This window comes from Perna viridis, chromosome 4 (assembly GCF_037379345.1).
Source record: "Perna viridis isolate PV_CMFRI_1.1 ecotype Kerala chromosome 4, ASM3737934v1, whole genome shotgun sequence".
NCBI classification, from domain to species: Eukaryota; Metazoa; Mollusca; class Bivalvia; order Mytilida; family Mytilidae; genus Perna; species Perna viridis.
Window position 1 is genome coordinate 11,560,949 of NC_142448.1, and position 576,716 is coordinate 12,137,664.

Genomic DNA, 576,716 nt, shown 5'->3' on the forward strand with positions numbered 1-576,716 from the left:
CAGAATAATTATGTAATAAAAAATTCTTTTATAAAGCAGAAGCTGTAATTGAAGGACCGTGCTAACGTGCGAAGCATGTTTAGAATTATGAACTTCTTTTTTTTTCTATCAGGAAAAGAAAAGCGAGTCGGAATGCTTATTGTCTGTTGAAACAATAATTCAATAAACTGGACAAATATATTGCCCACCAAAATGTTCTGATATGTATTGTATTTTCAACTATAGTATCACAAAGGAAGATTTGACTCCGCTAATAAAATGTCACTTATACATGCGTTTCCCTCTCTTCGTTAAACTACTGCGTCTTATTATAATGCTTAGTCGTTCTTTTATGCTGCTGATTTGAGACAGCAGTATTCAGAATGAAAAAAAATCGAAAGTTTTTATGCTATATATATATGAGAAAGAGATATATATATACGATTCTCTGCAAGTTCTTAGATTTTTTTTATCTGAATAATGTCACTTCTAGTACAGCAAGTATTACAGTATCTTCGGAGACAATTTTTATAGTTAAAAGTCGAAGTAAGCATTTTATAAAAGAATATCAATCAAAGCGAGTATTTTTAGAGTGACACACACTGTATATTACACAAAAATGCTTGTTAAAAAAAAAAGCTATGAAAAATGTATAGCCGCTATTGACAATGGTGATTTTATTTGTCTTTTAACATTAACCATGATATTTGTGACGGTACTTTGTAGAATAGTGATTAAAATTTGGAGGTGTCAACCTTTCCGTCGTAACTGCTCAAAACAAATTTTCCTGCAAGCATAAAAAAATCTGCCACGTAACTTTTCACACAAGCTTGATGATCAAAAACTGAAGAAAACGTTCGACTACATAAATAGTTGGTTTTTTTCAGTTGTAAACCTTCCGGTCATTTGTCAGCCCCAAGACATTCTAAGTAGGCAAAATTATATGTAATCTGCAAACTGACATCGTTTAATATGAAAAAAAATAAAATACATGACATTGAACTGTATAGAGATATAACAATAGGAGATGTGGTGTGATTGTCAATGTCGTCCACCAGAAGTCAAGTAACGAACCATTAAACTTCTACAGGCTCCATGATGGACAAAACCCATACCATAAAGCAAGCTGTACAGGCCCCAAAATAAATGAAGTGAAACTATTCATAAAAGACGAAAATCGACCTACTCTATAAAAAAACGGCAACCACTGGATTAAAGGTGCCTGGCTTGGGACAAGCACATGAAGTTTGCATGTGACGGAGTTAAACATGATTGTTGGCGCTCAACCCTCCCACAACCTAGAACACAACAATAAAACGAAATATAAAAAAATCTGTTGAATTCGGATAAATCTTGTGACCGATACAAAATACAAATACTTAAACAAATAGGACAAAGGACAACAAGCTGTATCTACACTGAAAGGGTACTCGCCTTGTCTGTAAACTAGTTGAAATCGAAAAGCAACACCTTGTTCACTCAAACAACCACCATATGTTTCAAGTTATATTGTGTTGTCAAACCAATCACTTTACTTCCGATGTAACATTTCGATGAAAAAAGATGAATATTCAGGCACAGTGCCGTTTAATTATCACGATTAGATCACCAAAAACATATGACGGTTGTATCGCTCTCTTGTTTAATTTGTCTTTCAACCATAAATTGTGATAACATTTGACATTTCCCATGGTCTTGTGTCATTCTGTAGCCAACCACTATTACTCAAACATAACTTGATCCGATATCCAGTGTAAGTCTCCGAAACTAATATTGTGAATGATATTTATAGTATAAACCGGTATAAATGTTCTAGACTTTTCTTGACACGTTGTTGAGAAAAGAAATGTCCTTCATTTTCGAAATGTGCAAGTTTTGATATGAGAGAGAATTTTGAAACGAGTTTAAGAGATCTCAATTTTCATACACAGTCTAGTTCACTTATGTAATATAGATAATTAAGCAAATTATGTCATTAAAGTGGAAGCGCTTATTTTTGTTGTCTATCTTGATTTACCAATGTTGTATTCGAGTTTATTTGTAGGAACGTTTTCTGTTCCATTAAAAAATGTAGCAAAATAACGCAAAACAGACTTTTTGTGAAACGTGGTATTTTATTGACTATCAAACGGTGTTCATTAGTAACATTCAGAAACTGTAGAAACGTGAATTTAGATATTTCAGATATATCATTCAATATGTCTCGGCCTTAATCCAATATTTTTTATATGATAGTCCAATATCCGACGATGAAGCTGACCTTAATCTGTAATATTATCTCGTTAAACATATTTTGTTTTGTCAGATTATGACTGTCTCTTTTAAGACTGTCAGTATAGAAGCGATAGATAGCTACAACATTCAGCATGAAAATGGAACAGTCAACGTGCCCATTACATCTTAGTGTCTATATATTGACCATATTTGCTTTTAGCTATACAGGATCATTAACGAATACATGAACAAACTCAATGATATGATATTGTATCATTAGAGACTTGATAGAGATAATCTGCCAGCAAGGTAGATCTATTAAGACGTACAATATTTATTTTTTTCATTCAGTCAAACGCTGATTCAGTTGTTTTTGTTTTTTTTTGTAAGTACTGGAGAAGAAATAAGGTAATCGCCGATTTAAGACCCCAAAAGACAAGGGACGACGAGCAAGCACACAAAGTAAAGACGGGAGCAGCAAATAATCCATTCTAACACTTCTTAATGTAGAATTAATCAATTGAAAAACAAATCAAAACAAAACAAAACAAAAAAAAAATACTAACAAATCGTATTAAAATAGATACTTTTTGCACTAGAAGTGAAATAGATAGTTTTTCACGTGAAGATTTATTGGTTTTCTGATAAACTGGTTAACACGTTTGATGCCGTAATCTAACTCTAAATTCCTTATACTATATTTGTCATTTATCTCTTGGATATTGTTTACTGTTTTTGAATTTTTAAATAAAATGTAGAAAATGAAGTGACGAACGTAATACATTCATGCTTCTGGTCAAAAGGACTCGGTATTTACAAAGCCTTTATTCCTCCTTTTCTAATTTGTCACGATTTAAAATATTCAATTCGAAGTTTGTTTGTCTTTTCTCTGATATTTTTTCATATTTCCCCCATCATTTCGAAGTAAAATCAATTTAAAGTGGACACCCGAAGTAGTGTGAAACAAACATAAGAATTATACCGAATAAAACACACATACAACTTAGATTTACGACCTGAATATCACCATAAGCTGGAAACGAATGCCTATGGAATTACATTTCTCTCCATCATTTCTGTGCATTTATACATGTGTTATAACAATTAAACATATCAATAAACTTATTTTCCGAACAGAAAACGATTATAACGTACATACAGATTGAATTTCATGACAATGACCTTGTAACTTTTGTCATGTTAGGAAATTAAAAATGCGTTGACATGTATTGACATGTTCGATTTCCGTCTTTTATGAATAATTTCACTTCATTACTTTGGGGTCTTTTACAGCTTGCTTAATGGTATGGTTTTTGCTCATCATTGAAGACCGTGAGGAGACCTGTAGAATTGTTCGTTGCCTTTGTTGGATGACAGTGGCGATCATACTACATCTCCTATTTTTATATCCATGAAAAAATTACCTTAACAGTTAAATACTGAAACAACAATAGCAGTACCAAGAGAACACTATCTAGTTTACAACGATAAATAAGGCTCACATGAAATGAGGTCATAGTTCCCTTAATTATATTTACAGTTTGTACAATATGGTCGTGTCTACATATTTGCAAACAAAAACCTGATTAATGAAAAAACAGTGCTTGGACAAAAACTCTTTTCCCATCTAATGCCAGATAAATAAAATTCATACCATCACAGCACTCAACTCACCTTTAAAAACAGAGCACACACAATCAATGAGACTAGTCCTTATTATTTTTAAGGATCTTGTTGTTTTTAGATTTGCTTTGAAATTAAACCAAATGTACGTTAGATACGGATCTTTCACAGTTATAATTAAAACAGATCTTTCACATTGTTTATCGAAGACGCTGCAGGAAACGGACATGGAAGATATAAATTTAGAAAAAACATATAGAAAATAAAATCGAAGCAACCAAAAAAAAAAAAAAAAAAAAAAAAAAAAAAAAAACAACAACAACAAAAATAACATTAAAAAAAACAAAGTGTCAGTGGAATATGAGTTGTTCTCTGCTTTTTCTTAACATTAGAACAGCGTCAGAATAATGCAAGTATTTATAAGTGTGCAGATGCACCTCTTTATTAGTATCCCAGAGTGGACATCATTACCATGAAAGTGAAATCCTGGAAGGACATCATGTTAGTACATTAACAAAATAATAAAAACTCAAAGCTAGAACATGTTAAGACAAAGGCAAAGCAAAGAAAGACAAAAACAACACCAAAAGAAAAATAAACGAGAAAAACACATCAAAACGAAATAAGAAAAAGCAAGCTGTGAATTACCAGGCACTCAGAAAAAGTAGCTGTATTTATGTCCATATTTGAATTATAAGAATAAAATAGAAATTTACAACTTGAAAATCAGTCGAAGACAAAAGCTTATGTTTCCTTTATTTCAAATAAAGTATAATGTGTCCGTCTATAGTTGTTGATAACTTTTCACCATAAGGCCATTATTTTTCTTGACTGTGAAGGCTTAATTATGATTTCCTACCGTGTCTATTAATAGACAGATTTGTCTCATAAGCATTTCAGAATATCTATATTTGATTATTAATTTATGTGTATTCTAAACTATTACTTACATATATTTAACCATACACATAATCTTATATTGATCATCCTTTTTCTCACTGCACAAAATTTCATGTTTACATTTTGTTCAATTTAGAAATAAATAAAATCCAGTTCTTTTATTTAAAAAAATTTTTTTGATACTCCATGTTTAATTCAACTGATGTCTTCCTCTTCCATCATATGTAAGCAGCCAACGCAATTAAGACAACGAACCTTTTTCTTTTGACAAGTTTTGGGCTGGTTCAATGTTTTGATGCTTAAAAGAAAACACACAGAGATAATGGTTTCCATTATTGATGAACATGAAAACCAACAGGTAGAACAGCATGTAGTTGTAATACAAAATTATTATAGAAGAAATAATAAGCGGAAAAACATTTTATCCCACTGATCTTGTTATGACTAGTAACTGAATGAACGATATTAACGACATAGTATAAAATGAACTTTATTCAGAGTTGGCCCTTTTATACTTCGTGAGTTGTATTTTTGTATTTAGCTACCCCTGGGTCAATGGCACTGCCGGTGGACCTATGGTCCCCAAGGGTATTCACCAGCCCTATATACAAATTTGTCCTATCTGATGTATACCATAGGTATTTATCGGAATTTCTAAACAGCTATATAAAATATATATTTAAAAAAAAGTCGTGATACATATATATTTAGCAAGAAATATTAACAGTTAATTCATTAAAGTAAAATTAAATATTCAGACATATTGAAATTGTTACAATATAGTGTATAATTTTGCCCACAATTCGTTTTACCCTTGATCATACATGAGCTTACTAATTCAATTTTTCATCAACCAACACAAAATGTTATGATCGTGATGAATATAAATTGAAAATAAATGAATTATGGATGAACGGCAAAGTCCTTCGTACTTTTCTGGCATTATCGTTTTCCGGCTTGCTGCCAGCATAAGTCTTCAATTTTAAACCAAACCTTTTACAAAATACACGATTTGTAACAGCTACTTAATAAGCCTGAAGATGTTTTAGGAGTGGGTTTGAAAAATATCCATGACAATGTTTTAAGGACAACTTAAAAGCATCCTTTTTAAAGAAATTTGATATGGGAATGAGATAATAAACATCTGAAAACAATCAACGTAAGTTTTAAGTTAAAAGTCAAATTCTTCCAGATACATTGAGTAAAGTTCAATGTAATTTAGCTCGTTCTATTTTATAGACACGACCGAAGTATTTGAACATAATTACGGTGTCCACCCACACCACAGTCCGTTTAATGACAAGTTTTCTTTTGTTATTCTTTAATATTCTCTATCTGTCAAATTTTGATAATTTAATTTGATTGTTTATTTCTCATTCCATAAACTAACTTGGTACTGTGACGTCATTAATGTCGATCGGTCGACAGTCCGCAATTCAAATAATTCCAAACTGAATAAAAGTTTGATGAAGGGATTAATCTTAATTTTAACTTTAATCGATTAGAAATTTAATTAGAAGGATTGCTCGAATAGCCTGTTCAAAAATTAAAAAAAAACAATCATTAATTCAATAACCAGACTCTTTTGTTTAGACCGCACTATGTAAAGTACAAGATTTGATCAGATATTTTTTTCTGACAAATAAATATCACAAAGAGCACGCAATCAACCAAAAATCATCGAAAAATTGTTACTGAACTTATCGACTGGAAGGAGTAGAATCTGGCGGAAATCAAAAGAAGGCAATCCAGGGACAAAGACCTAACAGAGAAAACAGACAAAACAAAGAAAATAATAATAATAAAAAAAACAAAAATAATAGGTACAATGAAACAAAAGTAAAAACAAACATTTCGGACTCCACTAAAACTAGAAACATGGACCAGGTGCACCTGTAGTGTAAGCATCATCTGCTTTTCTATAAACACCCGCCGAGTTGCTCATAAAAAAAATTAAGTCCGGGGTAGACAAAAGAGAAAAGGAAAATTATGACACGTTGAACAAATCGGTTCAGAAGAATACATCATCACGAACAACGAGATCATGATGACGACCATAAAACGTCTGTAGTGATGAGATGTAGCAAGATACCCCTGTTCATGAGGCCTAATTGTAAGAAGTCTACTACTATAGCGCGGTACAAAAATCTGTGTAGTTACGGCAAATTCTGACAACTTATGATTTGTGATATGAAAACTCCATACACAGGTGCTAAAGGGATGTTGCCACAGATGAAATGAAAGTTGACAATTCTGAATGAAAAGTCATCACGTTTGTCGATTAGTTTGGTTAATAGTTTTCCTTTTCCACCAATCTCTAAGTGTAGGCCAATATATGATGCTGACTTCATATTGCCTATAGTATCATTTATCTCTAGTTCTTTGGGATAAATGCGATGTATAAAATTATCGAAAGGACTGTTGAACGATAATACGTTATCTGTGTAGCGGAAACTGAGATCAAAGGATCTGGCTAAGCGATCTTCCTTCATTTGGATCAGATAAGCTATAAAGTCATAAGAGTGAAGGAATAAGTCAGCGAGTAGAGAAGCACAATTTACTCCCATTTCATTTGGAATGCAGACCGTTAGTTGAAAGAGTATTCAAGGGAACCAAGGTTATAGCGGTAATCAAAAGAATGTAATCCAGGGACAAAGATCAGACATGGAAAACAGATATACACAACAAAGAACATAAAATAACTAAAATCATATATATAAAGTAACAAAAGCAAATGAGCAACTTGAAAATGCGTCCACCACACTGGACAAATATGTTGTCGATAAAGACATCCAGGATTTTGAAAACATTTTCTTCGGTATACTTGGACGATGATTTGGAATCGTTTTTATAAAGTATGACGAATCTTTACCAAGTACTGCGTATCTGTATCTAGGTGTAACGTCTTTTCTGGAGCAACAACGATGTATAATATTTTCAAGTCGGGATTTGAACTGAATATAGGGTATAAAAGTATAAAGGTTTGAAAAAGTTTCAATGCTTTTTATATTCTGATCATGATCTTGAATTGAGGGTTTCCATAAGATCTTTCGAAATTTTAACTGAGAATTGGGATCAGAGGTATAAAGGGTTGAAAAAAAATCGTAGGTTTGAATGCTATTGTATTTTTATAAAAATCTTGAATTGAGGGTTTCCAGAAGATCTTTCGATTTTTCAGGATAAATTGAATAAATACCACTACGGGAGAAACAAGTGGAGACTCTCGTTGACATCTCTGAGTGTAGAAGTAAAAAGTTTTGAAACATGATTTGAACTGTTTAATTGAGTGCAAATATTTGGAAAATATTTTTTTTCTGAAAATTTTTGAAATTGTCCTCTACTTTTTCACAAAAACAAATTTTTAGCATTTACTGTACAATGTTTGTAAATTTTGGGAGAAATCGTCAACAAAGATAGAATTTTTTTTTTTTAAATAAAAGAAGGAAAAGTAATTTTAGATTCCAAATATCTGTTCTGACGTTTTCATACATGTTCATGAATAAAACTGTGCCATTTCCTATTTAGCTTTCACTATTTGTAATATGACATACGTGATCATATGAATAAAATGAATTTGCTTTGTGATTAACTTAATAAAAAGTAAACATGGCTTTGATTAGCATCTATAGGATGTTTTTTTCTGTACTTGACGGTCTTTTCTATTTGACAGTGATGTTAAAAGCAGTGTTACAGCTTGTTTTAACCATCAAACAGCATATTTCGTTCAAAATATCAACGGGAAATGATCAGAAGATATGACACTAATAGAATTTGCTAACATTCAATTAGCATATCGGACAATTTATTGTCGGTTCCCAACGTTCTAATTGAATTTTCCGAAACTTGTGTTAAAAATCAAAATTTGCTATTACCAGAACAAATACGACTTTCATACACTCACTTAAATTGATCTATTTGGAAAACTGTTAATGTGGGCAATGTTCAAAAATCAAATTAATACCATATATTTGCGATGGTTTTGAAATGTCGCAAAAATGCTTGAAACCATTAAATTTTCAACAATTTGTTAAAGCGTACCACATCTCTAGGGAACAATTCAGAAGTTATAGAAATATTCATCATTAATGCAATATTGAAAGCTAGATTGTTTAATGTACATGTATTTTAACCTTATTTAAAAATTGATAAACATATACGGTTAACTGTTAATATTTTATGACAATATGACATACCATTTGGATATACACTTAGTACTCTTAGTCTATCTAGCAAAAAGAACGGGTATGGTGAAAAGTAAAAATTTCTCCAGCTTATAAATTGATTACAAAATCGTAAATAATTTCAGAGATCACAAAAAAGTAGACACACCTTTAAGTAAGCTCTGAGAAAGACCCAGACAATAGAAGTAATGGAATCCACGGTAACTCTTCAAAGTTTTAAGTAGGTCAATGAGTGCCAATGCTACATCAGTTTTCAAAGACCCCGATGTAATAAAAACATTGTCTACTATACATGAAAGATATGTTGTCGTTCCAGCAGACACAACCCAAAACAACATTGTGTTTGTCTGCAAAACGTATTACATCCAATGTTTATTATCAGAGGGAGACGTATAAAATAATAGCAGTGATAAGGCCTATACTGCCACTACACTCTCAAAAGTAGAGGTAGTGGATAACCATAAATCTGTGCTATATTCTTTTGGTCTCTCTACCAAAGTTAATGATTGTGATTTACCATCTACGTACTGGATTTCTAAACTCCACAAGAATCCATACAAACAACGTTACATAGTCGGATCTGAAAATGTATCACCAAATCTCTTTCAAAACTTTTAACTTCTATACTCACAGCTGTCAAAGAGGGTCTCAAGTTGTTTATCCCGTAGTGGTATTAATTCAATGTGGATACTGAAAAATTCGAATGATATTTTGGAGGCCCTCAATTAAAAATGATTATCAGAATATAATTGCATTAAAACCTGTGATTTTTTTAACACTGTATACTTCTATTCCTCATACTCAATCCCGACTCAAAATCATTATACATCGCCAAAAATTGTACAACTAGATATAATTATATAGTTCTTGGTAGAGATTCTTCATATAATTTGTAAAAACGATTCCATAATCATCTTCCAAAGATACAGAAGAAGAATTTTCAGGAATTTTTCATGGACAACATATTTGTCCAGTGTGGTGGACTGGTTTTTTAACAAACGGCGGACATTCCAATGGGAACAAATTGTATTCCTCTACTTGCTGACATATTCCTTCACGTTTATGAGGCTAACTTTATAGCTGATCCGATCCAAAAGAAAGAACATCGTTTAGCTAGATCTTTTAATCTCAGTTTCCGCTACTATAGATGACGTACTATTGTTAAACAATCCTAGTCTCGGGGACTTCGCATCTATCCTAAAGAACTTGAGATAAAAAATACTACAGACACTGTGAATTCAGCCTCATATTTTGACCTACACTTAGAGATTGATGATAAAGGAAATCTATTGACCAAACTTTACGACAAATGTGATGACTTTTCATTCAGAATTGTCAAATTTCCTTTCATCTGTGGCAACATCCCTTCAGCACCTGCATATGGAGTTTTCATATCACAACTCATACGTTATGCCAGAGCTTGCCGTAACTACGCAGACTTTTTGTTTCGCCCCAGACTTCTTCAAGTTAGGCTTCTGGAACAGGGCTATGTTGCTACAAGATTGAAGTTATCACTACAGATGTTTTATGGTCGCCATCATGAGCTCATGGATCGTTATGGTGTATCCATCTTCACCATGAAAACTGATTTGTTCATCGTATCATAGTTTTCCTTTCCTCTTTCGTCTACTCCGGATTTTTATGAGCAACTCAGCGGGTGTTTCTAGAAAAGCAGAGGACGCTTACCCTACTGGTGCACCTGGTCCATGCTCCCATTTTTTTAGTGGAATCCGTGTTTCTCATTAACTTTTGTTACTGTATGTATTATTTTAATTACTTAATGTTTATTGTTGTGTATGTCTGTCTTCTATGTTTGATCGTTGTCCCTGGATTGCTTTCGTTTGCTTACGTCTAGAACCTTGGTTCCCTTGATTACTCTTAAAAGTAAAATAACGACACGAAGACACATCAATGGCCAACATCTCCTGATTGTGGACAGCCGTATATCTGAGCTTGGATTAAACTAGTTTTATCTTAACCTTTAAAGTATTCTTTCCAGGTCGTCATCTGTGTATCAAGAGTGTGATCTGCAATTTATGTGGTAAAAGTATAACAACGCCATTGCAACTTTCCATTTTAATACACACATTATCAAGTAAATGTCATACTTTATTTGTTTTTAAGGTTCAATTTGACATGTGAAATCAACATGATGAATTTTTAGTCCAAATATAATTGGCGTAATATTTTCACGAGCACCAGCTAAATCACTGTTCAAATAAGCTTGAATGGGATTGACGATAAAGGTAATAGCACAATTTCCGAACTCATAATCACAAATCGGGAAGGGGATATCAAATGTTACAAACTGGCAAAATCAACGATAATCCGCAAAATGAAATTATCCACTATGTTCGTGATATGGTACATGTATTTATGGCAAGCCAAATTTCCTGTTTTCATAGTGGCTGTAATATTGAAGTGAAAAAGACATATGTTATCATTTGTTTCGTTGTTACAGAAGAATCTGCGAAAACGTCTTGATATCGAGAGAAGACTTTTTTTAAGAAAGCAGTATAGATCTAAACAATAAATACGATTGTTCAACTTTCTTCGTTGCACCAATAAGACCAGTGGGTTTTAGAAACGCCTCAGATTTCTTCAGACTTATAGATAAATTATGTCATCGTCAGTTGATAAAATAACAAGAAAAGTATGACAAATGGAAATAATCCGTCTTCATTATGGAGATTGACACAATATTTTGGTCGACAACATGGTGTCGGCGACTAAAGAACACTAGATGCGATGACTTTAATCTTGAGGTTACAAAACCCTGCTTCAAATGAAATGGAACAAACGGTAAAAATCAGGGACTAAATGGGAAAATGAAGTTTTATTCTCGACTTTAAATCCGTCTTCATTATGACGATGAACACACTATTTCAGTTGACAACTTAATGTTGGCGGCTATAGAAACCTGATGGTCTGAGCTACAAAATACTGTTTCAAAAGCGTATCTGTAAGCAGTTTAGCACGCAATAAAAAAAATAAGTAAAACCTCGGCAAGCTTACGATAAATTTATCTGTTGAGAGATGCACACAGATAAATGATATTTAACAAATGGTGATTAGAACACAGTGGTTTCCGAAGAAAACATACACGAATTTTCATTTTCTTTTGACTACTAAGAGTTAGTCACGGTACGAGTAATACAAAGCATTTTTTCCCTTCATGACAAAGCAGGTGCGATAAGTCCTAACGGATGATTGTTCAATGACATTGCATCGTATTTACAGTTGATAATACGACTAAAAGCTTCAGTTGAATGTTGTCCTTTTATAAACCCGCTTTCATAAAAGTGAATACAAGAGATCGGCATATAGTTGGCACATTTTTTTACCTTTCATTGACAATTGTTTGTAGCAAAAACTACTTTTTAAACAAATTTGTCGCCATTTTAAACTGATAATTTTGTATGTGAAAATGTAACTTAAATAAAGATACAATAATGGGCGGTATAGTGTTTTATGTATAAATATGTAATATGCAGAAAATAAGAATGGTTTAAAAAATATCCTATCGTCTATGGGATGGTATGAATATGAAGCATAAACTAAATACTTCGATGATCGTTCTTTGGCGAAAAAGAGTAAACATACAAGTTTGTTCATAAGAAATTCGTAAAAAAGTTGTGTTTTGACTAATCACCTTATGATTTTCGAAAAGACCATCCATTCGCTGAATACTTGTTCAGGGAAGGAGAGTAAATACCACCACAACTATCTCTTGTTATGGTAGACGATAGCATGTAAAATACACACGAAACAATTACCTTTAACTTCATTTACACATATCAGAATAACATATGAGTTATCATGAAAATCATTTTATAGACAGATCTTGTGGGAATTTACTTCAAATAAAGAGACACAATTGAGTAAAAATATCTTTATTACAAAATACTTAACAACAATTCTAACGACTACAATTCTTTGAAATTTTAAGAGCTGTTCTAAAAATTATTAATAAACTAACGATAATAAGCTTATTCAATAATTCAATCTAGCAAAAATACAAAAGTACTACGTCAATATGTATTAGCACAAACCATAACACATGTTAGCATTTAAGTCATTTACAAGAGAAATAATTTTCCATTTAATACCTACCCACACAAATGATAGCCTTACATGGTGAACATTCTATACCATTATTTTATTAAATTACTGCAATAGCATAGTGTAAAATACATTTATATACTCACACCTGATAGGGACAAGCATAGACTAGATGTTTCAGTGCATTTACACTAAATCAACAGCCTGTTATGTTTACATGGATGGTCCTAGATCAACATGGTATACCACATTACATCGTATATATATTATACTTACAAAAGAGCATATCAGAACGTAGGTACAAGATTTTAAATAAAGTGCAATGCTAATTTTATGTGGCTGTTTTTTGTTTGTTTGTTTGTGTGTTTTGGTTCTGTTTTTTTTGTTTTTGTTTTGTGTTTGATATATGTTATTGTTTGTTTGTTTTTTTTTACCTTTTTTGTGAGAGAAACTGTCTAATCATAGCTTTTTATGGAAACACTATGCACCATCAATATAACAATATTGATCATGGATCATACAAATTTCTCTACTTTTGTTTGCCTCATCATATCTGTGATTTTCCATCATCAAACTTAGTTTTACCTTTGTTATTTTCTTCGTTGCCATTACTTTATCATTTGATATCAGAATTTTCATTTCGTTTGGAGTTGTATACTTTCTTTTTGACACAACTAAGTTATTTTTCAGATTCAAGAGATTCTATATCACAGCATATATAGCACATTCACAGGATTGCCTACAACATAAGTCTTTCTTTTACTTATAAATGTTTATTTGTGAAATCGCTAAAATCGAGAAAAATGCTTGCATCTCATATGTTACAAACAACACTTTGTTTGAGACATGCCTTTGATATAACTTTTAACTTCAATAGTTATAATATCTAGAATGTGTAAATGGTATTAATCACAAAGTTGAAAGTATTTAATAAAGTTTTCTTTGATTGCCTTTTCCTGGTTGCTGTTAGTATTTTTAAGCATAGCTCCGTGACTTCTGTTTTTTTTTTTATCATATTCGAAACCCTTTTGCAGCTTCTTGTTTTTGCTGCTTTTTTATTGATTTACCGGAGACTGTAATCCGATTTCAACGTTTAAAGTTGAATGGCTGAGAAATTTGCATTCAACTCTTGGAAAAAGCATGTCTCCGACAGTTTTGTCGACCTCAAAGTTTGCATCTTACATGATTTTAATTTTCATTGTATTGCTATTTTTCCCTGGTAATTCGATGCTTGCGTGATTTTTTAGTGTAACCTGATAAAATAAAATTATTATAAGAATGAAAGGTATTTAGTCATTAGAAGTACAAATGGTCGAATGATAACATGGTGCTGCACACCACAGTTTTTGTTTCAAAATAAATTAAATAACTGTACGAGATATTCCAACATTAACATGCAAAATGAGAACAATCGGAAACGTAGTAAAATTTAGTACCGATGGATGCTCTGAAGATATAGAATGAGATTTCATTTTGTAGTTGAACGGAAACTATCTTACATTATTTATCTAAGAACCGTTTTAACCCCTTGACAGTTAATGGTGATCTAAGAAATGACTTTGCTCTATTGATTCATAAAGTGACAGAGAATTAACGAAGGAGACTCGTGTTTTGACATAAACTTCTACATCGCTGGCAGGGGAATGGTAGGGCTATATCATGCTTGAGATATCATTTTCCTGATTTTCTCAGAGACTTGTCATGTTTTTTTGTATTGAAAAATGTAACGCCGGAAAGAACAGAAATTAATAATTTCTTAATATAACCTCAGAGAGAGACAGATATGTCTGCGATGACGCAGACCAAAAGTAAGCCAGAAAACTGGGATTATTGTGTGATTTGTGTTTCAAATAACAAAAAAGTATTCCACGACGAAAACTTAATATATAATTAGCTTGAAACACAGAATGTATTTATCGTTCAAACAAAGGTCATGTTTGTATTTCAAAATTCAGTTTTGCATTTAGGCTGTTATGCTTGATAAATAAATGATTTCTTTTTAAAACCAAATATGATAGAGCAATTGTTATTAATGTATTAATTAATTTGAATATTTTGTCATACGCATAACAATTCTCGGTTAAAAATATTATGGAAGTATTATGAAGCATGATTGCGTTTTAAGTAATGACATGTGTTGAAGTTTAAATGTATGAGATCTTGTTGGAAATAATAACTTTGATAGTTCTCTGTTACTAATTTGTAAATATTAATTTTCACTTGTGAGAAGAAATATAATGATTTGTCATGACTCGTATTGCAAAATATTCAATCAGAAACACATTTTGAGAATTGTTTCGAAAAACTCAAGTATAAACCATAATGATATCCTCTTTAGATAACCCAAGGGAATAATGTGTTCAATGGAAAACAATAAGAGTTATCATAATTCAATATTAACAAGAAATCTGCTTTCAATGTATGCTAAACATAAAATACAGCATAAACGCCCTTCGCCCCTTAAGGAAATATCAAACAAATTTTTAACTTCTCTTTTATTAGGTTTAATGCTAAAATCGACAGTTAAATTGGTACTTACGTAACCAACGTCTACAAATCAAGCTTGCACCTCTATTTTACTCGCTATGACGTACAACAGCGGTGTTTAATAGAAGGTTTTTGAACGCCTTTCAAATATTTTAGAATTTCTATATATAATTAAGATTAAGTGATTAGGTAGCTTTCATGATAACGCCATAGTGTCAATTTAGGTTCTTTTCGTCCTAAGAGTATGGTGAATAGATATGTCAATAGGCAGCATGAAGGGTAATATCAAAATCACCGAACTGATAAGCTTTATACAAGAGTCAAAATGAATAATCAAGAGGGAAAGTCCGTATAACAAATGGCAATATCAGGGTATAATCCGTAAAGTGGTAAACCATTGCAATGGTTCTAACTTAATACAGACATTACATTATATTTCTCAATAAGATCTGTATAAACGAAATAAAACTTTGTAGCATGTGCTTAAATGCAGTGATGTGAATACTGGGTATACATTTAAAGTATATATCAAAAGTTCTAAAAATAAGGACCAGCATATTTTCCCTTTCTAACAATTTTAAGCTATAACAAGTCAGTTAACAATAGCACATAGGCATTTATTATCACCTTTTAAAATAACTTTACAAGAACAGAACATACCCAAGGTCGATTACAAAAAGGACATCACTGCCTATTTCTAGTACGAAAAATTAACAATTCACAAATATTTTGAGATATGAACAATCACTTCTATCAGCTACTCAGGATAAAACAGTCAGAACAGCGACTTTACTTCTAATTCTAATTCTAATTGCTATATTTCTTTTGAATTACAATTTGTAGTAGACCAACTGTATAGGATATCAAAGTCATGGACTCGATAACTCGAAAAAAAATGTTTTTAAATGTTATCACCAGTATAAACGTGTGCGAGAGTAATCAAGGGACGAAGATTCAAGCGGAAATCAAAAGAATGTAATCCAGGGACAAAGACCAGATGGATCTCTTTCTTTATCTTTGAATGTCAAGTGATCTATACATGTATCTCCAGAATGTTAATAATATATAAGAAGACTTCTTGTAAACAAATATAGTTATTGTATCAACTACTCAATATGTTTTTGGTTGTGGTGTTGTAAAATGTGCATTAGCTATTATTATTGTGATTTCAAAGGAAAAATGTGACCAGAACACTAAATAAAAGCATTATTTGATTCCATACATAAAATTATCAAGTTGCATCGTTCAATTGCTCAGACAAATGGTAAACATTTAGTATCACGAAAGCAACATAATTTTGCATTGTACATTTACTAATAATACAGAAAGTCTATGTACAAAAGTAAAATTAGCCTCTTTAACAATAGAATCGTGATATTAGTAAGTAAACTATCTTTTAAATATTTCCTGTTCACATATTATTCGATCAACAGCATTCAAACTATAGTAATCAAATCGTTGGTGGTGCATTCCGACGAAATAAATTATCGTGTTAACATTTCGTTGATGCTAATATGTCCTTGATTTACGGTAATGATTTATATATTATCGTCTGTGAGAATACTCTTTATCGGTATAATCAAATGAACATTCATTTTTTTCATTGATTTTCAAGATTGCTTGTCTTACATAGGTACTTTCTCTTTTTTTAGAAAGCGTCGCTTAAAGAAAAAATATTCATTATACGTTTTACTACAGTAGTTATGAAAAGCAAAAGGTCTCAAAAACATGTTTACCATTCAAAATTCAAAATAGTCTTGTATGTTTTTTTTTTTAAATGATAATCTTTCATCGCGTACACATTGTCTGTCTACGTTTTTGTCATGTCATTATGTTTTCATCGTGCACTCCTCTACTTACTTATCTTCGTTTCGCCATGTCATTATATTTTCATCGTGCACCTCTCTTCTTGTGTGTCTTCGTTTCACCATGTCATTGTGTTTTCATCGCTCATCCCTTGTGTGTCTTCGCTTTGCCATGTTATTATGTTTTAATCGCGCATCCCTTTTCTGTCTTAGTTTCGCCATGTCATTATGTTTTCATCGTGCACCCCTCTTCTCTTGTCTGTCTTCGTTTAGCCATGTCATTATGTTTTCCTCTTGCCAAATCTTTCATTCCTCACGATAGAACATTAATGAATATGTCCTTATCTTCATTTCACCTTTTTATATTGAGTAAAAAGGGTTTAAATCTGAACTCTATCTCAATTTTATCTTCATAAACCCATTGTCGAAAGCTAATACTTCTGATTCATTTTATACATTTTAAACGTTTTATTTAGTAATTTAATTTTCGATATAACACGCCTTCTAATTGGGTACAATTTTTGTCCAATTTGTGTGTGATTGTGACGTTATCAATCTTTTTAAGGATTTTCTCGTTAAACTTTGACATTTTTATATTAAAGTTAAATTGTAAGAAATGACGGTTATATTTTTCGGTCTATTTGTAATAACCTCAGTGCCCGTGATGCATACCTAAAGATAGCCTGCTATCTGGGTTATTTAGTGTGAACCACGTGATTGTGGTTCTTTCTTTATAGACAGAAAAAAAACGTACCATAACAGTCATTACTTAAGTTATTTGTGTTTTGATACGAAATCATATGATTTGATTATCACTGCGCGTGATATAAACAACTATTTCTTGGGGCGAGGCTTAATTTTGTTCACATTTTTTAAAAGTTTATAATATTTGTTTGTATCTATGTTCTTGGTTTATTTACCAACTTTCCTGATGGGAACACTAAATGATAACCAAAACTTTTTTATTCGCAATTAGTATTTATAAACAAAATATATTAAAGATATCGCAATTTCGACTTTTTCATTGCTGTTTTAGACTTATTATAAAATATAACAATTCTTTGTATGATATAAATTTTGTTATGGTGGCTTTACGTCTAGTTACTTCAATGATGTATTTTGATACTTTGCACCAGTAACTAAATATTTCGATATCATATCTATATCCTTGGATAAAGCATTTATTATTTAGATAGCTTTCACTTCAAGAAAGATGATTCTTACAAGTATCAAAAATATTACACAAGCATTAACATGCACTTTGAAATATCATGCCTCGAAAAGTATCTAGAATCATCGCGCACTCATCTAGATATATCTTTTAAAGAAAAGAAATGCCTTGCTAGATATATGCTTTGTTAAATTGCCATAAATGAGAATCAGATGAAGTGCAACCTGTAATTATCAAATCTATCGAGCGTGATATGATTTCATGTTTACAAAATAACCATAGATATTTCAGTTTACATATTATCATTACATTATAATCAGATGATAATGATATGTTTTCCCAAATATATATGAACAAGTAAGTATTTATACATGATTGTCATATCTGATTCTCTATATACAATAATCATATGTAGCACTATAGACCTTGTATCCATATGCTTCTTTCAAGCAATTATATATTTGTGGAATTAATGCTTCAACAAGAATATAGACGGAATCATCATATTGTACAAGAACTGCCAGTCATAATCTCGTATATCTTGAATTCATCAACTGTTCAAGACACTAAGGCATTCAATGTTATGTAAATAACATACTAAAACTGCTAGAATCAATTATAAAATAGCCTATACTGTATTGAATGAATTTGGAGTGTTAAGGAAAAAGTAGAAAACAAAATATGACATGTACATGTATGTGGCGTCCAGTCGACATAAACCATACATTTTGTAATTTGAAAAATCAATAACCGGTAGCTATCTTACCGTTCATTTGTATTGTCTATATCCCGAAAATGTCTTGAATGGAAGTCATGGAAAATTTAACTTGTATTCTGGCTAGACGCTAATGATAATGGCATCACTTTTAAATCTTTATTTAAATTCATTTGCGTCAACATTATGTAAAAAAGATACAAAAACATTGTACTTGTCAAACTATACTGACGTGAATATTTTTCCTCGATTAATTTTGAACAAAAAAGTTTACTCTTTCTTCTACATATGTAATTTTCTTACAAGTAAATGTGTTTATACATTATTTGTGTGTGTGGTCAAACGATAAGTATTGATAAATTCATTATCGAAAAATTAGGGCTTTGTGTAAACGCAAACCTTTGTATCAAACCTGCAGCTTTACATTTAACTTGATAAGAAATATTTTAAAATACTCTCAAAAATGTTTTCACCTGGTTTGTTAAATAAGCATGAAAAAAAAACTTTTAGAATTAAAAAAAAAATCTTCCTATCTATATTTTGCAATAATAAGACTGATCTTTGTCCGATGTCATTATAATGTCCGGACCATTCCGTGGTTTCCAACTTTCCAATGTTAACCTTGATATAGCTTTTTGTTACACGCACTATCCATTTTGACTATTCGTTTAGACTGTTGCCTTTTTATCGACCTTTTTCCGGTTTGTAATTTACGTTCTCTCCATTTTGAGAGTTTAAGTGGTGACCTTCTATAATTTTTTTTCAGTAGATTGCTGAAAAATGTAAAAAAAATATTGAAGACTGAATGTTTAGTTACTATTGTCAATCTTTATTATGATGTTTGCCTTACGCAGGTTGAGTAAATCTTTCATCTGAAATCCCGACTGTTACTTAGTAAACATAGAACCATCGCTTATTTATTTTTCTTTATTTATAAAAATGGTTAAAGGGAGTGCTTGAGAGAGTTGATTCATGATTATTTACTTTCTTAATTCGAATGGTAATTACTGTATTATCATGTTTAGGAGCAAACCAATCAATGCTTTCACTCCTGTAACAGTTTATTCCAAATCATTGACCAGTTAACTTATTTTAGTGGAACGATGCTCACTTAGTAACCATATATGTAGATGATAGATGAGTTACAACAACATAAAATACTATACTAGAAAAAGTTCCGTTCAAATCTTTAATGCTGATAGAGGGCTTACGTATCATTAGAAAGGACCACACAAATTCTAATTTGCCATAACGATTAAACTGAAATTATCAATTGAAGATAAATACTGAAAGACAGACTCCAACAGCCGGCTCTAATGATCAAGTGAGAAGACCAATAGTCATTTGATTTATCAGAGGTGTTGAATAGGCGATGAATACGTTCGAATAACAAAAAGACACACTATTGGATTGAAATCAACTAACAATCAAAAAGACAATGCAAGTCCTTGATGAAAGCATTTTTCAGCCAGCAGTCGATAGAATGCATGGATATATATCGGTATTAGTTAACAATGCTGCACAATCCACATGGAACATTAAGTTATTGATACTGTTGTGAACATACTTACTTCATGACGGAAAATGTCAACGTTATTGGGACAAACATTTTTCGTTTTTACAGTTGTCCTCACAAATATTGGTAAGTAGTTATTTCCTAAACAATTTTTACATATAAATGAGTATGAATACTTTAGATGCAATGATTCTCTTTTTTAACCGATTGCTTTGTTTTCTTTCAATTTCACAAAACATGTGTTTATCTGCATAAAATTTCTCAAAAGGTCTTCCAGGGAGTAATATTGTAATATTAGATTTCATTATGTCTTAAGTAATATAGTTTAGAAAAGCATTTTATATTAGAGGTTTGATTTTAGAGTGATACATGTAGTATCATTCAATTAAAAATTTTTGCAGAAGAATTTTATACATTGCAGCTCATTTAAGCTTGACCTTATCGCCCAGAACAAAATATTTACTCTTATGTCCGACAAATTAGAAACACAAAACTGTATTGTTTCAAACAGGAATGTTTGATGATCATCAAACTGTGGCATTTTTTAACCAACTGCAACGGGCGTTTTTTTTTTTTATTGATTGTTGGCCTACAGGTATGCAATGTTTCTATTGAACCTCAAGTATACATTTTAATACGTGCCACTTTTTAAGATTTTAATCATATCCGATTTATTATTTGTGAATAGTTAATTCATCCTTTTTTGCAATGGTATATATTTGTTTGGGATCAGACATAAAAAAATCAACATTAGTTACATAACAGTCATTTCTTTCTGAAGAAAATTAATTCCTTGAAAATAATACATAATTATTTATACGTTCTTTCCTTGATGTTTTGAAATAAGACAATAACAAAAAAACTGAAACTTGAATAATAGCGTTGTTTGGCTTTTTTAAGCTTGAACAATTGTAATAGTTTATATATTCTTTGACCGACAAAAATCATGGCAGCACCTTTGAAGATGAACTACAATATAAATGTTTATGTGAAGATTGAGAGCAAACAATTGTAAGTATAAGGATATCAATATATTTAAACCTTATTAAAACGTATATCAAAGCTTTATATTCCATCATTTATTTACATAACCAATAAAGACCTCTATTTTAATCGATATCAATATACCTTTTTAATACATCATTATCGAAGACAATGATTTTTATCACTGCGATCAATACTGTTATTAATAATTCTAAAATGATATATTATATTAATAGATGCATATAAAGTTTATCTAGTGCACAGGTTAGGAAGCTTGAGGCAAGTCTATAGAAATATAAAACCAAATGGTTGCTTTTATATTTGTTTCACTTTGATGCTCTATTATAAAATCACACAAAGTCCGCTCGTCTATTGACGAAATTGTTATTATCGAATTCGTTAACAAATACCTTCATGCATATCAAAGGAACTTCAAAAGCCTAAAATGTTTGCTCTACACGAACTTCCTTTTATTAGTATGAAAATGAACTTTCTAATAAAGTTATTTGTTATAGTATATTATTAGAAACAATGGTAGTCGAAGTTTGAATACTAATTTAACAGCATAAAAGTCATTTACTAGAATGAAGAGGAACATAGCCAAAGAATGAAAGCAGATACAGTAACGATAAAACAATCTTCGTTTCAGACTCGCCTGACATTAGAAAAAAATAACATGTTTAAGGAAATTGTCAAAAGTTCATTTTAGAAGTTTTCGTTTCTTTAGGTCACTATGTACATCTTTCAAAACTGGTCTGAAATGTTTTTGCTAAAATGAGGTTTCAAATTATTAACTTAATCTGTTTTCTAACTTTTTTTTTGCATTGCATTAAATATAAACCAGCTATCTTTTGTGTACGTTATCAAGCTGTCTTATTATAAAAATAGACAACGATGCAATCTTTCTCAGCATTAATTCAGAAGTCCAGTAAAATGGAAGACATAACAAAAATAATGATCAAATTGTAATTCTATAATACCTCATTATGTCTTTCACTTACGTCTATCAAAATGTAAGAACCCCTATGTCTAAACAAACACAGACACGAGTTAAGCTGTATTTTAGTATGTTGTAAAACTGTTATGATAACAGCAGTAGAACCGTTTGTTTTTATATTTTCTTTATTTGTTCAGTGGTGAAACTTAAGTAGTATCGTTGTACAGACAAATCTAATCCCACGTGACCAATTGTTGACTTTAATAAAACTATAAAAAAAAACACTTTAAAATCCTGAGGATTACATTTCATGAAATCACTCGCAATAATTAAGATTGCTGGAGTTGATGTAATTGACCTGTTTTGAAACAAAAGCTTGAAACAAATTTATATGATTCGCATTACAATAACAACTGTTTTTGTGAACGTTTGGGTTTTTAACAATGATTTATTTTGCTTACCATTTTTGTATTAAATGAACAGAATCTGCGACTTTAAACTTTAAATTATCGTTTTTCAAGATACTAGAAATAATAGTAATTATGACTTTGGTAATGAGAAATGAACATTTTCGATCATAAAACTATTATATTTTTAAATGTACAAAGGATTTGAACCGAATGTCCATTACATGTATCAGGTTTAAATTGATTGGTATATGATCTTCGACGTTGATTACATTGTTTAACAAAATATTTCAGTTAGAAATAAGATCAAATCATCTTTTTTTTGTGTTTTACCTGTTAAAAAGAATTAAGTACCGAGATAGACCAAAAGTCGAACGAAACAACTACCTGATAAACAGGAAAACCCCAATAATTGCCTAGGTCATGCGAATATAAACATTAAGAGTTCAACTATTTCTAGAATTCATGCTGATTTTTAATCGCTGGATATGTGATGTTAATGAAGTCCAATTAACTCTTTTCACCTGTTTTACCAATACACCTGCAATCCGTCTTCACCATAATTAACATCTCCCAGCTGATTATAGCGATATCGACATACGTTTCTTAACTAAAGTATTACAGGAACAAGTGCCAATAGTTAATCCCCTTTCTAATAATTTATCAATTGTTTTGCACCAGAAACCGATGTAATTCAAATACCATGAGAGTAATATATGAATATATATCTACTTTTAATCACAAAATAATGAACGGTCGGCTTGGTAATAATAAAAAGTTGTTGTAATTTTCTTTTGGAACAATTGTTCAATTCAACAACATTATGTAAAGTCCAATGCTCTGTCTTAATCTTATTGTAGATTTAATTTGTTTCAAATCGAATAAAAAAGTATGTAATTTCTTTTGAGGTTAAGATAGTTTTATGTAGTACATTTGTAATATTTATAAAAATTCAGTTAAATTTATCAGTTTCTTTTGAATAGAAAAAAAATTAAATTATATAAAGCGAAATATCAACACACATACAAAAATTCAACATTCAACTTTGCTATTGAAATACGTTTGCATTACATAGGTCGCGTCACATTTCATCACTACACACATGCTGTTGCAGCAAACTCTATAGATCGAAAATTGTTATTTTCCAAACTAATTGAAATCCAAAAATCTTGTGGGCATCATTTGAAATCTTTTCAACAAGTAAAAATTAGAAGCGGCTGGATTTAAAATATTTTTTTATTTCATTCCTTATCGTACAATAATTGCATGGGACGATATCGTTTTTTTGATGAATCAACGTGTCAAAAATGACAGTCAAAATAAATACTGCTCGTCTTTTGTGTTGACTCAGCGAAAAAATCTATAATAAATCGTTATTAAATTGTATTATCAGTATAATTTTGTCGTAGAAAATCTAGTACGTTTTACACTCTCTTTCATTTATCCATTGTCAATTATAATCTTTCCAACATTTCATATTTCATTCAAAACCAATTGCTTTCTCTAGAAGAGTCATTCTATATAGGATTAATATAGTTTTGACTGCTTATTTTACTGTGATATTGTAAGGCAAAATAAGTTTTTGAAAACTGAATTTTCAAATATTTTTTTTCGGATATTACATTGAAGGATAATACCTTTATTAGTTATTTCTTTTCGATTTTTTAAACAGTATATTTGTGCTGCTTTTTTAGCAATTTTTTTTAATTCTCTTTTTGAAATTTTCTTTGTGGGGAAAATGCTTAACTTCGTGTACAGAGAGATAACACGTTTAAGATGATATGGTTAATAGATGCAAAGTGCTACAATGAATTTATTTTTAGTTCTGATGGACATGAAATGAAACTTTGTCTAATGGTTATATGTCCCTGTTTCTTTGGAAAAAGTTCTTGAATCGGCTTTTGTTCGAATCAATTCAGTTAAGATAAATAAACATCCAGACTATATGCAACACATTGGATATCTCTATAGAATAGTCATGGCGTAGTAAATCGACCTAAAAAGCAACATCGGTAGCCGGGTCAACTTTTTTAAATGATATGTGATTCATTTATAATGACTTAGAAAACGACATGATTCACTATACAGAAATGATATTTTTTTATTTATATCATAAGATTACTTTAACATTTTGAAATGAATGTCCAGAACGTGACATCGTATTAACAAATATAAAAGGTGTGTGTATGTGAGTTGTAGATTAAAAAAATGATATCATTGTCAAATCAAAAACTTAATGCTAATTCTAGCACACTCATATCATCTATTGTATAATGATTCTTACGTAAAACAATTGATTAGGCGATGTCATTGAACAACGCACGTTTCACTGCATATACCTTTAAAGAACTGAAAATATAAGATGCATTGAATAATGTTAAGTCCGTATTTTTAATCGCTTAAGGTTACAGACCACCAATTCAACCAATGAGTATTTGGAACGTACGCAAAAATAGTCCTACGCAGAAATTACCCCTGTTCCTCATAGTGCTGTGAAAAAAGTTCTCATCTTATTTAAAAAATTTAAACAGTTTCTGAAAGGAAAAACATTTCTGTAAATTTTATAGGTGCATTTTGCTTCTTGTGATGTGAAGCCTAATCTCCATAATGATTTTTAAATATACCCCTATCTTGTGAAAACACTGGGATTTCCCATGCTATTTATAGACCCTTCACTTCCGGTGACCAGTACTGCACTGCAAGTCTGCTAACCCCAGATGCCATTCTGAGGATTGTGAGCTGACATATGTAGAATCATGATAAATATATAGTCATCTGCAGGTTAAAGTTAAGGTAAAGTCCAGAGAAGCCATTGAATATTGTGAAATTAGCATAGAAGCCTATGGGAAGTGGAATTAGTGGTTTTTAGCCTTAATTCCGTCTGTCTGTCCCTCCGCTTTGGTGGTACCAATTTTATTATTTTATGTAACTTGTAAAGGTATGAAAGCAATACTATTCAAGCTATGCACAGTATGTACATATATATGATGCTGACATAAGTCCAGATGTGTTATAGGTCTTTTTTCCTTTCCCAGAAATCGGCAAAAGAGGAAATATCTCTACTCAAATTTATTGCAAACGTTTTGTCTTAATATATAGTCATTTTTTTATGTATCTGCGGTAATATTTCGCCCACTACTTCAAATTGAGTTTTTGAACGGTATATAAACAGAAGTAGCTAGTTTGAACCCCTTACAAATTAACTGATAGGTACACTCCTAAATGTGTTTATCTGTGAAACCAAAATATCTTCAACAATAAGGAACTAAAGGGACAATTATTGGTTTACTTTTGTGCAAGCACTCGAATTTTTACTTATTAAATAGGGCACATATTTTTTGTATAAAATTATTTTAATGACAGTGAAGATACGCAAACTAATATTGAAAAAAAACCATATTTTATTCCGCGGCCTCAAACAAATACATACAATGGTCAAATTGCTATTGGAAAGATTCAGTACTTTCAGATTGTGTGAAATGTTTTTGTTGAGAGTACATTTGCATGTGCTATCAACATATACTCATCACTTCACAAACCAATTAGCTAAGTGTCTATTGGTAAATGAAATTCATTTATGGAACAAACAATGTTTTCATAATTGAATTAGATGCATTATCCAAACACTAGATAATTAAAGTAATTAATGTAAACATAACGGTAAGGGCTTTACCGTCGGTCTTAAGTAAAAATTACAACCATTTAGTGAACTCCATCAACGTGTAAATATTTAATCTAAATCTTTAGATAGTATTATGCCATAGAATATAATGTCAATTAACTGATTTGATTCGTTTCTACGGCGTCGTCATCCTTACTGGTGCAGTAACGCTGACTTCCATTAGTGGTATACAAAGATATTAATTTGTGATCTTAGGAGTACATCATCTTGTCAAACCTCAATACATTTAATACATACTTCATGATTTAAAAATTAAACAAGTATTAGTAGCTTGCTTTAATACAACTTCATCGTTTGACGATTCAAGGTTAAGATGGCTTTCTCAGAACTCCATTACAATCTATTCATCATACCAACAGACAAAGCTCCTAACAACATCGAATTTGTGAGCAATAGGCACACTTTGACTTCTTATTATTATTTTGGCTATCCAAAATATATGCTAAGTATCTAAAAATGATCAAGTGTCTGTTCTTAAACTGATTGTTACTTTAGATGATGAAAATATGATCCTCTCTATTTCTGCCAACAAAAACTTCACACATGTCCTTTTAAACAGAGCCAAGTCACAATTAAAAGCCTTCCAACTATTTACCACTTTACTTACAGCAGCCAGCGTAAGGGGAAGACAAAAGTAACCGTTTAAAAGCAAACTATGAAAGTAGTGTGAATCAGATGTTCTACAACAGTGTCTCTCTTCATTTACTTTTGTTACTTTGTATGTATGATTTTAGTTACTTTATGTTCTTTGTTGTGTATGTCTGTTTTCCATATCTGGTCTTTGTCCCTGGATTACATTCTTTCGATTACCGCTATAACCTTGGTTCCCTTGATTATTCTTTGATTACCGCTATAACCTTGGTTCCCTTGATTACTCTTTCTGGTAGCCTTATCTTTTGATTTTCCTACTTCACCTTTGGGACCAAACTGTACGTCACTTTTGGTCGATTTATTTGAAGCTAGTTTTTTTACAAAGTCTGGTACAAAAAAAAAGAATTTCATTTTACTCAATATAGAAGATGTATTATCTCTGAATAATTCGGGTTTCAAGGATGACTAACATTTGATTTGCAAAAATGAACTAGTATTTAAATAGACAACTGAATTTTATTTATAATATCTGTTGATTCTATGTCTATGAATAGTCCGTCTGTTTTGATGTTTCGTTTAATTTTGCAGATATCCTACAGATAATGTTAAACTAATTTATTGTTGTCTCTTTTAACTAATCCACACGGGCTTCTTTTGAAATATATAATCCTCTTTCTATAGTGTCGGACAAAATTCTAAGTTACCATTGTCTTTGTCAAAAGAATATTTCGTTCGATACTATCATCCTTTATTCCTGGTTACAGGATGCCGGGTACAGGATGATAGATTTGCGTATCGCCACCCTATCTATATCTTTCTGTCGGTTGATAAATCTTTAATCTAATAGTTTGACGTTAATGCAATCAAATCGATGTTTACAATAAGAACCTGCTGTGTTACATTAGTGTAAACCTTTTATATTAAGAATTATGATGTCCTTTGAATAAGATTTTCTTTTAACTCAAATTCATAGGTATTGAAAAATTTGTTCTTATAATTATTTTCTTATCGAAACACGTTCACTGAATCCATTTCAGTGAAAAGCGACTTCACTTGTTCATTTTAATCTTTTGCAATTTAAGTGTTCAATGTCTGTAATAAGTCATTACGCTAAAATAACACATTTATTTAAAGTTCCCAACGCTTAGTCTCCTGCGTTATCAGTACATAAAATAAAGAGAGAACAAACTATTTTAAAACTTTTGCTATCATTAATACGGAAGTGTTTTCCAGATTTAAAAGAATTTGAAACATCAGTGTTTGTCCTTAGAACTACTAGGGCTAACCAGTCTGTATGGAATTGTGCATTATAATTGTGGTAAAATCGTATTATTTCATCGACTTTGATAGTTCAGCATCATATTGGGATATTTCCACTTCAACCAAAACTACCTCCGCATTAGGAATGTTTCATTTAGTTTAGAAAGCAAAAAAAAACAAAAAACAAAAACAAAAACAAAAACAAAAAAAAACAAAAAAAAACGTTCCAAACGTTCCGACATTAATCTTTCCCATGTGCTATTTAAATTGTAGCAAAAGTCTTCTTAATTTGCTTTTTGTTATTTTAAATACTTAAATAAATGTAAATGTTTTTCGTATGCATGCATTCTTTACGGTTCATGTTCCCCATAGCATGTTTATGCACGAATCTTCTGAAGATCTGTTTCTTAATTGGATGAGAATGTATTTGGAGTGTTACCGTCTTCTTGTTTGAGGAAAACTTTGTGAATGCTAAAAAAAGCCAATTGGTGATCAATTAAAATAGAAAATGCAAAAAAAGAAGAAAAAAAAAAACAGAAAACTGATTTCCATTTTCATTGTCGACAATGCAAGTAATAGGATATGAAGGAAATTAATTTTGCATCAGTGCATCTGACTATTATTCAAATCCATAGCACTTGTCAAGGCGTTGCATTTAGAAGTAATCGTTTGCAAAATTCTGTAGTAATTTTCCAGATTAAAGCTTGTTCCTTAAGCTGATACTGTCATTATATTTAGGAAGATTATAAACTTAGCATTGGATAACATTTATAACATTGCCTGATCGGTTTTGATAAGTTTTGTGTTTTTCCCTGACAGTTTGCCTGTACAACTATTTGTTTCAAACGGATGTTTACAAAACCTGATTGAAAAATACTTGAAATTTAATTGAAATCATGAGTTGCATACTGATGCATGTGAAAACAATTTAATCTCAAATAGTAAAAACATGAATATCAGTCTATGAAAAGAAACTCATATTCATAATCAATCAGAATCAGGTTGGTTCTGTTCTGTAACTTTAAAAATGTCTACTCCCCTAGACTATATATGTATATATCACATATTTGCAAACAGGCTGATAAATTCTTGATCCGTTTATCTATATTGTTAAAAGTACTATAGAACATGCGTAATATGTGTTTAATATTCGCTATTCATTAACAATTATAACAAATCAATGCTTTAATCTTTGCAAAAAGGCAAACTCCAGTTTTTAGAGGAGTCCGGGTAACCTATTTACTTTAGTTTCTATGTTCATATCATTTTGGTAATTTAATGGTCTTTGTTGTGTTTGCCTAATTTCCATGTCTAGTCATTATACCTGGATAATGGTTTTTATACGCCCGTCAAAGACGGGACGTATTACGGTATACCGTTGTTCGTCCGTCTGTCCGTCTGTTCACACTTCGGACAACTCAAAAATGCTTTCACCAACTTTAATGAAACTTTGGTGAATTGTTCATATTTATTGACCTGAGCTCCCGTTCGATTTTTATAAATTTCAGATTTTTCGTTTCCGTGTTATTATTTTTTTTACTTAAAAAAGGGGGATTTTCAAGTTTTCGGACAATAACTCAAAAACGCTTTCACCAACTTTAATGAAACTTTGGTGAATTGTTCATATCTTTTTGACGTAAGCTCACTTCCGATTTGTATAAATGTTAAATTTTACGTTTCCGTGAAGTTTTACTCTTGAAAAAAGTCGGAAGCGGCCAAGGAAATTCTATTCGTTGAAAAATCGTTTAAAACAGACCATTTGTTATGATGATCGACTAATAATATAAAAGGTACTTGGTAACCTTGTCAGAAAAGTGTGTTTTAAACAAGATAGAAATGTATGGGTGAAAAATCAACACAACAAACTTAGTTAAAATTGAGGTAACCTTGATAGTGCCAAATTTTTTGTGCATTTTTAATGTGCTTTTTTGGGGGGACGGAGGGTATTCACAGTGTTTCTAGTTGATCATATAAATTCATTAAAAGCATAAGAACAAGTTAAAAGTGCAACGGGCTAATCATGCGCTTAAAGCACACCTGTTTATTTATAATGTGTTCGACCATTAGTTTCCTTGATTTTTCCACCAAGACAATTATATATGCATAACCATGTTATATGTTATATTACTTTAGCTCAGACTGAAAAAGCTCATTGTTTCAAAATCATGAAACATTCTACAGAAAAACTAAAAATTGAGTAACGTAATAAAGGTTTGAATATGTTAATCACAAAAACTCATAGTAAAATATGTATCGTTATCAGGAACAAACCATTATCTTCTACCTATTCCTCCTGACCAATGTTTTCACCCTGACTATTCACTATTCACAGTCACGCTCCTAATTGCTAGTAATGCTGGAAATACATTAGCTGTCTCGTCGATTATTGAGCATGTAGTACTGGTTGTCTTAGCTCTTAAATCAGAAAATGACTGGAAATAAATGTATAATTACTTCAGACATGACAAAAGTTGGCAATTATTTAACTATGTGTTCTGGAGTTAATATATAAATGGACATATTTCCTTTCCTGGTGACAATAAGAACGAAATTATAGCGGGCATTGCACGGTAATCAGATAACAATACGCAGACAAAATAGGAATGGCTGGTAATGTAACCGGACATGGGTTATCTAAGGATACATATGAAAAGTTAAATTTTGAGTCAATAGATATTTATGTTGTATTTGATTCCTAATATGATAAATGTTTTCCTGGAACACAATTATTTATTCCTGCTTTACTTTTTTATATATTACTTCAGATTGTTAGTGTTTTTGTTTTTGTTTTTAAAAAAACCTAGAACTATGAAGTTAACTATACCACGATTTTTCCTAAAAAGACATGCTTTTTGGGAAAAAAGGTAGAACCGATTAAAAAAGATAGGTTTTCGTTTACTATTAAGTATTCTTTTGAATAATTATACAGTTAAGGGAACTGTTCCTGCTTATTTTGATAATACTGAACTCCCTCCTTTTTTCTGTATTTACAAGAAGCCAACCCGTAAATATGTCTTTAATTAAAGTGAATTAAGCAAAGATGTGAACATTTGGGAAAATCAACCAATATCCTGAAATTGCAATAACTCAGTATATATTTACGGTTCCAATTCCCACGTTATAACAGGTAATCTAAATGTAATTAGTAACTAAGAGGTGAAAACATTTCAAAGGGCCTGAGTATCGTCCTCCGGCCACTATCGATCAATAAATGTCATACCATCATCCAGGACTCACTCCATTCGTATTATATAAAATGGATAAAGCGTGAGAAAGTATACAAGAAAGCATTAGATTTTTCTTCAAAACTTTTAGGAAAATAGTTGACATCCGAATAAAACATTTTACTCCTAAAAACCGTAAAAGCCGTATTTCCCGAATAAAACACAAATTAAATGAACTCAGCAAGGAGAATTTGTTTTTATTCCTACTGATAAAGCTGCAAAAAATGTTGTTATTTGACGTAAATATTATATTGTAATTCTACAAAAAGAAATTACGAATTCACCTACTTTTCAACTGACTAAATTTTCAGACAGTGAAATTATGAGCAAACACAAACTTGTCGATACCTCTTTTCAAGCTGAGCCAAGTAGCATGAAAGTTTCTACTATGTACTGGCTTACCAAACCATCTTAGAATATAGATTCATCTTCTCTTCAAGTCATTGCTCAACAATCAAACTTTTTATTTTACTTACTAATGCGCTCGATACCATAAAAAAATTTTAAATATTTTTTGTAATAAAGCTGACAAAGTTGAAACTAGTGGAATTAATATTTATGGAGCGTTAAAAATCGCTTGAAGTGCTTGATAAATAATATGCCCACATGGGATCTTTCGAATCTGTTCAAAGTTTTTAACTTCTATCCTATACATAACACTTCCACATAATCTCATAAAACAAAATTCGCATATCTTATGTTATGGTCTTTTGATGAATAGGGATGTGAATATTGATTTTTTTTAGTAACTAAAACATAAAAACTAGGTTAACTGGTCTTCTTTTATATGCTTACAGCACTCAAACTCCTCATTTTCGTTATACCATTTATCGTCAAATTATTGGAATTCCCATGTGCACTAAGTGTGCACCACTCATTGTAGACCTCTCTCTGTAACAAATTTGTGGCTAGAATGAATAAAGATTGTTCCAAACAACTGTTGGTAGAAAATTTAATAACACTAACAGATATTTGGATGATACTTTGGCTCTTAACAACGACGACTTCGATATCCATACTAAAGGTATAAATCCTGTAGAACTTTTCTTTAAATAAAACGAATCGTTAAAATGGCTTTTTTTTTTTGTTATAAATATTGATTCACTCATAGGGTCTTTACATAGAAATTAAATCATTGTATTAAAAATTCAGTTTTTAGCATTGTATGCTTTGTGTCCTTATTGTATTACTTATGACATATTGTGATTCTCAACCCCGCATGGGAAGAATTGGGATTTATTTTACACACGGTGGCGACTTAACTTTTTGTAGGTTTAAACTGGTCTAGAGCTGGCATGTCAGTAAACTGTTGGTAGTCTTTAGTTTATAAATTTGTGTAATTTATATTCAGTTTCTTCATTTCCGTTGTTACAAGGAGCTTAGACCTTTTTGAACTGACTTTTAGATGTCTTTAATTGTGTAGTATTTGTCCATAGATTTTAAAGGGGGACAATTGTGACCTCGCCAAAGTATTTTAACACCGCCGCATTTTTTGCGTCTGTCCAAAGTCAGGAATTTCTTGCTTCTGTATGTCTTCACCTTTAGTTTTTTTATGTTTAGGATATATGAACAACTATTTCGTTGTATTTGTGTATAATGATGTTTTTGGGCCAGCTGCAACCTGTCATGCTGAATAAGGGTTTCCCCGTCCTTCATTGAAGACCTATGGTGGCCTTGGGGTGAGATTTTCTTCCGGTAGGGTTGTTGTCTCTTTGAAATATACACCATACCTATTCTTGTTATATTGATAATAAAGAATGTCCGTTTCTTGATGATAGTATTCATATCAATAATGGCAAACTTAATAGTAAAATTTACGATAAAAGGGGTGATTTTTCATTTCGTATTGCTGTCTATCCGTTTTTAGATTGTGACGTCTCCTTGTCACTACTACTACATGGTGTTTACTTTTCACAATTGGTTCGATTTTTCCTCCGTATTTGTAACAATGCATCGGATTTTTATATAACCGAGAAATTACTAAATCAAAGTTTTTGATATTACTAGCGCGAAAAAACATTCACAAATTTGTTCAAAGGATACCAGGGAACACATTTTCAAATATAATAATAATGAAATTGGGAACGATACCCACATTTAAAAGGTAAAAAGGGAACTAAATACAAATAAAATATGAATAAAACGTAAAATACTCCCCGAATAAGTTGATTATACTGTTGAATAGGCTTATTCATGAGAGATATACTTGTAATATTGTTGTTAGATCGTTAAAGATAACATTTTTTGTAATTACATTAATTAGCTTATAGTGTCTTTACACAGAAACTGGCATACTATATTTAAAAGGCGTTTTCGGCATGACACTGGTTGTATCCTTCTTATTGTATGACTTATGGTTTACCATGGTTCTCAACCCCGCATGGGAAGATTGATTTTACATACGGAGAGGACATATTTTGTAGGTTTAAACTGGCGTGGAGCTAGTACACCAGTAAACTGCTAGTAGCATTTTTGTAATGTATAATCAGTTTCATTATACCTGTTTAACAAGGAACTCTGTCCTTTTTGAACTTATTTTAAGTTGTGTTCACTTGAGTAATATTTTTCCACATTGGCCAGATTAAAATGGGAAGGGGTTGGGATCACGCCAAAGACATTAAAAACTCCTTTCAGATTATGAAAAGAGCTTTTTTAAAGCGTTTTGAAAACATCCTCCGAGTTTATGTTTCGATTAAGATGTATGGTTTGTATTTAGAATTTCAATTTTACAGAGGTAGCAGAGTTATCAGCTGAGAAGAATTTGATTAGAAAGCTTCTGAATGATTACCAAGAAATGGGTGTTTTGGGTAGACCTGTTGTAAGGCAAAATGATACAATGTTGGTCAAGTACGGACTCAGCCTTATTCAGATTTTGGATCTAGACGAGAGGAACCAAGTCCTTAAAACAAATGTTTGGGCAACATATGCAAGTATTTGAAATAAGTCAAGCATATGTATCTATCTTGTTTTTAGATGGAACCACCCACTAAAGCAAACCAGGAATTTTGTCATTTGGCAATAACGCTAATAAAATGAAACTAATCTGGTCAGAGACTTTTGTAATGACTGGTCATAAGATTATCATTTCAGTTGAAAGTTTCGACTATCATTCATAGGACAATGGCTTTTATAAATAGTGTTCTTTAGATTTTCGATCTAGCTAATATTTCAAGGCATCTTTATATAGATTGTTTCATTAATTAATTTTTTCTACTACGGTGTTTAAAAATGAGCATGAAAACAACAATGCTCAATCAAAGGATTGTTTTACAACTTCAACTGTTCCTCTGTCGGCTTTTCTTAAGCTCTTTAGACGTTAGAAGGAGGGTGACATTTTGTCTGTGTATTAAGTTTCCGTATGTGATATTATATGCGTAATCGGGTTCAGGTATTTGGTCGATGAATATATTGAAAACAGAAACGAATCTATTAATGCTGCTTTATCCAATGCCTATCATAAAACTTCTATCCATTTGTACTCATTGTTATAATTTTAGGCATGGGATGACATTTATATGTCGTGGGATCCACAAGAATATGATAATATCACTAAGGTCAGGGTACCAATGGGGAGTATATGGCAACCAGACATCAAATTATACAACTAGTAAGTTTTTTTTATCTTTTTTTTTTACTTCTTTGAAGTTTTTCAAATTTACGACAACCTGTATCACGATACTGTAAAGCTAAATGTTTAGTTACTGGTACACCAGTTTTATTCTTTAAGCTGCGTTTATTGGTCTCATATAAGGATTTTGAGGATATAGTTCAATCAACACCTTAAACAATTTTTTTTTTTTTTTTTTTGGTAAACTTTGTGAAAAAATTTTTTTATCTTGTACTTTTTTCTTTATTTCAGTGCAGACGAACGTAAAGAAGAAAAAAGGGATGCGTTTCTTGTACTTTCCTATGATGGCAGTGTGCAGTGGGTACCCCAAGCTATTTTTAGAAGTTCATGTGCTATAGATATAATGTATTTTCCATTCGATGTACAAACATGTAAAATGAAGTTTGGATCCTGGACATATGATGGTGACAAAATTGATCTTGACCTTCTATACAACGTTTCCACAGGATTTGAATTGACTGATTACGTTAAAAGCAATGAATGGGAAATAGTATCTTCTAGTGCTAGGAAAAACGTCTTCCACTATGCATGTTGCGATGAACCGTTCGTGGATGTGACTTTTTATTTAAAGATAAAACGTCAACCAGCGTTTTACAATTACATTTTAATCTTACCATGCATTTTATTGTCATCTCTAACGTTAGTTTTATTTTGGCTTCCACCAGAGTCACCAGCAAAAATGCAGTTAGGTGGGTAACTACTATTTTAATTAGATATAATATTTCCCTATCTAAAGCTATGTCCCGCTTTTTTCAAGAAACATCCAATCAATTGAACGCTATCATTTGTTCATGATGAATCATATCAATTGTTGTCGTTAGTATCATTTTTATATTATTGATAAGCGTTCTGTATATATGATATATAAGGTCATTCCTAGTTACTTACGATAACGAGTTCTATGAAAACCGTCAAAGGAAAATTGCCTTCCTAATTTGATGGTATATTTAGTTGCCATTAAAATAATGCTATCCCTAGACACAAAGACTGGCAATCTCGACGTTGTCAAAAATAACGCTAAACATTTTATATAAAGTGGCAATAGTTCGAACAGAGTAATTTCACGCTAGCAGCGCCAATCACGACTTCGTGATGCAGTAATTATATGAATTGATAGAGTGTTATGAACAAATGATATTGCAATATCGTAGAAAGGCTAGCAGTAAAAATTCGTAGGCTTCCGCCTTTGTCTATCGATCCCTTAACGTATCATTTGATATAAGTACCGTTCAATTAGTTGCTATTTCAACTTTTACATTTAGATAGACACAGATATAAACAAAACAATTTATAAAATGAGAGAGCAAATGTGATTTGCAGCCACGATATCATCCTAATTATCCCTTGTAATTGCCTTTTTTGGATCTCTTGACGCATTCTTAACGTTACTTGTTATAGGGTCTAGTTGTTAATTCAGTAAAAGATGTGATTTGTGCTTCATCACATAACCGATTTTTGATCAAAATAGGCTAATGTTATATTTTGATATATAATGTAAACATGTCATATCTAGACATGATAAACATCTTTATGTCAGGAATACTGATCTATAAAATGAACTCAAAGAAGCTGGCATTTTTTTAAATAAGTAAGGGTAAAATATAAATCAGACAGGGAATAGCTAAACAGTTTTTGCATTAAATGAAACCAATACTGGTAATTAAGAGATAACTGTTTTGTACTTGAAGCCTTGCGGATGTCCAACTGTAATTTTACCGTTGCAAATTGAATTTACCTTGGCGACGCGTAACGGAGCCATGTAAGCGGATAATTACGACGGAAAAACTACAGATTGTCATCCGCGAAGCTTCAAATGCAAAACGGTTATCTATTCTAATGAGATTATTCTATATGAGGTGTGAAGCGTAAAATATTATCTTTCATTTATTCAATAAGGTTCCTGGTTGACCAATATACACCGCCATCCAAATGCTACCGCATCGAAAATTATAGTTCGTTCAAAAGATATCGAGATTTGGAATTTAACTTTGAGTTTTGTTGTTTTGGTTTAAAATTGAAATAAGCTAATTACGTAGTGAAAATTCATTTGATAACGATGAATACTTCAAAATAGTCATAATATTTGTCAATTAGTAAGTCAGCCAATTTAATTGTTATGCAAATTATCTTGAACGTAATATTCATATGTGAGAAATTTAAGCTTGTTTCGAGCCAGTGAAATCCTTGTTATATAAGAATTACATCTACATTTTATTCGTGAGTGTCAAGCTTTTGGTACGTCACATTTTTTGTAAGTTTGTTGAATAACAACTTTTTTTTTGTTTTTATTTTGTTTTTATTGAAAAAAAGTTTTTATTTCGTTTGGATTGAATTCGCAGTTTGACCGACCAACAAAGACCATAAATACTGTTTTTAACTAAAAACAAAGAACATAAAGTAACTAAAATCATACATACAAAGTAACAAAAGCAAATGAGCAACTCGGACTCTACTAAAAACTGGGAGCATGGACCAGGTGCACCGGTAGGGTAAGCGTCCTCTGCTTTTCTAGAAACATCCACCGAGTTGCTCATAAAAAGTCGTCCGGGGTAGACGAAAGAGGAAAGGAAAACAATGAGACGTTGAACAAATCAGTTTTCATGGCGCAGATGGATACACCGTAGCGATCCACGAGTTCATGATGACGGTCATAAAACTTTTGTAGTGACGACTTTAATCTTGTAGCAACATAACCCTATTCCAGAAGCCTATTCGGTAGAGTTCTAGCGCGATACAAAAAGTGTGTGTAGTTTCGGCAAGCTCTGGCATAACGTATGAGTTGTGATATGAACAATCCATACGCAGGTGCTGAAGTGATGTTGCCACAGATGAAAGGAAATTTGACAATTCTGAATGAAAGGCATCACGTTTGTCGTAAAGTTTGGTCAATAGTTTTCCTTTACGGTCGATTTCTAAGCGTAGTTTAATATATGATAGCATTATTCTAAGGAAACCCCCGATGATTCTGAAAAGGTCATCTGAACAAAAAGTAGAATGGAGTGTTGTTTTATCCTACAGGCAGTGGCTGAATGGAACAAACGATAGGTCTATTTTTTATTAGATTGTATAAATATCAAAGTGTTCGGATAAATTGAATTAGTGTATCAGAAAAGGCTTGTTGCATTCAAGATACACACCACTGTATTTTGTTATTAATATTATCCATTTTATATGAGTGCTTCTTCGCTCAGACTTATCCGGTTTTTTTGTTTTTGTTTTGTTTTATTTTTTTTTATTTTCATGGAATTCAGAATGTGAGAAAGGCATCATTTTAAAGAATCATCAGAAAGCTTTGTACTTTTTACAATCATCCAGGACAAGGCGTATAAATCTTTTTTCATTCACTGTTTTTTGAAATCAAATACACCAAGTTAGGGAAATAATGATTGATCACATTTTCGTTGCCTTTTAAAGAAGTAAATTTGTCAAATTTCTGAAATTTAGACTGCAACTTGGCAAATCAGTACTTCTTATACTAAGGTAATCACACTCCATTTATTACATTAAAGGGGAATAATTATTCAGCCTGTCACATGTTATCTGATATTTATGTTTTGTTTGACTCATTGAGGATGACAACACAACGGCTTTTTGTAAGGTCTTTATTTAGTTTATGATGATCTTTTGTGCAGGGGTTCGGTTAATTGGAAAATTCCATGACGTAATTTGTTCTATGGTGAAATCTTTATGTAAATATTTCTGCTGCTTCAAAGTGTTGCATAGAATTCAGATCAAATTAAAGTTATGCTAGCGTGAAATAGATCAAATAGTGAAATGATTACTGTTTGGTAACATGTGGACTTTTGTTTTAAATAGTGTTAGCAATTCAAAGTTACAATTATGTGTTCAATGAATTACGAAACAGAAATGATATGGCGCCGTTTTTTTTTTTAATAAAAAGCCATACTGAAACTCAATTTCCATTAGAAATATAAAAAAAACACTAATAGCGCAACTGTACTTAACTATCTGTGTGTGTGTGTGTGTGTGTGTGTGTGTGTGTGTGTTTTAGCTTTTTTCAATTTCAAATTGCTTCTATACTATTTTTTTATATCACGCTGTAACATTTCCGAACCAGCCAGCAGTCATATTTTGCATAAAGAATTGATATACATTTTCGTTTAATCTTAAAGTTGACACAGAAGTTGCTTTTGCGCCATGTCTTTTATAAAAATGCATCGAATGCAAGAATGAAGTCATAGAAAAACTTATATATCAATAATAGAATCATGTCTTTTACGGTTTGTATGGACTGATTTGTTAGTAAACACTTTTTTTATAGTTTCGGTTAAAAGAAATCTCCATAGACAGGAAGAAAAACAACTTGGGATATAAAAATGACGTGGAAACCAACAAAAAATACTATTAAATTAAAGTAAAAACAAAGTAACAAAAGCAAATGAGCAATTCGGACTCCACTAAAACTGGGAGCATGGACCAGGTGCACCGGTAGGGTAAGCGTCCTCTGCTCTTCTAGAAACACCCGTCGAGTTGCTCATAAAAAGTCAAGTCCGGGGTAGACGAAAGAGGAAAGGAAAACAATGAGACGTTTGATAAATCAGTTTTCATGGCGCAGATGGATACACCGTAGCGATCCACGAGTTCATGATGACGGCCATAAAACTTTTGTAGTAATGACTTTAATCTTGTAGCAACATAACCCTGTTCCAGAAGCTTATTTGTTAGAGTTCTAGCGCGATACAAAAAGTGTGTGTAGTCTCGGCAAGCTCTGGCATAACGTATGAGTTGTGATATGAACACTCCATACGCAGGTGATGAAGAGATGTTGCCACAGATGAAAGGAAAGTTGACAATTCTGAATGAAAAGTCATCACGTTTGTCGTAAAGTTTGGCCAGTAGTTCTTCTTTACCATCGACTTCTAAGTGTAGGTCAAGATATGAGGCTGACTTCACGGTGTCTGTAGTATCCTATATCTCAAGTTCTTTGGGGTAGATGCGATGTATCAAATCCCTTACAGATAATACGTCGGCTATATACCGGAAACTGAGATTAAAGGATCTAGCTAAACGATATTCTTTCTTTCGGATCAGATCAGCAATAAAGTCAGCCTCATAAGAGTGAAGGAATAGGTCAGCAAGTAGAGGAGCACAATTTGTTCCAATTGGAATGCCGACCGTTTGTTGGAAAACGCGTCCACCACACTATATGCTGTCGATTAAAACATTTTGTAAACATCTTCTTCTGTATATTTGGAAGATGATTTGGAATTTTTTTTTACAAAGTATGAGGAATCTCTACCAAGAACTATATGTTTGTATCTAGATGTAGAAGTTACGAATTCACCTACATTAAAAGTGACTAAATTTTCAGAAAGTGACATTGTTAACGAACATAAACTTGTTGTTACCTCTCTACAAGCTGAGCCTAGTAGCATAAAAGTTCCTACTACATGCTGGCTTCCCAAACTTCGCAAATCACTTTATAAATATAGATTCATTTTTTTTCTTCAAGTCATTGCTTAACAACCAAACTTTCTATTTTACTTACTGGTGCGCTCGGTATAAAAAATCTAATTCGAACAATTTGTAACAAAACCAATGAAAATAGTGGAATTAACTATATTTTGCGTGTTAAAAACTCGATTGAAGTGCTTGATAAATTACATGCCCATGTGGGATCTTGTGAATCTGTATTGGTTTTATTCACCCTAAACACTTCCACTTTTCATAAACAAAGATTTGCATATCTTATCACATGTCCTTTGATGAATCGGGATGTGAATATTGATTTTGTAGATCATTTTTGAGTAACAAAAACACTTGGTTAATTGGACTTCTTTTGATATATTTACAGCACTTGAATTTCTGGTAGACAACATTTTCGTTCGCTTTTGTCAAATCATTGTAATTTTCCATGGGGAACAATTGTGCACCACTTATTGTGAACTCCTTTATGTATTGTTACGAAACAAAATTAATGGCTACAATAAATACAGTCCATTCGAAACAACATTTGGTATAACAAAAATTAATAATACCTTCAGATATTTGGACGATATTTTGACAACTTCAAAGAAATATATTATCAGAACTCTCGTTGAATAAGGGAAATAATGATAATAAAGAATGTCAGTTTCTTTATCTTAGTATTCATATCAAAAAAAGTAACTTGATATTGAAATTTACGATAAAAGGGATGATTTTTATACCATAACTTTACGGTTTTTATGTAGTGACGTCCACTTGCCACCATCATATGGTGTTTACATATCTCAGTTGGTTTGATATGCTCGTATTTGAATACGACAGAAATCTTTAAATAACCGAGAAATTACTACATCAAAGTTTTAGATATCACAAGCTCGTAAAAACATTCACAATTTTGTTTCAATCGATACAAGGGACTCTTTTTCCAATACAGATGTCCTTGTAAAAGGGTATCTCTCATCCTATTTTTATGGTAATATTCTTAAAAAAGCACGGAAAGCTTGACACCCAAATGAGTTGACTAAACCGTTGAATATGCTTATTAGGCTTATTCGTAAGGGATATAGTTATGATATTTTTGAGAAACCGTTAAAGATATCATTTTTTTGGTATCAACATTGATTCACTTATAGGGTTCTTTACATAGAAACTAACAAACTATAGTTAAAAGATGTCTTCGATATGACATGGGTTGTGTCATTATTGTATGACTTACGATGTACTGTGGTTCTCAACCTCATGGGAAGAATTGGGATTGATAAACAATAAGGACATAATTTTTGTAGGTTTAAACAGGTCCAGTGCTGGCATGTCAGTAAACCGCTAGTAGTCCTTTGTTTGTACATTTATGTAACGTATTATTATATTTTTTCATTTCCGTTTTTACAAGGGACTAAAACTTTTTTGGAATGATTTTTAGATGTGTTTAACTGCGAAAATTGTTTAATCACAGTGGCCAGATTAAAATGGATGGAAAATTGTGATCGCGACAGAGTACTTTACCCCGGTGCATTTTTTGCGCCTGTCCAAAGTAGGGAATTTCTGGCCTCTGTATGTCTTGTTTTGTTTTTACTTTCAGTTTACTTTTATGATGCTGGAGTATAAGGGAACAACAATTTCGCTGTACTTGTGTATAATATTGTTTTAGGGGCAGTAGCAGTCCGCCACGTAGTGTGAGGTTTTCCTTGTCGTTCATTGAATACCATGGGTGGCCTTGAGCTGATATGTTTCATCCTGGTGGAGTTGTTGTCTCTGACATATTCACAATCAATATGCATGCTCGTTATGTAAATTAAAAACATATTTTACAACTTTTGTCATTAGAGTTGGAATGAACACATTAATTAGAGTATGCATTTTGCCGGTAAGCTGTTTCCTGTAGCATATATTACCGGCAATTTAAAAACATCCTTACTTATACTGATAGAGCATACCCTCCAAAATATGTATAAATGCTGACCATAGAACATTTCTGATAATGAGAATCTATATTAACGATTGAAAAAAAAGAAAAACAAATTAATAATTAAAAAAAGTCACTTTAAAATCTTTGTAAGGGTACGAAAAATGAGTGGTCTCTTTTAATCGAGTAAAATGGAGTTGATGCAGAAGTTGAAATAAAACGCATATATTTAATTTTTGTATTATCGAAAATTTCTTTGTCCAAAGCGGTTGATGTTATGTTACTTTTGTAAAAATTATCTTACTGCTAATTTGTTTATTTTCATTCTTAATGTCGATTTATTATGATATCTATCTTCAAGAGAGAACAGTAGCCATATTTATAGTGATGTCCTTTGAAATTTACTCTCCACTGCAATTCTTGTGGCATTATCGTTTTCCGTCTTTCTGTTATATTAACCTAAAAAATAACTTTATATTAAAATATACATTGAGGTCTGCCTTGAATACATAATTAGGTGATAATCATTATAATGAACCCTTTACAACTTTTAATGTAGTCTCAACGGAATGGTCAGATATCGGCTGATGGTTAGACATATGGAGGAACATTGTAAACTCTTAATTGGCTCTTTAAAAAAATGACCAAGTACAGATTCGACAGTCGTGTCAGATCGTCTTTTTCCATTATTTGTGACAGAATTATATCTTGTTTGAAGTATTCGTTTGTCATCCAAGAGCTTTCAGAGTTTTTTACGGACTTATAAACTGCTATTTATGTATAGATAAGCATTTTAACTTTGTCTTGGTACAACAGTAATTCAGCTCAACACTCCAAAAGTCGACATCATGAACTTGTAAATCTGCTTTGAGTGTTCTACTCCATCAAAAGGACAGATTTGACTATCTCATAATCTTTTCTTCTTCTGCATTCCTCCAGTCTATCTGAAAGTGGATGACACTTACTGTATCGGTAAAACTAGTCCATGTCACAAAACCAATTATAAACGCAGAAAAAATCATGGTAGCTTGAAAATGGCATTTCCGTTTAGCTTAAAAGACAAGCTTCTGTAATTTTCAACATTTCCGACGTTCTTGAGTAAATGTGCTGGTGAATATATTCAGTGAGATATTGCATGACATTCCAATTATTCTTGCATCAAATTGATATAAAAATTAGTTTCATTTTGATAAAGCACTTAATGAGTACGATTTGCGTGTTCCCGGACAATAACGATTTTTTTAAAAATTGTCATTACGTCACGACTCATTAGTTAACATACATAATTCGAAAATAAGGAGAGTCAATTATTTGTTCGCAATTTAAATATTCTTTTAAACGCAGAAATAAAGATAATATCGCATATTTCCTCGTTTCCTTTTGTGAACGTCTTCTTTTATTTACTCAATCCCCAATTAAGTAATTTTGCACATTCCGTTGTCAAATAAATTTAAAATATTTGCCTATTCTTAAGGTTAGATAGATAGATAGTTTTATCTTAACCAATGCCAACTTTATAGAGAAGTCGGCAAGTTATTGCGTTTAAAGGTCAAGGTAGCTCCAAGACTTCATATGCATTTGAAAATTATCGGTGTCCTCAAATGAAGTTGCGATGGGATTTTTAAAACAACATAAATTATCTGAACGGAAATCGATCAATATCCATCATAGAGGTATCAAAACCCGATTTTCATATACTTCTAAACCGAAAGTGAAACGCATAAAAAATAGTTTTCTAAATAACAAAAATGGACTTTCACTTTTAAAGTAAACATGTTTGGGGCGAAGAATATTTCTTATAACGCCAAGACAAAGAGTAAGCCTTAACAAACACATGCTTTACAAAATCATTAGTCGAGTACACATTGACATCAACCACCAGACTTACTAAACAGAAAAAGAAATTTTCTGATGTAAACGTCAACGTCTCTAGATACTAACATTAAATAGTATATTTATTATCAGTGTAATCGTGTTTTACTGAGATTTATTTTTAAATCATCTAAACTATTAAATGCAGTATATTTTTCATTACGTGGATAACAGAGCAGTAACAAGGAGACATTACATTTTTCGGGTCTTTTTATTGGACTGATGGAAGGATGATTATCCATCGCTCATCACATTAAAATTGTGAATGTGTCTAATGGCTTCACTTGATTTGATTTTCAAGTTTCGCTTGAAATTTTATCTTTTAAATTGACTGTATTTCGAATCTCTAGCAATATTATCAAACCAATAGAAAGTTAGTAATTTATATGTCTTATTGAAAGCGCCTTTTTTCTAACATCAAATTTCAAACCTAACAGAATTAGTAAACTGTAATTCGAAGGAGATAGAATTTGAAAGCCCTCAATTACATAAGACAGATTTACAAACTACATTACACAAATGAAAAACTACCACGTAATACAAAGCATGTCTGCTTATAACTCAAAAAATTAAAATTTTTCTTATCAAAAGAAGCTACCATACACTACAATAAAACATATGATACTGATTTTTTTTTTTTTTTTTTTTTGGAATAACCAATTAGCTGCTTGAAAAATACAGTCAGGCAATTTCTAATATTCGTTCATTTTTCTGTCTATTTTCATTAATTTGTTACAACCAGACAACTTTTTCTATAATTATGATTTCATTCCATCTTTCTAAATATTTCATAAAATTATTCAATGTCTTTTAGGTATGAATATTTTTGTCGCCTTCTTTGTTTTGTTATTGTTACTGGCTGAATCAACACCACCTGCTGCCTCGTCCATTCCCTTGATTGGTAAGTTTTTTTATAGCTGTCCTTAGTTAATATAGAAAAGATAACTATAAACTATTTTTATAAACAAAGTCAACAAATAAATTATGAAAAAGGATTAGAAGCAGGCAGAATTAAATATATACTAACAGTAAAACAAAAAAGAACTTGGTGTCCACTGAAAAACTTCGTCTGATTTTCTGGAAACAATGCGTCAAATTCCGCATGTCGGGTTTAATACACAACTATAGGGTGTAAAATGAAATTAATGAACTTTTAAATTGCACTCTTATACATTCCATTTAATACACAAAATATGTAAGTATATATAAACCCTAATTTTGAACATATCAAGTGTTTAATTTTCGCTCCGATTCTACATCCTGTTTTGGTCAAGCTATTGCCATCTGCTTTTGTCTTGCGGATATTGATAGTGATGATGTTGATGGTTTAGTCCTTTCCACTTCAATAAATCCAAATAAGTCGCCTCTACAGTTAACAAGAACACAAACAGAAAGGGGATGAATAAAATGCTGATACAGCGTATCAAGTGTATGAAAAGATAAATATCGTGTCATTGTCCTGTAAGTTGAAAACCAGTTAAAATCTAATTTTGTTGTATCCCTTTGTTGAGTTAGCTGAGTTGATTGATTGCGTGGCTGTGAAATAAACAGTAGAAAAGTCTTAATAATGTGAAGCCTGTTTGTTTACTTTATGAATCCATGGTTTTAAAGGTTTTAACTTTTTTCTTATTTGTCTGACACTCAACTGATTAAAGTCTGTGAAAATTCAATTTGTGCCATCCAATTCTTAAAGCAGCCAACTGTAATTTTTACAATTGTTAAAAATAGTATACCAATTGAGACTAAAGTGAAACTAAATATAAATAGGAAAAAGAGGTGATATAAAATCTAATGTCTCATCAGGCTTTTTTCAAAGCAAGTCGTATTCATTTAACTTAGCAATTATCAAGGGACCAAAAACTGTCGGTTCTTTTACACCATCAATCTGCGTCTAATTTGATGATCTTTTGAATCAATTGGTCTCACTGTATGGTGTATATTTTGTTTCGGGCTGAAGGTTGCGGCATATCAGTAATTTCCTCAGAGACAACAGATTTAATTCTATTTAATGTATAAATATTTGTGCTATTGATAGAAAGATTTCCCAAAAAAAAATCAACAAATTTCTGGTATCATTTTGCTTCAGTTAGATTATCTGTTCGTTAAACTTATCATGTATTTGTTCAGTTTGCTCAGTAGAATGTTCTACTCTCTGAATTAAATCTATGATACAACGGTAAATTAATTTTAGTAATGGTAAATGTCCATGATTTTCATTTCATCTTCAAAGATTTGGCACTTTCAGACAAGAAAAAATAAAATAAATATAGATTTTCATTAGTTTCAAAAGCAAGATCGTATTTTGGATGCTTTTTCAGTCATTTTAGACCATGTTTAGTAGCTTCAGTATGCATATATATCTTCGATGTTTTTTTTCCAGATGTATGTATGACTTCCTTTCACAGTAATGTATTTTGTTTATGACAGGTGCATACTACTGCCTAAATATGATACTGATTACACTATCAACATTTCTGTCCGTGATTGTGGTCAATTTGTATTTCCGTGGTTCAAGGGCTGAAGTTCCTGCTTGTATTAAATCGGTAAGCGTTTCTTCACGCAATATAATACACCTCTCTTTTCAGGGTGAAAAAAACTATTTAGGAAATGACAAATAGTAATTCTGAGCGCAACGTATATCAATTATAATTCTTTTCGATTTTATTACGAGAAATGATTCCCATATCTGCTGTCTGTCTCAGTTACAGAGAATCATAGGTGGCGATAATGAAGTCGGAGCCAGTAAACCTTTGACAGGTTCGGGATAATAGATGACCATTGTTGTACGACGCTTCTCCCAAAACATATCCCGAAGTGATACCAAGACCAACTTCTAGATTCTCGTTGTAAATGATGTGACAACCTGCTAAAATATTTAAATTAAATCGATTACAAATGGAACTTTGTAGAAGACAAATGATAAATGAAAAATGCGTTCCTCTAGTCAGAAATGGAGGATGGCGAAATACAGTTCAAACAAGAAATAGTTGTTTCAGAGTTTATCAATACATTACATGTATTTATGTATTACTGTTTTCTTTTCGATAATTCCTTTGCGAAGAAGTAAAAAAAACGCTCTTTCAATCATGTCTTATTTTTAAGTCAGACAGCGGGACAAATGAAAGATGAGTGTTATAATTTTTAGTGACATTAACGATTATAAACCCAGTGTTATAAGGAAAGAAATCAAATCTGGCGAGATCTTTATAAAATTGATATACAGCTAAATGTAATGAGAAAGAAGTTCATAGATTCCCTTATTTGTTTATTTTTCCTGCAACCTTCTGGATCCTTGTAAAGTTTATATCCTTTGACTCATTGTCATCAAATTAACAATCGCATTTGAATAATTTTAGAATTGCTTAAAATTAAAAACAGTACATAAAATTCAGAAGTAAATGATCGTACACTAAGGTACTAAATGAGACAAAACAAATAAACACAATCAAACAATAGCAAACACACTAGGAAAGTAAAAAAGAATAAGAGGAGTTTATTTATACACTACATAGAAATAATCTGGAAACAATAACCAGAAACATCAGAAAGGTGATATGCATTCTATGTTCTATTCTTTGTTTGCTTTCGTGCGGTATGTGTTTATGAACAAAACATATAGTGTAGGAAACAATACCGATCATTTTTCATAACAAAAGAAAAGAGATACAATGGAATTATTATTAAATAATTTATTTTGATATAACATGCTTTCTGATTGGATAAAAAATGACCATCATCTCAAAGACCAAATTTTGTAATGTGATTGTGACATCATCAACTATTTTGCTGATTTACTCTTAATTTTTATACCAAAATTAAAATATAAGGAATGACTGTTATATTTTTATCAGTATATTTGAAATAAGTTAAATGGCCATGATGATCACTCGAAAATAACCTGCAAAGCAGGCTACTTAGTGAGCATTACGTGGTTGAGACTACCTCCTCATAGACCGAATACAATATATAAAAGTTATTCTTCAAATGTTTTTGATCATTTTTGTTTTAATATTAAAAGATGTTAGTCAATCATGTCGATCTTCTCGACATTTTTTTGTATGCTTTCACTCAAGATCATTACCCTAAAAAGTTTTTAAACTTAATGGCTTTAACCATATCAACATTTTATTCTTTTTCCATTTACTATTTATCTTTTCTTTTTTCCAGTCCTTGTTATACCCGATGGCACGTAGGGAAAAGATTAGATTAGTAGTCTCCAATCTTCTCTGTTTGTGCCTTCTTTTCCAAGCTCTTTAATATCTGCTTTGAACGTTCATCTCCATGTTGTTCTTGGACGTCCCTGTTTTTTCTTATCATCTGGTGTCCATCTTAGTGCTACCCTAGCCAAGTCATCAAAAGTCTTCTTAAAAGATTGCCAATCCATCTTCGTCTTTTTTTCATGTTGACTGTTGTAGCTCTTCGTTGGTGATCTTACTGGGCCTTAATATCTAAATAATCTTTCTCAAACATCTTTTATGGAAAGTTAAGATGTCTCGCCCTGTAATTCGTCAACATTCTACTCCACATAGGAGAACAGAGATGACACTGCTGTTGTATATCTTGATTTTGGTTGTCTTACTGATAGCTGAAGATCTACAGATTTTCTGGTCTTTAACAAATGCGCCTCTTGCCTTCCCTATTCTTGATTAGATATATTTGACAGCAACACCGACAGATGTTACAGTGCTTTATAGGTATGTGAATTATGGGGGTCATTCTAGATGGATTCCATTTACTTCAATGCCAAGAGGTACTCTGCAGTTTAGGGCCATCCCTTTTTCTTGATGTTTAATCCTATTGAAGCTGCATTCTTCTGCAATTTTGTTGTTTTGTCTTGCATGTTTTTCTCCTAATGTTAATGTAAGGCAATATCATCTGCATAATCTAAATTTTCTAGATGTGTAAATTAGGTCCATCTAATTCCGGTGTTTCCTTCACTTAGGCTTGATCTCATAACTGTCAGTTGTTATTATGAAAAGGAGAGAGGACAGAAGGAAAGTGGTGTCCGTTGTGTTTCCAACAAAGCATCTAAATGCTGTCTATAACATTTGGATAAGTTGGACTATCTTTACTTATATGTCATAATTCATTAATATTTTCCAGAGACTGTTTATATGTATGGAATGGAAAGCTTTTTTTAAAGTCGAGGAATTTTTTTATCAGTTGTCTCTGCCATTCTGTGCATTACTCGATGATGTTTCTAAGTACAAATATTTGATCGCAACAGTTCGTTTCGTTTCTAAATCCTGCTTGTTATTTTCTCAGTTGAGTGTCAATAGCAGTCTTTATTCTATCGATCAATATTTTACCGAACACTTTGTTCGTTATTGGGAATAAGGTGACGCCTCCAGTTGTTGCAGTTAGAAATATCACCTTTTTGGTAGCTTGGTGATGCTACCTTCTGTCAAGGTTCTGGGGATGGTGTTACTTTGCCAAATTTTCCGGACTTGTAGAAGTAATATATATCAGTAGTTAAGGTTGGATCTGCTTCTAAAAGATCTTTTCGGCAGCCTTGTCAGACATTGAACAGTTCTACCTTCGTTGTTGTTGATATCTAAGTCAGTCTGCCTTAGCCTCTGTTCAATCAGGTGTTACTTCAAGGTCAGGTCCGTTAAGAGAACCTCTTTGGAATGCTCTATATAACTTGTTTCTTGTTCTTTCTCTGATGTCAATAGTGTGCCCTAATTGTTCCTTTCTTGAATATTGATATCACTTTTCTTTCCATTCTCTGGTCTGAAGCGGCCTTTTCAGGTTCTTTTGCCATGCCTTCTACGACGTTTTGCGTATCTTTCCTGGTAGCTTCATTTCCTTGTTGATTTTTCCCTTCGGTCTGTTTTTTTTTTTAATTTCTCTGACTGTGTACTGCATATCTTTATCTTAAATTGTTTTCTCTCGTTAATAGTCTCCCAAATTTACGGAGCGATCCACTCTTTTTTTATCTGCCTTTTGAATCCTAAGACCTTCTCGCCAACCTTGCTGTATATTTCTTCTTCCTAATGCCAGTGTTAATCTACCGAGTCTAAATCATCCCAATTGTTCTTTCAAATCAATTATTGTTGTCACCTACTTCGGCGTTAACATCTCCCATTATGGTTGTGATGTCATGTTTTGGAACCTGTTCTATCCCTGCGTGTACTATTTCATAGAACTCAGTTTTGGTTTCATCTTCAGCTCATTTCTTGGTGAATATACTTGTATGATTGTTGTTTTGATTGGTTTGTTATTACGTCTTGCTCTTAATACCTGTCCGTTAGTAGGGTCATATTCTATCAGTGATCGTGAAGCCTGTTTGCTGAGTATGATGGCAACTCCTTCTTGATGTTTGTTGTCCTCCAGTGCAAAGTAGAGTTCCTCCTGTATTTGTCGTGTTCGTACCAAACCCTGTCCATCTAATAATTTATAGATGATAAAACATGTCATTGTAATTTTCAAAAATCTTATTCACTGATCACTTTGTGTGCATGGTTTGGAACAAATATGCTACTATACTTTATAAATTTCCTTCATTTTTAGCTATTTGTGAACGGTTTTGCACGTATTTTGTGCATGCGAGGGCAGGTAACGTACAATGAGCGTGGTCCTAACCGACCACGTGTAGCAAACAACGCTTTAAACAAAGAAAAGAAATTCAAATATGACAAAGTGGGATATTTCGAAATGCAGACAGAGGACAGTTGGAAGCCAATACAAAACGGAATTGGCATGTCAAATCTGGAGGACGACCACTGCCCTCAAATACCGAACAATGTATCTCAAAACTGCATTTCATCGTGGGAAGCAGACGTAAAAGATATAAGAATACACTTACAACGATGGGCTGACAAGGCAGAAGAGAAAGAAGTTAAAGACAGGATAACAAGAGAATGGAGAATTGTTGCTCTTGTTTTAGACCGTTTGTTTTTCTTTTTATATTTGCTTGTCATAATAATTTCTGTGTTCACCGCCTTTCAAAGGGCTATATTCAGCTTGTTCAAGCCAGAGGAAACCGATTGACGTTTCCTTTAAACGATAAGATTTTTGGAAGTCTCGCCATGCAGATTTAATAATAGGGAAGTTTAGTGTGTGATATTTTAATAGAGAAAGCAACTAATGTAATTCACTGCTGTTACATAATTCATTGATATACTATTTAGGTATTGTCATATTTGTAATAAGAAGCACACATGCTAATAATGATAAAAATATTTTTGTCTTTATACTGTGGCTATATTTTAGAGACCAGCATAACGTGTTATTATATTCGCAAAACAGCTTACAATAATGTTTTAACATAACAATTTTATGGCTTTCGTAATATGTTTTGTTATTACCAAACATTTGTTGTATACACGCAAAGCACTGTTTCAATTTAGTTTTTTTTTATCATTTCATTGTACTGATAATTTGTAAGATTTTCATGTATCAGAGGATGTTGGTGGATGTTCCTACTTGCTTCTAGCATGTCAAATGCGATTCGCATTATGTTTTCCTCAAAAGTATCAGTGCTATTAAACTAGAAACATAGTGATCAGAATTTGAATATGTCTGGATACGCCATGACTATCATCTGCGATATTCAAGTAACTTAAATATTAATAGTTCTCAATCATTTTTCATAGTTTCAATAGGACGATTGTAGGTATCATTATGTCATCAAGTAATATATACAATGGACCAAATTAAATAATGCCAAGATGAAGTCATATGTCTTACTATCATATTTGTTTAAGAGTAATCAAGGGAACCAAGGTTATAGCGGTAATCAAAAGAACGCAATCCAGGGACAAAGACCAGACATGGAAAACAGACACACACAACAAAGAACACAAAGTAACTAAAATCATACATACAAAGTAACAAAAGTAAATGAGCAACTCGGACTCCACTAAAAACTGGAAGCATGGACCAGGTGCACCGGTAGGGAAAGCGTCCTCTGCTTTTCTAGAAACACCCGCCGAGTTGCTCATAAAAAGGCAAGTCCGGGGTAGACAAACGAGGGAAGGAAAACTATGGCCCGTTGAATAAATCAGTTTTCATGGTGGTGATGGATACACCATAACGATCCTCGAGTTCATGATAACGACCATAAAACTTCTGTAGTGATGACTTCAATCTTGTAGCAACTCTTTAAAACTCTTTAAACCTATTATTGTTATTATCTTAATTTTTTTCACCATTGTATTGAACAAATGCCTCGAGCTAACAATACGCGATTTTTCATTCTGAATTTTAATATACACTTGGTTATACGTTTGACATTACTACGTTTCAGCTAAGGTCTCATTTTCATTCCAATATTTAACATTTTAAACATTACATAAAGATGCACATGTCAATAAACAAAATAACAATTAAAGATGTAAATATTGCTTTTAGTTTCGGGGATTTTATACATAGCATCTTCAAAGAACTTGAGATAATGGAAACTACAGACTGTGAAGTCAGTCTCATACCTTGACCTATACATGAAGATCGATAGAAAAGTAAAACTATTGACCAAACTATACGACAAACGCAATGAATTTTCATTCCGTATTATCAACTTTCCTTTCATCTGTGGCCACATCCCTTCAGCATCTGCGTATGTAATTTTTATATCACAACTCAAACGTTATGCCAGAACTATGCAGACTCTTCGTAGCGCGCTAGACTTCTAACAATTAGGCTTCTGGAACAGGTTTATGTTGTAACAAGATTAAAGTTATCACTACAGAAGTTTTATGGTTGTCATCATGAACTCGTGGATCGTTACAGTGTATCAATCTGCACCATGGGCACCGATTTGTTCAAGTGTCATGGATTTTTCTTCTTCTTTCGTCTACCCCGAACATTTTTTTCTGAGCAGCTTGTTGTTTGTATCTAGAAATGCAGATGACGCTTATCCTACCGGTGCACCTGGTCCATGCTCCGAGTTTGTAGTGGAGTCCAAGTTGATCATTTTCTTTTGTGCGTATTATTTTGTTTATTTTATGTTCATTGTTTTGAGTGTCTGTTTTCCATGACTGGTCTTTGTTCCAGGATTACATTATTTTGATTTCCGCTAGAACCTTAGTTCTTTTGATTTTTCTTTCCCGATTTCAAAGCATACAAACATAAGGCGACATCTAGTGACGTGTTTACCTAATCTAGTAGACTCAACCCATTAAACTCCTTTTGAAATTGTCTCTGTTAAATTATACCTATCATTAAATAAATGTATTACACAATTATGGGTTGTTCTTGTTCAAATGTCTGTGAAATGTCATTTGAAGAAAAAGTAGTCGCAACAAGTAAGTATGTTCCTATAAGCAAAGGCCCAAACATTTTTCCCATAGTGTGAAGAAAAACTTTTTTACAGGACGCAGAATTTACAAACATTACCGGCTCTCTGAGCTGCTCTGACATTTTAAAATGCTTTTTCCTTGAATTATTTTTGAATAGCTAACATGTTAATGTTTATTTTGAATAAAAAAAAAATCGGAACTTTTTTCCATTCATGTTTTCTGGATATTGGCGTAAGATAAAGACTAATATCTTCGTTTTCAAATATTTCTATCGGATTAAAATTATTCTTTTTAAAAAATATCGAATTTATACGTTTGTTTGACGTGATAAGCGATGAATTAACTATTTGATTAAAAATGAAAAATAGTTCCTAACTTATGGTCAGGTGTAGAAATATTGGTTTTGAATGACGTAGCATATGTTCGGTTTGGCAATTAATAATGGAAAAAGGGTGATATGAAAGATTTCTAAATTACCGTTTTTAAAGACATCAAATTTTACCAAACGTGACAAACAAATAAAAGGACGAATTGCTACGGCTAGGATATCCACCAAGACCCTAACATATAATGTCCGAACAGAATGTCCTAATGTACAGATAATTTATGTATAATGTGTATATCATTCATGTATTACGTTTTAAAAATAAACATTGTCTGATATGCAATTTCTTTGGTTAATGAAACTAGTATGTATAAACATGCAAACCATACCCTAGTATGTATATCGATGAAACATGCCAACCATATCTATTTCAAAATATGCACGATATTTTCATTGTTGGGTACTTATTTTGCTACTTATTACTTTTCTGTTTAACTGTCAGTTAACTGTACATACCGTAAACAAGAGCTTGACAGACAGCTAGTCGTGGCTGTTATTATATCCTCACATGAAAAGCGGTAAGTATATACTGATCAAGTTGTCCGTCCATCCATCCCCCCGTTCGTTCGTCCGTCCTAACTCCTCTCAAACCACTGAATTGAATTCAATGAAATTTTCACACATTCTTTATCACATGATGCTATTGTGACCTCCTATGTTGTTTTTCCCATTTGAATAAATTTTGGAAAACTCCTATATGTTTTCTAGGGGAAGTATGATTAAGTGATATTAAGTGATTTTGGTTTAAAGTTTTTTTTCTGGTTGCAAACTATGTCAACCTAAACCTTAACTTTCGGTCGTTTGCTGTGTTAACGAAGCAGTTAAATATTAGTGAATTCAGTTAGTAAAATTCACGTTTTATGCTAAACGATAGAAAAACAACTGGAACATTTGTCATGGTAATATTAACCCCTGAAAATGCAATACAAGTTGAAGATTGTATAGTTTACATGAACAGTTCTGTCGTCTGTCTTCTATTTTATTTCAACTAATTGACTCTGAATGAACCTATTAAGGTTTAGTGATCTGATATAGAATAACGTGTACGGAAGATACGTTATATTTACGTACGGAAGATATAATATAGAGTCTAATTTATATAATAATCTTCATTTAAAATGCTCTCTAACAAACTTACACGCGGGTAAACATTATGAAGAATAATAACAAAATCACCGAACTGATAAACTTTAAACAGTAGTCAAAAGGAATAGTCAAAAGGAAGTCCCTACAACAAATGGCAATATCAGGTTAAAAACCGGAAGGTTAGAAACCATGCACTGCCATGGTCCTGACTTGGTACAGGCATTTCAAATTGATGGATGGGTTAAACCAGGTTTTACTAGGGCGTTTAACATCCCGTTTTCATTCGGACAGATTGCACAACTAACTTGTTTTTTTTTCTAGTTTAAAGACTTTTGGAAATTAAAAACATAAAACTGGCCAATACTTTGTTATGAGGTTAACTAACATAACTGACTGAGACACTTAGTAACATTACAAGTTATGTAATATTGGATAAAAAATGTTTCTATCTGCTCTCTTAGAGATTTCAGAAAATGATTTTTAATGCAAAAAATAAAAAAAAAATCAAAATAAATTTATTCTGGCGGAAAAATAATGACAGCAAAATGAGCCCACGTACTCAATCAATTATTTCTGTTATACATTTTACTAAGAATAGAAATAATTCACATCCTGTTTTATTATATTGTGTTAGGGTGGAAAGTTCTGTTGATTTCAGGCGACAGTTTCGAACCAAAATATGCCGTCTTGATCGAGGTAAGATATGGTTTCTGGTGAAGGGAATAGTAAGTTAATAATGTACCTGACACTCAAGTCATATTGGAAATTAAATGATTACTCATTACATAACACGAAATTTCATTAAGCTTGTCAATTGTCATAACGCTTCTTCCTATTGCATAATAATTCATATAACGGCATTGAATATTAGAAACTGAAATCGGAATTCAGAAACATGCTAGAGAAAAAGTAAAACTTAACAGCAAACTGTATCTCATCTTCCTCAAATAGAAGTCATCGGTCTTTTACTTTTCCGTTAATGCAATAAATTGCATCTCTTGTTTGTACTTTCTTCCTTACATCATGTTCCAGAATATATAAACATCGATCACAAACTATTTATTGCCCATATACTTGTTAAACTTATCTATAAACATGATTTGAGACGTCTATATGTTGTCTGTATATTAATCGTACTACAATCAAAGACGGAATGCTAGGTCGTCTAATGTTCTTGTATGGAAGTTATTGTATATCATGGAATTAAAGTGCTAAATATCAGAAATTCGACATTTGATTGATGCGACATTGCCGTTTCATTATCATATCAAACTGATTATTATCCTCCTTTGGTCTCTCCTGGAAGTAAATGATTGTGTTCTGCCGTCTCTGTCCTAGATTCCTAAACTCCACAAGAATCTATGAAAACAATGCTACATAGCTTGATCTGCAAAATGTACAACAAAACCTCCTTCACAGCTGTGTTACCACGACACTTGTTACTCCCATACTGGAATCTCCTGAAAAATTCTTCTGGAAAAACTCAATTCAAGATAACTATCAGAAAACAATATCATTTAACATATGAATTTTCAATTCTTTATACTTCTTTTACCAATACTCAGTTAAAATCCAGATCAGAAACATAATACATCGTTCTTACATACATCGTTCTTACTCCAGAAAAGACGGTACACCTAGATACAGATACTTAGTACTTGGTAGAAATTCCTTATACCTTGTAAAAAACGATTCTAAATCCCCTTCCAAATATACCGAAGAAGATATTTTCAAAATGCTAGAATTTTTTATCGACAACATATTTGTCCAGTGTTGTGGACGCGTTTTTTTTTTTTTTTTTTTATTTTTTTTTTTTTATTTTTTTTTTTTTTTTAAACAAATCATCGACATTGCAATGGGAATATAGTATGCTCCTATACTCGGTGACATATTCTTTCTCTTATGAAGCTGATTTTATAGCTGATCTGATCCAAAGGAAGAAACATGGTTATACAAATTCTTTTGATATCAGTTTCCGCTATATAGAAGACGCATTATCATTAACAATCCTAGTTGCGGGGGTTATATACATCTTGAGATAAAGGATACTACAGACACTGTAAAGTCAGTCATATCTTGACCTACACTTAAAGATCGATGGAAAAGGAAAACTATTGACCAAACTATACGACAAACGCGATAACTTTTCATTCGTATTGTCAACTTAAAAAATAAATCACGGAACCTCATTTATGCCGATATTTTACTAAATTATTTGCCGTAAATTAATATGCGGCATACATGCCTGTGGTAAAATAATGATAGAATGAAGTTTCCGTAATTTATTTCGATTCTAATAAGACAATAACGGTACTTTTTTACATTTTCGTAACCTATTACGGTCACTTTAGACGCGCCATATTTGTCCATATTTGGCTTTACACTTTACGCTATGTAAGTCAGTTGAAATGGTCGCTAGTGAAACTTTGCTTTGGATTTTTTTATAATGAATTAAAGGGCGAATTAAGTAGAACGATGTTAGATATAGCAATAGTCGTCTGCATTATAAGATCACAGTGCTCACACATAGACAGGTACAATGTTTCATTCACTGACGATTGTTATTGTTTGGTTTCATAAATGATGGCGCTCGTGGTGAGTGCTACCGAGTATGTATGTAAGTGATTTGTACGGAATATAATACAACTTTTCTAAAACATAATGTTTAATATCTTTATCAAATATCAAATATGACTTTGATGTTCATACACGCTACTGAAATGAATGAGAATAGCTGATACACATCGAAATGTTACATGTGTTTGTTTACATGATAAATTGGACAGTAATTTACAAACACACAAGCCACGCCCAATAAGTCGGGTGCTGCTCATATGACAATCAAAAATCGACCACAGTTGGGGTGCCAAAGCCTGTTAAGGACGTCATATTAGAATTACCTTTCATCTGTGACAACATCCTTTCAGCAACTACGAATGGTGTTTTCATATCACAACTCAACCGGTGCACCTGGTTCATGCTCCCAGCTTTTAGTGGAGTCCGAGTTGCTCATTTGCTTTTGTTAGTTTGTATGTATGATTTTAGTTATTTATGTGCTTTGTTGTGGTATTCTGTTTTCCATGTCTGGTCGTTGTTCCTGGATTGCATTCTTTTGATAACGCTATAATCTTGGTTCCCTTGATTATTCTTCCATACATTATGCCAGAGCTTGCTGTAATTGCGTAAACTTTTTGTAACGCAATAGACTCCTTATATTCAGGCTTCTGGAATACGGTTATGTTGCGACAAGATTGAAGTCATCACTACAGAAGTTTTACAGTCGTCATCATGAACTCGCGTATCGTTATGGTGTATCCATCTGCACCATGAACACCGATTTGTTCAACATATTTCCTTTCCTCTTTCGTCTACCCCGGACTTGACTTTTTTCTAAGGAACTCGACGGGTGTTTCTAGAAAGGCAGAGGACGCTTACCCTACCGTTGCACTTGGTCCATACTCCAAGTTTAAGTAAAGTCAGAGTTGCTTCTTTACTTTTGATTCTTTGTACGAATTATTTTGGTTTTTTTATATTTTATTTGTTGTATGTGTCTGTTTTCCCCTTTTAGACTTTTGCTGGTACTAAACAACATCTTAAAGAGTTGTTTGTATTTTTAGATTTGTAAGAAAAAAAAGCGACTATGTAGATCAAACAGGTAACATAGAAAAAAGGGAACATTAAGCAGTACCAAAAGTTCTACAATCGCCATTTTAAATTCTTCGATCGACACAATATCCGAAATTTCCCCCACATTATGATTTGTTTTTGTTTTTGTTTTGTTTTGTTTTGTTTTGTTTTTTTGTTTTGTTTTGTTTTGTTTTGTTTTTTTTTTTTTATTTGTGTTTTTGTTTATTTGTGTATTTGTCGGTTTTGTACTTTTAATATGATTTTATGCTTTGAATAAGAGGGACGGAGCTATTTGGCCATAAATTATTAGTGAGTTATTGATGATGTCTTGATCTGCGGAAATACGCGAGACTTTCTAGATATCCCGCTTTGCATCCGATTAAAAGATTAAACAACCACTTTCGAATGTGTTCCTACATTTTCAGCCATTCATGTCCATATTCTTTGCTTTTCTAATGACTCCCTACATATGTTTTACGTCCCTGTTATTGTTGTTTTCTTTGGAGTGATATATATTTCCTTGTTTGTTTTGTGTTTGAGTTTTATAACCAAACGAAGAATAAAATATCAATGACGAAGTCCTCATAACGGGAATCAATGCGAATTTAACCCTCGACCTTAGAAGCATCGGGACGCTAATTAGTATATCATGTCTGAAGTTAAGAATCCATCAACTTCTCAATTTAATTACAAAGTTTGTCTTTTTTATGAATATTCAGTTTCAATGGGATAATTATGTTCATGTTTCTGTTGTTGTTGTTGTTTCATTTGGTTGCTATTCTTTTTGTAGTTCTTTTCTTTTTTTTCTTTTTTGACTCGGTCAATTATGTATTTTTTCTCATGAGTATACAATTATTACTCTTCTCTTCATACATCTGATTAGAGTTATTTCTGAAAGATGTATAATATAAAATTTTATAAATAATTATGTACACTGAGCTTTAAATTAAAATAAAACACAGAATTAAATACCAGTATTACCATGCGCCCGCAGACAAAAGTTGAATTAAGTCTTTATTTTAACAATTAAAAATACTAAAAAGAAATAAAAAAGGCATATAAGAAAAAAAGAAAAATGTCTACGATGAAATAGATATGAATGATAAAATGTGAATGTGAACAAAAGAATAAATTTGAGATGCCAGATATGGAAGACTTTATTAATGAATGAATGATTGAAAGACATCATATAAGTCATAGCATATTCCAGCCCTCGTGTGCTATCCTAGTGGACTCTTTAGATGCAATAATTCTATGTCGACTTCTGACAAGATCGGGTAACGGTTTGTCGTAGGTTTCAGGAAGAAGTAGTGAAATAAAACCAACAAAACACATACAAGATCCATATCCAATAAAAGTTGATGTATAATGGTAAGTCTGAAAGATTAAAAGGAGAAAATGAGTAAATGTCACCCCTAAAAACAATAGTATAGTTTTACATTACTATAATAATGACGACCACGTAATTCACATGTGTTTTGTAAAGTAGCTTTAATATGAGAGAAAAGAAAAGCACTACGTCAAATGTCAGCGAATAAGATCTCACTTTTAATAAGAAGTCGAATGAAAGTTATAGTACTTAAGGTGACATTACAGGCAGAGTTTTTCCTTAGCTGAACCATAAACTCCAATATTTGACATATTTACTCCATATCTGTCAGCTTCACTGGCATACAACATTAGTAAAAATATTAAATTCTTCATTTTTTTCTTCATACCTTTGTTAAGTACACATAAAGATAACGACCGACAGTCAAGCCGCTAATAAAACACATAACAACAAGTGATGTACCCATACATCTGTAAAATATAAATAATGTCTAGTATACAATAGTTTTTATATGTCATTAGTATGTTAACTCTAAAAATGAAGTAATGTCATTGCAGGAATTATATTCTATTTTGTACAAAATCATGTAAAACAGTGTGTCATCAAGATATGTGAAGTATTGATGAGATATGAGTAGTTACTATGAGTTCGCAATTTTGTACATGGTTTTGTATATTCAAACATCATTTTTTATATGTTTAAAACAGCATGGTAACACTGAGTAATATAAACTTTTTATATAAGAAGATCTAATAGAAATTCGCTTAATTTTTAATATTAGTATGTTTTGGTTATGATAACTCCAAAATATATTCATGAACTTCTTGAGTCAGAAATAAAATCACATATCTGCATTTACCTTATAGTTGACGGAAAGACTTCTAGGGAAACTAAATAAAGAAGAATAATAGTTGCAGCTACGCCCAGTTTTCCAAATAAGGATATCCCTGTAATTATTTCGTCATCTTTCAACAAGTCGTTGACGATGGAAAGGAGAAGAATACAAACTAGTGTAAAGCCAGAAGACAGGGAATACAAAAATATACACCAGCGCCGCCCAATACTGAAATTATACAGGTTTACTTCTCTAAGCAACCGACTGAAAGTCAATCTAAAGCATTTCAAATTATGAGGCAGAAGTACTTTATGTGACGAACAAAATCATACTCGTGTACATGGTTTTTGGCACTGTTTTTATTCAGTTTTTTCTTGTAGTTGTTTTTCACTGCTTCTTTTTCTTATCACCAGTCTTTATCACCATTATAATAATAATGAAAAGAAATACTTTTTACTGACTTACCATTTACTAATTATCAAAGCAGTAAAAATGATAGGTAAATCTACGGAGTATCTAAGACAATTGTCGATGTATAAGTTATCTGTGAGATCCCATACTTTAGCCATTAAACATCTGTACACCAAACAGCTTACAAAACTGAAACAAATGATATGATTGTTATTTCATTTCTAACTTTGATGTTGAAGTCAATACTATTGCAATAAAACTGAATGTATATGTTATAACAACCATATGCTTCTGCATTCTCTGGTAATTGGAAAGTCATGTCCGTATGCTTGACTCTTTATAATGTCTTAAGTCTAAATATTAACCCAAAGATTTTTCAAATAAGAAGATGAACTATAAGATGTACAAAATATATACTAATACACAACAAGTTTCCTATTTGGAGTTGATGGAAAAGTCTAAGACTAAAACTAAAGGAAGTCCATCATTTTTTCTTATCAAAAACCGAAATAGCAGTTGCACAATGACATTACATGTACAAAGTAAACATTCCTTGAAAGTTTTATTTAGATTCATTCAGTGGTTTATATGAAGTTGCGGATACAAAATGAATATGCCCACCATTTATCTGAAATATGTAAGGTCAGTGTTGCACAAAAGATTCAAATTAATTCCGTTCAAATATAAAAACAGCAGATACATATGACATTTTCTAGCTTTCATTCTCTGAACGTTCACTGAAACAAATTGGGTACCCTCTACCATCTTTCGAGTCAATAGCAAAGTCCGTTTTATATATAATGGAAACCCAAAGTTCGTTCGGATCAAAATCAAATAAGAAGGTTCACAACAGCATTTCTTGAAAATTTTTCCCTGAAAGTTCTAAAAAAATAAATAAGCGGTTCAAGGAGATCCAAATACAAATAGGTGAACTCACACCACATGGCAAATCTAAGTCTTTGAAATTTTGGTTGTCAAAAGAAACCACAATACTCCAAAATACGATGTACAATACAGTTGAAGAAATGTGGACGGAAAAACAGAGTCTGATCACTAAATACCGCCTAGCCTTAAAAGGAAAGGTAAACCAACAACACTTTACAACATATTTTTGCCAAATATAAATTAGGTACCTCACTGAAGTCAATGGGAAGGGGGAAACTAATCAAAGGAACCAAGATTCGAGCGATAATCAAAGAATGTGTTTCAAGGATTAAGACAAGACAGGGAAAATAGACAAACACACAACAAAGAACATGTCATAAAAAACGCGTACAAAGAAACAAAAATAAATGAGCGACCAGAATTTCATTAAAAACTGGCGAATGGATCAGGTTCAACGGTATAGTTAAAGTCGTGAATTTCTGGCCTCTATGTATATATATATATATATATATATATATATATATATATATATATATATATATATATTTATATATATATATATATATATATATATATATATATATATATATATTGTTTCGTTTTCAGTTTCAGTTTACTTTTCTGTTGTTGGAGTATATGAAGGCAGCTATTTCGCTGAATCTGCCTATAACGATTTATGGGGCCAGTTGCAGCCTGCTCTGTGACATGAGGGTTTCTTTATTGCTTATCATATGTGACAGAAAAAAATGTTATGATTTTATCAAACGGTCGGCATTCCAATGGGAAAAAATTGTGATCCTCTTCTTGCTGACCTATTCCTTCATGACGCTAAAGTTATGACGCTAACTTTATAGCTGATCTGATAAAAAAAGAACATTGTTAAGCTAGATCTTTTAATCTTAGTTTCCGCTATTTAGATGTAGTATTATCGTTAAACAATACCAGTTTCGGTGATTTGATACATCGCATCTATCCCATATAATTTGAGATAAAGGATACTACAGACACTTTGAAATCAGCCTCATATCTTGACCTACACTTAGAGATCGATGGTAAGGGACAACTATTGACCAAACTATACGACAAACGCGTTGATTTTTCATTCCGTATAGTCAACTTTCCTTTCATCTGTGGCAACATACCTTCAGCACCTATGCATGGAGTTTTCATATCAAAATTCATACATTATGCCAGAGCTTGCCGTGACTGCGCAGATTTTTTGTACCATGCTGGACTTCTTACAGTTAGGTTTCTGGAACAGGGTTATGTTGCTACAAGACTGAAGTCATTACCACAGAAGTTTATGGTCGTCATCTTGAATTCGTGGATCGTTACGGTGTATCCATCTGCACAATGAAGACTGATTTCTTCAACATGTGATGGGTTTTCCTTTCCTCTTTCATCTATTCATATATTCGGATATATGTTTAGCTAATTCCAAACATTTAAGATAAAACACATGTGATGTTTTGGAAAATACTGTTTGAGTAATCATTATATAAAATACAATAATACCAATAATATAAATAGTGTAATTTCGGTATGCTGTACACGTGTCATAGGATTGAGTTTCTTATTGGTAGCATTTTAAGCAAATACTTAAGAAACGAGAGTTCAAGATAAATTGTATGCAAGAAAGAAGTACTCAAAACAAAATATATTGAAATAGGAAGCCAAATCCAATATTATCATCCAAGCGCGACAACTCTAGTGAAGTAGCTTTAAGAAACAATGTTTTCTTTAGTGATAGGCAGTTGGTCGAAACCGACATTTCGGTAGGAAAAACCTTAAATTATTCCCATAAAAACTTTTTTCTATAAAATTAGGGGTCTCAAGTTTTCTAACTTAAGAAGTATATTGGATGTATTTAATATAATGGAAAAAAGGTGTTTTGTTTGCATACGATAACGATATATTTGGTGAAAATTTGTAAAGATTAAGGTAAAACTTCCATAAAAAGTACGACCACAAAAATATAAATAAGAAATTTTCCATAGTGTATAACAATCTTTATAAAGCATTATGTCAGTGTTAATGATATTTTTATCAAGTCAAATACTAAAACTTATGCTTGATAGGTGTTTTACATTTATTTTCTTTATTTTTATTTTATTTTTTTTTTTGTTTCATGCGATTTGTTCCTTTTTTTCATTTATTTGTTTGGTTAGTGAAAACAGCTGCCGAGTAACTTCAAGTTGTAAAGGAAAATAAATAATTAATCTTTAGTTGTATGGGATACAGTACTTAGTAGTAAAATAGTATATAGAATTTAATAAAAAATTTAAAAAAACTTATGCAAGACTTGGACATCAGATGTGAATGTCAAGTTGCAACGTAGAACACGCGGAAAGTATCCACTTCCACACTGAGAGAGTTCTCTTGATTTTCTTCCGACGGGTATAACAAGACGGGTGTTTCTAGAGAAGCAAAAGACGTTTACCTTACCGCTACATCTTGTTCATACTTCAAGTTTTTAGTGAAGTTGCTAATTTATTCTGTATACTTATATTTTTTGTATTCTATTAAGTCAGTTTGTGTTATGTATAGTGTTTTGTTTGCTTTCTTGGTCTAGTCTTTGTCTCTGTGATATAAACATTCTGTTCTCGTTCTGATCATGCTCACCTTGCTTTACTGCATGTAACTTCCCTTTTCCGTTCTTTGTTTAAGTTCCTAGTTTTCTGCATTTTTCTATCCTTTTTTCTTTCTTTTTTTTCATTTTTTTACCCTTCGCCTTTGTTATCTAGCTTATTACCATGTTTAACTTTATGTTACTTCATATTTATAACATATTATTATCTCACCTTGCAATGCAAAGAATCACAGAGCTTGTGATTAGTTGCTTTGTTTTAAATACATCTAAATATGTATAAGTTCTAACACGCATGGTATTTATCACAGCTATTGTTATCTCATCACAAACAGACGTCACGTCGGGTTTGGTGTGAGAATTACATGACGTCATGTCGCTCAGCGTATTTTCTGCTTCTCGAAATTTCTGACGACAGCAATACCACCTAAAACTTTCTGGAAATATACTGAAATTAAGACAAGTACTATCTTTAAAAAAAGATAGCCGACGCGTTAATATTTTGTTCTTTCTACTTATAATTTTCTGCATCTCATTCAGGAAATAACACATGGCACGCAATTTCGATACAGTTTTTTTCGAATGCCACTATGTTATCACTATTTGGCCAATCGGGAAACAAAATTACGATCAGGTGTCCTGCGTTTCCATGGAAGAGCGTCTTTAAGGCCAAAGGGCGAAAATATACCGACTGTGTCGGAAAAAAAATGATATTTTATAATAGCGTTTTTTTTTTTTTTTTTGTTTGTTTTTTTTTTTTTTTTCGTGTGAATGGATAAACTAGTTCAAGGATGCACCAATTAAATAATGAGCTTGAGTGTATGAATAAAAATTACTTAAAAAGGTTCCGTACGTAGGCTGCATTGATTCAACGGATACCTACACATTCCCTGTGTATTCAGGCTCTCAAATTAAAACTAGTATGTTACAGTCGGTCCAGAACCATTTATTTCTGGCAATACTTTACTGGAGCTGATCGCAATATGAAAATTGTATAACATTGAAACAACTTAAGATTTATAGTTAAGTGGAAACCATCATGTATATTTATGTCTTTTTTATTATTATAATATCGCGTGTAGCACTAAATATTTCACACACTAAAGATCAGTTACGACATAGAAAACTCAATCATTGATTATGATATAAATTCTAAGAATGAATAATGCTTTTTTTTTTTTTTTTAAGTTTATGGCATGAATTAAAATGGTCAGCTATGATCTCCCAAAGTAACTTTAAAAACTTGTTATATGCCAAATTTATCTTCCCTATTTTTGCTTTTTTGAATATATGAAAATTAAGCTCAATTGTCGCTACTGAATTAGTTAACACTGGCATCTGTAACAACAAAACTGACCAAACACTACCACAACCTGAGAAAAGTTAATTGTTGTAATTTTTATGTAAACTGGAAAAAAAATAATAAGACGTAAGCATTGCATAGCAGGTAATGAATAAAAGTATAAGAAAAAAAATTTTTTCTTTTCTGTACAAAAAAAGGTAAGCACAACGTATGTATGAAAACGTGTTTTTTTATTATTTAGATTACAAAATTACCAATCATATAAAATTACAAATTTTGATATGCTGTGCACGTGTTTCAAGGAAAAACATCTCATCAGCAGCATTAAAATTAACTACAGAGGAAGATCTAAATTAAAAAAATGTATACAAGAACTAAAAGCCAAAAGTATTGAAGTAGAAAGCTATTTCAAGTACCAAGAAGTTCTACCATGTGCAATACAAGGAGTGAAGCCTTGGTGTTTTATGGATTTTAAAAGTTGAAATACTACAAATTTCGATATATAATATATGAAATGATTCGTGGTCAGAGAAGTCCGACTACTAGGCTGGTGTATACCCTCGGGGATCTTTGGTCCACTAGCAGTGGCATCGACCAAGCAGTTATCAAATACAAAAGTACCAATCATATAATACTACAAGTTTCGATCTGCTGTACAAGTTTTTCAAGGAGTAGCTCGCATCAACACCATTAAAATCAAAGACAAAGGAAGATCTAAATTTTATTTTGAAAAAAAAGTTGTATACAAGAAGAGAGAATGACGTAAAGATAATAAAAAAAATATTTTTGAGAAACTCACATTAATCGCTTTGTCAAAATATGTTAAATATAAAGATTTGTCAACATGTACAACAAAGTATTTCTGTTTAAACGCTTAATACTTAAACTTCTTTGTTTTAATTTCGATTAGCAACTCTTCACAAAAACTCGTTCTGCATGCTTACGAAAATTGAATTAGAAAGAATGTCAATTTGTTCATTAAATTATATATAAAAAAGAACAAAAAATAGTAACCCGGAAGGACATATATTGACCTAAAATGGTTTGTATTAGTCATTTCAACATAAAACTTCACGATTACAACAATAAACTTCACCAAAAAACGAGCTTCATTGTTTTAAAGTAGTGCACGGTTATACATAAATACTTACAAATACAGCCCAGACATAGGTAAACCTATTACACCAGATGTAATGGCGATGTATCTCCAATTATGGGTAATCGCTGCTGTTATACTCATAAAGATCGTACCGAGCCACCACAGGCAGGTACAAATACACACATCTCTCCAATTTCTACCTACATACTCTATATACAACACTGACGATGGTACCATGAAACCACCTACAAGTTTTTTAACCTTTGTTACATTCAATTTCGCTTCATTATAATTTTATGGAGAAAAATAATGTTTTTTTTTCTGGAAAAGCAAAGACATTTATCCTACCGGTGTGCCTGGTCCATTTCTTGTTTTGGTAGAGTTGGTTTCTTAACTTAGTATTCTACTGGGGTTTCCGTTGGTTTCTGTGTAAATAATTCTTTAGTGCTATTTTTTGTGAAGTTTGTAAGAAAGTTTTTTGATATGTGTTACTTGTATACGTCACCTTATAATTTGTTAGTTTATTGTTATTTTGGGTGATAATGAAATTACTGATACATAAAATATATAAACATATATTAAACATTGAATCTATCATCTATAAATACATGGTATTTTTTCATACATTCTCCTTCTATTGATAGCATCTACAAACTGAAATAGGTTCTGTGTATGAAAACTTTGCTAGCCGTTTCCATCTTTACAGCTTTATATAATTCATTATAATTTGGTTCTACCTAATCAGTTTAATTCAAACCAATATGCCATAGTACACCAATCAATTTTAAATTACTTGAAAACAGATTCACGAGTTAATAGACCTTATATGACTTAAGTTGAACTTTGGTAGGTCAATTCTTTGGCATTAACTCCTGTTTATATTACTGCCAATTAAATGCAATCTACGATATATTTCACAAATCTTCATTTAACTTTCAATGTAATATATTCCTTGTCATTATTTTTGTTTCTCTGTTAGTTTGATTTAAGTAGTGAAGTTATCTAAAACTGTCGCTATATCATTGCAATTTTTGAAAATAGTATACATGTACTCAATTAAACAAAACTGTATTTTATCTGTTATTTCATTTCAACAATGTTGAAAATATTCATATATAAGATTTACCGGCGAACAGATTAGCAAGGAACCTTCCAATGCCAAAACAAATGAAATCGGAGCAAACTGGAATCAAAGCGTGAGACAACATCATTAGGGCAAATGACAGGAACAACGCATGTTTCCTCCCAACCAGATCAGCTGTAAAACCTCCCAGTAGGGTTCCCACCGCCAGTCCGGAAGATTGTGCATAAGCTATCGTCTCCACATCGGAAGACGAATGGTTTGTGTACATCCACTGTTTAAAAAAAAACACAAGCATGAATTATTATGTCTACAGTACTCTCATTGTTCACATGGACGGTCGCCTCAATTTTACTAAAGCATAAAAGGGATCGAAGGCCCCTCAAAGTGGTGATATGTGCACTAAATGACAGCAAACTTCCGAAAGCGTCCAGTTTCAATGCAGGTGGAATTTCTTTTTGTTCAAACATTATTTTAAACGTATAAATTGAAAGAGAGGGAAAAGAATATTGATGATCGTGAACAAATCTCGAAAGATTTTTCTCAGAATTGAAAAACAAAATCGAAACGTTTTATATGCGTAACTACAGCAATTTTTTAATTATTACAAATGAATATAAGATGACTTGCCAATGTTTATGTCACTATTGTCTCAAATCCAATTAATCAACTATAACAAAATACAGATAGTCTGAAAACAGGATTTATGAGTATTTCAAAAAATTAATATATCATTATTGAATTGTTTTGTAAAGAGATTATGGGCCAGTTATTGGCCTTACATATTTCAACCTTCCTACCTAATCTGAATTTTTATTCGCAATTACATATTTATGAAAATCAAACTAGATCGTGAATACATAAAGTTCAAAGCACGGGTCTACAATCATTTCGTGTGCCGGACAGACCCGATGGGCATAATGCCGTTTTTTTAATACAATGTTATTGAATTAAAAAGTTAAATGGTATATTTTCTTGTACCTCAGTTCAATGAGTTGTTCATAGAAATCAATCCATTTCCCTTTTGGAGGTGATATTCCTATCAATGGGGATGTTGAGATTTTCGAAGGTTATCAAAGAAACATCACGTCCGATTTCTATGTTTGGGAACAGCTAACAAATAATTCGATAAAGTTAAAAAAAAGAGAAACAACTTTAACGATGAAGAATTTAATTTTAGATTTAATTGTTTTTGTTTTTTGGTTTTTTTTTATATTTTCAAGTACCAAGTGAACGATCAATATCTGTTGAATCTGTAGACAAATATACCTCTTAAGCAGTTATAAAATTGACCAGTTGGGGTTACTCGACACGATTCCTGACGCCGTACGAAGACACTACATACTTTATCAATGTAGTTACCTGTTGTCTTAAATAATGATAGGACTTGAGATAGTAGGCCATGACAACGACCACTATGAAATGCCCACCGACTTCTGCTTGAATAGCTCACAAGGTAGAAGACTATCATATATTAAATCAATGTTTCCTACTTCACTGAACACGTTCATGATATATTTTGGAAACACTCTAGCTATATAAAGTGGTACCAGGTCAATTCAAAAACTGTTATATTCGGTCATTATTACATTCACAAAAAGGGAAATAATAAAACTCGTTCCACACAGAATAGTGAAGTAAAAGTCGGTCATGACCGAGGTCACAAAACCCACTACGTACAGGATACATACCCTAACTACACTTAATTGGGTTTACTCCTGATCATTCGTAATTGCATGGACATTAACATTCATCTCTGACCATCAGTTAAGTTACTACAGAATCACGATTAGCTCGTTAGTCATCTAACAACCTCAAGATATCAAACCATCACAGATATGATAGTAACTGAAAACATGCGTCAAGTTGAAACTTATTAGTTTAAATTGTGTTCTGAACCAGTTTAAGTTAATTGTTTTTGTTACAACAAATATATCACAGATAGCCTACGTGAAATATAGTCAGACCAAATAAAATAATAGTCTTTGTTTCCTACTACAGCAAGAAACAACAATAGGGAAGGTAGGTAGCTAGGTAACCTAAAGGACACCAGGACCGCCAACCGACATAAACCCATCTCGTAGTTTTACGACAGGGGGTCTTAAAATACGGCTATTTTCATAAATTTTGGAAATTGGTCCCCGGACCCCAGTTGGATCCGCATATAGGTAGATAGGTAGGTAAGAACATTATTTTATTTTTCAAAAACATTTTACATTGAGTTAATGGGGAAACTATCTATTCTTAAACGGTGTTTTAATCCAAATGACCTTCAAATGTTTAGGCTAGGCACAAAAAAGGTAGGTATGCCAGCAGGAAACAAACATACTATTTTTTTTTTTGCTTCAGGTATACGAATCTTGTACAATGAATATATAAAATTTATGCTTACCTCTGGTAGATTTTGTACTGGACCAGAAACAGTTAAATTATCACACTGATTTTGTCCTTCTGTTACATTAGAATCGGAACATTTGTAATGGAACTTGGTTGGCAACTCCGTCAACAAGCCGAAGTACAATACCACAGATGTGGCCAAAACCTGAAGCCATGTCGACAGAAGGAACAACCTCTTTTGAAAGTATCCAAAATGTCCTACTTCATCGAGAATGTTTTCAAATGCCTTTGCACATGCATCAACACCATTATTCATTTTCACACATAATTTATATTATGAATGCTAATGAAATCAAAATTTCAGGCGTCTTTTGATATTTTTCATTCTGATATTCATTAATACAACCGATAAACAGTTCACATCTTGCCATCTGTTCGCGTACTTTGTTTTGGTAGAATCTGAAAGGATAGATCCATTAATCTTACGTAATTGATTACATCTTGTGTTCATTTTCTTTAAAGTTGCTTCGAGGTACATAATTAGTTGTAATGAATAAGGCGTCCTCCTTACTTTCAATGTACGCAAGTCAAGGTCAATATGCATGGTCGATTATTGATCTTTGTTATCGATGAAAAGGTTGACTTTATACAATACAATAATAACATAAAATTTGTTATGAATTTTTTGTTGTTGTTGTTTTTTTTGTTTTTTTTTGTTTTTTTTTTTTGGTTTTTTTGTTTTGTTTTGTTACTAATGTATAACATAATTTATAAAAACCCACTGATAAAAAAATTAAGTACGAACAGTCTATGTTACATTTTTAGAGAAGGTTAATAAATGGATTTATTGTAGTCAACTAAAGAAAAGACAATAAAAAAAACACAATTGGGCACTTTGTTTTAAAGAAATATGTGCAAAAGATTGCAATTTAATATTGCTTGTAGCAGAGAGATTTATGTTTTCCTTAAATTTTATGTGATAATTTAAGTACCAGTCCACATAAAAATCAGACACTGTTCATACTAAAGTGATTCATGGTGAACAAAAACCCACCGAACAAACAATATTTTTTCAGTCTATATTTTTACGTAATCTCCCACTAAAATCAAGAAAATCTACCAAAATCAAGAACAATAACTCTTGCAAAGTGCTAATTTTATGTACAATCTATTGAAATTTTATCTCAAAAGCGAAACACCCAAATGAAAAATTATGATTGGTTATGTGGTCTGTAACTGATTCTGAATAAGAAATAAAAGTGAATTTGGTGGGCTTTTGACATGCACGAATCACCTCCTCTCTGATCTAAAGACTGCTACTTAAAAGTGTATAGCATTAGACCACAGGGGCTAGCTCCCACTAGTATCCGTGGTTATATACTAGTGGGGAGTAATTAGACCCCGATGCCAAAAATATTCAGTTTAAACATTAAATGAAACTATAACCAGTCTAACTGAAAGCTTTCTAAAATTAAAAATGTAATGAGCATTTATCGATTTAAAGTATTACAACATCATTGTATTTCAACATGACAGAAAAGAAACTTTACCTGACTATTTGTAGCTGGACAACTACTGCCTTCTATACAGCCAGGTGATTATATAACCATTTATAAGTATGCCATGTGGTAATCGTTAACATCGATTAACCATCCTCTTTGATCATTTGCTTCATTGCCATCGAAACCAACAATAATTCCCTTCTGTATTAAAAAGGCTAAGTACTATTATAACTAATTATTGATTTCGTTGCCCTGTACATGTATACTTCACAGGCTGAAACGGGTTTAAGTCATACCAAAAGTTTTAGTAAAGTTTGACATAACGCTATACAGTATATTTTTAAATGTAAATTGCGTTTTCATGATAAACAGGGAAAGTGTGGGACGAAACCAAAAGGAATAAAAATAAACTAAAGTGCATAACTGTATAGGACCATAGTAAGTTGAAACGCAATTGGAGATAAAGACATTTTTTAGATGTAAACATACATACTTTTGAAGGAAAATGATTAAACAAAAATAAAAGAAAAATATTGGTCGAACTACCAATTTGCATTTGTGACCTTACCGATTAATTGTACGCAGAGGTTTGCTCCCAAAGCCCGACTAGTTAAATAACACTATAACAATAAAGTTGAAAAAGATAGCACTTTCGGTATATCCGTTACACCCTTCATTTCTGCACGATATGAGTGACGCTGACCATCAGCTAACTATTCCAATACTTGGTTTCGTTTTCGTGATAACGTATGTACTCAATACTGTTAGACCCGGTTTGCACTCATATATGGTATTTGTAATACATGACAGACTGAGGTTTTCTTAACGCCTTGGCTATCATTTGGGGTCTCACAAGGACGATGTAAAGCACCAAAGCGTTAACACAGCCCCCATGCATAGTCATACCCGTGAATGTGGGTCATGGTGTATTCGGGGACATTAGTTGTCATGTGACCACGTGCAGTCATTAAATTCATTAAATGCATTATCACGTGATTTAATGTCGATCCCTGACCTAATGATCCAACTTGTGATCTCCAAAAATATCTCAAATGCCGAATCCCAAAAGGGATTATCCACGACCAAGAGTACATTCACGGCATGTATGTTTACAATCGATTCTAAATAATAAACAACCAGTATTTCTTTGTTTTTTTTTCATCTAGGATGGAAAAAACACATCTTTGGCTTTATTTTCGTATTTTGTTTTCTAAAATACAATCGGCAGAGTTTTTAATATTTTTTTTAATCACAAATAAAAACTTTTGGGTAGGGGTCTGAAGAAGGAGGGTCGGTAGGGTGACTGGAAACATTTTTAGGCCTAAACGGACGGCCTATTTATTACTCCAGCAGTGCTAGAGGTTGTCTGGCAAGCTATTTTCTGACTTGGGTTGGGGTAAGGAGGAACGGAATTCCAACCTCTTACATTGTAGGAGTAGTCTATATGTACAAATAGTATGAGGTTTAGGTTTAGAGTTTCTACGGAAGCGTATTGGGAACATGGTATTTCCTTTTTTTAATTTGTTATATAAAATTACTTATTTGTTATATAAAATTATTTATTTGTAATATTTTTTTATATCAAATTATTAATTTGTTATATCAAATTATTAACTATAAATTAAAAGCTGGTTGTTATTCAACTCCATTTTTCTGGAAGTTGACAGCCATGGGTAAACGCTATTTAATTGAGTACTATTTTAGAATGCATCTCACATTTATATATAAATGAAAACTGGGCATAGTATAACAGCATTTAATACAAGCGGACATGTCAGAGAACACACATAATAACTCAAATCTGTAAACAAAATGATTTTATGATATTTATTAGATAAAAAAAATCCTGGTCCCAAGGGCCTGTGATAAATATTTGCATTTGTTGAACGATTCCGTTTTCTGTTCTAAAATCTGCTCTTAATTTTCAGAAGACAACCGCCTAGTTTGCAAACAGTATCAACAAAATATCGAGCAATTACAAAGGGGTCGTTATTTGTTGAATAAGCTTCTAGCCAAAGCAAAGTTCTTGAAAAGCCGTCAATGCAACCATGAATACAAATTCCGTATGGCATGAGTTTATCGTAAAATCCATGTGCATAGGTAGTTTGGACCTTGATTATAATAATTTCTTCGTTTCAATTTTCGACTTCTACATTCTACGCATTCGGGAGCCTAAACATTTTATTATCAAACACACTGTCTCTTGGTCTACAAATAACCCACTGCCCACACATTTAATATGCATCCATCTGTACCCATGATATTTTCCGGATCGTCGTATTTCTTTAGAAATGAAGTCTGCCACATCTACGAAATTTGACTTGTATTTTTAAATATTTTTTTTCAATGGCAAAATACGCATAAAGCAGTCGCGGAGGTAGGCAGATTATTTAAATTGCGTTTTATTAAGAACACAAGTTGAATATGGTCCATATTTCTTCACATTTTACTGGAGGAAAACTTGAGGTCCAAGGTAAAATAGGACCTTCCTTTAACATATCTTTTAGGAGTTTATGTTCCATATACGTACACGTATATCATGTTCATGAACTTTTTGATGTTTTGTTGCACATGGCATTGAGGAATCTGGTAAGTTGGGGTAGTCTAATTAGCTGCCCATTACTGTAACATGAAGTTTCAGAGACTCTACATTATACATATAGACCTTATGTACACATAAAAGTACAGTATACATGTAAGTACATTCCCGAGCAGCTCAAACGATTTTTAGTTTTGCTATATATGTATATGTCAGACTACATGTTCTGACAACTCTTGATATGATTTTTAATTTACCCTTTGTTGTTTATGACTTCGTGCCAATAAAGTAAAGTTTGTACATGTACATAAAAATGTAATTTTAGTCACCTTTATACTTAAAAATTGTATAAGTAAATATTACTCTTTTTTCAGATGTTTAACATAGGAAATATTTTATAATACTTAAAGTTTACTTACCATTTTTTGTTTAATTTCCGATTTATAGAAAACATTATGACTTTATGTACATTTTATTGTGTGTAAAAAGTTTATGAACTGTACAAGCATGACGGATCCGTCAAGTCTACAAATGTTTAATCAAGTATGTTTTATACATGAACAAAAGTACATAAAGGGTAAACTGGCTTTTGAAATCAAAACAATTATATTGTAAAAACAGCTGCAAAACAAGAACTATAGTATACAATTTTTGTCCAATGTATCATTTTTCAGGTTACAAATGTATATAAATTGTTTGATACAAGATTTAGTTGAAATATTGATTCTGAAGTGTTTAACCTTAAAGTCCTTCCAAAACCGGTATTGTGATTTTGTTTCATAAGAATTCGAATGTTATCTGTTGAGTACATGACTGTAAGTGGGACAGTTTTCCATTATACACTTGTATTCTCCTTTGCTAGAGAACTGTTTAACTAGGACTAATGTAAAAACAAAGACCTTATAGATGTAAATTCTTAGCAAGTTACACACTACTAATTTGGTCCTAAGGAAGAGTAATTGACAGACTTTTTAGGGAATTGAAAATGGAGCATCCCGAATTTGCCTATATATACATGTATATGTATATCTTTAATATAATAGTGTCACCGCAAAAAAATTGCGATCGTATATATTGATTTGGTGCTGACAGCGGCGTCATTGTTGGCGGCGTCCGTGTCGTCGTCGTCGTCTTACATATTCACTTGGTTTTCGTGCGATGACTTTATAGTTATGGTTGATCAATTGTTATGATATTTCGATATGATTTACTAACTGCTAAAAGAATGCTCCTATTTAATTTTGAGTTTATGGCCCTTATCATTTTAAGATACCACACTGTTGGTTTCTGTTTATCTAAAAAAAACTGAGTCCAGAATTTTACCGATCTAACCTACATAAAGTGAAATGGTCAATTCTTAACATGACACAGCAAGTTCAACACACGCATCCATGCAAGTACACCTTCAAGAAAAAAACTTTGTAATGTGTATATGACTTTACTCATGGTTATGGCAAGCCATTGTGAAATTTGTTCCCCATTTATTGATATCAATAAATATTTAGTAACATATGTTGCTGGATATCTATCAACATGTGCATAATTCAATTATTGATATCAATAGATATTTAGTAACATATGTTACTGGATATCTATCAACATGTGCATAATTCAATTATTGATATCAATAAATGGAGGAGTTTTCTAGACAATGCAAACCCGTTCACCCTACCGTGCACCTGGTCCATGCTCCCAGTTTTTAGTGGAGTCCGAGTTGCTCATTTAATTCTGTTACTTTGTATGTATTATTTTAGTTACTCTATATTCGTTGGTGTGTTTGTCTGTTGTCCATGCCTGGTCTCTGTCTCTGGATTACATTCTTTTGATTTCCGCTAGAATCTTGGTTCCCTTTATTACTCTTTCAAGACAAAACGTATGTATGTTCAAATTCAGGCAAAACCAGATTGTATCCATACTTGCCTTTCGGGCAAAACTAGTCTGTGTCCACACTTGTTTATGAATACGAAAAAAGGTGATTCTAGATTTTCGGGGTGCCTCGCTTCAAATATTTTTTTTTTCAAATAACATTGAATATATTACTATTTAGTACGCTGCAGTCACTTAATAGAGCATAAATACAATACCTACGGGGCGCCGAATGGGACTTGATCTTTTTGTAATCAAAATCAATTTTGTGTACACAAAATTGAATTCCGTCACAACAAAATCATTTTTTGTCGTACAAAACTATGTTACACAGATTTGTTTTATGATCACTTCAATTTTGCAATGACGCAATTCATTTTTTGAGACATAATTCAGTTTTGTGAGACAAAATTCAATTCTGTGTCACAACAGTCAGTTCTGTGTCACTAAAGTCAATTTTATATGCAAATTGGTTTACAGAATCCTTTGGATATGCAAATGAATTCAAGATGTGCAGTATCATGTACACGTGTATTACAAACTTAAAGCATTCACTACAATACAGTGAATAAGGTACGAATGTGCACGGTTATAATAAAGCACATAAGTGAAAGAAATATCGGATATCGTAATCGTATAACCCACTGTGTCACTTAATCTTGAATCTTAAGATAGATTATTTGAGCGGGAAAAGAAAGTTAGACACGTACTCTGTCGGTTTTTCACCTCGCCCGACCTGTTCCACTCAACCGAATTTCTTGTGTCATTCATCAATAGAATCTGAATGAAATAAGGAATATATCTGTACCTGGCAAAAATCGTGAGGGATACATGTAGTGGAACAAAATAATCTTTCACCCACTTTGACAGATTAACAAATTGCACCGCACAACACATTTCTAATATGATTTTCTTGGCTAATCTGACATTTCATTTCTTTTTCCAGCAAAATTTGGGACAAATACATTAATACAAATTATCTTGTCAAATTTTAACAAATTTGGTTGCTATTAACAGGTCGGGCAAAAGCATATTATAGTTGAGTTGAAAGATGTCAGGAGATAATCACGTGATTAACCAGGAGAAATCCCAATAAATCGAAAGTTGAAAAATCGCGTATTTTAAAACCTGTTTTATCAAACAAATCTCATAGAAAACGTATAATAGCAATTTTAGTCATTTCAAAACAGTTTAACTATAGAATGCAACTTAAAAGATTTTTTTTTATTTCACTTAAAACGGCCTTAACCGTCCTGCGTTGCTCGAAGTAATCGGAAACCTGCGGTTACTATATCCAATGAGAAACCTTTTTACAAAATCGTGATGAGAGAATTCATTTGCATATTCAAATGATTCTGTGAACTAATTTGCATACAAAATTAACTTTTGTGACAAAATTCAATTTGTCTCACAAAATTGAGTTTTGTGAAACAACATTGAATTTTGTCTCACAAAATTGAATTTAATGACACAAAATTGAATTTAGTGACACAAAATTGAATTTTGTCTCACAAAACTGACTTTCGTGCCACAAAAATTGACTTTTGTGACACAAAATTGAAAATTTGTAGTCTGTTATAAATTTTGTTCATCTGAATTCATTTTTGTTGAACAAAATTCACTTTTGTCTGTACAAAATTGAATTTTCAGTACAAAACCACAAGAGTCCCATTCGGCGCCCCGTAATACTCACATAAATAATGTTCCTCGATAAATACGTTGTACAATAACGTGTCCGACCTAAGATAAACTTGGCCATATTATCAAAAGGTTATGGTATATTTGATTATTCAATAGTTAACGCGGACTAAGCTATATTCCAAGATATATTTTTACAATAATTCACCCATTAAAAATAAAAGCTAAAGTTGTAGCCCAACCCTGCTCTCTTTGAATCACAAAAAAACTTCTCCAGCTCCCTATAAGGATGCCTAGTCTGTTTTTGAAGTTACCAACTAACTCAAGCTTCAGTACAACTATTTGACCGTTTTATTATTAACTGAAAAAATGGTTAATACAATGAATTGCGAAGACAAAATCATAAATGAATATATTGCATCGATAGCTGACTTAATGATAGATATCTATGTACACATTTCTAACATTGTACTTAATAAAGATATTTTGCCAGACTCGTGGCTTATTGGAAATATCATACCTATTATTAAGAACAAAGGAAGTAGTGCCGAGGCTAAAAATTATAGACACATCACATTAATATCATGTCTTGGGGAGTTATTTACATCTATCCTTAATGATAGATTAGGAGAAATTACCAAACATTTAGAGATTTTACATGAGAATCAAGCCGGTTTTAGGCAAGGATACTCGACAACTGATAACATTTTTTTCATTATATGCTCTTTTTTTGTTACTTAGCGTTAGAAAGAAATTAGTTACATTGCGCTTTTATCGATTTTGAAAAAAGCGTTTGACTTTGTTCATAGAAATTCATTTTTACATAAACTTGTCTTAAACAATATTAATGGTAAATTCCTTAGAGTCATTCAAATATGTGTGACGATGTAAAGTCACGAATTATTTACAACAATGATTCAAATATTATTGCTAGTGATATTGGAGTCCGGCAAGGGGGAAATCTGTCTCCCTTGCTCTTTTCATTATATTTAAATGATCTCCAAAACTCTTTTGCACAAACTGTCTTGAATCAATTTCTCGTGATCTTGAGAGTGAATTGTTTGTATTCCTAAAAATATTTCTATTATTGTATGCAGATGACACTATTTTGCTAGCTGAATCTGCCAAAGATTTACAAGATCTACTAAATAGAAAGAGTAATCAAGGGAATCAAGTTTCTAGCGGAAATCAAAAGAATGTAATCCAGGGACAGAGACCAGTCATGAAAAACGGAAAAACACGACAAAGGACATAAAGTAACTAAAATAATACATGCAAAGTAACAAAAGTAAATGAGCAACTCGGACTCCACTTAAAACTTGAAGCATGGACCATAAATTTTCAGAATATTGTCATATACAGAAGTTAAAAATTAATATTAACAAAACTAAAGTCCTTATATTTTCAAAAGGACAAATTTCAAAGAAATAAGTTTTATATTGAAGATGAAGAGCTTGAAATTGTGTCAAAATATAAACATCTTGGTATCTTTTTTGCGAGGAGTGGTTCTTTTTTTACAAACTCGCAAATATATGAGAGAACAAGCTTTAAAAGCTTTGTATATTTTTACTAGAAAAAGTAGGCACCACAAGTGATCAATAGCATGTCAACTTGATTTGTCTGATAAAGCAGTTATTCCCATGATATTATATGGTTCTGAAGTATGGGGCTTTGACAATTTAGATCTGCTTGAAGGCATTCATTTCAAATTTTGTAAACACATTTTGCATTTAAAACAGTCAACGCCATCATTTATGGTATACGGAGAACTTGGTCGTTTTCCAATCTCTATCAGCATAAATTAATTTCTTAAGTTGGCTTCAGGAAAATGATAATAAAATATCATCCCTTTTATTGAAATTATTGTACGTCAATTTTATTAACTATGGTTTTGAAAATAAAAGGTTAACTTTTATCAAAAAGATTTTTGATGTTTGTGGGTTGTCAAATGTTTGGCGAGCCGCCGACACATTTCCTATAAAATGAATAACATTAAGCATTTAACAAAAATTAAGAGATATTTTATTTTACAGGAGTGGTTATCAGACATAGAAATTTCTCCAAAAAAATGACTGTGCTATCGACTGTTTAAATCAGAATTGAAGCTTGAAAATTATATATCAAATTTACCTTTTGATCTTTTGTATATATTTTGTAGATTAAGATGTGAAAATTACTGTCTACCCATAGAGTCAGGAAGGTGACGAAACCAACCTCGTAACGAGAGAGTTTGTAACCTTTGTGACTCTGTGGATATCGGTGATGAAACTTGATTTTGTACTCTTACACATGAAATGTATTTGTTGTGTTGTATATATTAACATCTCTGTACTATCTATTTATTTATGAGAATAAAAATTTAATCATTTCATTCAATAAAAAATGGACAAGTCTATCAAGAAGTAAATAATATTCTACTTACTACATACGCACAAAAATACTTTGAAAATAAGCTTTCTATAGGAAACAGATTATTTCTTTAAATTCTGCTATTTTCGAGTTGGTCAAATGGTTATTTAACTTTTAAAAAAGTAAAAAGTCTCATAGATAGAAAAATCGGAACTTTTAAATACATTATATATCTAATAGATAGAAAATCAGAACTTATTAATACATTATATGTGAATGTTATTTGTTATGACTCTAGATGAGAGTGCATGTACATTTATTTCACATTTTATAAAAGTTAAATAACAAGAAAAAGAATCATCTTTTGGTTTAAATGATGATTTAACCATAGTTAGACATAATTAAGTGCCTTTTATTCTGCAACTAAGTTTTCTATTATACAAATAAAAAGTGTCGAATAACCCAAAGCTGTATTCCTCGTCTCCTGGTCCTTTTCAGTTAAAAACAGTTAAAAAACGTCAAAAACAGGAAACAGGTAACAAGGTTAAACGTGCCCTCACCAACCGCTGCGCTCAAAGATTGCTGAATAAAATGAACTATTTTGGACAAATTTCGCTTCTTTCATTTAGAATATGTGGTTGCAGGATAAAAACAATACATGAAAATTGCCCAAAAAAATCAATATATTTATTTGTACTCGCTTCGAAACAGTCAGTTAACTACCCTAGGTTATAAGCGTTTACTTACCCTCCTTGCTTTTTACTCTTTATTAACAGTTTTTTTATTTTCTTTTTTTTTTCTTTTTTCTTTGTTCTTATTGTTGTCGGTTCATTCACATATGAAATGTGTTGTTAAGCTTAGAGATTTAGTTATATTAATTACAGATAATTACTCATTTCGTGTTGATCACTTTCGTTTCTTTTCTTCTTTTTTTTTTAATTTTCGTCCGTTCTGCTACTTCCTGTTTGTTTATTTTTTTTTATATTTTGAGGGAGAAGTGTATTTCTGCCTTTTTTTTATATGAATGGCATTTATTTGATTAGGCTATGATAATGCCACCCGTTATGGCCTTTTACTACCTTTCATTATGTGACGAGCTTCTTTTGAGTTGCATCGCGGTTTATGCTAAAATGTTATCAATTTAATCGTAATCGATGTATTTGAAAGTGCAACAGACAAATATTTAATTCAACATCAGACACATGCATGTACAAAAGGACAAAACACAAACATGCATCCCACAATATATACAGTACGACAACTCCAGAAATTTCTAAGGCTTCGGCGTTTAGTTAAATTAAGTATTTCTGTCGAAATCAAAATTTTGCAAACTGGAAAAAGCTTTAAATATATTCCAAATACCTTAAATTCGTTTCTGGTCGGCGGAGGAGGAATTATTATTACAAGGCAATTATTATTACATTTATTGACATCCATTTTCTAAACCATCGTTGCAACGATGGCAGACTCTATTTTGTCTCTGTTTTCCGGACAAGCGTCCAGTTTCAATCGGAAATTCAATATTTGAGCATCTAATTTTGGCTATATATATTCGGTCAGTCATGTTGAGACTAAATGAAAAAGGTTCCAGTTTAAAATGAATAGAATTCTCTCCTGGAAGAAGAATTCATGCAATAAGTTTTTCTTCTGCATGGATCAAACAATCGTGTCGGTAAAGCATCTTTACTTAATTATCCTTGTATTTGCTTTTTTTAAAAATTTTATTAGATATTTTTTTACTATCTTTGATAAAAATTTCCTGTTTTGTTTCTTAGGACATCAAAGTATCACACTGCGTCAATAATAACTACGTGACAATCGGTGTCAACACTACATATAAAAACTTTTTTCACAAACGCGGAAAAGACGGAGTTCTTTCCTTTATTTCGACCGTTGAAGTTAATGACACATTTTTTCACTTGGTTCCAAAAACAAAAAAGTTCTACTGCATTTTCATCTGTGCTCCAAGCAGCATAAGATGTCAAATTAATCATAGAGTATATGGATGCATTCATATTCTTGAATTTTATTTCTTCCAATAAAATTGGCAAAATCGACATAGTTCCTTCTTACGACAATTTACTTTTTGCAAGCGCCAGTTGGAATAAACACCATTCGTTTTTGAGAAATTGATTGAATGAATAGGAAGAACAATTTTACTAGCATTCAAGTTGTCAACAACTTTGTGTGCAAAAAAACCGTACAAGTTCGAAATTTCTATGGGGAATACAAAGTTTGAAGCCTAATTGGTGCTCTAACTTTGGTATAAGGTTGTCTTTCACCCAGTTAAGATCATCATAGCAAAAAATAACGTACGCAGTATATTTGTATTCATCCTCGTCTATCATAGAGTGGTATCGTTACCTTGACATAATTTTGTATAGCTGGAATCGATTGCAACAGTATATAAAAAAAGTTGATGACGTAAGAAAGCATACTCCAGGGCATGATGAAACAATAATGATTAACACTATGTTCTTTACGAGCATACGAGTGTCACACCTGTGTTCATTTACATTCTAAATTCTAGCTGTTGATGTAATGTGGCTTATTTTGTTATTTTTTTAAGAAAGCAATTTGAGACCTTCCATTTCTCCAAAAATAGTGTTACAATCTGACCACGTTGAAATAAGGTTATTGTCCAACTTGATTTCTTCAAACTCCTTAAAACGTCCGAAGAAATTAGTAGGTATTTCACTCAGTTCCATTCTCATCAACGTAATGTTTTTGAGAGACCTTTAAGTGGATCAAACATATTTTTATATCTTCGACGTCAAATTGTATGGTGTTTTTAGATAAGTCGATTTTCTTCAAATTTCTGCTCAAATTTGAAAATCGCGAGTGAAGTATCCTATGTTGAGAGATCCTTCTGAAAAAGAGAATCCATCACATTCTGAGAATTTCAGTATGCGCAATGACAAACTATTAAATGCACACTTATCAATCACCTTTAGTTGAGTAGAAAGTCTGACCACAGTGAGTTCTTTCAACAGTTTTAGTTCTGAAAATGTATTGTTTGGTATGACATATACAGATATGTCGTTTAAAGAAAGTTTTTCAAGATGAACTAAACAACGTGTGTTGTTTTGTAGATCGATCAGGTTAGCTAATCTGGTGTTGGACAGAAATAGCGTTTTTAATTTCCGTGGTCCGTCTCTGTGCTTACAGAAATCTGGTACATAATTAGAATAGTTTCCAATAATACACAAAAATTTCAAATTTGACAGTCCACTACAGCTAAAGTTGCTGTTTTGGATAGCACTCCACGAAATGTCCAGAGAGATTAAAGTAGTCAAATTTCTAAACCACGAACCGTAGAATGGAAACAGTTAGTTGTGACGCAGCTCAATGAGGTAAATTCTCGAATTTTTCAAACCATCAAACACATCATGTTTGTTCGGAGAACGCCACAGCATATGATTTAGGAATAGTTTTCTTGTTGACTTAGATATAAAATGGAAACTCTGACTAGCATTTTCAATGTGTAAACCCTTGTTTCTGGACATATCTAACATTTCCAAATATTTTAGTGGACGGAATGTGGTTTTCTCTATATATTTTATATTGTTGTTTGATAAGTTTAGATATGTCAGTTTGACCGATTTTCTTCCATAGTTGTTCCATTGAGTTCTGTTAGGTTGTTATTAATAAACGTTCATTCCTGTATTCTATTTTGGAATTTCTTCGAGGTCAGTTTCTTTGATTCGTTTCTTCCGTCACATGTGACAGTATATATCTTAGTTTTTTTTCACTTTTGGCGGTGACATTCACTTTGTTCACTGCATACATGGTATTGTTTTGTGGATGATGGAACCGAGACAGATACGTCGTATTCTTGTGTTGACGATGGAATTGTGACAGATGCGTTGTATTCCTGTGTTAATGAATGAACAGAGACGGATACGCTGTATTCCTGTTTATAGGATTTGACTGAAACAGCGATTGTAATCAGACCGACAGCATACCAGGACAACTTCACATTATAAAACCCAATTGCCTGTGTGTAAGATCTAGTGACATTTCCATAAAAACTGATTTTCTTAATGTAGTTACATAATTAAAATCTTCGTTTTTTGCCTGAAGTATTCTCCGTGGTCTCGAGATAGCGTGTTCGCGTCGAGAATGAATTCTCTATTTAATCTGTGAATTTTACAGAGTACGACGAACCATGCCTATATTATTCGTTACTAATCAAAAATTTTAAATGATGATATGTGTACAAACAATCATCGTACCCAATCTTACCCAATAAAACCATTTTTGAAGATTTTTTTTAGTTTTAATTTTATATTGGACCACATCAAAATTCAACAACAGTTGCATTCGAAACATTCCACCAGAATTGCATTCTGAGTTTTATGGCCAATCAACTGTTCCACAAAATACAAATTATTGGGAGCCCGATCCGTTCCGTAAAAAAGCCTTAACGTACTTTTTTCCATTGACTTGTACTTACCAAAACACTGGTATGTCTTCGAGTTGAAATGGTTGAAAAAAGATAATGTTGTGAATATTAATCAGAATCATTACCTTTATGACTAATAAGCTTCCTGCATATTATATTATCGATAAAGTTTAACTTTCAGAAATTCTCTTATGGTTAGTACGCGTAGATGACTTCCCGTTACACTAAAAGTCTCCAACAAAAATGCTTACCACCATTCGAACTCAATACCGTCGCGTGATTCAATTTTAAGTTACAGACCACCAATTCAACCAATGAGCATTTGGAATATACGCAAAAATAGTCCTACGCAGAAATCACCCCCTGTTTCTCATAGTGCTGTGAAAAAAGTTCTCGTTTTATTTTAAAAATTTAAACTGTTTTTGAAAGACAAAACGTTTCTGTACATTATATAGGTGCATTTTGCGTCTTATGATGTGCAGCCCAATCGTCATAATAATTTCTAAATATACCCCTATCTTGTGAAAACACTGGGATTTCCCATGCTGTTTATAGACCCTTCACTTCCGGTGACCAGTACTGCACTACAAGTCTGCTAACCCCACATATCATTCTGAGGACTGTGAGCAGACATATGTAGAATCATGCTGATATATAGTCCTCTGAAGGTTAAAGTTAAGATAAAGTCCAGAGAAGCAATTGAATGTAGTGAAATTAGCATAGAAGCCTATGGGAAGTGGAATTAGTGGTTTCTAGCCTAAAATGAAAGTGAGATTTTGTTTTCTGATACAAACTTTTCGTTTTCTTCAGATGATGTCTTGAGGCAAGTGAGAAATCACTTTTAAAATGACAAGCATGCCATTCGCAACGAAAATAAATTTATGTATTTTAAGATGGATTGAACATATCTTACATCAAAAGTACCCGCAAATTTTAATTACTAAAATACAAAATTATTCCAACACCACTTATACTTATGCAAGATTTTTCTATGCAGTTCAGATATTTTTGTTTATTCTATGCATATGCCATCGACTGTGGGAGACGCGTCCCATTCCTGAATGGTAATATTCTGCATATATGTATCTATTATATATGACCGAAACACTCGAATCACATCAGGATGCCGTCATTATTATTCATTATCAGCCAATGAAAGTTTTCGTTAGTACATCGGAGCGTATCCCAGTCTGTGGCAGGAATGAACATAAAAAGATGAAATATAAATAAAAAAGATTGAAAATGATGAAAAATTCGAACACTTCACTTGCCATACATTTAAAAGAAAACATGTCTTTGTACAGTTGTGAAGACTGGTTCTTTGACACAAAATTAGTTCTGGTTTGACAGAGAACACCAAGAACACTGCAGTACCGTGTGAACACACATATTTAATGCGGTGAGTACGAACATTATGCACACTTCTTTTTAATGAATATATCAACAAAATAATAGAATAAACAAATCTTCTCAAGAGCGCAGGGCATATCCACATCCCACCCCCTTTTCGCCTCTTTTTAATTCTTTTTGCACTATGTATCTCTTGTATTGTCCATTATTTATTTGGATCCTTAGTTGTTTTATTATGTCGGTCAAAAGCTCAATAGAGCTTTTGTTTATTATTGTGTATTTCATGCCGACTCTAAATAAAACTTAATTATTTATTTATTTGTTTATTTATTTACAGGCTTGAATAATATACCATCTCTTTCATTGCCTTGATCTGTAAAATCAAGACTCGATTTGTTTGTACGACTTATTTACCCCTAACCAGACGAGAATCCTACAACGTAAGAGGTTGAAATTCTGTTCTCCCATAACCCAACAATCAGAAACATTTATGTTGTTCGTTGCGGAATGGTTGTCGGTCACACGTAAACTGAACATCCTTTTTCTTTTATCGTAAATGAATCCTTAGAAACTAATTTAAAAACTATTCAACATCATCGAGAATACTGTTCTCATCAAATAAGAACCAATACTTAGGGGACGACCATTTGATTCTGAAGAGGGTGTTGACAGCTGTTGTAAATCAATATCTTAGCCTGGAAAAATTTGGAAATAAACATTCTGTCCTCTACCTAGAAAAAATAAAATGTTCTGGTCTCAAGAGTCTTGATACGTACATTTTGGAGATAAGGAAACTATCAAAGACAATTACCAATAGATGATGAAATTTATGAAGTATTCAGCTTTTCATTATATACATTTATACTGAAGTTTGCCCAGTACTGTGCCATAATTTATTTGTTACATGTATGTTTAATCTGTCGAATTATTATGATTGTAATTATTGTAAATGTCATATATACTTTATAAAGGGCCTTTGACTGGAATTAAACTTACTCCATTCCATTCTATATTCAGATAATCATAAAAGAATGTGCCGCTTAAAACAGTTTATTCTTTACTATTCCAGCAATGTTAGAGGTTGTCTGACAAGCTATTTTATGACATTATGCCACCTGTTGGAGTTTGCATGAACATAATTCCGACCTCTTACGTTGTAGGAGTAATTCTATACATAAGTTACATGATGTAAAAATTTTAACAAGCTATTTTGGGACTTTCTCTTGGGTTGAAACATAGAGTTTCAAAGAAAATAAGATTTATACAACATGACAATAAAAGGCTTGACAGGGCTCAGCGTAATACAACCGCAGAGGTTGAACCTTGAACATGTGAGACAAATATGGACACATCATTAAAGTTTGTTACACTTTTGAATTTTGATTGCGATTCGACATTTGACACATGATAAGATTTTGAAAAAAAATCGAAGTGGCCCGAATTCCGAAAATGGTTCCAGTCACCTCCAAAATTATTTCCAAACTTCCTTCGTGGTGGGGCGTATCGCTGTGTTGTACAATTTCAAAGAGATCCGATTCCTTTAGTTTACTCAAGTTATCCACACATCCTGAAAATGCATGTTTCTGTCCTCTGGTTACTAATCGGTTCAAATCACAACCCTTAGATTGATCCCATTTTTTTGGCTAGTTTAAACATATTTTATTTGTAATAAACAAAATGGATCAGACACAAGTAAAATAACATACTTATAAAGTCTTCTCCTGAAATAATAATAATTACTATAAAGTATAGGCATACAAATTCAATTGTGTTTTTTGTTTTACAAAGTTAAGACGAGACAGTAAAAATATAACATTAGGTGATGTGGTGAGGTGTGATGTGATGTGATGTTGTGTACTAATTCAGCTCAAGCAAGAAGGAATTTTTTCGTGCATTTAACGAAGGAATATACACAGTCCAACACGACCTGATATTGTTTTTCTGATAGATTTTCTGGAAGACCAACAAGTAGATGTAGGTCTATATTGCAAAATTCAAGAACCCACTGTAGGTCGCTCATTAGTTTGGTTCTTGCATTGCTAGAAAGAGGGCATACAAAAAAGTAATGGTGAGCAGTCTCGTACGTATGACAACAATGACACGATGGGCTTTGTATAATATTGACTCTATACAAATCAAAGTTTAAAAAGGATGAAGAATTACGAAGTTGAGTTATCAATATATTTAAATTTCTTGGGCCGTAGCAAAAATGTTTGGGAACATTTAATTTATCGCTGGTGTTCAGTAAACACGATTTAAATTGTTTGGGTGCCTGAATCTCCCTTAATGTTCTATCTAGTTTATTTCATTCAACTATTGTTGATGGAAAAAAGGATTCACAAGTCACCGACAGCCTACTAAAGGGAACAATGATATCTTCACCATTCCGAAGCGGATATACTGTAGTAGATTGAATCTTCGGTGGCATTAGATCTTGTAAATAATCCGGAGCCATTTTATTATGTATTTTATGAAATAAATTTATTTTTTACGCTTTCTTCGATCTTCTAGTTTTCCCATCCAATTTCTCGATATAATTGCTCCGCTTTGGGGAATATCGGTAAGCCAGTTATTATTCTAACAGCTTCGATTTGTAAAGTTTCTAGCTTTTGAGTGTTTACTATCCCAAAATTATCCCAGACTTCTGAGGCATATTCAAATAAAGGTCGGATATACACTGTGAATAGTTTTTCTAAGTGATTCCGAGAAAGTTTAAGTTTTAATTTTCGAAGAATACTAAGATGCTTTCTAATCGAGGTAGGTAGATTATCTATGTGATCGTTCCATTTTACGTCGTCACTAAAAGTAACTCCCAAATGTTCATGAGGTTTTGTTAAGCGGAATGTCTTTCCCGTTCAGACTGAAATTGATAGTTGGAGGATCGACTTTTGAAAACATCATAATTCTGTTTTATTTGGGTTAAAGTCCACTAACCATGTTTTTGACCATTTGTCCAACAATAAAAAATCGCGATCAATAACATTTTTTATTTCTGTTATGTTGTTGCTTAAGTAGCCGAAAGATGCATCATCAGCAAAAACCCTACACAGGGAAAATAGAATATCTGCTATGTCATTTATATAAATTATGAATAAAAGGGGTCCTAATACTGAGCCTTGCGGCACTCCGGTCGACGAATTGCAAAGATGTGACGAAGAAGTCTTTATGACTACCTGTTGTTCCCTATCTTTAAGATAGCTATGAAACCAATCCAAAAGTTTACCTTGTATGCCATATGATTTCATTTTAAGCAATAACCGCCGATGCCATGCTTTATCAAAGGCCTTTTTTGGTAGTATGGAACCCTGTGGTACAATTTCAAAGAAACCCATTTACTTATAGTTAAGGTTATATTCCGAACATCCGAATATCAATGAACATCTATAGGCTTTTACTGGAGTTACATAATTCATTATACAACTGTTTATTTTATTGGTTTTTTTTATTGTTTTATTTTTGTGTTTTTGATTTTGTTTTTGTTGTTTTTTTTTACGTCTAAGAACTTTGGAACATTCTACTAATTATCCCAAAACAATTTATCTTTATTGAAAGTCCCTGGAAGTAAAAGTTCTCTGTAGTTCATCGTAAAAATACTTTAAAAGGTTAACACATATTGTAACATTAATTTTGTCTAATTTTACTCTCAGCATTTGTCCATAGTCTGATCCATTGGACCATTCCATTAATATTTAGCAAGACTTGAAGAAAGGTAGATAGGAACATGTGACCCCTAAAATTCTTGTTCACCACATATTAACTCCAAAGAAATGCCCATACTACAAGCTGCACCGACTCTAATCTAACATGACTGATTATAACCATGATTTTAACATGTGCCTATCGACTCTAATTTAAATGGATATGGAAAGAAGGAGGTTCATATCCAAAAGCAGTACATGGTGTTAACCATTTTATGGATTGAGCTGCTATAATTTATCTCCAAAATGTATTATACATAAATGCATATACATTTGTACATACATGTACCAATTAAGCTTGTAGCACTATAATGTACATCATAGCCCCACTGATAGCCTGTCAGAAATTCTCGTTTAAACCCCTCTCAGAAAAGATAAAACATCCCCTCCCCCTGAAGGGGTCTAAATATTAGATAGGATGGCCCATTGTAGCTTTTAGACTAAACAGCCTCTACCATGGAGCTTCAATGTCATCAGTCATAAAAAAAAAATTGTAACTAGTCATGGTGAAACAACTCCTTGTTCTCATTACAACTGTGACATTGTCTAAATCAAAACAGCTATTCAATAGACCACTTACGCCTTAGCAACATGTAACATATACAGTAAATTGAAGCTGATTATTTGTCAAGAGCTTCATACCTAAAACAGAAAGCCATAGAAGTATGTCCATGATATGTGACGATAAACATAAAACCATGGATATCATTTGTTCTCTAACAGGCTATCAGCATGGTATACTGGATCTCCTGTATGGAGGTACATGGATATCACTTCGCTACATGCCAAGTTTTCATACAAGATCCTCCTGTATTGGAGATGAAATGACTATTACTGATCAATATACAGATTACAATACAAGATGTTGTGTAAGGAAATATTTTAATTGTATATATTACTGGAAATTTTACAAATACTGAGAATTCATTAACAGCATTTTTAAAAATATGCATATTGAATAAATACTCCTAAATTTTACAACTTATTCTATTCCACCTCATCTGAACAACACAAGTTAAATGTAGATGCATACAACATTTCCCATAGTAAGGAAGATAATAGAATTATTAAGACAACTTATCAATATTTAGGATTTAAAGGGGTTGTAATAACAGATAATGTATGAATTGACATTTCACATAAACAAATATATTAGGAAGACCAGTTTCAACAGAACAACCTCTTAAGATGAGTGCAATTAGGAATTCAAGATAATTCAGTAGAGTTCTTATTTTATATATAAAAACAAAGATTCTATCAAAATTACATATTTATTACAAGACATTTTAAAATTAAACTTCCACCATATTTTCTTTGTGCAAATTATCATAAATCATACAAAGCATTATACAATTCACTGCATAAATATCAAAATATCATGTTTAATACATTACATTGGAATGAAATGTACTCAAAAAATTTGTTAAATTGCAAGAATTTCTATAATTGAACTAATTTCAAAAGGTTGTATCAAACAATGCAGGGGTAACTGTCTGTGAATGGCTAAAATAACAAATGGTTACCAAAAATATTATCTCTGTATTATTTCTACAATTTTAGGAAGCCATAAGTAAAATTAGAATGCACTTTGAACACGGCATACTTATAAATGTAGGTAAATCAATAATTAAGAACAAGTTTTTTGACACATTATTTGCAAGAATTTTCATTTTAAACATTTCCATGCACCACAGTCATTTTTTAAACATCATTTACTGACTGGCTTTAACCTGATCTATTAACTATTATATAGTGATATAACAATGGCATCAATCAGATAAAAAACACCCTCAAAAAGTCATTCAATGTCAATTTTTCAACCTCCATTTTAGTACTTATCTTCTAAAGAATGACATAAAAAAATTCAATTTAAATATACTGTAAAGGTATCCATTTTCACCATGTACTCATATCAGTGGTGGACAGAAAAGCTAAAGAAAAATAGAGTACTTGTGTAATCTTTTTTTTTAATACTTTATACCCCTAAATATTTTTAAACCACAGAAATTGATACCAAAAATATGTTCACTTGACAGAATCCATGAAAAAAAATACTTAACATCTTAGTTTGTTTTGTTTTTTTTTTTCATTTTCGATTTGTAATGACAGTGCTACACAAAAAAAAAAAAACATTATAAAATTAACAAAATATCAAAAGACTATTTTTTTACTTCCTGAACAAAATTGCAACAGCCCTGTTTCTTCCAAACCTATGAACAACCATCAATTTTGTTTTAGAACTAAAACATCTTCACAAATAATAGACAAATCATGGAAAGAATTGCAACTTTGAAATTTTCATTCCATTACATTGAGTTTTCATCTCCAATAGCACTTTACAATGTTTTGAAAGCATTTGTAGTTCAATAAAGTTACACCCCTATTGTCCATTGAAATAGATTGGAGTATCCAAGCATGGGGTTAGACTCCCGTATCATCTACTCTGCTTTCTACGTGTCATGATTTTTTCTTTGCAGCTTCTTGTTGAGCTAAAAAAAAAAAAAATCTGTAGATTGATATTCAATGTATGATTCCACACACACATCACCACAGGATCTTTGCCTTTGTGTTTTCTCAATCAGATACTGCACATTTAAGTTGACTTTAAATCTACCATTCAAAAACTGACTCTGGCCAGTGGGATGATAGAACTCAAAATTTTGATATATTCTGGTTTTGCCATGTCCTAAATATCAACATGACATAACAAGAATACATGTATTGCTATTTATTCATAAAATACACTTTTGACAAAACATTTTTCACTAAGTTTCTACATCTTCAATGAATAATACTAATCAATCTACTTCATTAGGTTTTAATAAAAAATTCCCACCAAGTTTTGTTAAATTATCAGATATTAACATTTTCACACATGATCATTCATTACAAAATCCTGCTGACATAATAAGGAATATGCACTTATATTTTTAAAAAGAAGTCAAAGTCTCAAAATGTTTAAATTGAAAGGATGTAATTATCACAGTTGTAAAACAGATCTGTAGATTATGGTAAATCTAGTCAGAGAGTACAGTTCATTAGAAATAACATATTCCTTATTAAACTATGTGGTACAAAAAAATGTTAACTGCTTAAAGGGAATAGAGTTAATTAAAATACCTTTTTCTAAATCTCTCTTTTTAGCAGCCTCTTCTCTTTGCTTCCTAATAAGTGCTAATCTAGCTAAATCTGCCCGCGCCTCTTCTGTTTTACCCGCCATGTGCATTTTCTGGTAGTTAGCTTTTGCTTGCTGTTTTTCAATTTCTTCTCTGAAACAAGTAAATCAAAACATGAATAAACAAAGCTAAAGCCTAAGAGTACTTGCGACAAAATACCGGTGACCACAGAACTCTTTTTTTTTCTCTCCTCAATTATAATCAATACTTATACTAATTATCTGCAAAAGAAACAGCAATTTTAACTAGATAAATAATTTACTAAATGTTTTTTTTACAACAATTTGAAATAAACTGAAACAAGCCCAGGTTTCATAAGAAATCTCAAATCCATGAGTTTTTCCTCAAATTTTCATTTTTCAGTAATTTGATTGATCGGAATTTGAGTTGAGGAAGGATTTTAGAAACATCTCAAATTGGGATTCTTTATGAAACCGGACCCAGCTTTCAATACAAATCTAGGTAGGCTTCTTAGCGCATACTAAATTAAATCTCAAAGAGGGCTTTTTATAACAAGAGGCTCCCAGAAGTGTGAATTGCTCACCTGGTTAAATTTTTGCCTTTAAGGTCAATAACTCTTAAGAAGTTGTCTGTCAATTTTGACTCAAAGAAAACTTTGGTAGGACTTATAAGGATCATTTCATCAATTGAAAGTTTCTTTTATCTATTATAGTTTTCAAGATAAGGGCTGAATACTGCTAAAAACATAACTTTTCACCTTTCAAGGACTTATCTGACAACTATAGTATGCCTCATCATTAGGATCATTTCAGCAATTGAAAGTTTCTTTCTATCTATCAAATTTTCAAGATATTGGCTGAAAACTGTACAAAAATAAAACATCATTTTTCACCTTTCAAAAGGCAAAAAAGGGCAAAATCTCAAACAAGGAGTTGCCAGACCACTTTGATCCAATAGGCCTTATAATAAGGATAATTTTGGCAGTTGACAAAATTTAGCTAAACCCAAACATTTTTGGAGATATAATAGAAAAACTACCAACTGACCCCTTTGTTCTATTGTTAGTAACAGCGGCCACGTTTTAGACAGATAAAAAATCCCTACATTAGATCTATGCAGAATACCCTAAGGAAAAATCATACAAGTTTGGTTCTTATTGGTCTGGTAGTTTCAGAGAAGATTTTTGAAAGGAATATCATAAAAAAACTGGGGAAAAAACATAAAAAAAAGGGCAATAACTCCAACATGGTTTATCAGATTAAAAACGATAATTCGATGAAATATGTTCAATCATGATGAACACTTTTACCTTTTGTCAGAATTTGGCTAAAATTAACATTTTAGAAGATATATTGGAAAATCTTCTAACCCCTTTGTTCTATTTTTAGTAAAGGCATTCATGTTTATCAACGAATCAAAAATCTCTACATCAGTTCTATGAAGATTGCCCTAAGGAACATTCAAACCAACTTTGGTTCTAATTGGTAAAGTTGTGTCAGTGGCAGCAAGATGGACACCAATGGATGGCAAAAGCTCACAAGCCTTCGTGCAATATGATCAATAAAAAAAAAATTAAAGTGGTAAATATTGAGGTTAAAATTAACTTTCAAGTAAAAGATCCTGGACTTCCCAAAATTTTAAGTTAATGGTCCATTTCAGGAAAATCAGAGGTCCTCAACAGAATTTCACTAAAAAGGTAGAAGGTCCAGTATCCAGATAAATGGAGAATTTCAAAGGGCGTTGGTCAGAAATTGGGGTTCCTGAAACTTGGACCAACACTAACTCTGTACTCATAGAAGTACTATCCTAACATATTCTGAGAAAGTAAATTTTGAGGTTTACAAAGGTCATCATAATTAACACTTACAGGTATTCAACACTGAGGACTGTCTCAAAATAATTACACAATTGTTTGTGGATAGTTAAAAAAGGACACATTGGTTTAATGTTGAACAGATTTTTACTTAACCCTTACTATGCCAAAAAGCCTGAATATAGGCTTTTCATACTCCCATATTTTGCCAAGAGCCTATATATAGGCTTAGTAACTGTTTTCTACACATTTAACAAGTCCATTGTTCTTCAATAATGGCACTGACATCACAAGTCTGAATGTGAAGATGTGTGGGGTGCTTCATAGTGGTACATATGAAAGAATGCCAAAATAATTCCTTACAAGTTCTGTTTTAATTTCTACTCAATGTTTTCTATTGATCAAATATTCACATTTCATTTACATATAGGTATTTATCTTTTTTTTTTACTTTCAGTGCAATCTACTAAAATCAATCCCCTCTTCTTGAATTTTGGTTAAGTGCAAAAAAAGGGAAATACTTGTAAAAATATAACTTAACAAAGCAAAAACAAAAAAAAAATTTAAAAACTTTAATACAATTTCAAAGATGCAGTATGTATATGTACATGTTTTTGATAAAATCACAAATATTTAACAAGGACTTCATTTAAAGTGTGCATCTATCGCACTGAATGTTATGTCAGTGAAAATATGAATATGATATTTGATTTTGTCCCATGTGCTAGTGCCAGAATATTAACATGCATGCAATTCAATGATTTGAAGATTTCATTAAGTTTTCAAGGATTCCTTAATAAGCTTAATTCATTAAGTTCAAGATCAAAAACAAGTTTCTGAAAGAATTGTACTAAAGAAAGATTTTCCCACTAACAGAAAATAAAATGCAAAACCAAGACATGTAACTCTGTCAAAACTAGATTTGTTTCAGCAAATTATTAGCTCTTCATTATGCTAAAAGGAACAAACCACTTAATCAAACATAACAAGCTACATCAGAAAGAGAGAAAAAGAAACTGTTTCTTTTTTTTTGCTTTGAAACATAGAATGTGTCATTTCACACATGGTCCTATAAGCTAGGATACATAAAGATAATGCATAAACCTTCTCAAAGAGTTTGTAATAAAAATACATGTACATGTAGGTGGAATTGACAAAGCATACTTTCAAATAATTAGGTTGTATATCTTGTTTTTTAAACTGTACTTATTATAAGAGAATGGATATGACTAGTCTAGTGCTTTAACCCATAGGTACTTAGGGTTGGTATTTTTTTTTATTTTTGTAAAAAAAGAACAAAATTTAGAAATCATGTGTTACATTTGTATAACAGCAAATATTGCACTTATACTATCCATATGAAGTTTTCTGATTGATGTATGACTATACCAGACCCACATATATCAGAAAACTTCATATGGACAGTATAGAAGCAATATTTGATTTTATAACCATGATTTCTTAATTTTTTTCTTTTCTAAAAAAAAAAAAAAAAAAATGTGAAAACTTCTTATGATATGCCTTTTTTTGTTTTTGTACTTTTTATTTTTTTTCCCCTTTTTTGTGCATGATAGGCCCGTCAATGTGTATATGTGCTAAGTTACTAAACAACTTGACAGTCAAAAATACATTTTTAAAATATTCATGAGTTGAATTTAATGTTTAATGTCTATTTCTTATTGTGTTTGATCACCCCACCGTAGTGCCCTTTCTTGTGACATTTGGTAATTGCAGACATCATAAGCAGCATAAAAGTGACTACTTTTGACCAACAACATTTATAATAATCCTTTTGCTGAATTATAACACCATGTCATGACTGACAACATCACAATAGATGGTATTGTCCTCAGGTCAGGCTGTAAATTTTAGTGAAGTTGTTTATGTAACACTGAAAAACTTTCAATGACAATTGTGTGTATTTTTATACAAGCACCTAAAATATTCTATTCCTTTCTGTATACCCTAACATGTCCTATCAAAAACAACTATTACCCTTTGCTTTGTCTCAATGCAATAATAGCTTCTTCAGGTCCAATAAATTTACTTATCTCTTGAACCCAGTCATAAAAAGTAGAAAATGTTTTGACACTTCCTGTTAAATAAATGTAGATCTACCATTAAAAACCTTCACTGACTGCAGCATGATATATATATAATGTGTATTTAGTTACATGTACCTACATGTAACTACATTTATAATACTAATGGTGTTGAAACTTTTGTTTAAAAGACTGCAACCGCTGACTCATGTTGAAACAGATACATGTACCAACATTGAAATAACAGGTCATTTTAAAGAACCCCCAATTTTTTACTGACTAATGTGGAAACAAAAAACAAAAAAGTTGTTGGTCATGCACTTAACAGTAAAGTTGTGGCTTCAAAGTCAGTTCGTGATCATGCAAATTCTGGTATTGTGACCTAATAAATTGTTACACAAATAGCTTTCTGCTTTGTGGATTTATATGTATGGCTTCATTTTTTATTATACTGAATATCCATTGTATCTTAATACATGTACATTAAAATATAAGATAAAAAAAACTTCATGACAGACAATTCTGATACTTCAGTATATATAATTAATCATTTCCTTTTAATAGGAAAAAAAATGAATCAACAGGATATTGCAACTTTCCTTTCCTCAAATAATTTGAAATTGGACTTGAAACATTAATTTTAATATATTTGGCTTCTGTCTAATCTCAAGCTGTTTATCCCAAGCCCTACAATCACCATTTCTGTGTAAAAATCTATCTAGTCTACCTAGGCTGACCATATGCCATAACTAGATCATAATTAAAATGTTAAACAAACAAATGCCTTAATTAAATGAAGATCCTAAAAGAAATGCCAAATGTGAAGTAAAATTGCAATAATTTTTTTGAAATTATCTGTATTTCTCATTATGATAATGCATCAAGATGTCTTAAAAGTACAAAGATGTACAGGTAACAAAAATCCAGTTCTAAATAGACTTCATTGTGAAATAATTCTGGTCCATCCTAACAGAATTTGGTTTACTCACTTTGAATTTATTTGTCACAATTGTTTTATCAAATACTTCATAACTTTAATTTTTTATGTAAAAAAATTGTATGATGAACATCATGTGTAAATAACTTTGTAAACTTCCGGTTGTCCGGTTATCAAAAAATGTTGTCTTTTTCCACAATTTTTGGGTTGTTTTATTGATTTTTAAGTAAATTACTGATGTAAGGATGCAGCTGATATTGTGAGGATATGTCCCGCACGCGCACAATGTTTTGACGCATGTACGCGCCTTATTGAGAACCCTGATAGACATAACAACTGTTTTTGTTACAATATTGCATAATATTTTTAAATTCAATTTAGGTAAATAGTTCAGCTCCCTGGGTATTTGCATGGGCTAATAATCTGTAGATAAAATCAACAAACCTTTCTCGTCGTGTTAATTCAGTTTTTCCTTCTAATTCAGTGACTTTTTTACTGGTTCTACCTTTCATTCTATTAGGATTTTCAACCTCTATCAAATGTTCCACGCCTTTATGTTTATCCTAAACAAAATATTTACAGTTTGTAAACTATTATGCTATCAGGAATGTTTCTATTTTAACTTCATGTTGGTTACATGCAGAAGAAGTAAACTTTTTATTTCACTTAATACAACATTAAAAGGTAATTACCCATATGTATTGATTTAGTTTAGGGTTACATTATATGATTAAGCAGAAAGATTTATTAATTTATAATATAGAAATATGTGTTGGTTCCTGCTTATCAAGCAGTAGAAAATGATATGCAGATAAAATGTTGTGAATACCGTTTCATCATCAGAATCTTCTTCTGAACTAGAACCAGAAGGTGGTAGGTCTCCAGGGGCAACTGCTGCTCCACGACTTACTCCACTATCCTCCTCTTCCTCCTCACTCTCTATACCTTGTCGCCTCTGAAAATAACAAGACCAATAACATGTCTGGACTTAGGTCACTGTCATACTGTATACAAACACAAAGCATGTTAAATAAAAGGCATCACAAAGCACAGTATGATATGACTGCAGCCAGTTGATCACTGTTCAGTTGGGGCAAAAGTGGACACAATATCAGTTTTTGAAAAACTTAAACATAGGGACTTACATTTCATTAAGGACATGCATATATGTAACAACTGCTTTGGATATTACAATGCACAATATTTTGAAAGTAAATATACGTAAACAGTTCCTCTTCCAGGGTACTTTCATGGGCAAATTTGGACATCATTATCTCAAAAAACATTAAATGCTAGAATAACTTTGTTTGCGTACAGACTTCTTAAAACTCTTGTAAAGAGGAAAAAAATACAAAAAATCATTGAAAATTGGGTGAAATTTAAAAAAAAAAATACAGTTTTCAAAAAATGAATGTTTTCATGTTTTTAGCCCTTTTGACCCCTTGTAACTCAAAAACTGAAAGACATTCTATAACTGAATGAAAAATGCAGGGAGGAATTTCCATGGAGAATCTAAAGAAAAAAATGGGCAAAACTATTCAGAAATAATAATGTTGAATTTTAAGGTATACACAAGTATGGCCTGATAGAAAACTGAAATTGGCAATTGCTATTTAAGATCTGTTAATATTCTTAACACAGATATAAGAAATTGTCAAAATCGAATGAAAAATAAATCTCCTACATCAATTTTAAATTACCACCTCAGTCTTATTTTACTCCTTTTGGCCCCTTTTTTTAAGAATGACACAGGCCAATGACTTTGTTATGATTATGTCTTTCTTAACGTTAACGTTCCCTAAATGACGTTATTACGTTTCCCGAAGTTTCCCGAAGATGGAGAATGACGTAAACTTCTGCCTAAGGGATAACAGAAGAGAAACAGACAATGCTCTAAAGGTGGACACTTTGTAAATTGCCGTAAATGACATGTTCTTATGTGCAAAGAAGTGGTGTACTTAGATGATCCAAGCTTTGATATTCATTTGTATTTGAAGTTTTAGTAAACTGTCTTTTTATATAGTTATCGTGTTTGTGATATTGACTTTGTTTATGGGAAGAACTACCGCTCGGACTCTTTTCACAACATTCATTTTGAAATCACAACCTTCCTCTTTCAGTAAGTTACAATATATCAAAATTTCATGACATTTGGTTGATTACAACTGAAGTTATTGCACATAACAAAAATTAATAATGATGACAATACTGATGGCATCATAACATAAAACAACCATATGGATAACAAATTGTCTAAAGTATGTGTACATGTAACAGTATGCACTTTTGATAGAATTAATGCTGAAAAAATGACAAAGCTCAATAGGTCTAAATTCGTATTAAATATCAGTCAAATATCTCAATTACATGAATATGGACGGAGCATCAGTAACATCCTATATATGCAGAATGCAAAACCAGAACAATGGATGAAAAATATTCTGACGGATGTGACGAAATTTGTTGACACGGAAGTAGAGGATTGCACAAGTGCAGAGGCACTGTTTTGTCTTTAATAAGTCAATGGTTACAATTTTGAAATTTGTTGATTTATTCAATAATAATTTGGAAATTATTGGCTGTGTAGAAATATATTAAACATTCCCAGAAGAAGGTATCACACGTTCTCCACACAGAATAAGACTGCCCATAGCAACATGGTAGTGCACCATAAGCAAAGATTGAGCTCTGTTCATCATAGGCATAGCCTAAAATCATATTATTAGATGACTATCTTCAATATACATTGTACTTATTAACACTGTCCAAAGTTTGGACAATTACTAGTTCCATACTTATTAATTACATATTACACAAAATAGGTAACCCTTAAGAGTGACAGGCTGATGAAGTTGAGTAGCTACTAGACCTCCTTTCACTAATGGTGACAAAAGTACTCCTACATCGTAAGAGGTTGGAATTCCGTTCCTCCATACCCCAACCTCTTACTTCCGAGTGCCATATTGCATAACGCTTGTTCCGCTGTTCTTTGAATCGGCAGAATTAAAGTAAACTATTTACCATTTAAAACGTTTTTTTACAGTTTATTTACCATAATACAGCAGAATGTGGCTAAACTGAAGAAAAACAAATGACCTACCTGATGAGAAAATCCTGCAATCCTGGAAATCCAGGAAATGCAGTTAAAATGAACTTCATATTTGGTTTTTAACTTTTTGAGTACGTAATTCCGGTTGATAAAATTATGAATTTGAAAATTTGCAAATCGAACATATCAAATTAACAAATTGCCTTTACCAACTTTAACTTCATTTTGTCAAAAATATATTGTATTCCGTAAAATTAGTAATCTAATTCAAAACTGTTGGTCATTTTGACAACTGTCTTCATTACAAATGTTTTCTAGGTACTTAACAAATATTTATGATTTTTATTGCTCGATTTCCTGTAGATTAAACTTCTTTTATGTAAATAAAAGACTTAAAGTGTTTTAAAACACAGGTTAAGCTAATTCATATATTGCGGTGGCTTTCAACGTGTCAGATGCTAGAGGTTAGGATGGCACCTAATGGTCAGAAAATAGTTTGCCAGACAAAAACCTCTAGCATTGCTGGAGTAGTGACAAAGGTAAAAATCAACAATTTTTAATTGTCTTCATATATGTTCACAAGCCTGACATGATGAAGATAGTTAAATTAATACCCCAGGATTAACATATGTATTAGAATTACCCTAGAAACATCAAGGTTTCCAACATACAAAAAATTATCTAAAATCCTTTGGAAATGGAAATATATATGAAAAAGGCATAAATTCAATATAGAACAGTCTTTCCAAAGGTTCGTCGGACTGTTGGATATCACCGGTAAAAAATCCAGAACGTCAGACTGGAAGTCCGGATAATTTCCAATATTAGTCATTCTTATTTAAGGTCAAAATGGACAGTAATACTTGGTTCGGTCCTGAAAATAGTATGTCGTCACAGGACCAAATATCCTAAAAAAAAAAAAAACTGAACCCTTGGAAAGACTGTATAGAGTCCATTTAGCATGCATTTAAATGTATGATAAGGCAAAAAAACAATATATTTCTGTTCAAAGTTCCTAAGGAAGAAAAAATAGGGTAGGTACGTAAAATCATTTCATTTTTTCAAAATTTATTCACATTTAAAAAAAAATCATTTCAATCATTTTAAAGCGTTCAATGGGTTATCAATTAAAAGTGAACAGACAGCCATTGTATTATATAATGCATCATTAAAAGTAAAACAATTACATGCAGATTTGTACTTCAACAAAATAAACAGGAAAAACCATTCTGCTTATTTACCCTCCATTCTTTTTGTCTTTCCTCTTTCTCAGCAGCGTTTTTAATTTCAGACTCATCTGTAAAGTGTCTTCTTTGACCTTTATGAGATCTTTTATTGCCTCTCGGGCCTCCTGTAATTATATCATATAAAACTGTTTATATAAACAAGTCCAAAATTGAATTCCATGGTATGGCACACCTATATAATCCTTATATTAAAATATCAAGTGATTGTGACAAGTAGAAAATATATTTTTATAGAAAAAATAATTACATGAAAAAGTGTGTGATGGACAGGAATTCTAGTCAAACTGGCACCTACATGCACCAAATTTGGACTTCATCAAATTGGCTCCTTCTTCAAAAATTCATTTATATACATGTATAATTTCTTGGATTATTTCGGTAGCTGCTTGTTGCAAATTGTTTAACTGTTTGACACTGCACAGAAATTGTTTGTATCCAACTGAATATCCATACTTGGTATTACAACCCTAAAACAAACATTGGCATTTTATTTAAAGGGGATATCACAAAACAGTACCATGAAGTCTGTCACTGAAAAAAAACTCTTTTTTACAGGAGTCAAATTTACATTCAATTAACAATTATTAGAGCAAATTACCGGTACCAATATTAGAACAGACAATAATTATGAAAGTAACATCAAATACAAAGACAAAAAAGAATCAGTAACATAAGTAAGTCAATGGAGAATTATTCTGAAAGTCACTTGACTGGAGACATCAAGAGAAAAATAAGCTGCTTGCAGCATTACAATAGAAAGTGGTTTCAGGTTTAAGAAATTTACAAATATTTCTTTTACTGAACAAGTTAATACTGCACAAGGTTTTGAGATGTAAAACAAACCTATTTCATTTTTACATAGTGTATTTGCTTGGGTAATCAATATGATTCATAAAAAAATCTTCAAATCAACACATATATTGATTGTAATACTTGTATATTTGATTATTTATTAGGCCAAACAAAAAAATATGTGTGTTTCCTGTTTCAAGTCTGAAAAAAATAGGTAGGTAGGTAGGCTTTTTTTTTTTATTAAAAAAAAAATAGCCACTGTATGTCTAAGTACAAAAACACCAGTTTTATACATTGTACATTTTGATTTGCTGTACATGTGTTTAAAGGAGTAACCGCTCATCAGCTGCATTTAAATCAAATATGTAGAAGATCATAATCAAAATAATGATTGAATACAAGAAGTACTCAATATTTTTAAATTTGGAAAACTTCAAGATTTCATAAATAGGGTAGATGAAATATGATATAATTCGTGATGTATGTGATACATTGTGTAAACCAGCAGTTTTCATCTATAACCATGATTTCTTTTCTTTCTCTTATCCATGTGGTTACATTTAAGGAATTTTAATGCCAATAGACTTGCAACTTGTACATTGGATGCGGCCTGCAACATGTACCCCGCCATGTTGGGTGATATTATAAGGGGTGCTCTGGCTTCCAAAATTCTATCCTCAGAAAATTTCCCAGCTGCTAATTTTAAAAAATTAGAGCCAAAATGGGTTCCAAAAAAATTTATTGTATTTTTTAAGATATGATATTTAGTTAGTCCACTGATGAGTTATCTTTGTCAATTCAACAAAATAACCCCTTCATTCATGTTATACATGTACCCAAGATTCACTCTTGATGCATGTATAAAAAAGGTTTTTAGCTCTAGGCTTAGTCAGGATCTAAAGCCATTCGTCACTTTTTACATGCAAAATAATAAAGTTCTACTCCAGAAACAGATGGTTTATTTCTATCAAGGACTTTATATTATTATGCACATAGAGACATGTAGACCCTTATCCTTTGTGGTCTAAATAAATTTATCTAAAATTATGATTTGATTTTTATCTATAAATTTTCAACAAACTGGATTCTTTTTTTCAAGTGATAAAATTTCTAGCAAACTTCTATGGACCATTAATTATCTTCCTTTTAAATTATCCCTTGTACTCCTACTAGATTTTAGAATCGTTATTACTTAATGCCGTCAGTATTTCTTTAATTATATTTTGGGAATCTCTATTCTATTTGTTTACCAATTTTCCCGCCAAAAAAGTGTAAACAAATGTCATCCACTTTCTTTGATCAATTCTTGCATATTGAAGTGTTTTAAACACTTCCTGATGGAATAATTATTGTTAATTGGATCTAATTTATTCTGTTATAAGGTAAATCTGATTCTGATTGTATCATATGGTTTAAAAGAGCTGTGAAGCCTGTATGTAGCCACGTGCACATGGTCATGATTGTGTTTACCTTTGAACAGATTATGAGTTTTGATTGGCTCAAAAATATATTTACATCTGACTGACATCTCCCACGATAACCTGGTCTAATTACATGTGATTGGTTTCAGTCGTAAATTGGTTATGGTCATTCAACTTTGACCAGGTGTCAACACAATTGTTTAATTTGAGAGAATATCCGTTGCTGTCAAAATTCCTGTTGGTTTTATTTTTAATATACAAAACCTAGGCACAGAGAAAATCCCCAACTGGTTATTTTTGTCGCCAGATCTAATAAAAACCGCAAATTGCAACATTGGTGTAACCCTTCTCCGCATCCATTGCAATGCCAACAGAGTAATCATAGGGAACGTAATATAATGACTTGATTATTCGGGTAATTTTTGGTGAAGCCCAGCACGATCCCTGTATAAAAATGCCAGAACAAGATTGGTGTAACTCCAGAATTTCCTATTTTTGCCCCCAAAAAATGCTAGGGTCGGCAATTCGCCTTTAAAAAATAGGTTCGGTCGGGAAACCGGAAACACTTATTTTTTTTATTTGGCCTTACAAGGGTGCAAGTATTGACCTATTGTGTATTGGTTTCCGATTTGCTGAAATGTTTTAATAAACTGAGTGTCTAGTTCACTCAAGCATAAGGTAGCCCATTCCACAAAATAAAAGCATTAACTATTTGTATTTATTTTCTTAAACTGTTCAGGAAATATCTAAGATAACTTCCCTTGAATGTGTATTCCAATCTTTATTGATACTATATTGATTCTTGTATTATTTTATAGGAAGATGTTTCATTTGTTTTTTATCATTTCTATTAATATCATATTTACACATCAACTGAATATTGTACTGTAGTGAATGCAACGTTACAAGTAGTTTTGCCCAATTATGATAACCGTTTGTTATGTTTAAAGTACATGTGACCTTTTGAACTTAAGGAACATTCCATTGTGATGTGTATTGAGTTTTTCATTATATTACTTCAATATTGTAATATTGCAAGTTACATATGTATCTTTCTCAACTGACGCTACATACTGTTGTCAATCTGGCTTCCATAGTTAATTCATATGACACATGACGTATTTTGGTCACATGATTGTTGTTTTAGAAGCTTTGTAAATGGCAGACGATAAATCAATATAGAATGATTGGTTTCATGCGTATTTTCTACATTTCAAAAAGGGACTAAATAATATGGCATACAGAGATTTTGGAAAAGTTGGCAATACTCTATGTTGAGCTTAAAACTTGAAAATTACCTGGAATACTGGCAACCTCTGACCCAAGCACATGCAATCAGTTCCGTACAAAAGGGGATATTAATAATACATCGGAAAGAGGGTACAGCAGTATATACAAAATTACAAGTGCCGATTACCCCACTACCGATGGACAGATGGGCAAACAAACAAGGTCAAGGGTATGATAAACCACTTAGTCAGCAATTGTTACAATTCAGTGAACAAAAATGTCATGGAACATGCTGATGACAAGATTTCATTCTGAAGAGGTTGGAGTATGGATAATTTCTTGCATCCCGTGACACATTTTCTTAGTTAATGGAGTATAAAACAGACATTTCATTAAATTAAACGAAGATTTTTCAAACAATATATACCTCTCGGCATTTTCTACAGGTTTGACTTCTAAAGTGTAAAGAAAAACGGTACTTTCAGCTTTGCAAAACAATAAGTTTCTTCACACATCAAATTTTGTGAAATCTGTCTGTGAGTCTACCTATGATATTTGATTTTTGCTACATTATGACTAACGTTCCGGAGCCGAGATCTTTTCTTCGGATTGTATTTTTTTTCTTCAAATATTTATTTATTGGTAAAAGTGAGACTATATGTTTATTTTTATCGTGTTATGCCTTTGAAACAATTTTTGACAATTTATGCTATATCCAAATACTCTCAATTATATTTATTCAGGAATTTTTTTATACTAAAGTCTCGTTTTATCCGAATAAGTTGGTAAGGGTTTTAACTACTTCCATTAAACAATAATTTCTACGTCTTTGAAGGAAAATGCCAAAAGTAAAAAGAAGCAGAAAACCTCCTCCAGATGGATGGGAATTAATTGAACCAACCATTGATGAACTCGATCAAAAGATGAGAGAGGGTAGGCCTACTGGAATCTAAAATATTTTTGTCAAAGGACAATGAATTTCTTGTAAGGTTGTGCCCCCTTTTCACATGTTTTATATTGTTGTCTACTATTTAAAATCAAAAACTAAAGTCTTCAAAGTCGCTAAATCTAATCATAAAATATTCTATGCCACTGATTTTGGCTTGCTTTCAACATCAAAAATATGCTCTAGAATCGGGTAAATTCCACTAGAATCTTGGATCCCTTGAAGGCTTGATATAATTACTCTCTCGTAACCGTGATGACCCAAATGTTTTTCAATCAAAACTACTGGTTACCAAGAAATGTTCTTAATGTTTTATTCCACAGTTTCTCACAAATTTTTAGCGATCCTTGGGTCATTTATTCGTTACACTGCTCCATCAGATCAAACTGATACAGGGAAGATAATGTAAATGCATAGAAAGGTCTGAAAAATTCCCAAAGATGTTAGAATTATCAAATTTGCAATGCAAATTTTTGGTCATTCTGCTGTGGCAACACCACCTCCACAAAGTCCAGTGCCCTAGACCACTCGGCCAGCTAGGCTATGTAAAAATATAGCTTTCACTGGCTGGGTCATTCCTCCTCGTATACATAAATTCAGGATCTATGATTTACATGTAAGTAAGAGTAATAATATGTTATCTATTTATTGGGATTGTGAATTACTGCAGCATAAAAAAATATGTTATATTTCGTAAAACTTTTTTTTGGTGTTGTAACTGAATCTACTTATAGGAATGTTGCAATGACCAGTAATAAATAGTGAAAATCAACTGAAAACTGTATACACGCACTTATTACCTATTTAGCTTTAAAACTTAGTACTTTAATTAGTATAGATACAGTCTCTAATTTAGAAAAGATCTAAGGCTAGAGAAAAAACTTGTTTCTTTGTTAAGGTTACCCTACCTACCCTAGCATATTTTATTGGTAATTTTTTTATGAAATGCCACCAAACAAACATTTTAGTTGAGCACTATTAAAGTCAAGGAACCCTCCCAAATCTGTATATATTAAATAATATTTTAAAAAATTGAAATTATTTCAATGGGGAACCTACCTACCCTATTTTTTCATCCAACGTAACCTAAGAGCCCAATTGTGCACCAACAGTAAGTTTCAGTTGTAAATACCAATTACAATAGATGACTCTGTGTCAATTTTGTTTAATGGGACGTTGTATATAGACACACCCAAGCAGTAATTGTATAAAAAATTATTACTAACTTACTTGTCCTCTTTGTCCCAGAGGGGACATAAGACTTCAACAAGTAGCTACCTGCTATATATTTTATTAACACAGTACAATATCTGCTTGAGTGATCAGTTCCATGACCTTAAATTTCTGTAATGTCAAAATAATCATCATGAAAAAACTAAATAATTTTGTTGTTAACATGCCTTAAACATAGTAATTTAACTTACCATAGCTAAAAACACATTTTAATGAATTCAAGTTGATAGAAGATTTATTATTAACTGGCACCTATAATTCTATATGTTGCAAAAGTTATTTTGAAACTGAGTAAACTTTTGTCTTCAGTTTAAAAACTAGACCAAAATAAAATAACACCCTTAAATTAAACCATGTACATGTATATATAGGGCGTACTGACTAAATACAAGCTAATTTCTAGGGCAAACAGGGATGATACCTTTGTTTATAGACATAAAATGTGCAGGCTGTCTGTTGGTTTATTTTTGGTAATTATTTAAGTTTTACCATGTGTATGGGAAAATAAATTCAATCGAAGTGCACACTGGTATCCCCATTCATTTGAAAAATTCCTTGATGATCCTTACCCTGGTTGATATATCCAATTTTCAGTCCGTCTCTCAGTTGATTAGTTCTGTTAAAAGCTACATGTACAATGTAGTTATTCATCAGTAAGTTGTTGAACCATTTTCATTGTCAGATCATAAAAAATCTTGTGGTATTAACAATGTTTAAATTTTGAATTGCTTTCTCAAACATTTTTGTTAGAAAGATTAAGCTTTGATGTTGTGATTTATGAAGCCATGATTGTCTTCTGAAGGATGATTATCATGCAATTAAATTTGCTAAATTTTATCTAATCATGCTTATATTGGCTGTTATAAATCTACACTTAATATAAGAAAATTGTGGCAGCTTTGACTCTAAGCAATTTGAACAAATTGACAACAACATGGAAAATCCAGGAATGGATTGACCCGGAATATGGTTTAACTTGTTCACTTTGTAGCAACATTTGAAATGAAGGACATAAAAGACAGAAATGCCAAATTTTGGCAAATCACATTGACTTTTAGTACAATATCGATATTGCAAATACACAACTCATCAAAAAGTTTTAGTGGCAAAATAAACATGTATGTTCATGTTTTAACAGTTCAAGCATGATTCTCCTCAACTTTTCTGCCTCAGAAATATAAAATCAAAATGTGCAGGATTTTGTGAGAGCAGCTTGAAAAGGACTAACCCCTGTTTCAGCTCCCTTCCAGATCTTTTCAGCTTTTTTTTTCAGCTGACCAAAATCATGTCTGATTTATTATTACATAAATTGAACACTAAGCAGCTTTATGAAGACAACATTTATACTTCAGTTTTTCACTGAAAATGAATGTTCACTGATTAAGCTGAATTTGGACTATACCAGTTGAATCTTATTGCATTTATATATTTAGATTTTACTCTATGTAGTAGGATTCATAAGAACATGTACAATTTTAAAATTAATTGAAATAATGTAATAAGAAAATGAAAATGTGTTGTTTTTTTATTCAGCGGAAACTGATCCTCATGAAGGAAAGAGAAAAGTTGAAGCAATGTGGCCAATATTTCGATTACATCATCAGAAATCAAGATACATCTACGATTTATTTTACAGAAGGAAAGCTATTAGTAGAGGTACTTCACACTATTTTTAAATATTATTCCCATTTTGATGCAATAATTTACTTTACCTGGTAGTTATTTATGACTCTAAATAAAATAGGAAAATAATTAGGTCAAATTTTGTCAGCCAAAAGTAATATGTACCTTGGTACATATATTTTGTCCAGGAATAAACCATTCGAATATAACTTCTGCTATTTTACTGTTACATGTATATGTTTGTTGTTTGATCTAAGCAAAACTGTCAAATATTTTGTTTTAAAAATTATTCATGATGAAAATTTTGTGAAAATGTATTCTCCTAACAACTCAAACCAAATACACAGGTTAATACTAATAATAGTCATCTCCATTAATTATTATGCTTGACAATTATTCTGCTCAAATTTTTAAATGTACTTTTTTTATTTGATGTCTATGCTATATATTATCGCTTTCAGAGTTGTATGAGTATTGTTTAAAGGAAAACATAGCAGACAAGAATTTGATAGCTAAGTGGAAAAAGCAGGGATATGAAAACTTGTGTTGTCTACGCTGCATTCAGACAAGAGATACCAACTTTGCTACCAACTGTATTTGTAGAGTACCTAAATCTAAACTTGAGGCAGTAAGTCTTTTCTTTAATTCCTTTTCATTTATAGAAGTTTTACACGGGTAGATTGTATGAAGAGTTTTTGTAGTTTTCTGCAATGTTTGGAAATACAGTGAAAATGGTACAATATTTACCCATTAATCAATAAGTCTAAGAACATTAATGAAGTAAATTAAACTGGAGTTTAAAACTGTTCTGTTTATTACTGATTCATTTATACTGATCTACAGTTCAGCTTTCTGGCCATTTTGATAGCCCATTTACAATCAATTGAGTAATGAAAATCACTTATTTGAGTATGGAGTTAAAAATTGCAGCCATCCTTTGTAAACTAGAGCTCCTTGATTCATTGCAATTAAATTGACTAAATAATTATCAAAATTTTATTATAGTTTTTTTGTTGGCTGAGCAGCACTTATAAAACTTTGCTCACAATTTTTCTAGTTTTACAAGCACTGTATATTTTCCTAGGATTTTAATTTTCTTACTCTTATTTTTTTTTACTAATAGGGTAAAATAGTTGAGTGTGTACACTGTGGCTGTAGAGGATGCTCAGGATGAGTATTGATCATCAAAGGAAGATCAGAGATATACATTATAAAGTTTATTGGTCAGGCAAATGACAAATTAGTTCTGTCTGTTGTTAAATTAACTTCTTATGGTTAGACATTCAGTATGTTCAATCATTTCTTAAAAGTTGTATATCTCAAAACAAAATTGAAAGAAAGAAAAAAAGGAGAGAGGATTGACTAATGTTATTTACAATGTATCGTTAATGAACCCATTCCATTTACTGTAATTCACATCAATAAATATTTTGCTAATTAACACTAGAATGAAGATCCTTTATAGTTAGTATTTATGTGGCTTCTACTATTTCTTACCAAACACGAATTAATTAGAAATACAGATGACATCGTAGACAATCTGATGTATTGTGATCATTCCTAATACAAACAAAAAAAACATGCAGTTCATGGATAAAATCTCCAGCTTTACTTTGTCACAGAGGTTATTTAAATCATTAGTTTTGTGAGAGCTAATCCATACGTTTTACATCTCATTTATATTCTGTATATATGTAAACTGTGATCAATAAATGTTTTTATAATTTTGTTATTTGTACCTTTCCTTTGATTTAAACATTTGTATGAGAACATTTTTGGGGTTTTGATTGAACCAAAACACCTTACATTGTCCAACTGTTTCTGAACAATACACAGAATAAAGTTCAACTGTATTTCCTTTTATATCAATTAAAATCTCTTTCGAAATCAGTAAATATGTTTTGGGCAATTATTCAGGTTATATTAATAATATTTTAACATTGCTACAACAAGAATTATGATCTAGACTTTACAGAGGAACTTCTTTTTGGCCTTGAAAGATGTAATGAATTTGCTGTATTGTAATTTAGTTTTTGCAAAATGTTTTGAGAAGCATTACATGTTTTAAGCATGTTCTATCTAACACACTTATCAGTCAAAATGTTCATCCTTTCATCAATATTTTATAATTGATAAACAGGAAGTAAAGAGCAGTAATTTTGACCAAGTAAAATTGGCGGGTAAATTATCTATGTTTTAAAAATCTGATGTACATCTATTCTCTTAAGCAGAATTTTTAATGCAAATTATTTTTTGGACAGGTTTGTAAATGTGTGTGAAAATGGATACTGTTACACTAATAATTACAGATCATATTCATACCTATTAACCCACATCAACTCTCCCAAAATCTTTTAAAAATTAGGATATTCTACATAAAAATGTAAGATATGTGCTTGTCTTTTGTTGAAATTACTATATTTTCGTAAGAAAAAAATATGAAATAATTAAAATTTTACATAAAAAATTTGCTTTTATGTAAAAATCTCCCACAAGTGACAGTATCAGTTGGGAGAATCTCCCACATGAGCAGTTACAAAGGTTTACATGTCTCCACATCTTTGAAATCAGTATTAAAGATTATCATTCAGTTTTAACATTTAAGGAAAAACAGTTCTAAAATAATGGGAAATGCAAATTTCTTATCACTATAATTTTGCATCATGTCTTTGAAATTGAGTATATGGTACTATTTTCAGAAGAATCAAAAACCTCCAGTACTGACAGCACTTTGATTACCTGTCCCCAGTCCATCCTTTATAGAGGGTACATGATTCTAATATGTAACTCAAAAAGTATAGAAGCAATATTATTTGAACTTGACACAATGTTTTTATATACTGAAGATGTGTACAGCTATTTTGAAAAAAGCTAAGTATTTCATATTTTAGGAGAAAAAACGATAAATAGTATCTTACATTTTCATTAATTCTGGTTATGGTAAGGATGCTAATAGAAAATAATTAGATTCCCGTATAACGAAATAAGTATTTTCCTTTCTATTATTTACACATGTTGATAGCCCCAAAACGACATTAGAAAAATGAATTGATCTTTCAGTTGTAATTGTCCATACTTGTCAAGTTACAGTCCCCTGGATGGGTAAAGGGACAGTTGAAAGCCCTAGCTATGGTTTTATTAGGCTAATCACTAAAAAAACACTTAAACAAAGCAATTGTTAAGCTGTAAATTAAAATAAAACTGGAAACGGCCGCTTTCATGCTGACTTTACTTAGGTTCTCAGCACAATCACATTTTAGCAAATACCTCAAATTCTGTGATATTAAAACCTAATTAGTACCAGTTATTTTGGGTTTTTTTTCGACGCTTTAGCATTTTTTATACCCCACCGCACTTCTGAGGTATTATGACATATCCTTTGACAAGTTGCGTGACTGTCTCCCGATGATTGCTGTTTAGTACCATAAAATACAGGTTAGGTTTCAGCAACATCCAAAATACATTTTTCGAATGAAACCATTTTAAAAATTTTGGTACCCCCTTTTTACCATTATGTGGCGGGATATCATTTAATGTTCCATTAATAAAATAATGCTCTTTTTTTATACTATATTTATAAATTTCCATTTCTGTTTTTCAAACACCACTGGAATCGTACCCGAGATTTGCGTTGAATATACGTCATTGTATCAGTATTCTTCCTGGATATTTGCTTGACGTCATGTGAAATGTGTATTGATATTCTACAAGCTATTAATCACAATAACACATCACCAAGAAAAAACGGGTATCACGCGAAAGTTTCCTTTATTACCACGACATTGCTGTTGATTATGTACCTGCATTGCAGTGATGGCAATTATAGAATTCATTAACTAACAGGGAAACACACTGATTACAAAATCTACATGAAAATAAATATTGGTATCTGTATACCCGGAATATATGGCCGGGTATATCCAATGAAATCAAAATTTCCATATAGTTATCTGTATATAAGAAACTCATTTACTTTTGTAAATAGAACCCACCAATATTTTATTATATTTACGACCCCACCCAACCCAATCTGCAATCCTGGATCCTGGATCTGCAATGAAAGGAGAGGAGCATTTAAAGTCTCAGTAGCTGGAAAGTGTTGATTTTGGACCTTGATACTTGAATCCATAACAATTAAGAAAACATAAGAATTTTTAAAAAAAATCTTATACATGTATGAAAATGATAAAAGTCTTGTTGAAGTTTACCAAAGTACAAAAATGTATATTAATTATTTGGGAGTTGTCTAAATATTCTGAAGAAAAGGTGTCAAAATGCTAGATATTTTTTTCGACAGCATATTTATCCATTAGTTTCAACAGACGATCGGAATGAATTGCGATCCGCTTCTCGCTGACCTATTCCTTCACTCTTATACGACTGCCTTAAAGCTGATCTTATCAAAATGAAATAACACCCTTTGATCTTAATATCTGCTATACAGATGACGCTTTTTCTTTAAACAATCCTAAATTCAGAAATTTTATACATCACTACGAACTTTAAATAAAGTATACTCTAGACACTATGAAGTCAGACTTATATCTTGACTTACTGATAGAGATCGATGGAAAGATAAAACCCATACGACAAATGCGATGACCTCTCATTTCGAATCGTTAACTTCCCATTCATCTGCGACAACTTCCTTTCAGCAGCTGCTTTTAGAGTATGGGAGTTTCCACACAACTCATGCGTTCAACCAGAGCTTGCTGAAACTATGCACTTGTTGTACCGTGCTAGGCTTCGTACAATTAAACTTCTGCAAAAGGGTTATGTCGCTACAAGATTAAAGTCATCACTACAAAAGTTTTATGGTCGTCATTATGAACTATTGGATCGTTATGGTGTATCCATTTGCACCTTGATATTGATTTGCTCATCTTGTCTCAGATTTTGCTTTTCGTCTTTCCCGGACATAACATGTTAAGAACAAAACGCGGGATGTTTCTAGAGAAGCAGATCATATTCACTGTTCACCCAGATTTTTATGGAGCCTGAGTTTCTCATTTACTTTTGTTTCTATGCGCGTGTTATTTTGATCATTTCAAATTCTTTGTTGTGTGTGTCTTCTTTGTCGTAATTCCTGAATTATGTTCTTTTTATTTATCGCTCGAACCCTGGCCCATTGATTTCCCTTTGACCAAAATTACAATTTACATATTTTATTTACAAATATAGTAAGTTACGGGATGCAAAGTTCTACATCAGTACGTTTTTATTGTTTTAGTAGTAACAACAAAACCATGATAAACAAACAAAATACATGGTCAAAAGCCGAAAATAAATGCATGAACACTTAATAGTAAGCGACTTCTTCGACGAATTTCAGAATTTGATTGATGTTTAATCAAATCAATTACGCTATTAATTTTAAATTCTCAGATCTGGGCATTTATGTTAGACAAACTTGACCATAAACCTGTAATTTTCTTATCAGAGCCAATGCAACGCCTTTATATCTGTACTACACTGTTATATTGATGGTTAGCAATACAAAATACTAAAACTGCTGTGAAATTCAGGAAAGTACATTTTGGTTTTAACATCAATGAAAACAATGGATGTTGACACGCCTTTAATTAGATAATGATTAAAGCTGTAAAATTGTAAGACCATTTTATTTAGTATTATTTCACAAATTTATACAAACTGGATGACCAACTGTTACAAAATTTACGTACTTACTGATGTATTATTAATAAATAATGACGTTTCAGGGCACTTCTAAGCATGTCTTGGATACATTACTAGTGATAGGGCAAAAGTCAAAGTTCTAACGTATACAATAGATATACAATCCGGATTCCGTATTAGTATTGTGCCTATATTTGTCCGACCGTAGAACACTCTTTTCTATTTCATGTTGTTTTCATTCTGGTTGACATCATATTTAATATTAATTCATCAACTCCTGAAACTCAGTTGGAAGACTAATTTCCAATCGAAAGAATTATTTAAAAGCTGTTTAGCGTTATTAATGAACTGCACTGGAAGCCCATTGATCAGTGATATTGTAATTACAGTATTAGGATTCTGTTCGTAACGTGGATGAGCCATTAACGGAACTTGTTTTTGAATCCTTGAATTATGAACAAATATTTAGAATGACTATATTCCATGGCTGTACTGTTCTCAGACCAATAGCAGTAATATTGTCTTTGCTTAATGGCTAAATGACTTATTTGGAGAAGGCGGTTGTTAACCAAGGTGCTTTTGAATGTATGTGCTCAATCGAAAACAGGCGAGGCTACACGCGAATTCATCATCTGTTGAATGACGCTATAAAGATCAGAGAGACCTGGTGAAATTCTATGTGACTAAACAATGTATACAAATCAAGACAGGAAATTTCAAGGTCTTGGAACATAAGATATCAAAATGAAATTCCTCAACATTATCAAGGCTATATTGGTCCGATTGGTTTTACTCGTTCATAGTCTGTTGGCTATTTGGAGGGTTGTAAACATAGCAAACGACGAGAAGTTCTGGTATTTGGCTATAGCCGACGGTGTTTTTCTCCTTGAAGGCATTGTGACTATCATAGCAAGAAAAGGAATGGAATATAAATGGTAAGTCTGCACTAACTAAATAACTTTTCATACATTTATTTTCGGTCTTCGACTATCGCTACACTTACTACAGGTGAATGATCCATGGGCTGTGAGTGTCCACAGTGCACCCCTCTAACACTCATCAACTTCATAATTTTCAGATGTATTTACACCCCCCATTTACGAATTATTTTTCAGTGTAAACATACTTTTGTACTCCTACTGGGTCAAAAAGTTAAGTTTTTTTTGTGACACAATTGTTTGGGCGTCATTAGAAGTCATCCTGGGGTATCACAAATGTAGAAGCTAAATACATGTAACACAAATCTCTCAAGAAATATCATGTCACACATAATTGAGTTAATTGCAATAAATATGTATTACTACCTCAACGAGAAATATCATAAATTGACAATTGTCAAAAATGCTCAAGTGTGACATCTTTTTTCTTAATATAGATAGAAAGCTGAGACATTGGGTTATCTGAAGTTACCGTTACATGTTGGTTTTCTCTTCCATTAGAATGTAGACGTTTAAAAATAAATAAAAAACAAAATTTTTGATTTTGGACAGATTGACGCGTAAATGTGGTGTCGGTGGGTTCACATGAGTTGTCTCAGACCACGTAATAATTAAAACGCAGAAACTCCATTTTATCATTGTTTTACAACGAGCTGGCACAATGGAGTGTCCATCATTTATCTCGATTCTAATATGACCAGTTTCATCATATTTTTTTTAATAGACGCAGCCTATGTGTGCACGAAATGTTAGTCATATGTTTATCACTTTTTTACCAAGACTGTGGTCTAAAGAGCACGTCACATATGAATACATATATACATAAGTGTAATCCATACCTATACTTATAGCATTAGGTACGTATGGTTTGAAAACCCATCCTATTACACTCGCGTGTTGCAATGAATTTTTAGGTGGATTTTTAGCATGTCATACGGACCTTCGTAGTTCTGAATATGCATTAGCAATGTAGATTTAAGTAGTAGTCTTTGTAAGAATAATGCAAAATGTGATTCAAGGGTAAAAAGCCTACATATTTTTATTTTTGATATTTTGTTTGAAATGTCATAGTAAACAGAAATTAACATGTGGTTTTTCATATAACCCGTGCTCTTAGGAGATAAAAATTCTATAGAATGCACAGTAGATTTCAAAATTGAGGGAGATAACTCTGTAAATGACGCTCAAATACAATAGAATCTACTGGATTTTCAATGTTGATTATCTTCTAAGAGCAGGCAGATTTGAATGAATAATTGCACATTTCATAGTATAGACCCATAAAACAACGTAATTACAAAAAAAAAAATATGTAGCCTTTTTTAGGCTGTATCACATTTTTCAGATTTTGCATGATTCTTACAAAGACGGATATTTAATATTTGATGTAGATTTTTTTTTCATATGAGATATATACATTTTTCAATGACTTTTGTGCGATTTTAGAGTTCAGAGAAAAATATTTTAGCCGACAACTGCATTTACATTTTATAAAAGAAGGACACTGTTGAAAAAGTCAAACTTGCTTCACCGAATTGAATAAAAAACGATTTAATAAAAAAAAAAACATTAATCTCTTATATGTTTAAAGTGTGAAGCTCATAAATTATTCCATTACTGTCATGATTGTTAAACAAAAATTGATTCTAACGCCCCTATCTTAGGTAAGAAACCATACAACTGTAACAAGATAGCAGGATATAAATCATTTTACTTCAACTTTAAAAACAATATTTTCTATAAAACATTGGTATCCGGAAACAAAAATAGAGGAGGGATAGAAGGTACTTCTTGAAAACACCAACCCAAAATAATTTTGTAGTATTTACATTCACATTCAAAGACGTGTCCATGGAATGATCGGGCGGTGAGTGGCACAAATTTTCATCCATAAGAGATCACAAACTCATGTTTTCTAATAAATAACTGTTCGTTTGTAATTTACTGAAATGGTAGGAATGAAATCAATTATATAGAAACCACAAGAAATTTTGAAATAAAGAGAATAATTCTTTGATCTACTCATAATAAAGTTGATTTGTTAGGGAATTTTGAATATATATTCTGAATCATCCACTTTACCTTATTCTTTCTGACATCAGAATGAGTTAAACATTACATTAGAACAAAACTATTGGCGAGGAGAATACTATGTGCCGTCAATACATAGGATCTACATGATTTCTTCATGGTCAGTCTCTTAAGTGTAAAAACATCCACAATTTATTCTTCTAAGTGCCCTTTGCCCCCTAACTTTTTGCTCAGTTTCTTGGATATCACTGAAATCAAAGAACTTTACTAATTCTAAAATATCAGATACCATATTCCTATAACTTTTGTAGGTTTTGTCCTTGTTTCTTCTTCTACCTCTGCAGTACCATACCTGCAATTTGGCTCTTGGAGCTGGACAGACGTGACCGGTACGTCAAAGGAGAAAACACAACTGAATTACAGACCAAAAATACAACTACCTCAGTTGGACTACCTGATATTGGGGTAGGTTGTTGATATACCGCTAGTTTTTATTGAATTATAAATGGTCGACGTTTCTTGATATACTTTATCAGTACTCATGGGTTTTTTACTCCACTGATTGTTGTGATAGTGTAGGTTGAAATTGAAACAACGGCAATTAATTATACTAAATCAACATTTGCAGTCAACCGGAGGCCACAATACGGTGTTCAAAGAAATTAAACGATATAAAAATGAGAAGTAAGGTGCCTTGAGTTAAGTGTTCCGATTTTTTTTTTTTTGGATTTTTTTTATTTATTTATTATTTTTTTTTTCCATTTTAATCCTTCGCTATCAAATTATATTGACAAGAAAGGACAAAGACTTGAAAGAGTTTTATTTGATAATAGTACATAATGAATTATACAGGGATCATTTCTAAGAACAAAATTCTGTCAGTTTGAGTAACGAGACCCCAAAAGGTATTTACTTAGAAAATTACTTTGTATCAACTAAATGTTGCAGAATTAAAAAAACAAAAAAAACAAAACGTCTTCGATAAGTGTAATAAGGTTATTGCTCCCTCAAATGCAAACATTTTCAAATTCATCATAGTTAATTAGGTAGTTATAAAGGTCATATAATTAAAAGACGAGCAACCGTATCCCACAAAGTTTTTTTTTTAACTCTTTTACTCTCTGTAATATCCTGATGGATTTGACAGCAAATAAAATATTTAGAAGGCTTTTTTATGATTTGTCAATCGATAGAATCCTTAAAAGAATGATTATAATCATAAACAACTGTGCTTTTAGTTTGTATTCAGAACCACACTCCATGGAAAAATTTCCTGTGTTTGTTTTATTTACTTAGTCAAACATGCGTTATTGTTATCTATCCAAAGTTATTGTGGTAGATATGGAACAATTCACAAACTCAAAGTAAGACACAAATTAACTTTTAGATCGCTTTACTCTACTTCACACCAAAGCGTCCGTTTTTAAGTCTATAAATTGAAACTCGTTGCTTTGTTGAGGCGTTCAGAACTAGGAAGAACATAGCTTTAGTTTCTTCGGACTCTCCACCCTTCATACCTTATATATTCGTTTCCGAAAGAAGTTTTAAAAGTAGTATCAAGTTGGTTGGCGTAATAACAAGAACTCAATACTCTTTATAAAGTATAAATTTGCCGTAAGTTCTGGTCTTTTTGTCTTTAATAATCATATGGCGTGTTTTGTTTTAATGCGTTTTGTTTTATTTTCGTTTTTTTGATTTCGGTTTGTTTGTTTATTTTTCGTTTTTTCTTAATATGAGGTATAAAAGACACTTAATGAAGCAGTACTTCAACATTAAACACTTAAAAATAAAAAAAAGTTTCAACTTGGCATGATTTGCTAAGTGTTGATTTTTGCAAAATGGAAAGTTTTCAGTTGGGACATTATATTTGTTTATTAAATGATAAATCTAGTTACCAGTTGTCTACTTTCACCGATATCAGGGCTGTTATCAAGCATGAAACACAATTCCTCTTGTAATTTGTTGTTATTAAATAATCATATGATTTTTATCATTATTATACATACGTAAAAAGCATGTTCGTATAAAGTATCATACCAAAATATTGACATCAAAGATTGAATATATTGCTATTGGGACAATAAAATTACATTTTCATTTGCTATCAAGCCAAATTGATCCCCAATGTAATGTCGAATCAGACATATTAGTAATTAACTCTAGTTCTATTTTATAAAATCAAAGGGACATGCTCATTCTAACTGTGCATTTTAGAACATTGTAAATAAACTCCCCTCGATATAGCTGATTAATATGGATAAATCATATTGGAATAGAATCCGTGTTGACGATGTTGGAAAGCTATTCAAATATTACATTGTTCTGAGTATCTCCTGCTTATACATATGAGAAAACTTTAACAATGGGTGAACAATAAATTCCAAAGACCAATATTGATACTTCGAATTCAGAGATATTTACTAAAAAAATAAAAAGAAAAGAAAAATAATAGACTGCTTTTCATACCTTTTCAGGTAAAAATAAGCATAGAATTAGAGCCAGACACGTGGGTTGTTATTATAGAACAGCTTCTTCTCTACTTCATGATCATAGGACGATGGCTTCTACCACGTGGTAACATATCTAGGAACGAGCTGTCTCAACTTCTGTTTGTTTTTATTGGAATGGCATCGGATATTACTGAACTTTTTACATTATTTGACGAAAAACAGGTGCGTGAGAGTTTTTATTTAACTCTGGCTGTTCTTGTGATCTGGTCCGTGAGTCTGCTACAATTCTGTTTTGTTTTGACAGCAACGAGGAACGTAAAGCGAGGAAGGGTGGCTTTACAAGCACCAGCTCCGAAGAAATCAATCAAATGTTCATCATGTTGCTCGACTGAGGTTTGGAGCATTCTAGTGGCTATGTTGATGCAAGACATCCCTTTTGTCTCTATCCGTATTTATACAATAGCAACATACAACCTTATCAATTATAGCATAGTATTTTTCACAGCTAAAAATATTCTCGTGGTTATGCTTTTGTTGTATCGCTTCGCAGTCATTGTAGGAAGCAAAAAGAAAAGTGACGACGATGACAAAAGTCAAGATTCGTTTATGACTCTAGGAGAGCACCGTAACCGAGAAATTGTAATTGATCCTCAAAAGCGTGTCTCAGTAGTCTCTGAGGTTTACAGGTCAAACAAAACTACAAATGGTAATAGGCCACAAAATGGCAGGAATGGGCATACCCAAAGACCAACAACAGTTCAGAGACCAGCATCAGCTCAACGGCGGGGCTATGAGTATAAACTTGGAGGATTGTAAATCAAAGACTGAACTGCGTAGGCCAAAATAACAGTAAAGTAATTCAATTATTTGAACAAATCGAATTGTAGAAAAAACTAAACTATCCTTGTTTTATGCAATTAGATAGCGTGAGTACTTTATTGACTCTAATGATTAATGTTTAAAATGATCTTCTCTAAACACTAAAATCTAATGGTTGAGAACAATATTTGTAATGGAAATACCCGCCTTTTTTAAATAAAAACACAAAATGTTGTTAGAGTATCGCGTATCATGCCAGTAATTTAGTTTTATACAACTCAATTTGCTTTTATTTTGAAGGTCAGTAATTTTTTAAAGTAAAATATTCATCAATAAATTATTATTATTTTTTTTAATTTAGTTAATAGATACATTATAATAAAATACACTGATCATCTATAATGTACATTCTGTTTGTCTCTTGGAAACCTTAGGGACGAGAACTTAAACAACACGAGAATATTTATGAGTAAGCTATTTTAACTTGCACCGCTATTAACCCGGCCAAAATGTGGAACAAAATTAGCATTTACTTGAAGGATATTAAGCAATCAGTGGTTCCAGAAATAGTATTAAACTCTATCACACATGTAATGATAACACTCAAATGCAAAATAAACAGATGAAAAAAAAAAAAAAAACCCAGACTACACCTTATCTAGGTCAGAGGTCATACATAGAGCCAACCATGGAAATGAAACTAAGAGAGGTAACAAAATTTTGGACCTAGATACTTAAGCGTTTACGTTGGTTAAAGAACTAACTTATGCCATGGTTATAAAAAAAACAATATGTAAAACGGGACATCCGACAACTTCACTCGCTTAATTAGGCATAAATGAAAATAAGTTTATGAATAAATACAATCTTTGGTATCAGTCAAAATGGTCGGACATATTTAAGATCTCTGGAGCTAAACAAAGTTTATTTATTCACTTTAAAAGTTTGTTCAGTTGTTCTACCAAAGGTGAAGCGGAATATGGATTTTGTCCAATCATCAATCTCCCATCAACTTATAAATACACCACACCATGATGATTTAATATCTGTGTATATTTGCGTTTGTGTGGATTGTTGGCTCAAAAAGAAAAGAGTAAAACAAAATAAAATTTGTAGTATTTGATGCTGTTTTATTGTTTTTTTATAAAAAGTCCAGTTGTAACCCGTGAAATTGAAAGCCGGAACTAAAATGAATCACGAACTTCAAATTCAGTCTTTTAATTTTGAAAGAATTTTGGATAGTTTCTTCTAGCTATAGAAAAATTTAAACAATTTTAAACTCATCAGAATATTTGCAGCCAACACATCCCCTCCTACAAAGTTCACGACTAATTTTTTCAGTTTGGTCTCCATTGGAAACGGCATAACAGGCGACAGCTTAACTACATCGTCTTCTGCATTGGTGAATGCGATGACTTTTTTTTGGCTTTAATAATGCTTTCATCATTTGATAGAACTATTGGTACAAGGCCTATCAAAATTGAAAGGACAAAAAGATATCAATTGAAATGAAGTGTTTCAGCTCAACATCAACATAAACATTTATAAGATCTGAAAATCTGAAAGATTTATTTTCGAGTTTTCATTTCTGCAGTGATGAATTGTTCGTAAACAAAGTGCGACGTTAGCAGATGATGCTAGAACTGACGTCAGAGGGTTCCACGTGTCTAAGTCAGACACTGTATACTTATATTCCCCATACTCAGTTAAAATCTCGACTCAAAAATAGTATACATCGTTGTTTCTCCAAAAAAAGATGATACACCTAGATACAAATATATAGTTCTTGGTAGAGATTCTTCATGCTTTGTAAAAAATAATTCTAAATCATCTTCCAAATATAAGGAAGAAGTTTTCAAAATGCTGGAATTTTTGATCGACAACATATTTGTCCAGTATGGTGGACGCGTTTTTCAACAAACGGTCGGCATCCCAATGGGAATAAATTGTGCTCTTCTACTGGCTGATCTATTTCTTCCTTCTTACGAGGCTGACTATAGCTGATCTGATCAAAACGAAAGAACATCATTTAGCTAGATCCTTTAATATCACTTTCCGGTATATAGATGACGTATTATCGTTAAACAATTATGTATTCTGGGCTTTGATACATCGCATCTACCCCAAAGAACTTGAGATACAGGATAATTTAGACACTGTGAAGGCAGCATCATATCTTAACATACACTTAGAGATCGATGGTAAAGGAAATCTATTGATGAAACTTTACTTTTCATTCAGAATTGTCAACTTTCCTTTCATCTGTGGCAACATTCCTTCAGCACCTATGAATGGAGTTTTCATATCACAACTTATACGTTATGCCAGAGCCTGCCGTTACTGCGCATACTTTTTGTATCGCGCTAAACTACTTACAATTAGACTTCTGGAACAGGGTTATGTTGCCACACGATTGAAGTCATCACTGCAGAAGTTTTATAGTCGTCATCATGAACCCGTGGATCGTTACGGTTAATCCATCTGCACCATGAAAACTTATTTGTTCATCGTGTCATAGTTTTCCTTTCCTCTTTCGTCCACCTCGGACTTTACTTTTTATGAGCAATTCGACTGGTGTTTCTAGAAAAGCAGAGAACGCTTACCCTGCTGGTGCACCCGGTCCATGCTCCCAGTTTTTAGTGGAGTTCGAGTTGCTCATTTACTTTTATTTCTTTGTATGTATTATTTTAGTTACTTTATGTTCTTTGTTGTGTTTGACTGTTTTCCATATCTGGCCTTCGTCCCTGGATTACATTTTTTTTATTTCTGCTAGAATCATGGTTCCCTTGATTACGCTTTAAAAACAAGACTACAACACTGTTCATCCACTGCATGTCAGAAAACTATCATTGTTATGGCGTGACGAGTAGATCAAATGATAAACATTAACATAAACTATTAGAAAGAGAATTTTATCCAAAATACAATCCATTTACTCCATATTTTTACACGATAAACGTGAAGTAGGTTAATTTTAACCCATAAATAATCAACGCACAATAATACAAGTTAGAGTAAATGATATGAATTTTCTTCTATAACCAAACTGAAAGGTTTTTCAACGAAAACTTTATAAGAAATACCCGGGTTAACTTCTTTAAACATTCCAGAGTTACAAACAAACTGGTAAGAAGATAGTTCTGCCACTTTCCATACTTCTTGTTGGAATACGCTCGGAAAAGCTACCGAAGACTTTGGACAGAAATTGTACTTAAAGAAAAATCAAAGACACTAGAAAAACAGCTGAATATAATAACTTTTGTTTGTTTGTTTCTTGGGGTTTAACGTCCGAGCAGCAATATTTCAGCTATATTCAGACGACGAACATGAAATTGATGATAAAATGAACATGAAATGATGAAATGAAAAAGGGATGGGACACAAGGACAATGGGGTCAACAAAGTTTGATTGCCACTGGAAATAGGGAGAGGTGGGTAGGGTCGGGCCTTCTGTGGCGGAGCACTATGGTTTTTACTCCGGGAGAATACCACAGTAGGGTTCTTTAACGTGCAAGGAACGTAATATAATAACTGGAAAGATCACTTCCAGACTGAAGCAAACTGCATGGTCAAAACGCTGGAAAAAACAGCTGAATATAATAACTCGGAAGATCACTTCCAGACTGAAGCAAACCGCATGGTCAAAACGCTGGGTAGATTACTGGTAGGTTCTTATTAATGAAAACTAAAACAGGTTTATTATATATTGAAAGAACGAAAAGGATTTCTTTACATTTTGAAATAACCGAAAAGAAGTTTTTAAAATTTTAATCGCAAAAAACAAATCAACATTATCCAAACGTCTTAGTCGTCACATTCAAAGACGTTTGTATAATATTGATTTCTTGTGACATGCATCATTAATTTGATCCTCTATCCTACATAATAACATCTAAATGAACTATCCCGTACTACCATACATCGTGTACTAAGTTACAGCCCTAGATTAATCCTACGAGGAGGAATGGCCTGGCCGAGTGGTCTAGGGCGCTGGACTTTGTGCATTTCAGACATTTCTATACGTTTACATATCTTCCCTGTATCAATTTGATCCGATGGAGCAGTGTAGCAAATTGAGTCGTCACATTCTGAAACGTTTGTATATATAAACGTCTAAATATGTTTAACATCACCAGAAGATGGTAAAATTTATATTGAGTATTTCTGTAACTGATATCCTTCTTCAGCATAAAACTCATATAACTTAATGAGCATAATACTCACAAAACTTTACGACCATAAAACTCACAAAGTTCAAGATCAAAACAGATTCAGAAGCTGAATCACGTACGCTGTGGGTGATTGTACCTTTATCAAAGGCACACATAAGCAGATGGTAAGGACCTGAATGAAAATAACAAAAAGGGTCTTTTTATCAAAATTAAAAGTAAAAATTAACTGTGGAAAACAATTTTAAAAAAGTCAAAATATAGTAGTACGGTGTATTGATGTATATCATGTAGTGTTGCACTAGCCATAGACCAAGACCTAAAAATGAATTATTTTTTCTCGTTCATTCCATCTGGAGAAGTTGTTTGTAATTTCTTCATCCAAAAGCTTTCCCGAGATACTCTTTTACATTTTGACCAGTTTTATTATGTTCTATGATCGTAACAACAATGATGTGGAGATCCTCCTGGGTGTGTCCGGCGAATCTAAGATGGCGACTTAGAGGGAGGTCTGGTTTGCATTTATAGTCACTGCGATGACCATTCATACGCCTGTTGAAAGGTTGTTCTGTTTCGCCAACGTACTGCATACCACATCAACACTGGAGAATGTATATGGTATTTTCGGTTTTGCAAGTCACGTCGCAAAAATGTGGCAAATTCCTTTCCAGTGCAGTAGCTTTTAAACGTATTGGTGTGCGATATCTGGGTACAGGTCTTACATCTTTTATCTCCACATGGTCGACACTGGCCCGTTGTATTTTGTTTGGGCTGAGATGAAATCTCTGCTCTTACTAGCGCATCTCTTAGGCTCCTAGGTCTACGGATTGCCAGGACCGGGCCCCAGGAAAGAGCTTGGAGAGCTTAGGAAGCTTTTGAAAGTCTTTCCAATTTGAATGCAGTAACTGCGAGAGTTTCCCAAAGGCTGGATGGTATGTAAGCACAAAGGGTTGATCCAAACTTTTGATTCTTCCTCGGCTTGTTTTTTCCGTATTTTATTTATTTTGGATCGGATAGATTGAATACAAAAATTGTTTAAAACTGTCATTGCACAATGATTCTAGATGGTAAAATATTTTGTTTTCAATCAAAAAACCTAGATTTTGGGGCTCAATGGAGCATGCTGGAATAATTCTTTGTTTGAATTGAGTTATCACTTCGTAGCATATACCAAATACATTTATATATCTGCAAGCATCACAAAAATGTGGATTTCAACATCGTGTTACAGCAATGTACCAATCATAAAATGTAATTTTGCTACCATGACGATAAAAAATGCGAAAGACTTAGTTTTTGCATGAATTATCTAATTCCACGGGCCAAAATTAAATCCAGAAAACCTATATGTTAACATGTACTGATTCATTGTTATAAATTACCATAGGAGACTTTCCACCATTAGGGCTGACGAATTCTATTGTATGACCGTCTCGTTTTAGTACCCAGTATGGATGAGCAACCTCTGGTAAATACCATCCTGTTTTGTTGCCCGTTTTATTTTTTATTATATACTTCATAGAAATCCCTACATCATTTTTCAATCAGTATTTAAAAATGTCTACTCCGATTTTGAGTGACAAGGGGTCAAAGGGGTAAAGAGTAATCAAGGGAACCAAGATTCTAGAGGTCATCAGAAGAATGTAATCCATGAACAAAGACCAGACATGGAAAACAGACAAACAAAGAACAAAAAGTAACTCAAATAATACATACAAAGTAACAAAAGTAAATGAGCAACTCTGCACGGAACTTTGAGCATGGACCAGGTGCACCGGCAGGGAAAGCGTCCTCTGTATTTCTAGAAACTCCCGCCGAATTGCTCATTAAAAGTCAAGTCTGGGATAGACAAAAGAGGAAATGAAAACTATGACACGTTGAACAAATCAGTTTTCATGATACAGATGGATACACAGTAACGATCCACGAGTTCACGATGACGACCATAAAACTTCTGTAGTGATGACTTCAATCTTTTACCTACATAACCCTAATTGTAAGAAGTCTAGCGTAATACAAAAAGTCTGCGTAGTTACGGCAAGCTCTGGCATAACGTATGAATTGCGATATGAAGACTACATACGCAGGCGCTGAAGGGATGTTGCCTCAGATGAAATGAAAGTTGGCAATTCTGAATGAAAAGTCATCACCTTTGTCGTATAGTTTGGTCAATAGTTTGCCTTTATTATTGAACTTTAAGTGTATGTCAATATATGAGGCTGCCTTCACAGTGTCTATATTATCCTTTATCTCAATTTCTTTTGGGTAGATGCGATGTATCAAAGCCCTGAAACTAGGGTTGTAAAACAATAATACGTCATCTATATAGCGGAAACTGATCTTAAAGGATCTTTCTAAACGAAATTCTTCCTTTCGGATCAGATCAGCTATAAAGTCAGCCTCATAAGAGTGAAGGAATAGGTCAGCAAGTGGAGGAGCACATTTTGTTCCCAGTGGAATGCCGACCGTTTGTTGAAAAACGCGTCCACCACACTGGACAAAAATTCCAGCAATTTTGAAAACATCTTCTGTATATTTGGAATTATTTTTTTACAAAGTATGTGGAATCTCAACAAGAACTGTATATTTGTATCTAGATGTACCATCTTTTGTGGAGAAACAACGATGTATAATGGTTATATTAGTCGGGATTGTTACTGAGTATGGGGAATATAAGTATACAGTGTTGAAAAATCGTAGGTTTTAATGCTTTTATATTCTGATAAGAATCTTGGATTGAGGGTCTTCAGAAGATCTTTCGAATTTTTCAGGATGCACGTTGAATTAATACCACTACGGGAATAACAAGTGTTGTGGTAGGACTGGAGACCTTCTTTGACATCTATGAGTATAGAAGTTGAAAGTTTTGAAAGAGGTTTGGTGGTACATTTTGCAGATCCAGCTATATAACGTTGTTTGTGTGGATTTTTGTGGAGATTAGGAATCCAGTACAAAGACGGTAAATCACAATCATCGTCTTTGGTAGAGAGACCAAAACAGGATGGCACAGATTTATGGTTTTACACTATTTCTCCTTCGTTTCAATATTGAAGACCTCACAGCCTATACCCACTATGACAGAGAATCAATGTCTTCTTGTCCTCCACGGCACCCATAACAACTTTAAATTTATTATTTCAATTTACGGAGCGTGTTTTACGGTACCTGGGACCTTTAGAAAAGACCTAACGCAGAGATTTGTTTTCGATGATGCTTAGATCTCCCGTAAGGACTAGACTGGAAGGACCATTTTTAAATGGAGAATATTTGCATGGTTTAGCCTTGAAGTCCTCAATCTCGAGGTTCTGCAAAAGACTTCCATAATTGAAATTTTTGATGCAATAGGTGAGTATATCGGTATTGATTTGTCCTCGAAATATCGGGGAATTCTGTTGGTTACGTTTTTGATAGAGGATGTTAGCCAAATTAATTGCATCTATACCTATGCTGACAAACGGTTGAGGAAGAAATGATTGTTTTCCTTATCTTGACCTTTTTCACAAACTGTTTTAAAGAGTCTGTGGACACCAATATACAAAATGATAGCAACAAGTCTGTATAATGATGAGGTAGGTTCAGAAACAGGAGTGTCAAGACTTGTGTTTTAAAGGGAGTGTAGTAGAATGAGAGATATAGAATAAAGTTTAGTTCGAATGTGATTAAGTCCAAGAGGTTTTTGTATGGAAGGAAGAAGACCATCTATGGAGAACTCGTGTATCTTAGGTGAGTATATTGGCGATGGCTATGACTCCTTTTCCGTGTTGGATTTTGGTCTAATAAATTCATCATATTTATGCTATTTTTATTTTGGCTTCAAATGTTCCTATACGTTTGATGTTGTCATTGCACCCATAAGGTATTGCAGTACCTAGTCTGCGTATCCAGTATTCCTCTCTTTCCTTACGATATCTTTTACTTAGGACGGGACTGTTCGTTGGATTGTGATTTTTTTCGAGAAAACGAACTTTTCAAAGAGTGGATTGAATGATCTTGTTGATTAAAATGTTGATAAAATGTCGGGACTTTGTTGATATTAAAAAGGTTAAGCAAAGAAACGCGTACGGGAACGTGTACGTCTATACGTAAGCATACGGACACGTTAATGTGACGTCAACGTTGCACGCAGTTAAGCAAAAATGCACGTGTACGTGTAGAACGTCAATGTCACAAATTTAGGGATTGGTCCGATTTGTCTCCCCAACCAGTAGTTTTTTTTCCGTTTTATTTATGATGTTTTATATAATTATGGCAAAAAATATTATTTTGACCGCCATAGAAAAAGATGATGATTTGCTCCTGCTATCGTCTTTTAAAGAGGAAAAAACTGTTAAGAACCAGATGCTCGATATACAGATTTTGATAAATAAACAATGTCGTACCATGTTCCGATTCGAAAGAGAAGATTCGGTAACTCTTACCATGCCCTTCAAATACCAGATAAAATAATTTGTATATACAGAACAATAGCCTCAGGATTAGAAGTTTTATGTATAGTTCTCCGTCGCTTTGCATATCCATGCAGACAGGAAGATCTTGAACCTATTGTAGGAAGGAACAAGGTCAAAATTTCTTAAATTTTCAACTACGTCATTGATTTTTGTACACCAGTCATAATCATCTACTTTTGGACTTCAACAGAAATTGGTTATCGCAAGAACATTTAATTCGTTACACAGATGGCGTCTCGGCTCGTAATGCTCCGCCTGACATCTGTTGGGGTTTCATTGATGGAATGGTCTGTCCTATTTGTCGTCCGCAGCAAAACCAGATAATATTATTTAATGGTCACAAGAGGGTTCATGGATTTAAGTTTCAGAGCATCGTTATCCGTAGTGGACTTATTGACATCTCCATTGACCTTCATGACCAATTGAAGGTCGTCGTCATGATGCCTGTATGTTAAGATAAAGCAATGTACTGGAACAAATGGCAAATTATATGACTTCTCCTGGCGGTCAAATTTTGTCTGTGTACGGTGACCCTGCATGAGAAAATCCCGTGAGTTGAAACAATATTTAATAATCTGTTTATCGCTGTTTTGCTGAATTGTAAGGTATTAGTTTTCTTTTATTTTCAGTTTTCCTGACATAAATATGTAAGTTTTATAAGCGTTGCAAAATTTCCTTTTGGGACTATTTTTCGGCGACGTGTTACGTGACGTCATGTATGTTGTGCAGCTATGATTCACATCATTTGAAAAAAAAAAATGGTTAACTATGACGGTGGCGTTTAAAATTTGTGGAATAATTTTGGAATTTATTCATTCTAATCGGGTAAGTTACTGTATTTAATCATTTTCCATTGTAGACTAGAAAATATTGCTACAAATTAGCCATAATTTCATACGCAGTACACAAACAGACGGTTATTTGGGTCGTCAAATATTCCTTACCTGTTGCGTGTCTGTCAAGCGAGGACATAGAAACTAGCGATAAGTTTCATTCTCACTCGACTGGCGTGAGATTGAAAATTATCGTATAGCAGGATCAAAGGGTTCTAAACAAAATAGCGATAATTACTTTTAAAGCTTTAAACGTTTGTGTTAAGCTATACACAGTAGCAATCTCAAAGACATGGATAAATTTGAAAACCTATATCTGTGTATCTAATTCCTTTGTTTTTAATTTAGCTTAAAATAAATTTTAAAAAATGTAATATAAACAACCTGTAAAGTGTCTGAGGTTTGCATTAAAGACTGTAGAAACTGATTTAACAAGAGCAACACCGAGCGTGGCATACCCTCGCCCCTTGCTCAAGTGGGACCAATGTGGATACTCCACAAGTATTTGACATTTGCAGAGAACGGTGGACTCAATATGCATACTTGATTCTAAAACAAAGTTTGGTTGAAATCCTATGAAGGTTGTTGATTCTATTTCAGAACAAGAATGATATTCGCTAAAAAAAAAATTCAAATCCCAAATGACCTTGATCTTTAAAATCAATATGATTCAAGAGCTTGCTATGGATATACATTGCTCTAAATTTATTTGAATTCTAAAAATAAAAAAAAGTCCCAAAAAATTGACCTTTGACTCGTCACCCTAAAAATTAATATGGTTCAATGGATAACTATGCATTTTCATTGTAGCTTTTTTAGTTGAATTCTATTGAGGAATATTGATTCTATAGTGTTCACAAGGGTGATATTGCCTGAAAAAATGGAAGTCCAAAAATGATCTTGACCTTTAACCCATAACCTCGAAAATTAATAGGCTTCGGAACCTTGCCATTGACATTCATTATACCAAGTTTGGTTGAAATCCATTGAGATGTATAACAATTATATTCTCTTAACACTTCTAAGTCCCAAAACGACCTTGACCTTTTACCAATGACCTCGAAAATCAACGGGAACATTCATCATACCAAGTTTGGTTGAAATCCATGGATGGATGTTGTGTTCACGAAAAATTTTAAGTCTCAAAATGACCTTGTCCTTTCCCTCATAATCTTGAAAATCTATATGCTTCAGGACCTTGCAATTGTTGAAACCCATTAAGAAAGGCTTATTAAAATCTACTAAAATGCATTCAAACTATTTAAGTTCTATTTTCAGGACAGGGTTCAAAGTTTGATCTCACTTAGAAAACCTCTATAAAGCACTTTGAATGATTTTACCTCCATATTTCTAGTATATAGTGGGGTACAAGCCGGTTATTTATTTGTTTGTTTTGTGTTTAACCTTTGGGTGTCTTCCTTCCCACAATTTTGTACATAAACATGAAGTATTGGTTTTTGTCTGTCAAGATAACCAGTTTGCTAGAATTGTTTTTTTTAAGTGGATTTAATCCGGTGATTTTTTTTTACACTAAGCAATGCATTCTCTAATTATGTGCAGATTGATACAGACCTACCAAATGTGCTTACTTCCAAAATGTAATTTAGTATAAGCATTTTAGTGACTTAAAGAACTTGAGCAAAGACAAATGAGGACAAACTATGGACCCGGTACAGTTATTTTTAAATAAAATATATAAAACTTTTTAAAAGTAAGACATTGTGAATTGTTTTACTGTGCACACAAAGCAGTTTAAAACACTGTAGGATAAGATTTTACTATTATATTTTTTAATTGTTTAAAATTTGTCTGCAATTTTTCAAGTGAGTTCAATTATATTTTTTTTCTCCAGTTTCTCAGTTTCTATTTTATGTTGCCTCTCATTTTTTCTCAAATTCAAATCTTTCTCTTTCAAGTTTTAGTTCCTTTTTTCTGAGAGCCATTTCTTCTTGTCTTATATTTGTCTCATTGTCATTTATCTTCTTTAAATATCCAATGATGCTGTTGGTACTTGCACTTCTTTTGATTGGTATATCTTCAACATTTTCATCTTCCCCTACAAAATAAACAATAAAACAGGAAGTATATGTCCGACAGGTTTGAAATTGGATCCCTATGGAACCCCTACTTAATGATGCATACCAAATATCAAAGACTAGGATAAGTAGTTGCAGAGAAAAGTTTTTTCCCACCCGGGCGTGTAACTATACTCGGCGTCACATAAATAACATACTGTTAAAATTTGAATAAAAATATTTTCTACGACTTTATTGAGACCTACCGTCGTTTAAATACCGTCTTAAATGACTTGCTCATTCGTTTAGCCAAACGGCTTCTCCCTGAACATTGAATCGTTAAATTCCGGTCAGATTTTAATTCTAGGTGCCAATATTTACATTGTAAAAAGTCGGCCATGTTTACAGTGATCGGGTTGCTAGGAGATGTTGTTTACGTTTAAATGGTTTGTCCAAAAACCGAAGAACCCAGAATGCATTTCGGCGTTATTTCGGATATCTCGGATTTATTTTACGCGAACAACGTACAATACCGAGAAGTTAATCAAGCAGACGATTGTCACCGGAGTTCGACGGGAACTTACGCACTTCGTTTGTAAACAAATCGTCCCGTAGAAACCAACATGGCGGATATTAGTATGGGATTTTCCCGTAAGGATTTGTTACGCATGATTTAAGCTAAAAGCGACTTGTTCAGGGAGAAGCCGTTTGGCTAAACGAATGAGCAAGTCATTTAAGACAATTTAAACGACGGTAGGTGTCAATAAAGTCGTAGAAAATATTTTTATTCAAATTTTAACAGTATGTTATTTATGTGACGCCGAGTATAGTGAAATTCAGCCAAAATATGCGAATGTCAAAGCATCAAACAGATTATAATCAAACTTTTTCTGACTGATGCAAATCAAAATGTTTATAGTCGGCGTCACATAAATAACATACTGTTAAAATTTGAATAAAAATATTTTCTACGACTTTATTGACACCTACCGTCGTTTAAATACCGTCTTAAATGACTTGCTCATTCGTTTAGCCAAACGGCTTCTCCCTAAACATTGATTAAATTCCGGTCAGATTTTAATTCTAGGTGCCAATATTTACATTGTAAAAAGTCGGCCATGTTTACAGTGATCGGGTTGCTAGGAGATGTTGTTTACGTTTAAATGGTTTGTCCAAAAACAGAAGAACCCAGAATGCACTTCGGCGTTATTTCGGATATCTCGGATTTATTTTTCGCGAACAACGTACAATACCGAGAAGTTGATCAAGCAGACGATTGTCACCGGAGTTCGACGGGAACTTACGAACTTCGTTTGTAAACAAATCGTCCCGTAAAAACCAACATGGCGGATATTAGTATGGGATTTTCCCGTAAGGATTTGTTACGCATGATTTAAGCTAATAAGCGACTTGTTTTTGAGATGCTGTTTGGCTAAACGAATGAGCAAGTCATTTAAGACAATTTAAACGAGGTTGGTGTCAATAAAGTCGTAGAAAATATTTTTATTCAAATTTTAACAGTATGTTATTTATGTGACGCCGAGAATAAACATAATTTGACACTCTTTTCAAATTTGGTCATATTTTTCAGTGAGTAAATGGATGTTAATATAAGTGTGGAAGGACACCATAAGACTTTTCCAGAAATTAAAAAAAATTGAGAAAGAAAGCCTACCATTGAGTGACAGCTTCTTGTTTGATTTCAATGTCCCCTAGTTGTTTTATCTTTTTTGTTATCAAACTTGGGTTTTTTTTTTTAAGAATTAATCTACATTTGTACATTCTTGTATTTTTGTCCTTTTTTTCACTTGTACCTCAGATCAATTAAACATGCTTTAATAATAATAATAATAGTATAATATTAACAACTATAATAAATGAATAAAAACCTTTTTTAGGGGTACAGTTTTCCAATGCCCCGTTTCTGATTTCTTTTACTATGTTTTCTTCTTTTTCCTTTTTGATTTTTTCCTTTTGCCCTTCTTCCTCCACCAACCTCATCCAAAAGAGTTTCCTTATCACCATATTCCTCATCCACTTCAAACCTAGAACAATTATAAGATCATATATGAATTATAAATTGTTTTTGCCTTTACAATTTTAATCACATGAACTGAACTATATTATCCAAAGGACTGCAAATCAGCTAAGCGTTAAAATTAATGCATTGTGATTATTTTGAAATAATTTTATACTAGAAATTTTAAACATGAAAGCTTTATACATGTACTATTAGAGAGATGATTTGGCCAATGTACAGTGTAAATGGTGATGACGCTTACTTTTTTAAAGAAGCAGCATTACGTTTCTTGTGTTGCTCCAATAGTAACTGTGTCCTTTTCCCTAACTCGCCTTCCATCCAGCTGAAAATCATCTCTAAACATTGTGGTGGCTATTTCACTCCAACTTTTGTTTTTAAAGGGCTCATGGGCAGGACTTCCCTTAACATAAATACATCGTTTTTGTTGGAGAACCGTACCTCTTATTAAATAAAAGTGGTAAAAACTAATAGGTTAAAAAAAGGAAATTCAGCAGTATACACACATACTTGTTCAACGTGTCATAGTTTTCCTTTCCTCTTTTGTCTACCCCGGACTTGACTTTTTATGAGCAACTCGGCGGGTGTTTCTAGAAAAGCAGAGGACGTTTACCCCACCGATGTACCTGGTCCATGCTCCCAGATTTTAGTGGAGTCCGAGTTGCTCATTTGCTTTTGTTACTTTGTATGTATAATTTTAGTTACTTTATGTTCTTTGTTGTGTATGTCTGTTTTCCATGTCTGGTCTTTGTCCCTGGAATGCATTCTTTTGATTACCGCTATAACCTTGGTTCCCTTGATTACTCTTTAAAAGCTTCACTACTCCCTGGGTCCTATATAAAAAAATAAAAGCTTTCATCCAAACTTTTGATTCTTTCTCGGCTTGTTTCATTTCTTTCTTTTTTTTCTTTTTTTTTCAGATTCACCAAGAAGGATGAGAAACAACAGTGACCGGTTCCGGTGGCTCTAAGATACCATCCCAAACAAGTTCTAATCCAGTGAGAATATTTTGAATCGTAACTTTAAATCTATACTCCTCAAACTCTAAGACAAATACTAGTACAAGTCGTCGGTATGACAGGGTTCGTTTCCTAGGTTCGTTTCCTATAACTATTTTATCAAGGAATGTCATACTGCAAGTAGCGATGACACAGGATATTCCAAGCGATCATAATTGAAAAACCGATGAGGTCGTCGGCCCAGCAAATATTTTCAAGTAAAAAATGGTTTCAACGTTAGAAAATATCATTAACGATGTTGTTTGCAAACACTGAAAAATGGTTTACATGGGCGCAACTTCTTTGTACCAAATACAAGTATATATCTGCAAACATGACAAAAATGTGGAATACTGAGGTTTCAACATCGTTTACAGCAATTTACCAATTATCAAATGTATTTTTGCTAGCATGACGATAAAAAAATGCGGAAAACTGAGTTTTTTTGCAAAAAATATCTAATTCCACGGGCCATAATTCAGAAAAAAAAATCAACTGACCGGAACCGAAACTAAATCCAGAACAAGTATATGTTAAGGCTAAAAACCACTAATTCCACTTTCCATAGGCTTCTATGCTAATTTCACAATATTCAATGGCTTCTCTGGACTTTACCTTAACTTTAACCTGCAGAGGACTATATATCAGCATGATTCTACATATGTCAGCTCACAATCCTCAGAATGGCATGTGGGGGTTAGCAGACTTGCAGTGCAGTACTGGTCACCGGAAGTGAAGGGTCTATAAATAGCATGGGAAATCCCAGTGTTTTCACAAGATAGGGGTATATTTAAAAATCATTATGGAGATTAGGCTTCACATCACAAGAAGCAAAATGCACCTATAAAATGTACAGAAATGTTTTTCCTTTCAGAAACTGTTTAAATTTTTTAAATAAGATGAGAACTTTTTTCACAGCACTATGAGGAACAGGGGTAATTTCTGCGTAGGACTATTTTTGCGAACGTTCCAAATGCTCATTGGTTGAATTGGTGGTCTGTAACCTAAAGGGTCACTTTTTGTCTTAGAAAAAATAAATAACTATACAGGTATCTTCCTACACACATACTGAATGCATTTACAAAGTTTCAGTGAAATGTGACAAGCACTTTTTTAAATATTTGATTTTTAAATATAGGGTAACCAAGTTGTGCGAGCAAAAAAGTGACAATATTCTACCATACTTAAATGCATTAAATATTTGCAAAGAACTTTTTCTGACTTTTCAAATAAAAAATATCAATCACAACTTGTTTTTTAACAATATTAATGAAGAAATAGTTTTAAAAGTAATCATTTTCTGAGAAATTGGTCTATTTTTAAAAAAATTATTTCTGACATGCCTCCCCCTTTTTCTTGATCACATGTCAAAAATCCTAAATCTTTAAATTTTCACAAAAGGTGATATATTTGGCTTTAAATTTGTAAATACAGTGTTTTCACATTAAAACATGACCAGTAAAGGGCACCTAAAGCAAAAAAAGTACTCAATAATGGATTTTCCATGTTGCCATAGGGGAATGCTGATATGGCCTTAACCGCAGTAATGAAAGTGAGTTTTTCCTCATTTCTAACCTAATTTTTGCTCAAATCTACACAAAACTTGATTTCAAGTGCTTATTACCACCATATTTAGGTAAATATAGCCCTCAAAGTTTAATATTTGATATTTTTACTAAATTTTCTACACTTTTTACAAGATAGGACATAAAAATCAGCCAAAAAGACCAATTTTCCATAATTTGGACCTATAACTTAAAAAAATGCATATTTTGAAGGATTTTTGTAGTGTATTCCTCTCATGGCAAAGTTAACAAGATCTTCAAGTAGTTTAAAGCTATTTCAAGAAACTTTTCATTTTGCCATGGCTTCTTCTTAAGGCTAAAAACCACTAATTCCACTTTCCATAGGCTTCTATGCTAATTTCACAATATTCAATGGCTTCTCTGGACTTTACCTTAACTTTAACCTGCAGAGGACTATATATCAGCATGATTCTACATATGTCAGCTCACAATCCTCAGAATGGCATGTGGGGTTAGCAGACTTGCAGTGCAGTACTGGTCACCGGAAGTGAAGGGTCTATAAATAGCATGGGAAATTCCAGTGTTTTCACAAGATAGGGGTATATTTAAAAATCATTATGGAGATTAGGCTTCACATCACAAGAAGCAAAATGCACCTATAAAATGTACAGAAATGTTTTTCCTTTCAGAAACTGTTTAAATTTTTTAAATAAGATGAGAACTTTTTTCACAGCACTATGAGGAACAGGGGTAATTTCTGCGTAGGACTATTTTTGCGTACGTTCCAAATGCTCATTGGTTGAATTGGTGGTCTGTAACCTTAACATGTACCCAGTCATTGTTATAAATTACCATAGGAGACTTTCCACCTTTAGGGCTAACGAATTCTATTGTATGACCGTCTCGTTTTAGTACCCAGTATGTATATGCAACCTCTGGTAAATACCATCCTGTTTTGTTGTCCGTGTGTCCCAGCTCACTATGACTCGTCAAAACGAACAAAACTTTGACTGGCATTTTATTATCACGTGGTTGTCTATATAAAATAAAATAGTTGTAACGAATGAATAGGATATTTCTTTTAATTTTACACAAATTTCTTACTGAATACTGGAAAAATAGAAGCATAAAATAAAAGCACAAATCAGACATTTAAACCCAAGGATACAGCTAAAGTATTCAAATGAAAACAGAGACGATCGACTTACACAATAAAGACAACAAAATTAAATACAATTATATACAAAATATAAAGAAAACAAAGCAACACAAAAAAATGGGAGTGACATCAGATGCTCAATTAATGAACTCCTACCAAAATGGGAGGGATAATAGATGCTCGGGAAGGGTAAACATATCTTGCTCCACGAGAGGGTAGCAGTCACATTACAAGTGCTAATAATCAGTAAGTGTTAATTTCGGTCGGTTGTTAATCCGGTAACACCTTGAAACTGCAGTGATGATATCAACGAAAACTGAACATATATGTCTTGGAAGTTTTAGTTCATGGCTTAGAATAATAAAATAAAAAAAAAATATTTCTAAGAACGCTTTTGTTTTCAGGGAAGAAAGAAAAAAAGGCATATACATAATCTAATACTTCTGTTTCAAACAAATTGTCTGCAAGATATACCTATATTGCTAAATTCAAGAGCCACTGCATATTTGTTGAAGAGAACGTTAAAAAATACAAGTGATCTTAACAAAATGACTGGATCGACGTGATAGACTTACCCTCGACTTGTTCAATTTCTAGAGGTAGTTGAAAGGGAGGCACGAGATTTTGTCGATTTTCTAAAGAGGCAAAATAAGACAATAAGATATATTTATTCTTTTAAATTTTGCATTTTTAGTTCAAGACATCCATAATTGCTATGTATTTTTTAAAGGAAGAAACGTAGTATCTTAAAAATTGTGCCAATAGCCCTTCTGTGATCAAGACATCCAGAATTGCTATATATTTTTAAGGAAGAAACGTAGTAGTTAAAATAAAAATGTGCCAATAAGCCTTTTGTGATAAAATAACTTACCAAGGATGTAAGAATCTTAACCAGAAAAAATGACAAAAGTTATTCATATAGTTGATTTTTCAAACCGTAGTATTTTTTTAAATGTTGTCCTGTTACATATATGTCTTTACAAAGTATATATTTTCAGTTTTGATGTGAGAATGCCAGGTAATTCTGCAATGCACTTTATCTCATCGCTTATCTCGGATAACATTTGATGCTGTGACTGGAATACTAAGTGAACAGTTAAAATCTTATTTAACAAAATTTTTACTTACCATTACAATTGGTTTTTTTTATTGTACACCAACATAGGCACAATTAAAGAGGACACCTGGAATTTTAAGTAGTAGCATAAAGAAAAAACACTTACCAACTTTAATCTAAAAAAGGACGAGCAAAATTTATCCAGTTGTAATATTGGAAAATTTCATCTTTTTTCATTTCTTCTAGATCAATTTGATAGTTAAACAAAGCTTTGCTACTGTCAGTTAACGTAATCAATATCAATAAGGAACCAGGAACCGAAATTTATTATTGACCGCAGGAAATAAAATCACGTAATGTGTGTTGTGTATACATTTCAATAATTAACAATATAAATCTTTAAAAAAAAGTATTCTCAACATCCTCCTTAATGTTTTAGAATTTCACATCCGGAAGCTTTTTAGAGCGAGTTCCAAATCACTGTGTACCAAATATCTTCTGTTCAATGATGGCAATTATCGTTCGAACAACATCATGATTATTGACAATTTTAGAGTAATCAAGGGAACCAATGTTATAGCGGTAATCAAAAGAATGTAATCCAAGGACAAAGACCAGACATGGAAAACAGACATACACAACAAAGAACATAAAGTAACTAAAATCATACATACGAAGTAACAAAAGCAAATGAGCAACTCGGACTCCACTAAAAACTGGGAGCATGGACCAGGTGCACCGGCAGGTTAAGCGTCCTCTGCTTTTCTAAAAACACCCGCCGAGTTGCTCATAAAAAGTCAAGTCCGGGGTAGACAAACGAGTAAAGGAAAACTATGACCCGTTGAATAAATCAGTTTTCATGGTGCTAATGGATGCAGCATAACGATCCACGAGTTCATGATGACGACCATAAAACTTCTGCAGTGATGACTTCAATCTTGTAGCAACATAACCCTGTTCCAGAAGCCTATTTGTTAGAGTTCTAGCGCGATACAAAAAGTCTGCGTAGTTTCGGCAAGTTCTGGCATAACGTATGAGTTGTGATATGAACACTCCATATGCAGGAGCCGAAAGGATGTTGCCACAGATGAAAGGAACGTTGACAATTCTGAATGAAAAGTCATCACGTTTGTCGTAAAGTTTGGTCAATAGTTTTCCTTTACCTTTAGACAATTGTTTGTACATTTAAAGCCACAGACAGTTGTATACACCAAGATGTCATAGAACACACTGATTGTAAGGAACTAATTACTTATTCCTATATTTATGTTTGGAGACAAATTCCATCCTCTAAATTCAGTTTCACAAACATGACACTAATTAACTAGAAAGAAAAAGTGTAATAAAATGAAGACTTGGCAAATGAAAACAGTTGTATTGCTTTTCAGATGGCTAACAGTTTTGCAGTGATGGATTGTTCGTATACGAAGTGCGACGTTGGTGGTACAATAAAAGCAGATGATGATAGAACTGACGTCAGAGGGTTCCACATGTATTAGTCAGAACGGAAAGATGTACATCCTTCTTTCAGAAATCAAGACTACCAAACTGTTTAACAACTGCATGTCAGAAAACTTGATGTCATTGCTAAGGCATGACGAGTAGATCAAATGATTAACATACGCGGGAAGAGAATTTTGTCCATAACCCAATGCATTAACTCTAATGTTTTACGCGATAAACGTGTATTAGGTTTTTTAAGTTAGAGTAAATGATACGAGTTTTTCTTCTATAATCAAACCAAAATGTTTTTCAATGAAAACTTTATAAGAATTACCCGGGAAAACTTTTTTGAAACATTCCAGACTTACAACCAAACTGGTCATAAGGTTCTGCAACTTTCCAGTTGCAAGAAGAATGAGCCTGTTGATGCACCTGGTCCATACTCCCAGTTTTTAGTGGAGTCCGAGTTGCTCATTTGCTTTTGTTACTTCGTATGTATAATTTTAGTTACTTTATGTTCTTTGTTGTGTATGTCTGTTTTCCATGTCTGGTCTTTGTCCCTGGATTACATTCTTTTGATTACCGCTATAACCTTGGTTCCCTTGATTACCCTTTCCACACTTCTTGTTGGAATACGCTCAGAAAAGCTACCGAAGACTTTGGACAGAAATTTAACTTACAGACAATTCAAAGACGCTGGAAAAATAGCTAAATACTACAACTCTGAAGATCATTGCCGGACTGAAGCAAACTGCATGGTCAAAATGCTGGGAAAATAATCGTATTTAGATTACTGAAAGGGTCTTATTACTGAAAATTAAAATAGGGTTATTATATAATCAAATAAGAGAAAAGGATTTATTTAAAATTTGAAATAACCGAAAAGAAGTCCTGAACATTTAATGGCAATAAGTGAAGTAAATCGTTCCTACGGGTATCTCAGTTTTCATATCAGTATGTAGAAGAAAGTTTTAGCTCCAAAATTCTATTTTCGCTCTTACAATTATTTTTTAAACAAATGTTTTTATTCTCTTGATGAAAGTCCACCTATAAGCAATAATTTACTTCTCTGTTGCTGGTATATCGACAGCCACATGGATCGATGATTCAGAGGTATTCATGGTAAATGGACAAACCATGATAAGAGGAGGAAGTATAAGTGTTCAAATTTGTTATCATGTACAGTTTTATCAACACTAAGTACAATGATGAAAAATTAGGACAAATGAAGTAGTTTATCAATAATGTTTATATTACTGGGAATCGACAAACAAAGGAACATGGATTATATAATACCAACTGAAATATAAATAACCTGCCAGGAAATATAATCATTTTTTAATGAAATTTTAAATAGAGGTTACACATGCAATGGAGCTTGTGTTTAATGTGGTACTTCAGTTTTACTGCTTTGTAGCACAGTATAATAGTAAATTTTGGGATTTATACGTCTGTCTGTTCGACAAAACATTGTCGCGACACCTTTGCTCGTCACATAAATTTCGTTTTTATATGACCACAAAAATATGTGCGGTGGTATATTGGTATGGAACTGTCGTCCTCTGTGTCGTCGTCGTCGTCGTTCCTGTCTACGTCGTCTGTAGACACTTGAGATTTAGTTGTGGTTGACCAATTGTTATGAAATTTTGATCTGATATTTAACTACTAAAGGAGGGCTTCTATTTAATTTGGGGTTTCTGTACCCTATCATTATAGAACAAGGAACAAAAAGGGTAAAAATAAATGTTTTATCAAAACCCGTGTGGAATGTTTTTCTTCCTATTTTTTCTTCCCTTCTTTATTTATTTTTTATTTATTTTTTTTGTGTGTGTGTTTCTTATTAATTCTGGTACACAAATGTATAAAGCAGATGTGAAGCGTTTTTGGACCATTTTGAGTAGTAAGGGGTCAAATGGACAATACCCAAATTTTTTTTTTATTTTTGGTCCGATTTGAAAAAAATCTTTAATCGAATGTCTTGTGAAAAAGCCGCCTATATTTTTTTTCATTCAGATTTCAGATATCTCTTATGGTTTTCGAGTTATAAGGGGTCAAAATAACCACAACCCTAAAAAACATCAATTCTTTTAAATTTTTTATCTGATTTTAAAAAAAATTATTTAAAAATTTCAATTTTTGTACAAACCAGTTGCTGTGTCCATAAGCCCCTATGTCTTAGTGTATCAAACATTAATATTGTGTCCACACTTACATCAACTGTTCAGGGATCGACCACTGCAGTCGTATTATGCTTCGCTCTGTTAGCATTGAGGTCTTTATAAAACTATATTACAAGGTTTTTAAACCACAGAAGGAAGGTTTGTATTGGTTCTGTGGGTTATGACCACAACCGTTTTCGAATAGGAGTCCAAAAACGACTAAATCTAACTTATAAGTGCAGTCAAAGCATATGGATGCCTATCTCTTAATTCCATAATATTCTATACTACAAAAATCAGGCTGGGATTAAATTGAATCGTTTATAAATGAGGGATCAAAGGGGAACATCGTTTTCTTGATATCCACCACGTCCGGGTTTCAAAAGAATAGACCCGCAGCAGAGCTAAGCATGTCGTAAAAGCCACTAAATAATGATCAGAACCCTGTCCATGGGCCATAGCATTCTGCTCACATAGCAATTGATTTGTGAACCCCAGGGGGTAGAATAGAGTACCACTGGCATTCTACATGTTGGGGTCGTCAGGCTATAATACTGAAAAACTGACCGCAAACTATAGTGGTGCAACGTGTTTCGAAAGATGCCGCGTTCCTCGCATGTTAAAGAACCCTGCTGTGGTATTCTATTGGATTTGGAACCTTAGCACTCCGCCAGAGGGGGCTATATTCCTTTTTTCTGCGAAGCATTTTTATTTCATATTTTTACTTATCAAATTATGTTTTAAAAGTGTTCAACAGATTATTAGAAATGTAAGTCTTTGAGTGTGGGTGAGAGGCAAAGTGAGGCAACACCCTAAAAATGATTTTTTTTCTAGTCCGATAATGTTTTTTTTCTATTATGTTTTTTTGTTTTTTGTCGTTTTTTTTTTTTTTTTTTTTTTTTTTGTTTGTTTTTTTTTTTCTTTCTTTTTTTTTTATTGATATGCATTTTTCAACATTTCTTATTTCAGGTATCTTTTACAGTTTTCGAGTTATAAACAAAACAGAGAAATCGACTTTCTATTTCTGGTGCGATTTTGAATCTTTATTTTCTATTTTATTTTGGATTCCTTATGAATTTTTCAGTTAGATATGAGAAATCTCTGATTAAGTTTTAGGGATCGAATGTAAAAGTCTTTAATTAATACCATGAATGCAGAACTTTTTCCACCTTTAATTTTTTATTAGATCTAAATCCCTATTTTGTTTTTCAATTAGTATTTAAATATGTCTACTCCGATTTTGAGTGACAAGGGGTCAAAGGGGCAAAAGAATAATCAAGGGAACAAAGATTCTAGAGGTCATCAAAAGAGTGTAATCCATGAACAAAGACCAGACATGGAAAACAGACAAACAAAGAACAAAAAGTAACTAAAACAATACATACAAAGTAACAAAAGCAAATGAGCAACTCGGACTCCACTTAAAACTTGGAGCATGGACCAGGTGCACCGGCAGGGTAAACATCCTCTGCTTTAGAAACAACCGCCGAGTTGCTCATAAAAAGTCAAGTCCGAGGTGCACGAAAGAGGAAAGGAAAACTATGATACATTGATCAAATCAGTTTTCATGGTGCAAATGGGTACACCATAACGATCCTCGATTTCATGATGACAACTATGAAACTTCTATAGTGGTGACTTGTAGCAACATAACTCTTATTGTAAGAAGTCTAACGCGATTCAAAAAGTCTGCGTAGTGACGACAAACTCTGGCATAACGTATGAGTTGTGATATTAAAACTCCATACGCAGTTGCTGAATGGATGTTGCTACGTTATTTTTGAAAGACTATAATTTATCATTTTCTCGTCTGATTTTAATGATTTTTTTTTCAAATTGTTTCCCTTTACAAGGGCTAGAAGAAGTTTAAAAATTTACTCTATCATTTACCGTTAAAAAATAAAGCACTAGCAATACATCTGGTGTTGTAAAAGACTAATCGTGACCTCCTGTTACGCGATACTGAGGGTGAAAAATTCATTAAGTTCTTTCAGTCGATGACTGGGGCATTTTTCTTAGAAATTAACCGTATTATTCTAGTGAAAGTTGATTTATTGGAAATTATATACAACATGTTTGAACAATACACGAAGGTGCACATCTTTGGAAGTAAAAAGGTTGAAAGAATCGGTGAATAACAAAACTGATTCTGATATCGACGATATGTTTGACCAAGACGCACATTTTTTACTTTGTTTCTAGTGGAATAATACTTGCAGTGTAGGCCGATTATTCGGTTAGATGTCATACATACAGCAAACCATGGACAAAAAGAGGGCGAGGTAACCAATTTTTGAATCTAGATATTTTAGTATTAACTTTGGTTAAAGGAACTAACTAAGCCATTGTTATATATAGAACAAGATAACCGATAAATTCACTGGCTAAATTGGTACTAAATAAAAATAAGTTTATTACAAAATATAAAACTTAGTATCAGTCAAAATGGTCGGTCATATTTCAGATCTCTGGAGCTAAACAAAGTTTATATATTCACTTTAAAAGCTTGTTTAGTTCTTCTGCCAAAGGTGAAGCGGAATTAGGATTCTGCCCGGTTACCAATCTCCCATCAACCTGTAAATATTACAAACCATGATAGTTTAGTACCTGTGTATATTCTTGTCTGTATGGCTTGTTGGTTCAAGAGACAGAAAATGTGGTTAGTATATATATATATATATATACACACACACAACGTCTCAGAATGTGACGACTCTATTTGCTACACTGCTCCATCGGATCAAATTGATACAGGGAAGATATATAAACGTATAGAAAGGTCTGAAAAATTCCCAACGATGTTAGAACTGTCAAATTTGCGATGCAATTTTTTTTGTCGTTCCCTCCGCCTAGCCTAGCTGGCCGAGTGGTCTAGGGCGCTGGACTTTATGCAGGCGGTGTTGCCATAGATGTCACAGCAGTACGAGTTCGAGTCCCGCTATATATAGTTTTTAATTTTTCCTATTAATGTGTCAACTTAAATTAGTCCGAAAATCTTTTTTTTTTCTTTTTTTTTTTTTAAAAAGGGTAAAACGAAACCATATTTGAGGTAATTTTTAGCTCATTTCAGTTTTTTTTTGTTTTTTATCAAGAATGGTAACCACTGAACTGAAAAACGGAACTAAACTGATGATCAATTTTTTTTAAAAATGTCGTATCCTAAATCACAGACTTCCAATTCAGTATGTTTGAAAGAGTTTTGGATAATTTTGTAATTATCTTCTAACTATAAAAATATTGGACAATTATAAACTCACCTGAACATTCGCAGCCCACATATCTCCACCTACAAAGTTCCCTCCTAATTCTTTCAGTTTGGTCTCCAATGGAAACGGCATTACAGGAGACAGCTTAACTGCATCCTCTTCTGCATTGGTGAATGCGGTGACTTTTTTACCTTTTATAATGCTTTCACCATTTGATAGAACTATTGGTACAAGGCCTATCAAAATTAAAAGGATAAAAGACAAAATAAATATCAATATAAGGTAAATCTGACCTTTATACGCAAAATCTCACTTAAATCATAATTCTCGAGATGTACATATAGAAAATTTCTCTTATTACCGATGTATAGAAATACTGGAAGTGCATACGAGGAGGGGATGGAACAAGGCTGTGAACATAAAAACGAACAACAGACGAAAATGTGTAACAAAACACACAGAAACTAAAATTTACACACAGAAAATAACAGCACAATCCAAGAAGAGAAAAAAATCGGATATGTTTAAACGCAATAAACGCACGTGGTATAAGGTACCGAATATCTCTATTTGTGAAATTAAGGTTCGACAAATAGACAATAGTTTGAAAATCAGATCCTTCATTCATGACTGTAATATTAATCAATCTTACTTTTGGTGAATTTAAATTCTTGAAATAGACGAGAGAAAGTAACGTAAATATACTCATCAAAACGTCAAACTGTTTGTATTTGGAACTTTCAAAATGCCAGTAATTTCCATAAGAACTAGTATATCAACGCACTGACAATCCCAATCAAACATACTGAACACCGTACATCTGATTAAACCTTTGATAGAGATTGTTTCTACGGAGTCGTGTTAATACAAGTAAACCGAACTTTTTACTAAATCCCTAGAAACTTGGTGAAAACTATCGTTATACGCCTACATCTTACCAATAGGTCCATGGCAGACTGCACCAACAATACCGCCGTTTTCATAAATAGTTGTAGCAAATTTTGCAATCTCCTTATTTTCTGGCAAGTCAAACATTGGGCCGTGACCTCCGGCATAAAATATCGCCTTAAAGTCACTGGAAGTTGAAATGAAGTGTTTCAGCTTACTCAACATCAACATAAAACATTAGTAAGAATCTGAAAATCGGAAAGTTTTATATTTGAATTTTCATTTCTACAGCCATCCTGTTGGGAATATTGAATTAGATATGGAAATTGGAAACCACAATGAAAAAGGTTCAAACCAAGTAGTCAAAGAGAATTTGAAGGAAGCGGGATATAATAAATTTACAGAAGATAATGAAGAAATTACACAATAGAAGTATGTGTAAACGAGTTACTTAAACTCTACATATATATTTATAAGTTTCAATAAGGGTTCATGCCATTTCAATAATTCTTAGATTTTACATCTATTTCATCGACATTTGACATGCAAAAGACGAACGATATTCAATGGTCACCATAGAGAAATACAACAGACCTTGGTAATTGCCTTTTATTTTAAGTAACTGTACCTAGGATTAACTTCTGATGGTTTCTTTGTAGCATTGATCTTTGCCATAACTTCTTTATCGTTCAACAGCTTTTGACTCATTTCGTCGTCTTTGAAAGCTTCCCCACTCCCTGGGTCCTATAAAAAATAAAAGCTTTCATCCAAACTTTTGATTCTCCTTTTTTGGATTGGATGCCTACTGAATACAAAAAAAATGTTCAACACTGTCATTGCACAATGATTCTAAGTTGGTTAAGTGATTGTTTTAGTTAAATGACTAAGATTTAAGGACTCAATGGATCACGATGAAATAACAGTTTGTTTAGTAAAGCTATCACAACAAGGTTGGACTGAGCTATCACTTCGATTTCCCAGGTTCATAAAAGGGATGTGAAACCACAGTAGCCGGTTCCGGTGTTACGAATACATGTCATCGTTATTACAGGATTCGTTTTCTATAACTGTCTTAAAAAGCAAAGTCTTTCTGTCAGTTACAAAGACAGAGGATATTGCAAGCGATCATGATTGGAAAACCAATGAGGTCGTCAGGCCAGCCAACGCTTTCAAACTAAAAACAAATATTTCGATGTCAGAAAATGTCATGTATGATGTTGTTTGCAAACACCGATAAATGGTTTACATGGGCATGAGTTTTTTTAGATTAGGTCACTGCCTTGGAGAACACAACCAATGCGCATCCAATTAAAAAGACTGTCCAGTCTGCAAATCCTTCCGTGAGGTTAAACACAGTGTGTATGACATATGACTGTCCGTCTCGAAACTTGCTAAGGTGAAAACAGCGACAGTTCCTTGAACAGCGAATGTGACGACTCTATTCTCTACACTGCTCCATCCGTACACTGCAACATTAATCCTACGAGGAGGAATCACCCGGCCAGCGAAAGCTATATTTTAATATAGCCTAGCTGGCCGAGTGGTCTATGGCGCTGGACTTAGTGCAGGCGGTGTTGCCATAGATGTCACAGCGGTACGAGTTCGAGTCCCGCGGAGGGAACGAAAAAAATTTGCTTCGCAAATTTGACAGTTCTAACTTCGTTGGGAATTTTTCAGACCCTTCTATAAGTTTACGTTATCTTCCCTGTATCAATATGATCCGATGGAGCAGTGTAGAGAATAGAGTCGACACATTCTGAGACGTTGTATAATATTGATTTGTTGTGACATGCATCATTTATTTGATCCTCTATCCTACATAATAACACCTAGCTGAACTGTCCCGTACTACCATACATCGTGTACTGAGTTACAGCCCTAGATTAATCCTACGAGGAGGAATCACCCGGCCAGCGAAAGCTATATTTTAATATAGCCTAGCTGGCCAAGGTCTATGGCGCTGGACTTAGTGCAGGCGGTGTTGCCATAGATGTCACAGCGGTACGAGTTCGAGTCCCGCGGAGGGAACGAAAAAAATTTGCTTCGCAAATTTGACAGTTCTAACTTCGTTGGGAATTTTTCAGACCCTTCTATAAGTTTACGTTATCTTCCCTGTATCAATATGATCCGATGGAGCAGTGTAGAGAATAGAGTCGACACATTCTGAGACGTTGTATAATATTGATTTGTTGTGACATGCATCATTTATTTGATCCTTTATCCTACATAATAACACCTAGATGAACTGTCCCGTACTACCATACATCGTGTACTGAGTTACAGCCCTAGATTAATCCTTCGAAGAGGAATCACCCGGCCAGCGAAAGCTATATTTTAATATAGCCTAGCTGGCCGAGTGGTCTATGGCGCTGGACTTAGTGCAGGCGGTGTTGCCATAGATGTCACAGCGGTACGAGTTCTTGTCCCGCGGAGGGAACGAAAAAAATTTGCTTCGCAAATTTGACAGTTCTAACATCGTTTGGAATTTTTCAGACCCTTCTATAAGTTTACGTTATCTTCCCTGTATCAATATGATCCGATGGAGCAGTGTAGAGAATAGAGTCGTCACATTCTGAGACGTTGTATACATATTATACATATATATATATATATCTGCAATCATAACATGAAATACGGAAAACTTAAATTTTACAGAATTTTCTGACTCCAAAGGCTATTACTAAGCAAAAAGAATTTTAAAAAATAAGAGGGCCAGAAAAAAATCCAACATCGTGTTAAAGCTATGTACCACTTATCAAATTGATTTTTGCTAACATGACAACAAAAAAATGCGGAAAACTGAGTTTTTGCATGAAATATCTACTAGTAAGTCTACGGGACAAAACTCAGAAAAAAATCAACTGACCGGAATCAAAACTAAATCCAGAACACTAATATTCTAACATGTGCTGATTAAATTTCATAAATTACCATAGGAGATTTTCCACCTTTTGGGCTGACGAATTCTATTGTATGACCGTCTCGTTTTAGTACCCAGTATGGATGAGCAACCTCTGGTAAATACCATCCTGTTTTGTTGCCCGTGTTTCCCAGCTCACTATGACTCGTCAAAACGAACAAAACTTTGACTGGCATTTCTTTATCAAGTGGCTATCTACATAAAATAAAATAGTTATAAATAGGATATTTTTCATAATTTGACACAAGTTTCTAGCTGAATACTGACATAAATACAGAAGCATCAAAATAATAAGACAAATCAGAGAATTTAAACCCAATTATACAAGTGTTCAAATAAAAATAAAACAACAGATACAATCTACTTAAAAAATAAAGACAACAAATAAAATACAGTTACATACAAAAGACATGAATATAAAGAAAACAAAACAGCACCAAAAAAATGCATTAATGAATTCCTACTAAAATGGGAGTGTCATCAGATGCTCAGGAAGGGTAAACATATCCTGCTCCACGAGAGGGTAGTAGTCACATTATAATCAGTAAGTGTTAATTTGTTTGTCAATTCGTTAAATGCATAAAACTGCAGTGATGATATCAACAAAAGCTGAACATACCCATGTCTTGGAAGTTGTATTTCATGGCTTAGAATTACAAAATAAACAACAATATTTCTAAGAACTTTGTTTTTTAGGAAATAAAAAAACAAACGGAATAATTAAACTTTTCTGTGGTGCGATACAATCAAACGACCCATTTACGTAGTAATATAAAGGCCTTTACATTGTCTTACACATGTGTTTCAAACAAATTGGCTGCAAGATATACCTATATTGCTAAATTCATGAGCCATTGCATATTTGTTGAAGAGAACGTTAAAAAATACAAGTGATCTTAACAAAATGACTGGATCGACGTGATAGACTTACCCTCGACTTGTTCAATTTCCAGAGGTAATTGAAAGGGAGGCACGAGATTTTGTCGATTTTCTAAAGAGGCAAAATAAGACAGTAAGATACATTTATTCTTTTAAATTTTGCATTTTTAGTTCAAGACCATAATTGCTATGTATTTTTTAAAGGAAGAAACGTAGTAGCTTAAAAATTGTGCCAATAGCCCTTCTGTGATCAAATGACTAACAAAAATGTATGAATGTTAACCAGAAAAAATTACTATAAAGTTATTCATATATTTGGGTTTCCAGACCGTGGTATTTATTTTAAATGTTGTCCTGGTACATGTATGTACAAAGTATGTCGTTTCAGCTTGGATATGAGGTCTGCAATGCACTTTATCTCATCGCTTACCTCATATAATATTTGATGCAGTGACTGGAATACTACGTAACAGTTAACATTAAAACCTTCTTAATAAAAAAAACAATGTGTACTTACCTTCACAATTTCTACAACTATGTCCTATTCCATGTCCTATTCCATGTCCTACTTCATGCCCTTTAAAACTTCGTATATAGCTAATTCAGGAAAAAAATATCCAATAAAATTCCAAATTTATATATAACTTCGTTTATAGAAGTCCTCGACTTTTCAAAACCACATAACCATATTTGATTGGTTACTTTCAATAAACGGATATCCCCATTTCTAATTATAGCAACATATAAAGTTTTCCAAAAACATTGATTTTGAAATTACTAACAAAGAGAGATAACTCAAACTTATTTCAAGGAACTTACTGTGTTTTATTCAATATCAGTTAATTAAAGTCTGTTTCACCAATTCAATTATTTCTGAAAAAAAAAGAAAAAAAATACACAGTTAAAAAGAATAATTATTTGATTTTAAATAAATGAAATAAAATAAAAAATACAAACAAAGTATTAGGTCATACTTAATTTTAATTTTCTTTAAAAAATTTTCTGTAGAAGTTAAAAACAGACATATGCATTAAAAAAATTCTTGTTTAAATATATATTGCTTACATTCAGTTTAAGAGTGCCTTCCAGAAGATCATTATTAAATTCGTCAACTGTGAGTTCATATTTGTCCGAACTTTTATTTTATTTTCCTCCAGTTTTAGTATTCCAATATATAATCTGTAAAATAGTAATTCAACATGTATCAAGTACTATATTTATAATAATTTATTATTGAATGCAAAATTAAAAACATAAAACGCAACTGATATAATGTACCAACAAAAGCAATTCTAAAATAACTTAAAATGCTAATCAAAAATTAAAAGCATAAAATACAACTAAAATAATGCTTTAACCAAATCCATTCTGAAATAATTGAAAAAGCACACAAAAGTTTATAATAATGCTCCCCCATTAGGTTAAAGCAACATATATAGCTTTGTGTTAATAAATAAGCAAACTTTTAAATAAAGTCTTTAATTCCACATGTATTTATTGTTAAAAGTTTTTTATATCTTCAGTAGTTAAAATATAATTGTTGTCACATTTAGTGGCATTAACAACACCAAGGACAGTCATTCTCAAAAGTGTTGAAGGATGAAATGAAGATTCTCTATGATTTAGTGGTTCATCTTCTTTTATGATGTCTTGTGCAACATATGTACCACACACCTGACAATTTTATTCAGATGGAATTCCTGTTTTGATTTGGTCTCATCGTTAACAAAATATGATTCACTTGAAAGCCATGTTTTTACTTTTGTATGTTTGCGTGTAAAATTGGATTCTATAATTCCTACCAAAGCCAAACAGAAAAAATATTAATTAACAAAAATCATAGAGAAAAAAAGTTTATAACTTGTGAAATATTGCAAACATCTTTATTTAATTCATTATTTCAACATCATAACAAACTGGCCATGACTACCTCATAAAGATGTTGAAATTAATGTTCAGTTGATATTTCGCAATATTATAATTTTCAGTCATTATGAAACCTAAAATAGTGCAGTTAAAAAACAATTATTGAACATCAAAACAGTCAAACTTATTTGATTATATTTAATTCCTTTAAATTTGGTTTCAATCCAAATTATATGAAATATAAGTGAAATTCATATACATATTTCATGTTATGGAAAGGTTTACTTTGACAGAAATAAAAAAAAAACCTCTTCACTAAAATGTATAGTTGTTAGAATGGTTTGGACCAACATGCACACCATAGAATCAAAAATACTTAATATTGATGATAATTGGTATATATACATACTAAGGGTTCTTCATGACCTTTTTTTACATGGCGCTGAATTAGAATTTAAAATTTAAAATTTAAATTTAGAATGTAATTGACATACATACAAAATCATTATTAATTGGTCAATGAAACAAAAGTGTGAGAAGCTGAGCCTGATTGTCTTTGTGCTAGACCAAAGAAGAAACAGCCCACATGTAGGCAACCCAACCAGACACATTATTTGGATTCTTTAATCTCAATTTTCAGATAATTTCCAAATGTTTAACCTTACCAAGTGACTATAAAGCAAACCTTTTCAGGTAGAATCTCCGTATACTATGTAATGTGAAGTATTTCTGAAAAAAAAATTGTTTCACTAAGAAAAATAGCCATACTTAATATTGATGATAATTTGTATATATACATACTATATATTTCGAGTAGTAGCACAAAGAAAAATACACCTCCCAACTTATTATAGAATAGGGCGAGCAATCAGCATTGTAAATTTTGGTCTTTTTATTTAATTTGATAGTGTAAAGAAAGATTTTGTACTGTCAGTAAACGTAATAAAGTTAAATAATGAACCAGGAATCGAAATTCATCGCTGACCACGGAAAATAAAATCCGGTTTTTAAATTTAGAATATAACAAAATTAGTTTATATTTACTCGATACTTAGCTTTCATATTGATTTGTTCATATAGGAAAACCTAAAGTGAACAATCAAGATTGTAAGTTTGTAAGTTTTGTGTATGCACTTCAATAATGAACAAAGTAATTCTTAAAAAGAATAGAAATATATTCTCAATATCATCCTAAATCAGATTTTTTTTAGAATTTCACATCTAGAAGCTTTTTATGGTGAATGCCAAATCATCGTTCGTCAAATATTTTCTGTTAACTTATGGCAAATGTACAAGGTCTATTATCGTTCGGACACTATAAACAAAGCTTTGGTACTGTCAGTTTGCGTACACAGGAAATAAAATCACGTTTATATTTAGAATATGACAAATAAGTTTATATTTACTCGTTACCTAGCTTTCATATTGATTTGTTTATATTGGAAAACCTGAGGAGAACAGTTAAGATTGTAAGTTTTGTATATACACTTCAACAATTAACAAAGTAAAACTTTAAAAGAATATATTCTTAATATCATCATAGATTTTATTTTAGAATTTTACATCCGGAAGCTTTTCAGTTATGGTCAATATCAAATCACTGTGTACCGAATATTTCCTGTTCAGTGATTGCAATTATTGTTCGTACACTACCATGACTATTGACAATTAGTATTAATACCTTTAAAACCACAGACAATTGAATACACCAAGATTAAATGGGAGACACTAACTGTCAGGGCCGAAGTACTTATTACCTATATCTATGTTAGGAGACTAACTCCATCCTCTAAATGGGAAGTTTCACAAACATGACCCTAATTGTCTAGAAAGAAAACTGTGATGTAATGAAGACATGGCAAATGAAGACAGTTGTATTGTTTTTCAGATGGCTAACAGTTCTGCAGTGATGAATTGTTCGTATACAAAGTGCGACGTTGGTGGTACAATAAAAGCAAATGATGCTAGAACTGACGTCAGAGGGTTTCACTTGTCTAAGTCAGAACGGAAAGGTGTGTAGCTCTCTTTCAGAACGGGACAACCAAACTGTTTTTAAAACAACTGCATGTCAGAAAACTTGACGTCATTGCTAGGGCGTGACGAGTAGGTCAAATGATAAACATACGCGGGACTATTGAAATGAGAATTTCACCCAAAATACAATCCATTCACTCTATATTGTTTACACGACAAACGTGTATTAGGCTAATTTTAACCCGCAAATAAATAATGCACAATAATCGAAGTTTGAGTAAATGACATGAAATTTCCCTTTGTTATCAAACCAAAAGGTTTCTCAAGAAAAATTTTATAAGAAATACCCGGATAAACATTTTTTAAACATTCCAGACCTACAAGCAAACTGGTCAGAAGATGGTTCTGCAACTTTCCATACTTCCTGTTGGAATACGCTCTTAAAAGCTACCGAAGTCGATTCGACAGAAATAAAACTTAAAGAACAAGAGAAAAAGTTAATCAAAGAAGCGAGAAAAACAGCTGAATATCATAACTCTGAAGATCATTTCCAGACTGAAGCAGACCGCATAGTCAAAATGCTGAAAAATTCATCATATTGTATTGGGTTTACTGGTAAGTTCATATAAATGAAACTATAAAAGCTTTATTATATATTGAAATTAGCAAAAAAGGGTTCTTTACATTTTGAAATAACCGAAAAGAAGTTCTTAACATTTTAATCAGTAAACTAAATCGTTACCATGGGTCACTCAGTTTTCGTATCAGTATGTAGAATTAAGTTTTAGCTCCAAACATCTATTTCCATCGAATTATTTACTATCTTACAAACAATCTCTATATACAAATGTATTTATTCTATTGATGTAAGTCTACCTATAAGAAACAATTTACTTCTCAGGTGCTGGTATATCGACAGCAGCGGGGATCGGTGATTTTAGAGGTATTCATGGTAAATGGACTAACAACGACAAGAGGCAGGCGTATGGTAAGTGTTCAGTTTGTTATTGTGTACAGTTATATTAACGATAAATACAATAAAACATCCTGTCAAACTAACTTGTTAATTGATTATGGTTACAGTACTTGGAATGAATGAATTCTATTATACCAATTGAAATATTATGTCCCCACCAGGAAATACTATCAATTTTTATACGCGTACGGTACTGTCGTCGTCGTCCGTGAACAATTTCATTATAAAAAAAAATAGAACATGCTTGATAGGGTACTTCAGTGTTAACCCTTTGCAGAACAGTATTGTCGTCTTTCATACCACTCAAAAATAAAGTTAGATGATTTAAATGCCTGTCTGTCCGACATAACGTTGCCGCGACTCCTTTGTAACTCACACATGCGAATATACGGACGATGACGTTGGCAGCGCCAAACTGTAAAAATGGAATTCCTATAAGTAACCATTTGTAATAAGATATTGGGTATCAAACCATCACTACCATTACTAATTGGTGATAGATTAATATTCGACGACGTCGACAGAGCAAACAGTCTGAATGTCTACTTTGCATTGCAGACACAATTAGATGACACAAAAGCTACAATGCCTGACAATACAATCAATCGAGAACATTAATAAGAAAATATGGTTTTAGATGCAATTGATGTCGTAGATGTACTTTCTATTTTGAATATTAACAAAGCCTCTGGACCAGACTTTATAAATCCTCGACTTCTAAAGGAGGTCTATCATAAAATACCACCGGCGACTCTGCCATTAACCAGTTTATGTCCGACGATATCGGGAAAAATCTATATAACGGGAAAGAAATAGTTGTCGTTTGTGACATAAGCAAGGCACTCCACCGCGTATGGCATAGAGGTATGTGTGGAGATCGGCGACACTGATTCAAAAATCTTTCTGGAATGGAACAAAGGGTGGTTCTCAGTGTTGGAAGTTCTGACTGGACATCCGTTGAAACTGGTGGTTCCCAGGGCTTCCTATAAGGACCCTTGCTGTTTTTTTTTCAATAAATATTGTAGAAGATTTTATTGCATGTGTTAAACTGTTTGCAAATGACACGGGCATTAATATAATAGTAGACAATCCTGCAATGGCTGCTGACATACTGAATAGATATCTTGAAAAGATTCATAACTGATCAAATCAGTGGTTAGTTAAATTTAACCCGCATAATACGGAAACGATAACGATATCCAGTCAAACCGATAAGCCAATACATCTATTTCTATATTTCTTTGGATTCTGAGATTGCTTCTCATAACCACTTGGACATTTATTTTTCAAGTAATGGTTCTTAGCATGAACACATTGAATAAAATGTTAAGAAAGCGTTTACCAGAGTAAAAGTTTTGCGTAAGTTGCCTTTGTTCATGACAGGTATGTCTTTTTCTTATATATCAGGCTTATCCTTGAATATACTGACGTCATTTGGCAAAATCACACCCAATATTTAGTAAACAAGTTGAAGAGTTCAGGTAGAAGCTATGCGCATTATCACGGGAGGAACAAAATTAACGTCATTAGAAATATTTTATCAAGATACAGGTTGGGAGACACTTTCAGCCAGAAGGGACAAACATCGACTTATTTTGTTATATAAGATTAAAAACAAGGAATCCCCAAGTTATTTATGTGACCTTGTTCCTAGTTCAGTTGGCGATTGACAGTCACTTTACTCGTCAAGTTCATAACATTGTTTATTTTCTTACACACACACACTTATACTCTGAATACTTTCTGCCTTCGACTATCCACGTGTGGAATAGTTTGCGATTGGATACACGAATATGTGGTTCATTCAGCATTTGTAAAAGTGAAGTAGAGACGTACAAAAATGCATGTCCAAAATTTTATTCTATAAGGGCAAGGCAAGGACAGATTCAAGGCTTTGCATGAACAGCCGAACCCTGAACGAGCATCTGTTCCTACGAAATCCTGCAGACTCTCCACACTGTTCAAGTGGTCATCCTATCATTTTCTTTTTCTGTGTCATAAGTACGACCAGCTTTACATCCTGTCGATATAAAGTTGTTATTGTATGGGTCAGATATTCTAATACTGGATGAAAATATTCATGTATTTAAACTTGTTCAAGAATACATTGTTCAGAGCAAACGTATCCAAAACATAAATTTCATGAAACATATAACTCCAGTCAAAGCACATGGATGTCTATGATGTTGCTCCACAATAGTCTATACTACAAAGGTGAGACTAGGATTAATTTGGGGTGTAAAGAGTTGAACTGTTGGTGAATGAGAGGTCAAAAAGGGTGCGGAAACTAGCTTTTTCCTGATTTTTAGACAATAACTTGAGTAAAAATGAAAGGATCTTTATTCAATTGTATTACGAGGTGCTGACTTCAAGAGGACTATGAAATTTATTTTTTTTTGTGGGTTGTGAATGGAGCAAATTAAGAATTAGGGGTCACCGAGGGGTCAAAGAAAAGTTTTTTTTTATTTCTAAATGTTAACTTGAGTAACAGGGTAGGGAATGGATCTCTTTGAAATATTATATCTTGCTACTTGCTGCTAGAGGAAGCTTGTTATTTAAAAGAGGGTCACTGGCCCTTGTAAAAATAGGTGTTTATTTAAATTTTATGTAGACGGTCTATTTCTCCTTAAATTTTAACCATTCTTTTTTTAATCAACTATTTTTATTTCTGGTCCGATTTTGAAAATCTTATTTCCACTGGGTTTCTCATGGAAATTACTACCTATATTTTTGGAAATGCTGGGCGTCCGTCCGTCCATCCGCGTTTTCCGCACTTTTTTTTGCTTATGCTTCTACCAAATAAGTTTGTTTTTGATACGTTGCCTTATTATGAAGAGTTACAGATTAAGTAACTTTTTTGTAATGCTTTTACAAAATTTTATTTTTTGTTTGTATACTTACTATGAGAAGTTACAGATTAAGTTCGACTTTGGTTACATTTGATTGATTTTTATGGAAGTTATGGCATTTGGACTTAGAAAACTTCAGTGAATTTAAAGTTTTCCGCACTTTTTTTCGCGGGGGACATTGGAACGCTGTTGTTTTATTCAATCAGTATTGAGGTATTTTTTTAAGAAGGGTTGAACAGGTTTTAAATGACTGCGATCAAATCTTGCTGCGCTTGGCGAAGCGTTTTGTTTAGGTTGTGACTGGAATCATAAGCAATTAGGGGCCATAAAGGTCAAATTCTTATTCTTCGTCAAATTTCTAATCATAATCAAAAACAAATGCAGCATCAAGTTTGAAAGCCTCAACTGTCTTGGGGTTGTCCTCTGCGGTCGTATCAAGGTGCGCACTGCCAGAATACCAGTTTTGTAAAAGATATTGCTGTTGACTTATTTTCTTTATAGCACTTCAAACAGAGGTGGGTTGTAAGATTTTGACATAAGTGTTTCGAGAGTTTGAAAAGGCAATTTGGCTTATGAACATTAAGGAACATTACATCAAACATCTTAATTTCAAAAGCTTTACTTACAAGTGGCAACTTAAACCAACTTAATCTTTATACTGAATTTATAAAGTCATTTTTTATTGAATACATTTCAGGAGATAAGTCGACATCTTCAGGTTCAGTTCCAAAAAGAAAGCGGGATTACCGCCTACCAACATACACCCACGAGGCTATATGTAAATTAATGGAACTGGATATAATTAAATACCTTATAAGTCAAAACACAGACGGCCTTCATAGACTCTCCGGAATCCCTGCTCAGAAAATATCGGAGCTCCATGGCAACGGATTTGAAGAGAAATGTGAGAAATGTAAAACTCGTGTAATGCGGAAGACTAACTGTAGGAACAAAGCATTGGTAGAGAAAGTACCACCACTCAAATGTAAAGGATGCAAACTAAACCACAGAACTGGAAATAAATGCTCACAACCTGTAAGTATAACACGCCGGTATAGTTATCGTTTCAGGGCAGACTCAGGATATGGGAAGTTTCTGACAATTTATTGAAGGCCCATAAACTACGTTTGTCTGTTTTCTTTTTCACTGTATGATAGGGTTAGGACAGTTTTTCTACTTGCATATTCCACCATGACCACAAACGAAAAACTAGAAAAACTAGACATTTCAAAATAGGCATTGTATATCATTTTTAATATTTTATTACATTAATATCATATGTGTAGTGTGTGTATATATATGATTTGTTTATAATGATAGGGTTGTGATGGCTATATGATGAATACCATTATTAACTTTGGAGACTGCTTAGAATCCCATGTCTTGTCTTCCGCTGAGGATAATGCTGAAAAATCAGACATGGTATTGTGTTTAGGTACAACCCTGAGGGTTACTCCTGCTGCTGATTTAGTGGTACTTGGCAAGAAACCGAACAGGCTTGTAATATGTAATAGGTATACTCTTCATTTTAAAAAAATGTCTGCTTCCTGCTACCCTACTAACCCAATGTCTTGTGCCAACCCCAAACATTTTATGGCCATATTTGGCACAAGCATCGTTAAATTCTTGTTTATTTCCTCGTTAACTCAATCTTGAATGTTTTTTGAAAAATTAAATAATTTTCCCACTACTTACCCCGTTTTTTTCCTTGCTGGTAGCAAGAGGCAATACTTTTTTCTCATTCTGTTGTTTTGGGAAAATTAATTGGGAGTTACAGCTAATATAATCGGTCAATGATATCTTTGTACAGTTTCATTTGTTTATTTCATTTTAAATGTATTATTATTAAGTGGTTACTCAATGTCTCAAGTTAACTATGATGCTAAAGTTTCAAAATAAAATCATTTATGACTCATAATTCTAAGGTATATTTCACTTCATATAAGAGTTATTTGGTTTGATTTGAAATTAATAATACTCACTGGGTTGGTTTCATGTAGCAAACATAATGATACGCCTTGTGACAACTACAAGACCTTGGAAAACAAATAAATAGATTCGTGGTAGAACAGCATATGGATGGGTTAAGCTAGTCATAATAGAGTAATTGTCTTACGGTAAGGGCAAGAGGGTAGGTTGATTGATTGATTGATTGATTGATTGTTGGGGATTAACGCCCGAGCAGCAATATTTCAGCTATATTCAGGCGATAAGAGGGTAGGTAAAGGCATCTACGAGTTTTTGACCATTTAATCATCTCATGACAGTCTAAAAATACAGTAATCATTATGTGGTCCCTTTCAATGCTTGATATGTTGGACACAGTACGATGATGTACATACCGAATCAAACTACAGAATCATCCTTATCTTTAAGAAATTATCTACATGTTATTTTTCTTTAGCATTTACATATTTTCCTCAGGCAAACGACACCATACGACGAGACATGTTCTGAGAAACTTTCTAATGGTGAGCCTTGTGGATCGCGTGTATACGGAGACTGTGACCGACTAATGAAACTAGTTATGAGGAAGCTTTTAGGCGGTGATGAAGTGGACAAATGGGAGAAAGATAGAGATCAGAGGGTTACTACCTACGATTTAGCAAGAATGTGAATGTGCAATAAGTCTATCTGGCGGAGGACATGAAAACACAACCCTTTGCTATGAAAAAAACATAATTTTTTATTAAGTAGTAAATCCTCAACAAATGCGCGAAATGACTTTTATAAGTGCATGTACTACTACTGAGTAATTGCACAATAGATACTCAACAACGTTTTCAAAATAATATTTTCTTTAATTTGCTTGATACACTGAATGATTTAAGAATCATGCTTATGTTACCTTTAATTAATCTTTTTACCTTTTAAGAACAGTTTACACTTGTTATTTTATCATGTATATGATGTGTTCACCAATATTTTTTTTATAAATCTCTTTAATCATAGTTTGAGTTTATAACAGATGAATAATGAGGCCATTTTGCTCCATTTAGGATCCAACAGAAAAAAGTAAGAACCAGGAAAATAATGGAAAATTTGAAAATACGCAAAAGTGTTAATTTCATTCGGTTGTAATCGTTCTGAATCAACATCGTCTACACCAACAACACAAAATTCGAATGTAATTTTATCCTATTCTTATTGTTTTAAAAAATACTTGAATTCCAAGCTAATACATAGAATTACAATATGGAGAAGGAAATAGCCTTGAATGTAAACCTACAAAGCAATTAAAAAAGCAACCCTAAAGAAAAGCGCGTAAAACAAAGGTATTTAGGGTCAGTCTTAAAGGTTCAAATGGGTAAAAAAGGGTAATAATCAAGTTCATATATAGGGAAGGGAGTTAAATAGCAAACGAACTTCCAAAATAAGTTGAGAGGTATCATTGTCGTGCTTTAGTTGTAGTGAACGGAATTTCATGAAATTTTGGTAAATAGTCACTTTTTGCTTGAGGAAGCTAGCTTATTGAAATGGAGTTACTGGCCCTTACCACTCTACGGAAGAGGTGAAATGGGGCAAAGTAGGCGTTGATTTCAAAATGATGCAAAAAATTTACTTCTCATTCAGTTTAAACAATTCGTATAATGGTATAATGCTGTAGTCATCGTCGGCAAACAACGAGTAAAAGTGATCAAATGACGTCATAACTTGATCTACATTTAGAGATCGATGGGAAAGGAAAACTATTGACCAAACTATACGAAAATGCAATGACTTTTCATTCCGTATTACCAACTTTCCTTTCACCTGTGGCAACATCCCTTCAGCACCTGCGTATGGAGTTTTTATATCACAACTCATACGTTATGCCACGGTTTGCCATGACTATGCAGACTTTTTGTACCGCGCGGGACTTCTTACAGTTTGGTTTCTGGAACAGGGTTATGTTGCTACAAGATTGAAGTCATCACTACAGAAGTTTTATGGTGGTCTTCATCATAAACTCGTGGATCGTTAGGGTGTATTCATCTGCACCATGAAAACTGATTTGTTCAACACGTCATAGTCGTCCTTTCCTCTTTCGTCTACCCTGGACTTGACTTTTTATGAGCAACTCGGTGGACGTTTCTAGCAAAGAAGAGGACGCTTACCCTGCCGGTGCACCTGGTCCATGTTCCGGTTTTTAGTGGAGTCCGAGTTTCACCTTTATTTTTGTTGCTATGTGTGTATTATTTTGGATATTTTATGTTCTTTGTTGTGAGTGTTTGTTTTTTATATTCTTTTGGTATCCGCTAGAATCTGTGTTCCCTTGATTATTTTGTGATATTGTACCACAATATGTCATGCCACAATAGGAGGCTGTGATTGATTTTGGACATTGTGTCTTGAACCGAAAAGAGACCAGAAACAAGCATTTTCCTATGTCAAGGGAAAAACAAGTGTGAGTCTTGAAGCTGAATCTAACTCTGTATTTTGATTTTTATACGATTGCGTTCGTATATTGGTATGGCGCTGTCGTCGTCGTCGACGTCCGTAGACACTTTGGTTTTCGTGATTGATCTTTATAAAAATTTTGTAACAAGGTTACAAGCATTTCCGAAAATTCTACTATACAACACCAGTAAAAGCATGGGAATGTCTATGGTAATGTTCCACAATATTCTATTCCACACTGGTAGGACTTGGATTGATTTTGGGGATAAAGACTCGAACTTGTCGGAGATTAGAGGCCAAAAGATGGGCCAGAAACATTCATTTTTCTGATACCCAGACAATAACGTGACTATTATTTCTGTTTTGTCTGATTTCAATTTTTTATTGGATACCTTATGCAGATCCGTGCCTAACTCCTGCGGTTTTGGGTAATAAGGAGTTAAGGGAGCCCCCCCCTCCCCCCCAAAAAAAAACCAAACAAAAAACAAAAAACAAAAAAAAAAACAATACTTCTTTTTTATTTATGGTCCGATTTCGATTTTTTTAAATTGAATTCTAAGTTTTGTGCTATATTGTGTCCGTAATAAATTGTAAGTTCCTTTACCGAAGTGTGTCACAAACTAATATTGTGTCCACACTTGCCCAAACTGTTGTCCACAGCGGTCGTATTATGCTGCGTTCTGTGAAGCAATTTATCGGATCCTGGACAATACAGTAATTTAATTTATTCTAGTCGCTGTCGTTTGTATTGAAAGGGAGGTAATCATATTCAAATATTATATTTGTAAATTTACATCGTACTATATTTATGTATATCAAGCAAGATTATTATTACTGTATATTTGTAAATGAATATGATTCTACTTAAATGTTGTTATAAATGCTGTAAGCATGAATTTTCACTCAGTTAGCTCACAATTAATTTTGGTGTTCTTTGATAAGTGTGTTGTTCCGTGTGTGGCAAAAAAATAAACTCTTGGTTTTACTTTTCCACTATATTTGAAATATGGATATCGACCGGGTTAAATTAGAGAACTGTTTAGAGTTCTTTGAACACTTTCATTCTGTATCAGAAACTTCAATTACAATCCAAAATCTGAGTGGTACTAATCTTGAATTGCCCAAACTGTTCAGGGCTGATCACTGCAGTTGTATAAAGCTATGCATTGTGATTTTTTTTCGCATTAAATTTTGTTTTAAGTACACTTAACAGATTTTGAAAAGCATTGTCAGTCTCTGAGTGTGTGTAAGGGGAGGGCGGTACAAAAAGGTGCAATAACCTAAAAATAAACTTTTTTAATTTCTGGTCCAATTCTGATTTTTTTCATTATTATGTTATTCATGAAATCTCTGCCTGCATTTTTTTAACAGATTTTAGATATTTCTTACAGCTTTCGAGTTCTAGTTATTGAGGACCAAAGGGGGCCGGGTCAAATAAAAACCTCAAAAAAGCCAAAAAAAAAAAAAACAAAAAAACTCTTTTTTAAATTTTTGGTGCGATTTTGAACTTATTTTCATTGGTTTCCTTATGAGAATCCCAGCCTACATTTTTCAATTAGGTTTCAGACGTTTAAGGGATCGAAGGTAAAGGTTTTTAATCACCTTTAAAAAATGCGGTCGTATTATGTTATGATACTGTCGCCGTTGTCGTCGTTAATCTTTCGTTTCCGTGTCATAACTTTAGTTGTAGTGACCCCATCATCAAATTTGTTATATTATTACTTGCTTCTAGAGGAAGCCTGCTGTTGAAAATAGGGTCAAGTGCTGGCCCCTGCCTTTCTACAAAAAGAGACAAAAAGGAAGTAAAATACATGTAGGTGTATATTTAAAAATAGATGAAGGCTCATTTTTTATTCAATTTTGACAATTCTTGTTTTTATTTGTTTCATATGAAATGCTGCCTTATGGATATTTAACAGATTTGAAATATTTCAGTTTATAGTAAATATTTTTTGTCTGATTTTTGAAATATTTTTATTGAATTTCGAATTGTATAGATGCTATAGTTGTTATGTCCATAACGAATTGTAGGTATCTGTGCTTAAGTGTGCCGAAAACTAACATTGTGTCCACACTTGCTCAAGTTGTTCTGGGTTCGGCCACTGCGGCCGTATCATGCTCCACTCTGCATAGTTTTATCATTTTTATTGTATTCCTCATGGAAATCCCTACAAGTACATTTTTTAAATCAGTATTTAAATATCTCTATTCCGTTTTGGAATGACAAGGAGTCATGAGATAATGAGGTACAAAGTGATCCACGAAAGCTCCCAGAAGCAGAACTCGGTACTTAAATTAAAAATATTGTGCAAAACTTAAGATAGGGAAACAGCGCACAAAAATAAATTTAATATAAACTAAAAAAAAAAACAAAACAAAAATAAGGGAGTAACATCAGATGCTCCGGAACGCTAATCGTGTCCTGTTACGCCAGAGGCAACCTCAAATTTTAAGTGAGTAAAATCCGTTAATTGAGTGGGTTGTCAATCCGATAAGACGTGGAATATAACTTGAGAAAATTCATATTGGTCAATCAAATTATGAGGGTCTTAAACTGCTGTTTATTCAGTGGTTGATATTTGTGATAATGGACAGGTTAATTTGAACGAGTCATTGCGTGATCAAAATCTGAAGTGCTTAGATCGTGAATAGAATGTAATACCGATGTTCTCTTTTTGTTGAAATTGTTGTCCTTTCAATTATATATATATTTTTTTCACTCCAAACAGTATATTTTAAATAAAAACACATAAAAATTATAAGTTGTATTTCTGTCTAATTGTTTGACTCGCAGATGTAGACACAAAAGATGAGAAACAAATGATAAATGAATAGAACAAAAAATAATGTATATGCGTTAAAAAGATTCTGATGCAAACGTTGACATAGTTAGCAAAAAACGTACCCATTCCCGTTACGAAATACAAACTTAGCCCCAGTATGGTGTGCAGCGTCTAAGTTTATTCAATGCCACAAATGCCAGCCTGGAGTTTATCTTTTTGGCTAAAACTGACAAAAACTTGATGAAGGATTGAGACCCCAAAAGGACCAGAAACAAGCATTTAGCTAATGTCTCACTCACTTCTTGTATCAGTCTTGTATTTCATATGCCTGAGCGGGTGTACTAAAAACGAATGTTTTCTGATTTTTTTTTATGAAAACAGTATTTTCGTGAGAAATAATGCTTCAGAAAAGGGGTCTAGCAGAAGTCTAATTTAGTCCGACCTGTTAGTTCGTGCCTTTTTCTAAAATGCACCTAATAAATGCTTTTTTGGTATAAACTTAATGGTAAACATGGTAAAAATTTAGACTGAAACTACTTGTCTATTGTGTTTTTATATTGTTTTAATCATGAACCGTTACAGTTACCTTTTGTAATACTGCTTTGGTTTCGTTTCTTAGTTTAGTTGTACCTAATGTTCAGACATGCGCAATCGCACAGCGGTTGTTTTTATTTCCGCTAGATGCAACGTGTGATTGAGGTTGCTAGACGGGTGCTTTCTTCCAACAGGCAGCACTTTTTCCAGACCACGTTGATTAATACAATATCTAAAAGTCCGATTTTCTGTGCAGGTCAACCCGTTTACCATAAAGTGTCTCTTGCAAGCATGTCTTATTCAGTAACAGAACGAGGACCTAAAAATTCTTTGGAATATCGGATGTTTTTTAGTAAGTACATGCATTACATTTGACGAGTTTGTAAGTTCAGTGTATGGAGACGTGTCAAAAGATTCAGTCACTACTTAATCTCCTATAACTTCCTACACATAAAAATTACCATGAAAGGATTTCTGATGATTTTCTTTGGCATCTAAAAGAAAAATATTTAATTTTTTTTTGTAGTTTGATGAAGCCAAATAAAATTAATTGTGTGTTTCTATCTCATCCCTCCTAAAAATTAGGTAGGTCAGGTATATTGAACATTTTATCATATCATAATTAGCTTATATGCTGCATGTACCCTGAGAAGCTATGATGGCTGGTTACAATCTTAGTTCTTACAGTACCTGAACCGATCCGTGCAACAAAAATTGCGATCAATCATTGATCCGTCAAACCAATCCATTAAACCGGTGATCATATCACGTGACCACAGAGCGGTCACTGTATTTTACTGTTTTCTTTGTCAATTTTACACATATTTACATAATGTAATAGATTTAAACATCAATTTATACTTTTATTTTACATTTCTTTTATTTCAAACAGATCGTAAGTCATTTTACATAATGAAACTGCGATCAAATCGGTTAATGATCAATCAGTCAACAGTCATCGATCTGTCTAATTGTTGCGCATATTGGTTCAAGGACTGTACTATGCTTTTAGTTATACATTGATTTAACAAACATTTTGCACTAACAGTGCCAGAAATAGCTGGGCACCCACTTACTTAATTTGACCAGTTCTGTAATAGAGTGACTAGAAGTTGCCAAAAGACATGAAGTCACTGGGCAAAAAAGTACGTTTTCATTAAAATTTTTTAGTAAACTCTATGCAGTTAGTCACATTTTAAGCACATTCACTTTTCTTGCAGATGAAAACAAGTATGTTTTTTTAAAGCAAAAAACATTACCAACAACCTCAGACCCTATATTTCAGGTCACAGCATGGTAAGGGATAATCTGGAACTTTATACTGTCTGCTCTGATTTTCAATAGGGTACAAATAATAGTATTTAGGATCAAGGTAGAATTTATGTGCGACTTTTTGTTGTATAATGAGACATTTTCTTTCTTGTAGATGGTCCAAATGGAAACCTCATTTCACCTTTTCATGACATTCCACTGTATGCTGATGGAGAACAGAAAATTCTAAACATGGTTGTTGAAATTCCAAGATGGTCAAATGCTAAGATGGAAGTATGTACTATTGTACTTTATATACCTTTGGGGAGTAGACTCTTGTCTACAACTTCTTTATTCTTCAAACTCAGTTTCATTCACTGACTTTAGAATATTTGTAACAAAATGATAAATCTTCAATGCGGCTGTGGAGGTTTCTAGAGTTGGTGGTTAGTAGAAATGATATTAGTTTATGGAAAAAGAACGGATATGGTGAAACTTAAATAATGTACCAGCGCGTAACTTAAATCCATATTAGGACATACTTTCAGAGATCATCAACGCATTTTCAACAAGTACTGTGGCGGCATACAAGCATCATTCCCAATCATTTCTTTTTATTAATTATATGTGATATGTTACATACATGCATACAAACATTCCTTAAGTTGTTTATGTTCTTTTATTGAGATAAGTATCAGATTTTCATTGAACTATATGTGTAAGAACTAAATGTTTTGGGGAAAAAAATCAAATTGTTATTCTGACTTAATGATATATGAAATTCTAAGCCCATTTTGTTGTGAATAGTTATCGGAGGAAAGATAACTCTGGTCAAAGTACCCCTAAAAGACATAAGACAGTTTCTATCTTCCAGCCATATTTGAAAATGGGAAGGCAACTTCACTTCCTCTTTTAATGCTGTCTGAGGGCAAAGTTAACAACACCAGAGCAATTATATATCCAGATGACTCAGTAGCGTGAGCCCAGAAAAAGTAATATAACGACACAGACACATTGATTACCAATATCTCCTGGCTGTGAATCTGTGTTGGGGTTAAACTACATGTTGTTATATAAGGCCTTAACCATCCCTCTGTAATGTTAGGTCAAATATGAACTGAAAAAACAATACATACCATAAAATTCACTCAATAATGCATCCAAATCTCTCTATGGAATACCACAACATACACCATAGACAAAATGAGATATCCATGTAAAGAATGCCCGCAGTTCTTCAAAGCTAGCTCAGAGCATATTAAAAAATGACAATACCATCAAAACTACCAGTGTTAGAAATAAGTGGTTCATTACAATCCAGTGGACTAGAATAGTAACATCAAGTACTAAAAAGGCAAGATTTGATATAGTTCAACACTTAAAAAAGATTCAGTTTTTGCATAATGATGCAGTTAGAGGTCAGATATCTATATTGCAAACTCAAGGTTCAAAGAATAGACAATAATTTAAAAATAGTATCCTTTTACGAATAAATCTGTTAAGTGCACTGAATAAATCATACTAAAATTCTTTGGATGGGAGCTATTACCATATTTTGGTGTGCATAATACACATTTATATATTGTGCGCAGTGCAATTTTGAAGGTCTAAACGTGTGAAAAAAAGTTTTTTAGACTTAGATTGCAGTAAAATTTTGTAAGACAGAAGATCAATATTTTGCACTTGATCTTTCAATTTATTTACCTTGATGCAGTATTTCCTACGAAAATGTGAAGGAAAGAAACTTAAACATCATGCAAAGATCAGTAGCTACATAAATTGGATAATTTTAATTTCTAAGCCTGATAAAATTGACAAAGGATGTATGAAATGGCTTATAAAACAAAATCGAAAGTTGGGAAAATCAGACATTTCCAATTTGGTCATAATTCAATTTCACAATTTTTCATTTAAAAACATACGTTTAAGAAAGAAAATTGTAAGAAACAATCAAAATAAAATCAAAATAATCATTTTCAGCTGTAAAAGCATTTGATAAGGAGAGTTTGACAAAAAAGGATTTTGTCACTTTTGGGTTTTTAGTTGTTTCATATAGATCTCTAACCATATTTTATAAGAAGGAAATATTGTACAATCCTTTGTTTGAAACATTTTATTGAGACATTTGAACATGATTTGAAGACAATATCACTAAAAATTCAATGCTTAAAGGTATATTTTGTATTTGATGATTAGATAAAATTTCTTTCAGTAACATTTCACTTCTGGTTGGTTTGTTTACATTATGCTATGTCTTTTCTCGTACCAAAATCTTTTATTATTTCGTGGCCAATTCTTATATATTGATGCATAATACACACCCCGATGTTTTGGAAATAATTTCTATGTAAAAATGCGTGCATAAAACACACCAAAATACGGTAATCTTGGTTAAGAATTACTTTCTGCTGGCCATTTGTAATTATTTACATGTATATACTAGTAACCAAATAATTCCATTTTTCTTAAAATTCACAACTGTCTCTTGGGAATGTGCTGAAACTGAGTATGAAGTTATAAACAGCAATGAAGGGTTGTGAGTACAGGACTTGCATCTCGGTCTGATATGTTGTTTATATTTCTACAAGCAGTTAAGAACAAATTTGTAATTTTAAAAAAAGTAAGTTCTTGTATAAAAAAAGGATTAATCAATTATTCAATACATCAACATAATGTTTCATTATTTTATGTAGTCTAAACTATTAGTATTAAGTATCTTTAACAAAAAATTGAATAGATTTTTTTTTATATTGGTTATTACATAAGCACATGCTTTACAGAAAGTAAGATGTGTCAGATTATTTAGATAACAGAAAATTATATTGATTTTCTATGTCTGTTCTTTAATCTATGTATGAAAATTGTTTACACAAGAATAAAGTACAGGTTTTGTGTTTTACAGATAAATAAAGAAGAAAAATTAAATCCTGTTAAGCAGGATGTGAAGAAAGGAGCGCTACGATATGTCAAGAATGTATTCCCACACCATGGCTATATATGGAACTATGGAGCCTTGCCACAGGTCAAGTTTAGAATGTATTATTGTAGATAAAATTGAATGTTTAATGTTCATTGACGTCTGTGATTATGTACATGTATAAACATGATATAAGCCTTTGGAAAATAACTGTTAAGTTATCATGCCCTTGCTGTCCATGTTTCTAAATGGTACCCTAAACATGAAGTGAAAATAATTATTCAGAAAAACCAGTCTTTTGCAACAATGATGTTCCAGAACTCAGTATAATTTGCATTTTTTTCATCCTTTCAAATTGATATTGTCATTGTATGTTAACTGTACATGTATTTATCATTTTTCTGTATATGTGATACTAACTGAATGTCACAGGATACAACAAAACACAAACCAAACAATTGATATCCTGTGATTGAAATGTTTAGGTGTTGAAACATTTGATAAATAGAATGTTATATGGATTTCTTCGTTTAACGTGTAGTAATTCCAATCTAATTAGCATATGCCTTTTTCCATGCATTATGATTGATTGTTCACTTTTTATGACCTCAGTAATGACTGTTCTTACAACAGTGTAAATTCCATGTACATATCATAGGCAACATGGCTACCATCGCTTTGACAAAAGATATGAGTTGTTTGGAGGCTCAAAACAATAATTTTGAAAAAAAAATATAGTTATCAGTAGCCTGTAAAAACTTTGAATATTGAAATTGACACATTGTCGGTTGAAATCCACCATTGTCAATGTCTATTTCTTTCAATGTCTATCTCAGGTGTCAATTTCACTGAATGAGAGTCTACAAGAAAAAAACTATTAATATATTTTAGATAGTTCAGTATTTGTATTTATTATAAGGATTAAACATATAAAAGTAAGCATAGAAGAGTCTGACCCTTATATATTTACATATATATTGGAAAAATCAGCTGAATTGAAATAATATTTGTTTATACAACTGAACCTTGTAGACATGGGAAGATCCAAGTCACACAACCCCAGAAACAGATACCAAAGGGGATTCAGATCCACTTGATGTCTGTGAAATAGGTTATAAGGTAAGCATTACTATAGTCTGGTGCTAAGGTGTTAGTTTTTTTACCCAGAAATTTGTCACAATACCACATGATCATGAACTGGCTTGGAAACCACAAATGTACTCTGAAGTGACCAACAATTTTTTTGTTTTTTTTATTGTTTTTTGTTTTTCGCATTTAGAAAGGAAATTTTTTGGGGTTCTTTAAAAAGACTAGTTTTTTCAATGTTGGTATTAGTTGGTACCATGAGTCAACAAAGATTGCTGTCTTTCTTCAAACAAAAGTTTCAAGAGAGAGAACCAACAGTTACAGAAGGTTCAAGCAAGCAGTAATGATCACATATGGACACACTGACGCCACCTACTACACCAACAACTACTCCAACTTCCACTACTACAAAACCAAAGAAAGAAAGAAAATGGCAGACAGAGTTCAAGTGGGTACAACACCTGACAGAACAAGAAGCAGACCTGGGTTATTGCAGTTGGGTCAGAGATGCAAAGAAGTCTAATGCTCTAGCCAATGGTACTTCAGTCTACAGAGATCAACATGGGTCAGACCAGAGTCACCCAGAACACAAGTTAGTCAGCATTGCTAGACAGCCACAGAAGCAGCAACCAACCCAAGAACATACGACAAACAACAGAAGTTCCCACCCATGCAATGAGGCCCAGCTGAGAACAATGTATTTCATCATGAAAATTAACCTACCAATACATATGCACATCCACTACTACTGCTTCATAGACTCTAACAGATGTCCAGACCTGCAAGAACTAGCCAACTTCTATAGCAGTCATGGTTCACAGACAGACATTAAATTTTCCATCAATCAGGCAGTAGAAGACAGCATACTGACAGACATTAGGCTACCACAAGCAGATTGGTATCATAGTCGATGAACTCATTGACATAACAGTCAACAAAAAGCTGTGCATTTATATCAAATGCCTCACAGAGAACAACACCCCAGTCGTCCATTTCTAAGACAACCTGTCAGTGGTAGATGGTAGAGCAGAGACCATAGTGAATGCCATTGACAGTGTACTCAAAAGCAAAGACATACCATCAGAGAAGATGTCAACACTAGTTACAGATGGTGCATCCGTCATGATAGGCAAACGTGCAGTTGTTGGTACGCTGCTCAGACAGAGAGACAACCCCTGCTTGATCCAGAAACACTGCATCACACACAGAGTAGCCCTTGCAGCTTGTCAGAGTTAGCAGAGTATCAACTTACCCTCAAACAGATTTTCAAGTTTTTTTCAATTGCTCAGCAGTTAAGGACAACATCCAAACCCTGTCACTCAAGCAGCCTGTCAGTTTCCTTTGGTTATCCCTTGATACAGCAGTAGCTTTGCCTCCTATCCAGCACGCCATACCACCTTGGACTCCCTGGCATTGTCCAGAGATTCACCAGAAGCCAAAGGCATGCTACAGAAGATAAAATCAGTTTCTATTGACAACAGTCTTCCTGAAAGATGTACTGGTCACTGTCAACAGACTCCACATCATCTTCCAGAGAGAGAACATATCAGACATAGCTTCTCTTGTAATGTCCACCATTGAGAGACTGACACTGTACAAGTAGAAATATGGTCCAACACTTGCATCTGTCTACACAGACATCACCAACTCAAGTATAAAGACTTGCCACTCACAGACAAAAAGATTCTCTGTATGCTGTTCCAGAACTCATCTACTCAGTACATAGACAACATCTGCACCAATATGCATGACCACTTTGATCCTGTCTCATTGGGGCACAATGAAGAACTGAACCAACTACTTAACCAAAAACACATGCCAGCAGACAACTGTATTATTGACTGTGGTGAAGACGAACTTAAGCAGTTACTCACCCATTTCCAAGACCTTCTACCCATCAACACCAACAGACAATTTACCCATTACAACTGAGGTCCAGATTATGAGAGTACAATAAGGTGGTCCAGCATTCACAAGGACCAGTTGTTAACATCTTCCTTCAACAGAAGAAAGTAAAGTGACAATGAACATTCTCACATTTATGGCACAGTGAACAGGTTTAATTGTGTAACTATAGTCTGGTCATAAGGCTTTTTATGTTTTCATTTATGCACAAGTCTTATTGTAAGTTTTTTTTAATTATATCATCTTACAGTTTTGTCTTGCCTTTTTGTTAGGGAAGATGAGACTTAGGTTTTGCTTTTCTGGCATCAACAGCGTAAAAAGTTTTCTGACAAGTTTAAACGTGAACCCCTTATGCTAGGTAAATGATATTTGGTGTACAGATGCATTACCATCATTGTATCACAAATTTATGCCAATTTTACTAATATACCCCCGCAGTCATGGTCTACTGACTTAGAAAATTAAATGTAAAGTTCAATTTTAAGTTTTCTGATAAGTTCATTTAAAGATGAACCCCTTATGCTAGGCTAATGATATTTGGTGTACAAATGCATTTCCATCATTGCATCACAAATTCATGCCAGTTTTATGCATATACCCCCGCAGTTATGATCTGTTGACTTGGAAAATTTTATGTTAAGTTTTCTTATAGTTCATGTAGACATTTTTATTTTAATTTTATCCACTGTATGAGTGGAGGGTATTTACAGTGCTCCCTTGCTATTGCCTCATAAATGGCGGTCCCTCTTTTATTGCCATAAATTTCTTAAGTATTCTTTCCCTAAAGCTTCATAGATTCTATACAATTTTTTCCCTCAATATATACCCAACGTCTTATACCGCCACAATTTAGCCTGGTCCAAAAGGTGATGATAAAACGAAGGTGCGCTATATTATTTTTCACTGATTCTTCTTTTTTTCTTGTTCTTCTTTCTTTGCATTAACTTTTGTATGGAGGAAACTCAAAGGGAACTTAATTAATCGTTATGAAGCTTGTTCATCAATCTGTCACCTATTGCATTTTGTAGTGGTAACACAAAAATGATAATTTTGTAATTTCATATCATTATACAAAATATGAAAGCAACACAAAAAATTTTATTTAACATACACACCATTATATTGACAGTATTGAACAGGCCAGATTTGTCTTTGTGATAACAGTTTATCACTTTATGTCCTCTTTCTTTCCAACCATCATCAAATTGTTTAAAACCCCATACAAATGTTGAGCTGAAATTTTGTATGATATTAATTTCCATAGGAACATGTGTATGCTAAATTTTTGAGACATTTGTAGAAACTTGATTTTTAATCAAAGATTCATAGAATCATATTTTATTTCTTTCAAGATCTACAATAGCAAGTAAATTGATTTAATGATTAACAAAGTCACTGTGTAAATGTGGTATGTACAGATTTATGTTTACAGACCATCATGGTACTGACTTCTGTGATACTACCATATCAACAAGGTTAGTTGTGGCAGAAGAAAGAGGGGAACGATATTAATTCATTCATTTGTTTTAATTTTAGGTACACAAAAGAGGAGCAGTTATCCAAGTTAAGATCCTGGGAACAATGTGTCTCGTTGATGAAGGTATGTCTGAACCTCAGGTATGCCTATGTGTTTGCAGTGTTTATTTTGTTAGGTTTGTGATAATCATTGTTCTAATATCCATTGAAAAGAGAAGCAACACTTCGGTTTACTTTAAATCTACTGTTTAGGCCATACAATATCTAGGTTCTCAGGCCACTTTGCAAATTTTGATGTGAGAGATGGAAGTTTTTTTTTTCGTCAGAAGCAAATACAGATATTTTGTTGTGTGAAATTTTTTATGGTATATATAATGCTCAAGCTGATAAATATTTTTTGTTCAGCTCAGAAAACAGGCATGTTGAGGAAAAGTAATGAATCATGATACTCTGTGACATCAAATCTTGCAAGAGTTAACCATTTTGGCATGATTTTAGCCCCATCGATGTCATATTACTGCATCTGCTGTTGAACCTTCTAATCAAGATGGCAAATGGTTCCAGTGGCAAATTTTTTAGACAGAAACCATTTTCTGACCTGAACATGAAAAAGATCTTGATTTTTTGTTTTGCCATGAAATAAAAATCACAGTTGTGAAAGTGTTTTGGTTAAAGTAAAAAAAATAAAGCCGGTCATATAAAATAATATGGAGTAATCAAAGAAATAGTCCATTTAAAGAAAAAATATGTTCAAACAATGTGGCATGCTATGTAGAATAATCATCCCAAATTTCCTGTAATAAAAAGGTTAAAAAAATACAGATTTCAAATTTGTCTGGAATGCAATACTTTTGTGTGACTTTTTTAAACGAAGACTTTTTAAGTCAGAGGAAATTGTAACACATAGATAGATTTAAATCTAAAGCAAAGTGCTGCGCCATGCACTTTTTTCAGGACGCCATACCCCTTTTCCAACACACCAAGTGTTCTTTTTGGTTGCCGCAATGTGCCCGTTTAAATTATAGGCCTCTCGAAACCACGAAACTTCGCCGCCATTTATGTTGTTTACGAATTTTAGGTCTATTAGATATGAGCCTTAGACTTCTATTTATTTTGTGAGTGTAATATCTTAGTTCCAATTTAAACACAAAATGCAGCATTTTCCTTTCCCAATTCCGTACAGAGGAGTTGTAAAACAGGATGTGTCATGTCAGTAGCGTAGCACATAATTTACTATACCTGTTTAAAAATGTAACTTCTGAACATATAGAATGCACCTACACCAAACAATAGATAATCCAGGCAGAAAAATATGTCATTTACAATATCAAACCACCATTAATCTAATGTTTCATAAGATGAATGGATTAAAAGCATGTGAATGGAGCCACCCCATAAATATCAGGAGTGCAACTTTGAAGTTTAAGGACTCATTGTTTAAAAAATTCTAAACCAATTTATTATTCTGTTTTATTTTCGATGAGATACTAATGCCAGAAAGAAGATTATCAAAAAACATAGGCCTAGTGGACACTTTATTTTTCTTTCAGAACAAAAATGTTAATGTCAGGAGTGTAACACTATTTAAATGCCTTTTATTGGTGACATTAAATCTCTAATGCCCTAAAAAGTACATTAAAGGACAAATATTTGAGTAATTAAAAATAATTACAATCAATTTTAAGTCAGGATTCTATTCCCATGATACCTGAATATAACAATAATAAGTAACTTATTGAACTCTTTTTAATATAAATCAGGAACTAATGACCTTCAAATGTTTTTGTATAAAGAACTTTTTACTTCAACAACAAAAAAATATACAAAAAATCAAGCAAAAAACAAATTTGAATGAAATTTTAAGGACAGGCATTAAAATTTATACATCAGATTTAATGTCTGGGTCTGGACAAACTATTTGGCCGGTAAGTGGATAGATTTATCAGTGAATTTTGTAGAAATAAGGCTTTTAAAATATCTAGTGTGTACAATTTCTGGTTAATATTAAATAACGTTTAAAAAAAATTTTATAACTTACTGATATGCCTTTCTGGATTTATCATCTTGAAGGTGTACTTGAGGAGATGGAATGATAAAAATGACATTAAAACTAACTTGAAAATTTGTCATATTTTCAAAACTTGGCTTCATTTGTTTTACTTCACCTTTTCCATGGATACAGCGGTGCCTAACGTAGACTTTTTTTCAGCCTTAATAATTACATTTACAAGTTTTAGAAATTGTAGAAAAAAAGAATGAATGAGGCTATTGGTTTTAACTACTTGGGTCTCAGTAACTGTCACCTACAAATAAGGAATATAAAATGAAGATTGGGGACTTTTCTTTTGCATAGATCTGGTATATTACTGAATCAAATGACTATGATTTTACTTAAAATGAAAGTCTTATGCTGTTTAAGTTCAGTATGATAATTTATTTGTTTATTTTGTTAGTGAAAAACAAAGAGTACCAATATAACTGAATTCATACTTTAATAAAAAAAATGACAGATTTATCTATTATTAAAGTTTGGTTTAGGTCTATTGAATTTAACGAGAATAGGTATGGTGTAGATGTCAAAGAGACAACAACCCCACTGGGATGAAAATGTCAAAGCTGCCCATAGGTCTTCCATGAATGATGAGGAAACAGCAAACAGATAACAACCCCACACTGTTTTGTTATTTTTCTGAAATTATATACCTGGATATTTCAGGAGAAACAGATTGGAAGATAATATGTATTGATGTCACAGATCCTCTTGCCAAAGAATTAAATGGTAGGATCTTTGGAATTTTTAGTAATTTGGTGTCTAGTGGGAAACTGCCTAATTGCCCATTAACTAAATCTGAAATCGCTTAATTTCTGAAGAAAAAAAATTATTAGCAAAATCAGTAAACTGAAAAATATCCAGAAAATCATTGAAAATTTTAATCCTTTAATTTTGTACCTGTATGATAAAGAAGTATTTAATGATTCAGATTGTGGGACGAGTTGCAACTTCATAAGAAAAAAATAAATAAGTCGTGTAAAATGACAATCTTGGTTACACTTACTTTTTACACACATTTTCTGAGAAACATGCAGAAAGGTGGCAGATCATATAAAAATCTGAGTATCCTGTGAACATAAAGATCATGTAAATTTACTGTCACCATTTCCAGATTTTTACAGTAACACCTGCTTTGTTGTTTTCAAGCCTTGTTTCATGTTTTGAAATATATAAATGTAGGTTTTCTAACAGTATCAGATGGCATGTTGTTATTTCATAAATATTGTTATAAGTTCTCAGAAATATGTAGCTAATGTCAGTGTTATATTTTACAGATATAGAAGATGTTGAGAAACATATGCCAGGGTTTTTGAAGGTAAGAATTACAAAGCTATGAATGATTGATAAGATAAATTTATCTCTGTATACTGTAGTAAGCCTTTTTAATGACAGATATTGTTTATTATTGTGTGGACTGATGATAAACAATGAACAATTACTCCTGCTGTTTTTTTTCATTTATTTCAGGCCACAAATGAATGGTTTGCTATATACAAGATACCAGATGGTAAACCTAGGAACAACTTTGGTTTTAATGGAGAAGCTAAAAATAAGGTAAGAATTACTTGTAGTTTGAAAGAAACTGCAAGGAGTGAGAATTTGATGAAGTAAATTGTGAAATTGATTCTACCAGATACATTCTTCTCATTAGTTTATGTTTGTCTTCTTTTGGTTGTTAATGTATTATGATTGTCAGTCCAACCATGCATACATAATGATTCTTATGATGACTTTATAATGGAAGAAAACTCCCTTTCTTTTTAATTTGCACTCTTATTTTTTTTTGGCACAAATCACATATACTTTTTCAGTTTTCCATAACTTTGTACCTAGTTTGTGTAATCTTAACTCAAAAAATATTATACCAATATTTAAATACTGCACTGTGTTTATGTACATCTTGAAGATGCACACCACCTATTATGACAAAAATTGTTTAAATTATCATTTTTTGTTGTTTTATTTTTTTTTTTTAACATTTTAACCTTAGCCAATTTTTTAGCAGCATATGCTTTCATTAGTACAAAAAGAAATTGTAATCAACACTACAGTTTTTTACCTAGCTTAGTGTTTTTATACATATTGAAGATACTTATGTGCTAGCAAATATATAATGGTGATGCAGGTCCAGACATGCAAGGGTCTTGTTATAGAAATGGTTGTCATGTGTACCATTTTTCTTCCTTTTTGATTAGAAGTCCTAATGTTATACATAGGCAGTTATACCTTGATTATTGATTCTATCTTCCAGTTAGATAAAAAAAAATAGTTTAGAACTAGTGAAAACTGGCATGTTTTTTAACTGACAAAGGGAATATGTTGACAATATGCAGACAAAAATAAATCGGTTCAAAATCCTTATTAATACATGGGCAGATTCTACGTGCTCGTGTATCATTAGTATATCATAAGGCTGAGTATCTATATCCATTATCCTTGTTTTCTTCTGTTTTGTTCAGCTTTTGCTTACTGTTTCTGCTGTATGCCTTTGTTTTTTCTTCTCATGCTGCTTTAGTTTCATGCTGCTTTATGTATGTATTTTGATAGTGCTTTGTATGTTTTACCCTATGTCTTCTGTATTTATGTTTTTATTTTTGTATATGTCTGCATTCCTGTATGTCTTAAACATGATGATTGTATGTAGTCAGTATATATGATGATTGTATGTAGTCTGTATATATGATGATTGTATGTAGTCAGTATATATGATGATTGTATGAAGTCAGTATATATGATGATTGTATGTAGTCTGTATATATGATGATTGTATGTAGTCAGTATATATGATGATTGTATGTAGTCAGTATATATGACGATTGTATGTAGTCAGTATATATGACGATTGTATGAAGTCAGTATATATGAGGATTGTATGTAGTCAGTATATATGAGGATTGTATGTAGTCAGTATATATAAGGATTGTATGTAGTCAGTATATATGAGCTTATCTTATTTGTTATATGTACTAATTAACCCAACTTTAAATAAAAATTACTTACTACTTACTTACTTGAAATTAATGATTCCCACTTGCGGCTAAAATGTTGATAGCATATACAGTATGGGTGGAAAATGTATTAAGAAATGCAGTGTTCTTTTCTTCTATTCATAATTATTTTAGGCGTTTGCAGAAAAAGTGGTCAGGGAGTGTAATGAACAATGGAAGGCATTGATTGGTAAACAAGTAGAATGTAAAGAAATAGCATGGTAAATTTGACTTTTGTACTCAAGGTCAATTTATTGGATTTTTATTATTTGTAAAATATACCACCTGACTCTGTCTTTTAATTGTTTTTTCATCGAAACTTTAAAATGATTAAGCTTCAGTAACTCAAGTCACATAAAAATGTGTAGATGGGAGGAATATCCTTAGTGAGTTTTAACTAGTATTTCTAGAGTTTTTTTCTTTTAACCAACCTCACCTTTTCTTTATGACTACAAATATTCCCCATTTTTATAATGGTATAGAGCTGTCTTTGCCCATAGACACATTTTTGTGTGACAAGGTGGATCCACAAAGGGGCAAATATGAACAATACATTTAAGATTGATACATCTCAGACATTGGGGGTTTCTGACACAAAATGATTTACAAGTACTGTATTCATTTTGTGTCAGAAACCCCCAATATCTGAGATGTATCAACCTTAAATGTATTGTTCATATTTGCCCCTTTGTCCATTGTTTGACCTCTGTGGTTGTATGAAGCATATAAAAGTATTTATAATCATGGCTAAAACATCATTATTCAGATAAACAAAGGGAAGCAAGAAAGATAACTGATGTTTTTCAGGTGGAAACTGCAACAAGTTAAAACAGTAACTTTGAAGAAGAAAAGCACATTCGAACATTTGTATCATTGGAATTTGACATTTTATATTTTAGTGAAAATACAACAGTAGTAGGAAGTCCCTTTAAAATAGAAAAGACTGATGCTGAAGATATTGTTAATAAGGTTAGTAATCATTTAGCTTTGAACTGCTCTGAAAACTCATCATTTTGTGTTATTGAAACATTTTTTTTTAACTTTTTCACTATACTTGGGGTCACCTTCAACTTGATATATCAAATTTTGAGATTGCAAAAGAAATGACCAACCTTATGGAAATAAAATCCATTTTTCTGAACTCGGGACCTTTTGCCACTACTGGGAACACCAATACCAAGGCATTTGATCTGCAATTTAAAACTATACACTGTTATGTTACTGCCGTCTTGTTTAGGACTGCAGTCATCTTTTTTCATAAAGTAGCTGGTGGTAGACCTAATTTATGTCACGAAGGTCGACATTGTTTTCCGTGCAAAGTGGAATTACTCTTGTAAAACAGACGCTGAACAGCTGGTTTTGACATCACATTGTTTGTTGACATGCAGTTACAGAATATTTTAATTCCATAACTCTAATTACTGTTAAAATACTTTAATTCGTGGATTCCAATTTTCATGGATTAGGGAAGAAACACAAGTTTGTGGATTCTTGAATTTGTGGTTTTAAGCCTTTCAGTGTACACATTAATGGAAATCTCCTTTTTGCTGGGAACCAAATTTTGTGGTTTGGCCTACCAACAAAAACCATGAAGTTTGTACCCCACCAACAATGTTACTTTGACAGTAGTTACATATGATACTACAATGTCAAAGCAAACAGTAATAAAATGAAGCCAACATTCAATGGACAGTTCTAGATGAAATGCGAAATTTTCCTGTCATGGTGGAAGTTGATCTGATTGGTCCACAGGATTTCTCGAAGGAAACCGGAAAAAAACTATGCAAATTTGTGGTTGCTAGGCGATAAAGTTGGCCATGACAGAAACAAATTTACAATGAAAAGCCTCGCAAGGAATTTTAAGAAGGCAAAGTTGCAATTCAAAGGACCGAAAAGAATGTCAACCCTGTTGGTTGATGCATTAATTTAAAATTTTTATCATTGAGCGAAAGAACGAAACATTTTTTTTTAATCTACATTTTTTATCAGAAAGTGGGCAGGTAATTCAAAGTATAATTATATAATAGAAAGCAGTTTATGCCTCTGGGAAACTTTCTATGAACAAGCATAAATTGTCTCCAAGTGGATTATGCAAAATAAATTTGGATATATATAAAAAAAATTAATAACAATCCTTGCATTTTAACTTCAGATGGATTCCATTTCTTACAGAGATTTGATCCTTAATCAAAACATTTTGTTCAGGATTATTTAACTGCAGACTAATAGAAAAGAATGATGTCAAAATACCAAATTAGATTATACAAAATAACCGATGTTGCCCTAAGAACACAAACCAATCAAAAGTCTTATTACAAATCAAATTGAATTATTACTATATATGTTTTAAAGTAACCTATAAAAATGAATTTAATGCATTCATCAAAGCAAAAAAACTGACATTAAATTTCATTACAAAGAGTAATCAAGGGAACCAAGGTTATAGCGGTAATCAAAAGAATGTAATCCAGGGACAAAGACCAGACATGGAAAACAGACATACACAACAAAGAACATAAAGTAACTAAAATCATACATACAAAGTAAAAAAGTAAATGGGCAACTCGGACTCCACTAAAAACTGGGAGCATGGACCAGGTGCACCGGTAGGGTAAGCGTCCTCTGCTTTTCTAGAAACACCCGCCGAGTTGCTCATAAAAAGTCAAGTCCGGGGTAGACAAACGAGGGAAGGAAAACTGTTGATCAATAAGATGTTTAAAAGGAAATGATTCTGATAGAATTTAAAGTTGAAGTTGGTGCATGAAATGGTATATGAAGGAGCGGTTTGATTTTTTAAAATAATTTCATTTTTTATTTTAATGATTAGTAACATTACTAAAGTTTTACTTTACTTTACAGAGTGCTGAGCCAGATGCTGCCAAAGAGTTATCAGATACAGGTATTTAAAAAAAGGCAGTGAAATTAATGTCAGGGGAAAAAAATTCTCAGGCCATTTTTTAAAAAAAATTTAATGTTCTTTGGACATTGATAAGAATAGAAAGTTGCAGAAAAGCAGTAGTTATAATTTTATCATTTTCTACAAACGATAAAAATACAATTGTAGGTAAGAAATATATTTTGTTAAATGTGGGAATTATGTTTCAAATTTTGAAATCGTTAAATTTTTAGGCACAGCATAAATTCCATGAAATTTTGAATGTACTTAATAAAAACAAACTGTTATGTATCATCCCATAGTAAATGTGGCATGTAGTTTTATTATTTTGGTCTGTCTGTTGTCTGCACAGGGTTTTCTGGACTTTTTTCAAAGGGATTGCAGATTACGTATATATCACATTTTTGGTGCGTGATTCCATTTATTAGTTACATATCAAGTTATATTTAGGTAATACAGTGACAACTTGGAGTTAAGAGTCTTAGTTGGATGACAAGCCTACCCAATGGCTAGTACAATCTTTTGGCCGGCATGCCAGACTAGTACAATCAAGATTTGGCTGACATGCCAGACTTGTACAATCAACTATTGGCCGACATGCCAGACTAGTACAATCAAGATTTGGCCGACATGCCAGACTTGTACAATAAACATTTGGCTGACATGCCAGACTAGTACAATTAACATTTGGCTGACATGCCAGACTTATACAGTAAACTTTATTGATTGACATGCCAGACTTGTACTTCTGCCTGTTTGATTGGACAAACATTCTCGTCGTGAAATGGACATTAAACCACAATCTGTTTACTATTATCTTACCAGGATTTTGTCTGTCTGTTACCAGATTTGTATTTCTCATTTCAGTGGACAAATGGTACTATGTAAAGTTATGAGGACAGTTAGTAATAACAGCAACAAAGATTAATTCCTACTTACTAGATTCATGACCATCCATATGTCATATCTTTCTGTAGTTGTGACAATTCATTTGTGATGTATTTTATCTTTGTTAAACATGTGCAGCATTTTTAGACAAATTTATTTGTTATTCTTTGTAAAGAAGTTTTCTGTATAAAATATGAGGGAAGTTTTGTTGAAGTTTAAAATGTAATGAAAATTTAAGGTAGATGATTTGTTTTAGATATCTTTGGTATTTTAGTGGTGGTTTAAGATAGGGTTGAGTTACAAAAATAGATACATTGTTTGTATTTTGAAATAATTCTTATTTGAAAACATTTAAGAAATGGACCGGTGTTGCTAACAAAAATAATCAGTGCTTTTATACAAAGATTTTGAACATTTCAGTGTTCGTGATATTTATGTTATTGCACCAAGGCTACATTGGATTAATAACTTTGATAAATATATTACCTTTATATGTTAACATCTGGGAAAGTTGTTTTTTTTACAAGGTATTTTGATGTTTTGAGTCCATTTTACCACTTAAGAGTATAAAGTTTTTGTTATTTACAGTAAAAATCAAAAATATTATAAACATTCCTAGGCCATTGCAGTATGTTTAATGTGTAGTAGTTCTTAGTCATTTTTGTGTTGAGTGAATGGTAGAAAATTTTCAATTGATTATTTTTGGCAAATTTTGTTGGTTTTCATTACTGTAGTCATGAAGTTTTATTCTGTTGTGTAACGTCTGTTATTTGTCTTAATTGTTAAATACAATTAGTAGTGGGACTATCCTGTTTTTGATTTTCATAATGTTATGTTGACAAAAAAAATCATTCCCCACTGGAATTTGTTACCATATCACCATGATAACAAAGAGCTAAGTATATAAAAAATGGATTCATTCTCATTAAAATTAATCAGATAGATTTAGAAAATTTCTATATTATTCTATATTATTTTGATATTGATGATGAAAATGTGTGATTTTAAGATGCAAAATGAAGTTGTTGTAATGGCTTGTAACTTATAGTGTGGTTCCTTACTTCTTGATTTTACTTTGCCAATAATCAAACGATCAAACTGAAATTGGAATTATATTAAGTACAAATTGTAACCATTTTTAGAAGTAGGATTACTGGTTTTTTATGTATCAGCTAAAGAGATTTAATTTTATCATGACATAATTAGGAAGTGAAGCTCAATATTTAGATACTGATTATTAAATTTATTTGAAGTTGTTTATAATAGTCATCTCGTGCCTTACAGAAATTAAATGATCAGATTTGTTCCTGATTTTCTGCAGTCTTCAAAGGTTGTTTCATGTATTATTTTTATACGACCACGTCAGTTTTCTGTCGTATGATGGTAGGATCCTGTCATAGTTGTTCGGGTCTGTTTGCTTCTATTTATTTACGATAACTTGAGTAAATATTATCAAAAAAGCTTGAGTAAATATTATCGGATCTTCTTTAAATTTTAACATATCATTTCTTCGGGGGCGGCAGGCCCTATAGCTTTTTTGGAGTTTTGATAGAAAAAGTTTATTGTTAGTCCAGTTTTTATGATTCAGATGTCAATTTGTTCCTTATGAAATCTGTTTTGAAAGTTTTTACAGGGTAGAATTATCTGGAACAGTTAAGGAGTTGAAGGAGTAAGACATTGGCCACACCCAAAAAATTAACTTTTTAGCTAACCTGGCTTGAAGAGACATGCGAGTTATTGCCATCATTTGGAGCTTGTTGTCTAAACTCTTCTCTTCAGAAAATACTGAAACAGTTAGAACTAAATTTAGTATGAATGTTCCTTAGGGTATTCTGTATGGAACTGGTTTATGGATTTTTGATTTTTGTAAAAAAAAAAAAAAATACATGGTCTCATTACCAATAAAATGGAAGGACAATACCCACTGTTGATTTAAACTGCAAGGTAATGATAAATGGAACTCCGGTGTTTCTTCTGTAGATCAGGAAAATTGTATTGAAAAAGTCAGGCTAGCTTCTTACGATTAATGGATCTTTTTCATATCTAGGGAATGCTATGCTTCCTACTTGCCTGTAGTCTGAGGGAAATTTGTGGTGAAATTGAGCCTTGGTGTTTTGAAAGGTGTTTTTTTTTTTCAATGCTTGCAGATGATTGTAGATTGTATGTTGGTTATGTTCCATATGACAAAAGGAAACGTTTGATTTTGGGGATTGTAATCCTGACTGGTTAGAAATAAAATGTTAACCTGAATAACTTAAGTACATGTATATGAATCTCTATTTATTTGTACCACAAGGTTCCATACCAACAGTCCTAGGATTGATTTTGGAGGAGTTTACCATATCTAGGAAGAATTAAGGACCAGTAATCAACACATTTATAATTTCTGAGCAAACACATGATTATGCTACAGAAGAAAACAAGAGGCTCTGAAGAGCCTGAATCACTCACCTGGTCCAAAATTGTCTTCAGCTTTCGAAAGCAGGACTCTTGACCTTACCAAATCATGGTTTTCATAATATAAAATAAATCTCTTGGTCACTTTTTACTCTCCAAGGGCAATAACTCAATCAACAGGTCTGCATGAAAATTCCAGCATAAGTCTGTCTCACCATGCTAATCAATTTTTCCCCTGAAAACTTGGCTATAAATCGATTGGTTTTCAAGTTATTTCCACACATCCTCAATTTTTAGTAATGGTGACCATGTTTTTTAGACAAATCAAAAATCTACACACATTGTTAAGGATATCCAAACAAGCATTCGTGTTTTTGTTTGGTTACAGTCCATCCTACTAGTAGTCTCAGAGGAGAAGCTTTCAAAGTTGGAAATGTAAAATTTGGGAAAAAAATCCATGTAAGGACTCATTCATCTATCTACAGATCTTTCAGAAAATTTTGGCACAAGTCCGACTCTTCATACTGAACAATTTACTCTCCACCAGATTTTAGCTAAACCCCAGTGTTATGTTTTTACATAATTCTGCAATTTGATCCCTATGGTCTATTTTTAGTTAAGGCAGTCATGTTTTTTTGCAAGATTAGAAATCCCCGTGCATAGATTGTTAAAGATGTTCTTCAGAATGTTTATGCTAAGTCTTGTTTCAATCCATCCAGTTGTTTCAGAGGAGATTTTCAAACTCATTCATTGTCAATGAGACTTTCTTAAAATTTCGGCATGGGTCCATCCCATCATGCTGATCAATTTTAGGCCCTGCCAGATCTTTGCTAAACCTGACTGCTTTTGAATTATGTGCAAAATTCTGGAATTTGACCCCTTTGGTCTATTTTTAGTAAGGGTGGCCATGTGTTTCCTTAGATCAAAAGTCCCCACACACAGACTGTTAAAGATGTTATACATAACATTCAAGCCAAGTTCTGTTCCAATCCAGCTAAAAGTTTAAGAGGTGAAGATTTACAAAGTTGGAAATGTAAAACTAGACAAAAAATCCATTTCAGGATCCATAACTCATTCATTCAGATCTTTCTGAAACAATTGGCGTAGGTCCATCCCATCATGCTGAACAAAATCTTACTCACTACCAGATTTTAGCTTAACCAACTGTTATTTAGTTACTAGCAATATTCTGCATTTTGACCCCAATGGTCTGTTTTTAGCAACGGCCATGACTTTTCTTGCCAGACCAAAAATCCCAACACAAGGATGGTTAAAAATACCCTAAGGAGCATTTATACAAAGTTTGGTTACATTCTGTCCAGTAGTTTCGGAGAAGATGTTTGAAAAAAGTAAATGGTCGACGACAAACACATCGTGATGGCAATAGGTCTAAAGGCTAATTAACAATTACTTCCAACTTTGTATAATTTGCTCAATTCTTTTGTCCAACTGTCTATAGTTTTCCTCTGCACAAGCAATATCTTCTGTATATCAAATCTGTCATTTATGAACATTTATAATGTCAATTTCCCCTATTAACTTTCGTCTGTTATGGCAATATTTCAGGTTGAATATGTATGGTATTATGACTGTTTTGTTAATTCACCTGATGTCAAGACTACACTTTAATTTTCCAAGAAGTAAATGCTGTTACTTAACTGGATCTAATGAATTTATAATGAATTTTCTTCACTAAGGAAGAGTGAAGCATTGTGTTTTGTCCTTCCAGTACAGATATTTCTAACAAGTTTCCTTTCACCTTTCAGAGTCAGGTTGTATTGGTATAAATATATATGTCAATGGAAAGGGTAAAAACTGAAGAAAACAAACTGTAGGCTATGTATTTAACTGAGGTTTATTACAGAAACAAGAATGCTGTAACATAGAAAATACACAGTAAAATTGTAGTTTACAGGACACATTACTGAACATGTTAGCCATTGTCCGTTCTTTATATATATATATATATATATATAATGTAAAGCACCATAAGAAAAAAAAAAAGACCCGCTTAAATCAATTGTAAATCATGTGCCTAATCGTAACATGAGAGTGCAACTAATGAAGACAAAACATGCATGAAGCTGGAGAGAGAGAGATATGGATGTACTTGTTCAGTGTGGTCTAAGTAAGATGCAGATCAATTTAGTGAATTTGTAAGCTGTCTTAATTTGAGTCTACAGCATTCAATGATATTTAGTGAATCCAGCCCCCATAGATGTTTTATAAGAGGAACCAGTGCCCATAAATGTTCCAGAAAAACTAGCCCCCACAGATTACTAAATAACAAGTCCCCATCAATGACACAAAAAAAATACAAATCCTACAGATGACCTAGAGATTTCAAAACCCTAGATATATGAAGCAAATCTAATTTAAGCTACAAGTTGTTAAATGCCATTTAATGTCAAAAGGAATTAATATGGAAAATTTTGGCTGATATGTTTTACACAAATAATACTGAACTATGAAGGAATATGACCATTTGGATGTTATGGTAAAAAAAGACAAGAAACATATTGGAGTGTTCAAAAGTGTTAAATGTGAGACATGCAGTTGAATTTATTTCAGTTTATCCATTCAGCTTTTTTCAAATCCTAAATATTAGAATATTTACTGCTGATCAGTAAAACTAATTATATATGTTTAAAGTTTAAAAGAAATATGCATATAACTACAAAAAGCATGTTGTTTAAATAAATGGCAGTGCATCAGTTACAATACCAGGAAGGAATATCCTGTATAAACCAGGAAGTAAATTCCTGAAATTAGCACTATTAACACATGGTGTGAAACATGATGAAACAAATACAAATACAAATAAAGCAAAGACAAAATAATAATAAGACAATGGCAATATATATTCTATAATGTGTCCTTATTTGTAAGTTTAACACAAAATACATTTCACCAAACTTAGGACTCGACTATCTCCAAATTTGTAGAATATAACAGTCTTACTCACTGAATAAAATGTTGAGAAAATAAATTACTCTAAAAATGCAACAGAAAACAAAAACAAATCTTAGATTAAACATCTTTGAAAGCTTAAAACACAGTGGTAATAAATCTATCATAAAAATAGTAAACACTGCTTTTTCTTTAAAAAAAAAAAATAAAACAGGGTCTCTTGTAAGATGTTTTGCAATCAAAAGCATGTAAAATTTCATATGGTTTGTCCTAAATATTCAAAAAAATAAAACTGCTGGTTAACAAATTAACCTGGCCAATTAAGTAATAAAATTTCATAAAGGAATAAGAAAAGCGACATTTAATCTCCTTAGAAATTATTTCAACAACAATATTGAGGCACATGAAAATTCATAATAAGACATATATTTCAGATGTATTACACCAAGTCAAGACTGAGCTACTGTGCTGAAGAATATCCTACATCCTTCCAGCAAGTAACCATTAAATGGAGAACTGACCAAAAATAAATCTATATAATATTCTAGAAAAACACTCTAACATCATATATAATGTAACTTTTAGGGTTATCATCAAATATTACATCAACACTTCATCATAGTTATACTAACAGTCATACATTCACACTTCACTGTACACATTTAATTCCATGCTAACGGCCACAACTAATGTACATACACCAATATACTTAAATCACAACACATCTCAGATTAAAACTTAAGTACAGATGGAATGTTCCTTTCTCTGCTCTGTAGGTATGTAATCATACCTTGTCTTAAGCATACATGGATTCATAAAAGTTCTTTAAATTGATGTAGTGACAAAAAACTCCCATTACATTTAGGCATTCCTACATAGTTCCTGTATTGTGATATAAATATAATCCTCTTGTTCCAATCAATCACTCACACAAATTTCTCATACAAATAAATATATAAATCAATGATCTTAGATCCCTTAAAATAACATATAAAAATTTGCACCAATAATGAATGGGCAGCATATACCACATTGCAAGTCTTGTGTAGTCCAAAAGTCTCCAAAGGCAATACTATACATGTATACTAACAAGCCAGTCCAGATATTTAGAATAGAAGGAATCCAAAGCAAAATTGAATTACAGTCAAATTATCACATTTAAGAATTCTCTGTATATTCTTGTATCAAGATTTAATGCTAATTAAGTAGAATACAAGACACTTTCAAACTGTAACAAGTTTGAAAATTATATAGATGCTCCAAGTGAAATGTTTGGGTAACTGAACTGGCATGTATAATAGTACATATGGATGGAATCTACTAACAATTGATTTGTACAATTCTTGTTCTCAATGAATCATTTCATATAAAACACACTGAAATAAAATTAGAGTCAATAAATACTTTCATAAAGAATTTTATATTAAAAGGTACATACTAAAAAGTTCATAGGACAAATTCATGTAGATAGAAACAATTAAACTAGCCATTATCTCTTTTGCAAAAATGTTTCACCATCATTTTTTTTTTTTTGAGAATATCTTTAAAAAAACATGAATAAGGCATAAGCCTCCATAATTTTTGTCAAAAATATACAAGTGGAATGGGGGAGATCTTTACTCAGCATTATGAGCAGAATGCCATAATTTATAACATAGACAACAATTTTCTGATAATATTGCCGAAGATTCCATTATGAGGTACAACTCAAGATATAATAAGGGCTCACATCACAGACAGCACATGAATATGTTGGCAAAAGCGTCCTTCAGCGCAAGATATTCACCAACAAGATGACTGAACACATCCCCATACATATTACGGTTTTGATCACAACAAATGAGGTGAAATCGGAGATCATTATTATGCTGTACAGAATTACTGTTTATATTATGTACAAAAATGAACAAGAATTGATCCCTTTAAGTGACCGGTATATGATTACGGTATGGCGAGGATTTCAGTGGACTTGATGTTAGTGTAAGATTTAAGTCACTATCTTGAGAACACACATCAATCTCCGCCGATTCTATGTCAACATGAGTATGTTCACTTTTTAATGTAAAGTCAAGATCGGAATTCCCGACACCCAGCGGGGAAGGAGAATGTCGGTAGAAAGACTTGGATGGTGTTGAAAAGGCATCATCACTTGTAACAGAATGCATGGGACTTCCGGTCATAGAATCACTATCATGCAGTGAACTGGTGCGATTTCCATCACTAATATGGCCGTCGTCTCCATCTGTTTCCCCGCCTTCATCTCCCATCAAATACCGTATACATTTCTTCTTTCGACTGAAATGAAAAACAAATGTATTAAGTATACATACAACTTCAAGGTTTTAAGGCACTGATAAAAAAAGAAAATTATAATTTACCAAACAAGATGTTCTGAAAACAGGTTGTAAAACATTTCCATGCTAAAAATGTTTAAATGCCCATGTTATATAGAGAGAAATGCTTTAAAATATATATGTATATATATAACCATAAAACCACATGGTATGAAAAAATTGCTAGTTGAAGGCCTTACATTTTTTTGGAACTTGAATTCATATAAAAAATTCATTTTGGAGGGTTTATACTTAAAGCAGACAACATTCAATAATACTTAAATGTGAATGGGAAAAATAATAAACTAAAAAAAACCAAAAATATGGGTAAAAAAAGCATTGCTATGTATATATGAACTACACTTACTAAACTGTCAATATACAGAGCTATATCTAGCTTACACAAGCAGAAAAACAGAGCAATATCAGTGAATGGCAAGTATACGCATTCTAAATGTGATGGATGATTTCATCTATTACGTATGAATAGCTACTAGCAATAGTCTAATGAACTTTCTTCTAGAAAATACTTAGGTCATAAGACAAAAGGAAATCTGGTATAATTTTAACAGGATCTCACAGCTATGTAGTGGGCAGAATACCAATTGTGTATTCAGGTCAATACAATAAAAAGTGTTTACAAAATTAAAGTGTATATGGTGAATATGTTTATGAAAATATTAAGAAGGAAGAAGTTTATTTTCACTATCAAATTTCTATTTTCTTAAAAAGCAACAATGACGCATATAGATTTCGAAACATTCTTTAAAATTAACAAATAGAATGATGCCAAATAACATAGCAAGTCTAAGAAGAGTTATGTCCCCTTTAAGTGAGCTCAGTTCTACTACAAGGAAATATAACTAACCTGACCAAAAAAACAATCAAAATGGTAAAGATGAGATGAAATTAAAAAAAAAAAAAAAAAATCTGTGGCAAAAAATTTCTGGTGAAACAATATCATCATCTTACTCTTTCATTAAGTTAAAATTAAAGCAAGTCTAAGTCATAAAAATAAGCCTGCAAACAAAGCTTGATTAGTAGCTGAAATAAAACACAATTGCAACATCAAATCTTGTGCTTTCTCAATATTATGGCTCAGTATATAGCTTTAAAGTTTAGAAGTTGCATAATGAAAATTGTTAAAGATGTTTGATAGCTGAATTAAGGAATACTAGTAATACAGCTCCCTACAGCTATGACTTCAAAGAGTGATGTTACAAAAGATTGGATTATAAAAACTCCCTGCCACCCCTTAAAATAAAAAATGAAACAAAATATATGCAAAAAGGTTTGTTTCATTGCATATAAAAAGGGTGAAAGGGTTTGTCGAGACGCTGTTTTTTTATAAAAAACAAAACAAAAACAAAAACAATTTTGTCAAGACTATGCAAGCTGCATACTACTTGAATCAAACATCTTTATTATTCATTGTTTTCTAAACCCTTCCACCCCTCATCCCAAGTGGACACTTCCAAGTCACTAATATGGAAGTCCAGTCCATATGGAGGATGAAAGGATTAATTCATGCTAGGGTAGTATGAAGCATCTGGCAAATTAAAGGTTGAATTAAGCACGTTCTAGTAATAAAATAAGCAGCAAGCTAAAGAGCAATACCATCTTCACAAACAAATATGGTTCCAGCTCTATTATCATAGCAACATGCAAATTGCTACTGCCATCATTAATTCAGCAAATACATAATGCAACTAAAAATTGATAAGCAAAATAAAACAAAATTGTAGCAGGTTTTCCTGAGAAGATGGGAATGATGGTCTATAAGCAATTATAAAAATTGGCAAACAATATAAAGTTAAGCATTCTGTGGCGTGGCATGCTGACAGGGTACCTTTATCATTATTATTGTACCTCCGGAGAGTTACTCTGTTTTATGTCAGCAGTCGGATCAGATGTTTGTTCAAGCGAAGATCTGAAAAGAGATAACATTTGCACTGCAGACAAGAAGAGCTCATATACAAAGTCATACAAGATTGTGTAATATATGTACACTGTCACACAAAATTCCTGTGTACCATTTGTCACTGCAAACAAAATACTATTAGTTCATCATGAACAAATCAGAAATTTGTGTTTCTCCCCATGCGAAAGAGTGGAATACTTGACAAAAATGTGGATTTCCAGTTTCCTAAGGTAAAATATATAACACAAAGCCACTAAAATGCTACAATGAAAAATAATTACATAGTTTTCACAAACACTTGAATACTCATAGAAAAGGAAATCCACATTTTGAATATTCCAACGTATACAAATTTAACGACAGGCTCAGGCACTATGTGAAACTTACCGACAAGGTTTGCACCACTGGTTCTGTTGTTCTACCCCATATCTTGCTCGGCACTTCTTAGCACTGGAACAATCTGTAAGCCAGATATCTAAAATTTAGAGAGAGGGTTGAAGAGAAAAGAATAGTGAAGATCAGAAAGAACAACAGTTATTTCCCTTTGTACATGAATCATAGATTTCTGATACATATTTATATTCAATACACCTTGGTTTACTTTTGCCCATTCTATAATTAGTAAAGAAACAATCTACATTGTCAAAAGAGATAATCCTTGCACCATAAAACTATAAATGCCGAAAAGTTCCCATGGCAATAACATGTTACATCAAAATATATAATTTTTTTCATTAGTTTTATGGTACAAGATTAAAGAATTGCATCCCCCTTTACTTATTAACAACACGATTCTTACCTTGACTAGGTAACATATCTTGTCCATCCTTAGGCCACATCAATTTCATTTTGTGACTTATGGGGGAGCAGCCTAAATTTGAAAATAAATCAAATTTTACTGCATGTTTAATACTGTCTTATTACAACTTTTGAACTGAATTTTAAGCTTAATTGACCCATAAGGCAACTTGATGAAATTAATGTGGCAAAGATATAATCAGAATATAGTAATATTAGACAGAAGATAGTTTGTTATAAAGAGAAGTGAGCAAATAAGATCCAGATACACTCAACTACACAAAGAAGTACTACAGTAACCCACACATGACATAATTTACAATGTATTCCTGTTTGTATACATAATACATGTAGATGTACATGTAAAATTTGAGTCAACATAAAATTTGAACATTTAAGGTGAGTAAAACAGATCGCTTCAACAGCATTTTTTTTTTTTTTTTTTTTGCTTCATTTATCATTTATTAATGGCTTTCTAAAATATGAATTTAAACAATTGAAAATTGCTATATTTCATCAATGAAACATGTCACCAAGTGCTATTTTTTTCTTAATATTTATGTAGCCTCCTGAACAAGAACCAAAGTGAAGGAAGTGGATTTACATTATGCTTGCACTTATTCTTTAATCTTCATCACATACCTTTATTTTCAGCACCATGTATGTCTTTCTTTTTCCGTTTCTTTTTTGTGTGCACTGCGTAATTATCTCTAGCACTCCAACCAGGATATAGCTGCAGATGAAGTTCTTTTTCTTTTCTGGCCATTTCATAATACTTGGCTTGTTCAGCTCTGTCTAAGGCATGCCACTGAAATCAGATTCAGATGGACTACTTTACGCAAATGCATTTTCTAAACTTAATTAATTGGATAAAACAAGACCTTGCATTTAAAGTTAACACTGTAACCTAATGCATTTATCCTTCCTATGCAAATGAATTATATACGTTAGAGCATGTGGTTCCCAAACAAAGGTGACTAATTACCCATGTATTAATGAAAACTTTCAACCTACAGAGACAGTAGACTTGTGATTCATTTAAAACTCAACAAGGCTGAATTTTTCAGAAAAACCCATGTTCTTGTGAATTCATTATGTTTCAGAAGTACTGTTGCTCATGCTGTCTATTTCAGTGAAAAACATTTTTTGTTTTGTTTACCAATGAAATATTAGAAGGCTTCCAGATCCATTATTTACACAGATTTACATGTCCTCAATACACATTCTACAGCAGGATTGCTTAGAAAATCCTGAAACTTTTCAGTTTGTTTCTGCTTACCTTTCTACCTAAAATTTGGTTAATTGCTGCTGATTCTTTTAAAGTACACTCCTTAACAACCTTTTGCCTTTCCTCTTTCATAAATAACATAAACGCATTTAATGGTTTTTTTACATAATTTTTTTTCTTCTGTGATTCTTCCTGAGGTCCGTCCTCACGCATATTCCTAAATGGAAGATGAAGAATTGACATAATTAGTCGAATGTTTTATCTAGATTCTTACCTTTCGACCTAAAATTTGGTTAATTGCTGCCGATTCTTTTAAAGTACATTCTGCTACAACCTTTGCCCTTTGCTCTTTCATAAATAACATAAACGCATTTAAAGGTTTTTTTATATGATTTTTTTTCTTCTGAGCTGCGGTTTCTTCTGGTGGGCCTTGATCATGCATATTCCTAATGGAAGATAAAAATACAATATTTTAGTTTCTTTTCCGATTTAAAAAAAATTTAAGGTCTTTGTTTCTTTTTTTCCAATAAGTTGTTAAAGATTTTTGTGGCTTTTCCTCGCATGCAATAAAATCTTTATTTAGTGTTTCATTTCTGGAAAGCAACTGAACCAGAATAATAAAGGATTTTTTTTTTTCATTACAGAGTAATGCAAAATTTTTTTAAATTCAAAATTTTTTTTTGCATTGAACAGAAGACAAATAATGGCAATTGGACAACATAAGCACACACATGAATTTCAGTAAGCAATTTCCACATGACAACGATCGACATGCATGAAATGAGGAATGAAATGAAGATATCCTCATGGGCTTTGACCATTGTTATTTTTCATATCAGTGTATAGGTAAGATCTGATCGGAGGATTACTTGCATGATAACATCCGTGTAAGCCATATCAATCCTCAGTAATCTTGAATACAGATAATTTCAGAACAATAGTTCAGATTCATTATTTCAAATCTATTTCAGTACATTTCCTAAAGCAACAACTCAAATCAGCTTTCCACAACAAGATAGAATCATTCCAAATTCAAATACTACAATTCCTCTGGGAAAGGATTTACAACTGGACAAAATAAAAGATACTATTCAATCTATGTTTCTTTATCAACTGCTACTTTTAAATCCAAGAAATATTGTTCAGTTTCTTTGTCTTGAATTTGAAAATCAATGACTGCTCATCTTTATAGTAATTCTTAGATACCAAGACACAATACTGAATACTCTATCTTTCAATGTTCAATCTTGAAGTTTTTTTTTCTTTACGTTTAATAACCAGATTAGCATTAAACTGTTCTCTAAGACTGTCTTAGGTCAACCAATATTTCTTATCTCTTTTCATTCTTAAATAATTTCATCATCACTTCCTTATGACATGGAGTTATCATTTTAGTATTCTTTAAATTAATTGCTTGACTCCGCAAATAAAGATGTCACAGTAATAGTTAAAGGGTCATGTTTGTATAGAGCATAAAATACTGCCATTTCAAAACTTGAAGACTTTGATTTGCCATACTTTGACTCATTGGACATTTCATTCTCCTTTTAATATTAATTTTGTACCTAAATTTTAAGACATAAAAGATAAATAATTAAAACTTAAAAAGTGAACTTGACTTAGATATAATTTCATACACCAAAAAAATAAATAAAATTGTCTAAAACTTAAATTCATAAATTAAAAACAATATATTCTCAAAAGTGTTTTAACCGTTCACTCAATAGGTTTCAAACTGACAATACTAACAAAAAAGTTATAATTAGAAGAGGAAAAAAGCCCCATATAGTTATTATGATTCTAATGACAGCAACACATGTAACACCTCCCATTAGAGTTGTATGTATTGTATCTTGACACATGTTAATTGGACGAATCACAAAAACATGATTTTATAAGTGAAGTTTCATTTAATTTCACCACAGCTATTCTTGATGACTGTCACTTACTAAAGGACATTTTTATTGGAATTTGTCCCCTATTTCTATGAACAACTTAAAGACATTTATGGCCGAACTTTAAAAAAAGTTTTTAACTTGAATTATTTTGTTATTAAAATTTTACTGATTGTTATTACATTTCCAATATCCAATGAAATCAAAAGCATCCCCATCTTACAAAGACATTTTTAATGACTCCTAATATACCACAGACAAATAGACCTCCTCAAACATAACACTAGATTTATTGAAGTGTATTTCGTTTAGATGACTATTATTGACATTGGATCTGGATAATATTATTTGATATAAAATTTCAATTTCTTGTTTCCTCCAAAATAATCGCTTTAATAACTTATAATCCATACTAAATATATATATATATATATGAAGAGTAAACACTATCTTTCTTTATTTTTGTCACTCCTTTCTCCTTCAAATTATATTAAATTAGCAATACTGTCACAGCATGTGTACATCAATATTTTATACACCAGTTGTCTACTCAGAGAAAATCCACTACAGAAAAATCAGAAGTCAGTAAGTGTTATTAAACCAAATATAGAAACCAGTTAATAAAGTACAATAAAACATATATAAACCTCACTCCTTTGAACTCCAAAGTTTATTTAGACAGGTTATTCAAAATACAATTTAACTGATATAAAGGGACTTTCAAGAGTCTTTTTGGTTTTTGGTTTATTCAGGGTTCGGTTTAGACAATTTCCACTGTATGACAATAGATAATATTAGTAATACTATACCTATGATTATCTTGGGGTTCTTGTTTTGGTCCTGGTGAGACTAAAGCTGGATGTGGCATGCCTGGATGAATACCATGTGGAGGGAACAGTCCTGGAGGACCAAACCGTAATGGTGAATTAGAACTAATTAATGAGGGTGGGTAAGGCCCAGAAAAGGCACCTGAGGAGATAGGGTATCCCGGGGAACGATTCCTGAAATAGACAACAATGTCAATCAATTCAACACCCTCTCATTTTGTATTTCACTTACTTTATGACAGTTTTGTAGAAGTGAAAGTTTTTTCAGTAAGACCAGTATGCTATTAATACAGATTGTGTAATCTTGTGATGTTAACACCCAATGATTTAAATATAGATATGTTATAGTGACAAAGCAAGTGTAAGAAGCTATAGTATCTAACATTACGACACTGCAGTAAAAAATGTCATTTGTTTGTATCTAGATATCTATAAAATTTGTTCTTTACCCAAGATTGTAGATCTTCTATTTCCCAGAGGCTGTGTGATGCAACATGGTTCAGTTTTATTAGGTATACTGAGCTATATTCTTAATATCAACAGATTACAATGCCATAGACAAGAAAGCAGTTATAATTCATCCTTCAGATTTGTTTAGTACATATAAACTTGTACTTTTACATTTTGCAGTAAAACAGTACTGCATGCATTTCACGGATTAGCCTTAAATTAATGTTCAATAACAATTATTCATATGAAAATCAGTGTTTTATACATACATGTCAAACACAAATGTTGGATTCGGTGACAGTCTTATTCATTAACGAAGCAATTGGAAATAAATAAATTCATTCAGCCTTTCAATACCAAATGGTGCATGGGAAAAAAATCAACTCAAATTAACATAATTAATTGACTTGGAATATGACACATGGTATGATGTAAGATACACGCTATCTTGGTTAAATCTTAGATTTTTTTCAATTTTAGGTGTCATTTCATTTCATATGTGAAAACTACAACCAAAATTGCTTAAATTTTTGTAGCATTGGAAAATTGTAAGGATTGTTACAACAAAACACTGGTAGTCACTGCTAAAATACAAGTGTAAATAGCCTTGCTGATAAAAACTATTGCTGGAGTCGTAAATTTCAAGCAACAATGGCTGTCAAATGCATTTATCCCATTTAAAATGCAACTGTTACTACCAACAATAGCCATTAAGAGATTCTTCAACTCTTTTTGTGCAATAAAAAACATAAAATTCTCATTTAGAAGAAGCCAATATAGAACTTGTCTCATGTCTACTTCAAAATAATAAGCGCCCTATGAACTTTTCATCATAATCCTTTTATGGGCCATAAAAACTTCAGATTTCTACTTGTAAACCATAAAGCATGCTAATGATCATGGAATGAAGAACTGGACATTAGATTATGACACAAGTATCCCATAATGCCTCATTTTATAATCTTTTTATTGTAAAATGATAGCCAATATAACTCTCCTAATAATTGGCCAAATAAACTGTTTTAGGTCAAAATAGTAATTTTGTCCAGTGTTACTGTTGACTGTTAGCTGTTGACCTAAATATTCTTACTCTGAGAGTGAGTAACAAGAAATAATCCTAAAATGTGGCCAAATTAACTCCAAGCCTCATCTTTTTAAAAGGCAGAAAATGGTCAACTCAATACTTAAAAAAATAATTAGATAATTTCAAGAGGCTGCCAGGTCATTTAATTTTTTATGACCATCAGATTAGTTACTGGTGTTTACCATAAAATACTTTGACCAGTTGTTAGATCCTGAGACTTACCATTGCACTGGAAGGTCTGGCCCATACAGACTAGGAGGGAATTGACCAGACCCTGGATAAGGGTACATTGTTGGTCTGGGTAAACCTGCAAAATTAAAACATGGTGTCAATTTTCAAGGGCTAGTTTAAGGTCCTGTTAAAAAAGACCAATTTTTTCAAGTACTTATTTATTTTTGAAGCCTTGGTTGAATGCTATCTCTTGATAACAGTTATAAAAGCTTACTAGATGGCCCAATAAGAAGCTGATAGCCCATGGACTTTGCTCCTTATAGAGATATAACCACATAACACTGATTCAGGAAAGGCAAGGATAACAAATTCAATTGGCACTTCCTAACGACCCTAACTGACTTCAATACTAAAGGTGTCATGACTAAAAGTGTCTGTGCTCCTGTCATTGTTAAGTTATCTCAATCACCAATTTGAACACTGTAGTTTTTGTAATATAAAAACCAAAGACAGCATGAAGCAAAACAATAGCATCGAATCTACCTGTGGATTTTTTATATCTGATGGAAAAACATATCTGATTATGACATACGAGTCTTTCTCATTAAAATAATGGGTTTGTATCATCAAGTTTATTAAATTCTATACATGTTATAAAATGTAATACTCAGATAGGTTGCAATCAAATACACTAACAGTCATCATACATAGGCTGGTTTTAAAAGGTCTTTCAAAAAACAATGAGAAATTGGACCACATTTATTATTCCTAGAAGATGATTATATTATGATACTACTATTTAGTGTCTTGGTGATGCATTGAGAATTACAGGGCTATTGATATTCTATTAGTCTGCAAGCCTACATTAACTTTGATAATAAAACTGCAATTTCAATCCAATTTATATAAAATTCTATAGAATAAAATGCATCAAAAATTTCAATTGAAAAAAAAATATATCTTTCCTAGTTTTTTCTTTATAATTTGAACTTTTCAGCACTTTCAGTGTTATCTGAGAAACATCTCCTTTCTTTGTTACCATGCTGTTTACCTAGTTAAAAATAGTTTTTAGTATGAGAACTATGGAAAATTCTTCTACAGACCAGTGGCCAATAAAAAGCGGTCGGTGGATCTTAAACTTTTTTACATAAAAGAGAATGACAAAAGCCAGCCCAAAGAACAACTGGATAGTGGGGACTGGTGCCAGAATAATGTTTTAAATTTTGTCGTGATAATTTTTCCATACATAAGAACATCAACTGAACAAACAAATTTAGCAAATGGGGTTGGAATTTCTGTAAAACAGAAGAGAAAATCCCTATAGTACATTTACTTCCTAGTAAAATATTTGTATTTTTTAATGGTGAGGAGAAAAGGTTTTAAAAATCTAGAGCCCTTCAATGCCAAAAAAAGAAACCTGATATATTTTCTAAAACCATTTTTTTACTGTTCACTGGATTTATATTAGTAATGAAAAATGGAAAAACTCAGTTTTTTGTTAGTAATATATGCATTTATATATACCTGAGATTATCAGTGTACAAAAATAATCAAGCATATAAATACGCACCAACATAATGCACTGGTCAATAGAGGGACACTCCTTATAATCAGAAGATAAATTTACTTAACCATACTCATGAAAACATGGTCTGTTCCAAAACTAACCAAGCAGTAGCCCATGACCTGTCCAACTAAGCATAAAAGAGCCAATGACCAATCAGCCACTTGCTTTTTTTCCTCTCTTATTCATGACCCTATCAATGTTTTTAATGTACATTTGAGCCATTTCAAATTTTTTCCAAATTTCAAGAATATAACTTACCAGACTTGGGGTCTATGTGAACAGGAGGGATGCCCATATGTGCAGGTGGGGGTTGCGCAAAATGTTCATTGTTGTACATCATTAAACCAGCCAATGGAGGCTGAAATTTGCTGCCCTGAAAAAATACAAAAAAAAGCACTATAATATCATGAAATACATGTTTCAAAACTCTTTACACAGAATTTTGTATTATTTTATGAAGATGCAAAAATATTTTTATATAAATTTACTTGCCCTTAAATGAAACATCTCTCATAAATACTTGTACATGTACAAACCAGGAAAATGTATCTAAAATGTACTTTTTTGTTCAAACAAAAGTTTATATTCTCTAACAAAAAGCCACTTAAAAATGTTGTATTTTTACTGAATCATTCTTTATTTCCATCCTACTTAACAGATCCTTATAGCAGTAATTCAAGTATACATACATGCATTGTACTACCAGGTATCAAATAAAGATCACTTAAAAAGTGACAATACTATTATACAAAGAGTACCACAGATTCTGGTAGGGAAATAAACTGAACAGAGAACTCTCCTTTAATAAAATCCCTGACTACCCTTTCAGGTCACAGTTAGTATAACTGAACCATTTTGTTACAACTATAAAAAAAAATTCACATGAGGCTGAACAATTCCATACAGCATTTAAAAGTTAATTATCCAATTCCAATGGATTTTTATACATTTTTGAAAATTTGCATTCCACAGCTTATACACCATTATTTTTTTAAATATCAGGTAATAAACAACTAGCAAAAATTACAATGTTAATCTTACAGTGGAATAGAATGTTTAGTTTTACTTGATTTTTCAGGTTTTATTGTAATTTTTTAATAGAAACAATAGATGTTTTATAAACTTTCTTTCTGTAGAGTGACGGAAGACGGATAAGGACATTAATACTTTCCTTTCATTAAAGCCCTATTGTTAAAAGCACATTTAATATACAAGTATCTCGGTAATAGTAGCTTCTTTTCCTACATGTAAGTGGTTTAAAAATACTATTTCAGTATTTATAGATCAGTATCTCTCAATTCTTTTCCTGATAATGACACTAAAAACAGACTACATGTACATGTTCTCTCACATGTTTGAACAAAGTGTTGTGGATATTGGAAGGATCCTCCCACCTATTATGCAGTGTTATATAGTTTTGTTTGGTGCTTTCCATGTCTCAGATAATATACACCAACTTATTCCTTAAATATGGGCAAACATGAAGTGCCATAAACTTAGGTCATTAGAATTTTTGACAGTCTGAAAAAGGTAAACCTGTAAACACAGGAAGTTGGATGGGAATTTACATTTTATATCATTAAAGCTTGAATGATGTGACAGTTTTGCAGTTTTGTCTTTATTTCAGTCTTGTATTTTGTTCTTTCTAATACACTGTATAATACTCGTAACCTCAATCAGAGTTTTCTTTTCTCTAGAAAACATTGAGAAACAAGAGGATAACAAGATTTAACTGTAAGGCAATGTGGTGATAGCTTCTGACTCAAGGGCACCATTCAATGCAAGAAACATTGAAAATGCATAAAACAATGCATCTGAAATCCATCAATGATCTTCAACATAATCAGAATACAAAAACTCTCTAAGAACTCCATATACTGCATAGAAATAATTGATGAATCCTTTTCTACAGCCCAATATTCAACTTTTGTTCTCTTCTATTGATTTCAGAATGTAGGTATCTAAAACGATGAAATTTTAAATCTATACAATAACGAGACTAAGTTCTATTTAATGTTTCATGCTAGTAATTGCAATTAATGGCAGAGATATGCTTCATAAAAATGGTAAAGCTCTCGTAAAATTTGGACTTCCATTTGAGCTTTAATTAAAGACTACACAACTTGATAATTAGAGATTTGTGTAAAACAAGATGAGAAACATGTCGGAATTGTCATAATCCAAACACAATGGAAGGTTATCCAAGTTCTTTCCTTTCATCATACAAAAGTCTAAATTGACCACCTAACTGGCAAAATGACAAAAAAAAACCACTATAATCAGTAGAAAACCATGTTGCTACTATCCAATGATGATTCAAACATGCCTTCAAAGAACCATTCCCATGTACCTACACTATTAATACTAACTACTTTCCTTATATAGACTGTCAAAACACTAACTACGTTAGCCACTACAACTGGTCAAAGTCTAAAATAGTGTTTTCTCAGGAGACACTTCACAACTCTTGGGTAAAAATCTGGCATGCATGAAATTTGACTTTTTACCAACTTGGAACAGATCACTTAGGTAATTTAGGAGATTTTTCCTTTTCATGCATCTGATCAATTTACAAAAGTGTTGCCTTTCTTAAAACAAATACCAAAGCTTCAAACTTTTTTTTTCTCACAACATGAGAACAAAACTTTAGTACAATTCTGCTAAAATATGTTTAAAATCCAATATTGAGTTTAAACAGTATAAGATATTTTTTTAGATACAATACAACTAAATTTAACACCAAATAAGATCACATGTTTTTGGTATGTTCTAAAAGACATACAGAGATGGTAAATTTAAAAGAAAAAGTTGTTTCTTTTCTTGTTATGTTAGAGTTTTATAACCTGTTCTAACTGGTAAATATGTACATAGTTGTCAAAACATGGAATTGACAAAACCAGGAAACATGTATAACATCTTTCTTTCTCTATTGAAGGAAACCGTTTACACTAAAGGGCTCCGTAAACATTACAGCACAAGTTCAAATTTCTTTATCAACAACATAGATATATATATACACACACACACAAACAAAAACACACACACGCTCACCAACTGATAGTATGGAAAATATAGTTATCATTTGAGAATTGAGTTTACATTGCTTTTAAAGAAAATTTTGTGAAATAATCCTCCTTCTTAAGCATGAATAAATTTTATTGATATGAGCAACAGCCTTTAACAAAAATATATGACATTATAAAGAAATATTTTACATAATAATGATTTCGTTCAAAAATCTTTTCAGTGGACCAAGCTGTTGTTCTGTTATTCTGACCACAGTAATCGAAGATATCACTGGCATTTTTACCAAATTAATGACACCACTGAAAATTTGGCATTTTATATTACATCTTAGAATGAGAATACATATATAAATGTACCAGTAAATACATAGCTTCAAGTTTAATGCAATGATTTTCAACACTATTAGTCTGCTTAAGGGGGAAAACCGTTTTGATTTCAAGGGTAAAATTTCTAACCATGTAACGCTTCCTTTGGTATAATGCAACTTAGAATATAATTTATTGGCTGAAACACAGAAAGTTTCCAGTTTTTTTTGTTAATATAATCTAATACTTTCACATTTAATGAAGCCTTGTAACAGAATATAACACACAGTGAAACATGAATAATTAAATAAAATGGCTTGTGTCAGGTTTTCACTGTATAAAGTGTCTCATAATAATTAATAGTTGTACATTTAATGGCTAAACAACGGTCAGGTAGATTTGATATTACAATGTTCATGAAATTTAGTACATTTTCATGTAAAGTCAATCTATTTGTGAGAAGACATGTCAATATTTTTCACTCACATTTCCAGCTATTGATGCAAAATGCCAAATCTTTGTACCTATTTGCCTACTATTTTATTAATCAACAAAATAAAAATTCTAAACTGAACAATTAAATTTTTCCAACAAATTGATTACAAGTTTTTATTAAAATATTTGAACAAAGGTGAGATTGGGTATACAGGTAATAATTTATGTCCAAATATTTGATTTATTTCAACTGAAGGGTCTCTCCTTTGATATGAGTAAGACAATTCAAGTTTTTAAACATAGAGAATGTTTATTAAAGTTCACTTGAATATTTTTTGTGGCACTTTAATCGTTTAGTTTTATTGATGTTACAAGTCAGCCTCAGTGAGCATGACAAAAATGAAAATTGTTGGCAGTTGGACTAGTCTGCTAATGTGGATATCAGATTCAACCACACGCCTCATTGAGGTGAGAAAAATCTATTTTTAGTTAAGTATAAACAAAGATTTAATGAAAAAATACTTCAGATGTGTATTTACACATTACCAGATTTGAAATTGAAAAATAGTTAACAAATTATTTATTCTAATCAACTTAATTGTCGAGTCACTACTACCTTCTCACCCCTACAAAGTAGACTAAGCCAAAGTGACACACGTCCATCAAAGAAAATGAGTGCAGGGGCCCATTCAGAGATCTGATAGAAAAATTAATGTGTACTGATTTCACAAGGTAAAATTGGCTGATTAAAGCATAATTTCATAGAAGTATGCAATCCCAGACTTCCTTACAAAACTGGTATTGTGTAAATTTAATTTGGGTGTCAAGACATGGGACAATTCAGCACTTCAAAATTATGATAAAATCTTTTGTCTGTGTTTCCCAATGGAACGTGGGGGACACACGGAAATGCCAGTTATCAAAATACCTTTAGACTGTGAAGAGGTTGCAAATGATGATCGTTGGGTTAATAGTACCTTCTCATGTCAAAGACACATAAAAAAAGAAAGGGTGAAGAGACATTTTATGACACAATAGAAATTTAGGCTTGCTTGATTATTAATGGTTGACACTTGTTAAAGTATACCTAACATAAGGCTCATCTCGGGTGGCATTTTGTTTTAGAAAGAAACATCTCATTTTAAACCCATTCAATACTATCTGGTGATCTCATCTAACAGGATTTTAACTAAAGGAAGACAATAGGTCGGACAGAAAGCCCACATAAATCTTCTTGTAGAGCTGGATATCATGATATAATATGAGACAATTATCAAATTTTCTCATCATGGCTCAAATGACACACTCATTATGGACGATTGCTATCGGTGATAAAATGAGCTATGAATTCTGTCAAATTTAAAGTTATTTTTTCTGTCATTTCTACCTACATCAATGTGCACATGAAGAATTGCATGTCAAATAAAAAGTTTTTTTTTCTTTGAATAATGATCCCATCAATAGGTTTGTTCCAAATGAAGTAATTTGTTTTAATTGTGATCCTCTGAATAAATATGTAGTTAGATGGTAAAAATATGCCGTTATGAATATTTTCCATAATTTTGTCACATATGGTTCTCACTTTAATATTACAATGTATAAATATGAAATCAGGGCATGTTAAAAAATGAATAATTACATGAAACAGAAAACATGTTGCATTTTTTATTTACAGGAAAATATTTGGGTAATACAATAAAGTATTCGCTATAGCAGTTTCTTATGATTATGATACAAAAAAGGGGGGACAGCTTGTTTCTGATTTCAGTAGGTGTAAAAAAAATCACAGGTATTTTCATCTTTTTTTTTTTCAGAACATTCAAATATATATAACTTAAAACAGTAGGTTAAAATAATGCCATTCTCAAACTTTTTAGAAAAAAAAATTGTTGATGTAATTTAATTTTAGCTTAATGCTATATCTTTTTCAAAAAAGAAATAACAATAAATTTTGGACTTACCGCAACATCTGCAAGGGCACATCCTAACAAACATGTATCTGGCCAAATACAAACAGGCATCTTGGTCCTTATTAACAAATAGTCCTTTTCTTGAGCAACACTAAGTGGAATAGGTCTATGAAGGGTGGGTGGGGAGGAGGATGCTGTTCGGGAGGGGGGTTCCCACATCACTCCACATACTGTCCCTCCTTGGGTTCCGTACAAGTCCTTTTTATTTATCCGCTAGTATTATCACTTGTCAGTTGGTATTGAACTGATCAGCGGTTAATTAATTTGAGATATCATTACACCACACAACATGTGTATTCGCCAGGTAGTGTTTTGATTGACTAAGTCTAGAGAGTAGTATAAGCTATTTGACCTCGACCCTAACTGACGGCTCAGCCAATATATCATGCCAGTTGCTAAGCTATGACACTTGACAGATTGATAGTGAAACAGCCCCACATTTTGTAGCAAGCCAGCATACAATTGGTCTACAATAGTAGGGGATGAACAGTTCTGAATGGACTTAGGGCTGAACCAAACCAAATCTGACAGTTGGTATTGTCATGCGTGTTGAACATATTCATAAAACCATTAAACTATAAAAATTCCTACAGTAAAAAGTTATTCATAGGATAAATGATAATATCTGTATAATGACTGGGGATAAACCAATAATTATATTCCTGACAAGATTGTTTGAAAAACAATAGTAGAAATAGGAGTCCATAATTAACAAACAATTAAGCCCTTAATACAATCACTTGTACCAAGTTACTTATTTTTATTGATAACAGAACTAATATTACCGTTGACATATTTTTTTCTTTTGAAAAAGACAAATTATTAAAGGGTGGTTAACACTTAAGAATAGTAGAGCAGACATGGCTCGACATTTTAAGACCATCTATAGAATTATTATTTATGACATATTATAATTTGGCAGGGTTCTCTTTTGAAAGGGTAGGAAATCTTTGGGCATGTTATGTACAAATGTATATTAAATGACTTCTTTCATCACAAAATGATTTACCCAGGAGAGGGAAGCAGTGTCAGTATATAAAATTAATTTGGGAAACAGAGATCCCAATGAGTGATTAGGATCCGTCATACATGTGCAAGTAGTTTATTACTTGGACCAGCATGTCTACAGCATATGATTCTGATACTGATAAACAAATGATTGGAATAAGGTGGGCCAATTGAAAATTCTAAAGATTTACAAAATGGTTCCAGCGAAATTTTGAATATCAGTAAAAATGGTCCATTTCACAAGTTTAATCCAATCCATATCAGTGAATGCATTCTCTCAACCACTTTTGGTTGTTCTTACACCAATAATTTATTCTCACATTTTTGGACAATAAAATGGGGGAGAGAAATAGAGTTATCCCTTTGTTGTGTAAAAAATCTGATTTTAGGAATTATGACATCAGACCAAGCTGTTTGTATGATGAATACAATATTTGACAAAAAATCAAAACAAATGTTTTCCTTTATTATTTTAAGGAATAAAAAGATGTGGAAGCATGAAAACAATGCCTCAAAGTTGTTAATTACCTAAAAATATATGCTCTTGTAATGTTGTCTTTCACACTGTTATGTTCTTGAAAAAAGTGTTTGTAGATGACATTAATGACAGTGCCAAAATCTGAGACTATTTTACAATTTAAAAGTTAAATCATCATTCAGAAGTAACTAAGTCCATTTTTTTTTAATCAAGATACTTGTACTTCATTTTACAGAACAAAATGCAATTTTGATATTAAACACCACACACTTCATTTATAAAAGGGGTTGGGACTCTTGTCAATTCCAAGTTTCTTGACCTAAACTGTTCTATTGTAACCCATAATTGAGTAACAAAAAGTGTTCAGTGTTGTAGGTTATCCAGTACTACACTTAAAAGTGAGCTTGTTTGCACTTAACACAATAGGACATATTAATAAAAGGACACCATTTCTACATATCCTTACAGAATGATTTGTGGTGGGTCTCATGCCAGGAACATGTTTCACTCCAAACTTCTTGTCTATAATAGAACATGTCTTTCATACTAATATATTAGTAATCACTGGCATACAACACCGACTCATTAATAATAAAATTTGTTCTTCTTTGATATCCTCATCAAATTTTTTTTTTCACTGTTAGACTCCTTAAATAAAACCCCAAAAGAATCAATTTTATTGATAAAACCTTATGTCTTGCTAAAAAAAACTGCATGATATATGCATTACGATAAACCTTAAACAATGGTCATTCAACAACTGGATCATTTTACAAATATGGCCCTAAATCTTCTGGAAAATATCATACCTTACGACTGGATATAAACATTTACACAGCTAAACCAAGATAACTTGCCTTCAAACAGTATACAAAGGCAATATTTTAATATTGTAAACCTGACTAATGACCAATAACATAAAAAAAAATTCATTAAGCCTTGCCTATTGTTGCCTTCCAACAGAAATATATCTATAAGGCTGGACCATTCTATGTACATAAGTATCTAAGTTTTTTTTTAGTGTTTTTACAAATAATAAGAACAGAGTTCCAGAATGTGTTTAGTTTTGGAGAGAAACATATGCAAAAAAACTGAATAATGATCCAAGGGAAAGACTGAAAGATTTACAAGATTGAAAGTATACTATTTATTCATAGAGCCACAATAATTCTAGACATTTTATTCAATGGACAATAATCTGTTCCATGAGATAAATGGACAGAAAAAAACAACTCCACTTGTCACAATGACAATTCACAGAAAGTTTTCATTTCCTTACATATGCTACACTTAATGTACCGCTTATAACAAAACATTTAGTTTATTCAATTAATTAAGAACAATCTACTAATTTTTTTGCTATAAGATAAAAGGTCAGCAGAGTTAACTCCCTTTCAACCTAAAGCAAAGAATAATATTATAAATTGGAGTTATCTTCCTTTCCATACTTCTTATTTTCTGGTAGAAATTTTAAGTTAAGAACACTTGAGTTATCCTTCTTGCATCACAACAAAGTTTAAATGCCAACACAGTAACAAAGAAATATCAAATTTATAAAAAATTTGTATGGATTTCCTTTAATTATCTTCAAAATGAAGAACTACAATGATACCAGCAAAAATTTCCTTGCACATCATGCTCACCACTGCCTTGGAACGATTGTTCAACTTAATGATATCATGTTAACCCGAAACAAAACACATACAAAAAGACCAAAATTCTATGACAGTTCATTTTTTAATCTCATAAAAATCAAGTAAGACAAGTCTAGACTGAATGACAAAAACCAGCTGTTCAAATAAGTGTGGGTCTAGGACCTTACCTGTATATTTAGGACCAAGGACCTCTGGAAGTTTTCATCAAGTTGACAACTGATTTAATGTAACTAGGAAAATAAATTTGAACCCCTGTAAAGTTTACCTAAAAAGTTCTATATTAATTATGCAGCTTTTACAACCAATGCAGCATATATTGACAAGTGTGGTAATCTAAAGTGACCACTGTAAGACACTTGACTCTGAAAATTCCTTGCACAACATGCTGAACACTGCCTGAATAGAAAACTTGGCCAACACTCTGAAATTGTATTAAGTCCAAAACAAACCACAATCCAAAGAACAGACTGAAATTCTGAGACTATTTACTTCTTAGAAGACATGGCTGCCAAATAATTAATTTTCTTATCAACAAAAAATTAGTTACTACATTTACTGGATTCTGAATTTCTAAGGAAGTTCTCTGTTGGACATCAATTTACATCAGTTTCATGTAAGACGCTAGAATATGTTTCACAGTACATTGGTCACTCTTCAAGACAAATGAAATGTATAGAATCCAAGTGCTGTTAGCACTAGGGGTTTTTGATCCATTGGAAAATTGTTTCATGGTCAAAATTTGAAAGATTACATGATGTAAAATAAAACTATAATTATACATTTGCATTTCCAATATTATTTAGAACTGTTTTTCTTAATATGTATAAACTGAATATAGAACAATTACCAATTACTGAAGTAAAAACTGTAATCGATAGATAAACCGTATCCAACTTCACACACATTTACAAATTTTTATCTGTTTCACCTTTTTCCTATTTTCTTTTCAACCTGTCTAAAAGTTAATTTGCAATCACAATCAAAAATATTTCAACAGAGTATTATCCTACACTTTATACTCAAATGGAACTAATTTTATCTTAAGAAAATAATTTCCTTCATCAACATATTAAGATTTTCAAAACCAGACAGTTTTTGTCAATTTGAATTTTCCCCAATTTTACTTGGTTAAAATCACCGCTCTTCACTTCCTGTTTGTTAATCATATAACATCCATGATAAGATGGAAATTTTGACTGATAATCATATAAAATGGAACATACTTAGCACATTTAATGCTTCTTGGCACATTACTTCAAGAACTTCATTCCCTAAATGCCAATTTATTATTAAACATCCAAAAATCTTCAGTTCAGTATAAGACTAGATCTTAAATTTATTTGCAGAAATAATAGAATATTACTGAGAGGAATAATTGACAGAAACATATTTAAGGTTATAAAAGATGTATTGAATGATATAAAAGGAATTACATTTGGACTATATTTTTGTGTAGTTATGGTAGGGAGGTTCCAGGCATGAACATGTGACATAAGGTATTTTGATAAATCAAAAACCAAAAAACACTCCGTGAGAATTGAAAACTACCTTTTCATGCATGCATTTTTTTTTAAATCACTTCAAGGTTTTAAGTAATAACAAAATATTGTATATACTGCTTAAGAAAGACAGTATATTATACATATGAAATTTCATTGTTGACAACACAACTTATCTTGCTCATAATATGACAAGGGCATTAATGAAACAAGACACTTTCTCTTTGTCAGAGAATCCTATGAAATCATCACAATAAAAAATCCTTCACAATTGTTATATAAGATGATTTCCATTTATTAATTCTACACCAAATGAATGTGATTATCTGTTAGATTAATGATATTTTCTGCTGGGTAGCATATCACCAACTACTTAAGGTCTAAATCTGCAGGTCTTATCTATTTGACATGTTAATATGAATTTCAATACAAAACCCAAGTAGGTGCTTAGCTTAATGGAAAATCAAGTAGGAAAATAATACTCTATCACATGAAATGAAACTAATCTGCCAGTTACTGCCAGCAGGAACTCTAACTGTAGAACTGTGTGCTTTCTAGTCAGTTGTGTTGAGTGGAATGCCTTGAGCTAGTGTCATTTATACACATGGGGGAAACTGACATATGTGGATCATATTGTCATAACTGGTTCCAATCTTAAATCTATTGAGCTACAAATGTCATGAAATACATGAATACTGTTTCAAGATGTGAAATTTGCATTCTTTATCTATTGTCTCTATGTTATTTATACATTTTCATAAGGAACCTTTTTTCTGTGCCTGTTACAATATAAAACATCTGTCAACAGATGAAATCTGAAATTGATGACAAACAAAAAGTGTGACTTAAGAAACATATTGGGTTGCAAGTTGCTTACACTATATGCAATACTGGTATGATTCAGACTCCATCAATGTGACAAGCAATCTCAAATGTTTCTTCCTATTTTGATGGTTTTACTACTTCCCTATTTTGAGGGAAAAACTGAAGAAATGTACAAATTCAGAAAAATTTCCCCCATGATTGAAAAACATTTTTACCAGAAAAATAATATACATTAGAATGCAAAATATCTTGTGTCAAGATACAAAGCCTTCAATCTCTTCTTAATTTGCTGTCTATCATTTGTAGACAATGCCATGAAAGATGTCATAACCTAAATACAGTTACTTACAAGACCAGGTGATCCGTTAGAGTATGGTGGATAAGAAGGCATTCCATAACCAAATGGTCCTGCATTTCGGTCCTGAGAAGGAGGCTTTCCTGAAGAAGAAACATGTCATCATTGTATCATTGTTATGTTCTATGTTGGCAAACATTGTTGAGATGGTTAATTGACAGCACATCAGTAATTTATATCAAAGAAATAAAGCATTCATGGCAGTTAGGAAAAAATGCCAGTAAACCTTGATGTAAGGTATATATTTTAAAATGAAACATTTAGTAAATTTATAAACACAAAAATAAAAGGGAAATAACTCATCACCTTTTCAAAATCTTATACCGTGTGTTCATTTGCTTTTGTAGTCACTTTAATGGGACTGTCACAGTCAAATTAATCTTTTCATCTACCCTTGAAAAAATCATATTTAGTGAAAAAGTTTCGCACTAGGATGTCAGGGTATTATTAACGTACAATTTACATTTATTCTCACACTTTATCATTTATGAATGACTTTATTGAGGTATTGAGTGTTTTGAAATTTTACAATTTTGATAACAATATAAACTCTTCCAAAATTCAGGTAAATAATCCCCATTTAAATTTTTATCATATTAAACAAAATTGATAACAGAAGAATTTGGCTTTAATACCATTGTAAAACAGCTGGTAAATTTTACACCAATATCATCAGGATCTGGGTGGTCCAACAATAGATCATTGAAATTAAAATATGATCCAAATTTTCTTCTGATCAAACTTCTGAATTCAATCTATGAAATTATACAACCGATGGGAAATTAGCAAAATATTCAAAGAAAATTTAACAGCCTGCGGCTTGCAATTCAAACAAACACTCTGACACAAGACCCCAAATTATATACATATCATGGTTTGTTAAAGACTAACTAGAAGTCTTTGATGTTATGTTTTTGATCTCTGGAGAAAATCTTTAAGGAATAACTAGTCTATTGACTTTATCCAACTAATTACTTGGTGATGCTGCAAACAGCTGATCGATAATTGTGACCTCAAATTTATGGTCATCTTAAACATGTGCTCTAAAGATCAAGAAAAATATTAAGGATATTTTAAGTTTATCTAACCATCATTTTCTTTTTGCAATACTTATGAACAAAGACATTATGAGTTACCAGGTCAACAAGTTATGATTTTATCTTTTGTTTGAACACATGTTTTCACACAATATATTCTAATCAAATATAACCATCTAATAAATGAGGTTTCAAAGAACAATTCAAAGAATTATCTCCCTTTCTTTTGTCATAATCACTGGTATATTTTTCTAGTTATCTCCCATAGCCTATGTTTGGTCAACAAAACATTTTCAATGTGATTCCGTGCACAATACTAAGAAATTATGTCATCTTGTAAAGGGAAAGGATGACAAAATGTTTGGGAAAGTACAGTAATCAAAGAACATGTTATTATATCAGTATGATTTGGTGGAAAGAAAACAGCATTTATTTATAACAAAAATGATGTAAAGTAACATTTCTATCACACGATCAGGCCTATGCATTACCAAAACAGATGGGAACAATCAAGAAAACTAGAATTTTATATTTCTTTCACAAGATTCAAATAAGATCTGAAAGGTACATGTCCTCAGAAAGATCAAATGATATGTGTATTTCCAATGGCTCACAACTGTTGTATTTTCTCTAAATCAGAGGAATAAAAGTTTTACATGTGTAAAGTCCAGCATATGTATCTTGCACAACTGTTGCAACTATGTCATCTAATAATTTAATCAAAGTATAAGCCTGGTAGCAGGCACAGACTTTTGCCTTTGATGTTATTATCAGTTAATCATTTTTCTACCCAATCTGACATCTGAACTTTGTAAATTATCATAGTTTTCATCACTACAGACACTAAATACAGTAACAATATGCCACAAAAGTAATGCTGTTGCTAATACTTCAGACCAATGTACATTGCTTTGTTTTCAATCTTAGTCTCCACCAAATTAAACCAACTTTAAACTTTCTGTTTAGATCTATTGATATTATGCTATTAATTTCTTCAAAAAGAGAATACGAAGTCAATATTTTGTACAAAATTTGGTTTTAACATTATGTAAAATGCTTCAACAACTTACCCATTAACAAGTACATTTACGACTGGTCTTGAGGTCTGATTAAAGTTTCGTTGGTTTTCTGATTTCATAAATTTTAACTCAAGAATGTCTTTTAAACTAAATATATATGTAATCAAAGTAATCTTCAATCAGTAAATACCTCTGAAGAATCAATTTGTTTTCATATATCAGTTTTTCTATCAATTTTTTTTTTCATAAATATGGTATCTTTCACAACCTTGATACTAAAACATTTCAAAATCCTAGCCTGTAGTAGCATGTTGTACAAACTTCAACATTTTCAGAATGAAAATATTTTAACCCATTCGATTGTGCATCTTTTTTGCCAGTCTTCTGAAGAACGGACATATCATGACAATATTATAAACCAGAACACAAAAATAATGAAATAGTAGGGTTAAAAATCAATAAATTTTGTAAATTAAAAAATTATTTCTTAAGAAATATGAGAATGTTTTTCCTGATAAAAAAACAACAGAACTGATCAATGCATACATATTTTTGTTCTCTTCAGAATTCATAACCTTTACTGAGAAACAGTTGTTACTAAGACTTAAGCAATAATTTTCAGATAGAGGGAGCAAACACTAACATTTGGCAAAGCTTTACCATTAATCTACATCTTTTATAATTTATTTTTTTAGAGGGGAGCAATGATCAAGTTATCCTCCCTCCAAACCACTTTAGTAAATCCTATTGGTTATAAAAGTTTGGTTATTTAGCCCTAAACTTTCTTCATTTGGAAGTTTTTAGATATGCAAAAAAAGACATTTTCAAAATATCTCTGTAGTATTCTGTAAAGTATTCTGGTTCCCACCATTTCATCTATTTTTGAAAAGTATGAGATTCATATTTTTTTTGTTATATACTATATTTTTGGGCTACAGATGCAGTATTTTTTTTTATTTTGAACATTGTCATTGTTCTATCATCGAAGTTGTATTTGCTGTTTGGTAGTTTTATACACTTCATTACTGTATATACTACACTCTTTGAATTCTAATTTTTAATTAAAAGCACCAGAACCATGCTACTGGTGCCAAATCAAAAGATGTTTCCTTTTTAAAATAATAATTCATTATATTTTCTAACAAAAGATGTAAAAGGTATTAGAAAAATTACTCATATATAGGCATCATTACTCATTTGGTCCAAAAAAGGAGAAGCAAAAAATGAAACAAGATATGCAGTAGGCAATAATAAATCATCTTAAATCATAAAATATATGCAAATGATTTTGAGAAGACATGTTATTATGAAATTTATTATGACATTTATCTTTTGTAATTATGTTCTAAAATTAATTCTCTGCATACTAGAATTTTGTTCCTTAAAATAACAAAGAATTATCATGATGATGAGAATAAGGGATAAAGAAACTTGTAAGAATTTTAAAACTTAGTGACAAGGAATTATTTTCATCACTACAATGAACACCTTGAATTTTGTTTTTTTTTCTAAATATAATGGTTCCAAACACTGAGCTCTAGCATTATATAGACGTTTTTAGTAAATCATCAAGTGTCTCTATGTTTTCATAATTTAATAACATCAAGTCTAAATTGATACATGTACTTCCAGTATTCCTTTTCATATTCCAAAGACAAATTATGACAGTAAATACACAAATGTACTTTCTCTCTACATAAAAAATCTAAAGTAATTTTTCTTTTCGTATAATTTACTTTTTCAATATGCTATACTTTTGATTACCAGTAATAATTTATTTCTAAATTATATAATTTGATTTTGGAAGTGGGTATCCATCAAGTGTACATTGTTAAAAAAAAAACTTTGAATGAAATAAATCATATGGTATAGTTGGCCTGAAGTTGTCTTTTGAATTCACATTAATCTTTTGTACCACATATTTACCCTCAAGTCAAGTGTATTCATACAATACAACTGAGTCATGTTTAAGCCACCACAAAAAATTAATGTTGTTATTAATGTTCAGAAAAATATACTTTCATGAATGTCACACTCCAATTGAGCTCTAAACTAACTTGGATTTTTCCTCCAATTAATGAATTTAAATTTACAAGTACGGAGCCTTTGAAGTCTGACTTGCTTATGGTTATCTATAACCTGTGAAATAATGTTTCAATTTTAGATGCAAATCATCTCTCTCCCAAAATGGCTTCCCGAAAGCAGAAAAGTGTCATCTTACACTACAATGTATATTATTAATAAATAAGAAATATATGTTTCTGCTAAAAGGGTATTATAACCCTGCTTTTTGTTTTGTGCAGAAAATGAATTTAGCTTCTAAGTTCATTTTATTGAGATGCTTTATTTTTACAAATTATGGACATCAATCGGAAATATTCAAAAGAAGAATAAGATAACAGAGAAATCAAAATAATATAATCCCCAAATTACCCTTGGCATATGTTGTAAGGTGATATTGTTCTGCACTACTGAATATTTAGTTATATTCCTTATTTCACCTCAATAAAAAATATCTACTTCAAATGATCTTTCCTAGCCTTCTTAATACTGCCAGGATATTACTGACAGTGTCAAAATGCAACATTTGAATATTTGTTTAGATTTAAATATATTATCAGAAAACTTTGAGATTCAACATTATCAAATTTATCTCTATTACAATCAAAGGAGATTATTAACTGAAAATGCTTTCCCAAAACTATATACAACTTCTTCTCAATGATATAAACAAAATAAATATAACTCAATGCCATTTATAATAATATTTTAACTAAAGAAAATGTTAAAAAAAACCAACATTTTTTTTAAAGAAGAACATGTACATGTAGGAACAAACTTTGACTAATATATATTTTTCTTTTTTTGAGTTAACATCACAGCCTCTTGTACAGAACAAAAATGTTGAGCTAATTCTATAGATGTAAGTCTCCTTATATCAAAATTGCTCATTGATACCTTTTCAAACTTTACTACTTCTACGAAGTTTTTTTTTAAAGACAAATCAAAATATTCAATATATTGCCCAGTTTCTCTTTCTTTTTAACCAAAATCTGTCCAAGAGAGCTTTCAAAGTTTTGATGAATTTTACAAATTTAAATAGGTATAAACATTTTGACTTAGACATGAAAAATAGCATTTGAGGATACTGAATCATGGACTAATGAAAAAATACTTGAACTCTAAATTCTTCAAATTCTTGATTAATTTAATTTTGATTTAAATATCATGTAGATAGGGTCACACTTTAGCACAATCCTTTTTGAAAAGAGCAAATAAAGATGGTTTAAATCTTATGAAATCAAAAACAGTATCACTGCGGAAAATAAGATCAAACGAATTCTAACACCTGCCCAATATTACATTTGGGGAAACTTTACCTGGTCAGAAACAATCAAAGTAAGACGGGACCTTACTACCATTAACAGCCCCTTAGATCCTTTAAATTTCATCTTACCTTAATGTAAGCTTGTCCCCATTCCGTAGCGAAAGGTAGACAGACTCCTAAGTCTATCAACCACTTGGAAAGGTTCCTCAACGATATATACAGATAACTTTACACTGCTTACATCAAAGTGAGAAATAAGTACTTTAAAATACATAACTAATTATGCAATAAAAACTGCAAAACCAAATGCATGAGACTGCAATATGCCAGGTCGACTCTCCTTACTTTTTACCCATGACCCTAAAAAACATAAAGCCAAGAACACAAACTCTCTGATCATCTAATCTGTATTTCAGCAGCAAATTTCGTTAGATGTGTGGCCATCAGAGTTAGCAAACAACTACATCAAAGGAAAGATCAAAGAACATTTCAAACTACAAAGAAACACAAGCTTTCCAAATGAGCAATGATGACTGGAGCCAAACTGATTTGCCGTTTTTCATCTTTTAAAGAATTTTGTATTATGATTGCATAATGGTTTGAGTGTAATAATAGGCAACCAGTGAATGTTTCATTTTAGAAAAAAAATTGATATTTTCAATTTCAAAGGCAACATTTTCATTAAAAAGTGCTCCCAAATGGTTAAATTTCTTCAATTATTTGTTTTTCTCAGTATAAATGTGAATATTATATTTTTATGAAATTAATGGAGAGCAATCATTGACAGATTTTATTTAAAATCACTCAATTTGTGTACAATTCATTTTTTTTTCTAAATTTACATTCTGTCATATTTTGACATAAAAGCCACATGTGAAGGGAGAGAAACAGAGCAAATGGGTTGATGTTCTAACAATTCTAAATTTTCTAAATTATTTCTACATATCTATATGGAAAACTTTTGACCTTTCATGGTATGCTGTACTTGGGAAGAAAATTTTAAAGAGCAATGCAAAATATTTTAATCTTCAACTTCATGTATATTAAAAGACTTCATTTGGGAAATGTGAAAAGTGATTAAATATTTGACTTCAACTTCTGTTACTTATATGGGCATTTCTAACCATCAACAATGCAAGTAATATACATATGCTGCCATTTAAAATTATTTCCAATCATTTTGCAATCTTCTAGATCTTTTTGGTACAAGGATTGAAATGCTTTTTATATATACACTGTACTATAGTTTATAAATATTTAATGCTAAAAAAAACATACCCGTACTTTATAAGCAGCAGGTTTATAAAAAGGAACTTCCCAGAATGAGGCATGCATAGACAACAAATAATTTAATGCCATCTAGACACAAGTACTGAGGAGAGAAAATTATTTTCTACTTAGAAAAATTTGGCAACTGGTCTTCTAATCATAATTTTACAAATCAAAGAGCACAGAATCATTGGATGGGTTATTTTATACACTCAAACAGTATTCAGTAAACAATTGTAATATTGGGAAATAACAATTTATGGTAAAACAACTATCCACCACTTAGAGAGAATATTTGGAAAGTCATCAACACAACATCTAAGGTCTTTGTTTATGTTATCTCCTGTCAACAATTCACTATCCTTTATATTACATCAACCATTGTAATTATGGTTTAGATTCATTTTCTAGATGTAAAAGATATTTTCAATAAAAGCAAAATCTGTGAAAACTAATAATTCCAACTTCTTCTTTTTTTCTTGGTAATACATTTTATGAACATATTCGATCTATTTTATCTACATTAGCATAATCTTCAAGAAAAAACTAGTACAGTCCAAAGCCCAAGTCTAGTAAAAATGTTGGTAAGCCTGTCAGACAAAGAATTTGCAAAAAATGGTTGGGGCCAATAGATCACAAATTTTAAGGTGAAGACAGTAGCATTTATCTTAAACTGAAAACACCTAATGAGAAATTTCAATATAATATTTCAGAAACAGTAAAAGTGCATTTAAAATAAACATTTTTCTTTTCTTCCTTTACCTCAATTCTTAAAGTTCTATGCATAGAGTTGGAATTACTAGGCTGAAATTACAACAGCATAAAACCATTGTCAGGTAGAAATGGAATGAAATGGAAAACCCACAATAGCCATCATAAAGATCTGATTGAAAAACAGCACTCAAAATATGTTGGCAAACACAAAGATTTCTGCAGCAAACATGAAGAAAAACAAATGGATTATGATAATCAAATAAAACCACATCAAATTCTTTTGAAATCTCTGCATTAATACGATTTCAATGAGATGTTGGTAATTTGCATAACCCCCACATTTCTTATAGTATGACACTGGAACTCAGAGCGAAATTGACAGGTGATAAAATTTCCTTTGATGTGACATTAGCAGGTAATATTGATCATTTGGTCTCTTTAATTAGTACCTGTGTATCGATTTCCTGACATTTTTGCTCTGTTGATGAAGGAAACCTTAATTTTATGACAATACCCCAGACCTGATTTTCATGTACAAGCATGCATCAGAATGCCTGGTCAGTCCACCAAATGCAAATTAACTGAAAAATGTAAAAGCATTTCAAGTTCTTTGATGCAAGGATGTATTTTATTTGCAATATCATAGCAATGCATGATGAAAAGTATCAAAATGCTTTGAAATTTACTGTGAATGACAGAATGGTACAAATATCTCAAGTTAAATCAATTCAACAAGTTAGTACTAATGTGGAAAGTTCAGGAAAGTTTTTTCAGAAAACCAATCTTTAATAAACCGGTATAGACCAAGAGCAAATAAATAAAAAACATTTATGTAGTTATCATCATATATTTGCTAGACTAGCAACATTTTGACAAAGGAAACCACAGAATTTAAAACTGAATAAAATATAACATCTGAATTTTACACAGCCAAAACACTGGAAGACAAAAATCAGGCATAATTTTACAAAGCCAACTAAAAGAGCAGAAACTGCAAAAATCAGAAGAAAAAAACAGCAATGGCAAAATCCAGTTTTGAAAAAGCAGAAGAAAATACACCCAAGATCAGAATTAAATCAGCTATAATTCTAACTTTCAAAATGTGTCTTTTATCATAGATGATGCCTCATCATGTGCATGTAGGAAGATGACAAATTCAAAACACAAAATAAAGGAATATACAATATCGTTAAGCTACGTATAATTTCCATTGTCTATATGCTAGCCCACATCAAGCCGTTTCCCGACATTATAATTTTTGCAATCTTTTGATCTCAATACGCCTGGCAAAATACAATAACTAGAGAATTCAATCGATTGATATAAAAAGGATCCAATACATATACATACAAGTGCAAATAAATTAAAAGCATCATAAATTGTCATGCATTCCTGTTTTCCATACCAATCCCTTACCATTTAAAGACAGGTCCATGATCAACACGAAAGCGCTATTTAAACTCAAAGATCCCTCTTCTTTCATTTTATAATGATCAAATATTCTGTCACTTCTTATGAGTTACGTGTAGTTTTCTATTTATATAGTAAAGGACTTTGACTAAAAAGCTAACATGACAGAATTGGGCCTCATCTGGGCATCTTGTAATAGTTTCCTGAAATACAATAGAGTGAGGAAGACCTCGTACCATCGCATGCTCGGTATCACCATATTGATCTTAGGTGTTACCAATTGTTCAGATCGGAAGTCGACAATAAGCTTCGTGCATCTCCACCTTAATTTCTATCTTCATAATACTTGATCAACATTATGTCATACAGTGCGATGTACTAATTATAGTACTCACTGGCTTGTAGGATCTGGTCATACTTGCCATAATAGGATAACTTCCTAATACCACTCATTGAACATGTACAAGCATCTATTGAAACAATTAAACCCCATAAAACTGATGACCATCAGATCATTTCTTCCCTTTTTCTTGGCAAGATTTAAGTGATTCATCTTTATAAGACACAGCAGTAAAACTTTGTTAATTTTTATGTTTGCAACAATGTCTTTCCAAGAAAACATCTTACATACATGTACATGTACATGACATACAATCATGTTCATACATGTATATAGAAATGGACTTGATAAAGTACATACATGTACATGTATTTAGTCCATCAAACTTATTTAAACCCACAGAAGTGATATTTTTGTAGATACAAATTTTGTCATAGTAATACTAATTTGGTCTAACTCAGAAATCACTAATTTAACACATGTAATATGAAATATAAATTTACATGCACTTGTACAAAATGTGGAGTTATCAAGAAGACTCCTAAATTTACAAGAAGTAGATGGTTTTAGACTTCCCTATTAATGCCGCCAAATAACAAGAGCAAATCACAAGAATCACATGGAACACAGAATCCATTAAACAGTCTGGTGAGTTTACAAATAAATAATTAATATGACAGTCTTAAGAAAGATACCAATCAATTCAAGGTCACTTGAACAAATTTGACCTGTAAGCAGAGCTCTGAACCCTTTTGGACCATTGAACGAAAAATTTTAGCCCAAAAATTGGATTAAGGTAAATTAACAGAATAAACATTACTAGAAACTTGATCATCTTTTAAACTTCCATTTGCAAAATAGGGTTTAAAGTTACCTGGATGTGAAGTATTTTACTTTGACCACTCACCCGTTGAATGAACACCAAGGGGATCATATATACCAACATAACCTAAGGTATTGTTCTCTACCAATCAACTAAAGTAAACAATATCACCCTTAAACAATGCCCGACAGAAAAAGGTCCCTTCATTACTCTATTTGGATCAAATGAACACTTAAGATATCATGTACACTGAAACCTTGCCCAAATAAATGTGTTTTTTGGGTGCATATCACCGCCAGGACACTATTAACCACACAAGATTCTTTTTTTTAATTAATGGGTTGATAAGTTGATACAAATCACAATTTGACCTTTTAAAGCTGTCAGTATTGATCAGACAATACTGATGTTTGTTAGATAATTTGTTATAGATACAATTTTAAATGTTACCCTTATAAACATAATGGTCTACTTGTACAGTTTTTTTTTCTTCCCTTTTCATGCTACACTGTAAATTTCCATCTTGCCAATTTCAATGAAAGTTAAAAACCAACAACTGTCAAGGAAGCCAACCTTAGGAATTACATTAGAGAACAAGTATAAGTCATAAAATAATACAGCAAAAATTGAAAGTAATAACCACACCTTTTGTTTGACAATGGACCTTGATGACACTGGTCCTCAGTCTCAATGACAGACTACCTCTACTACAAACTAAGATCAGTCATGTTCCAGGTGCTACAACATCAAGTGGCATTAACTCCAAAAATATTCTAAATATGTACAGTTTAACATATGAGAACCAAATTTTCCATAGATCATGTTTCAAAATAAATTAATCTCAAAATCTTAGAACAATATGTCACCATAAAAAGACATGCAAGTATTATATTTCAATATGTTATGTACATTTGGTATATTTATAGACTTGTTACATGAAGGATTTGACAATTCTAGTGAAGTCAGATGGCACCTTCTCAGAGAGATCGAAAATGACAGGTGGGTATGTATCTTCAAATTTATAACAAGCCACATTTCAGTCTGTATCATGTGAAGAAATATCAAAACCTGGTGTTAACAAGAGGACTTTTTAAATCCAATACTCTCATGACTTTTCATGGGTTGACTAAAGCTACACCCTAATTTTCAATGTGAATGTGAAATGGAAAAATTTTGATGATTTGGAATTTGGCGACCAGATATTTTTTTTCTGTTTAACAAATGAACCTTTTCACTGAAATTCCCTTAATAAGTTGACAACATCCTATACAGCCTTGGAAAACATTTTTTAAAAGAACAAGTAAATACTATGCTGGAACTCACAGACAGAAAAACAAAACTTTTTATTCCCTTGTTTTATAGGCAGGAAAACATACTAAACAATAACCAACCTTAAAAAATGATCTTCAACAAAAACAAGCAGTTAACAGTGAGTCAAGCATACACTGTAAACACTTCTTATTTGTATTTATGTCATAGACATTGTGAAGGTGCATGTTCATATTGTTGCAAGACACACTGCATAAAAGTAGAGCCATAAGCCATGGTTAACGACTACTGGTGATGATCAGAAAGAAGTCTTAAACCATCTGGTCTTACGATCAACAGAGTTACAGTCATTCAATTTTTCATCATAGTCGTGACATTCTGAAACCATTAAGTATTTTCCAAATATTTCTTTAATCAATCTTCTTTTTCTTCTATTATTAATTAAAAATGCCATTCCCCCATCCACTTGAAGTGTGTGAGTCAACATATAAGACAAGGTGTGCTATCTACCTGGTCGGACTTTAGTATCACCTGACAATTACCTTTTTATTGATACAGACTTAATTTTCTCAATCAAATTTTCCTACCTCCGCCTGTGATAAATATTTAAATGGAATGACCCTAGTCCACTTTATTGAGGTAACTCAAAGCTTTGATATTTGTGTATATTTACTTAACACATTATTCATTCTAATAGTATTAAAAGCCTTTATAGAGTGTAACCGTGAGCTGATTGGGTCAACATAGGGAAATCAAGTGAAGACAGTTATGCATACTGTATCATCAGAAACATCTTGTTTGTTTTCTGGAAAGTAAGCTACAGTTGACAACTATCATCAATATATACCCAACCATAATGTAAAAATAGGTATTTTAACCTTCAATTCAGCATATTCTTGAAGACTATACTTACATGCACAATGTACAAAGAGTTCTACTTTATCCATACATGTATGTTAGTCATATTTTTGAGAAATCTGAGCCTTCACGTATAATTTTAGGAATTTAATAGAGAACTACCATTCCCTATTTATTGTGACTACATACTTAAAATAATGTATTGTAAGTATAAGTATTTCTGAATTAACTCTATACCAGAAATATGTTAAAGCCAATTGGTGAAAGGAACTTATCTGTGTTATTTTTTTCCATTCTGGTAGCTAGCAACAGAATATGGCATTTTTATATGACTGCAAAAATTTGCTGTCATATATTGATTTGGCGCTGTTGCCATCGTCCACTTGTGCAATAATACCAGTATTAGTTGGTTGAGTAATATAAACAAATTTTAACAAGGTTCCAAACCACAAAAACGAAGTTGGTATGGATTTAGGGGGTTATGGCCCCAACTGTTTTGGATAGGCTATGTATAAATGTAAGTCTCGTCACATGACAGTGTGTTTTCATACGAATGAGATTCCCCATTAACATTGAGTTCAATATTAAAAGGAAAATATCTTTTTGAGTAAAAATATTGATAAAAATTGACAAATATCTAGTTCTAAAGGGTGAAAATATTAAGAAAAACAGAAGAATTTGCATTGTGATGCAGTGTTTTGATTTCCGAGAAGTAAACAATAAAATGGAGATTGGTGTTCGGACTTCAATACCGTCTACATCAGAAATTCCAGAAGGGAAACTGAAACCAGAACTAGACTGTATTACAAACCCTATAAGGGTCCAAAAGGAGGCCTAATCCAAGCATTTCATGGAATTTGAATATATAACTCCAATAAAACATAGGGATGTCTATGATATTGTTCTATAACATTCTATACCACAATGGTCAGACTTGGATTGATTTTTGGGGTAGAGACTTGAACTTTTCAGAAATCAGGGACAAAAAAAGGTGGACCAGAAATATGCATGTAACTTGAGTATTGGAGAATGAATCTTTCTGAAATTGCATTACAAAAAAAGGAAGGCTGGAATTGATGTTTGGGTTGTGACTTGAGCGGAGTAAAAACAAGTGGCCACAAATTTTTATGATTACTCTATGATAGCTTGTTTATTTCTGGTCTGATTTTGAAATTTTGTTTTAGGTTCCTCCTGAAAAACTTTGCCCATGTTCATGAATCAAAGTTCAGATATCTTATAGTTTTTAAATTATAAGGGGCAAAAATCTAAAAAAATTATCTTGATTATTTTGGGTGTGAATTTGATTTCATTAAAAATAAAATTCCTTATGAAAATCATGCCTGTATTTTCCAATCAAATTTCAGATATCTCTTATGGTTTTCAAGTTATAAGGAACCAAATAGGACCACTTTTTTTTATCTTAGGGGTGATTTTAAATTTTTTTTTAGGAATCCATATGAAAATCCCAGCCTAAAAACAAGAGCTTAAAGAAGTATGTTTACCAAATTAACCCTGTCATTTACTGTTTTTGAGATAATGAGATACGAAGTAATCCATGAATGTACGCTGAAGCAGATCTTTTTATTTAATTGGATTTCAAAATATTGAGCAATACTGTGTCCATAATGAACTGTAAGTCCCTTTGTTTAATGTGTCAAAAACTAATATTGTGTCCAGACTTGCCTCAAGTGAACATATTTCAACAAGCCAATGTTATATCATGCTGCACCTAATGAAGCTTTTTAATTTTAATTACACATGTATATTGTAGTATGTGTAGCAGTTTTCAGTTGTACCTGGTTTTGATAAATGTCTTGGAAGTCAATGTTTGTTGATGCCAGTATATGAATAACTTCAGACATATGTCTTAACCACTTTTTCTAAATAATTTTCAGTTCACTGTAAAACTTGTACAGTACTGTAAGAAAACTGCAAATCTATGTGACCTTAACTTCTAATACAATCACATGCTGTAACTTACTAAATAAAGTATTCCAACCTTTGATTGTCTTAACTTTTAACCACAGGGCACTGAACACAAATCCTTAGATATGGACAAAATCACCTTTATACTGTACATGTATTGAGTCTTCAGTACTCGTATGTGTATATTGTGAGTAAATGGGCATTGTATATTAAAAAAAGTTAGATCTGAAACAATTCCTTTGAATACTGACAAGACAATAAAACTTGTTCTCCACAGTGGTGAAATCATAGATCTCCAAAACAGAATGTCCAAACCCAGGTCTCCAAATATTGTAAAAAAATAAGTATCATACTTAAATGTGTTAATAACACAATGCTGAATAAAAAATTTTCTTGATAATTTATTGGCCTTAATTGATTTGTTGGTATTTTCCAATGTTTCAAATAAAAAATATAAAACCTTGTTTTAAATTTAATTCCTGTAAATTTGCCTAATGATACTTATACTACATACATATAGATAGAAATGCTTCAGAATTTGTTTCTGACTGTTTTACAACAAGATACCGATTTGGAATACATTTGAGAAAAATATTTTACAGTGACACAGAAACTAGTCCTTTTTTTTTCAGTCAGCCATTTAAATGGAAGCTTTTCTTACTTGTCTGGAGTCTTGATGGCTATAGTCAGAAAAATGTTGGGCACTTATAGGACTTGGTGTACTGTACTTAAAATTAGTAAACTTCCTACCTTGATGTAATATATACATGTACTCAGTTATGCTGTTGTAACATGTACAAGTATGCCTTTTCAAAATATACATGTAATTGTATGTTACTGGCTCTTAAGAAAATGACAGTTGCGTAACATATTTTAAAATATCATTTGGCTTAAGCAACATTTTAAGCTAAATGGCCACCCTTTCAGGGCTTTACATTGATTCCCAGTACTAGAGGATCCACTGGGTGCTTACACAAATATTTAAGTCTGTCAATACTGCTGATATTTCATCTACATATACTGATACATAAATGCAACGAATTGTAATATTTAATTTGAAAACAAATATTTCTGAACCAAATACAAATTCTTGCCATATTTGTAACATGTAGATTATGCGCTGAAACACATAAATCAATGTATATTAACTTGATTGTCCAAGTATTAAACATTAGACTTATTGCTCTTCACAGACCGTTACTCTCTTGTGACTGACTGTTGGTGATAGTCACATGGTGTTTCAATTGGTTTTCCTTTAATATACATGTAATTAAAATGATAATTGAAATAAAATTATGTGCTCTGATTCATCTCAAACATGATGATCAGATGTCAAAAAAATAAAAAGAAAATGGTAATCTACATGTATTTTTGCATCTTGGAATAATTTACCATCAAATCTATGGTATTTTGTCTTTACATGATTTGGAGAGATTACGACAGACACAAACATGTGTGGCAATTCATTTCACAAATCAGAAATTATATCAAAATATTTAAAATAATAAAAATTTAAATTTCAAAATGAAACAGAATTCTTACTAGAATCCTCACTACTTACATGTATAATAATTTCATATAATGTGCAACAACAAGCTTCAGTTCGTATATATATTACACCAACATGGACTAGAAATTAAACAATGTCACAGAAAACAAAGAGTTGGTTATTAGCATGTTGGACATGTTGCATGCCAAAATTACTTTGTTTAACAACCTGTAAAGTTGAAATGGTCAAATTAATACATCTCCCATAATGATGATAACATGAACAATGTACTGTCATTTCGTATAATGATGATGAATGTCCAGGCAAGGCAAGGCAAGGCAGGTATATTCTGTAGAATATAGAAAGAGGTGACATATACATTTGCCTAGCACTACCATCTAATCTATATTTAGCAAACCAAACATTTCTGGGTCAAAGACTTAAGTGAAGAGATAGGCAATTAAAATTTGCATCTTAAACAAACATATGGTAAAATAATAGTCGTGGATGCCAATATTTCCTGACTTTCAATAACAGGAACTCACATTTTTATTCTTTGCTTCAGTATACATTTTTGTACATATGTCCAGATATTATTTTGCTCACTGAAGTTGATCCAGAACTGATGAATAGTTCCTTCAGTCATAACAATTGCAAAAAGAGTCACCAAGGGCCTGAGGCAGTTCATACAGAACTCAGAAAGGTGAATCCATGTACCTTGAACATGTTTAATTCATTTAATTACCATTTAATTCTTTTATCTGTTTGTGTAATATGCAGAACTGTCAAATCTTTCTAGAAGCAGAAGTGTGTCAGACATTTAACAGTTTAATAACAGCATACAAGTAACTGCAGTAAAATGTACACACATTTTTTTTTTAAATTTGTGTCCTTCCACACACTACCTCCGATGTAAATACTGTTGGACAACTGGTAATGAGCCATCTCCACTAATCTGTAAAATGATTTGCCTAGTCTTTTCTCCAAGGCATTTTTTATGATGATGTGGTTTTCGTCTGCTGGTGTCACTAAATGAATGTATTAGGATTTACTACAATACAGCCAGTTGACCCTGAGGTTATGACCACAGATATCACCATTGCATGAGGTTTGGGCCAAATTTGTCAAAAGTCTCTTCCAAATGTGTAAAAAAGAACCCAATATTAAATTTCCCACTCTAAGATTATTGAAGTGATCAGTGACACAGTTTCTCAATTAATAACTATACAGGAGGATCTTTGCTGAAGAACGCAAATACAGAAATATCCTGAAAAGTCTTGTGTCAAGACCTCGGCCAACTGTACCATTCACTTCATATAAAGGTACACTTTGTGCATACATCTGCATGTATACTACAAGTTCCCCGATTTCAATCTGTATTTTTTTTCTTAAGAGGAATATCTTGCAGGAAATAGTTAAAGGTTATTTCAAATGAGCAGAAAACTAAATTCATAAGCTGATCATATTTGAAAATTAAACCAATGTAATGATGTCATTCAAACCTAATTCTGAAGGTAACAAACATATTTTATAATATTGTGTTGCAAAGTGCCATTACTAATATGTCAACTCAGTGACAAACTTCACAGATGTGCCTCTTTAACAATGGTAAATAAGTCAAGTCCACCCCATGCTTGTCATTGCTTGGGGTTTATGTGATGACAAACATTAAATAAGCAAGCTACAGTTGGTACCAGGGTTGAGCTGGTACATTTTGATGTACAATCTGTATTTTAGAGTATATTTATTTATGGTACTTTGGAGTTTAAATTGTTGGCAGTGACAGAACAGTAAAATTCTCAGATTTTTCATTTAAGGCAAGACTTTAACAGTGCTTGAGTCAAAATGGTCATAATGTATAGGGTAGGCACAAAAACAAAAACAAAAAAAACAAAAAATTAGTCCATTTCACCCTCAGGGTTGGAAAAAAATGTGGCAAATAGAGAAATTAGTGGAAATGCAGTGTTCTATGATTTTTTTTAATTTTAGATTTCCGATGGAAAAAAATTAAAAAAAAACTTAACTTTCCCAGAATCAAATATCTGCTTCAGAACTTAACAAACCTTTCAGAACTTGCCAAGGGAAAGGTGGACCACAATATTCAACTTTCCCACACCGAACTTGAACTGCCTTGGTGACAAAAAAAAACACAGAAAAAAGGTGAGGCAAACAGAAAATGACCCTATCAAACAGTGAAAAAACAACCAGCAAAATCCTCTTATTTCCTGGGACAGTGGGGAATTCTTATGATAATGCAAAAATTGTGTTAGTTACTCATTACTTTCTTTCAATATTTAGATTTATAGTGAGGTCCTTTTATGCTAAATGAAGATCTTTAAATTGGTTTTTCAAAAATCCTTGCAAAAATGAAGTCAGTAGAATATATTTGTCAGTATTCTTAAAAAAACACATTTCTCTTGTCGAACTTTTTTTACATGACAGTTCAAGAATATTAACAATTCATGACATTTGCCAAAAATTAAATGGGAGTTTGTTAATAGTAATAAATATTCACTAGAAAATATAGAATAACAGCATTCCTATACATATATATATTTCAGGCCTAACTATATATTCAACCACATCAAAATGAAGTTTATATTATTTTGAAATTTCAGCACTTGGAAATACATGTAAGTAGAAGCACCAAGTCTGTTAAATATAACTGTGTGGAAAATTACACATTTCTTCTTTGTATCACAAAAACAGCTTGTAAAAATATATTTTATACTTAAATATCAACATTCAAGATTCAAATATTCAAGAAGATTCAACTTTTTGGTTCAACTAGATGTTGTTCCTTCTAAGGCAAAAATTTCTTTGGAGAGCAACAGTGCATTCCACTGTCAATATATATATTTCAATGTATGCATTCAATGTAAAGGAAATGTGTAGATCAAGCAATAGAAACACAAAATCCATACAAGAATCACACCTATATAGTTCTTTTGTTGTGTAATTTTACTGTGTAATTATAAAAATTTTATTACACTGTGTCATAATAATATGACTGTAGGACATCAAACAATCCACTGTAAATGCCTTTACAGAACTTGTATTTTTTCATTATTAGATCCATCAGTTACTGAAGGATTATTCTTTGGTTTGGGGGCATGTTCTGCTCCGTTTCACATGTAATTAATTTAGGGATGTCACACTAACAATAGAAATATATCTTCTCTCTGAACAAAAACTTGAAGATGTTTTACAACTCTTTTGTTCCTAACCTTTTTAATCTCATCACCTTGCAACATTTAAATCCTCTGATAATGATCTTTTAGGCTTTATTCTTCAATTTTAATCTTTGAAGATTTGAAAGAAAAAGATACAAGAAGTAAAAGTGCAGACTTTGAATCTTTGATTTTAATTTTTGAATGAAACTTGAAATAAAAAGATCAGATATGTGTTGTATACTTACATTTCTACATGTACAATCAGAAATTTTCTTATCCCATTTTTGACTGCACCCCACTATATTTCTTTCAAAAACGGTACAAAAATGTACATCACAGCTCAAGTTTGAGAAAGTATAATGTGTGTTCATATTCCAGGAGGGGTGGTCATTCACTAGCTTAAATTTTGCAACCAAAACTTCTGACCATTTGTGTACCTTTTATTATTTATATGTTAAGTAAAACTTAACATTGAAAAGAATATATCCTACACATATATACATGTAATTGACAAATTCCATTGTTTATTCAATATTCTGTAACATTGCAAATGAAAGCTGTCAACTAATTGGAATGTTACAATCTGTTTTGGTATAAACAATCTTTCTAAAACAACCTGAAACCTAATCCCTTCTTATTCTTGAAGATTTATTGTTAGATAAGATATATTGTTATTTACACAATTAGCATGTTCTAATTGACATGTGTCCTGATTCTAACTTAATCTGAGGAGGCTTAATCTGATTATCTAATTATCTTTTCAATAAACAACTTCCACTCTCAATAGCCATTGGTCAGTCAATGTTATCTTGCCCAATGATTGTCTGGACTGGACAATTCAAACTGAGAGGGAATGATTTTCAAATTGATCCCAGTGTTATTACAACAACAATCGGAGTGTAAACAAAGCCACAAAATTGAATTTCCTATTGAATTGTATAGAGTGTGAAAACCCAAAATGATTCATGAATTCATTCTGATCTAATAAGAGTGCAAGTGAATAAAGCTATTGTTATATTTGGTAAATAATTTCACACTCCACTGACAATACAGAAAGTGTTTTGGTTCAGGAGAGTCCACTTTAGTGTGGAGTAAGAAAATAAACCCTCTAGATGAACGATCACAATTCAAGTTGTGATAAAAATAGAATGTTGTACAGCTCAACAAAGATCAAAGGAAGTGTGATAAGACCTTACCATCCTCACGCCCGTTTTCTGGTTTGTCACCATCGTACCCGTTGCCCAAAGAACCATTTTTCCCCTGCAACAGAAACAAAAATCCGTATATAGCATGACATATCCAAGAAGAAATCACTAGAGTATGGCATGGAAAGATCAAAGGCTAATTCCTCCATTGATGTAATTATTTCAATCAACATTTTTACGAACCTCTTCAGTTTCCGTTACTAAGCCTAATTTGTCTTCAGATAAATTTTCCGACGATCTTTTTTCCTCTTCGCCTTCATCCTTATACACTTTCACTTCATCATTAGAAAAAAAGTCCTCTGAGCCGCCAGAGTTCACATGCGGCATTGTCATTTCACCAAAAACCTAAATAAAATCCCACTCTTTTTTGTGCCACTATCTCCATACACGTTTGGTTTCCGCCATGAATAACTTGTGAAGACATTCAGATGGGAAAGTACCCAATTGGCAACAAGCACTTAGCATATTGACCAATCAGAGGGTTCGTTGTAAAAAGCGTTCGGTCCATAAGAGGTGATCAAAGGGGCACATGTCGAATAAAATATAACACTGAAAATGCAAAAACCACACACAAGATGCATTTTTTGTCTTAAATGATCATTCCATAATTTGCCTAATTTTTCAATCTTTAAAATAAGTTACAACATTGATCACATCTCTTGTTTGTTTTCGAAACAAATTCAAATACCAAGCCATTATTTACATATGTAATTTGATTTTAAATATCAGAGGAGTTTGCCCCTAGGTACCTTCCCTTTGATGTTGAAGCACTACAGTTGAAGTAAATGCGTGCAAGTGCAATGAAAAAATAATGTGTGCTTCTCTTTTCATTTTGCAATGTGATTTGATTACCGGAATAATTGATTTCAATATGTTTTATAAATATTTTACCGTAAACTATGAAAATTATAGGTGTAAAGTTGAAGAATGTTAGATGACAAATTGAACAGCTGAAATAGCATTGCAAAACATTAATTAACATAACATGAATTAATTAATTTATTAGATCAGATATTCATTGGATGAAATATATTTGTCCATGGCAAAAAGTTTCTTAAAATGCTCAATGATTATGCATTCTTTTAGTGCGTCCGGACATATAACGTTTTAAACGAGCCCCTTTGATCTTTCGTTTATCACAAATCTCAACGATCCGATAGATGGGCTTGCACCCTAAAGGTCAAGTGTTCAAGCAGAAAAATTCATTGATTTGTTCAAATTATATCTGTAGCCTTGTATTTTTTGTGTATTAGTAATTATTTAAACAAAAGATATGTCATTTTCGAAAGACAGAGTGAAATTTGTTATACGAGAAATAGGAATTTTTGTATTAAATTCATTCCAACATTTCCTTTGATCTTTGTCGGCAAGCCTTTGTGATACCTTATATGGCAGTTCAGACTTGAATGTTCAACCCAGTTTTGTTTACAGTCTATTTGCTTTGCAACTATCGCCATCTAGTGGTTGACATGAAATTTTATTCTTTATTACCTACGGTCAACTAATTATGTGTATTAATTGTAATAAGACTTATGTTGCCCCTTCAATATTATTTGGAGGATCTGAAGTGACCATGCAGGAATCCAAGCCTTATTCTCAGATACCGTGGAATATTTCTGATGGTAATTGCGAGATATATTGGACTTAACGATAATAATGAGAAAATCTACTGTTTAGCGTCTTCTTGCGAGGCAATATCAAGGCTATCATATTTCAAATAATCTGGAAATATTTATTTCGGGTTGTTTACTATCAAGATTTTTAAATCTTGTTTTTCAAGGAAGAAATCACGGGAGACATGCTTGGTAAGATACCAAATTTACTTCAATAAAGATGAAAAAAAAACGGATTAATATAAATTTGATTTGTCTTACAAATTGATTGAAATAAAATATAATTATAATAAAATATTTTTATAGTTTTATTATGTCTATCTCTTATTTCCATACTCCTCCGATTATTGTTTCGGATTTAACTTCTAACATTTATATAATTCCCTTGAAAAAAATTATGTATTATTATTTTTAATGAGTCTATTTTTTTTTTCAATAAGGTGGCTTAATAATGAATATTTCAGGGGAATAATTTCTAAAAACGAATTGGAATACTAACTTAAGTTTAAGTTTTTTAGAATTGGGTGTCCCTATGCAGTACTTTTGACTGAAATGAGTTTTCGTAAACACTTTTAGAAACATATACATGTGCAAATAAAGATCAGTCAAAACAAATACTGCACCATTGCTGTATACGTTCAGAAATAACTATATTATAAATGTATACCACTGAATGTTAAAAATGTATTGTTTTCCCTGAGAAATTTTATCACATCATACATGTAAATTGGGTCGAAAAAATCCAGTGTTTGAAAATATTACATGTAGTTTCCGTTTTAACGATAAATGTTGATGAAAGTAGATGAAAGGAGGCAATGAGATGGAGCTAACAAAGAGTAGACGCCCTCCACGGTTATGTTACACTCGTTATAGCACAGTCACCGAGCGTGAGTTAATTTATAGCTCATTCCAGTTCGAATCTTTAGTTTTCTTTAGCATATTTCTTGGTTTAATTTTGTTTTATGTATCATCAATATGTTTCTATTTGTATTGATTATGAATTATTCGTCCTGATGTTTAATTTATTACAAAAAACAACATCTAGAGAAATACTCTTAAAGTTTATGAACAAAGTGCACTTCTTTTGGAAATTCTATGATAGGTACAGAAATGATTCAGACGGAACTCCTCAATTTTTAGCATTATACATTAATTCACTTGAAAACCGATTATTTAGTTATTCACTACGAGAAGGAAACGAGCTCAAACAAATAAAATGTGCTGTATTCTTTCATTTGCAGACAATCAACTGAAACCGTTTTTAGGCATTGTTTAAAAAAAAGTCTGGTTGTGCGCCCAAGTAAAGTCTATGGGAAAGCATAGTAACCACTTCGCTTTTCGTTAGTTTTTTCCATTTCATGAAAAAAAAATTAACAGGTACAAAAAATCGTTCATTAAAACGACTTTTCACTATCAATTAATCGCAATCATGGGTTGATCGGTATGGTATGGGATGATAACGAACTCTGACCTCACACTATTATCACTAATAAAAAAAATGAGTGTTTGTAGGACGATATGACAGGACCAATAAGAAAAGACGGAACGAAAAGACAAAATGTTAATCATATTTGACACGGGCACTATATGATTTTTCGTATTACCCCATTGACCGGACAGTATGTGGTGCGTGGGTTCACATTTGAAAATCCCTTAGCACTGTTACAGCGGTTTATATATATATATTTTTTAAAAATGCCTGTATAAATCAATAAATCTATATAAATTTGCACATACACTCGTCAACAAATACTCCATGGCCCTCTTCTTCGGGTGTAATTATCTAAGTTGAAGTTCATAACAAATTGTCACTTCACAAGAAGAAAACAGACTCTTGTTCTCCACAAAATCCATACCACTATCAAGTACCTTAAAATTTCATATATTTGCATTTATAGTTTGTTCCTGTAAAATAAAACTAAAGCACAGTACCACGATAAGACAGGGCACGCGCTTTTTGGTACAATTTGGTGCTGGAGCTATGTATGATATCAATGAAGGGCCTGCATGTGTTCATGTGGAAGATAATTTGGGACCATGCAAGATCCAAGAATTGTAAAGCATGGTAAACAATTCACATTGTAGGATACATGTAACCAATGAGCTCGACGGATGTTTTCTTCCCAAAAAATCAGGTACATTACGGTTTTAGGTCGGGTGGATATAACTTATCACTACCTTGGTGAAAACTTATAAGAATTACGCACCTATACGTGGCATTCCATATCAAATTACTTTTTAAAATAAATGTAATAATTTAGAATGCTTTAAGTGAATAAATTGTATCCTTTTTAAGGCAAACGAATAAATGAGTGTTATAGCAGACCACCACATCTTGTATACATGAACATTTAGGTTTATAACATACAGAGTGGCAAGAGAATAGTCCTTTAAATCAGTTGATATTTAATTTTTTGTTTCATTTGTTTGAAGAAATGATTTTTTTTTCGGAAGAGTGGGGTAAACAGAAGAAACAAAAAGATAAAAAAAAATTATTGGTTTCTTATTCCCCAGTAAAGCTTTGATCCCTTACAAACTGAAATACGCCCATAACTCGCACAGACAAGAATGTAAAAAACTTTATTTAACGTCGCTGGAAATTAAAAATGAGAAATCAGAATATTCAGAAGATTGAAGTGTACGATTTGGAATTACAAACGAATCTTTATGAGAAAAATGCAAGAAAGGCTAAATATGTAGTCAAATCTAGTAAGAAATATATCATTTTCATTGAAGAAAGAACACAAAATTGATTGAAAAAAATTTTTTAAATGGTTAAAACTCCAGAAGAAGACAAAATATTTTTTTATTATTATTATTTTTTAAAAGAATTTGCAACCAGTGACTTCAGAATACACACACTCCCTATTGCAGTTAATCTCCCCAAATGGCAATTTGCAATTTGTCAAATTACAACACAAGGATTCATACTGTATACGAAATATCGTAGCCTTGATACAGACACCACATCAGACACAGGGACAAGTACCTATCTATTTCATACAAACGTTTTCATTCACTTGCAACCAATTCAGTACCATTGATACTGTATGCATGTAAAGTCCAAAGTGTTAATCTGTCCAAATCAAAGTTATACCAAATATGGCACTTCGATTTGAATAGGTATTACCATAAAGATGCCACCCTATCTGATTTCACCAGCATCAATTTGATCTCACCTATCAAAGTGAGAGGCGAGTGGAAAAATCGGTTCCTGTTATCAACGATTTTTAAATGCATCATGTATAGACCAATAGTACCGAGATTTCCGGGTAGATCTCAGCTACTGGAATGTTCTGCAATAAGAAACAGCAATCTGCAACATTACAAAACTATACTAAGCTGATCAAACAGAAATCATTCCTTTTATATACTTTAATGCTATGAACATCAAAGGCACGTTCTTACCGTTCGGCATCAAACTTGCAAAGAAAACCTTTAATCTTTTAACTTCAGAAAAATAGTTTCTCATAATGTTTTAGTATATGCACGTTTGTGTATTCCACTCGAAAAATGCACAGACACTTTCAGTGGTAACTGTTGTAGTTTAACATTTTAACATTTGACTTTGTGTCTACTTTGGATGCTTTAAATAGGAAATGCATCAATAGTAAGTTAATTTAATTTTATATCAATATTAATTTTCCACGTGGGATGATTAGGGTCCACTCGAATATGATGATCTTTGCCAATCGGTGGGAAGATAAAAACATATGGTAAAACTTGATTAGTTGGAAAATGATATGTTGTAGTATTCAGTGAAATCCGGAAACAAACGGATTACCGGGGATTAAAATCTATCATAAATCATTAAAATCAAATTCAATGCATTCCTGAATTAACTACTAGTATACATGTATATTTGTAAAGAGAAAACAAACTGTATATCAACAATTTACATACACCCATTTTGCACTGTATAGTAGAGAAACGCTTTCAAAATAATCAAATTGAGGACAAAGATTTTTTATAGTATACTGAAAAAATACTTGACCCGGGCATTTGTAATTTCTCTGTCATGGTACATATTCAGATTGATTAGTGGAAAGATATTCCCTATCTTATATTGCATATATACACTTTAACATTTTATACAGCACATTCTTTTTATATACAGTTTTGTTATCAATATTTTTATTGGAAATCAATACTTGTATTATAGTTGATATATTCTAATGACTGATTTATCAAAGTTTGTTATCAAGATGAATTTAATGTACCTAAATTGATTAGTTATTGTCCAAACATTACACGAAAGCGAACCATCAGTATTCTAGTGCTCGTCCATCTCAACTATAAAAAAACTAACTATACACGTGTTTCGAGTATCTTAGGAAAACAAAGAATCCAATATTTATGTACAAGTGAATGTAGGCATTAACCACACGTTCGGAACATTAAACCCTATTTCGTGACTTCCTGCAATCAAGTATGACTTAATAATAGGAAGTGATATTTTCAGTGTTATATGTACTGGCCTTCTCGTTTTTATGCAGATTTTGAGCTCATCACATCGGCTCACTTTTTTGTCTGAACTGGTCGTCCTACCTAAAACAAAACAAACAAATACTCACTTTTTATATTCTATTCAAATACGCGACACCAGTCAGTGGACGGAGGACATGTTTCCATGAAAGCAAACCGATATTACACCAATGATTGTAACCCTTATTTCTTCTCTGAATATTTCACATTCAGGGGGTTTTTATTGTAGGCGAAGGTTGCACGTTCGCACGATGGGAACCGGTCTCGGTCTCATTGAGTTGCATCACCGCGTAAAATTACTAGAACTACGTTCTTAATACAAGTTTTTAATACAAGGATGCACACCTGATACCAAGCGCACTTAGAAATTTTGGGCTAAATTAAAAAGCAATATACAAAATTTGTAACATCCGTTTTATCTATATAATGTCTCGGATAGACCAGTCATTTGTCCGATAGTGTAAAACGTGCAAATTTTGTACGTAATTATAGATAAATTCCGAATCTAATTAAAAAAAAATCTTCGATGTGGCCCCTTCTATAAATGTCCACTGGGACGAGTATGTGAAGCATGAGCAAAACTATTCGCAAGGCGGAGATTTTAGATCATGTAGAGCTCACGTCTTCTTGCGTAACAATTCTAAGTTGTTTACTAACGCAAATTATTAATAATTTGTCTCGGTTGTATTTTTTGAGCGCTCGATTTGTATGGCTTACAAAACTTAAAATGGCAATTCTTGTGCTGTTTTCGGTTGCACTAAAGACAGAATACTTCAATGGTTGTAGCATTCGGCGATTCTTTCCCCGTCTTTGTAAAGCTCCTTACATTCAGTGATACTTATGCGCTAAAATTCTAATATATGTAATTATTATTACATGCGCTTCAACTTAATTCGTGCGAAAGCATAACGGTAGGTATAGGAATAAAATTTTTATTTTATGGACAGACAGTCACACTCGAAACCTAATACTGTACATCCCTCAGCTAGCTGATTTAAATCAAGGGGAGGAATTAAAAGCGTCTAAAACATATAAAGAATAACAAATTTAAATGCTAAATCTTATATAAATATTTTAAAGAAAAATAGACTGTAATTTGTTGTTTATTCATTGACCCTCCGATATCAGGTATGGTTCGATTTGCTCAATGCTTCAGATTTCAAAAAAAAAAAAAAGCAATTTTTTAGTCCTTATTATTCGAAATCTGCGCAGTTAATTTTCTTTATAATTCGTCAGAAGACGTACTATAGCTAGTGTGATAATGTACACAAATTTAAAGGAAGTTGAAGTACCGAAAAATTTTCAGAACACCAGGGTCTACTTCTTTAAAGAAAATAAAAATCTTTGAGTAATCGCCAATAGAAAAAAATCGTATAATGTTATGGCACAGCCGAGGTCGTCGTCGTCTGTGGACACTTCGTTTCCGTGAAATAACTTTAGTTTTGGTAGAACAATTGTTATAAAATTTTGATATGATTTACTAACCACTAAATAAGGATCCAATATAATTTGGAGTTCTGGTCCTTACCGTTTCAGAATAATGGGCCAAAAAGGTTAAAATAGGTGTTTTTTTGAAAACCCGTGTAGAATGTTTGTTTCTCTTCCGATTTTTATTTATTTTTTTTTATTGTGCCCCATATTTAATTCTGGTAAACAAATGTATAAAAGCAGATTTGATGCATTTTGGACCGTTTTCAAATAATAATGAGTCAAAGGGGCTACACAAAGAAATCAACTTTTTCATTTTAGTCTGATTTCTATTTTTACTTTTGGACTCCTTATGAAATCCCTGCCTCCGTTTTCAATCAAATTTCAGATATCTTGTATGTTTTTCGTGTTGTAAGGGGCCAAAGGGCCACACACCCCAAAAAATCGACATTTTTATTTTTGGTCCGATTTCGATTTTTTTATTGGATTCTATATGAAAATCACTGCCTCAGTATTTCAGTCAGAGTTCAGATATCTAATGGTTTTCGAGTTGTAAGCGATCAAAAGGGACCACATCCTAAAAAAAATGCCTGTTTAAATTTTTGGTCTGATTTTAAAATTTTGTGCAATATAGTGTCCAAACATGTTGTTGTGTCCTTAACAAATTGTAAGTCCGTATGCTTACGTGTGTCAAAAACTAATATTTATGTCTACACTTGTCCCAACGGTTCGGGGTTCGACCACTACGGTCGTATCATGCTGTGATCCGCAAAGTCTTTATCAGTTGGTGAGGAACATCAAAAAAAATATTTTAGGCCTCAGTCCCTTTATACAGATTGCGGAATTGTTTTACACAATTTAAACAAAATAGACCTATCCAAAAAGTTTTAAATTACCACCATGCACTTGAGAAAATAAATCTTCCGGTCATTTGATGGAGAAAACATCCCATAAAAATTATATAATGGATGTGAAATATGAAAAAAAAACTCCGGTACTTCTCGGAACTATTCACCAAAAAAAAAGCACGATTAAAAAAAGGTACTCTTAACATATATATTCGTTTTCAATTTTATAATGTCACTGCTAGAAAGGGAACATCAATCGTAATTTCTTTCCCTATAAATCTTAGATAACTCCGAGAAAATTCAATGAAAAACTCGTGCACAATATCGGAACATATATCGCGATTAATACCTTAAATGTGAATTAAAATTAACGATAAGACATAAATTATCCACCTTAATTACAAGTGGTATCCTTAAAAAAGTTATACACTTTTATTGACAGCAGCAAAGCACACATATATAAAACTGTATTTTATTGTAATAAAAAGGAGAAAGCATGTATTTCAAAAGGGAGAGGATTGGATCGAAGCAGTGTACAGCATGTAAGAGAAAACTGTATACAAATGAGAGAATACAGAAATATATAAGCTGACTGAGATACTCAAAAACCTTTTGAATGTTAATAAATAGGCACATTTTGAAATATTCCTTTGATTTTGTTCATATGTGAAATTATTGCTACCCAAGAGCAATATTCTAAATCTTTTTATTCATCAGCCAGGTTTGCAAAAGAGAGTCTATTTAGCATCTTGATATAAGGGACATTCAATTAGATAGTGGATAGTGTCTTCATAGGGTTGACTACAATTGCATGAGGTTTTAGTAACTGTACTGACCATTGCTAAGTCTGCTGGGCGAGAGAAACATTAGTGTCGCAAACGACGATGCAATATACTTATTGTTCCCTGTCCTTCAATCACAGTACTCTGGGACTTTACAACAAATTTCCTTAATTCTATTTTTGAAAATTGAACAGGATTCCCTGAAGATAAATTTTGGTTGTTCCATATATTAGTGCAGTTGGCTGTTTAAACTTGTAACTGACATCTAAATCATTACTGTTCTGGTTTCAAAGGCTTTAATTCCTTACATTTGTTGTAAACCGAGGCAACCAGTTACCAAGACAACTTCTATAATGCATTTTGTAGAAAAAAAAATTAGCTTTCGAAATTTTCAACTGTTTTGTTTGTTATCTAGTCCTGTTTCGAAATATAACGTATTTTTTGGTAAGTTTTCAACTATTCTATAGTTGCTTCTAGGTGTATAATTTTCTACCTCTTGGTGAGAGCCCTGTTACTAAAGTAAAAAAGAATCTTTTATGATTTTATCTCCTATAAATGTTAGACAAGTCCAAGAAAAATCATTGGAAAACTTGTACGAAAGTATCGGAACATATACCCACAAAATTCCTTTAATGTGAATGATATTAACGATAAAAATGAATTTTTGCATTTAAAAATACATAAACTTAGTTCATTTATTAAAATAATCATGAATTTGTTTCGCCGAAAAGAAATTTTGGTTGTGTGATTTATGTTTTTAACTGTGTCAAGAGCTTTTCCAAAATACAAGAACAGAATAGAACCAAGAAACCAACTAGAACATATAAAAGGGAAAATGCTGTTTTTAGTTTATTCATTTTTTTTAAATTCTTAAATTATTTTCAATGAAATGTTATAAAATAATCATAGATAAAAACAGCAATAATGCACCAAATGTGTTCTTCTCGGATTACAGCAAGAAGTTTTCAGATTTCCTTTGAAACCAAGTTCTGTTGTTCAACATTTTGAGCTTCAGCAAATTCGTTAGAATTTTAATTTTACCAAATAAAGAGAAAAGACGTAATTAATATATCAAGAACAGGAGAAACAAATGTTCCCTAGAAAACTCGGAAAATGAACAATGATCATGAATTGAACTTCTCCCCATGTGATTATTATTATTATTATTATTTTTTGCTGCTCTCAATTTCCTTTTTTGTTCTAGTTCATTTCTTGATCAAAACTTCTTTTCAACAAAACATATTCATGATTATTCTAATAAATGAACAAAGTTTATGTATTTTTTAAATGCAAAAATTCCTTTCTATTGTAAATATCATTCACATTAAAGGGATTTTGTTGCACATGTTCCTATATTGGGTACATGTTTTTCAATGAATTTTCTTGGACTTATATAAGATTTATAGGAGAAAAAAGTAAAAAAAAATATTCTTTTTTCAATAGTAACAGGGCTCTCGCCAAGAGGTAGAAAATTATAAGAGGTACAACTAGAAGCAAGTATAAAATAATTGAAGGCTCTTCTTATTATGAAAAAAAAAACAGGATGTAATATTTTGCTGTGCTTTCCTGTAAAAATTTTGAATTTGAAAAAAATTATGTCAGAATATCAAAAAGAAAGGTCCGTCATATAAAAGTGTAAATTGAACAAAAACATATGCATTGTTTTACATTTTATGAAAAAAATATGACTATTTTATTATTATTTTTTTTTTATTTTTAAACCACAAAGGTAAATTATGTTTGCTATGGTACTTTATCAAAATGTGTGTTTTTTTTTAAAAAGTCACACATTCAGTGAGAAAAAATGGTTTAAAATGAGCGAATATGTAAATTGGATCCGGAATCCTCCTAGGGTAAATCGGAATTCCAATTTGTCTAAGTAAAATTGGAATTCCGATTTTACCTAGGATGATTCCGAATAGTCCTGAATTGCAATTTGCTCTGTAACATATATATTTATACATTGCTGGTAACCTATAAACATTTTTAAATAAAATACCAACACACACATACACACAAAATTGATACAACCAGCAGTTTCTAAAATTGGTCAGTGAGATACGGAAAATACTTCGGAAGGAGAAGGAGGAATATGGTTAAAGTACCTTAGCAGTTAAGGTATCAAATAAACTACAATTTTATTATTTTTTACATTGAAAAAAAACATTACATTTCATTTCACAGATTCCCTGAAAAATACTAATAGTGATTGAAAAAGTTTTAAACTGCAAATGAGATGGCATATTTTTCATTTTACAATTTCTCACTGTAATAGAATGAAATGTATTGTTTTTAATTAATATAATGACTCATGATTCCATATATCAATGAAATAATAAAATCATGTGAAGAATGAATTACTACTAAATAACTATCAGTGAGCAAATTATGTTTTTCACACATGCAATATAATATGAATTTCTATCATTATAATTTTTGTTTGCAACAGTTAAAAAAAATGTCAAAATAGCAGTAACAGAAAAAAAAAAGCGGAAGACAAACAAAAACATGTGTATATGACTGTATTTGCTAAATTATCAGCAAAATGTCGCTACCTATTTTTAAATCCTTTAGTTTGTACTTGCAAAAATGCATGTACCGCTTCGTGGCATGTACAAATTTTTTTCAATGCACTGGCAGGGAAGTTCACCCTATAGTATAGTATGGCTAGTTGACTAGGCCCTGATAACCAAGTATGTTTTCTGGAATTAAACTTTTTACCTACTTTTGATAAATCCAGAGGGGAAAGTGAAAGGTCGAGAGGAACGTTACCACCAACAAGCATGTTTTTCAAGTCTGAGAGTGAGAAATGAGTCTGATGCAACAACATGGGTAAATCATACCTTCAGAGACAACAAGTCCAGACAAGAAAAGTGACACGTCTAAAGATAGCTGTTTTTGGAAAATCCCTTCAGCCTCATTGGCTTTGATCTTCATTTTCTTCGTGACACGACAGTTTTGAGGGCGTGGTCCAGTCAGCAGCACATTTTTAAAGACTATGTAATATTTCTTTTTTATTTATTATAATATTAGCGAACAGTAACACTAGTCAGACTGAATGCGTGCGTGTGTGTGTGTGTGTGTGGGGGGGGGGGGGCGTTTGAAAACAAACAAAATTACAAATAAATAAATAAATAAATAATGGTAAAAAAAAAAATGTCTCTGTTGGGAGTTTGAAAAAGGGGGTTCGGAATAATAATGTTTTGACGCAGACCTTTCTGATGATTAATATTGTTAAAAAAGGAAGAAACAAAATATTTTGTCCATTTCAAATCACCCTCCGACATAATGCTCGGCTTTAACCATATGAGAAAATAATTTGATTCGGTGTATGTAAAATATGAATATTTTCACTGTAAATAAACATTTTGATCAGAAGAAATCTTTCAAGCCCAACCCCACCTCCATCCCCTCAATGTTGAATTTGAGAATTGGAAATCTTTTTTAGTCATTTTTTAAATTTTATTTCTTCATGTTTGGAAAGGATGTTCTCAAAAAAGTTCTTGGCTAAGTCTGAAAAAATGTACACTAGAAATACATTTCTTTCTCACATCTTCGATACAATTAATATATTTCATAATTCAGATATCCTCAACACTCAGGAATGATTCATGCTAGGTAAGCGGGGCTTAAATAGAATCCCATAGTGGATCGTACGCCCAATACGCCTTTCCTATATCTTCTATATCATTATATATTTTAAAATGGCGAATAAAATCTAAATTGGCCAAAACTTTTATTAAGACTATAAAAAAAAAAAAAAAAAAATGGTGGAAAACAATTCAAACATTCAATTCCTTTTCGGCGTTTTCTGTTGATTAGCTAATGGCATGGCTAATGGGTCCAGAAACAAATTCTGTTTAAAAGATAACACCAGCGAAGTAATAAGCGTCCATGCTTCTGCAAACTAGAGCCAAGAGGTAAAGAAACTGGTCTCAAACTGGTAGGTACATGGTATTATGCTTTGTGGTATTTCGTTTACATTGTTAAAATATCTCTGTACATATCGTAAGTTGTAAGGAACCTGAATTACGACTTCTCGTTGTCTTCTGCCTGTAAATAAGTTTCGCCGTTAAAATATGACAATCCTTCGGTGAAGAATAACTGTCTATCGAAGGGCAATCATAAATATATATATATATATATATATATATATATATATATATATATATATATATATATATATATATATATATATATATATCTATCTATATATATATATATATATATATATATATATATATATATATATATATATATATATATATATATATATATATATATATCTCTCTATATATATATATATATATATATATTTCTCCATGATATTGTTGTGCCAAGTTAGGAATTGATCTTTTCTCTTGGGCATTTAGTAAAAGACAAATATATTATTATCAGGATGTAACTTATATTTCAACTGAAATACTTAATTTTTTTTCAAAATGCATCTTCTAATTTAATGGAACAATTGTGGACAGTAGAAAAAAATACATATAATATACTCTTAGGTGACATTGCACATTTGATCAGTTACTTTATTGTCTAGTATTAACTGCGTTTGTTCCTTAATAAATACTGGTGTGATTTTTATACCCCCATCAAGTAGTGGTTGGTATATTTTAATCACCTTGTCCGTCCATCATTCAGTCCATCCAAATTTCGTCGCAATTATCTTGGCTCACAATGGATAGATTTATTTCTAATTTGGTATGTGGCTTCATATAGACGAGGATTTTTCTTTGGTGCTGTCCGAATGGCGATATCAACTTCCTGATTCGTGGGACTTTATTTTCAATATGTAGAATGCAGGGAACATTTTCGTCATGGACACCAAAATCACGGCTCCAAAAGGATAGATTTATTTTGAATTTGGTGTGTGGTTGTATGAAGATGGGGCAGACTTTGTAAGAGATATTCGTTGCTTTCCGATATTAACTTCCTGCACGAGTGGGAGTACGCCTAGCACGACAACGCGTGCATATCTCGATTTTCTTTGAACCACATTATTGGTAAAGTGTAATTTTGATACAGAGTTAACCGCGAACTTAATTTTTACGAGAGCGACACTGGGTTCTATTAAGGATTTTTACCGTATATTTTACTAGTTTCATTTTGTTACTCGCTTCATGTTTATACAGTAAAAATTCCGAAACAATGGCCTGTTAGTATGGGTGCTACAGCGGAAGGTTTATCATTTCATCAAAACACATTCGATTGCGTTCAGATCATCGCTATATTTTTTTTTAATTTAAAGCTTATAAAATTTAGCCGAATGGAATCTCAGTTGACTTGACAAGCCAACAACAAAACACGGCTTACGTATATGTTGATTAGGAGTTCACGTGGATCTATGATTCTTGTAGATTTTCCTGCATTCAATAAATTTACAGAGACAACTGTTTCCATTTATGTTTAAAAATAAATGACAAAAAAAAAAATCATCGAATAGTCAAAGTAAAGAAAACCGAGTCAGACATAATAAACGAAAACACACGAAAGTAGTAAAACGCAAGTTGAAAAATACTTTTCTCATCTATCATACTTTTGCTCTATATGTGCTTTACAAATGAAAAAAAAAAAAGGTTGTCGTAAATGAATAAAATTAACAAATTACACAATTTGATTTTTGAACATAATCTTAAGTTCCTAAAATTTCAAAGTGAAACGGTATTTCACATCAACCAGTAGGAAAACCAGAGATTTGCAAAAGAGAGAGGGAGCAAATTCCGGGCAAAGTTTTTCCTCAATTTTATTTACTTATGACATTAACAAAATACCAAATCGCCTCCCTTGAGCTAGTCTTTGTAAACTATTTAAGAGGCGTAAATTCTAAAGAATTTTAACATGAAAAGGAATGTCTCATGTTTGTTTGTTTTTTTTTAATACTCCACTGTAAATGCATTGTTTGTGATAAACGTAACAACACTGTAAGAATCATGCACTGGGTGAAACATGGTATAAAAAAAAACAACACTATTTCGAATGTTTTTAAAATTTGACTATTTGCACCACCAAAACCAAGGAAAAAATACACGATTTTCGGTATCATTTTACTAAATTAAGTTATAATTTCATTGAAATGCACTGAAAATTAACACTTCAAGGGCAGATAATTCAGCTGAAAACCTCATTTTTAGCAAATCCAGTGATGCAGAGATAAAATTTATTGTCAGATCAGTGGGGCTTTGGCATGTATGTTTCTGATTGTTTCCATTTTTCCCGAATATTACAAAAACTAAACATAATTATACATTATTCGAACATTTGAACTTTTCCGCAGATTTTGAAAATTTCGACATCCATAAATAACATTTCTTGAGGTAAGTTTTATTTTTACCAAAAGAGTAACGGTATGGTTTATCAAAAAGTTATTTTATTCAAAACAATTTCATTATCTTAAAGGTTCGAAATGACGAAGCTACAGAGACATCACCAATAGAACCTACGCATCAATAAACTTTCTATTTCAATACATTGAAGAACGATGCTTGTGGTATAGTCAAGAAATGCTTAACGAGTCCACATTCCTAGCGTCTTGTGGCATGAAACAGTATTCGCCCGCTACAGAAAAACCAGGAAATTATATTATTACCTGTTCCACGTACCTGTAGTAATATAGTATGGTGTGTACATTCGTTGATCGGAAACATAGGGGAATTATTTCCCCTTAAGAATATCGGGGCTTAATACTTCATCTTGTCCCAGCACTTAATCATTAGTATAAAACATGTAACCGAAAGAGAGTAAAAAAAAAAAAGATCGAGACCGATTTTACAAAGGACTAAAAAAATAACACTATTTCATCTAATTAACAGACGAAAAAAACAGACAAATGGCTTAATCCTTATTTTAAGCACGAGAAATCTGGTCGGAACGGAATGAATGAAACACAAACAAGTGTTGTTAAAACTTCTTTTTTAAAAAAAGGTATAGAATAGAAAATATTACGAGAAAAATGACAATAACTACAATTAAGTATGAAATGCTGGCACAAACACTTTTCATTTCGAGAAACGCAACTGCGTAGGCAAAAGAATTTAAAGACAAAAAATGACAGGAAAATAAAGAAAATCAAAGACAGTAAAAAATGTAGACCCTGAAACAAAGCGCAAAATCTTCATCAAAGAACTGGAGTACGTCAGATTCCCCGCTGGGCTGTGTGGCCGGGGGTGGGGGTTGGTGGTCTGCGTGGTCTAATCGCTAGCTGAGGAGTGATGTTCATGAACACCTCATGCATATTGAGTCCTCTAGGTGGTTCCACTCTATGGCGGTTCGTTCTTGAATTGTACGGTTTTGTTTGGCGGTACAAATGCCGCTCGTGTGTTGTTATGAACCTGACATTGATAAAATTGGTTGAGACACAGTCTGTGTAATTTGTTGCTCTGATTTGTCTGTTGGGTTTTTAATTAGTTGCTAAGGTGGAAGCGCTGGCACCAGCCCCTCGACCACTTTGAAATAGAAAATCAGCCGCTGTTGTTGTCTGGTTTGTAAAGTTGGTAATTCGAGGTCCTTAAGCATTTTGGTCAGGCATCCATCGTCTCTTGATTTATAGTCTTTTGTGATAAAACAAGCCCCTTTCCTTTGGATGGATTCAAGTTTGTATGGATCCCAAATGATTGCCCCGTACTCCATTATAGATCTTACTGACGTTTTATATGCTGTTTTTCGGTATTCCCTCGGACAATATTGGAGGTTACGTCGTAGAAATCCTGTGGTTGAATTGGCTTTGTTTCATACAATTCTTACGTGTTCTCTTTACTTAAGATCTTCCTGTATTTGCAGACCAAGGCCAGTATTGTCATCTAACAGGGCGCCGATACAAGCCCGATTTTCTGATGAATAGGAAGCTCACTAAAGTTGTGAAATTTCTGTGTTATGATCCTGTGACAAATCAACCTTTTCTTTACAATTTTATTTAGTAAACCATGAATAAAATTACAATTTGTTACTCTGCTGCAATTCTTTTTTTCTCTTTATTTACAACGAATTTGGTAACAAAAAAATCACAGAGCTTCAAAAAGAGATACCTCTAAACATTGCAGACCTGATAAAAATATGCTAGTTAATACTAAGTTTGAAGGTTGCACATGTTTGTTCTTTCGTCGCTTAATTCCCAAGCAATTTTCATGCTTTCAGGCTCGCGTTTAAAGGTGAAAAATATATATCTAGCACTGTCAGATTATTTTTTTTTTCTTCCCTGTTTTTAAAGAAATGTGTAAGAAGTTTTAATTATTTACAATAAAAAAATTAAAAAAAAAAACTACCGATCACAAAAAAATATTACAAATTTCGCAGTACTGTACAGTTGTTTCAAGGAGTAAGCATAATTTTATATCTACCAAAAGGAAAGTGGTGCCAAAATTGAATGAAAAACGTGGAATTCCGACGTTACCACATATGATGGGAAAGCGTGCTATATAACACCTGAAAAGGCTTGCCCAGTCGAAGGAACTTAGCACATAAGGAAAAAAAACTTTAATCATAGTTGTAACATTTTTATTGTAGCAAGGGTTAGTGTTGAGAACAAATCATTGTTTTAAACCACTTCTCGGATTTGTGTGACTCCTTGTGGGAATGCTACTCTGGTATGAATTGGAAATGCATGTTTGCTCAGGAAAAAAAATAAGGAGCTTGACTTATTACAATATGAGTTTGAGGACCTGAGAAATTGCTACGGATAAAAAGTATACAGAATAGTGATAATACATAGACTAAACTTAAACAGAAACAATTTCAGAGTTATCATGTTCCTTCCATATCAAATTATAAATTACCACTTCATAAAGCCTAATTTAATCACCTTTATTGCTGTACAAAAGTAATATTTTTTTTCTTAAACAGGTCATTTAAATGGGAACAAAATCACACAGTTCTAGAGGCATTTTTTCAGGTGGTACATCTTAAAAAAACAGTAAGACTTAATTTCATATTGATGGGAATAAAACTTTAGAGGCATGGTGGAACATATAGTCATCAATATCTAGTTACTTCTAATTTATTAGAAAACTATAGAATTGTTATAAATGTAACAAACACAATATCATTATGTGTAAAACTTAGTTTCAAAATCCATCATATGATTCACAACTAACTAGACAAAAAATAACAGTTAAACAATTAATTGCCAAAAAAAAAGAAGAAAGAAAACAAAAAAAACCATTAACATATAGTATGGAACACAGCAAACAAAACTGGGCATATAAACACAGTAAAACCATTTTTGATAAAGTCAATGATTGACAAAGTCAAAAGATTTATTAGAGAGTAAAAACAAAATGATACCACAAAATTTTTATTTCAAAATGTGTTTCAATATAGTCTGACAAAATCACGAAGAAATGCATGTCCAGTACAGTGCCCATTTTTTTTTATTTACAGGAAGACTTCCATTCTATGACAACTTAATCTACTGCTTTAGTGTAAGGAACAATATATTCATTTGAGTTTTAATCTATAGTTTCAGTAAATTTGACATAAATATCAATAAACAGCTCACGAAGAACATTTTTTCTCAAAGTATTCTCAACCTATCCATAGCAGTCAATTTATTAATGTAAACATAGAATTCCTGCTACAAAATTAGGGAAATGTGTATAATATTACTTGGTTGATGTTCGTGAAGATTTTTCCTTGATGAATTTCATAATAAAACTGAAACAGAAGTAACAAACTAAAGGTATTAAAGCAAGACCCATAATGTATTTTTAATTTCCCAGTTCAATCAACCTAAGTCAGAGCTATGATTTTTCCTAGCCTATTGAAAATGGTTGTGATTGTATTATAGCATCAATAATCATTTTTTATTGCAAAATGTATTGATTTAACATAAATGCTTCAATAATCAAAGTATCCAAATTTGGTTCAATTTATAGAAAGTCCAAAATGCTTCAGTAACCTCAACTCATTCATCCAAACCAATGGTTTGCTGTAAAAGGAGTGTAATTAATTTCTTTTATAAAAATAATTCAAAGACCAAATTTTGACAGATGCACATAAATAACTGTGACTTCAACACAATTCATTGAAACTTGTTGGTTTTTTTTAGCTTAATGTGGCAACTTTAGAAATTTAAACATTTTTGAAATCAATGGGACATAACTCTAACTTAAAACTTTAAATTGGAGAAGAAACAGATTCATTGTTTATTTATTGTTCAGCCAAACGATAAACACAGAACTTACACACAAAATTTCTTGAATTGATAACAGTTTGTTTATTCTTTTATGAATATTCTTCACATTATAAAACATAAATACTGGAGTGTCGGTATTTTAATATGGAATAAAAAGAGAAAATGAATGCTAGAAATAAATCATAATACATGGAATATTATAGCTGATAGTATTTTTAACATACAACTATAGCCTTTAATATTGCCATAAAATAAATATGTTATCAAGTCTTGTAACCATGTTTATTTAATTTCTATCTTGAATGTAAATCGTAATTGCTGTATTACTAATTAAAATAATTATTATGAAACCTCACATGGGGATTAATTCTTCGACAGTTGATGAGTGCTTATATGGTTTACAGATCAAGTGTAATTAAAGAGGCTATTGTAATGAACTTCAGTCAGTTGGGACTGCACACATTGCATTTAATGCAGTGTGATCAAAGACAAACACATTTGTCTCCCTTACAATCCTTTTAAAGGATGATAAAAATGAAAATGCATTTTCTTAGAAGTATGCAATAGGCCATCTGGATATTTTACTGTCTCCTTAAAAAAAATTGTGTTGCAAAGGAAAATAACAAAGCAGCATAATGAACAGATGTAAACTTGTGTTATTTAAAACGTAAAGATTCTTGGATTTATCACAGAAACAAATCAGTTAAAATGTATAGTTGTTAATTCCTTATAGAATTTTTTTAGCCTTTTTTCCAATTACATTTTCCTAACAAAGTCAGCTGAATACAGAAGCACAAAGGTGTGAACCAAGAACCTGAGAATTTCAAACACCCAGTAATATATCCTACTTTCCTTCATTTGAAAATGAACATGAAATGCATCACTTATGTGTGTATAGACAAATTTAAGAAATGAGAAGGGGGAAAAAAATCACTAATCAAAATCATGCAACACATAAAATTTTTTTTTTTTTTAGAAATGTTATTTTTTTTATGGTATATATATATGTATATGACCTAGAAATAGTTCATTTTGAATATTTAAAATTGCAGAAATTCTTCACTTCCAGGCAAAAAACAGAAATGAAAATGGGCAATGATTGGCACTACTTGGTTCTAATATTTAAAAAAAAAACTTTCTACGGCAATATAATAAATTCTAATGAAATAAAAATTGGTTAAAACAACATTTTAAGGCAATGATTTTTCAGAAATCTAGTATCTATTGGAAATTTGAATATTCAAAATAAGATTAGAGACAAAAATCTGAAATTCCTGAATCATGAACTGCTAAAGCCATCTTCAAAGAATGAAAATAAAAAAAAATCAAAATTCTTACATAAAGGATTAAGGACAAAGATCAGAAATTCTTACATCAAGAGACAAAAACAGAAATTCTAATGTTATGGTTTCAGGACAAAAAAAAGAAATTTCTAAGTCAAGAACCAGAGACAAAAAAGTCATGGCTTCAGGATAAAAATCAGAAATTCTCAAGTCCAAAATCTGAGACTAAGATAAAAATTCTTAAGTCACGAATCAGTGACAAAAATTAAAATTTCTTAGGTCAAAGAATCAAGACTAAGCAGAGAATCAGGACAAAAAACAACAAACATCACAAAATAAAACAAGTAAATAAGATATCTGGACTCTATGGATTGATAACATTATATCCTCATAACTTCTGGCACATAATATATTAAGTACCGGGTAGATACATTGATGGCCTATTAGGGCTTTTTATTTACATCACATATAAATACATCTAATGCATTTTCACACTTAAATCCCACTTTTAATTTAGACAATAACCCCTTTAGTAAAAAAATATGATAAACACTCAAAAAAAAAGGAAAAGAAAATAAATGAATGTTGCACCAACAATTTGTCAGAAAGTGGATAATAGTCTACAACTGTTTTTTAGCCTTATGTATAATTCTAATTCTAAAATTCATAGCTTCTTTCAAACTAAATTATTAATAATTTTACATAATGATGTGATGTGTTGTACTATTTAAGATACACTGACAAGACTTTTAGCACAAACAAAACAAAGCAAAATATAAAGACAAATATCAAAATATATCAGACTAGAAATACATAACAGTTCATCAGAATTAGGACGGAATCAATAACTTTTAATAATCTTTCATGCTTTAATAAGAATATGCAGAAATGATTTTCATAACACCATGTAATAAGACATAATTTATCATGTTATTTCCACAAATTACAAAATTTAGATCTTACTACCATTTCATAACTCTAACAAAAACATCCCTAAACTGGTTGTCATATGCAAAAGAATTGCAAGCAAATAATACCACAATTCATCCCAGAACTGAATGTACAAACTCAGATATGTGCTACAATAATAAAACTACAATGTAGTTCACTGCCATGTTTATATGAAAATTGCTCCACCATAGAAATCCCTGAGCTAAATAAAGCAGCTAGAACTGAATAGTAGAATATGTTGACACAAATTAACACTTCCCTTGTTAGGACCAGGGTATAGCAAAATTCTTACCAGTAATCATGATGTGCTTATATGCCAAGTTTCATGGTGATTAGACATAACCTCCCTAGATCAAAAGCTCAAACAAAAATTTACCAAGATAAGAATAAATAAATGAAAAAAAGAATAAATTTATAAATACCCAGGGAAAAAATCTACAAGGCCCTATTTTTGTGGCATAAATCGACTTTGATCAACTTAAGAAGTTGTTGGTAGAGTGATCCTGAGAATAAGTAATACAATATCAGTATTTGAATGAGAAGTCTTTCTTACATTCCTGGGTGAAGTTTAAAGACTAGCATCCTGGTATTGTGGTCCCCTGTGTTAACGACCAGATATTTAGAATCTGCAGTGAACTTCATGGTTTGGACATCGGATGTGATTTTCAAACTAGCAACATCCAATCCAGTTGTAATATCCCAGAGCTTGAGTACATTGTTCAGGCAACTGGATACAACCCATTTACTGTTAGGAGATATAGCTGAATGCACAACCTGAAACAAAGCAACTTCATGTGAAAAAAACACATACTTTTAAATTCTATTTCAGTAAATCATTAATAACCTTATTACATTTATGTTGATAAAGTTTTTCAAAAACAGAATATCATATTGCATTGATTTAGTACAAATTCTGTTTTAACTATCACTAATGCAGTACCCCTCAATTATCTTAAACTTGCTTAAGTGTAAAATCAGTGGTCTTTGTTTGCAACTGTTGGTAAAGAAGCTACAACCAGACATTGCATTTCATACTAAATCTAGCAAAACATTCTTTAGGCCATTTTAAACTTCCTTAATAAAAGAGAAATAACTGCCATTTGATAATTTCAAATACCCATTTTAAATGTTATACAAAATAAAAAAAAAAAATACTGAAATGAAAAATTATTTTGTTACATTTCAGTTATCAAAATTTCTGTCTAAATGTTCTCTCGGAACTTGACTGTTGGCACATACACAACTTTCGTAGTGTAAGCAACAGATTAAAGAGTGAAGGAAAAAAAATCAATTGAAGATTTGCGAAAATATGCAATATATGTTTTGTACAGAAATTTCCATGTCATCAACATATGTGTAAAAATAATAAAACTTGTCATTCTAATTACATGATGTCTAGTTTTTAATTTTCTATTTCCTTCAACAGTATTTAAAATATTTAAAATGATATTAGTATGTTACTTACTGATGCAGTATGCCTCTTTTTAGGTTCTTTTCTGCCCACAGGAAATCCAGTATCAGCCTCCCACACAATTAGGAAGCCATCTTCAGAACCAACAACAATGTAGTTACCATCTGGACTTCGTTTTAATGATAAACTTGTCCCATCCCCTGATTTTGGTGCATGATCAGGTCTATAACAGAAACCATACTTTTCACCTTTGGTAACTTTTTGATCTGCTTTCCCTGTAGGTATGTCCCAAAAAATGACCCATCTACGGGTAGAAATCATCATGACATTGCCTTTATAAGGACAAAACATCTCCCCAAGATGAGGATTTTTTGTAAGTATTCTGTTACATGGCATTAAACCTCCTGTGGCTTGAGTGAGGTCAACAGCGTAGAACCTGTGCCAATGAGACTGAGGTAGGAACCCACCTCCTCTCTTCTTCCAAGAGGTCTGGATTTCCTCATACTCTTTCTGCCCAATTTTGACCCTTAGTACAAGATATCTCTCTGATTCAGACAAAACTAAATCAATCTTTTCATAGTTTTGTGGTGACTGTTTCAGCAAAAATGAACTTTTTGATTTCATCAATTCCAGATCAATGGTTTCGACATATAAAGTCTTCTCATTTGATTTTACCAAGAACAACAACTTATTGTTTTTGGCAATGCAAAAGTCTACAACATGTTTTGAGCTTAACTGATCAAATCCTGTGGTATAGTCTAATATTTTCAGGACTTTGTTGGAGTCATCAAGTACAGCAAGATGTGAATGTGATGTAGCTACTATCTTGTTGCCATGTACACCAATATGAATTGTTTTCTGTAGCTTGACATCATCAACAGACCACAATCTAAGATTCTTGTCTTCTGAGGCAGTAAAAATTGTTTTGCCAGTGAGGTCTGTATCAAAGGCCAAGATTTGTTTCTGAAATAAAAGGTCACCACCATTTGCATTGCCTTGTATTCCAGACACTTTCTCATCTTCTGAATTGAGTAACTCAGAGAGTTGCCAAACTCTGGCAGAGTTCTTTTTACTCAAGGTCACAACCTGGTCCTCTAAAACGGCAATCTGCAAAATATCATTGTTATCAGCTTTGAAATCCCCAAAATGTTTGCCAGTCTGACCTTTATACATGATAAGCTGACCTTGGTTGTCTCCAATAAATACTAGATCATGTATCCAACATACCCCAAATGAAGTAATAGTATTGTTGATATTCAGTTGTTGAACAACTTCTTTTTCAGATATATTATAAACTAGAACAGATTCTTGCTCCAACCAAATGGCAACAAGTTCATGTGAATGAGAGACTGAAAACTGTTTGATTTTTGAAGAGAGGTTTTCTGATATTGTAACTGTTTTATTTTCAACATTGATTACTGTTAGTATGCCATCTTCTTCTGTATTGGAACAGCCCACCAAGAGTGTTTCATTAAAACCAACCCTAACAAAACCTTGTTTAAAAGCATGTGACACTTGTACTGTCTTGCCATTATCTGTGGATCCCACAGAATTGATTATTACAAGACCTTTCATGTCATTGTTCTTTACTCCACCATTAGTTTTTGTGGCCACAATGACATTCAGGTTGTCGATATTTGTGGTAACTATATCGGTAACATCTTCTGGATCTTCTTTCAATGTTATCAAGTTGACCTCTTTAAAACTTTTGGTATCCATTGTTAGAATATCAGAGTTATTGAACAATATACTCAGATGGAGTGAGTCAGTGCTAAGACGACATACCACAGGAGTTGACTTGGCAATACCACTGCTTATTTTGGAAAATACCTTTGTGTTTGTGACTTGGTTGTGCAGGTGAAATATTTGGAAACTGTCTTTGCTAAACTGAATTACTCTTTTCTCACTACGGTCTAACACTGGAGGTAAGATAGATTTGAAATTCTCATTGTGCTCTACAACATATATTTCACCATTATTTGCATCATAAGCTGAAAGTTTAGCCTCTTCAGATTCTTCCTCTTTCTCATTAGAAAACAAAACAGCCTCAGTACCATGGTCCAGTATGTCCTCTATTTCATTGTAAATATGCACCAAGGCTGATGATGCATCCTTCCTTGGAGCCATGCAGGGGAAAACTGGAATCAACAGTGGTGATTTACTGGCAAACACATACTCTCTTGCTTGCTTAATAAGTTCTTTGAGGTGTTTTTGGTCATCATCTACATGTAGTTGTGACAGCATGCTAATTGCAAGATTTGTTCCATTGAAGCTATCCATTTTCACAGTCAAGAAGAAGTTGCGGAGGAAAGCTATTTCATCATCATCTATTTTATCAAGATATTCTGTCATATCTTCTATCAGTGTTGAAAGTGGTAGGGAAGGTATTCTGACCATGAGATAGTTTAAGCTGCAAAACAATTCTGACTTGGCAGTAGATGGGTTTATCAAGTCCCCAGCATGTGTCAGATGATACGGTGCAGCAGTCAACTTCCTTTGGTTTTTCATTACCAATGGTTGTTTTGTAACCTGTCTATCAGCATTTTCAATGGTAAGTCTCCTTCTTTGGAGAGTTATATCCCTTTTAATACCATCATTTGCCATGAAATACTCAGCCAAGACCTTATGAAGTTTCTTTCCTGCATTTCCAGTGGCATATCTGGTGTGAGCAGTTTCAATGAACTGTCTGTGATACCAGTTGAGGGTAGTTTTCCCAAATGATCTCCTCTCTACTATATACTCCCTTAAGTCATACCTTATTCTAGCAACAATAACAGGGGGCATTCTGACTATACCTGGCACAGGTGGGTTGTGGTAACGATATAAGTCATCAAGGACTTCATCATCACAGGACAAAACATCTTCCCATTCTATATCTGATATACCATTGAGACCCACAGTAATGTAGCCAAGAGCATGACTGATTAAAATTGATCCAAACTTTTTCTCCATGTTGTCAAACAGCTGATTAATGGCTCCTTGTACTGTGTCTTGTAGTACCAGGGCATGATCAGGAGTGTAAGAATTCCAACTAACTGCTTCATCAAGAATAAGTTTCAGGTAGAGTGGTCCTCGAGACTTTCTAAAAGCACTGATTAAGTGCTTTGTCTGGATTTGAGTAACAGTTCTTTTTTGTTTAGCCAAGTATTTATCAATAATTTCAAAACCTGTATCATCAGGAAGAGATGGGACCTCAACAAAGTTGGACTCATCAGGAAACATTTTTTTCAGGGTATCCAAAATTTCATGTTCTTCTGGTAAAGTTGAAACAATAATTCTTACATTTGATGGTAAAACAGTGGGAAGCCATTTCATTAAATATGCATCATTTTTTGCCAATAGCTGATCTAGTGAGTCCAGTAAAATTATTATAGGTTTCTTAACCTTGGATGCCACTCTGCGTAAATACCTTGGAAAATACTCAAGCATGCTTTTCATATTTTTATATCCAACAGGTTCAAGGAGGGCCTTTGAACGATCTGCCAGTTGACCACATACTCCAAAAATGACCTCATATATATCTAAACTGTATCTTGAAGTTCCTAGAAATCTGATGATTCCATAGAATGGCTGTTTGTTCAGCCAGTGTGGCAAACTTTGCATGACCTTTGCCATTACAGATGTTTTCCCAGCACCTGAAGGAGCATGCATAATCAGAGGCTTCCTAGATTTGTCATTCAGAATGTAATCTTTAGCCTTCTGAAGGACATCGGCTCGACCACAAAATGTCTCACATTTCAAATTGCAGAAGTGATGGTGGTGAAGTATTTCATGATAATCAGAGTAATACTCCTCTGTCCTGATTAAAGTCTTCTGATCACCTTTGGCCTTGTCTATTAGGTCAGACATGTCCTGAATAAGTTCATAACAAAGTTGACTGACATAGCCAGCGTGCTCTTCATATTTACTGGGATCCACTCCTCCGTCTTGCCAAGAGATTTCATACTTATGAATCATTTTGGAATTTTTCAGTATATGTGGAATAGTTTTGGTAACTACTATTTCTCTCAATGACTTTGCTTCCTGATCAATTACCAACTGTAAATGAGATATAAAATTTCAATGTCATATTTATATTATCATAGTTACAATATAATACTGGTAGTTACAATGTCATAGATTTCATAGTTTAAATATCAGAAATAGATGGTCATAGGTACTGTATTATATCCATATCTATCATTTGAGGATCTAACAGGGTTAATATATGGTAGCCAGCAGGAAATCACATTGCAAATTAATCAAAATTATTAATTTTTGGTATAAGAAGTGAAGTACAAAAAAAAACTGTTCTCTACAATTGCCCCATTAAAGTCATTTGCAATATCTACTTAACAATATTTCATCACAAAATTACACGTTGGAAAATGGCAAGTTTATGCTTCCTAATGTTCATAAGTTTGGATTTAATCTTAATATATTCAAATGTACTAATTATTCTAATAATAAAACAGAAAGTACAAACTTTTCCATTGGTTGACATTGTTGTGTCAAAATATCTTTTTGCTGCTTGATCTGTAATATTTCCATCATTAAGTCCCATTAATACCCTTCTATATACAGAAACATGGTCTTTTGGACATTTAGCTTTTATTACTCCTTCCTCAGCTTCAAGCTCTGTCACTATAAAAAAAAGAAGTCATATTTTTTATTCACTTCACGACAAAGTTATATTGATGCCACATTATTGTCAAGCAAAATTTAACCTGCTTCATTTATATTTAGCTCCATACAAGACACACAAGGATATTAAAAATACACATCATTGTGTGCATGCATAACCTTTGATGTGTTGTTTTTACCAATTAAAAAATTCTTACGGAATTTTAAACATGTTAAAAAGTCACTTCATTTGTTTTTTAACATGTATAATTGAAATATTGGTTACAATTCCATTTATGGAATGATTTTCAAAGGTATTTTTATCAACTAAGTTCATTGTACCTTTAGGCCTATGCATGGAAATAAATGTTTTTTTGCCCATTTAAAATAAAAAAAATTTCTAATTCATAGAAGTAATAAATGTGTACCTATTTAATCATGGACTGGTGTATTATGGATTCAAAAGGCAGAATATAGAAGGCCAGCCCATTATTAAATGAATTCATATTTGAGATCGTCTTGAATATTTTTTTTTAAAACAGCTGATGACTTTCTAAAAATAGTTTATATTACTTCTTATGGATGAATCAATACAATAAACACATCAGCTTAGCATTTGTCCTGAAATTATATCAAGTGGTGAAGTGCCCAAAACATAATTACCCTAATAATATAAGCAGGCACGAAATTACAAGTAGCAGATTGTGGACCAAGCTCTCTTTATGGTAAAAAATGGATGATAGAATTAGAAACACAATATTGTTTATTTTAATGTGTTTTTTTCTGGGTCAATTACTTCTTTTTATACACAAATACAATAGTAAGGACAGTTTGGTCCTTAAATGATTATGCACTGTAATCAAACTAAAAACTTCTATTTATAAGAAAAGATTGTGATGGCAAATAACAATTTCAGTACAAGTTTATTTACTCAGTATATGTGACTAAAAGTTAACTCAATTATCATTTTATTCCTAACAAAATTCGCCAACTATCATTCTAATACTATAATCTTCTTTCAATCATCTTACAAATTTGTTTACATTTTTAACAAGTGATTGATTTGTTCTGTTATTGTTGTGAACTTTCAGGCATGTTTACACTTATTGAAGACCTTTTTGGTCTATAATTACTATTTGTATAGAAGGGATTATACAATGGTGTATTCTACTATATCTGTTCCTATTTCTATTGATATGATTTATAAAAAAAAATAAGATTAATTGAAAAGTAATTTTGTCAAAAATGTGTAAATTGTAGAATTATGTACTAAAGTATTAAGAAAAAATTCTTATACAAGGGTAAAGAATTGACAAGAAAATGCTCTAAAGAAAAGTAAATGGAATTTTTTAGGTTTGTATGTCATGTACATATAATCTTTTCATACATTATATAAAAAGTCTTTAAGTCATTCTTTTAATAGGAAAGAAATTAGGATTTCCCTCAATAATGATCTATGTAAATTTCACCACCATTAAGTATGAAGTTTTAAGTCAAATCTATCTTTCAATCTAATCTACAGAAAATCATTCTTATTCCATGACCTTGGTAAACCAGCAAAATTTCATAACAATTTTTATACCTCCAAATGACTATTAAATGGCCCATCACACTACCAAATACTGAGCTATGAAAATTAAGCTTAATGAGATTATACAGCACAATACAGAAGTGATTATGGTAACAACTTTCATAAAAAAAATTAAAATATTACGTAGGCATATGTAAAACACCTGGAAATGATAAAGAACTTCAAGTAAGGGGAGACAACTGTTGTACAAACATTATCATATTTTTCTAACAGGATTTTTTCCCAAGAATTAAGCTAACCGGATAAGAAATAGTGATGAAGTCTCTCCTTAGAAAGTTGCTTGGCATTGCAAGCCAAAGATGCTGCTTCTCGAAGAACTTTCTGTAAATTACTAAATGTTGTGTCCCATGCTTTGGTATCCTTATTTCTTGGCTCATCACATCCAGCTGAATAATCTCCATAAAATGTAAACTGTGATCTGATTGGCTGAAAAGTTCAATAACAGTAATAAGATTCCATCAAATAAAATTTAAAAATCTAATCATGGCTGAACTAATATAGAAGCTTGTATGCTGATTTAAAAAAAAAATACTTTCTGATAACAGTAAACAGCTGATACATATACAAAAATTTTAATACAGCTATGTTCATTATGGTCTATGTACTGGAATAATTATCATTGATGTAAAATAATGTTAAATGTCAATGTGTAAAATAAACTGTAAGTCTGTTTCCTGCAAGCTGTCTGAACAGAATGGTCAGTTTTATGAATATTTACCTGCAAGATATAGTGAGGTGGAATGGAGTTTTCATCAAGAAGGTACCAAGTATCTAGTAATTTGGCATTAGGTATGTTCTCTTCAACAGCAAACTTCTTGATGGTCTCGTATTCCTCCATATTAATTTCAGTAGGGATTGGTCTGAAACCATATCTGTCTCCTGATATCAACTACATGGAAAATGAAACAATTTGAATTTGTTGAGAATCAAGAAAAATACAGAAAAAGTGAAGATTTTTTACTTAAACTTAAAGATTATCCCTTTATCCCTGAATTGTAATACTTTATTTAAAAGATAAAAATGTGATTATCTCCCTTGATTTATACTGAATTATAGTAATATTCATAAACAGATCAATCATAGAGAGTCACTTTTTGTCTTAGAAAAAATTAATAACTATACAGGTATCTTCCTACACACATACTGAATGCATCTGCAAAGTTTCAGTGAAATGTGACAAGCACTTTTTTAAATATTTGATTTTTAAATATAGGGTAACCAAGTTGTGCGAGCAAAAAAGTGACAATATTCTACCATACTGAAATGCATTAAATATTTGCAAAGAACTTTTTCTGACTTTTCAAATAAAAAATATCAACCACAACTTGTTTTTAACAATATTAATGAAGAAATAGTTTTAAAAGTAATCATTTTCTGAGAAATTGGTCTATTTTTAAAAATATATTTCTGACATGCCTCCCCCTTTTTCTTGATCACATGTCAAAAATCCTAAATCTTTAAATTTTCACAAAAGGTGATATATTTGGCTTTAAATTTGTAAATACAGTGTTTTCACATTAAAACATGACCAGTAAAGGGCACCTAAAGCAAAAAAAGTGCTCAATAATGGATTTTCCATGTTGCCATAGGGGAATGCTTATATGGCCTTAACCGCAGTAATGAAAGTGAGTTTTTCCTCATTTCTAACCTAATTTTTGCTCAAATCTACACAAAACTTGATTTCAAGTACTTATTACTACCATATTTAGGTAAATATAGCCCTCAAAGTTTAATATTTGATATTTTTACTAAATTTTCTACACTTTTTACAAGATAGGACATAAAAATCAGCCAAAAAGACCAATTTTCCATAATTTGGACCTATAACTTAAAAAAATGCATATTTTGAAGGATTTTTGTAGTGTATTCCTGTCATGGCAAAGTTAACAAGATCTTCAAGTAGTTTACAGCTATTTCAAGAAACTTTTCATTTTGCCATGGCTTCAGCTTAAGGCTAAAAACCACTAATTCCACTTCCCATAGGCTTCTATGCTAATTTCACAATATTCAATGGCTTCTCTGGACTTTACCTTAACTTTAACCTGCAGATGACTATATATCAGCATGATTCTACATATGTCAGCTCACAATCCTCAGAATGGCATGTGGGGTTAGCAGACTTGCAGTGCAGTACTGGTCACCGGAAGTGAAGGGTCTATAAATAGCATGGGAAATCCCAGTGTTTTCACAAGATAGGGGTATATTTAAAATTCATTATGGAGATTAGGCTTCACATCACAAGAAGCAAAATGCACCTATAAAATGTACAGAAATGTTTTTCCTTTCAGAAACTGTTTAAATTTTTTAAATAAGATGAGAACTTTTTTCACAGCACTATGAGGAACAGGGGTAATTTCTGCGTAGGACTATTTTTGCGTACATTCCAAATGCTCATTGGTTGAATTGGTGGTCTGTAACCTAAAGAGTCACTTTTTGTCTTAGAAAAAATTAATAACTATACAGGTATCTTCCTACACACATACTGAATGCATCTGCAAAGTTTCAGTGAAATGTGACAAGCACTTTTTTAAATATTTGATTTTTAAATATAGGGTAACCAAGTTGTGCGAGCAAAAAAGTGACAATATTCTACCATACTGAAATGCATTAAATATTTGCAAAGAACTTTTTCTGACTTTTCAAATAAAAAATATCAACCACAACTTGTTTTTAACAATATTAATGAAGAAATAGTTTTAAAAGTAATCATTTTCTGAGAAATTGGTCTATTTTTAAAAATATATTTCTGACATGCCTCCCCCTTTTTCTTGATCACATGTCAAAAATCCTAAATCTTTAAATTTTCACAAAAGGTGATATATTTGGCTTTAAATTTGTAAATACAGTGTTTTCACATTAAAACATGACCAGTAAAGGGCACCTAAAGCAAAAAAAGTGCTCAATAATGGATTTTCCATGTTGCCATAGGGGAATGCTTATATGGCCTTAACCGCAGTAATGAAAGTGAGTTTTTCCTCATTTCTAACCTAATTTTTGCTCAAATCTACACAAAACTTGATTTCAAGTACTTATTACTACCATATTTAGGTAAATATAGCCCTCAAAGTTTAATATTTGATATTTTTACTAAATTTTCTACACTTTTTACAAGATAGGACATAAAAATCAGCCAAAAAGACCAATTTTCCATAATTTGGACCTATAACTTAAAAAAATGCATATTTTGAAGGATTTTTGTAGTGTATTCCTGTCATGGCAAAGTTAACAAGATCTTCAAGTAGTTTACAGCTATTTCAAGAAACTTTTCATTTTGCCATGGCTTCAGCTTAAGGCTAAAAACCACTAATTCCACTTCCCATAGGCTTCTATGCTAATTTCACAATATTCAATGGCTTCTCTGGACTTTACCTTAACTTTAACCTGCAGATGACTATATATCAGCATGATTCTACATATGTCAGCTCACAATCCTCAGAATGGCATGTGGGGTTAGCAGACTTGCAGTGCAGTACTGGTCACCGGAAGTGAAGGGTCTATAAATAGCATGGGAAATCCCAGTGTTTTCACAAGATAGGGGTATATTTAAAATTCATTATGGAGATTAGGCTTCACATCACAAGAAGCAAAATGCACCTATAAAATGTACAGAAATGTTTTTCCTTTCAGAAACTGTTTAAATTTTTTAAATAAGATGAGAACTTTTTTCACAGCACTATGAGGAACAGGGGTAATTTCTGCGTAGGACTATTTTTGCGTACATTCCAAATGCTCATTGGTTGAATTGGTGGTCTGTAACCTAGATCTGCCTTTATGCATATGTGATTGATTGTTTATAGAAAAGAATCAAAAGATTCTCTTAATGAGTAGTTGAATTTTACTAAGTATCTTTTAGATCATGTTAAGTCTAAGGTCTAAAAAATGTTACGAATACATGCACATACTATAAAATTTGGACCAAGTGATATGTTTTGACAGTTTTTGACTTCCAACAGACATATTTTTTCCACAGAATGATCATTCTGACTGTCTTCTGTGACACCCCATCTCATATCTACAAACTGGAAGTCAAGGTCAAACTTGGCACAGTATTCCTTCAACAATGGATTGACATCCCTAACTATGGCATTTCTCTCAGCTCTCATATCTATTGAAAAAATAAGATATATTATGTATAGGTTGGAGGATTTTTTCTATAACATACTAGTATTTCAAACTTGAAGATTAACACATCATTTTTGTTCAATCTTAAGGTTCCTCAACTCAGACACTATGGTATTTGACTTTTTCTTTATCTAATTCTTTCAGGTCAAGAGTATCCTGCATTTAAGTCCAATCTTATTTTGAAAATATAAAAATACCAATCATCCTAATATTGCAAATTTTGATATACTGTACATGTGTTTCAAGGAGTAATCTCTCATCAGCAACATTTAGAATCAAAGGCATTGAAAGACCTAAATCCCAAAATGAATTATATACAAGTACATTTGTATTCAAAACCAAAATTAAAGGAAGTAAGTCTTAATAGGATAAAAAATAAAGAGGTCCTTTTAGACTTACAGTATTACATACCAACAAGACTTTATACTTACCAGAGAATGTAGAACTGAGGAATACTCTAACTGTAGAATGTGGTAAACTTGGAAGTTTGTCAAGAGATCCTTCCAACACTCTGTCAAATACAGCCTCTTGTTCTAACATTTTTTCTTCTTTTGATTTATCTTAAAAGTAGAATAACACAATAAAACCTATCTATCAGACTAAAATGTCTAAGTGAGCATTATGTTCAGTTTACACAGGTTCAAAATCAATGGAAAAAGAAGTGTTAGGTACATACAGGTTTCCGGTCTAGATACTACAACTGTTCTACTTGATCAGTCAAATTGATATAAAGAAGTGTTTGGTATAGACAAGTTTCCAGTCTAAATACTACAACTGTTCTACTTGATCAGCCAAAATGATATAAAGAAGTGTTTGGCATAGACAAGTATTCAGTCTAGATACTACAACTGTTCTACTTGATCAGTCAAATTGATATAAAGAAGTGTCAGGTATAGACAAGTTTCCAGTCTAAATACTACAACTGTTCTACTTGATCAGCCAAAATGATATAAAGAAGTGTTTGGTATAGACAAGTTTCCAGTCTAGATGCTACAACTGTTCTACTTGATCAGCCAAAATGATATAATGAACTGTTTGGTATAGACAAGTTTCCAGTCTAGATACTACAACTGTTCTACTTGATCAGTCAAACTGATATAAAGAAGTGTTTGGTATAGACAAGTTTCCAGTCTAGATACTACAACTGTTCTACTTGATCAGTCAAATTGATATAAAGAAGTGTTTGGTATAGACAAGTTTCCAGTCTAGATACTGCAACTTTCTACTTGATCAATCAAATTGATATAAAGAAGTGCTTGGTATAGACAAGTATTCAGTCTAGATACTAAAACTGTTCTACTTGATCAGTCAAAATGATATAAAGAAGTGTCAGGTATAGACAAGTTTCCAGTCTAAATCCTACAACTGTTCTTTTTGATCAGCAAGAAAGCATTGATCAATTATTTACAAGATATATATATTTTCACTGACTGCATAATACAACTTTTTGCTGTGAATTCAAAAACATTATGTATTGTTTTGAAATTACCAGGATATCCTGATTTGAAATGAAATCTTGTTATATGGCCTAAAATATCATTTTTACATTATTGTTGAACTATAGACAATAACAGTTCACTGATGACAAAAACTTTGATATACAAATATTTACATACATATTTGCTCTAACTGGTGATAATGTTTTGTCAAGTCTCTATTTTCCAGCAATTCTAAGCCTCACCAATATGTCAGTTTTATGTCAAATAAGTGCACTATTATTGTGACAACTGACGGTTAGATTTAGACATATTTCACGCTACTTATTATAATTATGAAAATCAGCTCTTCATACATTAGAGATATGGGTACAAAATGCATTATCGAAACTACAATAATCTTATCATCATATAACTTAAAAAATTAGTCTTATTATCTTTTCATAATTTTTTAAAAAATATTTTATTATCATAATGTCTATACCTTGATCATTTTCTCCTTTGCTGACTTGGTTTGGTGTTGTAACTCTAAAACAGAACAAAACATGTAAATATAATTTCAATACAATCCCAATTTTAAATGTTTTTTGTTTTGTTATATTTTTTATTAGTATCAATTCCTGAGTAATAATATGAAGTAAAAGTAAAAAAATGAAATTTTACCGGAAATGTGAAAAATATCAAACAGGACCAAGGTCTGCACAACACAAATATATAACCTGAAACAAGACGGCATCATGTAGCCATGTACCACCCAAAGAATAGCCGAAGTCCAACATTGAAATAGATGAACAGTACAGATTCAACAATTCTTTGTAACATAGGAGCAATGAATGTGACAAATAAACTGTTATCACAGAGCTATGTCTTTCCTGTCACACATGGTTTCTGTTTTTCAAAGGCATATACATGTACATGAAACAGATATGGTATTGTCATGTGGTGATGCTAATGCAACTATACACTAAATATCTTTGACCTAACATAAATAGATCATGTCAAACAGACCAAATCAGAAAAATTGATATTAAAAACTTAAAAAGAAATTTCTAAGATTTCTAAGCCAATAAACCATGACTGCAGAAGGGGGGGCATTTGGGGGGCATTAAAATTGAGACTTCAGTCACCAGACCACGACTGTGGGTGTATATGCATAAAACAGATACAGAACTGTGATATCTGTGATTTCGTTCAAATAGAGGAAACGCAAATCAAAGAGTATGTTGACACTAGACTATGAAAACAATGTAGTGACAAAGGTCATATACTTTAAAAAAAAATTTACAAGCAATTTAGTTTTCCTTTTTCTACAAGCAAGAGAAAATACTAAAAATAATTTGCTGGAATATCAATAGATTTTGGACAAATAAATTGGCAAAAAAACCCAAACAGCAGAGAAATTCATTGATATCCTAAAACAAGTGTTCATGGAAATATCTTATAGTATATGACTTAGTAGTGACATTTTAAAGTAAAGAAAGGTGGGCTTCAAACTCTTACCATTAAACTTCAGTATAACTAGTTAAAGGTGTTAAATCACAATGTAGAGGTGCAAGAGGATCATGGACATACCGGTATGATGACTAATAGACTGACAAAATTTAAACAAAATCTTATCAGCACTGCGATCTCAAATAATTACAATGAATACAGAGAGGCATACCATAAAAAGGTCCTCCAACAACATTGTGGCTGGCAATAATAAATGCATAAGAATTTAACTTCCTTATCCTTTCAAATAAAAGATACAAACTGATCATACATACTTCACTGCTTTTGGCTTGGGTTTTGAAACTTTCTGTCTAGGTGTTTCTTTCTTTGGTAAAACACTCTACAATTGAAAACAAATGTTTTATTTAATATAAAAAAAGAACTCCATATAATCTACTGAGGGCAAAAGATTTCTATAAAAAATGTCATTCTTTGTAACATATAATTATGAAGAAGAATCCATGGAATCTGATAAGGGTCATTCAAAAATAATTTTATGTCAAGATTACTAGATGGCATGTTAAAATAACAATACAACTATGTTGAAGTCACTAACTCCCTTTGTGGAAAAAAAATAACATAAGTAGAAACCATGACATACTATGTTAAAAAAAAAAACCAAAAGCTTTGCATAAAAAATAACAAAGATTGTTGAAACATTTTGCAGTGTATAGCAGTTTATGGTGATCACATCATTTTCCTTACTTGTTCGCTTCCATCGAGGTTGGGTGGTTAAAACCACCCCTGGTTTTTTACTGGTTTTAACTGAAGTCTGGTTATTTAAATCACACAAAAAACGTGGAAAATGGCATTTAAAAACAGTGAAGTTAAAACTAATTACTTCGGTAAAATTTATTCAGTACAATACATACCTGTCCCATAATACCAAAAGATGACTGACGAACAATACCTGTAAAATAGATCAAAAGTCTTATCTATTGACTTCGTTTTGCAAGTCTGAATAAGTACATGTATTTATAAATACATGTACCTGTAACGAAAATTGGATTTAAAAGGACAAAATAGAAACTGCTATTAAATAGTGATGTAGCGTCAGCAATGTCCGACGTACATGTGTAGATCCTCTGTCAAATATGAATGGTTAAAAATCTTTCTGTCAGAGGTGTAATCTGATTGTTTGAATTTTTAATGCAGACACACACCATGTTTTATAGGACATCTTGCATATTCCCATTGGTTGAGACTTCAGAATCACTATTTACCTGGTTGATTGGTACTCATTGCTGATTTGTTTGTCTTTGCTGATTTTGAAGCCATTTTGATATTGTTTGACAGTAACCGATATCATCAATCCATATTTCTATAAAAAAAAAAGTATAAATGTGTAAAACAAATATGGAAATTTATAGATACTATAGCATGTTTGCCTGTCAATATTATTATGTCAAATTAAATCTGTAAGTTGTAGTGTAACTTTGTATGTATCAAAACAACCATTTTGAAAAAAAAGTTTATGCATATTGATTACTGAAATTTCATTAAAAATATCTGCACATACAGTTTGAAAAATGTAACTATTCCACATAGAGAACTTCAATGCAAAAATATCATAATTAATGTTACTATGTGCACACACATACAAATGTGACTTTGAAATTGTATTCTGGAGTTTCAAAAAATCTGGTGAATTCTTTTTTATCACACTGCCACTGGCAGTCTTGGAAAACGTGAAGATGAATGGCATGCCTGCGAAACAGTGCGTGCAAGCTCATTTCGAAATGCTATACTTATTTTGCTATATGCTTTCCAAATTTTGCTGTAATTTAGCAAGAAATATAAAAAATAAAAAAAAATCCTTTCAGTTTGTTTACCTGAACAACCTACCGAACAGCCAAAAATCCTACGTGGTATCCCGATCTTTTATTTTTTTTCATAGGCATCTATATTTCTATAGGAGTTTCTTATAATGATAAATACTTCAGTGTCATTATATCGTAAGATGTCAACTAGACAAAATATAAAAGATTTTTATATAATTCATAACTTTGTAAAATAGCAATCATACTTGTTGCGTGCTTATTTTTAACTGTTCTCAAGGACAGGTGCCCGAAGGGAGATAATTAGAGGTTGTCTGCTAGGCCCAGATTTTGCTCTTTTAGCTTTTTCACAAGTATTTTGTTGGTGTCATTGTTTAGAACTAATTATTCAGAATGTAAAACACATACTAGTACAGAAAAATATACGATTTAAGCAGGCTAAAGGTAGCAGAGAGGCATAAACCCTTGAACGTGATCAGATATTCAATATCATACTTGTGTGCAACTTTATCGGGGTAGCTGTGACTTTAGTGTGATCATGGCAGCAGTTGATAAAACTAAAAGAGTTGGGAGATGGTATTTTGGTGGTGTTGCAAGTGCAATGGCAGCTTGTTGTACACATCCCCTGGATTTGATGAAGGTATGATTCTGGGGTCTGTGACCACGAATAAAATTAAATCAATTTTGTACAAGTTCTCACATAAGTAAGAAAATTCAAGACAAATTTGTATGAAAAACTGTAAGCAAATACTTAAAATTTAATATTGAGTTCTCAGCTGAAAAAAAAAAAAACATGATGGTTTTTTTCTAGGTAACAGTAAATGGAAACTAGTCAGTGTAAAACACAAGGGATGAGTAGTCCCCATTCATGAAATTGTTGGCTGCCTATCTAATTATTTATAATGTGACAAAATTTGAAATGACCAGGACCCTTTTGTGAAGTGACAGCTCTGGTTTTAAGTGTAAGTTTAGTTGAAATAGTAATCAAGGGAACCAAGGTTATAGTGGTAATCAAAAGAATGTAATCCAGGGACAAAGACCAGACATGGAAAACAGACACACACAACAAAGAACCCAATAATGGCTTAATAAATTAGTGTAACTTTTTATTGAAGCTGTAGAAATTTAATAGAAAGGCCTAAAAAATTACCTGTGATTCCAACCCTAATTTTTTATGCCTACCCAAAAGTTTTTTGGGCAATTTTTTGACAACTAATATGAAAGCCTGAATGTGTCTTCAAAACAAACCAATCAATTTTTTTTTTAAAACTGCACCTGATGTTTTAGAACATGTAAGCAAAAATACAGGGCTTTTTTTCTTTGCCAAATAGTTTAGTTATTGACATGAAAATTATTATTGACAACTGAAAAGAAACTGACAATTACCTTAAATTCTGAAAGAATCTCTTGTTCTATTTAATTCAAGGTGCATCTGCAAACACAGCAAACAAAAGTTAAAGTTACATCACTAATAGTAAGGCTTTACAAGAGTGATGGTATCATGGGATTTTATAATGGTTTATCAGCATCTATAACACGACAGGTAAAGTACATATAATGTAAGGGGCATTAATTCAACTGTGGGCTCTATATCAAATGCTTAATGTACAATGAAATGTATATATAATTCATTATGAAGAAAAGGTGAACCAATGCCTGCTTCCTCTAATTTCACTAGAAATCCAGAGGGAGGTTACCTGTGGGTATTCTATGGTTGTCACAGAAATCCTTAAAAATGAACCAGTAGAATGGTTGTGTTGTCCACTTAATTGATTCATATAATTTATCAATAGATAATCTTTTGTTAAGAATAATTTTTAAGATGTTGATGGTATTATACAAAAAATAGTTCTACAAATGTCAATGAGGTAACTTACAGGGTATCAAATGTCTACTATAATGATATGATGCTATCAGTTGCTTCTTCACCCAGTTCCCTACAAAAACAAAATCAACACAAAAAATTTTTTTCCAGTTAACCTATTCAATGACACGTTTTGCCATTTATGAAACTGTAAAGAAATCCTTCACAACTGATGGAAGTGTGATGCCATTGTACCAGAAGGTTGGTTTAGCAGGATTTGCTGGTGCCACAGGTGGATTTGTAGGGACTCCTCCTGATTTAGTCAATGTGAGGTAAGACGAATACTGATGGTAATTAAATTTTGCTTAATTGAATATGCATTTAGCTGTGGCAATATGTTGTTTGCTACAAATGCCAATGAGATAAGGAGCATGACAATAATAACAATTGGTGGCAACAGCCTTCAGTGTTTAACATGAAACACTGTGATAAGCTCTTATTTGTCTCATGATTAAAAATGATGAGACTTTCAATAATATTGGGGTTACTTGAACAGCTTTTATGATTGATGTGTAAGACTATATGAGAATAAACAGTAAGATATTTTATTTCAGGATGCAGAATGATGTTAAGTTACCAAAGGAACAAAGAAGGAAGTAGGTACAATGTAGTAATCTGTCAAATCTAAAGCAAACATTGTAATTGTTGTAAATAAGTCAAACATATTGTAAGGCCAAAACATGTAAATGTCTGTTTCCTGATACCATGGCAAAAAATTCCAGGTCTGTAGCTAGCAAATGATTATTTCTGTAGCTAGAAAATGATTTTTTTCTAGAAATTTTATTAGCATATTTCCAGATCAGCAGTTTTGAGTAATTTGGTTTGTCAGATAAATCCATTTAACAGGTAGTTCCATAGAACAACAGACTGAACTGGTTGTACATTGACTAATTTCTGATAATGATATTTCTTCCGTGTCACAAATAATAAATTTGTGGCCCTGGATGGAGAAATGTTTAATACCATAAATACATATTGACATTTGTAGAATTATGAATTCATATATAAAAAAATCAAAACTGCTATGCTAATGAAAAGAATATGTAATTAGTATTAAAACCTTTTTAATGTCTCTTTGTATCTGTTTAAATGTATTTTTAACCTTTGTAAACCCTACACCTGTCTAAATCAAACCAATTTTAAAGTCCAAAATGGGTTTGATTTAAATAGGTATCACTGTATTTGGATCTCTGATGTCATCAAAAAGTGTTGCAAAGCACTGCACATCAAGTAATATGAACTGTACTAATATTGATTTCCCATTCATGACAATGTTAGTGAAATGTTATGCATAGCAGCCCATTTTTGAAAATTGTTGGTAATTGCCAATAGAAATATGTCCTTCTTTATATTCATGACTTTCAATTTCCTTTGGGATGCTTTTATTGTATCAATATTTGCAATTATTTTAGCTATAAGCATGCTGTAGATGGACTAATTCAAGTATACAAAGAAGGCGGTTTAGCTAGAATGTTTAATGGTGCTTCCATGGCAAGCTCAAGAGCTGTGCTTGTTACTGTTGGTCAGGTGAGTTTATAGAGCAAGGCTTAGACAAAGGGAGGTAACTATTGTGACAAATTGAGAAATATGCTAGTGATATACATGCTAGAGATATAACACACAGAATTGAAAATTTATGAGATCAGGTAATACTTTTTGATGTGATCTTGAGCAAAATACTATATTGGACCTATGGAATAATTTTTAGATTATCATTAACTTATTTGAAAAGACTTGGCCTTAAAATCATTATCATCAAACAGAAATATTAAGAATGTTCAAAAGTTGCAATAATTGGCACCAATTAAATAGTGAATTATATTTAATTTATAACATGTTTTACAGCTTGCTGGGTATGACCAAATCAAACAAACTCTAATGAAGACTGGAATATTTAAAGACAATACAGTAACACACTTGATATGCAGTACAATGGCTGTAAGTCTTAGAAAAGGGAGACAGATAAAGATGGGGTTGACTGATAGTAATTTATGTTTTTCTATTTCAATTAGTATAAACTTGTCAATGTGGAATAAGAGAGGCATGTGACATATACAGGCAAGAAACTATTGCCAAAAAACAAAATTGTGACATCTACCGGTATATACATATAGCAGAAAAAATCAGACCATAAAATGATGTACATACAACATAAAGAACTAAAACAAATGAAAAAAGATTAGATTCATCTCAAAAAACATATTTTTTGTAAAAATGGGTTTGAATTTTTCTTTAGTTGTTAGTGTAATTTTCATTTGAGATTTTTTCATGGACACAATTGGCTTATATAGTGATTTAAACAAAAGACGTATTATATAAACTGAGAGAGAGCACAACAAAATTGAAATTGACTGAGTATCTTTGACTATAGAAAAAAAGTGACAGTAACTGATCAGGTTTATCATAAAAATCAGGGTCATATGGCTGCTTGAATAAAAAATTCCCATTACTTATAATGTTAAAGTGACAGTTCATTTATGAGTATTTTCTGTTTTGTAGGGATGTCTAGCCACTATGCTCACCATGCCATTAGATGTTATGAAAACTAGGATGATGAATAATCCATATCCTGTATGTAGAAAACATATTTAGCCTGTGTTGTTTTTACCAGCCATATGTATGAATTAGTTTTACAACTATAAGCTAAAAATATTTAACAACAGTTTTATATTTGCCATTTTTTATTGTAAGACTTGTAGCAAGAAACCAAAGCAGTCAATCCCTTATACTTCTTGGTCTTTACTTCGAATATAGATTATATCATGAAGCAAAATTAGACTTATATAGGGAAATCTAGAGTAAAGATATTAAAGGCAAAGATTTCAGTGCTTCCTTACTCTACCTACAGTTTCTAAAACATAAATTATATGAAGTGAAACTTGCATGATTTAAACTTTTTTCAAACACCTTCAATTCCTTGGATTTTATTACTATTACAACTATTACACTTTTTGCTTCAGCTCTTTATAATGGCTACATTAGTGAACAAATGGCCTTTACATTTCTATTTCTCTGTTTTAGAGTATATGGGCCTGTGCCAAAGACATTGCATCAGCAGGACCTCAAGGATTTTTCAAGGTACTTTTGTTTTTAGAATTTTAGATACTGGTGAAAAAGTGTATCACAATAAATTTGATGTCAATATCTAAAAATAATAAGCTTTGGTTTGAACTTATTAAACATTATATAGGTTTCACCCTGTTTGTCCTATTTTCTTATCAGCTTGCAGCATTGCTATGAAATTTTGTGGGATGTAATGTGTGCATACTGTCAAGATTTTATGTTTGGACATAAGGACAAAAATTAGAGAAATGTTGGCTGTTGAATTTAGTCATTTTTAAGCAAAATTTTGTATGATGCGTTGTCTGCAACTCCTCCTCAAATTTGAAGTTTGTTATGAAACTTAATGGGGTATTGAATTCCATATGGGGTGTGTTTATTGTAACAAATTTTTATTTGGACAAAAATTATAGAATTGATTACAATTGGAACTTAGGCATTTTAGGCTGCAAATTGTGTGTCGAAAGTGCTTAGTCTATTCACAATAAAAATTGTGTCCAATATGATTCTTATATCCACATTGGTCCTCAAATGTACAGGGTTCAACAGGCTGCATTGGGATGAGGTACAAGTCCCATTAAGGGCAATGTCTAGTTACAGTACTTTTAGTATAATGCTTAAATATCAATAGGACAACATTTTTCACACTGATGATTTCCCAAAAATTGTTAGGTTAAGCCAAATTCTGGCTTGGTAAAAGTGTTAAGCATGATGTTCCTACACCTAATGATGGTGTGCAAGGTCATAGGATCTTGATTTTTATGAGATATTATGGAACTGGGTGATAGTTAGACTTGGTAATTTTTGTCAGAAATATATCCCAAGCAACACAGTTAGGGATTTGTTATGGGGGGTATAAATATTTTTTATGCAACAGTCCGTCCATCGGTCCTCTTTTTCTCATCGCAACTAGTCTGACACTACCAAACAGAATTTCATGAAGCTATGTGACCAGGATACAATATGTTGATATGCATATATTTAGGAATTTCTGATCCCCAAATTGATCCCCAAATTTTTTGAGTTACGGCACTGGAACAGTTTGTCATAGCAAGTCTTGGAAGGATTGAGTTGAACCAACAGACCATGAGTATCACAAGTCTTGGAAGGATTTCTGAATCTGCAAACCATGTCTTCATACAGAAATAAACATGTTCCTAATTTGGTAAATCTAATGAGTGGAGGCATCATTAGTGTCTTACAGACACATTTGAAAAAAAAAAAAATATCACTACTAACAAATGAGGCAGGGGCTCCTGTGATAAACAGGGCTTCTAGTTTTTTTCTATTTTTAATGTTATTTCTTTCAAAAATCTTCTCCTCTGACACTACTTGACCAATTGGAACCAAACTTGGTAGAATATTTTTTGGGATATCCTGCATAGAACTAAACTTGGGATTTTTGATCCGTCAAAAAACATGGCCACCGTTACTAAAAATAGAACATAAGGGTCAGACATTAGTTTTTCGCATGTATCTCCAAAACCGTTACGTTTAGCCAAACTCTTTCAGTTACTGAAATGATCCTTATTATAATGCCTTCAAAAGTCTTCACGAGCAAAGTTGTCAGACGACTCCATGTAAGAGTTATTGCCTTTGAAAAATGAAAAATGACGTGTTTTTTTTTTTTTTTTTTTTTTTTTAGTTTTCAGCCAATATCTTGAATACAAAAATAGATAGAAAGAAACTTTCATTTGCTGAAATGATCCTTGTGATAAGTCTTACTAAAGTCTTCTTAGGTCAAAATTGTTGGACAACTCCTTGTTAAATTTATTGCCCTTGATAGACAAACTTATAACTACTAGACCTATCAGAAACGAAATTGGTATGAATGTTTCTTAGTGTGATTTGCATAAAGCTGATGTGGGGATTTTTGATCCATCGAAAAACATAGCAGCCATTACTAAAAATAGAACATAGGGGTCAGAGAGAATTTTTTCGCATATATCTCCAAAAGCATTAGGTTTGGCCAAATTCTGACATAAGGTAAAAGTGTTCAGCACGATAAGATCAATTGTTAATCAAATTTTTGTTTTAATTCATTTAGGTTTCACTAACCACTTCTAATGTTTCCATTACTTTACATGTTAAAGATGTAATTTTCAAAGTTTCACTGCGAATTCCCAGGACAAATGACATTTTAAAGTTGCATACCATTGCAAAGCTGGGAAAATAAGGCTTTCAAAATCATTATGCTAATGGTACGATGATTGCAGAAATTCTTCACAAAATTTACTTTAATAAATAATACTGAAAAGCCACATTTTTACCTTTTCTGCTAATTGACAGCATGGAGGCAAATTACTGACACGTGTAAACTATATTCATACACTTTTGTAGTAAATTACATATATGGTTTTAAAGTACACATTCTCAGCTTTATTTTGACTACTTTTAATCAGAATACACACAAATAATGGTCTTACAATGCTTAGGTCTAGGTTCAGTGTGTTTTTGGTACTACATAGGGGTGGCCATTTGACCTGGAAGTGGTTAGTGAGACCTTAGCCATGTTGGAGTTATTGCCCTTTTTCGACATTTTTTCCCTATTTTTAATGTTTTTCTTTAAAAAAAATCTTCTCCTCTTAAACTACTAGATCACTATATCAGTATGAATGTTCCTTCGTGTGTTCTGCATAGATCTGATGTTTGGGTTTTTGATCCATCGTAAAACGTGGTTGTTTTTAAAAATAGAACAAAGGGGTCAGACAAAAGTTTTTCGCATATACATGTATCACCAATATCGATAGGTTTAGCCGAATTCTTTTAATTGCTGAAATGATCCTCATTATAAGGCTTACAAAATTCTGCATTTGGCCAAATGACAAATGTCAGATGACTTCTTGTTAGAGTTATTGCCTTTGAAAGGTGAAAAATGATGTTTTTACAGTTTTCAGCCAATATCTTGAAAACTATGTTAGATAGGAACTTTTAATTGGTGAAATGATACCTATGATAAGGCCTACACAAGTGTGCAGAGATCAAATTGTCAGATGACTCCTTGTTAGAGGTATTGCCCTCAAAAGTTGAAAAATTATGTTTTTAGTAGTTTTCAGTCAATATTTTCAAACCTATGATAGATAAAATTTAACTTTCCATTGATGAAGTGATCCTTATGATAAGTATTACCAAATCCCTCAGAGTCAAATTGTCAGACAACTCCTTGTTAGAGTTATTGCCCTTGAAAGGCAAATATTTAGCCAGGTGAGGGATTCAGGCTCCTGGGAGCCCCTTGTTTTTAACTCACATCTAAAATAAAACATTCCATTTTCATTTATGTCACTTACATTAGGGTTAGGAGAGTTTTTGTCTGTTATTTTTTTTTCAATATTTCTAGACTTCAGATTTTAAAATAACTCAATTAGTATTTTTTAAAATATGATTGTTTATATTTCAGGGCTTTATGCCGGCCTTTGTCAGACTCGGACCTCATACAGTGTTTACTTTCCTCTTCTTTGAACAAATCAGACTAAATTTTGGTGATGATCCAAAGAATTAAGAGCTCAAGAACAGCTGGCTGTTTATATATGTCCCAGATCATGAAAATGCTTAATTAAATTGATTTTTGTTAAATGATTTTATTCATTCCAATGTTAGGTGCCATATTTAATTGTCAGATAGGTTTGGCATTTATAGCGTGGTTATAGTTTCATTTGTAAACAGATATTTTATTGTTAGAGAATGGGTAATAGGGGACTAATCTCCGTGGACATTAAATTGAACATTGTGTAAAGTCAAAGGGAATATGTATGCTGTAAACTTGAAAACTGGAATGTTTTAAGGAACATGATTTTTAGCATATCGTTAACCCATTCATTGTGTATCACAAAAGACAAATGCTTTGGAGTTCTAAAATATATCTTCAATTTTAACAATATTTGATATTTTCAGTAATTTAAAATATTTTTACTTAGAAATTTCATACTACAAAAAATAGAACTTATCAAGCCACTAACCTTGATATAATGCTAAATAAAGTTGCTAATTGATTTATACATTTATATTATCAATTACTCTTTATGTATGCAGGTTCCTTCCTCTACTACATAAGAGAGGTTGTAATTCTGATCTGTCGTGCCCAAAGAATGTCAGCATGACTCAGCAAATAAGATAACCAACCACTTAATACTGTTTTAATTCTTTCAGCAACTTATTTTTAGCATAAGGGATGTGCAATATTATCCTACAAGTTCATTATTTTACCATATTTTCTGATTTGCAATTAATTAAGTGATATGTCGATCTGTTGTTAAAGAATACATTTTTTAATATTTTGTAAACCAGTCATTGTCACGTTTCACAGTTTTAACCATGTAAAATTTTGCGGGTGTTTTGTCTTGAATACCAACTGTATTGGTGTTAAAAACCAAAAAGGGAAGCAGGTGTTTGAAACTATTTTTTTTTCGGTTATTATCATTTTCACAAAAATACATGAAATAAATTACTGGGAAATACTTAGTTTATAATATTGATATTCCATTTATGAAAATTGGCCTGTTTGGTGCAGTTAGTCAATTTTTTTGTACATTGATACAGAAATAAATGTGATGTTTTTTTTTTTATCTGGTTATTTTAAAGATATTGATGTAACATGAAAGAAATAGTATTCATTTATAAAATGTTATGGTATCAGATTTTATTGTTTGCCTTGATTGTTTGTTACCTTGTTAATGGCTGAAAATTAATAAATATAAGTTGTATGGTAGTTAAAAGATCTAATTTATAAAAAATTTACACTTCTGTTCAAAATTCAGCATGCATTTTGTATTTATTTGATATTTTTATGATGATATAATGGCTTTTTCTCAATGAAGTAAATTGGGAAGTTATGGAAATATTTTAATTTTGGTGTATTTGGCACCTGTCTTAAAAATGCCAAAATCAAAACACTCCAAAGTGGTGACTGCTAGAAGTGTCAATGAAAATGTTTTGCAACCACAAAAATTAAACACACCAAAATAAAACACCTCTACTGTGGGAGAAAACCATCAAAATATCCCAATGTACAGTATTTATATAAATACCTTGTTTCATAAGCTTTGCTAGCAAAGAACATCTTTAGCTCAGTTGGTAGAGCATTAGCTTACAGAGCCAGTGAGTCCTGAGTCCTTGGATGGTACCGTTGTCAATTTTATTGTGATCTATTGTATTTAAAGTCCATACCTTTTTTTTCATAAGAAGGATGGCATGGTCTTTAGACAAAAGGAATAGGTTAAATATCAAAGTCCTTTGGGTTGTAAGCATGAAGATTTCTTTTGATAAATTAACTGGTTTTGTACAGAGAATCCTATGCTTATATAATCAAGGAGATCAATCATTAATATTCATTTACTAGTCAAAGTATGTTTAGTTATAAATAGTTATATTAGTTGTAAATGCTTCTATGAAGATAATTTTTTTTTATATTTACCGAGATGATGATGAGTCTGAATGGTAATTTAATTGCTATTGAGACATTGATTTATTCATTAAACTAACTATATATTTTAAATTCTCTTTTTGCGCTCTCTTATTTACAGTATTTATTAAAAATACTTCCCACATTTTACATCCTTAGTTTTTTTTTTACTTTAATAATAGATTTAAAAAAAAAAACATCCGGTATATGGGTATAGAAAAAGGACTATACCACTAGTTAGTATTTGAAACATTTATGAAGACCGATTGTTGGCCTTGAGCTGACATTTTTCATCCTGGCGGAGTGGTTGTCTCTTTGACATATTCACCATATCCATTCTCCTTTTATAATCTTTTTCAGTTTGAAGTTTTCATCCATGCATCATAATCATTGTGATATTTTATTCAAGAAGTAGAGCCAGGCTCCACCTAAATTGGCCCTGAGTACTATGAAGTAGAGCCAGGCTCCACCTAAATTGGCCCCGAGTACTATGAAGTAGAGGCAGGCTCCACCTAAATTGGTCCTCAGTACTATGAAGTAGAGCCAGGCTCCACCTAAATTGGCCCTGATTACTATGTATTTTTTTGACATTGTATATCTTTGTGATTCCTTTTTGAAATCCTTTTAAGTGTGTCTCTGTAAGATAAAAATTGGTTGAAGTGGAAATGGCAGAACAATATTCTTTTTAAACCAAAAAGTATGAACTTTGCTTAAAAGTACATTTGTTAAGAAAACCATTCTTTTTTACTTTTGTAGTGAAGAACATTTGACACTTTAAATAATCCAAGTGAAATATTTGTCTTGGAGGGGTGGAAAAAAGGAAGATAATATACTTCTAAAAATAAACATTATCATTTAACAAAATACTAATTTATTCTTTGTCTCATTTACTAAATTTTTGTACATTCACAGTCATGTATTTTTTTTAATTTGGGACATAAAAGTGTTGAACACCATCTCCATACCTATGGTAGTAAAACTTTTTTTCTATGAATACAGGGTTACATCTTCATGAAATTGAGTACGTCAACACGCCTTGATATGTACTTATTAGAATATATATAATTGTATATTAAAAAGTACATGTCAAGATGAGTACATGTATAAAGTACACAATATAATCAGTTGTGTATCCTTTTCTTGCTCTTTGTAATTCTTTTTCTGATTTATTCTTTAGAATACTGCATTATTTATAGTAATGTATATGTGTATTTATATGCCTTACTGTATTTCATAAACAAAATAAATATATGCAGCAAAGCTGGCAAGTCTTTTTGCTTCTGTAAAAATCATTTAAAATAAAAATACAAATCAGATTGTTTCTTGTTATGTCAGGGGAGTGACTGCATAAAAGCCTTGTAGGGATATGCTAACAAATAATTTTGGCAATTTTTAAGTACTAAGATGATTTTTCATGATTATTCTTGTTAACACTGAGTTTTTACTGCAACTTTGCCAGAAGGTTACACAACACTAACTCAACCAATGAGCTTTTGTGAACATACACCCAAAATAGTCCTACATAAATTTTAGTGCACTTCTGGAAAAATTGCACATCAAAATGGCTTATTTATCCTGTATGTGTATTGTTATGCTTATTTAGTGTTTGCTGTGGAGGTTTTTTTTGTGTAATCTTTGTTGCTTCCCTGTTCACTATTCTAATCATGGTCTCCTCAATTTTATTAGAAAAACATCTTTTTTTTGATGAGTTACAATATTGACCAGTTGAAATCTTTAGGTAAAAAAATAAAGAACAAAAATCTAGTTAAATAGGTTTCAGAGCTTCTGGAGCTTTTTTACCTGACTCAGTCAGAATCAGTTGTGTTAATGGTGTAAAAATATGTAAAAATAATAAGTTAAAATTATTTTAAAAAAATCTTTGACATGCAAATTTGTATGGTAAAATTACAATGAATAATTTAAACAAGCATTCTGAGAGCTTTTCATTTTTTTTTTTAAGAGAACGGATTAAGACCATGCATAAATGAGAAAATTGCAGTAACTGAGTCTGCATTAAGTTTCAAAACCCAAGGACTATTACTCATAAAAAAATCAACAGACCAGAACAAAGCTCAAACTGTAACTTGTCATGGTAAACCAATAAACCAAATATGATATATATATATATATATCTGAAAGCATGATTAAAAAAATGTGCAGAAAACGGAGTTTTTTGCATTAATTTTCTAAGTCCAAGGGCAATAACTCTGGAAAAAAATTAAAGCACAGGATCGATTTGAGAGATTTTGATATGTAACTTGTCATGGTAAAGCAATGTACTTAATATCAAATGCATATCTGCAAGCATGATGAAGAAAGTATGGAAAACTAAAAGCTTGAATTTTAAGACTCCAAGGGCACAAGTCAGCAAAATATCAAAATACCCTGTACTTGACTTTTTATAGACAACTCTGCAGGTATTTCTAGAAAAGCAGAAGACGCTTACTCTACCAGTGCACCTGGTCCTTGCTCCCAGTTTTTAGTGGAATCTGAGTTGCTCATTTACTTTTGTTACTTTGTATATATTATTTTGGTTATTTTATGATCCAATTGATGAAATGAACTTTATGATAAGTCCTACCAAAGTCTTTAAGGTCTCACTAACCACTTCCAGGTCAAATGGCCACCCCCCTATGTAGTACCAAAAACACACTGAACATAGACATATGCATTGTTAGTGCATTATTTGTGTGTATTATGATTAAAAGTAGTCAAAATGAAGCTGAGAATGTGTACTTTAAAATCATATATGTAATTAACTACAAAAGTGTATGAATATTGTTTACATGTGTGAGTAATTTGCCTCCATGCTGTCAGTTAGCAGAACAGGTAAAAATGTGGATTTTCAGTATTATTTATTCAAGTAAATTTTGTGAAGAATTTCTACTATCATTGTACCATTAGCATAATGATTTTGGAAGCCATATTTTCCAAGCTTCGCAACGGTATGCAACTTTAAGATGTCATTTGTCCTGGGAATTCACAGTGAGACTTTGAAAATTACTTTTTTAACATGTAAAGTAATGGAAACGTTAGAAGTGGTTAGTGAGACCTAAGTCAAAATTGTCCTTGTTAGAATTATTGCCCTTGAAGAGCAAAAACTTCACCAGGTGAGCAATTCAGGCTCCTTGGAACCTCTTGTTATGGTCTGAGATGTCTTGGTCCGAGCTGTCCGTGGACCGACTTGTCTTGCACCTGATCCAAGAATGAGCAATGCGCTGGTTTAAGCCCCATCCCCAACCTAAACAGTTAATTGCATGAAATTTTAATTATCACAAGTTCTACCCACCTATATTTTCTTGCCTCATTTCTATATTTACCATTAGTACTTTCAGCGCTTTTATTTCTTGAAACGGAAATGCTGAACAAACGTTGTCTCCCCTATATTGTGTTTTCTTTCCAAAATGATAATCAAATCGATTTTCTGACAGAAATTAGTACTAAAACAATATGCTGGAACGATAGCCTGTAATACTATAGTGAAATGGGTAATACAGACACTAAACTAAACTTCAGAAAGGCTGTCATACAGCTCACAACAAAGACGCAGGTAAAAATGCCAACAGTCGTAAGATTTCTTTCATACGTGTCAAAATCATTTCTAAATCTATGAAGCAGAAACCCCACGCGTTCTGACTTTCAAACAGGGCAATGTTTTGCTCAAATATCGTTTAACGGCGATGATTAGATTTTAGTTTTGATTTAAAGTTTGTGAAAATACCGAAATCCACTTCCCATTTTTGACCATTGTTTGCTAGATGTGGGGTTCAACATGAACAAACTAGATCCAAAAGCACATTAATTCCACAGTCTGTACCCTGTGAAGGCCACTGAAGCCAAATTGGGTTCATTACATTCACAAGTGAGAGGTCAGGAGTCCCCTGACAGATCACTCATGTTCAAAAATTCAGATTTTTTTCTAATTTTTGGCCTCAGTTTGGCCTCAAACTGGAGATAGTTAATGCAAGAGGTCAACATAGTAATGGTGATAAGAGAAATCATTCTTATTTAGATTCCAGGCTAAATAAAGCACTATAGATTAATTCTGTTGTGGAGGAGGGCCAAGAAATAAGGCCTACTTCTAAAAAAATCTCTCTTTTTTGGGCAGCAGAAATTCATGACTTCGTTTTTCAGCTCAACATTATTTTTTAACACTCAATATAAGATAGCCTCATTTTAAAGCACAGTCAAGCTGCTTGCAGATGGAAACAAATTGTCTTTTCCGAAACTAAGATTCACACCACCAGAACCAATAAGGTGGAAACAGGGCCAAGACTGGATATATCCAGGCTCAGCACAACAAGGGTTAAGTTTCATAATTTATAAATATTCCATTACAATGACAGTTCTCCATGGAAGGTGGGAATTTTTTACATATTACCCATGACATTAACTAATGCAAATCATTTTAGATGCAACTGACTGTCATAAATTTCAAGAAGATTATAAATGCTTTTCCTTGCCTCGATTAAGGTAATACAACAAAGCTATATTTTTTCTAAATCGGGTTACTAGTAGGTTTTTGAACAGCCAGCAGAAGAGTGGAGAAAGATACATAAATTCAATTTTTATACGCACGTCTGTCTAGTTAGGAGGTATAATGGTATAGTGGTGTCCATCAATCACTCACTCTTTGTACAATAACTCAAAAATGTTACCACCAATTTTTGTTAAACTTTGGTGAATTGTTTTTTTTTTCTGTCAATGTGAGTTCTCTTTCGATTTTTATAAATTTCTTATTTTTCATATTTTTGGTTGGTTTTTGATTTATCAAAATACCTTATGTCGCTGGTTTCCTACTGTTTCTGAACACTACTCAAAAATATAATCTAAATGTAATTCATTTTTTATCATTCTATACATCTTTTATAACCTGTCAATATGTTTCAAGCAATTATTCATCTCAATGATATTCTATTATTTCTGCAAATAAAATTAAGATTTAGTACTCAAATGAACTGAAGATTTGAGGGACTCCTTTTTAGATGTTTATTTAAGGAATGAAGTTCTTGCAGTAATGTGCCAGGAAGCATTAAATGTGCTATGCATGTTCTATTTAATTCTATTATGAGTCCAAATCTCCATCCTATCATCAGTATTTTATGATTAATAAACAGGAAGTGAAGAGTGGTGATTTTAACCAAGAAAAATTGGTGGGAAAATTCAAATTAATAAAAGTGTCTATTTTTTTTAAATCAGAATATGTTGATCACAGATGATTTTCTAAAGCTGAAATTAGTTTTGTTTGAGTATTATAATTACAGTGTAGGATAATACTCTGTTAAAATACATTTGAATGTGATTGCAAATTAGGTTTTGGATAGGTTTAGAAAATTGGGGAAAAGGTGAAACAGAACAAAATTTGTAAATGTGTGTGAAGTTAGATACTGTTTAATTATCATTTACAATTTTTACTTCAGAAATAAATTTGTTGTCTAGTTTATTTCATGCTGCAATTTTCGCAAGAATCAAAAACCCCAGTGCTAACAGCACTTTGATTGATTTATGGGACTTTATTCATATGAAAATGGGGTGATTTTACATTTTCACCTTTGCAGCAGTTTTTTGTGAAACTTAGGTGACTTGTTAGACTTGCTACAAGTCTCTCTGTAAAATATATATGTTCTTAGATTAAATATCATTACTACCAAGTATTTGTTCATTATCTATCTGCAGTACTGTTCTACAATACATGTACATGTACCTTCTACTTCTGTAAGGTATTTTATGTCTTTCTGCTACACTTAAAAAACATTCTAAAACTCATAAGATATTCCAGACTTTTTTTTTTTGCATTCCTTTTAAAGAATGAAAAAAAATAGTCTTTATTTACCATTGTGGTCAATTTCATATAAGTTGTAAGTGTAAAGTGACATCAGAATGATACAATGATATTATTTTACAGTTTATAGGTTCAAATGATGAAAAAGCTTTCATTAAATTTAAAAAAGCAAAGGCTAGGATGTTATATTGGGATTATTTTTCTTCACACTCAAAACATATTTAAAGGGAACATTTAAAAAATTATGCAATACATTCACTACATTTTTAGTGACACAAAATACCTTGATGTGTTTCTTAATCATGTTCATATACTTAAGATAGTGTGAAGATATAAGGCCAAGAGGCAAAATAACTTATTCTTTTTAGAATAAGTATTAAAAGATTGTCTAAATTGTTTCCCCTTTACTGAGCTTCAAACTTTAGATTGGTACGAATGCATTTGAATCAGTTAAAGCAAAGTTTTTATTAAATGTGTATTGATAGTACACATTAAATTGAGCACTAGAATAACTTTTCAATACAAAATTACCATGTGTACATCTAATTCCAAAAATACTAATTTATATTTATTTGAAATTCCATTTATAAAATACAAGTAGATTTAAGTCAAGCTTCACATTATACAATTTTGTAATAACTTCATATCTTTTAAGCACAAGTTCGTATAGAATGATATGTAAAGAGTGTTGCATAACAGGTTATCTTGTTCTTATTCACAATTATTTTTATTAGACTTTTTGCTTGGAAATGTTTGATAACCTACATGTAAAACCAACTTTTCTAAAAATATTTAAAATTGAAATGAATTGATTTTTGTACAAAGAGCAATTTTGTTTGTAAAGTATTGTCACATTTTTAGGTTTAATATATTGATAGTTGATATGTATTGTTGACATAATGATATGTTTAATGAAACATTGTACACAGATGTCCAATGGATATTAAACATGCAGCCATGCTGAATAGTAATAGTCTTACCTGTAACAAGCCATTGAAGGGATTATAACTGATTTTTAAATATATTTACCTTGTCAACTTTTAAAGAATTAGTGGATTTTATTTGATTAGATTCTTTATACAAACAAAATTCACAATGTGAAAGGATAATATGTGTATTAATGAAAGTGTTACTGTATCATTCATAGCCATTCAATTCACAATACATGTATATTCTTACCATGGTTTGATATATCTGACCATACAGATCACATTGTTCATTGTATGACTTAAGTAAATAAATGTTGTTGATTCATGGCGGATTTGTTTTACATTTCATTGTGGAAATATTTTGTGAGGAATAAAAATAATATAAACATATCAAAAAATGAACTATGGAACATTCTGAGAAGTGGACATTTTGATGTAAGTTTTGTGCAAGAAATATTGGTGCCACTGGCACAAGAGATAATTTGTTTTTAACTGCATCTTTAGGAAGGAGAAAAAAAAGTGTAGTAATGGCTTTCCTGTTTGATTAAAAGCAGTTCTAAATCTGTATTGGACGGCTATTTTCCTGATTGGCATACTTTTGTATTTTGTATTGTATTGACAGTTTTGATCATATTTAGGCCAATATTCGAATGTTAGTCGATAAACTGTAGTAATAGCTGTCCTGTTTTAGGAAGGTTTTAATTTGTAAGAGAAAAGGTCAAAAGAATTTTCAGAGAAAGACCAATATATCATCAAAAAGCATCTATTCATTGCTACATTAAGCAAGTGACTGATTATAACACTGTAACCATTGTACCACAAGGCAACAGCTCATTATTTACTTAAATTGTATCAATTTGGTTTTTTACAGCCCATAGAAGCAAGCGATGAGTCATTTTGGGAACAATTCTGGTCAGATAGTGTCACCTGTGTTCAAGATGTATTTACTTTAATACCGGCGGCAGAAATACGAGCATTAAGAGAAGAATCACCTTCAAATTTAGCCACACTATGTTACAAAGCAGTGGAGAAACTTGTAGCAGCAGCAGAGAGTGGTTGTCCCTCACAGAAAGAGCAACAGATAGGTACATATTATATCATCTGTATATACTCAGTATGTATGTAATATAATCATAATGCCCAGTGTAGAACTCAGACAATCTATCTAATTTAGGATCTTTATATATATGCCGTGAGTTTTGGAGGTCAAAACAGAAATTATCAGGATGGAAATGTTTAAAATTGATTGAAGAATAAAGATGCCAAATGAAAAAATCCAGAAATAAGCAATAAGGATTGGTAGCTACAGATGTTTAAGTTAGACTGAAAATTCATTCAAGTACCTATACTTCAGTTGCAATTATCATAAATATGTCAACTAAATTTGCTGCAATGTTATTTCGTAGTCTCATTAATTTGGGAGTACTAAATGTTGTTACTATAATTCAATGTTTATCATTTTAGTGTTAAATTGTGTGAGGTTGTTGACCAGAGTACTACCTTATATATTTGAGGATCCTGACTGGAGAGGGTTTTTCTGGTCTACTCTTCCAGGACAGTCGGAAGATTCTGAGGTAAAAACATAATTACGGTCAATTTTAGAAATATCTGCAATATATTTGTCCTTTGTGATCTGATGTTTTCATGGGAAGTAGGATGATAAGCAATTTTTTTTTAAGTTTCCCTTTCCCTTAAAGTTTCATGGATATTGTTTAACCCATCAGTAAATTACATATAGACCTTTTAGCATTTCTTTGTACTTGTATTTGGCATCATGGATTAAGTTAGTACTTGTATTTGGCATCATGGGTTAAGTTTGTATTTGTATTTGGCATCATGGGTTAAGTTTGTATTTGGCATCATGGATTAAGTTTGTATTTGTATTTGGCATCATGGGTTAAGTTTGTACTTGTATTTGGCATCATGGGTTAAGTTTGTATTTGTATTTGGCATCATGGGTTAAGTTTGTATTTGTATTTGGCATCATGGGTTAAGTTTGTACTGGTATTTGGCATCATGGGTTAAGTTTGTATTTGTATTTGGCATCATGGGTTAAGTTTGTATTTGTATTTGGCATCATGGGTTAAGTTTGTACTTGTATTTGGCATCATGGGTTAAGTTTGTATTTGTATTTGGCATCATGGGTTAAGTTTGTACTGGTATTTGGCATCATGGGTTAAGTTTGTATTTGTATTTGGCATCATGGGTTAAGTTTGTACTTGTATTTGGCATCATGGGTTAAGTTTGTATTTGTATTTGGCATCATGGGTTAAGTTTGTATTTGTATTTGGCATCATGGGTTAAGTTTGTACTGGTATTTGGCATCATGGGTTGAGTTTGTACTTGTATTTGGCATCATGGGTTAAGTTTGTACTTGTATTTGGCATCATGGGTTAAGTTTGTATTTGTATTTGGCATCATGGGTTAAGTTTGTACTGGTATTTGGCATCATGGGTTAAGTTTGTACTTGTATTTGGCATCATGGATTAAGTTAGTACTTGTATTTGGCATCATGGGTTAAGTTAGTACTTGTATTTGGCATCATGGGTTAAGTTTGTACTTATATTTGGCATCATTGGTTAAGTTTGTATTTGTATTTGGCATCATGGGTTAAGTTTGTATTTGTATTTGGCATCATGGGTTAAGTTTGTACTTGTATTTGGCATCATGGGTTAAGTTTGTATTTGTATTTGGCATCATGGGTTAAGTTTGTACTTATATTTGGCATCATGGGTTAAGTTTGTATTTGTATTTGGCATCATGGGTTAAGTTTGTACTTGTATTTGGCATCATGGGTTAAGTTTGTACTTGTATTTGGCATCATGGGTTAAGTTTGTATTTGTATTTGGCATCATGGGTTAAGTTTGTACTGGTATTTGGCATCATGGGTTAAGTTTGTACTTGTATTTGGCATCATGGATTAAGTTAGTACTTGAATTTGGCATCATGGGTTAAGTTAGTACTTGTATTTGGCATCATGGGTTAAGTTTGTACTTATATTTGGCATCATGGGTTAAGTTTTTATTTGTATTTGGCATCATGGGTTAAGTTTGTATTTGTATTTGGCATCATGGGTTAAGTTTGTACTTGTATTTGGCATCATGGGTTAAGTTTGTACTTGTATTTGGCATCATGGGTTAAGTTTGTACTTGTATTTGGCATCATGGGTTAAGTTTGTATTTGTATTTGGCATCATGGGTTAAGTTTGTACTTGTATTTGGCATCATGGGTTAAGTTTGTATTTGTATTTGGCATCATGGGTTAAGTTTGTACTTATATTTGGCATCATGGGTTAAGTTTGTATTTGTATTTGGCATCATGGGTTAAGTTTGTACTTGTATTTGGCATCATGGGTTAAGTTTGTACTTGTATTTGGCATCATGGGTTAAGTTTGTATTTGTATTTGGCATCATGGGTTAAGTTTGTACTGGTATTTGGCATCATGGGTTAAGTTTGTACTTGTATTTGGCATCATGGATTAAGTTAGTACTTGAATTTGGCATCATGGGTTAAGTTAGTACTTGTATTTGGCATCATGGGTTAAGTTTGTACTTATATTTGGCATCATGGGTTAAGTTTTTATTTGTATTTGGCATCATGGGTTAAGTTTGTATTTGTATTTGGCATCATGGGTTAAGTTTGTACTTGTATTTGGCATCATGGGTTAAGTTTGTACTTGTATTTGGCATCATGGGTTAAGTTTGTACTTGTATTTGGCATCATGGGTTAAATTTGTATTTGGCATCATGGGTTAAGTTTGTACTTGTATTTGGCATCATGGGTTAAGTTTGTATTTGTGTTTGGCATCATGGGTTAAGTTTGTATTTGTATTTGGCATCATGGGTTAAGTTTGTATTTGTGTTTGGCATCATGGGTTAAGTTTGTACTTGAAAGTAACTTAAATCAAATAAAGGTTCCACAAAAATGTAATTTTAGATACATGTACATGTAACAATAAATTACAAATAGTTTTTAACATTCAACAACCTTAATGTTGATACAGAGATAAAAGTATGACATGTTTTCATGTGTGTTAAAACAAATGGAATGGCCATGCTCTTATATACATTTAAAAATGCATGAAATTTTCCAACATGGCTTTCAATTATAAAGTCTAATAGAAAACCTGTTTACCATAAGATTTTATTCACATATTTTCATGTTGGACCTGAAACATTTGAAATATTTTACTTCTTGTTACAGACTGAAAGTCCACCTCTGGCACAGTCTCTTCTGAATGCACTGTCAGTAAGTATTATCCTTTATATAGCTAAGTGTTTATAAGCCCAGCCTTTGACAAACAAATTATATATTTTAGAGTTACGTGGAACTGATTATTATGAATGAAAAACATTATATGTTTGAAGTACTAGACATCATATCAAATATGATCTGTGAAATTGAATCCATATGGAAGTACGAAAAATTTGCTGTCGTGTATTGGTATGGCGCTGCGGTTGGTGATGGCGGCGTTGTTGTCTGAAGACACTTGCTGTATTTTTATATACATGCCATGTGAACATCAGAAGCTGTTAGTACCAGTGAAACAACTAGTTTTTCAAAGTCTATTTTTTTTATAAAAAAAAATTATAAAACTGGACGTAAAGTAATAGAGGGAAGTTGTGTTGTAGGAACCTAAAATAATGCATATAATTTATGAAACATATCTGTCATTAACTTTTGAAAATTTCACAATGAACATTTTTCATACATAAAAAAAGCAAACAACTTTTTATAATATAGCACTGCGCCATAAGTGAGTTATTTTAAATTTCCCGCATAGAATCTATACATTTTTTTTAAGGCAATAGTGAAGCCATTTCACAAATGATTTTAAAGAACTTATCTTCTTATGAAAGAGAAATTTCTAGAAAATAAACCATTATTAGGGATTTAAGTTTTTATTGGCAAGTTCTCAAATATCAATGATTAAATAAAAAGACAAATTATTGAGTCCCAATTCAACTATAAAAGCAAATAAATTTTTTATTTAATTTTTAGCTCACCTGGCCATAGACCATGTGAGCTATTGCCATCACTTGGCGTCCGTCGTCATCGTCGTTAACAATTTTTCAAACATCTTCTCCTCTGAAACTACTGAATAGATTTGCATGAAACTTATAATGGTTGTTCCTTAGAGTATCCTGCCCAAAATGACAGTTTGGATTTTTGATCAGTTAAAAAACATGGCCGTTGTTACTAAAAATAGAACATAGGGGTCAGACAGCAGATTTTTGCATTTATCTCCAAAAGCATTAGGTTTAGCCAAAATTCAGATGGGTAAAAGTATTCAGCATGACGAGATCTATCTGTGGTCAAATTTTGGTGAAAATCTGTTGACCCATGTTGCATATATCTCCAAAACTGTTAGGTTTGGCCAATATCTTTCAATTGCTGAAATATCCTTATTATAAGGCCTACAAAAGTCTTTAGGGATCAAAGTTGTCAGATGACTCCATGTAAGGGTTATTGCCCTTGAGAGGTGAAAAATGACATTTTTGTTTACAGTTTTCAGCCTATATCTTGAAAACTATGATAGATAGAATGAAACTTTCGTTAGTTGAAATGATTCTTATTATAAAGCCTACAAAAGTTTCCAGGGATCAAAGTTGACTCCATTTAAGAGTTATTGCCCTTGAAAGGCCAAAAAACCCATTTTTTGCAGTTTTCAGTCAATGTCTTGAAAACTATAATAGATTGAATGAAACTTCCGATTGATGAAATGATTCTCATGATAACTCCTACCAAAGTCTTCATTGAGTCAAAATTGTCAGACAACTTCTTGTTAGAGTTATTGCCCTTGAAAGGCAAAAATTTAACCAGGTGAGTGATTCATGCTCCTGGGAGCCTCTTGTTTTCTATTGAGTTTAATTTATTGTTTTTCAAATCTTCAACCTGAATATAGTTATAAACTTTTGTTTAATATCTTGAGAAATTTCATCAATATTGATGCGATCACAGCTTCACAATATTTTTTTTTTAAATGTAATTTTACATAGATTCTGTGGGGAATTATAAAAATGGGACTGACTTTTGGCATAGTGCAGTACTATATCTTGTTTTGTAACTTTACGTCACAATTAAGTTATGGAAATTATATTTAAAGAACTTATGGAAATTATATTTAAAGAACATTGAAGTTGCCAAGAAAAAAATATCAAATCAGATGAATATCCATTAGATAATTTCTTTCATAACTAAGTATAAATAAATTACAGGATTTGCTGTTCTGTCCAGAGTTTACAGTTCAGTCAAACAGAAAGTCTGGTCCGGTAGGTACATGTATAAACCTAAGATGTGATGTTTTTATCTAGTTCAGGGATGATTTTCTTATGTTTTTTAAGCAAATTCCCCTATTTTAAATCCGTATTTTACCATTACCCTTCTTTTTTACTGTATATTTACTTCTAATTTTGCCAATTTCTGCTTTGTTTGTTGACCTCGTAAAATCATCTCTGCTAGTTTAACTTATCAGCCATATGCTGTGTCGTACTATATATTTTGCCCCACCCTCCAAATATTGAACCAGTTTTTATTTTATTACCAACAGGGTCAGATAATACATGTGTATTAGCTTATGATTACTATTATTGCTTACCTCCCAATGGCAGCTGTTGAAATATACTGTAAAAGAACTGTAGTCGACAATTTTCATTTGTGGTGGTTTCTTGGTTAGGTCAAATCACAAATCCTTCAAATTTCTTACAGTGTATTAAATTTCAATTGAAAAATTAAATGCTTTCATGAACTCTGCTGAAAGGAAACACTACTAGATAATGAAGTTTCCACTACTAAAATGATATTTATTAGGTATAAAACAGAGGTGTTTACTTATACGGATTTTCCTAATTTCCATGAATTTTGACTGCAAACAGTGATTTATCTAGCATTCATCATTTTCGCCATTTACGAAGGAACTCATAGATGACGAAAATATTTTAGATGGTTTTCGTCACTTAAAATTTGAAAAGTGTATACAAAAATTCCATTTAAAAAGTATTTCAGATAAATTTTCAACTATTTCGTCACCTTAAATATAAAAGTTGTTAAAACGTGTCATTCGAAAGTTACATAATTTTACCTGGCCTAAAGCTTTGACAAGTTTATGACCTCGCGGTGGTGCTTGGTAATTACCGGGTCAACCAGGTGTGAAATACATTGTATTGTTGTTAACCTGGCAAGCCTTATATGTACATCGTTAATAATCCTTCAAAATAACAACAATTAATTGATCAATCTTTTGATCATTAGGAGCACAAAAGATAATCGCGGGATTCTCACTCATTTTCGACCGCTGAAAAAAGCTTCGAGATGACTCGAGACATTTCCGATTTTACATACATTTAAAATATATATATAATTAATTTTAGGATTAGTTGTGTTAAACGATTTTGATCTTTAATGGATGCTGACCGATATTTACTCCCATATAAAAACAAACCCTTCACGAACCTCGCACATATATAGCTATCTATTTCTAGAAATTTAAATATACACACTATAAAAACAGTGTCTCCCATGCATGACTGGTCATCAACTGGATTTCAATTAATTTAAACGCAATGCCGGACAATTAGGAAGGATTAATCAACGATAAATATTTATTTCACGATTCTCTTTCTTCTTGAAACGAAATCACAATGATTATGGACTTCTTCAATACAACTCATGATCTGGAGTCAAAGGTTACTAAAAAATTACTACCCAGCAGTAAGACATCACGGAGCAACCGTTTACAGAGTTCAAAATGACCTTGCCAATGTGGCCAAGCTCCTTTCTAACTGTCTAGTTTCAGCTTTATCATCTGGTGACTGTGAGAGGGGATTTAGTAGGTACAATCTGATCAAGACCTACATGTATCGTAGGAACAGACTCAAGGTTTCATCAGTCTATTCTCTTCTAAAGATCTGTCTCCATCCTTCTGATTTGAGGAGTTTTAGGTTGAAGAGGGCTTTTGAGGTGTGGTGTTTGGGAAAGGACAGGGGGATTTTCTCATACCATAATAGTAGCTTTTGTCAAATAGTAACTATTTCTAGACTTAATGCATCAAAGCTTTGTCATGATGTAAAAAAAACTATTTTTCTAACAGTAATTATTTTATTTTATTATGTAACACACATTTTTCTTATAGAAAATAACAGTTATTTTATTGTAACATTTATTATATTTATTGTTGTGTCTGTATATGTAAACTTAAAATAAAAATAAATATATTAAGCATGTAGTTTATGATACTATTGACTATTTACAAAAATCTGCTGCCCCTAATAAGTTGTTTGTGCTTTACGCAAAAGTGACTAAAGCCCTAGCTAAAACCCTGCTGCAAATTACGCTCTACAGATTGTGAATATCTCCGTAGTACCTTTCTTAAAATTTCAGAAAGTTCAGGATTTACGAATCATTTCCATAGAATAGGGTGAAAAATACGGATTGTCATCATCAAGTAGTGTAAACAGGTTTGATTGAACTGACTTCTCTGTACAGGAAACAATTTTAAGTGCTTCTCTGACTAAGAGTCAGGAAAAAAATGTACAAGGTGTGGCACATGAAGAAAAAATGCAGAGATGTTATTTCTTTATCCAAATATCTATACCTCTTAACTTCCAGAAATAACCTTCAAACTGTTTGTAAAGTTTGCCTTTTTAAGATGCTATGGAAGAATGGCAGGTACATTTTCCTGCTTTTTTTCTTATATAAGAAAGTAAAAAATAATTATGTTAAAAATACTTCAGGATAAATTTAAATAGTTTTTGGGTTGTTTTTTAGATTTATTGCATATATTTGAGGCAAAAAAGACCAAATTGAGAAAAATGATGTGCCACCCATTGCTAGATTCTTACACAGAATGGTAATTAGGACTTCATTACTCCATCTGTAGACTCGCATGTAAATTATCTGTACATTTTGGAACCAATAATTTACAATTTATCAATTGGCAAAAATATGTTAGAATGCAAGGTATGTCATACATATGTTTATATTTATAGGACAATCCAGAAGATATGGGTTCCATTGATAGTTGTGAATATATATGGGAGGCTGGTGTAGGGTTTGCACACTCACCAACACACAACCATACCCATGATCATAACCGTACAGAGATAATCAAACTCCTCCTCACCTGTTTCTCCGAGACCATGTACCTGCCTCCTGTTGGTAAGTTCTTACAGAGGTTATCAAACTCCTTCTCATCTTGTTTCTTGGAGACCATGTATCTGCCTCCTGTTGGTAAGTTCTTGCAGAGGTAATCAAACTCCTTCTCATCTTGATTCTTGGAGACCATGTATCTGCCTCATGTTGGTAAGTTCTTACAGAGGTTATCAGACTCCTTCTCATCTTGTTTCTTGGAGAACATATATCTGCCTCCTTTTGGTAAGCTCTCACAGAGGTTATCAAACTCCTCTTCATCTTGTTTCTTGGGGACCATATATCTGCCTCCTTTTAGTAAGCTCTCACAGAGTTTTTGAGGGAAACATGTAGCCATTCTAGCACTAACATGTTACTTTCTTGTCTGAAAGTCCATTAACCTACTTTATATTCCAGCTGATGCTCATGCTGCACCAAATCAATGGATCCATTACTTCTCATCCACAGAAAACAGGTATACCATAATTTATATTGCTGTGATATTTAGTCATTAAATTTTTCAGAGATAAATTTCAGTAATAATTATAGGAAAGCAAAATAGAAAATAAATAACACATGTAGTTCTAAAAGAAAATAAATAACACATGTAGTTCTAAAAGAAAATAAATAACACATGTAGTTATAAAGGAAAATATATAACATATGCAGTTCTAAAAGAAAATAAATAACACGTGTAGTTCTAAAAGAAAATAAATAACACATGTAGTTCTAAAAGAAAAACATTACATGAAATCAAGAGATATGGTAGATTCTAATTTAATGAGATATATTTGTTAATGCCACAGTTTAAAATTATTTGATGTTGGGAAACGTGAATCATGATTTCCCTTGGAATTATGCATTAGTGAAGCAAAAATGTGGGAGAAACAGGCATCCACCCAAGCTGTCATATACTAATAAAATAAAAGTTAGAGACCACTGTCTAGCCTTCAACATGGAGTAGACTGAGGCCACTGTCTAGCCTTCAACATGGGGTTAACTGAGGCCACTGTCTAGCCTTCAACTTGAAGTAGACTTACATGGAACTGTAGACTTTGAATGGCATCTGTTTACAAAACTTCACTAACATGAGTCAAAAAACCAAAGAGGAACAGGACTTAAAAGAACCTATCACAAAAATGTGTGAGATTATAAGTTCTGTAATGAGGCTCTGCTGAGTAAAAGATCATTTAAATCCAATTTGAAGGTGTCTGAGATTTTGTAGTCCTGTATTTCTTGGTGGTATTTCCATGAATTGAAAAACCAATTCAGAATGCCCTGCTTGCTGCTATTCCTTGTATTTACAAGACATAATATTGTGACATCACAAAGTAGCAATATCAAGAAAACAATTACATTACAATTTACAATACTTACAAGAACTACACTGAAGTTTCTGGGACCTGTTTTGTTGTTAACAAATATTTTTAATTTTCAGACATGCATTACCATTGTTTACATCATTACTAAACATAGTATGCTCCTATGATCCTGTTGGCTATGGGGTTCCCTATAACCATTTAATGTTCACAGACTCTAGGGAGCCTCTTGTTGAAGTGGCATTACAGGTGCTTTGTGTTACCTTGGAGAATGAATCATCAAATCAGAGTGTATCTGTTGATGGGACATCTGGTGGTACAGCGATGGATAATAGCCAAACAGATGTAAGCAGGAATATTTAAATAGTTAGAATTATGCTTCCGAAGGGAGTGTTAATGGTTGTATTATCAATGGGTCCACTATACTTATTGCCACAAAAACCATCAACATCTGGTTTGCATGTGAAATCTTAAGCTTATAAATACCATGATAAACCATAAAACTTATGCTTACATTTCAGCCCATAGACATTTCAGACCATTACAATTAGGAGACTGTAATAGCACAATTAAAACCATGTATCGAGATATATTTACCATATTGGGGGCTAACAAAAAATTTTAAAAGATGTTTTGAATTAATTTTTTTTCAGGATTGTATCAGATTTTTTATGTCTAATATTATGTCTAAAACTGAAGAATTATTATAATTGATTGTTAACACTTTTAACAAATTTACTTCCAGAATGATAGTAACTTAATTGATGATTTTAGCACCACAACAGAAAACTTATTTTTATTCTTTAAATTTCTAAATGTATTTGCTACTGTGAATTTGGGGATTCCAAAAGCATTCATTGAAACAATATGAAATTGATTAGGTAGGGCACAATAGAGATAAATTACAGTCAAACAAATTCAACATTTAAAAACAATTTTACTGCTATTATGTTACAGGATAAAAACAATATTAGTGTATCATTAAAAGGCAAAGCCTGTATGTGTATGAAGTTTAAGAGGGAACAAATTTTGATGTGCTGAGTACACATACAGGCTGTATTTTTAAGTTATTGCCATCACTTGGTGTCCATCGTCGTCATTAACAATTATACAGAACTCTTTTCCTCTCAAACTACTTGACCAATGAGAACCAAATTTTGGATGAATGTTCCTTGGGGTATCCTGTTTAAAATGGTGTGGGGATTTTTGATTCGTCGAAAAACATGGCCGTTGTTACTAAAAATAGAACATAGGGGTGGGGGTCAGACAATAGTTCTTCGCATATACCTCCAAAACCGTTAGGTTTATCTAAGTTCTGACAAAGGTAAAAATGTTCAGCATGATAATGTGGTCAAATTTTGATTTTAATCTGTTAAGGTCTCACTAACCACTTCTAACGTTTCCATTACTTTACATGTTAAAAAAGTAATTTTCAAAGTCTCACTGTGAATTCCCAGGACAAATGACATCTTAAAGTTGCATACGGTTGCGAAGCTTGGAAAATAAGGCTTCCAAAATCATTATGCTAATGGTACGATGATTGTAGAAATTCTTCACAAAATTTACTTGAATAAATAATACTGAAAATCCATATTTTTACCTGTTCTGCTAACTGACAGCATGGAGGCAAATTACTCATACATGTAAACAATATTCATACACTTTTGTAGTTAATTACATATATGATTTTAAAGTACACATTCTCAGCTTTATTTTGACTACTTTTAATCATAATACACACAAATAATGCACTTACAATGCATATGTCTATGTTCAGTGTGTTTTTGGTACTGCATATGGGGGTGGCCATTTGACCCCGGAAGTGGTTAGTGAGACCTAAGCCATGTTGGATTTATTGCCCTTTTTGAACGATTTTTGCTATTTTTAATGTTATTTCTTTAAAAAATCTTCCCCACTGACATTATTTGATCAATTGGGATTAAACTTGGTATGAATGTTCGTTGGTGTATCCTACATAGAACTGATGTTGGGATTTTTGATCTGTCGAAAAACATGGCCACTGTTATTAAAAATAGAACACAGGGGTCAGACAGAAGTTTTTCACATATATCTCCAAAACCATAAGGTTAAGTCAGATTCTTTCAATAGCTGAAATGATCCTCATTATTAGGAAAACAAAAGTCTTCAAGTATAAAAGTTGTCAGCAGATACCTTTGCAGAGTTTTTGCATTTGAAAGGGGAAAAATGATGTTTTTTTTTTTTCAGTTTTCAGCCAATATCTTGAAAACTATGATAGATAGAAAGAAACTTTCAATTGGTGAAATGATCCGTATGATAAGTCCTACCAAAGTCTTCTTGAGTCGAAATTGTTGGACAACTTCTTGTTAAATTTATTGCCTTTGACCAAAAACTCAACCAGATTAGCGATTCTGGCTCCCACGAGCCTCTTGTTTGGGGTAAATTGTTCCTCTATCCAGGGGCTTTAAGAAGTATCTAGAAAATTTACTCTTAACTGCTTTTGAGATTATGTGGTACAAAGTGAACGATGAAAAGCAGAATTTTTTACTTGAAATGAATTTCAAAATATTGTGCAATATTGTATCCAAACCAGATGTTGTGTTCATAATGAAATAAAAGTATCGACGTTTAAGTGTGTTAAAAACTTACATTGTTTCCACATTTGCTCAAAGTAAGCTGAACTGGCTATGATCATATCATGCTGCACTTGGTAAAGCTTTTTATTCTACAATACCTTAATATTGGATATGTATTATTGTAATCTTTAATGTTTTAAGTTACTAATGTTTTTTTTTGTATATTCTTAGTTAAGGAATTAAGTGTCAGTCCGTAAGAATCAGGCAGTGGGTGAATCATGGTATGAAAAAAAAAAACACCATTTTGATAGTGAAATTTGCAGCATCAGAATCAAGAGAAAAAGACAAGATTTTCCATATCTAGCTGGACCATTGAGTTACAATTTTAAATGCACAGAAAATGAACATTTCAAGGGCAGATAACTCCATCAAAAACCTTATTTTTTCTAAGATTCTATTGAATATTTCTGAGCAAAGCAAGTGATGCAGAGATGTTTTTGACATTCATGTATCTGAGTTTTCCCATTTTGCCTGATTCTTACAAACACTTACACTTAAATACATTATTTTTAGGCTGCTGGTCCAGATAATCTGTTTGTAAATTACCTGTCCAGAGTACACAGGGAAGAGGTTTGTTTATAATTAATAATCAGTTTTTTTGTTTTACTCTATATTTAAACATGTAATTTTTCATAATTTCTATTATGAAAAAAACCAAGATGCACATAAAGAATACTGTTTTAAATAAATAATGTTCAATTAGGCTAATAAGTGCCACATAGTGTGCTATAGTTAGAAATTACAAAAATGGTACCTTAGAAGATTAATTTTATAGTTTCTTTACTGAATTGAACAGCATATTAAGCATTTTGTGTTAAAATCTTCATTATTTTCACTAATTGCCAAAATATTACAGCTAAAATAAATCAGACCAAAACTATTGTGTGTTTGTAGAAAATGACCATCATTTATATGAAAATTTATATATACAAGGCTACAAACAGAAATAAAAGACATTTAAGCATTTTCAAAACACATCTGGAATCTTTTATACTGGTTTTCTATATCTTATAAGACCTCATTTGTAACTAATATCCTTCAACAATGTTATAGACAGAGCTAAAATTTTTATTGATTATATAGAAAAAAAATTGAAATCACAGGAGCCTCCCCCTTTTTTGAATTTCTGGATCTGCTCCCAAATGTTGATGGTGACCAATTATATTTTGCAGGACTTCCACTTTATACTTAGAGGTATAACAAGGTTATTGAACAACCCCTTGGCACAGACCTACTTACCTGGTTCTACAAAGAAGATTCAATTTCATCAAGAACTCCTTGTCTTATTCTGGAAAATGTGTGATATTAATAAGGTAATTTGTATAGTTCATCATGCTTGCAACTTGTGTAACTGTTAATACTATGATCAAAAACGAAACATTGACCATATTATTTATAGACCTTCACAAACTTCTAAATAGGGCGACCACTACTTTATATGACTTTGAATTGTACAGTTGTCCCTCTTTTATTTGGCCACCCATACTGTAATCCAAAATTGGCCTCAGAAGAGAGGTGGCCTCTCATGAGAGGTTAGGCCAGTATTTTATTGACTATGTTTATTTGCTTACATGTACATTGTACATTGTACACAGATTATAAAGATATTTGTCAGGTATATGTACTGTTTTTGTTCTAAAGCAAAGTGGCAATTAACTGTTGAAAAAAGTTGTATTTATTTATACTGTATTTTTTGGACTAAAAGTCAATTTTTCTTCCTGCAAGTCTTCACTTTGGACATTTGTTTTTTAGACCTTTGAACTTTCAACCCCATTGTTTTCCTGAACTGAGCTTATGTAGTAAAATTATTTAAAATTACATTAATTTGTAATTCAGGGATAAACTGCAAGACCAAAGCTGTCGATTGCTGAAAATAATTGATCAATGCTGCTATCAATTTTATGAATGACTATGACTATGTTTTATAAAATCTATTGCAGTCAGAATACACACCTTAAAAACCGTCAGAATACATAAACAAACTATAAAGGATTCCTTACTGGAAAAACATCAAATCAAGCATTCCCGAGTTATTGGTCCTTTCATATGCAAACTTACAGTATGTTGTAACACATTCGCACATGGCACTAATTAAATTCAGTTAAAGTTGTGGCCTAAATGGCTAATTGCAAACAGATTAAACGGGTTACAACTCTTGTTTGTAATTTGAAATAGATGTTCATGTTTTTATTATTAAATACCAGTCGTAATTATCATTGATTCAACAAATCAATTTCACACTTTGATGCACACACTTGACATGTTCTTAATTTTGTATACCTGATCTAAGGGCTTCAGAGTAATTGACACTCAATTTAATACTTTATTGAAAATATCCTGGGAAAAAAACGGTCAACATGATCTCCGCTGACACCTACGGTTAATTACTAACAATGAACATGGCCAGATACCAGAGGCTAAATCTTTGTTTTTCATTCAAAGTTGTGGCTGCTGGTCGCATAAGAGGGGTGGACACTTATAATAGGTCAATTTGCATTATGTCATTAATGCAATTGAAATGTGGTCACATAAGACGGGTGGCCGTTGGTCAGGGGGCTGTTTCAAAGATGGACTACTGTAATTTGTTTTTACCTTATTGTTAAAAATAAAATAAAACTATTGCATTGTGCATTTGTATTTTGTAAAAAAAAAAAAAAAAAAAAAAAAACAATGGGTTGTATGTACAGTTACAGAAATGTCCAACTTTTTCAATTTCTTTATTCAAGAAGTTTTTTTTTCTTGATGCTGTTAAAACTATATTTAACTCTATTGTTACATACTGAATATTACATGTCAAAATCTGTATCGCATATTGTATCAACCTGAGACTCATTTATTACCACAAGGACCACCAGGCCGCAGGGTGATATAGGTCAAGGGTTGGTACTACATGTAATACAGATTTTGACATGTCATGTTCATTATATCATATATTTTAATCATACTTCAGTTATGGTCTGTGAAGGGGTGTGATACAGGTCCAGGGGTGTGATATAGGTCTAGAGGTGTGATATAGGTCTAGAGGTGTGGTATCGGGTACCCGATAAAGGATTAAACAAACACTTATAATGCATATGCAGAAAGTTATACTTTAATCTAAATATATGATATAAAATTTTATGGCTATAAAAGTTGTTTTTTTTTCCCAGAAATTCATGTTCTTTGTACTGAAGAGTAGTGATGTTCTAGATGTACTGGTACCCATTCTGTATTTCCTTAATGATGCAAGAGCTGACCAATGTAAGTATTGTATCATGTATAGAATACAACTTCCTGTTCAGTTATATTTATTTCAAGAATAATTTTCTTTTTTGTCCTGTAAGTTTTCAAAATCTGAATATCATTTAAAGGATAAGAAAAACAGATACTAAATGATATTTTTGAAGATGAAGTACATAATACAAATATTTGAAGTAAAGGAAAGTTGTATTAAAATTGTTCAAATTTGTGAAATTCTTAACATTTCCAAATCAGTTGTGTTTTCAACAAACTGCTATCACACTTTTCATATATTTTTAAAGAAATCTAACGTTAAGAGTATGTGAACTTCAAGAAAACATCTTTTATCATTACACAATGACATACCTACTTTATACAAGGATGATTTATTTTGGCTTTTGGCAGAATTCTGCTATTCCAAATTCTGATTTTACCATTACAATTTCTTTTTTTTTTACTGTATATTTACTTCCTGTTTTGACCTTGTAAAATCATCCCTGTTTATTTAAGTAATATCAATGGTTTGAGTAGTTGGATTGCCTTTAACTAAATTAGAAATTTTGATTTCAGATAATGATATTACAGTTTTTCTTTCCAGAAATGTATCAATTACTGTATTATACTGACTTTCCTTGACTTTCACCTAGGTCTCTGGTCATTTTTAACATCTTAGGTACATAAAGACTTTGACAAAACATCTATATGTTTAATCATTACAGCTCGAGTTGGTTTAATGCACATTGGTGTATTTATCCTGTTGTTACTAAGTGGAGAGAGAAACTTTGGTGTGAGGTTGAACAAACCCTATACAGTCAGGGTACCTATGGATATACCTGTCTTTACTGGCACTCATGCTGATTTTCTTATCATTGTAAGTTCTGATATTCTTTATCAGTGGGGCATGTTTTTTTATTCTCTATCCCTTGTTTTGAATTTAAATGGTTATTCCTATGATAAAGGTATCCATTGTGGTGAGCCCTTCTTGATTTAAGTGCGCATAAGCGTTGAATAAGACTCAGTTATCATATTTTGTTTATTTAACTTCATAGAAGTTATTGTTAGAATAAAAAAAAATATATTAGTCGTGTTTAGGAAATGTAGATTTTTTAGTTGATGGTAAATAGGATCAGAATGGAATAACCCTTCATGGGTATCCCTTCAGAATGGAATAGCCCTTTATAGGTTTCTCTTTGAAATAGAATAGTCCTTCATAGGTATCCCTTTATTCACTGTAAAGTTGAGCTGACTGACTGCTAAGGTTTCTATGAATTGGTAGAATAGCCAGATCAGACATGGCCAGTCACTTTTAAGTGGAACTCCACTCATTCTGTTAAATGGTTAAAATGGGTTAATGAAATAACAGAAGTAATTACAGTATCTACTACTGAAGGTTACTGTAATGAATGATTAATTATTGAACAACACATATCAGAGCTGAATATGCACACATTTTAAAAAGACAGAACAGTTGCATATCAAAAGTCCAATTTTGTCTATTATTTTAGAAAATATCTTAATACTTATTATAAACTTGTGTTTCAGTTCATCTACGAGTTAAGTAACAGATGATTTGTTAATTATTCAATAATAAGATGGGGAAGTTGCTTAGTCAGCAAAATTTTACTTCCCTCTTGGTTTAGTTTTGTTTCTTTCTCTTCAAGGGCTGTTCCATTGTAGTTTCTAATAAATTGATAAAAAATATTACTATTGCATATTTGCATGTGATGAATTTTACATTTGCATGCAACCTACAAGTAATAAAAACATGAAAAAAAAACACAATAATGAAAGACAATTTAATGTTCAAGGTAGAGGAAAAAGTGAATCTTCCAATTATGTTGGTTTGTTTGATTGAAGGAAGTATATTTTAATAACATTTTGTACAATCATTTATTTCAAAAGAAGTTATGTTCTCTAAGTTTATGAACATGTACATGTAGTATATTTCTAATGGTAATAATTATGAAATATATAATATAAAGACCAGTGCATGTTATAAAATGCATATGCTGAAATGCAGAATACTAAATTAATAATTACATGTATACTCAAGCAGATGGCAATTAAGCGTTCATTCATTTACATCACAGAGTTCATTTGTAATTTACACATTCAACTGTTTTGGTTTTTTTATAATCAAATGTTAAAAAATCTGTAAGGTTTTGAAGGTTTTGTGGTTGTTTTCCTTTATAAATGAAAAACCCATTGAAATCCCTTGACAGGGTTTTTTTGTTTTTTTTTGACTGAACCAAGTTTCTGTTCCTTATAATTTTTTTTTGGAACAGTTCTAATGGGTGTATTTTGGTGATCATTAATTCTACCATATGCATGGGGTTATTTTTCTGCATTGTAAACATGATAATTTTTACCGTTTAATTTTTATTATTTGTTATAATCTTAGTGTCTGGTGTGCCTTGTTTTGTGATTTTCCATGTCTAAAAAGTTTATAGTCTGTGGCTATATTTTCACTTGGTATCTTGAAAAATGTTTTCTTACATACCAGCTGGGAGAAGAGACAAATTAATATTTGGCACCACTTTGGTAAAAAAATAGTTAATTTAGAAATTACAAAAAAAAGTATGTCTCAGATCTAAGCATATCCTCTCTGTAGAAATTATGTTGTTGCTTCCTTTTAAAACTTAACTTTCATTCATACATGAAAATCAGGAAGTTAGTCTTTGTAGAACCACTATCATATTATGTTTACAGTGTAGGAGTTGTTTTTTCCAGAAATTTTAGATAATAATTTGTGCATGCTTTTTTTTCTTTTGCTTCGTAGAAAGACTTGACTTAACTAAACAGTAAATATACATTTTTCACTTAATAGACAACATTTCACACTTTGCAGGAGAATATTTTGATGTCTGCTGTATTACTTAAACATTTAACCCTATAAAGCTCACACTTTTAACGTAAGATAAATATCAATGTAGAAAAAGGCACATCGTTATTACATGAAGATATTTGTACTTTTCAAACAAAGCCTGTATGGTTTTATTTACCACTATTCTGTTGCTCACAATACTGTATTTGCTTTAACAGTATTGACTGTTTCCTTTTACAGGTATTTCATAAGATAATTACAACAGGGCACCAGAGATTACAGCCATTGTTCGATTGCCTTCTAACTATCATTGTCAATGGTAAGTTACACCATTTGTATTTTATGTCTTGTGATTTGTTCTATTTTAGGGACACATTTCATTGGATAAAACCACTTCAGCAATAAAAAAATTCAATAAAAATAATAATAATTAATAATTCTCTTTATGAAAATTTATACATGAAATTGGTTCCTATAATCTGCTCCAAACTTTCTTGAAGATGTATTATTGTTGATATATAACATAAGAGAACAAAACACATTCCTATGCGTAAAGTAGGTATTTTAATTGTGCATCTTATTTTTTCCAGTTTCTCCTTACTTGAAGACATTATCAATGGTTGCTAGCACTAAAATGTTACATTTACTTGAGGTAAGTTTTAGTATTAAAAATTCTTACACGTATTCCTGATCATCATATTTTCATGAATGGTAGATTTTAACTTTTTGTTTGGAATGAATATGATACTACAACCATGAAAATTTTTTAGCTTTAAACAACAGTGCTTATATATTTTATCAGAAGTACTGTATCATTTGGAAAATAATTCCACATCTTAGTACACATTAACTTTAACTTGTAAAATTGTGCTTATTACTGTAAGAATATTATTTTTTACTATCTCATGGTGGACAGATGAGCCCAAAAATTTATCTTTGCATTTTAAATGCTTAACTTTTCAAAACTGCAAAAATTTATATCTACAAATATACTCATTTGACAGAGTCTGTGAAAGTTAATACATGTACAGCATATAAATTGTATGTTTTAGGCATTTAGTACTCCATGGTTTCTGTATGCCAGTCCAACAAATCATCATCTTGTTTTCTTCATCCTGGAAGTATTTAACAATATTATACAGTATCAGTTTGATGGTATGTTTCTGTAAACATAGAAATTTTGGTGGGGTGTTGTTATTGATTTGCTAGGTAAAATATTTTGTGTAGGTGTAAATTTTGTGGTCAGACAACTTAAGTAGCAGTCTTTGTAAGAATCGTGCAAATTCTGTAAAATGTGATGTACCCCATAAAAGGCTACACATTTTTTTTTTTGTTATTAAGTTGCTTTATAGTAAATATGATGAAATGCATAACTATTCATTCCAATCTGTCTGCTCTTAGTAGATAATCCACATTGAAAATCCTATGCTTTCTCTTGCATTTTAGTGTCATTTACAGATTTATCTCCCTTAATTTTGAATTCTATAGCCCATTCTATATAATGTTTATCTCCTTTGAACAAGAATTATATGAATTTTTTTTCTTTTTTTTTAAAATATAGAAATAAAAATATGTAGGCTTTCCAACCATGAATCTCATTTTGCATAATTCTTATCTGGAGTGCTACTAATATCTTAAACAAGCTGAACCAGGAAATTTTTGCATGTCAATTATAATTGCCAATATTTTTTGGCGGCAAATGTAGAGAAAATTACCCCACTCAAATTCCATGTGTATTATAAAGAAATTGAGAAAAAATAAAAGATGGTTTTCTATCTAGCAGTTAATGCAAGTAAAGCTCTTTAATGCTCTCTTTTTACTGCTTAAAAAGAACATTTTAATGCCTTCAAAGTTTGGCTCACATTAATACAAGCTAGGAATGAAAATATGAATTGCTCTTTTTGCATTGCTTTCAATATTATTATTAATATTATGCAGGTAATTCCAACTTGATATACACCATAATTAGGAAGAGAAATGTGTTCCATCAGTTAGCTAACTTACCTGTAGAACACTCAGCCATTGCTAAAGCTCTGTCAAAACGAGGGAAGAAGTTTGTTCATTTGTCAGCTTCCACAGCTGATCATAAAGAGCCACAGACTATGGAGGGAGCAGTTCCTGCTGCTGAGGCTGAGCCAGGCACACTCAAAACATCCCTTGCTGCTACTCCTAGTAAGATTAATGTACAAAATCTTGGAATTTTTTTTAATAGGAGTTGATTATGATTTCTTCTATTTCCAAATTGACCACAAGCCTTTCTTAAAAAGAAATAAGATTAAAAATGTAGCATGAACAGCTTTTTAGTTCTTTATATATAGATATGACTTTTCCAAGTCTTCAAATTTTGTCGTTGTTAGCAACTTATTAACAGGAAAACCAATGCACCATGAGAATGTTTTATGCAGAATACCATTGTAGTTGCTCTCCATTGATTACTGTCTATTTGGTTAGATTATGGCACCTGTTACCGACCACTTTATTTTCAGGATTAGATAAGATGACAGAGAAGGCTGCCCCAGATGAGGGACATGGTGATGCCCCACCTCCAATTCCACCCATGAAAGATCTGGCCACACCCAGTGGTACACATAGTATACAACCACTCAATGAGATTCAGGCTCCAACTGAGCTGGAGCAAAACAAGAAAGCTAAGAGCATAGTAAATAGCTTATACCTTGAGTCACTAAGACTTTACTTAGGTGTAGTGAAAACCCGAAATTTTGTGGAATTATAAAATAAAAACTGTTGACATTTATGGTTTGGCTGATAAAAAGTTATATTTACAGAGTTTGTTGAAGCACAGCATGAAATTGATTGAGTTACAATGATTTTAGTATTTGTACAGAATGAAAACTGACAGTCTGTATTATGATAAGGTTCATATTAGGTTGAGTGAAGGAAGAATAGACACATTTCACAGCTGTTTTCATATTTCAAATAAATGAAAACTGTATCTTATATGGCTGATTGTTTAATAAAATATGAAAACCAAAAGCTAATTATTTATGGTTATAAATGAATTCATGCTTTTTATCAAAAAACTGTTATTCAGATTTTTTGTAACAATCACATTCTTTTGTTTCAGAATTAAAATGCCCCGTGCAGGTCCGGGTGTCAAAAGAATAGGCCTGCAGCGTCGCTAAGCTTGTCGTAAAAGGCGACTAAATAGTGCTCAGAAACCTAGCCGCGGGCTAGGCGCTATGCCCACAGAGCAACTGGGATGTGTGCCCCAGGTGGTGGAATGGGGTACCCCTGGCATGTTACATGCTGGGGTTGTCAGGCTATAATACGAAAAACCTGACTGCAAACCATAGTGGTGCACTGTGTTGGGAAAGGTGCCATGTTCCTCGCACATTAAAGAACCCTGCTGTGGTATTCGATAGGAGTAGGAACCTTTGCGCTCCCCCACAGGAGGCTAAATTGCCCGACCTTACCCATCCCTTCCTTTTTCTAGTGGCAATCAAAATTTGTCGACCCTACTGTCCTTGTGTCCCATCCCGTTTTTCATTTCATCATCATTTCATGTTCATCGTCTGAATATAGCTGAAATATTGCTGCTCGGACGTTAAACCCCAACAATCAATCAATCAATCATGGAATTAAAATCACATTTGTGAAAAAATTATAATATTTTAGGCAACACCTCCAGCAAGTCCTACACACTCTGTCACAAGTGAATGTTCCACTGCTAGTAAGCCACCGTTGAACAGAACATCATCTACAGCAAGCTCAGGGGGCTGGGTAGCCACACCTGAATGGGTAGGTATTATTTTTAAACTTATCATTAACTGTGGCATTGGCAAAATCCATTTGTCTTTCATAATGAAAATTCTAAAATATTATGTATATTTTGTGATTACAATTCTGTCTTAATGTTCTAAAGAGGGGAACAAAATCACAATAATATTTGAATTTATATTATGGACCAACCATCATCTGCAGCAACATTAATGTCATATGATAGAATTGGGATTAAGTGGTAAATCTGTATGAACAGAACATGATCTATCACAGTGGACGGTATATAAACCCCCCCTGCTTTAGTAGATGTATATATTTTATGAAAATGTTCAACAACTTTCTATCATCTTGAAAAAACTGTCATTCTGTAATCTGTTTATAACCAAATCATGACATTCTAACCTATGCCTTCAAACAAAATCTTCAGCTCCAAGACAGCTTGCTTTTACAATGCACTGTAAACAATGCTTTTCTTGCTTTTGTCAGTTAATTTACTCATAATTAAGCTATTCCTCCTTGAAGGTACAATCCTGGAAGCAGAAGTTACCTTTACAGACAATTATGAGGATGTTGCAAGTCCTAGTACCTCAGGTTGAGAAAATCTGTATCGACAAGTAAGACAAATATAATACAAGTAGACAAGTCTATCTGTGGGGAGATTGGTGTTTTTAATGGTTGACTTGTTGGAAGTGATTTTACTCTGTATACAAGGGTCATTAAAGGAAGCATGAATGTTTCTAATGAGAATGCTGTTTAACTGTTAACTTTTGTGATTTCATATAAAAAATGTGTATTTTATTTTCACTTTTTTTAGTTCTATGTACATAAGTAAGGACAATATGAAATCTTATTCAACATGCATGGAAAAAAGAATGGTCTAATTTTGTATTTCATTTTGGAAATTTTAAGAACTTTCCACTATAAAATACAGAAACAGCCAGTTTTTGCATTCCAATTCCAATCACCTCCCTTTAAAAGGTCCTGCTTATTTTCTCCTGTAATTAAAGTCATGGCTGTATAGATTTTTAAAATCAACTTCTTTCCACTATATTACAGAGGCCTAACAGATGAGAGTGAGATACTTAAGTTCTTACAGCATGGAACATTGGTTGGTCTTCTTCCAGTACCCCACCCCATATTGATCAGAAAGTACCAGGCTAACAGTGGTACAACCATGTGGTTCAGAACATACTTATGGGGAGTTATATATCTAAGGTAATATTGTTTCACCATTGTAAGATCAATGTTTACTACAGTACTTATAATATTAGATTACTGCTAGTAGGTCTAATGTGTGATTTTTATTAAACTTTGTGAAAATAGCTGTGTGATTGCTAACCAGTAGAAATTCTAATGACACCAATTTTCATGTATTTTGTACCATATAAATTTCAAAGTTATAGTTTTCAGATTTTGATATACTGTAAAATTTACCATTATGTGTAAAAGGCACATGTTATGTCCACACACATATGTTGTACACTACTTTAGGTGTTTGTGTTATTTGTTCTGGTAAGTTAAGGATGTAAACTAACTTGTAATCAAATTTTAACAACACTTGAAATAGCTAACATCTTATTTAAAGATTTTCTATATCTCCAGTAAAGGAAGGTTTTTGCACTGGTAAATGTAGATTTTCTTGTGTATTTGTACACATAGAACATATATAACTAATTATTTTTAACACGATATCAACACATTATAGTTACAAAATACATATAGAACTAATTATTTTTAACACGATATCAACACATTATAGTTACAAAATACATATAGAACTAATTATTTTTAACACGATATCAACACATTATAGTTACAAAATACATATAGAACTAATTGCATGTCTAATAAAGAGTTGCATTAAGAGTTTGGTAGCTTAATCTTTTTCTGCTTTAGTTATAGCATATTTTTTTCACTCACTTTGCCTATTCAAAAGACTTAACCTACCTCAAATGTAACTTTAGTCTTTGGACTAATGATAGACCCTTTCACAATAAGTCCATGATCATCAGTGGCATATTCTTCCACAAGGTAGGGTTTGGGTAGAACAAAAGAATTTTGCTCAGGGATGTGTATATTAAGCATTCTCCACACATTTTCATCAATTATCCCATAGTTAACACAAAAGAGTGTATTTTGAAATCTTCACATTATCAAACTTCCCACTGGAAGGAGTAGTGGCATATTGGAATCTCCTTGTCAGTCTATTCCATTCTCTATTCCGCCAATCCTGCTTTTCAAATTTCATAGCAATTATCTCTACTCCCAATGGATGGACTTGTTTTAAATTTGGTATGTGGCTTTATTTAGATAGGTCATATGTTGTAAGTGAATTTGTAAATGTGCTATATCAACTTCCTTATATAGGATGTAACACATTTTTCAATGTATGGAATGATATGAAGATAATGTTTGTCACAAAAATCTTGCTTTCCACTGAACAGATTAATATTAAATTTTGTATATGGCTTTATGTTGTTGAGACATACAGTGTAATCTATTTTGGTCGGTAGTTTTTTTTTGTTTCATGTAAGAGTATACCTAGCACATCATGTTTGACCTCTTGCTTTTTACTTCTAATCAGTTTTTTTTTTTTTTTTCAACTTGTCACATTCTCTTTTTGTTGTTGTTTTTAGTTCAAATGTCATAGTTGACATATCATAAAAAGTGGATTTTTAATCTACTTTGTACAAAATAATTTAACTTGTCCCATCTAAACACACTTCATTTAGATTTAATTGAGCTTCCGTTTTTTTTAACATGGGATCGGACACTTGTTGTTGTCCAGCCCTGTGATGAGAAAATAACGAGAAATTAATTTGTTTTTTTTTCTTTATCTTTTCAAATGCACTTTTTGTTATTTTAATGAAAATGATGGAATTTGCAACAAAGTTTTGAAATGTGAATTTCATAAAAAGAAATTTAAGGGCAGTAATAAAATGTGTATCTAAATTAGTGTCCCAAAGCTCAAAAGAGAAGATTGCCAAATTGGTTATAATGCCATTTGAAACCATTTAGAATATATTCCAGTAAGTTTTGACCCAGTCAAAATAAAATACAGAAATGGTGGAATTTTTAACATGGTTGGCCTGTGGATGTTCATTATCATGGTGTCAGTATGTTAGAATCATTTTCTCAATACTGCTTGTTAAAAATCTTGAAATTTAAAATTTTTTATGAATCAAACTGGAATTTCTTATTCACATATTCATTTTTTTCTCTATTGATCAACTGTTTCATTTTGTTAACATTTATTGATTGACCAATAGGCATGAAAATTGGTGTTTGATTAGAACTATTATTTCTCCATGATCAAATAACCCAGTTGTTTAATTTGTAGGTCAACCTATTGTGGTACTAGGCAATAACCTCTATGTTGTATTTTAAATCATTTATCAAATTAAACTATATGGTTCTAATGTTAAGCCTTTATTTTGTTTACAGAAATGTTGATCCACCTATTTGGTATGATACCAATGTGAAGCTATTTGAGATTCAGAGGGTGTGATATGTGCCAATGAAAGTTACTGTTACATAGATGACAGCCAATGAAATCCTGTGTTATATTTCCAGATCTGACATTCCATTTTGTGTTGTGTTAGTGTTATTATTATTATCATGTGGGTAAAATCATTATAAATGGGGATAAAATATGCAATATTTGTTTTGCATAATAGTCAAAGTATATTTTTTTGCTAAAATTGACACAGTAAAGTCATTTATTGTATCCAGCATGTGCTTACATGTACAGAAATTAGGTCAAAATATTCATTTCTCTAAATCTCTTGTTCATTTTACAAAATTAATAAAAAAAAAACAAAAAAAAACTTCAGTCATAAGTGTATCCCTAGACACTTTGAGAAATGGGCATACTGGAAAGATATAAGGTATTAGGTGCTGTAGTGTAATAGAGGGATGTGTTTTATTCTGGGCATAGAAGGCTGTCAAATCTCAGAAAAATTGAATTAGACTTTTAAAAAAATTTACTTGCAAGTGAATAAGCCTCATGACCATTTCGACATAAATTTCTGATGACCTTTGATTTTCCCATTGATCCCATTTATCAAAGTTTTTTAATATTTCTACAGCAAATAATATGTGGAGACTAAATCTCAAATATGGACTGTGGACACCCTTGTGTTGAGTTATCCATACAAATACCTAAAGCATAATATCCAAAGTAGAATGAAGTGGGTTGATAAGCACTGGCCCTGGTACCAAAAAAATAGAAAATATTTAATTCTGAGAATATTCTTAACTTCCATGGTAACTCCAATCACAGTCTTTGAAATTGATTATGTTGGGGTCAGGGGTTTGGTTGGCACTTCTCTTAGTGGTTTAAGTTAGAGTGAGATAGAGTATAGGTGTGGACTGGATGTAATTGAAATACATGTATTTTAGGTTTTAGTGGGGGTTTCTGTGATAAATGGTGTATATTTTTGTAATGCCTACAGTATTTTTTTTTAATTTGAGCAAAGTATTTCATTTTAAGTTTTTTCTTGCTATTGATATTTGCATGTTAAATTGGGAAAGTCAGGTTCCTTTATATGATTACTGCTTGTTCTGGATTAATGTTTTATCATCTACGCAAATTTCTGTCTTTAATACAATTGATACTAATTTTACGGAGGACATGATTTTGATTAATTTGATTTGACATTATCTCCCCTGATATAACAAGCCATGGTAGTAAACAAGTCATTACTTTGATTTGACATTATCTCCCCTGATTTAACAAGCCATGGTAGTAAACAAGTCATTACTTTCATCCTTCATTACATATCATTTGCATGTATTAGATCAGTGATGCACACAAGAATTTATCGGAATAAGTAATTTAGGTTCTTTTTGTTTCTATCAATACGCAAGGCTGTTCTTCAACTTTGAAAAAAGTCATTTTTTGTTGTTAGTAGAATTCATGGTACCCAGTTATGACAGAAGAAACCCGTGAATGTCATTTGAAAGACTATTTTACCTTAATACAATATTTCAATGAATGTCTTAAGAAGTTGATTAAGTACAGTGAAAGTTTAATTAATCATCTATCAAATTAACAATAATACAACCTTCCATTTAAATACATGTATTTGAATTTTTATCTATTACAAAAGTGGCCTGTATGCCCTATCTTTCTGCAAACTTTGGTCTGCTTATAAAGAGTTGTCAGAAAGTTATGTAATAAAATTATAGATTTGGAAGCAGCTTCCTTTCTGTTATTATATCTGTACCTAAGATCAATATGGTTTTTACTGGTTTTTTTTTTTTTTTTCATGTCTAGAATTGAAATCAAGTTTTTGTTATGTCAGGGTGTAAGAATTCAGTCATTGCTTTAGATCTTTTGTATGAGGAACAGTAGGAGAGAGTCCTTATTGTGGATATGTCTGGTTATTTGAAAATGGCCAAAACACAATGTTGTTTTAAACAAATATGTTGTGGAGTTATATTATTGAAAGTATTTATTTTGTTAATGTATATGTTACATTATATTATTGTAAATAAAGATTTCAGTTAGAACTGCATAGCTTTATTGATTTCTTTCCTTTGTAAGTTGATAAAACTATTTTGACTCTCATATGTAAAAAAATGAATATTGTTGTGAACTACTTTCTTTTTGTTGTATACAGGTTATTTTTTATTTCATTTCATCAACTGTTTTTGGAGTGCATAATGGAAATCTCTTTATCTCCCTGTTTTTTCCTGTTAGTGCATCAAATTCTTTACTGTCATATGGGTATTAATAATGTATTTAAATTAATTTCAATCTCTTCAGTCAAAGGAGCAACAAAGTATATTTGAAAAACTTTGAATAGTGCTCACTTAAAGACTTACCTCAACCCTTTTAATAACATGACCAATGGCTTCAAAAATAAATTGTGTTCAAGGTCTTTGTAATGATTACTTATCTATTAAATCTGATCCAACGCCCTCGAAGGATGTTGATTCTGTAGTTGATTTATTCAGTGATATGGGAAGAGTCACAGATTAGAAATGGATACCCTATATTCATAAATGTCAAAGGAAAGCCCCTAAATATTTGGATCAAATCTTAAATAGAATTATATGTAATTCATTAAATTCAATTCAGTGGTGTTGGATAGGTGATGAATAAGAGAAGTATACCCCTCGGTATTACGGAAAGATAGACATCTCTCACTATATATCCCTACTTAGCAAGTTGGGGGAGAGGATATAATGAGTACTTTGAAATACTGCCATTCAGTAAAATACAAGGTAGTAAATCCTGGACCACAAGTTTCTGATGTAATTCAATAATTCAAAATATGTAGTTGGTGCATTATAGATCAGGTGTCGAATTCACAAAAAAAGTCATAAGTGTGAAATTGATCGTAAATTATGACGTACGTCACAATGCTATTTTAAATTGTGACATCATTACTTACAATCAACTTTACTCTTATGACATTTTTTCATTCGAGGCCTGGTCAGTTCATCAAATTGAATTTTTTTTCTTTATATTTTTTTAGGATTAATTATCGATGTTTTCTTTCTTATTTGGATGTTCAGAATATCCTAATGTATTTAAACTGATCCCCATGTATGTCTTAATGTTGTTGTCTTTACTATTTTGTTCACAACAATCTTTATACTTTCAGTTTCCACAGGAATTTGTTTATTCCGTACAATTGAAGAGGGATCGATTATATACACACTAGTGAACTTTGAGAAACTTGAAACAAATTATATCTTTACTGCTACCATTATGTTATGTGTTTTTGTTTTATTAACTAATCTCATTTTCTCCGTTAGTACTCCCATTTGTCCACTGTGATAAATGACAGATTATAATTACTTTATTGGATGTAATTTGGCCAGACGTTTTTTCCCTTATCTGTTAATGCCTCTGATGTAGGAGTAAAACATTTGAACAACTATACGGCATTAAAAATGTCGATCTGAGTAGTAAGAAAACAGGACCAAGTTTTATATATCCAGATCTTTTTAATGCCATGTTTACTGTAAACGTTAATTCAATCTCAGAAGGGACCTCCACTTGGTTGTCAATATTTGGCTACATTTAAAAGTTAAAAATCTTCTCAATTGTAGCTTTCTTTAGACATCTTTATGGTAGTTTTAGTACACCCTTAATTTATTACAAAACTGATTCCCGGAACCCGATTGGTTTCCTTGCAAGTGTTCAAACCCAATGACGTCATATTCAAGAGTGTAAAAAGTATTTAGAACTTAGGTCTGAAATATCTGGTATTTTCTATTCATTCAGTGTACTGTCCCACTGAGTAATTACTTACGAAGATCTGTAACTAATACAACAAGTTATTTATATTTAATCCCAGCAAGGATGAGTCGTCGAGGGAAGTTACTTAATTGGTTATTTTTTCTATAATTAGTACAGGCTAGACACATAGTATGGCTTTTGGTTCCAACTCAATTTCTTTCTTTGATATGTTGCTTCGTTGATGGAACGATGTAACAAATACTTGTTAATTGATCCGAATTCCCTCTGACTCTGCAACCAGCCTTTGTGTGTGTGTGATGTTTTTTTTTTTTTTTTTTTTTTTTTATCATTATTATTATTATTATTATTATTATTATTATTCAAATGAAAAAAGGAAGGATGGTTACGGTCAGAGGAGCTCGGGTTAGATAACAGCAAGCAATACCGAAGCAAGTGGTACCTGACTAAAAGCGGATCCAAGTGGGCCCGGGATGCCCCTATATGCTCGAAAAAATTTGGTTGATTATATAGGGAAAAAAACCACTGGAGCAGGTCCCACTTCTTTAAAATTTCTAGATCCGCTAGTGTTAACTACTTGAGCTTAACTTCTATCGTCGCCTGAGATTTCATTTCTGGCTTTAAAATACCTTGTTAGTTCGAACATCACTAGTTTAAACAGCTATGGGTAAATCAAGTGCCGGTTAAACAAAGTTACTTACGGCCTTGTGCCAGTTCCAAAGAATGTGGGTCATAACGGGATTAAGGTATCCGTAACGGGAATTAAAAACCCTAATCAATGCTTACTGACCGCTTCGAGTAAACTGGTTTTGATATGTATAACCCATAGCTGGTTGGACTTTGTCCTTACATTATAATTTCTTGTGCATTTTTAACAAGCTCAAGCTAGCGAACAATAAGCCCGACCAAGCTAGCGAACAATGAGCCCGACCAAGCTAGTGAACAATAAGCCCGACCAAGCTAGCGAACAATAAGCCCGACCAAGCTAGCGAACAATAAGCCATCGAACAATGAGCTAGATCATGCTCTTTTTTATTGCTCGCTGCATTTTTTTTTACTGAGTATCTCTAACTGCTAATTAGTCTCGGCAATTCATTCATAGAAGATTTTTTTTTTTTGGAATAAGCTTTTTCTATTGGAACTATACCTGCTACAGTAAATAAAATCAACCCTTCCCGTGTGAAATTCGTAATCGAAAATTCTCAAGCTTTTATTTCTTCCTCCTGAGAAATGTTATCAACTAATCAGGAATTCTCAGTTGATATTTAAAATGATAGAACTGATTTGATCTATCTGTGTTGGAGAGGTCTTGCATTTTTGTACTTAACGAACTCAAAAGCCTGCTACTTAGACATTTCAACTTCGAAGACCCATGACACCTCGGACTGTTTCACGACCCACTGGTCGTATAGGTCTCTGGGTACAGATCACAGAGCTTCACTCCTGCAAAGATAGAAACCTTGGCTCTTATACAGATCATAGTCTAAATATAGATTTGAATCTTGCATATAGGTATGGTAATACAGCATACGGTCCGTACCAGTTATATCGAGATATCACCGTAACGCTAAGCTATGAACAAGTATCATATGACACTATTCATAAATAGACTGATTTGTGTAGTCAATCATATATATGACAGTTTGATAAGAAATTATGCACTTAGCCATGAAGACATGAATGCAATTCTAAATTTATCACATGCTAATGCAAATATTTTACTCTTATGATTTAAGGCTTTTGTCAGATGGTGGCCTAACAATTACAGTTCTAAGTAGATTTTTGTTTTGTTTCCTCTGAAGTTTTTATATTGCTTAGTTTGCAATCAGAGTTGCGATACGTCAAGTCATAATGTGCATATAAAGTATAGGTGTATTGGTATAATTTTATACGGTGTTCAAAAATGTATAGGGCGGATGAAGAAATTCAACCATCAATCGGGACTGAGGGAGCGCTCATTGACGGGGACTCTATGGGACCTCTAAAACTAATCCCACCTGACTTAATTTTGGAAGGGACATCATCTTACCTGCTCAAGTCGCCCAGTCCTGAATCAGCCTTTGCCAACAGCTCTATTCCATGCATGGGATGTGCATAGAAACGTACAGTGTTATGATGTATGTTGAGAATATTGATGTCCCTGATAACACGTTCGTAGCGAAGATGGTTTTTTTCTGTCCTAAACGGTAGTTTTATATGCACTCTATAAAAATCAACAAAAGAGGTTTTCATACGGAAAAAATCACAAGGCAACATATGTTTTGGACCGACATATTTAAAAATATGTGTAGTGTGCATGTAAAAACACATAAAAATATTCTTTTAAAAAATCATATGAAAAACATGAAAGAGTAATTAAGGAAACCAATATTCTAGTGGAAATCAAAAGAATGTAATCCAGGGACAAAGACCAGGCATGGAATACAGTCACACTACAAAGAACATAAAATAACAAAAATAATACATACAAAGTAACAAAAGTAAATGAGCAACTCGGACTGCACAAAAAAAACCGGAAGCATGGACCAGATGCACCGGTACTCACCGAGTTGCTAATAAAAAGTCCATTGTAGACGAAAGGGGAAAGGACAACGATGATACGTTGAACAAATAAGTTTTCATGGTGCAGATGGATACACCGTAACAATACACGAGTTCATGGTGACGACCACTAAACTTCTGTAGTAATGACTTCGATCTTGTAGCAACACAACCTCGTTCAAGAAGCCAAAAACGTATGTTAAGCGTGTTAGTCTTTTGCAAATGTTGTTTTTAAATGAGGGACTACTGTATGATGACTTATATGAGAATCGTGCACTGCCAGAAAACCCTTCACATTACAATCCTACAAACGAGTTATAGCATACTTTTCTGTATTTATTTCGTATCAGAGACAAAGCTGATGAGTCAACCCCAAGCAGTGGGACCGAAGTAGCAGCTTGTATCAATAAAAAACATGTTTAATTTGTCTGAGTAAAAGCATCGAACGAGAAACAGTTTAGTATACCCGCCTAACGCCAGCAACATTTTAACTTCCATCTTCACATACCTGCTGAGTACCGATTCATCGATACACCAAACTGCATTCAGTTATTCAGCTTCGTAGTCAGCGTTTGAATCGTTACAAATGAATTTAGTGTGCCTGTTTCTTTAACAAATTTTACTTCATATAATAAGTTGTTTTTTATCGTTTTGACGTGACTGGTTACGACTACGAAGTTTTCGGCGGAAGAATGAGCCTTGCTATTTGTTTTGGACAAGTTACAGTAATGTATCGGTTTTCAGCAGCACGGATCAAGATCGATCGGGCGTTCTAGGTCCATTTTAATTCAAAATATTCAGTTCGTTAAAAGAACGAGGCATCCTTATGCATTCCATGGTATTTAATCCTCCATCCAATCTACCTATCTGAAAGTCCCACATCCTGTTCGCTTTATCGCTTTACAGTCCCTCTCAAGAAAACAATTAAACAAATAAATAAATAAATACAAAATACAATTTTACTTCTAAAGAAAATATCAGCATAAATAATTTTGTAGCGTGTATAATCACCACGAACTCGAGCCTAGATTTAATATTCTATGGATTTATACTTTCAGACAGTGCAAGAACAATTATTCAAGGCTTTGCAATTGAGAAGTGTAGCTTTTAATGTTCACTTAAAGAAATTCCCTCCGTTGGTCTCAATTTGTACATTGATGGCTTAGTGTAATATCTTCATTAATGTAGACCTAGGTCTTTATCTTCTCATGAAATGGGTTTATTTTGATTATTATATTTACAAATTCCAGGGCCATTAATTTACGTGCGGATTTATTAAATACATATTGAGCTGATGATTGTCTGTTTAAAATCTTTTTTCCTGCGAAGTTAAATAATTTCTTTGGTCTATCAATCCGTTTGTCCTGTTAAACTTAAATTCGAAAAAAAACGAAACCTAAATTCTACTAACAGACAGAGTTATGTCGACCTAGTCCAAAAGAGTCGGATCCAGACGGGAAGTTTGAGTTAAGTATTAATGCAGAGAACCAAGTCAAGTTACAGTTCGAGTTCGGTCATAACCTAGAGAGTTAATTAAGCCAATGAGTAATATTCGAGCAGAACGTTGAAGTGTATGCTGAAATCATGCTTTAGTAAAGTACCGGGTTCTTAAAGGCCAAAACAAAAATGAAATAAAACAAAGACTAAAAATAAAAATAAAATTAAAAAAATAATAATAATAAGCACATAAGAACCACATAAAGTGTCCGAAATATTTTACAGTTTTTTAAGTGCGTCTTAAAAGTTTACACTACAAGACAGTTCGGTTTAAAGAGGCATGTGTTTTGAAGTTCTGATATAAAAGAAAAAATGTATAACATTTAAGATGAAAACAATTTATAGCATCCCCATGTATGTTTACATCTATTTCTCGGATTTAGCATTAACGGAACACTTATATAACATCCTTTTCTAGAAAGTAAATTCCTTTTTCTATTCCTTTCATTGATCTGGTACCTTAACTGTGTAAAAACGGTAAGCAAACATTAGCTTACAGCTAATAAAGAGTATTGAAAAAAAAATCCATGGATCTATTATTTGAGTCTGCAACATGGCAGCAAAAACTCAATTCCAAAATTTAAATAACACTATAAAATTCTTTTTGAAAAACGTCTTAGGACTGAGAAGCGTCATCATGGGTTGCCATGTAACATAGTACAAGGTCGTGAACGCTTACCTGTCAAGTTTTAAAGGCATTTAAATCAAGCTACAAAGAACTTACATCACGTGATTTTAACGGTATTGACAAGCGTAATGGTGGACTAGAAGGACATGAACACGACGTTTTTTTATATAAATATTTAATATTTCAACTGATTTCACTAAAACTAGGTAAGTAGGAACCACCACCTTCATTCACGCGGTCCCGTACACACAGGGGCAATTTCTTTTCACATCGATTTTATTTTGAATTACCTTTATTTCTACCTGTAAATTCCTGTTTATTAAAGTAATAATCTACCTGACTAAATATGAAGTGTATTGAACATTAACGGTGATGATAATTTACAGACTTGCTAATGAATACTCTTAATACATCGATTTCAGGTCTATTCCACTGTGCCAAATAAAGACCTCGAATTGCTCCACATTAATACATAATGGTTAGGCTTATGTGTGTCCAAATAAGGGGACCACGACAAGGAATTATTTCTATATCATAGCATGCTGGATATTCTATGCAAACGAAATAATCGCCGATATGGTATCCCCAGAAGTCCAAGACAAGGAAGTGCTATGTTCTGTGGATTACTGTTACTCTTGTTCGCTACAGGGACATGTGCCGGATGTACATCCCCATGTCCCAGTGGATGTACATGTTCAGAATTTAAGAAAAGACAATGTGCCGTTAACTGTTCAAGTGCTGGACTTACAGGGATACCTTTACAATCGGATTTACCTAGTACTACATCTTACATAAAAGTATTGTAAGTATAACGAAATATGTATACTCAAAATTGCCTCATTATACCATGATACTCCACCCAACCCAAAAGAAGCAACAACTAAGCAAAAATCACAACAATAATAAAAAAAACAAATACAATTAACAAACAGTACCACCAATAACCAAACAAACAAACAAAAAAACCAACGAAAATCAACAAAATAACCTCATAAAAAACCCATAACTCTTGTAAAGTGAACAAATTCTATTGTTTAGACATCACAAAGTATAAGGCGTTATGATGTAACAACTACAGTTCCTAAAGCATACAAATGAATTGATTGTTGTAATAAGTAGTTTTATATAATTCATAAGATAGACCCTGACAAAGCTGGGTTGTGAACAGTTAAGACAGACATTCCTCGTGGAGTTTCAGCTGCTAGTAGTTATAAATACTTTGCTGATATTTGACCTGGTGAATTTAATTTTGTCTCTCAATTGTTTTGTTTATATATACATTTGTTTGTTGTATATACATACATATTAACCATAGTTTCACTTAACGAAGACTATGTGTTTATGTACTAAACACGAAGAGCAGGGCACATTGAACATTCTCGTATACCCCCAGGGGCTTGCTCCCACTCAAATATACAGCCCGACTTGTTTCGTGTTTATACCCTAGACGGGCTGCATATTCGATAGTGGAAGCAAGCCACCGTCCCTAGCTCTCTGTCTAAACGCGAAGACTAAGTCATCTTTGTCAAGCACCGTGCTGCAGACTAACCCCTCCTACATACCTACATATGTCTAGATGTTGCGCTTCTTATTACTCGCCCTAACCCAAAGAAAGCTGGGAAAATAATTATCTGCAGTTGTAATAAAAGTAATTAAACTTTTTAGTCCTCATTTTCTCTTGCCTTCTTGCTCTTTTATATCTTGAACCCGACATAAAAAAGAGGAGCGTTACAGGGTCAGAGGAAATCGGACAATATTTATCTTAAACTGGCCATATTAATATTTACTATTTAGTAGGATGAAAACAATTATAAGCAGAAAATTAATGTGTCATCCGGTATTACAGCCAAAGTATTTGTATAATGTTTCTGGGTGTAAATTCATTCAGAAAAGCTCTTGTGATGCACCAAGGCTTTGAGAAAGAGCTACTGAAGGGGAATGAAATAACAGACAACGGCATCGGACTTTACAAAATCACAAAAAAAGTCGTTAACCTTACATGACATAATAGGATCTGTCTGTACGTTTTAAGATTTTGGTCCAAAGTTTCAGGTGTACGGAGCACAAGTCTTGAAACTTGCACACAGAAGACGCACGACGGGATATATTCGTTTGTGGTCGAACATTCTTTTGAAGCAACATAAACCTTTTCATAATTTTTAGTCCAATTATTTGGAAAGCATGCCTTGAATTCATGATAGTAGTCCGCAACTCTCCTTTTTTGTAAATTATTATTTGGATATTGATAATTAACCCGAAAAATCAGTATTCAGATAAAAAGATGAGGGTTGCAGGGTCAGATGATACCCGGAATATCAAATACCATATGCATCATATTTTGTTTTAATTTTACGAGATCCCAGATCGCTAATAACGGAATGATTTACATAGAGTACACACTTAAGAAGTCCAAGGAACGAGGCACCTTCGTCGCTCTACTTCTTAATGTGGTACAGAACATGTCGAAACAAGGTTATTTCCCTCTTATTCCCAAACCATCCGTTTTATTCACATTTGGATGCGCTGGGTTTGTCACTCTTAATTAAAAAATGGATTCAGGTTTGGATGAACTTCAAACTTCTGGCATGGTAATCAAAATCCATTGATAAAGAATCGCCATAGTAATTTCAACATGGGATGGCAGTATATTCGAGTGAAAGACAGAGAAAAAAAAACTTTTGAACCGCAAAGTGCCGACACATCAGGACATATAAGCAAAATAAAGCAAAAATTCGGAACAATTGATTGAAAAAAAAAAGAAGGAAAAGTATGACGAAGGAGTACATCTTTCGACCGTAAAACAAAAAAAGTTTTATTATTAATGTCTTTATTCTTTGAGCGAAATAATTATGAATTCGCTTTGATTTTTTTTTTTTTTTTTTTGCATAAATGAACTCGATTTATGTTTATAATTTTCTAAAATCGAATACTCTTAAAAGTAGTGGTGACAAAATTAGAAAATTACAGATACACAAAGATCGCGGCATAAACCATTTGACGCTAATAACATGAGTTTCTATGGGTTGTCGAAGAGAGTTTTGGTCTATATAATCCCGTACGGGTCCAATTTATCTTCGATCAGTAAGGAACCTTTGTTCGACATATTTGCTACTTCAATTCAATCAATGTTTTTGAGTCATACTTTATACGGTTTTTCATGTTTTTGGAAGCATAGATAAATTCCGAATATACGCAAGATAAAATTATAATTTATTAAGGTCTGTGTTTTCTGTTGTGAAATCCTACTATGGAGAAGTCATGACGTGAGCCATACAGAAGATTAGATCGGACCAAAGCTTTACAATAGTTTTAAAGCATCGACTCGTACACCCAGTGCTTAAGAAATGTGTTCCTTTATACCGCGGGTCAATGTTGACAGGCTTATAAATATCGATAGGAATTTGGCAGTACCCCAAACTTATAAAACCGAAAATAATGATAAGACCACGCAAAATTAAATGTAATCGACAAATAAAGTATTTTCCATTAAATATTTACTTAATTAATTTTCGGAATGTTTCTTGCCTTTGAGATAATTAACCATGTTCTAAGCTTCCATATAAATGAATTCAATTTGAAACTATATAGTTCCATAAGCGTCGCCATAGGTTTAAGTGAGACCTGAATGGATAGTAACAATTGATGGAAAATTGATATTAGTTTTTTCTGTGTATATAAACGTAAACATAATTAGTTGTAAATAAGTTTGGCCTTTGATGTTTGTACTTTCTATGGACCATTCCACTGGTCAGCGACGAAACCTGTTAAGTTGCGTATAGTTCATTATTTCTAAAACGTAACTTCTAGTAAAGAGTTAAGTTTATATTCGCCTAATTCGAAGACTCTTGACTGTAGTTATTCGATATGGTATTGTGGATAAAGAGTAAAAAGTGAAAAACAAAATTTGTGACAATCTAACTGAAATCGGGATTCATCTCACTCCGAATACGATCTAATACCCTTCATTTGTAAGTCTTCCCCGCTTTCCGATATATGTCAATGTTCGAAGCGAAAGTACTCATCCTTTTTTATGGGACAGTTAAGGATAAGATTCTAAAAAAAACCAACACAAGCTGGAATTCACAGTAGTCGTAAGATCATGATATCCTATTGGTTTTACAATTTTACAGTAAGCTCGTGTAAAAATACAAATATCCACCCTCTGACACACCATTGACATATGGAAATAGATGCGGATCCAGGCACTTTGGAAAGGAGGGTGCGAACCGGGTTCCACAGAAAAAGGAAGGTCCAAAAACATTATTAACCATATTTGTTTAATTTTACTCGTGAAAATAACATTTTTTTAAAAATAAAACGGGAATCCGTACACCCGGGCCGTGCATTATAATTTTTTAAGAGTTTTTTTGTGTTTGTTTTTGTATTATTTTCTCTCTCTTGAAAATTCGATTACAAATGATATGCCCGCCACAATTCCTAATGCATTAAAATGTTGATATATAATTTATACAAAAAAAAAAACCATATGATTCAATTTGAAAGACACGCGGAGCATAAGTTCGTACCCATGCCTTTAAGGGCACTTATGGCTAATACCGAAATCTTAATTGCTGTCATTTGAATTATCAGCCCTAACCCTAACGGTGCTCTTGGTCCAAGCTCCCAGTTTTTAGTGGAGTACGGGTTGCTCATTAACTTTTGTAGTTTTAGTTATTTCATGATCTTTGTTGTGCGTGTCTATTTTCCATTTCTAGTTTTATTCTTATCGACCTGTAAATAAATATATCTCTGCTCTGGTTAATTATATGTTTTTCAAAGAACTTTTAGTCAGCGTGAAAAATCTGGTTCTTATATATACACTCCCTTCTCATTTGAAACGGGGACTTCATATTACTTTATTCATAACTATCACGCCTGCTATTCCCCGGAATAAGACCTATCCGTTAGTGAGATGACATTTACTGTCATCTGTGAATGTTATAGTAATTTCATTCCCTTGCACGATCGTGTCACCCAACAACTCTTAACTCGCATAATTTCCATAAATGAAGACGTCTTTGTGTGACTGTCTGGTAAAGAATTGGTATAAGAAAGGTGTAGCTCGTACAATGGCGAAGTCATAAGCCAGTGATAACCTTTTTTTAATTACGCAAAGGAACAAATCTGCAAAACGTGTACTTTACGATTAGCTAATCCTTTTTTAGGATTTTGTATCTGATTTTTTTTTCTGATTTGTCTGCCTACCATAAATCTTGCTGTAAAATTTGCCATTGGAACTATTTCCAATAATAAACAAAATCAACAATCATTCTGCCAGAATACTTCAATACAACTAAATACACAACTGTCAGTTTCATGATTAAAATCCTAATTTTCAAAACTTGATAACTTTGTTATTTTAAATCCAATTTTGGTTCTATAAAATGCTTCATCTAGATAAAATGATTCATATTTTGTATGTGAAAGTATAACTCTTTTACTTGAAAAATAATTTTGAAATGATATTTGTTTGTAAAACTCTATTTTCATATAAAATTATGCTTGAAATCTTATGCTTATATAGTCTAATTAATGAATATTTACTTAAAAATTCCATGGATAAAGATAATTTATTTGCAATTTTGGGAACCAAAAGAATTTTTCAATTATCTTAAAAATGAAAAAGTTGTTATGATTTAAAGTGGATGCTCCATGCCACTCACTGGATTTTTTGCCAACCAAAACCAAATCACAGGTAAGTGATGACATCACGAAGAACTCTTCTATGACATACTTTGGAGTTTCAAGGAAATATGGAAAGTACTGGCTATTCCACACATCTAATTCTTCAGTCAGCAATTTTGAATTAGCTTTTTACATGTTTCCAGCCATTTTAACTACAAAAGGCCATTCTCAATAAAATGCTCACTACAGATTTGTTTCTAAAAGGAAAGTCTATGTGTTGGCTCATTTCTGAAATATATTGGATTTTTTTCTTGGCAGTTGAGGTAGAGCTTTTGTGCTGGAAAGTTTGTTTGTTTGTTGGGGTTTAACGTCCGAGCAGCAATATTTCAGCTATATTCAGACGATTGTGCTGGAAAGGATGAAAAATCTGGTGATGTGTATTACTTGTTTGCTAGAAATACTTCTTGTCCTGTAATTGATTTTTATATGTATCAAGTACCATTTTTGTCTTTTCTACATGTCAAGATGCAAAACAGTTCATGATCTTTTTACACTGAGTGACTAATGATGGCTGAACCACAGGGGCTTGAGTGGAGGAAAATATTTATACTTACATGTATATAATTACTCCTTTCCTCACATAAAAGTACCCATGTTGCTACCTATCCAACTTTCCTAGAGTTTGAATTGCAAACAAGGACTTTCCAATTGTTCAAAAATATTTCTTTACAATTTTTAGCATTGTGATATATGTCATCCCTTTTGGGGAAAATACATGTACATGGTGATAATGGTATTTGTATTTTCTTTATTGACTTTACACAAACCCCTGTGGATAAATCATGGGGCACTCTTGTTACCTGTCAGTGCATTTTCTCGACTACTCTAGCTGATAGCAATGAAGAGCATATTCCTGTCATTTCAGTATTTTTAAGGCCTTCCATTTTTGCATAATTGCAGAAGATTTATTATTTACTCCCTGGTCAAGTAAAATCAAGTGCTCATTGATTGTAAGGTCAAAGGTTTAATTTGATTACCATTTTGAGGACTAACTCATGGAACTACCAAGTAGACCATACATGTGCTTTCATTTTTATCATATATTTTATTAAGTTATCAGGTGTCTATGAAGTTGGCTGCATATCAACAACAGCATACTAGTATATTAACAGATCTTGATCTCAATACTCTAATCTTGACTTTCTTAAAAAAGACTATAATTGTAGAGAATAGGGCCATATACTAGTCTTTCCATGAAGTTCAATCCTGTTCCTGTGCACGATTCTATCAAATTCTTTTGCAAAACGAAAAAAAACTACTTTTCTATGAACCATCGAGCTTGTTCTGAAGTCATCCAAATTGAAATGAATCTTCTTCAAAGCATGAAATATCTTTTTAGTGCATTATCTCAACACCTCAGAACTTCTGTCATTCAGTCTTTTTTTGAAAATGAAGAGGATCTTTTCTAAGTTAATAATTTTAAGGAATATCTCAATAGGAAGATTATATAAACACATTTATGTTATGTCTCCTGTATTTTTGTTGACATTTTTTTTATTTTAGTGGATTAGTTTTTGTTGTTAAATGTCTGATTTTTATTGGATCTTAGTAGATTTTGTCAGGTTCAACAAGTTTCCACAAAACTTTCTTACATCCTCCCAATGAAGACAACTATATGCCAGTTGTTAGATTTGGTACTGAAAATATATGAACAAATTACAATTTGTTTTGGTCAACAATTTAAAATACTTACAAAATAAAAGGTGAGCATTAATTTTGTTGTATGTTTCTTAGGTTCTCAATCTGTTCAATGGATAGTTGCTATTTGTTTGAATAAGTCTATTTCAGAAGATCTAAAAGTGTTAAAATGACATGCTACAATTATTTATACCCAGTTTATGCTCTTCATAGGTGTATAGTGTACTGAATTACATTGTTTTAATGGCTAAGGATGATTAGGAGATAACATATTGTTTTCTTCTGTTTGAATTTGGCAAATACCCATTTGTGTCATGTATCATTCAACAAATTTCTATGACTTGTTTTATCTAAGTGTTGTAAGCCCTTATTATGGCTGAACAATACTGGACAATTGTATTTGTCTTAACAAATCATCATGCTTCACATGAAGTATAATTAATTTGTAAGAAGTTGATTGATTTCAAGTTTTGATTTGTACTTGATAAATTTTGTCCCAAAATTAAAAAAAAAATCTTAGACAGCTGGCTTATGTTAAAGTGACATACACAAACAACAGATTGACCTTCAACATGGACTAGAACTGAGTAATACCTGTGAAATAATTTATAAAAAGTATACAATACAATAGAAGTATATATATTTCAATTGACACAATATTTATTCTTATTTGAAATGTTCATTTTGACTTATTAAACCATTCCTAAAAAATGTAGTTAAACATTTAATTATATATAATTTTGTTATGACTTGCAACTTCCTTATTTTTGGTTGACAGTGTTAATCAGGTAGAAATATATGAATTCTTGCTGAAGCTTCAAGATATTAGATCTCAAATTTTTTATTCCACATTTGATTATTTAAGTGATAAAGTATGGCATATTTGAGAATAATGACTTTAAATGAATACTGAAATAATGATAAATCAAATGATACTGAGTATATAATATTTCTCATGTTACGCTATCAGTACTTTCATTTTCTTTTATTATGATATCTACCTATAATAATATATCAGTGCACAATAATTTTCACCAGCTATTTTTAGCCACAAGGACTTCTACTCATATAGTTAGCCTTTATTCTCTTTATTAGTCTGTAGTGTAGCTCCCAGTTTTGAAAACCAACTCTCTGAATGAAATCAGAACCTTTTAGTGAACCTTGAAATGTTGATTAACACGGGTTGACACAAAATAACAATTAAATTACAAGTGAACTTCACATTAGAAAGATTTTCTATACTTTATTTTTCTTTGGTGTCATATTTTTTTTTTTAGAAGTAGTGTTATCTCATTTTTCTGATGTTTAATAAAAATCAATATACAATGGTTTCTGTGTAGTTTTACTCTGACAATATAAGATTGAAAAATAGTGGGAACTCTATATTACATTTTAACCTCTCCAAAACAACAATTGAGGTTTACTTGGTATTGTTCTATTGTTCTAAAAAGGGCCATATTTCTCTTTTAATAAAAAGATAGTGTATATGGTCAATTAATTTATGTACTATTTGGGATATCAAATATATAGTCCTTATCACATGTACAATTTTATTTAGGAATGACTTCTGAAGGAAACTTTGCATATTCAATATAATTTGAACTCAGGTTTATTTCTTTTTATATGCAATGCTAGAATATGAGAAAATTTTACCCAACTTAAAAAGTAATTTAAGTTTATAATGTTCAAACTTTTTTGTTAACATTTGTTAAGTTGGAAAATTTTATATTGGGTTGGTACTTTTAGCTAAACTAATATTTTTAATGAAAGAAAGAAAAAACATGGAGTATAGGGAAAACATTGGACAGTTTTTATAATAACCCCAACCCACTGCACCCCCCCAAAAAAAAAAAAAAAAAATTGATGCAATTAATCTAGTAATTTCAAATTTGTTCTGTATATATAGAGAGAAATTTTATTGTAGGCCTGATATTGAAAATAACATCCATTTATTCATTCTTTGTTTGTCCGTTTGTCTGTACACACACCTCTTTCTTCACAGTAAATTTTCTCTCCAATTACTTATTAAAACCACATGATATTTTGAGAGAAGCTTTATATAGGCATACTATTTGGTTGGATTCAATTTCTGACTCGGACAACATCAACTTCTTGTTTGATGACCATGTTTTTATTTTGACCATGTGGGGGATTGGAGGAGTAAACTTAATTGAGATTTGCTTACTGTTTTTGTAGTTTATCATTTATGCTTTTTGTGTAACAAACTCCTGAATCAGGGGTGTGAGGAAATACATCTCAAAAGGTCTCTTGCCAAATTCTTTTTCAAATATCAGTCTTTGGTTAAAAATACTCAGTTCCTCAAAAAAAAAAAAGAGTAATGATTGCTATTTGCTAATTATTCTTTATGCTGATATGACCACTGATTTTATAGCATACAAATGCTATTTAATCACCACCACTATATTCACACCACAATGGAAGAGGAAGGTTTGGCACACTGTAAAACCTAGATTTAACCCACCATTTTGTTTGAAATACCAATACCAAGTCAAGACCATTGCAGTATATGTAACAGCTGTTCCAATGGTGTAATATCTATTTTGTCAGATGTATTTTGGACATGATTTGACTATGGATTGGATTAGTGTTTGGTAATTTTGTTGTTACTCTTATATAAGATAACTTGTATCATAGCATTTTCTGTTGAAACCAGTATCGTAACCAGAAAAAAAAAACGCTTTTCATTTTGCTTTACCATATGTATGTGTTGAACAAGTTATACCATTACCCTTACTTATAATGAAAAAAAAAGCTCGGAACAATTAGAAAAAAAAAATCAATTTAAAAACAATCATATAAAAATCTCAAGTCTATTATAGGTAGATATTATGTAAAGTTGCCTTTTCAATTTGAAGTAAAGTCCTTGCATAATACATTCTTCAGTCACATTTAATATAAAAGATATGAAATTATCAATAGTCTATACTAAGAAAAAGTTGAAGAAGGTATACGCTATGATTTTGAGGTGGGGGTCTTGACAGAAACTTTAGCCTAAATGTTTCAAGCCTACAATCAATAGCTTGAATAAATAAAGAAAGATCTACTATTTAATGTATTATGTATTTACTTAGGGAGTGCTGTTATAGAATTTAAAATACTTATTCTCTTAGGAATAGGCAGAATCCTAGTTCTAGAAATATAGTTACACATGCTTGTGGTAGTTTTTGCATGTTCAAGCAGTGTACTCATCAGATATCGTCTTACATTTTTTATTTCTGGTGATCAGATCTCGATTTCATCAATAGATTCAAAAGTGATTAGTCATGTTGAATTTTACTTGATTAAAGTTGTGATATATTTGGGCCATTGTTTGGTATGAAGACAATGTTACAGAGAACAATTAGAGTACAAAGTCCAGCCTCCAGTAACACTCAGTTTAAATCCATTATAGAAACATAATAGATTAACTTACTTCAAATCCATATCATTAGATTAACTGAATTATTTTTCAATAAGTTTTGACAAATTTTTAGGACTGTTTGCCATTTCTGACAGAATCTTTATCATCGCAGAAATTTTCAGAGAATTTGACTTGATTTTCTCCCATTCTAAGCAAGTGATTAAAAATGCATATTACTTTTTAAACTTTTTAATTTAAAATACTTTTTACATTTATCAAGTTTTTTACAGATTTCATGAGAGAAACTGATTTTCCTTCAGCCTTTTCTTGATTAAAACTATTTTTCCACCCTCTCTATATAGATTCTCATTCAGTGAATGGTTTAAACTATATCTTCACTCTTTATGATAATATTTAGATTTTTGACATGCTCACTTGGGTTCTTGTTGAAAATCAAAATTATACTTTATCTAGATGAGATATTGTCTAAACTATTCACTGAAGAAGAATCTATATAAACACTCTACATGTAGGGAAAATGTTACAACTAAATTTTTGTCAACCAAGTTCAAACCATTTTCATCAAGTCTGTCTGGCTTTGTTTTTATTGTTGAAATTTAAATGTGCAGTAAACAAATGTGCATAGAACATTATCAATCCTTGTTGAAACTTTATGGATTTTTCACAATTATTTTCCTGTTGGCACTACATGTACTGCCATTGCTATTTATGAAAATAGTTTTTACATGATCCCATGTGGAAAAAGCTGAATAGTTGAGATTTAATAAATCTGCAATTAGTATGATACATTTAACACTTTTCTGAAAATTGATATTGCAATTATGATGTAACTGAGATTTTGAATGAGTAGATCAAATAAAAATAAGGTATGAAACATTTGAATTTTCTCAATATCTGTATAGCAAAGTTTCTTGATTCTATCAGCTAGGTTTAAACCATATCACAAATCAATGTTTAAAGTCTTAGCTCAAATCTTTATTGGTTATAAAATCTAACATAGTTCAATAAAATAACTGGAGATTTAACTGTTGTATTGTTTACAACATTATCAGCAAGTTTTGAGAAAATACGTAAAGAAGGCCCTAGTTTGAACAAAATCCATATTTACCTTTCATTCAACTCTTTTCATAAAAGTCATAATTTGTCAATCCTGTCATTTTGTAGGTTCATATTTAATTTGGATATCAGCCGATGGGATGTAAATCACAAGGATTGTACAAGAATTTTGAGTTGTAATTATTTGAAATTCTGAGACGTTTTTTATCTGTTGAGAAATGTTCTGTCTAAACTAAGTGAATTTCATTTTGCAACTTATTGAAAATTGTATATGTTTTATCTAAATAGTCACTATATATTAAAAGTAAAACTATCTACAGACACTAAATATGTAGTTTTCTATGATCATAATATATGGAGAGATTTTCTCATTAAACCTGTGTTACTACAAAGTAATATAATTCTTGACTGTGCATTCACCTGAAGAATAAATAGTGTTATGGTACTGGTACCAATTATTTCTGATTTTCTGTAAATTCCTGAAGACATCTCTGACCTATGAAGGCTGAAGTATTTTAACCCCACTGCATTTTTGCGCCTGTCCCAAGTCAGGAATTTCTGACCTCTGTATGTCTTGTTTCATTTTCACCTTTAGTTTATTTTTATGTTACTTGAGTGTATAGGATCAACTCTTTCACTGTACCTGTGTATAATGATGTATTGGGGCCCACTGCAGCCTGCTCTGTGGTATGAGGGTTTCTTCATCGTTCATAGAAGACCAATGGGTGGCCTTGGGCTGACATTTTCATCCCGGTGGGGTTGTTGTCACTTTGACATATACACCATACCTGTTCTTGTAATATTTCTTGACAACAATTAAAAGGAGTTGAAGAATGTCAAAATTTTGTGACATAACCCAATTGGGCAATTCATTGATTATCCAAACCACTTATCGTAAATTTGTTCATTATTCAACAAACTGTTCCATAATCTGTAAAGCAACGATCTGTTTCATAAAGCAAACAATCTGTTTCATTAACCAATTAAAACATGAAAATAACAAAACACGTGTCCTTTTCCAGCATGAAACATGTATTAAATTGTTTTTTCAATGTAGCCTTTTATATTTTGTTGTTGATTACCTCCACTTTCCTTGTGAAATACAAGAAGTGATGTACAACATTGAAAAAATATTAATCATGGTTATCATGATCTTCTTGTCTCTCCCACATTTTTGTTTGCTTCTAGTAATTTCAATTGGCTTGAACAGTATAATCTTTCAAGCATTTTTTGCACTGAACACCATAAGAACTAAACTGCAATGTGACAAAGATTTAATCCATCCACTACCTCATTGCTATCTATCTCTGACACTGGCTTTATTTATCATTCTTGGTCTACTTTACTATATAAATTATATAGATTTAAAAATTATTATGCCTGAATGTATGTGATGTAAAAAACAAACATGATTAGTGATGGCAGTTGAAGCATGCCGTTCTCTGGTCTAGTTTTCTGTACCATCGGATTGTTGCATCCATGCCTGGTTTATTTCAATCAATTACAATTCTATGTTATTTCACTGCTAATGGTTTTAATGGGTAAAATAACTAGATCAAGTGATAAAAAGTTTGCATGACTTATACATGAGTTCTGAAGGTCTTTCAACTACTTAATATTTCCAGAGAGACTCAATTGACATAGACACAAAAAATCATATTCATTTAATTTCAAATGACAAATATATCTAAGTAATCTATTGATTTGTGCGTCATTTTTCAAAATTCATTTTAACTTTGATAGATATGTAAATAATGGAAGAAATTCAGGACAAAATCGCCCACAAAATATCGATTGATTAAGTTGCTTGTATACTTATTCTCAATGTACATGGAACCAACATGGCCTTGTTTCACGATGCAAACCCATTACTTACAAAATTAACATGAATAAAGTTGGAAGTACTTTAAATAACAATGGCCGTTTAAAGTGCATCAAACTCTACCAGTAGGAAACATTCATAGATTTATTGGAACCATTTTCTCATGTAAGAACTCATATTACATTTATTTAACCAATGATGGAACTACAGGCGGGGTAGGTGGATTCTGATCTGATAAGATTTTATCTACTATTTAAAGGTGCAGTGATCAATGTTTGTCTTTTCAGTAAACTTCTGGATTTACAAGCCAAAGAATATTGTTTGGAGTGATTTTCTTTACTCATATAAAAATGATACATTTAGGGGAAAAGATTATTGCCCCAAAAAATATCTTTTCCTGGGTAATAGCCTTCTAAAAATGGGAATTTTTACAGTAAATAATGTAACAAATTAAAGATTAAAGTCAATGATTTCAGTGAACAGAAAGATTTATTGAAATAACCCTTGTAAACACCATTTCAGTTGCTTGACATCTTTCTTCTTAATATACTAGGGATCGGTTGTTGGCAGATCCTAAAAAAATAAATTCCAAAACCTAGCTTGACCTTAATAAAATCTCTGTGCTTCAGTATGCTAGGGTGAGGCAGATTGGCAAAAATAAAAAAACCTAAAACCTTGGCAGATGTGTCTAAACATAATAAAGATTGAATTTATTTCCTGCTAGCTCCTTTTTGTTGGAAATAAATATTGATGGTTCAATGATAGTTTGAGGAAGTGTTTTGCTATGTTTTATCTTACAATGAGAATGAATTGTTAAATGTTCCTTGCAATTCCAAGTATATGCATTATTATAAACTAGATGAGGATTCAGTCAGCAGCTGAATTTACATCTGGCCAAGGACATTCATCAATTAATGGTAGATGGCCTACAAATTCAATTTAACCAAGTTCACAAATACTGGTAAAGTTATTTCTTAGCATTACGGACTCTGACTTGGCAAAATTGATTTTTGTTTTGTCTGATGTATTGTGACTGTTTTCCTTAAATTTCTGCTGAACATGATAATATTTTGTCTTACTTTTGCCTCTGTCTTATTCAGTTTAGCATGACTGAGTAACTTTACAATGATAACTGTACCTGATATTTTTTTCAGGTATTTAGATAATAATGATATAACTTCTATTGGTGCCAATGACTTGACTTATATGACGAACCTTGAAGAACTGTAAGTAAAACATTTCTATGCTAATTTTAATTTTTTTTAACATGATTCCATTGTGATGGTTACAAATAAACAATTGAACAATAGTCTGACTGATTTTTATACAAGGATTGTGTAATTGTACTAATTGTCACATTTAGGGATTTCATACATTTTTGTTAGTATTTTCAGTTTACATTCTCTAAATGTTTAATATACTTTTCATGATTAATTACTGATTTTGAAACTCGTAAAAATTAATACACTGTGAAAATAAGTATGATTACAGTAGTCATGATTCATCCTATTGTAGCATTGAAAGTCTTTGCAAAAATTTGATGAAACTTCACCTAGATTCCAATTATGAACTACAAAAATGAATAGCTTGTTTGTTTGTTTGTTGGGGTTTAACGTCCGAGCAGCAATATTTCAGCTATATCCAGACGATTAAAATGAATAGCAATTACATAATAATCTAATACCTTTAGGTTTAATAAGATCATTTATTTTGATAATATTCAAAGGACCAATCATATGAATTAGTCCATAAGCAAGGAACGATGGTATATGGTCCATTTGTGTTCTAAAACTGGAAAAAAACTATCAGTTAATGAATTTTATGGGACCTCTCAACAGGCAGGATTTTCTTAAAATGTTGGCCTCTGTTGTCTTACATAACCATTATAGCCATTCCCTTCAGTGTTGGCTTCAGAGCCATAAACAAACTTTCTTTCTAGGCTAAACCTGAACAAAGTACTTTAACTTGCAGTAAGTATACTGACAACTTTCATAAAGTTACACTGGTTACATGTATAATACATGTATTGGAAGGAGAATATCTACAATAACTGATTGAATCGTGTTGATCTGTATACATATTTTAATGTGTTCATTTCTGATTGTTGTAGTTATCTTCAAGGGAATAAAATAGCCAGTATTGATTCCAATGCCTTTCACATGAATGATTTGAGAATAATGTAAGTATACAGAATTATATATTTGTTATAACAATGGTTCATAATATGTATATAGGACACACATAGATAAATGTCCACAGCTTCATAGTTTTTGATATAAATGTTCATGTACTGAAGGCTTTGACTGTAAACTTTATCTATGGATGAAGAAGGTTCACTAACTGCCAAGGTTTGTGCTCAATTTAGTGGTTCAAATTACCTTCAATAATGAAAGGTCAATGGTCAGTTGACATTTAGTTTAAAAGGTCCTCCCTGGAAAAGTTTGAGATAATAGTGATCAGAGACCAGGTAATACTTACCTCAAAGGTTCTCTTCTGAATAAAAACAACCAGTAGGCATCAATTTAAAGCATTTCATTTTGAAAGATTAAAGTGCTGTTTTTTCAGAATTTTCACTTTAAGACAACTTGTAAATGTGCAGTATTAAAAATGATTTTTTTATTGTTGCTAATAAATGAGAGCTACTACATGAAAATAATTTATTAAGTTATTTTAAATCTGAAATAACCGATAGTTTGTCAGTAAATGAACCTCCTTAATCTAAGGATAAAATTATTGTTCCTGTGGTAATTAACTGGTGGATTATCTATGTATGTTAGATACTCATCATATTAACTACAGAGAATAGATCATGTATTTGTAGATATCTTTCAAATGCTTCCTCCTGTTTATACCAATGTATTACCTCAAAGATCCAACATGTTTTATATCATATAATGGCATTGTTTTCAGAGTTGCTTTGTTCTGTGTTAGCCTTAGCTTGTTGGAAAGTTGTTCACATGTTCTAAATCAATTAAAAACTTGAGTTTTTTAATGTTGCCTTTGTTCTATAGTTTGCATAAATTATTTATACATTATAATGAAGTTCTTCAATTGTTTATGATAGGTAGGACTGGAAAAAAATATTGTATTTATAAATGAATTCAATTGAAGAAAAATCCTGCTTGTTGTCAGTTAGAGTAAATTTTTATAATGAGTTTGTAATTCTATTTTTAATATCTTTTTTGGTAGTTGATGGTAATAAATAAGAATGCCTAAGAATTTTTATGGAATTAATTTTGAGCTAATACATTTTGTATTGCATGTTTAATGTTCAGCAAAATAGCCAATTATGATGTACTGTATTAAATTAAGAACTATTCATGATTTGGAGGCATTTATTTTCAAGGGATAATTAGTCATGGAAATCTCCCTTTTGATGGTGTCTTCCTCGAATGCCAACATTTTGTATGTTACCTATTCCTTTAATGCCAACAAAAATATTTCAATAGATGTTTATATTATAACAATAGGTGTTTTTATAACAATTAAAATGTGTTATAACTATTTAACTGTTGCGATTGGTGAAGTTGATAAATGGAACATTATACCTTTTTTATATGGAAAACAGCAGAATTTTAAAAATATGTTTAAATATAATAAACTTGAATTATTAAAATTTGTAAAAATATAATAAACTTGAATTATTAAAATTTGTAAAAATAAAATAAAATTTAAACTTTTTTTTTGCTTTTGTTTCACAAAATGTATAAATTATATACAAAAATATTAATGAAATTCAGAATTTTAACATCAATAAACATTACTTCAAACTCTGAACCTCATATTAATGATTTATTTCATTCTTATCATTCTAGTGCTATAACTGGTAATTCACCTATTTAATTATAATATGAATATATTTATTTTCTACTTTTTATGCCCCGAAGTCATGTGATATCAAATTATGGTAAAAAGAGTATAGTTCTTAAACAACTTATGGCAAAACTGATCTTCTACATTGTGTAGCAATTACAAATATTTTATTAAATAAAAATTTCATACTTAGTAACTATTCTAGTACTAGTATTCGTACATAAAGTAAAATGATAAATTGGAATATCTTCTAGTTATTGGACTACAAAAATAATTCAAAAGTCTATTGCACTATACATTATACATCTATGATTTTGTGAAGAAAAATTAAGTAGAAACAGCCAAAAAAAATAAAGTAAAATAAGATTTTAACAACTGGAATAACTATCTGAAATATGAACTGAAATAAGTCACCTGTAATTAACCTATATGTTAATTAGTATGAATGTTTTGATAAGCATGCAACTTTATTGTTATAACCACTGACACCTATTCCTTGAATGCCAGCAAAATTTTACAGGTAAATTGTCGGTTGATCAAAGGCTGTTGGCATTGGAGGAATAAACCCTTTTGACATGCCAGTCTACTTTCAGTGTTATTATGAAAATGCTTTTTTTTTTAAAATGAAGACTGAAATTTTATGATTCTTTGTATAGTTGATAAAGTATTGAAAAATCCTTTTGTGCATATGATGGCTTTTGACATGGTTAGATGTTGTAACCATCATATTCCTGCCTCTTTTCTTCACTAAAGTAGAATTTGCTTCTTGTCACCATGAATTGATACACATAGTTGGGAGTTGGTTTTAATGCACTGTTGATTTTTCCACAGAAATTTATCAAATAATCCACTCACAGCTTTAGGAAGTGGCCAGTTTCACCATCAAGTTAAACTAGAAATGTTGTAAGTCTTTCTTGCAAGATACAATGAAAGCTGGTATATCTGTGTGGTTTGGGTAAACCTGTCTAAACTCTGACCACCTGGCTTTAAACTGCTTTTATGGATTGGGTATTGCTTGCTTTTCTGTTATTTTTTGCTTTTTAGATCAAAGCCCTTTTTAAGTTGCAGGAAGTAATGAAATAGTTGCTGACATAAATGTAGTTCTTTCCTCTAGTTTTATATCTTGCAACTTTTGCTTTTAGTATTTGGATTGGGTTGATAACTTACTTACTTGTGATGTTAACATTGTAAATGCAGTTATCTAACATAAATCTTCTATATTAGACTCTCGTATAAATTTACGAATTATTGGTTAAAAGTAAAAATATTTTACTTTCCTGTACCTGTCTTAAATGTTCTAATGATCACTTCCAAATCTAACTGATGCTTTTACCGTTAAACAAGGCCAGATTAATCTGAATTATGGTACACCAATTGCTATAATTCAAAATTTACAAGTAGCTAGGTCATGCCACTCCAAAGAATTTTGCTCTAAGTAAGTTTTTTTTAAAGAAACATAAGTGCACAAGACCATATTATTTATTTTTACAAGTTATTTAGATATAAAATCAATTTCCATAAATTGAATCATATTATCATAGACTATGACTACAAAAAAAATGTTAAAACTAAAAAAAATATAGAAAAATATTTTTCATCTTCTATTACACCATTGAAGCTGTATTAGTAAAAAGCTTTTACAATTATATGTAAGCTAGACCTATACTGAAGATATTAGATTAGATTTCATTAAAATTGGTCAAGTAATATGTTTTAAAAAATAGAATTTTCCCCCTTCTGGTCCTAATATCTAAAATCTAGAAAATCATTAATAAACACATTTTCACATATCAAGAAGGCAGACAGAAGTGTGAAAAATTAATATATTGTGCTAATGTTAATACATGAAGTAATTCTTATATACAAGTACTTTGAAAGGTAATGAATTTAAATTTAATAGGATAATTAATTGGAGAGCAAATAACCAAAAAATAAAAAAAAATAAAAAAGATTAAAAATTTATTTTTTTTGTGGTCATACTACTGGTAATGTGTACCGTATGGAGCATTTTATACAAAACAATACTTACACATTTCAAAAAGTTCATGGTTATCTATATTCCTGTTTCATGTAAAGTAGGTAGTTGTGGCTAAGCTTAGACAGGTTTACTTTAACGTTATTTTTTCTTCGGTGTTTGATAGATAATATATTTTTTTTCAGTTATTACTCTGATATACATGTACATGTAGACAATTTTTTTTAGACTTTCCATTTTCTTCTTTTGCTTCAATACATACATATCTATATTTGTTTAAATTTTATTGATTTCTATATAAACTTTTTAACTGTAGTTATTTCAAGTTCATTAACTTGATTTTTGAAAAATAAGTTAAATACATAACAAGTAAAAAAAATTTTTTTTATTCAGATAACACGTATCGGTTTGCTTTATAAGCATGAAGATCACATAAAATGACTGTAAAAATAATTTCTTCACTATTTATGTGTAATTAGAATTTTAATACATTATTGCAAGAAAGACTGCTTTATTAGTCATATTCCTAACCTTAGCACATGGTATCCATTCTACATTGTTATTAGTATTGATATTTAACTTGTTTTATTTTTTCATGTAGACAGACCATTGATATTTAACTTGTTTTATTTTTTCATGTAGACAGACCATTGATATTTACTTATGCATTTTAATTTCCTGTTTTTTAATATCTTATTTTGATTGAATATTTAAATGCAAGTATTCTAGCTGTTTTTTTAACATTATGCTTGGGAGTCCAGTTGTCATATTCATAGAAAATCATTCCATTAAAATCAGACTGAAATCATGAGAAAAAAGTGTGTTGATAAATCCTGACATAAATTATTTTAACCTTTATGACTTTTTATGGATATTGAAGAGATGTGACAGTGGTCATCTCCATTTTGAAGAACAATTTTGTTTGAACTTTCTGTAATAATAACAACTTGAAATGACCTTTAACTTCTTTGCTTGTCCATTTGTTTTTCATTCCATATTTTTTTGGTTATTACTTTCATCTTTTTGGTACTTATAAAGTGTTCCAAAGTGATTAGTTTCAATGTTTAAATTTCCTATGTCATGCATTTATACCTTCATAAAGGTGTTAACTGATGTTACTAATTATCTTGCTTTCTGAACAAGTATTTGAACTTCACCTGGAATTCATTTTTAAAATTAAACCAGTAACATAAAAGATATATCCATGTAAAGTGAAATGAAGTTTAAGGCTGATTAATCACATTTATAAATCCCCAATGCTAAAATGTGTCAAGCATGACCATGATTATCTCCCTGATCTACTTTTCAACTTGTTTCACTTTTAATCAATGTATTTGTAAACATGTAATATTTAGAAAAAGATGGGGGAAAAGCATCCTCACTGGTCCTGAGTGGCATGCTTAGATATCAGGCATAAAGAAATAATTGGTGTCCAGTTATGTTTCATTTGCCAACTTCAGTATATCTTAGAATATATATCTGTGGGAACTGTGATAGTTTCAGTGTAATGAAGTTATCTTTCCAGCTTCCTACCAATAAGTATCTGATGCATGCATGGATCCAGTATACAAAATGTTTCATTTATATTTAATTTACGAAGACGTTAGCCAATGCTGTAGACTCAGATGTGGTAAAATAAAAACTATTGTTACCTCAGCTATCAATTTGAAGAAAAACTCACACAGTTTTTGGTAAATTTAATTTCAGTAACCTTAGCCAAACAGGACTTTCGTCACTTCCAGATTCTATTTTTGACAACATAAAGTGCCTAACAAATTTGTAAGTTTTGTTTTTCATTAAAATTGTAAAGTACTTTTATTCATGAGTACCAATTTTACGTGATTTAGGGAAGAAACATGTCAGTTTTTAGAATCTGGAATGCTTGGATTTGACAGCTGCATCATACAAATGAATGAAAAATTCCTTTTTGTTAGGAACCAGATTTTTGTTGACTGCCAAACCAGTGAAATGCATGAAAATTGGTACCATGAACAAAAATACCCTTACAGTATAATGATAGTTTAAAAATATAAATTCTCATAAATGAACAACAGCCTAAACATAGATGTAAACAGAGATAGGGTTCCCATGACAACCAGACACAAAGGACAACATGAAAGTAGGATTCACAACAACCTCCTGTTGACACAATACAAAAGCAAAAAAAAAAACTTTAAAAAAAATACCAATCTGTCAAAAACATGGTAACAGTTATAATCTCTAAGATGTAACTACATGGGTTCCATAGAAGTACCATGTACAAGAAAGTAATCTGTATCACATTGTTGCAATGAAAAAAATCTGTCTATGACAAAGAGTAATCAAGGGAACCAAGGTTATAGCGGTAATCAAAAGAATGTAATCCAGGAACAAAGACCAGACTTAGTAAATTCTGCAAATAAAACAAAGAAAAAGTAGGTAAGGAGAAAAAATGAAATATAAACTGTCTATTACAGTTGATACAACAAAACTTTCTTTATGAAGTATTGTTAATTCACACGTCTTGATATTTCTTATCTAATAGTTAATTTAGCATATTTATTTCTTCATTGCAATGTTTTTTTTTTTTTTTCAGGGATTTAAGTTATAACAATTTCCAGGCAATCCAAGAACAAGTATTTAAGTCCCTCAATTGTTTAGAAACCCTGTAAGTATGTGTGCTGGTGGTTAACTGTAAAGGCACCACAATACTTTTGTTATATAATCTGCTTTGTAAATGCTTTATTTTTAGTTGTGTGCAGTTGATATTTTCAGTGTTACGACACATTGGTTCTATAGACTTCAGTTATTGACTTTATTTAATGCCCCCGTCAAGTATAGTTAGTTTACCGGTTGCTTGATGGTTGTTTTGGTGGTTAAATGTAGTCCTTAGTTCTGAAAATACCAGAAAAATGGATCGTTACTTCCCATGGTACAAACATCACAATTATTATTCTTAAAATGGCTTTTATTGAGCATGATAGGTGCTTCAACTTTCTGAACAAGTGTTTTACAGTGCTCAAAGGGTGGCATAACTTTTCTATTTTGAAAAATTGAAAATCAATGATTGATTTTGCATTCTAAAGGTTAAACATAAAGTGTACTTCTTTTTTTATTAGACATTCATATCATTGTTGAATGGTTACTAAGTAAAGAAGACTTTTCTTTCCTTTAAAGGTTCAAAATAAATATTTTATTTTTGATATTTTTAAAATTTTTTGTTTTATAGTTTTCCATACTTGTTAACCTTTTGAAGACTCCATGTGGGAGATCTCCCTCATTTTGATTTTCATAAGAGAGTGATATATCCTGTTATAATTTTACAGGCAATGCAATATATAATAAGATAACAAACTGATCTAGAGTAGCATAATGGACTACTTTTATATATCATACATTATTTACTGAGATTTGCAGTGACACAAAGTTGAACCTTGGTTACAAAAGAGAGAGCTACAATAATGCAACTCTTGGTTAGAACTGTTGATGATTGATTTGACTTCCTATTTCAGTATTTTTTGGGAATTGGATACCTCTTATATATCCTTTATTTTTGAATCTTAAACTTCTTAAGTATTTTGTTCTAACGCTGTTGTTTTTAAGTGCTTTATTACAAAAATAACTTTTTTATCCAGATTGTTCATTTATTAAACTAAGAGGTAGAAAGTTTCCATTACAGCTAAAAGTAAATTAAGGAATCATTTTTTTTTGGTTGTGTATGCAGAATTTTGATTGGCTACTATTTCGTAATCACCTTAATATCTTAGAAATGTCCATAGTTACTGGGTAGGTTATAAATGACTAACACTAAATCAGATTATACACAGTGAAACATGCCTAAATAGGATCTTTTTAGGGCAGTATGTTTTTTCAGACCAATGTACAGTATACATAGGTTGTGTATGTAAAGAAGAATGTGTTTGGATAAGAAAGGATTGCAGGTTGTTATACTATAGACAGGTTCCTTTGTTATAATATAGTTATTGAATTGACAAGTAATTTTTTAATTCATTGTAAACATACAGTAAATACCATAGTTATCTAGTGCATAAAGTATATGACACCAATATATATTTGACAGTAATCTACGGGGCAATAATTTCCGTGAAACAGGAAATATAGCATTAGTGTCTGCACGTTCATCAAGGTTGATAGAGTTGTAAGTAGAGCAACAGTGTAGCCTCTCATTAGCAGGTGGTAGATATAGTGTTGTGCACTCATTTATTTTCTAGCATATTTTTCTTGAAAAGATTTTTTTTTTCTTATTTTTCATGACATCTTATAGATTATGGAACAGTGTACTAACATTAAATGAGGAGTTCTAGGGCCTGGTGTAATAAAATCATTTTCTTAACATTTACTTTATTTTAAGCATAACTTTAAGAGTTCTTCTACATTTATTGGATGTATATACCTCTCACATATGTACCATTACTTGTTCAATTATTTTTAGTATATTTGTATTTAAAAAAAAATTAAACCAGTTTTCTTCCTATTTCACATTTAGCTAGAAGAATACCAGCAGTTTCATTTCTTTATTTTCGTAATTGCTTTCCCATTTCTTGGTTTCAACAATTTTTTACAATGAAATGATTATTTACTGAAATCTACTAAAAAAAAACAATGAAAATGTTACACTATTTTATGGTAAATTATTCAAAGATATTTTAAAGGAAAAAAGTATTCAACTATATTCAAACATTTCTAAAAAAAATAAATAAATTGTATTATTTTAGTTTACCATATTTTTAATTTATTTTCTATTAATAAGGCATGCAATTTGGTGCTATAATATGCCTTAACTTTGGAAAGTCTTTGTGACTGCGCTTTACCGGGGTGCTAGAACTTTTTGGAACAATATGTTTTTGGTACAGGTTTTAACATAATAAACATCATATATTTAATCAGAATTTTTTTTTTTTTCTAAGCATAGGTCTTATACTTTCATTAATTACAGTTTGACCTCATGCAAATAAATGAAAATTTTTGTCAACTTTATAAATAACTTGATATCTTTCCAAAAGTAACATATGTATTAAAAATCCAGTATTAGTCTGGGAAAATAGATGAATTCTATTGAAAATATTTCCCACCATTTTTTTTCTCTTTATCACCTATTTACTTTCCCAACCACAACTTTTATTAATTATCAAATTACTAAAGGGACATACTGAATGCACAATTAAAAAAGTTAACAAAAAATATAGACTAATCAGCCTCTGCTTCATGATTCTAAGGTAAAGCTGTAGTGATTCAGTCAGTCAAACATAAGAAAGAACAATATAAGTTTAAGAAGTGCCTCAGTCCATAAGCTCTTGGTTCTAGTATGGTTTATCTATGAAATCATTCCAAGATAATTTAATTTCAGAAGTAACAAGGTTTCTGATTGGATCAAAAATTTCGTTTATCATCTCAAAGACCGAATTTTGTAATGACTGTGATGTCATTGAACTTTTTTAATGATTTACTCGTTGAATTTTGGTACTCAAATTAAATTATAAGGAATGACTGTTATATTTTTTCGGTCCATTTGAAATAACCTCTATGCTTATGGTGCACACTTTAAAACAACCTTCTATGCAAGTTATTTAGTGTGCACCATGTGGTTATTTCTTCATAGACCGAAAAAAATATAACAGTCATTCCTTAACAAAATATAATGTTTGTGTTGGTGCACATGACTGCATTCAGTCAACACTATAATGACCAAGTGTTAAAGTCATGATTATTGAAGGGAAAATCTTTTATTAGGATAAAATTTCTTTTTTAAAAGTACTGGACCAAACTTACTACATTTAAAGATTAAAGTACAGTTTCTGTAGATTAACATTACATGTTATCTGTCTTTCATTTTATTCTCTTGACTGGTAATCTATATTGTTACTGGCTCAGTGATTATTTAACTTGAAAGTTAATAAATGATAAAGAAGTGGAATTTCTTCCTTCATGCATGTTTACAACTTGAAATTAGTATATAAGTTTCTCAGACCTGTTGGTTAAAGTTAGAGAATTTTTCTAAGTATTTTTTTCCTTTTGTGGCTCTAACTTCCTAACAAGTAGGTTTACCTAAGCATGACGTAACCACATGTATTGTAGTTATGACCTTCTTTAAAGAGTCCACTAGTCATGTATAATTCTATAGAGTTTATCAATATATAAGCTGTTCCTTGCTCTTATTATTATTGTTTATTGTAGGTATTAAGGCTTAAGAAATGGAACATTTAAAATCTATACATTATTTAGGTCCTTATACAGTAGAGCTATTATTCAATGGCTCATTATCAAGCAGGCCATAGTTTTGAAAGTTAATTGGTTGGGAAGTTTGCGATGTCTGATTAGAAGATATTGTATAGATGGGTTAAGGTGGGATTGGATTGGATATAAAAGCCTTCTTTCAGAATCAAACTCAATTAGAAACATAATAATCATTTTAAAACAAAGTCAGCGATTTTGAGAATGAATGCAACACTGTTTATTATAAGGCAACTTAATAATTCTAGATTAAAATAACCACACCCTAATGTTGATTATTTTACTTTTCTGTTGTGCATGTATGAAAAAAATGTTTTTCAGTTGTCCACATCACCCTTTTTGGCCATTTAACTTCTTGGCTTGTGCTTATGTTAAACACAAAATTAGCAAAATCTTAGTATTACATGTGATTTACTTTTATATTGAATATTGAACATTTAGGTATTTCTTCTGTTGAATTTTTCTAGAAGTCAATGATAATGATGGTAATAATAGGAAAAGTGGAAAACATCGTAACATGCCTTCATGATAAGATGGCTATACTTATATTTTAATTTAAAGGTTATAGCCCCAATTCACTCATTGAGAGGCTCCTAAGATGTTCGTGCAATGTAAGCACATCCAAATTCAAGAACTGTCAGCATAATAAAAATCACAAGAAAGAGTTTCTTCATTGACAGGCTAAACAAGATGTCTTGACTTTTGAATTGTTTAAGTTCAGTATTTTTGGTTAAACAAATTATGAATGATTGTATATTTATAGAACAAAATCAAATAAAAAAAGTTCCATATAGAAAGGAAATTTAAGATACATAAAGATACAAATATAAGTTAAAGCATTGAGGTGCATGTTTAAACCAGTTTTTAATTTCAGAGATATAAGCCACAACCAGTTTACCACATTCCAAACACAAGTGCTGACTTCTCTTGGTTTACATACATTGTAAGTATACCAGTCAAATTTTAAGTTGTATGATTATGAAATTACATTATATCAGAGTTGAACACATGGATTTGATGTTGGAATGATAGCATCCTGCACTATCTTATTAATCTGTATGAAGTTAAAGATATGGAAAAAAATGTATGTTATGTAATAAAGAAAATATATATTGATTAAAAATGCATCAGAATTGAGAAACCTGAAAAGAGACATCAATCTGTGTTAAGAGAAGTTGCTAACAGATCTCCCTCATGGCTACATTATTTGGATGATGTAATTTTTGTCATAGGTTTTTTTCATTCTCACTTCTTTCCAGACTTTTGATACTTCTTTGATCTTTACAGAAATATTGCTTACAATCCATTCCTTTGCAACTGTGATCTGTTGTCTTTCCGAAATGAACTAGTCACACTGGAGGCATCAAGTGTTGTGTTTGAGGACAGAAATGCTGTAAATTGTTCTAATGCTCCATCAGTAAACCTCCTGGACATGGCATCAGAGAAGTTTTGGTGTAAGCATGTTATATATAATCAGTGTAACGAATGATAATTGTATACAATGTAATTATATGGCATGTTGTAGTCAGACTTCAAATTGAGTACTTAATAAAGTCAGAAATAGTTTAACTCCAGTCTTCATAAAGGACTGTATATTTATTTCTGAACTTAGAAGTACTTTATTTAGGAGTGTTATGCATACTAATAGCAATGACATTTTCAAGTTAGATAACATGTCTCCTGAAAAAAAAAAATCTAGTAATATTCCCATGCTTTAATCTATCAATCAAATAATTTCAATATTTATAATGGAATTTTGAACAAAGTTTCTATATGTAAATGGTGTCTTTCATTGCTATTTGTATGAACCTTACCTGTATTCAAACAGCACAAATAATGAAACATTAATTCCTGGTACAATTCTTACCTCCCTTGATTGAAGTTCAAAGAAACATTTTTCTTTTGTTATTTTTTTACATATTCCTGTTGTCAATGTAAAACTGTTGTTTAGTGTGTGTTTAGAGATATGATATTCATATGCACCATCTTTTATTTATGCCCATAAAATAAAAAAACAAACTTTAATTTCTAGAAAATTCCTGAAAGAATCTTGTAAAATTTTAAAAAAGGCTTTCTGCTATCAATTGTGTTTAAAGGTTTACAAGTTAAAAACAAATGATGTACATTTCATGTAACCTTACATACCTACATTTTTTAGTGTCTTGCCACTATACTCATTCTGTTCAACGTCGAGCTCTTGCCGATCATTTTGATCCAGACACAGAAGGTTAATGAAATAGTTTGAAATAATGGTGTTGGCAATGAGTTTGTCTTAAAACTTTGCAAACCAGCAAATAACAAGCTATAAGGGATGGGAGAAAAAAATATATATTTGCTTTTTATTCATGGAGAAGTTTTTATAAAAATATAATCAAAGTTATGGTTGTTTGTATGTGCTGTTTAAATGTATTACTTTGTTAGTGTTTTTTATTGGTGATGGGCATAGAAAATTTGACATAGATTTTATGGGATTGGAATGCTTTCTTCACGTTACACGTAATTTAACAGTTAGTCCTGTTAACATTTCCCATGGATTGAATATAGTGTATTAACCCCCATTTGTGCACAAAATGAGAAAAAAATTATAATTGATAAAAAAAAAATGAAGTTCTGCAGAAATTTACTTGTTTTTCTTCTGGAATGATTACTTGTACTTGTGGTTCACAGAATCTGTAGTCTTGTAAAGAAAAAAAAAACACTTTTGAATGTGATTTAGAATTTGAAGTATTTTTAATAGCTATGAAGTATTGGAGATTTAACAGTAATTCTTCATGTAAGTTTGATGATCTGAGAGTTTATCAAGGCAAACATAGAACTGGCTAGAGCACTCTGTTGAATTATTTGATGCCTTGTAGGGAACTAAACCTCTTTTTCCCAAATCCCTTCTCCAAAACTAATGAACAGTGTATTCCCTATAAGCTTAAAACTAACACAGCTTTAGCTTTCACTAATATCAAACCTTCAAGCAAAAGGTACTAACCCGTTATCTTTATTATTTATTTACAGCTTATTGTTATGTTGATAAACAAACTTAAAAAAGGCATTGAGTAATTTTAAGTATTTCAAGTGTACCAGCACTGCACATAGAATTTTGAACATTTTGACACATAGTTTCATTTAATGACATTGTGCATAAATCATAACATAAAACAGCAGCTATTATAATTTTTAAAGTTAAAGTATATATGCATTTTTATTATTTGCTTTCTTTTTTATTAATTTAAAATTTATTACTTAATAACATTTCATTTGTTTTTTTTGCTATGGATGAATCATATTTCATTTTAACCTGTAATTTAAAGTACAAATTTAAACTGTTTTCTTTGTGTATTGGCTGTTAAATAACTTTTCCCACTACATCAAAAGAAATAAACTTTTGTGAAGAAGAATTAGAATAAGTTAGGACTAATAAGCAGATTAAACATACTGTATATATATCCCAGTTAAAGCTACTTATCACCACACTTATCATACACCTGTGTTCTCCTGTATAAAGGTATAAAAAGTACTTACATCAGCTGTTTTGACCAAAGAAACCATTATATGATTACCAAGTACACCCTCTTAAGATGTCAATCGATGTACTGGTACACCCTCTTAAGATGTCAATCGATGTACTGGTACACCCTCTTGTTATGTACCGGTACACTTATTTTGTACATTTTAAAAGCATTTTGGAAAGAAACAATAACAAAAACTATGGTAATCCTAAAATATTGAGAATATTAGAAACATGTTAGTCTAAGGAAGAGGGCAATAGATTACTCTGACATGGAGAGTAATTGTAAAATTTGAAATAAATCTGTTGGTAGATTGGTTTTATAGTGAATCGTCATCCATTAAATTACAATCCTCGAATTAAAAAAAAATATCAGTCTTATCAAGTACTAGTAAGTTCAATATCTGATAGAAATATTTGAAGAACAAGAGATGATATTGTAGAATTTTAGATTTTTTTGTTTAGCATATTAATTTTAGTCTTTCAAAGTTTTTATGTTTAATGATTGACAGGAGAACACTAACATATCAATATGGCTTTAATGCTTCTAATAATTTACATTTAATCCACCACATCACATTTATGTTGCAAATGCTTTTATATGTATAGAACTGATGTTGTTATAGCTCAATGTGTCATTGTTTAGATAAAAAAAGTTTCAGTGATAATGACCTATTACCATTTAAAAAAAATAGGTAGGATTGTCACATAGGCTATTTTCAGGAGAATAAAATTCAAAGACACAGTTTTAGTTGAAAGAGAGAAAACTCTATAAATTCTTGGGTTGTTTTTAGGGGTAACCTGGTATTAATTAGGTCAGTAATTGAACTCATCAGAAAATATTTGTAGGTCTTTTTTCTCTGCCACATTGGGATAACATAAATTTGAAGTCAGCATGGGTTTATCACATAAGTTAAATTATAAGGACTCATTGTTTCAGGATACACTGTGGTAAATTTGTTGTTTTAATACAGGCCAGGTCCAGGTCCTTATCTATAAATACCAAATTTTAAAAATAAGTGAAAATTAGGGCTTAGATAAAGGACAACTCTTTGTAGTACATGTTGTATTCAGTTTGTTATACATTTACTCGTATTTATAGCTGATTTGACAAGCATTATCTTTCAAATCAGCTTGGTCAGTGAATTTGGTGACCATGAAGGTAGCCTATAGACATATCAATTGAACCTTTTCACAGGCCATTTATGTCTTGGTGTTTCAACTGCTGTATCTGGTGAAGACAATTGTGAGTCACAGCACTTTAAATTTTGTGTATTAACTTGTAATTTATATTTCCCTCAGTTTAACTGTTATATTGTCTTATTCTATTCTTATTTGCATTTTTATTTTATCATTTAAGTAGAAATTTATGCACAAACTTAGAAGCACAAATTGTATTTGACAAATAATTTTGTCTTGTAGAATGTCAGTATTTGCAAGTTCTGTAGAAGTAATGAGAATAATAAAAAGAAACAAACAAGATATCATGTCTGACTTATATGCTAGTATCAAGACAGGAATTTGAAAAAAAAGGGATAAAGGGGAGATAATTCAATTTACTAGAACTTGCCAATATGTTCTGATACACTTTATTGTTTATGTTACTCATGCCTTTTTAATTTTGTTTGTTTTTTATTATATTTTAGATTTGTTGATTTTGTTTTTATTTTATGCTTGTATTAACATGATTTCCTAACATATACAGTGTGCTCGTCTCATAAAACAAAACGTTCAGCACCAGCGTGGAAAACTTATTGCAGTTCCCTGACAACCACGCACCGATTCTGTATTGGTGAGTCTGTGAACAACGTCGGCACTTATACATGTGGTTTGAAGCTCCCCTATACTTGTGACGGGTTATTGTGACTTAATTTCTATCTGATTTAGAATCACTGCTTACTGTTGCCCATTTGTTTAGAGCTAGTTTATATCTTATTTCTGACTTTTGTCCCATTATACTGTTTTGGGTACAGTCTGTTCCAGATTTGTATGGAGTATATTTATGTAATAGCCTGCTCAAAATTAGTATAAAGTTATGTTGACATTGAGAAATTTTCAGCAATTTTTACATGTTGTGAAGGTTAGAATTAATGGTTTGACTGACCCCAATATACCATGAAAAGTCAAATCCTTCAAACTATATTTTTGTTAATTTTGATAATCTAGTTGTTTCTATATAAAAAGAGAAAATGTCAATGCTTAACTTCATGTGAACTATGTAATAAAGTGTAAAAATATTTTTTTGTAAATATACCATGATAGAATACACTCATATTTTATGATCAAAGGATATAAAAACAAATTCATAGTCAAGATAGATTCCATACAAGTTATGATTTACTCTGAATCCCAGTGTGTTGGACCCTTGCTCTCTACAGGTGTGAGTTATACTTCAAATCTTGTTTTTACTACCCCCTATAGTAACCCCCAGTGTGTATGTATGTTGTTCAACTGTATATTTCCCCGTAGAGAATTACCAAGGTTTCTACAAATGTTTTAGTCAATGAGTCCAAGTTAGCAAATTAAGAGTTGAGATATGTACACTGTTAAGAATTTTCCTTTTATTTCTGTTTTATTTTTATTTTGTAGAATGCACTTCAACACATGCACAAATTAAATGAAGTATATTTTTTATTTTTTTAAAATGCACTTTTTACTAATGAACATTGAATTAGTCACAAATGAAGAAAGCAAATCTATTTCCCTTACATGTAATTTTAAACTAGAACATCATCTAGTTCTCAAAATTAGAAAAAAAAAACATGCTTTATTCTTTTAGGATACAATGGCTGGAAATGTATAACCCTTGCCCCTTTTTGATAATTTATTAACTAAGGCAATACATTTAATAGAGTGCCAGTATTTGAATTAAGGTGTAGTACTTCAGTCTTTGTATGGACTTGACTGTGGTAGGTATAAGGTAGTCATGAACAGGTTTGTTTAACTGTCAGTTGTCGCTATATTAGGCTAGGCAAGCAATGGTGTTGGGAATTTGTTCATTGATCATAAAGTTTTACCAGTGGTAAAGAACTGATGTTAAATACAAAATGAAGAACACAGCTTTCTAAAAAGTAAACTTGAAAATAAAAAAAATTGCTAATTCGTTAGTCTACATTTTATGTTTAGGCAAAAAAAAAAAATTAAAAATTCAACATTTTCTCCAAAAGTTTGAGCTATGCCCTAGTAGAGAAACTCCATGTAATTCATTCACATACAGCAAAAAGTCAACTGTTGAATGTTTCAGGGAAACAAAATAATATTACAATATTCAAAGTGCAAAGCATATGTAAAAACTGGAAGTTATTTAATTCAAATTGTTCATTCTGTTTTTTGTATCCTTTCCATTCCATTTTCATAGTTTTTTTCTCTTGTATGGCATAGGGAATATAGGGAAGATAATTATATTTGAACTTATTATTGCATTTATAAAAGCTATACATCATTACTGAGTATTAATTTTTTATTTATTTGCATACAATTAACTTAATTAACAACTTGCTTGGAACATTTTTTCTTTTAGAATTGCAGTATTTTTTTTTCTATGAAGACATAGTTCAATGTCATTTTCTAAATAAAGATAAATTTGTTAAAATTTTGAAAACAAAATGCTTTTAAAATTAATTGGAAAATAGTTATGTAGTTGGAAGGGGACAGTTTTGTTTCTTTAAGAGGGATAGATAGTTATGTAAGTCAGTGAAGTAGCTACACTGTTTGTTTATTTAAATATGTTACTTTGTAGGCCCAGAGAAGCTTGGGTCATGCTATTATGACTCGGAGGAACAAACTAAACTGGACATTTTATTCTCTGTGAGCACCCCAACTGCAGACAACCAAACATGTAAGGAGTATTGCTTTGATAATAGTATGGACTATGGAATATTTGATACTGGGCTTTGTATTTGTGGTAATACAGACCCATCTTATAGCTGTTGGTGTGCAACAAAAGTCTATGCTGATGGTGGCAACATGGCTTGTACTGTACCTGGAACAACCACCCCAGTTGTATATGTCAGTGGTGTATATCAGATTTCTGCTGGACTAACTATAGAACCATTTGGTGTGTTAACAGCAGGACAGACCAACAGTTTTCGAGCTCAGGTCACTTTACCAACCATAGTAATCTATCAATGGTCTTTTGGTGATTCTACTGAGATTCTTACTGGTACCTCTTCAGCTGGTCTTGCTTACAATGCTCCTCACACCTATCCTATACCAGGAACCTACACACTGAGAGTATCTGCCTGTACTGCTAACAACTCATGTACATCAATATCAGTGCCGGTAGAGGTCAGACCAAGTTTGGGAACGGAAAGTCTAGACATAGTATGTCCTACGACAACACCATCACTTTCTTCCACGATAAATGTGGCGGGAACAATCCATGCTGGTTATAACACCGAATTAACATGGACTAAACTACCAACTGATAATGTGACAGCTACTACAGGTCTGTATCGATTAAAATTAGATAACTAAGTTTGGAAATAGATTTGGTCATCCCATGGTACAGACAAGTCAATGTGTACTTGAGAAATGTTACAAATACATGCATTAATGTGGAATATTGAAACAATTTTTGTAAAATGGTGTGAAAGGAACATTCCAATTGTTACTTTTTTTGGTGCCTACTTTGACCTTGAATGAAGTTTTAAGTGTTTATGGTGTTCAGTGTGTGCATTTAACTGACTTTTACATTAAATATATAATATGTATTATTAGACAGGAAATGCGTGCATAGGGTAGTTGTGTAATGCTTACAATTGGTGCATGTATAGCAAAAAACTAACAAGAGCTTTTTTTATCAATACAATATTTTAAACCTACATCAATAAATATTAATTTGAAGTATAGATGATTTGAAATAATACAAAAACTTTTTATACAATGGTCTTCATTATGATTTCTTACTTATAAATTTACAGTAGGAGAATGTAATTCAGGCTTGGATTTTTTTCGTGGGAGATGTCTTCAGAACTTACCATCTCCTGACACCTACAGTGGAGCTAAGTCAATATGTAATGGTGGACATTTGCTGACTATACATTATCCTGAAGAAATCCCTGATGTCTTGTCTAAATATTCATGTAAGATATATTTAATTCATTTCTCTATTGAACCAGTATACAGTAAATTTACTGGTACATCTTAGGTCTTTGCCAAGAGTTCTTTTTTGTTTTTACGGAATTCAAGCCATTTTAGCAAGTTTATAAAAAGGATTTAACCCTCCAACTCAAGATAACCTGGTTGATGGACTCATTCAGGAAAAGAAGAACAGTAAACATTAAATTATTTCTCCTTGGCAAGTGTCTAAATGGTTTAAAATAAGTTATTTAAAAGTATCCAAGTATTTACTGCAGTTCAAATGAATGGAATATATGAATTTGAAGTCTACTGTTGTCCATTGCTCCAATGGGACAGTAAATCAGTCTTTCAGGTTGGAAGGTTATTTCATTTGCTTAAAATAAAAAAAAAAGGCGTGAGAATCGAAAAGGACTATAAGGGTACATAAAAACCATGTCAGTCTAGAGGGCCCCTATGATGTGTACCTTTAAGTAGCCCAATCTGTAGGGTTTATTAAAAGTGTCCCCATCTAGAGGGCTTCTAATTTGTGTAGTTTGAGGTGCCCCAATCTAGAGGGTTCATTAAAGGTGTCCCCATCTAGAGAGCTTCTAAATTGTGTAATTTGAGGTGGCCAATGAATTTTCACATTTTTTGTAGCACTTTCAACTATTTACCTTGGAGCTCAGAAAAGTGGAAATGGCTATGTATGGACCAATGGTAACCAAGCTTATTTCATGGTTGGAGATGTAATAGATGCATCGATTGGTGAATGTATTGTGATTGACAGATCAACAGGAGGATTGAAGGGTGTGGCTTGTTCTACATCACACAGTATACTTTGTCAACTAGGTAGGAATAATCTTTGCCATGGATTAAATGCTAGAAAGCAACTATGAATGTAAAACATGCTGCATAATGTTCTTGCTACATTCATCATTAGGCCAGAGTTGTTTATGTTGTAGCTAGTAACAAACTGTTGTTGATTCTTGGTTTATTCCAGTTATAATCATTTAATCCTTGTATTGGATTTTGATCATATGAATAACTTGTGTCAAGGAGGACTTTCATTTTTAGCTCACCTGGCCAAAGGCTGTGTGAGCTATCGCCATCACTTAGCGTCCGTTGTCATTGTCCGCGTCATTTGGGATTTTTGATTCGTTGAAAAATATTAGTTTTTAGCTTATATTTCCAAAACTGTTAGGTTTAGCCAAATTCTGACATAGGTAAAAGTTTTCAGCATGATGCAGTCTATCTGTGATCAAATTTTCGTTTAAATCCATTAAGCCATGTTGGAATTATTGCCCTTCTTTTTTTTTTTTTTTACATTTTTTTGCTATTTTGTATGTTATTTCTTTCTAAAATCTTTTCCTCTGACACTACTTGACCAATTGGAACCAAACTTGGTATGAATGTTCCTTGGGTATCCTTCATAGTACTGTTATGGGGATTTTTGATCTGCCGAAAAGCATGACCACTGGTACTAAAAATAGAACATAGGTGTCAGACAGTAGTTTTTGCATATTATGTCTCCAAAACTGTTAGGGTTAGCAAAATTCTTCCAATGGCAGAAATGATCCTTATTATAAGGCCTATAAAAGTCTCCAACAATAAAAGTTGTCAGACTACTTGTAAGAGTTATTGCCCTTGAAAGGTGAAAAATGAATTTTATTTTTACAGTTTTCATCCAATATCTTGAAAACTATAATAGATAGTAAGAAACTTTCAATTGCTGAAATGATCCTTATGATATGTCCTACCAAAGTTTTCTTGAGTCAAAATTAATGGACAACTTCTTATTTAATTTATTGCCCTTGAAAGGCGAGGTGAGTGATTCAGGCTCCTGGGAGCCTCTTACTAATGTTAATTCTTATTGATTTTTGTTAATATTTGTATTATTACTAGAATTTTTTATTAATCTAATGTTATGATGTCCTGTTTTTGTTATCTGTTGTATCTGTTGTCATTAAAACTTTATGCAGCTCTCAGTATAATTATGAATAGATGTTTAATTACAATCATTTATACCACAAAGCGTCTAACTTATGGTATACAAACATCTGAACTGTTAACACCATGAATTTCAGATGGGCAAGGTTCTGGGAGTAAGTTTTAAATCTACTTATTATGAAACCCCACAACTGTCAGAGAATACTTCGATCATTTTACAATAATTAAATCTTTGGCATACCATACTAAATTTTAAATATGTGATTTGACAAAATCATTGATTGAAGAAACATTTGACTGTTGTGCTATTAACATGTTATTAAAAAAAATTAAACTTCACATGCATGCAAATTGTTACCTTATAAACTATCACATTTAGATCACAAATGTATATTTCCAATAGAAAATGATATTTCCTTCATTGGGAATGACATTTGGCATGTGATTGGGAATGAAAATGGTGAGTGAGAAAATCCCAGTTGTATATGGCATGCAGCCTCCAGAATCATTATATTTTATATATTTTCTTTGCCCCTTGGTTGATATTTTAGCTTCAATATCCTGTGTGACCTGACCCACCCTTTAGCCTTTGAACTTTGAACTGTTTTCTGCATTTTTACATGTAATGATTATAATGTTTTTGATAAGGCTTGATTGACTGCAGTCATGGCAGGTGTTGCTTTCTCCATTAAAATCTTGATTTATTAACTGCTATTGGTTGAATATCCTTGAAATACTGCTTGTTTTCCCATCATATGAGATTTTAGTTATGCTTTTACAATATAGTATATATGCTTATAAAATATACACACTGTCATGCTATATGTCATTATAACTTAGATCAACATGGAGTATTTGTTTATCATGTTCTGCATCATGATCATATAAAATTCACTCCTAGCAGTAAATAGTCACATCACTCTAGTACAATCAAATCTATTATAATGGTTACGTCACTATGGTACAGTCAAACCTGTTATAATGGTGGCACTACTATGGTGCAGTCAAATTTGCTATAATGGTAACGTCACTATAGTACAGTCAAATCTGCTAAAAGGGTCACATTACTATGGTACAGTCAAATCTGCTAAAAGGGTCTTACTACTATGGTACAGTCAAAACTGCTAAAAGGGTCACACTACTATGGTACAGTCAAATCTGTTATAATGGTCAGGTCACTATAGTACAGTCAAATCTGCTAAAAGAGTCACACTACTATGGTACAGTCAAATCTGTTATAATGGTCAGGTCACTCTAGTACAGTCAAATCTGCTATAATGGTCACATCACTATTTGAAGTTATTAGTCTGTAATAGTACCATATATGGTCCACATGATTGGTTAAGGTCAGTCATGTGGTCAAGTATATAACTTGTTTTTGTAATTTTATACCAAGGTTTATTGTGAAAATGTGTGTTTCCTGAAGATTCAGCCATTTAGTTTCTAACACTGGAGTTAATTTCTAGATATACTGTGGAGTTATTGATGCTCTCATCCTTCTCCTTCTCTTTTATTGGAAAATGAGTGATATTTTTTTTTTAAATTTTGAAATCATAGAATAATTAAATAAGTACACAAAACTTTATATTTGTAGTTGTAGTTCAGAAAATAACCAAAACAAAGGCAAGTCATAAACAGTTACTTAGGGAAACACCATATCCACGACTATAAATTTGGAAAACTTTTATCTTCTTCAGAATAAATTTGTATCCATTTCTTTAACAAATTTGGAAACTCCTACTTGGAGGAAACAGCCTTATTAACATAAACAATATCACTGTCATTGTATTGGAAGTATTATTTTAAAATAGTTATAAAGAATGTTGGGTCTCTTTCGGATGATAAGGTTTCTAATCATATCCATAGATTAAAAAGCTGAAGGAGACAAAAAGACACACCAACACTGTATTTTGACACTATTTTATATTATTGTATATATGAAGTTATCTAAGTTATAAAAAATTTTTAATTTCTATTTAAGCACCAAACACTGAATGTGCTCTTGGTGGACATTACTATTCTGATAACGGTCATTGCTATAAACTCTATGAGACTAGTTCTGATTGGCCCACTGCTGCCACTGCTTGTACCACAGTCTACACACAGTCAGAGTTGGCTGTCATTGACTCATCAGCCCTTGGAGCCTTTGTTGTGTCCAATGTGTTTGGAAGGTAAACTATTTTATAATGTTTTAGCAATGAAGTTAAGCATGTATACATGTTTTATCTGTATACCTATAAGATAATATCTTCTATTCTTCAAGTTTTATGTTTATGTGTGCATCATGCTACATGACATTTAACAGTTGAAAGTCTAAAATGTAATGTTGACACACATATTATTCCATAGACTGTATGTAGCATACAGCTACATCAGTTCTATACATTGATATTGATATTAGATCAATACTCTTTTCATTAATTATAACAACAACCAACTATTAACTGCATAATATAATACAACTAAGTTCAGCCTATAGTCCAAAGAAAACTTATTTTAGGGAGAAAACTCTTGACAACATATAGTTTGAAACAACTATTTTTTAATCTAAAAATATCAGAACTGGATACTTTAAAATACCCTGATCTAGAAAGTATACCGAAAAAATATCCTGATCCAGAAAGGTACTAACCATACTGTTATCTAAAGCATCGGAAATACTAATGATCCAATTAAGTCATAGAGAGTGTAAAACCTTGTCATTACTGATTTCATGTGATCTTTATGAACAACACACAAAGTATCATTAGTGATATTAATAAATGTTTTCTATCCAGTGTAACCCAGGAAGCTTGGATTGGTCTAACTGACAGAAATGCTGAAGCTTATTTAATGTGGACCAATAACCAGTCGACATTCAACTATAACCCTGTAGGTTCAGCCCCAGAAACTGATTGTTACACTCTAGACAAAACAGGCACATGGTCAGCACAAAGCTGTAAAGAAAACAAGTACTACATCTGCCAGTATTCTCTGAGAGGTTTGTTATAATTTGTACTGCAGTGTAATTGTGTGTTTAGTACAGAGATAAAGATAGTTTCACACATACATAAAATTACTGCTTGTTCTAGGTTACAGACCACCAATTCAACCAATGAGCATTTGGAACGTACGCAAAAATAGTCCTACGCAGAAATTACCCCTGTTCCTCTTAGTGCTGTGAAAAAAGTTCTCATCTTATTTTAAAAATTTAAAGAGTTTCTGAAAGGAAAAACATTTCTGTACATTTTATAGGTGCATTTTGCTTCTTGTGATGTGAAGCCTAATCTCCATAATGATTTTTAAATATACCCCTATCTTGTGAAAACACTGGGATTTCCCATGCTATTTATAGACCCTTCACTTCCGGTGACCAGTACTGCACTGCAAGTCTGCTAACCCCACATGCCATTCTGAGGATTGTGAGCTGACATATGTAGAATCATGCTGATATATAGTCATCTGCAGGTTAAAGTTAAGGTAAAGTCCAGAGAAGCCATTGAATATTGTGAAATTAGCATAGAAGCCTATGGGAAGTGGAATTAGTGGTTTTTAGCCTTAAGATGAAGCCATGGCAAAATGAAAAGTTTCTTGAAATAGCTTTAAACTACTTGAAGATCTTGTTAACTTTGCCATGAGAGGAATACACTACAAAAATCCTTCAAAATATGCATTTTTTTAAGTTATAGGTCCAAATTATGGAAAATTGGTCTTTTTGGCTGATTTTTATGTCCTATCTTGTAAAAAGTGTAGAAAATTTAGTAAAAATATCAAATATTAAACTTTGAGGGCTATATTTACCTAAATATGTTAGTAATAAGCACTTGAAATCAAGTTTTGTGTAGATTTGAGCAAAAATTAGGTTAGAAATGAGGAAAAACTCACTTTCATTACTGCGGTTAAGGCCATATAAGCATTCCCCTATGGCAACATGGAAAATCCATTATTGAGCACTTTTTTTGCTTTAGGTGCCATTTACTGGTCATGTTTTAATGTGAAAACACTGTATTTACAAATTTAATGCCAAATATATCACCTTTTGTGAAAATTTAAAGATTTAGGATTTTTGACATGTGATCAAGAAAAAGGGGGAGGCATGTCAGAAATAAATTTTTAAAAATAGACCAATTTCTCAGAAAATGATTACTTTTAAAACTATTTCTTCATTAATATTGTTAAAAAACAAGTTGTGATTGATATTTTTTATTTGAAAAGTCAGAAAAAGTTCTTTGCAAATATTTAATGCATTTCAGTATGGTAGAATATTTTCACTTTTTTGCTCGCACAACTTGGTTACCCTATATTTAAAAATCAAATATTTAAAAAAGTGCTAGTCACATTTCACTGAAACTTTGCAAATGCATTCAGTATGTGTGTAGGAAGATACCTGTATAGTTATTTATTTTTTCTAAGACAAAAAGTGACTATTTAGGTTACAGACCACCAATTCAACCAATGAGCATTTGGAACGTACGCAAAAATAGTCCTACGCAGAAATTACCCCTGTTCCTCTTAGTGCTGTGAAAAAAGTTCTCATCTTATTTTAAAAATTTAAAGAGTTTCTGAAAGGAAAAACATTTCTGTACATTTTATAGGTGCATTTTGCTTCTTGTGATGTGAAGCCTAATCTCCATAATGATTTTTAAATATACCCCTATCTTGTGAAAACACTGGGATTTCCCATGCTATTTATAGACCCTTCACTTCCGGTGACCAGTACTGCACTGCAAGTCTGCTAACCCCACATGCCATTCTGAGGATTGTGAGCTGACATATGTAGAATCATGCTGATATATAGTCATCTGCAGGTTAAAGTTAAGGTAAAGTCCAGAGAAGCCATTGAATATTGTGAAATTAGCATAGAAGCCTATGGGAAGTGGAATTAGTGGTTTTTAGCCTCTACATTGGTTCTTTAGAAACAGAAGCTTCATAATATGTCCTGTAGTAGTATGGATTAACATCTGCAAAGTCAGTCTTTGTTCTATTATTACATGAAATAACAAAAAATTTCAAGTCCTTTTCATTTGAAGCCATCATGTTTTGTGCTCCATCAATGTTTTTTTTGTCATTATTTGATAATTACATTTATGGTACATATCACTGAAGTACTCTAATCTGATTGGATAATTGGCTTAACACATGATGTTTCATGAGTCAATGATTATGAAACACATCTTCATGTGTCTATTTATGTAGGCAGTGCCCAGTGTTAAGTGTACTACTTTTTTTATCACTGTGTATTGCTTATTTTCTATGTATTATAAATAAAATAGAAAAAAATTAAGAGGAATGTTGTTGTCTGGGGAAACTTAGTTTCTTTGAGATAATTTTAGTTGTGGTTGACCAATTGTCCTGAAATTTTGTTATGATTTTACTTACCACTAAAGGAAGGTTCCTTTAAATTTGGACTTAATGGCCCCTACCATTAAAAAAAAGGGTCCAAAAATGTATTGTTTTAATGTTGAATGTTTGTTTTTTTCCTGTTTTAATTCTTTTTTTATTGTGTCCCTTATTTTATTCTGGAATTAGCAGATTTTATGTGTTTTGATCGGTTTTCAAGTTATAGGGTGGGGGGGTCAAACTTAAAAAATCAACTTTTTTATTTTATGTATGATTTTAAAATTTTTTTATTGGCTTCCTCATAAAAATCCCTGCCTGCATTTTTCAATCAGATTTCAGATATCCTTATGGTTTTCGAGTTATAAGGGTCAAAGGGGCCACACCCGAAAAAAAAAACCAAACTTTTTAGCTCACCTTGCCAAAGGCCATGCTAGCTATTGCCATCACTTTGCAGTCATTGTCGTCCATCATTGTTGTTAACAATTTTTCAAAACTCTTTTCCTCTGACACTACTTGATCAATTAAAACCAAGCTTGGTATGAATGTTTCTTTTATCCTGCATAGAACTGATGTGGATATTTTTGATCTGGATGTATTTGCATATATCTCAAAAACTGTTATATTTAATGTTATTTCTTTCAAAAATCTTCTCCTCTGAAACTACCAGACCAATTAGAACTAAATTTTGTATGACAATTCTGTAGGGTATTCTGTGTAGATCTGATGTGGGGAGTTTTGATCCGTCGAAAAACATGGCCGTTGTTACTAATAGAATAAAGGAGTCAGTGAGTCAAATTTTTCTCATATCCCTCCAAAATTGTAAGATTTAACCAAATTCTTTCAATTGCCTAAAAAATCCTTATGATACAGCCTAAAAATGTGTACAGTGGATCAAAGATGTTGGATGACTCCTTGTTAAGAGTTATTGCCCTTTAGAGACAAATAATGACAGGTTTTTATACAATTTTCAGCCAATATCTTGATAACTATGATAGATAGGAAGAAACTTTCAATGGCTAAATTGATTCTTATGATAAGGCCTACAAAAGTGCCCTTGAAAGGCAAAAATTATGTTTTTAGCCAATATCTTGAAAACTATAGTAGATAGAAAGAAACTTTCAACTGATGAAATGATTCTTATGACATGTTAAGTCCTACCAAGTTTCCAAAAATTAACCCATGGGAGCCTCTTGTTTTTTTTTTATCTGATTTCCAATTTTTTATTTGATTCCTCATAAAAACCCCTGCCTGCATATTTAAATCAAATTCAGGTTTCTCTTATGGTTTTCTAGTTATAAGGGGTCAAAGGGGCCACACCTGAAATAAAATATGACATTTTTATTTTTGGTCTGATTTTGAAAATTTTAAATTTTCATTTAAAATTTTGTGCAATATAGTGTCCAAACCATTTGATGTATCCATAATAAATTGTAATTCCTTATGCTTAAATGTGTCAAAATCTAATATTGTGTCCACACTTGTCTTGGTTATTCACGGTTTGACCACTGCAGTCATATCAAAGCTTTTCATTGGCATGTACAAGAGTTGGTCGGTTGCACATTTTGGACATAAAGCTCTAGCACACTTCATTGAAAATATGCTAATGGTTTGTCAAGTCTTTTACATCCCAATGAAACATTCATTTCTTAAGACATGAGATTTTGCTTGAGTTGGGATACTAAAGTAGAGATTTAAAAAAATATTATTATAAACAAGATTTAAATTTTTTTAATGAACACCTTCAATATTTTTTTTTCTCCAGAAGTCGATGTTTGTAAACTGTACAGTCTTCCCTATTAATGTATGAAGCTTTTGTTCCACTTTGTTTTACAATATATGTCATTATTTCAAGAACAAATCAATCTATTGTAAATAATTTTTTCTAACAGGATGTGCTTCAAAAGTCTTTACACTGCAGCCATGGTAAAACAATTATAAATGTATGACCAGCTTTATAGACGTATGACAGTCTTATTTCCATTGTCATAAATAAGTTTTATTAAATTTTTCCAATTTTTGCAGTAAAATTTTGCAGTTGCCATTCCATGCAACACATAGTCTTCATAAATTGGAGAAACTAGCCTATGAGAATAGAAATAATTCATAGAGACTCAATTTTATAATTGTTTTTTTGTCATTTATGTCATTATTTTACCTCATGTTTTTTGCCTCAGTTAAAATAAGGCAACATAAAAGGCCAACCTGTGGTGAAAACCCAATGCTGAAATGTAGTTTCCATGAATTATTTCATAATTCAATCTACAAATATTGTCAGATATATATGCGTATGGACTTTTTTGTAAGTTTAGCTTGTTGACAACTAACCTTATTTTTAAGGTCTAAATACCTATATGGACTAGAACTTTTGATAACTAATTGTTCTGTTAAGCAATTACAGAGATGAAAAAAATATTGTGTCTTTATTTGTAGAGAGAGTGAAGGTACCATCCTATCTAGTAGGAACTGGGCATTTGGAGTCTTTGGGAACAGTTTATAGTCTGACTACAGTTCCTGAAGTAGCTTTACCTGCTGATGTCCTCAATAAAATTAATTTGTTTCCAGGTAAGATATTATTTTAGACAGTTAAAATAATATATTACACAGGTAAGATAGTATATTAGATGGGTAAGATAGTACTTTATTTACAGTTTAATACTTTTGTATATTGACAAGGAGGTTGTTGTTCATTACAGAGGTTGTTCAAGAATTAAAGTTTTATTTGAGAACCACATATGTTATATTAGATGGGTAAGATAGTACTTTATTTACAGTTTAATACTTTTGTATATTGACAAGGAGGTTGTTGTTCATTATAGAGGTTGTTCAAGAATTCAAGTTTTATTTGAGAACCACATATGTTAAATTGACTGTTCATAAAATCTGGTTTGTCTTTTGTCTTATTTGTTTAATTCTATGAAGTTTGAACACACACTGTCACTTATATCATTATCTGTTCCAATTGCATTCATGTTAGGATGACCCTGAAAGCATATAATTGTATGGTTAATATTACATTTTTGTCTCTTGTGAACTAGAAAACATAACTGTCTTAAATTTAGTGATCAAATGCTGTTGTCATTTGGTTGTCTTTAGCTGAACTTTAAATGTATTTCTGTTTACAGGATTATGGTTTTCCCATCAAGGAGAAATACAGCAGTGGAACTTCAAAACAGATATAGTCGACAAAGATACTTTACTGGTATTCCAAGTATACACCCCTGTCTGTAGCACTGGAACATTGATCAAACCTGGTAGGTTCTCATTAATTAACTGATATTCCAGGTATATACCCATGTCTTTAGCAATGGATCAGGGGTCAATATATTACCTTATGCAATATTTTGATAATGCTCTTTTATGTTAATTTGAAGCAAGTCAGATTTACTGTTAAAACTTACTGTGTTTCAGGTAGCCAAACTTTTACCTTTTGTGTATTGAACTGGTAGAAAATAACCAAAAAATTGTGGATATCTGTTATATGCATTCTTGTATTTACTAGTATTTAAAATAATTTGTCATAAAATAAAAAATTAATACATTTTACTTCAATTTATGATGTTTGATCGAATGTTATAGTAAGTTTAATTTTTGTCTTTAAGGGTGTGATAGAAATGGTGGGAGGTATGCCTCCTGTTCAGGGACAGTTTCCAGCTGCAGTGCTGCCCCCTATTGTAATGAAGGAAAGGAAGTTTGTTACTACACAAACACCTGTATCAATATAGCTGATCCATGTAACTGCAACACGATGAATGCTTCATTTTGTTCAACACCATTTGTTGGGGATCAACCAACATATCAACTAGTAGGCCAGACCCCAGTCCTTTTATCAGCAGGGCCTGCAGGGTACTATTCTGTAAATGCTAATGGCATCAAGGTCAATGAAGGTGATATTATAGCTTTACAGACAGACAATATAAAAGATATCATCACAACAGATACTAATGATATTCCTAATCTTCAGAATGCCCTTCAGTCTGTACGTTCAACTTGGGTATCTACTGGGGAAACTCTGGATTTTTCTGCAGTACCTTCTCCATGGAAGAACAACACAGCATTTTATTTCCAGGCAGTTTATACCATCCCTCAAACTGTCACTATGCCCCAGTCTTTACAGTACTCAACTGCTGCAGGGGCATACACATATCAGCTCAGCCTTCCAAATGACAATCTATCAAAATCATGCTCAATTACAGTAGAAGAAGATGTAGGTGATCTTGTCTGGATTTATCCTTCTATTCAAACAACTGTATCAGGGGTAGTTACATTTTATATTGATGCAGATGTCAAAACTTACCTGGTGTTTGCTGTGAAGAGAGGCACAAACCTACAAGTATCCTGGGAAATAAATGGAGTGACAACAACTTCCACATTACAGTCCTCATGTCCAAGTAGTGTATCTTCAGCAGTTAGTAGTCTCTGTGATAGCAGTGAATACAGAATATCCCAACCATTTGCTTATATGGAATACACATTCCCATACAACAGTGGCAATCCTGTCTCTGTCAATATATATGTGAACAACAGTGTTGGATCTGGAACCAAGACTGTAGCAAGTCAATCATTCCTGCCACTGGATGTAACATTTAATCTTACTGACTTCAGCCATGGCTACTTAGTAGAGATTAGTAAAGTTATTAATTTTACAACATCTGTTGTAAGTGGAAATCCAACAAGTTATTCTTATTCATTAAATGGAACAATACAAAGCACTTCTACTTCAACTTCATGGACTCATACATTCACAGCCAAAGATGTGTACGAAGTGGCTGTTGAAATATCTGATGGATATAAAACATCTAATGCTTCTGTGATCATCAGTAGTAGATATGCTGCCAATGTACAAAATCTAGTACTGGTAGGAGTTCCATCAGTAGTATCTATTGGGAATGCAGTGGACTTTAGCATTACATGTAGTGTAAATGCCAATGCCTTTGTAACTTTGCAGTGGGAATTTGAAAGTGGTATACAAACAGAGAGCTTAGAGACCTCTTCAACATCCCTTTCACAGACAAAATCTCACACTCACGCTATCAATGGAACTTATACATTCAGAATACTGATCACAGATGACTTTAGTAATATAGAAGAACAGACACAATCAGTAAGAGTAGTAGAAAGGCTTACTTCTGTAACACTAACTGCTTCACCAATCCAAATTAAGACTGGAGCCAGTATTGATTTTATTGCCAGTGTTCCTAATCTAGCCAGTAAGGACTATGGTACATTGACCTATGGCTTTGACTACAAAGATGGAACAGTTGATATAGGTACATTAAATGAGAGATCACATGTATTTGCAACCTCTGGAACTTATGAAGTAAAAGTGAATGTGACAAACCAAGCTGATACTGTAGAAGATGTTGTCACTGTTGAAGTTCTTGATGAAATAAGTGGATTAACTATCAGTACCAGTAGTATAGTACTGGTGAATAGCACTGCAACCATAACTGCATCTGTCATTACTGGAAACTCCTTAACATATCGATTTGAAATCTCAGACAACAATTTGTCATCTGGAAATATTACAAACAATGTCTACAAACCATATTTGGACAAAACTGGCCATTTTAACATAACACTGACTGCTTGGAATATATTAAGTACAGTGACTGTTACAAAGGAAATCTATGTGGTTGATACATCAACTTTCAACATTATTGGCTTTACCCATGAGAATTATGTTGCTGCTGGATCACCACTCACTGTTACTGTTGATGTCCTATATTATGACCTCAGTGATTTAGTGCTAACATGGACTTTTGATGGTAATCTACAGAAGGGTAGTGGAAGTTTTACAACATCATACACCTTCAACACAGCAGGTATATACAACTTTACTGTTACTATACAAGCAACTTCCACAGGTGGCTTCATTACTGGATATTCAACAGTACAAGTTCAGGAATCAGTATCAGGGTTGACAGTCTCTAGTAATAGCCCTGTTGGTCTAGCAACAGGTGGTTCTGCCATTATCACTTTTATCGCTGCTGCTACCAATGGAGATAGTTTGAGATACACATGGAATCATAATGGTGCCATAACAACCACAAGTACAAACACATTCTCCACTACTAAAACAAGTGAGGTTAATGGATCCATTAGTGTAATGGTCTGGAATGATGTCAGTAATCAGAATGGGACAGCAACCTATGAGGTCCAGTATCTTGTTGAAGGCCTCCAGATAACATGTCTGAATTGTACTTTTCAAAATAGCAATGCTTATGTGGAAAGTGGTTCTACAGCATCTTTTATTGCTTCTATAACATCAGGATCAGGTGTAGCATATAACTGGGACTTTGGAGATGGTTCAACAGGAGTTGGAATCTCTCAGACTCATTCCTACTCAACTGGAGCAGTGTATACTATAATACTAACAGCTGGGAATGATGTTGGCTCAACATCCTCAAACTTCAATATCACAGTACAGGAGCCTGTTACTAGCGTAATTATTAGCTGTCCGCACAGTATTAAGTTTGTTAATAGTACGTTTACTCTCCAAGCAACTGCTGCTGATGGTACAGATCTATCCTACACTTGGCAGGATTGTGTGACATGTCCACAAATTTTCCATAATTCTGTTAACTACACAACTGGTATTTATAACAAATCTGGCTATCACCAAGTATTAGTTAAAGTCTACAACATCTTTAGCACTATTGTTCAAACACAAAATGTTAATGTACTTGATTATATTACTTATGCCACCATTAATTCCAACCTTATTCAAGGTCAGTATGCTGCCAAAAATACACCATATAACTTTGCAGCTTTGTCAAATACTGATCACCCAGACACGTTTTATGAGTGGAAGATATCTGATGGATCATCATACGTCTTCAGTACATCACATGTGAATCTGAACAAGAATATAACACATACATTTACAAGCGCAGTGATCTATGAAGTTACTGTAAGAGTATGGAATTCTCTTCATAGTGAGCATACAACTTCTATAAATGTAACAGTACAGGAAGAAATAGCAGGTGGAAGCATTCATTTTGACAAGACATCTCCAGTTGGAACTGGAGAAGATGTGATAATAACAGCTTTAGTTACACAAGGGACACAACTCAATTACAAATGGAGCCTTCAAAACTCTACTGGTACATACTTATTGAGCTCCACCTTGAAAAGTTTCAACCATTCTTTCTCCATAAAAGGAACGTATTCTTTCATCCTTGAAATAAGTAATGATTTAGGAACAGTTACTGTGAATAAGGCTGTAACAGTTATGGAGTCTGTAACAGGAGTCAGCATCAGTTCAGGAGTCAATGAATCTTTCCCATACATTGCCTCAGGAACAACCGTCTCTTTTACATCAATCCTAGTTACTGGAGAGAGCTATACAACCACATGGACAGTTGCTGATGGTATATCATCAGCCTTAACATTTACTGGTCCAAATTTCAGTCACCTGTTTTCTAGTTCAGGTACATACACTGTAACAGTGAAAAGTTCAAATGTTGTAAGTACTGGTTCATACACAATGACAATTTATGTAGAAGGTGCCATTAATACCTTGACTGTTCTACCAGATAGTAGTCTAGCACAAACAGGCAAGTCAATCAACGTAAGTGCAAATTACAATTCAGGGGCAGATAACCTTGTATTTGAATGGACGGTAGATGGAAACATGCAAAACTTGACAGTCAGTAGCATCAATCATGTCTTTAATTCTCCTGGATCATTTACAGTCAGTCTGAAAGTATACAATCATATCAGTAAAATGACCGATCAAGTTGGTATTATAATAGAGGTAGCAGTACTAGGATTTGCTGTGTCTGACTGCAATGTGACACGACAGGTCAATAACCAGGTCACATCAACACTTAGTGTATCCCAAGGAACAGCTGTAGTATACTCCTACATACTTGAAACAGGAACATCTACTTCTAAAACAGGATCTGGAAACAGTATCACACACACTTTTGCCCAGACTGGAATCTATAATCTGTATGTCAATGCCTCTAATCAAGTCAGTATGGAATCCATTCAATGTATATACACCATAATTGGACCTATATCAGGAGTTGCTGTTGACACATCAAACTCTAACTTCTTTGTAAATTACACAGTCAATTTTCAAGTAACTGGAAACAACTTGATTGGGGTGACGTACAATTGGACATTTTCACCAACAAATATTGTAACCTCAACACAAGATAGCCTTCTCAGTAAAATTTTTAGTGCTGCTGGAACATACCTTTATACACTAGAAGTCTCCAATGTTATCAATGCAGAAACTATTACTGGTTCATTTGTTATAGAACCTCTTCATTGTGATGTCATGCAGGTTACTATAGGAGGTCAGGAGAATAAGATAAGGAAAAAGTCATCAACTTCTACATTTGAAGTTACAGTAGAAAAAAATGGATGCACACACTATACAACATCTTATGAATGGAAGGTTTATGATGGTCATTGTGGTTCCATGGTTGGAAATCCAGTAACATTATTATCTGATACTATTACCAATACACCAAAACTAATACTAGATGAAAGCCTTAATGTCGGCCAATACTGTGTACAGCTGACAACACTGTACGACTACACACCACTATCTCAAGATGTAGCATATAATCTTACTGTTCAGGACTCGGATCTGGTCGCCCTAATAGCTGGTGGGAGTAAAATGAAGTACCCTGGCACAAGTCCAATCCATGTGGATGGCTCCAGCTCCTTTGACCCTGATAGTTCCACTACTGTTCTGTCCTACGGCTGGGCTTGTAATGTATCCTATCCATTGGTATGTCAACACGTCTTATACTTAGTTCAAGCTCTTTATAATCTGTGGTTATTCTGTGTTGTATCTATAAATATTCATCTAAACTAAATCAATATTTCACTTTTCTTCCTTTAATAAATATCAATTCTGTTTGTAGTGTGATATAATAGTGTCCCTTGTATAATCTCTGTTTTTCTTTGCTACAAAAAAAACCTCTTTGCTGGGTTTTTCTTTGCTACAAAAAAAACTCTTTACTGGAATCATAATCTTTAATTTGCTGCCCACAATATAAATCTCTTTTTCAATTCGAGAAATAATTACTTTCACTAAAACATTATGTTGACCTGTCGTGATTTAACAAAAATGTATGTAACAAACTCGTTATGTAGATATAATTTTAATTTGATTTGTAATAAGGCTTCTGATTGGTTTGTTCTCTTTGGGCAACATAGGTTATTTTGTATAAACTAACTTGGTACTGTGATGTCATTAATACGATTGATCTGCAGTCTTTGATTCATATAATCCAAAACTAAATAACATTTTGTAAAGAATCAAATCTTGATTTGGACTGGAATCAGTTAAGTGATAAGTTTGATTAATTATGCTTGCATAATCAACTTTGGGATAACTTAGTCTTCTTGATAAACCACTGTACAGTGTATTAAGCCTAAACTGTCCCAAAGTTAGTTATATTACATAACTTCATAAAATTTACAAACAATCCCCAAAGAACTTTATACAACTCTTACCATTTCTTACCCTTTTTATTAACTGTGTCAATTTAACTTATTACTTACATGTATGATATGCTCCTATTGCACTGTGCCATAAGTGAGTCACATTTTTAAAATTCCCCACAGAATCTATATAAAATCACACTTTTCCAAAAAAAAAATTATGAAGCTGTCACAGCATCAAAGTTTCATCAACAGAAAGATAAACAAGTACTATCTTTAAAAAAAGATAACCGACGCAGTAAAATTTTTTCTACATTTCTGTCAAGAAAATAACACATGGCAGCTCATTACAAATTTTCTGTACATTTTTTTCAAATGCCATTAAGTTATCAGTGTTTGGTCAATCGGGAAACAGAATTGGGATCAGGCGAATTGTGTTTCCATAGAAGAGCGTCCTTAAGGTCAAAGGGTAAAAAGCGAAACTTTACCGACAGCATCAGAAAAACAAAAGTTCGAGTATTTTTGGGTTAGAACTAGATGACTTTGAATTAACAATGAATTGAACTCAATAGAAAAAAAGTTCTATAAAAATTTATTGTTATCATTGATACTTGGGGATTTGGTAATAAAACTTTAAACCCTAATATTAGTTTATTCTCTAGATGTCTTTCTCTTTCATAAGGTAGTACATTTTTTAAAATCACTTGTGAAATGGCCTCACTTTTGTTATTTGAAAACCAATAATTTTGTATAGATTCTATGGGGGAATTAAAAATGAGAGTTACTTTTGGCTTGATAGTGTATTTTTTACCTCTTGACTTTTTTATTTCTGTATGAACTCCATGATATATACTTAGTCAATATAAGTTATGAATGGACATTGTCTCAGAAAACTGGGATCCACATTTTTTACACATTGAATTAGAATTTTAATTAATCTGTTTTTAATCTGTGAATTTGAACCAATTCCCTGTACTCGATTGAACACATTCCTTTTAACAAGGTGCTTTAATGATAAAATATTGATTGACTAGACTACATCATGGATTTCATACAAACAATCCATATGAATTTTAACATGTCTGTATTACCAACAGGAACCTGGACATACAGTAAGATATATAAAGCTATGTAGTATTTATAGCTTGGCATTTTGTGGGGTCAATATATGCTCATATGGTTCACACTTTTAGGAAAGTTGGGCTAATTATTTCTGTGTTAACATCCAGAATTAGGAAGGCAATAGGGACCATTGGTGATATATAATAGACTGAAAGTGGGTTTATGAAATTTGAGTTTTGATTTTAGATAATGTCTTATTTATAATAAATGAATATCTATGAAAATAATCTGAAAATGGTCCTTTTCAAACTTATCCTTTTCAGCCATGTTCAATTTTATATCAACCTTATGGTCTAATATGAAATATCCATTTCTTACTGACAATGAAAGGTTGTAATCATATATGTTCCTAAACATATTTTCAATATGTAAATATTAAAACAAATTGATATTATTTTATTTCATTTTTTAATCTGTAAAAAAGAAAATACAGAATTTGACAGCTAATTGAGAGTAGATAACAAATTTAAGAAATGCATGTTATGTTCTGCTTTGGGAAAACTTGGTTGCACAAACAAGCATGTTAAATTAATGAGTCACTACAGGTTTTAGTATGATATAAGCATGCAGTTGTTTTGTGGAGGGTTTGCTATACATCAGGTTAATATTACAGGCAATATAGACTTAGTATATTATTGCTATTTTTTATAACTCTTTGTACACTGGTAAAAGGTCACTCACTTTACATTGTGGCAATTACTGTTCCGATTATGAACAATTCTTGATTATGGTTGACCACATTTGTTCTTCGTAGCTCGAAGCAGATAAAGAAATAATTATTGTATTAACATGAAGCAATTAAAGTTCACATGTAAATTGTGGATGTTCAAAGATGGTACCAAAAAACATGAATGCAAATAGATGTGTAGATCATTAAAAAAACTGGTTTTCTGAATGTATAATGAATAGATGCAGTGATCGAAAAGCTGGTTTTCTGAATGTATAATGAATAGATGCAGTGATAAAAAAACTGGTTTTCTGAATGTATAATGAATAGATGCAGTGATAAAAAAACTGGTTTTCTGAATGTATAATGAATAGATGCAGTGATAAAAAAACTGGTTTTCTGAATGTATAATGAATAGATGCAGTGATCGAAAAGCTGGTTTTCTGAATGTATAATGTATAGATACAGTGATCAAGAAGCTGATTTTCTGAATGTATAATGAATTGATGCAGTGATTAAAAAAAAAAACTGGTTTTCTAAATGTATAATGTACAGATGCAGTGATTCTGAATGTATAATGTATAGATGCAGTGATCAAGAAACTGTTTTTTTATTTTTTTATACCATAACTACAGTGAGGAGGTAACATTTCTAGGAGGGGGTGGGGGCTTGATTTTTTTTAAAGTAAATCATGTCTTTTAGAGTGGAGTACAATAAACAATCAAACGTGTGTGTATTTGTAGACCCCACCATCGGGATATTCAGATGCATGTAGTGGTGTTACATCCAGTAGTAGCAGCACTGTAGTCTTAGCTCCAGGTAATCTGCTGTCTGGTCAGACCTATACCATCACACTGACTGTTTCAGTCAATGGAAGAGTGTCTGGTACCTTCACTCAAAAGGTAAGATATCTTTATTCAAGAGGTACCGTCACTCAAGAGATAAGATAGCATATATAGTATAATGCAAAATATGGAGAAATACTGCATAGCCTTATTGTCATGTTTCAAGATTAAAATCATGGGGCATTCTACAACCATCTGGTTTGTGTATTTGTACACTTGTAAATCTCTCATGCACACATCTTTACTGATAGGTCACATTCCCACTGTTATAGTACATGTAGTGGTATTTTAATCAAGAAAGACTATTGTTATAAGCCATTGAAAGCAAATTTAATATCTTTTGAAATGAAAAAAATATATGTATTGTTAGTAGGTCAATCTATTCTCCAACATCTTTCTCCTGATGTATTCTCAGTACTTCCTTTTAATTTTCTCAGATTGAAATATCATCTAATGATGACCCAGTTCCTATCATCAAATGTATCAACTGTGCTTCTAAAGGAAGCTACATTATTAATGCTGGTCAACATATGGCTTTTACTGGCGAGTGTTTCAATTGTGCTGTTAGTGACACAAAGTATTACGAGTGGTCAGTTTTCACACAGGATGCCAGTTCTAAAAGAGTTCAGCTGACCATTACATCTGACATGACATCAACAGGCATACACAGTGAAAATTTTGTCATCTTAGCTGGAAATCTACCTGAAACTAATTCTCAATACATTTTTAAACTGGAAATTAGCAAGACCAGTTCTGTTGTAACATTACAAAGTTCAACAGAGTTTATATTGAAAGCCAACAACAAACCTAGTGGTGGAACCTGTACACTGGATACCACTTCTCCTGTAGAACCTTTAACCACACCTGTTCAGATCTCCTGCTCTGGTTATACTGACCCAGATAATTCTAATGGAGAGTTGAACTATAAGGTGGTATCACACAGCAAGGATCCAGCATCGTCTGGTGAAAATGTAGTTATTTATTATGGTACATTACAATCACCAGATTTTTATCTTGCTCCATGGCCAGGTACTGTCCGTAATACTGTAAAGATCAGAGTCTATGTTGTGGACGAGAATGGGGCTGAAACACTTTCACTGGATACGTAAGTTTTGAATGAATCATTAGCACTGGATACATAAATTATAATGAAACATTTTCACTGGATACATAAGTTTTTAATAAAACATTTTCACTGGATGCATAATTTTTAACGAAACATTTTCACTGGATACATAAGTTTTATAAGAAACATTTTCACTGGATATGTAAGTTTTATAAGAAACACTTTTAGTGGATACTCAAGTCTTACATTACTACTATAGGGTTTTATACTTAATCCAGAGAAGCAGAGAGAAAGTTCAATCTTTGTATTGCTATAATAAGTACCGGTAACTGAAATCTAAATAACCTCCTGAAAATTGCATTATGATTTATTCATAAGTATTATGTAAACATTATACTTCATAGTACATAGAAAATGCATTTAATGCCAGTTTTAATTTATGATTAGGAATGTTTCAATAAGCAGTACTGTTACCAGTGGAAATCAGCTGTCATTTCTACAGACTCGAGCCACTTCCAACCTGGTGGATCTTGTCAGTAACAACAACCCTACAAAACTGTTGCAGTATGGAATTGCCTTTACACATGAGATGAATGAGCTGTCTCGTCAGGAATCACTGTTACCCAACAGTCATGTTGATGACAGGAACAAGATCAGGAATATCATTACAGTAGCAGTATTGTTTCTACCACTGGAGACAATCTATCAACAACAACAAATGGCTCATATACTGAATCTGTTAACTGTAGGTTTTTGTCATGGTTAATTATCTGTAGATTTTTATTAATTTTTCTAAATATGGTATGACTGTCTAGTCTGATATTAAATGTACTGAATGAGGGTATCAACATAATTACTAAAGTAGTGCTTATATTTTTGTAGACATAGTTAAAGCTTATACTTAAAGTCATATAGTATTGAAATGATGAATTAATTTCTACCTGTTTCATCCTGTCACCTCTTTCTTCCAGCATTATCCTGGGGAGTACCAAACAAGTTCCTGTCAAACCCTTGTACTTAATCAAGTGGACATCTTGAAAAAAGATTTGGAAGAAAGTGCTTTCCAAGGGGCCAATAAAAATGAATTTACATCTAGCTTGCTGTTAAATGCCGTATCCAATAGTATGGATGCAGTAAATGCGGCTGTCTACAGTTCCGTCAATATTTCTAATGTAACAACTCTTGACACAAATACATTGTCTTCATATAAACCAATGATCAGTACTCTTTCATTACCAACATCAACTTCCACTGAAGATCACAAGAGAGATATTATAACCAGAGCCTTTAACTTTGGAGATGATATTGTCATTTTGAACTTGAAGACATTACTTCCTTTAGAAGACCCTGTAGTTATAACACTAGACAGCATCAAGGTCTATGGGAAGAGGACTTGGACTGACTCGATAGAGCAATCGTACATATCGGATGGTTGTCTTGCTATACTTCACCGAGACATGCTCAGTACAATATATCCTACTAGACAGGAAGTCTTCCAAATCTTGATGGTTATACCCCAGAATCCATTCACATGGGGTATGGTTGGTGATGTTAAACTTACCACAAAGGTCATTGCAGCAGGATTTACAGATACAAGTGGAACTGAGTTATCGGTAAGTGGAATCCCAGAGGGAAAGCGACCTAAGTTCTTCATCATGAAAGACGGTGGATCCCAGTACAATCTTACTGACAGTATTGTAAACTCAACAAGCTACAATCCAGAAGCAGGACTCACGTTTTCATCTGCAATTGTACAAAAATCTTCTGTAAAGAAAATAATTGTTGACACATCTGCCGGTTATGATGGAGCTGCCTTACATCTGATGTTGAAATTTGCAGTAGTGCCAAACACTGCTGTCAAATCTAATTCTACTGGAGTAATTAATGCTTACTTAGGGAAAAATTATGAAGCCACCAAGTCAAGCTATGAACAAACTAAGGAGATAAAATTAGAACATATGGAAGTTGGCTATGATCATAGATACTACACCATGTTTGTGGCTTATAGGTAATTTTATTCTTATAAGATGATGTACACTTCAACCTCTATACAAATGGCATTTTTGGTACATGTATTTTGGACTGGACCATCTGACCTATAGAAGTAAGAATTGAATGAGGGGCAAAGTTCTTCAATTTCTTTGAAATAAGTAGCATGGTTTACTACTTTTATAAGTTTTAAAGAAAAGAATGTGATCTTCAAGACAGCTTTAAAATGTTCATCAATTTAAATACTTTAAATTTTCTTTGAAGTATGTATACTTTTAAACTGTTACACAAAAAAACATCATTGCATACATTTCAGTTAGCTAAAAAGTTTTGTTGAAACTAAAAAATGGTTTTACTTTATATTTTTTATTGTTGTATAACTTATGCTTGCTTTACATCTGGAAAATCTGATTCAACAGTGTTATTTTTTAAGTACATGTATTCAAGTAAATGAAATATAAAATGACCAAAATCATAATCATATCTTTGGAAGAAGATTAGTAGTAAATGAACTGGAAAAATCAAGGAGACTCTGGAAACCTAAAATTAGCCACTATGTTTGTGACTTGGTACAGGAATTTCAAAATGAAATGGATGTTTTGGGTGATAGAAAAAAATGTTGAATCAATGTACTATTTACTTCCAGTGATTTTGACACTGACTCATCTTACACAGTAACAGTGTACAATGATGATCCAAACTTTGACGTGAACATCAGCGCCGCTAAATACTTCTCTACATGTCAGTACTTTGACACATCAACAAATACATGGAGTACCAATGGCTGTGCATCAACAGAGGAATCTGTAGAAAACTATGCAGTGTGTGAATGTCAGCATTTAACTCCCTTTGGTGGTGGAATGCTGGCACCACCAGACAGTCTCAGTTTTACAGATTTACTGGTTAGTATGGGAAGTTTTATTACAGATTTGACTGTTCTATATTGTTCCAAAGGTAAATAACAGATCCATTTCATAATTTTGATAAAGATTTCATTTGATCATATTTTATTGCAAATTAACTTTACATGCATATTAAATGATAAAATGTAGGTAGAAAATAAATGCAGTTATGTACATAAATTTATTACTCATATGATTGTACTAAACCATTATCTTTTAAAGGTAGCACTTTTGCTTTAATTTTTCCAGAATCTTGACTTGGCTACAAATCCTGTTGTATTTATCACATGTTCTCTGATATTTGTGGTGTATGTGGTAGCAGTAATTATTTGTCGTAGAATAGACCAAAGCAGTTTAGAGCGTATATCATCTATCCCTTTGTGTGGTAAAGATGGATCATTCAAGTATGAAGTTACTGTCATAACTGGGAGACAACCAGGGGCTGGTGAGTTAGGTCTACTGGGCACCATGTTTCCTTACCCCACATTTTAAACTGATACTATATTAGGATAGTGTTTAATATGACTGTTTTTATACAGTTATTACCCCTATTCAGAGCATTTGATATATATTTTTTTATTCTTAATTTTTGAACCTCTTGACTGGTATGAGAAAAACTGTTCTTTTCTCTAGAGTCTTTTTTTTTATCTTGTCAGATTAATCATTACAATTAAATTGGGTCATTATCAAAATAAGTTCTTTTATTTTTTGACATGCTCAAAGTCTTGGGTATTTCCAAAATAAGAAAAAAAAATCACTAGAAAAATTGAATCATACCATACTCAGCATTTCTAAATTTTTAGCAGTTTAATTTTCAAGTTTGAATGCTTGGCAAGCATCAGCCTTGAAGATTTGATAATTGCTTCAAGATTGGAAGTTTCGTAAGATTCTATATTTTTATCTTTGTTTTTGATGATTGTTTAGCATTCTTTGATGTGCAGAAAATTCTGGTACACCTTGTTTGTAATGATCATAAAAAGAATGGCGAAGTATGTAAGTGAACAACATCTCGTCTACCTTTTAGGTACAACTGCTAATGTTGGTATGAAGATCTATGGAGAATATGGAAAGACAAGTTCTAAACAGCTGGACAAGAAGTGGGCATTCCAAAGAAATGCACAAGATACATTTATCATGGCTCATGACACCAACCTTGGAAACATTGAGAAGATAATGATCTGGCATGACAACTCAGGACTGGATCCCAGTTGGTATCTGGTCCAGGTTATTGTTAAGGACCTACAAACTGATGTCAAATACTATTTCTTTGCCAACTTTTGGATGTCTCTGGAAATGGAGAAAGGCTTTGTACAGAAGGAGTTGACAGCTGCAGGTTTGTATTTATGTGGAAAAAAACAATATTAACACCAAAAAATATTTCTAAAAACTTTTATTAATTTATACATTCTTATGATGTTATCACATTTATAACACTAATATTTTATTATTTACTACTCCCAACAATCATATTGAACATAAGAAGGTTTACTCTGAATTCTTATAAAAAATATCATCTCTATATGACTTTGATAAATATAACATTTATTTTGATCTCCATATGATTCCAGGGTCTTCTGAGATCCAGAGATTTGGTAGAATGTTCAGCAGAGCCCTATCTAATTGTATGGCTGACAGACATCTATGGTACTCTGTGCTTGATCGCCCAGCCCTGAGTAGGTTTACCCGTGTCCAGAGAGCCACCTGTGTTGTAACTATACTGTATACATTCATGGCTATCAATGCTATGTGGTATGGTCTATTGAAACAAGAAGATGACGGTGATGTATCATCTTTTGGCTGGGAGGAAGTTGTCCTGTCTTTCGTCACTAATGTAATGGCCTTCCCATTCACTCTGATTATCATCTGGATGTTTAAGAGGAGTAAATCTAAGGTATGAATAGTTCCTAACATTAGGATAGTCTGTAACGTTTGTGTGGTTCCTAACATTAGGATAATCTCTAATGTATGTATGTATACCTAACATTAGGATAATCTGTAATGTATGTATGGGTACCTGACATAAGGATAGTCTGTAACATTTGTGTGGTTCCTAACATTAGGTCTGTAATGTATGTGTGGATCCTAACATTAGGATAGTCTGTAATGTATGTATGGGTACCTGACATAAGGATAGTCTGTAACATTTGTGGGGTTCCTAACATTAGGTCTGTAATGTATGTGTGGATCCTAACATTAGGATAGTCTGTAATGTATGTATGGGTACCTGACATAAGGATAGTCTGTAACATTTGTGTGGTTCCTAACATTAGGTCTGTAATGTATGTGTGGATCCTAACATTAGGATAGTCTGTAATGTATGTGTGGATACTAACATTAGGATAGTCTGTAATGTATGTGTAAGGAATAACTCAAATGACTCAAGTAAACCTTTGATGTCTACAGTTATCTGTTTCATAATCTTTCAAGTGTATAAAATGTTTGTTCTTCAATTCACTTGAAAATGTAAAGCAACATTTGAAGAGTTAAAAAAATGGAACAGGTGAACTGATTAACATATTAAAAAATATAGTAGATCAACTGATTAAGATATATTTTTTTGCTTGAAGACACTATGTATATGTATTCTAAATGTTAATGTTTTTATAAAAAATAAATTATACTAATAATTATATGATGTTGGCTTGACAGCTAGATATCTATGATAAATCATTTTTTACCCTACTGTTTCTTCTTTTTCAATTAGACCAATATTTTTGAGCATGGACCTCGTATAGGTACTGCTCAAACCATTGAGATGGATTATGAGGGACCCGCAGCTGGTTCATTTAAAACCAATGATGATGAATTTCTGTCCTACCTAGATAGAGAAAGTACAACAGATTCATTAGTGGTAAGAATTATAATTATTTTTATGATGATCATTGTTTAATCATTAACAGGGGGTATGTATTCGACTGTGATATAAAGTCCCTGACCTTGAATCTGAGTAAATTATGTAAGTGCAGTTTCAGGATTTTTTGGGTATGATAATTCAAAGGACACAAACTGATTTATAGATCATCAGGATCAAACCTACCATTGACACTATTTGGAGAACTCGCTATACTTGATTGATCTGATATTTTGTTTGCTATTATCCTCAATTCAGTTACCCCAGTTACTCTTAATTTACAGTGTATGTAGTATACATGTTATTTGCATACCTTTTTTTTCTGAAACAAATACGTAAATTTCCATTCAAGCATAGGGTATCAATATTGCATACCTTGTAACTCTTCTATTTGCTTTTGCATATATTTTTTTCTCTACTATGTAATACAGTGTAAATAGCTGATACTTGTTCCATTACAGGAAGCCAGTATGACACATACTAACCTGAGAAGGAGTAGAACATTAAAAATTACTCGCCAGGCTACTGATGACAGTCTGAGTAAAGCTGTCAACTCATTTGACAGTGGCATAGGCATGAGTCAGGAAGGCAAGGTAGGCAACTCTTTTGATAGTGGCATGGGCATAAATCAGGAAGACAAGGTAGGCAGTTTATTTGATATGGGCATAGGCATGAGTGAGGATGGCAAAACAGGAAACTCCTTTGAAATGAGCAAAGGCATAAGTGAGGAATGGAAGGTAGGCAACTACTTTGATATGAGCAAAGGCATAAGTGAGGAATGGAAGGTAGGCAACTACTTTGATATGAGCAAAGGCATTAGTGAGGCTAGAGAACTTATTTGATATCGGCATAGGTATAGAAGGGAAGCTAGAGAATTCATTTGATAGTCGCACAGGTTTGAGTGAGAAGGCAAGCTAGAGAACTCATTTGATATTAGCATAGGTATGAGTTGAAAGCAAGGTAGACAACACATTTGATATTGGCAGAGGCATGAATGAGGAAGGCAAATTATGGAACCAATTTGATAGAGACATTCACATGAGGAGGGCAAGTTAGGCTACTTGTTTGATACTTCAAACAATAAAAAGATGCCAGTACATAGACAGTATTTTAAGATCACAGTATGAGGGTGTGTTTAGTGTATAAAAAGTAAGAATAACTGGAATAATGTAGTTTTGTCAAACTTCAGTGATTCTTGGTGACTGAATGGCATAGTAAATGTAACATATTTGTTTAGCAAATTAACAGCACTAAGAGCTAAGCTTTTTGTAACTATAATAAAAAATTGTATATTTCAGTTGAAAAGAACAAATAATCCACATTTATGGTCGAAGACAGATGGATCACAAAAAGATGAGACATACATTACTAAAACAGAGGGCAACAATAAAGCTGAGAGAAAAGAAGAGGTAAGAGGGTTTTTTATATTAGTGCTAGGATATTTTTGTACAATTTATATTTGTAATTGATATTTTTACATTATATGTTTTTAATTTATTTTTTATGTCTAACTAATGTTTCAAAAATACAAAAAAATAGATAGTGCTATGTTTTGCAGCTACCTACCAACCATACAAAATTAGAAAATGGGGATCAGAAACATAACATTAATATTTTTTCGGCCTTGGAGATTTCTCATCAATAGACTGGCATGCATTAATAAGGTGACTTACCTATCTGTCTTACATGCACTGGAAAATGTTGATTTAATCCCAAAAAGTATTTTGCTTGGTCAAAGATTCAGCAAATGCTGTAGGCTGGCTGTACAGATCACATATTGGATCACTAGGTCACGGATGCACATTAAATCTTGTGATAATGCATTTAATGAATTTAATGAATGAACATGGTCACATGACAACTAATTTCCTGGAATACACCATGACCCACATTCACGGGTATGACTATGCCCAGGGACTGTGTAAATGCTTGGATGCTTTACACTGTCTGAGAGAGACCACAAATAATAGCCAAGGGCATAAGGAAACTCCTCAGTTTGTCATGTATTACAAATACTACATATGAGTGGAAACTGGGTCTAACAGTATTGAGTATATATGTTAGCATGAAAACGGAAATTGAACCAAGCATAGGAACAGTCAGCTGATGGTCAGCGTCACTCATATTGTGCAAATGATTGGCTAACACTGTATTACGAAAGATTTTTGAGGATTTTAATGGTTTATATCCACAAAGACAGTCGAATTTTCTGCTCTTCTTGGCTAGATGCAACGATGTTCTAGTTTTATAATGCACGAAATGAAGGGTGTAAGGGATATACGGAAAGTGCTATCTTTTCCAACTTCATTGTTATTGTGTTATTTAAATATCAAGTTATTTGTAGATAGAGATGGCAGATATTTTTCTTTCAAAACAAAAATATATTTACCTGTTGATATCACTAATTTATTACAACTATATTACAGGTAAAAGAGGCAGCTGATGGTATTTTACAGTACCTAGATGATATAGAATCTGAGTGTATGACCAAGGAACAATCTGTAATACAGAAACGTAGGAGTAACATTCAGTATGTTGTTTACTGTGTGCTTTATTTATGTCATTTTATCTTTTCAATGTATGTTATTTATGAATCTAAAATTCAAGTCTCATTGAATACCAGTACTTCATTTTATGGTGTGACAAAACCCTGAAAACCTTGAAAATTTTAACCTCTTTCATAGTGATTTATTTGTATTTCCGAAGGATTTTGTTTTTGGAGCCATTTAATGCTGCTATGAACATTCCACTGTTGCAATCAAAAGATTAAAAACTGATGAAATGTAAAAAGATACACCATTCTGACCAGTATTGCAAAATGAGAAAGAATGAATATAGAAAAAGTCCCAAACATTGAATAACAATATTTACATTTTCTTTGAGTATTGAGAGTTCTTTCATTAGAGGATGTTACAGACAAATAATAAGGATGAAATATATATGGCACTGAATATAACATTCTGTTTGTTTGTAGGAGAACAGCAACAAAGAAAACTGATTGGAAGGAAGTCGATGATATCTTACACTCTGATACAGAGTCAAGGTCATCATCAAAGTCTCGACCTTTACGCAAGAAAGCTTCGACCAGTACTATAGGTTCTTATGGCAAACCAGCATCATCCCAGTCTATTAAAGGTTATAGTCCTAGAGAAGATCCTAATATAAATGGACATGACAGGTAAACACTCTATGGATACAGGTGTAATGAAACAGCCATGATGAGTTCTGGTGATCTTTGACTTGACAGCAGTAGAATCTAGTAATATAATTATTCAGTATTTCAGTGTGTTTATGTATGACCAACAATATGATGCATTGCTTTGTTACATAATTTTACATTTCTGCTTTGTAGGAAACTCCCGTCGGCTGGTAGCACATTTATCTGGGCCAAAAATCTAAGGAACACACAGTCTTTAGATTCGACGGGAATGGTGGAAGGAATAGGGCCACTAGAACCAGATATTGGCCTTGCACAGCAGTCTAATCCCAATATAGGTAGGTTAGCCATGTTTTTGTTGTTGAGGAATGAATCATATTTGCATGTTGTTTACATTTAATTCTGTTATTATTAAGAGGACTAAATTAAATTATGTTCACCCTGTAAGTACGAGCATTCTTTATGTTTTTCTAATGTTAGAAGTATAAATTTTAAAGAGTTATCGAATATAAATGGTATATGTAAAGATTTATAAAAAAAAAAAATGGAAATCTTTGCATTACAGAACAAGATGAAATGCAGTTACTAGAGAAACGTGAAGAATCAAAGAGTTGCACATTACCTGCCTGGTTTGTTAAAGTTGCTTACGTCATCTGTTTCCTCCTTTGTGTTACTTCTGTTACCATGGTGATAATGTATGGTCAGAAGTTTGGAAGAGATGTTGCTATACAGTGGATCTTGGCTCTACTATTCTGTGTTTCTATGTCTTTCATTGTCATTGAGCCTCTGAAGGTAATTCTGGTATTGGAGATGAATACAGTAAAATTTGTCTAATTTGATTTTTGATGAACAATTTTTCTTAGGTTTGTAAGTTATTTCCAATTAAGGAAGTGCTTTAATATTTAAACAGAAATATTCTTTGTCTGAAAATGTTCCTGGATGGTACATGTAGTGTCTCAGCAGACTCATGATTTTTGTTAATTAAAGCTCTGGTAATAAATTTGCATTAATAATAAAATTTCATGTGTTATGGATCTCAAGCCTAATGTCCTTTCAAGTCAAATTTTATCAGTTGTTTTATGTACCAGTGTAAAATAAACTGCTGCTGGTTCTTAGCACTACATTTCTTTCACATTTCAGCCAGTATCTATGTCTAATAATTTGAAATCATCAATCTTTATTTCTTGTCCTTTTTATAGGCTCTTGTGATAGCATTCTATGCCTCCAGTGTACTGAAGAAAGAAGACACAATTGATGAGGATGCCATTGATATTATGCCAACTGTAGATACATCTAATGAAAAAGTCAAGGTTAGATTGTGGTGTATATACAGTACTGGTTTAGGTCCAGTAAATTATTACCACTGTATTTACTGTTCAATATTGTCAATCATGTTTACAAAAATAAGAACCTACACAGTCATATTTTGAAATTTGTATGGTGCTTCTGATTAAATGTTGATGTTTTTGTTAACTGTGATATGTATGATATTGTTTGAGTCAAGATAAATGTCTTTTCAACCACTATTCCATTGCATATATTTCAGGAAAACAAATTTACCCCATTGGCTGGTTTTGCTTTGTTGAATGCCAAAGAGGAAGGACAGAAGATTCTCAGAATGAGGCTGATGTTACGGCAGTTTATTGCCTACATTTTCTACCTCTGGTTGATAATGACACTATGTTATGTCAACTTTAACCATGATTCCTACATGTTCAAGACATCAGTGAACCATGTCATGTTGCAGACAACAGTACCAAATATGGAGAAATCCTTTGTCAACATCAGTGATGTGGATGAATTCTGGTCTTGGACCCAGTCTGCACTGGTTACTGGTTTACATCACAGAGAACTGTACACAGATCTGGAGTTTGGAACCTTATTGGGTGTAGCTCGTATGAGATTAGTCAGAAGTATTGAAGGTTGGTTTTCTCTGGTATTTGACAGGATGTTTTTCTTGGGTATAGATCTTTCATAATGTTTATTGATGAAACATGTATATACTAACCTAAATAAATAATTGCTTTATAAAGAAGAATTGAATTGGCTAAAATACCAAACTTGTAATCAATTTAAACTGAAGAGGATTTGTTAATTCAGCATCAAAGTTTCTTAATTGGATCATTGTTAACAATTGACAAAGTCAATATAAAAATATATATGAAACAATATAATGAAACTTGATAGTCCCATAGACCTATCATCGAACTGGCTTAGTTTTGTCTCATCATTTTCTTATTTTTTTCCATATTTCATTTTAATTTTTCTTCATTCAGACACATGTCCCGCAACAGAACATCCAATGATCTCTGGCCTTGACAGTTTGACCAACAGAACATGCTGGGGAAATTTTGGATATAATGAAGACAAAAAAAATTATGGTGAGCAATGGAATTATTCCCAGAATTTGTCATGGCAGTATTATGACAGCTCTGAGACAGGAAGTAAAACACGCTTTGGTTATGTTTACACATATGGAGGAGGTGGTTATGTCCAGGAACTTGGTACTACTTACAATGATACCCTTGACAAATTGAAGGAGTTACAGACTAAAAACTGGATTGATGAAAGGTATGATTAATCATTCTTTTGTGTCGTTGATTCCGAATCCCTAAATTTTGTTCAAAATATCAAAAATCCTACATATCATGTTGAAAAAACTAGTGGTATACTTCTCAAAAGGCATTGGTATTAAGTTGACTATTAAGTAATAATGCTATTTTATGTAACCTGAAAATTTAGGTCAAATTGTGAACTTGTGACTTTATGACCTTCTGTGGAGTCTACCACTTAATATTTCTTCTTCATCTTGGATAAAATAGCATAAAAATAACATACAGATAATTGTAATTGATAAAAGGTTACTGTAAATTAAGAATTTGTTGCTGTTTTTATTATTGCAAAAATGTGACAGACAAAACTCACTTCATGGAATTTTCAATACAGCAGTTGTGGGATTAATCTCAAAAATAAAAACACACAAATGACAAAATCACATTTAATACACACTGTAATATATGTATTTACAGTGGTCAATTTTCTGAATGACCTTATTAATTTAATGTTATGCTATGAACTGGTTATGATGTGTAATCAAAGTGCTGAGGCACTGAGTCAATGAAGACCTCAAAGCAATAAAAAATATTCATGTAACCAAACTGTAAGCTAAATAAACCGATCAAAACTTAGTCCTTTTAAAGAATAACCATTTATTTTAATGCAGTGTATGTTTATACAGTCCGTTTATCAATATATATTTTTGGATCTTCTTTTGTATTATTTCTTTTGGTATTCCTGGCTGTACACATACATTGATGTCCTCAAAATTCCTAATACTTAAATCAGCATTTCTTACAAAATATGAATTCCACTGAGAATCACTGACTATCAAGATTAGATGAATTTTCAAAGTAAGAATGGACCCACACCTTAAAATTTCGGTTTGGGAATGCATGAAGTAGAAATGAATCCTGCAGACTGGAGGAAGTTGAACAAAGGCCCAATCTCAAGGGAGAAATGCGCAAAAAACTTTTCCTTGCTTGTGCTCACTTTGATGTAGAATTTTTTTTATAATAAATTAAAACTAAAATTTGTCCTTGTCATTGTTGTGTAGATTAGGCTATGGTACATACAATAAATGATTACCTTTCTCTAGGTATTTTTCAGTTCAAACAAGGATAAAAACTCTTGTTGTAAAAATTACTGTGTAGTTTAAAGATCATTAAACGAAAAACAACTTTGTAGCTCATAGATTTGAGCAATTTAAGATTCCAAATAAGTCGGAAAGTCAGTGATATGTGGTGAATATAAGGAATATGATGTCTTAATCACACGTGCACTTTGAGTGCAAATCCATCTTTTTTTCTTTCCAAAACAAAAAAGTTACTAGTGAACCCATACCCCATGAGTACCACTTTTTTTTATGATGAATCACTATTTGCTGAGTGTTTTATACCTGTCTGCCTTCAATAATTTATGTGCATTTCTTTCATTTTTTTTCTGCATGATTGTTTCACAAATATGTTTAAGATTACAATTCAAGTAACTCTTATGTTTTGCATATATACAAGTGCTAAGAAATCAGGCTTCATGTTTTTATAATTTTTTATTAAGAGATTTTGATAAATACATTGACAGCTGCTTCATGCTACACATACATAACCAGCACTTGAGAATCATGAACTTTGTTTCATGCTTTAATAGTGTGTCCTAGCAAGAAATGGTCTGTTTAACGTTTGCTTTCTTCTCACTTTAGCTAGTGATAACCACTGAAAAGAAATCCAGGAAAAAAATCGTAACAGTGCCTGATATATGCAAAATGTTACAATGTAAATTCATGAAAATAGATATGCATTTTAACCATATGATATGGAGAAACATCCTGTTTTTGGGAAATATTGTAACATGGACATATAATTTCGAGCAAATTATTCATAAATTCGGGCAAAAATAAAGGTTGGGTGGTTATAACAGTACTAGGTTTTTACTGGTTTTTAAACCACCAGGTCAATATTCCCACAGTGATCAATACTGGTCAATTGAAAATATGCAAACAATATTTCTGTCATTATTCATAGTTTTTGTCTTGCATTAAAAATGTTAATATGGTATATATCTACTATATTTCAGTGTTCTTAGGTTTTTTCTTTTAATATTTCTATCAGCTGTATTAACTAAGAAAAAATAAACATTTTTTTCTCTAAAATAATTCAAATTTATCTGAAATAACATAACAAACTTTACAAAAAATGTACAGTGTATTTCATGAGCACATCTTTGTTTCAATAACTATTAATAACAGGTAACATACATGTAAGTAAGAGTAGAACAGGTTACTTTTCACCTGTCATTGTTAAAACAACATCCCCTCATAACCAGATAGATCATAAAAAGTGGTTTGAAGTGATGAGTTTAAAAGTAATTTCATTTATTAGACAAAAACCTTCTAAATATAGAAAATGGAAAGCTTGCTAAGGATATTGCTTTAGGGCTTCTTCCATGTATGATTTTAGCTACCTGCTGATTTATAATGATGTATGGACCACCATTTCAAAATCTCTGGATCAATCACTGAATGTTGATTTATCTATGAGCAATTAATGTCACATTGTAAAGTAGAAAACAAATTAGATACATGTATTACAATGTTACAAAAATCATAATTTCATGTATGAAATCTTTAATTGATACTGTACTGCATTTGCCAGTAACCATAGTTAGAGTACACGCATATGTATTTTTGTAGTTTTCAGTGTAAATTTCTTGTTCACAGACATACAAATGTAAACTGCAAATTTTGCTAAGAAATAAGACTACACTGTTCTACACTAACAATAAAAACAGTATACCTGTCACCAGTTTTGAAAATTTTAAATAACTGTGTTCATGCAAAGTATTTGAATAAATAATGTATACCTTTGACACTTACCTAGTACATTGTACATGTAAGAATGTCCATGAAAATCAGCTCTTAGAAAAGGTCTGCTTTTGGTAGCCTTGATATCCAACACATTTTTAATGCACTTTCATGGCCACAGAATTTCTAACATAACTGAACCATATTGATAATCAGTTATGACTTATATGGATATAATACACATGTACATTGTATTACTATTTCTTACTGAATTTCCATACTGAATAGTACATGCCAAAATCTGTATCACATGCAGTATCAACAGGAGACTCCTATATCAACTCAAGGGCCACTGGCCTTCAGGGTGATATAGATCGAGGGTTGATACTGCATGTCAAATATATTTTTGCATGTCATGTTCATTCTTTATTATATTTTATCAATACAAAATGTACTTCAATTGTGTTCTTTGCAAGAGGTGACGTATGATATGCAATATATGTCTGGGGTGTGATATAGGGTATGCCATATAGGTCTATGGGTGTGATTTAGAGAATGCAATATAGGTCCATGGGTGTGATATACAGTATGCGATATAGGTCTAAGTGTGTGATATAAGATATGCAATATATGTCTGTGAGTGTGATATATATAGGGTACTTTAGGGGTGTGATATACAGTATGCGATATAGCTCTAGGGGTGTGAGATATAAGTCTAGGGGTGTGATATACAGAAGGCAATAAAGGTCTAGGGGTGTGATATAGGGTATGTGATATAGGTCTATGGGCGTGATGTAGGGTATGCGATAAAGGTCTATGGTCGGTGTGGAAGTTTGGATTTTAGGAACATGTACATGTACAAGTGTATGTATAATGTCATGGCTCATGTGTTCACTCACATCCCAAGGACATTACTTTATTTCACTGAATACCCCTCCTTTTTAATAGTTCAAGATTACCTACTGAATGTGATGAATATGCCACATGACCTCCTTTCATCCTTACCGTTGAAACAGAGACATTATTTATGTCTCTGCTTGGAAATCATAGTAATTTAACAGTTCTGTTTATTTTCTATTTTAAATACGTCTTTGTTTGCTACATGTATGTACATGTATGTTTACCATTTTATATTATTTATGTATATGTAGTAATTAACATATATGTACACAATGCTTGCATTTTATGTACAGAAGTCAAATTCCTGGGATCAAATTAATCACACATGAAATTTTCCAATAAAAAGAAGGGGTGCCAACCCTATGCACCCTCCCCTGGATCCGTCACTGTAATCTATACTTACTACACAAAAAGTGTACATTGCAGCTCCAAAAATCCGTCATTAGAAGCTCCCGACACCCTCATTAAAAGGGCCAGATTGAGAGAAATAAATTGGCAAATCTCAATTGAGCTTTCCTCCCTGCGAATGTTCGTGTCAATTTGACAAAATAGTCCTGCTCTCTGCCTCTAAATTTAAATAGTTAATATCATATAATCATTGAAATCTTCAAGTTCTACACATATTAAATAGCCTTAATATCGTTACACGCCCATGTCGTAGGTAAAGTAAACATCACATATTTGACATGGAGTATGATCGGTGGTGGAGTGATATCTTTATGCAAACTTGCAAGGAGAATAACCCGCGGAGTGTTATTTTGGTAGTTATATGTTGAAATGCCTACCCTGGGTATATAATTTGGTTGCCGACGATCTTTAAGTCAAGTTCAGTCTATAAATAGACTTCCTTGACAAAAAGTGTATCTGATATATAATAATAAGTACTTTTATTTCCAGAACTAGAGCCATATTCATTGACTTCACCATGTACAGTGCTGCAAATGATCTAACTACAGTTGTCAATCTTATGATCGAGTTTCCTCTTACAGGTAAAAATGTATTAATGGAGTACATACTGTAACTGGAGAGCATGATTTTACCTTCCACTACTGTAGGTCAAAGCCTAGACTCCTTAGTGACATTCCAGTGACAAAGCACTTCTGCAGTAGAATTCATCCTTAAGCCAAGTTGATTGATTGGCTATTTATATATAATTTAATTTGATTTGTAACAAGCTTTTTGATTGGTTAGTTATGTCTGAGCAAACCTGGTTATTTTGTATAACCGGGCTTGGTACTATGACATCATGAATGGTCCACACTCCAAGATGAAAAAAATCCCGAACAAAACAGTGTTTTGATTATGAATCAAATGTTAGTATTTGGACTGTTTGGTCATTAGAATGTTATTTATTTTTGAGCAAGTTGAACTCAATAACCTAGTTTGTGCAAGTTTACACTTTTTATTTATGATTTATCAGTGTAAAACTAATGCAAACCAGTTTATTTTGTATAACCTGTTCAAAAACATTACATAAGTAAATCTTTCTACTATGATGCAGGTTTGCCCTGTTGCCACAATTCTTATCAAACCAGTAACGGAACATTTCTTAGTTATATACACTTTTCTGTTTTATGTTGTTATCTTACAAATGTACAGGAAGGGATTATTTTATTAATAGAAATTTGTTTTAAAAAGGTGAGAAAATTCAGAATTTCTTGACATGTTGATTTGAAAATTTAACACTTTCAGGGTCCTTAACTACTAGATTTAAATTCAAAGTTCCTAATAGTATGAAACTGTATGGTCAAAATATGTATGTCTTGCTCTCCATCAATTAAAATTCCTGAAATTTTAAGCCTTGCTTTCTCTTGATTTCCTTAATAGTAATGTTTTGTTTTTCAGGTGGACTAAACACATCATCAGATATCCAGAGCCAAGTGTTACTCAGATTTGTACAGAATGTTGTAGATCCTCTCATGGTCTGTCAGGTTGGTGTCTGGTGTATAATAAGTTTTGATAAGGGGTCCATTATAACTTGCCAGTTGGTCCTCTTGTGGATTTATTTTATCAGATACTGTTTCATTAATAAATGATCCAATAGTTGAAAGTTATACTGTAATTTCTCTGGAGATGTGAAAAAACTAACTAAACAAAACAGATCAGAAACAAAAACAAAAACAAGCATAATTATTGGCCTGTAAATAAATTAATTTGCAGTCTTGTATAGATATTTTCTTTTTCTACACATAAACCATTCAAGTATTTATTTAACCTCAGTATTTAGATGTTAAATCTTAGCCATCTGTGACTAGCTTCTTCTCTTTTCAGTGTATACTGTTCCTTGTAAACCATCTGTGACACGCTTGTTCTCTTTTCAGTGTATACTGTTCCTTGTAAACCATCTGTGACTCACTTGTTCTCTTTTCAGTGTAGACTGTTCCTTGTAAGCCATCTGTGACTAGACTTTTTCTCTTTTCAGTGTATACTGTTCCTTGTAAGCCATCTGTGACTCACTTGTTCTCTTTTCAGTGTAGACTGTTCCTTGTAAGCCATCTGTGACTAGACTTTTTCTCTTTTCAGTGTAGACTGCTCCTTGTAAACCATCTGTGACACGCTTGTTCTCTTTTCAGTGTATACTGTTCCTTGTAAGCAATCTGTGACTAGACTTTTTCTCTTTTCAGTGTAGACTGTTCCTTGTAAGCCATCTGTGACTAGACTTTTTCTCTTTTCAGTGTAGACTGTTCCTTGTAAGCCATCTGTGACTAGACTTTTTCTCTTTTCAGTGTATACTGTTCCTTGTAAGCCATCTGTGACTAGACTTTTTCTCTTTTCAGTGTATACTGTTCTTAGTAAACCATCTGTGACTAGACTTTTTCTCTTTTCAGTGTATACTGTTCTTAGTAAACCATCTGTGACTAGACTTTTTCTCTTTTCAGTGTATACTGTTCTTAGTAAACGTCTACTTAGTATGCCACATAATTAACTCCATCAGAATCCAGGGCAAAACTCATCTATCGGACCCGTGGAACTGGTTTGAGATCCTCACCACCTTAATGGCTATTGTTATCAATGGTCTCTACATTGGATGTGTGGTAGAGGCTTCCAGTACATTCACCGATTACTTCAACAATAAATATGGCTTTACCAATTTCGAGGCTATATCTGATACTCACGTCGCTATGAGATATGTACAGGGTATTTTGATTTTCTTCCTAATGTTTAAGGTAAGTTGAAGAGAATGTAAGACTCAAAGCATTATTTCTATTCTATGGATTTGGACGCGGATTTTCGTAGTTCTTCGTAGGAATCATATTTAATACAAATAAGATTGAAATTGTCACTAGTCCTTCTTTGTTCTTGTTTCAGTTACATTATTTGATTGAACTAGTTTTTATAATGAGAGATATATATTTTTTAGCTCACCTGGCCAAAGGGCATGTGAGCTATTGCCATCATTTGGCGTCCGTCATTGTCGTTAACATTTATACAAAACTCTTCTCCTCTAAAACTACTCGACTGATTACAACCAAACTTAGTATAAATGTTCCTTGGGGTTTCCTGGATAGAACTGATGTGGGAATTTTTGATTCGTCAAAAAACATGGCCACCATTACTATAAATAGAACATAGGGGTCAGACAGTAGTTGTTCACATCTATCTCCAAAACTATTAGGTTTTGCTAAATTCTTACTGGGTAAAAGTGTTCAGCATGATACGATCTATCTCTGGTCAAAATTTGGTTTTAGTCCGATAAACCGTGTTGGAGTTAATGCATTTTTTCAACGATTTTTGCTATTTTTAATGTTATTTCTTTCAAAAATCTTCTCCTCTGACACGAACTTGACCAATTGAAACTAAACATGGAATGAATGTTCCTTTGGGTATCCTACAGAGAATTGTTGTTGGGATTTTTGATTCGTTGAAAAACATGACCGCCGTTACTAAAAATAGAACAGATTTTTGCATATATCTCTAAAACTGTTAGGTTCAGCTAAATTCTGACACAAGTAAAAGTGTTTCGCATTATGAGATCTATTTCTTGTCAAATTTTAGTTTTAATCTCTTCAGCCATGTTAGAGTCATTGCCCTTTTGCTCTTTTTAATGATATTCCTTTTCAAAAATCTTCTCCTCTGATACTCCTTAACTAATTGAAACCAAACTTGGTATGAATGTGCCTTGGGGTATCTTGCATAGAACTGATGTGGGGATTTTTCATTCGTCAAAAAGCATGGCCGCCATTACTAAAAATAGAACATAGCGGTCAGACAGTAGTTTTTCGCATATATCTCCAAAACTGTTAGGTTTAGGCAAATTCTTTCAGTAGCTGAAATGATCCTTATTATTAGGACTACAAAAGTCTTCAGGGATAAAAGTTGTTAGATGACTCCTTGTAAGAGTTATTGCCCTTGAAAGGGGAAAAATGACTTTAACAGTTTTCAGTCAATATTTTGAAAACTATAATTGATTAAAAGAAACTTTTAATTGTTGAAATGACCCTTATAAGCTCTACCAAAGACTTCTCGAGTCAAAATTGTTGTACAACTTCTTGTTAAATTTATAAGCCTTTGAAAGGCAAAATTCAAGCAGGTGGGCTATTCTGGCTCCTGAGAGCCTCTTGTTTTATTTTCTTGTTCTTTTATTATTAACCAGTTTTCTTGCAAGATAATTTCAAGTTTTGAATGAAATTTTTATAAAATTAAACACATGATAAAATGTGAGAACAGAATTGATACTTGTGATTTGAATACTTTTAAGATCGTTACCTATTTCAGGTTGTAAAACAATTAAGATTTATCAAGTTCCTGTATGTCTACGAGAGAACACTGAGTGATGCATGTGGCAGACTTGCTGGAGTGGCAGTTATATTTTTCATCATGTTCTGTTCATTTGGAATGGCAGCTTATCTGGTATGCTCATTATACAAACTGTCAAAATTTTCTATTATGGAAGTTGAGAACCCTTTAAAGGATTTCTTAGTAAAGTAGAATATACTTGATTGACGCCTCATTTTACATTTCAAAATATGAAGGAAAAACAGAATAACATGAAACATTCTAGAAAAATAATTTTCTTTATTTTACCTTCATTATTGAACACATGAAGTTTTAACTGAAGACTAATTATCTCCTATGAATATAATAAAGTATTGTATGAGATCATGATTGACCTCACAAGGTCATGATGACCAAACCTTAGACAGATGAGGTATTGCTACTTGTATTCTATTTGTTTTGTTTTTTAGTGGTATGGCAGATCAGTGGATGGTTTTGAGACATACTGGCATACTCTAACATCTCTTGTTGGTATGTTACATGGACACTTCTCATTCTGGACACTGATGGATAGCGATCGTGTCTTCACACACTTCTTCCTATACAGTTACTACGCCTTCTGTTATGGCATAACTATTGCATTAATATTAGCAGTACTCAGGGATTCTTACAGGACTACGAAAGGTCAGATGTTCTTTAAAGCCACAATGGACATGCAGGATTATGAAATGGTAGAGTTTATGATGAAAAGATTTAAATTGTGGGCTGGAATTGACAAACCAAAACAGGTCAGTATTTCTATTAATATGCTATTTTTTTTCTTAACTGCAAATTGTGACAATCTAAATATACTCAGAGGGAAATTGAATAGAGATCAGGAACTAAATTATTTAGTATTACTTGCAGTATGTAGACAATATATAAGGTCAAAACAAAAAAACAAAAAAGAAAAGGAGAACCCTTTGGCTTTCCTCTGCTTTTCAAAAGAAGTTATATGGGCACAAACCAAGGTTTTTTTTACATCATAATGGCAGCAGTGATTTAGCTAGTGCTCGTCATTTTCACCAAAGAATTTCATAAATGACGAAAATGTTTTAGATTGTTTTAGTAACTGAAAATTAGAAAAGTGTATAAAAAAATCCATTCAAAAAGTATTTCAGATGAATTTTTGTCACCTTAAATATAAATGTTGTTAAAAACTGTCAATCGAAAGTTACATAATTTCATCTGGCCTTACGCTCTGACAAGTTTATGACCCCAAGCTTGGTAATTACCTGGTCAACCAGGTTTGAAGCACATTCTATTGTTGTTAACCTGGCATCCCTGATATGTGCATTGTTAATAATCCTTTAAAATAACAACAATTTATCAATCGTTTGATCATTAGGACCACAAAAGATAATCCCAGGGATCTCACTCAACTTCAGCCTGTCGTTTTCAACTGCCGAAAAAAACTTTGAGTTGACTTGAGACATTTCTGTTTTTAAGTACGTTTAAAATATAACTTATATATACTCTTATTTTAAGTATTAGTCGTGTTTCGATCTTTAATGGATACCGACCGATATTTACTCCCATAATATACAAACCCTCCACGAACCTCTATCTATTTTTAGAAATTTAAATGCACACAAAAACAATGTCTCCGATGTAAATGGTTATCTCATGGATTTAAATTAATTTTAACGCAATAGCGGACAGTTAGGAAGTATTAATCAACGATTAATATTTATTTTACGATTTTCATTTCTCCTTGCAACGAAATCACAATGATTATGAACGTCTTCAATTCTAATCATGATCAGGGGTCAAAGGTCACTAAAAATTACCACCCTGCAGTAAGATATCATGCAGCATCCGCTTACAGAGTGCAACATTCTACAGTTGACTATGCCTATGTAGCCAACATCCTTTCTATCTGTCTAGTTTCTTCTGGTGACTGAGAGGGGATTTTGTAGGTACTATCTGATCAAGACCTATCTTGGGAACAGGCTCAAGGTTTCATCAATCAATTCTCTTCTAAAGATCTGTCTCCATCCTTCTGATTAGAGGAATTTTAGGTTGAAGAGGGCTTTTGAGGTGTGGTGTTTGGCAAAGGACAGGAGGATTTTCTCTTATTAGTTGAGTGTCAGGTCATACCATAATAGTAGCTTTTGTCAAATAGTAGCTATTTTTAGACTGAATGCATCAAAGCTTTGTCATGATGTAAAAAAAAATTCTATTTTACTATTTTTCTAATAGTAACTATTTTATTTTATTAAGTAACACATGTTTTCTTACAGAAAATAACAGTTATTTTGTTGTAACATTTATTGTATGTATTGTTATGCCTGTATCTGTGAACTTCAAATGAATATATTAAGAGTGTTTATGTCTTTAGTTTATGATACTATTGACTATTTACAAAATTCTGCTGCCCATGATATGTCGTTCGTGCTTTACACAAAAGTGACTAAAGCCCTCAAAATCCTAGCTAAAACCCTGATGACAGTCAGTTACTTTTACAGGGTATAAGAAGAGTTCATTTTGACAGAAGAATGTTTTCTGCATCAAGTAGAGGTAGTCGTCCATCTAGTCGGGACTCAATGCTTAGTTATGATCCATTCGAGACTAACCCTAGAACAACACGTCATGCTGCAGAGCGTTTAGAGGAAACTTGGGAAGACTGTCTATGTACACTTGAAAGGGTAAGAAACATTTAAATGACTTTAGCCTTGAAGCCCTTGAAAACAAAGGGGTAGTAATTTTGTTTTGTTTGTCCGTCTGCTCCTTCATCTAATGAAGTAGTATTAGTTTTTATTATGATGATATATGTTCATTTCAACATGGAACTTTTACACAATACATAACTACATATATTAAAAGATTATCTTTTTTTATTGTACTGATCTACATGTAAAGGCTCACTATTGGTAGGAAATGAGAAAGTTACTGAATATGATTTTTTCAGATTTCTTTTTATTGTGCTCAGTTGAATTTCCTATCCATTAAAAATTTGCAATAGCTGTACCTAGAGTAAAAATGGTGTCATATTTTCCATATTGTGCAGTGAACCTTGTCTAAACTGGTTTCTAACAAAACATTTTCTTTAAAGTCTCTCCGTATCAGTTTAAATTGTTTTGAACTTGTATATACCAAACATCAGTCTTGACAGGACAAATTCTACTTGGTGTTGACAGGATTCACTGTACTTAATATTTCAGTGTCAATAAATAATTACATAATTGTTCCACAGGTTTGTGGCCTTGATGATAAAGAAGATGAAATAATCAAATCAACACAAAAAGGTATCGATGAATGGAAGTTTCAAACAAGAATAAAAAATTATGAGAAGGAACTCCAGGGAACAAGTGAAAAACCTCCTAAAGGAGCACCTAGTGGAACACATGCTGTCCCTCGGGCTTCTAAAATTCCACGGAGGACTTCAACAACAGGATGTGAAGCTGGAAATTCAAAACGAGGCTTAGGTACACCAGACACAAGAACTACTTCATTAAGGGGACGTCCACTCAGTGATCAAGGTGGACGAGCTCCACCTCAGCCAAAAAGAACTAATTCCAGAGAACGTTTTTCTATTTACAACTTTTTCAAAAGTGTAAATCCTTCCAAAGATGCTTGGAAGTGATGGAGAAAAGTGTTCGATACTATTATTGTGTTCATTGAATTACAAAGAAGAATCATAGTGATGGTTTGAATCAACCGTAGGTGCAGGACCAAAGTTCTCTCCACAGATAGGAGATTTCATCACAGAGATACCATGAGTAGAGGTCAAAGCATTTTATTTAGATTAGGTGCTTGCTTGTATTTATCAACACAAATAGAGAAAGATGACTCTGATTATTTGTGATACATTTAGAACTGTGATAGAATTGGCTATTGTTTCATTATGTTGCCTTATTTAAACATTTCCATGCCTTATTTTAAAATGGGCAGATCAGTCTTATGCAAAAAGTGCCAAGTTGTTTTATGAAATACAGTATTTATCCGTTTGTATAGAGAATTTTAGAGTTAGTGGGAATTTTTAGATTTTACTTTAGATATGTCTCAAGCTCATTCAACTTTTGATACTTTTAGCAGTTTGATTTTATGGTTATTATATATTTTGTTCTCTTTTTTAACCTTCAAAGCTGCTGATTTTGTACTTTTTGTAAAACCTTGCCTTACTTTTTTGTGAACTTGAAATTTACGTATTTGTGCCTTTATGTTTATAGTGTCCTAATTAGAAGATTTTTTTCTTATTAAGAGACTCCCTAAAAATCATGATGAATTGAAATGAAACACAGAGCAAACAATATTTTCTGATAATTAGTTATTTTTGTGTCAGGTCTATCTTACTCAGGTTTTTCTTCTTGATAAAAAAATGTTTTTAATTTTTGTCATCAGCTTATAAAATCAAAGTATGAAATTGCATTTAGAAGCATTGTTCATCATCAATTATTGATATATTCATTTCATCTCAAGTACTAATTTATCATTTACAATTCATAATGATAAACTAATTCCATGCTAACTTATGGTGACTTATTATTTATTCTTCCTGTATTCATTGTACATATTTACCTATATATATACATATACTGCCTTTGACAATCATGTTTGCCGTGGATTTTTAGAAATATTTTGTCATTAATAAGTTTTTCTATACAAGTCAATAAGAAACAATAACAATCAAACTGTATTTAGAGTATAGGGTGATTATAATAGGGGTAAATAGTCACATGGCACAGGTAAGACAAAACCAGAAATACATGTATGAACTCTAGATTTACTGTTAAATTTTGGTGGTGAAAAAGTGTCTAGGGAATATTCTATTTTTACTATTTGTCAGCTGAATAGCGACTTTTCCTCAATATCATTTAAGAAATAAACATTAATTGTATATTATTATTGGATTTTTCAGTTCATTCTAACATTTTGTATGATATAAAATTACAATAATAGTATAGAAAAGAATCTTAGCTTTAATTCAAATTACGACTTGACTTTTGATATCTTCATTTCTTTTTGGTTTAAATTTAAGACTGAATTGATTAAGTGGTTTACACTACTGAATATGTATCAACAGGTTACTAGTCTCACCTGTGCTATGCTTCAAACTCTTGATGTGCATTATGTCTAATTAGTGCTTTGTAATACCAGTTATTTATGTCGTTTCTTCATCATATGTAGTAATTCATTATCAAACTTGCTAAAAATAATCATTCATTCATCCACAAAATAAATTTGAAAAAAAAAATTCTCATATCATATTTGAAGTAGATAACAGTTATTGAAGTTTTAAAATGTTTACATATTGAACAAAGTATTTTTGTTTTTCTCAATACAAACCATATAAGAAACTTTTAAATGAATTTATGAAGATTGATAATCACTGGTATGTTTTTTTTTTGTTTTTCTGAAATATACTTTGTTTCTTCTTAAATATAAGCAACATATGACCTTTATAATGATTGTGTAAACTTTTCTGTTAATTCCGTCCAAATTAGTATAGTGCTCAGGACTAGTATCACTTTTATAGAATTTAGGTAAAGTGCCAATTTAATATCAATTATTACATTTTGTCTGTATGTGTCTATGAATTAATTCTTTATAGTGCTCAAGTAACACAACACAATACAATTACAATCTAAAGACCTTTTGTTAATGGTCTGATTAGTGATATACAGATAAATACATGTTAATTTTACATAATTAAGTTTCTACAAAAAAATACTAGTAGTTTCATATTTTTGAATGCTACATTTTTTTTTTCAGTTTCTATCATAAAACTTATATAAAGGTTGTTATAATAAAATTATAAACATGTTACAAGCATTATAGTGCTATGAAATTATAATCTAATTACATTGTATTTTTGTGTTGTTGTCATGACGATTTTAGCATGACTCCAGATATTTTTGTTATTTGTTGTTGTTGACACAAAAAATGTACATATCATGAAAGATAAAAAAGAGTGATTTATTTTTAGCTATCAAATTTATTCATTATTTTTGTTTTTTGAAAGATATCTATTATTTACATTGAGAAATTTATGGTGACGAGTGTTTGTAAAGCTAGTTTGCTTTATGACTGATTAAAGTTTCATTGTTAGTATTTGTTGGTTTTATTTTGGATCATTTAGTCTATTGGACATCTGTTTTGCTTTGGTTTTTCCAAGTTTTACAGACTTATGCCTGTTAAACCTACTTGGATATAGATCATTGACAAGAAATGTGGGCATTGCTTCCTGTTGTGTGTTAGTTAATATCCAATTCCTTTTAATAACTCATAATTTTATCACATCAATATCTTTAAAATTTATGTTTCTAAATCACAATCAAGCCAATTGTTAAAGTCAATTGAAAGGAATTAAACTTTATGTGTAAACTGAAAGGTAAATAAAATGTGCTCTATTCAAAGGAAAATTTCATAATAGAGTAGAGAATGAAAATCTAAACAGAAACTCCTCAGAACTATCTTCAATAGTCTGTGTAGAACCCCTGAAAAATTTAAGTACAGCTCTGAAAAAAAAAAAAAAAATTATATGTGGAAAAAGTGCATAATGACAATAAGTTCTTACTTCAATGTGAGATTTCAACAGAACTGGCGACACAACAAGCAAACATCATTACATACTGCCTCACCTTTCAAGGAAGGAAAAAAGATAAAAGGAGTATTGGAAATGATATTTTCTATTTTTATTGCAACAAAGTGACTAACAAACAAATAAATAACATGCAAAACAGGAATAGCACCATTTATAGAGACTCTTTGGAGCCTGCAATACTCACCTGGTGTATATAGTGTCCCATACACATCTACAGAGCTCACCTGGTATGTATAGTGCCCCACATATATCTACAGAGCTCACCTGGAGTATATAGTGCCCCACATATATCTACAGAGCTCACCTGGAGTTTACAATGCCCCACATAGATCTACAGAGCTCAACTGGTGTATATAGTGCCCCACATACATCCACAGAGCTCACTTGGGAGTATGTAGTGCCCCACATACATCCACAGAGCTCACCTGGAGTATATAATGCCCAACATACATCCACAGAGCTCACCTGTAGTATATATATAATGCCCCACATACATCAATACAGCTCACCTGGAGTATATTATGCCCCATATAATCTAGAGAGGATTGCAGACACTTTCACATTAAATGTCAATTTACTTTTAGATTGATATGCTCAATATAATACTAGGTAATTGCATAGGGATTAACAGAACAAAAATCTCAACAGTAAACTAGCAAACAAGATAATGTATTACATTAAACATCTGAACCAATATCTATGATCTTAGATCACTTTTCTCAGCATAGAGTATCAAAAATAAAATGCCTTCCAAACTAAATGTCAAAGTGAAAGTAGCACATGTGAATGTTTAACCTTTTAAGGAATGGAAGGAAATCATTTTAATGAGGTTCAGGAATTCAATACGACAAAACAAAGTTGCATAAACATATGGTTTTCAAATTGCAATTGATTGGGACACTTCAAGAAAAACTGCTTAAATTTTTTTTTTATATATTTTTTTCGCAATAAGAGGACTTGGGTGTGTTTTTATCTACTTACAGATGGGATACTTTAACTAATAACGAAAAAAAATAGATGCAAATAGACTAACTTTCCCCTTAAGAAATAAATACAGCTAACAACCAAAAAAAAAAAGATATTGCACACAATAAATATATTTCTAAATTTTTATCTGAATCTGCCCATTTCTCTTTCTTCATCTGATATCTCTTCTTCAGTAATGTCTTCCTCAGGGAACATCTCTTTCATTAAAATATAATCTTTAATCTTAGTAGCGATAGATAGTTTGTCAACTTTTTCTTGTGGTAAGTTCCCAAGCTTTTCTCTGACACAACCTCTGCATATCTGTTGAAGACTCCTAGGAAATTCACAAGCTTTCTTCAGAATATCAATAATTTCTTTCTTTTGAGCCTGAGTCATATGAGTGTTTAACTGTCTGATTTCTGTAACAAACTTTATAAGAAGTTCCATGACCCAGTAAGGTGGTTGCCTATAGTAACACTGAATAAATAATTCAATAGCTTCTGCATTTTTGTGGGTCACAGCAAAGAATAAAGGCTCTAACTCAAAATGTGGATGTTTATCATCTCGATATGTCAGACAGCATTTCATCAGTCCTTTGACTTTTGCATGAGCATCAAGATCACACCCATACTTCAGTAAAACTTTAGCTAAATCAGTTTCATTGTGAGATGTAGTGAACATAATAGGTGTCAAACATTTTTCATTCATCTGAAAAAGAGAAGTTAAATAGTTGGTTTGTGGTTACAGAGCCTTTAGGTGTTACATAGTACAACAGAACAAACGTGGACAATTCAACTTCTTTCAAACAATTCAATGTACCGTATCAGTACATTACCGTAGCATCATCATATCAAACAATTCAATGTACCGTATCAGTACATTACCGTAGCATCATCATATCAAACAATTCAATGTACCGTATCAGTACATTACCGTAGCATCATATCAAACAATTCAATGTACCGTATCAGTACATTACCGTAGCATCATCATATCAAACAATTCAATGTACCGTATCAGTACATTACCGTAGCATCATCAAAACAAACAATTCAATGTACCGTATCAGTACATTACCCTAGCATCATCATATCAAACAATTCAATGTACCGTATCAGTACATTACCGTAGCATCATCAAAACAAATTTTCGCTTATTTCTATTTAAAAAAAATATATATATTTTTAGACACTTAGGGGTGAAATAAATTTTTGGATATATTTTTTTTCTAGATCACTATTCATCATTCAGCCAGAATAAGTTAATTAATTACCAGAAAAACTTTGATCCACAACATTTCATGGTAAAGCAATACACCAGTACTAATGAGTATCTGCAACCATGACAAAAAATGTGGAAAAATAACTGGACAGACTGTCTTACCCACAGATTGCACACCTTTAGTCCCCTTTGTCAAAAGGTGCTGGTATGGGAATAAAATAAAAAACCAAACAAACACCCAATGTTACTTGGGCAAATCATACCAGAACTTATTAAAAAAAACAATTGGTAATGTAAAATATTAATATTTTTGTGGTATTATCAATCCTTAAAACAAATACCCAAACAAAACCCCCCAAAAAAAACAGATAAACCCTCATCCAACAGAAAAAAAAATAATACCCTAAAAAGGGATCTTCAAAATATGTACAAGTTCAGTCAAATGTCCACAAAACACTTATGTCCACATAAACATTATCTAAATGTACCTTATTCAAATTACAGCCAGCTTTCACCAAACTTTCTACAATCTTTCTATGGTTGTTGACAATTGCTACATGTAATGGAATGGCTGTTGGTACTAGCCCATCAATATAACATTTCCCAGTATGAAGTAAGTACTGTACAATACTAACATTGCCTTTCTCACATGCCGTATATAATGGTTGCTGAAGTTGTTTGTTTGGTACATTGACATCACAACCTATAATAAATAGTGAAATTGTTTGGAAGGACTAATGGACAGACAGACAGACAACATGATCACTATGTACATACTGATTTTAAAACAAAAGGTATAAATATAGATGTTAGGGGACATCCAAGAGAGAACCTAAGCGATTAAAATGCTATCAAGCTAAATATGTCCAAACTGTTTAGTCTACATTAAGCAAAACTCATTCTCTTAATTGCCACATATTACTAAAATAAACTTATGCACATGAAATGCCCATGACCCTTCGAGTTTGTGATTTAAGTCCCAAGATGGTATACCTAGGAAAAAATTTTTTTTTTGCATCAGAGATAATGTACAACACAAGGATAGATAAATGGACTGATAGTGACATATTATCAAAAGACTGATATATAAAGTTATCAAAGTGGTACAAAACATTTACAAAATTTCTAGCTTGGCACTGGTTCATTATAAATGATATAAATTTTGTTCTTAAAAAAATGACTGAAGATAATATTTTAAATAATAAGCTGGTTTATACTTATCCTAGCACTGCACATTGTAGACACTGTAAAATAATAGAAAATGTTAGTCTAAATTAGGATGACCTACCAGAGTCTATCAAGAAGATAGCAGCTTCAGTCATATGTTGTATAATGGCTTCATGAAGGGGAGTTAACTGTTGTGTTTTTTCTCTACGATTCAGGTCACTTCCATTTTTCACTAGTTCTTTAATAATCTATAGAGAACATTTTATAATCATTGTTATTAGTTCATAATTTAAACATTCTTTATTCTTTAAATATAAAATAATTATTCTGAATTGATTTCCCCATTGTATTATGACTTTAAGTACTCATAAAGTCGAATTAAAAAGAACTATCATTTATATAAACTAGAAGAAATACTTCCTTTCCAGTTTAACAAGTCATTCTGAAAAACAGGATGTTAATGTGTGACTAAAACAAGAAGAAAAGCACAGACACAGTATATCATCATGCTGAATATTCCTACCAAATTACAAATTATTCCATTGAAGGGTTCAACATTTCACCAAAAAAAAAGTTAAGAAATAAAAATAATTATGTTCTGATAAATATCCAGTAAACTGTTACTGTAAATGTCTTATTTTCCGTGGTGTACTAGTTTTCGCTACCAGTATTTTTTAGGTGGATAGAAAAGCATGAAAAATGATATACATGGTATCAAATTCGTAACACTAAACAATGCTAATCATTTTGAAACTACAAAAATTGCTTTGAATTTATTATAAAAATCTATGTTAAATACCAGTTATACTTACTTTGATATCAGCTCTGTGGAATAGAGCAGAGAAAAGAGGAATCTCTCCATTGTTGTTAGTATCATTTATTCTACACCCTAAATTATAAAAGGAATGGAGTATGAGAGAAAATGTAATGGAAAATGCAAGTGCCAATTTAAGGTAAAAGATGGAGAAAAAAATATCACGGAACTACATGTAAAAATGGATTCTGTGTAAGATCACAAAAGTTCTTGATGAAACAATCACTGATTGATGTGACATTCACTGGCTTGATGAGACAATCAATGACTTCATATGACAATCACTGACTTGATATAACAAACACTAGCTTGATGAGACAACCACTGGCTTGATGAGACAATCACTGACTTGATGTGACAATCTGTGACTTAAATTGTCAGTACAAAACTGTTGGGGAATCATGTCCAGTAACATACTACTCAATAGGTTGATAGTGTAATTTCAGTATTGTACAATTAAAACCATGGTATAAGAGTGGTAAGAGTCAGTAATTGCCATTATGTATTCTTTCATTGTGATGTCATAATATCAATTCAACACTTTTGTGAAATTGACCACAGATTGGTAAACAAATGATATTTTCATTGAGACAAGATGAAACATATTTTTGAATTTCATAAAATTAAATTAAAGTGTTACTTGCACTGAGTGGTTAAGACTGTTCAAAGTAAACAGAGATACTAAGCATAGAACCTACCAGCCCTGATAAGCAAGTTAACCACTTCCACATTGCTTTTTATTGATCTACAGGCAGCATGTAAAGCATTGTCCCCATCCTTTGTGCACTTAGTTAAATCTGCATTCTTCTTCAAAAACAGCTCAGTTAACTCTAAAAATACAATAACATGTCAGCTGCAACTACAACAAATTTAAAATACATTCTAAATAATTCTTTCTTTATCTAGTATAGGATAGATATATTGTACTGAACTTGCTTATAAATGTACTAAGAGTTACACATAAAAACCTACAATTATCAATTAAAATACATAAAACAAATTATCAATTTTATTTTCAAAACACACCTCATTTCCTGTTTTAATATGCCATAAAAACTTTGTTCATAATGCAAAGCCATGTTACTAAGGTTGATGTCAATACAAATGGGGATATGCAAGAGTTCTTTCTAATATAACACATGATTGGCTCAATTTCTCTATGTATTTTTTTTAATTCCTAAATGTTGACCTGTTCCAAATCAAAGTTTTCTACTAAGGCATAAATGACATTTCCAACTAAAACATTGAGGATGACTAACCAACACTTCCAGCAAAGGCACTTAAGATAAGTGGTGTCTTAGATTCAATGTCACCAACGTCTACATTACAGCCTAAATCTACAATCTTCTTTACAACATCCATAGCTTTCTCTTCTCCTCCAAACACAAGGGATACTGGAAAAAGATGCAAATGGTTATGGGAGAAATTAAGGTCCATCCAAAATTTAGTAAGTTAAGAATGCTCACAGATTTTAAAGAAAATAAGCAGCCTTCCTATCAAATTAATTAAGACTCGTAATGTTATTTAATACAAATGTACACTGAAACTTCTCCAAACCGTCCACTACTGGGACAAGAGGAAATGGCTGGTTTGTAGGAGTGGCAGGTTTTGTGAAAAATAGCAATGCATTCCAAGGGTAGTCTCCATTTATGTGTTCTATAACCCTACATATTGTCAGTTTGCTGGTCGATGCATGTTTAAAGCCAATTCAAAACTTTGGCCTTTTATTACATTTCAAAGCTTGCATCATTTGTAAATGATTTGATTTTACAAACGGTATTGTCGACAAAATAATCATAACAGTTTTGAAAGAATGTGTATTAAAGATCACAGGGCTATTGATAGTTATTAATCATTTGTATTGTTTTAGCAAACTACCTATCAACAAAGTTTAATAATTTCACCTATATGTTGTTTTGGCTTGGGTACAGGTCACATTAATTGACAGTTTAAAGATCATACTATTAAATGACCCCAGTTGCCTGACGTGTGTACACACCAATTAACACCCAACCAGTGACAAAATGTAACGTCTGGATTAATATTTGTTGTTTAAACAACAGTCCCCTTCAATCATCACCTGTCCACTGATGAAATGCAAACCAGTCAGTGAATGAATTATTAATTACGCAATCATTTACAATTTTGTTGACACACTTATAACCAGTTGGCCGGAATGGAGAGGTTGTTTTTTCTTGAATTATGTAACTAAAACCATAAAAAACCGGCCGATGGACAGTTTTAGGGGGTGGCCAGTCTATTGAAGATAAAACACACAGGTTTTAAGGTATATCAGCTGGGACTTTTGAAAATGGCCGGTTTGAAGGGAAGACTGTTTTTTTTTAGGGTTCGGTTTGGAGAAGTTTCACTGTATAATAAAAATTACCACAAGTAAAGAGGTAAAATACCTTGTCTAACTGCAGCATGAATTGGGGCATTCTGCATTCTATCTTTTTTGTTGATATCACATCCTGCTTCCAACAATAACATGGCAATATCCATACAGTCAGTGGTAATAGCAACTAAAACAGAGAAACATTTTATTCTGTTATTGACTCAGTTTCAAAGGAACCGGCACATCTTGTAATAATGTACAGGAAAACACTAAGGATCATCTTTGCTTTTTTGAAAAATTATCAAACGATGCATAAATCACAAGAGCATGCAAATATTTTAGCTTTAAATGTACAGGATCATTCATAAAATGTTATGAATAAGAAGTATGTGAAGCCAATGAACTTCTTAAAGTAAATAGTTCAATGAGATAGCATCAAAGAGATGGAATTTATCATGCCTTTCACATTTAAGAAAACTAAGTTCTGCAAATTGACTTTGATAAAGAAACAAATAGTATAAAAGCACAAATCTACTGCACCTTCAGAAAAAATCAAACTCACTATGTGCATCATTCTGTGTAACTCAGTCAATTTTGTGCAAATGCAGTGGAGGAAAAACTTAAAAAATACCTAGCAATGGAGTCAATCCCTTGGTTGCAGGCTGGTCCAAAAGAATTTTTGGATGTTTAATCAGCTCTCTCACTATCTCTATTTGATTTTCTGCAACAGCATGGTATAAAGGAGTGCATCCTAGCCTGTCTTGGAAATTTACTTGTGCACCTGAAAAGATACAAAAATCTTTGCATTGCAACAAACTTAAAAATATCTACCTGCCTAAGTTTCAGTGTAACTTTGCTACATGTCCATTTACATAAGTAATGGAATGGGATGCAGAGCAAATTGTAAAATACATTGGCAACTCTGACATACTGAACCTAGAAATATGCATTGCAAGTGCATTATTTGTGTGTATTTTGATCAAAAGCAGTCAAAACAAAGCTGAGAATGTGTACTTTAAAATTATATTTGTAATTTACTACAAAAGTGTATGAATACTGTTTACATGTGTTAGTAATTTGCATCCATGCTGTCAGTTAATAGAAAAGGTAAAAATATTGATTTCAGTATTTTTGTTTTCAAGTAAATTTTACCATTTCGCAATGGTATGCAAATTTAAGGTGTTATTTGTCCTGGGAATTCACAGTGAAACATTGAAAATTACTTGTTGAACATGTGAAGTAATGGAAATGTAAGAAGTGGTTAGTGAGACCATAGTGGAAAAGTGAGTTATCCCCCTTTGAGGATGATATTGCAACACAATGCATATGAATTATACCTCGAATTACTGGCACTTGAAAAAGGAAAGCCATTTCTACATTTCAGTTAATTTAATAACATTTCGTGGAAAGACGTGCAGTTTTTTCCATCATGATTCGCCCACTGTCTAACTCTCACAGAGAAAAGCACTTTTAAAATTTGGATAAGGTTTACTTATACATACCATGACTAATCAAAATTTTCAGGACATCTATGTACCCTTCTCTAGCAGCTGTGATAAAAGGGTTTATACTGTTCTCATCACCAAGATCTATGCCACAGTTAGAACAGATCAAATATTCAACCATTTCTGCATGTCTGTACTTTGTAGCTATCAACAATGGAGTTTCTCCTTTAAGGTTGGGTATATTCAGATCACATCTTTCGGTAACCAACAGCTTTGCTATGGCAACTTCACCTTTTGCAGCACATACACTAATAGGGGTGGTGTTGGAATCACCAAGAGCATCAATATTTGCACCATTCTGAAGAAGCAACTTTGCAATAGACTCATGACTAAATTGGCATGCCATGTGTAACAAAGTACTGAGTTCTGCATTGCAAACATTAACATCAGCCCCCTTTTTAATGAGCAGTTCACATATTGCTAGTTGCCCTTCTGATACAGCTTGCTGTAATGCAGTTTTCCCACGATACTGGAAGTCTACATCGAAATCATCACGGAGAATTTCAGCAACAGTTGTTACATCCTCGGCAGTAATTGCATCTTGAAGTTTTCTAATCTGTCTCCTTTTCTCTCTTTTTTCATACCCAGCTCTACTGCTATCTATGATTAGAAATTAAGACAATGAGGAAACTTCATCATCAAATGTTTAAACCAAGCTTCATACATTTTCATGCAACACCCATTATGAATTGTAAAAAATCTATATTTACTCATGCACATTTTCATGTACCAATTATCTATCATAGAAGTAATTACACACAGGTCTATGATAATAAAATCTCAAGTTAAGTTCAGGTAAAGTTAAGACTTGAACAAAGTTGACTTTATTGATACAAATCTAATGTTACCATTCATATACCATAAAACAATTTTTAATTACAAAGGATATGGCAGTACTGTCAAATATAGATGTTCATGTATCTCTCAACTATGCTTTTAAGAGCAGAGTAAAGAAATATCAATGTACTCATGCTTTACCAGTTAAATTGTCTGAAGATGCATGTATTAAAACACTACTCAACAGCTTTATTTGTACTTCATGTAGTTATAAAGCATGTTATAATATTATATCATCAACTTTCTTACCTTCACCATGAAAACAATGGTTTGACTAACCCAGCTTTATATTTCACTCGCTGATTTCAGGGTCATACAACATGATATTTATATACTTGACCTCTATTTGACTTCTTGTGTTCATGCTCTAAAAGCAAGTTAATCTGTGTTGACTAAACTAATCAAAGTACTCATGTATTGAATCAATTTATATTAATCGTTTGAATTTTTACGCCTAAAATAATTGTCAAATTGCAAAAATATGAGATAAATGGATAGTAGGGGATCGAATTCAAACGTGACACATGCTTATTGTTATAAATGGTTAATATTGAACTCTTTGTTTTAATTTTAATTTCTTCATTTTGATTACGAATAATATTTAAAAACCACACACAAACCAAAATTCTTGATGCATCGTAGCAGTGCACCAGTTCGCATAATATTCAAGTTCGATATCGGTTTCCATGGAACACCTAGATGAATAAACACAAAACTCTCCGACAAAGTGCATATTTGAAGTACAAAGTACTATTTGGCAATTCCCAGTTTTTAAATTTTCAGGTTGATATTCAATTTATCTGCCCCTCACCTTTCATTTTCAGCTCAGATATTATTCATGGGTTAGTTATGTACTTTCAGTATTTTTACAATACAGGTTATTCTAGACTTATTGTAAATCGCTGTATATGTAGTTGTGTTTTGCTGATGCCTGTTGATACTTAGTTTTTGTCATTTTATAATAAATGGCCTTTTTCAATTCATATATTGTGTTGTGTCTTTTTATGAAAATCAAATGAAGCAGAAGTTATTCAAGGAGGAAAGGTGACACAAATTCAATTTATCGACCTCCATATTGAAACTGTCTGTTAAATCATTCAAAATTAAGGCACAATTATTGAAATAAATCATATCCTTAAATACATGTTCCTCTAAACTAGCTACATTTCTCAGTTGATAAGCTTTATAGCTCAAGTGCTACAAATTATTCCATAGACGCCTGTGTGTCATGTAAAAGCGCTGGGCATCTAGTTCCAGAATCACATATTATAACATTAACGATAAAGTTTTAGAATATATTTCACCAATCGTGTCTGGGGCAGGAAACATTTGCCATGCACTTTTAAGGCCATGGAGCACCTACAGCTGTATTATAATAACATACACATGGCTAAAATAGCCAAATAGAATGTTTTTTGCAAAAACCTGTAACACCAGACAAAAAAAATTACAAAATTCCGGAGAAATGCACTATCGAAATTTCTATGGCATCACCTATGCAAAGTTGCATTTTCACTTGTCAGATCAGGGCTTCTGATGTCATGAGGTGGTAATCGTAATAAAATATATCAGGATCATTTCGGGAGTTATGCTACCTTTTTGTAAAAAAAGGTACAAAAGATAGGTGGCAAATAATAGCCTGAAACCCCTTTTTTTATACTAGTTTCTTCATCGTAACCACTGCCCCTTTTATCCGCCAGGGCCTGCATGAAATATCTGAAGATAGCTCTTCCAATTGCTCAGCATTTCTCTTTATATTTCAATTATATGATTGATAACTATTTATAATCTCACAGGGTTTTCATTTCTAGCTAAGCATAATATGTTTTTTATGCTCCAAAAAATAAATAGGCAACTTAAATATGTAGACACTGAACGACTGGTTTATTCAAGTAAATGCATAGAAATAAATAGGTACTGAAAAGAGGGTAAAGGTCAACTTTTTTTAATTAGATCGTGATTAATACAAACCAAAGTAATCAGCATATTTAATTCGCAGATAAAGTTGTTTATTGAGTTTTTTTATTGGCGTAAATTACATAGAATTAAATTTTATGTATTAGAAATACCTATAAAGTGGGCCTAACTATCTGCATTTGAACTTAAGTGGGGTATGCCAATGGGTCTATTTTCCTGTGGTAGTGTACGATAACTGCAGATGCTATCAGGCTTTACAAATCTAAAGGCTCTGGTGACTGCTATATCAATTTTGATCTTCGATCTAAATTGATAAAAATGCTAATAACTACATGTATAAAATGTATCTACTCCTCAAACCAAATCCTAAATGTGTGAAAATGTTTCCGAATAAATCAAAAATCATTATTGTAATTTCTATCAAACAAGTAAGGTATGCATATTATGATATCTTTATCTCTCACCAATTTATTCAATCCATTCAGATATATAATGTACTAAATGTAATATAAGTAATACATGTACTAAATGAAATGGAAGTAATACGTTCAAATTTAATTTAATAAATTAAATTTAACAAAATTCATAATGTATCTGATTAACCTTGAATGCTCTTTTTAAGTATTCACTTTATGAAATAATAAAAAAATTGTAACATACATTGTAGTAGTTAATAGCCAAAACAAAAATTTCAATATTTTTTTAATAAAAAATCATATCTATTAAACTGGAATCATTATGCAACCCCCTCTACTTTCACACCCATCCTCTGTATTCTAACCAGAACTTTCTCATTTCTAATTTGTACATTTTATAACTTATACATGTACAACTAAATTCCCGGTTATAACTCTTTCCAATGGTATGCATAAATCAAATACATGTATAGAATATATGATTTTATCTGATGGACTGCAGGGAGCATATAGCACATGAATTTTTTTTCTGGAGGTTAGTATTTGGTAGTAAAAACTTCCACCACTATTAAATAGTTTCCAATGTTTAATAATACATGTATGAAAAAAAGATTTAACAAAACTATACATGTACTATTAACAAATTAATTATTGTGGATTTTGCAAAGTGAAAATATTCATGAACACAATTTTTCACAGTTTTAAAAGAAATAAATAAAGATTAGTGTTAATGGTTGATAGTTTTAAAAAATCAATTTACTGTTACTTTGTTTTTGTGCTTGTTTGTTCATACATTTACACTATTCCTAAGCTTACTCAGGATATTATTTGTTACAGTGAAATAATATCCAAAACTGGCTTTATATGTAGTGAACAAATCCAAGATCATCAAAGAGTTATCAGGATAAAATAAGTTAGAAATAAGTTCCTGGTAGCAATCTATATTGTTTTTGAATCAAAGTGTTGTTATTACTGGAGGTTTTTGATTCATGTGAAAATTGTAGCATGAAAAATATTAAAAAGATTACATGATTCAAAAAAATAAAAACAGTAATCATACATTCACATTTTCCCATACTATTCAGAACTGATTTCCTAATATATATAAACAGAATGTCAATCATTACAAATGATTTCTGAAGTATGGACTGTCAATATTTAAACAGTATCCAACTTTGGACACATTTACAAACTTTGTTCCCAAATTATTAAACCTGCTCAACAGTCAATTTGCATTTACAGTAAAAAATAATCTAACAGAGTAATTATCTTACACTGTAATTATACTCAAATACAACCTATTTCAGTTTAGAAAATATTTTTCTTGATCAATATAAGAATTTCCAAAAATAGACACTCTTTATCAATTTGAATTTTCCCTCCAATTTTACTTCATTAAAATCACAGCCCTTCACTCCTCATTTATTAATTATAAAATACTAATGATAGGATGGATAATTTGACAGATAAGTGTGTTAAATGGAAAATGCTTAACATATTTAATATTTTTTGGCACACAACTGCAAGAACTAAATTCCCTAAAAGCAAATTTATTACTAAACATCTTTCAAGGCAAAAAAGGCATCCCTCAATTTTCAGTTGATTTGAAGACTAAATCAGAATTTATTAAATATTTGCAGAAATAAAGAATATAATTGACCTGAATAATTGCCACAAACATACTTACTGGTTCCTAACATGAACCTGTGACAAAAAGTAATTTGATTCTGAAGGATCAAAAACCTAAAAATTTAGAATGCTTTCTACCTTATCACTGTGCATTAAATTCATTCATAGTATGATGATCATTATTATTGTCAATTTTTTGGGTTGTCAATAAATGTAAGCTATTGTGTTCAGTAGATGATGCTTATAAAAACAGGATATTTTCTAGTTATTCGGCAATCAGTATCAGAATAAAAGATGAATTTCATTGGTGCAATTTTTTACGTGTTTATTTTCTAAATTGCTATCTACACGACATTTGAATAAACAAGAAAGGGGAAAATGTTAAAAGATAAACATTACTAGTAAAAGGAGCATATAAAATAATCCTTGTCTGGCTTTCCACCAAAATATTGGCAAGCGCAAGTGTCCTCAAAATCAAAACACTTCAATTGAATGCCCTTTCTGTTCAAAGGATATCTTGGTGTTCTATTTAATGTTTTGAAGCCCATCTTTTAAATCATTTTTTCACCAATGATTTAAATCAATATGGAGGTAAAAAGTTGAATATTATCAAATTGAGGAGTGGGGGTATCAAGTTAGTGAGCATTGCTCACAATTTTTCTATTTTTTTTTTCAGAAGTTTTTGACTGATTTGTGGAGACACATTTAGACTTTAATAGTGCTTGTCAAAAATGGACACAAAAAAAACTTTAGGTCACCCAGAAAAAATAAGCGAGTGTCTGCAGGGTTAACAGTAATCCCTTTTCCGTTCTGATATTTGATGCTGCTGATACATGTATGTTTTGTTTTGTCCATCACCACCACAACCACAGGTATTACCTATTTCTACTTCCATCTGCACCATGAAAACTGATTTGTTCAATGTGTCATAGTTTCCTCTTTCGTCTACCTTAGACTTGACTGTTTATGAACAACTCCTCAAGTATTGCTAGAAAAGCAGAGGATGCTTACCCTACCGGTGCACCTGGTCCATGCTCCCAGTTTTTAGTGGAGTTTGAATTGCTCATTTACTTTTGTTACTTTGTATGTATTGTTTTAGTTACCTTATGTCCTTTGTTGTGTTCATCTGTTTTCCATGTCTGCAGTCTGGTCTTTGTCCCTGGATTACATTCTTTGATTTCTCTGAATCTTGGTTCCCTAGCTTACTCCTACAAGTACAAGCCTAACTAGGGCAACAAAATTCTAAATTCAAGCCCATTTTAAATTAAAACAATTCTAAACAGGTAATTTTAGAGTATTTCAATTTCTGAATTATATATACAATTGTATATAAAATCAACAGACACCTTTTACACTGAGGTTACTGAGGAGCAGTTGTCCAAACAAGATTTTCCATTCAAAACTAAATATATATACCTAAATATATATCATTTAATTCAATTATTTTATCTATATTCAATCATTGGAAGGAACAGTTAACACTATAGCTGCATTAGCATTATTAAACTTCAACCTTGTGTCCTGTCTCGAAAATTCATTCTGCTGCCTGGTGTTTATTCATATTATCTCCCCTTAAAGCAGGTGCTCATGGGAGATAACTCTATTATGTAACTTAAAACTACTTCTTACGAGAAATCCGTGCAGAATGTGCACCTACCAATTCTCCGTCCATTCAGTGAAATTATGGTAAGATTTATATTTAAGATTTGTACATAGCATTCTATTATTTAAAAAAAAAATAATCTAATTCAGAGCGGTTAGTTGTAAATGAGACGAATAAGAACAAAAATACATGTATATATATAATTGTAATGTCATCAAAAGGAAAAAAAATACAAGTGACCAAATACTTTTGGCATGCCTCTGTACATTAGTTGTAGCATATGCTCCATTCAGATTTAATTGCAATTATTTGCTCTATTAAAGAACTTTATTAAAATACTCTTTTCAAACCATTTTAAAATACAAATAAAACAAAAGGTGCCGAGTGTACAGATTCAATATCCAAGTCATGTCTAACAATATATTGAATGAATAATTTAAAGGTGTCTTCACTTGAGAAAAATACATCATTCATTTCAGGTAAAGGTTCAAGTCCCCATCCTACAATGCACAGATATAATATAAATGATAAATTTAAATGCATTAATCCTCTCAAAACAGCTCACTTACTAAATAAATTTGTCAAAGAATTAGTTGCCATTTTTTAACATTCTTTTTTCAAACATCTATAAATTCTGGTGAGATCCAAGATGATTGGAAGCAGGCAAATGTTGTGCCAATTCTTAAAAAAAAAGGTGATAAACACAGCCCACTGTCTTATAGACCTGTTTCTTTAACCTCAATTTGTTGTAAATTATGTCATCATATAATAACTAGCAGTATATGAAAACACCTTAGCTATGATAATAGGTTAAGATGACAGTCAACATGGCATCAGAAGAAAAAGATCATACAAAACACAACTTATTATTATATTTGTATTCTAGATTTAATTTAATAGAATCAGTTGGAAATGGTAGGCAAATTGATATCATACTTCCAGGTTATTTTAAGGCCTTTGATAAAGTCCCCTATCAAAGACTCATAAATGAATTAAACTAGTATTTTGGTATTTATTACCAATATTTAAAATGGATAACTGATTTCTTAGGTAATAGACAACAACAAGTACTCCTAAATGGTGCCCCATCATCTAAATTACATTGTATAAGTAGAAGCTGGTGTCCCTCAAGGGACTGTTTTGGGACCTACATGTACCTTATTTGTACTTTTTATTAATGAAATACCTGAACAGGTTGACTGCCATTTTAGAATTTTTGTTGATGACTGCTTGGTGTACAGGACAGTCATTAATAAAAACGACATATATTCATTGCAAAAAGACTTCACGGAAGTGGAAAGATGACTTGCAAATGAAATTCAACCTGGAAAAATGTTGTGTCATCCATGTTTAGAAGAAATCTAAACCATTATTTTTTCAGTACTCATTACATAAACATTTTTTATAAGTTGTTTAATATAGCAAATATTTAGGCATACCTTGATTTGGGCCCCATATTGATAATATTACAAGTTAGGCTAATAAAACCATAGGCTTCTTAAGCTGCAATATGGAAAACTGTACACCTCATTTTCACATCATTCTGTTGTTGAATATGCTTCATTTTTTGGAACCCATATAAAAGCTTACAAAAAATCAGATTGAATAAATACAGGATCAGGCTGCTAGATATATACTCAATCTTTTAAAAGAGCAATCTTGTGCAGCAAAAGTATTCAAGATAGTAACAGTAAAGACACAAAGAGAAATCAAGGAACACTTACAGGACAATACATGAAGAACAAACAAAATTCAAGAATCATTAACAAATTCATAAAAAAAGCAAACTATAAACCTCATTGAAAAGTGGGGTGAACTCAGGTGCTTCACAAGAGTGAGCAGTTCCTGTGTCTGTCAAAAATGGTCAGACCTACCTGACATTCAATAAAAAATGAGGCCAGGCCTGATATACATATATAATACTGTCGTATTAGACCTTATGTCCTGCACCATTTATGAATTTTTCCATATCTTTAAATTAATAAGTCTATCAAACTTTAGCTAGGTCCGACATTGTCTTCTGAAATACTGGTCCTTTTGTCTGGTAGAGGTCTTGGAGATGTAGACAGCTCTGCAAAATACCTTCCTTGCTGCTAGCTAGTCATTCCTTGAGGTCAAAGTTAATATTTTGGCATTGTAAAGTGAAATGATACATGTACCACTTATAATACAAATTTGGCTAGGTTTCTCTGAGTGATCTTTAATTATTTTTTTATTTTTTTATACATGTAGGTAGAATTTTCTGTACATTTTACCAGTTTGTCCTACACTTGTTTATTTCAACTGAACACCTCTGTGATCTTTTGAATAATCTTTCAAGCTTTATCAAAATATGTCTGTGTCAAGGGGTTAAGGAGGAGTTTTACTTACAAGGTGTGTGAACATAGAGAGAAAGATAGGGTTATTCTTATCTATTCCAAACTAAGTTTGCGTGGTTTATTGTTCTTCTCAGGCCATTATAAAGCTGTGCTTTGCATTACTATGATTTTTAGCACTGTTCAATTGTTCTATTTGCTATGGATACCATGCTATAAATGGATAATAGAGAGAAGAAGAGTTGTGTTATATTGTGGTTGTTTAAACCTCCTTATAACAAAATGTGTTAATATATATACATTGATAGATGTTAACATATATGTACATTATACATTTTGTAACAGTGGTCATTTAATAAAAAAAATAAATATCAAAGTAATAAGAACCTTGCTTCAGATTGGTAGTTAAAGTCAAATATGTAGTAAAAATATCCCACCATAGAGTATCCCACACAGCATTTTCTTTTAAAACCAAACAACATGACCTTTTAACTCATGTAAAGTTTTACTGCATGTGAATAGTAATAATTTTGTTTGAATTCATTTTTTTTTCACTAAGTTATTAATAGCCCTTAAAAATACTGGGTCAAAGAAATGTTTTTTTGTAGTACTTTTAAAGCCATTTTTGTCTAGTTCAAATAAACATTGCTTTTTCAATACCTACCAGTAATCATTAAAATTAAGTGAAATTTAAGTGAAACAGGAAACATTTCCCCCATTGAAAGCTTTCATAGAATTAGTAGTCGGGAAGGAAAAACTTATAATCTACTGCAAAGAGGTTGGACATGAATTGAGAGCATTTTTCATGAGAAGAAATATAGATTTTATTAATAAATTGTCCAATTTTAGTCCTACTGATTAAAACTTTGGACTAGTAAATTTGCCTAGCCTTTTTATCCTTATTTGTCTAAAGACACTTTATAAATAAACCTTTTTTTATTTTAAAGATATTTATTTGAAAATTAAATAAAACCAAAAATTCTTATGGTTGCTAAAAAATCAATGCTAAGTAGTACCAGTAACGATCTCTAAAGACTTACATAAAAGATGCTTTTAGATATCTATGTTAGTTATTTTTACCCTTAATTTTGTAAGCTATTAAAGTAAAGCTGTATTGAATGAAGTTTTTCTACATGGTGTTTGTTTAGTACTTGAAAGCCATTTGTATTTTCCTGAACTTAATTTTATTTTCAGGATACCAAATGTACATAAAATAACATGCTTTTATTCTACTGCTATGCAATTTTATACATTTATCTTTAAAAGTCAATGTGTTATTTTTTTTCAATTCTTAACTTTACTATGCAAAATCAATAATTCACTAATTTATTTCAGTTATTTAGGACAAGACTGTTGGTTCTAAGGGCATGCCATGCATGTTTTAACAATAGGTACATGTAGTTAAAATTTTTGACCCAATTTAAAACTAGAATTTGTTATATCTCATTTGTAAACTAAATTTTAAGGAGGTAGACCTAGGGTAAGGGACATGACTCCAGGAATCAGTGATGTGTTTGTATTATATTCAATTTCACCAAAGTCTATCAAGCTTCATTGGAGACAGAATGAAATCAATCCAAGTTATTTTGATGCTTACATAAGATTGATGTAAAATGTTTAATACAAACATTCTAATGATTTGTAAGAGTTGTGTCCCTAAGACTAAGGTCTACCTCCTTAAATGCCATTTGGTTATTTTTGTATTATTCCTGTAACCCCCAGAAAGAATCAGATCATATAAAAACAAACTAATTACACATAGGACAAAAAAACATATGATTTAGGTGGCTACTGTATTTGAAGATTTAGCGGCATTGATTTGAGTTTACTGACAATATATAAGCGGATCCAATGAGCAGATATTTGTCACAGTCAAAGATAGATCTTCTACAACATGGTTATCTCCATTCTAATGCAACAGTTAAATAAGCCTTGTAAAATAACCATTAATTTTTTTTTTAAATAACTCTGACCATGCATAAAAAATTGTGACAGTCAATCATGGAGTTGATGCCAAGAAAATAACAATGTTATCTAGTGAAGTTACATGATACAATTAAAGTCACATTAGAATGTTCTCTTACTGTCACAACTGGAAGTCACTGAAAAAGATAATGATCTGTAACATTGTAGATGCATACCTGCAATTATTTGAAAATGCCCTATGTTTTTTTTATATATATGTTTTTTTTATATATGACATAGTCCTCAGCACCCAAGGAAACCATTATAAGGACTTTCAAATTCATCAAACTGTAATTTGTTTGTGTTTTTTTGGCAAAATATAAAGCACTACTTACATATAATTGAATGTTTTGTTTTAAATATTGCTCTTTGAAAATAAAATTTTTGAAGCTGACATGCGGAAATCCTGACATTTGGCATTTGTGTACCGGTAGATGCATCTTCTCTGGAAGGAGATTGTGTTATGAAGTGTACAGTTATTTTGATTCAATAAGTTTAGTAAATCTCATCATGGATTAACATGGTAATGGGCTATAATCTAGGGTGATATATGATTCACTTATCGCAAAAATTGATTACACTGTGATTTTTAAGCTTAAAGTATACTTAAATACTGACATTTCAATCAACAAGGACCAGATTTGTCAACCACTGAATGAAATTAAATGACCTCTGTGCTCGTATGTGCAATACTAGATAGATTCAATTTCTTGAGCAGGAAGTGAAATGTACAAAACTTTAGACAAACTTTAGGTAACATTTGGTGCTGGGAAATAAAAAAAATTGTGAATTGACGAGTTCAATATAAATTTTATGCTGTATGAATAATGTCTGATTTTTTTCACTGAATCTTTTCTGGTTTCAAGTATAAGGAAGTTATTAATAATAATGTAGTAAGATGAAATGCATTCTTAGTTTTGATGGAGCTGTTGCAGTCTTGTGCAATATTAAATAACCTTAGTTAACCTCTGGGAGGTGACATCATCCTGACTTAATAGATTTACTATTTCCAGTTTAGGAACTTTATGTTATCTTGGGATGCTACAATAATAACGTTATAGACTTGCACTCGGTTACCAGAGTTTTATGTGTTAAGCCTCTTAGCAATTTTGCTTTTTATCTGATTGTAAAAAAAATGTAGATTGATCCAAAGCAGTCTCATTCTTTGTTGACACTGGGCAGGGAGTTAGTTCATGATGTAGGAAGTAGAAATATTAATCAATTTTTAATATTTTGTCCTTTTTTACATGATCATTATTCATTATTGGATATTCATCATTGATAGAATTTTGATTTTGACACTCAATCTCTATGTAACATTTTAATTTTAGAGAACTGTGCAGGTCCGGGTGTTGAAGAACAGGCCTGCAGCAGCGCTAAGCTTGTCATAAAAGGCGACTAAATAGTGCTCAGAACCCTAGCCGGGGGCTAGGGCGCTCTGCCCACAGAGCAACTGGGATGTGTGCCCCAGGGGGTGGAATCGGATACCCCTGGTGTGTTACATGCACGGGTTGACAGGCTATAATACGGAAAACCTGTCCGCAAACCATAGTGGTGCACCGTGTTGGGAAAGATGCCACGTTCCTCGCACGTTAAAGAACCCTACTGTGGTATTCTCCCGGAGTAGGAACCATAGGGCTCCGCCACAGGAGGCTAAATTGCCCGACCCTACCCACCTCTCCCTATTTCCAGTGGCAATCAAAATTTGTCTACCCCATTGTCCTTGTGTCCCATCCCTCTTTCATTTCATCATCATTTCATGTTTATTTATCAATTTCATGTTCATCATCTGAGTATAGCTGAAATATTGCTGCTCGGACGTTAAACCCCAACAAACAAACAAATTAATTTTAAAATTCTGCTGTCTCATAATGAAATGCTAGTGCCTTACTTTAGTAATGATGTTTTAAATATGTTTTGTCATTGACAGTATATGCAAATTTTGGAAGGCAAACTGCAGAAGTATTTTTTCTTCTCTGATCCTAGTACACTGGATTGCTATTAGTCCCATACAATATTCACAGGAATTCTGTTTTTGTAGAATTAATAATACCCAATGTTTTCAATGTTAAAGTGGGATGTATTCTTTTGTCATGTCTAACCAGATGTCTGCCTTAGTGTAAAATAAAAGGAAATGGAAAATATTATTGTGTGAACAAATTTCTAAAGAAAATTGAGGGATTTCATTAATGATGTGTTGTTATTTTGCCCATTTAGGTACATTTTTGAGAGAAATTTGAGGAGTACTTTGCTAATAGGAGGAATTTTTTTAAATGGATAAGATGGCAAATAATTTTGTTATTTTAGTTACTATGCAATTAGCAAAAATATGCAATTATTAGATATATTTTTTTCAGTGGAGGATGTCAATCCAATTTTGCGTCTTATAATCTTTCAAGTCTGTTATAAGATGATTTAATTTCATCATATATTTTATGCTCATGAAAATATCATGGTTGACAGAATTATACCCATCCTCCATTCTTGTTATGTTAGGTAATGTTTTAGATTTAACGACCAATTCTTTATCTCATATCAGGAATTCCCACTGATACCAAGTTACAAGATTTTGGTGTAAGTGTTTGTAAGAATCTGGCAAAATGAAAAAAATCAGAATGCATGTCAAAACACCTCCAATCTGACTATAAAATATCACTTAAGGATGCTTTTTATTTGGAAAGACCATTATTTGATCTCTGTATCATTGGATTTGCTCAGAAATTCTTCAATAGAAATTTAGAAAAATGAGATTTTTGACAGATTTATCTGCCCTTGAAATGTTCATTTTCAGTGCATTTCAATGAAATTGTAGCTTATTGGATGATATGGAAAATCTTGTCTATTTTCCTTGATTCTGATGGTGCAGATAATCATATTACACCATCAAAATGAGTTTTTTTTTCATACCATGTTTCACATACACGTACTACCTGATTCCCACAGGGACTGACACTTAACCTTGGCCCTGTTATTTTATAGACATTTTTTTTATAATGACTTTTAAAAATTTGTTTTGAGATAGGTTTCATTCCTCCCATATGATTTAAAATGAATTTGTAAGACTTTGAATTAGACATATTGAACATTGATATATAGCAAATCATTGAACCTTATTTAAAGAAATCTTAAATTTAATTATGTATTCATTGATGTAAAGGAATTTCCAAAGGTAGAAGTATATTGTTAAAAACCACAACAATAAATTAACATTCAAGTCACTTTATATTTATCATTATGAAAGCTAGTTGTTAGAAGGTGAAGTTCGTAGCAGTATTCATAAAAGATTAAAAGCATTTTATTTGACTTTTAAAAGTGTTACCATATCCATTCTTTTTTCTATCAATATGTTGCAACCAGAAACTATAAAATTATTGTTGTATCTGTTACATCAGTGATCATTATATCTCTTTCATATCAGTTTGACTTGGCTCATCTCAGAGGTAAGGTGAATGTTAGGTAATTACACTGTATATGGTTTGGCTTTCTTAACTAAGGATAATATTAGCTTTAATCTATTGGAAATTTGCATTTTTTTTGGGGGAACCTTGTTTGCAAGAGCTTATATGAAAACATCTCTTTTAATATAGTTGTGGGATATAAGGAATAAAAGGTTAGTTCTTGAAACTGATGCAGATGTTAATAAGATACCTGAACAGTAATGAGTATTAAATATAATCAAGGAGATGTCTCCCTAAGAGTCATGCAGGGACTGATATATGGGTTGATAGATCACATATTTTATACCCCAGTTTTGGAAGTAGGTTATATATAGTGATCATGGTCTGTCTGTTTGTCCATCAACACCTTTTTTTCTTTACAGTTTTCTCTATTCATTACAGTTGACAGAAGCTTTAAGTAGGTATGGCCATATCAGAGATTTTATTTCAGACTCCAGCAACGTAATATTCCTGATTGACAGTATTGTTTATATTGTGACCATATGGTCATAGTATTCAGGAAACTGCAAGGACTTAACAAGGCATACAAATGCATATGACTTTCTTCTACACAGTGTTTGAAACTTGTGTTTGAAAGTGACATCTGTTAGATTTATCAGTAAATTTGATATTAGAGAGGTGTTTTCCTGAACAATGTTTTCCTATTGATTTCCAATTATGTGAATAAATATTATAAATATGGTTTTTATTGATGTCATTATGTTTCAAGACTTTATCAAATGTGAAATATAAGGTATAATTTACATTAGAAAATCTATTGAAACCTGCTACCAAAGGTCATGGACAGAAATCAATGATGATCAGGTGCAGATTCATAGGAGTCGACTAGCATATACCCCCTAAAATGTTTGCATGAAATCTTGATTTTTTTATCAATTCTATATATCCCCCAAAATTTTCTTGTCCCGCTTTGCTCAGCCTTTAATTCTATTTATGCCTCTGAAGTGATTGATCCATCTCTGATATTAATAAGTATATTAGACTCCCTAAAACAGCAGAGCAGTTAAACAAAAGAATACCATAGTTTTAGATTCCATCTTTCTATTGCCCAGTCAGTCCAACAGTTGTGAGGGGCATTTGTTTCAGAAAGAGTTTTGGATATTGACTTGGTTATTTTTTATTAGAACTAGAAGGTAGAGTTACAAAATGAATTCAGTATTCACATATTTGTCAGAATGGTTGAAGAATTTGTCTTGATAGTTTGTTAGTACATGTAGTTAAATGATCTACTGATTAAGTTTGAACTTGAGGTATAAAGTACATCTGTTATGTCTATTCATTCATTCATAAATTTTCTATGAATAAAAAAATAATACAAATGTATTTAAATTAATGATCCCGAAATATGTAAATCAAAATTTTCCTTTTTATACACATTTTCTAATTAAGATGTTTAGCCAGATTTTCACCAGCATTATAGTTATGAATATTTTCCTGAATCTGGTGAATTAAAAATAAAGATTTTTTTTCTTTTTAAAACCTTACTTAAGTAATTATGAACTTTGATGGACTGAAAAAAAAAAGTTTTAGCTTGACTCTACATTATGTTATCAGTAACAATATAACTTGAAGTAAACTGGACTTTAACATTTATCAAATAACGTTTTTCTAATTTATTGACTTTCGAAGTAATACTTTTTAACATAAATTTCAAACATGATATGTTTTTTTTTTTTTGAAATTGTAGTTTACTTTTTGTCAACTTCGTGTACATGTACTTAGAGGTCTAGGATATCTTATCTTTCACCTTTTGACTTAAACTTCACATAAGAACCAGTTATTTTACAAAATTGATAAGTCGCTTTATACATGTATGGTATATTAATTAATGATTTCAAATTTGTACATTTCACCAAAGTCAATACTACACTTTGATAAAATTATCTTTTTGCTTTTTTAAATAGTGACCTGCCTTTTGATTTCACAACCTGCCTGTCCATTATATGGATCTGCAATAGGTAGACCAAACTTACTGTCTGTTTGAAGTGTTTCCTTCTTATGCTAGGGGATATACATAGACAAGGAAGTGTTATGTTAGGATACTAACATATTGTATAGTAGGAAATAAATTAAAGTGTTTTAGTTATCTGTGCTATTTTAAGATACAGTTTTTGTTTATACATCTATTTAAGGTAGGATCATATTTTGTCATTTGAAGATTTTTAGTTCAGAACAGTTTTAATGGTAAAAAAAGAAGTGAGATTTAAATTTAACTATGCTGATATTCCACATTAGAAGTGTACATGTTTTGGTAATAAGTGTGAAGGAAATCTTTGCAACATATACTTATCTTAAACTATACTGAGTCAGAAGTCTTATTTCTCAGTTGAAGTTTGAAGACTACTAAAGCTTATCCTTGTGCATAAACACTGTATTGAACTTTAGAATGACAGACATATTTTTCGAAGCATTGTTAATTTCCTGTGCAATCTATTTATTTTTTTTCTATCAGAAACACAACCAAATGAGAAACTAAGACTGATTATGTGATCAGTAAACCAAGACTGATTATGTGATCAGTAAACTAAGACTGATTATGTGATCAGTAAACCAAGACTGATTATGTGATCAGTAAACCAAGACTGATTATGTGATCAGTAAACCAAGACTGATTATGTGATCAGTAAACTAAGACTGATTATGTGATCAGTAAACTAAGACTGATTATGTGATCAGTAACTGTTTTTGAAAGGGTAAGCCTTGCTGAGGCTTAAGGTTAAATATTATGTTGTTTGTCATTGGAGTCATTTTCCCTACTTAAGCACCAGTCCATATGAAAGTCAGGCACTGCCAATGGTAAAGTGATTCATGGTGTAGAAAAACCCGTTAAACAAACAATGCTTTTTCAGTCTAGATATGCTTTATTTTTACATAACAATAGCCCTTTCTGTATTCGGATCTGTATATTTGAGAAAATCATACATTCATCTCCATCTACATGTACTGGTATCACCAACAAAATCTAAGAAAATCTTAGAAAGTGCCAGTTTCATGTACATGTACAATCTATTTAATTTTTTTCTCAGAATCGCAACAACCTAATGAGAAACTAAGACTGGTTATGTGGTCTGTAACTGTTTCTGAACAAGAAATAAAAGTGATTTGGTGTGTATTTGACATGCATGAATCACCTCCTGTCTGATTTTTATAAAGACTGCTACATGTACTTAATTATGTCAGCACCATTTTGATTCCTTCAAAATAAGTACTTTGCTTATGGTGTAGCTTTTCAAACTTTACCCTTGTTCTCAATATTTGTAACAAGCAACAATATGTTTTGACTTTTATCAATGTTGAAAACAGAAACACAATGTATGCAATGTTTACATTTCATCAGTTTCTCTGTTGGTGCTACTTCATCTGTTATAAAGTTGAGCCTTTTATTGAAGTTTAAAATTTCTCACTTTTCTTGTGGTTAAATGTTGGAAGAGATTAATAGGTGTGATGTAACAACAGTTAACCTGACCTAAAGGCCCATCTGAGCTCTTGCCATCCGTCCTTAAACTTAAGGAAAAAAAGCCTTCACCTCTGGTTACTTAGAACATCTCATTTAAAAGTATGTGAGAGCATTTGATTTGCAGAAAAACCCCAAAACACAAAAACAAAAAGCATGGCTATTGTTCCTAAAAATAGAAAATCATTTTTTTCTTTGATTGAAGTTCCTTATGTGAATAATCAACCTGTTTCCTTTACTGTGAGTTTTTTATTCTCAATAATACAGTACAATACCAATATTAATTTTCAGTAGCTATGGTCTCATATATGTAATGATATGTCTATCTATCTGTTCATCTTAGGCTGTTTTTGAAAATGTTGGTTTGCTATTTTCCCACCAACAAAATATAGATATAGATTTAAATGTAGGTTGGTACATGTAGATCTTTCTAATATAATATGATTCATTTGTGTAAAAACAAAACAAAAAGTTTTTTACCTTGGATTTGCAGAAAACATTTTTGTAAGAACAATGTAGGTAATGTTGATGAACAATCAGCCAATTTTATTTTAAAGTATTGCCTCCTCTGTCTTTTATTTAATGTTGAGGTACAATTATATTCATGAAAATCAATTCTTGAATTTTTTTTCAGGGCATAATTTAAGTTGTTCCTTGGATCATGTGAAAAATTTATACTTGTCAATATCAACTTAAACTGTTAAAAATCTGTACCTGTAATTTTGTACTTAGAAAGAATATACCATCAATGTATCAGTGTCCCACCTAAAAGGCATGAATATTATACTGTTTTATGACATCAATTTTTCCAGTGTTAGATGCTTCAAATTGTTCTAAAGTAGGAAATAATCTCAAAAGAGCATTTACATTATTTTAATTACAATAAATTTGTTATCTGTAAGATCTTTCCTACAGACAATGAGTGCTTGTAAGATCTAATATAATTACCATTTATATATTTGATTGTTCCATGGTAATTAAGTTTTTAATTTGGAATTAATGTTATTCTATGGTTGAACAAGTTTGATACAATATCATGATGTGGGCTGGGGAAGTCAAATCAAATGGCTAAATGCATTGTAACATGCAAGATACAAATTACCATAGCCACTTCTTTTAATGTTTTAGTTTTATGAATGTATTGGCTGGTCTGACTCACTTAGTGGGAGACTTTTGTAGTGTGAATTAGTTTATAAAACTTATAGGGATATTGTGAAGGTTTTTACACTTCTGCTTTTCTCAGTTGATCATTCCTGTGTGTTCTATGGTGTTTTTTAATCTGACAGTCAAACTGAAATTTCAGTTTTAATTATGAACATAAACTTGTCTGTCAAAATATCATTGGTTTTGTACAGTATAATTACTCTATATTTCAGCCAGTAGAGCTGAGGGTTGGATTGTGCACTCTGGGTTTTTATAAATCGCTGAACGATTGGGTGGTTTATTGGAATCACCTTGTCTATTGGTATCCTTCATTCTGTCCATCGGAATATCATTACATATTCCACATGTAAACTTTTCATATTTCGTACAACTACATGAAAACTCTTTGAACAATTTTAATCAAACTTGGCTGAAATGATGTATGGAGGGCTTGTACTAAATGTCTACTTTTGGTTCCATATGATTGAGCAAGATGGCTGCCTGAAGCTATCTAAGCTTCCAACCAACCTATTTTCATGGAACTATAACTGTCAATGTCTTAAAACTTGATAATGACCTCAATGTCCTACAAACGATCCTTTTTTTTTTGTATGGCTCTGGCAGCTAATCAGGTTACTGGTCTACTCAAAGACACCATTGAGATCTTATGGGAAAGCACATTTTAGCCAACCAATGATGACCAACTTTGGCCGAAATAATAAAAAAGGACAATTTTTACATGTGATATATTTTTGGTTCCACTTGATTTAACAAGATGCCAGTTTGTTCTACCCCCCTTTCAATGATCCACTTTTTATTTGGCTCATTGATGCATGTAACAAGACCTATTTAAATGATTTTTTGTTGTTGAAATTACCTCCTTATTTCAAATTCTCTAGGTGAGCCTAGTTTTGTTATCCTTTCTGTCAATGGAAATATTAATTTCAAATTTCTTAGTTACTCTATATAGGTTGGGCATATTCTGTAAGTGGCCTTGGATGCTGCTGGACAAGAAAACTGGCCTGGATGAAATATTTTTACTATTCTGAAACTATGTGTATTTGAACTCCTGGTAGGCAGACGTATTGTTTGGTGACTTGATAAAGAATTTACAAGTATGCAGTGAAATAAAAAAAACTTAGGGAATTTTGCAACTGAATTACATGCACATGGCATGAGTTATTAACTTGTCATTTTACTTGATTTTGGAACAAACAAAAAAATCAGATTTGACACTTTGCTCTTAGTTTTTAAATTACTTACAAAAAAAAAAACTAGATTGTGATGGGATTTTTCATTTACTTTCTGTAATTATCCTTTAATTCTTTGTGTCAGTATGTAATTAACAGATTAGAAGGCATGTTGTTAGGAAAATTATTTTCTTGCTATGCCGTGTGCTAAAAACAGATTGACTTTAGTTAACTACCAATAAGCCGATGACGATGTCGTGAGAGGTTTTTAAGGAAAGTCCCACGTGGGAGAATTGATTAGTATAAAAAATCAAATCTTATTTTTGTATCAAGTATGGACATATTTATATTATCCTTAATTATGACTCATTACTCCTACATACTGAACAATCTTTACAGGGTGTAGTTGGCATTTTTTTTTAGTTTCTTACATAGCCAAATTTCCTTTCCATTAAATTCTTCTACTCATTTTATTCAGTTATTATCATTCATTTATATAAAGTTTACTCATAAAGTTATGATTAATTACATATTAAAAAAATCATATTCCAACTTAATGAATGGATGGTATATTAGAATCACCTTTCCAATGTCATACAGACTTCTGATGGAATAATTGATTTCAAATTTGCATTATTTACATGAAAATAGGGCATGTGTTGTACAAAATTTTGGTTGCTTTCTAATATCAACTTCATGTATAAATGGGGATATACTCAGCACAACATGTGCAACTTCATGTTTCGCACAATGTTTTTTTTTAAATCACTGGATTTGCACATGAAATTAAAACATGGAATTCACATGAAATGATGTTCATTAAATCAGAGCTCCATTTGTCTTCTCTGTTCATTTGTTAATGTGATGCACCTCTAGATGATTCTCTGTTAATGTATGAAGGTTTAACATTGTTGGGAACCAGTCACCTGCACATGATAGAATAAGACAAAGGAATCCCAAAATTGTATCCCGTCATTCTCATTACTTTGTAAAGAGAAACATGTTTTGAAAATTGAATGAATCAATTGTGACTTGTTTTGCCTGTTTGCTTTCACTTAATTTGAAATCTGTCTAAACCCGACACTTTTTAAAGTCCCTTTATATAAATTTTAATGTACTTTAAACCTTGATAAACCTAAAACCTGTCTAAACCATACATTTTTTTAAGTCCCCTAATATAAATTTTAATGTAGTTTAAACCTTGATAAACCTAAAACCTGTCTAAACCATACACTTTTTTAAGTCCCCTAATATAAATTTTAATGTAGTTTGAACCTTGATAAACCTAAAACCTGTCTAAACCAAACACTTTTTTAAGTCCCCTAATATAAATTTTAATGTACTTTAAACCTTGATAAACCTAAAACCTGTCTAAACCATACACTTTTTTAAGTCCCCTAATATAAATTTTAATGTTTGAACTTTGATAAACCTAAAACCTGTCTAAACCAAACACATTTTAAAGTTTGAAAGGTGTCCAGTATGGGCATGTTTTACTGTGGTATGATACAAGCTTCAATAAATGGTAAATGACCTCATATTTGTCTTCAAATGACCTTTTTGTAACTTTATATTGTGATGTTTGAAGGAGATTTCTGTATGATATCATATTTTCCTCAGCGGTGTCCATGAGTGTGAATATGTCTATTATAGTCTGTCATGACTTTCATTTCAATAAGTATTTCAGAATCCACAGACAAAAGATTAAATGCTTGAGCCTAAGTTTGTCAAAACTTTTTGTCTGATTAATTTAATCCTACTTACAACCTGTACTATTTAAATTGCCTCTTGTGAAGTACTTTCCTTTTGTTTTAATTGCCTGAATATAGCTGAAGTATTGCTGCTCGGGCGTTAAACCCCAATAATCATAATCAATCAATCCTTTTGTTTTACATTAATGGGGCAAATATGATTTATGTCATTTCATGGTTTATCTTAAATTTTCAACAATTGTTAAAAGAAAACGTGAAAAGCCTTGGCAGATGTTTCAGTTTCAATTTAAAATATCTAACCTATGTTTTCAAATTAAAAATGTATTACCAATGGGTGGACTTGGGACTGACATTTTCATCCTGGTGGGGGGTTGTTGTCTTGTTGACAAACACACCATATCTTTTCTTGTTATATTACAAATTAAGCTAATCAAAATTTTCCAACTACACCAAGTAGTAACATTTTAGTCAACAGTAACATATAAAAAATATTGTGACATTATTCAACATGTAATGTTTTTTATTTTGGACTCACTGGTGAAAAAAAAGATAAGAAAATACACACATGTATTCAATGGGTATTTCTGGAAAAGCTGCAGGAGCTAACCTTACTGGTGTACCTGGTCAGTGGGGTCTAGGCCACTCTTTAACTTTTGTTTCTATATCAAAGCTATTTTGGTTATTTCATATTCTTTCCTTAGTGCATCTTTTTTCTTCGTCTTGTCGTAATCTTTAGTTATGTTCTTCTTTATTACCACTCAATGCCTGGCAATGATATCCCTTTTATAGATGAGAAGTTGATTGAAATTTATTTGGCTTAAATGCTTGTTTTAAATTTTATTTAAGTTTCTTGGCTTCGAACACTAGTAGCCAAATACAGAGAGACCACTTGCAAAAAGAAATACTTTTAATATGAATACATATACATGTTGTCAAGTAATGTTTTGGTATAAAGGAAATGATGTTTTAAATAAAGGAAAATGAACCAAAAATAGAGCTACATGTAGTATGATCGATATTGATAACTGATTATTCTACTTAGAAAGCTTGAACAGTAAAATAATAATCTCTGGGTTTCAGCTAATCACCTGAAAAATCATAAAAGGTAAATGTTAAACAGGAAGTTTGGAAAATGGTTTGTTTTCTTCTTTTAACGAATTTTTCAGAAATATCCAGTTTTGGGCCAATTGATGGTTTTGTAGATAGGGGAATTTAACCAAAATTTGATTTTGCAAGCATAACTTGCTCTTATATGCAAAACAACCTTTATTATTTAATTTTCAACTGTTACCTCTTACAAATTTGGAATGAGGCTAAAAATGAAATATTATTTTAGTTTTTGGTTACATCAACATGAATCTTGGTCTGCTGATTATTCCATAATAATAATATCACAGTACCAGAAGGCATGTATCAAACAATCATTTACAGGGCTCAAGCTTCTTGAGAATAGCAGGGAGAAGTATCTTCTCTTTCAGAGAGACATCAGGGAGAAGTGAAAGCATACACACTTCTTTTATTTACACTTTTTTTTCAATTACATGTTTTGTATAATGTTACACACATCCACCCAATAAGCAAGCATTTTTTTGTTTATTTTCTTTAATTGTGATAAATGATATTTTTCTTTAAGCTACATATGTAAACAACAAAGCATTTTGGACAAAAAATTGATCTGTAATTGCAATAAATTGGATAGTTCATATACACTGATATACATTGTAAAATATGTAAGGTTAGATGTGACACCCTGGTTGTATGTTAGGTATCCATCAAGGTACAAATTTTATTCAGTGAAACAAAGTAGTGGTTTACAGTAAGGTTTAAATTGAATTAGTCTAATGTTTTCTGCAGATTTTAGTTAAATTATTAAATTATTAATGTGTGAAAGAAATTGTTTTCAAATGTCGTAATGTTAAGACAGTTATAACATGTAAGCAGTAATTTTATTATACTACTGTGAAGATGTTAACTATGTTGCTATATTACAGTGTAGTCATCATACGTAAGTGGATGTAAATTGAACTTAATTCTCTCATTGTGCAATATATTGCTATATGAAGAAAAATGAAAAATGTTTTGTCCAAAATGATAAAAGAGGGATAATCTTATTTTATGTTCATTGAGTAGCTGTCTTTGTAAGAATCATGCAAATTCTGTAAAATATGATACACCTAAAAAAAGGCTACATATTTTATTTTTGCTATGAAGTTACTTCATAGGTCTATATGATGAAATGTGTAATTCATTCCTATCTGTCAGCTTTAAGGAGATAATCCACTTTGAAAATCACACAGTTTCTAGTGTATTTTAGTGTCATTTACAGAGTTCTCTCCCTTAATGTTGAAATTTACAGTGCATTCTATATAATTTTTATCTCCTAAGAATGCAGGTAAAACCAATTGTTAATTTCTGTTTACTATGGCAATTCAGACAAAATATAAAAAATAAAAATATGTAGGCTTTTCACCCATGAATCACATTTTGCACGATTCTTAGCTGGAGTGCTACTTAATATGTGTGGAGAAGGATCGTAGCAATATGTAATACCATTTGATTTTGGACTTTAGTTGTGAGATACTAATGGTTCATTATTTCAGTTTGTTCCCCTCCTACTTGGTGTAAAAATATCATCAATTTTGGTAATGTAATTATTCTCCTTTACCATCATTAATATGATTTGAGTTTTATTGAAAGGCTACGAGGAGAGAGGAAATAACATTCTATAAACTTGTATAATTAAATGACATTGGGTCATTGGTCAGCTCATAAATGATCTCTCCTACCACGTTAGGTTTAGGCAGAATTATAAATAGTATGAATCTTCATTATAGGAATTAGTTTTGATGAAACTGTTATTACAACCCCTTTACTCTGGGATTTAGGAGTTTAATCAAACCAATTTTTAATGATATTGTATTGGGTTTTTGTACTTAGTGTTTTGATGTATTGATTATAGAGCAGTGCTATGTAGAAAACGTGGAGTATTACAAAACAGATAATACAACTCTCTCAATAGTTCCGCTATTTACTTTAAAGGTAGGAATTTTTGTTTGTAAATTAGTTATTTTAAGGCTATTTTTAGGTTTGTGAATGAACATTTTAAAAAAAACAAGTAGCTTTAATTTTAATTAGTTTTTATTTACGTATTTTACGTCAGTATGACAAGTTATTTGACATTTGTGGTTTTATAGGAGAATCACTTCTCATAGCGTCTTTGTCAGGTAGGGGTTAGTTTTATAGGAGAATCACTTCTCATAGCGTCTTTGTCAGGTAGGGGTTAGTTAGTCACGTCTCATAGCGTCTTTGTCAGATAGGGGTTAATTAGTCACTTCTCATAGTGTCTTTGTCAGGTAGGGGTTAGTTAGTTACTTCTCATAGCGCCTTGTCAGGTAGGGGTAAGTTGGTCACTTCTCATAGCGTCTTTGTCAGGTAGGGGTTAGTTAGTCACTTCTCATAGTGTCTTTGTCAGGTAGGGGTTAGTTAGTTACTTCTCATAGCGTCTTTGTCAGGTAGGGGTTAGTTAGTCACTTCTCATAGTGTCTTTGTCAGGTAGGGGTTAGTTAGTTACTTCTCATAGCGTCTTTGTCAGGTAGGGGTTAGTTAGTTTTCATGAACATTAGTGAAATTACTAAACAAAATTTTAAAATTTTGAATTTATTGATGATTTTTCGATTTTTATCATTCCTAAATTACAAATGTGGCTGTCATTATTTACAATAATAGGAGCTTTGATTGTACTACAGTTTAATAGCTTACAATCAGGATGATGAAGTTGTCTTAAAGCCTCTTTAGCTGGCTAGCAATAAATCTTGAAGCAATGTTAATTGAAGATGGGAATGAGCTATTTATGCTTTAATTGTTAATTTGTTCGGAGAAATCTTATGTGCTCTTCATGTGAATAGAGTACTAGTTCTACTATTACATAAAACTTGCCATCAATCTGTTAATGTTGCTTTTAAGCAAAGCAATGTTTTAAGAAATCTGTAGCCAAATTCAACAGGTTTGTGTCACTTCTTCTTTGTAAAAAAAAAAAAAAAAAAAAAAAAAAAAAAACGATAAAAATGAAAAAAATAAAAAACTAAGTTTATTGATTGGTTGATAGATTGTTGGTGTTTTAACTCCCAAGCAGCAATATTTCAGAGTCTAAGTTTATTGATTGGTTGATAGATTGTTGGTGTTGTAACTCCCAAGCAGCAATATTTCAGAGTCTAAGTTTATTGATTGGTTGATTAAATCATTTCCAATCCTTTTTTACATTTCAACATATTTTTACTAAGGACATGTTCGAGAGCCCTATAGTTTTTGGAGGTTTTTGTCCCACCCCTTTTGAAAATAAGCAGCTAAATGGGAAAATGGTGTTTTCTTTAGAATGGATAGAAAAATTTATTGTTGATTTGATTTTGATGGTTCAAATGTGTTCTTTTTTATGGACAATCTCAAGAAATGTGTCATTGAAAGAACCAAGTCTTTATTCAGTGATCATGAGACACTTGAATGCCTTTCCTCACTGCATGAGAAATATGTTATTGTCCTTGCAGACAAAGCTCCAAACAACATTGTATTTGTTTGTAAAGCCCATTACCAAAATTGCCTTATTAAGGAATTGGGCTTTGATAGTAACACCCAGGTAATGGCACATACAAATGTACTACTTTCAATAAGATGAAATCCTTAACAACCATAAGTTCTTTATGTCTTATCTCAACATCACCACAATATGAGGATTTACCTTACTTGTAGTGGATTCCCAAATTTCAAAAGAATCCGTACAAAGAAAGTTATGTAGATGAATCTTCATCTTGCTCCACAAAAGAGATGTCAATTCACCTTTCAAAGATATTGTCTGTAGTGAAAGATGGACAGCAAGCTACTTGCAATACCACCTACTCTCGAAGTGTGGCATTAACCATATATGAATACTTAAAAATTTAAAAATTTACATCATAACTTGAAATTCCGCATCTTTTTGGAAATTAGTTCTCTCCAAACTTTTAACTTTTCAACTCTTTACACCATGTTGACTCATGATAACTTGAAATCTGGTTTGAAAGGGCTTATTTGAAATCTTTTCTGATTCGAAAAATTATGTTGTTATTGTGATGTGCTTGATTTCCTTGTTGATAACCTATTTGTCACATTTGGAGGAGCTTTTTTCAAACAACAAGTTGGCATTCCAGTGGGCATTAACTGTGCTTCTGACCGAGCCAGTTTGTTTTTATATTCATACAAGACTGAATGTCTTCAGAATCTCGAAAAGAATGAGTATTTAAAAGATGCTAAATCCTTTCACTTTACATGCAGATATGTTGATGATGTATCGTCCATTAACGACCATGCTAGTGGTAAATGGTGACCTTCAGAAGATGTTTACAAAATGCTGGAATTTTTAATCGACAACATATTTGTCCAGTTTGGTGGATATGTTTTCCAACAAACGGTCGGCATTCCAATGGGAACAAATTGTGCTTCTCCACTTGCTGACCTATTCTTTCCTCTTACGAGGCTGATTTTATAGCTGATCTGATCCGAAAGAAAGAATATCGTTTAGCTAGATCCTTTAATCTCAGTTTCTACTATATAGATGACGTATTATCTTTAAACAATCCTAATTTTTGGGATTTGATACATTGCGTCTACCCCAAAAGAACTTGAGATAAAGGATAATACAGACAATAAGTCAGCCTCATATCTACCTGCACTTAAAAATCGATGGTAAAGGAAAACTGTTGACCAGACTTTACAACAAACGTGATAACTTTCATTCATAATTGTCAACTTTCCTTTCATCTGTGGCAACATCTCTTTAGCACCTGCATATGGAGTGTTCATATCACTCATAACTCATACATTATGCCAGAGCTTGCCGAAACTACAAAGACTTTTTGTAACACGCTAGAATTCTTACAAGTAGGCTTCTGGAACAGGGTTTTGTTGCTATTAGATTGAAGTCATCACTACAGAAGTTTTATGGTCGTCATCATGAACTTGTGGATTCTTACAGGGTATCCATCTGCGCCATGAAAACTGATTTGTTCAATGTGGCATAGTTTTGCTTTCCTCTTTCGTCTAGCCCGGATTTGACTTTTTATTAGCAAGTCGGCAGGTGTTTCTAGAAAAGCAGAGGACACTTATCCTACCGGTGCACCTGGTCCATGTTCCCGGTTTTTAGTGGAGTCCGAGTTGCTCATTTGCTTTTGTTGCTTTGTGTTCTTTGTTGTGTATGTCTGTTTTCCATGTCTGGTCTTTGTCCATGGATTGCATTCTTTTGATTACCACTATAACCTTGGTTCTCTTGATTACTCTTCAATATATCCACCAGAGCTTGAGATTAAGGTGATTGCACAAACATTTTCTTCTGCATCTTTTTTGGACATACTGGTTACATCTTGAATTTGACATCAGTGGTCATCTCAGCATGAAGATGTTTGATAAAAGAGATGACTTAAATTTTAATGTTATAAATTTTCTTTAACTGCAGCAATATACCTTCATCTCCTGCAGATAGTGTTTATATTTCACAATTGATTTACTACGCTAGAGCAAATACTAACTACTCTGATTTCCTTAAACACAAGAAATATCTGTGTAACATATTCATGAATCAGGGATATGAGGAAATGCATCTCAAAAGGTCTCTTACCAAATTCCTTTTTTATATATCAGTCCTTGGTTAAAAAATACTCAGTTTCTTCTAAAATAATGAGTAATGATTGTTTATTGTAAATTGTTCTTTGTGCTGATGTGACCGCTGATTTATGCTATTTAATAAACACTGCAGCACTGGAAGAGGGAGATTAAATGTGCTTTAAAACCTAGATTTAACCCACCATTTCATTTGAAATGTCTGTACCAAGTCAGGACCATTATGGTACAAGCTACTTTGGTTATGTAATATCTGTTTAGCTAGATTTGTTTTGGACTTTTTGCCGAATTTTGATTATGGATCAGATTAGTGATCAGTAACTTTTATTCAGAAGTGTTTTCAGGGTAGACCTATCTTTAACAGTTATTGAGTTAAAGGGGTACAAAATTGGGCCATGCATTTTTAAAATTTTTGGTCCAATTTTGAATTATTTTTTTTATTTTTAAATTTTGTGTTCAATTGTGTCAACCAGTAGTTGTGTCAGTAATGAACTTAGGCTTCAGGCTGTCAGAAACTAATTGTGTATCCACACTTGCCCAAAGTGAACTGAGTTCAGCATGTTGCAGTCATATCATGCTGTGTTCCTTGTAGCTTTTTTATTTTTTCATTTTCTAAACTTCAAAAGATTCCAAATGTTGTACTTTTCTTCACCACATTCATCAATACATGTATACAGCATGTGCTAACCATAGCAAATAAACTATGAGTTCTAAAAGTAAATGGCTTTGCTGGTAATGATTTAAAAAATGAGGGTATTCTAACCCTATTGCACAGTAAATATTAAAAGATGTAGTCATGCATTGCCTTCATATGACCTTCAGCACTTGTAATACACAGAATTATTGTAAAAAAATTGTACAGAAACATGATATTTATTTGATCTATATATTGTTCCTGGAAAAACATTACATCATTCAAATATCTATGTAACGCTATGACATCAATACAATATGTTACTTATAAATTACCTTTAAATTACTAGATATTATTTTTAAAAAGATGAAATGAAACCTGTTCAACAAACAATGTTAATATATATCCAGTCAGTTTAGATTTCTTCATCACTTAAGTTCCTTTAAATGTAGGTCAATTTTTGTTGAATTTGCAGTGTGCTTAAAACAAATTATATTGAAAAAGAGTAGGAATGGTTGTATAATAGCATGCTTTGTGATGGGGAAATTTTTCCCTCTACATTGTAATAGCCTAATTTCTTTTCCCATTTTTGTTCCCTATCACACTTTCAGCAAAATGGGCCTTTAATATTTGCTTCTCACACTGGTTAGTCCTCCTGGCGGATATTTCAATTAATTAAAACATTTCTGCATAACCCTAAACCTATATTCTAATTTTTAAACAGATAATATGAAATAACCTGGTTTGGGACAGTTAACACTTACAACCATTTAGAATGGATGCCAGTCTAAGTATTTTGAAATAATTGATTCCTACTCAAAATGTTATTTTGTTCAGGCATTATTTGAATTGCAGAGTGCAGACCAATCAACATTAATCAAGCATCATAATACTAAGCCAGGTTATACTAAATAGCCTGGTTTGTTCAAAGAATCAACCAATCTGAAAGCTTATTACAAATCAAATTAAAGATTAAAATTATAGTGAATAAAGAAAGTGACATTAGTATTAAGTAGCACTCCAGATAAAAATCGTGCAAAATGTGATGCATGGTTGGAAAGCCTTTCATATTCTTATTTTTGATATTTTGTTTAAAATGTTATAGTAAACAGAAATGAATATGTGACTTTTCATATAACCCTTGTTCTTAAGAGATAAAAATTATTTAGAATGCTATAGAAACTGCTACTTATATAGCAAAACAAACCTAAAGTAATGTTAAGATTTGAGTTTGAGATTGTAAAAACTAAATTGAAATTTTAGAAAATTTACATTTGTGGCACTGTGCCATGAACTCTTAAAAAGCCTAATATTTACAAGTGCACTGTGCTGTGGAGTAGCCAACAGTAATTACTGGTATTTTCCAAAAAATTGAAATGGTCAAGATTCGCCCCTTCTGCTTCCAAGTTAATCTTTTCTATAAGTAAAATCTTGTAACAGGTTGACATTCAACAAACAGTCTGTATAAAGAATAAAATGAATGTAAATTTACATTTTTGTACAATGCTCTTAATGTAGGCCCTCCCTTGAATTTAAAATAAAACATTAAAATGCATAAATGTTATAGACTTTTAGAATGATTGATCCAGACGTTTAATTTCTTGGTAACAGGTTTATCACCAATTACATAATATACTTCTGTAATAATGTATATAGAGTATAGGGCACTACTGATTAACTGGGCTGGACTAATCTGATTAAGATTTCCTTTACAGAAATCTTGGCTTATAATTTGATAACCAGTATGAAGGAAGATAGTTATATTTAAAATAAAACATCAAAACATCAAGTTGTTAACTATTCAGACCCGAAATCCTGACTTAATTTGGTATAATTACTTTTTGTTGGAATCATCGATTAAGTTACTGGTGGACAAAACACTTATTCATCTTGCAGATATTTTTTTTTGCAGATAACAATACTACAGAAATGAAGAAAAGAACAGATTCACAGAACTACATACAAGCATGCCTTGTTATCATCGTATTTGTCTCCATGGCAACTGCCTCTGGTTACCATGACTACTGCATCATTGGTGCTGGACCTAGTGGCCTTCAATTGGGATATTTTTTACATCAACAAAACAGAGATTACATGATTTTTGAACGTTCAAACATTTCAGGTAGGTAATTTAAAATCAATTTAATTAGAATTAGAGCTATCAGTTGTTCCATTCAGTCGCTGCATGTAGGATATAACAAACTCCATTCTACTTTCTGTTCAGATGACCTTTTCAGAATCCTTGGGTTTTTCCCTTTGAATAATGCTTTCAAAATCATGAAAGATGAAATCTGATTTGTCTGATCAGAAAGGTCATCAGAACAGAAAGTAGAATGGAGTGTTGTTAGATTTAATTTTAATTACATTGATTTAAAATATGAAGGTGTAGGGGCATTATGCTATGAATAATGTCAAAAAATATCAAATTCATTGTAGATAACATATAAATTGTTCATAACATTGTAAAATATATAGATATAAGGGAAAAGAATATTTTGTGGCATTAGTTCATGTTATGACATCATAATGGTACCACAATTCAGTGTCATTTAAGAAAATCTGCTACGAATGGTACATTTTGTCGGTTTTAATTTCCATATTTGTATCCAGAAAACTGTGTCCACACCCCAAAAAAAAACAACTTTACATTTTCACATATGATAAAATATGTTATATTAAATGTATTCACTGAATATGAAGTTGTTTTTTTGGGTGTGGACAAAAAGAGACAAAAAATTGATAGGATATCTCAATTTTGGTAAACTGCAAGCAATTCCATTGTTCTTTGAATGCAAGAATTATCAGCAGTCTTTATGTTTTCCCATTTGTGATGGATTCAAGTCTCCAAATTCACAATTAAATCTTTCAACACTTAATAATTAGTCCTCAGTTGTATCTTAGACCATTGAGACCCTTTATAGCATCTTCTCCTTTACAATATATGCAGACATTGTCTTCTTTGTATAATTTTTGTTATGTTTGCTGTGGGTATTACACCATGTGTAGAATTGCTACAAGTCTCTAGTACTTTTCACCATCCATTTATGGTAAAGAAAGTGTACATATATAATGTCAGATGGACAGTGAATAGTTATGTAATTGCTGATTAAACTTGTTGGAAGTAATACCCTACTTAAACATTTCACTGTTAATTAGATTATACAAGTCAGTGTAAAGCTTTGAGCACCAGAGAGATAGGAGAAGGTTCGGTAAGGACCCAATTTGGCCTCTTAATTTGGGCATTTTTTGAAATTTGATTAGAGCTGATTTCTAGGTAGTAGTAGTATAGTAAAATGGTCGCAAACAATGAATATAAAATGTTTTTGACAAGATGAATGACATTTTTCCAGAAATAACGGTATGCATTTATGTAAATTTTACAAAAACCTTACACTTTTTAACATTTCTACAATTTTTAAGATGGTTTTTGTGTGGAACAGAAGTGGCCACACTTCTGTTGACTCAAGATATTTTTACTTGTGTTATAATTGATAATTATATACAAAATATATGAAGCACAAGGGTCAACACACGTGGCCTTTGTTAGAAGTGTGAAAAACTGCACAAAATTTAGTGTTTTTCCACCTTTTTAACAGATTTTCCCAATATCAGCCAAGTTTGAAGGGCATTTATGACTGTATATGTTCAAATTATTACTATTAACCAACCAAATTAACTATAAAGCACATTAAAGAGCTGGAGAAACAACGTTAAATTTTACTTTTGTGTACTGTTTTTAGGCCAAATTTTGCCCTTACCAAACCAACTTCTTTCTGTTTCAATGCAAAACAAATCAGCGACTTAAAGCGGACCCACAAATAACCTGATATTTTGTATTTTTAGATCTGTGTACTGGTACTTTTATATGAAGTATATGCAACTAATAGTGTCTTTTTAGTTTTTATCTTGTAATATCATTTGTACCAAAACTTGCATCAACTTGTGTCAATATTGTCACCTCGGTCAACATTCCATTCTGCTATGGACATATAGTTAATTTGTTTGTTTGTTTGTTGGGGTGTAACGTTCGAGCAGCAATATTTCAGCTATATTCAGACGAGACATATAGTTAAGGAGTAAGTTTAAATGGAATAAACAAAACCCATGCATAAATCTTGACTTTCAGTTTTATGGCTTCGCATTTGGTGTGAATAAATTTATTTATTGATGCTATAAAGTTACATCATGATTTAGCAAAGTCACATATTTTTATTCCTTTTATCTCCAGTGTTCTATTGGAGTAGAAGGAAAACTAAACATAAATGATTTATGTTTCTGTCAACTGGGAGAGAAAAGTGCTAACATGCACAGGCACAATATTTTCACATGATTTTCTAATGAATTTTATTTGACTTTCACCTGAATTGAGCAAATATATTTAGTAATGGAAAAAGAAATTCATATGAACTGAGACTTCACATGAAAATCACATTAAGGCCAAGTAAACTTGAATGGTAGATTCTCATCCAACCTTCACAAAAAATATGGGAAGGATGGGAGGATTTTATTTTTATTTTTTATTTGCTAGCCTAATTTTAGTTATTTGAAGTATAAATATGATCTAAATCCTTAGTCACAACATTTTCAGTAGAAACATCATTTTAGTCACCAAGAAATGATTTGTGTGTTATAGTATCTCAATACTAGAAACTAGCACAAAAAGTCCTGCCCTAATTTTTTAGCTTTTAGATGAAATTCTACTAATTAATTAGTGAATTCCACATGAAAATCATGAATTTCATGTTAAATTCATGTAAATTTCATGAAAAGCTGATTCACATGAACTTCATGTGAACTTTTTTTTGCCTTTGTTTTGTTGTATAAACCAAGGAATGTATATGATGAGAGAATGATAAAGTCATTATGGTCAATATTAGATCAAGAGTGTTCCATCTCCTGATGTGTGTTGCCTATACAACCAATGATGGTTTACTCAGATCGTATCTATACATAATTCTGTATGGATATTTCCTGGTGCATTATATCTCACCGGTTGTCATGAATTATTTGTAAGGCATCATATTTATAATTGGGTGCAAATTTGATTACAATATAGATAGAAGAATGCATAATTCTTTTAGAAAAAGATAAAAAAAATATTAATATTAATTGAGAACTAAGGTTTAGTTACCATACTGACTGGTTCTCCTTATTTGTACCATAAACCTTTTCCCTGAGTTTTGCAATGCAGTTTTTGTTATTGTTCTCAAAATGTATTGTAGTGTTCTCAGGGTTCAAGCGCTTGCTATTGAGATTTAAAGGTCTATGACATATAAAAATTGGAATAAAAGGTCCTGTTAAGGAAAGGTGAAGATCCTCAACTCAGCTCAGTGTAAAATGTTGTAGTCCAGGAACTAGGTAAATGAAATCAGACAGAAATTTAGGGCCCTGGACCTCAGACTTACACTTATTTGATCTACTGGTTCACTCTTAATAATATTTTAAATTTTGGTGTGAAAGCTTTTTTTGGAAAATAGTTGAATTGAACTATGCTGCAATGAAAATTTTTGGATTTACAGTATCTGATATGATTAAAACCCATAGAGTTCTAATGCCATAGGCAATTATTTCATGGCAAACAATCTCTCACTAAAATTCTCCCATGGGATCTTGAATGAATAGTAGCAAGCATCATCTGCTAATGGAATACCCTAATATAAGCATTTTTACTATCCAACATGTGGAGAAATTTTTGGTCTGATAAATTGCCATTTGCACTCTCACTTGAATTCACTTTTGTAAACTGAATTATTTTCTCATAAAACTTAGATTAATTCGGCCATGAGGGAGCAGTTGTGACAGAACTGTTTTATTTTCTTGGAATTTAATGTGAAGATTTTATTGTAAATGAAGTTGGAAAAGTGTTAGAAATTTTTGTTTCACACATCTTGGTCTGGTGATGAATTTGTGGTTTACTTGATTTCAATAACACCATGTGTAGTTTCTGATTGTAGGTATAGATGTCAGTTGATCTGGAGAAAAATAACTTTAATGAATTTAGTTCAGTTCTTTAACAATTAAGAACATAAATGCTCTAACTCTCATGGCGACTCAATAGCTGCTTGCAGCAAGATAAAACAGCGTAATTTAGTGAAGTGAAAAAATATATAATCTAATACCGTCATGTTTTGATAATACTGTAAACATATTAATTTTCGGGTATTCTGTCAAGTGAACGTATTCGTGGGTATTATCTTTTGCGGTTTCAAAGTACGATTAGCATTTTAGATTGTTTTGCTGGTACTTTTTTTTGCATTTAGCTGTTCACCACAAAAATAGCAAAACATAATATTTCTGTTGATTCAGGATTTCTCTTTCTGTAGATCAACGACAGCCAAATGTTTACAGAAACCCATATGACATTGTATTTTGGAAACAGACTTTATTGAATACATCTATTTCCTTCTTATTTGTGTTTAATATACCGTTGTAGCTATTGTAAAGTTCAAATGATAGTTTTGTTTAATGATTCTACAGAATTTATTTGTGGAATTTTTAATTAATAGATGTCATTTGATCACTTGTTATCAACAGAATATTTAAATTATGCACAGAAAAGATTTTTTCTTGGATTTAACAATCCATTATATATGTATGTAAATTCTGTTAAGTTTTTTTAACTGCCAAGATTTGAATAATGTTAACAACAAATCTTCCTGTCTGCCCATATGTTTACACATCTTATAGAGATAGCTACCTTTCAATAAAATAAAGGTTATTATTAGATTTTTTCTAAATTTTGCAATAACAGTTACTCATTTATTACCAGGAAGTTCTCAGATTCAAAGGTTGCATAAAACATATGTGGGTGTGCATGAAGGGAGACAGTCCAATTCTATTTGGAGTATGGAATGATCCTCTTGCAAGCCTCCCTACAGTATTTCAAGTTATAATAAGAATAAATCAGTAAAGGAATCAGCTGAAAGGAAAATAAAAAAAAAAAAAACTAGTATGTTTAACAAACAATTGACATACTAGTTTTTTTTTTTTATTTTCCTTTCAGCTGATTTATTCTTATTATAGCTTGAAATACTGTAGGGAGGCTTGTCAATTGTTTGTTAAACAATTGAAAGGTCTTTCCCTTGAAAACTTTCTCTTACGTAATATACACATTAAAACATCTACAACAGTTTGACTTTTTGCACTTGATAACCTTGTCAAATGTAATTGTGGTTGTTCCCATCATGACTTTTGTAATGTCAACTGGAGGACCTTTCGTTAGATAAACAACAACCCTACTTTCTGTGAACTTTAGAATTTTGCACTTATTAACCCCAACTGGGTTCTTTTTCTATATAAATAAATTGAAATTTGAGATATACACATTATGACCTTTAATTTGATATGGGACAACCTAACTATATAAACAACTTAAGTTTTGTACTCACTGACCTCACCTAAGTCATTTATTTCAAGACAAAACATTGATATTTGGGATGTAGGCTTGAAGACCTTTCATTTGATATGCAACAACCTTACCCTCTAAGTACTTTAAATTTTTGCACTTAATGACCCTACTATTTGAAAATGTATTACTTATCATGGTTGAAACTCTGATTTTTGAAATGTGCTCATTTAGACCTTCAAAATGATATATCACGTGACCTCCTTAAACAAAGTTGAAAAAAATAATGCAATATCAAATCTATAAATAAGTATTGATGAAATGTATCAAACCATTGGAAAATATGAAAATTTTAAGGTGTTGTAGTGTCATTGGTTTTTCATATTGGTTTTTGGTATTTTGTGAAACAGTTGTACTTGTGCAGATCTTTCATTCTGTGGAATGACCATTTGTGTGTCTGCTGTGGATTTTAAAATATATACCCCCACTCTCAAAACTTAAAATTTCAATAGATCCAAAACTAGACAAGATATGTCAAATCAGAAAACTGTATGATAATTTGTTGAACATATACAACAAAATTACAAAATAATTTGGGCAATTTTGGAGCTCATTTTGGGCCAGTGATTATTGAAATATGATGCAATAACAAACTCCAGAACTGGAAGTCGTAGAGACATGAAACTACCACCATACATCTTAGGATTACCTGACCTTGAAAAAACTTACAAGGTCAAGGTCATACGTTTATGTCAAGGTCACAAACTGGATTCTGCAAAATATTTAAATTGTCATAACTTTTGAACAGACAGTCTGACAGTTGTAAATTTTGTCTCAAAATGTAGGGCTTATCGAGAGGGTCATTTCATATGCAGTATGTATGCACTTATCTCTTATTGTTTTCTCAATATCAAGGCCTGTAGTTTGCAGTGAGAAGGCTTTCTAGCACTCTATGAACTTTGACCTTGGATGCAAATGAAAGGTCACATGGACCAAAGGTCATTGATGAAGGTCCCATGTTTCTACAACTTCTGGTTCTCAAAATATAAAGTTGAAAAACATAAATATGATATTTCGAGGGATATAACTTCTGTATGGTTTGATAATAAAATACATGTTTATGTTTATTCATTAGGTATTCATCTTGTGTACATGAAACAATTTTTAGATTGATTCTATCTATTAGGGTTTTCAAGATATGAGGGATTGAATTAAATTGTTTTAAGGGGACATAACTCTTAAAGATGATGATGAAATCCTTAGCAGGGTCATCTTCTAATGGAACATGGTGACATCTACATGTTCACCAAGTATGATAATGATATCCTGAAAAATGAGTTCGGGGGACCTATTAACCATATTGATAAGACGCTAATAAACCGGAGATAACTTCTACTATGGATTATGAAATTCTTCATGGGATTATCCTGTAAAAGTCCTAAGAAAGGTCTAATGATGGTCCAAATTTTGTAATGATATCTTGAAAGATGACACAACAGGGCCGTGCCAAAGTAAATATTGAAAGGGGAAAAAACTAGCACTCTGTGACCTTGGACCTTAGGTGCAAATGAAAGGTCACATGGACCAAAGATCATTGATGAAGGTCCCACGTCTCTACAACTTCCGGTTCTCGAAATACAAATTTTTAAAACTTAAGAATGATATTTCAAGGAATATAACTCCCATATGGTTTGATAACAAAATACACATTTATGTTTATTAATTAGGCCGTCTGCATGTGTACATGAAACGGTTTCCAGAATTATTCTATCTCTTATGGTTTTTAAGATATGAGCGATTAAAAGAAACTGTTTTAAAGGGACATAACTCTTAAAGATGGTAATGAAATCCTTAGCAGGGTCATTTCCTAATTGAACCTGATGACATCTACATGTTCACTAAATATGATCATGATATCCTGAAAAATGAGTTTGGGGGACCATGTTGAAAAAAAAAAACGCCAATAAAAGGGAGATAACTTCTACAGTGGATGATGGAATTCTTCACAGGGTCATCTGGTAAAAGTCCTTATTGAGTGCTATCGATGGTCCAAATTTGGTTATGATATCTTAAAAGATGAATAGAGGAGAGCATGTCAAAGAAAATTTTGCAAATAACAGAAGAATAAAAAAAAAAAAACGTTAGAAAAACAATAAGGTCTTTCCCTGGTAGGGAAAGCCCTTAATTATTTGTGCAGTTGACAAAGGACAATTGAGGTTTAATTATGTACAACTAATTTATAAGGTTTCCATCATTAGGCAGGCTAGTCACAATGGACATAAAGATCATTCCACTGCTGATTTCTCAATACCAGTATGATAGGCATCGTCCACTCATAGATCAGAAATGTCCTGTCATTCCCTAATAAAAGTCATTAGGCTCTGTAAATGACATTGAAATTCAATTAACTTTGTCATTACTGAATGACATGATAGTGGTGTATCTTTGTTTGGTAAAAACACTCCATGAGTTGTTAAAAAAAACTAATCTCTTTGGGAATCAAATAATGGAAAAATTTGTCAAGTCATCTCTTAACTCATCTCCTGTGAAATAGCCATGTCAATCAATGCAGAATTTTATATCTGATTTGGTTGTATCTAATCATGCAAGGAGCAAATATTAAATTGAAAAGGGTGTGCGTTAAGGAAACAAACATCATTTAAAAGTCAATAAGATAGAACAAAATAATGGGTTTTACACCATAAAATGGAAGTTTAATTTCCACCCCACTGATGATTTGTTATTGTTTTATTTGTTCTTTCCTTGTTTAGAAAATGATTAAATGTGATTAGCCTAAATCATCATTGTCAACTGTTTTCCGGATTTTTTTACATTTTTTTTTCTGTGTCTGAATTGAGCAGATATTCCACTTAACTAAAAGTCTATCATGTCTACTGGAAATGAATTAACATAGTTCTGTTCCCATGGATTTTATTACTTTTGTTTTTGGGGTCTTTCAAAGATGTTTATACTAAAACCTTTGGTGATCTCTCAAAGTATTTACTATTTTAGATTTAGGTTATATGCTGGTGTATTTGTTGCATTTATCCATATCTGTTCTCTTTTCCATTAAGTACCAGTCCATGTAAAATTCAGATACTGCCTGTGGTAAGGTGTAGAAAAACCCATGGATCAGATGATGTTTTTTGGTCTACACATGCTATTTTTTATGTGACAATAGTCCTTTCTGTATTAAGATCTGTACTTTTGAGAAAACTTCACTTTATATTTCCACTAAAATAAACCAAATGAAATCAAATCAAGAAGGATAACTCTTGCAATGTGCTAATTTCTGGTACAATCTATATATTTTGTTTGTTTGTTTGTTGGGGTTTAACGTCCAAGCAGCAATATTTCAGCTATATTCAGACGATGAACATGAAATTGATGATAAAATGAACATGAAATGATGATGAAATGAAAAAGGGATGGGACACAAGTACAGTGGGGTCGACAAATTTTGATTGCCACTAGAAATAGGGAGAGATGGGTAGGGTCGGGCAATTTAGCCTCCTGTGGTGGAGCACTATGGTTCCTACTCCGTGAGAATACCACAGTAGGGTTCTTTAATGTGCGAGGAACGTGGCATCTTTCCCAACACGGTGCACCTCTATGGTTTGCCGTCAGGTTTTCCATATTATAGCCTGACAACCCCAGCATGTAACACGCCAGGGGTACCCCATTCCACCACCTGGGGCACACATCCCAGTTGCTTTGTGGGCAGAGCGCCCTAGCCCCTGGCTAGGGTTCTGAGCACTATTTAGTCGCCTTTTACGACGAGCTTAGCGCTGCTGCAGGCCTATACTTTTAACACCCGAACCTGCACAGGGACAATCTATATAATTTTTATATCAAAAGTGCAACACCCAAAAACTAAGACTGGTTATGTGATCTATAACAGTTTCTGAACAAGAAATAAAACTGAATTAGGTGGGTTTTTTGACATTCATGCATCACCTCCTGTCTGATTCAAAATTGTGATAAACTTTGGCTAAAAAAATACCAAAGCATCAAAACCAGAAGGTCAATTTAGAGGCATCAGAATCCAAAGACAGGTCATAAATATGTGAGCAAGATATATAGACAATCCAAAATTTAGACAGCAGAATAAAATACAATTTCATTTTAAGAACTGAAGAAAAGAAAAGCATAAGAAGAACTAGAACACTTGTAATATAAATTTTTGCAATAAACTGAGAGTGACAGCAGAAAGGGTAAGCATGTCCTTTTCTGTCATCACATTCCAGTTATTGCCAAGTTTGGTTGGTTGTTTTATTTAAACTAATAATGATAATGGCTATAAACTTCTGTTCCTAGAAGCTTATTAGTCAGTATCCTTGCTCTACTAAAAATGTTTATATCACCGGCACGAAGGTAATTGATTAAATATGAAATGTGTACTACAAAGGCTAGAGATGTTAGTATATTGTCACTAAGAGAAGGGATATTACAATTGGAAAGTAAAAATCATCATGTTTGTTTTAAAGTTTCAATTTCAAATGTCCTGTGTCATCTATGCATAGATTATGGTGTAGGTTTGATGAAGGTGTCTCTTGATTTTTAAGTTCATTTGGGTAGATCAAATCTAAGTCATCCTTAAAGTTAAGATTATTCAAAACATGTTATCTTAATAACAGAAATTGAACTTAAAGGACTGGGCTAGTCTTTTTGTATCAGCCCTTGTAAAAACTCAACTTCCTATATATTAATATACAGGTAGAAGCAGAATGGCCAAGAGTAGGACACATTTTTTATACCCCCGCCACAGAAAGTGGCAAAGTATGAAGTGACACCCTTTAAAAGTTGTAAGTTTGCCCATCTTTCTGTCCTCAATTGTTCTCCTGTGAATAACTTAAGAAGATATTTAAGGTTCTTTTTCAAATTTTGTATATCAATTTAGTATAAAATCCAGATCAAGTTGGAATTTCAGTTGATCAGATTATTTACACAAAAATTATGTTAATTTTAGGTTGTTTTTAATCCCCCCCCCCAGATTGTTTGCAATCTGTTAGGGTATCATTTAATGTCCAATTATATGCCCTTTTTTCCCATATGTATTCTGTTGCGCACACCTGTCATTCTAACCGGACACAAATATTGTCAACAAGAAAATCCAACATTTTAACATGATTGGTCTCAGAGCACTTTTAATTTGAGTCAGTGTGGTTTTTCACAAAATTGATGAAAGATGATCATTTCTGTGAAACATTTGCTTAGGTGCCCTAAGGATATTGTAAAAGACATTAGTTCAGAAAGATAAAAAATTCTAGAGAGACTGAAATATCAGAAAATGTTTATATGAAAGCCTGTGTACATGAATATTGCCAAAGGAGTTTCATCCTTTTAACAGGAAGATTTCATTAAGAATTTCAATAAAACTTGGTGTGGTTGGCCATTAGCAACAGTTTTTAAATTAATTTGAGCAGATGATGCCCTTTTCTGAACATTCATGCTTTTAAGTCACGAGAAAATTTTCTTTTTGAAGAAACTGTATTCTTCATTAACATCAAAAGGAGGTAGCCATTAGCCATCATGTCACAACACAGTAACAAGTTCTTCAGGGTTTTATTGATGGTTAACAACTAATTAGTGTGGTAAGAGTAAGCTCAATGGTTAAGAACAATACAGGAATCAATCAGAATTTTCTTAGATTATTTTTTATTTGATATTACCTTTTATATCGTCTTTTTGTGTTTCTGGAAATTTATATTTTAACCCTAATCTAATACTTCACATTGTCAAGACTTTGTTCACTGGGATCAAATATGGAAATTTTAGAATGATCAGTAGTCATACTTTCTTCTGAGTCATCTTTGGAATGAATTTTTCAGGTGATTTGATATTGATGTCTATTAGGTCTGTTATTGATTATAAATTGAAATCATAATCTTATGTTAACTGTTTTCAAAACATTTCATCTCTAAAATAACTGAATTATTAACATATTGAAGATGTCCACCTCCTATTATACAGCAGTTTGTATACATATTGAAGATGTCCATCTCCTATTATACAGAAGTTTGTATACGTATTGAAGATGTCCACCTCTTATTATAGAGAAGTTTGTATACGTATTGAAGATGTCCACCTCCTATTATAGAGAAGTTTGTATACGTATTGAAGATGTCCACCTCTTATTATAGAGAAGTTTGTATACGTATTGAAGATGTCCACCTCCTATTATAGAGAAGTTTGTATACGTATTGAAGATGTCCACCTCCTATTATAGAGAAGTTTGTATACGTATTGAAGATGTCCACCTCCTATTATAGAGAAGTTTGTATACGTATTGAAGATGTCCACCTCTTATTATACAGAAGTTTGTATACGTATTGAAGATGTCCACCTCCTATTATAGAGAAGTTTGTATACGTATTGAAGATGTCCACCTCCTATTATAGAGAAGTTTGTATACGTATTGAAGATGTCCACCTCCTATTATAGAGAAGTTTGTATACGTATTGAAGATGTCCACCTCCTATTATAGAGAAGTTTGTATACGTATTGAAGATGTCCACCTCCTATTATAAAGAAGTTTGTATACGTATTGAAGATGTCCACCTCTTATTATAGAGAAGTTTGTATACGTATTGAAGATGTCCACCTCTTATTATACAGAAGTTTGTATACATATTGAAGATGTCCACCTCCTATTATAGAGAAGTTTGTATACATATTGAAGATGTCCACCTCCTTTTATAGAGAAGTTTGTATACATATTGAAGAAGTCTACCTCTTATTATAGAGAAGTTTGTATACATATTGAAGATGTCCACCTCCTATTATACAGACATTTATTTCCTACATTTTTGATATGTTGAACTGAGCTATTTTTCAACAGTGTATGCTATCATTAGGACATAAGGAAATCTATAATCCATGCTGTAATTTTGAAACTTGCTTAGTGCTTATTTACATAATGAAGACACTGACAAATTTATGATAGTGATGCGGGTCAAGACATGTATTGGTCTTGTTTTTTTTTTTGTAATGCAGCTGAAGTTTTGTTTACATCTTACACCTTGAATTAAACGCCATAAATCTTATAACTTGTCACAATTATTCTGTCAATAGTGAAGAAACAGGATACAGTAGTTTAATTATGCAACCAACAGATTCTTGGCAGCATGTATTTAGCTGTTCTCAGATGACTGTACCTCCACATAAATAACAGTTAAGGTAACATAACACTGAAATTGATTGAGGATTTCTGAATGAAGCAAATGATTATTTGAAATTTACTTAATTTTAAGGTCAATAATTGGTATTTATTTAAATGATTCTGGGTTAATATCTTCTGAAAGGAAAACATAAAGAAAGATACAGGAAATAAAGTCACTTTATGGGTAGGAAGACAGTCACAGAAATCAGGTCAAAAATATTTTAATAACATTAATTCTTTATATGAAATTAATAAATATGTAACTGAATTCTGGTATAATATATAAGTACTGTAAGTATATCAATAAACATAATCATATCTTTTCTAAAATCAGATATTAAAAGAGTGATGTCAATTCATATGCATAAAACGTAACTTGGTTTAAATGACAAATACATGTTACCATGTATTTTTAGACAAAAGGAAAGATAGGTTGTAATTCCAGAGAAAAAAAAAATTTGGGTTCTTAAAACTGTAAATTCAAAAAAGTTTGCCTCTTTTTCATGTGATATTTCTTTCTGTGTCTTTCTTTACATGACTTTGTTATGACTCTTCTCCTACATTAATAGTAATCAGGATTAAGATATCTGTCAAGTAATACAATGCTGGTGTAACCAGTAAGAGGACAAAGTTGAATATTGCCATTTTTTAGGAACCGCACCTTTTACAGTTTTACAGATGCTGTTAACTAGGATTTATTTTTATGCCTCCGTGACAAATTGCCGAGGGGCATATTAATTTACCCCTGTCCGTCTGTCCGTCGGTCCAGATTACACATGATCATGGCTTGTCCGGCTATCTCCTCGTACAAATTTTGAACGACATCTGAAATATTGTACAGGATATTTCTACACATGATGAAGGTGTGCAGGGCCAAATGATTTTGATTTTCGTGAAATATTACGGAAATTGGTGATAGTTACACTTAGTCATTTTACTCAGAAATAGGGCTATTTGGCTTGTCCAGCTATCTTCTCGTACAGTTTTTGAACTACATCTAAAATATTTTACATGATATTTCTACACATGATAAAGGTGTGCAGGGCAAAAGGATTTTGATTTTTGTGAAATATTACGGAAATTGTTGATAGTTACACTTTGTCATTCTACTCAGAAATAGGGCTATATGGTTTGTCCGACTATCTACTCGTACAGTTTTTGAACTACATCTGAAATATTTTACATGATATTTTTACACATGATGAAGGTGTGCAGGGCGAAAAGATTTTAATTTTTGTGAAATATTACGGAAATTTGTGATAATTACACTTAGTCATTTTACTCAGAAATATATGGATCATGGCTTGTCCGGCCATCTCTTTGTACAGTTTTTGAACTACATCTAAAATATTTTACAGGATATTTCTACACATGATGAAGGTGTGCAGGGTCAAAGGATTTTGATTTTCATGAAATATTATGGAAATTGGTGAAAGTTACTTGTTTTCGTCAAAAATAGGGCTATATGGCTTGTATGGCTATCTCTTTCTGTAGTTTTTGAACTACATCTAAAATATTTTTTGCAGGATGTTTCTACACATAATGATGGTGTGCAAGGTCATAGGATTTTGGTTTTTTGTGAATGTTTTGGAAATTGGTGAAAGTTAGACTTTGTTATTTTTGTCAGAAATATATATCAAGCAGCAAAGTTAGGGATTTGTTATGGTGGGTATTAACATTTTTTATGTGTCCATTAATACATCCATCAGTTCTCTTTTTCTCATCGCAACTAGTCTGACACTAATATGACACTATGTGGCCAGAATACAATATGTAGATATGCAAATATTTAGGAATTTCTGATCCTCAAATTGATCCCCAGACCATGAGTAACACAAGTCTTGGAAGGATTTTTGAATCTGCAAACCATGGCTTCATACAAAAATAAATATGTTCCTAATTTGGCAAATCTAGCGAGCGGGGGCATCATTAGTGTCTAACAGACATATTTGATTTACTGAAAAAAAATATCACCACTAACAAATGAGGCGGGGGCTCCTGTGATAAGCAGGGCTTCGATTTCTTCATTTACTTATAAATTTAAAAGGTTTTAAGCAGGGACTTTATATAGTCCCCGGTTAAAGATAGGAAACTAGTAAGATCCACATTACTCACTCAGGTTGCTGACTGGTATTTTACTACACATACATATGTTATCCATTTAGGTCACCGTTACACCATCCTCAGGTTAACTTCCTGTCAGACTGAAATTATGCACTTGGTACTTCTAAGGTCAGAGGTTAAATTTGTATAGTTTACCAGTATGAAGACTTTGTCCTCTATAATGGATTTCAATTCTTATTGTGTAGTGTGTGGTTTTCAAAATTATTGCTTGGAAATTTACATAAAGACTTACTCTTGAATGACTATATATATGCCACTTAAACTCCCACATTGTGGACTTAGTGGTTATTGTTATGCCACTTAAACTCCCACATTGTGGACTTAGTGGTTATTGTTATGCCACTTAAACTCCCACATTGTAGACTTTGTGGTTATTGTTGTGCCACTTAAACTCCCACATTGTAGACTTTGTGGTTATTGTTATGCCACTTAAACTCCCACATTGTTGACTTTGTGGTTATTGTTATGCCACCTAAAACTCCCACATTGTAGACTTTGTGGTTATTGTTATGCCACTTAAACTCCCACATTGTTGACTTGGTGGTTATTGTTATGCCACCTAAAACTCCCACACTGTGGACTTTGTGGTTATTGTTATGCCACTTAAACTCCCACATTGTAGACTTTGTGGTTATTGTTATGTCACTTAAGCTCCCACACTGTGGACTTTGTGGTTATTGTTATGCCACTTAAACTCCCACACTGTGGACTTTGTGGTTATTGTTATGTCACTTAAGCTCCCACATTGTGGACTTTGTGGTTATTGTTATGCCACTTTGAAATCCCACATTGTAGACTTGGTGGTTATTGTTATGCCACTTAAACTCCCACATTGTAGACGTGGTGGATAAATTTGCGTAATTAGTACAACAAAAGTGGGAAACCTTCTCAAAGAGGGAGATCGACCCAAAAAGAGGGAGTCTCCCTTTTAAAGTCAGGGTTAACAGGTATGGCCGTGTTATGCCAATAAAATTCCCACATTGTAGACTTGGTGATTAGTTGTTCTCCACATATAGATTGAGATAATAAAAAATTGCTAATAGATCAAATTAAATCCTTGCTTTAGAACTCATTGTAGCATCCTTTTGATAGATAAGAGAGAAAAAAACATGATTTTGAAAACGAAGTGGGTCAATAATAACAACTGGAATCTGTTTTGGGAATAATATTGGTTTTGGTAATTAGATTTTCTAATATATTCCTAAAATGGAGCTGACATGGGAATTATGTTTCAGTTCTTATTGATCTTAGAATGCAAAATGGCTTTATTTTATATATGTAATAAACTTCAAATAGGAACAATCTCCATCCATACACTTATTATCTAACCAGTAGTTATGTCACCAGCCAGTGAAGTCTAACCATGATATACCAGTAGTTATGTCACCAGCCAGTGAAGTCTAACCATGATATAATTATGTCACCAGCCAGTGAAGTCTAACCACGATATACCAGTAGTTATGTCACCAGCCAGTGAAGTCTAAGCATGATATTCCAGTAGTTATGTCACCAGCCAGTGAAGTCTAGCCATGATATACCAGTTATTATGTCACCAGCCAGTGAAGTCAAAACCATGATATAATTATGTCACCAGCAGTGAAGTCTAACCATGATATACCAGTAGTTATGTCACCAGCCAGTGAAGTCTAACCATGATATAATTATGTCACCAGCCAGTGAAGTCTAAGCATGATATACCAGTAGTTATGTCACCAGCCAGTGAAGTCTAACCATGATATACCAGTAATTATGTCACCAGCCAGTGAAGTCGAAACCATGATATAATTATGTCACCAGCAGTGAAGTCTAACCATGATATACCAGTAGTTATGTCACCAGCCAGTGAAGTCTAACCATGATATAATTATGTCACCAGCCAGTTAAGTCTAAGCATGATATACCAGTAGTTATGTCACCAGCCAGTGAAGTCTAACCATGATATACCAGTAATTATGTCACCAGCCAGTGAAGTCGAAACCATGATATAATTATGTCACCAGCAGTGAAGTCTAACCATGATATACCAGTAGTTATGTCACCAGCCAGTGAAGTCTAAGCATGATATACCAGTAGTTATGTCGCCAGCCAATGAAGTCTAACCATGGTACAGTTATGTCACTATCCATTGAAATGCAACCATGATATTGTTATTTTACAAGTCAGTGGCAGTGAAGCACAATACAGATGATACAATGTTAGGATTTCCTAGTAAAAATCAGTGTCATACAGTACAGTTACTGACAAACTTATGGAAGGAATTGTACATAATTTCATTGGGCATATTATGATTATGTTGTTCTAATTTTATTTTGATTGGTTGTTACTTTACATTTGAAAATAGTTATATTCTTCATCTCTGAAAAGGAAAGTCAGTTATTGGTCTAAATTTCTCAAGCCACCTTTATTCTTGTAGGACTGACATCTGCATTTCCTATCCAAACCTCACATCTATAGAACTATTCTCTGTCCTGCCCAACCTCACTTCTGTGGGTTTAATCTCTGCCTTGTCCATCCTTCATTGTTATACGACTTATTTCTTAATTACTCAATGCAGAACAGTGTCTGACTTTCATGACTTGACCATTTACTCCTGTTTGATTACTCACTGCTGTACAGTGTCTGACTTCCATGACTTACTACATTAGATAACTGTAGAATGTAAACATTACTATTACCATAAACGCTGAGTTCCAACAAAGCCTTAGACTGATGGATGAACTTCTGATGTTAAGAGATAATTTCTGTAATTATTACCAGGAGATATATTTTGTATGTTTGTAAAAATAAATAATGATTCCTATCAACTCCTATATGGTCACAAAAATGGATTTCCTGTAGGGTTTTATGATTGTTGGAAATGATGTATTAGTAGTTTTGGATTTGACAGATATTTGTCTGTATGGAACACAGTCTGAATGGGTTCAGATTATGGATGTTTGTGAAAAAATTGATGGGATGTTTGATTCCTTCATTAGATTTTGAGAGGAAAATTGTAGTTTACATGAAAGAGCAGTGTTCATTATGTTAAAGGCTATTAAAAGAAGAGATGTTTCTCTGCTTTATGACCATATAAATTTGCATTAGTATTTTATCAACGTAAGAAAACAAAGTAATTTTATGGCATCAAACCTACATGATTTTATCCAAATGGTTAGGATTAGTGATTATATGACATTTCTACAATGAAAAATTTAGTGTAAGTTTGTCTGGTTTAGAAGGTGTGTACTGGCAAGTTAGAGTGGAATCTATTTTTGTATTTGTTTTTGTTTTTGTTTATTGAATGGTTTGCTACTTGTCTAATTGATCTTATAAAATTCAACAAACTAATTGTAATAATCTAAATAAGCCTAAATAATCAATTTAATGAGACTGTATTCATTGTTTTTCAGGTAGTTTTTATGAACTTTACCCTCGTCATCGAACTCTAATCAGTATTAACAAAAGACACACAGGAAAGACAAACAAGGAGTTTAATATGCGACACGACTGGAACTCCTTGTTAAGTAACGATGAATCCTTGCTCTTCCGCCATTATTCCAAAGAAATGTTTCCACCAGCTGATGTTCTTTTAAAATATTTGAAAGACTATACACAGAAAAACCATTTAAAAGTGCAGTATAATACAAATGTCCGAAACATCCAGAAATCTCCAAGTAATGACACAAAGCATGGGTACATATACCAGTTTGAAGATCAAAATGATCATAGATATAATTGCTCGTAAGTATAAAAAATGAAAAAATGGAGAAAAGTAGTAATAATGTTCAGATAGTTTTTAATTTAGGAAGAAAATTATTATACCACATTGCAAGTTCATTATTAGGTAGAAAAGTATAAATTGTTTGTTCTAAATAGTGCTTCATGCCTATAACATACCAGTTTTTTTCGCCCATCAAAGGTTGGTTGTATTATCGTATAGAAATGTCTATCAGTCTGTTCACGTTAACATGTCATACCATAACTAAAGAACCCCTTGTTCAATAAGCTGCAAACTTTAAGCATTTGTTTGTTATCTCTATGCTTGTTAGAGAAAATCTGACTTTATATAAAAAAAAAAAAACAAAAAAAAACAAGGGAGTCAAGGTTTTACGTGTCGTACCATATTTTGGAAATGACATTTTGGATTTACTTCAAGCTATACACAGCTATTTGTTACGATTGTTTGAAGGCCTGTACTCATTTTGGAGAAATTTTATAGTTTTGGGACTTGTTTTTCTGTTTTAGAGATTTTTTTCCATATGTCACACAGAAACTTTAGAACCTCTTGTAATTCAAACTTTAAAACTTTACACAATTGTTTATCATAATGGTCAATGCTTTTTTAAGAAGATTTGGTTTTTAGTTTCTGAGTTATTGGACTTTTCCATATTTTATATAGACCAGACATTGTTTGTTGTGGTGGTCTTACAATCTGTATAATTTTTAGGTAAAGTTCCAGTTTTAGTTTCTGAGTTATGGGACTTTATTTGAAAATATTTGCATGTCATCCCACATTTGGGAATTGGCATGTTTGATTTACTTTAAACTTCACACAGCTATTTGTTAGAATTGTTTTAAAGTATGTAGACATTTTGGTGATATTTCTATGTTAGTCTTTTTGGAAGTATAGGGTGTACTAATATTTTGACAGTTTTTTTCACAGGCTACACCATTACTTAAGAATCCAATGTACAATAAACTTCAAACTTTACACTATTGTTAATAATAATAGTGTAACAGTCTGTATATTGAGAAATTTCAATATTTAGCTTAAGAGTTATGAAAAAATTGATGGGATGTTTGATTCCTTCATTAGATTTTGAGAGGAAAATTGTAGTTTACATGAAAGAGCAGTGTTCATTATGTTAAAGGCTATTAAAAGAAGAGATGTGTCTCTGCTTTATGACCATATAAATTTGCATTAGTATTTTATCAACGTAAGAAAACAAAGTAATTTTATGGCATCAAACCTACATGACATTTCTACAATGAAAAATTTAGTGTAAGTTTGTCTGGTTTAGAAGGTGTGTACTGGCAAGTTAGAGTGGAATCTATTTTTGTATTTGTTTTTGTTTTTGTCTATTGAATGGTTTGCTACTTGTCTAATTGATCTTATAAAATTCAACAAACTAATTGTAATAATCTAAATAAGCCTAAATAATCAATTTAATGAGACTGTATTCATTGTTTTTCAGGTAGTTTTTATGAACTTTACCCTCGTCATTGAACTCTAATCAGTATTAACAAAAGACACACAGGAAAGACAAACAAGGAGTTTAAGAGTTATGGGCCTTTATATTTATGATGGGAGTTTAATTTAGATGTCACACTGTAACTCCATTGTGGGGACTGGGGATGTCACACTGTAACTCCATTGTGGGGACTGGGGATGTCACACTGTAACTCCATTGTGGGGACTGGGGTATTATGAGCTCATGGCATAAATGGCCAGCCTGTGGTAAAACAATGATAAAATGAAGTTTTCATGATTTATTTCATAAATAAACAGTTGTACCAATTATTTCATCCCAGGTGATAGTGATTCTAATAGGACTGTTTTTTTTTATATTTTTGAACAGACACAGCCTATGTGCTACAAGATGTGGCAACTGTTGGAGTAAGATTATGTTGTGACATCTATAAAATTTGGTAAATTGTCTAAATGACATTGCACATGTTTATGATGTTGGTCATATGTTTATCACTATTTTACCACAGCTGTGGTCTGAAGAGCTTTGCAGCACGGCATATTAGATTCTTTTTCGTCTTCTAAATAAGTTCCAGTCCCAACTGTCATTGAAAGTCTGGGAATAATATATGTATCATTCCTTTTATTTTCAGAGTTTTGGTATTAGCTACAGGTGTATGGGTACCTAATATACCCAATCTACCTGGTATAGACTATGCAGAGGGGTATGAATCCATGTCCTTAAATCCTGAAGACTATGAGGGTAAAAATGTCCTTATACTTGGTAAGGATACTTTATTGAAACAACAAGACTCTCTATGAATTAGTGTCCATTGTATAATTCTAAATTAGAATGTAAAATATTTTCCATGAAGAATCAACGTAAGTATAGATTCTTCTTCAGTAAGGAGTGGTTTTAATGATTTCTCCATTCAAGATGATAAAACTTAGTTTCAGAATCCAAGCTTTAGAGAACTAGTTAAAATTAAAATTTAGCTTTAGAGAATGGAGAAATGATTTAAATCAAGACTGCTGTAGGAAAATAAGTTTCTGCCATGAAACCAGTAGATTTTTGAAAAATGTAAAATGGCGGGAAATCACACACAGAAATTTTAACTCCCTGTGATTAAAAAATGACATGCATTTTGTAATCACCTGTTTAGAATGGAAGAATTCAGATTAACCACAGACAATAACACAATTTATAATGTGTTTTGTTATAAATAACAAATTTCTTCACTACAAAGCTTAATTACTGCTTTAAAATGATTCTTGATTTTGTTGCATTAGTGCAGAATTTTGCTTCAGCAAGAAAGTTCTCAAAAAGTGTCCACAAATAACTATATTAACTTATTTGTAGTATTGAAAATTTTGATGCATAACAACAAACCCATTATCAGATTTGACAAATCATGTTCAGTATTCTCCTAAAACTTCATGACTCTTATTAATATCTCTGCACTGTATATAGTTGAGATTAGATTACCCATCTTTATGTTATTGACAACCCAAGCAAAGATTATTACATATAAAAGGTTTCAGTATTCCTGAGGAAGGCAGGAAATTAATGCCCTTCATGTCAGAAAAAAATGACCATCCCTTGAAAATTATGATGAATTGTTTGTCTTTTGTACAGCATTGGACTTAACTATCTTGCTTTAATTGATTGTTCGGATGAGCCTGTTATTTAGAATGTGAAAATGATGAAAGTTCTGATTACCATGAATAATTTGATTAATTTGAAAGCATATCAAGCATTATTCATGTTTGGATATAAATCATAATTAAAGTCCAAGCCCATCCATTAGCTAACAATCATTCTGTTAACACAGTTTCCTCTTTCTAGCAAAGGTACATTTTATATTCTGTCATATATATTAGGTGTGTGACCATGTTAAGCACCTTCGCTAATTTTAATCATCTGATTTTGTATGATGGCTAACTATTAGAGGCATATCACCCGAAAGACAAAGGTACTGTCAGAACTCAAAATATATTTTTCCTGTCAGATTTGTAGCACAGTTTCCTACACCATCTAAAAATGAGAAAATGTCTCAACTGTACTGGGTACAGCCTTATTCTAGTTAAAGAATAAGTTTATAGGGCACATAATTTGTTTTCTGTCTCAAGCTAAATGATGAGATATGATGTAGCTTTGATATAAGTTAAGAAAAAAATGTTTGAGCCAGCACACACCTATTGAATTATTTTAATAACCGTTTTAATACACATTTCCAGTATATTAAATTCTTGAGAGTCACGGATAGAGTGCTTTTAGATAATGGCTAATATACAACTTTACATCTAACTTTATTCATCTCAAGAAATGCTATAAAAAGCTCAGATCTTTGACATATATATATTTATATTCTAGACTTGTTGCATTTATTTTATGACTGACTTAATGTCATAATCTCATATGACTTATTGTTAGATTAGTCTGCTGATGTATTGGTGATGTTTAGAATCTTTTAATTACAAACATTGATTATTGCTGAACATCTATCACTGATAATAACTTGACCCACGGTTACAGTAACTTTTGTAGATATAATGTGTCTTCATCGATGAAAATGTTCTTGAACAGGGAAAGTACAAAAGTAGAAACAGTGACTAGAATTATGATCAACATAATTACAATGTCATAATTTAGCAACATGTACTACAATAAAAACCAATAGAAAAGAATAATAAGGTGTGATTTACATTTTATAGTAAAATCTATACAATTTATATGGTATGTGAGCTTGATGAGTATGGAAAACAATTGATATTAGGACTTTAAAAGTATGAAGTTATTAAGATGAATTAAAAGGGAGGGGTTACAGATAGAAATAAGCAAGAAGTGTGATATTTAATGGACTCATTGAGGATTGGGGCGAATAGAAATAGTTTGTGGTGATGAAGTGTAACTAAATGAAAGAGAAATGAGTGAGTGAAAGAAGAGAAAAAGAAGAGATATGTTAAATTGGATTGATAAAATACTAAATATGGAGATAGTGTGGATTAAGAAGAATCATTGAAGAATTTAAGATTGGTTGATATGGATGGATGGTAGTTCAGAAGAATGGGTTGGTTAAGGTGGATGGGTGGGAGTTTAGAAGAATTGGTTGGTTGAGGTGGATGGATTGGAGTTGAGAAGAATGGATTGATTGAGGTGGATGAATGGGAGTTGAGAATGGGTCGGTTAAGGTGGATGGATGGGAGTTGAGATTGGGTTGGTTGAGGTGGATGGATGGGGGTTGAGAAGAATTGGTTGGTTGAGGTGAGGTAGTGGCTGAGGAAATGAAGTGGAGTGTGTTTAGGATATGAAGATTGATGGAAGTTGTTGATGGGAGTTGAGAGAAATGGATTAAAGATATAAAGATTGATTTATATGGATTGGTGAAGTAGAGAAGTGAAAGTGGAGAGGAATGGTAAGAGAATATGAAGAATGCTTTTGGTGGATTTTTTAATTAGAGGCAGTGTGAGGGGAGAACAATGGTTGAGGGATATGAAATTTTATTTAAGAGGAATGGTGAGGTAGAGTCAGTTGGAGTGGAGAGGAATAGGTGAAGGATATAAGGATTGATTGAAGTAGATTGATGGATGTTGAGGGGAATAGGTGAAGGATATAAAGTTTGATTAATGATGATTCCTTAGGTATATGTAGTGGGAGTGGAGAAGAATGGGTGAAGGATATGAAGTTTGGTTTATGATGGTTGGTAAGGTTAATGTAGTGGGAGTGGAGAGGAACGGGTGAAGGATATGAATGGAGAGGAACTGGTGAAGGATATGAAGTTTGATTGAAGTGGATTAGTTAGGTAGAGGAAGTGGGAGTGGAGAGGAACGGGTGAAGGATATGAAGTTTGATTGAAGTGGATTAGTTAGGTAGAGGAAGTGGGAGTGCAGAGGAACGAGTGAAGGATATGAAGTTTGATTGAAGTGGATTAGTTAGGTAGAGGAAGTGGGAGTGGAGAGGAACGGGTGAAGGATATGAAGTTTGATTGAAGTGGATTAGTTAGGTAGAGGAAGTGGGAGTGGAGAGGGGTGAAGGATATGAAGTTTGATTGAAGTGGATTAGTTAGGTAGAGGAAGTGGGAGTGGAGAGGGGTGAAGGATATGAAGTTTGATTGAAGTGGATTAGTTAGGTAGAGGAAGATGAATAGGCATAGGAAATTGAAATAGATTTAGATTTGTGAGACAGAGGCAGTCAGACTTACGTTAAAGTGAGTGGTATGAAAATTGATTGTCATGTTTGATAGTGAAATCTTTTGAAGCCAATACTATATACAAGAAGAAAGTTATGAAAAGGAAGAGAAAGAGTTACATGAACTGTATGGTATGAACAGAAGTAGATAAGGGACTATGCATAGCTTATAATGATAACTAAACACTTTCCTCTTTCTACAATATCCAGTATGAAAGGCACTTTGCATTGCTTATAATGATAACTGAACACTTTCCTCTCTCTACAATATCCAGTATGAAATTTGGTCAAATTTTGGAACTTAACAAGATCTTCGTATTGTTCTTGTTTATCAATATTTCACTATATAACCTATGAATGTAAAATTTAGTTCTGAGATTTTCACTTATGCACAATCTCTCTTATAAGATTTTGGTTATGTTTTTATGAGAAATGTTATCTTGTCAATTACAAGGACCATTTAAACAAACATTGTGTAATAAAAGTGCCATGAGTTCTTTTACACTAATTATTTCTATCACAGAAGTTAAATTTATTGGTTCCTCTATAGAGAAAACATATCATTATCATTATATGAGAAAAAATCTTGTTCATTTTGTAATTCTGCTCAATTAAGTCTGGTTATATTACACTGAAAGGAAGAGTTATGGCAAATCATTTAATACAGTTGGCATTTATTGCAAGAGTAAATCATTGGAAAAACCAACAGCGATATTTAAGCTTGACCACACATTACCATTTAAGTTTAGACTTTCAGGAGGCAGCAGTCTGACTGCTTATTTTTTTTTTACTATATCTGTCAACAATCTCTTGTCTGTTACTGTTTTAATGGTTAAACACTTCACAATCAGTAAAGGAAACTAATGATGTTTTCTGAAACATCTTGACTATTGGCATTTTGAAGACTTTTGGACCATTGACTCATTCATTGTAATTTACATACCAAACCATCCTGTTAATGATGCACTATTGATTTCTTTCAACTTTTAAGATTAAAAATTATGATTTTTTGTGTGCTCTTATCAAAAGTTCATAATTAACCTTCTTATTGCATATTAATTACAAGTCTAAGAATTAGGTAGTTGGTGAAACATGGTAAAATAATCATCACTTTGACAATATAATGTTACTTTTTACACCATCATCATCATTGAATGAAGAACTGGTCTGCCACATCTTTATAATTTCATTAAAATGCTATACAATTTCAAGAAAAGATTACTATCTCAAAAACCTCAATTTTCTAACATTCTAATTAAAATTTTAAACCTTAATTTCCTAATATTCTAATTAAAATTTTCCCATTATCTCCAGTAATACAGAGAAAAAAGTCATTGTTTCAGTAGAAGACTTTTTCATGTTTCATTTTTTCTATTTTGCCTGTTTCTTATAAAGACTTGTTCTTTGAGGAATATCTTACATTGTAAAAAGTGAAATGTCCTTATATTTTTTACTTCAGCTTTTGTAAAAAAGAAGAGAAAAGAGATTCCATAAATATGTGTCTGTCTTGTATATAATATCATATAATAGAGACTGCAAAGCAATGCATTTAGCAATAGTTAAATTAAAGTTCAATACAAATGGCTTTTCTCCTTTGAATGTTTCAATGCTCAGACTAATAACATTCTCTGATGATGATACATTTTCATGACAAGATCGTTTGACAATTTCTTAATCATAAACTGATAGAATGGCCTTTTCATTTCAGCGAGAACCTGGCATTCACACTCGTTACAGTCGATTTTGTCATAATCTTTGAACAATAAAGAAAAATAGATAGGAATGATTGATTTAGCACGATTCTGTATTATTTGGCTGTTCCTAATAGGTCTGTCACAAGTTGATGGGATATTTCTATGGTAGGATATGAGAGTGATGCTTCAAACAAAGCACCAAAGCAAACACTTCAACCCAACTCTTGTTGACATAATATAATTAAAACATTTCAGGCTAATTTTCAGACCTCACACAATTTGATAATACTTCTGTTTTAAGTTAATGTTATATTTCCGTAGGAGCAAAAAGAGATAATCAAAATTGAATTTCCGTGACAATAATTCTTGCTTATTATTTACAATGGAGAATTTACTATATTTTTATTCATTTTACATGTACAAACAATATATTTTAGATACCACGTAGTACCATTTTGAATTGAAATTTTGTTTGAATAGTTCAATGTAAATATTGTGTTTTCATCAAATTAAAATAAGCTCTCTCTCCATATACAGATCACAATCTAACGACAGATAGTTTTTTACCCAGTATTACCCAGTAATTGCCATTGTATGGAGGTGGACTTCAATTAGTAATCAAAAGTGCTTTACATCAGCTATGGTCTCTTATTCTGCATATTGTTATTTTATGTACTTTTATCATTTTGGTTGGGCTCTAGATGAAATTGGCTAAAGTATACATGTAACAAAAGAAATTTCATCTTAGTAATTGATAAGATTTATGTAGACAGACCTATTAAAAGGAGAATGGATATAGTGAATATATCAAAGAGACAACAACTCCACGGGCATGAAAATTGTCAGCTTAAGGCCACCCATAGGTCTTCAATGAATGAAGGAAACCTTGAGACCACAGGGTAGGCTGCAGCTGGCGTCTATATATTTCTGCAGCATAAACTGACCTATCTTTAACATTTTTTATTGTTTGATAAATACTTTTTTTAAGGTCGTGGAAATGCAGCATTTGAAACTGCTGATTCAATATATGGTGCTACAGGTGTAATACATATGGTTGGTAGATCCAGAGTGAGGCTGTCCTGGTCTACTCATTATGTAGGAGATCTAAGGTAAATATAAGTTGTTAAGGTCAGCTGTGGAAGTTGAAGATGGTATTAACAGGAAATAATCAGTTTAAATTTTTATGAAATTTGCTGAAGCAGTTCCAGCAGTAAAATAACATTTAAATTGCAAATTAAAAACAAACAGTCAGTGATTTAATGGAAACACAGTTATAACTGCCATGATTTATTTCTTACAGTGAATATCCCTACTGAGTTTATAATTGCATTATTAAACTGCATTGCTGTCATGATATTGTTCTGGTTTACGTTTGTACTTCTCTATCATATAAAGTTACCAGCAGCATACTGTTATCTTTTATTTCATAAATACAAAGACATCATCATAGTATTTTTCTAGTTGCGTAAAATTTTCTTGCTTATATTTCAATTTTGTCATGACTTATGTGGATCTCTAAGTTGAAACACAGTCAGTGAATCTGAATATCTAATATCCTGTAATTCAGAGATACAGTTCTAATGATGAATTTGGTTCTAGAAGTTCTTCAAAGATGTAATGAAAACTCCAAAGTGTGTATGATAGCAAACAGAGATAATAGGATTGACTTTCTAAACATGGCTGCAGTCCATCAAGCATATTTAATCTGCACCCAAATATTGTATTTTAAATCTAATGGAAAAAACATGGAAGATTGACTCTATTGGGATTAAATTTTCTTAACTTCTTTTTTAGAGCTGTCAATAATGCATTGTTAGACACATACCAGCTTAAATCCCTCGATGGATTGTTAGAAGCTAGTATCGATGAAGTCAAATTTGTTAAGCAGGGTGACAAATTTGTACTTCAGTTCAGAGATGAAGATCAGGGTCCTGGAATTTCTATTGATAACTTTTCCTTACGAGAACCTTATGACAAAATCATTAGATGCCTTGGATTCATGTTTGATTTTTCAATATTGAAGAAGTAAGTGAGGTAGTTGCTGAAGTATAGATTATGTTCAGAAAGTATCAGATTCAGTAAAACTGTTATATAAGGCTCAGGTATTTTTTTTTACATTTTAATGAACATTCAATAGAACCATATCTATCGTACATATTTAGGAACCTGAATATGATGGCAAATTAGTGGAAAAAAATTAATATTCAAATTAAAGATCAGCACACACACATAATGTAGGCATACTTGGCTAGTTCCACAGTCACTATGCATCAAAATATGTTTCTGTAATTCAGGGAGTGTTAACCTGTGATTGGTCAAATTTCATTTATAATCGAATATAAATCTGTATGTAGATTTTTAAGCGAAAGTTATCTATCATTTTATACGATATAAATATGTAAACAAGATGGACGGTATCTGTAAGTTATAATGATATAAAAAATGTTGATCAGGAGAATGACATTTTTCTGTTTCAGTGGAACAACATTATCAACGGGATTAGGAAGAGCTAAGAAATATCCAAAGATTAATCATAATTATGAATCTCCAGATAACCCTGGCATGTATGTTGCTGGAACCGCTACACATTCCTTAGACTTTAGAAAATCAGCTGGAGGATTTATACATGGCTTTAGATATACTGGTTAGTATAGGAATATAGTAATTAATACCCCCAACCCTGCCCCCTTAAAGTGTGCAGGGAGCACCTTGTCTGTCTACAAATTCTTCCTTAAATGCTCAACAAATATATCAATGTAACTTAATTGGAAGGTTAGACATCATATGTAAGCATGCATTAAGAAAATAATTAATTCCAGATGCCTGAAGAGGGAAATAATCTAACTTGAGGGTTAAACATAATAAAACCTTTCATGTTAAACTCCACCTGGACCACTTGATGGGTTTTAATGATATTTTATAAAAGTGATCATATGTATATGTGTTTGAATGAAGGTCAGCAGGAGGGGAGGTCCAACTAAGGGGTTATTATAATGTAAGATGATTTGAAGCAAGGGTATTCTCTCTGTTCAGCTTGTTCACAGTATTTTAAAAAAGTACACATGACTTAGGTATACTTGTTGGTTAGGAATTTGATGTTTGTACAAGATATACTAGTTATAAAGGAATGTGGTCAATTCTACCATAGACACTTTTTTAGCTCACTTGGCCGAAGACCATGTGAGCTATTACATTCTCTTGGCTTCCATCGTCGTTAACAATTTTTCAAAACTTTTCTCCTCTGATACTACTTGACCAATTGAAACCAAACTTGGTATGAATGTTTCTTGGGGTATCCTACATAGAAAAGCATCGCTGCCATTACTAAAGTTAGGGCATAGAGGTCTGACAGTAGTCTTTTTGCATATATCTCCAAAACCATTAGGTTTAGCCAAATTCTGACATGGAGTAAAATTGTTTAGTATGATGAGATCTATCTATGGTCATAAATGTCGTTTTAATAGATTTTTCTATAATTAATGTTATTTTTTTTTCAAAAATCTTCTCCTCTGACATTACTTGACCAATCGGAACCAAATTTGGTATGAATGTTCCTTAGGGTATTCCGCATAGAACTGATGTGGAGTTTTTTATCCTTCAAAAAGTTGGCAGCTGTTCCTAAAAATAGAACATAAGGGTCGGACAGAAGTTTTTTGCATATATCTACAAAACTATTATGTTAAGCCAAATTCTGTCAAAGGGTAAAAGTGTTCAGCATGAGGTCAAATTTACATTATAATCTGTTTAGCCATGTTGGAGTTATTGCTCTTTTTTCATGTTTTATCCCTATTTTTAATATTATTTCTTTCGAAAATCTTCTCCTTTGAAACTAACAGACCAATAAGAACTTTACTTAGTGTGAATGTTCCTTAAGGTATTCTGGGTAGATCTGATGTGGAGATTTTTGATCCATGGAAAAACATGGCCGCTGTTTCTTAAAATAGGACAAAGGGGTCAGTCAGAAGTTTTTCTCTTATATCTCCAAAATTGTTAGGATAAGTCAAATTCTTTCTTTTGCAGAAATGATCCTTATTATATGGTCTACAGAAGTCTTTCAGGGATTGAAGTCAGACAAATCCTTGTTAGAATTATTGCCTTTGAAAGGCAAAAAAATGATGTTCTAAAATTTTTTCAGCCAATATCTTGAAAACTATAATAGATAATAAAAAACTTACAATTGCTGAGATGATCCTTATGAGAAAGCCTGTAAAAGTCTTTGAGGATCAAAGTTGTTGGACGTTTCCTTGTTAGAGTTATTGTCCTTGAAAGGCAAAAAATGAGATTTTTAGCGGTTTTCAGCAATATCTTGAAAACTATAATAGAAAGAAAGGAACTTTCAATTGATGAAATGATCCATATTATAAGTCCTACCAAAGTCTACATGAGTCAAAATTGTTGGACAACTCCTTAATAGAGTTATTGCCCTTGAAAGGCAAAAAATTTAACCAGTTTCTTGAAGAGAAAGATTTCAGATCTTTTTTCTTTTGTGTCTGTATGATAAACTTCTTTCCATCATATCTGTATTACCTGTATTACTTGATATGAAATTAGTCCAAATATCCTCTGACCTTGAAACCTTCTATTTTAATTAGATATAGACATGTTGGGTTACTAATGAAATGAAACGCTTGAATTGTAAATGTTTTGCAATAAAAAAGAAACAAAAAAATTAGACCCTACAATTTTATCATGACAACTATGCTTAACAGATTTCAAAGGTTACTTCAAAGGAGCATTTAATTTTCTTTCACAAAACTTATTAGAGCCGAAGTTAAATTCTGAATTACAGTAGCTAGTGAACTGAAAAACATAGTGAAATTGATCTTGTTTTATACCAGTTATTTATGACAATTTGAAAGAAACTGTATACCCCAATAAATGAAAAGAACTAAATATCGACCATAATTCATTTAAAAAAACAAGGATATTGGTTCAATATAAATATTGGGTTAATTCCTTGGTAATTTATCTAGTATTACACATTAGATTTAAAACATATAATACCAACTGATACAATTGGTGGAATTCTGAATCTTTTTATTTTTTTTTACGTCATTGCTATTTATAGCATGATAACCTTATTAGAAGCATGATATTGCACCTATTAAGAGTATTATTGAGTCAGATCTATGGATGAAATGTGATTATCAAGATCCTAATGAAAAAGTTATTTTTGTCGACCACCATTCAATTGTTCCACACTTAACAATTATATGTTACCATCCCCTAATGTAAGAGTAATAGAGAAATGTCAGATGAAATGATGATACATTAGGAATACCTAATTCCAGACATTGATTAAATCTGTCCTGGATGACTGTGATGGACAAAGTCACAACATGTAGTTATTTTATCAAGGACCCTATGTATTAGGATGTGTTTGTTAGGAGTTATTTGTTTGTCTGTTGTATACAAGTGTTTCAGTACTTATTAACAGTTTTATATTGTAACCCTGATATGGTAACTGTACTGCTAAGGTCATATTACTAGTTATATATTGTAACCCTGATAGTTCATGTAGATATGGTAACTGTACTGCAAAGGTCATATTACTAGTTATATATTGTAACCCTGATAGTTCATGTAGATATGGTAACCGTGGTAACTGTACTGCGAAAGTCATATTACTAGTTATATATTGTAACCCTGATAGTTCATGTAGATATGGTAACTGTACTGCGAAGGTCATATTACTAGTTATATATTGTAACCCTGATAGTTCATGTAGATATGGTAACCATGGTAACTGTACTGCTAAGGTCATATTACTGACTTAAATAACATTTTAAGATTCTTAGATATATACTATATGCAGTTACAAAGTAGTTATTTGTTGTTTTATTGACACCAAGCTCGAACTCCCAAGAAAAACAGAGGTCTCCACAATGCCTTTAACAAGGGTGGAATTCAAGTCTGTGAAAAGCTCTAAATCACCACAAATGAATTAAACTTTTTGTATATGTACGTACGATTATACTCCTACCTTAATTAAACTTTTGTACAAGAGGACCAAAAAGATATACCATGTGACCACCTTAAACCATTAATATTTTTCTGAAGGTTCAGAGGGAGTTATTTGAATATTTTTTCTCTCAATTTTATCAGTGCTTAACCAAAGTCAAGTTGGATTTTAGCAGTTTTTGTACACCCTTAGCATAATATCAATGGAATATTTGTAAGTTTTCTTAAGTAATTATTTTGATAATTTCAGCTCGTGCATTAAGTAAATTATTAGAGAATCGCTACCACAGTGTGCCTTGGACATCAACTACCGCTTCACTTTCACAGCTGTTAAACACAGTACTGAAGCGCATTAATGAAGCTTCAGGAACTTACCAAATGTTTGATGTTTTAGCAGATATCATCATTTTACATGAGTAAGTATTTTATAATTTCTTCAACATGTAGTTTTCTTAGAGGAATAAGTCAAAAGAACTTGACTATGACAATAAGGCTTTTAGTCTTATTTTTGATTGGGCATTTCTAATGTTAGAAGCATTCCAAACTGAAGATTGATTGCATTTAGTTAGCTATTTTATATATACCACATTATATTTACATATTCATTTTTTGAGGTAATTACTTCTAAGTGATTTGAATAGACCCTTACACATTAAATCAGTTAGCAAGGTAGGGCTTTTGGTAGAACAAAATAGTTTTCCTCACAGAAGTGTATATTGAGCATGCTCCATGGATGCTATCTCACAGTTAACACAAAAGGGTCTATAGCTCTCTAGGTAGAATTCTGTCCTACACTATACCAATATGTGCTTCTTTATAAACACTGAACACTTATGTGATCTTTTTGGAGCATTCTTTCAAGTTTGAATTGCTGTTATTTAGGTAAAATTAAATATGTTCTGAAAATTTGTAGTGACAATAGAACATACACCTATCTTGAGGAGTTCCCTGTGAACCTTATCCATGAGTTAGAGAAACATTCTGGTCACAAAGCCAACAGAATCATTGTTCTCGTTATGCAATATGGACGAGATTTTTCTGGACCAGGAAATGATGTCTTCCGTATCAATCGAGCTACAGGGGAACCTTCAGATGCTCACAACTCTAATTTCCTACATCCAGTATTTTATTATTTCGATAGACTGCCCACAGGTAAGTTATACCCTTCACAATATGATATGTGTAACTGTTTAATTCACTGTAGTGTTTAAACAAATCTCTGTATCAAAACAGGAAAAAAAAAACCTATCATTCATAATTTATTTTCTGATTTAATTGTATTCAAATCCTTGTACTAATATTTCTTACATGTAATTTTATAGAATTATGATACTTAAAGCTATATTTTACCCTTTTCATCATATAATATCATTGCATTGGGAATACTTGATGAATTGTCCCCATATTTAGTTTGATTGGTAGTTAATCTTGCTTTGAAATCACATTACAATTGATGTGGCCTGGTTACATTATTCTGACTGGTGGTTGTGTATAATTGTCTTTTATTTTGTCTACAATTACCTTTGTATGATCTTATTACACACAATATTGTTTTCACAGAGCAAGAAATGAAAACAAAAGGATCTGAAACGTTACCAAGGCCTAATATGGTACACCATATTGTTGAGGACTTTCTGACTATATGGGATGCACCAGTCAGCCATATTTTACCGCTGAGGAGATTCCTTGAAGATGTCACAGGTGAAAATCTCCGTCATTTTTTCTCTGATGATTGTATGAAAAGGAGGCTGTTGTTCCAGAGTGCTCCATTCTACTGTGAGGAGGATTTTATGGAAGGACATGGATTGACAGGAACAGAAGATTTAATTAGCCTTATAGAGAATGTTAGAGAGATGTAGTCTGCAGTTGCAAACTAGAATGTCTTTATTTTGCTACAATTGTTATTTCTGATGCAAGGTTTTCTGTTATCAAACTGCTTTTATGAATCACAGTTCTGAAAAAAAGTTAAAGCAGTCTTCAAAAATTAACTCTGAAAATAAAAATATTGGGAGAGAAGATTGAATAGTCTGTATGTCCATGTATATCTCAAGCACATGACCACTTCCGGCTTGGAATACCAGGCTTATTCACGAGGAGAGTGCCTATTCACCTTTTCGTCTTAAAAGAACAAATACAAAAAAATTATTCTTTTAACCAGAATTTAACCTAATACTGTGGTTTCATTAAATTCTGTGGGAATCAATTTTTGTGGGTAGAGGAAAAATGACATTTGTTTGGGTACTTGAATTCATAGTTTGTGTATCAATAAAATTTTTAAAAAGATGATTCCTGTGTAAATCTGGTAAATGTATTACCAAATCAAAGTCTTTTTTGCTGGATATTTAAAAAAAAAAAAAAAAACAACATTTGTAAGCATTTACCTTTTTGCAGAAATGTGTTTCCGAACTCTGGTTTTAATAACAATGGAAGTTATGACACATCTGTAGGAAATTATTACTTTTGTTTCCATTTCCTCGATTACAAGGAAAAGTTCCAAAATTCTTTTTAATGAAAATTCAGGTGCCATTGCTAGATCTAAGTGGAACGAAGATGGTAAAACCATGAGTTCACGGAATGTCACTTGTTACGACATCATTAGTAGAGAGATGGAAACAGCTGAGAATGCCAAATGTCTTTCTAACAGTATACTGACACTACATAACTACGGTAGCTCCAAGGCTAATAATCACTAATAAAAAAATTATTTATCATTTAAATTTAAACAATTAAGAGATGACCAGATGTCAGCCATTCCATATGACCATGCTCAATGACACGTGTAGGATACCAAGATTGAAAGTATTTCTATCTGAGTTGACTTTCATAGTGAGATAATTTGTTGAATTTTTGATTTTGTTGTTCCACACAGCCTATGAAAACCACAAAAATGAATATCCCACTGATAATAATTCAACCACAATCATTTTAAATGCACTCCTTATAATAGATACTGTATATTGTCACATGGAACTGTGTTATGAACAAAGCATTTGTAAGGCTAACTGTTACTGATTATATTTTTCTATTACAAGATTATTAATACACTTTTGTGTTTTTTTGTCAAATGTTCGAGGCTATTATTATTTTTTTTACATATATATTCTTATGTGATCCAGAAGTGTTAAAACCCTATTAAAAACATATGTGAAAGAAAATTTATCTCCTAGAATATTAGTATGTTTATTGTGTATCAGTCTCTGTAAGAACCAGGCAGTGGATGAAACATGATATGAAAAAAACACCATTTGGATAGTGTAATTAGACTATTTGCAACATCAGAATTAAGAAAAAGGACAAGATTTTTCATATCATTTGGTAAAATGAGTTATAATACTGAAATGAACATTTCAAGGGCAGACAACTATGTCAAAAACCTCATTTTTGTAACATTCTAATGAAAAATTTATGAATAATCTAGTGGTGCAGAGATCAAATAGTGGTCTTTTCATATAAAGAAATCATCCTCAAGTGAACTCATATTGTTAGATCACTGGGGTTTTGACATGTATGTATCTAATTTTATCCATTTTGCCTGATTCTTACAAAGACTTACACTTTAAAAAGTTTTGCCAACAGGTTACAAAAGGCTATATCTATATAGTACTAGTTAATACCGATGTGAGTTCTTCAATATTCATGATGTTTTCCTGTATGCCAAACAATTTGTAATCAAGCTTTACCTAAACAGTTTAATTACTAGAAAAATTGTATTGTTTCATATTGAAATGGTTCTTAATATGGGAACTAATTGAGCTCATTTTTGCAAGAAGAAAATCAAATACATGTACATTGGTAAAGGGCATTTTATATTTCATTAAAAGAGGGTGCTTACAAAATGTAAATATCATGAAATTTGCATACTAATCCATGTTTTTTTTCATTTTTTTAGCATTTTTTAAGCAACTAGTTTATTTCACATGTTAAAGCTAATCACCAAGTCTGTATTTATTTTATTTTTTTTCATATTTGAATACTGTAGTACATTTTTATGAGGTAGATTAGATGTATATTCATCAGAGGTGTTATATTTATGCATCTGTTACTGCTAAGGTTAATCAAAATATAATAAAAAGGGGCTGTAGAATCTAGCATCTTACCTATCTATCTAGAAAAACTTATGATGCATAATATAAGTTCCCTTGATGGATTTTGTTTTTGTGTAGGTTTGTTTCATTTCTTCTAGTCAGTGTTGATAATTAATGTAGAAGTTACCTATAGATGTGAAATGGAATACATGAGTCACGTTTTATATTTTCTATGCAAACTATAAATGAATGTATTCAAAGAAGTTTTAATGAAAGTTTTTTTTTCTTTTTTTAATACTCAAATTGATTTTTAAAAAAACATTTTATTCTGTTTGTAATTGGTTTATATCACATGAAGAAGAAAAAATATTTCCATATTTCACTTTCTGAATTTACTGGAAACTGTAGTTATATTTTCACTTTCTGAATTGAGTGGAAACTGTAGTTATATGAATTGTTTTCAAGTGAGTGGTAAAAAGAGGATATCATTCTTAATAATTGGTAGTTCATATTTATAATTCTCTGTATGAAGTCTTGTCTTAAGTTTACATCTATAAATATACATATACTAGTATAATTCCAGAAATCCATTTTTGAAGATCCTGACTTTTTTTTGCTTATTTTGTATATTCCCAATGAAGTTAAGTATGTAAAACTGTTTAATAAAAACTTACGTTTCTTCCTATAATGGGACGATCAAATACCTCCACATTTTGTTGACTGTAGCAAGTTCTATTTAGCATACACAATTTTTGTTCCGTTTTTTGTTTTGTTTTGTTTTGTTTTTGTCTCTATTTATTTTAAACAATTTACACAATATTTTATAAGAGGACAAATACAATTGAATCATTGGGGTCCTTGTTTTTTGTTTGTTTGGTAGAACATATATTATCTACTAAACAGTTGTCCACATTTTATACATTTATCAAAGAAAATTTTTCCAGGTTAAGAAGATTTGGTACCTGAATGAATCTTTGAAGTATTCAAATAATACAACTGACCTAATTTGTCACATTTTAATTTCAGTACCAATATAGTTCATTGGACATAATTCTTGTTGCCATTTTATTTTCCAAAAAAAGTATTTCATAGTATTGTTTTGTCTTCAAAGCTTTTTCTATATATTGTAAATATATTTAGGTGACGGCATGATTTATTTTACTTCACATGTGGATGTGGTCATCAACGAAGAGGTTTCATAAAATGGTTCACTGGATATTATTGATTTATTTCTGGGGACTAGCTTTGGGGGTTAAGGGTCGCAAGCAAATGTTTCCACTGTGTTAAGGTTTTATATAATTAAGGAAGTGTTTGACTTAACACCAAATTGCAATGTACGTGTAGTAAGATCTATCTTGTTCTGATTAAAGGAAGAACAATACATTATGCAGCTTAATGCTTTGATTGGTCATATAAGATATTGCTATATTATATAAGGGAGATCACCATTCAATATACAAACTTAACAGTAGTATATCAATGTCCCAAATCAAGTTTTTAGCCCATGTTTATTTTCTGAAATAAGGACTAAAACTGGATTTGGAAGGGTTAGGTTGATTAGAATTTGTGCTTTTAAATCAATCAAATATTGAAAATCATAATGAACTTTATTTTGTGAATAAAATATTAACCTTAAATAGAATAGGTTTGTTTTGTATTACTGTGAAATAATTTTTAACTTTGAGTTGAAAAGGATTATCCAAGTTTCATTTTTATAAGTTGGTTATTGTGTACTATTTGACATACACTTGTAGTTTATTTCTGTCATTATTTTGTTAATATATTTGGTGGTTTTTTAATACAGATATTTGTACTAGATGTCAAATTAAATTTGATTGTGTAATTTATTTCAAATATTGTTCTGTCAGCATTTCTTTTCTTAACGATTGTTTTGTACCCTCTCTTGGTCCAGAGGCGGTATTTTGGTTTGTTTAAAATATAAATATATATATATATATATATATATAAATATATATTGTTACCAAGACTGTAAGTATAGAATGCCTACAGGTCTATGAAGTGATAATAAAATCTTGTTGATTGTTGAATATTGTTTTATGTTTTATTTTTAGGGACTGCATTGATCCAGTCAAGTCATATAAAACTAGATTTAACCCCACCACAGACATGCACTTGCCAATAGTCAGGAGATGTTGGTCATTAATATGTCCTTGTTAATTCACTTTTTCGTTTATTTTGTAGACGTGTCAATGTTCTGTTATTATAAACTTTATTACTTTTGTTGTCAGGGCCTTACTTAAAGGAGTGTTTACATTAGCTGAAGACCTTTTTAGCTCAATTGGCCATGTGAGCTATTGCCATCACTTCTCCAACCTTACTTGACCAATTAGAACCAAATTTGATATGAATGCTCCTTGTATTATCCTACATAGAACTGATTTGAGGAGGTTTAAACATGGCCTTGGTTGCTAAAAGTAGAACATAGGGGTCATAACAAGTTTTTGGAATATATCTCCAAAACCAAAGGATTTGGCCAAATTTTGACATGGGCAAAAGTGTTCACCATGATGAGATCTGTCTGTGGTCAAATTTTCGTTATTGCCCTTAAAAGAGTTATCAAGGGAACCAAGATTCTAGCAGAAATCAAAAGGATGAAATCAGGGACTAAGACCAGATATGGAAAACAGACATACACAAGAAAGAACATAAAATAACTAAATTAACGAAAGTAAATGAGCAACTCGGATTCCAACAAGAACTGGGAGCATGAACCATCAACCTATATTTTAATTTCTCTGATCTTCACAGTGGAGTCACAATTTTCCTCTATTGTGTCTTCACAAAATTATAAACCGAGATAAAATTGCTTCATTCCAATACTTCACCATTATTTTTTCTGTAGATATAAAAAAGAATTAAATTACAAGCATATTTAGAAATGATGACTCCACAGTATGTAATTCGGGGACAAAGACCAGACATGGAAAACAGACACACACAACAAAGAACACAAATAACCAAAATAATACAAAGAAAGTAACCAAAGTAAATGAGCAACTTGGACTCCACTAAAAACTGGGAGCATGGACTCTATGCACCAGTAGGGTAAGCATCCTCTGCTTTTCTAGAAACATCCCCATAGTTGTCAATAAAAAGTCAAGCCCAGGGTAAATGAAAAAGGAAAGGAAAACTATGACATGTTAAACAAATCAGTTTTCAAGGTGCAGATGGATACACCGTAACGATCCATGAGTTCATAGAGATATAAACCTGTTCCAGAAGCCTGATTGTATGAAGTTTAGTGTGATAAAAAAAATCGGCATAGTTATGGCAAGCTCTGGCATAATGTGTGAGTTGTGATATGAAAACACCAGGTGCTGAAGGGATGTTGCCACAGATGAAAGGAAAATTGACAATACAGAATGAAAAGTCGTAATATTTTTCGTATAGTTTGGTCAAGTTTTCCTTCATCATTGATCTCTAAGTGTAGGTAAGATATGAGGCTGACTTCACAGTGTCTGTAGTATCCTTTATCTCAGTTTCTTTTGGGTAGATGTGGTGTATAAAATCCCTGAAACTAGGATTGTTTAACCAAAATATGTCATCTATGTAGGGGAAACTGAAATTAAAGGATCTTGCAAAATTATTTTCTTTTTTTTGTATCAGGTCAGCTATAGAGGCAGCCTCATAAGAGTGTAGGAATAGGTCAGCAAATAGAGGAGCACAATTTTTTCCTATTGGAATGCCAACCATATGTTGAAAAATGTGTTCACCACACTGGACAAATATGTTGTCAATAAAAAAATTCCAGCAATTTCTTCTATAGTATATTTGGAAGATGATTTGGAATTGTTTTTACAAAGTATGAGGAATCTCTACCAAGAACTACATATTTGTATCTAGGTGTACAGTCTTTTTTTGGAGTAACAATGATGCACAATGTTTTCGAGTCGGGATTAAAAATCAGTATTCGGAATAGAGGTATAAAGAATAGAAAAATCATACGCTTTAATGCAATTGTAAACTGACGATAATCTTGAATTGAAAGTTCTCAAAAGATCTTTCATTAGTTTTCAAGATCCACATTGAATTCATACCACTATGGGAGTAACAAGTGTCCTGGTAGGGCTGGAGATCCTTTTTGACAACTGTGAGTATAGAAGTTTTGAAAGAGGTTTGGTGGTACATTTTGCAGATCAAACTATGTTGCATTGTTTGTATGGATTCATGTGAAGTTCAGGAATCCGTATATAGATGGTAGATCACAATTATTTTCTTTGGAAGAGACCAAAAGAGGATAGCACAGATTAATGGTTTTCCACTGTCTCATCTTTGGAGAGTGTGGTAGCAGTATAGGTCTTAGTACTGCTACTACTTTCTACATTGGTCTCTGATAATAAACATTGGATGTTACACATTTTCCAGACAAAAGCAATGTTGTTTTTGGCTTTGTCTGCTGGTACGACAACATATTTGTCATGTGTAGTAGACAATGTTTTTGATAAATTGGGGTGTTTGAAAACTGATGTAGCATGTTTTCACTGTCTGGTAATGCAGGTAAAAAGTCCCTGACAAGATTGGAGGCTTATATTTTCAATATGGATTGTATTTAAAAACAACATTACTACATAGAATAAGAATACAACAGATATACATCAATATCTCAGAACAAGTAAAAACTCAGGTTCGACAAGTTTTTTTCCCCCAATTACTTTTGTAGAATAATAAAGAAAAAAAGGAAATGAGTTTAAGATTGTCTCTCAAAAAAGTTTCAGAAATTAATGGAAGAAATTAATGGAAGCTATAGATGATGCCTTTCTTTGTTCAGGGATCAACATTTTATTATCAATTTATGTCTGTAGGATCAATCACCCATGAAATTTTATTTTTAATTTATGTCTGTAGGATCAATCATCCATGAAATTTTATTATTAATTTATGTCTGTAGGATCAATCACCCATGAAATTTCAAAAGATGATGTTCGGTAAACATTCCCAAGTCTCATACACAGTGTCATGTTGAAACTGCTTACCAAATTAATTCCTTTATGGGTTTCCATGACTGAAGGAATGGATGTATCAATGTCCTTAGCAGAAGAGACAACATGTATAAGACACCTTAAGGCAAGAGTAACACATCTTATTTCGTCTGAACATTTGATGATTTCTCAAAGACTGCACTTGCATCTAAGTTGTTGAGTCATTTTGTTTGTCTTCACTCATTCAGATGAAATTCTTATATAGTCTTATACATATACATTTTTCAATAAACAATTAATTTAGTTGTGCATTTATTTAACTAAAAAACTTAATAACATTAAAATCCAGTTCAACAAACTCATCAACACTGCTTCTTGATATACATTTGTATTTTCCTACATGGTAGTTGTTCAAACTTTTCAGCTACTACTTCAAAATGTAAAGTGTTTTTTTATTCTTTTTTAAAATTTTTTTGATTACTTTATTTTAATGTACTCACTAATGGTTAAAAAAAAATATTCAACAACAATTTGATGTAACAAATTAAACTTAATAAAAAAACAATAAAAAGGTGACAAAATAACAGGCAATAACAAAACCAATGTAATTAAACAAACATCCACTAAAACAATTTTAAGTTAAAAAACTGATTTTCTTTTCAAACTGATGATGTTATATTGGTTACATGTCAAACTGATGATGTTATATCGGTTACATGTTAATCAATCAACATGTAAATGAAGCAGTGTTTTCACATTTTTATTCAGTAAACATTGTTCTTCTCGTCTGCAATAACTTTGATAAAATAACGGTCCATTTTTCTCTCCAACTTATCCATTCTGTTATAGATACAGGTGTCTTCTGGTCTTTTCTTCTGGTTACTACGATCTGAAAATAGAACAAGATCCCACTGTTGTGCTACACAATATGGTTGTACAGTCATTGCAATTTCAAGTCTAAAATATAGGCATTATTTCAATAGAAAATAAAAATTTGGTTGCATAGAATCACTTAGACAAATTATAATTCCATCTTCCACATGGTATGGCATACTTATATAACATTTTACTGTAAATGCACCAGAATTGAGGTCCATGAACACAATGATATATGGTAACTTATGTGGAGAATATAATTAACTTATTAAATCAGTACTTTAACTGCACTCATTATCAATGTTTTTGCAAAAGGCTTTTTTAAAGTATAAAATTAAATCTCATCACATACATGCACATTAAGTTTATCTCTCAGGAACCAAGAATTTAGTCCTGTATCTCTCAAGGCACTTTCAATTTTATTAGTGAAGGACCTGTAAGTGCATTATGTAAATTTAAGAATAGTTTACCTGCTCCCCATATGAACCTCTTCAGTTGGCCTAACAGGAAGTCAACCATTTGTGGGTCATCTGACTGACACGATGGATCTTTACGACTGTCAGCAAATGCTTCATTGATAATACTGAGAAGAATATTCAACAGCACAAACACAACAAATAAGACAAAGAAGAAGATGTAAAGTGACCCTAGCAATCCACTGACCACAAGTACAGTATCAATGTTCACTTTCATCATCAACATAGACATAAGTGTCTCTGATGTTCGTATAAATGACGAATATTCATAGTCATGGGGTCCAAACAGTAAGTATCCACAAGATACAAATGCTGAGAAGGATATTAGGAAAACTATCATATAGTTTAACAGTGGTTTAGAAGACTTGGTTATTGTGCCATACAGTTGAGCTATTTTGGCATTGAACCGAACTAATTTGAGCGTCTTCAACATGGACAAAAATAGAATGAATCCTAGCATAACACCAAAGAGTTCATCCCACAGTACTATTCTCTGTAAGTTGATGAAATCATCTGAAATATTAAATATGCACTGTTTAATCAATACATGTAAAGGAAAAACTCTTAGCTCAACTAGAAATAAAGTTGATATCAATATTTGTAAACTTGTCCTATTATGTTTGTTGTTTGTCTTTCCTTTTTTAAACACATTCTTTCTAATATATACTTCTTATCATTAAGGATTACTGGGAACCTTGAATGCATTGAAGTGTGGTGTCAATACTTTCATGCTTTCTTACTATTTATAAAACACTGTATCTTATCTTGGTTGTTCTTAGAGCACACACCTATATCAAAAGAAGATTGATAAAACATTTTGATGTCCTTACCTCTATTTTCATGAAATTTGTTGAGCAGTAGCTTTGTAATGACAAAATGAACACCATAGAATGCACAGCAGATGATGGATAGTATTATGTTGACAAAATCCACAACATTCCAGAATCCAGTGAAGTATCCTCTCCATCCTTTGGCCCTGATCAGTTTTATAAAGTCTATCAGATAATACAGGGTATATGCAGCAAATATAACATCAAAGACAAACAAGAATATGGCACTTGCACCTACATAACGATACAATACAACTGGTCTTACTTCCCAGTATGGGAAAACTGAGCCAGTAGGTGGAAACTCCAACAGTAATATCACAGAGCAAAAAAGATTGACATTAGGATTGAAAAGGTTAAACTCAACGAAAACTCCTCTTGTTCTCCTGTCAATCCAGCTAGTGTTTTGTAGATACTGTAATGTATCACTAGCCTCTTCTATAGTTGTTCCTAGTTTAGCCACATAACCACCACCACTGTAGGAAGCATATCGTCCAACTGTTGGTAACCCATCCAAGTCAAATGTGTCCTGGTATTTCCACTCATCAAAAGTTTCATTAATGGACACCTCGTCCCATCCTTCAGTGAAGTCCCGGTTTTCATAAGTCTTTGTCTCATAGCTTGGGTAACATTCAGTAATGTATTCTCTGATCTGAAGTGGTGTCTTGCAATTTACTATGAAACAAATTATAGAGATTTAACAAACTTAAAAAATTATATAAGACTGCAAAACAAAACTAGACTCTATCAAACCAGATTTTCTTTCTTGAGCATTTATAACTAGGGTAAACACAATTTAAACATGTATGAAATACTGTAGTTTTTCAGTCAGAATAAGATTTGCAAATTTCTACAACTGATATAAAATTATCAAACTCAAAGCTTATTTCCTAGCTTTTGTAGAGGTTCAAAACTGGTCTATTATTGGAAGTCCCATCACATTATATATATATATATATATATGTCTGTAGACTTATTAGCCTTACTGCCCAATTAGTAATACATGTATAAAAAAATTTGGTAATGTCAAAAGAAAATTCAAAGCCTAAGACCTTCTAATCCTTTGTTTAAAAGTATCAATCCCATTTAGTACCCACTGTTATCTATCCTGGCTTGCCTAAGTCTTGGTGAACCCAGTCTATAGAATGCATTGTCACTGATGAATGGTTTCAGCTCCTCTATAGAAGCATTTAACCATCCATTGGAGTAAAGTCCTGGTAGTACTGTTTCATCCATCCAATTGTAAAACTCCTTTGTGGACTGCAACTATAATTCACATAATAAAATACGATTGATTTACTTAATCCATATCAACAATGTAAGGACATACTCAGCTGTTTATAATACTCATGTTTTTGGTGACCAATGCACAAAATATATAATTTCAGACAATACAGTGATCCTAAATGATGTATATAATAGGTGTGGAACCCAAAATACATAAATGAACAAGCCAAAATATGTATGCATACCATAAAAAAGATAGTCAAATCATTTTCATATTACATTATATGTTGTATTTAGTAGTAGAAAAGGTAGGGATTAAGCTTTATTATAAGATAGGTTATATTTTATTTAATTATAAATTTAACCAGTCATTCATGTTTATTTTTAATGTTTAACATAAAGTTCAATTATGTAAATTATTTTCATGCCCTATTAAAAATACAAAGTAGCTTACATTTGCAAAGTTTTTGTGGTTTTTGGTTGCTGGCTGAATCAGCATATTTTGTAAGTTGCTGTATGTTGGATAGAAGTTAACATCTTTGTTCTCATAGGCCAAAACTGCAACAACTGATAAATACACTACATATATCAGGATTTTACGCATTGTGTCAAAAAGTCTATTCATCTTCAGACGGTGTTCTTTAGCTTCAGTAATCCTTGAAAGATCTACAGAGTCACTAACAAATTTCTGACGATGCTCTGAAACAAGAGATTTAAAATGAATGATACAATTTTAACTGAAAGAGTTATTAAAATTTTCTAATAACATCTTTACAATATGAGTCAGGTGTAACCTGTAAGAGGATGAAGTTGAATATACAGATTTCTTAATCGCTCATCTGCTTTAAGTTTGTCTTTCAAGGGCAACAAATTTAACAAGGAGTTGTTCAACAATTTTGACAAAAGAAGACATTGGTAGGACGTATTATAAGGATCATTTCAGAAATTGAAAGTTTCTTTTTATCTGTTCTTTCTAACTGTAAAAAAAAAAAAAAATAAAAAAAAATTGGGTCAATTTTCATCCTTCAAGGGCAATAACTCTTACAAGGAGTCACCTGACAACTTTGATCCCTGAAGACTTGTGAAGGCCTTATAATAAGGATCATTTCAGCAATTGAAAAAGTTTGGCTAAACCTAACAGTTTTGGAGATACATGCAAAAAACTACTGCCTGACCCCTATGTTCTATTTTTAGTAATGGTGGCCATATTTTTCAACTGATCAAAAATCCCCACCTCATTCTATGCAGGATACCCCAAGGAACATTCATACCAAGTTTGGTTCCAATTGATTAAGTAGTGTCAGAGGAGAGGATTTGTTGAAAGAAATAACATTAAAAATAGCAAAAAAAGTAAAAAAAACCAATAACTCCAACATGGCTTAACAGATTATAATGAAAATTTGATCACAGATAGATCTCATCATGCTGAGCACTTTTACACCATGTCAGAATTTGGCTAAACAGTTTTGGAGTTACAGGCAAAAAACTACTGCCTGACCCCATCTTCTATTTTTAGTAATGGCAACCATGTTTTTCAAAAGATAAAAAATCTCCACATCAATTCTATGCAGGATACCCAAAGAAACATTCATACCAAGTTTGGTTCCAATTGGTCAAGTAGTGTCAGAGGAGAAGATTTTTGAAAGAAATAACATTAAAAATAGCAAAAAAAAAGTAAAAAAAAAAGCAATAACTCCAACATAGCTCAACAGATTAAAATGAAAATTTGATCACAGACAGATCTTATCATGCTGAACACATTTACCCTATCACAATCTATTTGTATACTATTTGACCCCTATTGTTGACGACGATGGACGATGACAAGATGCCATGTGATGGCAATAGCTCACATGACCTTTGGCTATGTGAGCTAAAACTGAATATGCCTTTTACAGTTTTATATCAACTAGGATTAATTGTTCTTCATGATTTAACAAAATTTTAAGATATGAGAATGAAAAGATAAACATTTTGTTTTCGTTTGAGATAAAAAAAAAACAAAAAAAATTGTCAGACTGAAATTGGGCTCTCAGTGCTTATAGGTCAAAGGTTAAATTTGTACTGATTACTCCTATAAGAACTTTGTCCTCTATTATTAAACATAAATATCTAAAAATTAGAATCCATAACAAAATGTCAGTGAGGCAATAAATAATTTATAATAAGAAAAGGAATTCTTCCATGTAATTAATCTGAAACAAAACAAAACATTGCAAATCTGACCAAAAACAATGGTTAAACATGAATCTAACCTTAAGAAGTAAAACAAGACCAAATAACAGAAATGTCTGAGGAAATTTTACCTGGATAAACAGTTCCAGTTTTTTCTCTACCAATAACAAACACCTCCTCCACACTGTCATCAGCATCTACAGTCTTAAAAACCAGAGCTATCAATATGGCTAGCATTATCACCTGAAAAACGAGACAGTCATAGGCATTATCACCTAAAAAACAACATCAAGACAATCATAGTCATTATTAACTGAAAAATAAGTCATGTTTCTTTCTTATTTTGACAATGAAACCTTTACTGTAACTGTAAATTTTCTATAGCTTTAACTCATAATTGCCCAACAAAAAGTCTTTTCAATTGTTAATGGTATATAACTATTTACCTTAAGAGGCTGTATTAGTAGGACAGATTCTACAAATGATAACACAAATGATGTCAACCATTTAGAAGATTTACTGGAACCCCACTCCATACTATAAAGAATTGTAAAGAAACCAGCAGCCAATACAGAAAGAGCAACCAAAATCCATGCAACATATAGACAGCAGTGTGGTAATGGGTAATTAGATCTGTTTTTTTTCTTCAGGTTATTAGAAGACGGTGACATGGAAACTGAATTGTCACTTGCGTTGTGGTAGTCATTTTCAAGGTCTGGTGATGGGGTGAAGTGGGCATCAATGCCACTAGGTGTAGCACAATCTAATTCACGGTTAAAGGCAACTATGCTATTTTTCCTCTCAGATCCTCGTCCTTTTTCCTCTTTGACCTCTATAGTGTTAACCTTGACAGAAGAGGCATGTATATGAGGTTTACTCTTTCTGAACAAAGTGACAATCAATAAATTGAGTGGGACAACAATTAAGCTTCCAAAAAGACTGGTAAAGAACTCTTGTGATGAGAAGCTGAATGGGCCAAGGTGTACATTCTGTGATATATCTCCATCATTTTGATTGCTGTCAGTTTTGTACCACATACAGTTGCTAATCATGGTCATAAACAGTAAAGACAGACAGCAGGACAGTCGCTGGGCTCTAGTAAATGTGCTATGCATTGGTCTAGATACAACTGAAAACCACAAATGACCATCTGTCAAGTCCTTCCTAGTCTTAGAGAAAAACAAATGTCCAAATGCACTCATCTCCTCAGCTGTGGCTACAGGAATCAAATGGTCAATTTGTCCTTCATCTTTGTCAAAGGCAAACCACTTGTTGAAGAGGAATGCATATCTGCAATATCATATAGTAAATGTTTAATACCAAGGAGGTTTGAAACTATTCAATGCAAGATTTATATTTATCAAAGGTGAGGAAACTCATAATTAACACAACCTAAAATCCTGCCTGACTTTTCATGAATTACATGTACTACATTTTCTAATTTGAACAATAACATTGTCTACTTATGTCAAACCCACATTTGAATGAGTTTCTGTCACTGCCATAGTTGGTACTTATGATAAACAAAATATTGCAGATTTTTTATTTCTTAAAATATTTTTAAAAAAAGTCTACATGGAACTTAAGATGAAGCCAAAGAAGAAACTCATCAAGTTTAATTATCAAAATGGCAAAGTCCCATGAAACACAAATTTGAAATACATCCATTCATTGGGAGGGGAGTTAATTGTGATGAAATCCGACAGAAAGGTGATTCCAATTTACCACCCATTCGTTGAGGTGGGGTAAAATTATCAATGATAAACTTGTTTTAGAAGGCTACTATAAGTACTTCAAATTCTATTCATCGGTTGGATGGTCAGGCAATGAAGCTTTGAAAAAGTGTACCCCACACAGTTTAATGGTGTACCGGTAGTCTATGCATTGGGATTGTCAGGCTTTAAAGATAAACCTGATTAGGGGCAACCATCTTCAAAGTGCCATGCTTTGTCCAGGGAAAATACCCCTACCTTTAGATTTGTAACATAGTAGTTGCCATGGACCCACTACAGATGGTAACAAATCTTTTGCCCCTGCCCATTTCTCCCATTTTCAAGTGACAGTAAAAATTAAGCCTTTTCTTGTTTTCTTTGCCATACCCATTTATTTCTGTTTCAAAAATAATTTTGTTACAATTTGTTCTCCTGAATGTTTAACTAACAACAATCATTCAATCAGCAAAACTTACTTATCATCAGACTGAACATCTCGAATCAATACCATGTTTAGCAACCAATCATCTATCTTCTCACTCTCATCAAGCCACATTCTGAGGAACATCAGATTACCAAGAGATTCTGGTACGCTAAGTAAGTAATTGTTAACACTTCCTCTCACCATTGGCTGAAAGTAAAATCAAATTTCAGTTTTTTTTCTTTCGAAGTAAATCTTCCTACCACTCTGGCAATTGAAGTCCATGTTAAAACAAAATGCTTTGCAGTGCATGGCTTGATCCTGAACCAGATGTTGAACCCTGAACAGTCAGGGCAAGTATAAGCGCATCATTCAAGCTTGATACAACTCTGAATTTTGATTGTGATTAAATATTTGACAAAGGAAAAGAATTTGACCAGAAATTCAGTGGCCCTTAACAGTATTTGTCCCCTTATTCCTCAATAAGCAGAACCCCAAAATCAATACCAGCTTTCTTTCAAAGTATGGTACAATTTCAGAGATCTATTCACTTTCACTCAAGTTATTATTTGTCCATCAGAAAAATGTTTTTTTCTGGTCCTTTATTCCTTATGGGTAAAGGTCATGACACCCAAAATCAATCACAGCAATCCTTTTGTGGTATTAAGCACCCTGTACAACAATTTCAAAATGATCCAATCACTACCATTCAAGTTATTGCCCAGACATCATGAAAATGCTTGTTTCTGGTCCCTAGTTCATAAATTGTTCAAGTAATAACCACCAAAATCAAAACCATCCTTGCTTTGTTGGCAGAGATTCATTCAAGTTATTGTCTAGACATCATAAAAAAAATTATTTATGGCTACTTTTTTATCTCCATCTTAAACGGTTTGAGTCACAACCCCATAATTCAATACCAGCCTTTGTTTTGTGGTATGACACTTTGTGGTACAAATTTAAAGAGATCAATTCACAATTAATCACATCATAAAAATGTTTTTGTTTTTTTTGTCCTTCTGTGATATGACAACTTGTGCTTCAATTTCAAAGAGATCCATTTACATTTACTCAAGTTATTGTCTGGACATTTAAACAGATGAATGGGCAAACAGATAAACAGACACCATGATCACTGTATACCTCATACTTTCAAAGAAGGGTATAAAAAAGTCCTACTTTATTTTATTGTCCGCCCCACCACACACACACAAACAGTACATACTACCTACCCGTTTTTCTTCATCCTGTAGAAGTCTAACTTCAGTGTCCCCTTCTTCTCCTCCCAGTACAAAGTAAACTTTAGATGTGGTTCCAGAGTTCTGACCTATTCCAGTATAAACAGACACTTGGTAATGATACACGTCACTTTTTACATTATCTGCTAATGGATAGATGGCCCACTGAAAAATAAAGTCATGCCATGCAATGACGTTTGTCTATGACAGTTTCCATATTCAAGAAAACATCTTTCATAGCTTGGTATCAGAGATTTGAAATGTTAAAAGAAACTTAAAAGATTTTTGGTTTTGCCTTCCTGTAGCCAAAAGAAATCTTGCAAATATAAAGATGTTGCAAAATTTTCAAGAAAATAAAACACTCTACAGTTAAATTACAAAATATTTAACACTATAATTAGATTTGATGATCTTAATTGATTGGTAGATTGATTATTGTTTGAAGTCCCATGGCAGATTTCTAATGCATTTCAGGACAAGTACAATTGAGCCAGATCTTCATTGTGGCAGCTTACAGAAGTAACAACCAGCATGTAGGCATGCCACCCAACAAGGAAACATTATTCTGACTCTGAGCCAACCAGTCATCACTCTTTCCCCTTAAATACTGCATGTTTGGCAGATAAGCAGGGACTACCAATTTTAAAGTTTTCGGTGTGACTAGGCTAGGGATCACACCCACAACCTCCTACACTCGAGGTGAGCATGCTACTCTGAGACCATTGAGACTGTTAGGTATTCCTGAAATAAGTCACAAATTATAAAGAGCTCTATTATAAAGTGCTATTTTTTTTTACTTTATTGTTATAGTGTTATTTAATAACACTATAACAATATAGTCGAAAAAAATAGCACTTTCTGAATATATGTTAACACACTCTTCATTTCCTGCATTATAAAGCTAGAACATCGTTGTTTTGAGAGATAATTTGACTGTCTTTGTGGAAATAAACCACTAAAATTGTCAAAAATCTTTCGTAACACAGTTTTATCCAATCATTTGCACGATATGAGTAATGCTGACCATCAGCTGGCTGTTCCTTGGTTTAATTTTCGTTTTTGTGCTAACAATACTGTTATACCTGGTTTGCATACATATGTGGTATTTGTAATACATGACAGGCAGAGGGATTTCTTAATGCCTTTGGCTATCGTATGGGGTCTCTCACGGACTGTGTAAAGCATTGAAGCATTTACACAGTCCCCAGGCATAGTCATACCTGTGAATGTGGGTCATGGTGTATTCGGAGAAATTAGTTGTCATGTGACCACGTGTTCATTCATTAATTTAATTACATGCATTATCATGTGATTTAATGTCGATCTGTGACCTAGTGATCCAATTTATAATCTATGCTATATATTGTACAGCCTACAGCATTTGCTGAATCTTTGACCCAGCAAAATACTTTTTGGGATAAAATCAACACTTCCAAGTGCATGTAAGACAGAAAGATTCGTCAACTTAATGGTGCACGCCAGTTAATCTCCAAGGCCAAAAAATAATGTTATGTTTTCAATCACCATTCTAAAATTTTGTAGGGTCGGAAGGTAGGGATTTATTTTTATCTAAAATTTTTAACATGGAATAAGTCATAGTGACACCAAACTTAGAATCCAAATATGCAGAAACTAATAGACTTAATCCACAGCCTAATACCTTTTGGGAGTCTGAGCTTGAGATATTTTTTGTTTTGACGGTGGTGGTCAAAACAAAAAATATTTAATTCAAGTGTCGAATCCCAAAAGGGATTATCCATGGCCATCAGCACACTCACGGCATGTGTGTTTACAATTTTCTAAATATAAACAACCAATATTTCTCTTCATCAAGGATAGAAAAAGATCATCTATGGCTTTATTTTCTGCCTTTTCCCTGAAAGACAATCAGCAGACTTCATAATTATTTTTTTTTTTTTAAATAACAAATAAAAACTTTTAGGTAGGGGACAGAAGGAGGGTCGGTAGGGTGACCGGAAACATAACATATTTTTACGCCTAATAGGATGGTCTTTTTATTACTCCAGCAGTGCTAGAGGCAAGCTATTTTGTTGCTGAATACATGCCATTGAGGAATCTGTTGAGTTGGGGTAGTCCAATTAGCTGCCCATTACTGTAACATGAAGTTTCGGGGACTCTACATTATACATAGAGACATTATGTACAAGTAAAAGTATAGTGTACATGTAAGTTCATTCCCAAGGAGCTCCAACAATTTTTAGTTTTGCTATATATGTATACATGTATGTCAGAATGCATGTACTGACAACTCTTAATATGATTTTTAATTAAACCATCTTTTTTGTTTATGACTTCATGCCAATAAAGTAAAGTTTGTACATGTACATTAAAATATATTTTAAGTCTCATTCATACTTAAACATTTGTTAAAAGGGTGGGGGTTTTATTAAGTATAAAGGCATTAATACTACACACATAAAAATAACTAAGTTTTATTAAATTGTGAAGAAGATTTACAGGATTTAATGAAATAGAGATTCTAAAGTTAATGACAGTGTTGTGAAGTACTGAATGTACATACACGTTATGTTGGTTCTGAAACCAAATAATACTGGCAGTGCCTCTGGATATATTTATATTGCAAAACAAGTAATATAGTATAGGAAATATTTCTCAGGCTATTTAGAAGTTGACAAAATTGTTTGATACAAGATTTAATTGAAATATTGATTTTGAAGCGTTAATTGTGAGCCAGTATCGATGGATTTAGCCTTCAAGTCCTTCATATACTGGTATTGTAATTTTGATTCATAAGAATTTTGAATGTTTTCTGCTGAGTACATGACTGTAAGTGGAAAAACTTAACAGTTTTGCAGTTTTATTCTCTTTTGATAGAGAGCTGTTTAACTAGGACTAATGTAAAAACAAAGACCTTATAGATGTAAATTCTTAGTAAGTGACACATATTGACTGCTAATTTAGTCCTAAGGAAGAGTAAATGACAGGTTTTTTTTTTTTTTTAAGGAATTGAAATGGAAAAATTGTGGTCCTATATTGGTATGGTGCTGACAGCGGTGTCAGTGTCATCATCGTTTATATTCACTTGGTTTTAATGTGATGACTTTAGTTATTGTTGATCAATTGTTATGAAATTTTGATATGATTATACTAACTACAGAAGGAATGCTCCTAATTAATTTTGAGTTTATGACCCCTACCATTTTCAAATTAGGGCCATCTATGTAACAGACAGATACCACACTGTTGGTTTCTGTTAATCTAAACAAGAGGCTCCCAGGAGCCTGAATCTCTCACCTGGTTAAATTTTTGCCTTTCAAGGGCAATAACTCTAACAAGAAGTTGTCTGACAATTTTGACTCCGTGAAGACTTTTGTAGGACTTATCATGAGCATCATTTCATCAATCGAAAGTTTCATTCTATTTATTATAGTTTTCAAGATATTGACTGAAAACTGCAAAAAACGTAATTAATTGTCTTTCAAGGGCAATAACTCTTATATGGAGTTGTCTGATAACTTTGATCCCTGCATGGTGACTATTGTAGGCCTTATAATAAGAATCATTTCAGCAAATGAAAGTTTCATTCTATCTATCATAGTTTTCAAGATATAGGCTGAAAACTGTAAAATAAAAAAGTCATTTTTCACCTCTCAAGGACAATAACCCTTACATGGAGTTGTCTGACAACTTTGATCCCTGTAGGCCTTATAATAAGGATATTTCAGGAATTGAAAGATATTGGACAAACCTAACAGTTTTGGAGATATATGCTAAAATCTGCTGTCTGACCCCTATGTTATATTTTTTGTGATGGCGGCCATGTTTTTTAACCGATCAAAAATCCAAATACTCATTTTGTTAAGGATACCCTAAAAAACAAAAATACCAACTTTCATTGAATTCTGTACAGTAGTTTTTGAGAACAAGATTTTTGAAAGTAATAACATCAAAAATAGCAAAAAATGTCCAAAAAGGGCAATAACTCCAACATGGGTCAACAGGTTTTCACCAAAATTCGACCACAAATAGATCTCATCATGCTAAACACTTTAACCTTGTCAGAATTAGGTTTAATTTAACTATTTTGGAGATATATGTGAAAAACTGCTGACTGACCCCTATGTTCTATTTTTAGTAACAGCAGCCATGTTTTTTGAGGGATCAAAAATCCAAATATTCATTTTGTGTAGGATACCCTAGGGAAGAATCATGCTTAATGTCATCCAAATTCTTTGATTTGTTTCATAGAAGAATATGTTTGAAAAATTGTTAACGACAACAACAGACAAGGACGACATATGACAGCAACATACGACAACGACATACAACAATGACGGATACCAAGTGATGGCAATAGCTTACATGGCCTATAATTTTAGTCCAGAATTTTAACAAGCTAACGTACATAAAGTGAAATGGTCAATCCTTAACATGACACATCAAGTTCAACACATCCATGCAAGTACACCTTCAAGAAAGAAGCATTGTTATATGTTTATGACTTGTCTTATGGTTATGGTAAGCCAATGCGGAATTTGTTCCCCATTAATTGATGTCAGTATATATTTATTAACACATGTTAATGGATATTTATCAACATATGCATAATTCAATTATTGATATCAATAAATGGAGGAGTTTACTAGACAATGCAAACACATTCAAGACAAAATGTATGTATGTTAAAATTTGCTGTCGGGGCAATACCAGTCTGCGTCCACACTTGCCCCTTGGGCAATACCTGTGTGTGTCCACACTTGTTTTATTAAAAAAAAAATCCCACCACAATAAAATTTGAAATACTTGATATATCACAAAATAAATAAGTTTTTTTTACCTGATTCTAAAGACCAAATTGTAAAATACCCCAAATTTGTAAACTTACTTATACAGACAATGACTTTGCCTTTCAACTCAAGTCAAGTTATCAAAAAAGAAAACTATTAAGTTAAACTATTGCCATAGTTTTCAATACCTTTTTAAAGTCTCGTCTATCAGCTCTTACAACTGGTATCAACAGAATCAAGTATGCAATCAGGACCAGTCCAACTGTTATCAATACTGCTAGATTGTCTGTAGAGAACTTGGAGAAGACTGTTGAGAAGTCGATGGTGTTTGGTGGTACAAACATATTCATACCAAAGGCTGACAAATGGGATGTCTTACATAAAGCTGATGTTGAGTTTCTCACAGGGCCAAGCTGAAAATAGTAATAAATACAAAAGTATTTCAATAACTATCATAAAAATATAATGTCAAAACAATTAAAAGCAAATGCCCTTCACAAAATATGGACATTTATATCTGCTGTTAATTGTTATAGTTTGAGGTTGTTAGTTGGCCAGATAAAAAAACGATTTTTTTTCTTTCAGTGGTCTTCATCTCCAAAATTGACTTGTCATTTCCAACGGGACCAAACAGTTCAATTTTGCCAATTACAGTCATGAATAAATACTGCATATTGTTACCTGCTTTAGATATCTTACATGATTCTGTTAAAATGTTTATTCAGTAAAATATCAAAGTTCCCAATAGCTTTTAGAAGATGTCTTCTATTTGACTTGACTGAAAACTCAGATACATGTGCAAACTTAAACTTTTGACCCATCCCCAAAAAAGCCATCATTGGGTCATGGCTCCATCCCCCCCCCCTGACAACCTTCCAATACAAACTAATAGGTCTTACCATCAGTCCATGTTGACTCCATGTTTTATTCTGTTCAGCCCAGTAGAAACATCCCAAAACATACATTGCCACATCAGCCATGGGAGATATCTCTGTTATATCTGGTTAAGAAAAACAAAAATGGATAAAGTGAATAAAGTAAGTACGACGAGTCAAGGCTAAAATTCTTTTACATGAAATAAACCTAATATATTCAATTTATCAACAGTTTTTTTTATTCTATTTAAAAAAGAGTGAAGAACTTTTCTTCATTTAGTTCTGATGATAAGATTCTTCAGTAGTGTATTGCAAGAAACTAAGTTTTGAGGGATGAAATTATCCTGGTAATTTAAAAAAAAAAACAAGACAGCATGTCCTTACTATACATAAGTTTCATTGGTGATTTGAGAGGAGTTTGAATGACAAAATATGGAATAGAGGATAGTCTGACTGGCATGTCAATATCAATTTAAGCTAACTAACTGTAATCAGCTTCAAATCCTATGTAGACATTGGTTGGTAAGGAATCTGATCCAGTCCATAGTCCATTTAAATCCATCTCAATAATATAACAATCAGAACTGGCTTCATACACAGCATTCTCCTGTACATGACCCATCATGTCATATGAAGTCTGGCTTGGGATGATCCCCTTCCTGACATAGTATGTAATATTAGCTGTGAGATCATCTGGTCTCAAGATAATGACTGGTATCACGTTAGTCTCATTAATTCTTATTTCAATGAAAAACATAGGAGATTCAGTTGTTGCTGACAGGTTAACATATGTGAAATTCAAATCCAGCAATCCTTCTGGATAATGGTAGATATCTATTTCAGCTGGAAGGTTTTCAACATCAATTCTTTTTCCTCCAAACTTCAGCAATTCAAAGACAGTAACCCTTGACTTGACACTAGTCACACTTTTGTCTACAGTATATAAGTTGTCTGATGTCATTATCTGGAGTTAGAAAGCAAGAGAAAAATAAGGTACATGTATATCCTTCTTTTTTAATTCAAAATATAATTAAATGGAAGAAACACTTCACAGTAACAATATGCAAGAATAAACTGCTATGAAACAATTTTATTTCATTCTGAGGGTTATAAGCTTATTGTTACTACATTACTCTTTAAATGATATCAATGCTTAAAAAACACCACAGGGACTATATTGATAGATAAACACATACTTTGATGGTTGTGGTATGGCAGCGACCATTTTTATACTGAGGGGAGGGGATTGGATTATTTAGAAAAACAAATGAAAATGTTTTAAATTTAAGCCAAAAAATCCTGGTGCTGCTGAAAAAAAATTATTTTCATCGTTGTGCTAAAAAATTTCTAACTCAACAAAAAATCCCAAGTCCTCCCCACAAGAAGAAAATGATCTATACCTAATGGCTATAATTGATTACAAAAGAAAGTGAGATATATCAATAACTGATTACAGAGAAAGTAAGATATATATATTGGTCTTAATACAAACCTCAACATCCACAAATTCTAGCTGTGTGATCATATCAGGCAGTGACCTAGTTTTTATTGTCTTTAACCCTGTAAAATCCATAGTCATATTAACAAGGTCAAGGGCTTCTTTCCTCTGAGCCTGGAACTTGACATTGCCAACTGGTACAGAGATGACCTTAGAAGATTCACCAGCTACATTACCAAGGAGCAGTAACCCAGTCAGGTTATGTACAAGATTAATCATTTCTATTGCATTATTACCCTGGAAATAAATTATAGTAAATCATAGACATAACAAGAACAAAACTAATGTGTTATTTGAATATTGAATTATTTTGGATTAATTAAAATGTGTTAACGATAGAAATGGCCAGGTTACCATAAAAGGAAGTAGAGGTATAACAGACCTGAAATAGTATTCCCCACTGAGTGTGTACCAAACATCTTGTGGAATATTTTTAATGCCCACCAGATCAACATTCACCATTCTATAAGCTGATTTGCACGAGTGAACCTGGACAAAAACAAGTAATTTGAACTACTAACCCCTAGTACCAGTATGCCATTATGGAGGTAAGTAGGTTTTCCTCGACTTCTGTTACCTAAAAAACCTAACCAATTAGCCATGTCTTGTTCAAAACTTATTTTGGACCAAGATTTGGATTATGTTTGATCATAAGGCAAGTTACATTGAGAAATGGATTACTAATTTTACAGGCATTCAGTATTCCATATCATTTTAAAAACTTAAATCCTTGAATAAATCTAATAGGTCAATACATCTATAAAGTTACATACAATCTGAACCTATTTATTTCAGCTGATTTTTTTGGAAAATATAACTTTACTGCATTTTGTTTATGATCGGTTATTTTGGTTCAAGAATTCTCAAACAAGATTTTCTAAATATTAAACAGCTATGAAAACTTCTTTTTTTTAGATGAATTTTAAAATAGCTGTTTGTAATAATCATGCTGTATTTGAAATAAGTGGTTCAATAACAAAAAGGCCACATATTTTTATTTTTCATACGAGTAAGCTGTAAGAATTCTACTGAAGAATTAGACAATTAATAAGAAACACTCTTGTAAAACATACTTTAGGTGAACGAGTGGGAAATTCAGAGTAATATTCCTTTAAGAGAAAACAAACCTGCATTTCTTCATTTTTCTCTGCCCTACAAGACACATTAAATAAGACTTAATTCTCTAAGGCATTCATAACAACATGTTTAACATAAAATCATGTGACTTTTCGACCTATAGATCACCCTCTGCATGATTTTTATGTGGACGGATACTTAAAGTAAATCAGGAGACTATTACGTACCTTTTGAAGTTTTTTATCACAGTTAGTATCACATGTTTGGTCATACTTGGTCTTCTGACAAAACGTTGTTATACTTGTTAACAGACCTATAATAAATTAACATAAGTCATCATGAATGCATAATATAAAACTGAATAAAATATGAAAAATTTTAAAAACAAATGCTCTTTATCTCTACAACTCTTACCCTACCAGTGCACCTATTCAAAGACTTAGTTGGAATTTTAGTTTCAGCTCATTTATTCAGTATACTTGCCAAATTTTGTCAGGTTTTTCTACATGCCTTTCCTTGACTTATTTTTTCCAGAAGTTGAATAGTTTATCATTGGTCACTACATGGTTTCCTTGATTAAAAACTTTTAATACTTCAGAACAATACTACAATGTAGTTGTCATAACTACATGTATTACTGCAGTGTATTAACTCTTTCTAGATATACTGAACCCACAAATACAATGATTAGTTAATATCAATTACAAAGAAAATGTTCAAAAAAATGGGGTTTTTTTATAGTAAAGAAAAGGAGATGTGCTATTTTTTCATATCCAAATTATTTTCCTAATTAAATAGAGTATAAAAAAGTTCCAGTTCAAAAACCCTAAAAATACATACAGACAGGGTAAAAATTATAACAAGTTATATATCCTACAAAAGATCTGGTCCAAGCTCTAAGAATACTATAGAGTTTGTTTTTGTTCTGTGTTTGTTTTCTTTGCTTGGTGTTTGTTTTTTAATTCTTAAATTTCTGATTTAGCTAAGTCTGTGGTTGCCCTTGGTTTTACTTTAATACATGTGCCCTAATGTGAAACTTACTTGCAGCCATGTTTTCCTTTTCTTCTAAACTTAAAAAGTTAGATAAACCTGTCTCTGCTGATGAAACTAGACCACTGAACAAATCTCTCATTTTATCCTTAAAGAATAAAACAATTTCAATGAGTGTTAACTTATCCACATAGAAAGGTATAATCTAATGTCTACACATTTTTCCTTCATGTTCAAACAAGAAGCTGTCAGAGAGACTGCAAATCAGACTTTCCTGCACAAATATATTTGCCCCTGTAAGTTGTTTGTTCACTGTTGACTCAAAACCAAAAGATGCAGACATAATCACTTAGGTTCCATTATGTCAGAAAACATTATAGGCAGTAAGATTCTTCAATAATTTTTTTGTAAAATGGAAGAATTTGCCAATAAGAATGAAATTCTTGACTTTTATTTTGTCATCTCAAACATAATAATAAAATTTAAAAGCAATGGACAAAATACTTTTCAAATTATTGAACAGAATAAGTTCAAAGTCCCTATTCCCACAACAAAAAAGGCATCCACTTGGTAACAAAAAACTGATATTTGTGAAAATCAAACTTGACTTATTATTTTGTACTTTCAAACATCATATTAAAATTTGAAAGCAATTCAAGTTATTGAAAAGTTCAAAGTCCACATTTCAACAACAAAATGGCCATTTCTTATAAACAATAAAAAAATTGATATGTGTGAAAATCACCCTTGATCTTTATCTTGTTATCCAAAACATTATATATAATTTGAAAGCAATCGTCTAAGCACTTTCCAAGTTCTTGAAAAGGCAAGCATAGCAGCAATCTGCATGCACGCCTTCCCTGACACCTTATACACTTAACTAATAACCAACTTTTCCCCTTGGAAAATCTGGTTAATAACTGTATGTTACGAGATGGCATTTATTTCTTTTTTACATATTTTAAACTCTGTATGTCAATGTAGCTGATGACATCAAGCTAACATGCAACTGAAGTTTCTTTGTGGATAAATCAAGTTTTTCCACAAAAAATATGATTTCCCTTATACCTGTGAGTCAGATTGCAAGTCCTCAGTGGAATCCGCCAGTCGTGACAGAATAGCTGTAGTTTGTTTTACATGTAACCCATCTTGAATCAGGTCTTTGTTATCAAACAACATTGTTGTCAGGTCATCTTTCAGCTGAAATCATAGGTCAATAAATAAACATCCTTTTAAAATGTTATGACGATAAGTAATTTGTACTGTATGTGTATATGACTATGGGATACTTGGCTTACAACAGCCAGAGTTAACAAATTTAAAATTCAACTTTAATTTTTCATGTGTTAAACATACCTGGTAATCATCAGGATGGGAATCATTGAATTCAGAAAGTCCATCACAAAAGGTCAATATACAGGACATATCCCTTTCTCTAACACACACATTAGATTCAAACCCTTGCAATACAGCATGGCCACTACTTTCATCAAATGGATTCACCTAAAACATTTAAAAAAATTTGACTTTTTTTTTTACATAATTAGAAATCTGTGATTTGGTGGCTATTATAGATTTCCTCCACATCCTGTCAAAATATAAACCAAGTTGTCAAACAGGTACTTGTTGTTGCCTAAGCAAATAATTTGACACCTGTAAAGTTGGTATTAAAATATCAAGGTAGTTGCAGAGGATTCTGTTCAAAAAAGGTGTGAAGGACATAATGATGGAAAGTTAACTTCGAAGCAGAGGTACAAATTTAATACAAAAGTTATCTACAGATAAAGCTGATTCAACAGTTATCAATGAAGACAATATCACACATTTTAATATAAAAAAAAATATATAACTACAGGAAAAAAATCTTGAAATTAAAATTACAGCACTGAAAGTTCAAGAATTTTCATTCACCAATAAACTTTTTTTTCCTTAAATAAATCATTTTATGGGTTGAGGAATGATGTGTGACACCAATGTGTAAAATACTATGGTATAAACTTTTATAATTTAGTAGCACAAGAAAGCATTGCTATGATGGCATGGAAGTACTTGATATCAAAACAAAGTTCTAACAGTTGCATCAGAAGCCTTGATTTGGCTTGTATTTCTTTAGCCAAACAGAATTGACAAGGACCTTTTTAGCTCTATCAAGTATATGTGCAATTGGCCATATCACTAAAAACTAATATAATTCTTACCTGTACCTCCAAGATGACATTTGTTTCAGCTTCTTCCTGATCAACTATATCAATTATAATGTTAACTTTATAATTAAAATCTGCCTTTCCTGGAGGTAGAACCAACCCAGGGGTTTTTCCCATAGGTGCCTTCACTTGAAAAACTGGTATTTTTGGTTGTTCTACATGGTCCACTACTTGGTAGGAAAAGGTGAATGTGTAAGAGTACAGGAATAAGGAGTCTGTTGTTAAGTCCCTGGTTCTACGTCTAGATTCATCTTTCCAATCAATGCATCTAAAGATGAACTTGGAATTGAAAGCTTTACCTGGAAACAATAACCAATGATAATGGTATAACAAAATCTCAAACATTCAATAGTTTCACTGAAAATGGAATTGATATTTTTTTATATACAAGTTTACTCCCATCCCTACAAAAAAAAAAAACAGCAACATTATAATTTACAGTTTGGTCAGAATAAATATACCATCTCAAGTTATATGAAATGGTGTAACTTGTAAGCAGACTAAATCATAAGTCTAAGATGTGTGATTAAAAGCTATGGCAACATTTGATTTTTTTCCAATTTGAAGAATCTTTTTGTACATCATCAAGATGTAAAACAGCTCATACACTTAGACCTTGACTCCTACACTAATCGATTCACATGGTTTTCTAGGAATATATTGTCTACTATTCTAGCTAATATCCATTTACATGAGGTGACCAGTTCATTCACACAGGTTTCCAGATTTCTGCATATGTACAGGAATTTTCTTTCACTTCATTTATAATAAGAATTTCTGAATATTTAGTAAATACAGATCAATTTCAGCAAGTGATAAGAAAAATAAGTCAGAAAAACTGTTTGCTTAGGAATGACAGAAGATGGAAAAGTATAAGCCAATGAGTGATTCTGCATAAAAAAGATAACATATGATACACATCAGATAATACATGATTGTCCCAAACATTTTTTTGTTGTTGGAAACTTCAGTTGATTTTGAGCATTATTTGTGCAAAAAATGATTAACAATGGCCTTGAACCCCTATCTGTCTGGACCGTCTTTTAAAATCTCTGTATCGGATAACATACCAACAGTAATTTGACTGGAGCATGTACCACTGTAAGGTGGATACACAACATGGAGGAGTTTAACAGTAAAGGCAGAACCAGATTCAAGTCGAAGTTGGTAGGGCTGACCTTGGCCTAAATATCCTGGTTTTATCATCAAGTTAGCACCATCAACACCTAAAATCATAAATATTTTTAAAATCAACATTGATGAAAACAAGAATAGAATGTTTTAATTCTAATCAAGAGTATAATCAGATGCACGTTTTTACTGTAAAACTACTGATTTTCACAGAAATCAGTTCAATTACACAACTATTTATTTGTATACTCTTATATTTATCCCTTGATGGAGGAACATATTTGCAAGAGATTTTTTTTTGCTTACAAAATCCCTCATGATAACAAGTTGGTTTCCAGCTAATTATTTTAGAGCCCTCTTATTGTAGTTTATCTCTATTGTACAGATTTTCTCAGGGACTTTTTCCCTCTTGTCTGTTTATTACCATCCATCTTTCTTAATAAAAAAACAATCATTATAATGTATGATTATACCATTTAATGGTAACAAGCCAATGAAATTCTAAATGAATGTTGTTTTTTTTTTTTTGTTTTTTTTTTTGCTAGGAAGGTAGTAAGTAAAAATACAAATGAAAAAAAAATAGTCTACACAAACAAAATAAAATCATAATAAAACAGCCAAAATAATCCACAATAAAATGCTTTGCAGGGTACAGCTTGATACAACGACCCAACAGAGCTGGAAACCTGAAAGTTGGAACCAAGATGGACACACCATTCAAGCTTGATAAAGCTCTGAATTTAAACTATTAAACATTTGACACAGGATAACAATTTGAGAAGAATCCAAGTGGCCACTTTTTGGTCTCTAATTCCTAAACTGTTCACATAAACAATTTCTAAAATAAATCTAAGCCTCCCTTCAGTGACATGGCACCTTATAATTCATTTTCAATGAGATCCATACACTTATACTCAAGTTATTTTCCAGATATCTTGAAATTGCTTGTTTCTGGTCTCCTTTGTTGTCCAATTCACATCCCATAAACTCAATTGTGATACAATTTTAAGGACATCTTAAAACTCACATTAACTAATCTTATCTTGCAGTCTTTCAGTTTTTTAAAAAAAAATATATTCTGGCAAAAATCATTGGAATAATCATTTTTATTAAATAACTGAAAGTCTACTACATGTACCTGTATCAGTCCAAGTGCTGAAGTCCAGGATCTCTGTACCAGCATGGAATAGTCTCCATTTATAAGGTATACCTAGTCTGGTATTAGAAGTACATGTCTCACACAAACCCTTGAACCTGACTGGTGCTGTAGGACTTACTACATCTATACAGTTCTCCATACATCTAAAGTAAAGTTCCATCAATTAAAAGGCTATACATACAGGAATAACAAGAAGTTGCATAAGTTGTCATGCTAGACATCCCTCACTCATACAGAAAGTTGTCATGCTAGACATCCCTCACTCATACAGAAAGTTGTCATGCTAGACATCCCTTACTCAACAGAAAGTTGTCATGCTAGACATCCCTCACTCAACAGAAAGTCGTCATGCTAGACATCCCTCACTCATACAGAAAGTTGTCATGCTAGACATCCCTTACTCAACAGAAAGTTGTCATGCTAGACATCCCTCACTCAACAAAAAGTCATCATGCTAGGCATCCCTCACTCATACAGAAAGTTGTCATGCTAGACATCCCTCACTCATACAGAAAGTTGTCATGCTAGACATCCCTCACTCATACAGAAAGTAGTCATGCTAGACATCCCTTACTCAACAGAAAGTCGTCATGCTAGACATTCCTCACTCAACAGAAAGTCGTCATGCTAGATATCCCTCACTCATACAGAAAGTTGTCATGCTAGACATCCCTCACTCATCAGAAAGTTGTCATGCTAGACATCCCTCACTCATACAGAAAGTTGTTATGCTAGACATCCCTCACTCATCCGAAAGTTGTCATGTTAGACATCCCTTACTCATACAGAAAGTTGTCATGCTAGACATCCCTCACTAATACAGAAAGCTGTCATGCTAGACATCCCTCACTCGTACAGAAAGTTGATATTGGACGGCACCCAGTTGTCATGCCAGACATCCCCCACTAAAAAACAAGAGTTGCCATGCTTGACATCCCTTACTCATACAGAAAGTTATCATGCTAGACATCCCTCACTCATACAGAAAGCTGTCATGCTAGACATCCCTCACTCGTACATAAAGTTGATATTGGATAGCACCCTAAGTCTAGCTTACAACATGTGACCATCAAAATTAAATCAATCTATTCATTGGGAATCAATTATAATTGTGACTAACAGAATGACAGACAAACAAAATTATTCAAATATACCACCAACTTGTTGAGTGGGGGTATTATTAGAAAAAATAGTATAAAGCAGTTATGGTGTATTGTAACTGGCAACGTGACCTTAATTACATCTTTCCAAAACTAACCTCTTACTCATTCTATAGCAATTTTGAGTAAATAAACTCAAATATCTATATATCTCTTAATTTTTTTCTAAGGCTAATTTCTAGATATGATTGGAAAAAAAACTGACATACAAAATTTCATACCTCTTATAGTTTTTGAGATATATGTAGAAATTGGTAGCTTGACCCTGTGGTCTAAAAATAGCAACAGAGGCCATGTCATTACACTTGATCTACATAATCTATACAACTGTTAAACATTAGACATTCCTAAGGATGTTAATGACCAAGATTGGTAATAATCCACTGAGCAATCTCGGAGAAGAAAGTTTTTTTTTTAAAAAGGAAACGACAAAGACGGATGCCAAGTGATGGCAACAGATGACATGGCCTTAGGCCTAGTGAGCCAAAAAAGAGGGTGTTGGGGAATTAGTTAGGAGAAAAAAATCCAACAATATCCCTGGATATTGCAGAAAGTATTTCTAATAACTTACTTTAGAATGAGTTCTTGGACATCTGGTGTAAGTATATGGATCTCCTGAGCTTTGGCTGATAATCTGTTCCCACTAGACATCATTGCCACAAAGTAGTATACAGATTCATTGATCAGAGAGCTTGGAATTGTTACTACAGTATAATTTATATTGACAGGATCCAAAGTTGGAAAGCACGAGGAAGTTCCAACCTGAGATATGTTAGCTCCACTGATGTTAAATGGTGATGAATCTGTACGGAACCAGCAGTACCAGGTCAGATTATACTTGACCCCTGTCAATGGGAAATCTGGGTCATAAGACCAGGAGGCATCAAGTTTCAATGGAGTTTCCGATCTCACTGATCTTTTGTCATCTCCCTTTATAAGAACAACTAATGGTGTTTGAGTGATCCTTATATAGACAATAGCAGTGTCATTAAATTCTTCATAGTTTTCTATTAGGACAGTCACATTTATCTGGAATGTTCCATAGTCCAATGTGTTTTCTGGCAATATAAGGTATGGCAAGGTTGTTGCACTTAATGGGGCAGGATCCATTCCAGGATCTTGTGGTGCTATGTTCCAGTCAAACAATACAGTCTGTAATGGATCACAGTAAGTGTCAGATATAGCTCTTACTATGATATTGTCAGAAGCAAATAATTCTGTTGGTTTTGAAGGATCTCGAGATAGACCATAAATCATCACATCTGGATAAGAACATGGGAATTCAAGAATTGTGAATTTGTTTATAAATATTTCATATGACACCTCATTTGAAGCATTCATAATCAAGTCATACTGCCCTGGTACATCAAACTCTATCCAGAAAACCATTGGATTTCCTGCAGCATAAGTATAGTTCATTCCTTCAAAGCCTGGTTTGCCCAAGCAGTGGTACCCACCAACTAACTCAGTGATATTACCCAATTCAAAATTGAAACATGAGTTAGTACCAGCCATATTCATCTCTATAGTGAATCTGAATGGAAAATTCATCTTTCCAACATGTCGATTAAGGACTACCACACCCTCAATTTTTTCCTGCACATGAATGGTTAAGATTGACATAACACTGCCAAAAGAACTATTGGCTACAACTTGAACATCGTAATTACCAGCTTGACGAAATGATTTAGTAGTATTAAAGGCAGTATTAGGAGCAGTGTATATATAGTCTGTAGAATCACTAGTACTGTCACCATAGTCTAGTATATAAGCCATCTGTGATCCAGCAATTATCTCCATGGATAATGTAATTACTTCATCAATAGCTGCATAGTATGTGTTAGAAATGGCTGTTAGATTCATAATTGGTCTACCTACTACAAGGACCTGGGTGAAGTTGATGGAACTAACATTATTCCACATGACAGCATAGACAGTATAGATTCCATTGAATGTGTAGTTATGAAAGACAGTCATAGAGGTATCAATGAAATCTACTTGAAATTCATTTATAGTCTCTCCATTTCCGTAACTTATATTCAATAAAGCATTAGTTGGAACTTGTAATTCATGAGGAACTGTGAAGGTCAAATTCACAAGGTCAACTGGATTTTCAACATCCCTAGCAGTGAATAAGACATGGTCAACAGGAATTTCTATGTAAATGGTCTCAGTAAGTGTTGTGTTTGACACTGAGTTATCTAACTCACATTGTATTAAATATACACCAGGTTCTGTAAATGTATGATAGATTTTGTGCTTAAGATTAGAAAGGCCAACATCATCATCAATGAAATAGGTCTCATTTACGCTACCGTCTCCATAGTTCATGAAAATGTTAACATTTGATCCATTACCAATTGATAAGTCAAAAAGAACACTTTCGTTTACCCGTGCAAAAACAGTATAATGTAAAACGATGTTAGTCTTTACAACATCAACAAAAACAATGTTTGACAATTCAAAAGGTCCTGATACAGGATTCCATGCTGTGATATTGATCTCTTTAACTCCTGTCCAGTTATATGTCATCATCATAATATTCAAAGTTACTGTTCCATTTGGTTGATGATAAAATGGTGACAAAATTGTCTCTCCATTAAGTTTAATTACCATGGAAACATTAGATCCTTTAATCATGGATAGATCAACAGTGATGTTTCCTCCATATATAACTGAGACCGGTGTTTCCATTGTCAGATTAACAATAGGATCTATAGCTATTACAGATGACTGAACAGAAGCCGATGACAACATGTTGTTACACGATACATTTATCTGGAAATGTTCTTCATATGTGTATATGTGAGTAAACTCAAATAACATACTTGAGTTCAATTTATACATTGTGTCATTGCATCCATCCCCAAAGTATACTTCACATGTAATTAAGTTCCCTTGTACAACGGTTAGCATATAAAGTTCATCTGAGTCTGTTGCCACTACATCTGTATGGTTGATAAAAACTGCCTCAATTCGTTCAAACACAGTGACATTAACAAACACAACAACAGAACTTATTTCATTCATGGCAATGATCTCTATAGTATACAACCCATCAGTTTGATAAATAAGCGTGGTGGAATTATATTTAGTATAATACACATCCCTGCCATCAGCAGGATTGATTCTATACCCAGCATAAGTTCCGTCATTCACCAGAAAGTCCAAAGTTATACTCTCATTCTTCATAATATATATTCCTTCCACTGTGGACGTTACATTTAGGAATGTTATACTCGATGGTTGTATAAACTCTCTCAAACCAGTAGCCTGTTGTATCGGCTGACTACCTATGCACGTCTGAGAAATTGTGAGATTCTCTGCATCAAATATGTCCACTATATCAGGGTCAGGAGTAAGACAGTAACATGTCCCATGTACTTCATAGAAGAAGGCATATGACATGTTCTTGCAGTAGATTGAACAGGTTTCTGTATGTTCAATCATGGCTTCATGTGACACTGAGGTATTGAACAAGCATCCAGCAGATTGAGCTAAAAATAGTCAAACATACAGTACCTTCATTATTGTGCTATAATTATATTTGATTGCTTTTTGACTTACTTAGTTTAATTTATTTATTCAAATCTTTTGGTCATTTGTTTGTTACAAAATGATGACAAGCTTACAGACCTTTTATCATTAATTCTCTACTTCTTTAGCTCGCTGCATTTGTTCATTCATAGCTGAAAGTTGGCTAATTGTAATTGAAAATAAGTGCAAAAACATTCTTTTTTTAGTACAGCATCAAACAGAGAAGGTACTTTTATTCAGGGATATCAATTGTCAAGGTATCTATATGTTCTTCTTTAAAACTAGGAAGGTACTTTTATTCAGGGATATCTATTGTCATGGTTTCTACATGTTCTTCATTAAAACTAGGAAGGTACTTTTATTCAGGGATATCTATTATCATGATTTCTACATGTTCTTCATTAAAACTAGGAAGGTACTTTTATTCAGGGATATCTATTGTCATGGTTTCTGGTTAATTCATTAAGTTTTGATTCATAGAATGTAGCAAAACCTCCAAGTTTTTATCAGAAATAAATCATTTCTTAGGAATTTGAATTATCATGATAACCACTTGAATTTGAACACAATGACCATTGTTCTTTAACAGAACTTTTTGTAGATTGTTCTTTGGGGAAACTCTTCAATTCCATGCAATACTAAATACATGTCTGCATTATTTGATTGCACTGTTGTAGCTTAACTAACCAAACTACAAAGTTTAACTCATCCTACCTGGTATGGAGTCAAGAGTGACTGGCATAAATAAATCACAGCTTTCATCTATTACAGTATTATTAGTTACGTTGGTATAGAGGAAACATGAACCGAAGTATTCATGATGACAATGTGTATATCCCTCACACTGACTGTCAACACAGTAATGGTGGCATTCATCTCTAGAAACCTCCATGTGCTCATGTATAATGCCACCTTCTGGACTAGTATGTACTTGATGCTTCATAATGTTGACTGAAAAAGAAATCTGATACAGCATGCATATATAAGTTCAGTCTGTTTTTATTCAACACTGAGGAAATCTGTTAAGCATTAAAAAATTGACACACAACAAGGTTTTAAAACTTTTTAGTCAAATGTCTAAAAAATGTCAGCACTTCTACAAAGTCAGAATACATCAAATTTTACAAGGAACAATATTAATTACAATTCATATGGGTTTATTTACCTCCACTTTCAATAAGATTTTCATCATGCACAGCTCTATCAAGAATATTAAGCTCATCTACATCAAATATCCCTCGTACATTACTCTCTATAAAAGGACTGCCAATTATAAACTCCTGGGTTGTCACTATTGGGGGTGACAAACGAGTCTGCATGATGGAGTTCTCACACACAGCAAACACATCATCTACAAAAACTCGGATTCCAAATCTTTGGTGAAATGTGATGGTGATATCACTCCAAACACCATACTGGATATTGAACCAGGTCAGATACTCATGAGATGTAGTCCTGACTTCAACTTGGAAATATCGTCTAAATGGTAAGCTTTTATTCATGGCAGTGAATGTCAAGGCAAATCCTATTCCATCAGGGTTGTCTCCCCCTGTTGTCATGATTACCTGATCAAGGTCAATTTCTTGCACAAATCGTAAAGCAAATTTCATTGTAAACCCATGAACACAAAGGTCAATGTTAGAGAAACAGATGTCAGTTCCAAGGTCAGTGGTCAAGTTGATTTTATCTACGCCTGACATTAAACGAGCAGACTGGTTTTTGATCCCTTCAATCATTGATGCTGCATGGCCAGTCAAATTATCAAATGTAAATTGGAACTTGTGATGGAGGTAGGTATTATTCTCTGCAAAAAAGTATACTTATACAAAAATACCTACAACATATTACCAGTTGTATATAAATATGGTAGCAGTATCAGAATAAATGAACAAAAATGTATTAGGAATATATGGTAAGGATGTAAAGATTTTCTTCAAATACGTCAAATTATCATCTTTTTCATTGTACTTTAATTACTAGCAATCAAAATATGTGAAATTCTATGTATAGTACAATACAGTAAGTACATTGCTACAAATTCATTTCATGTCATAATTTGTACCTATAACAATGTGAGTGATATATATGCAATATATGAAGCCCTTAAGGAGGTAGACCTAGGGTAAGGGACACAACTCTTTGTTTGTTTGTTTGTTTATTGGGGTTTAACATCCGAGCAGCAATATTTCAGCTATATTCAGACAATGAACATGAAATGGATGATAAAATGAACATGAAATGATAAAAAAAAAGATGGGTCACAAGGACAACAGGGTCGACAAATTTGTTCCTACTCGGGGAGAATACCACAGTAGGGTTCTTTAACTTGCGAGGAACGTGGCATCTTTCCCAACACGGTGCACCACTATTGTTTGCGGTCAGGTTTTCCGTATTATAGCCGGACAACCCCAGCATGTAACATGCCAGGGGTACCCCATTCCACCACCTGGGGCACACATCCCAGTTGCTCTGTGGGAAGAGCGCCTAACCCCCGGCTAGGTTTCTGAGCACTATTTAGTCGCCTTTTACGACAAGCTTAGCGCTGCTGCAGGCCTATTCTTTTAAACACCCGGACCTGCACGGGGAGACACAACTCTTACAAATTATTGGAATGTTTGTATTCAGCATTTTACATTAATCTCATGTAAGCAACAAAGTAACTTGGGCTAATTTCATTCTGTTTCAAATGAAAGCTTGATAGGCTTTGTTGAAATTGAATATGATAAAAACATATCCCTGAATTCAGGAGTAATGTCCCTTACCCTAGGTCCACCACCTTAAGTTAAACAGGGATGTCAGTAGTATTTTAGGTAGCAGGAAAAAAGAAAAAGTAGTAGGTAAACTGACGAAATTTTTGAAAATAGAATAGCCGTCAAAAGATGAGTAAGTAACCATCCAATTTTGCTGACTGACGGCTTCTATTGACATCCCTATTAAATAATCTCCTTTTGCAAACATCTGCTAACAACTATCTTGTTTAATGTACAGTTGTCTATATAATTCAAATCTTCACATAATATATTGTTGAAATACATTGAATGGTTTAAGAGATTTTTAAAAGGTACATGAAAAGACAGATAGAAGACTGACATACAGTGATTCTTATGCTCCAACCTTGTTTACAAGTGGTGTATAAAGATATTGTTTAGATTTATTCATGATCAGTTGTAGAATTATTGAAAAAAAGCAAAACAACTGAAGCAGCTGCTCAAAAGTACATGGGACACCATCCCTTTTCTTTTTGATGTAAAAGGATTAATAATTACTAATTGTGATAAATCAATTTACCATAATATTGAAGAAGATCATTCTCGCTAACAGGACTCCTGATAACCAATAGTTCATCAATACCACCTTTTGTTCCCACTGGTAGGCCTGTCTGGGCAACTGTATCATCAAACTGCAGCAATGTCACAGGGTCTGCAACTGGGGTAACAGTGTTTAGGTGGACTTCTGTCATAGTGACACCATTCAGATTGAATAAGGTAGTCCCATTAATAAACCATGTCACCGATACCTGAGACCATGTCTTAGGTACAAGGTCAAAAGGATATTGTTTTTCAGTGGCTGTACCATCTCTTATTGTTAGCCAGAATTTATCAGCCAGACTGAAGTGCAATGATCTGAAGTCAATTTTGATTCCAGTGTTTTGGTTTATATTGCTAAGAATGTTGTAAGAGTTGATATAGCCTGGTGTCATAATCCAAACAAACATCGTGAAACCTTCTAGGCAAGTAGTTTGTGATCCAAAACAATCATAAGCGAACTGTCCGATGAAGTTAACTGCTGTGGGACTGACAGAATCACTGTAGATGGCATTCCCAATGTACCCAGCCAGTTTATCGGAGGTTGAACCATCTCCAAATGGACTCCTCTTGTTTACATTATCAAAAGGAAGAGTAAATCTAGGGAACACACTGTATACTGAAAGAACACACACCAAATTATTTCATGTATTTATAGACTAACAAAAATTAACTATAGCAAACATAAATTTGAGGCTACATTAAGAAAATATGTCAAGCTGACACTTCAGTGGTGTAATATATATTTTGTCAGATTTAGTTCGGACTTAACTTGATCATGAATTGGATTAGGGTTCAGTAATTTTGTTGTTCCCCTTATTTTGCCAACAGAGCATTTTCTTACCAGAATCTTAAAATATTTTTTTTTGGAAGTTCATATCATATTGTGTAGTGAGAGATTGTGGGGTTTCACCATAAAATAATATTTTCAGCAGAAAACTAAACTGAAGTATGGTAAAAAGTCACAGAATTAAGGATAATTAACATTTTCACCAATGAAGGCTAATTACTGTAAGTATTTGAAGTACAATTACCTTCCTGTTTCAGTGGTAACAACATCAGTGTATAAGACTCAGTGTACATGAGATTATCCACCATAAACAGAGCTTGGTTGGATCCATTCCAGCCAGAACCAAATGTTATATCAGCTGATACACCAAACTCACGTATCATTACATCGTTAGGGTCAATATTCAGTGTTATGGGCGTGGCAAGTTCTCCATTAAGATAGATGTTGGTTTGTGAATCTGATGACACACTCACAATCACATGTGTCCAAACAAATGATGAGACTGACACTGTCTGTGAAGTAAAGGATGCTCTGTTACGGATGTTGATACCCAGTAAATGGTGTGTACTGTCTCTTATTATATACACTGCTAAACCTGATGAATTCTGCGACATCATGTTGGTATAGATCACTTGTTTTTCATCAATATCTAAGTTATCTAGTGTCATCAACCAGAATCTAATGCTTAACCCATTATGGCAGTAGTCAAAGTTAGAAATACAGTCATCAGCATGGACAAATGTTATGTACGAGTTGTTAAATATTAGACTTTCATTGGTCAACCCTCTTCGGGAGCTAATATCCCCTTGTTTGATAAATTCTTCATCATCTATGTTAGAAACATTTATATAAAATGGAGATTCTTTAACATCTGAAAAAAAATAAACATTATCATTAAAGTTAATTTCAAATTTTAAATGAGAATGGAATTTTAAAATAAACTACAATAGGAATATTTAGCCAATATATATATGCCAAGATAATTGAATAAGTAAGGAAGTGAAAGAGATAACCTACAAACCTCCTGTATTAGTTCTATTACTAGATTGGTTATATAAATTTAACTAGAAATACTGAAGGCTCAAAAAGAGATATCACCCCCACTTCAAATGGACTTAAATGTAAAACACTTGTTGAATTATCTCCCTTTGGCATCAACCAACATAATTATATTCCCATGCACATGTACATATAATAACCAACCTTCCTGTAAAATTACATCAAAATCCCTTGAGCGGGTTAGGAGTTGCACTTACCATGTAAAACCCTTAATTTAGATCATCTCCCTCTGGAGTCCTCCAACAGTAATTATATTCCTTCCTGCACATCTACATATGATACCCTACCTCCCTTAAAAATAACATCTGAATCCCTTGAGAGGTTTAGGAGGAGTAGTGCTTAAAAGGTTTTTTAACATGTAAAACCCATAATTTAGATCATCTCCCTCTGGAGTCCTCCAACAGTAATTATATTCCTTCCTGCACATCTACATATGATACCCTACCTCCCTTAAAAATAACATCTGAATCCCTTGAGAGGTTTAGGAGGAGTAGTGCTTAAAAGATTTTTTAACATGTAAAACCCTTAATTTAGATCATCTCCCTCTGGAGTCCTCCAACAGTAATTATATTCCTTCCTGCACATCTACATATGATACCCTACCTCCCTTAAAAATAACATCTGAATCCCTTGAGAGGTTTAGGAGGAGTAGTGCTTAAAAGATTTTTTAACATGTAAAACCCTTAATTTAGATTATCTCCCATTGGAGTCCTCCAACAGTAACTGTATTTCTTCACTTATATCTACATATAATACTCAAACTTCCTTCGGAATTTAATCAAAATCCCTTGAGTAGTTTAGAAAGAGTTGCGCTTACGAGGTTTAAACATGTAAACCAATGAATTTAGATAATCTCCCTTTGGAAATCTCCAACAGAAATTATATTTCTTCTTGTACATCTACATTTGATACCCAACCTTCATATAAATTTTCATCAAAATCCCTTGAGCAGTTTATGAGGAGTTGCACTTACAAAAAATGTGGACAGATGGACGGACAGACACAGTGATTCCTATATACCCCCCCTCCAAACTTTGATTACAGGGGGTTTAATCACATATTGGTTAAAACTCCTTTTTTGCATAATCCCATATACATATACTGAAAGGTTTTAACTTTGTCCATTATTAAAAAAAAATTTCCTCCAATATAAATGACAGAAGATTTTCATTCCAAATGACATTTCATTATAATCATCATGTATCAACTTTGTGCAGTAGTAAACTCAAGCATGTGATGTCGAGAACACAGTTTTAACTGTTAATGATGTAACTATTTAGAGGTTATCCATGTAAAAATCAGGCAGATCCTATGATATGAGAAGTACAGAGTACACTTTATCCCACTGATAATGTTCTAATGTAATATATACACCATATGTATGTCAAAAGTATAAAGTTCGTTTTGAATCGACAATGGATGGCTCAGAAAATGACTAATAAAGTTCCCTAACAAAGCAACCAAATTTTGCTCAATTAGACAGTTATCTTCCTTTTTTCAATGCTTTTTATATAATTTATTTCTCTTTTAATCGTTGTAGTTAATCCAAAACCAACATTCAACATTTTGCATTTGAGATATGAAATGGGTGAATTTTTTTTTTTATAACAAAACTTGCTATATGGCACTCACTGCCTGGTATTTGCCTGAACACCATCTTAAAAGTTACTGTTAGCATTAAATGTTAACTACAATTCATAATACTGAATTGGGAATTAACTCATATAGTTCTGGGTTGAAAGTTTTTCCTCTGTTGGAGTGTAGTATTTTCAAGACTAGATATTCCAACATGTAACTTCATTATATTTTATAAATTATAGACAACTTACACATGGGTTCCTTCTCACACAAGACATTGTTAATTCCCGTACAACTCTGATCAATCCATGTTCCATCCCCAAGTATCATTACACATCTCGGCATAGAATCTGTTGAAACAAATGCTATGGATGCCATATCTGGAAAATCTGGTTCTCTGGCATTTGGTTGTCTGATTGGAAACAAGATGTCACCTCTTGGCAATTGTGTCAGATCAACCCAAGCAGCAGCATTAGATTGGAATTCTGAAAGTATTCATCATTAATATAAAGACTTTAGTACTTATTATACAAAACTCAAAAACAAAATTATCTGTAATACATTTTACAAGGAAACTTTATGTTCTGTGAAAGTACCGTTTTTGTTAATCTTATAGGCATTATATTAAATACAGTTGGCAATGAAATGTAAAATACTATTAATGAATCAAAATATCCAAAAATTAAACACCACTGATACAAAAATCCTTTACAGTAATATCAAAAACTACACTGTACCTGACCACAACAAATCTGACAGAGCCAGTCTGGTTTCCATATCTGGTACCCTTGCCAAATAACCGTCCAGATTCTGACAGTCAGTAGTTCCTCCTGTATAAGAGTTCTGAGTGGGTGATACATAATAACACCTATCTGATACTGCAATATAGGTCCATTCTTCTGGGCATTCATGTTTAGTTCCTAAAAATATTCAAAATATTTCACATCAGGCCAAATCATCATAATTTTAACAATAATGGTTAATGTGACAAACAAAAATTGTTAATGTGACTAACAAAAAATTATAGACCTGCACTTAGAAAAGGCAAGGTTTAAAATTTTCAAAATTTGAAAAATCAAAGGACAATTATATTTTTGTCTATTGTCTTTCATTTTGAATAGACATATTAATATCCCGCCAAACTTTCAAATATATATCGATCTAAAGTAATCTTATGATGAACAGAACTTGCAGTGCTTGAAAGGGTAACCAATACTTACTTTGATCATTTTTTTCAAACCTTATTGAGAAACAGCAACACAACTTAATATATTCTCTTCATCAGAATCAAGTAGAAATATATAGTATGCATATATAAACCAAATATCACACAGATAAAACTGATCAAATGTAATGATTGTATTCCTATAGGAGTCTCCCATTTTTAAGTCGCTAATATAGTAAGCCATCGACTTCTTGCACCCATAATTTCAGCACTTAATATTTGCATATGTTTTGCATAAATATGTAGCTATGTGTCACTAAATGCTGCGGATCCTCGCCATGTTTACCACCATAGGGTCACAGTTCTAGCTTCATACAAGATAAAAATGTACCTCTTAAGTATCATACACATGTGTTCTACACTTGTACAAGAACAGGAAGTTTACATGAAATGATTCGTTAGCTTTGACCATTACCCAGTTTCCGATTCAGATACTGAAGCCCGCTACAAGACTATATAGGCCATATACATTAGCACTCCCCGATATTTATGAATATTCATTGCCAGCTGCTTAATCTGGTTCATTAACTGGTTTCCTATTCAATATTTCAAGCGACCCAAAGATCGCTACAATGCACCTTTTTTAAAACATAAACACATGTCTATGTGTGTTTTTTGCTTGTATTAGAACGGAAAGTTTACATTAAAAGATAAAATGATCAGTTAGCTTTGAATTTATGTAATATTACCCAGTTTGCCATTCAAACACAGGCGTTCATTACAATTTATTATATAAAGGTCATATATATATATATTATCAGGACACCGAAATCTATATATAGCCATTCGGGTCATAACGGTTACGAAAGTGTACACAATAATACCAAGGGAACCAAGCAAGTCACCCAATTTTAGAGCATAATGCATTTGTACCATTTTGGATATTGAAAGTATGCCAAAATCAGTGACAGTGAATATTTGACAATTGGCAACCTTGAAGACTTCAGTCTTTGATTTAACTTACCAAATAATTTCTTGATTTCTACATCTTCCAAGTAATTATCCACAACAGTCATTTCATCAATTATCATTTTACCACATGTTAAAACTTCATCAAAGGCAGAAGCTCCAATATATATTGGTCTACTATCAACTGGAACAACTGCCTCCGGAATCTTGGACCATTCTGGGTATTGACCGAAGTCTGCAGTAGAGTGCCCATTCAACGCAACTTTTAGTGTGAGGTGAGGATTCCATGTAAAACTCAGGTGAAGCAGTTGCTTTTTCATAATAGTGAAGTCCAAAGTCCATTTGTCAGTTCCATTTATAAAGATAGCAGTACAATTAACTGTAGTTGGATCAGTCATGTTGACACAGGAAATACTGGCTCCATTTTGATTGTCATGAACATTGCCTCCCATTTCAAACAATGTAATCACCCCTGTAGTTGGAGAGACATCTATAACTTTAACCCAGGCAGAGAATGTGAACCCGAAAAAGCAGTATCGGACATCATAAAAACACTTAATCTTTTCATTACCAGAAATATACAATGCTGTGTCATTCAAGAGTATTCCATTATCATGTATCACAGGCAGGTTAGAATAATTACCATCACCAATAAAGCTTATGGTAGCATTAAGTCCAATACTGTTTGTTTCTGGATTAGTCTCATTCAGTTCCATTGAAAAGTAAAACCCACTGTATTCTGCAAGAAATAAATGGCAAAAGTAGACCCTATTGTATTTGGTCGATGAGCATGCTCAATATACATTTCTGAGGGATAAAGCTTGGGTAGAACAAAATAATCTTCCTCGTGGAAGTGTGTATTGAGCATTCTTCATGCATGCTTATCGAATATCCCACAGTTAGCGTAAAAGGGTCTACATAATATTAAACAGAATATAAGGGTGCCCATTTTAATGTCTTGCTAAACAGAAAGGACAGACTTTTTGCCATATTTGTAATTAATTACAAAACCCAGATTACATTCTCGTATGTTAAGTTTTTCTATAGCACTCAGTATTTATGAAGTGAGCTGTCACTTACCCAAATCTAAATTGCATTCCTGAACAGTATGATTGTCTATAGCATCTAGTATATCAGGGTCTACTGTTTCATTCTTTATCCCAGTCAAACCAGCTAACATGTACTCAGCACAAGATTTCAAAACTAAAACAATGATAGAGTTTCATTTATGTGCAAGATAAAGTTTGCAAATGACATATTTACTACTTTAATTGAGGAGCAAAACTATGTGAATAAATATCATACTGTAAATTTATTGATGTTCTCATTATACTAATTTCCACTATTTTCTCAGTGTAACAAAAAAACGTGAAAAATAGTACCTGCAAAATCAACTTTTAACACTATATCATAGTAATCATTTTTTGGAACCCGAAAATTGATAACCGCGAATATGTTCAGTTGACAGAATCCGTGAAAATTAGCAACCAGGAAAATTAATTTGTTTACAATGATAAACATAATGTTGTGTGAGAATCTGTTTCAGCTATATCTCCAAGTAAGCTAGAATAAAACTATAATACAGTTATACTCCAGCAGAAAGAATAGGTTTCAACTGATTAATATACTGTAATTACATGTTCTTATTTTCACAATAGCTGACTTTCAAGCACTTTGTAAGTATTTCAGTTCCCATTAACTTGAAAATTACTTTATGTTAAAGAGTTAATATGCATATTTTTGAGCATGTATTTTCATGAATTATTACTGATCATGAAATTCATGAAAAAAACATAAACTGCAAAAATCAGTACAATTGCAGTAACAATTTCACATAGTTGCAATACTAACCATACATTCTAGATGGCTCTGTTGCATATGGTAGAAACTTCAAGTCATCAACATCAAATGTTCCCTTATCACCAATTCTCATGAAGGAGTTAGGGTACACAGGCAGGACTCGTGATTGGACAAAGCTTGTTGTCTTAGTGATAACCTTAGCAGAATTTAGATACATGTTGAACTCAGGTGTGATGAAATCAGCTGATAACACTATGTGAGACCACTCCAGCAGGTAGATATAAAACTCAAAAGTAACTCTTGTTCTATCATACTCAATAGATAGGTAGTATTTATCAACTGTTGTGTCATACCAAATCTTTGTTGAGTCAATAACTCCTTCAGAGTGTGATCTGGTTCCTGTGTAGAGGAAGGTCTGGCTCTGTAGTATATCTCGTGGATATAGCCATAGGGATAGGGTATAGGCATCCTTACACACATCTAGATAAAAAACAGAAATCAGGCAAAAATATTTTCTTATCAATCAATGTAGAAGTGAATATATTCACATACCCAGTGTCCCTATATAGTACAAGTCTTAGTAATAAACAACAGAATTCAATAATGCCATTCACTTTACCAACAGAATGTCAAAACAACATTTTCAGTTTTTTTTTAATATTTATGTGACAATTGGCAAGAACTACCCTTAAATCAACAAAGGACAGAAAGACAGACAAGAAAGAAAACAAATAGTATTGGTAATATTTTTTGATAAAATACTAGTACAAAAGAATATAAATCAACATACCATTACTGGTAAAGCACATGAGTGTTTGTTCTGGTACTGTGATAGCAGGTACCAGTCCAGTAGGGTTATCTATCTTGGCAGCAGTCAGAAACAAGGAATTCCTCCAGTAAGTCTCCACTATACTCTCATCAATAATAACATGTACATTTGTCTTTGATTTCTCTTTAGGTTCGTCAAAATCTATTATTCTGAGAATGTCTTCTAAAAGTAGATTCAAGAAAAACAGTGATGACCCTAAGACTAACACGATTCTTTAACCTTGTAAGAAAACCAGAAAATGTTACTATGTCAAGATTGAAATTTGCCAAAGGTGAACTGTTCTGATCATTTGACAATTCCTGAAATTTCTGAATGTATTTTATTTACATTTAGGGCAGGATCCTTTGTCAGAAGTACCAGTATATGAAATTTGACTCCACACTCATATTTGCCAGCTTTAGCTGACATATTATAAAATATGAGTTTTAGTAAATTGACTTGAAGTTCTACAAGAATTAAGTCTTACCTTTCTGCTTATTTTCATAATCTTCTAAAAGATTAGTACCAAATTCCAAGTCTTTAATCAATATATAGGAATCCATCTCTAATGAACAGTTTCCAATCAGTACATGGGATGTATTAGTAGATTCAGCTGTAGCAGGGAACACTGGTGATCTCTCTGATGGAGGTACAGTCCTCATCAAATTGAAATTGATGAAGATTTTCAGACCAACATATTTTTGCCATACAATATTTATATGAGTCCACTCCTTCTGGAGTAACACTGGAACATCTGTCTTGGTAATGTAGTTCAATTCTTTTATAGCTATGGTAACAGTGGTCCCACTGCAAGATTAAATAAATATCACCAAAGGATAACCTCTGCTTGTCTATTTCATGCCCTTACCTAGGTTATCGATTTCCATTCAATCTATCAATTAATCAAAAAATAATCAAATCAGTCGTTTAAATATAAAAAGATACACAAAACATTAACCACAAAAAATGTTGAAGAACCAATTCGCTGGTTTTCATAGTTTGGTCAGGCGACAAATTCAAATTCTCAACGAAAAGTAAAATTCTCATAAAACTCCAGTCCACAAATTCAAAAATTCACTTACTAAGGAATTCACCAAATCAAAAAAATTTACATAAAAAAAAAAAATAAGTTTCTTCTTAGTATTTAAGTTATACAATTTTAATTGAATCAATTATTTTGTTATAACTTCAGAGTCTGTTATATTTAAACTTATAACAATCTTACTTCCCATCAGTGACACCTATTTTAACCCCTGTTGTACCATCAGTGACTGTATCTAAAACCATACACTCTGTCACATTTGTTGCATACAACCAAAAAGACGCCCCAAAGCTATGCTTGCAGTGGTCAAAGGATTGAAGACAGCTATCATCATCTGTTACATTGTAAATCAGTCCAGTGGAATCATTAGCTATAGATAACACTTGTCCAAGAACTAAATCATTGTGTGTTGTAATATTATCAGCTGAGTCAAGGTACAGTATGGTACCATCTGATTTAAACCCCTGTATGGTGTTGGATGAGGAGTTGTAGGATGACATTGTAAAACTATATGTCTCTGTGGTAGGTCCTACAAGAAACATATTGAATACTAATGTATACTAATGTATACAGTCAAACCTCGATGTGTCGAACTTGGATGAGTCGAAATCTCAGATACCTCGAACTAATATAACAGTCTCGGCAAAACTTCCCTTACTCCAATACACTTTTAAATCTGATGAGTAAACTCAAATGAATCGAAATCTTGGATAACTTGAGGATATCAATTAGTCCCCTCGGTAGGTCTTCGAGGTTAATTAACTCGGATGTCTAAAAGTGAACTAATTAGTATGAACACTGATTGCCTTATTACACACAATGATCAAAGTTTGTTTTTTACAGCATTTAGTATGGCTTATGTAATTACTCGTTGACACCTTTATGGCCTGATTGGTATATTTGATTCATGCATAAAAGCTTGTGTAGTAGAAAGAAACAAATCTGAATAATCATACTTCGGAATTATTGGATATTTGATAATGATAAAATGGTGGTAAATTTTCTTCATGGGAATGATATCCAATCATTTAAGCTCAAAACAGATGATAATAATGGATTTTTATGAGTAAATTCGTTTCAATAGTAAATCTGATATTTAATTGTTGTAATGTAGTAAACATGGTTTTAAGTCACTCTCGATACCAAGTTATTCAAAGCAACCCCTTATGTGGAAATGACATTTTCAATGTAAAAAAGAAAAAAAAATAAGAATTTGCTCTAAACATTTGATGTCGCTCAGAATTTATAACATATTTAAAAAATAAATACACAAAAATTATCTTCCAAAAGGATAAAGAAGACACCATGAAGTACCCTGATAAAGTGAAGGAGTAATCAAGGGAACCAAGATTCTAGTGGAAATCAAAAGAAAGCAATCCAGGGCCAAAGACCAAACATGGAAAACAGACATACACAACAAAGAACATTAAGTAACTAAAATAATACATACAAAGTAACAAAAGCAAATGAGCAACTCAGACTCCACTTAAAACTGGGAGCATGGACCAGGTGCACTGGTAGGGTAAGCATCCTCTGCTTTTCCAGGAACACCTGTTGAGTTGCTCATAAAAAGTCAAGTCCAGGGTAGATGAAAGAGGAAAGGAAAACCATGACATGATGAACAAATCAGTTTTCATGGTGCAGATGGATACATCATAACAATCCATGAGTTCATGATGACGACCATAAAACTTCTGTAGTGATGACTTCAATCTTGTAGCAACATAGCCCTGTTCCAGAAGCCTAACTGAATACATGTATACATGTATGTAGAAGCAATACAAGATGTGTACCAGTCATTTCAAAAGCAGAAACAATCACTGATCAATACACTTTGGATTATAATCAAAAGACTCAAACCTCAGATAACTCGAACATTTTTGCCTGGTCCCATCGACTTCAACTTAACAAGGTTTGACTGTAAATGGATTGTAAAAACTTTCATTACACTATAATCTTGTCCATTTGATCAATAACCAAGTGTCATATTAGTTGACATGGTCAAACTTGTTGGCTTGAAAACAAATGAATTGATTTATTGCTAATGAAACCACCATCACTTATGAGTTTTCTAGAAATCAGTGGTTTTTTTTCTAAACACAAATGGGTGTTCTGGATGAGCAATCCAAGTTAATGCATGTAGTTGGTAGATTGCCTTTTCACTACAACTATAATCGTATGTTATTTCTTCATAGTTAAACAACAGAACCAATTTTAATCAGATCTGGTTACCGTAGTTACCCTGCCAGCTTAGCCTATCATAATCTTAAGTCCCTTCATAATGCTTAGTTACTAATAAAAGTTATGAAATGTACACTACTATCAACGAAATGAAAAACTTAAATATAATACAAAGAGAATTTTGTTCCTATAGACTGTTTAATGTATCACTTACTCTCTTTGTTGTATAAATCTCCAATACTGTTAGCATCCATTGCACCTTCCATAAAGTATACATTGTCTATACTGACTCCACCAGTCTGACCTACAATAACAATGGAAACATAAGTCAGCATTCTGAGAATTCAGTTTTGAAGCTTGGATAACTTCTTGTAGCCATCTTTTTCCAACAAGCCAAACCAAAAGATGACAACAAATGTAATCATACCTCTGACATTTGGTGTAAGTAAGCCAATAATGACTACCTAGTATATTACATACATCAAAGTGTGATGATTCTATGCTTATCTATCATAAAGATAGAACATAAACTAAGCAATAATGAAAGAACAGATATACAAAAAGCTACAGATCCACTTTATATACTTTCAGCTGTGCAAAGAACCTACCATGTTGACACACAGCACATTGATGTACAGCACAATTAACATTCTGGAGACCTGTTGATGTAATTCCTACACAGTTACCAGTTCCTGACAAGGTCTCACTTGTGAAGTATGTAGCCTCTCCAGTGGAACTCCATACATAACCCTCGATAGTGACAATTCCATCTGTTAAACAAGTCCTACCCACTGAAAATATAGAAATTGAGGATCAGCAGCTGAAATCTGGTGTTCACACTTATGGACAACTCATTATACTTTTATAATTATAAAACAGTATAATGTTTTTTTATAGGAAGACTTTGGGTACCAATTATTTTTTACCTGACAGTTACATATGTAAATGTCCTAACCAGACAATTGATAGTAGCGTACATATACAGTAAAACAACTTAATTTTTGCATTTATTCAGACATCGATTAAATTTTGCTGCTACATTTTTTGGGTAATTCACACTTTGTCTAACATTTATTCCATAATGAGGGAACAGGAATTTATTTTCAAGATATCTGTTCATTTTCTTTTCCACTGGATTATTTCCACATTTTTCCTCATATTATTTAAATTATAAAGTTGCAGATGAGACTGGATTTTATCCAATGTTAACCATCAGGAATATATTTTCCAAGATATTGAATTAAACCATTATCAGTAAAGTTTGCAGAAAATTATTTTTTCTAAATAACACATTTGTTCAATTAACAATTGTTTGTGTGTTAAAGTTATAAATGCAGTAACCATTTAGTTTATTACAGCCACTCAAAATGTATCTCAAACCTGGTCTGTGTTGCATAAAAGTTTGAAATTCCCCCATTGGGAAAGCAATCTGAGGGTTCAATATTAGAAATGAGTAAGTACTTCATTGTGATATTAGAGATTCATTTTGAGACTGGGATCAGATAGGTTCAGTATTTATCAACAATTAGGGAAAAATAACTAAAAATCTGACCTAAATCAAACATTGATGCAAATTCCAAGACTTCTGACAATGATGTGAAAGTGGCAAGAGCTGAACCTAAGGGGCACTGATACGGTGTAAGTGTAGTGTCCTGAATTGATGTACAAGTGTTTCCAAACTCATCCCAGCCATGTGAGCAGTACTTTCCTGAAAATAAATATGATATTGAACTTTCATGAAAATTTTTTTAATTAGCAAGATGAACATGTAAAATTGATTTCATCCATATTATTTTTTTTTTAACCATCGGTATAAATCACGGTATTGTGGTAATTGAGAAATAACAAATGGTAAATGCAAATTCAGAATGTCAAAGAAAAACAGATTTGTAATCAGTCAAAAGTAAAAAACATGTGAGAAAATTTCCAAGTCACAATTAAGTCCAAGACAATAGAATTCATTGTATGACAAACACAGTTAGTAACAGAGCATTTGTAGCCTAAAATGGTGCTTGCTAATAATAACTCACTTGCAGGTTTTTCACAAATGACAGGCCAAGATTCACTACAGCTGATATCTACCCATGGGCAGGTAAGAACCCCACAGTCAATAAGGGCACACCCTACTGGGTTGTAGGTATCAGCTGGGAGTACAGCCCAGTTGTCATAACTAAGCGGTTTGAAATCTCCATGTGTGAACTCAGCTACCCCATGATCTAGTACTGTCCGAAACTTTGGTCCTATGTGTGCTTTCTTTGGCAATGGAATTACACTGAAAAGCAATTTTATGAACTTTATATAAACCATCAAAAGGTGGTAATGTGTGAAACTACATTGTATCATTATATGTGTGATGGAATATGAGGCAGGTGTAACCAGTAAGAGGACGAAGTAGAATAAATAAATATATTTAAAAATATTCTCTTCACTATTTTTCCCTTCTAGTCGATTTTACTTGACATCTTGATGGGTTTTGTCATTGCTCAATTCTTCTTAAAGCTGCATTAGCTGCCAAATTTGTTCAGTTTTGATTCTACTGAATTTTGCTGATTTAATGAAGTAAATTGTAGTAATGCAATTGAAGCAATTAATGTTGATGTGACCTACAGAATGCTGTGAAAACAATGTTTTTTTTAGTCAGAGAAGATCGATAGGTCTGAACTAATTATTTTTCACCATTACTTCCGAAGATTGCCGACAGGACATTCACCAGGGTTAAAAATATTTTAACCTTGGCAAAAAAATAACAAAAACAGATATACAGGTAAGCACATGTCTTGTTATCAATTCATTTCATCTATTTCTTGATTAGTTTTCAAATAAATAATGACCATATTTGAGCCACATTATATCACAATACGTAAATTTCAAAAGGATCCTTAAAAAGAAGCGATCCTTACAGCACATGGGCAGATTAAGGTCAACAGAAGTCACATGCATACAAACTTATCTAGGTCAATTTTTTGTCTTACAAGACAATAAATATACAGACCCCTATTTCATGTATTTAATGCATTTTATTTGTGGATATCAAATGAAATTATACAAGAAAAGTACAATTTAGTAGAAATAATTCAAAGTTAAGGTATATTTCAAAAGAAACAAAAATTTACGAAAGTGACAGCTAATGCAGCTTTAACAATTCTTGTCACTAATTAATGAGGCCTACCCTTATGGCATGTCAAAAACGATAAAAAGTATCAGAATTTTAATCATTGAAGACCATATAATAAACAACTTCTAGTAAAGAAGATACAAAAATACGGAACTTTGTATAGGAATCTTCGAAAGACAGAACTTCCAGTCAGACTGAAATATCAGGGCTTTCAAGCTATGACTTTATTTCACATTAAATAACGTTATGAGGATTTCATCCCCTATGAAACTCATCAAAGTAGAAATTTCTCTTTGGGAGGACTTTTTTATGATGTTTTTCAATATCATCCCAAACATTTTTTTTTTAATCCCTGGCTGTGTTTCATAAGATCAGCTAATTTTGTATTAAACCAGAATATTTCTGTGATGGGAGACCTACAGATAATGGTGTACCTAAAGTCAAAAAGTGTGATAAAGTAAAAGAAGAGTTCAAAAAGTTGACAATGCTACCTTGTACTACCTGAAATAAAACAAAACTCCTCTGTCATTGTAAGCAACTGAAAGAAAGGTATTCTCCACTTGTGCACCTAAATCATGTTATTATTTTTAGATTTTTTACATATAATTAAGACGCAACTAGACGGGTCAATTAAAAATTTCTTTGGTTTAAGCCTAGCTGGATTATAATTATGATGATACCTGTATAGAGCATTAGAAATAAATCTCTGTTCTTCCTCCGAGTCTATCTCTACCACTATTGCCCTGTGAGAAGCACAGTGTGTGTGGGCAGCCAGGCCTGTAAACAAAGAGGCATTACTGAACAAGTAACAGTTGTCTTCCCAGAACATCCAACCACTTGGGCATCTGATCTTGTCCTCTCTTCCTGAAATAGATTATATTGGTACATTAGTACAATGTTTGGACTCACATGAACAAAGCAGAATGAAAATTTATAAAGAGTTACCAGGGATAACTCTACAAGGTCAACAAATATAGCGGAAATTGGTAATATCAGAAGTAAATATACAGTAAAAAAAATCACAACAGTGAAGAAATCTGGATTTAAATAGTGGAATTCCACTTAAAAGCGGGAAAAAATCACCCCTGAGTTACATTTCTGTCATGACTGGAACTTATTTTTCCTTCGTCAATCAAATCAAGATTTTGGTTCGGTTTCTGATTTGTATGACAATAAAGTTCTTGTAAAATTTAATTACAGAAAATTATACTCTGACAGAACTATTCTTCATGGGGTAACAAATTATATGGTTTTCATAGTACTGTCAAACCAAAAATTCAAATTTCCAACAAAACGAGGAATTTCTGTTAGAAACAGGATTTATTCTGAAATCCAAGAATTCAAACCTCAACAAACTAACAAAATTTGAGAAGCCATGAAAAAGTACTCAATGTTTATCAATAAAGCCTCATACAGCAAGCACTAGGTTTACAAAGTGAAATTCTTATTTCAGGCAAATAAGAATAAGAAATATTTTACAAGCATGCAAAACCCCCACCCCCCCCCCCCACCCCATTAGTGTAAAACTAATATAAAACATAAAATTATAGATAACTGTGTATAATGCAATAATTTGGAGTATTTCTATGCTGCAACATTGAAAAAAAACAAAAGTACTTATGAAACCAAAAAAGATATACCTCAGTATCAGTACGTCATACAGTATTATAAAGAATGTGATTTTTAAGAAAGTGTGAATGTGGAAAATAAATTTTAAGTGCTGCAGAATACAGAAAAAAATATAATACAATATAATAATTATGGAATATTTTTTAAAAAGTTCAAATAGCTTAACTTTCAATGGGATCTAATGCAATGAAATTAAATTTTTAACAGTTAGCCAGTTACCATACAGAAAATTATTGACAAGTAAATAACTGGAAATTCTAAGGAAAAAAAACGAAAAAAAAAACAATAATCAAGTGAACCAAGATTCTAGCAGAAATCAAAAGAATGTAATCCAGGGACAAAGACCAAACAAAAAAAAACAGACACACACACAACAAAGAACATAAAATAACAAAAATAATACATACAAAGTAACAAAAAATAAAATTGAGCAATTCAAGACTCCACTAAAAACTGAGAGCATTGGCCAGGTACACCAGTAGGGTAAACATCCTCTGCTTTACAAGAAACACAGACTGAGTTGCTAAAAAAAAGTTAAATCTGGGGTAGATAACAGGTGGAAAGAAAACTATGACATGTTGAACAAATCAGTTTTCATGGTGCAAACGGATACACAGTAATGATTCCAGAGTTTAATCTTGTAGCAACATAACCCTGTTCCAAAAGCCTATTTATAGTAGTCTAGTGCAATACAAAAAATCTGCATAGTTACGGCAAGCTCTGGCATAACATATGAGTTGTGATATGAAACTCTATAAGCAGGTGTGTCACACAGTTAAACAACCCTTATTTCTGATATTTTTTTTTCTATCAGCCAATATTTTATTGTAGACTTAAGATTAGCAACATGAACTCCTCGATTTTACAATGTTGGTTTTTTTTTTAATATCTTTAATTTACACTTCCTCAAGTATAAAAAGTGATATAAAACATACTGAATGCCATTGATTTTTGTGATATTTCACAAAGTCCACCATGTCCTGTAAAATTGACAGTATCTTCTACATATGGAACTCTCATTACTGTGCCACAGTCAGGGTCACAAGTCACAGCAAGAAAGGAATGTGATGCTGGTATCCCAGCTGTTTTATCCCAGAATTGATAAGTTTGGCGTTTTCCTTCAGTGTTCATCCAATCTCTGCCTGGCTCATCCATTTTGAAGTCATACACACCTAAATAAACTGGAGTGACACTGAAAAATAACAAATTAAACAAACCCAGTAAACACAATAAGGCAACAAAAAAATCAGGCTCTGAAAGTCAGCAATTAAACTGCAGTGACACTGAAACACACCAAATTAATGAAAAAAGTATACTGAAATGACACTGTGAAGCAACCAAAATGAAATCTTGAGTGACTATGAATAGTTAACCAATAAATTATTTACATATAAATACATTGGAGTACCACTGAAAGACAACAATTATATTCAAACACTCAGAACATTCTGGAGAAATGTTTACTTCCTTTGATTTTTCTGACTGATAATGACCTTTCTGACTGATATTGACCTTTATCACTGATAATGACCTTTCCCACTGATAATGACCTTTATATCACTGATAATGACCTTTCTCACTGATAATGACCTTTATATCACTGATAATGACCTTTCTCACTACAAAGAGGTAACAAAATTACATTTTTTTTCTAAAAAGACTCTTGTTAAGGAGAGACAATTGGAATACAAACTGAATTGTACTTTACAAATAGCAAGAAAAATGTTTCAAGTGGTATTAAAAAGGATCAGTCGTAAGAAAGAATAAAGAAATAATAAATATGAATTTGCTCATTAGAAACATGTGGTTTTTTTTTTTAACTTGACTGCCACTATAGCAATTGTACAGAAAATTGAAATATTAAAAAATGTTTATTACAACTCTTAGTATTATTTTTCATGTATTTTCTTTTAAGTCAGACTAAGTTTAAAGATTGATTTACTTTCATATAAAATTCAAACATAAAGATTTTGAAATCTGAAAATCATTTGATTCTTAGAAACAGTTGGGTAAAAATGAGTAACTTTAAAGTTTTCGTAAAAGCTTTCAGTTCAGTGTGAGTACAATTGTTACCTACAAATGTAGGAGTTAAATGGTATAACAACTTATCTCTCTTCACTTATCTCTAGTGTGACATCAACCACTAATTGGTTTGTAAAACGGAACAAACCTGTTTTTTTCCAATATACCCATGAACTTACGTATTATATAAGAACTTGGTGATAAAGTTTAATTCTGTTTCATTGTCAACATTAACAAGGTTACCACCATATTCTTCACATGTGTGCTGTAGGTCCCAAAACTTCCACAATTCATCCAAATGTTTGTAACAAGAGGAACCAAACTTTGTCCATCCTGGAGGACACATTACTGAAATTATGATTACAGATTTAATATATTTCAGTGTGATTCGGTTAAGATTGAAACCTTTTGAACTTTAACCTAAATCTTCTCTGTAGTGAGATCATTTTTTATGGTAGCTCATGCATGACACTGAGAATGTAAATCATCTGACTAACAGTAATTAAAGGAAAAGTTACTAAAATATACACACAATTTCCACACACCTATTCCTTGAAACATAGTACTTTAAATTAACTAGTAATTAAGAAAGTTATATACCAAAGCCATGTGACAATGTTGTAATCAAAACTACAGTGTATAAATAGATGCATTTGCTTCTCCATTACAGAAATATTTTATTTAACTTCGTACTACCATATTGTTTATAAATTGCTCACCCAATCCCAAATATCTTGGTACATTAACAGCAGTGACATCCATTGTTGGTCCACTACTTGTCATATCCATTAACAAGGATCCATTCACATAAAGTGATACTTTAGTGGGTTGTTCTATCACCATGGCAATATGTGTCCAAGCATGGAACGTTATGTTAAACATTGCCGAGTAAATATCTAATCCATTAAAACTGACCACTAGCTTCTGGCTTGGTTGGTCATAATACACATCTAATCCTGCACTGTTTGTCAAATTGCTGCTGGAGGAAAATATACCTACTGATTCTTTCATGGAGGAAGAAACTTTTATCCACATAGCAAAAGTTTTGCCATTCTGCCAGCATTCTTGTGTATGGATACATGTTGCATTTATATGATACTCATCAAACTCATAAACAAAAGACTTGTATGGAAGAGTTAAGCCATTTCCATCCACTCCAGGGGAAGTCCATATGTTAGGCTTTAAAGACCAAGACTGGAAAGACATCCATTTCATTACCTCGTCTTGTGGATCTTGGTAGGGGTGTGCTGAAGAAGTAATGACTGAATGATAAAAGGGATATCCACAAGTAATGCAATTCTGAAATCCAAGTAATACAATGATAAAACAAGGCAAACATTCTTGTCAACACACTTTCTACTAAAGTAAACCTAGTAATTCACAACTTGAAGCATTTTATTGCTTTTGCAGACTAATATTTCAACAAGTCCAGATACATGGATAATTATATATACAATGTATTTTAAACCAGGAATTTTTTTCTAGTTTTTTACTCCAGTAATATCACAATATTGCAAACACCTAAGGGTTGGAAAAGAAATTATTGCAAATAAAAATGGCTGATAGAAAAAATTGCAAAATCGTGGGCACATAAATTGTCCAGTTTACAGTACCTATGCTATAATTGGCAATAATAATTCTACTTTTTGCATTCTCTGATAATTTAAAAAAAGTTAACCTAAAGGGGCTCAAATTTACATTAAAGAATGAAAGGTTCAAGGTTTCTTTGCATCCTATAAGAAAAGTCCACAAGAAGAAAGTGAAAGGTCCTCAATAAGAGAGGTTTAAAGTATGATAGGTCTATGTCCTATATAAATAAGATTTAAATGGTCCTGCATCAGAAATTGAGGGTCCCAGACCTTGGACCAGTGCTAATTTGAGCCCCTCCCCTATCAACCTGGAAGCTATACTTATAATTATAACAACCTTCATAAGTACATCTATTCTCTATATCTTACAACATACCATGATATAATTTGAATCCTACCTCTGATATCAGTCAACAATGAGTGGTCCGGTGCTGCTGGTATGAAGCTAAAGTTTCTCGTCACTACACTCTCCACATTGTCATGGAAGTTTAGATTATCTTGTATCACATTCTTTATATCAACAACTCCACTGTACGGCAATAAAGTTCCCTGATATTGTCCATCCACATAAACGATGATGGTTTCATTTCTGTCAAAGTGAATTAACAAATGCATCCATACTAAAGTATTTACAGCAAAAACCAAATGCTTAGCTTCCTCTTTAGTAACATGGACAACTGAAACTGTCTGATTAGAAGCTTGATAAAACACACATAAACCAGGACTCAACACAAGCTGTTTAAATGAGCAATCTCCAGTGCTGAATATGTCTCCATTCTCCCCTGATTGTTCAATGAAATACCAGAACAATAATGAAAACCCATCTGGACACCTCTCCGGAAAGGCAAAACAGTCAAAATCAAATGAGCTAGAAATATTGAGCTCTCCATACTTAGTGTGCAGTCCTGGGTGATATGAATCTCGGTATTCAGTGTGTAAAGATGGATCTGTAACATAAAACTCAACAAATTGCATAAAAGACAAACCATATCCTTTTTGAATAAAGACATTGCAATATCAATACTTAAAGATTTACGGGTATACTTTGCATATTTTAAGACAAAACAAAACTAAAAAATGGTAATGTATTCACATATTCCATTTACTTAAAATTATAGACCTGAAGTTCCATTCAGAGACTGAGTATAGGACCTAACAAGCTTGAAGTAGTCTTTTTTCACATTTTGGTAAAGTTATTGTCGTTTTAACCACTTCCCTGTTTCCAATTTCTTCTCCATTCTACTTTCTTTTCAGATGATCATTTATTTCTGTTCAGTCAATCAGATTTAAGCTTTTCATAACTGTTTCATTGTCAATATTTTCATAAAACATTTTGAAAAGGGAAAACCAGAAGATTCTATAGAGGTTTTCATACAGAAAGTAGAATGAATGGGACAACTAGCAGGACTAAATAACAAACCTGTGTACGTAGTGGTATAATCATATATTTCACATGCTGTTCTTGCTTTAACTGTCCCACCAACATGGAAATCTACCCTCCATCCTCCTCCCATACTCAGGTCAGACTGGGCTCCCCACTTATAAAACAGAAACACATTAATGTACTTGTGACAAAAAATTATAGAAAAAACTAGAAGCTCTAAAGATCCTGAATTGCTCCACTTGCTTAAAATGATACATTCTATCTTTTTTTGTATATGCAGCCATGTTTTTTTTTTTTTTCGTGGATAAAAAAGCAGCCAATTAACTCCAACAAAGGTAAACACATTCTCATGAATATTGGACCACAGAAAGATCTCTTCATGCTGAACACTTTTATTCATTTAAGAATTTGGTTTAGATAAAATATGTCAAAAAGCAATCAGACACTATGTAACAGTGACAGTGCTTTTTCATGGATAACAAATCCCAGGTCATTTTGTCCAAGATACCTTGAGGAACAATCATACCAATTTTCTTTGAATTTTGCCAAAAAGTTTCTGAGGAATTGATTTTTGAAAGTAATAACATTTAAAAACACCAAAAATATGTCAAAAAGGGTAATAAATCCATTATGGGTTTACAGATTTTCACAGAAATTTGACCACAGAGAGATTTCACCATACTGAACACTTTTAACCTGTCAGAATTTGGGTAAACCTAATGATGTATGCCAAAAACTGTTGTATGACCCCCATGTTCTATGGCAGCAATGTTTACCTTCAGATAAAAATTCTCACTACCATTTCTAGTCAGAATACCCTAAGGAACATTTATACCCAATTTGGTTCTAACTAGTCCAGTAGTATCAGAGTAGATTTCTGAGAGTAATAACGTCAAAAACAGCAAAAAAATGTCCTAAAAGGGCAATAACTCCAACAATGTCAGAATTTGGTTAAACATATGGTTTTGAAGATATATACAAACTGCTGCTTGACCCTTATGCTCTATTTTTAGTAACAGCAGTCATGTTTGTCAACAAATAAAAAAATCCCCACATCTGTGAAAAAAACCTAAGGAAAATTCAAACCAAGTTTGGTTCTAATTGGTCCAGGAGTGTCAGAGGAGAAGAGTTTTGAAACAATGACAATAATAAAGATAGACACCAAGAGATGGCAATAATTCACATGGCTTTTTGGGCAAGGTAAGCTAAAACTGTGAATAATGGACCTCCTTAGAATGTAAATTTAAGATTTACATTGTTAAGACATCATTTGATATCTATTCTAGCAAAGAAATTCAATAAATACACGATCATGACAATCATTAAACTTAAAAACACAAAAATCTAACAAAATTTTAACTATTGCTTTATTAACATGTATGAGACAAAGCACTAGTACATAGATACTCCTTGGAAGGAGGAGAAGAAACGGGGGATATAATTCTCGCAATATTCAGAGTTTATTAGGAAGTTTCCCCAATCATTTATTAGCTGTAAATATCTACTAGACCTAACTATCACTGGTATTTTCATCATTAATAACATTGTCATTTAGGCATTCTGATATATTGGTGTGCAAAATAAATCCCCCATTGTGTACTTTTGCATGATGCTTAAATAGAACTAAGCACCACTATTTTAGTACACTTTCACTTGTAAAATGAAGGTAACTGATTCAACTAACCTTCCAGAAGGATGGGTAGTCTTTATTTTCCCACATCATATACTGAGCTAGCCTGTTATCATCTTGAAATTGATAAGATGGATTAACTATACCTAACCAGACATTGGGTTGTGTTGTATTAACACTTCTCTCTGCAAAACTGTCAAAAATAAGTAGGATTAAAATACACTTTACCTGAATTACCAATACTGGTATTTGAAATGGAAATTCAAATTTAGCAAATTTTTACTACCTGGAAAACATATGCAGCCCAAACTTATTCATAGATATTTTTTTGTCACAAAAATTGACATATTTTTCCTCTTCAAATGATAGTGGTTTTAAACCAAACGAAAGATATTTCATGTATATTTCATGAGGATGCCTCCCCAATCAGTGCACCGGGTTCATGCTCCTAGTTTTTAGTGGAGTCTGAGTTTACTTTTGTTACTTTGTATGTATGATTTTAATTACTTTATGTTCTTTGTTGTGTATGTCTGTTTTCCATGTCTGGTCTTTGTCCCTGAATTACATTCTCTGATTTCCACTAGAATATTGAATCCCTTGATTACTCCTTAATAATGTTTAACCAAACTGAACCTACTCAACCTAAGTGTGACACACAGAGCAGAATTTCAACATGCTAACTCACAGAAGCAACAAACAGTAGGTGGGCATACCACACGAAACATTATTCTAACTTCAAGCCAAAACACCTATCCTACCTACCTTAGACCTCCAAGTAGCAACTGGTTATAGATGTTCTTCTCATCAAGTGGAGTTTTAGGCATGATTGTGTAACCTCCCTGATGAATACAATCCAATCTGTTGTTGGAATATACTCTTAAACCAGTGTTGTAAGTATAACAAACTCTGGGATCCAAGGGGTTTCTTGGCATTCCAGAAATACACTTCTTATCTGTAGGTTAAAGGTTAATGAGAAAGACAATTAATTATAGATATCAGTGTTGAACTTCAGAATAAGTACAACAAATTCTTGAGATGTACTCATTTGAAAAACATGTAATGCATCAATTATTTAACTGAAAAATGGGGAGAAACTGTTTTGATGTCTTAAATCAGGTTAATGCCTTAGTTTGATCATCTCTCAGTGTAGTCCTAAAACAACATATGATGCCTAATGTTCTTATAAAATGTCTTCAAAATTCAAACAACTGGAAAAATTTTGTTTACAAGGTATCATTATGTAAAACCTTAAGTCAGACTTTCTCTCTTTGCATTGGACATTGGACAATTATGTTATCTCCATAAAAATCTACAAATCAAGCCAAAACTTCCCATAAAATTTCATTAAAATCCCTTGAGATGTATAAAAGGGATTTTTTTTATTGGCAGCTCTGTTTCCCATTGTTCTTAATGCCTAATATTTTCTATCACAGGCTACCCATGGTAATATTATGACAAATCGACTGTGACATCTAGATCCATTGGGCTCACTGTGATATCTCATGTCTTGACAGGACACTACATCTAGATCTATGAGGAAGGCTCACTGTGATATCTCATGTCTTGACAGGACACCACATCTAGATCTATGAGGAAGGCTCACTGTGATATCTCACATCTTGACAGGACACCACATCTAGATCTACCAGGCTCACTGTGATATCTCATGTCTTGAATTTTTAGTATATATGGACAGATGATGGAAATACTAATAGATAGACTGACAGGGTGACTCCTATATCTCCCAAATTTTGTTTGTGTGGGTAATTGTTCATTATGATTTATAATACTCCTAAGCATACACATATAATGGTTCAAATGATAAAAATAGGTTAAAAATAAACAGCTATACCAGGATAGCATAATACATCCATCATCATAATGGTCAGTTATAGTGTGAAATATAAAAAAAAATCCAATGAAAATATGAACGAAGTCCCATAACTCTGAAGCTAAAGATCAAATTTTCTAAAATATATACAGAACATTAGACTATCATAACAAACAATTTTGTAAAGTTTAAAGTTTATAAAAATTTAAAGAGGTCCATCAACACCAAAAATATAAATAGAACAAGAGGTTAACATTGATGCAAAATGTTTGACCTAATATTGTGTAAATAATAACCCACACAGATTGCCAAATAATTATTTACCTGTAGTTCTATACACACTTCTAGCAGCCAAACCACCACATATTTGGGAAGTATCTCCAGTACATGTTATATTACAGAATGTTCCTTCATTTTTTTGGAAATAGTTTCCTCTGTTATTGCCACATCCACAATTATCACCATTCTACAATACAGAATAACAAGACCAGTCAATCATCACATAAATATCTTCAATGTATGCATAAGTATTAAGTTTAAAAAAAAAGAGCAGGTTACACATGTACTTGTGATAACATATACTGCTGAAAAAAATAACAAAGTTCAATAGGTAACAATTCATACTTTATTACTTAACAAATCTGTACAAAGCAGACAAATATCTCCAATAAACATAAACAAGAGGCTCCCGGGAGCCTAAATCACTCACCTAAATGAAATTTGTCTTTCAAGGGCAATAAATTTAAGACGTTGTCCAACAATTTTAACTTGAGAAGACTTTGGTAGGACTTATCATTAGAATCATTTCAGCAATTGAAAGTTTCTTTCTATCTATCATAATTTTCATAATATTAGCTGAAAACAAGGGCAATAACTCTTACAAGGAGTCGTCTGCCAACTTTTACTCCTGAAGATTTCTGTAGTCCTAATAATAAGGATCATTTCAGCTATTGAAAAAATTTGGCTAACCCTAACGGTTTTGGGGATATATGCGAAAAACTACTGTCTGACCCTATGTTCTATTTTTAGTAATGGCAGCCATGTTTTTTGACGGATCATAAATCCCCAAATCAGATCTACATAATATACCCCTAGGAACATTTGTACTGAGTTTGGTTTCAATTGGTAAAGTAGTGTCAGAGGAGAAGATTTTTGAAAGAAATAACATTAAAAATAGCAAAATATATTGAAAAAGGGCAATAACTCCAACGTGGCTTAACAGATTTAAATGAAAATTTGACCGCAGATAGATCTCATCATGCTGAACACTTTTGCTCAAATAGAATTTAGCTAAACCTTAAGGTTTTGCAGATATATGCAAAAAAACTACTGTCTGACCCCTATGTGCTATTTTTAGTAACAGCAGCCATGTTTTACAACGGATCAAAAATCCCCATATTTGTTCTATGCAGGATACCCAAAGGAACATTCATACCAAGTTTGATTCCAATTGGTCAAGTAGTGTAAGAGAAAAAGATTTTTGAAAAATTGTTGATGACGACGACGGACGCCAAGTGATGGCAATAGCTCACATGGCCTTTGGCCAGGTGAGCTAAACAGAGTTTAATAAATTAGTTTTGCACTTTGTGAGTTACAGATTACATTATGTAAGTACCCCTAAGCATGTCAAATAGACAGACAGTCAGATGAACAGCCAGGATAATAGACAGAGATGCAATATACCTGCTTTTACTAAAATGTCTTTTAAAAAGCAAGAGACACTTAAACAATATTATCACAAACAAATCAAGAACAGAATGTACAGCAGCAAAATCTGTACAAATCAGAAACAGAAAGAAATTTGTACAAATAAGGAACAGAGTGTACAGAAGGAAATCTGTACAAAGCAGAAACAGAATGTGAAGAAGGAAATCTGTCCAAATCAATAATGGAATGTACATCAGGAAATCCGTACAAATCTGAAACAGAATGTACAGCAGGAAACCTGTCCAAATCAGGAACAAAATGTACAGCAGGAAAAAATCTGTCCAAATCAGGACCAGAAAATCTGTACAAATCAGGAACAGAATGTACAGTGGGAAAATCTGTACAAATTAGGACCAGAATGTACTGTGGAAAAATCTGTACAAATCAGGACCAAAATTTGTCCAAATCAGGAATAGAATGTACAGTAGGAAAATATATCATTAACAGGGGCCAAATGTACAGTCAGAAAAAGGTAATCACTAAGGTGAAAAAAAATCATATATACCATGATTCCAGCTAACAAATATCCCTTGAGAGAGCAATGGTTGATACAAACTTCAATAGTCATTGCAGTACTATCAGTAATAATTTCATAAGGTAAGTCCATGTCTGCTGCTATAGTTGTTTCACCAAAACAGCCTTCATATTGGGCAGAATCTACAAATAAAAACAGTTTTCTCTATTCAAGACACTTTAATAGTTATTCCTCATTCTCATGGCATCAGGGCACCTGGGATGGACACAGAAGTACAAAGGAACCCTGATATTATTAGGATGCTAATTCTCAAGAATCACTTTGTTGTAAAAAGATGTTGAATCATCTATGATTTTTTCAGGAAAGTGCTATTTTTAATTTACTTAACAGACTTACTGCCCAAGTTTGCTCAGAAAAATACATAAAACTGTCATTTTCAAGAAGTCCTCTTTACAAAGAGGTTTGGGAAAATCTACCTTTAATCATGATTGTTAGAATATAAAGTTATTATAGCTAATATCTTGGCGTCAGCAAATGTTCTAGGATTACCCAAGGAAAAAATCTGCATTAACTAAGAACAGGTATGACTAAAAAAATAATTAAATACTGTACAGTTCTTTGCCTGTATGAACATATTTCTACAGTTTAGTTCTCTACCTCACTTTAAAAATTCATCTTGTGATTAGTACAAATATTCAGCATGCCCTAATCTTTTTATTTACAAGATGAATTAAAATGTTCACGATGGCAGCAAAAGAAATCTTACATGGCTAATATCCAGAATATCCTTGTCTTAAAATTAAGGATATCAATGTGAAAGTGTACAGTTACTTTCTAACTATATGGGTAAGAACAAGAAGTGTGAAAGAAAAAAAAACTTTAAACTCCAAAAGAACTCACTGGTAAAGTACCACTTACTTGTTATGACAAAAACTGGATCCTTCTCACAAATGAAATTCAAAATAAATGATCCATGATTTATGGTAAATTTGCCAACATTTTCATAATCAAGTATAGCACCACCAGTGGATCCTAAAGTGTATATTGGAAATCTTGCTCTTCTCTTGGTTTTGATGTCAAATAAGTTGTTGGATTCATATGCATAATAACCAACATAAAAACTTTTTTTACTGAAAGAAAACAGCACATATTAAACAGATAATGGCAGATAAATGTAAAAAAAAATATGTCTCGTTCAAGACACACTCTTGAGATTTGATACAGACACGAAGATTGCCCTAATTGTCAAAATCTAAATTTTCAAATAGTCTCTCATTTCCTGCAAGAATACAATTTTGTATTTGTATGTTGGATGTAAAAAGGAAAGTAGGTGTTATTTTCTATGTAGAAATAATATTCTGTATTATTTTACAATAAACAAGAGACATTGCTGCCACATGGCTGATAGGTAAGGACCCCAAAAAACTTCAGAACTGTGTTTGCACCATATCTTCTTATCTCTTATTTTCTGTTTAAGAAGAAAATCTATTGGAATAAACACTTACTCTGGTAGGAGATTTACAATGTTATAAACTTCAACAAAGCTTTCCATTCTGGCCAGATTGCCATTTCTATTCCAACAATAGTGAGCTGCTCCATAATAACTTTTAGTGAGGTTGGACTCCACTAATAAACATTTGTTGTTAATGAGCTTCCAAGGTGGAGGGCATTCTGAAGTGATAAAATATATTACATGTATTAACAGTTGTACATGTGTCTTTAAAATTTTACTATCTGAAGCTTTTCAAATGTGAAAACTGGTTTCATTCCTTTTCAATGTTTATACTGAAATAGTAAATTAACATGTATATTTAATATATTTGGAACCTAAAACCTACCTTTTCCACTACAACTGGGTGGATAAACCTGTTCTCCATCTATACCACCTAAACATGCAAAGTCTGAATGTCGACAAAAGCCGTCAGTGGAACAGGGAAGGTTAGTATAGTCATCAGCTACCCCATCCTGATCTATAAATAGATTACTGAAAGTCCTGAACCACTTTCAAAGTCAAAGAACACCTTAAATACTGTACTTTCAGAACCTTATTGTATGCATAAATTATTGCAATTAATTTAAGCCAGAAATATTCAGTTTTAACAATGTTATAATTCCAAATGTAAAATCCATAATTATCACAAATTTCTTGATGTAAAATTTCTGTTGAAAACAAAGAGGCTCTGGTTATGAATCTCCACAGATTCAAAACTTGCCAAACTGATTAGATTTTGTAAAACCATGAAAACAGATAGTACCTTAACAGTACACAAATAAATGTCAAAGGAAGCTTGAGTTAGATTTAACTTGGTTTAACCACATTCAATTTAAGTCTTGTTGAGCTAAAATATTTTCCAATCAGACTAGATTTGAATTACTCAAGTACTGGATCATTATCACTATAAAAAAAAATCTTTCTTCCGTTTCCAAATTGAATACCTTGGAAAAAAAATTTAAAGTAATCTAAGCCAATATGCAAACATGTCTTAATGAGTACATACCAATAAACTTCTGGCACACATATGGACGAGCTGTGTCACATGTATCAAGGGATAACTTTAGAACTGGACCAAAGGCATCCTCCATCAGAATTACCCCACATTTAGGGTTGATGAAGTCAGATTCCTGTGTAATCATATACAAATATTTAGGTACACTGCCGTCACTCCATTTGTAGTGTCCCATAGCTGGTCGTTCCAGTCCAATAAATGAGAAGGCTTCACCAGTTTCATTTCTAATGAAAAGAAAAACAACATATTTTGCATTAACAAATGAAAGTGAATCAATCAACAGTTCCAAGAGCTTTTGAGACATTAAGATTCTAAGACTGCTGATTAAGCAAGACAGAGAAATCTTAATTACCCAAAAGGTGTCTGAAATTTCCCAGTCCTAGTCATGTTCTGGTAATGTTGAATTTTTTTCCCTTAATTTTGAATTAATTTTGTGATTTGTAAACCTACTAAGAATGCCATACTAGCTCTTTAATGCTGGGATTTCATTAAGTATAACTAATTGGACTGAGTGAATAACCAATTTGTGATCATGAATACCAAAGAATACTAAGAAATGACATGAGTGTGTAAATTGTTCTGTGCACAAGTTTAAAAATCACCAAGGATTCTCAGCAACATTTATCATATTTTGGTTTTCTACAATGAAGTTGATTATCATATTTCATTGGTAACAAACTAGGTGTGGTAACAGCAATTACCACACTCCAAATATGGAGAGCAAAATATAATGAAATTACAGAATGAATTTCACAAGTAATTAGTTAAATTAATTACACAGGGAACATTCAATATTTCACTGTTATATATATAAGTATTCATTTTGTTCTTTTATAATATATTATATTTATAGAACTGTAGAATGACAAAAGTCATTTTTGAATACCAGCTATTTCTCTGTGAATCTTAGTGCATATTTCATTCAAACAAATTATTGTTAAAAATAAATTTAAAAATATATAAAACATTTCTGTTTGGATCTTACGCTAGTTGTCCAATGATGTCATTTTCTACATAAGAAGACACAGTTGCTAACTCTGCATTTAAACCATTACAACCTGAAACTGCATCTTGAAAGGTAGCAGTAGTAGCCTGAGCTTGATAACATTTGTCTTTATACTGAGCCCATCCATCAGGACATCTCAGTTCTACAATAAAAACAAAACTTAATAAGTAATATCTTTACAGTCAATTTACAAATCCAAGAACCCAGAACAGACGAAATATTTCAAGTACCGGTAAATAAGTGAACTTGAAGACACTTAATAAGGCAACTTTTAATCCATCTAGGAACCACACTTTTGAGGTCATGTTTTGCTCATCACCTAAATTGTCCACCCTTTAATGTGAAGAATGAGAACAACCTATTTTTTAAGTTCCTGATTCAATAACTTTAACTACCTTTACTTTCTTTTACAGCTTGACCAGTACCAGATTAACCAATCCTAAATTCTTTCAAGAAAGATGTATGAAAACTCACTTGGAGCTGCCTTCTCACAGGCAAAAGGATGAACAATACCAATCTCATAAGCAGACATAGATAGATTTGCCATTGTAAGAACCATAGCCATATTACTGGAGGCAGATTGAAGAATATCAATGTTTCCTCCCAATCTCTCTGTCCAATGCCAGGAGTTAAAGTCTGTGTATAATCCTATCCAAAGATCTGATACTGGGGAGGTTGTGTAGTTCCTAAAGTATAAATACATATGATAAAAACTTAATATCAAGTTTTATTACACCTAAAGCATACATCTTTGCTACACCTATTGGTGTATATATCAGTCAACATCAGCTGAATTTAATTAGTTGAAATAATTAATGTAATGAAAACATCAATTTCAACATGAAATCAAAAGTCAATGCCACATTATGGACTGCAACCCTTGGTAAAACATCCGCACCCATAAAGATTACCATAAAGATACAGAATTTTTCCCTGAAAAGTAAATGATAACATGCTTGGCACAGAGATTTGACCAAAGAAGTGACACCCTGACTTGCTGGGACAAGTATGGACAGACCATGGACAAGTATGGACAGACCACGGACACAAACTTGATACAGCTTTCCAATTTGATTGTAATTAGATTTTGACATAGGATAAGAATTTGACTAGAATCAAAGTGGTCCCTTTTTGGCCCCTAATTTCTAAATGGTTCCACTCACAACTTCCAAAATAAATCCCATACTTCCTTTTGATGTATGGCACTTTATGCTACAATTTCAAAAGGATCCATTTCCTTTTTCTAAAGATACAAAAAAATACTTGTTTTGGGTCCATGTGTGGCCCATAATTCTTAATGGGCTGAAGTACTAAGCCCCAAGACCAATCCCAGACTTCCTTTTGGGCTTTGATACCATGTAGCATAATTTAAAAGCAATCAATTTACTCACATTCAAGTAACTGTCCAGACATCAGGGAAACACTTGTTTCTGGTGCTTTTTTTGGTCTTCATTCCTAATTGGTTCAAATCTTAACCGTCAAAAATCAATCCCTTTATGACCATAGTGGTAGAGAATATTGTGGAACAATATCCTAGACAACTTTATGGTTTTACTTATGTTAAATAGTTCAATTCTTTTAAAAAAACTTGCTTTGGGCTCTAATTCAAAATGGTTGGGAACATAACCCCCAAAATCAATACCAGCCTTTTGTTGTTTGGAACCTTGTGGTAAAATTTTATACACGTGTTGAGCATATTCTATTTAACATACTTATCAGTCTAATTCTTCATCCTTAATGCTCAACACATTTAAATGCTTCTTGACACATTTTGCAAAAACTAGATTTCCTTAAAGCAAATTTATTACAAACATCTTTCAAAGCCAAAATTGTCCCCTGAATCTCCACTTGATTTAAAGACTAGATCTTAATTGATAGAATATTATTAAGCTGAATAATTGCCTGGAACATATTTATTGATTTTGACAGAGATATATATTGATATAAAAGGAATAATATATGGACTATATTTTGTGTATTGTTCAGAAAAAGTACGGAAGTTCCTGACATGAACCGGTGATGTAAAGTATTTTGATCCTAAAGGATCAAAAACCCAAAACTGAATATATTCAAATAACAAGAGAAATGCGAGGTGAGGCATCCACTCTCCATTAAATATTTGACTACGGTATGTTATCTTGAAATTTTAAAGATGCTAGGTTACCTTAGTAAACAGCTGCACCATAAGCACATAAAATGCCTGTCCAAATGATGGACTTACAGTCTAACATGTGAAAAAAATCCTTTAAAAAATATAAATACGTCAGTAACTTGACAAAGAAAAATAGGAATGTACAGACCTTCAAGCAACTGTGAATACTTTGAAGTAATTTCATCAAAATGTGTACAGACATTAAAACAAAATGTAACATGTCAAAATACGGGATGACACATAAAACCCTACCACTTTCTTTCAAAAACTGTCTCAGAAACTAAAAAAGTATACAGACCATTGGTATGGTCATCAGCTACCCCATCCTGGTCTATAAATAGAATATTTGTGTAAAGTTTGAAGTTTATTGAACAATACTAGTATAATGAGAATGGGTATGGTGAATATGTCAAAGAGACAACAACCCCACCAGGATGAAAATATCAGCTCAAAGCACAAGGTAACCCTCACACCACAAGGCAGGCAACAGTTGGTCCCAAAACATCATTATATACAGGTATGGCAAAAGTTGCCCCTATATACTCAAGCAACAAAAAACTGAACTGAAGGTGAAAACAAAACAAGACATACAGAGGTCAGAAATTCCTGATTTGGGACAGGTGCAACAATATGGCAGGGTTAAAGTACTTTGGCCTGATCACAAACTTCCTCCTTTAAAATCTGGCGACTGTAGAAAAAATATTACACAATTAAACATACCTGAAAATCAGTTCAAAAAAGTTCCTCGTTACAACACAAATCAAGAAACTGATTATAAGTATCACAAATGTACAAACCAAGGACTACCAGCAATTAACTAATATCACAGCTCAAGACCAGTTTAAACCTACCAAAAAGTTATGTCCCAGTTCTAAAGTTCAAGTGTGACATGTGAAAATAAAAAGTTTTGCCAACCACTGCCAGTTGAACTCCATGAAAAATAGTCATAAACTGACTGAAAAATGCAAGTATTGACTTCCAGAAGGAATCTAATGAAAAAAAAATTAAATTCTAAATTGGATCAGAAATAAAAAAGTCTATTTCTTTTCTGAAGAGTAGCACTTTGGACCCTTAAACTCAAAAACTATATTGAAAAATGCAGGCAGGGATTTTCATAAGGAATCCAATAAAAGAATTCTGAAATAAGACCAAAAAAATAAGAGCTTGAATCACTCACTTAGTTAAATTTTTCATCAATTGAAAGTTTTTTTCCTTGTATTGTAGCTTTCAAGATATTGGCTAAAAGCATCATTTTTCACCTTTCAAGGACAATAACTCTACCAAAGAGTCGTCTGACAAATATGGTCTCACTTATCACTTCCTGGTCAGATGACCACCCATAATTTGCATAATTTGTGTGTATTCGGATCAAAAGTAGTAAAACATAAAGCTGACACTACCCTAAGGAATATTCATACCAAGTTTGGCTCTAATTGGTCCAGTAGTTTCAGAGGAGAAGATTTTTGAAAGATTTAACATTAAAGATAGTGAAAGGGCAATAACTCACAATGGCTTCACAGAATAAAACATAAATTTAACAACAGATCTCATCGTGCTGAACACTTACACCTTTTCAAAGTTTGGCTTAACTAAACAGTTCAGGAGATATATGTGAAAAACTTCTGTCTGACCATTTTGTTCCAATTTTAGTAACATCAGCCAATGATTTTTGACGGATCAAAAATCCCCATACCAGTTCTATGAAGAATACCCTAAGAAACATTCATGCCAAATTTGAATCCAATTGGTAAAATAATGTCTGAGGAAAAGATTTTTGAAAGAAATAGCCAAAAACATTGAATAAGGGCAATAACTCCAACAAGGCTTAACAGATACCTAAGGTTTTGGAAATATATATTTATAGTAACAACGGCCATGTTTTTTGACGGAACAAAATCCAAATATCAGTTCTATACAGAATACCCTAAGGAACATTCATACCAAGTTTGGTTCTGATTGGTCAAGTAATTTCAGAGAAGAAGTGTTTCGAAAAATTAATAACGACGACAATGACAACAGACACAAGGTGATGGCAGTAGCTCAAAGGGCCTTGTGATCTAAAAAGTTTATTTTTAGGGTGTGGCCCCACTTTGGTCTACTGAAGACTGAAAATGCTAAATGCAATTTTATATCTGTTAATTATTCCCATCAAAATACTATGTAAATAACAAATTAAATAAGAAGTGACAAAATAAACCGTCTCCATCAATTTTTAATGAACCACTTTTTTACTCCTTTTGGCCCCTTTCTGTAGAGCGGTATGTGCCAGTAACCCCATTTTCAATAGCAAGCTTCCTCTAGCAGCAAGTTGAGATATATCAAAATTTCATGACATTTGGTTCACTGCAACTAAAGTTATTGAACTGAAACCAAAAAATATAACAACAGCAGCGATGACAGTATCATAACATAATACGACCCAAAAATTAGTGGTTGTATAAAATATGAAAAAGTCCCATTATACTGAAATTAAATGTCAAATACAGACAGTTAGACCATCATAACAAACACTTGTGTAAAGTTTGAAGTTTATCGAACAAGCAGTTCTCAAGTTATGGTGCAATGTGTTAATCAGGATAGATATTTGTACACCATAATATGACCAGTCAATGATATATGAAAACAAAGTGTGCACAAAGTTGAGCCATACCTCATAACAGAATGTTATTTTTAAAGTATTTACAATCGTCTGAATATAGCTGAAATATTGCTGCTTGGACGTTAAACCCCAACAAACAAATAAAACAAACAAACAAGAGTGTTTTGGAGGAATCAAGAGATGAACAGGCATTATGATTCACTTTATAGGTGAGGGGATAATATACCATACAGCATCATGAGTAAACTAACAATTTCCTAGGTATGTATACACTGTCTAGATTATTATCAATATAACCTACCAAATATCTAACAGAAACTGATATTCATCCACTGTGTAGACATTAATAAGACCTGCATCTAATGAATGACAATAATCAAAGGCATCCCAGAAAGTCATCTGTATCTCTTCAAGTTTGTAACATGTATAATTAAACATGTACCATCCCAGTTCACACAAGTCTAAATGTAAAGAAAAAAATATTTTGGTTTCCATTTGTAAAAAAAATCGTTTGTAAGGCAAAGCATCAGAAGAAATATTTAATATCAATAAAATAAACTTAAAATGAACATTTTTGTGATTGACTGCTTAATTGATTGCTTGATAGATTGGTTGATCGTAGTTTATGTCATATTGGCAGATATTTGATACATTTCAGGACAAGAATTTCTTAGTTGAGCAGTCCAATGAACTCTGCTTTGTCTGACATGCTGAGATACAATTTTAATGTGCAAGCTGACAACCCACAGGTAGGCATATCACCCCACTTAGTCACACTCCTCAACTCGACACCCCACTTAGTCACACTACTCAACTCTAATAGCTAACAAGTTGTTACTCTGTCTCTTACAATATATATGCTGTATGCTTTAGGGAGAAGCAGCGACTACAAATTTTAAAGCCTTTGAATCATGTTTTACCAGTATATTGATCCTTAAAATATTTTCCTTAAAAATGTCTCTTGTTGCTTACTAAATAGCACTACTTATTTACCATTCACTCCTCCCAAAATACCACATTTTTTATCTTACTTTTACAGGCTGGCTTCCTTGGTGACCAATAACCAGAAGCTAAACACTCAATGTCACCAGAATGTCCAGCTACAAGTTCTTCACCAAACATATCACATGTTGCCGTGACAATATCACCAATATAATAAACATTCTGACTCTGTCTAATCTTTGGTTTAAATGTAATACCAGCAACTTCTGGGGGATCGGAACAAACTAAAGAGAATGATAAAAAAAGAAAATATGGATAAATCATGACAATATCTCAGCAAATGTCTTTTAATATTTAAGCTAAAAAAGCAATAAGCAAGCTTTGTAATTTCCTCACCTCATATGGTAATAAATAGGTATCTCAAAAAAGGTACATTGTAATTAAAACAGGAAGTCCCTGCTTTTGATTTGAAGAGACCACCAATGTAGGAACCAAGTAGACCCTATGATATGGGTTGGCACAGATTAAATTTTATCTCAAAAATGATTTTATTTTTTTTCTCCAAAGAAATGTTAAACTTATTATAATATACAAGAGAACACAGATATGGTTTTTTTTGTATCAAAAGCTAGTGGATTACTCAGAGCACATTCTCAATATTACCTAACAAATCAACTAAATTATGAACAGATCAAAGAGTTATTTCCATTTATTTTAAAATTTCTAGTGCTTTCTATGTAACGTATGTAATTTTTTACCATTACAGTAAATGTCAAATTAACATTCTAATATGATGTGCTTCAAAGCTCTTTAAACTACAGCTATGGTAAAAAAAAAATCTTTCAACACCTATTTTTTTATAGGCTGCGTCTATTAAAAAATAAAGAAACTAGTCCTATCAGAATAAAAATAAATCACAGAAACTCCATTTTATGATTGTTTTACCTCAGGCCATTTAAGTCATCATTTAACAATTTTCTATCACTCACGGTAAAACAATGTGACAAAAATTGCCAGCCCGTGGTAAAACAATGCGACAAAAATTGCCAGCCCGTGGTAAATCAATGCGACAAATATTGCCAGCCCATGGTAAAACAATGCGACAAAAATTGCCAGCCCGTGGTAAAACAATGATAAAATGGAGATATTGTGATTTATTTCTTAATTCATTTTCAAGAAAACATGAGTTTGTGATCTTTAATGGATAAATATGTATCAGAAATATTTGAAATCAAAATGTTTTGCTCAATGGTTTTTGGGCTTCTTATACAATCATGCATGTATTTCTCTTGTCATTGTCAAGTCCATCATTTTTAAAGATTTAGAATAAATTCTATCAGGCAATTCTCTGACCTAAAAAAATTACATTGTCAGTAATATTACCAGTTGCCAGGACTTCATTGGTTGAGCCATTTATAGGTGAAAAGCTTAAGAACTAACAGCAAAGCTTACTAATGATAGTTCCCCACCAAGATAACCATAGGATTAAAATATGAAGTTATCAAACAAAAATATGGTGTATATAGACCAAAAAACAGTTTGATCAGTGGATTTTACTGAACCATGAACTATATCTACCACTGAGGCTGTCTGAATTTTATATGGACTGGTACTTACAGTGATATGTGTAAGGCATATGTATACAATTTGAGTAATCCATTTTTTTCCATCACATCATGAGTACTATTTTTTATTTGAAGAATTTTACTTTATATTTTTGGCCAACTTTCCCACCAAAAAGCTAAAGAAAAGTATAAACAAAAGACAGCTTTTTTTTCATTTGAAAGTGTTATAGAAACTATCTCGGAAAATAAACATTGTTTGGAGAATATAATATATCATTTTATTTGGTTAACCAGTTCTTAAATACATGTACTGACTATGATATTCAAACTTGTACTTGGCAAAGTGCATGTGGTCAGATTTGCAGAGAATATTTTGATTAAGGCAACCTGCAGTGGTAAAAACAGCCTATGAAGAACCCTGAATATGTTCAATAAAGTCAAACCTGAGATTGTGTGAATAAAACAGAACAATGAATTAGAATAATTAAGTCATTTCTCTTCATGAATACATCATTGTTTAAGGTACCATGTAGTAAAGTATCATAACTAAATCACTATTTTGTCCTTACTGTTATAAAATTTCTTCCTCAAAGAAGTAGAGTGAGAATTGAAATTATCCCTTGAAACTTACATAAAAATGCCCTGAAAAATTATCCCAATTCAAATTTCCAGAAATATTCCATGATTTGTCCAGACTTTATTTGATATAATTGTTATTTAGTAACTTCCAGTTTGTAAATCATAGTTTTTCACTTGTATTTCTGCAAAAAATTGTTCCATATTGATGAAAACTGAAATAGAAATTCCTATATTTTGTTTATTAGGTTTGTCCTAAATATTAAGACATTTATCATATGATTCTAACTTATCTTTTTAAAGAATAAAACAAGATACTTACTATGTTTCCTAGTAAAAATATGAAATTCTGCGTGTGCTTCAGTTGTTAAACTGGCAGGATTGACATTGAATGTTCTGCAATAACCAGTAGTTTTCCAATACTCAAACACAGTACAGTTAGAAAGGTCATATGCACAGTTCTGGGCACAAATTTCATACGATACATTATTGTAAGCCTCACCTCCACCATCTACAATCATCATTTCAGCAGTTGTCTCAAACATGTCAATGTCTGCATCTGTAATAAAACTATAAGCTTAGAATATCTATAAATTGGTACATTTCTGTAATAATTCTCTAAAGGTAACACTGCCAGTCTTCATTCAAATTATTTACCAGTCAGTTAGTTTTTAAATATTCATTTAAAAGACAATTCTGCAGATCATAGATTCCTATACAACAAGAGGCATCAATGATAAACTATTATATATCAACAAAAATACAGTAGCTATTTTACTGATATAAAAACTAAAGTATTGATGCAATGCTTATAGGTCTCATAATGAATGAAATTTGAATATTGCAAGTTATAAAACATTTTTCAGTGTAATTTTTTTTGGAATATTTTTTTTCGTTTGAAATTTGGCATCTGTGATGGCAGAAATTCTAGCAATCATCGTCTAAGATTTCACTCATGGGGTCCAGAGAACAAAGTAAGCAACATCACATTGGGGCTTTCAACCAATTAAGTTATAAAGAAAACGATACACAATCACACAACAACAAATCACAACATTAATTATGGTGTGATATCACATAGACTATGGTGTGATATCACGAATATGTAGCTGTCCTAAAGGTAGATAAAAGGACCAACTCATAGAGAATAAGGCATATAAAGGTCATGAAACATGATATAAAATTGTGTTCTACATCAGCCCTACCTTCAAATGAAGAGCTAGATGACCCATCTATATGCATTTCAAAGCTAGCACTGTCTCTATACCAGAATGGTAACTTATTCCATAAGTGACATGTCCCATGTCTATAGACACAAAACAAGCATCTGAACCTGGTCTCCTGTATACATTTCACTTCGCAATCATCAGCTGTAAATATGTTAAAGTACATCTTGTTCTTCCCATATGTACCAATCTTATACTTTGCTCCTGGCTCACGGCTAAATCGTTCTGTAAAAAAGAAAATTAAAAACACTTTTAAACAAGCTGTAGAATAGTTTTAAATAATAACATATCTGAAGGTAGCATCTGCAAACATATGCACTAATTATTACATGATTAGAGTCATTAAGAAAGATCAATTTCATTGCAACTTCTACAAAATGTAACAATAAATGTAAATTTAAATTAAAACAATCAGAATGTAGGGAATAGCGTACTTATACAGACTGGTGGATCAGCATCCCATCTTCCTGTGGACAGACATCGTATTACAGCAGATGTATTCCTAGCAATACGATAATTAGAAGCGCATCTGTAGGTGATGGTATCCCCAAAATCTCGACCAGTGGCTTGAATGATGGTAGCATGTTTAACAACTGGGATTGGGTCGCATTCTGTAAACCATAGATTATTTGATACATCAGTATAAAGGGTTATTGCATGAATATTAGGGAATTTTGTTGGTAATCATTCATATTTCCAAAGCTTGCAGTGATGATATTTTTAATACACATGAATGTAAGCCTGTTTGTTTTGTTATTGATGACATCATGAATTTCACACTCTATTTACACTGGTGTAATATGGAAATTTATTGTAGACTCTGGTTGCTTTCTACGGTATATATCATGGTGTTATACAGTGATTCTTATTTGCTTCAACACTCTTATTGTTCAGTTTCTTGTTTAAATAAATTAAAGGTAAATTGACAAGGGGTGAAAATATCATAGAATAATGGTCGTAATTGCTACATTAGTCCATTTAGAAACCAGACAGTTCCTATGATATGGATGGCACATAGTAAATTCTATCACACAGAATTTTTTGTTCCAATATAATGTTTATATCATATGTATGTCCAATAGTACAAAGACTTTCCGAATCGACGATGGATGGCTCAGAATTATTTTACAGTTCCTAAGAAAGAAACCGAATTTTGCACAAAATAAAAAAGTTATTTCTCTTTTTCAATAAATTTTAATGATTTCTTTGTAGTTTATTTCTCTTTAATGTTGCAGTTAATCAACAAAAAACAAAAACCAACATTCAACTTTGAGAAAGGATGCATTTGCGATATGAAATAGATGAAAAAAGTTTTGAAAACAAATTTGTCATGTGTCACCCCCTGCCTGGTGTTTACATGGACGCCTCTTAATATATCATTAATTGTCAATTGCAAAAGCAAGGTACCATGGATTAATGCGATACTAGAAAAATGCAAAATGAAGAATTAATAAAAAATATAAATACTGTGAGCAAGCTCACTAAGAGAACACCCGCCCCACTTCAAACGCAGTTAAATGAATAACCCCTATTTCTCCCTTTTTTTTACAGTATCAATATTTCTTCATACATATCATCATCATATGATGCCTAACCTTCCTACAAAATATTATCAAAATCCCTTGAGAAGTGGACAGACAGATAGACAGTATGATTCAAGATACTTTGTTTGTGAGTTATAGTAACTTTGTTCACAGATTAACAAATAAAATTTAAAACATACAGGGACATAATAAGGGACAAACAGACATATATAATAGATAGTATTACAAATGCTATCGTGGCAGAGTTACAACAAAATTACCTTGCCATGATTACTCAATTTATATTATTATATTACATAAAACTTACTGTTAGTCCTCCAAACTTCAGCATCAGTAGGTATTGAAGATTCTGTTGTTTGTAAATCATACAAGTCACAGTTTCCAGAGGTTGCCGAGAAGTAAAATGCTTCACATGGCTTCAAGTCATAACAATATGAGGCACAGATCTGGTTAGTATCTACATTTGTGTAGGTTTGTAAATATGTGCCACTAAGAGAAGTAGCACTGACATCAATATATTTTTCACTCAGCAAACCTTGATATAAAAATACATTAAAATGACTGTTTTTCCCAATATTTAATATTTATACATTACTTTCCACGTTAAGTTTTAAGATTGATTTACCAAAAGATCAGAAAATTGAATTTTTTTGGAACAAGAATGCATCAACATACAAATAAGATTAAACTTGTTCATCACAGCATTTAGTAATAATTTAATAGCCTTTAAACAGGTGAACTGAAATATTATCTGAACTAAACCTATTAGTCACACCTACATAACACAATTCAAGTGATTAATAATGTTTACACAAGTTGGGAAAGAAGAGCAACTTTGTAAGCCAAAGGCTGAACTTTATTTGTAAGGATGAAAAAAGAACAAAAAATTGACTTAATCTATAACATAATGAGACCAGCCATTCCTCCCTAAAAGGTTTTACTACTTACTGAGACACTGAGGTGTTGGATCCCAAGATGAAACACGGTAATCATATTCACGACATTTAATGAATGGATAACCTAGACCAGATATAATGTATCCTTGATCACATGTATACAGGTATTCCTTGCCAACATGTTCTCCTATGATAGCACTAGGCGGTGTGGCAGCATTGGAAATCACAGTTAATGATGTACATACTGAAAACAAAAGTGCATTTTTGTATTCAATACTCTTCAATGAAATAAATATAAAATAAATATACATTTTATTGGTAAACATGCTTTCTGTTATATATATATATATAGCTGGGAGAAGATATTAATACAGAAAAAATAAAACTACATACCAGCATATTATATGTCAACCCCTTTTTTGTATAGATAGTTTTATACCTAAGAAACTAAAAAAAAAACAACAAAATTATTCTTAGGATGCTGCAAAAGTATGACCACAGAGGTAAAACCCTGAACAGTTGGGGCAAGTATGGACACACCATTTGAGCTTGATACAGCTCTGAATTTTGATAGTGATACAGGATAAAAATTTGACTAAAATCAAAAGGAACCTTTTTTTACCCATTTTCATTAATGGTTACAGTCATAACCAACAAACTCAATCCCACCTTCCATTCGGGGGCTTGCCAACTGATGGTAAAATTTCCATCCACTTACAGTCGTTACTGTCTGGATATAATGAAAATTTGTTTCTGGTCCCTTGTACTTTTAGCTAAACCCTCCTAAAATCATTCCCAGCCTTTCTTCAGTGGTATGGAACCATGTGGTAGAATTACATTAAGTTTTACACACTAATACTCAGTTTATAGTCTGGATATGAAATGTTGACAATGTTGACAGCAAGATACCTTAATACAAATGCATTTTTTGGGGGTTTAATATAGATAAGGGAAAAAAGTTCATTAAAACAGCTTTAAATGTTTTTATTTTATTGTAAAATGTGTGGACGCACATTAGTATAACATTAGACTGATGTATAAAAACACACCATGAATACTAAATTTTCAAAGACTGGGCAATGCATATAAATACTACTAATTATAACAATTTATTTTCTTGTATTTATGTAGGTACCCACCTAGTAGGAATACTGCAAAAAGTTATGTATTCTAAAAAATGTAACTTATTTTCAACGTAACTTTAGTCATGGAATAGACAATGATTTTTCATCAAAAGTATTCTAGTAAAATATATATCCAGCAATATGTAAGTAAAATTCTCAAGTATCTCCCTTTAAAAGAAAATGATAGTGTTCCATTGAATTTATTTTTAGCCTTAGCCACTAGAAAAGATTTTATTTTTAAAAAAGTGAAAAAACAATAGGTGGTCATTCTTCCAATCTGTATGATTCAAAAGTGGATAGCTACTTTAAAAATATTCATTTGAGACCAGTAACTGTGGAATTACTGGGTATTTATTTCTAGGTATACTGTTGAATGTTTGGTTAAATAGTTCTACTGTTATTTTTAACAAAAATATACATGTCATGGGAATTTGAAAAAATTAAAATTTGTAAAATAAAATCACCAATGACAATATTGGAGAGATGATATGTCTTTAAATTTTTAGAACAGAGAAAACTGTACAAAAAAGTACTTACCTGTGAATTCTTCTGCTAATACAATGAAACATCTTAATAATTCCAAAATCAGGACAACATAAGTAGCTAGCATGCATTAGACTTACAGAATATTACAAATTAGTAAAATGCAAAATGCTATAAAAAATATCAAAATTACTTTCATCATAATATACAGGGATATAACAACTTACAATGTGGCTTCTCACACACCATGGTATCTTTTATAATGGGATTTGGATTATCTGGTGATGGAGGATCTTTCTTATAAGACACTTTGACCCAGTAACCAAGTGGATTCATTACGGCACCAATAATTTTTGTGCGGTTTTGAAACTCAAAGTGGGTAAATATAGGTGATGTTTCAGTAGCAAGCCATTCATATGAATCAGCATTAAACTCATCAACTAATCCAATAAGTCGATAGGAACGACTTGTCCTGAAAGAAATTGTGTATGATATAATTTAAAACAATGCTGTATTTGGAGTGTGAGTTCATGCAGGTTTTTTTACCCTAAATATTTCATTTATTTTAAAATTAATACATGTAAATAAGTTTTCTTGTACAAACACCCATCAGTTATTACTTTACTTGCACTGTCCAGTAAAACCACACAGTTGTAACAATGTTAGTTTATTTTTTTACAATGTCATTCTAAATGATGGAATTTGGCACACATGAGAGATTTCAAAGACAACATAGTCGGATTAGTCACATGTCATACTGATTCAATGTCACAGGTGACATTTATAAATGGGCAATCAAAGACAATGGTGTAAGTGACACTGTTAATGGAATATCTCAGACAATGTCAAAGTAAACACTAAAAATTGGACATCAGAAACAAAATAACTTTTTTCAAGTCAAAACAGTGATTGATATATGAAAAAAATATTTTTTAAACTTTTAAACTCTCTTTTTTAACTAAAAACAGAATCTTATCATCTTTTAAATATGGCTCCTTTAATAAGAAATAAAACTTTTTACATCAGGCGATTGCTGTAGGATTTTAACATTCAAAAAGATTTCCTTATCAACTTTACCTGGAGAGTGCAATACTTGAAAAAAGAAGAACAAATCGTTATTTGTAACAAAATTAAGTTTAATGAACTTATGAAATTTGAACTGAAAGCAGTTCTAGATGAACAAGCATTCTGAAAGTATTGCATTGCAATACAAAGTCTCCTACTGGAAGAAACGAATGCAAGTTTTATGCATTATTTGTTCAGGAGAAAAGAGGGGAAAATTGAGTTTTTGCATTAATTTTCTAAGTCTAAGGACCATCACTCAGCAAAAATTCAGCAGACAGGAACAAAATTATAACTTGATCTGTAATTTTCCATGGTAAATAAATGTACCAAATAACCATTGTAAATCTGCAAGTATGACAAAAAAAGTGCAAAAAACTGTTATTGCATTAATGTTCTTATCCTGAGAGACAAAACTCAGCAAAAAATCAAAAGACCAGAACAAAATTCAAACTTAATCTGACACTTGTCATAGTAAAGTAATGATCAAATATCAAATGTATATCTGCAAGCATGATGAAAAAAGGTGTGGAAAACAGAGTTAACATGAGAAAACATGAATTATCTAAGTCCAAGGGCCATAACTCAGCAAAAAATCAAAGGACCAGAACAAAATTCTAAACGGATTTGTACGGCATGGTAAAGCAATGTACAAATTATCAAATGTATATCTGCATGCATGACAAAAAAATGTGATAATTTGATTTGCTGGACTGATTGACATACTGACTGCAATCCTAAAGTACACTTCAACTTAAGCTGCAGGGGATTAATAATCCGCATACTAACCCTAAAGAGGCAATAACTTCATTTGTTTCCATGTCTGGGATAACTGCCATGTAAGCCTTGTGCATGCCACAATGAACAGCAGGATCAACATCATTAAATGGTTCAACACTAGCTAGAAAGCCAGACACTAAGTTATAGCAGTGACGGTCATGCTGTAACCAGTTTTCTGGACAACTGACAAAATCTTTAATAGAAATATCAAACCCGTCTGTAGAATTTAATGAAAAATTTGTAAAAAGCATAATTCTCTGATATTCTTCCATTTTTAAATAGAAAATTGGAGTTCCTTGTCATTTTCAAATAAACTGTTATTACAAAGATATATCTTGCTGTCACACATGGTGTTGCTGATATTCAAAATTTGACAGTGACTGCAGGGACATATGTATAAAACAGATATGAAAATGTAATGAAGTGATACAAATACAACTATACACTGAATATCATTGTCCTAACACAAGTTGTTCATCTGAAACTGACCTAATAAAAAATTAGTCAATAGACCGTGACTACAATACAGTGAAAACCAGTGTAACTATTAAGTAACCATATATACTTACCTTCCTGACATACAGTAGACCTACTTTTAGACTGACCATTTTGATACAGGCCATTGGTACATGTACATACATCATTTACACAAGTGGCATTGTTCAGACAAAATTCATCCATACCATAACATGGAGAACTACCAACAGGTTGGACTTATCAAAAAATGAAGCAAACTAAATTGTATTGTTTATGAACTAAACATGAATGATAATGTATAATAATTTTTAGTTTATTGGATGCTAGTTAATCCCATACCTGTTAATAGGGTCTGTAAGTCTCATTCAGTTTCCTTTTCCTTACTGGAATTTCTGATATAGAACGTATTGAAATCCAAAAACTGGTCTGCATTTTATTGTTTACTACAAGAATCTTGAAACACTGAATTACAGTGCAAATCATTTATTTTACATTTTTTAAACATTTTTATCATGTGGAAAAAGATATTTGTGATTTTTATTGGTATTTTTATACAAAAATATGTTTTGCTTTTATATACTAAACCCAACACTCTGAAAATGACAAATCTCTATGCATTTGAATGGTAGACTAGGACCCATTCTCCTGAAACCACAGAGTCACATGACGATAATTACAAATCCTATTGAACAGGAATTCAAAACACATAATCATTTCCTAACTTAATATCCATATAAAAATCATCTCATTTGCATGAGAAAAGACCAAATATTAGAAAGTTTCTCTTAATTGCATCAGTATCTTTCAAAATTTGCCGAAAAATGTAGCTACATGGGTAAAATTATATAAATTCAAACAGATTTCATTTTGTTGTTATTGCATTGATCAAGTTTTTGAGTTAGATCTTATTTCATAATTGCATTTAAATACATGTAAAATATGTATAAACAAAAACTCAATTTTTAAAATATTTGTAAAGGTCAAATTGCATTTTATAAGACATGACATCAATTGCCAAGACAACCTACTTGGAAGGCATTCTGTAGTATCAACATCATCATCACCGAGTTGGTAAAATGAATCTCTACAAACACATTTGTCATCAAGACATTCTGAATTCTGTTTACATGGGTCAGCTCCATACTGGGCACACTGCATTGACCCAACATTCAACACTGAAATACAAACAACATGATCTACCAACAAAAAGGAAAAAACCCTCAATTCATGCACTTAAAATTTCCTAGCATTATTAAAGATAAAATAATTAAAAAATAGAAAACAAGGACATGCTATATATTGATGTAATACTTTATTTATAATTTAAAAAAAATATATTGTTGTTTGTATGATGAAATAATTGTAATTCTTATCTTAATTGACTACTTTCATTGATTAAAACTAAAAAATATCCATCATGATTACATTTAATTACACTAAGACAAATGGACAATCATGTCTTAAAGTAAATAATTGATAGCCCAATCAATATTAACTGACAAAAACTTTAAATTAGGACTATTAAAAATTTTCAGTCAATTTTCTTGATATGCAAGAAATTCACATAATTCATGAATTATCTGACTCTGCCTGATTCTGAAGTGGGTTATACTAAGCACACTCACAATTCATTTTACAAATAAATGGTTGAGAAGTTTCATAATTTGTTCCACAGTCTGCACTTGCGTAATACAATGTCCCTGTGTCGTTCATTTGTGCCCATTTACTATCTCCCATACTGAACATCCTACGTAGTACCACGCAATCAACACCAGTGGTTGGCCCATTAAACCAACGAGTGTATGTAATCATTGAGTAAGGATTGGATGACCAACTGTAATATCCATCCTGTAAAAAATAAAGGATTATTATAAAATCACAATAACCAGAACATTCTAAGGTTATATACCCTTATTTATTCTAAGGTTATATACCCTTATTTATTCTAAGGTTATAAACTCTTATTTATTTCAAATATTTTCCAGTTGTAATAATGGATGGAAAGTTCTTCCAGAACTGTATTCTGATGTCCCTTTATCTCAGTTTCAATTCATTTTTAACCTGCACTAACCAAACAAATCACAGAAAAGCTCAATTTCCCAGGTTTTAAAGTATTTTTAGTAAAATTCTAATCAAAAAGAATTTTTTAGGGGAAGCTAACCTCTTTATAAGCACCAACTAACACAAAACTATGCATCATGTCTAATAATGTTCAAAAAGTTGTGTTACATTTGCACGGATTTGTCCTACATTTGTGGGGAAATTTTCAACATTTGTGCGAAGAAACTTCCTACGCTTGCATATTAGGGAAATTTTCACCATTTGTGTGGAAAAACTTCCTACTTTTGCATATTTTTTACTTGTAGTTCACTTGTTCAAAGTATTCTATGGATTGACATTTTTTTAAATACAAATGAACAGCAATGAGCAAGGCTTTCCATATAAATACCAATGGACATCATTGAGCTATACTCACTCATACATGTAATTGGTTAAAATATATGTAAATATCTAAATTCACCGATGAATAATTATTCTATTGATCATATGAATCCCATGTCTTCTATCTTGTGTAAATTATTGCACAAGAATATGTTATAAAGCCCCATGATCTAAAAGATGTTGTATACTGAGGTGTAGAACCCAAATCTCAATTAGTATGATGGGAGATACAAACACATATTTTTAAACTTGTCTGTAATTAGTTACTGAGTAAATTTTTTAAAGAGATTGTTGGATACAGCTTGCTGTACCAAAAAACAGTCATTGGTACAGGGCAAGCCATACCAGCCAAATTTTCTAATTTTTTCTAAACAATTATCACCAAGTAAGTTCTCTGGTAAAATACAGGTAAATGTGCACATACGTAGTACTAATTGTTTAACACATGTCCAAACTAAAATCTCTGCAAATATTGATTACACATACTATATTTTGCATAGTGGAATCCGTGAAAAAATCTTAAACTTTCATAGCTTGAAACTTTTGGACTGGATTGGTCAAAATTGAAGAAAATTTTAATATCTTTACAGCCCAAAAAGAATGTATAATTTAGAGTTCAGGGAATGTAACATAATTTAGAAAATTTCAAAGCCTTGCAATTCACAGAGTTATCACCCAAGGATAAAAAGGAAAATAGACACACACAACAAAGAACATGAAATAACCAAAATTACACACACAAAGAAACAAAAGTAAATGGAGAACCCGGACTCCACCAGAAACTGGGAGCATGGACCAGGGGCACTGGTAGGGTAAGTGTTCTCTACTTTTAGAAACATTTGCCGAGTTGCTCATAAAATGTCATGTTCAGGACAGACCAAAGAAAAATGGAAAACTATAATACAGGGAACAAGTGGGTTTTCATGGTGGATACACCTTAATGATCCACAAGTTCATGGTAAAGATCATAAAACTTCTGTATTGATGACTTTAATCTTGTAGCAACATAACCCAGTTCCAGAAGCCATATTGAAAGAAGTCTAGCATGGTACAAAAAGTCTGAATAGTTTCGGCAAGCTCAAGCATAATGTATAAGTTGTGATATAAAAAATCCATAGGAAGATGCTGAAGGGATGTTGCCAAAGATGATAGGCAAGTTGACAATATGGAATGAGAAGTCATTACATTTGTTGTATGGTTCGGTCACGAGTAAAAATTCCCCTTACAACATTTCATTACAAATAGCACTGGTTTACAGAGATCATGAAAATGTCTTCAGCAACTGTAAACACACTTCTAAGTAAGCTTTTTAAGGCTCTGACAACAAAAATAATAAATCTGTCTGTTAACAGACAATTTCGCCTTGACCAAAACCACATTGATTTAGGTCTAAAAATTTACTTTCTACCAGTAGTTCATTTGAAAAAGTGTCATCGTTCTGTTACCACAGATTTATTACTGTTCCTGTCAGGGCCTTTCAGAGCTTACTTACAGGCCTGTTTACACTTAGTGATATCTAAAAGTATTTACTACTGTTTAATAAGGTTATATGCTGGTGCATTTCACCATATCTGTTCCTTTTTCTATATTTACTATTTTGAATTAAGGTGATATGCTGGTGCCTTTGTTGTGTTCTGTTCCTTTTTCTATGTTACACAGGCATATATTTTTCACGTGAAATTCATGTGAAATTCACATGAAATTAACATGATTTTCATGTGAAATTCACTAAACATGAATTTCATGTGAACTTTTCGTGTGAATTTCATGTGAAGGCTCCATTCACCCGAATTTCACGTGAACTCTGTCCCTTAGTTTATTTGCTCAATTCAGGTGAAATTCATGTGAAATTCGTGTGAAAATCATGTGAAATAATTTTGCCTGTGTACCTATTATAATGTTCATATCAATAAAGAAAACTTCAAACTAAAGAAGACATGGAAAAACAACATAAAAAATACATGTAGCAGATATTTACCATAATTAGGCAGTTAGCTCCAGTAAAGTACCAGCCATTTCTGTTATGGTCAACCAGTTTTGCAATATAATCCATTTCCTCAGTACTATACACTTCTACTAAAGTTCCCCCCATATTATTACATATTGTAACTGCATTTTCATATGATCTTTTTATTTCTTTCACATTATAGCAGGATGTTTGTGTCTGTTCCCAACCTTGTGGACATGTTAAGCCACCTATATTATGTGAAATAGATAGTTTTTTCTTCAGTGCAGTAAATCCAACTATAGACTTACAGTGATACTAGGATAACCCATAGGTCAAAAATTACAACGTTCCTAAAGTAATGTACTAATGATAGTATAGAATATATCAGGAAATTTTCGATAAGCCTTTTTTTTCACAGTTGGAGAGGGAAAATAGCCAGTTAAATATTTGCTGTCTTCAAATTTTGCGTTTTACCAAAACATACACAAAAAAGTTCAACATGCATAAAATATAAGAAAGATTTAAACAAATTGATAAAAGGAGGTTCACATCTTCAATATGTATACCAGTATAAAAACATAGTAAAAAGTTTGAATAACTTTGGTTAATATTTTGGCGTTACAAATTACACATAGAGGTACCCCCTATGGGTGACAGACAGTTAGACTACTACACCGGCTTTTACCATTGGTGACACAGGTATAACTTGCTTTCACTGTCAGTAACTCAGGAAAAAAAAAACAATTTTAATCTTGCAGATAATTTACTTCACCATGTCATGTAAAGAGCTAATTCATAGCTATTTATCTTTTAGGATTTACTAACAGGGGTGTTATAAAGACATTGATATGTCAAACAATGTATTAAGATTTTTTATTCTCATGAAAATCACAAAAAAATTAATGTTGACAAACAAAATGGTTGGTAGTTGAAAAAGATAAAAAGCTTCTTGGAAATGCTGTTTCACATTTGAAAATGAAAAAAGTAATGGTTGAATGCAATTATCTTATTATGATCATTGTACTTGTCACTGTAGGCTAAAACAATAACAATGCTCAAATTTTAATATTAACATTTTTTTCTCATAAGGCTAAATACAAACCCACAACACATTTAGGAACATTATCCCATTGTCCTGATTCCAAACAAGTCATAGTTGAGCTATAAGCAAGTGGAATTGCATATCCAGGATCACATTCAAATGACAAAGTGTCACCAATAATGGCAGGATCTGGTACATTACCAACTAGATATCCATTCACAGGGTTGTATGGCCTTCTACAGCCTGAAAAATAAACAATTAGTCACAAACAAAGAAGAGTTTTCTCAGACTTAAGTAATTTTGAGATATCTATGGTGCCAATAACTCAGAAGTCAAGATGAGAAGACAATTTGGGGCTCTATAAGACAATGCTACCTGACCTATAAAGGTGAGTAGAAGACTATTTTGGAGCTCCAAATGTGCATGTAATCTGAATTGTCAAAGTGAGTAATATTGTTTCTAATCCATAAAGTATAACGTTATCTGAGCAGACAAGGTGAGTATATGATTAATTTGAGCTCTGTAAGGTGTGACACTTGAGAGGTTAAGATGACAAAAACACAATTTGAAGTTAAATAAGGTGATGTCATGCGCGAGATTAAAGTTAGCAGAAGACAATTTACAGCTCCATAAAGTGATTTACCAAAGAAGTAGAGGTGGGAGGAAGAAGGCTATTTAGAGTTACATAAATAACCTGAGCAGTATTGGGTATATGATGATTCTGGTGAGTATAAGGATTATTTGTAGATCTATTAGGTGATGTCACCTGAGAACTATTTGTGAGTACCAGTACATGTAATAGAAATACTAGGAATAAGTTCACAAAAAGGATGATCGTCCTGGGGTTGTTTGCAGGAGGTACAAGGAATGACTTGTTCAGTGATGTATCTCATGCGAAACAGGTGTGTAGAAAGATTATCTGAGAACATCAGGAGTAGTATAGAAGAGTATTAGGATTCTTTGGAGACTTATAGATTCTTTGGAGACCTATGGATTCTTTGGAAGTTATTTTGGAGTGTCATTTGTGTGTAATTTTTTAGACAATGTCACTTTGGTAATGTCAGTGATATTGTTGGCTTTTTTCAATAATACCTCATCATTTTTTATTTGGAAAAATATGTATTATTTTCACAAATTGGGAAATTTGAAATAACTGTACAAAACCTTGAGTTTGAAGTTAAAATGACTGATTTTACAGAAGATGACAAGAAAAGATAAGCCATTAATAACTAATTAATGTACCCACGATAATTTTCAACAAAACACTAAATCCTACCCATCAACTTCTAGTATATGAAGATCCTGGGTGCATTCATCAGTCTAAGAACTTACCTTGATATCTTATAAGGGAATTACCAGTACACATGAGTACAAGAACTATCTGGAGATCCAGAATGGACAATTACCCGAGTCATATTCATGAGTATAAGTACTATCTGGAGATCCAAAAAAGGCAATTACCTGAGCAGTGTTCCTGAGTATAAGACTATCTGGAGATCCAGCATGGACTATTACCAGAGCAGTATTAATGAGTATTAAGACTTTCTGGAGATCCAGTATGGACAATTACCTGAGCGGTGTTCATGAGTATTAGGACTATTTGGAGATCCAGTAGGGACAATTACCTCAGCAGTCCTTTTGAGTATTAGAACTATCTGGAGATCTAGCAGGGACAATTACCTGAGCAGTATTCATGAATATAAGGACAATTTGGAGATCCAGTAGGAACAATTACCTGAGCGGTATTCATGAACATTAGGGCTATCTGAAGATGCAGTAGGGGATTTTTCCGCAAATAATTTACATGTCTTCGTCTCAAGAAAGTAGTTAAAGCTCAAGCATTCTCTGTGATACTGGCACTTCAAGAAGCAAGCTGTATCTGCCAATACTGGATAGTACTCTCTGAATGGAGTTGAACCTGTGTATTTTTTGTTCCCATCAAAGAATATTCTATCTAAAAAAAATAAATAAAAACATTATTTTAACAAAACAATACTGGTGTAATGAATTAGACATTAAAAGCCTGTCCGTAATTTTGAAAATGTTATCTTGATCTGAATTAAAACCTCACTAAGTGTGTCTGACAGAATAGAGTAATTATCAAAATAGCTTAAACTTCAAGTAACTATTCACACTGTGACACAATCTCCTTACTATAACTAGTTACTATGAGTGGTAGGAACTACTGAGAACAATATTATCTGATCTTTGTTAAATCTTTTTGAACCAACACTCAGTATATTGACAGAGTGTGAATACAGTAAGGGGCAGTATGCTAAGACTTTGAATTGTGGCACATACAACAAAACATATTGAATCAAAGTAACAATTGTACACAGTGTAAAAAAAAACAACAAAACGTTGACCCAGTGGTCTGAGAGTTTGACAAATAAATGCATACTAATCACTACGAGATCTCTATAATTTACTTTGTCTCACTTTCTAATTCTGATTAAATTCCAAACACTTCAAATGTCCATGTTAAACTTAGAAACATTGTATAGTCATACTTACTATCTACCAACTGACAGAGAGATCGGAAAACAGCTGGATAATCACATCTGTTAGCGACATCATATCTGACTCCCAGTGCTGATACTCGGAGAGTAACACATTTCTCCATGTTATACCAGTTTGACTTAATCACATTCCTCCATGGAATCTGGGACAGATCAGATATGTTTAAGTAGGATGCACCATAATGAATAAATGTTCCATTCTCAAATCTGTACCCACTCCAGAACCGAATATCTGAAAATGTGCATCAAAATTCACTTTGTATGATATTTGTGTGTAAAAACCTCCATGTATACAAATTCATAACTGTATTGAAGCCGATTATTTTGTTCTTTCGAAGTTTTTTTCGTTTGCATAAGACTTGTGAACTTCTCATTATAAATTTGTGATGCTCAAAACTTTGCCATATGCAAATTAAAATTGATTTCTATGTAATAAGAAAACTCATATAGTCATTATTTAGTTTTGAAAAGAGATTTCACTGTTGACTTTAATCAAAATAAAAAAAAAACCATCTTACCAAACATTCATTTAACTTTTGGTAAGACCATTTATAGTGATGAATTATCTATAAATCCCCAAGTCATTCCTTTATAGTAATAATTTCAATTTAATTTTAAATTTTCAATTTCTGTAAAGTACACATGCCTAAATTAAATAAGCCCTACTTAAGCATTGTCTTAGAAAGAAGTACTGGTAAAGAAAATCAGCTTGTGTGGGCAAACTCTAATTTTGGGAATATTTCATGAATTGATTGATCAATTAATTGACTGGAGTTTAGCGCCCAATCAGCAATATTTCAACTATATCCAGGCCATGAACATGAAATGGATGATAAAATAAATATGAAATGATGGTGAAATGAAAAATGATAAGGAACACAAAGATATTTCACGGAAGTCTAAATCCTTTGACCCTGCAGACAGATAATAAATCAATCAATCAAACTTATTTCGGCTATCAATCATAATTACAATATAAAACAGGTATCAGGAATTTAAAAACTGTCTATATGCAATACACATATTATCGTATATAAAAGTATATTCTCATTGCCTGGGATAACAAATGAATTCATCATCATCATTGTTACGTGCCATCGATTGCAAATGTTGTTTTACTGATGTTTTGTATGAAGATTTCTCAGAAATATTTTAAATAGAAATTAGCGGAGTATTTCAATCTATTGTAACATTTTAAAACTATTTTTGACATAAATGTTTATGTTTGGATCATGAAAGTTCATATGAGTTGTGTTTCTTGTATGAGTATGATTCAGATGAAACCTGATAAATAACTGGGAGCATTGCCTTGAAAAATATTGAAAACATGGTTAAATTAAGCTGTTTGATTCTGTTTTCAACAGAAAGCATATTGACACTGTCTAATACATTACAGTTCATGCTAGCTCTAGGCCCCAGATCAAGAACGAACCTTGCAAATTTATTTTGTAATATTTGTAGTTTCTTTGCCATCCCCTTCCCAATACTACTATACCAAGATAAACAGAAATAATCAAAGTAGCACTGTATTAATGTAGTTGCGAGAGTCATTTTTGATCTACAGTCTAGGCTTTGGCATTTCTATACAAAAATTTAAGTATTGCGTTAACCTTTTGGACAATGTAATGATATAATCACAATTAAAATACTTGTCATTTTGTAATGATATAATCACAATTAAGATACTTGTCTATAGATAGGCCTTAATATTTCAGATAATCAGTAGAACTGATGACATGATTTAACATTTAACACAGAAAACTGATACAAGTTTTATCTTCTTTGGTGCACAGAACAGCATACATTCAATTATTCCTAGATGGAGCGAAAGTTTATTACTGATAAGCCAATCAGAACAACTTTACAAAACATTCCCTACTTTATTCAATATAATATTTGGATCTTTATGACTAAATAAAATTATCATCATATTAAGATATGATTCAAACCAATTATTACCTCCGATATGATCAAGTAAATATATAAGGCACATGTCAGTGGAATAATGACTCCTGAACCCAGACCGTATACTATACAAGAAAGACAAATGAACAAACTTATAAAATTCTGGAAAGGGATAAATTAATGAATACATGCCCCAACTCTTTAAATTATTGATTATTGTAAAGCTTAACCCTGGCACTACATGTACAATGTAAGTAAGTTCTCAAACTGGGCAAAAAAATGCTTATAACTAAAAATACTGTGAGCAAGCCCACAAAAACAATACACCTTGTTTAAGAGAAAATAAATCATGTTAGAACCATTTAGTGTCACTATTTCCTTTTTATACAAGAGATAATGATTGTCATCTTTAATATACAAATCTACATATGATGGAACTAAACTTTCTATCATGTTTAAAAAATCCATCAACTGGTTTAGGACTTGCACTTACAAGGTTTTTTTCATGTAAAATACTAAGTAAGAATCAGGCTTCAAACATTAATTAACATCCTTCATGCGAGTCAGAAAACTGTAGCCATTGTTGGTCAGTATATTAAATCTTTTAGGGACCAGTTAAAGAAAGAATTTCTCACTGAAGACCAATAGAATGGCTTTGGTTTGGGTTTTTTACAGTTTGGCAGAATTGTTGACTCCTTGTTACATTCCCTGTCTATTTCTATAAAGTTAAATTTAAAGCGGTCAGTTGCACTCACAAGATATGTGGACAGACAAATGCACAGACTGTATGACAGACAGTGTAATTCCTATGTACCATCTAAACTTTGTTTTTGGTGTAATAATTAGCACTCTGTATTTGAATATGATATTACCATATCCTGAAACTCCATAATTAGTCTGTAGAATTTCTTCCCAATCTTTTGACAATACAGTTAGCAGACTACCTCCTTCAGTTTCACATTCTGCTATAGCATACTCCCATCCTTTGGCTGCTAATGTTACCAGTGTAGAATCCTGAACAACCAATTTACCTGCCACAATGTAAAGCACCTCTGATATAGAATACAAATAAAGTCAATATATCAGAAAAATAACAATATTTAAAGATTTGAAACATCACTTTCATTACAGGGCACATTGAAATTCTACATACCTATTTCAGAGACAATTCTTTCATATCTTATATAAAAATATAAGGAATTTCTGTTTTTTTGTTGATTGACAAATGGCCTCACAGTTCAAACGAACCTGAAGGTGAAAATGATCCAACTTTTGACTTTTATTTAAAGCATGTTTCTCAATTATTACAATGTGGTAAGATTACATTTTAGCAAAATAGCTAAGATAGACTTTTTGTAAACATACATTGAAGTAAATGCTATAGTGATGATAAGGTCAGCAAAATAATGAAAAGATATCTGGCTTCCATTACCCAATATGGAAAAAAGTTGGCTGTGCACTCAAAGAACATACAGTATGTACATCATCATGTACAGCAACAAAACTTTTACACTCAGTAATAAAAAAAATGAAAAAAACATAGCTATTCTTTAATTGACCATAAGAACTTAATCTTTATCTTTATAAAAATCACTTTATTAAAATAATAAAGCAATGTATTGACAGTTATTGTACACAGGAAAAATTGCACCATGCATTTTACACATGTTTTTATTTACATATGTAATATGCATGGTAACCATGTGTTTTACACCTGTTTTGGACCTACATGGGAACTATATGTGAAAATACATGTATTTTATGCATGAATTCAACCATGCATAAAACACTACACAAGTAAAACACATGTTTTGTTATCACACATAAAACATGTTTTGTCCCCATATCTTCAACATCTATTTTAAGATATGATTATCCTCTTACTGACCATGATATATTTATGAGCTTCATGCCAAAATCATGTTGTCAGCTTTTCAGAAAAGAACAGAACAAATTTAACATAACTTATTTTAATGTGAAATTGATTAGAAATTCATGTTAACAAGTCTTTGTAAGAAACTTGACTGTATATTTTTTTTCATAAGAGAATGTGTAAAATTTGCATTACAAAAAACTATGAAATTTGAAGACTCCAGAGCAACTACATTGTGTACATGTACAAAGTATGTAAATAGCACATGTACTGTACATGTATGTGATTAAATCGTCATGAATGAAACAGCAAATTTTTATTTCAATAATATACCTCAAGCAATACAAAAGGTAATGGTTGGGGTCGAAGAGTTTGCCGAATTACATGCGACAACAGGGGATTGTAATTTTAAAACTACTTAAGTACAATAAGTACATGTATCACAGTATTAGGATCTGCAAAAAAAAAGAGACCATATAATATAATAAAATGAAAAAAAACACTGTTTACATGTACATACAAATTGACAAAACATCTGTAATAAGAACATAGGACCAAATGTGTCAAAGACCAAGGATTTCAAGACAAAGAAATTGTGCTCGTAACCGCAGGTGCTTGTTTCTGTCTATGTGGGGGAAATACTATCAAACAAGGGTGGACTATCAATGCCCAAGTAGAGCATTGATAATCGACCCATGTTTGATAGTGTTTCGCCCACATAGACAGAAACAAGTGCCTGTGCTCGTAACACATGTAAGTTTGGCTGAAAATAAATTAAATCACTGGCTACATGGCATGTACAAATCATACATGTATCAAATACTACCTAAAAATGTAAGAAAAATAAAAATAATAGGTCAGAAATTACTTTTAATTATGGTTCAGTGAAGTTCTGTCTTAGTACTCTTAGTCTTTCTCTGTGTGTGTTATGGTGATTTCAGACATTTGGTTGACTGCATAGGTGAAAATTCTTTGACACTTCAGAGTACACAATTTTGCCAGTAAAAATATTCTAGGTACAAAACCTGTACTCAGAAATATACAGAAAAAGATCTAACTGTTCATTCTACATCACCAAATGACCGTACTCCGGAAATAAACTATTCAGGTACGAGAACACAATTAATTCCCCTTGGTTTTCAAATATAGTTCCAACTTTGGTAGTAGGTACCTTCCGCATTTTTCATATTTTTACTGGAAACCTATTTGCTGAAGTTTTGCCTCTTAATTGGTAGAAAATAGGTTAAAATTACATGGGATTTTTTTCATTAATCAATGCTGAGTAAAAGTTCAGTGGAAGAAGGTTAAAATTTAGGACTTTTAACTCAGTTCATTTGTAATGTTTACCCCATCTCCGAATTATATGTATTAATTTCAGAAAATGATGGTAAAATTTTCTACAATTTATATATAAAATCCTGTTTGTATATATCTTTAGGCCAGAGAAGTTTTATTCAGTTTGTGCCGGTGGAATTTTTTTAATCTGCTCAAATGTCTGTATTGAAATGCACTTGGAAATTAATTGCTGTCTCGTGCCTAATAAGGGGGTTGCCTGGGTATCAGAAATTTTATTTGCTAGTATTTGCTGGGGGTAATTTGGTGTTTATTTTCAAGAATTCAGTAAATCTACATGAAATAATAAGATTTTGGCCCTTTATTCTCTATTTTCTGAAATTAAAATAAAAAATATGGTTTCTATGGGATTTTCCATTGAAATTGCACTTTTGCTAGGGTGTTAGGTATGAAATATAGACCAGTGGGGAAAATATTGTACAGCTTTGAGTTTTTCTCCACTAACTATACACTAGGAACATCAAATCAACAAAAAACATACTTTATGAACAAGGTTTAGGCAGAAATCTGACAATTTAGTGTAATTTTTATGAACCCAGTCAATGAAATATGGCAAAATCAGGGGTTTTCACAGCCTTGTCTTAGGATCTATAAAATCATAGATATGTGTTTTATTGGTCTGAACCTTTTGTATTTGTTAGTAAATAATATAAATAATGTGAAAAAAAACCTTATATATTCATTCCATTGATATTCATGCATCTAATGTAAGTCACTACATGTATATACCTTGTGATGTCTCAAAAACACCTAATTTTAGAGTACCGCATACACTATAAGGTTTCAAAAATGACATTTTTTGTAGAAAAACTGGTAAAATACAGCTGACTGTCTGCCTAGTTACCTGATAAGCTTAGAACCTAACATTATTTTACATTTGTTTCAGTTTTTTTATCATTCAAAACCCAAATAAAGGCTAACTTTTAATATCGGACACAATTGCACTTGAACAAGCTCTGTACAGCTCTGGTTTAAATTGATCTGGAGTGACAGTTTTAGCTTTGAAACCACTTTTTATTGTTTTCAATGTACATTTGATATGTGTAGACCACTTTATGTTTGAAGTTGATCAATTTTAGTCATTGTCAGCATCATAAAATGAGTTTTCATGTGTGTACCCTATACATGGTCTAAAAGTGCATTGACCACGGCCACATGTATAAAAACCCAATTTTTGGCCTTAAAGCAGCTGGAACTTGAGTGAACTGAACTTCATTGCATCAAATACACATAATATTATGCAACCAATGCAAAAAATCACAAAAATATTGCATTTAAAAAGAAAATGTACATTTTAGAGGGGCCTTATTTCCTTCGACCATAGGACATGCGAGTCATGCAATGTACCACAGATACTAAATTTGCTATAACTTATATATTTTTCAACTAATCATGATGAAACTTTGTACTTGAAGTCAAAAAAGGTTCATCTTGACACGAGTGCAGTTTTTATTCAAAGTGAGCACATTTATTGATCTAAAAGGTACGAGAACACAATTAATTCCCCTTGGTTTTCGAATGTAGTTCCAACTTAGATAGTAGGTACCTTCCGCATTTTTTCATATTTTACTGGAAACGTATTTGCTGAAGTTTTGCCTCTAATTGGTAGAAAATAGGTTAAAATTACATGGGATTTTTTGTTCATCAATCAATTCTGACTAAAAGTTGTGATTTGGTTCAGTGGAAGAAGGTTAAAATTTAGGACTTTTAACTCAGTTCATTTGTCATGTTTACCCCATCTCCAAATTATATGTATTAATTTCAGAAAATGATGGTCAAATTTTCTACAATTTATATATAAAACCCTGTTTGTATATATCTTTAGGCCAGAGAAGTTTTATTCAGTTTGCGGAGTTTTTTTATTCTGCTCAAATGTGTATATTGAAATGCACTAGAAAATTAATTGTGGTCTCGTGCCTTCAATAAAGCAGGGGAAGTAAGCAGTACACTTAGTCATTTCGACCCACATGAAATATGGCTCCTTTACGTATCTTTTTCTCGTAGGAAGTCAACTTGTCTTTTATTATTTCGATATACAGAAATAATGCCGTCATGGAAATAAATCAACGCCAAGTGAAGTTCAACACAGAAAAGAAGGGAATTATATTTATTCTCGGTCAATTTTGGAACGACTAATTACTGGACCGAATCGTCCTTACCCCTACAATCTCGACCTTGCGCGTGAGCGAGTTAAAATAGTGATCCGATTTACCGGTAAGAACCACGATAAGCACCACGGGGTCTACAAAGGAACACTAAATTAATTTTGTATTTATTTCGTATAATTTTGAATAAAATTTATCAGAAGAATCATATCTGTGTTATTAATCGTTTTTTTATTGACGAAGTCTTACAGAATTTTAAATGTGGTTGACATTATATAGCACCACCAAAAAGAGCGATGCACCATATACAAGCCTTTGAGCTTTTCTCAGCTCTTTTGTATCCAAATTGTTCGATGAAATATAAATAAGAAAAATTTATGAAAGTCCATCCAGTGGTTTCAATTTTACAAAAATAGTAAAATTATTTTTCCATGTCACAGCAAGCACCACCGAAAACAGACAAAGCATCATAGTCTGTGAGTTAATAATAATTATTTTAAAAATGATAAAATCAAGTTTTCTTTGTCGTGGTATCAATGTCAGCACCATCGAAAACAGGCAAAGCACCATAGCCTCTGGGACTCCATAAATGGTCACGACCTCTCTGACCCTGGACACAAATGGTCTATCAAACCTCTGCACAGGCCATGTAATTCATTCTTAAACACAATGAGTTCATTATCTCTAAAAAATGATAAAAGCAACTACTTGTTACAGTATCTTCATTAGCACCACCGAAAATTGGCAAAGCACCACAGCCTCTGGGACTCCATAAATGGTCTAGACCTCTCCGACCATGGACTCGAATGGTTTATTAGTCCTCTGCACATGCCATGCAACTCGTTGGTTTGCTCCACGAGTTCATTATTTAAAAAAAATGATAAAATTAAATTTTCCTTGTCACAGTATCCTTATAAGCACCACCAAAAGATGAGCAAAGCACGACGACCTCTCGGGTTCAATATATGACTCATTACTATCCAATTAGGGTCTGGAGCCAAGCGGAAAATATAAATTATGCATTATCCAAATACAAACTGATAAAGTTAAGTCATTTCACACATAACCCGCCAAAAAAGTTCTTAGCACATCGAGGCTTGTGGATCAAACGTATGGTCCAATCGATGTACAAATGGACCAATGGTTCCATTAGATATGTGTCAAGGATTCTATAAGGGTCAAGCGCCCAGCAGACCGCCGTAAATATATGGTGCAAGTCCTAATTCGTATATTTCACGCATATGAGTTGCCGAAAACGGACTTAGCACGTCGGATCATGTAAACAAAATGGACTGGGTCCATTAGGCAATTGCCGAGGATTCGATAAGAGTCCGGAGCATAGCATACCATCCAATATAGAATGGACACGGAGTTACGTTTATGAGTGAATTCAAGTTGTTGATATATGTTATTTGTACTGGTTTGTCTGTTTTCCTAGGATTAATTGTGTCTCTGTATGATGGACATCCTATTTTTTGTATTAATAATGTTTTTCCAAATTCTCTCCTTTTATTGACACCCTTGTGTTTTCCGTGTCATCAAGTTTAAATACTAGTACCCAAAGCAGGTATTACATATTCTATAAGGGTCAAACAACATATCAGTATTATACAGGAAATCCACTTAGCATATGTAATCGCTAATTACGGAAAAAGCATCACTGATGTTAACAATAAATGTGTGAATATAAACTTTCAATAAGAGAGAGAGGAATTTCTTGAATGATTTAAAAATATATATATACTTTGCCTGGTATGATATTTTTCCATTGTTCCAAAGAGCAGGGGGATATATGTACTAGTTTGCTTCTATTAAAAGAGTAATCAAGAAAACCAAGATTCTAGCGGAAATCAATAGAATAGTATCCAAGGACACAGACAG

The 576,716-nt window shown here is 32.1% G+C and overlaps 16 protein-coding genes, 2 long non-coding RNA genes and 2 pseudogenes across 48 annotated transcripts; 11 read left to right on the plus strand and 9 right to left on the minus strand.

Annotated features, from left to right (window-relative positions):
• Positions 1-20,214: 20,214 nt before the first annotated feature.
• On the plus strand, positions 20,215-54,858 carry LOC148618857 (neuronal acetylcholine receptor subunit alpha-5-like). The gene is made up of 7 exons (XM_088578157.1): positions 20,215-20,779; positions 34,471-34,664; positions 35,236-35,345; positions 35,598-36,055; positions 45,404-45,490; positions 47,017-47,132; positions 51,103-54,858. The coding sequence occupies exons 1-7, from the start codon at positions 20,722-20,724 to the stop codon at positions 51,580-51,582; spliced, it is 1,503 nt and encodes a 500-aa protein (XP_088434283.1). The 5' UTR covers positions 20,215-20,721; the 3' UTR covers positions 51,583-54,858.
• A 5,210-nt stretch (positions 54,859-60,068) lies between these two features.
• On the minus strand, positions 60,069-72,509 carry LOC148618858 (solute carrier family 22 member 15-like). 3 transcript variants are annotated; one of them, XM_088578158.1, is made up of 9 exons: positions 72,348-72,509; positions 70,853-71,256; positions 68,506-68,734; positions 67,432-67,624; positions 65,192-65,425; positions 61,560-61,694; positions 61,119-61,322; positions 60,648-60,729; positions 60,069-60,306 (listed from the first exon to the last, which is right to left on the minus strand). In XM_088578158.1, the coding sequence occupies exons 2-9, from the start codon at positions 71,111-71,113 to the stop codon at positions 60,124-60,126; spliced, it is 1,521 nt and encodes a 506-aa protein (XP_088434284.1). In that variant the 5' UTR covers positions 71,114-71,256; positions 72,348-72,509; the 3' UTR covers positions 60,069-60,123. The 3 variants fall into 3 exon arrangements, with proteins under 3 accessions (XP_088434284.1, XP_088434286.1, XP_088434285.1); XM_088578160.1 differs by lacking the exon at positions 65,192-65,425 and having other exon boundaries at positions 72,348-72,506; XM_088578159.1 differs by lacking the exon at positions 72,348-72,509 and having other exon boundaries at positions 70,853-71,349.
• A 9,969-nt stretch (positions 72,510-82,478) lies between these two features.
• Positions 82,479-83,180, minus strand: LOC148618859 (toll-like receptor 2; annotated as a pseudogene).
• Positions 83,181-91,009: 7,829 nt separating this feature from the next.
• LOC148618860 (uncharacterized) lies at positions 91,010-106,356 on the minus strand. Its single transcript, XM_088578161.1, has 6 exons — positions 106,240-106,356; positions 102,364-102,473; positions 98,903-99,028; positions 98,518-98,636; positions 93,265-93,413; positions 91,010-92,633 (listed from the first exon to the last, which is right to left on the minus strand). Exons 1-6 carry the CDS (start codon positions 106,247-106,249, stop codon positions 92,602-92,604), a joined length of 546 nt encoding a protein of 181 aa, XP_088434287.1. The 5' UTR covers positions 106,250-106,356; the 3' UTR covers positions 91,010-92,601.
• Positions 106,357-106,593: 237 nt separating this feature from the next.
• Positions 106,594-111,346, plus strand: LOC148618861 (protein BUD31 homolog). Its single transcript, XM_088578165.1, has 4 exons — positions 106,594-106,745; positions 109,525-109,647; positions 110,076-110,242; positions 110,738-111,346. The coding sequence occupies exons 1-4, from the start codon at positions 106,652-106,654 to the stop codon at positions 110,786-110,788; spliced, it is 435 nt and encodes a 144-aa protein (XP_088434291.1). The 5' UTR covers positions 106,594-106,651; the 3' UTR covers positions 110,789-111,346.
• A 4,018-nt stretch (positions 111,347-115,364) lies between these two features.
• LOC148618862 (transmembrane protein 26-like) lies at positions 115,365-122,612 on the plus strand. Of its 2 annotated transcripts, none has more exons than XM_088578162.1 (3): positions 115,365-116,186; positions 118,532-118,685; positions 120,695-122,612. In XM_088578162.1, the coding sequence occupies exons 1-3, from the start codon at positions 115,996-115,998 to the stop codon at positions 121,484-121,486; spliced, it is 1,137 nt and encodes a 378-aa protein (XP_088434288.1). In that variant the 5' UTR covers positions 115,365-115,995; the 3' UTR covers positions 121,487-122,612. The 2 variants fall into 2 exon arrangements, with proteins under 2 accessions (XP_088434288.1, XP_088434289.1); XM_088578163.1 differs by lacking the exon at positions 115,365-116,186 and adding an exon at positions 117,944-118,056.
• A 10,061-nt stretch (positions 122,613-132,673) lies between these two features.
• LOC148618863 (uncharacterized) lies at positions 132,674-135,884 on the minus strand (annotated as a pseudogene). Its single transcript, XR_015921281.1, has 4 exons — positions 135,797-135,884; positions 135,237-135,435; positions 134,844-134,999; positions 132,674-132,995 (listed from the first exon to the last, which is right to left on the minus strand). The product of XR_015921281.1 is annotated as an uncharacterized LOC148618863 (transcript).
• Positions 135,885-145,723: 9,839 nt separating this feature from the next.
• Positions 145,724-151,842, minus strand: LOC148618864 (uncharacterized). Of its 2 annotated transcripts, XM_088578168.1 has the most exons (7): positions 151,745-151,842; positions 151,280-151,339; positions 150,360-150,543; positions 148,057-148,172; positions 147,479-147,615; positions 146,592-146,776; positions 145,724-145,908 (listed from the first exon to the last, which is right to left on the minus strand). In XM_088578168.1, the coding sequence occupies exons 3-7, from the start codon at positions 150,522-150,524 to the stop codon at positions 145,828-145,830; spliced, it is 684 nt and encodes a 227-aa protein (XP_088434294.1). In that variant the 5' UTR covers positions 150,525-150,543; positions 151,280-151,339; positions 151,745-151,842; the 3' UTR covers positions 145,724-145,827. The 2 variants fall into 2 exon arrangements, with proteins under 2 accessions (XP_088434294.1, XP_088434295.1); XM_088578169.1 differs by lacking the exon at positions 151,280-151,339 and having other exon boundaries at positions 151,745-151,824.
• A 2,285-nt stretch (positions 151,843-154,127) lies between these two features.
• On the plus strand, positions 154,128-161,843 carry LOC148618865 (NAD-dependent protein deacylase sirtuin-6-like). Of its 2 annotated transcripts, none has more exons than XM_088578167.1 (7): positions 154,128-154,200; positions 154,982-155,105; positions 155,443-155,682; positions 155,969-156,055; positions 159,590-159,927; positions 160,213-160,406; positions 161,317-161,843. In XM_088578167.1, exons 2-7 carry the CDS (start codon positions 154,982-154,984, stop codon positions 161,507-161,509), a joined length of 1,176 nt encoding a protein of 391 aa, XP_088434293.1. In that variant the 5' UTR covers positions 154,128-154,200; the 3' UTR covers positions 161,510-161,843. The 2 variants fall into 2 exon arrangements, with proteins under 2 accessions (XP_088434293.1, XP_088434292.1); XM_088578166.1 differs by lacking the exon at positions 154,128-154,200 and adding an exon at positions 154,428-154,562.
• A 4,858-nt stretch (positions 161,844-166,701) lies between these two features.
• On the plus strand, positions 166,702-185,306 carry LOC148618866 (uncharacterized). The gene is made up of 12 exons (XM_088578177.1): positions 166,702-166,941; positions 168,016-168,134; positions 170,743-170,862; positions 171,790-171,876; positions 175,285-175,348; positions 177,941-178,003; positions 178,552-178,592; positions 178,745-178,831; positions 180,400-180,485; positions 181,164-181,233; positions 183,124-183,163; positions 184,028-185,306. The coding sequence occupies exons 1-12, from the start codon at positions 166,737-166,739 to the stop codon at positions 184,054-184,056; spliced, it is 1,011 nt and encodes a 336-aa protein (XP_088434303.1). The 5' UTR covers positions 166,702-166,736; the 3' UTR covers positions 184,057-185,306.
• A 5,569-nt stretch (positions 185,307-190,875) lies between these two features.
• On the minus strand, positions 190,876-233,478 carry LOC148618867 (transcription factor 7-like 2). Of its 7 annotated transcripts, none has more exons than XM_088578175.1 (12): positions 233,230-233,468; positions 233,038-233,101; positions 213,181-213,269; positions 201,888-202,002; positions 200,114-200,198; positions 198,340-198,531; positions 195,687-195,852; positions 195,050-195,215; positions 194,409-194,480; positions 193,997-194,084; positions 193,558-193,618; positions 190,876-191,650 (listed from the first exon to the last, which is right to left on the minus strand). In XM_088578175.1, exons 1-12 carry the CDS (start codon positions 233,377-233,379, stop codon positions 191,612-191,614), a joined length of 1,287 nt encoding a protein of 428 aa, XP_088434301.1. In that variant the 5' UTR covers positions 233,380-233,468; the 3' UTR covers positions 190,876-191,611. The 7 variants fall into 7 exon arrangements, with proteins under 7 accessions (XP_088434301.1, XP_088434300.1, XP_088434302.1 ...); XM_088578174.1 differs by lacking the exon at positions 195,687-195,852 and adding an exon at positions 195,910-196,081; XM_088578176.1 differs by lacking the exon at positions 195,687-195,852 and adding an exon at positions 195,910-196,081 and having other exon boundaries at positions 193,538-193,618.
• LOC148618868 (uncharacterized) lies at positions 206,039-219,665 on the plus strand. Its single transcript, XR_015921489.1, has 3 exons — positions 206,039-206,128; positions 213,138-213,423; positions 218,987-219,665. It is a non-coding gene; the product is annotated as an uncharacterized LOC148618868 (long non-coding RNA).
• Positions 233,479-234,725: 1,247 nt separating the features above from the next.
• LOC148618869 (uncharacterized) lies at positions 234,726-236,692 on the plus strand. Its single transcript, XR_015921490.1, has 3 exons — positions 234,726-234,851; positions 235,462-235,546; positions 236,558-236,692. It is a non-coding gene; the product is annotated as an uncharacterized LOC148618869 (long non-coding RNA).
• A 13,609-nt stretch (positions 236,693-250,301) lies between these two features.
• Positions 250,302-271,136, minus strand: LOC148618870 (uncharacterized). The gene is made up of 12 exons (XM_088578179.1): positions 271,054-271,136; positions 270,445-270,542; positions 270,094-270,131; positions 269,497-269,561; positions 268,215-268,258; positions 266,726-266,854; positions 266,075-266,277; positions 262,891-263,061; positions 262,412-262,598; positions 260,445-260,602; positions 256,034-260,017; positions 250,302-255,342 (listed from the first exon to the last, which is right to left on the minus strand). The coding sequence occupies exons 2-12, from the start codon at positions 270,497-270,499 to the stop codon at positions 255,118-255,120; spliced, it is 5,259 nt and encodes a 1,752-aa protein (XP_088434305.1). The 5' UTR covers positions 270,500-270,542; positions 271,054-271,136; the 3' UTR covers positions 250,302-255,117.
• Positions 271,137-271,276: 140 nt separating this feature from the next.
• LOC148618871 (mitochondrial dicarboxylate carrier-like) lies at positions 271,277-282,635 on the plus strand. Its single transcript, XM_088578180.1, has 9 exons — positions 271,277-271,639; positions 272,426-272,542; positions 272,975-273,135; positions 273,418-273,459; positions 274,276-274,390; positions 274,709-274,801; positions 275,363-275,434; positions 275,885-275,941; positions 279,321-282,635. The coding sequence occupies exons 1-9, from the start codon at positions 271,538-271,540 to the stop codon at positions 279,420-279,422; spliced, it is 861 nt and encodes a 286-aa protein (XP_088434306.1). The 5' UTR covers positions 271,277-271,537; the 3' UTR covers positions 279,423-282,635.
• Positions 282,636-284,675: 2,040 nt separating this feature from the next.
• LOC148618872 (protein HID1-like) lies at positions 284,676-316,390 on the plus strand. Of its 3 annotated transcripts, XM_088578182.1 has the most exons (22): positions 288,282-288,467; positions 288,904-289,117; positions 289,497-289,606; positions 292,236-292,280; positions 294,251-294,304; positions 297,020-297,188; positions 297,576-297,633; positions 298,597-298,822; positions 301,606-301,662; positions 302,265-302,405; positions 304,242-304,332; positions 305,031-305,182; positions 307,376-307,454; positions 307,726-307,787; positions 308,188-308,290; positions 309,074-309,307; positions 309,622-309,794; positions 310,772-310,894; positions 311,399-311,490; positions 311,933-312,091; positions 312,368-312,388; positions 314,321-314,460. In XM_088578182.1, coding segments are annotated over exons 1-22 (2,475 nt in total). In that variant the 5' UTR covers positions 288,282-288,356; the 3' UTR covers positions 314,322-314,460. The 3 variants fall into 3 exon arrangements, with proteins under 3 accessions (XP_088434309.1, XP_088434308.1, XP_088434307.1); XM_088578183.1 differs by lacking the exons at positions 288,282-288,467; positions 312,368-312,388 and adding an exon at positions 284,676-284,871 and having other exon boundaries at positions 314,321-316,390; XM_088578181.1 differs by lacking the exon at positions 312,368-312,388 and having other exon boundaries at positions 288,287-288,467; positions 314,321-316,390.
• Positions 316,391-322,821: 6,431 nt separating this feature from the next.
• On the plus strand, positions 322,822-403,252 carry LOC148618873 (polycystin-1-like). 10 transcript variants are annotated; one of them, XM_088578187.1, is made up of 46 exons: positions 322,822-322,961; positions 323,178-323,557; positions 337,493-337,564; positions 338,449-338,517; positions 340,983-341,054; positions 343,834-343,905; positions 344,702-344,773; positions 346,187-346,264; positions 349,232-349,300; positions 349,645-349,811; positions 350,516-350,584; positions 355,596-356,303; positions 356,779-356,940; positions 357,575-357,766; positions 359,002-359,019; positions 360,846-361,035; positions 361,642-361,844; positions 366,614-366,745; positions 367,306-367,434; positions 367,783-372,929; positions 374,686-374,700; positions 376,121-376,279; positions 376,660-377,327; positions 377,736-378,033; positions 378,260-379,296; positions 379,924-380,179; positions 380,429-380,624; positions 381,204-381,512; positions 381,748-382,070; positions 382,884-383,030; positions 383,492-383,623; positions 384,329-384,439; positions 385,457-385,560; positions 386,005-386,208; positions 386,383-386,525; positions 386,753-386,979; positions 387,387-387,497; positions 387,734-388,109; positions 388,464-388,758; positions 393,341-393,432; positions 394,289-394,374; positions 395,323-395,610; positions 397,160-397,294; positions 397,630-397,947; positions 399,667-399,846; positions 400,395-403,252. In XM_088578187.1, exons 2-46 carry the CDS (start codon positions 323,295-323,297, stop codon positions 400,782-400,784), a joined length of 14,484 nt encoding a protein of 4,827 aa, XP_088434313.1. In that variant the 5' UTR covers positions 322,822-322,961; positions 323,178-323,294; the 3' UTR covers positions 400,785-403,252. The 10 variants fall into 10 exon arrangements, with proteins under 10 accessions (XP_088434313.1, XP_088434317.1, XP_088434316.1 ...); XM_088578191.1 differs by lacking the exon at positions 350,516-350,584 and adding an exon at positions 351,095-351,130; XM_088578190.1 differs by lacking the exon at positions 350,516-350,584 and adding an exon at positions 353,055-353,102.
• A 569-nt stretch (positions 403,253-403,821) lies between these two features.
• LOC148618874 (ankyrin repeat and SOCS box protein 16-like) lies at positions 403,822-427,903 on the minus strand. 4 transcript variants are annotated; one of them, XM_088578197.1, is made up of 11 exons: positions 418,066-418,126; positions 412,840-412,957; positions 411,751-412,353; positions 410,880-411,029; positions 410,322-410,435; positions 409,173-409,307; positions 408,612-408,743; positions 407,912-407,988; positions 407,221-407,347; positions 406,421-406,635; positions 403,822-405,419 (listed from the first exon to the last, which is right to left on the minus strand). In XM_088578197.1, exons 3-11 carry the CDS (start codon positions 412,097-412,099, stop codon positions 404,856-404,858), a joined length of 1,863 nt encoding a protein of 620 aa, XP_088434323.1. In that variant the 5' UTR covers positions 412,100-412,353; positions 412,840-412,957; positions 418,066-418,126; the 3' UTR covers positions 403,822-404,855. The 4 variants fall into 4 exon arrangements, with proteins under 4 accessions (XP_088434323.1, XP_088434325.1, XP_088434322.1 ...); XM_088578199.1 differs by lacking the exons at positions 412,840-412,957; positions 418,066-418,126 and adding an exon at positions 427,867-427,903; XM_088578196.1 differs by lacking the exon at positions 412,840-412,957.
• On the plus strand, positions 418,132-476,677 carry LOC148618875 (FAD-dependent oxidoreductase domain-containing protein 2-like). 5 transcript variants are annotated; one of them, XM_088578201.1, is made up of 10 exons: positions 418,132-418,238; positions 442,584-442,793; positions 460,692-461,022; positions 463,123-463,253; positions 469,341-469,461; positions 470,147-470,377; positions 470,830-470,996; positions 474,564-474,729; positions 475,227-475,465; positions 475,874-476,677. In XM_088578201.1, exons 2-10 carry the CDS (start codon positions 442,601-442,603, stop codon positions 476,170-476,172), a joined length of 1,878 nt encoding a protein of 625 aa, XP_088434327.1. In that variant the 5' UTR covers positions 418,132-418,238; positions 442,584-442,600; the 3' UTR covers positions 476,173-476,677. The 5 variants fall into 5 exon arrangements, with proteins under 5 accessions (XP_088434327.1, XP_088434330.1, XP_088434326.1 ...); XM_088578204.1 differs by lacking the exon at positions 418,132-418,238 and adding an exon at positions 425,780-425,875; XM_088578200.1 differs by lacking the exon at positions 418,132-418,238 and adding an exon at positions 425,857-425,891.
• Positions 476,678-483,573: 6,896 nt separating this feature from the next.
• LOC148618876 (uncharacterized) lies at positions 483,574-574,242 on the minus strand. The gene is made up of 71 exons (XM_088578207.1): positions 572,246-574,242; positions 570,377-570,535; positions 567,595-567,831; positions 566,816-567,034; positions 565,141-565,323; positions 564,069-564,286; positions 561,274-561,496; positions 560,677-560,823; positions 559,741-559,884; positions 559,181-559,364; positions 557,557-557,801; positions 555,775-555,966; positions 555,134-555,361; positions 553,717-553,893; positions 553,262-553,507; positions 552,379-552,615; positions 550,005-550,199; positions 549,275-549,434; positions 544,697-544,908; positions 544,202-544,364; positions 543,208-543,440; positions 542,548-542,679; positions 542,215-542,380; positions 541,628-541,839; positions 540,740-540,891; positions 538,852-538,993; positions 537,459-537,648; positions 536,751-536,889; positions 535,103-535,220; positions 534,081-534,629; positions 532,813-533,340; positions 532,273-532,441; positions 531,007-531,263; positions 529,123-529,306; positions 527,358-527,599; positions 526,880-527,035; positions 525,936-526,118; positions 525,542-525,631; positions 523,330-523,675; positions 522,592-522,911; positions 522,087-522,287; positions 521,348-521,776; positions 520,577-520,699; positions 519,552-520,235; positions 518,100-518,282; positions 517,614-517,847; positions 514,970-515,596; positions 513,919-514,554; positions 511,796-512,434; positions 511,345-511,581; positions 507,665-510,590; positions 505,913-506,076; positions 504,714-504,869; positions 503,638-503,942; positions 502,796-502,942; positions 502,508-502,639; positions 501,491-501,587; positions 500,677-500,762; positions 499,367-499,609; positions 498,361-498,838; positions 497,899-497,999; positions 497,188-497,412; positions 492,225-492,395; positions 491,048-491,202; positions 489,306-490,149; positions 488,991-489,102; positions 487,139-487,383; positions 486,555-486,723; positions 485,461-486,132; positions 484,625-485,143; positions 483,574-484,167 (listed from the first exon to the last, which is right to left on the minus strand). Exons 3-71 carry the CDS (start codon positions 567,701-567,703, stop codon positions 484,043-484,045), a joined length of 20,055 nt encoding a protein of 6,684 aa, XP_088434333.1. The 5' UTR covers positions 567,704-567,831; positions 570,377-570,535; positions 572,246-574,242; the 3' UTR covers positions 483,574-484,042.
• Between the last annotated feature and the right edge of the window lie 2,474 nt (positions 574,243-576,716).

Coding starts and splice junctions, on each gene's coding strand:
- LOC148618862 (XM_088578162.1), top strand. CDS start 115,996: ATGAAATTCCTCAACATTATCAAGGCTATATTGGTCCGATTGGTTTTA. Junction 116,187..118,531: donor AAAGGAATGGAATATAAATG/GTAAGTCTGCAC, acceptor TAACTTTTGTAG/GTTTTGTCCTTGTTTCTTCT. Junction 118,686..120,694: donor TTGGACTACCTGATATTGGG/GTAGGTTGTTGA, acceptor ATACCTTTTCAG/GTAAAAATAAGCATAGAATT.
- LOC148618874 (XM_088578196.1), bottom strand. CDS start 418,090: ATGAATTTTCGAGACAGGACACAAG. Junction 412,354..418,065: donor TTTTCGAGACAGGACACAAG/GTTGAAGTTTAA, acceptor TTCTAATCATAG/ATAGCAGTAGAGCTGGGTAT. Junction 411,030..411,750: donor GAAAATTTTGATTAGTCATG/GTATGTATAAGT, acceptor GTATCTTTTCAG/GTGCACAAGTAAATTTCCAA.
- LOC148618871 (XM_088578180.1), top strand. CDS start 271,538: ATGGCAGCAGTTGATAAAACTAAAAGAGTTGGGAGATGGTATTTTGGT. Junction 273,136..273,417: donor CCTGATTTAGTCAATGTGAG/GTAAGACGAATA, acceptor ATTTTATTTCAG/GATGCAGAATGATGTTAAGT. Junction 274,802..275,362: donor TGATATGCAGTACAATGGCT/GTAAGTCTTAGA, acceptor TCTGTTTTGTAG/GGATGTCTAGCCACTATGCT.
- LOC148618870 (XM_088578179.1), bottom strand. CDS start 270,499: ATGGCTTCAAAATCAGCAAAGACAAACAAATCAGCAATGAGTACCAAT. Junction 269,562..270,093: donor CTTTTGGTATTATGGGACAG/GTATGTATTGTA, acceptor TTTCAATTGTAG/AGTGTTTTACCAAAGAAAGA. Junction 260,018..260,444: donor CAATGTCAACCAATGGAAAA/GTTTGTACTTTC, acceptor TCTCATTTACAG/TTGGTAATTGATCAGGAAGC.
- LOC148618861 (XM_088578165.1), top strand. CDS start 106,652: ATGCCAAAAGTAAAAAGAAGCAGAAAACCTCCTCCAGATGGATGGGAA. Junction 106,746..109,524: donor CGATCAAAAGATGAGAGAGG/GTAGGCCTACTG, acceptor TTTTTTATTCAG/CGGAAACTGATCCTCATGAA. Junction 109,648..110,075: donor AAGGAAAGCTATTAGTAGAG/GTACTTCACACT, acceptor TATCGCTTTCAG/AGTTGTATGAGTATTGTTTA.
- LOC148618876 (XM_088578207.1), bottom strand. CDS start 567,703: ATGGAGAAATGTGTTACTCTCCGAGTATCAGCACTGGGAGTCAGATAT. Junction 540,892..541,627: donor TCCAGTTTTTGTCATAACAA/GTAAGTGGTACT, acceptor TTTTATTTGTAG/ATTCTGCCCAATATGAAGGC. Junction 538,994..540,739: donor ATTTGTTAGCTGGAATCATG/GTATATATGATT, acceptor TCTGTATTGTAG/AATGGTGATAATTGTGGATG.
- LOC148618872 (XM_088578181.1), top strand. CDS start 288,357: ATGGCGGATTTGTTTTACATTTCATTGTGGAAATATTTTGTGAGGAAT. Junction 298,823..301,605: donor TGGATAATAGCCAAACAGAT/GTAAGCAGGAAT, acceptor CATTATTTTTAG/GCTGCTGGTCCAGATAATCT. Junction 305,183..307,375: donor ATGCTGATTTTCTTATCATT/GTAAGTTCTGAT, acceptor TTCCTTTTACAG/GTATTTCATAAGATAATTAC.
- LOC148618865 (XM_088578167.1), top strand. CDS start 154,982: ATGGCTAACAGTTCTGCAGTGATGAATTGTTCGTATACAAAGTGCGAC. Junction 155,683..155,968: donor ATATTGTATTGGGTTTACTG/GTAAGTTCATAT, acceptor TTTACTTCTCAG/GTGCTGGTATATCGACAGCA. Junction 160,407..161,316: donor AGGCTTGTAATATGTAATAG/GTATACTCTTCA, acceptor TATTTTCCTCAG/GCAAACGACACCATACGACG.
- LOC148618875 (XM_088578200.1), top strand. Junction 470,378..470,829: donor GATTTTTCAATATTGAAGAA/GTAAGTGAGGTA, acceptor TTTCTGTTTCAG/TGGAACAACATTATCAACGG. Junction 470,997..474,563: donor ACATGGCTTTAGATATACTG/GTTAGTATAGGA, acceptor TGATAATTTCAG/CTCGTGCATTAAGTAAATTA.
- LOC148618858 (XM_088578158.1), bottom strand. CDS start 71,113: ATGAATAATGGTGTTGATGCATGTGCAAAGGCATTTGAAAACATTCTC. Junction 68,735..70,852: donor CAGTACAAAATCTACCAGAG/GTAAGCATAAAT, acceptor TTTTTTAAACAG/TGGATGTACACAAACCATTC. Junction 67,625..68,505: donor CCTTGCTAATCTGTTCGCCG/GTAAATCTTATA, acceptor AAAAACTTGTAG/GTGGTTTCATGGTACCATCG.
- LOC148618860 (XM_088578161.1), bottom strand. Junction 99,029..102,363: donor AAAGACAAAAAGAATGGAGG/GTAAATAAGCAG, acceptor TGTTATTTTCAG/AGGCGACAAGGTATAGAGAG. Junction 98,637..98,902: donor AAGATTCTGATGATGAAACG/GTATTCACAACA, acceptor TATTTTGTTTAG/GATAAACATAAAGGCGTGGA.
- LOC148618873 (XM_088578184.1), top strand. CDS start 323,295: ATGCTGGATATTCTATGCAAACGAAATAATCGCCGATATGGTATCCCC. Junction 346,265..349,231: donor TCATCAAGGTTGATAGAGTT/GTAAGTAGAGCA, acceptor TTTTAATTTCAG/AGATATAAGCCACAACCAGT. Junction 379,297..379,923: donor ACCATGTTTGTGGCTTATAG/GTAATTTTATTC, acceptor ATTTACTTCCAG/TGATTTTGACACTGACTCAT.
- LOC148618857 (XM_088578157.1), top strand. CDS start 20,722: ATGTCAACGTTATTGGGACAAACATTTTTCGTTTTTACAGTTGTCCTC. Junction 36,056..45,403: donor ACCAGCAAAAATGCAGTTAG/GTGGGTAACTAC, acceptor AATGTCTTTTAG/GTATGAATATTTTTGTCGCC. Junction 45,491..47,016: donor CTCGTCCATTCCCTTGATTG/GTAAGTTTTTTT, acceptor TGTTTATGACAG/GTGCATACTACTGCCTAAAT.
- LOC148618866 (XM_088578177.1), top strand. CDS start 166,737: ATGCAACGTGTGATTGAGGTTGCTAGACGGGTGCTTTCTTCCAACAGG. Junction 166,942..168,015: donor GGAATATCGGATGTTTTTTA/GTAAGTACATGC, acceptor TCTTTCTTGTAG/ATGGTCCAAATGGAAACCTC. Junction 171,877..175,284: donor TCTGTGAAATAGGTTATAAG/GTAAGCATTACT, acceptor TTTTAATTTTAG/GTACACAAAAGAGGAGCAGT.
- LOC148618864 (XM_088578168.1), bottom strand. CDS start 150,524: ATGCCAGTCAAAGTTTTGTTCGTTTTGACGAGTCATAGTGAGCTGGGA. Junction 146,777..147,478: donor AGTCTGCCATGGACCTATTG/GTAAGATGTAGG, acceptor TAATTTTGATAG/GCCTTGTACCAATAGTTCTA. Junction 145,909..146,591: donor TGTGGGCTGCGAATGTTCAG/GTGAGTTTATAA, acceptor TAATATTTACAG/GTTGATGGGAGATTGGTAAC.
- LOC148618867 (XM_088578170.1), bottom strand. CDS start 233,379: ATGACAATGCCGCATGTGAACTCTGGCGGCTCAGAGGACTTTTTTTCT. Junction 196,082..198,339: donor GAACCCCAAGATAATCATAG/GTATAGTATTAC, acceptor ATCTTCCATTAG/GAATATGCATGATCAAGGCC. Junction 194,481..195,049: donor ACATGGTGCTGAAAATAAAG/GTATGTGATGAA, acceptor TTTCAAATTTAG/GCTGCTCCCCCATAAGTCAC.